We start from the raw sequence: 511098 nt of genomic DNA on the forward strand, positions 1-511098 counted from the left end.
TGCATGTGTGGGGACAAGCTAGCACATGCTGGCAAAAGATACAAAGATAATTTTGGAAAATTATCTAGGGCTATATATCACTAACTAGAAAAATAAAATAGGATGAGTGTCAGCATGCTAGCTTCTATTCCAGAAAAAAGACATGTCAAGGGAAATAGCATCAACAGAGAGATATACCTCTCCTATGGTCCGCATTCAAGGATTCTTCATCAGCAAAGCATGTAGATCATCAACAAAGTCCAGTTAGAAGTACCATCAGGGAAGTGCAGAACACTAGGTGCACAAAGTCAATAGCTCTCGAATAAGAACTGGACTAACAGAGTGAGCCAAAGAAGTAAGACTGAAACTTAGGCAGTCCAATAGCTAAATCAAGAAGAATATCAATTTCTGATTCACCAGTTCAGTGGTCCCACATCATGCAAAAGGGGCAATGTCCAATCAAAATTAGTGACTTCAAGTTTCAGCAGTCCAGTATTTTCTCAGGGTTAGTCTGAAGTAATCTCCTTCTGTGTGAATCCAAACAGTTAGTTACAATTTAATGCCACTTGCAACAGTTCAAATTCTTCCCAGGGTATACAATAGACTTGTCTTCATCACATGTGAAACTTCATGTTACTTGAAACAATTTTTCTTTATGTTCACAGGCCTAAATGTTCTGGACCAAGGTCATTTAACTGAGTCTCTGTACAATCGAACAAAGAGCTTATTGCTATTCATTAGAACGAAACCTAATGGAAACATTCACATCATAAAGAGCAATGATTCATCAATTTTACATGACTGCAAATTTGACCTCTGCAGGCTTAGTTATGCTTACACAAGAAATATGGATGCATTAATATACTTGTTAATAAACACACATTCAGACTTCTAAATTCACCATTAATAATAGAGCATCAGAAATAATAAAATCATTTTGCATGACTTAAGGCATCACATTAGATATGACAGAAGTGCATTTATTTTTATGTGCACATCTATTGAAACTCATAAATCACACATTAGACATTAAAATTATGACTGTTTCAAAGCTAGCTGTTACTCTAGTGTGCAAAATATACTTTGGCATCCATTTAAATCTTGTTAGCATATTGTTAAATCAAGTGGGCATGACTGACCCGTACAAAAGAAAATATGAACCCTTTTAAAATACGTGTCTGTCTCTTAAACGTGAGACATAATTTGTCACCTTCTGCTGACATCTGTGTCGCTAAAAGCATCACTAAAGTGTTACGCTCCAACACTTGCAAAATACTTATACAAACACACTATGCTGGAAGTGTACACTGAATATTGTTGATGAGGGATACCTATGAACTATAACAGATGCATAGGAGACATCCATATGAAGCCTATTGGAAAGCCTCCCCCAAATGGAGCATTTTTCCAGATAAATAGATAGTAGGAAGTGTGAATGTCAACCTTGGGTGAGGTAGGCTACCATAAACTGTACTCATGTAATTCAAGTAACGCAACGTGGTAACCTACATATGTAACACTGGCTTGACGATTTGTGAACTATTTGGGAAATAAGTGCCCCCTCTCAGTCTGAATATAGGGAGAACCGGCAGAAGAAGAGACCCCTAGTAAGTATCCTGTAGTTACCTTCTTACTGCTTGCTCAGCTCCCTTAGTATTCCTTCTGTCTGTGCCCACTGGGAGTACAATTAATGTCAAAGAGCTATACATATGCAAGTATAAAGATTTGTTTTACTAACAATGGGCTTTAACCTGCACAGGGTACAGTGGGTCAGGAGTAGAAATGCATCTACGTATAATGACAAATACAAGACGGACCTCAAGAAAACAGGGTCAGCCCTTCATGAGACCTCAGTTGGATTTGCAGTACTCTTTATTTGATGTCGCTGGAGAAACTAAGATGTCAGGATATTGTGTTGTTCTCCTTGGGTGGCCATTACAAGTCCCTGACTATACACAAGGCTATGATGTGCAACTGAGGACTCCATAACTCAGATGGGGGGATACATTGGAATATGGCTACATTTAGGTCACCCACCCTCCCAAGCGGAATCGATTTTGGGCTGTGCTGCTGCCGCTTCAGGCCAGATAGGAGGGCGTAAGGGTTGGCCTTTTACTCCTGAATTGTGTAAATGTACAGCCTAACTGCAAGATCTTGCAACTTCTTTACGAAGGTGCACTCCTATAGTGTGAGTGGGAAATCCTAGACTGTGTGAACTTTATGTAGACAAGATTGCATTAGTCAGTCGGGGCTGTGATATCCTCATTGTTTAGACGCACTTTTATCTCGGGCAATACAAGAAAATAGGGTATTGTGAGGACTCGTGACCGGTTGTAAGTTCCCAGGCAGAGGAGTGTTGCCCGTGTCATTCGCTCTATCTTGCGGGTGCAACGTGCTCCTGTTTGAGGAGGCGAAGCGCCACTGCTCTTTAATGGAGGAATACCAGCTTTCTTCTCAAGCACAGCAGCAAGACTTTGTGAACCATTCACAAGAGGTGGTTCATGCACAAGGAACCGCAGGGCGTGAACTGTGTTTTATGATATGCATAACCATTCATGCTTTACGAAAGCCCACTTACAACGTAACTGGCAGAAGGTCTTCAATGTGTCTTCATTATTACTGGCGCATGGTGAACTTTGCATTGACTTGTCTTTAATGGTCATACTACTACTTTTCTCAGCTTGTTGAAAACCCAGGTTTCATAATGCCAGAAGCAGATCATCAAGGCAGAACCTGGGAAAGAGCAACCACAATCATCCACTTAAGCCCTTTTCTGGGTTAACTGATAGCAGTCTGGCATTAAACTGATGATCACTACATTTAGCTCAAATTAGTGTATGCATATATATGCAAACGGAACAAGTGACCGCCACCTTTTTGGGTAGGTTGTCCCAATCCCATGCAACCTGACCTGGAAGTCTTGCCCTGAAACTGAAGTGACTAAAAGTGACTTGTAGCAATAGATGTGGAATACTGAATGCACGCCTAGTCAAACTTCACTAGCAAAATGATTCCCTTCATACAATACATCAAGCAGGAAGACCCATCTTATGAAGTTACTGCTCAGAAAGTGACCCCATTGTCTGTGTTAGTTGGGAAGTCAAATTGCATCATCCACAATGGACCCTGCTGAACAAGTTACAGGAAGTGATGTCAGTTTGAGTGTCAATACAGGAAGTGATGTAGGCTACTGGTCCCACGACGCAAGCCACTCTTGCTCAGGTTCCAAATTGACACACACTTGAGTAAAGCAGAGTGCAAGAAACGCTTTGTATATTAGTGACGTGTTCACATGTGTTTGTGTGGAACTACCTCAGTGAACAGTGTTCCCAAGTGTCCTCACAAAAGTACACTCACAGCATCATAATGTACGAATGAAAAGATCTGGAAATATTTTGTGACCTGCACGCAGCTGTTTTGTAACTAGTTTAGTTTTTGATTATCCTCTGTCTTAATAATCAATGACCACAGATGAAACTGTGAAAGGTTAAAATGTTTTATTGTCACGGTTATTGCAGACACTTGTACAATTTAATTTTGTCACAGAATATAGAAAAATAATGTGTATATATATATATTTTTTTTAAACGTTACGAGGCATCATCCAAAAGGAGCTTGCAATAATACTGAATGGGTAACCATATTGATATTGTTAACATTGTAACCTTTTGTTCTTGTGTCCAATTTAGTGGTTAATCAGGGCCTGGAGGGGATACTTAGTGAGAGGAAGAAGCCATGGGTGTCTTTGTGCATTGCTTTGTGTGGTATGACCTTTGACAGGAATGCATTTTGGTGAATTGACCTACATGAACACAAGGGCACCTGCTTCTTTTTTTTTTTTTTTTTTTAGGCACTGGTAAATTAAGTCCATGTAATGCCATGGATTAGACCATGCCTTTTAAATCATTTTAAAGCTCAGCCTTCATAGATGAATCTATTTTCCCATTCAATGATATCGTTTCACGCTCATTTTTATAAAAAGAAATCTCATTCGTTCTGTAACGGTCGTCCATGTTGTTTTAAGTTCTTTGAAAAAGTGTTAAGTAGATGGTGAGGGTTAAAAAAAAAAAAAAAGTGTTAATCTCGTCTTCTATTAATTTTAGTAGGCATTTTGGGGACCCTGGGCCAAACTTTTTTATTTTTTTTATTTCAGCTTTTTCATGCCCTCTTTGGCCAGGTGACCAAATCTGCACGGGCACAGTGGTCCAAATTCTAAATGTGTTTCTAACGGATGTTCAGGGATAGTGATGACTCTTTTCAATATTGTAATACAGCAGCAGCTCACTAATATTATTGCCAATAATTTATGCACCCTACTGTCATTTCTCATAAGAGAGGTCCTGGTTTGATCCAAAGGGATTTTTTTTTATGTGAGTTGCAAGGTGTTGAAAAACAAACATACATTTCTCTGCAAAATGACTGTAATAGACTCCCAACTCATCTCTGATATTAAATATGAATTAAAGGAAATGGTATGTAAAGCAATCGGTGTTTAATACTCATTCAAGGTAACCAGGGCAGGACAGTGTGGAGAACAAAACAAATCTATCGGGGGCCCTGAAAGGCTTGGGCCCTGGACCAGAGCCCACTTTGCCCATACCTTAAACCATCTCTGTAGTTTGGTAAGAATGGCTGAGTAAAGGTCCTCTTCATCATATCGATGTTTAAATGCGAGTCACAGGCTCTTTCATTTTACAGTCCAAGCATATATGGCTATGCTTGTAGCATACCATACTTTAGAACCTGAATTGTTTGTTGGGCATACTCCGTTAGCTTCCAATTAAGACTGGTGACTAGAAGATTAGCCAGGCCCAAAAATCAAGTCAAAGGTCAATGCGTAAAATGCTGAAGTCATTTCACCTTTTGGGAAGTCAAAATACTTCCATGCCTCAACTGTTGGGATTACCTTCCATGGCAAACAGATGGTTGCTCAATGAAACCCTCTTGCATTACATTTTCAAGTCTTGCTTACCAGAAACCTTTCAGCTGTCATAGGCATGTGGAAAGGACCAAACACTTATAGTTGGCTCAGAACCAGCTCATTGCTTACTATTGGTTTTATTGTCACTCTCGTTTGCTTGCTTCTTTTGTTCGTCCCGCTGGTGGAGCATAGCCTCACTTCCATTTTTTTTTTTTTTTTACTATAAGACTTGTATTCTTTCACTGCTCACATTTGCGAGCTACCTTTTCCTTTTTCTTTCTGCACTCCGAGAGAGCATGTTTTCTAACTCTTCATTGTGTGCTGCCCCACACAAATAGCCCCTTCCCTTGCGTATTGTGTGTTCTCTTATCTCTCCTCGGAAGCTCTGTTGCTTTGCCCTACACTGCCTGCCATTTTTAAAATTCTTCTTTGGCCTCACGCAGGTCCAGCCTCAAGCACCTCTGTTGCTCTTTCAGCCGCTGTTACTTCTGCCCCATCCACGAACCCGTTGTGGGCCGTAACTTTTTTTCTTTACGTTATTTTTTTGGAGGGCCAAGCGGCTGCCACTTGCTCTGCAGTGTAAAAAAAAAAAAAAAAAAACTGCTTTGTGCATCTAAATGGACTACTAAATGGTGTTTGCCATCTTAGAACGGTAAATACGTTCTAAAAAATGGCTCCTCACGAGGTGCGGACATGCGTGATGACAAGTGCACACATACGTCATCCTGCATGTGTGCGCATAGGGAATGACGCGGCTTCCATCACCCACGTATCCTTGTGCCTATTTGATTTTTTATTTTCTTTTTCTGTTTTTTATTTTGCTGATGCTACACAACATCGGCAAAAAGCATTAGCAAAGCTTAGGAGCATGACCTGTGCAGGGCCCTCTTAACACTTTGAATCTTATGGAAGTTTTGACTTACTCATGTTGGTTTTTTTTTTGGAACATATTCCAATCTTACAAATTGACCCCAAAAAGCTTATTTGTTACATTGATCCCATGATTAATCCAGTTGGTTTTACGAATTTTTAGGGTTTTTGTTATGGCTAGCCGGCACATTGCATTCCATACTTTGCCAGCCCCTTTTTTCTTTTCTGCCAATAGATGTGTTGTCAATTTGCAATCCTGTCCTTGCGGTTTGTTGCTTTTTTCTCTACTGCTTGTCGCTCCTCACGAGTGTTGTATCCACGGCTAGCATGCGAGTGGAACTACTTTGTGCAGTCAGTGTTGTCTCTGCAAGCACCAGCTCTCCCTACTTCCTCTCCCTCACCAGTCTTTCTTGGCAGCTTGCTGTTTTTCTGTTTTATTTGTTTAACATTTTCCAGGAAACCGCGAGGCTGGAATGTGAACTGTGATCTCCCACACTGCAGGCACGAACAGTTCTCCCAGCTGTTGACTAGTTGAGGTTCTGTAGTGTGCGTTTTCTCTCCCATGATCTCGTGCCTCTCCCACCTCATCAAGCCGGTGCTCCCACACTCTTTCTTGTTGTTTCTGCTTTCATTGATTGCACCTTTACTCGTACCACACCCCATGCCACAGTCCACTACTTCTTTACACTTCAGCCACTTGCCTCCCTTTCTCCCAGGGCTTCCGTCTCCTTTACTGGCCGGTGCTAGTTTCACCGTCATAGGCTTCCGGTCTTACCCCGCAACATCTTGTATCGGGAGCAGGGGTCAGGCCCGGCAGATATGCACACTGCTTCCGCCCGACGGGAGCATCCTGTCACTCATAGGGGACTTCCAGCTTGACTTCTGGTTTTTGGCATATAGCACCCCCTAAGAGGATATGTAGCCTAGCCACTAGAGCCGCTGACTTTTGAACTAGGTAACAAGGTTTGCATACCAGCGTTAACTCGACATTCTTTTACTCTAGGCACATCATTTAATACATGCGTGCCTTAAAAATGTGAACCATATGTAGGTGCTCATGTAAAGAACTCTAATGCTCTTCTGTCAGGTCTGTGCTGTATAAAGGCTAGGCTGGTGAACGAGTGTGAGAAAGTAGCCTCTTTCTAGCCTTGTTACCCCCACTTTTGGCCTGTTTGTGAGTGTATGTCAGGGTGTTTTCGCTGTCTCACTGGGATCCTGCTAGCCAGGGCCCGGTGCTCATAGTGAAAACCCTATGTTTTCAGTATGTTTGTTATGTGTCACTGGGACCCTGCTAGTCAGGACCCCAGTGCTCATAAGTTTGTGACCTATAGGTATGTGTTCCCTGTGTGATGCCTAACTGTCTCACTAAGGCTCTGCAAACCAGAACCTCAGTGGTTATGCTCTCTCATTTCTTTCAAAATTGTCACTAACAGGCTAGTGACCAATTTAACCAATTTACATTGGCATACTGGAACACCCTTATAATTCCCTAGTATATGGTACTGAGGCACCCAGGGTATTGGGGTTCCAGGAGATCCCTATGGGCTGCAGCATTTCTTTTGCCACCCATAGGGAGCTCTGACAATTCTTACACAGGCCTGCCACTGCAGCCTGAGTGAAATAACGTCCACGTTATTTCACAGCCATTTTACACTGCACTTAAGTAACTTATAAGTCACCTAAATGTCTAACCTTTACCTGGTAAAGGTGGGGTGCTAAGTTACTTAGTGTGTGGGCACCCTGGCACTAGCCAAGGTGCCCCCACATTGTTCAGGGCCAATTCCCCGGACTTTGTGAGTGCGGGGACACCATTACACGCGTGCACTATACATAGGTCACTACCTATGTATGGCTTCACAATGGTAACTCCGAATATGGCCATGTAACATGTCTAAGATCATGGAATTGCCCCCCAAATGCCATCCTGGTATTGGGGAGACAATCCCATGACTCCCCGGGTCTCTAGCACAGACCCGGGTACTGCCAAACTGCCTTTCCCGGGGTTTCACTGCAGCTGCTGCTGCTGCCAACCCCCTCAGACAAGTTTCTGCCCTCCTGGGGTCCGGCCAGGCCTGGCCCAGGAAGGCAGAACAAAGGACTTCCTCAGAGAGAGGGTGTTACACCCTCTCCCTTTGGAATAAGGTGCCAGGGCTGGGGAGGAGTAGCCTCCCCCAGCCTCTGGAAATGCTTTGATGGGCACAGATGGTGCCCATCTCTGCATAAGCCAGTCTACACCGGTTCAGGGATCCCTCAGCCCTGCTCTGGCGTGAAACTGGACAAAGGAAAGGGGAGTGACCACTCCCCTGACCTGCACCTCCCCTGGGTGGTGCCCAGAGCTCCTCCAGTATGCTCCAGACCTCTGCCATCTTGGAAACGGAGGTGCTGCTGGCACACTGGACTGCTCTGAGTGGCCAGGGCCAGCAGGTGACGTCAGAGACTCCTTCTGCTAGGCTCCTTCAGGTGTTGCACCCACTTTTCAGGTTCTTGGGGTGGGCTATTTTTCTAACCCTCACTGTTTTCTTACAGTCCCAGCGACCCTCCACGAGCTCACATAGGTTTGGGGTCCATTCGTGGTTCGCATTCCACTTCTAGAGTATATGGTTTGTGTTGCCCCTATCCCTATGTGCTCCCATTGCATTCTATTGTGACTATACATTGTTTGCACTGTTTTCTATTGCTATCACTGCATATTTTGGTATTGTGTACATATATCTTGTGTATATTTGCTATCCTCATACTGAGGGTACTCACTGAGATACTTTTGGCATATTGTCATAAAAATAAAGTACCTTTATTTTTAGTATATCTGTGTATTGTTGTCTTATGATATTGTGCATATGACACTAGTGGTACTGTAGGAGCTTCACTCGTCTCCTAGTTCAGCCTAAGCTGCTCTGCTAAGCTACCTTTTCTATCAGCCTAAGCTGCTAGACACCCCTCTACACTAATAAGGGATACCTGGGCCTGGTGCAAGTTGTAAGTACTCCTTGGTACTCACTACAAGCCAGTCCAGCCTCCTACAACGAGAAGCAGGTGACGAGTGCTGTATTGATAGGAGGCAGGTTAATCGAGTTGTTGGTGGAGCCCGGTTCAAGTGAGCAGTTCAGTGGGGATGCGAACAGTTAACATTTACATATTGAAATCACGTGTAGAGGTCTAAAACTTATGATCATGTTTTGTTTTTAATTGTGCCCTAGAAAGACCTACTGAATATTTGAGTGCTATTAAAAAAAAACATAAATTAGATATGTGAAATGGCAATGAGAAAAGAACGTTTAGGTTGTTACTAATGTAAACCACATGCATATTTTCCACGTATTGAGTTCCTGACCTTATGAATGAGCGAAAATTGAGATTTTTGTAGCCTTGGTGTCTGGAAGGCTAGATTTTATTAAAGACACGGAGGCGAGTATTATGCGTTTCTTTTCTTACTTTAATAAACAGCAGCCAAGAACTGCAAATCCCAAAAACCCTAGGAAAAAAAACCTACCAGATAGCATCACAATGGGGTAACCAATCCCATGTCGAGTATGCACATAACAATCTTGACAGAGCAACAACCCCTCTTTTTGTGCGAGAGTCGGTCAAAAATAGATTCAGATAGCAAAATTAGAACTATATGCAAATTCAGTAGAGCGGAGAAGAAATCCTTAAAGAAGTCCACCAGGAGGCGAGAAGGAAAAACTGGCGAGCAAGAACTTACGCATGGAGGTACCAGGCCTGGTGAAACCGGATGTGGATCAGCCGGATGCAGTGGAGCTTGTTGAATGCATGGCAACTACAGAAGAAGTAACAGGGAGGGTTAATACAAATGCTGCAGGATAATACTCACCTCCGTGTCTTTAATAAAATCTAGCCTTTCCAACACCAAGGCTAGGAAAATCGAAATTTTATTACAAGACCGAAGGCTCCTATTATGCTTGTTTAAAAGCACAAAATAAGTGTCCAATGGATGATCTACAGGCTTACAATAAAAAGTTCTAAACGTACTAACGTTTGACCAATCTGCAGATCTGAGTATTTCATGTAAACTAGCCCCTGCCCAAAAGGCTCGAGAGGCCGCAGTCCCTCTCCCTGAATGAGCGCCATAAAAAAAAAAGTTAGAGGCACCAGCTATGGACATAAGCCATCTAACCCAACAAGCCAAGGTGGGAGCAGAGACTGGCTTTTGGGGTTTCTGAAAGGAAAAAAGCAATTGGGAAGAGAAGGAAATTATGACTTCTGCAGTTCAAGAAACGTAAGTTTTCAAACAATTACCAATACATAATTTAGGTTGAGAGGGGGGAAAAAAAAAGGGGTAATGTACAGCAGATAAATAGGTTTTAGTACCCCTACTGACTTGAAAACAGACACCTACAGAGGAATAACGGAAGGAGGAAACATTGAGAGCCTTAACATCTGATACACATTTAATGGAGACTAAGCACAAGAGCATAGTCAATTTGGCAGACAAATGTTTCAGCGATAAATTGGCATTATCTGGCCATGCAAGAAATTATCGAAGTACTGAATTAACATCCCACATAACATTGTATTTGGGAACTGGAGGATTAGCAAAACGTACTCCCTTTAAAAGTCGACAAACCAACGGGTGTTCCCCAATGGGCCTTCCATCCACTCTGATATGTTCTGAAGAGATCGCAGACCTGTAAATATTAACGGTATGATAAGCCTTACTTTGCGAAGCTAAGGAAGCCAGAAAATTCACCAATAAGGTTACATCTGCTGAAAAGGGATCTGAATCCCTGTCCAAACACCAGCTACACCAACCAGCCAGGCAGATTTGTAAACCCTTGATGCACCCGGAGCCAAGGATTGCTGGATGCACTGGACAGCTTCCTCTGAAATTCCTCGGGTTCTCCAGGAAGCCCTGAAATTCTCTATGCTATGAGATGCAGGGAGCCTTTTAAGGCCAGACTGTGGGAAAGACCTTGAGGGTTCAAGAGAAGATCAGGAAATGGAGGGATCAATTCTGGAATATCTGAGGATAGCTAAAACAGGGTTGGGTACCAAGGCTGGGACTGCCAGAATGGAGTGATCAGAACAAGGGATGAGTGCTGTCTGCGGGCTTGAGCTGGCACCCAAGCAATAAAGAGGAAAGGGGTAAAGGCGTAGAGGAGAGAAGGAGGCCATGACTGAAGGAAAGCATCTGTGGCAATAGCTAGTGGATCTGGTCTCCAGCTGAAGAAGGAAGGAAGTTGAGTGTTGATCCAGGAAGCAAAGAGGTCTATTGACATTGGACCAAAGAAAGATGACTGAATATGGAAGGATGAAGCCTCCAATTGCTTGCATCGTAGATATGCCTGGAAAACCAATCTGCCACCTCATTCAGTTTGCCCGAGAGATATTCCGCCTTGACCAAGATATTTCTTGGGATCCAGAATTCCCACAGACTCCTGGCCAAAAGTGCCAGAGGTTTGGATCTTGTTCCGCCCAGACGGTTTATATACCTGACTGCAGACAAGTTGTCCATTCTCAGAAGAACTGAGCATTTTACTCCAGTCTTTTATAAAGGACTGGATGGCAAAGGAACCTGCAAGCATCTCTGAACAATTGATGTGCAGTGAGGACTCCTGAATGGACCATGGACGCCCAGTCGAGAGTTGACCACATCTTGTGCCACAACCTGTCAGACTTGCATCTGGCTCTAAGACGAGATCTGGAGCGGCAGAGAAAATCTTTCTCTCCTTCCAAGTGCCTAATTGACACGCAAAGTTCTTCTTTGGACTCGGAATCCAGAATGATGGGGTCTGAGTAAGCTAGTCCTTTAGAAGGTGAGGGACCTTCAACCTGTGTAGAGCCCTGTAATGAAGGGGTCCCGGAAAGATGGCCTGAATGGAGGAGGAAAGAAGGCCTACTAAACGAGCTATGGATCTGAGGGAACAGAGAGGGATAGATAAGGCGTGATATCTCTTTATCAGAATCACCTTCTGTTGAGAGAGCTGAAGCACCGATTCAACAGTGTTCACTATGAAACTGAGAAATTCGAGACGTTGAGAAGGAATTAGAACAGACTTTTGAGGATTTATAAGAAACCCCAGCCTTGACAAAAGGTCTCGGCAAAGATTTAGATGATCCAGCAGGCAAGACTTGTCTTGTGCCATGATGAGGAAATCAACAGATAGACTGAGTCTTGACCTCTGAGGAAGGCTACCAGTTTGAGGATTTTGGTGAAGCACTAAGGAGCTGATGAAAGACTGAAAGGGAGAGTTTTGAACCGAAAGAAAGAGCCCTCCCCCCCCCATTGAAACTGAAGACATTTCCTGTAGGAAGGATGAATGGGTACTGGGAGATGCGCGTCTTGGAGGTCCAGACGGACCAACCAGTTGTTTTGAAGCAGAAGATCTCTTAGATCGAGAATAGTCTCCATCTTGAAATGGTGATATACTACAACATTTTTAAAGCGCTTCAGATTTATAACTGGTCGATGTTTGTTCTTTTTCTGAACCAGAAAGGTGGCACTGAGGAACCCTCAAGGGTCAAAGGAAACCTTTTCTATAGCCTGTTTTGTTAGTAAAGACTGCACTTCCTCCTTGAACCAGAAGGAACTGAACTTGGGGAAAAATGAAGAGGTTGAGGCAGGTGAGTCTGAAAAGAAACCTGATAAAGCTCTATGCAGTAACCTTGAACGATTTGGAGAACCCAAGGATCCAAGGTTAGAGATAACCAAGCATCTAGACAAGAGCCCAGTCTACCTCCTACGGGAAGAAGGCCAGAATTGGAAGTCCGTACCTGCGAGCTAGTCTCCTTTGGCTCTGTATCCCCTGTTACGGGCTCCATGGAATCGTCTGGGATAGAATTGAGGTTTGCACCCCTGGTAGAATTCTTGCTGGGTGTCCTGGTTGAAGGAGCCTCTGCAGAGGGATTGCCCTCTTGAAGAATAACGGCTGGCAAATCGACCCCTTCCTTTTCCGGCCCTTCCAAAAACACGCTGGGAAAAAATTGTCTTAATTGAAGAATGTTCTTTATCCAAAGAAGTAAATTCAGAAACATATCTGCTCATTTCCTTGATAAACAAGTCTCCAAAGAGAAGGCCATCTGCATTAGGGCCTTCATCTTTGGTTGCCAAAGAAATTAGCTTGGGGTCTATTTTTAGCAGGCTTTTTCTTCCCCTCCTGTGAGATATAGGCCTTGGCATTGCCAAGAATGCATATTGCTCTCTGAGCCCAGTTTGAGAGCGCCTCAGGGTCCTCTTGATTACCCTCCATATTTGCCTCTTTGGCCACATCCAGTATCCTAGTTAAAGGTCCAACTATGTCCAAAAGTCTATCCTGGCAGTTGGACCATGCCCTATTGACCCCTTTCTTGGGATCCTTCCCAAACTTGTTAAAAAAAAATAACAACATGTTGGGGGTCAATCGTGGGAGTATCAGCCACCTTGAAGGGAAGGTCTAGGACACTCAGACTTTAACTTATTCCTAAACGACTTATCAAGTACATGCCTTACATAAAAGGACATATAATCAGAAACCTGATCGGACTGGCGCCACTCAGAAGAATTTGGGTTGTGAATTGAAATAGGGTCAAACATGGGTTCACCAAAATGATCAACTAGATCATCAGACACTAGATGAGGGAGAGAGCACAGAGGGAGAAATTTTATGCCTTTTCTCCAAAGGACCATTATCATAAATATCATTTGTTTGTGTGGCGTCATCTAAATTGTCATCCCATCACTTTCAGTGTCTCTAAGATTGAGTATATTAAGGGGAGAGGAAGGGAGCCCCGAAGAATTCTCCTCCCAGGTGGGAGGCCCACATTTAACAGAAACACCTTTGGAAGGCACATAGGGGGGTGCTGCATGTTTCGTCCCTCTTTTAGAAGAAGCATCCTTGGGGTTCTGAGACATTTTTGATAGTGAGGCTTCCAAATTCTTTGAAATGTCTAGCATGGATAGAGAGACTGCATGTTGAACAGAGTCTTTAATGAAGGATTTCAAATTATCCTTCATAGATAGGGTTTGTTCATCACCTGACATAGTAAAAGAAAATAGTGGTAATTTATTAATGAAAACCCTGACAAAATGTATAAAAATGTGAAAGGGTTAACCAAAACAAAAGGAAAACCCAGAAAAGGCTTCTGTATAGAAAAAAACTGACAGAAAAGGGTTAATTCTATGGGAAAAACCAAGAGGGAGATCCTTAATCAAAGAGAGTGGGAGGGAGTGTGCCTAGAGGCAGTCACTGACAAGAGCGAAGGTGGTAATAAGGAAAGCCCCCACCAGCCTATGCTGACAAGCAGGCAGTGGCGGTTTCTGTTCAAGGGTGTCGGGGCTCTGCCCCCTTTACATTCATATTCAAAATGAAAGTAATGCTAAAACTGGTTGTTTAAAGAAAAAAAAAACACTTGCATGCACAGTGAATGCACACAAACTATCTTGCTGTATACTCCCACTCACCGTATTTTTTGTTGTTGTGATGACAGACACGTGATGTTTTTCCTAATAGGGCGGGCCCAAAATCTAGTGTTAATTTTGCCGGGCTGACAACCTACAGCCCTGAGCTGTGTGAGGTCATCAGCTCGGCAAAGACACAGAATCAAGGAGGAGTCTCCACCCCCTAATGACGTAGCGGTAAAGTTAGGTCTGGGCGTTTTAGAATCAAGCCCTGTTGTGCTAGCCCTCCACGTCAATCACATGGAGAGCATTTTCATCCTAGCCTTTCAAAACATTGGAAACACTGAGAAGACTCACGTTGAAACGTTGGTAGAAAATAATCTCCGAGACCAAACAACAAACTGTTTAAACAGTTTAAGAAATAATTCGACTGTTTTGGACACATCAGCATCACTGTGATAATATGTTAATTTTTTTTCTTCTGAAATCTCTATTTGGACTCTCCGCGCTGCGTTACAATCATGGCACTTTTAAACCTATCTTCTGAATGGCCACTTGTATCTGTTTACTAACTCCAGATGGCCACGTGCTGAGCAATGCAGAGAGCAGAATTTCAGCTCAGCTCTTCTGTGTTTGAGTTCTTATCCAGGCCACGCCCACACATCTACACTCCCTAGAGAGGGCAGAGTCCTGTCCTGCAGACAGCGTATATACCCTGAGCGTGGATGTCTCCCAGCTGGACTGTAGGGATGCAGGAGCGGAGGAACGAATAGAGCGCACTTTCCAAGGCTTCCCGACAACAGGTGAGTGTTTTGAAAATGTGCACGCAGTAGGCCGAAAACAATGAGCAGAACTTGATATAAATAACTAACTAGCTATTTAGAAAACCAGGCTAAATAGTGTTTGAAAGAATACTGGACTTCTAGATGTCTTTCTTCTTTCATTGCTACCAATATGTTTCCAACTGTTCGCCCTTCAGACGAAGAGCTCCTGAAAATTGTAGATACTATTACATTAAAATATTGTAACGTAACGGAAGACTGGCAAGTGTCCCATGTCTATGCGTGATGCAGACACATTCGACGAGTTTCTATGTTGAACTCTGCAATGAAAAATAAGGTCAGTGAGTCAGAGATCGATGGCATGAATAATTTGCCTCAAATCGCTTGGATAAATCATTGGGAAGCTCCAAAAAGCAGAATAATTTATTGCACTCTCTAATCACCAAGGAGTTAAAATGAGAGGCTGGAGATGGCACGTATATTGGAAACATTTTCCACAGAGACCGCTGTAGTGCTATATTGCTGTGAGCTTATGCATTGCAGTCATTGTGGGCTTTATGGTCTTGTTGAAAAATGCAGAATTAAGAGCCTTAGAGCTGGGTTATGAAGTTTTTAGCATCCGTATGAGTGCTTTATACTAACCAGTTTCAGTTTTTCACTGCCCACCTGTGCCAGCTGCTAACCACCGATGTTAGCTTCTCACACACTGCCCACCAGAAAAGTTGTGGTCAAGACAATGCCCATTCAATGCATGGCCTTTTTGCTGGAATTAAGAAGGCCCAGTGCTATGCAATTGCTTTAGCCAATTTGTTCTAAAGTGTTTAATGTAATTTTTCTTTGTTCCTAATTAGTATTCGCTTTTGAACAGGGCACAAGAGCCTCTCTGTTACTACTGTACTGTCTCTATACATTTCTAGCACTCGAGGCTTGCTCTGCAGTTATTTTGATTGATGCCATGCCTTTATATTGTATAGGGTGTGTACAGTCCGTGTGTGGCATACTGTGCAAGCACATTGTGCTTGCCCAGTTTATGTGTACATTGTCTGTAAAGTATAGTGTAAATACATGTCAATTTTGTTCACTTTATTCAGTGGATTTTGTATATGTGGCTAGCATATACAGTATGCACACTCAATCACGCTGCATCATTTTGTCCTAATTTTGTTAAATAAAATTTGCACAGGAGATGGCAACTAGCCTCGGAAAAAAATTCTGTGCCCCTCTAACATGCTCCCCACCACGCCCAGCCCCACCACTCTCAAACTTCACCAGCCGCCACTGCAAGCAGGGGTCGGAAAGGCTTGATGAAAGGAGGGCAGCTTCAGCTCAGAGGCAGCAGGGCTTGACTGGAGCAACTTGTGACGTGCTTCCTGAGGCAGGAATGCCTCAGAACGGGCACAACGAACGTTATAGAACTTTCGAGGATCACCGGGAGCGACCGGGCCACACCATAAAATGACCGTAAGCAACGCTCGTATGAATATAATTAATAAATATTACGATAAAAAATATTATACAGTATACAAGATGTAACAAAAATAACTTTTAGAATGTAATGCGAGCAGAGTACCTATCTTGAATGCAAGCAGCAAGAAAATAGGGCTGGTTGCTCTCAGTCAAGATTATGTGCATACTATACGTGGGATTGGTCAACCCATTGTGATGCTGTCTGGTAGTTTTTTCTCCCGGGGTTTCTGGGACTTGTAGTTCTTGACTGCTGATTATTAAATTAAGAAAATAAATACATAATACTCTCCTTCGGTCTTTGTAATAAAATTACATTTTAAAATTGTTTACCTTTTGCTTGGTGCATTTAAAAAGGGAGGTTTTTCAACAAATAAAGGACATTTTATGCTTTGTCCTTTACAATGCTTGGGTGCTATTGGTATGAGAAATGAGAGATTGATTTGAATGGCAGCTTGATTTTGCTCTGATGCCTACCTAGGTCCATCTTTTAGAAATCCTGATTGCTCTTTCACACCTTGTCACTTGGCGTCCTGAAAGGCGCCTGACAGCACATGCCCAGCCCACGTTTTAGCCCATAAAAATGAAAATTGGGAACTTATTATGAATGATAGGTTTGGGGGAGGGGGGTCCATATCGCACAGGCCTATATAACTTGGCCCCAATGTCTTGAAAATACACCAATTGTAGTCTCTGCATTACAGTGTGTACCAGCCTGGATCCCAAGATACTGAGTAATTACAGACCAATCTCTTTGCTGCCCCTAATCGCCAAATTGGCGGAGAAACATGTACACTCTCAGTTATCCTCATTCCTGGAAGGAAATAATCTTATACATCCGACCCAGATGGGTTTCAGACCTAAACATGGCACTGAAACTGCCTTGATTGCCATAACAGAAGAGACAAGGAAGAGGATGGACTTAGGTATGGAAACCGCGATTATCCTCCTTGACCTAAGTGCGGCCTTTGATACAGTTGACTTAAAAATCCTTATAGAAAGGGTACAAGGATGTGGAATTGCCGGGTCTGCGTTAGACTGGATTTGCTCCTTCTTATATGGAAGGTCATTTCAGGTACTTGACAGAGAATGTATCTCTAGGAGCACTTTTAGTAGTTGTGGTGTTCCTCAGGGCTCGGCCTTGAGTCCATTACTTTTTAACATTTACCTGAGGCCATTAGCAGGCATAATTGAGCCCTTCGGACTGAACATATTTTTTTATGCCGATGATACGCAGCTGATAGTTTCCTTCTCTAACTCCCATCCAGATATGGGCCTAGCCTTAGCCCCATGTATGAAGGCAGTTGCAACCTGGATGGCTGATAGTAAACTAAAGCTCAACGATGATAAAACGGAGGTTATGTTTTTTGGAAATAAAATCCCCCCTTTTAACTCCAGCATACTGAGAGGAATATCGACCCTTCCCCCCCTAAAGGTTTGATTAAAAGCCTCGGGTATGGCTTGATCCCCTTCTCTCAATGGCCCAACATGCAAATAGAATAGCAGGAACTGCCTTTGCTCTGCTAAGGACCTTGAGGAAGGTTTTAACTATTCTACCTTTCACAGCGAGGAGAATGGTTGTCCAGGCACTGATTGGTGCCCGAATTGACTATGGAAATGCGTTGTTCATTGGCTCCCCGAAATATGTAATTCAGAGATTGCAAAGAGTACAAAATGCAGCGGCTCGTCTGCTACTAAATATCCCTAAACATCACTCAATACGGCCAGGAATTGTTTCTCTACACTGGCTCCCGGTAGCAGAAAGGATTCAGTTCAAGACCCTGTGCCACGTCCACAGATCTATATTTGATAAGGGACCTGAAATGCTGAAAACTCTTGCTCAGGTTTATATTCCAGCCAGACCTCTTAGATCCTCCTCAGCTAATCTGGCTAAAGTCCCAATCATGAGGAAAGCCAGATGGGGAGGAAGATCGGTAGCTTACCAAGGTGCTCTACTTTGGAATAACCTTCCTCTCAAGTTGAGAGCTAACTCTCAAGAGATGTTGTTCAGAAAAGAATTGAAGACCTGGTTATTTAAAACTTAAATCCCTTGAATAATTTTTTAAGCAGTATGTCATCACTATGGCTGTATAAGCGCTACGAGGCCGTTGGCAGTTGGGCGCTATATAAACCTTTATAACATAACATAACATGGACACTCTCGCTCTGATACACAACAACAAACCACATGGGCTTGGACAACAAATAGCGTATCACCTACATCAGAGACCCAGCGGACTCTCTCCCTAAAATGACACAGCTGTTTGAGCCTGGCTGGTCTCCGCAAGAGGCAGACACAAGCAAGTGCGTAGGAGACTACATTTCGGAGGGGGGTACACGGAGAGCCTTGGAGAGAGCTGAGCTAGGGGTCTGTTTTGGCACCAAGTGCCAGAGCACAAGCCGATCCATCGAAAGATGCAGATGTCATGAGAGAATTTGATAATGATTTCAAAATGTTTTTTTCAACATTTTTTTTGTGTCTCAATTAAATACGTACAATTAAATAACTAATTTGAGTGAAATTTATCGAAAGTTATTTCTTTTCTAAAAGGAACATTCAAGAACACTCTCATGGCGGAAGTGCCAACAGTTACTCAAAATGTGTCAGTTTTTATGTGGCCTCTATTGTTTTTAATTGGAAAACAAGAATATTTTATAGTAAACATAAATGAGGTTTATGTAAAGGCAGATCTAGTACGGAGTTATTTCAATATGCTTTCAATTTGGACGATTGTGAAAAATGATACATAGAGAAGTAAAGCAATGGATCACGCGATCTGGGGAAGTGCGGAAGTTGGAAACTGAGTGTAGGACTGCGTATTGTACAGCTCTGAGACATACAGTTTTAGGTCGAGCTCACTGGACCATGCATGAGCTGTCTATTGCAAGACATAATGTGGGCTTATGAAAAAAATATATGGATTTGGAGCCCACCCATTGCTTCACATCTGTCGGCTTTCCTGTCACTCTCATTATACTTGCTTCTTATTTGATGGCTTGTCTGGTCCAGCTTGTCTGTCCCCTCCCTTGGAGCATTGCCCCTTTACTTTTGCCATTCCATTGCTCACTGTTTTCTTTTGACTTGAGCACCTTGAGAGTGCATGTGTTTTCCAGCTGTCTTCCTCTAGTACTTCTCTTGACTGCCCCAAGCTCCATGTTGCGCTGTCTTGCTGTGTTCCTCTCTCTGTACCCTCTGTGATGTGCCCACCATCATATGCGTCCTAGTATTGTTTTCTGACCTGTGTGCTTCTCTTCCCCCCCCCTGCACTTTTTCCTTTCTGCCTCTTTACTTCTCCTGCACTCGACACTGCTCTCATGCTCAATGTGTCTCCACCCTAGCGCCGCCCACTGCGCTGCTTCTGCCCTCTGTGTTGCTTCCCCTGCCCTCCCAGTTGCTTCTTAGAGCCACACCCTCCTCCCCCTCTGTCGCCCATTACCTCAGCCCACTCTGCGATACTATTTCCTCCCCATTCTGGTCCTCTGCGTTTTTCACCCCACACTTGTGCTTCAAGAAAAAAAATAACTTGCAGCATTTTGTAGGCACATGCAAGCATGGTGTGCGTGCCTACAAAATGACACCACCGCAACATCATAGTGCCTTTTGTTTTTTTGTTAAGCTTATTATTTTAACCATTGTGCTCAGCACTGGGGATGCTGTACAATATGGCTAAAAACTGACAAAATCAATAGGTTGCAGAGGTGAGTTCTTTTGGCTTTGGCAATGTTTTTCTCTTCTGTTTAACGTCTAAGGTCCATGCTTCTGTATTCAGTTCTCGATAAGTGTTTTTCAGTTATTGTTAGTATATCACTCAATCAGTTTTTATAAAGCGCAGCTACTCACCCGTGAGGGTCTCAAGGTGCTGGTGGTGGGTCTGGGCCTTATTCGAAAAGCCATGTTTTGAGCTTCTTCCTGAAGAGGGTGAGTGATGGGCTTTGTCTGAGGTGCGTGGGCAGGTTGTTCCAGCTCTTAGCTGTGAGGCATGTGAAAATTATTCCTCCGGCGGTGGCTTTCCAGATGCGTGGGATGGTAGCTAGTATAAGAAGTTTACAGACCAACTGACACACTACACCAGGGGTCAACAACAGGTTGATCACGAGCTGCCAGTAGCTCTCAGGCTACTTCTTAGTTTGCACACGATAATTTCCTGTTAACTGGTTTGACAATTTGCAACTGCCAAATGCTACGGCAGCACTGTAAAACACTGCGCGGCTGGGAAGCGGAAAATGACCAGGTAGTCTGCGCTATTTTGTTTTTCTTCTTTCCCTATTCTTTCATTTTCTTTTTCACTACTTCTTTGATTCTTTCTTTTGTTACTTTCTTTTACTTTTGTTAATCTTTCTGTTTTTTTTTTTTTAGTTACTACTTTTTTTAATCAAAACTCATTTTATTGGATTTTACACATCAAGTAAGAGCTGAACATGCAATACATTTCCCATCATTGTACCATAAAGAAGCCATTGCATTGCAGTGTCCTTCGGACGAGGGATCAATTCTGAATCATCACAGATCTGGATTGAAAATGCTATCACACCTAAACATACCAAGCAATAAACATTTTCCGTGGGAACCCCGCCCCCCCCCCCCCTCCTCAAAATCAAATCCCACATCCCAACACCAATAACAAACAACAATGATAGAAACTGAGAAAACAATGAAGACATTTTTTTTAGGATACAGGGGTTTGACATGGCTTGACCTATTGATATGGCGGCTACTGGAGACGTTGCGTTCGAGAGTCTTAAGCAGAGGGGAGAGACATAATCTTAAACTTACGGACACCCTTGTACGCGTGGCGGCAGGCAGTAACCTGGAGCTGTAGGACACCAAGGCCCACCTGTGATTCCAAAGTTTTGAAAATCACCCCGAAAGCCCCCTCCAAAGTTTTCTCGACTTTGCTTCAGGAATTCCCCCATGTCACTCCCCTTTCCCCCAAAATGCATCTTTCCAAAGAACGATGTGGCGGGGCTGCGGGGTAAAGTGTTGTGGGCAGCAAGTCATACTGGAAGGACATGTTTCTCCCAGTGGACCGTGCTCTTTTACCAAACTGTTCAATAGGAGTAAGTTTTCTAGTGTCAAGTATTCCAACATCTGGTTGGAGCGCCCAATGTTTCAGTTGTGTATAGCGGTAATGTTCTAAGTACGAAAGGTGGATGTTTCGCTGGTAGATCAAAAGTTAGAATATTCCTAGTTACTACTTTTGTCTGCTTCCTTTCTCTCCTTTCTCCAATTTTTTGTTCTTGTTTCTCCCCACTTTCTCTCCTTTCTCCGTCTTTCTTTTTCTTTCATTCCACCTTTCTCAACTTCTCTTCTTTGTATCCTTTCTTTTTTCTTCCTGCCTGTCTTTTTCAATGACTTTTCTTTCTTTCACTTTCTTTGTTACTTTTTTCTTCCCCTCTTTCATTCCCTCCTGCCTTAATCTCTTTGCTTGATTTTCTTTCTTTCACTTTGTCTTTCTCAATCAGTTTTTTTAAACATTTTCTTCTCAACCTGTACTCTACTGGCTCTTCTTTACTCTGTCATTTTCTTCTTTTTCTCTCGTTTCAGTGTTACCCTTTTCTATCTCTATTTTTTTCTTTCTCCCTCTCCTTTCACTTCTTCCTGTATTTCTTTTATTATTTTGCTTTTCTGCTTTGTTGGTTCTTTGTTTAGTTTCTGTTCATTTTTCCATTCTTTCTTTTTCTCTTTTTTCCCCTTTTTATTCTTGTTCTTTTTTTTCTGTTTGTTATTCTGCCTTCTCTCGTCTTTTCTCTCATTGTTTCTTTTTTGTTTTTCTCTTGTACATTCTTCCTTTCCTTTTCCTTTCATTATCTTCTTTCATTCTCTTCTTTCTCCTTCCCTCTCATACTCTTCCACCCCACCTCTTTTCTTTCCCTTCCTTTCTCTCTGATTCACTCTTTTTTACTATTTTTCTCTTATATCATTTTCTTTTTCTCTTTTTTTCACTGGCTTTGCCTCTTCCTTTCCTTCTTTCTTGCATTTCTATCTTCTCTTAATTTCTTTCTCATTCTCTTGCTTCCTTCCTTTCCTCCCTCTTATTTACTTTTTCTCTTCCTTCATTTCTTTCTTTCTTTTCTTCCTCTCATTCATTTCTCATCTATTATTCATTGCTTTATTTCAGTCTTTGTTCTGTTGCTTCTCCCTTCGTGTAAAGAGTGCCTAGCTTCTTAAAGCATTCTCTTCATACATTAAGTAGTGTGTCATTATTGTCTCACTGTTGTAAGGTGTCAGTTACTGCCGAAATGTGTTTACTGATAGACAGCTATGAAGTCTTGTTGTTTGCAAAGATGTATTATTGCTAATGGTTCTTCGTGCCCTACACCTACAAATGTGCAGTGTCATCTTTTGTATTGCATGGTAATGAGGACACAAGTCTAAATTAGTGTCTGACCTCTCAGTGTGATTCATAGGAACAAGTTACTTACCTTCAGTAATGCTTTATCTGGTGGAGACAATATCTAGCTGCTGATTCCTTACCTTTGAATTTCCCAGGTGGCAGACTGGATCCAGAAGATTTTTCGTGAGCAGTACCCCTGTGCGCCGGTAGGTGGCATCAATTGGCTTTGTATGGCATCATCAACGTCTTCTGCCCTGGATGTGAAGTTGCTGTTACCTATATAGTCACTACCTCTGCATGCTGACGTCAGTTACTTTCTCACAACTTTTCATGCCAGGAGCCATGAAGTGCACTGACAATGGTGTGCCCAATCTATGGCCCTGAAAGGGAGTATCCTTAATGCTAGAAAACTGTCCACTGAGCAGGCAGGATGAGTGGGTCGGTAAGAAATCTGCCGCTAGGTATTGTCTCTACCAGATAAGGCATTATCGAAAGTAAGTAACTTGTTCATCTGATAGAGACTTCTAGCCACATATTCCTTACCTTGAATAGATACCCTAGCAATACCATCCCTGGTGGTGGGTTGTGGACAAGTTATCTAAACTAGGAGGTCCTGCAAGACGGAATGGGTGAAATCCCCATTCCTGCGCACCTGACCATCCAGGCAGTAATTTCTGGTGAGCGTGTGCAGTGATGCCCATGTTGCTGCCTGGCAGATGTCCACGACTGGGACTCAATGTGTTAACGCAGTGGTCACAGCTTTGGCCCTGGTGGAACAGGCCAGCAAGCCCTCAGTGGGTTGCTTCTTAGCCAAAGCAGATTTGATGCAGAGAATGACCCATCAGGAGATAGTTTGTTTCTGCACCGCCTGACCTTTCTTCCCACCAACATACCCCACAAAGAGTTGGAACTCTTTGGTGTGCTTAAGGTAGAACGACAACCCTCCAGACGGTGGAGTTGCACCTCTTTAGAGGGATGTGGAGGTGCATAGAAAGTGGGCAAGGTGACAGACTGGCCAGAAATGGTGTTAGCACTTTAGGTAGGAAAGAAGCCCTAATGTGAAGCACCAGCTTGTCTGGAAACACATTCAAGTAGGGAGGCTTGGATGACAAAACCTGCTGCTCACTCCCCCTCCGGGCAGGAGTTATTTCCACAAGAAATGCTGTTTTGATTGTGAGCAACAGGAGGGGACAATTGTGTAGAGGCTCGAAAGGAGCGCACACAAAAAAAAAAGTAAGACCCAAATTAAGGGCCCACTAAGGCATAATGAAAAGGCGACGGGGGAACATATGTACAAGGTCCTTCAGAAATCTATAGATACTAGGGGATTTAGTTAAGGAGAGTTGGCCAGGCAGACAGAGCAGAAAGGTAACCCCTCAGAGTATCCAAAGCAGAACCCTGCAGGGCAAGGGTTAGAATAAAAAGAAGGGCATCCGAGAGAGAAGCAGAAATAGGTCGATAGATTTCCCTGCACAATATATTACAAATTTCTTCCATAAACAACTATATACAGTATTGGTAGAGGGACGCCTGGCTGCCAGAATGACTTTAGACTTCGGGAGGAAGGTCAAAAGCTGTGAACTGCCACTCAATCTCCACACAAGAAGACAGAGAGTTGACAGGTTTGGGTGGAGGACCCTCCCTGGCTGCTGCGACAGAAGATCCTCCCAAACGGGCAGTCTGATCGGAGGATCGATGGTCAAGTTCAAAAGCTTGGGATACCAGACTCTTTGTCCTCAGTCTGGAGCCACCAGGATGACTTGAGCCCAATCATTCCTGATCTTCTTAAGAACTCTGGGCAGGACTGGTATGGGTGGAAAGGTGTACAGGAGGCCTGAGCTCCACTCAAGATGAAAAGCTCCTCCGAGCGATTACCACCTTGGAAACTCCAATGCACAAAACTGCTGACACTGGGCGTTCTCAGCAGAGCAAACAGATCTAACCAAGGCTCCCCCATAGCTGAAAGAGACCTCACGCTACCTCTGGATGGAGACCCCACTCATGATCCGCTATGCATGGATGGCAGAGTTTGTCCATTCTGGCGTTCAGCGAACCTGCCAGCTGTTGACCCACCAGAGAAATGTCCTGCTGCTCCAGCCATGTCCAGAGACATAGGACCTTTTGACAAAGGGTCCATGACCCCAGCCCACCCTGTTTTATTTCAGTACCACATGGCAGTGGTGTTATCTGTGAACACCTTCACCAGCCTTCCTTTGATGGAGGGTAGAAAGGCTTTCAGTGCCAGTTGGGTCACACAGAGCTCCATCATGTTGATGTGGAGTCCAGATACTGCCGGAGACCAGAGCTCTCTGATCTCCAATTCTCCTAGATATACTCACCACCCCAGGAGTAACACATCTGTCACTACTGTGAGGTCTGATTGGGGAAGTGAGAGGGGTCTGCCTCTGACCCAATTGTTGTTCCTTAGCCACCACTGCTGATCGTTTTCAGTTCCCTCCAAGATCTGGACCATGCCAGAGAGATTTCCCTGATGCTGAGCCCACTGGAACTTCAGGTCCCACTGCAGAGCCCGTATATGGCATCTGGCATGTCACCAGCAGGATGCAGGAGGCTATGAGGCCCAACAGCTCCAGAGTCATTCTCACCAAAATCCAGGACAGAGGCTGGAACACCAGTATCATTGCCTGAATGTACTGGACTCTCTGCTTGGGAAGATACTGCACTGTGTCCGAAACAGCTCTGATAAAAGAAAGAATCTAAGAGGGAGTCACGTGTGACTTTGGCATATTGATGGTTAACCTTCGACTGCTGGAGGTTTCCGGTAGTCTGAAGGTAGGAGACGACGACCTGGGGCAAGCTCCCCTTCAACAGCCAGCTGTCGAGATGGGGCAAGACTGGTATCCTTGATCTCCGCATATGAGTCGCAACCACAGCCATCACCTTAATGAACACCTGAGGGGTGCTGGTAAGGCCAAAGAGGAGCACAGTGAATTGAAAGTGCTTGTGACCTACTGTAAACTGCAGGTAACATCTGTGGGCAGGCGGGATGAGCATATGGACATACGCATCCTGCAAGTTCAACGCTACCATCCAGTCTCCTTTGTCTAGGGTAGACAAGACCTGAGCCAATGTGAGCATCTTGAATTTTTCATTTTTGAGGAAATGATTGAGGGTTCTCAGATGTAGGATGGGTCGAAGATCTTTGTTCTTTTTGGGTATCAGAAAGTAGCGGGAATAGCAACCACTGCCTACCTCTTATATCCGAATCCTTTCTATGGCCCTTTGTTCAAGAGAGCTGTCACCTGATTGTGCATTGGAGGTATAGGGGAGGGTAGAATTGGCGGGGAGGGGAAGCCCCTCAAAATGATCTGTAGCACCTACCTTTCCGATATTATGGACTGCCAGTGGTGGAGATCACGGCTGATTCTGCCACCAACTGGATGCCCATGATCTTATATGGCAAGATTAAAAGGGCTTAGGGGCTGCAGCTGCTGGGGTGGTGGTGGTGGTGGTGGTTGTAGCAGGCATGTGGCTACCTGAACCTCAGGGTCAGTATAAACCGTGCCCACGCAAAGCTTAGAAATCTTGCCAGGGCGGTACCTGGCATAGGGTTGGTGTGGTTCAATGCCCCTTCTGTATCCACAAAAGGGGTGAAACGCAGACTGGGGATGCCGTGGGCAGTTGAGATCCCCAACGATTGGCTGAAGCCTGCGAGTTCTTAAAGTGCTCCAGTGGCAAGTCTGCCTTGTCTGCGAAGAGACGGGTACCATCAAAGGACATATCTATGAGGTTAGGCTTGACATCCCCTGAAAACCCAGATGTTCTCAGCCAGACATGGGGTCAAAGCTCCACTGTCAAGGAAACCGCTCTATCTTGCACGTCGGTTGTGTTCAAAACACACCTAATGGTGAACTTGGCTGCGTCTCTCCTGTTCTTGACCACTTGGGAAAGAATGGCCTGGGCCTCATGTGGGACCTGTGGCAGCATGTGCACAACCGTGTTCCACTGAGTGTGGGAGTAGTGGCCCAAAAGCATGTGGTGTTCTCCGACCACAATGCAAGGCCAGTGAAAGAAACATTTTTCTTTCCTAAGCTATCCAGCCTCTTGAATTCCTTGTCCAGGGTAAAAGCACCCTTTTACAGGAAATGTGACCGGGTTCTCTGAGGTGACACTCGATAAGTGGAAGGACACTGAATAAGTGAAGGGGCGGTCCCTGCAGTGACACTGGATAAGTCAAGGGGCACTCCCCGAGGTGACACTAAATAGGTGGATGGGCACTCTCTGATGTGAGACTGAATAAGTGAGAAGATGTTCTTTGAGGTGACACTAGATAAGTGAAGACGCTCTCCGAGGTGACACTGGATAAGTGACTGGGCTCTCTGAGGGACTGGATAAGTGAAGGGGCACTCCTTGAAGTGACACTGGATAGGTGAAGGGGGCTTTCTGAGGTGAGATTGCATAAGTGAAAGGGCGCTGTCTGAGACGAGACTGTATAAGTGAAGGGGTGCTCTCTGAGGTAAGACTGGATAAGTGACGGGGCTCTCTGAGGTGACACTGGAAAAGGGAAGAGGAGCTCTGAGGTGAGACTGGATAAGTGAAGGGGCGCTGTCGGAGGTGAGACTGAATAAGTAAAGAGGCGCTCTCTGAGGTGACACTGGGAAGGTGAAGGGGCTCTCTGAGATGAGACTCCCAGTCCGGCTTCCGCAGAAACCACAGCACGGAGACATCCCTCCTGGCAGCCACCAACGACATCCTATTACTCGTAGACCGCGGCAACACCGCAGCACTTATACTCCTAGATCCCTCAGCAGCTTTCAACACCGTCTCCCACAACACTACGCATCAGACTCAATGACATAGGAATCCGCAGAGAGCCCTGGAATGGATCCACTCCTTCCTCTCCGGGAGGATTCAGAGGGTCAGACTCCCGCCCTACACTTCCAGACCCACAGGAGTCAACTGCGAAGTCCCCCAAGGATCCTCACTGAGTCTCAAAGTGTTCAATGTATACTCTTGCTGCCATCATCAGAAGCCACGGTATGACACACAACTCATCATTTCCCTCACTGAAGACCCGGACACCGCCAAAAGGAACTTTCACTCTAGAATGGAAGTTGTCACTACCTGGCTGAGAGAAAACTGCCTCAAACTCAACTCCGATAAGACTGAGCTCATCATCTTGGGAAACGCCACCTCAGCTTGGGACAACTCCTGGTGGCCCACATCTCTCAGCGCCCCCCCGCACTGACTGAGCACCCTTGCAACTTAGGAATCATCCTTGGCTCCTCCCTATCAATGACCCGCCAGGTAAACTCTGTTGCCTTCTCCTGCTGGCACACACTCTGCAAACTTCGGAAGATCTTTAGATGTATCTCAGCAGACTGTCACAGGACAGTCACCCACGCCTTAGTCACTAGAAAGGTCGACTACGGCAACGCCCTCTATGCAGGCACCTCAACTAGGAACATCAAAAAAACTTCAACTCATCCAGATCGCAGCCGCCAGACTCATTCTGGACCTCCCTAGCTGAGAACACATCTCCCAATACCACAATGCAGGACCAGCCTACCCGAACCACTGCATCTCCTTCCACACCCCCACCAGATCCCTCCGCTCTGCCCAAATGGCCCTGGCCACCATCCCTCACATCCGCAAAACCACCACCGAAAGACGAGCTTTCATTTACACTGCAGCAAAGAGCTGGAACAACCTCCCCCTGCACCTCAGACAAAGCCAATCGCTCACCATCTTCAGGAAGAACCTCAAGATGTGGCTCTTTGGATGAGGCCCCTCCTCTCACCCCAGTGCCTTGAGACCCTCGTGTGAGTAGCCATGCTTTACAAATATTGATTGATTGAAGTGAAGGGGTGCTCTCTGAGGTGAGACTGGATAAGTGAAGGGGCTCTCTGAGGTGAGACTGGATAAGTGAAGGAGCTCTCTGAGGTGAGACTTGATAAGTGAAGGGGTTTTGTGGAAGGTGAGACTGGATGAGTGGAGGGGCTCTCTTAGGTAAGACTGAATAAGTGAGGAGCGCTCTCTGAAGTGAGACTGGATAAGTGAAAGGTAAATGTAAACTTCGCACTTGTATAGCGCACTACTCACCCGTTAGGGTCTCAAGGCGCTGTACGCATACCGCTGTGGAAGCCCTCCTGGCTTTTCCCTGTGAGGTGCCCACTGCTGGGCAACCCCCAGGGTGAAGCCAGGCATCCTAGCGCTGTCAGGGCCGTTGCGGAGATTAAGAAAGCTATTGCCCAGAGTTACAGAGTGGGACCCATTAATTAGATGAAGCGAGGCGAGAATTATCTGGTCCAAGGGAAATGAGCCCAAGACCCGCCAAGGCGGGAATTGAACCCTGGACCCGGGCCAGATCTCTGCATCAGGGTCTGCCGCTCTAATCATTGTGCCACACTTCTCCACTGTGAAAGTCACTCTCGAAGGTGAAACTGAAAAAGTGAAGGGTTGCTCTCTGAGGTGAAACAAGGTACATATGCTGGGCATTACTTCAGGACACCGCAGAGCAGGCCTTACATACTGTGGCACTGCTTGACAGTTGTCTGGGCTAGAGGAGGTAAGGGTTGGACATTTCTCTCCACCTTCTAGCTGTGATCCTTCATTCATAACACACCAAGCTAACACCCTTTTAAATCTATGCAGGCAGCACATTCTATAAACGACAAAACAACATTTAGATATCACTTGATCTAGTTCATGTATAAAGGGGCAGCTGAGTTTAGAAACCCCTCAAAATGAAAACCTATTAAACAAATGAGAATTGACTTTGGTTTCTTAACTAACTTCTCCTTTTATTTGAGGAAGAGAGGCGGTCGTTCATGTTACTCGCTCCACACCGGTGGTTCAAGAAAAAACATGCATGGTGCACGCATCTCCAAAATCACGTGACCTTATTAACAATAAATTAAAAAGACATCTAAATATTATTTTGGTATTTGCATGTGTGATACTACTGAATATGTTTGCAGATATTGTGTAATGGTCAAGAAGTAAGGAGGCTGCTTCAGAGCTCATACAAAACATGACATGATCCCTAATCCTAAATCCAGTGGTGAAATATTGACAACATTAAAATATGCTCCATATCTTACTGCATTAATATGTTCAACAGTTACTGGAACATGCAAATTGTACAGCATGACAACTCCAGCCTTTAAAGTGTGTGCTTGCCCAGTGCCTTGCACTGCATGCAGCATTATCTTTAAAGAAAATGCTTTAACTAGGCTTTGGGAAGCAATCGGTCTTATAGAAATATGTGCAAACAGCTTTTTAAGGAGGATGAAAAAAGTGTGTGGGGGGGTCTCTAAAAGGAAACATGTTAAATACATAACCGTAGTGTGCCACCAATTTTGGTTTCTCTCTGATATGTAACTGCATCCTGATATATAACACGAGTGATATACACTTACACATGTCAGTACAATTGGTTTTGTCAATAGTTGTTAGCTGTTTAAGATAACTATGTATCAACAATGCTTTGTTAATTAACATTGGAAATGTTTAAATTCTGGAATTGTGGGTCTGTGAATTAAATAGTATTGAGGCCTATGCAAGGAGTTTTGGCCTTCAGTTATGTGCGCTTTATGATAGATATGTATGTCTTTTACTCAGCATGTCTTGTCCGTCTGCACACCTTCAACCTCCTCTTTTTCCTCTTCAGCACCCTCTTTTCACTCTTCCCTGAATGCACTTCCTCGCATCTCCCTCACATCACCACTTTCAAACATACATTGCTCTCATTTAAGCAATTTATTTGCTTTTGCCTTGCACGTATTCTGGCGTCTGTGTACTTCCTTCACACACAATTCCACAGAATTTCAATTGCAGTTGGAATGCATGGCCATTGTTCCGTGTGCTCTGCAGAGTGGCCAACCCACTGGCAGGCACTTTGCTTTGACTTCAGCTTCAGTGTCAGAGCTCTCAGTCAAAGCCCCTCGTAAACACCTGGCATGGCTCAAACTGCAAGAGTAATAAGAGGCACAGCAAAAATACAAAAACACAACATGATAAAATAGCTGACACTTGTGGAACACAAAATTAAGTAAAACGTGAAATAAGAGGAACTAAATCACTGACATGTATTGCTTTGACCTTTTTAACATTCATTGTTCATAAATCAATCCATGTTTTTGGCACTAAACGTTAAAGGCACGAAAATGGGGCTATTTTTATCGCCATACAGCAAATAACTGTCTTTGATATAAGCACATTTTTCACCTGTTGTATTTGGATCAGCTTCGCAAGGGATCAAAAACTCTGCTTGTCTTTCGAATCAATTTTGCGGGGGAAAAATACAGCAGTTCTACGGGTTTCACAGTAAGGGGGGGTTAGCATGACTAGGGGTTTCAGCACAATATACATGACACAAGATTAGCATTATAACGCTTAGTGTTACCAAGGACAAGGCACCAAATTACACATGCTTGCATCCTCTCGTACATGTGAGGAATGGAAGAGGATGGGATCTAATCCTGTGAATGATGAATGGCTGCCTTCACGCAGGGACGGAGACTCTGACTTCTGAAACTGTGATGCTGAAAGCATGACTGACCTACAGTGGATACTACCATAGACTACAGTGTCAAAGAAGGACTTTAGAGCGGTATGCCCTGCGTCGTGCATCACAGTTCATAAAGTTATTTTACTGCTTGGCTTCTCCCACCTTCTTCAGAGCGAGGTGGGACAGGCAGCCTGGGACAGACAACACAGACCTAAAAACATCGATTTGTTTAGAGGTACAATCGTATCTCTAAATTAATTGATCTATTCAATATTTGTGCAGGAGTGTGTGGGGAATTTCAGTGGGATGTAGCCCCTGAGCCCTAATGGAGAAACTGCCCCTGCGTATATCACATGTCACTCATGTTGCAATTAATCCCTAACATCAAAATGGTGAGTTTGAATGCTAAATTATAGCATATGAACCTTAATTCCCTACAGCAATCCCTTCTTTCCTTCAGATGCTCTTTGTCATTGCATGACAGGTGTATCCATGGTCATGATGATGGCTGTTGACCTGTCTGCTGAGATACTTAAAGAACAAGTAAATGTCACTGTCGTTTGGAAAACATTGTTTTTGCCAATTATCATGGTTAATGGTCCAATGTATATTTTAAGTAACTTATTAGTGTGTGTTTGTGCGCACCCCAGGAAGGAAAGGACACAGGGTTTCGTAACTTTCGCTTAGGGAAGCGACACCTAGTGGAAGACAATAAGTGATTCCTACTTGCACGATTAATAAAGGAAAGAGAGGACACAAGTTATGGAAAAGGGATCATGTGATTTAATGGGTGTGGGGGGTCACGTTTGCCCTGCTGGAACACCATTTAAGTCAATGGTGCACTTAGAGAACACTAAATAACGGAAGAGGGAATGGGGCGTCTTCTTCTGGGGGATCTCCTATCATCTAGACTCTGCAGACATTATCCTACTTTGTCACTCCCATTATCTTTGGGGTGGCAACGTCAGTCCTGTGCATGCTTATTCTGTGTATTAGACCATGAGTAGAAGCAGGTGATGTGGTTATAGTTGAGCCCCCATTCCTGCACTTGGTGGAAAGGAAAATACTTTATAACCTGGCATGAGAACTCACGGGGGGGAGTGGGGGAAGGCAATATCATGGACTGGTGCAATATTCTTTGCCACAAATATGCATGCCATTTTTAGGAACAGAGAAAGATCTTATCCACTGGTGCCCTGTGATAAATGCTCTCATGTGATGGCTGACAAACCTGTATGATGCCTACCAAAATGTTCATGGTTAAGTACTCATTGCTGAGATCTGTATGCGATTTGCATGCCACAGGTTTCAAATATACAGTGGTGAAATCAGTATTTCATTCTTCTGAGATCAAAGAAGTGAGTACCGATTTAGATGGATAGTAATCTGTATACAGAATTGTTAGAAACTGGGTTTCTAGTTGGCAGAGGTACGCACCCTGTCCAAGCAGGAACCACAATCCTAGTCAGGGTAAGTTACAAACACACCCTGACTTAACCTGTGCTCACCCTCTGGTACCTTGGCATGGAGCAGGCAGGCCGGCTTAATTTAAGAGGCAATTTGTAAAGTATTTGTGCAACACTTCAAACAGCAAAACAGTGAAAACACCACACGAAAAGGAACCACACCTGGTTTCGAAAAATAGAACTTAGGGGCATATTTATACTCTGTTTGCGTCAGATTTCTGTAAAACATATGTACGCAAATCCAGCGCAAACTTAAATCCATATTTATACTTTGGCGCTAGACCTGTCTAGCATCAAAGTTATGGACCTTACACTTTTTACTGTGGAAACCTATCTTGCATCAATGAGATGCAAGGTAGGTGTTCCTGGGCAAAAAATGACTTTAAGGCATTTGCGCCTTATTTATCCTCCCGTGCAAATATTACGCACGGGAGGAGGAGGGTCTTAAATAAAGGCACTAAGCCTGTTTAGCGCCATTATTTAACGCCTGGATAAGGGCAGGCATTAGGTTACCTGTGGGCTCACTTCCATGGTTGGAGACCATGGAAGCAGTCTACAGGTGCCCTTCCCTGTACCCAGGGACACCCCCTGCCACCCTCACCCACCCCTGGAGGACACCCATGGATGAGGGACCCACCTAAGGTAAGTCCAGGTAAGTTTTTCAAATTATTTTTTTTAAGTGCCACGGGGGGCTAACTTGGGCCCCCCTACATGGCACTGTGCCCAATGGCCCCTGGGCATGGACATTGGCAGGGGGGCATGACTCCTGTCTTTGCTAAGACAGGAGTCATGTCCATTGGGGTTGTGCGTCAAAAATTGACGCTAGTCAGGTTAGAGTCAATATCTTTTACGCTAAACTGACTTGCACCATTCTTTGACGCACAACCCCCATTCTTCCCTGTGCCTCCCCTGTCCGGTTAGCGTAATTTATTTTGATTCTAACCGGGCCTTAGCGGCGGCTAATGTCATTCCTTAAATGTATGACGCCTGGCTGGCGTCTAGGAATGGCGGTAGCCGGCGTTAAACTTTTTGACGCAAACCTGCGATAGCGCAGGTTGGCATCAAAAAGTATAACTCAGGGCCTTAGTTTAATAAATAAAACAAGACCAAAAGGACAATATCCGATAAGTAAAACTTGAGTTGGGAATTTTTAAAGAATAAAGGCAAAATAATGCCTAGAAGCAATAAGCACTTACTTGGGACATCTGGTTGCGCTGGACCGGGACAAAGTCAAGAGTTCAGGCCAAACACGATGGAGCACAGGGAGGCTACAGGGACCCAGTGAGGCCTGCTGAACAAAAGTACATTAATCCTGATTGCATCAGTGAAGATGCGGAGTGCAAATAAGATGATGTGCAGGTGTCGATTCCTGCCGCAGAGGAGATTCATCTTCTTTTTTTTAATTACTTTTTTGAAATATTTTTCCCCTCACGCAGTAAAGGAGATGCGTTAATTTTCCACATGCAGCAGCAGCGGCGGCGATGCAGTGGCTTCGAGGTGACGCAGTTCTGAAGGTGATACACCGGTTCTGTCCTTGCAGCAGTGGCAATGCATCAGAGTTGATCCCCACAGTAGAGGTGATGAGCTGGTTCCAATCCATGCAATGGGGAGATGTGCCAGTTCTGTCCCTTGCAATCATGGCCATGCATTGGTTCTGGCTAGAGCAGTACTTTCTACCAACTTCCAAGGGCCCAGGACTGAATTGGCACCACTTGACGGAGCAAGACTCACAGTTGGTGTAGCAAGGGAGTTGGAAGTATTTTGCGTCCCTGAAACTTCAGGAAAACAGGAGACCAGTCAGCTGGCCCTTGGAGTCACTCTGGGTGTTGGGTTCAAGTAATGCGGGTCCATTACTTCTCACCCAGGCAAGAAGGGCAGCAGGTGTGCACAGCAAGGAAGCAGTTCTTCCAGAGCAGCAGCCCAGCAGAGTGGCAGTCCTTAAGCAGCAGGGCAGTCCTTCTTTCTGGCAGAATATAAACAGGTCCACAAGTATACTGAAGTGGAAGGGTTTGAGGGCCAGTTCTTATACCCAGTGGTGCCTTTAAGGTGCACAGTGTTCCTCCCTTCCTGCCCTGGATCCTGGTTCACTCTGAGGGATACACAGCTCTTTGTGGGGGGGGGGGGGGGGGACACAGACTTTTCAGGTGTAAGTGTAAGGCAGTGGCCAGTTCCTCCCTCCTATTGTGTTCTGATAGCCCATTCAGGGACCATCAAGTCACACCTAAGCTCCCAATGTGCGTCACTGTCTAGAGGGAATACCCAAAGCCCACCTGTCACCCACCCCTGACAAGTAATCAGAGACAGGCAGCAAGCACCAAATGGCTAAAGTAAGAAAAAGCCAACTTTCTAAAAGTGTCATTTTTTCAGAATTACAATTTAAAATCCCAATTAGCCATATGTTGTGATTTTAAATTGTGATTCCAGAGACACCAAACTCAAAACACCTATCTCTTTCAGAGTGTGAATTACCCTTATAAGATGTAATAAGATAATCCTAATGTTAACCTATGAGAGAGATGGTCCTTGCAGTAGTGAAAATCGAATTTAAGAGTTTTTCAGTACAGGAACATGTAAAACTTAAAAGTATATGTCCAACTTTTGAAATATACTGCACCCTACCTTTGGTTCTGTCTAGGGCCAACCCTAGGGGTGACCTATGTTTTAAAAAGGAAGGATTGGGCCTGGTAAAAGGGTTAGTTTGTCAGTTAACATGGCAGTTCAAACTGCATCCACTGGCTCTGCAATGGCAGTCCTGAGACATTGTTTAAAGGACTACTTAAGTGGGTGGCACAATCAGTGCTGGAGCCCACTAGTAGCATTTAATTTACAAGTCCTGGGCACATTTAGTGCACATTATTTGGGACTTATAAGTAAATTAAATATGCCATTCGGGTATATGGCAGTTGAACCATGTTTTAGGGACTGCGCACACACTAACGCGCAGAGTCCTAAGGCCAACAAAATGGAATTCTACACAAAGGGGAGGGAAAAAGGCAAAATATTTGGGGGTGACCCTGCAGAGAGGGTCATTTCCAACAAGAATGTTTTTTTGATGGTGTCTTAGATGAAAGTTTTAAAGTGTGAAAGTTTGATGATGTGGTTTCTGCTGAATCTTTTCTTCGGCAAGGCATGCAAGCACACAAAAAACAAAGGCAAATTGAATGATTGAAGGAGAGTGATTGGCCTAGAATTGCAGAATTGTTCACATGGAATAGCCTCCGATGATGGTGTGTCTGACTAAAAAGCTCTGTGCAGGCGTTAAAAATAGCTGCTAAAAATGGTGCAGTGGAATCTCATTTTGGCACAGGCATAATGTGGCGCAAGGGGTAACAAAGTGGTGCACTGCTTGCATTGCGCTACTTTGTAAATCTGGGCGGCGAATTTGGCCTCGTTGAGCCACATTAGCATCATAAGAATGACGCTAATGTAGCGCAAGGAGGCGCTAGGACTTCTTAAATCCGGGCCTATGTCTTTCTGTAGATTCCTCAATTTATGAATATCCTTGAAGTGCCAGACTTCATACAGAAACTCTATTTTTCCTAGGCAACACCTCACCAGTGTTGCCTGGAGGCACTATGTAGCCTCAGATGTGACTTCAGTACACATGGATTGGTTCCTGATACTTTTTCCACACCCTTTTAAAGCAGACGAATAGGAACCAAAAGACCATAAATGACAGTGACAATACAGCATAACATGTTTACATACATTTGCATATTATTAAGGAGGGCAGTAACTCAAAGGGGATGAGGGCAAGCAGTGAAGAATTGACAAATGTAGTATCCACGAAAAATATTGTTACTGAAGATAACTTTTTCTCCTACATGCAGATTCATCACCTTATTCCCAATAGCCAAAGAAGTCAGGAAACACAGGGCTAGCAAAATATCCTTTATTTGGAGTTTGAGCTGCGAAACAATAATATTTATGAAGTATATATAGATGACCTTGTGGCTGTCCTTCAGACTTTGAGAAAAGCTATGGAAGCAGCCATGGCTCTGGTGGAGTGGTTACAAATGCCAAGCAGAGAATCAGGAACAGTAGCTCTCAATCCAAACGCTAACCCAATTGAAAATGGGGTACTTGGTCAAAGCTTTGCTCTTTTTTCTTCTGAAGAAGCCCACAAAGATCTGATCATCAGCTCTGCCCTTTTACTGTATGGTGAATATGGAAACACGTGTCCAGATGCCCAGTCTATGCAGTGTCTTCCTCTTCGGTGGGATGAAGAGATGGAAAGAAGGATGGAAGAGTAATGGACTGGCCCATTTAAAAGACAAATACCACTACTGGACAGGAGGATGGGAAGACACAAAAAAAACTGTTTATCGATGTAAACATTGAGATTGGTTCTTAAACCAACGGGGCCTGAAGAGCAAGAGAAAATGTAGTGTATCACATCAGAAAGGTGAGAATGAAAGGGCTTTAGGCCTTCCAACCCAAACTACTGAACAAACTATAGCTAAACACATAAATGGTTTTTGTGGCAGGTTTTCTGGCAACTAAGATGAGGTCTCTAGATCACACCACTCAATTTCCGTGCATGTAGCTCCAGCATTTGGGGTAAAGACCCTGGCCACCCTGCACCAGGGGGTGAAGGAGGGACCTACGAGCTGAATTCCAACAGATCAGTGTACCAGATACTCATCACACGGCCCAGGGCAATCAGGATCAGCTGTGCTCGATCCTTCTGTTCCTTTTGTAGGATTCTGTATAGAATCTAGGTCATGGGAAATACAAGTACATAAAGCAGTCTCTGGGAAGTATATAAAGCAGGCCGTGTGACCCTCTGAATGGTGTCACTGAAGGCATTTCCCCCATGGCACCATTCAGAGGGAAATTTATGGCACAAAACACTTCATGACCTGGGCTGTGGTGAGGAGATCCACACATGCACATACATGGACACCAATCGGGAGAAGACAATGTTTGTCACTTCGGAAAGAAGTTACCACTTATGGTCTGCTTAGTAGAGGCGACTCAAAGCTTCTTCCCTCTCATTTGGTGTACCCAGAATGTGTGCCACTACTGTTGCTGGGCTCACTCTCGTAGTCAAATCACCTTCCAACACAGGGCCCATTATCCCACATCACCCTGTCTGTTGATGTAATGGAATGGACTGTGGTTGTGGTGTTGTCTGACAGAACTTAAATGGCATTCCCCGTGATAGAAGGAAAGACACCTTCATGACAAGATTGACCACGCCCAGCTCCAGCACATGACATGGACCTGGGCTGTTGCCCAGATGAGTGTACCAGCCAAACGATGAAATATCTGAAAACATGGTAGCCTGGAACTGCGTAGTATTGAAGGGCCAAACCACAGTCGGATAGAAGGGACCCACCCACCGGTGCAGATCCAGAAGAAAAGAATCCTAGATCTGCACCCAAACCTAGAGACTCCCCTGATGTTGGAGCAATTGGGCACAGCCACCAAGGGGATGCAGGAGGACATACGGGCAATATGTATAGGACTTAAAGAACAGGATTGAGTTCCTGGGCCAGAAATATTGAATGCATATTTAGAATATTGGTGATCCTGTGAGGAGAACAACAAACCTTTTCACAGGTTGTTTCTAGCAATACTCCTTGAAGGTCAGACTATATGTGGACATGAGATGAGGCTTCTGGGTGGTGATCGTTGTGCCAAAGTCAAGGAGAATGGTCATGGTGCTGTGAAGCTGTTCAGTACGCATTGCAGAAGGCCCTGCTTTCATCAGCCAGTCATCTAAGTGCATTAGGACATTGACTCTTGACCTCCACAGAGAAGCTGCAACTACGACCACATCTTGGTGAAAACTCCAGGTGCAGTTACCAGCCGAAACGGCAGACCCAATCACAGATGGTGCTGAGATACCATGGTGCACCATGGGGAGCTCCTGCAAGCGGGTGTTTTGAACTTGGCCTGCTAGGAGAAAACATTCAAGAGATGAAGATCGCGGATAGGTCTAAAGCCTCCATACTTCATGAGGCCCAAAAAGTAAAGGGAGTAAAACCCTGTGCCCTTTTCCTCCATGGGGCTACCCTAATTGGTGGATTGGTTAAGAAACGGGAGAACCACACCCTTCCACTAAATGTTGGCGGCATGAAAGGGAAGTAGTAAAATAGACTGGACAATGGTGGGGATTGGAGTTGCTCCTGTTGCTTCCATTTGTATCCCTTACATCCACCTTTTCACTTAATGAAGCATTACATATCTTGGGCATTTGCACTGGTTGAAAAGGTTGGTACTCTTATGTCCCAGATTAGCCTAAACAAATTTGTACTGGAGGGAAATTGTATTGCTGGGGAGGCCAGACCCAGCAAATGTGCTGTGGCTCTGTTCTCTTTGATGTGCTGCAGGGAGGGGTTGGCCTTCTCTCCAAACAGCCATTCATTCAACAATGAAGGACTTGTCCAGGAAGGTTGCTCGGACACCCCCTGACAATCTGGTATAACACATCTAACAGTGGCTGCATAAAGTGACTGTGTACTCATGGATTGAGCCACAGTGTCTGTGGAATCCAGGACACACTTCAGGAATCAGATAATTATTTACAGGATGGTAGAAATACCTTTTCCTGTTGTCAAGCAAATTAAAAACAGTTGATTTCGCTAAAATCGACAGGGCGTAGACCTAGTGACCCAAGCAACATGTGGTGTTTACCATGCGAAGAGCAAGGCTACCACAAGCAAACACTTTTGGCACATAGAGTTCAGACTTTTTGTCTGGAGGGGTCCCAGGAAAAGCATTTGGATTCAACTTAGCAGACGAAGCTTTGACAATTAGGCTCTCCAGAGAGGGATGTGATAACAAAAATTCTGGGTCACATGGTGTAGGTCTGTGTCAGAGTATTTTGTCTGTGGACTGCCAATCCCCAAGAGTGCCTTTTGACAAGGTAGCTGAAGCTTTGAAACTGCACAGGAAAGTTGTAATATTTCTGTCAAAATGTTAGATATGGCACCTGTACTGGCGAAAGTTAATTCTGCTGCTTCTGCAGATTTTCACATAAAGTGAACAAAAGGACTTCTATGGAAAGAGGCCAAGAAGGGTAAGGGATCTCTCTTTCTAAAGATATTTCTTGACCACTTGCATTTGGTAAGTTGAAGACTAAGGCCCATATTTATACTTTTTTACACAAAACTGCGTTAATGCAGTTTTGCATGAAAAAGTATAGCGCTAGCTAGCGCCATTCCAAGACGCCGGCCGGGTGCCATATCTATGGAATGGCGGTATCCGGCACTAATACCCTGTTAGTGTCCTTTTAAAGGACGCTAACAGGGTTGGGGAGGCATAGTGGAAACCGGAGCTTGTGCGCCAAATTATTGCGCTACACTGTTTAGAGCAAAAAAAATGCCTTTAAGCGGTGTAGCACCATTTTCTGGTGCACAACCCCCATGGACACGGCTCCTGGCTTAGTAAAGATAGGAGCCATGCTCACCAACCTAATGGCCATGCCCAGGGGACAAATGTCCCCTGGGCATGGCCATTGAGGCCAGCGCCATGCAAGGGGCCCCAAGTCAGGTCCCCCGAGCGTGGACAAAAAAAAATGAATAATACTTACCTGGGATGGGTCCCCCATCCTGTGGTGTCCCTCTGATGTGGGTGGGGGTGTCCCTTGTCTCTGACCATGGAAATATGCCTACAGGTCCCCTAACGCCTGCCCTTACCCAGGCGTTAAATAATGGCGCTAGGCAAGCTTAGCGCCATTATTTAAGGCCCCCATCCCCCCATGCTGGATTTTAGCACAGGGATAAATATGGCGCTAAGGCCATATCGTCTTTTTCTGGACGGGAACGCCTACCTTGCATCTCATTGATGCAAGGTAGGTTTTCACGTCCAGAAAACGACGTTAGTGCCATAACTTTGGCGCTAGACATGTCTAGTGCCAAAATATAAATATGGAGTTAGGGTTGCGCTGAATTAGCGTAGGAAAAAAATGGTGCTAATTCAGCGCAAACCGAGTATAAATATGGGCCTAAGTACAAGTATTGTAAAAGGAGACTAGGTTGTCAGCCTCCGAGTTATGATCGACTGTGTGACTATGCAAATGACAAGAGCATCAGAGTCAGATCTGGAAAATTCCTCCATAAAGACATACATTTTTGGGCCCTACAGAGGAGTTGTGCCAAAAGTTCACCGAAGTAGGCATCATCTTTGTCCTTTGCCACTCAGGTGATGAATGCCACCTATCAAGGTTTTGAAGGAAACTCTGCAATCAGCTCTGACCATGACACCAGTGACACTATTATGAGCTGCACCCAAGCACTCATTGGGCAGCATCCAGGAGGGCACTGACTTTACCAAAAGTGGCCTATGGGCTTCAGCCTGAGGAGGTGCACCTTTCTTGTCAGAACCACCAGAATCACCAAGCCAGCAGGAGTGGACTTGCCCTTAGGGAGTGGTAAAGCTGAGTAAGAGAACATTCAAAAGAGATTCAACATGGCTTGTAATAAGGACTTAACCTGCATATGGTTGGCCAGTGGAGTTGGCCAGCTTCTTCATCTTCAGAATCCGAATTAGGTCCAATGAGGAAGAAGAGTCCATAGCTGGGTACTGGTGACCAGACTCAGAATGGTGCCAGGACCAGAATTGTTTCATTGAGGATGAGGTGTTTTCTTTCCTGTAATGTTTTGTGTTTTTAACAGAGGAGGGAAAAGTGACACAAGCAGCAAGGGAGTTAAAATGAGAAGGACAAGAAGGTGAATCACAGGAGTTAACGTGGAACAGGAAGTAAATGTGAGCTACAGCCTCATAGAGTAAAGATGAGTCAGAGAACAAGTAAAGATGAGAATCAGAGGATGAAAAGAAGGCAAAGTAAATGTGAAATAGAAAGTTGAACAGAGGCATTAAAGGTGAGAGAGAAGAAGTGATGAAACAGAGGATGAGAAGGTGAGGAAAGGGGAAGGAAAGGGACACTAGGAATAAAAAGTGAGTGATTGAGGAAAGTGAGAAGATGAGAGAATAGTGAGACACTGAGGAAAGAATAATCAAACTCTTAGGAAATATGCTGTAAAATAAATAAGAGACAGAATGATGAATGGTGAGATTGGGGAAGGAAGGGTGAAAGATGCAGCAATATGGACAAAAGGGAGAAAGTACAGGATGAATTGACTGCAGAAGTAAAGGATGCAGCACATGAAGGTTGAATGAACATGATGAAGAGGTGGAAATGCAATGTAAAAGCTAAGAAGGCTGAAACAACATGAGGAACTTTTGGTTATGTTCCAATACTAAGGGCCGTATTTATACTCCGTTTGCGCCGAATTTGCGTCGTTTTTTTCGACGCAAATTCGACGCTAAACTAACGCCAACTAACGCCATATTTATACTATGGCGTTAGAGGCGTCTAGCGCCAAAGTTCCCGGAATGTGCGTCATTTTTTAGCGTGAACCCCTTCCTTGCGTTAATGATATGCAAGGGAGGCGTTCCCGTCTAAAAAATGACTCCCAGGCCTTTACGTGGTATTTATACTCCCGGGCAAAAGAGACGCCCGGGAGTGGGCGTGGCTAAAAACGGCGCATTTGCGCCGCTTTTTAACGCCTGGGTCAGGCATGGCGTTAAGGGACAAGTGGGCTCAAAATGAGCCCAGAGTGCCCTCCCCTGCCCCCAGGGACCCCCCCTGCCACCCTTGCCCACCCCAGGAGGACAGCCAAGGACGGAGGGACCCACCCCAGGGACATTCAGGTAAGTTCAGGTAAGTATTTTTTTTTTTTTTTTTGTGGCATAGGGGGGCCTGATTTGTGCCCCCCTACATGCCACTATGCCCAATGACCATGCCCAGGGGACAGAAGTCCCCTGGGCATGGCCATTGGGCAAGGGGGCATGACTCCTATCTTTACAATGATAGGAGTCATGTTGATGGGGGATGGGCGTCGAAAATAAATGGCGCAAGTCGGGTTACGATGATTTTTTCGACGTAACCTGACTTGCCCCATTTTAAGACGCCCATGCGCCATTTTCCCCCTACGCCGGCGCTGCCTGGTGTACGTGGTTTTTCTCGCGCACACCAGGCAGCGCCGGTCTGCTTGCGCCGGCTAACGCCATTCAATAAATACGGCGCCCGCATGGCGCTTCAGAATGGCGTTAGCCGGCGCAAAACTTTTTGACGCTAAACTGCGTTAGCGCAGTTTAGCGTCAAAAAGTATAAATATGGGCCTAAATATAAAACAGTTAGAATTGTGCTTCAAATGCCCTCATTTTTAGGTCACAGGATTTCTGTAACCATGTTTTAGATTTTTATTACGAAGTGGCTGGCAATCATTGTCATGTATTAGAGCATTTAAGTCCAAGTGTCTCGCAATGGTGTTCCCTCAAGAGAACTGGACACATATGTAGAGGGACAAGTTAATCCAGAGTGTTTTGCTGGGTTTAGTGAGCATGAGAGGAACAATGGCCTCAATCTTTGGGATATACATATATTGGTTTAAGGAACTGTTTTCCAGTTATGTTGAGCTTCAATGTGAACTATCGCAGGGTAAACGAAATCTCAGTGGAAAGTTCTCAGGTTGATCTTGTGTCACTGGGAGCAGCCCTTTCACAGTCAGGAAATAACTCTATAACCAAGAGTACAGTAGCAATATATAACAGAAGGTGAAGGAAGAGTAACTCTTAAGAGAAACTGAGGAATGACAATGGAGGAAAGGACCTGAAAGTGAAAAAGGATGTAACATTGACCAAATTAACCAAATTCACTGAATAAAGGTAGAGCCTTTAAATCAAAGTTTATGCTGCATCTTGCCGAATGAAGCAGATCAGCTATGTCTAAGGATCCAGAATGTGACAGTGTGTTATATAAATGCTCTTAATAATAGTAATGGGATCTTGTATTGTGGGGCCCTCCTTGAGATGGAGGACACACAGCCCCATCTGTGTCAAGGAACAGTAATGAGGAATTTAGAAAAGTTAGACAAGACTTTGTCGAAGACTGATGCAAGAACAGACTCAATGAAAAGACACAGAAGTTAAATACAAGCATGAATATAGTGAGGCAGATCACCATAGCTCCTGAGCCACGACCTGCATGGCACACCACATAAAAGATATGGAGATGAATGCAGATATCTAGGGCACTAGAAACTTGAACTGTGTCCTTTTGAGAAACAACAAGGTGTGGTGAGGCTCTTGTTTAACTTGTTTGGTATTGTGCTATTAAAAGAGACTCAAGTCATGCATTGTAAACTATTATTTACCCTGCATTCCCATGAATGTTTTCAGTATCTAAATGTGACATACTGTAAATTGGATCATTTATAAAGAATGTGACTATTAGCTACCAGAAGTCAAATAGTTCATCACTTAAAGAAACACAATGATTTTGTAGTTTTACAAGTCGTTTATTTCAAGTTTACAGATAAGCTTGGTACATTATTGAAAAAGCACCTAAGTTGTTTGTTAATAATATTAAAGTGTTAAATACACTGTGTTTCAAAAATATACAGCTAGTAACGAAAAATGCATAGTAAAAAGATCAGGACTAAACACAAGCATTAGCTTTGATTAAAATACACTTAAAAAGAAGCAAATTCACTAAAAAACAGCTTTCAATACACAACACTTTATCATCTTCACTGACAAAAAATAAAATGGCTGCACAGGCCTTGAGTTTATTTAAAGCTGTCCACATATATGGCATCGTCTAATAAACCCAAAGAATATAATCTTGGGCCTATTTCCAGCCAAATGTTGAATCTGTTTTAAAGATGTTGAGGATTTTCTGCCCAAGGCAATATTTATATAAAATGAAAATATTACCATAAGGCACCCAAACTTGACATCAACACTGGCAAAGACATGGGTTTACACATCAGCTTAACACACTTTAGGTCTCCTGCAGTAGTAACAAAAGATGACACTGTTTTCTCTGGTTTTCATTAAATTTCATTCCACAATGTAAGAAATCTAAAGCATGATCATTGTGTGTGTTTGTTGCATACAGGAGGAAAATTGCAGACTTCGCTACCCAGTGTAACAGTCTTCTATGGGCCTTTTGTAACTTTAATGTTCAAAGCAGAGTAGTTTGGTACTTCTGCAATCAGTAGTCCATGTAAATGCCTGCATTGAAATGTACTACCATAAATAAGCCATTATTATCCTTCACTCCAACTAGCATTCAACTCTTAAATTTAATAAACAATGGCACTATGCCTTTTAAGAGTTAGAACTCACCAGTAAGAAGTATATAATACACATAAAATCTTCAAAACCTTTCCAAACGGTAAATAAATAGATGCAGTTCTATAATAATTTCCATTTTGTTAACAATAAATCAAAAATAAAGTTTTTGCTTATTTCTTTTAGCAGAATAGTTGTAAAACATTTTGTTTTTTTCTGATAAGTGAGGTATCTTCAATAATGCCAAAAGGTTTAAAAAAGTTAAGAATCCTGATCAACCGACTTCTCAGTATAAAAATGCAAAGAACTGTAATGACTGTTCATGGAAGTTGTAAGCGATTTTAGTCAAGTGCATGCCAAATGTGAACTGCTAATGTTTTTGTGTCCTTAAAGGACCCTGTGGACAGTTCATGGAAGTTGTACAATTTATTATAGGAATTCCACAACCTTGTTCCTGAGCCAACTGATCGTCCCAGTGAATAACTAAGAAGTCTGTTCTTGGAAGTTGTTACAAGTTATCAAATAAATGATGTAGCCATTACTGAGGCAAGTGATAATCCAAATCAAATAACAGTGAGAACTGTCTGTGAAAGTTATGAGTCATTATACAAAGCATGCTGCTACAATGATGAGCTAATCAATCTCCCAAATAAAATACTAATGTAAACTGTTTATGGAAGTTGTACCTGATATTATAAAAACGTGCAACGGCACTAACGAACCAACAGTTATCCATTGAAAGAAGCATAAAATCATTACAGGTGTTATACCGGTTCTCACAAAATAGGTAAGTGAATTTTAAGTACTTCCACTCTCATGGAGCCATGACATAATGTTAGAAAAAGAGTTGTACAAGTTCTCTGACATTAGGTAGCTGAGATTCAGTAGTCCAATAACCAAAATGTTTCATCACAAATCTTCTGATAAATGTTGTAAATGAATTGTTGTCATGTGAGCCCCATACATAAATAACCATGCTTTCCTATCATGAGTTTAAAACTTTATGCATCTCAGTCAGTGAGTCAACTGAGGATGCCACTAAAAGCATCCCAGTTGGACATGTCCTGAGAAACTATGCAGCTGAGTCCAGTGAGTGTCAAAAGAAGGGAATATTAAAGTTTTAGCATAGTAGCTGTGCAACTTCTGAGAAATTACTGAGCTGTGCTTGTGAGCCAAGATTAAAGACATATGCAGCTGTGTAGTGTCTTACACACACAATACTGGCCCATTTGATCTTCTTGAAGATTTCATTCATTTCATTGAAATTGCACCAGAAATAGCATCAATGACAAGAGTTCATGCAAGTGGTCTGTTGTGACAATTGTAAGGTCTATTTGTGGGAGTTCTACAGGTTTGTGCACTAACCACACTGGTCACATTACTACTACAACTAATTGTCTCTCTACCGAAGACATCATGAACGTTGTATATGTTCTATCACTAGCCATGCATGCCATTTCACTAAGCACTTACCAGTGAAACTGAAAATATTTATTCTAACACTTGACAACTACAAAGACAAGTGACAACTGATTTACAACAAAAAATTGCATTGAATTACAAGTAAGACACACAAGGCAACTGATTTTTTTTTAACTTAATAACTTTTTGGCAAGTACTTTTTCACACTCTTGCATGCTTTGTAGGATATACCTGTAAGGATGTATATGACATCAATGACATCTAAAGGACAGTCAATGGTCAACATATGTTCCCAAAATATATCTACAACTAGCTCTAAGTTAAATCACTGACTTTCTATTAGGAGGATTTTAGTTTAAAAGTATTTATCCAAACTGACTACAGCATATGAATATTTTATTACAAAAAAGTATACATTAGATGCATTTGTCAATCACTAAGATGGGTTTAAAAGATATTTTTTCCATATAAAACTTTACTAATCTTCAACTATTCACAATAATAAGCGATTTGCCACTGAATACATAGGAAAGCAAACCACAGGTCGAAGCTTTGGAAAAATAAAACACGGGCAGTTGATGTGATATATATTTATGCAATAAAACTTCAAATGGGTTGCTATTCTATATGGACAACATGAACTGCAAAAGCAGAACCTTGTTTCTACAATTATATTTCGGCCATGTAATGCACATGGAAGCGTTAGATTTGAGGTTGAATCGATCCTCCTATGCTTTACAAATTACCATATTCTGTATACTGCCTAATAAATGTGTTTCGATTAAAACAGCGCACGTTCCCTTAAACTTAATTCCAACTATGTACACACACATTCAATGTTGGCTGAACTCCAAGCCCTTTATAAAACCTTTTCCTTCATGACCACACTTTAAATACCCATTCCTGAATAGGGCTAGCACTGTTGGCCCAATTACAAACCTTTGGACTAAGGTGGCAGTGGGGTCAAACAACTTTGGCCTGGCTCAAATGTGTAATCGACTGCTGGCTTTAATCTCAAGTGATAATTTCCCACCTTGCTCACAAAGTTTACAAATTACTCACACGTGGTATCAACTGCAGCCACTGGGATGGCTATCAGGAGTTACCTGCCAACCTTGCTCCCAAGCATTAACACCTACCACCTTCACCCACCCACAAGTGGTCAGAATTACTGGCCTTACTTGCAAATATTACCAACCACCATCCGTGCTTGCAAACTATTGAGAGCCACCATACTTGATTACAAATCTTATCAACTTCTAAGAACAAGCATCCTTGTTGACAAGTGTTAACTCTCTGTACCTGTGGAGGACATGTGTTTTCCTAGTGCATAGTCCGGAAACCGCAGTCTAATGGCCAGCACTGTCGGCAATTCTCTTGGATAGGAGTGCCATACATGTGATTTCACACACCTATGGTTCAATGTTATGTGTTGGTAAAGTATTTGTCATGGGCAGTTTTCAGGGCCCCTCCATTCATGTTTGCGCTGACAATCTCTGGTCTCTTCAGTGCCCCTGGGGTGCAAATGTTCATGTTTTTGCTTTCAAGAACATGCCAGCGATAAGTGCCACTTCAAAGAGCAGCATAAGCGGGAAACCATCTTTCAGGGCTGGCACTGTGGCACCTCGCATTGTGGTTCTCGGTACAGCATGCAGCGACAGAAGCTCTTCACCTCGCATTGTACAATGATTAGTAGGGCCATGCCATGCGACACATATGTTGCTCAAAGTGGCCATTCCTGCAGACAGAGGAAGACAGGTCTCGGTAGGAAGTGTGCCGGCTGCTGAGCTGTCGGCTTCAGGAAAGAACCTCATATTCTCCAACATCAGGGAGTTCGGTGCCCCTCAGGCTCTCCTCACTGCCTTGTTTCCTGCTTGAAATGGAAAAAGGGAAATATAGTTTTTTCATATATTCAGCCTATGATTTAGCTGAAAAATCACATTGAGATTTTCATGCATTGCTTGATCCCACTAAGGCAGTGGTTTTCAAACTTGTTAATGCCGCGCCCCTCCAGTCGGAAAAAATGAATCATCGGGCCCCCCTTCAGGATTTTTCATAACTATTCTATTAAGTTGGCAATGTTTAAATAAGTCTAGACTTATTCAAACATTGCAGTTAAGTCTGTTACCTATTTACAAATGCAATAAACATTTTTCTGCTTAAAACAAAGAACTATTATCTGCATAATCTTTCTTTTGGCCAGAGTCTGGCGCCCTCCCCCTCCCCCTGGGTTCACTTGAGGCCCCCCTAGGGGGGCCTGCCCCTTAGTTTGAAGACCCCTGCACTAAGGGATTGGGAACACCCTCCATTATCCTTACCCATCGTCCCTGCTCCCTATTGTCTCACAGCAGAGCACATCCACAGGCTCTCATTCTGAATGCCATGGAATTCTAGACTGGGCTGGTCTCAACTTTATCCTTGCCTGCTTCCACCCTGCTGCTTGCTCCCTATCCTCTCACTGCAGAACACATCAGGCCCTCTTTCTGAATGCCACCGAATTCCAGATTGGGCGAATCTCTCCTGACAACATCCAGAAGCAGAATCCTGAGTGATGCAGTATACCCCAGGTGTTTCTGTAGATGCATTCAGCAGGTCAAACCTGGTGGATTTTGATCCCAAAAATGGCCTAGAATTGGGGAATCATCAGCGGGGCTCTGAACAGTAACACAATTTTTCTCAGTAAGCACCCTTTCTATAAGAGACACCTTGTAATATATGGGTACATTTTCATTACAAAATGACTAAGCCACATACAGCCAGATTTGTCAAGGTTTTGCATCTTCTTTGTGTTATCAAACCACACAAAGCCACCTTGTGTGGCCCTGAGTGGCTTGCTAGATCCGGAGTAACGCATGGCAGTGGAAATCGCTGTCTTGTGTTACTCTGCTCCAGGGAGATGTTCCACAGGTGTAGCATGTGTGTTCCCACGCATCCACCATTGTATTTTTGTGCATTCCCAGATTTACCATTAGTGGTAGACCTGGGGATGTGTCAAAATGCTACGCCTTCACAGGTGAGGCGTAACAAGGGCAAATATGTTTATTTCTCCTTGTTTTTTCCTCTTTCTATGTGTGCATTCTGCAGCACACCTAGGAAGAGGAAAACGCCTCTGACAATTCTCAGAGGCATTTTCCTCTGCCCTGCAATGCAGGCACCCTTGCACCATGACTCAAAGGTACCCGCGTTGGGGCAAGGCAACCGAAAATGCGACAGCACTAGGAAAGGAATACAGCATATGTTAATTATGGCCCATTCCTGCCCATTCACACAGTGCAGTAATGTGGCTTGTTGCCTTGCGTGAAAAAATTATAAATATGGGCCATAGTATTAGTACCATCTGGGATAAAACCACAGCCCCCATCATCATGACTTTGATCTAACCATACCATGTACATTATTGATTCAAGTAATGGTTGGATCCCTCCTCCTTCACACCAGCCCATCTGAGAGGAGAATGCAGATCACTGGTTCAGCCCAGATAGAAATACCAGACACAACTTATGTCCCGATTGTGCAATGTGTCTTCAGTCCAGGAAAAGAAATGTCCCCGACAGCACTTTTGGAATGAAGGAACAAGCGCCTTCTTGTGGAAGACTTTAAAAATTAACACCTTAAAAATCTCTGAGGCTCAAAGTGCTCAAGCATGACTTCTGCATTTGGCTTTTGTTCCATCCACCAAGATGAAAGTCTTTCTTGAAAGAAGCTTAACCACAGGCGGCCAGCTGCTAAAAATCTTTAAGTACTACCCTGGCTAGGACTGGATTTAGTTCCCAAAAGGCAGTCTGATGCGTTACTGCAGGAACCTGACCCATCAGGCCCGCATGGTGTCTCTTTGTGGCTCTTTTGGCCTTGGAGAAGGACTCAACTGCCCTGTTCTGATAGATCTCAATGGCAATGAGGTATGTTTTGAATATCAGTCATTACAATGAAAACAAAAACAACTCATTCAAAGAGTTGAGGGTTTGTTTACAAGCCTCTTGTGCAACCCGTACGTCACTTTATATATGGGAAAAAGTGTCGCACCTGTGGCGCAAGGGGCTTGTAAATAAGCCCCACTGTAAATTTAGCAACACAAACAGTTACAACGCATTTTATTTTAATACAATGCAAACAACATTAACCACACATGCTATTAGAATGAGGGAATGTTATATATTTTAACTGTTTATAAATAATTTAATAACAAATACTGTTTAAAATTATAGCCCATTCCTAAATTTGTCACTCCAACATTAAATTTAATTAATATTTTATAAAATACTTTTTTGCAACTTAATTATTCATTTTTAGGCTAATATTGCTTGATTTAATATCAATTCATATGTCAAGTACTTTTTCTATATTTTATAATAATTGAAAAATCTAATCTAGAATTTATGTAAACATTTGTAAATTAATCCACTGTGGCGGCAGTCTATCGTGGATTTCAGGAGGAGCATGCTTTCTATTGCGAGGACAATATTTTAACAACACAGTGCCATCTATTGGCACTGAGACGTAACAACGTATAAGCCATTATTTATCCTACTGACTTTAATTCACATTTCTATAATTATAAAAACTCAATCATAAAAAATAATTCTGTTTTCGAACTCAAATAGTAACTACACTTTTTTAAAAAGTATGTATAAAACATGTTATGTTACTATGTAGCATTTAAATGTGTTATAAATGTTAGATGATGTAAATGACATGGTGCATAAAAAAGTTGTTGTAAATGTTAGTCAAGGTGAATGATCCATTGTACAGGTAACGTACCGTATTGCAGGCATCCACCTACACACTGGTACATGATATGTGACACAGAATAGACATGGCATCACTACATGAACCTTTGAGTATGTTGGTGAGTGTCCCTCGTGCCCAGAAACAGAACCTCAGCCGATTCCTCTTATACTGAGTTCTATTGGAGAATTTGCTGGCAGTCACATAACCCCCAAGGTCCCTGAGTTGGGACTTGGACGTGCAAAGTTTATCTCATCAGAAACCATGGGCCATATTTACAAGTGGCTCGTGTCGCCAGTGCATCACTTTTTTTGACGCACCGATGGAGCGGGCTGCAGGGTCAAATCTACAAGGCCACACAAAGCCACTTTGCATGGCTTTACTTAGCCTTGTAGATATGGAGTAAGGCAACGCAGCGTAGGTCGCTGCGTTGCCTTACTCTGCGTCAAAGAGGCGTTCCATGTTTGTTGCAGTGGGTGTTCCCATGCAACACTGTGGATTTTGACACATTCCCAGATTTACAAGGTTTTGTAAACCTGGGAATGCGTAAAAAGCCTCCACCTCCCCAGGGGAGTCATAAGAGAGGTGCAACAAGGAGAAATACCTTTATTTCTCCTCGTTTCCTCCCTTTTCTATGTTTTCAGCATTCTGCAGCACAAATAGAAAGAGGAAAATCCTCTTGCGATTGTTTTTGTGAAGGAAAGTGTCCTTTCCTGCACAAAAACAATCATATCACGCAACACAGGCACCATTGCACTATAGTGCAAGAGTGCCTTAGGCAGCAATTTGTGCACCAGCACAGGGGACAAGGCCAGAAATGCACTGTATCTTGTAGATAGGGTGCATTCCTGCCCATTTCCTTTGATGCAGGGCAGCGCAGTGCAGCAAGAGGCTTGTGGTGCTGCCCCGCGTTACAAGTTTGTAAATATGGCCCCATGTGCTCAAGCTGAGCAATGTGTTAGAGGTGAGGGACTCCCATTCACTCCATGAACCTTGGAGGTCCTTCCTCTGCAGCAAGTGAATGTTGTCACTCTGAAGAAGATGGAGAATGTTTATGAAAAAGACTTGCCCGGGCCTGTAGGATAATAGCAATCCTTGGGTTCTCATTGTTCTTCTGCATGGCCCTAGTGATGAGAGTTGTAGGGAAGGCATACATGAACACCTCTATCCGATCCAACATCTGGCCATCTCCTGGGAATCAGGACCTCTGCCCACCCAACAGGCGAGCTGACTGCACTTGGGGTTCCAATGAGTTGCAAAGTTGTCTATGGGTTGACAGCCCAGGTCTCAAAGATGGGGATGAGGACTTCCTAGCAAATTTCATGTGTGTGACAATGTAGATGCCAGCGATGGCTGTCTACGAAGGCTATTGGTTTAAAAAAAAAAAAAACACAGAAAAGATAATCAGTAGATTAAGGAATTTTAGGAATGAGTTAGCGTTTTGTATAATGAGAGAAGAGTGACAGAAGTGGATGTTTGATGAAAACACATGGAAGGCCAACTCTTCAGCATATCTCAGTGAGATACATGTAAATATAGACAATCTTAAGGGACATCATTTACTTAATCCTTCATTATCCTGAAAAGATGGCATTAATTCGAACCTTGTGGCTCAACACTGGGCACTGATGCTAGAAATGGATAAACGTAAGTGATGCTTTTCATTTTTGGATGTCAAAAACACCTCACTACCCCATCCTAGCACAGCCAATAATATGTGAGGACCACGAAGTGGAGGTGAAATTAGAGCACTGCTTACAGAGAGGGGCACAGCCATAGCACGATCACACTAAGATGGAGCCAAGTGTAACAGGCAGATGTGGAGCGGAGCAACTGATGAGAGAAATGCTGTGGGACCAAGGACAATCCAAACGTTCAGGAAGATAACGCTGTGAAGATGTTGGATTCTGAGCAGTGGAACAAAAAGACAAACATGTAGGGAACAAGACGACAGGAACCTGTAGAGTTTGCAGGAGTGCAGGGCTCCCACGAAAAGCTTTGGCATTGCTTTGTAAGATGTGTGTCAGGCATGCAGACACGACACACATACCATGCATCTGGGGACCGAATGAACCATACATGAGTCTACAGTTTCACAAGACCCATTTTAGATCAACCACATGATAACAGGTCAGAAGGAAGTCGTTTTATGAGTAATGAAGCCTACCTGCTGAACTTGCAAACTTTGTAATGCACAACTATTCTCTGACCAATCAAAAATGTAATGAAATATAAATTAAGCTCTAAAGGACATGGTATTGTTCAATTAATTATAATTCTGGCCATGGCATGTATTTTCTAGGTATAGAAACTAGTAAAGGTTCTGAATAAATGAATGAATTCAGAAGCTTATATCTATTCATTATTCATTCATGCGCTCATTACAGGTTCTGCTCACAGAGTCTACCGAAAAAGTAAATCAACTTCCGGTACCATATGATTCCTTCCGATACTCTCTCCGTGGCCTGGGTAACAAGTAGTCGCTGGGCAAAGAGACAAACTCCTACTGAACCAGGAGCACCATTTAAGGGCAGCTGTGGGTAAGGGTTGTTGCAACTACCCTGAACTGCTTTGCAACTTCTCCGATTCAACCAATATGACAACTGATCTTTCTATATTGTTACTTTTTGCCAAGTTTTGTGGCTGGTTTATTGCTCCTGCCAGTGCTCAATAGGAGTAGGGCAGATGGGCTGGCCCCACAACATCTCAGACCAGCAGGAACAGACTCCTCTGAGCTGCAATGGACCACAGCCCAAGAACGACAGTCAATGAGACTGAAGTTCAAATTATTCTGAACCTTTTCCAAAACATGCAGGTGAACTTGTCAAAAATACTTACACAAGTTGATACTGCAAAGCATGCCCAGTTGCGATGTGATTAGTAAACCCAGATTTAATCAGAAAAGAAGTGGAGTTAGAAATACCAGGGGCAAGGGTGCAATTCTCTGACTTCCTCACCCCAACCTTCGACACTAACCAAACCTAGCAACGTTCAAAAGAAATTTGAAGACAAGACTCTTCAAGGGGCTTTCTGCTGCCCACCAGAGGGAAGGGCCCGCAAAGCTCGCGTCTCCTTATACAGGGAGTGCAGAATTATTAGGCAAGTTGTATTTTTGAGGATTAATTTTATTATTGAACAACAACCATGTTCTCAATGAACCCAAAAAACTCATTAATATCAAAGCTGAATATTTTTGGAAGTAGTTTTTAGTTTGTTTTTAGTTTTAGCTATGTTAGGGGGATATCTGTGTGTGCAGGTGACTATTACTGTGCATAATTATTAGGCAACTTAACAAAAAAAAATATATACCCATTTCAATTATTTATTATTACCAGTGAAACCAATATAACATCTCAACATTCACAAATATACATTTCTGACATTCAAAAACAAAACAAAAACAAATCAGTGACCAATATAGCCACCTTTCTTTGCAAGGACACTCAAAAGCCTGCCATCCATGGATTCTGTCAGTGTTTTGATCTGTTCACCATCAACATTGCGTGCAGCAGCAACCTCAGCCTCCCAGACACTGTTCAGAGAGGTGTACTGTTTTCCCTCCTTGTAAATCTCACATTTGATGATGGACCACAGGTTCTCAATGGGGTTCAGATCAGGTGAACAAGGAGGCCATGTCATTAGATTTCCTTCTTTTATACCCTTTCTTGCCAGCCACGCTGTGGAGTACTTGGACGCGTGTGATGGAGCATTGTCCTGCATGAAAACCATGTTTTTCTTGAAGGATGCAGACTTCTTCCTGTACCACTGCTTGAAGAAGGTGTCTTCCAGGAACTGGCAGTAGGACTGGGAGTTGAGCTTGACTCCATCCTCAACCCGAAAAGGCCCCACAAGCTCATCTTTGATGATATCAGCCCAAACCAGTACTCCACCTCCACCTTGCTGGCGTCTGAGTCGGACTGGAGCTCTCTGCCCTTTACCAATCCAGCCACGGGCCCATCCATCTGGCCCATCAAGACTCACTCTCATTTCATCAGTCCATAAAACCTTAGAAAAATCAGTCTTGAGATATTTCTTGGCCCAGTCTGGACGTTTCAGCTTGTGTGTCTTGTTCAGTGGTGGTCGTCTTTCAGCCTTTCTTACCTTGGCCATGTCTCTGAGTATTGCACACCTTGTGCTTTTGGGCACTCCAGTGATGTTGCAGCTCTGAAATATGGCCAAACTGGTGGCAAGTGGCATCGTGGCAGCTGCACGCTTGACTTTTCTCAGTTCATGGGCAGTTATTTTGCGCCTTGGTTTTTCCACACGCTTCTTGCGACCCTGTTGACTATTTTGAATGAAACGCTTGATTGTTCGATGATCACGCTTCAGAAGCTTTGCAATGTTAAGAGTGCTGCATCCCTCTGCAAGATATCTCACTATTTTTGACTTTTCTGAGCCTGTCAAGTCCTTCTTTTGACCCATTTTGCCAAAGGAAAGGAAGTTGCCTAATAATTATGCACACCTGATATAGGGTGTTGATGTCATTAGACCACACCCCTTCTCATTACAGAGATGCACATCACCTAATATGCTTAATTGGTAGTAGGCGTTCGAGCCTATACAGCTTGGAGTAAGACAACATGCATAAAGAGGATGATGTGGTCAAAATACTCATTTGCCTAATAATTCTGCACTGCCTGTATTGCATCACATCAGTGAAGATCTACCAATGGGCTGCATTCATCGCTTACTGACACTTCTACACCATGGGAGAAGTCTGAAAAGATGCATCTTTTAGCAATGGAAAGTGACCTTGTGCTACGCAAACCACATCGATTGAATCCTGCTTTCCTCTTAGTGCAATTTAGAAATGGAACCATCACACAGCGACCCAGTCTTTGCTTGGCTGGCCCCAGTAGCAGGATGAAGCGAATTCCAAGGGCAAAGAGGTCATTGAGTGCAATAAGGAACTCCTTCTCAGAAGACAAATGTAACACATAAGCACCCATAACAGAAGAGCACAGATGAGAAGACACAACTTCAACCTCTTCCATCACACAAGGAAAAGCAGGAAGGTTGTTGCGGCCATGCCAACAAACATGGTGGAAGAGTCCACACTGGGAAAAGCGTGTGCTTGTGTAATACCCGGCTCTACTTTTGATATCTTTTGCAAAGTCTTGATGAAACGTAGCACTGCAGGGCAGTCAATACCAGGGTGTTAATCGAGCAGGAGGGAAAAACAACTCAAATTCTACACTTTCTATGAACAATTGATGAAGGGTGCTCTCTTCAGTATTTGAGGTTTATACTCAAAATGTAAGTTTCAAATGTTTTATTCCAAGCTGTTATAGATATTTTGGGGCGATACCTTGGGCTGGAAATGCCCATTCATATGTGGAAGGGTTGCTGTTCTCGGGTCTGATATCAGTGATCCTGCTCCACCGGCAGCCACAGAATGCACACATTTACCCATGTTTGTGCATGCGCTTGCACATCAGTTCTGCCTATGTGAGACTTTACAATGGTAAGTAAATAGAATGCTACTGTTTGCATTATTTTGCTTCCGTCCACAGTAACCCATGCAAAAAAACTGAGCCAAAATGTTTTATAGATATGTGCACTGAACATTGCTATATGTTCTCTTGCTTTATCCAGCATCTCCTGGCTCGTATATATATATATATATATATATATATATATATATATATATATATATATATGTAGAAATATATAAAACAAATCAAATTCAGGAGGTCAGAGACCTAGAATATACCTAAGGATTCCAAGTGCTGTAGTCCAGACTTTCTCCTTCAAAAAGCCAATTGAACTGCTTCATGAGTAATGGTTGAAGGCCTCACATCCAATGTTACAAATGGAAACAAGTGTAATAAGCAGAAAATTGCAAAGTTCGGTACAAAAGTGATCATGCCACACGAGATTAAGAAGTCAGCCACAAACATTCTTTTTAACTCAAGAAAAACAAGCTACATGCTATCATTCGCCACATGCAGCCCAAGAGTGTAAGGGTACATTGTTGTTCTGAGAAAATTCATCTTGATGTGCAATAATGTGTGATTCACTTTATGAGAAACTTAATGCATTTGGAATCATAAATTTCCGAAAGTATGAAACCCTTGGACAGTTGCCTTAGAAACCAATCTGTTTCATTCTGTGAAGGCAGCAGAATGTTCTTCTTAAGCCCTCCCTTTTGGGTCATCAAGTTTTCAAGGACGCAAATTGTGAAAATAGTGAGCGTGTCACTCAGCGACATCAAACAATATCACTTCATATGACAGCCTAGCAGAAAAAGTATGCCTTTGAGGCAGAAGAAACTGCTGCAGACATTTATGGATCTACTGAGTAGGAAAGTGAGAAAAATAAATTACATCAATTGATTAATGACCTTGCGAGGCTGTCTTTGCTAGAATATCCTATGGGACAATCTTTGGCCGATGCAATGCAGGCAAAGGGATGAATTCTCTGTTCCACTGTGCAACAATTTGTTGCGCTGCCTCACTCTACACTGGCTGCAGGATGGAGCTGGGGCTACCGATTGTCTACCTATCTAAACAACTGCAGACTACGTCCTGTAATAGGAAAGGAAGGCAACTAATATTACCCTCGACAAGGCTGTCCTACAAAAGTCCAAAAGGGCAGATCTAAGCTTTTGTTCTGTAGAGTCACATAAGACAAATGGATCTAAATGGAGCTCACTTATAAAGTCGGTTGTTATCCTGGAAATATGGCAAGAATCTGGAGTCCAGGAGCTACATTTGACATGCCTGAACAAGACACTACTTCGTGAACAACCCTCAATTTAGCTAGTCAAAATAATATTTTTTCTGAAAAATGTCAAATTTCTGGAAGTTTCTAGACTGACTATTTATTTCATTTCGAAATGTAGATATGGGCATTTTCTCTAGGCTACAGTGGACCTTTTGCTTTAGGTCTTCTATAATACTTTGGTACACTGTGTATCCACAGGTCCTTTGTGTGTGAAGCATTTCTGGCACATACTAAGGCCCCGATTTATACTTTTTGGTGCAAAACTGCACTAACGCAGTTTTGCACCAAAACATTTAGCACCGGCTTGCACCATTTCTGTGCACCAGCCGGGCACCATTCTATAAGTATGGTGCCCGGCTGGTGCAAAGGGTAGGATAGCTAAAAAAAAAATGACGTTAGTCGGGTGGGACGGCGGTATCGAAGAAGCTGGTTTTGCACCAAAAAATGACGTTAGGCAGGTTAGAGTAAAACAAAAATTACTCTAACCTGCCTAGAGTCATTTTCTGATGCAAAACCATCCATACCACATGACTCCTGTCTTAGAAAAGACAGGAGTCATGCCCACCACCCCAATGGCCAGCACAGGGGACCCTGGGCATGGCCATTGCACCCAGTGCCATGTAGGGGGGCCCATTTCAGGGCCCCCAATGGCACTTTAAAAAATAAATTAATACACTTACCTTTACTTATCTATACTTACCTGGGATGGGGTCCCCCATCCTCCGCTGTCTCTCTGGTGTGGGTGGGGGTGTCCCGGGGCCTGGGGAGGGCACCTGTGGGCTTACTCCATGGTGTTCCACTATGGAAGTAGGCCCACGGGTCCCCTAACGCCTGCCCTGACCCAGGCGTTAAAAATGGTGCAAAGCAAGCTTTGCACCATTTTTTTGACCCCTCCTCCCTCCCGTTCATGATTTTAGCACAGGGGAATAAATATGGCGCTAAGGCCATAGAGTCATTTTTTGCACGGGAACGCCTTCTTTGCATCTCAGGGACGCAAAGTAGGTTTCCACGCCCCAAAAATTACTTTAACTCCATAAATTTGGCGCTAGACGGGTCTAGCGCCAAAGTATAAATCTGGAGTTAGCTTTGCACCGAATTTGCGTAAAAAAAAAATGACGCAAGTTCGGCGCAAAACAAGTATAAATATGCCCCTAAGTACAAAGTTGGGTAAATCCGTTTTGACAGTGAATTATCCTATGGTTTATTGCATGTTTGTGGATAAGGCTGTAATGGATCTACCAGTACCACAGCTCCCACCAATGTTGGATAATTCTCAGCCATTAGAATATGGGCTTAACTGGTAATCCGAAGGCTGTCCTGAAGAGAAGGTCTGATGCGGATTGAAGATGACTGTTCGAATAAAAGACATGAGGCTGCAGTGGTCCAAATACAGCAAAATGACAAATTTTAGGAAAACTGAATATGTCTTCCAGAGCATCAGCCTAACCCCCTTGTTATCGGCGGTATAAACGTCTGTGCAAGTAAGGTGACCTTGACCGGCGAGTGTTCTTTCGAAGGCTTATGTAAAAATAAATGCTATTTCTATATTCACATGATATTTTCCAGGTCGCTCAGTCTGTTTGGTTACTTGCAACAGGAGCTACCTTCCATTGACCTAGGCAATTTATGGTTCCACTTAATTAACTTACTGCAATATTATCCTGCTGCATTTGGGTCAGAGTGTCACTGGAGTCCCCCTTCATTTGGTCCATCCCCTTTTCATCACATTGTTACGTTAGTCAGGTAATAATCTTTGGTTTCCAAGGCGGCAAAGACTGTTTTTCTATCATGGTGGACATCTTTTACATTTTGTACATTGATTGCATTGCTGTCTTGTGATTAAGACAGGACCATGATCTTTGGTCTCAGAGGAAGAAACTGAACCAGCTTTCCTAACATGGCAGCCATCTTCTAAATTTTTAACGTACTGTATATCTGCTGTGCACTAGACATAGGTTCTTGATCTTTGGATTATGAGACTGGTAACCAGAGCTGGTTCCAGGATTTGTATGTTTTTTGTCAGCCACTTCCCCATAGATATTAAGCCACATTTGATGCTCTGAAGGGCAATCGTCGGGTGCACCCTGGGCAATTGCTTACAAACTCTTTGTGTTAGAACAGGCTATTCAAGCAACACAAATGATTTACTAACTTGGGAGCCATCTTGGACTCCTTGCAAACCAACTGTTTGACTGCATGCCATATTTTGCTTTGCTGCTGACATATTTGTCATTTTGATTTCTTTGATCATCTTAATATTGTCTGAAATTTACAGATGCAAAGACAAGTCATCTTATAAAGAAAGCTGCACCAGGTAGAGTGTTGTGAAGATTTAGAAGACAGTAGAATCATCTGTTAACCCCACTTTAATCAGAAGCTTCTCTTGCATTGAATCACACATTCTAGCACACACATCCAAAAATACCAAGTTGCATACAATCGAAATACAAGCATGAGGCATCTCCAGATTAATGAGGGTTTACCTTTGACTGCTATGACTGATGCAATATTTCACATTTCCTGACTTGTTTTTTCTAGAATTACGGAAGGAAACTATGTGAGAATGCACAAAAACCATTCAAATGACTGAAAACATTTGGTCAAAATGGAAAACGTAAATTATTAGAAGATCTGATTCATTGGGGAGGAAGCGAAAGACATTATTGGCATAATGCAAAAAAAACAAATCTTCATTCAAACATCCACTAAATATTTAATTTGCGTTTTACGTTGAATTTCAGTTTCACTCAGTTTTAGGTAAGCTTTTAATATACACACTTACATGGAGTAATTTCCATGGACCGACAAAGACCTTTCCTCTTTCCTACTTCCATCAAATGGGTTTCCAAAAGATCGCTTACGGAGCATCGTCTTCACCAAAATCTGAAGAGAAATGGACATGCAAAAAGGATTAATGAAAACTAAGTATATTATAACAATTCTTTCCATCCAACTGTGGATCGCTTTTGGGAGGCCCTCACTTCTGAAGTCATCAATTACATATTTCAAGGTTCTCTTTCATCATATGTAAGAAGAACGTTAATGAGTTGTAATCTCATGAATCCCCTTTCCGTCTTCACAAGAAATCTTCCACTGTGTGACTATCTATTGAACTGTCTTGTTTTCCAATCTCTTCCAATCTCTTCACAGCACATTACTCCCTGCATCTAATTTCTTTACAGATCCAGAGTTCACCCATCTTGGGCAGGAATGTAAGTTAATTGTAAAAGTAAAAATGCAAAATGACGTCAGGTAAAATGGAGAAGCTGGATAAAGATCTCATACTAGACATTCAACAACTTCTTATCTCTGCATTTCAAAGTAAAAAAGATAATTTATATATTTAAGCAAATAATCTCTACTTGCATAAATTGCTCAGTAACATCCATAAAGAAAATATCTGTTAAAGACTTAAAAATAATTGTCATAGGTATATAAAGAAGCCATCCTTCAAAATAGAGGCCATCCTTTCCCCCTACGCATTGTGCTATGTGATGGTTGTGCTAAGAGTAGATGGTTGGATATCATGATAACACATACATTTGGAAATGGCATGGTATGGGCAGCAGTTCAATCATGTTTTGTGTTTGCCTAGTCCTTGCCATGTGAGGGCATTGCAAACATGTGTCCCAGCATGTTCACTGAATGTCAATTCACTAAAATGGATGAAATAACAGAAGTGCCATTCCACACCCTGTGATCATTGATGATATCACAGAGTTCACTCGTTGCCCCGTCCTAAAGCCCTCAAAGGCTTCCCATTGGTTTATTAAAGGGCACGTGGAAAGGCAAGGAGACCTCATTCTCCGTCCCTGATTTTGCATTCATAACACCTGAGAACGGGGCAGCAAGCACAGTACCAGGTGTTCAGAGGGCAGGTTTGGGGTAGCATTTGCTAATAGAATTGCTACCTCACATGTATTTTACTGATATGGACAAAGCCATTGCAAATTCTTGATAGATCATCAAAAGCCAGTATTTATTCTCTTTAAATATAATTTTAAAATAGTACATGCAAGAATACATCAAAAACATTTCCACGCTACATAAACAATTCTTGTCTGAATATTAAAACGGAGGCAGAACTGCTATGTCAAAGAGGAAAACAGAACAATTACACAAATTATTTTTCACATGTTCTCTCCAAGTCCTTCCAGACTTTCAAAACATGAAAAAATGGCCAATATATTTATTTGAAAAAAGCTGGCCATCCTATCGTCCACCCCGTGTACATCTAATTGACAGCCACAAGTGTGCATTCAGTATCTGTCTTCAATAGCATGGGTGGATAATGGCACAAGCATTGTGGACACTTAGCTGTAATATCAGACGATCAAGGGTCCTGACTTATCCAGCACTGTCATTTAAGTCTAGAGTACGCTTTGCTGGCTGCGTGTCAGTGCTAATCCTAGCACAGCTGCATGCCAGGGCCATGTCATGCATGCATCTGCCACCCCTCTCTGTTCAACCACCAGCACTTTCCATGGTGGGACTCTACAAGCCCCAAAGTGCAGAACTGTCTGTTGACTAAAAATCTGTGACTATAATCCTGATACAGGGCGAGATGGGGTTGACGGCCTTAATCGTGACATTGGAAGTGTGCCATTATATCCTACGAGTTGCAAACTGTATTTGACATCAACACTGTTTGACAGATTTAGGATAGTCTCTGACTGTACTTCCGCTTCAAGGCTGCTTTGTTATTTATCTGTTTATTCATGTCACCGACCTTCTCTTACCTTGAAATTACTGTAAAGTGATACTAAATGCTATACAAACATAATTAAAATAGATACATTTGTAAACGTAGCAGAATACAATACATTTCATCTAAGTGAGATTTACCTAAGTTAACCAGGCTCATCCAGTCTTTGACAGCATGTCAACAGTGTTCAAAGCCGACGGCTACAATATTTGTGTTAAAGTTCTGATCAAACCAAATTAGATTGTGTTTGCCATCGACATACATATAAAATAAGAGCTCACATGACAAAGTAAGCTTGTTAAGTTAGATAAGAGCTATGTTAACCAGCATGGATGGAGAGGACCCCACTTGAAAGTGCTCGGCCAGGTAAGAAGTAAACCAGTGTTGATCTTTGTTACAGAATTTAGATTAATGCGTTCTGTTAAAAGGCTAGTGTGTTTGATGCCATATACCAAGGCCTTCAGCTCATCCACCAGCGATGGTACGGCTGATTAGGCTTCATATAATATGGGGGCGTTTTTGTCCCTTTGCCATTTGATGTCTTATTATAGAGTAGAACACTTAACACCATATTGTTTATACAGAAAACATGGGTGTCAGGAATTATGACCGGCGTTCAAATTTCAGATCACTAGTACCCACCAGTGTATACATAGATTAATATATATAATTGTCCATAATATGAGAAAGTCCACATCTCCAATGGGTGCTCCAAATTATGGTTTATTGTTCACACAATATCAATTCCAGCCTCAGCCCAGTGGACTTTCTCAGATTGTAGACAACTGTAAATGTTAATCCAACACCATATTGTATCAACACCAAAATAGTTAAAGCTGCCTAGAGGAGGTTGGGGCTGAACAAGAGTAGCAGTGGAGTGGTAACACAGGCAGCAAGGAACTTCCCCTTTATTGCAAAGTGATGGAGGCCGCCTCTACCTCTTTAGAGTAAAATGCCTGTGTCAAGTAACTATAACAATCACTCACACACTCAATCCAAACATCAACTACACATGTTATGTATGGGGAAGGGATGACTTGGATATTGCTGTAGCTGAACTTTTACCCCAGTGTGCCCTAGAGCTAACATGGCATGCTAAAAACCCAGCCCAAGGTGACAGAAACCTCTACAGTTCTATACATAGCTACCAATTTCCCATAAATAATGGTATCACATGGCATGAACAAACAGACAGCAGGCTCCTGGTACTCACCACTGTGGCCAAGCTGGGAATATGCTTGACTGAGTTTTCTACCTCTTCTTCTGTCACTTCGATGAGGGTACAGTTCTCGTCTTCACTTGGCAATGGTTCAGCTCCATGTTTGCTTACCCAAGGATGCACCTTCACATGATAAAAGGAGAATTATCAAAAGTTCACTTAAGATTAAAGAGACAAAGAGGTCATCGTAGTGCAACAGGCCTGCGCAGAATACTAAGCCATCAATGCAACACAGTACTTGAAAATATCTATACACCAACTCAATATCCAAGGTCAAATATCCGACCATCACCACTGCCAAGATGCCAAAATATAGACACACTTTTTACCCATTTTTGAATTGAATTTCTTCAAAATCAGCAATCCCTCATGATTTTCCTAAGAAATGCACAGTAAACCAATGTGCCCTTCATTGAGGTGATACTGAGCCCGAATGTGTAGACTGCACATGAAAACACAAAGCCAATTTACAGAGAAGACCAAATGAGTGATGAAAAATACATGCAACTGAACGATGTGTTCTGGTTGCGATTATCTGTTCTGTTATGGTGCGTGATGTGTGTTGCACGCCATAATTTGATTTTAGATTTTGTGTTCTCTGAACCATAACTAACCTTTAACTGTGTTGTTTCAGTGACTTTCTGTATTTTAATGATATACAACAATCACCTGCTACATAAATATTCCACTCTGCAGCCATCCTCCCATACATCATACCGGTGCCTCCATCTGTTAAAATTTAGACATTCCCTAAAGCTCACAATTTCTGAACTTTGCACATCGTCTGAAATTTGGAAAAATTAAGCCTCTTTTCCAAATACAAAAGAACAGTTGTGTCTGGAACACTTTTTGGAAATTCAAAAATTCGACCATAAAATTTGATAGAGGAATTTGCATTTAAACAGGGTCTGGGTTTGGGCACAAATGGGATAGCCTTCAGGAAAAAGTTAGGTATATTAGGACAGTTGGCCCAGTGGGAGACCCAAGGGACTCCTGCTGTACCAAAAAATGTAAAAAAATAAAATAAAAAAAACTGCTTCTGACTAGTCAACAAAACTCTTTCTCCCCTGGATTTCAGTACCGTGGGACCATGCAGTGCTGCCTAGAGTTGATTTTGTAAGTTTTTGATCAATGCAGTGTACCAACCAAAGCTGGTGCACTGTGTTTTCTGAAAGAGAGATGGATTGACATTGCTGCATCTTTGTTCCTGCGCCCGCACACTTTAGGCTGCCATGCGCCAACGCAGACACCTTTGTACCATTGTGCAAGAGTATGTGCCTTCTATCAAGCATAAGTTTTGTACTGAAAGGGGACCCTTCCAGTACAAAAACTTCGCTTTAATGCTTTCCCACTTTGTGTGTGCTGCACAATACACCATACATGCAACTTGCTCCACAGTTACTTCTGCTTCAAGGACATGTAGGTTTATGGTGCAGATCCCTGTCTACCAATATGAGTCGATGGGGATTTGTGTCAAGACCCATGGGTAACACCTTTGTACGCTGCACATCATCGTGCAACAGAATAAAATAATCCGCTTTGACATATACTAAAACAGTTTAACATTAAGACACAGACATGACTATTTTTAACACAGAAAAGTGGTTCTTACAAGAACAATTTCTGGGAGGATGTTAAAACATTTTTATTTTGTTTTTTCTAGTTTTTACTTTTTTATGGTGGGTTCAACTAAACAAACTAAATACCCAGTATCACTGCCCCGGCACCTAATGAGGAGTTGAATGGCTTCTCTCAGATTCCAGGCTTCAAAGTTAATTTCACTAAGTCACGGGGCATGGGAGTTGCCAATCCCCAAAATAGCCTAGAGGGCCCTATAAGATGCTGGCAATCAAGTGGGAGATGTTGGCCAGTCCCTATCTGGGGATTCATTTGCAGCCCCTAACAAAGGTCTTATACACCTGCAATATACCCCCCTCCTCATGTCCCTTTTTAAGGGCTTGTAACAGCGGGGGAAACTTGAAAGTTTGTGGTTGGGCAGAATTAACAGCTTGAAAATGAATTTTATTAATTTTATGCCCAGACCGTTATATGTTCTCCAGACTCTCCTGCTCACCCTCCCCTCTTCACTACACAATCATATCCAGGCAAAAATCTTCGCTTTTGTATGGGGAGGAAAGTCCCCGAGAGTGGCAGGAGCAACACGGAGCAAGCTGGTCTCAAAGGGTGGTCTTGGTTTCCCTGATGTTTCCACTTACATTCTGGCAGTGCAACTCCATCCCTCTTTGGACTGGAATCATGACCACGATAAGAAACTCTGGGTTCAAGTGGAGCAGGCTTTTTCTCACTCCCCCTTGTCGGAGCTATTATGGCTTGCGACGTCTTTCAAGGTGCAATCACCCTGTTCCTTCCTCTGACATTGTTACTTGTACCCTACTGGAGGGAGGTATTGCAGCGTAGGGCATTCTCAACTTACCCCTTTAGACTAACCCCTTAGCGCACAATCCTGACTTAATTCCGGGAATGACCCTCCCTCACTCCTTTCGCTGGGTTCAGGGGCACTCCCCCACTTTGGATGACTTTTTTGATGATGGCGGTTTGCGGTCAAGAGTGTCTTGATTGCTAAATTTGTCCTATCCCGATGACAGCTTCAAACTGAATCAGGCACTTCATTGGCAGGCAGGCCACACACATGCCTGGCTTGCCAGCACAATACTACACCCATAGAGATCCTTTATAAAATATAATGTACATCATAAAGGCAACTCATGGCTTTATCATTATCGCCATTCTATGTGCTACAGAGAGAAAGGGAATTGGCCACAGAAATATCTGATGACACATGGGGGGCCTTCTGGCAAAGAGCAGCTCAATCATCGATTTGCATCAGCTATAAAGAGAATTTCTATAAAATATTGACTTGTTGATTCTTCGCCAAGCTTTAAGGGGGTTCAGACTTATGCTGGAATGGATGTGGCGAGAAGGATACTTTTCTACACACATGGTGGCCATGCCTAGTGATTCAGACCTTTTGGATGGAGATCCAAAACAAAGAGTGGACCATGCCTAATGTTCACCTCCCACTTGAACCCCACATGATCCTTCTGAGTGATCAAGAGGCAGATATAGTTTTCCCCATAACGACCCCTCCGGGCCACCTTCTATCCCATCTACTTCTAGCAGCGCAACTTTGTGTGACACAGTAATGGAAACACCCACTCCCTCCTTCTATAAATATATTGTGGGGTAGGTCTGGTCAATCTGTGCCATGGAAAAATTGATTACTATCTTCCAAATTAGGGTGGCCAAATTTGATGCTATTTGGTGTCCCTTCACCACCCATATCAAGCGAGTGCAAAGGGCGGGTGGTCTCCATATGACAATGTCTAAAACACCATGTGCCTCAGAGATCCACATTATGGGGCATATTTATACTCCGTTTGCGCCGAATTTGCGTCTTTTTTTCGACGCAAATTCGACGCAAAACTAACTCCATATTTATACTTTCGCGTTAGACACGTCTAGCGCCAAAGTTCCTGGAATTAGCGTCATTTTTTTGCGTGAACACCTTCCTTGCGTTAATGATATGCAAGGTAGGCGTTCCCGTTTTAAAAAATTACTCCGATGCTATTGCGTCGGATTTATACTCCCGGGCAAAAATGACGCCCGGGAGTGGGCGGGTCTAAAAAACCAGCATTTGCGCCGGATTTTAGCGCCTGGGTCAGGGCAGGCGTTAAGGGACCTGTGGGCTCAGAATGAGCCCAGAGGTGCCCTCCCCTGCCCCCAGGGACACCCCCTGCCACCCTTGCCCACCCAGGAGGACACCAAAGTATGGAGGGACCCACCCCAGGGACATTAAGGTAAGTCCAGGTAAGTAATTTTTTTAAAAACATTTTGTGGCATAGGGGGGCCTGATTTGTGCCCCCTTACATGCCACTATGCCCAATGACCATGCCCAGGGGACAGAAGTCCCCTGGGCATGGCCATTGGGCAAGGGGGCATGACTCCTGTCTTTGCTAAGACAGGAGTCATTTCAATGGGGGATGGGCGTCGTAAAAAAATGGCGCAAATCGGGTTAAGACGATTTTTTTGCCTCAGCCTGACTTGCCCCATTTTTGGACGCCCAAACGCCATTTTTCCCTACGCCGGCGCTGCCTGGTGTACGTGTTTTTTTTTCACGCACACCAGGCAGCGCTGGTCGGCTAACGCCGGCTAACGCCATTCAATAAATACGGCGCCCGCATGGTGCTTCAGAATGGCCTTAGCCGGCGCTAATTTTTTAGGCACAAAACTGCGTTAGCGCAGTTTTGCGTCAAAAAGTATAAATATGGGTCTATGTCTTCTTCTGAACCAGACGCTGGTTCTGTTGAAATGTAATCATTATGTGAGGGATCAGAGTGGGAGTTGTTTTGCATACTATTTCCCACTGTATAGAGGTGTGTATGACTTGTTCTTCCCATTATATACGAGTAAGAATTATTATTCCTGGCAAAACTGTGCAATATGTCACGTTTACTTGTTTTCACTTAAAAATGTAAAAATAAAATAATTTATAAAATAAAATACATAAAACAGGGATCTGAACCTGGATCCAAAAAAAATACTTTTTGCACTCCAGTTGGTGGGCAGCCATGAGCTCTCCATTAGAAATAACTTTAGTGCACTGTAGACTACAATCCAATATGAGAGTACAAAGGGTTAATATTCCTCTGGTCTCAGGACTTGTGGTGTTATGAAATCACCAGGTTACACAGTTGCACTGCAGCTGAAAAAGAAGCTTATCCTTCCTCTTCCTATCTCTTTCTGGCAACTTTCACTTGGCGGCCGTTCCATGATTTCAGGTGATTCATCATACCTGACCTGCAAAAAGAGCACTTCTTGCCAGAGCTCCTGCTAAATATTTTGTGGCTCAGATTGCGTGAGACCATTTTAGCAAACGCTTTCTTCTCTCCAGCCGGAAAAGAAAAGAATTGCCAGGAGGTGGATTTTGGCATTGGTCTCGGCTGCTCCTCCTGAGCCTCTTACTGTGGTGTCCCCTCCCTTCCGGATGCCATAGTTTGTGTTTTTTAAATACCCCCAAAAAGGGAAAACTGCTAGAAGATTGGCTCAGGGCACCGCACCCACGTGCACATCTCTAATGAGGGGAACTTGTTCAACATGCATCAATATTTCAAACAATTAGGTGTGCTTTTACAGTGAGTTACATGTACTGCTATACCATTCTTTTGTACCTCGTACCAAGACTCCTAAAATCACAGAGCGTTTAATAAAAACGACAAGAGACCTTGGTTATTTGTGCCAGCTAGGAAACCCTTAAGCTGAAACTTAAAATGAAATGACCCCTTCAGAGTAAACACAATTTTAAAAAAATACTTCTGGCTGGGTTCTGTGGTACTCCCATGGACCAAAAATAATGATGCTAAGGCTACATGGCAGTGACGCGGTACCCTGCCATTGGCTCTTTTGGCCACAAAAAAAATCAAAACAGTCATTTAACTGGCGCAGAGGGCACATTACGGCAAAAATAAGCCAACAACCTTTAGAAAAAGCTTCAAATGAATTTCCTCAGCACCATTAATATTTTGGTGTTTTAGAGAGCAGTGCTTAATTTGTAAATAAAGAGGTGCCGGTGCCCAACGCCCTCCTCTTAAACACGCGGCTGCTGCAATTAAATGTGTGAACACGGAATACTGAGACAGCGTAATCCTGAAACCATCTCGGGCCTCTTCAATCCATATAAAGCCACTCCCTGCCCCTTCAGCTCACTCTTGCAGCTTTTTACTTACTCCCACTGTGACGCTTTTTAGTTTTTCCTTCCTCCTTCTTTCCCATATGTGTCTTTCGCTCGCAGCAAATGCTTGAGGCAGAAGAATAAGCCCGGGCCCTCAAAAATAAGTGCCGGTGCTCAGCACCGGAAACAACAAGCACAAATTAAGCACTGCCTCAGAGAGAACTAGACACCTGGAGGCCCCAAAGGCACCATCCCCCGGGCCTAGCAGAGGTGCAGCGTATGTTATTGTCATTGCATCGACATCTGCAGTGGAGGCCTGTAAAAGAATCAATGGGGTAGGAGTTAATCCGAATTCCAGCTGGCCAAAAAACATAATAAGTGCTCAGGAGATGAGGTGGACTTTGTGCTCATAGCTGAAAATATAGGAGGGTATCTGAAAATGGGAGTTGCATTTCTGCTGTGTCCGTGAGGGATAGCAAGAATTGATCGTCTGGGTATAGGTCTGAGAATGTAGTAATGTTCCGTTGTCTGGCACATGAGATAGCCCACTTTTCCTGTAACAGGGGGAATGTGGGGTTATGGACTAGTGGGGCAGAAGGGGCATACAGAAGGGTCAGGCCCGTGCGTTTGTGCATTACCTCCCATTTCCACCACACACACTGGATAGCTTCAATTTCTCCTTTGGGCGCCCTACAGGGAAGGAAGAGTGCAGTCGACAGAGGCCATGGGGAGGTGCGGTCCATCTCAATGGCCACATGTGGTTGATATGGGGTTGGATGAATCCAATAGTGCAAGATTTGGGCCTGGGTGCACAATGCATACAAGAGCATGTCTGGGGCTCCCAGTCCCCCCTGCGATTGTGGTAGAGAGGATATCATAAGACACTCCTGGTTGTTTCCCGGCCCAGTATAATGATATTAGGTAAGATTTAAATGGCTTGAAAAACTGAGTCAAAATGGGAATCGGTATATTGATGAAGAGATACAACAATTTGGGAAGTATAATCATTGTAGCTATTGCAACAAGTAAGTGGTAGTCAAGACAAAAGGGTATTCTGCCCTCGGTCCAGTCTAAAGTGCAGCCATAGTTGGCTCACCAAATCTCTTCTAGGTCTCTGCTGAGCCAAATACCTAAATATCTCATTGGTTCCATTGTTCATTTTAGTGGGTATTCACACTGAAAGGGTAGTGTGGAGTCTGTGAGTGGGAAAAGAGTGGATTTGGACCAGTTTACAGAGTTTCTGGAGTAGCCTCCAAAGCACATTATCTCGCGAGTGAGCAGACTGAGATTCTCCCTGGGATTACAAACATATAGAGTGATGATATAACTATGCCTCTGTTTGCATGGTGTTGGTGGAGTCTTACAGCCCTGGGCTCTATCGCGATAGCGAATAAAATGGGAGACAATGGACACCCCAGAGTGTGCCACAGGTGATAGGGAAAGGGTCTGAGAGGAGTCCATTTAGAAGTATTTGGGCACTTGGGAGTGTCTAAAGGAGTCGAATTTGCTTTATAAACTGCAGGCTTATTCCGATGCGGGTGAGGAGTGAGAAACGGTAATCCTATTCTAGAGAATCGAATGCTTTAGTGGCATCCAGCAAAGAAGCCAGCGCCAAAACATGAGGAGCAAGGTGATGCATGATGGCAAATAAGGGTCGGAGACTGTGCGAGGTGGAGCGTTCCAGAATGAAGCCTGATTGATCCGGGCGGACAATTAGTGGCAATAGGAGGGACATACAATTTGCTGATACTTTAGCATATATTTTATTATCAACATTGATGAGTGGAGTAGGAGTTGCAGTGTTCAGTCGGCTTATCCGTTTTGAGTAAAGTGACAATGACAGATTCTCTTAGTGTGGGAGGTAGTGTCCTGGGAGCCAGGAAGTCTTGATACATCACCAATAGATGCAGGGCAAAAACAGGGCAAATTCTTTATAAAAGGCAGTGGTCAAACCATCTAGTCATGGTGCTTTGTCTCCTGGTAGGCCATTTGTCACCTGTATGATTTCGTCTACTGCCAATGATGCATCTAGATACTCGTGGTGTGCAGGGTCTAACCATATCTGTTGTATGGTATCAAAGTAGGCAGTTAACTCTGATGGGTCTGGTGTGATTGTTTGTTGGTATAGGTAAGAGTAATAGACAGAAGTCACTTCTAGGAGTTCGGTGGGGGAGGAGACTGGCCTTGAATTAAAATCTAGAAGTTGTGTCACATACTTGGATGCATGTGGCTTGCAAGTTCCGTACACTCTCAGATCATTTTGAAAAAAACAAAGTTGGTAGTAAAGGCCAGCAATTATAAACATATGTAGTATAGAATTACTATATGTACATGTGTGCATGTCTAGAATAGAAATAGCTAGGTTTAGTATAGTAAAAGTTATATGATGCACACTTTACAAACCAGTACAGTTTCGAGTGTAGTTGGTACTCGATGTTAAACAAGGCGGAAAATAACAGCAAATAGTCTGAGTTACAGGGGCACATTTCAAATAGGTTGTGTGTGAAAAAAACTAAAGCTTCTGTTTACAATACATTAACGTGCAGTATGACTGTAAGTGTTATTCTAAGGTTGTATGACAATCTGTTCATTTCAGGAATGTACCGAGGTTTGTCCCTGGGGCTTCACTGTACATGCCTTATCAGTGGATAACTAAAGCATACAAAAAGTGGAGTTTGTCTGGGATGTTCCCATTGGCACAGGGTCAATACTGATTTGCATATGGCTGGGCCAAACTGAGGTGGCATGATGTGCAAAATACCAATGGATTAGTATGCAACTACATGTAATTATCAGTGACGGAGATTAATTCAAGCATTCCATCCATCACTTTTTGTATGCTTTAGTGTGTTGCTCTAGGGAGGATGGGTATGCCCAGTCATGGTTCCCATGCTCACTGTGTCACTTGAACCAAGCTATACCTGGCTGATGAGCCCTAAATAGGGTGGGGCCGGTCCTGGGTTGCCTGTGGTCTGGTTCAGGGCCACAGATAGCTACTGCATGGAGCAGGTCAGGGAGTGCATGGGCCCCACTAGCTAGAGGCTCAACTTGGACAAGATAGCAATGATTATATTGAGGTGAGAGAGGACTGGGCACATAGGAGTGTGTGGCCTAGTCATGTCAATCCAGCTGGGAATCTAGGTGTCAAATGTGAGTCTAATCTTAGCATGGAAGTGCAGGTCAGTGCAGCTACTTCACTTCTGTCTGTCACTTCATGCTGAAACAACTAGAATTTATTCATGTCTATCTCATGCCTGACAGCCGGAAAGCAGCAGCATTAGCCATTATTGGACTGAGACTAGATTACTGTAATGTACAAAGCATCACTAAATACATTACAACTGATTCAAAATGCAAAGGTGAGCCCAAACATTCTGTCATTTTCCCCCTCTGCTATCCACTCCCAACTGGCTGACTCGCAAAGTGCATTTACGAATCGCAGGCTTTGCAACCACAACAAAGGGTTGTTTATCAGGCCCCTAGTCTTGTGAGCGCGCTGGTCCTGGCCAGCCTCTTTCCTAAAGCATCCTATGCCATTCATGATAGATTGTGTGGGGATGAAAGATTGTAAATAGTCCATTAGTAGTGCCATGAAACAAGGACAATTCCCTACCAGATGAAAGCTTTCCAGGATTGATGGAGTAACCACCTCACTGCTGGCTGTGGCTGCCTCGCTGCTTGTCTAATGATGGAGATCAAAGGTGAGCGAGGCTTGAACACAGACAAAACACGTCTGATTGATCTTAAGCACAGGCGAGCATTTCTTCATCAACATCCTGCTTTCTTCTTCCTTAAATGCACCTGAGTCACCTGGTCTCTTTAGGTGTTCATCAGTGGGCAGGGATTCCCAAGCCGAATTGCACTTTAAAGTTAGAAGAAACTGAGTCCTAACATTATTAAACCAGAGAGAGTAATCTATTTGCAGGTTTTTATTATTTCCCATTCACAGGCGTAAATTAATGTGATGTTATTGATTTTAGCTTTTTTCTTTTACGAAAGAAAATATATTAAATATCCAGCAGTTTATTTAAGGTTACGAAAGCATTTCCAGCTCTGATGATGTTCCTCAAATTAAGTTAGTGATTCAAACTCCTCTACCATAATATATTCCGTGATTCTGTACAGCCCCGATGAAGGTGGAACTACACAAGAAATGTATGTCCACATTTTTAAATATCCACTGTTACATAAAATGTTTTGTGGCAGTGGGATGATAGGGTTCTTTTGTGATTGTGTTATTTTTGTAAATAATGGTTATATATTGTCAGATGTGATGAAATTAAAATAATATTTTTAACAACAATTTAGGAATTAGGTTTTGTTTCTGACAGTACATAAAGCAGATATTTGTATGTATATTTTAAGTAATGCAATACAGATTGTGCGATTTTTATTGTATATTGTTTGGAGCGTCAGGCCCATATTTATACTTTTTTTGCGCAACATTTGCGTCATTGTTTTACGCAAAAGCAGCGTAGACTTACAAAAATACAATTATATTTTGTAAGTTTGGGCCGCTTTTACGTCAAAAAAAGTATAAATATGGGCCTAAGTTTTTCTAGTTCTTTTCTGGCTCCTTATGTTATGATTGGAAAATAGTTTGGGATACGTGTGCATGAATACAGTTGTGTAAAATATGATAATATAAATGTGTGCCCCACAATAGCTTTTCTCCCAGTCTTATGTAGGTTTTCCACACATGCGGTGACAGAAGTAACTCTTTTTACTGAGTGACAGCATGTTGGGATACAATTCTAGGTATGAGGTATGTTTTTAGTATGTGAGCAAAGTTTTCAATAATTCCCAATGTAGCTTACAAAGTGTCTCACTTTCTCTTGGCTGAGACCCCAGCATAGACTTTCTGTCACAACCGTTAGTTGATGCTCAAAGTGGAAACCTTTACATACCAGTAACATGTAATTTGCTAAAGTTTTGGGTGTGAGAGCATACTTTCTTCAGTTTTTCCACACAAGTGACTCAAGTCACTCAATACATGTATCAAATTAGACTTCCATACAAAAGCATTGCAAATACTGCAAAACTACGTTGCACTGGTAACTTGTGTTTTATGTGCTAGTGTATACCGTGCAAAGTTTTCCTCGTGAGTGACAAAAACATTGCAAAAGTCCTTATTTTAGTGTGAAAGGCAAACCCAAATAGAAATAACGGACTTTACGAAGAAAAACAAAATTGATGAGTGGAATGCTTGAATTAATATCAGCTACAGCCTGGTATATTTGTTGCTCAATCCTCCATTTCTGAGAACAACCTTATGCATGTCAGCCTTAGTCTCACTCTAATAATAACAGTCCAGCCCAAACTGCCAGGCCTGGTCCCCTCCAGACGGGAACACCTGCAGCTCTTGACCAGTTCCGGTCAACTTGGACCTCTTGAGTGAAGTGTAGCTTGAGTCCTGTGGGACACTGGTCACAATGGACCCACGTCTGGACATACCTGTTGCTCTTAGGGCATCAACAGCAACAAACAACAAGGTAATGGAGGAAATATAAATTACTTTCAGGCACTGCTGATTGTGCAGGACACATTTCAGAGCATCATTTCATTTTTAGCACACTATCCCACTCTAGGTAGAGACCAGCCAAATACAGGTCAGCCTTGGTCCTGCTCCAATAGGAACAGTCCAGACGGAATTGCAAAGCCACATCCCCTCTGATTGGGAACAAAAACAACCCATGCACCCCAGTTTCCCTATATATAAAATACACAACACTTAATCATAGGCTAAATCCAAGTACTAAGTTCTATGTAAAAGACTGAACAATGAAAATTGAGTGTAACCTAGAGGTGGAATTAGGAATATTCCAATACAATGAATGGTGGTTTACCTTAATTTCTGGGACGGTGATGCGGGATTCTGGATTTTTATCAAGCATGTGTGTGATCAGATCCTTCAAATCATCGGAGATATCAGGCCTAAAGAAACAAAACACAACATGCACTGTCAGTTTTTCAGGGACTCATTTTGTCAGCATAGATACCTAAGCATTTTGTTATTGCATTCTGATAGTGCCTTTGTTCCTTCCAGGGTTTTGATTAAGACGCTGTAACAATAGATTGCCAAAGTAGTTAAATTATTAGGTGTACAATCTGTTATTTCTTAGTAAAACACTATACAAGTATAAAAAACAGCAGGCACTTTATAAAGCCAGAGGAACTTTATTTAAGAATGAGAGCTGCTTTGTGTGGGAATAGTTAGAACCCATGATCTTCATGATATAGTTATACTCAACTACCAAGCACTGCTTGGAGGTGTCATATAAAATCTAAGTGATATATGTGCTCCTTGATGGTCCACTAGAATTTTGTTCCTGACTACAGATATTGGTTTGACCTTATGGAAATGCTTGAAGGGACGGAGAACCTTCTCCTACTTTTCAGCATAGCACATGCGGCTTGCTCTGTGCCAGCCGTAACAGCGTTCAGAACTACTAGTGTGTTGAAAATATCATGTTTCCCCATAACGGCCAACAAACCTCTTCTTGGACAGCGATGCAATCCAGTGACTAAATTGATGGCTGTGGTCTTGTATGACCTGAGTTCTAATCCTTCCTCAGTTATTGGCTTGATCATGTGGAGTTACCCTAGGCATAACACTGCACCCTATTTTGTTGACAAGACCTGGCATGCTTAAAAACCAACAGACGTTTTGGCAATAGGAACAAAAACACATGAAAGATCAAGAATTTATAGAACTAGAGCTGTATTGCAACAACTGTTCCGGGTGTAGTAACTGGGAGTATATTTGCCTTATGAATATGGCCCCTGTTTTTCATGGTGTATTGATACAAAAGAGCCTGCCATTACATGCTGGCATTATACAGAACATAAGTAAGACATATAAAAAGTCATGCACATAGACATATTTCCCTGGCACTACAAACGTTAGACTGGAACTGACTGTGCCAGATGGGGCAGCCTACAGGGCTGGTCCACAATCAATCATATATCATGTGTGTATGTGACCGACTCATATCCAGCCTAATTGCAATTCACAGGTACCAGCATGATGTACTATTCTATGTATTTTGTGTATTCCATATAGGCCTGCACGCCTCTACTTCAGAGAAGATATGGTGTAGTGAATGGGTTAATATTGTCACCTAAACTCTCTGCCTCATCTCCTCCTCTCCTTCCATGTCTCTAATAGTCATAGGGTGGGAGACCGGTCCCATAAGAAGTGGACCAATCTTTAACCTTGGACCTTTCCATTAAGAAAGCGTGATGGATTCCTTAAACTGTAGTGACCTACTGCATGGCTGTGCTAAGTTTCGGTCAGCCCATACTTAAGACACATAGATAGAGCAGAATGAAGCTGATGTCTGCTTTTAATTTCCATGTATCTAAGTTGCGAAGTGAGTACAGTTTTCACTATACGTTCATTACAACTCTTTTACTCCTTAAATTTAACAAGAGAGGAATGTCTGTGACAGCACTTAGGCCTTTCAACACCTTTCATTCTTGTTAATGCAGTCTCCCAAGTTGTGCTTACTCAGAAACAAAATACCTAGGCCCGTATTTATACTTTTTGACGCTAAACTGCGCTAACGCAGTTTAGCGTCAAAAAGTTTAGCGCCGGCTAACGCCATTCTGAAGCGCCATGCGGGCGCCGTATTTATTGAATGGCGTTAGCCGGCGCTAGCAGACCGGCGCTGCCTGGTGTGCGTGGAAAAAAACCACGTACACCAGGCAGCGCCGGCGTTGGGGAAAATGGCGTTAGGGCGTCTTAAAATGGGGCAAGTCAGGTTGAGGCAAAAAAATCGCCTCCACCCGATTTGCGCCATTTTTAACGACGCCCAGACGCCATTTACATGACTCCTGTCTTAGTAAAGACAGGAGTCATGCCCCCTTGCCCAATGGCCATGCCCAGGGGACTTATGTCCCCTGGGCATGGTCATTGGGCATTGTGGCATGTAGGGGGGCACAAATCAGGCCCCCCTATGCCAAAAAAAAATATAAAAAAAAAAAAAAATTATACTTACCTGAACTTACCTGAATGTCCCTGGGATGGGTCCCTCCATCCTTGGGTGTCCTCCTGGGGTGGGCAAGGGTGGCAGGGGGGGTCCCTGGGGGCATGGGAGGGCAGCTGTGGGCTCATTTTGAGCCCACAGGTCCCTTAACGCCTGCCCTGACCCAGGCGTTAAAAAGAGGTGCAAATGCGGGGTTTTTTGCCCCGCCCACTCCCGGGCGTGATTTTTGCCCGGGAGCATAAATACGACGCATTTGCGTCGCAGTAATTTTTTTAGACGGGAACGCCTACCTTGCATCTCATTAACGCAAGGAAGGCGTTCACGCAAAAAAATGACGCTCATTCCTCATACTTTGGCGCTAGTTAGTTTTGCGCCGAATTTGCGTCGAAAAAAACGACGCAAATTCGGCGCAGACGGAGTATAAATATGCCCCCTAGCTTTTGATACTTTTGAGAGATCCTTTAATATTAATCTGTGTAATCAATGTGTCCTACAAATACATCAGGGCACAGCAGGGATGTGTGTTGGAAGGAAAGAAAACCCACAGGATTGACGTATCTATATGTACAGAAATCCCTAAAAATTAACCTAATAGAAATATTTTTTTTAAAAAACGTAATGTGCCATACATATATTTTACACTTAGAGACTCTCCTATGTACGTGTCACCAACAAATGTCAGCAAGGCCTTAGTACAACATGGAGCCACAGCGCAAAAGAATGAGCAACTCCAATGCAAAACATAAGGGTCAAAACAGGATACTTACTGGTCTGGGAATTTGAGAGTGTCACATTTGATTTTGGAGTGTAAAGATAAAATCCTCTCATCCATAAAAGGACACTGTAAAGAAAAAGATAAGATATTCTTTAGCGATATCTGGCAATGCACAACAATGGAAATCTGCAGAGAGGTATAACAAAGAGAGGGAACATTAGTTCAAGGAGTAAACTAATACATTGCGGCATACAGCTGTAATGGTTGGTTTCTCAATGTGTCTCCTTGATCAATTAGTTTATTCATATATAGTTAACCACTGGAAAATGTCTTTGCAAATATACAAAGTTATTTAGCGCTATTTGGTCATTAGAGTTAGGTTTATTTAAAATAAATCCTAACAGAAATAAAATAATCAGTATTTCATAAAATGTTATTATTAAAGGGCTAAAACAAACTCAACAACAGAATGAAATTTTGGGACACATTCTTTTGTATTAGCTTGTAATTTGTAACATAAGTCATGCTACAATAAAGACAGCTGTAAAAAAAAAAAAAAACATAAAAAGCATAAATGAATACAACGACACCTAAAAGGACAATTTTGGAATATTTTTATAAGTAGACATTACCTTCTAACAAAATGTATACCACTTACTTTCAGTGGAAAGTATTGCATTACAATGTGCCAATCTGAACAATAAATATTGTTAAAAAAACGTCTCCAACTTCTTAAGGGGATTAGTTAGGATTGTGGCTTTGCACACATAGCATGTGGGTATTCTCAAATCTGTCAACCATCACACGGACTACGTTGGCCAAAGAATGACAACATCGCCAGGCCACTAGAATTGTTTAAATCATATTTATTTAACATAGTTCCAAGAGAGCCAGACCCAAGCCAGATGTTTAGATTATCCACATATCAATTTTGCAGTTCAGCTTTGGTAACTGTTTTCGGGAAATCACAATAGTCCGTTCATTCGTTATCATTACAATTTAACACAACTTGCATTGGAGTATGGCAGCTCCCTTGGGATCTGGAGGGATGACAGGGGAAGAAAACTTGACAACTACCTTTTTTGAGACCTACAATAAGGAGACAGTGTAGCCATGCTCCCTGAGCAGAATGCGCACTGCTTAGTTGCATTGATGATACAGGTTTCATCCTGTGTCCATTCACTGCCTAACATTCAAATTACACAGTGATGACAAGAGAAGGTCATCTGCTCTGTTTTCTTTAAGATAACTAGCTTCAGAGATAACATGGAGACTGTTTCACTGAGCACCTGCACCAAAGTACTTACTGCACAGCGAGAGTATATACAGTGTCTCAGAGGACATTGCTCATGCACTCAAGAGATAAGCTGATTCTGATGATACACTTTCTAACTGGGCTCACACAAAAAGGAAAGATGCCTCGGAGCAATGTAGCTTGCAAAGTATAAAACACCTTCTGATAAACTGCTGCTTTCTTTGGAGCTCTGTTTACATTTCTTGCTATAAATTCCTTGTAGATTCAAAGATATTTAACTGAAGACTTAAGGATGAAAGTAGTTTTGCAGTTCAAGATCTCAAGTTCTTAACTCGATGTACAACAAGAAGTGCACTGCCAAGGGGAATAGGCTTCACTATTTCTATCTGAACTTTATGAAATCATTCTCTTCTAGTTCACAAACCAAGATTTGTGTATTTTAAAAAAAAATCTATAGAGCCCTTAAAAACAATTCAGAACCCAAGGGTGCAAAAATGTCATCCAAAGTGGAGTATGTGGCGTATAGATTGAGGGTTCCTGGAAATGTGATCATGGGGGAAACAGCAGAAAAGATGCCTACAGTTCTCCATAGGCATGAAGCCACACCATCTACCACTCATCAGGTGATCAGTCATCAAACAACTTACGGAATGCATAGCTGAAAGTGTATATTCAGCTACAAACAATATCTCCCTAGGCAACTTCAATCTGTGCTGGTGAAATATGAAAGACCCTGGGGTCTTACAATATGCATATTTTCTGAAAAATAAGCTCTGCAGTCACCCTTGTAAAAGAGCAACACTAACCTCTAATCTCTAACCACAACTACATAAAAAGTGAAAACTGATCATGGTAAACAGCTCTGATCACTTCCTAATTACCTTTTCAATTCACTACCCCAAAACTGTGTCCTTGGATCGATTGCAAAAAAAAAAAATTCTGGGTGAAAAACTTCTGATACTCTGACAGGTGCAGTCTAGGACACAAGAAGACCACTCAGCTTCTGAACGCTCTAACGGATTTCGATACCAATAGTCAAACAGCACATTACACCAAAGTCATGACGGAAGTAGCAGGAGTAATTGCATCACTCAAACACAAAATACAGAAACCACGCCCCTTGAGGTAGTTCACAAAATAACTCTTCGAGGAGAGAAGACTTATGAGAACCATTGAGAGAATGGAGAAGCAGAACCACACTACTTTGAACCTATCAACTCCAAGAGCCAAACAGGAGGCATAAAAATCACTTATTCAAAGGAGAGGGTTCATTCATCAAATTAGACATGAACAATGCCACAAATTGTGCAAAGAAACCCTTTGTCATTGTTAAAAATCACACCAATCCCCACATCTCTCAAGACATCGAGGAATCAGGAAAACTGCTAAAAAGTGTGTCTTATTTCTTCGTCAAAATAAAATACTAAGAATGTTCTCTCAAGGTCGATACTCCAGAGTCACGCCTAAATATAATCTGTAAAACCTCTGAGAAATGGTCTTTTTTCCAAAAATATTAGCAAGTTATACCTAGGTGATAGTTTAATTTAATTTTTTTTATCAGAAGACCTATGTATGACTCCACTTTAACTATTGTTTTGTCTAGTGAATGTACGTGTGTGTGTGTGTGTATATATATATTTTTTTTTCACCGAATAAAACAAAGATTACAGGGATGTTATAGTTTCTGAATTTACTTGCACAAAACCATAGAAATTACGCAATTATAGTTAGAGTTATTTCAAGAAACTATAACTCGTGCCCTAGGGCAACTATAACTCACACCCCTGCAATGCACAGTTTTCTTTTCATAATTTGACTGCTAATGTTTCATCGATATTTTTCATGACGTTATAAAAGTTGTCATGAATGCTGTAATATCTGGGGTAATTAGCAGTGCATGGTGAAGGCGCAAATTATGTCCCTTAGAGCACGAGTTATAGTTACTTGAAACAACTCTAACTACAACTGCTGAATTTCTATGGTTTTGTGCTCCCGATTGCTGAAAGCAGATTTATGTTTGCTTTTGCATGGTGGGAGCTGTCAGCTCCCACCAATCAAAAGCAAACAGCTGCCTCCTGAGGGTGGGCACATCGGGAGCTAGCGGGATCCGGCCCTGGTCACGGTCCCCAGGGCCATCTATGGCTCCACGAGGGGGGGGGGGCACGTGGCCCTGATCCATCGTTTAATTTAGCTCCGGGGAGGTGGTGGTCCCCGGGGCCGTGGGTCTGTGACGGATCCACTACATTAATTTATTTGAGCCCTGGGGAGGTGGCTTCCCCATACATTATGTGTATTGCCACGGGGATATGTGGCCGTCCAGCGGCTGCATGGGGGACACACAGCCCCACTACTCTCAAAATAATTGCTGCCTCAGGGGAGGAGGTGTGGTCTCCAAGGCCTGGGGGTGTCCGCAGCCGCCCCCATTAACTATCTATTCTTTGCCCCAGGGAGGTGGTGGTCCTTGGGGCACAGGGGAGCACGGCCTTCCCGCACACTTTATATTTATAGCCCATTTTAATCATTGCCCCGGGGAGGTGGCAGTCTCCGGGGCTGAAGGGGGCATTGCGGCGCCCAGCATATTTTAACAAAGATTAGCCTCGGGGAGGTGGCATTGCAGGCCCCTCCCTCATAGTTTTACAAGTTTCCCTGGGGAGGTGACCCTGCATACTTTTTATTCAAAGCCCCGGGGAGGTGGCGGTCCCCGGGGCTTCAGTAAGCCCTAGGAGGGGGGCCCCATGCACCCCCACTCCTTAAAATAATACACCCCCAGGACCTGGCCCATCTGGGGGCAAAAATAAAAGCGAGTGTGGGAGTCTGAGCTTGCCTTTTTTTTTTAAATCATGGCGAAATTTGTGAGTATTTATGATTTTCCCTGTGATTTAAACAAAAATGCTTTTTAGCCCCGGGGGGAGTTCTTGGAAGTACCCTGCCCTTGTTTATTTATTTTTTCTTCTTTTTTTTTGGAGACTCAGCTGAAGCTGAGTCCCAAAATGGCTGCCAACACTTCCTGGTTGAAGTGTTGGCAGCCATTGAAATCTCTGCACAAGATCAAGAGGAATTGCTAAACTTCTGCACCTCTAGATATACAAATTAGGTATTCCTTTAATTTCTCTTAAACTACTGAACCGATTTACACCAAATAACACAAAGTGTCATCTGCGTACCGAAAGCTACCTTCCTGCCAAATTTGGAATAATTCCATCCAGCGGTTCGGGCTGTAGTCGTGTTAAAAGCTCCTATGGGAATTACAATGGGGAATGCACTTTTTTGACCCTCCACCTTTTTCTTGGCCCTTGCTTGACAGATCACCCCAAAACTTTCCATGCATAACAAGATTCTTCAGCACACTTTTTTGGAACAATATGTGAAGATTCATCAAATGGTGCCAAATATATAGCCAAGTAAGAAAACGCTTTTTCCATGGAAACTAGGCTCTAATTATAACTTCCTTCTGGCAACCGCCAGCAGTTGATATAGATAGATAGATAGCTAGATGGATAGATAGATAGATATATGTTGGCATGTGTACATATAAATATATGTGTGTATATGTATATATATGTATTGCTAAGGTTTTTTTTAAACATAAGTTCAACTCTATTACCTTCCTCACTTACCACTCGACTTTAACCTTTGGTTTCTTCAGTGAATTTCTATTTTTTAATGTAAAGTAGTATCTTATTATGATACATTTACAGCCAAAACCTCGCAGTACCCACAATCCACTGCTGGAGCGATGTTTCCCACGAGAGCCTCACATGGGGACTGCGCTGGCACCCATGAGCGTCCAGCGGTACTGCAGCGAACCTGAAGAATTGTTTGCACCGGGGGGGGGGAGGTGGCTCTCCAGACCCCAGCCTAGGAGGTGAGGGTATCCCTACCCTGGCCACTTATATATTTGATGTTTTGGTTTCCAAGGCTCTGGAAACTAGTCACAAAGTCCTAAAATGGCGGGCAAACCATTTTTCTTTATATTGTGGCCGCCAATCAAATTGCATGGTCTCGCGCGTATCCCATGGGATCTACCAATCAGATTGAACGTTTCCACGTGGGACTCCCGCAAGACTCTTGCAGGATTACTTGGAAACATATATCTATAAATGTAAAATATTAATTTCTCTAAAACATATAACAAAATGACATAAAGTCACAAAAAGCATGATTTGTGGATAAATATCTAGTTTTCTGTCAAATTTGATGTAATTCTATTCAGCTCTTCTTTCTGTACTGTTTTCTAATTTTTCCTATGCAAAATGCATGGGGAAAAAGTGTTTTGGGTCTCCTCTTTTTCTCAGCCCTCCCTTGAGGGATCTCCTCAAAACTTTCAAGGAAAGAGCTGGGGTAGATTAACTTTTTTCAGGAAAGTTTCATGAAGATTCATCAAATGGCATCAAAGTTATTAGCAAAACAAAAAGCGCTCCTATCACGGAAGCTCTGAGCCTATATATATAAATATGTATGTGTGTGTGTGTGTCTATTTATTTATATATACATATGTATTCACTAAAATCCCAAGGGTTAAAGTAAATTTATAGTTAGTTGAAAAGTTTAGTAATAACGTAGCGTTTTAAACTAAAAAAACACTGAGATTCACCAGTTATAGTTATCTCTAGTAACTATAACTCGTGCCCTTAAGTAATTTCAACTCATGCCCCTGCCATGCAGTGTTGTCATCAATGAAGTCATTACAGATGTTGCAGGGATGTCACCAATGGTGTCATAGAACATGTTACGATAGCTGTAATATGTGAGCTAATTAGCACTGTATGGTGAGGGTGCAAGGTGTTGTTACTTTACAGCAAGAGTTGTAGTTACTAGGGATAACTATAACTGGTGGATTTCAGTTTATTTTTAGATTAAAACCTTATGTGGTCACTGTCATTTTCACCTAATTATAACGTTACTTTAATCTTTGTTTTTTCAATGAATTTCTAAGACTTTTTTGTGTAAAGTAAAATATATTTACAATTTCTAACTATAAAATCACTTTAATCGTGTTTTTTTGAGTGAACCTCTAGGATGTTTTTAAGGCAAAGTAATATTTTATTACCAAATGGAAAACAAACCACAAGCCTTTCCGAAAGCAGAGCGTAGCATGGGATTGGCCACAGGGCATGCATCCAACACCCTCCCCCCGTGGGCATCAAACCCCCCACACCGTATGACCTTCGGGCTTGCACAATATGCAATTAGTCTTGCAGGTCCTGCCCACACACAGGCAGACTTACTGACTTTGTCAAAGAGTCACAACAGCAAAATATAACAAGTGGGCTTGTTAGTTTTATCAGGGGTGAACATATTGATATATATATATATATATATATATATATATATATATATATATATATATATATATTTAGATCTATCATCTTTCTCCAAAATATAGCAATATGTGTAATCAAATGTATATTTCAGTAATCCACACAATGTAATGTTTAATAATAGTTATTATTATAAAAATATTTTAAAAAGTTTCAATAAAAAAAATATGTTTGTGAATCTTTCTTTTAACATTGTTTTCATAAGTAGGATGCATGCCCACCTCCCCATTAACTTATGCAGGGCCCTGGGGAATGGGCTCCCCAAGCCTCAGTGAGTATATTACTGAAACTGAAACTTCCAAAAGGCCTGATACATAATATATATGGTATCTGAAATAAGTAAAAATGTAGTTACCTGTCCAAACACAAAGCAGAACAGCGTAATACCCATCGCCCAGACATCCAAAGCCTTAAGTGGAAAATAAAATACAGCATGTTGGAATGTGAATCGAATGTGATCATTGGCATATCTTACATTAGATTTATTAGACAGGAAGCTTGTACCTTGCCAGAGAATATATTTCTAGATTCTGAGAGAGTCTCTGGTGCCATGAATGCAGGCGTGCCCACTGTGTTCGTCAAAAGGGCATCAGCGCCTTCAAACTGGTTGCTCACACCAAAATCTGCGATTTTTATGTGACCATCTTCACCAACCAAGAGGTTGGAAGGCTTGATATCGCGGTGGATAATCTTTTGATAGTGAACTGCAAACAAAAAAATCCTGGACATTATAAGGGGGAATATTAGATAACCAGGGATTACAATATAAGAATTAAACCACTAACCAAAATGTGATTCTTTAATACACTAGATTAATTTACGTCAGGGATTCCCATTGATCTTGGTTTGATCCATAACTGTTGCGGGCACTTGGCCCGGCCATACAACTGGGGCAGCATTTTTACAGGACAAGTGGCAGAACGCTGGGTGGTAGAATTCTTTTTTAAAAACTCTTTTGATTATTTTTAACATTCAGGAACAATATACAACATCACCATAATTGGAATGGTATATTCACAATACAACAATGGCATACATTCGGACTACATTGGATATGTAGGATGTGCGCTAATACAATCAGTACCAATGACCATGAAGATAGAATCAACATTGCAGCAATGAAAAATAAACCCATTCTGGGTTTCACAGAAACACAGCAATATTATGTCTAGGTGTTTAAGCACTGGGGAGGGTGAGGAAGGCCATATCAGAACCTGCCAGGAGCTCTGCATCCTGGAGAGACAGGAGGTAAGTGTACAATGGCTGCCAGACATTTCTAGGGTGGGAAGTAGGTGATTGCAGAGAGGCCTACACTTAGCTGGTCATGTTGCAATATATAAGGCTTCTGAGCGAAGTCAACTTGTGAGGATGGGTCTTGGAGCCCCAGTATAAGGCTATTTCGCGTATGGCAAGCAGCAACGCTATGGCGTGTAACGCCGTAGGGGCTTGGGTATGGACTCCATATTCCTCATAGGGCCAGCAGGGGATCCGGAAAGACCCGCACTTCAAGCATGTAGGACAAGGTGGTGAATACTTAGTGCCAATATGCCGAGCTAGAACGACGGGTCAATGTCATGTGTAAGAAATCTGCATTTTCCGCAGCACATTTCAGGCAGGTGGAGGATCGCAGAGGATCGATTTTAGCAAGTCCAGCAGGGGTCATTTAAATTCTCTGAATAAATTTGTAATGAAGCAATTTATGTCTATGGTTCGGGGACACATCATGGAGCAACAGGCATACCACACCATGCAAGCAGATAAGTAGCAATCCGTTTGCACAGTGTACTCTGCAGTCGACTGAGGACAAAGTGGTCCATAGTAGTTGCCTCATGAAACCGAGCATCTCCTGTCCATGAAAAGACATGGTCATTGGGGAACAGGTCCCCCATATTGACCAAGGTATGTGTGCCAAGTGTTGTGTGTACCAATTTTTCAAGTGTGAGTGGCAACCACGAATTGTCCTTCAAGGGGAGTGCAGGGGAGTAGAGCATGGTGCTCCTCAGGAGGTGCATCAGCCTTCGCCACACCCAGAAAGTCATAGCTAAGGACTGATCGTCCATAGGGTCCAGTGGATTACCGGTCGGGAGCAGAGGTTTTGGACGACTAGGGAACACTAGGGCCCGTATTTATACTTTTTTAGCGCCGCATTTGCGTCATGTTTTAACACAAAAGCGGCGCAAGCTCACAAAATACAATTGTATTTTGTGAGTTTGCGCCACTTTTGAGTCAAAAAGCGGTGCAAATGCGGCGCTAAAAAAGTATAAATACGGGCCAAGGTCTTTTTCTGGGACTGCGTAAGGCAGACGCAAATCAGGGTGATACTTGTAATAAACATAGTGGCATTAAGATAATAAATAATGTAATTGGAAATGGGGAACGCCAAAGCCTCCACGCTTGTATGGGTCCACCAAAACATCCCATTGGATGCATGGGCACCGACCAGGCCAAACCTGTTGAGTAAAGGAAGTCTGCAAAGTCACAAAGAAGGAATTTGTGAGGATAGGAACATTTATGAATAAATATAAGAATCGCGGGAGCACAATCATTTTAATTAAAGCAATGCGTCCCGCCATGGACAGGGGGAGGAGAATCCAGCATTCAATCTGGGCATTAAGCTGGACCATAATTAAGGTGTATTACCTCCTTGCGATCTCTATGGATATATACTCCCAAGTATTTGACCTGGTCGTCGCACCAAGAGAGTGGGTATTTGCTTGTGACAGGAGAAGCAGCAGCTATGAGAGGAACTAATTTAGATTTACCCCAGTTAATCCTGAGGCCCGAGTACATTCCAAAGTGCAGTATTTCTCTGAGCACTGGGTCGAGGTTGACCGGAGGATGGCGATGAAACAGAAGGATATCTTCTGCATATAGAGAGATCAGAAAGGAACCTGTTTTGAACTGTAGCCCACAATGAAGATGTTTGTTGTGTAGCTGTCGTACAAGTGGATCCAATGCAAGTATAAAGAGCAAGGGGGAGAAGGGGCAACCCTGTTTCGTCCCTCCGAAAATGGGGAATGGGGGCTTTAATGTGCCATTTATCTGAATGTGAGCTGTTGAGGAAGAATATACCAGCATGATTGAAAATGGGAAGCTGAGGGTCATACCTATTTTACAGAGTACGCCCTGTAGGAAGGGCCATTCTCGAGAGTCTAATGCCTTCTCCGCATCAAGCAGGGCAATCGCAGCAGGGTTGGTAGGCGAAACTCTATGTAAGGTGGCAAAAACTGTCCGAAGGTTAATGGAGGATGATCTATGTGTCACGAATCCCAATTAGGCCAGCAAGGTTATTTCTTCTAGTAATAAGGATAGTCGGGTGGCTAGCAACTTTGCTAGTATCTTATTATCAAAACTGAGGGTCTGTAAGAGCTGCTTAGTGTGGGATCTTTGCCTGGTTTCAGCAGTAGAGTAATCACTGCTTCACGAAGAGTGGGCGCAACTCTCCTACCTCCAAGGACTCCTGGTACATCTTGAGGAGGTGAGAAGCGAGGAGTGTTTTGGATGTCTTGTAAATGATTCCCATGAAGCAATCCAGTCCTGGTGCTTTGAAGCCATCCAGCACGTCTATTGCAGCGATGATCCCCAGTGAAGGGTACCCCAAGGAACTGCTGCTGTGGCGAGCTCAGCCACACCATGGCCACCTCTTAGAGGTAGCTCAGCAGGGCTGGAGAGCAAGAGGGGGTCTGGGCAGTGTAAAGTCAGGAGTACTATTCTAGAAGATAAGCCTGCACCTCAGCTGCCCCCGATGGCACTCCACCCCCTTTGAGCCACAGCTCGGGGATATTTGATGGTGACCGGAGGGGGGGGGGGGGTCGAAGGACACCGGCCAGTGTACGACCGGGCAGTTTGCCTTCGCTGTAGTGACATGCTCTTGCATATTTATCCATGAATTGAATTTCCTGGTCCACAAGCCCCTGGAAATCATCCAGTAGCCGGGATCCCTCACATAATGAGACCCCTTCAAATCGGGTGGTATCCTCTCGACCCAGAGTGCCCAGCACATCCTTGACCCAGCCTATGCTGCGCCAAATGGATCGCAGAAAACCCGAATGTGTAGACAGGATGGTTCCAATGATGTATGCTTTAAATGCCTCCCAGAGGACGCTGTTGCAGTGTTTATGGTGAAGTATTCAAAGATGGTCGTACAAAGGTTCACTCGAAAGGCGTTGTCATGGAGTATCATGGCAGGGAAGCGCCAAGGCCTCTCAATGTATTCCACACATAAGATTCAGTGTTAGGTGAACAGGTGAGTGATCACACAGAGTGCGCGAAAGATGGGCAGCGCTGCCCAGCAAGGGCAGCAGCAACAACGATAATAGCCAAAAATCTATCCGCAACCACACGTCGTACGGGGGGTGGCGTAAAAAGTGCATAGCAGTGCTGACACCGTGGACAGCCGCCTGGGGTCTCGTAGAGAGTGCACCTCACATATGTCTCGAAGGGTTTGTCTGGAGTGTTTTTTAGTGGTGGGGTGAGTGGGCCTGGTATCTAGAACCTCATTCTGCACTAGGTTGAAATCCCTGCTGATTATCAAATGCCCAGCAGACTCTTTGTCTAGATGTGCCTGAATGGTGTGGAAAAACTCTGGTGAATCAGTGTTGGCAGCGTACAGATTAAGCAAAGCCATACATCTCCCTGCCAGTACCCCTCCAATAAACAGGAATCTACATTCTGGGTCGGTCACAGTTCGCTGATGGTACAAGGGCAGGTTCCTATGAATAAATGTGCATACTACACAAGAATAGGAGCTATAGCTTGAAAAATAGTGGTGCGGTCACCAATGTTTCGCAAAGCCACAGTGTGACGTTGGTGGCAAATGTGCCTCTTGCAGGAAAGCTATCTGCGCCATGCCTGTTTAAGTTCTGAAGGGCTAGCTTCCCTTTGTCCTGGTTATTTAGGCCAAGTATAATCCAGGATAAGAGTGTCACATCTAAGGTAGGGTGTAAAGTTGAGTGAGTATCAAGCATGTAGTCGGTGCGCACAGTATGAAGTGCATCGTGTGTTTAACAATAAGGCAATGTACATATCAACAAAATGGAAAAGTAATGCCACAGCAGGTAGCTTACTAACAGTCCCAATCCCTCACCCACACCTGACAGAAAGGTTGCCGGTGATATCCTGGAGAATATAAAAAAACAACAATAACAAGTAAACACCAAAATACAGTAGGATATGGTGTCAATCATGGAGGGGTGACAACGCTGCTGCGGGCAGGGCCCAATACGTAGTCATGTGTCTAATCTGAAATAAACAATAGAGAACTCCGGTACAGCACCAACAACCACAAAAACAGTACAAAGAACCTCCATGTCCTTACAAGCAAGATGTGTCTGTCCGGGAGGGACCCCTCTCCTCCGCACCTCATGATATAGAAGGAATGTGCCAGGCAAGGATCAGGGTACAGGCGCATAGGGCGGCACATCGCAAAGCGTGCATCCAGCAGCAACACCCACCATGCAAGCCCCAGCACGCCGCTGCAACACCGCTATTGTACACAAGCGGCAGTCACAGGGCAGTCCGGGGCCCACATCAGCACCAAGCGTCCTGAGGCGAAGCATGTTCGCTGGTGTCATCCAGATGCGCTGTGGCATCCAAAGTCCTCCCCGCACACCGGCGGAGCCTGGGCAGGCTCCAAACAGCGACAACCCACCTCCATACTCCGCTATGGGTGGGTGCCCCCTCATACCAGCAGAGGTGATAGCGGCGCCACCTGATGTATCTCTGATCGGCGATCGGCGATTTAGCCACGATGTGCAAGCAATGAGGTAGGCAGGCAACAGCGTATGGCCTGTGCCAGAGCCGCACCCCGCGTCAGGTGCGGGGATTCCAGGGCCGGGGCACAGGCTGCAGAATGACTGCAGCGCACCCCAAGTCAATCAGGGAGCGCAAATAACATCGCCGCCTCCCCCATCAGCCCAAGGGTCCAGTTGATGCAATGACTGGGCATGAGGATGTGGGTAGGTCCAAGGCTCCGCCAAGTTAGGCCCCTGCCCAGCGGGAACTCTAAAACCATGCGGCCATTTTGGTCGCCGCCGTAGCCACGCCCCTGGGTGGTAGACATTTTATGTATTCTTGTGTATTCTGGAAGTTTATATCACCGAAATTAAAGGAAAATTTGTGATTTTAGGCAACATTTGAGATTTGAAGGACAATGTGGGTAAGAAAATGTTGTGGGAACCATGCAAAGCATATCAGTGTGAACTCCTTCTGATGTCTACATTTCAGAACTATCTGGGTATGGAAAGTTTCCCCTTGTGACGCCCAAGCCCCGTTTACGCAGTTACCCCCAATGCCCAATCAGGTCAGTTTTTTGGAAGGAAATGTTGATGTTGCGACATTTCTTTTGGAGCTTTTCCTGTCGTGGACTTTAGGCCCATCCACACAAAAAGGGTAATGTTTTTATCAGAACAACTGGAGGAAGACTGAGCAGTAGGAAATTTGTAGGTCCGTGCGTATTCCAGAATTCTTCACCACGGAAATGCAAAACGTGTGATTTTAGGCTGAGTTTGAGGTATGCAGAGTACTGTGGATAAGAAAATATCATGAGATCCATCTTGGACTCCCCTAGATGTCTAGTTTTCAGAAATGTCTGGGTCTAGTAGGTTTCCCCAGGTAGCATCCTACCCAAGCCCAAAATGTGCAGCTATTCAGTATAATACTGGGATGATACTGGCATTTAGCCCCTCTCTCATGGCTCATATGTAAAAACAACAATGTCCTCTTGCTTGTCATTCGAATGGGGATGTTTTAGTCCACAGAGGAGCAGAAAGACTGTTGAGGCTTTAGTGGTGAGGGTGGGGCCTGATGTCAGGATGGGCCAGACCGCACCCCATTATTTTATAAAATAAATACTTCTGCCCTCCAATGGGCCTACTGCCCACCCCCCCAGGAAAATATGGGGTAAACCCACTCTCTGCCCCCTTGGGAGGCCAAAATACTAGTTTGCCACTTTTGGGGTGGGAGTATGGCCCAATATCAGAGTGTGACATCTGCACCCCTTTCTTTTGCCCCAAATGCAAAATCCCTGGTGTCCGGTGGGCTTTCCATGCCCCGGGGAGGGCGTGATGAGGCAGATTTGGGGCAACCACCCCAACTGGGACCTCAGATCTGACCCAAGAAGAGGGTCAGAAAGACACTATTGCCCCTTCTGGGGTGGGGATATGGCTCGATGCCAGGGTAGGCTGTCCCATCCTTTTATTTTGATGCCAGTTTGAAATTTCTGGTATCTAGAGGCCTTTCTGTCCACTAAGGGTAAACTGGGGGCAAACCCCCTGTCTACCCCTGGGGGGGTGCGGGGGGCAGCAAGCAAAAAAAATGTTAGTTTCCTTTAGGGGTGGGAGTATGACAAATCTCAGAGTGGAGCCCTGCACCCCTTTCTTTTGCCCACATGCAAAATCACTGCTGTCTAGTGGTCTTTCGATCCACCTTCCTCCCAGGGCGCAGCTTTGAGGCAACCTCCCCAATGAAGACAAACTACCTATCTGCCCCCAGGGGGCAGAAAGACAATATTGTCCCTTCTGGGCTGGGCATATGCCTTGATGCCACAGTACATCTCCCCAACCTTTTGTTTGTTTTGGCGCTTTGTTGAAATCCCTGGTGTCTAGTGGCCTTTCTGTCCCTCCCGAGAGCCAAATTTGAGACAAACCCTCTGCCTGCCCGGGGTGGGACGGGACAGAAAGACTCAGTTCTTGCTTAAGAAGTGGAGGGATGGCCCTGTGAATGGTGGGCAGCCCCCCCCCTACATTTTTTTAATCACTATATCCCTGCTGCTATGGACTTTCTGCCTCCCCGGAAGAGAGAAAGATTGGGGAAAACTTCCAATCTGCCCTGAGGAGTTGGGGGGTGTAGAATGACTTCTGCGCCCTTTTTTGGGATTCGGGTATGGCCAGTGCAGTGGGAAGCCCCATCTATATATATATATATATATATATATATATATATATAGCCCCCTGTACAGAAAAAGCAGTACAGTTTACACATATCCCAGTAACCTGTTCACATCATTAGGCAAGAACCAAACTCCAGCCAATCAAGTGACAGCACCCTCAGAACACTTCCCACAGATGCTTCACTCCCTCAGATTTTCAAGCACTATTAAGAATAACTCCCATGATAAGGTGAGCCTCTAAGGGGAGGTGGATGTGTTGCATTTGAATCCATGAAAGATGCCAATACTGGCAAACTACAGTTACAGGTAAGTGACTTATTTTCTTCTGCAGTGTTGGATATTTTATAGATTTACATTGCTGAATCAGAATAGCTAGAAGTTTTAAACCATGTACAGTAAAGAACATGCAGATAACGTAGTGGATGGTGGGATAAAATAATAAAGTAAGGCTCATCTTTTTGGAATATATGATGTAATACTGCGTGTTCCACTGCCGCGTCAGTAGTGCTGTGTAAACGTGTCTGCTCTTCCCAATAGCTGCTTTACAAATGTTTAGCAGTGACACTCCAGCAAAAAGAGTAGTTGACGTGGAGTGTGCTAGGACCTTGGTCAAAAGAGGTGTACCAGCCTTTCAATGACACAACTGGATAGCAGCAGCAATCCAACATGCAATACTTTTTTTGGATAGTGGAAACCCTTTCTGAGAATAACCATAAGCAACCAGCAACTGATTGGTTTTCATAAATTGTTTTGTATGGTATAAATAGAATCGTAGACATCTTTTAATGTCTAATGTGTGCAATGTTCTTTCTGCTATGTTCTGAGGATTCGGAAAGAATGTCTTTAGTACGAAAGGCTTAAGTTGAAAGCCTGTCTGCACCTTTGGAATGAATCCGGGATTGGTTTGTAATATCACTCTGTCTCCTCTGAATTGTAGAAAGAGTTCTTTAACTGTGAAAGCCTGAATTTCACTTACTCTCCCTGCAGTAGTCGAGGCTAATAATAGTGCCACTTTCCATGAAAGAAATTTCAGATCAGCTTTGTGAATGGGTTCATCAACTATGAAAGGACCACATTAAGATGCCAAGATGGAGGAGGCTGATTTACTGGAGGAGAGGCTCTGAAAAGCCTGTTAAGAAACTCCTTGATAATTCTATTTGACCATAGAGATATTGAACCAGAGATCTCCTAAATCAAGATATAGCTGCTAAGTGCACTTTAACTGAAGTATGAGCCACACCTGTTTTGGCTAGATGTAGCAGATAGGGCAGAATAGGTTCTGGCAGAGCTGAAAGAGGATGAATCTGTCATTTTTGACACCACAAACAAAAATGTTTCTATTTATGTCGATATGTTTTGTCAGTATAATCAGCTCTGGCACTAGCAAGAGTTTCCTTACAGTCGTGCAAGATATTCAGGCCCACAAATTAATTGTGGTCAGGAGTCATGCTGGATCTGGTTGAAATATTTGGCTATGGCCCATTGTCAATGAAACCAGAAAGGGGTTCAGGCAAATATAATGATTTTATGAAAGAAGGATCTGTTTTGGAGAACCAATACCGCCTGAGCCATTTCGGTGTTATCAAGAATTATCCTGCACTGTTTTCGCTTTATCTCGTTTAGACGGGATTGTGGGAAAAGCATAAGGAAAGATCCCTGACTATCTTGTCAAAAATATATTCCCCCATGAGCCAGGGCTGTGCATCTCAACTTGCGTAAAACCAGCATTTTACATTTCCAATGAGTCGGAAACAGGTTTACATTTGGTGTGCCCCAAAGATCGAAGATATAGTTTAAGGCATTTTCGTTGAGCTTCAATTCATGGCAGTTGCTCTTGGTACTGAATATTGTGTCCACTATAATATCTTTATTCCTTGAACATGCTCTGCCTTTAACTGTACGTGATGTTTCAGTGCCCACTTCCAAATCTTCTGATTTTCTTGTGACAGCGCTTGAGATCTTGTGCCTTCCTGTTTGTTGATGTAATGCATAGTGGTGGTATTGTCCGTAAATATCATCACTGACGATCCCAGGGAGAAAAGACTGTAGACTCAATGTAACTCTCTTGTGTTCCAATAGATTTATGTGAAGACTTTTGTTTTGTGGAGCCCTCTTTCCTTTGATTTTTAAATCTTGAATATGAGCACGCCATCCCTTTAGGGGGGCATCCGTTGTCACCACAAAATCAGATATTTGAGGCAGGAAGCTTAATCCTATGGAAATATTTTTATCTTGAGTCCACCAAAAGAGGGACTCCTTCATTATGGGATAATGACTTCGAAAGACCCTTGAGTTTGCAGCCATTGATTGTCTAACTCCTCCTGTATAGTTCACATTTGAAGCCAGCAAAAAGGCACCAGAGAAAGGCAGAATGACATCATCCCTAGAAGGGATTTGAAGAGGCGAACTTAAATGGACTTTCTTTGTATCAACGTCTCCACTAACAGTTTGAGTCTAGTTCATCTGTCCTTTTTTAGATATGCTTTGTATTGGAAGGTGTCATAAATGGCACCTAAAAACATTTTGGTTCTTGATGGATGAAGCAACGATTTTTGTGGGTTGAGAGTTAAGCCTAGTTTTCTGAATAGAGTTAGACAGGCCATTGTTCCTTTGGCCGCCTCCTGACCAGAAGGAGCTTTTACCAACCAGTTGTCAAGGTATGGGAGTATCTGATAACCTTCCTATCTTAAATGAACTGCCTCTGGAGCTAGACATTTTGTCGAAATGAGTGTGGGGGGAGAGCGATTTGAGTCCAAACAGGAGGGTTTTGAACTGATAATGAATGCCGGCTACTCTGAATCTTAAGAACGGTCCATGCTTTGGGTGAATGGGGATGTGAAAATAGGCAATCTGGAGAGCTAGAGTTATCATGTTGTCCTCATGATTTAGTGATTAAGGAGCTAGAGGATGCCTTGAAGAGTAACCATCTGAAATGAAAGTCATGTTTTGTACAACCCCACTGCAATAGAATTTATCAAGCCATATGCTCATTTTTTTTAAATCAAAGGCTACTAATCAGGCTGCTGAAAATTAAATAATGTTGAAATACCAGTTTACAAGCCGTTTTAAATAAATACTGAGTTGGCCACAAAGAAGCGATACTTGTATTACATATCAGCCAAGAAACACGTGTTGGTCATGTTTTCTCTTGATGAAGAAAGGGTTATCAGCTAATATAGAAGATATCACTTAATTGAACCAATGTTTAATTACATTGTTTACCTCAAAACATTTTGTCTATAATCACAAGAAATTAATGTTTACTTAGGTGTTTGTTTAACCTCTGCAGGTCCAAATTAGGTCTCCATTCCATTGTATTTTTCTTGATTAAAAAGAAGAGGGAATAGAACCCAATTTCTTTCTGGTTGTGGGGTACTATTTCTATCAAACCTTTGCTGAGCATGGTAAATATTTCCAATTGTAGTTGTTGAGATGAGGTGAAGATGACTCTGTCGGGGTGTATGAGGTGTCCTTTTTGTGAATTCCAAGGTGTGGCCATAGGAGATTAGGTCTAAAACCCACATATCCATTGATATTAACTTCCAGTGCATCAAATGGTGTGTTTCTCGGTGACCAATTACTTCTAAAAATAGCTTGTGAGTAACCAGCAACTTCTACTTGTGTCTCTTCCTTGGGAAGGTTGCTTCCTCCTTCATCCTGGGTGTTTGCTTATTGACACAGAGGGTGGTGGTCTGTATTGCTGGTGAGGATATTAAGGCCTGTATTGCTGCTAAATGGGTTCATATTGTTGTGATCTATAAGTCTTATATCCTCCTCTGTATGAACATATACCTCTGCCTCTTGCTCCTCAAAAGGGCATTCACCTCATTTGCATCAAGTGATTTTGCTATGTCTGTGTCCTAAGGTAGTCATTCTAATAAAGGAGTAATGTCTGACCACATGTGTCTGTCGTATCTGCCACGGTTTGCTTGAGAATTGGCCGTCCTAACTGTAGTAGCTGACATTAAACGCTTTCCTATGTTGGCTATACACCTACTCTCTCTATCAGGTGATGCTGAGATAGGTGTAGAGGGGTTCTTGGAGCTGTGCTGAGCTGCATGTGTTTTGAGGGAACCTGGCTTAGGATGTCCTATCAAACAAGCTGGTGAATTTTCTGGTGCCTTATATTACTTATCCAATCTGAGTAAGACAACGGACACCGTTGCCGGATTTTTCATTATTTTTCATGCTTTCCTCCTAGATAAAATCCACATCTGGGGTAGCTCTAATGGATTGTTCTAGCTGGCTCCTTGAAATCATAAAGACAATAATCTGCTTTACTGGCATTGGTAATTGAAATTGTTTTGCTGCTCTCTCAATTAGCGCATGAAACCCTCTAATATAATCGGGAGTGGAATCCACCCGATGAGGAGCTGATGGTAATGTTGCCAGAGGAGGTAGTCATCCCATTTATTAGTGGCACTTTGGTCGTCTGGTGCTTCACCTTCTTCTCTTTCCTCGTCACAAGACATTACATCATCTGCCGATGGACCTGCGAACCTGGTGTTCTTTTTGGTGTATGCACTGCCTAGAAATTGGGTGGTGTGCGCAGAGTAGGAAGTTGCACTCGAAGACAGTGGACAGATTGAATTGGTTGTAGTGGTGATGTAGCCTTGGAGGATTCCAGAAACCTCTTGTAATAGTCCTGAAACATGCTCTGCAAGTGGTGTACCAAAGCCCTTGGTACCTGCACCATGGCCTTCTGAGACTGATGATGTCTATGGGGTTGGTAATGCTCCATGTATGGAATGGGCTTATTCATAAATAATGCCCCTGAAGAATAGCAGCCCTCTTCAAAATATTCTTCCCTCTCTTCTTGATATTTAACATTTAATTCCAAAGCAATTTGGGCCATTCCAAAAGGTCCCTCATCATGTGAATCCTCCTCATCTAACAAATGAGCGGGTGGAAATGGTGACACTTTAATGGGTTAGGTGTGCTTTGGCATAAGTAAAGTAGACTGGGAATGTACTGATTCTCTCATCGATGATAGCGTTGACGATGTCATCATCGGTGTTATTGGTGTTTTTGTCGTCAACGCTGTTAAGCTATTGTTATCGACTGAGTCAACAGCTTTCTCATCGACATATCACCGTAGATGTGGAAGTCGTAGGTGTCACTGTTGATTGTGTGGGTATCATCGCTGTTGACTATGCCATTGTCGTTACCATTGACTTTGTTGTCGTCATTGACAGAGTTGCCTTCGTCAACAGTGTTGTCGTCGATTAAATTTTTTTCCAGCGTTTTTTTTTCACCAAAGTGGATTTTTTCATCGACACAAGAGTTTCATGCAATGCAATGACAACTTTGGAGAAGGTGGCGTGGGTTCTGATTTCAATATTTTTGAGGAAACATCCTCTATATTATCCTTATGCAAGCATTCAGTTGTTGGAATGTGCTCTTTAGATGACTCATGACAAGTCTTTTTCTAAGCTTTCTCTGGGGGTTCATGAGGTATTTGGCCGTCAGAACGTTCTATTTTCTGAAGCCTCTTCGTCTCTAAAGAATCTTCATCCTCCTTCTAAGAATGAGTGTCCTTGGCTTTAAGTTATTGAAGCCATAGCAAAAGCCTCCTCTCTCGGTCTTTAAGTGTTTCTGAAGGGGAGGTACAGCCAGTTTTCAGTACTTTACCTTTTGAGAGGGGTGAAGGCAGTAAATGCAGTTTTGTGAGGATCCTCTAAGTGAAGCTTTTTCTTGCTACTGGTCCCACGAGGTTTGAAAAGTCCTTTTTTGCTTGAACCTTACATTATAGCTAAATTTGATTAGAAGATATTGTTGGACTGAAAATATGGCTATATATCTATCTCTCTATTTGAAAATCCTAGGTAACTGAGCAGTGCTCAGGGAGACTTCCTTCACATCACATGCAGCAGAAAATCTGAGGGAGTGAAGCCTTTGTGGGGGGTGTTCTGAGGGTGCTGTAGCCTGACTGTATACAGTTTGGTTCTTGCCAAGTGATGTGATCAGATTACTGAAGTAAATGTTTTTAGCCCTTTTGGGCTACGTGTAAACTGTATTGCTTTTTTGTTTGCACCACAGGACTCCCACTTTGACGACAAGAACGATTCAACCACGTGACTCTATGAAAGATCCAATACTGGAAAATGGGGCAAACCTTCAATCTGCCCAAAAGGAGAGCAGAAAGACAGTTGTACCTTTTTTGGGGTGGGGTCATGGCCATACCCATAGCGGGCAGCCCCACCCCTGTGTTTTCTTTATTATGCATATCCCTGGTGTCTAGTGGGCCTTCTGCCCCCACTGGGGGAGGCAGATTGGGGCAAACTTCCAATCTTTTGGGCAGAAGCAAGGTCATGGCAGGCGACCCCCAACCAAATGTTTATATATATATATCTGGTGTCTAGTAAGCTTTCCACACCTTGGGGGGTGCAGATTGAGGGTAATTTCCACTATCAGCCCCCCCTGGGGAACAGAACGACAAAATCTTTGCAGGGGCATGGGTCAGCACAAGGTCTTGCCCAAGGGGCTGCTCCCTCTGCCAAGAATGCCTGGTGTCTAGTGGGTGGGTTACTCCTTGGGAATCTCTCTCTTCCAAGCAAGGATCCACTGGGCTGAAGGTACCACCCCAACTCAATCAGTGCTCAGTGGGATGAGCTATGCCACTGAGCACTAGCACCCTGCGTGCTGATTGTCATTACCCAAAGGAAAACCAACAGCCTGGGTCTGCTCTGGAAGTTCTTCCCAAGCAGCCCGAGCTGAAAATGAAAAAAAGAATCCCTCTGGTGCAAGCACCAGAGGGTCTCTTTAAAGCCACCTCAGTGTCAGCCAATGGGTGACAGATGCACTTGCGAGGTAGTTTGGGCATCGGCCAGTGGCTGACGCCTGCACTAGATTGGTTAAGGAGAGATGGTAAGAGGAAATTCAGATTAAATAGTTCCTATGCCTGGGAAGTATACATCTGAAATTCGAGAAGCTTTTATTTCCATAATCTTGGTTACAAAAGCGATGTCCAATATAGGTCCAAGTGGAAAAGATCCAAGTCAGATTTGCAGTATAACTGACTATTTAAATTAGCTCAATTTAGGTTCATTGAACGTAAATATATTCCATGAGAATATCTTCATAATCTAACACAAATCTAGTTCTCCACGCTGAATAAATGGGCAAGTACTGCTACAAGTGTGGCTACCAATTAACAATTGATTGTATTGGAAGAGGATCCTATTGGCTAATACAGTGTGACTGTGCGCTACTGAAGTGTGCTAGGGTGTATCCTTCTAATGAGGAAAGAAGCAGTAGTGGAGCTCGGGGCACTCAAGGGAGATGGATATTAAGTTATTGCACCTGCACATATTCAAAGTAATATGCATTTCTCATCAGGGCATACATGCCTCTACAAATCTTCCTTTGGTACAAACTCTGGAGCTACTACCAAATTGGAGCTCTTTGATCTAAGCTGGGTCCACTCCTAACCTTCCCTTCCTCCAATAAATCTTTCAAAGGTAAAATCTCCTTTTCAGTTCAAACAGCTAGGTTATGAAAATCACTCCCAGCTAGAATAAGACTAATTAACAGCCATTTAAAATTCTGAACACGAAGAATAATCTGGCTGTTCCTACAGTCATAGTTATTCCTAAATAATAATAATAGGGTAGGTATCCGCATGCATGACTGCATCTATACTCATTTTTCACCAACACACTAGCAATGATGCACCATGTTTAGAACTTGTCTCCTAACATTGCACACCTTACCCAACACCTTCCATGTAGGTCTATCCACAAGCAGAAACCTCTGCAGCCATGCACTCAAAAGTGGCGCACTGTTGTCTCCTTTCACGGCGGTATCCTTATTCATTACGGAAAGATGATGACGAAAACATGGGGGAATTATTGACACTGTTTGGGTGCTCGTATGGGAAAAGGCCTTACTGAAAGTGAGTAAAGGTAGAATATTATATCATGGCATAGTCTGTTTTGAATATGTGTTGAAAGAAGAGGAACCTGCAAACACAGTGGTCAAACGACCAAGTGATTTTTGCGCATGGAGACACCAATATCCAGCTTATTAGAATCATTGTGTTATTGTAGTTCACTGTTATCTCAATGGACAGTATGCTCGATAGGAAAAGGTTTTTATGAAATTTCACAGCAAAATGTCTTCCTGATATGTTTGATTTTGCTCTGGTGGAGACACCAGAGTATGTGATTCCCAGAGCTCATGGTAAGTCTGTGTTCAGTGTTAGAAATCATAAACTCAATCAATGACCCTATGATTATAATAAACTTGATATTGATGTCTCCGTGTGCAAAACCAAATGCATCAGGAAAACATTTTGCTGTGGTCTTCTGAAAAACGTTTTTCTGTCAAGCATACTGTCCATCAAGATAACAGAGAACTGTAATTACTTTATGATTCTAAAGAGTCGGATACTGCCCTGAAGAACTTCTATGAACGAAACGTGTTGCCTCTACTGTTTTAAAAGAAGTGTTCAATAAAGAAGATTCATGAAAATCCAACATACTTTGTTGCAAATTGAGGAAAGCAATCTGAGTGTCTCCTGATCTAATATATTTAATTTTTGTGCCTCAGCAGCAGCATCATTTGCAGCTAGGTACCATTTAAGGTGTGCACCAACGTACTGTTTGGGACTGACTTGGGAGTGCTAAATTATATGCATTAGCTGCTATGCAGACAGATAGCCCCTGAGATTACATATATTTTGATAGAAACTTGGAGCCTCTCTCTAACGTATCCTGAGAGAAATTCAAGATTCATTAACGCACAGGTGTGCTACTGCAAACCTACCTCCATGCCTCTGTATTGCTACCAATGAGAAACGGACCTTGAATCAGATAGCATTTCAGCCAAAGTGCTAGGATTCCAACCTGACAGCATCCCTGAGGCAAGTCGTTCCCTCCTCTGGCTGGGTTACAATAGTGAATTGCCAGACGTGATTACTGAATGGGTCATGATGAGAAGATTCAGAGCATGGACTTGAGGAGACACTAGTCTGAATATTCATTTATAGATTCATCACAGTCACAGGGATATAAATTTAACATTCAAAATGAATCACTTCTGATCACCTGGTGAATGAAACACATAGGGCCTGATTTAGATCTCGGCGGAGGGGTTACCCCATTGCAATAGTGACGCATCTCCCGTCTGCTGAAGTCTGAGTACCATAGAAAATAATGGTATTTAGCTTTCAGAGGACAGAATATCCCTCACCGCTGCGATGGGGTAACCCCTCTGCCGAGATCTAAATCAGGCCCATAGTTCAGAGTAAATTCATGTATTATTTGCAAAAGCAAAACAAGTCTTTAGGTGCTGGTGACATTTGTGGTAATGGTAATTTGAGGTGCTACCCAGAAAAAGATGCATGTAGGTGAAGAAAATGAAGGAGATGTAAATAATGACTGGCCCAGCAGAGTCCGCGACCTGCACGTTTCAGTTACCTTTCAAGGTGTAAAAAACACATAGAATGCTTTTGCACCAACAGAAATAGTGTGGACACTTGTATACAAGGTGCGCTGTACACCTCATGACTTGCAGTTTTATATTTGTCCATTTTGTATGGAATGTTTTTAAGAGTAAAAGATGTAAAAACCCATGAAGCAAATGGAGCATTTGCTACTTGTTGTAACAGTTCAAGTTTTATATCCCAGTGGAGGCTACTCTGATTCCCAGAAGGATATGCATGAACATTCATACCAGAGTTTTCAAAAGGAATCAAGTTGACTTACCCATAGTCATATTGCTGAGGGAGACTTCTCCTCATTCCATTATAGTGCCAAAGGGTACATTTTCACAGTCATTTTATATAAATCACTAACAGCAGTGCCTAGTTAGTGTGGATAGGCATAAGTAGGGACCCAGCTGTGCAACTATCTGAAATGGTAAGGGGCAATGGAAAGCCACCAGTGTAGAAGCCTAATTATTCAGCACCCATTCAGGATACAAACGACCGTTAGCCAGCTCTTCTAGATAAACATAATGAATTTATTAGGGATAGAATAGAAAGACATGTACATGGAGGATGCTCTGTACTAGTGTACACTCGAGCAGCCTAATACAAGGAAGTAATACATGATCTTTTATAGTATTAAACCACAAACATAATTCAACGTCTTATTGGTTCTTTGGCTTTGACGTATGATTGACGCATGACTACTTCTCCATTATGGCTGAGGTCGTTTTTCCTATCATACCATATATAGTAACAAAAAGCATAGAAAAGGATTTTACACAAGGTGGCCTACGTGCCTAATATCACATGGTCCATCTTGTGACAGAACTTGAGAACATCACGTACTCAGACTGGTACTTTCCAGAAGGGAGATTGCTTCAGCTAGCATGCAATGACGAGGATCTTTCATGATGTCTGTTCAGAGGGCAAGCCTTGCAACATAATGCGTTCCTAGCAGTAGCGAATTACATTTGTAGGCCTCTTTACTTAATGATAGGCCTGTGCAGAGATTGTCATTGTGTATCACAGGGGCCACTAGGCATAGCATACCTAGGAACTGTAAAATGCGATTCCACACCAGCTGAGAAGGACAGAGGGCCAGACAAGAGCCTGACTAACTTAGATACACCCAAAGTAACAGTATTCCTAATGTCTTCAGACTAACCTTTGTTAAGTGTTTAGTGGCAGTCAGAACCATATTAGGGTGCTATACAAATATGTTTGTTCAACAGTTCATTTGTTCATTCAAAATGCACTGCTCTGTTGACAAAACCAAGAACTAGAAATATGATGTCTTGGTGACATGGAGTGATCTGGCTTACATAGGTCAAGCTGAAGAGGGAGTGCAGAGGGAGGCTGAGATGGCTAGTGTGGCCAAAGAGGCTCAATAGACGTCGTGACCACTGAAATGTGACCTGCATGTGATAAGTGGGAAAAGAAAGAACATAGGCTTACGGTATTCAATTCCCTTAATCAAGTCATGGAAGTTGAACCGTCCTTGGTCTTCGGTTAGAGGTGTATTTGTAGGAATTTCCATGACCGGTCTGGAAGAAAAAAAAAGCTTGTTATACACGATATGTCCCTATAAATACACACAAAAGTTTCCCCTTATATGTTTTGTTCTAAACACCCTGCTTTTAGTTTTGGCAAAAATGTGGTTTATCACCACTAGTTTGCCTTGATATTCGGACAGTGGCATGTTGTATATGGGAGGAAGTGATATAATGCTTTTCATTTTTTCAGTCCATGCATAATTTATTTCTATGTATTGACCGCTATAATATTTCTAAGAGAAATGCTACACGCAGAAACATATAATAGAGAAGAACATCAGTGTGGGTGAGGACATTTATAGGCATGTTTTGTGATTAGGTGTTCTATGACATACATTGAGTTTATTATAAAGTTAAACTGCACAGATTGATATTAGCATGGGTGATGCTTGCAGGAGGTGTGAGTAAAGTTGCAATCCGAGTCATGGGAGGAAGAGAGGTGAGGTCTAATCACATTGGTTCTCAACCACTACAGGTAAGTTTTTAGGTGCACTTGAATGGGGACGGTGACAGGTGGAAGCCCAAGGTGCAATAGGGACTGTGTTGTGGCATAAGCATTCCAGAAAGACATAAATCTGGATATGAGGCTTGAGGGTTGGGGCCACTACAGAGGTTCAGGTATACATAGAGCAGATTTCAAATGAATTGGATCTGGTGCAAATGTTGGTAGGTTTCTTTCTCCATGACATTTCAAGTAGACCGATGCTTTAGGTGACCTCGACACGTACTGCGGATCTCTACATTGGGGGCAGTGGTGGATCTGGAGGTTTATATACCAGTTGCCAGCAAAATGGTGCTGTGAGTTAAATCTTCACTACTGACATTTGCTGTCATATGCAGGTTACAAATTTGAATCATGGCAAGGGCAACTTAGTCTTCCACACTTCTGAAGTACCGTTAAATTTGGTGATACCAATATTTTTCATTTCGATCAGTGGTTCCCAACCTGTGGTCCGTGGACCCCTGGGGGTCCGTGAAGCCTTCTCAGGGGGTCCGCGACTGCTTAAAAAATTAAAAAATATTAACCAGTATTGACAAATTAGGGCCCATGCTTCCAGTAATGACTTAGTGGGGGTCCCCAGATTCCCATGATGATTCAGTGGGGATCCCTGGGTTCCATTAATGATAAGGTAGGGGTCCACAGAAGTCAAAAGGTTGGGAACCACTGATTTAGATACCTTATAAATGACGCCCCTCTGTACATTCTATGTCCGGGAGGTATTTGTACACGCTGCTGCAGTACTGCAGGAGAGATTAGAAAAAGCAAGCACAGACCAGGGCCATTGTGTGGTGCAAGTAAAGCACAGAAGTGGCTCTACTGAGTTTGTGCAGATGGGGATGTTTTTGGTCACAAAATTTCACTTGTAATAGAAACAACTATAATGAATGGTGAACCCCATGACATTTATTGTTATAAGTCTAGAGCTGTCCAGTAATCATGGTGATAGGTATCAAAGATTACATTTTTGTACACTGGTGAGATGTTAGGATGGCTTTCATACGGGTGACTTTCTAGTCTTGTTCTGAATCGTAATCTGTGTTTTCCACATACTTCTGAAAAGGCAACTTGTACTGTTCTGTAGGTAGCCAAGCGCTATATTTACATTGGTGGAGCACTAAAGGGTATTTCACTGTTTTCTAGGTGAACAGGCCTAGCTTGATTGCTGTATTGCTGTCCTAGAAAACAAGAGGACTCTTTGGAAGTATTTTTACTGATAGCAACAATAAATTCATAGACTCGGTGGCAATGTAGCTTCAACCTATGAGTACCCAAAGAACTGTAAGGATAGTTTGGCTCAGGAAGAACTTTGCAATGTAAATCTGTAGTTATGGGCAATTCTGACACAGCAAGTGGAAAGGTACAATATACAATAACACTGTTAAAAAATGTATCACTATTTCATATACACATACGATCCTCAAAACAGTTGACATTTTTTCAATTCACAAATAGGAGTTGTGCCTACTAGAAGACCCAAAGATACGACCCATCACGTGGAGGAACAAGCATTGGAAAAGCAAATAGGTCTGGTTTGCTTTCCGAGTCCAAACTAAATCATTCAAAACAGCTTGATGCAGTGAAAGAAACAGAATAAAAAATGGTTGATTTCTGTGAACAATGTATCCATGAGATATTTCTCTGATCAGAGTCAACACCAACTCGATACATATTTTCAAGACTTGATAACATTAGGTCACAGAGAGCTCAGGTGCCAAGTCAGACCGGGAAAAGCTCTCTAGTCAAAAGCTGCCCCAACAACTCCTGTGTGCTTTTGTATGTTGGGCTAAAATGCCATAACTTACTGTTTGGCGATCCATTGACATCTATTAGTGGTATGGTTGCTGTTTGATCGTTGTCTACTGTTATCAGCTGTACCTCTTGTTTTTTTAACCAGATCTCTTCTCTGCTTGGTCTAGTTATAATTGGTGCTAATTGATAGGCGAGTCATGTCATTGTCATATTAGGATGGTTGGTTGCTTCTCTTTTTAGGAGGGTAGCTTTGATGAGGAGGTCTAAGGCAGGTCAATAGTGTGTGTGCTATGTCACATCTGCATATGTATATTTTAAGTAACAAAGTGACTGGCAACTTTACCTTAACACACCTTTACCTTGCCAGAGGTGAGACTTGATATACTAGTAGATACACCTTGAAACTGGGGTCCTCTCCTTCCTGGATACATGCACAAGTGGATGGGGTTCAGGTGCCCCGGTAAAGATATTATCTGCTCCTATGGCTTTGAAGGGAGACTTGGGGCTCTCTCTGCCATCCAGGAACGACCCATTTATTTTCCAAATTGCATTATTTTAAGTAACTTTTCTGTCTTTTTTGTATTTTTTTAATTAATCATTATTTCACATATTTTACTGGGCATCCATATATTAAGGCAGCATTTGAAGTTATGTGAAAACCCCCTAGTGCTAGTACTATTTTAGAATCCCACATGCCCACTGGGCAGGAGACTACACACCTTGGAATGGGAGCATCACAAGTAGATTTTGCTGTTCATGAAGCAGTGAGTCCTGCTGCAGTCAGTGTAGAGAAGAGTTGGCTTAGCCATGAGGTCACTGTGGAGCAAGACATTGCACCAACTGCAGAGAAAGAAGAATGTGGCTCACCCCTTATAAGCAAGTATGTACTTTGTCCAGACAACATTACTTTGAATATCAACATCTCACAAGTCTCAGGTTATACAATTAAAAAGGAGCCTATTCTAGTTTTAGAAGTGCCCACACTTGTGCAGAGGCACTTGCCGGATTCACTCATGCAGTGTACTGCAGATAAATCAAACACACAAAATGTGATGGGCGGAATGCTTGCAATAAGTTTAACCACTGGCAACCGTTGGCGGCCTTGGGTTGCTTGTGCTCCAGCTCAGGGGTTTGGGGGGGCAGGACTGGCACCTAGGTTCTGGACTGTTCCTTTTGGAGCAGGATGAAGACTGAGTGTATGTGGCTGAGTCTAGGCAGAGGTGGCATGGTGGGAAGAAGAATGATGGGTAGGAATGCTACCCCGAGTGATTCACGGTGATTAGACTTATGGCAAGCATTTCTCCCATCACATTTGTGTGTTTGATGTAATGCCCTTGGTGGCAGGGAAATATTCAGACCTCACTGATGAGCCTCAAATAAGACGAAACCAGTCTTGGATTGCTTTGGTTTCAGTTCAGGGAGGACTAGCCATGGAAATTCGGGTTCTACTGGTCCTATCGGAGCAGGGTCAATGCTGATTGCATGTGGCTGAGTCGAGGCTAAGATGGCAAGGTGGGCAGAAGAACGATGGGTTGGAATACTACCCTGAGCAATGGCAGAGGTTATACAATTTGCAAGCCTTCCTCGCATCACCATTTGTGCATTTGATGTCAGTGCAGACACACACTCAATTAGCCCAATGCCTGCCTTTGCATGCCACATGAGACTAGTATGAGTGCAGTGTGAGGAACATGGATGTCAATTTGAGGTGACTTGTCATTTGGTACCCCTGGGCTCAAGGGCCATGAGGCAGCAGCAAAAGCAGAAAATAAACAGGGCTGAGATTCCTGTACACCTTCTGTAGTTACCACAACTTGCCTTCACACTGGCACCTGAACATCAAACAGGAAGCTCCTGAAGTAGCAAGGCTGAGGAAGGACTCATGGTTGTGATGTTATCTGGAATCAAAGTGTGCGTGATGTCACTTCCTCTGCTCCTACCATTTTGATGAACTGGTGTCCATAGAGAAGGAGAAGCTGGTTCAGAGAAAGCTGCAATAAGAAGCTATATCCTAACTTGAAAGCGGTTGACTTAAAAAAAAAAGGAGGGCCCTTGTTCTAGTGGTGAATGACGTTTCAAACTTCGCCTGTGAAGTAGGGCAAAAGTTGGTAAACATCTGAATTGTTTCAGTTTAAAACGTTTCCTGCACACATCCCAACATCTAGAAACAGATAGGAGGGAGACTTAGAAAACCATCAGGGAAAAATAAATTCCTCTTCCTTTAAGCATAAGAAAGCAAAAATAAACCCATTTCAGGCTTTAAAACAGTCTCCCAAGAAACTCGGAGTTTTGGAATGCATGTTGCTGAGTGTGCTTACTGTGCTATCTCTAAGCTTTTCTCTTGCAAACTTATCTTCAGAAGAAAACTGGTTAAAAACTTTCACGGTTGTAAAGTTTTAAAAAACTCACAAAATTGTTGTCAGAAAGCCTTAGTAGCTTTACACACTTGCGAGTTTCACCCCACAGAGAATTTAAATTATGAAACATGTAAGAAAGTCAACAATGCTCTTCAACAAAAAATATGTCTGGTGTTTATCTTTAGGCTTAACATTTTAATGGAATTAAAGTGATGGGATGCAAGCCACTCTCACATGTGGGAGAAGGATTACAAAAGACAGGATGTCACGAGCCACCAGTAACTTACTCATAGTCCTTCCTCTTAAATCAACTAATTTTAGCAACCCCCGATATGAGGAATTTTGGCAGAGATGGGAACAGCCTGATGACTACTGGGAACATAACAAGTACAAGCGAGTACAGAACACATGGAGATAACCCGCAGCTGGTTCCCACACACAGTGGTGCGCTGTAAATACGGGGTTTGCAGTCTCTGCACTTCTTTGTCAGAGTGATTTGCACTCAGGCCAACAATGCGCCCTCTTGCGAAACAAGGCCGGCTTCAGAGGCCGACACATGGCAGACAGAAGTCCAGTCTGGTTCATTCACTAGGAATGCATCTAACCGCAGATATGTTAAACTAGAACCGGATTTGCGTAGCCCGGGTTTGGACAGTCCCACGCTCCATATGCAAATTAGATGAGTGTGCAGTACCGACCTCTTCTCGGTCACCTTTTTAATCTGCTGGCAATACGCGTAATGTCTATGTTGAGGTTACACCCGCACAGCGCGAGCCTGCGTAGGAGGAAATCAGACTTTTTTATAATGTGAATATCACACAATTTGCGACCTCCCTTCATTTATTTCAGGATTATAATGCAGCACAGGCTCAGCCCCAAGCAGGAGAAACACAAGCATCGCGTGATGCTCTGCATGGGGCAGTGAGGCGTGACACCAGGTCACAGACCCCACGGTGTGATGAGCTAAGTGCAGGCAGCGTGTAATTGAGTCAGCACGCTGAACCTGGACATTGTAGAAGGCGCAGGGAGATGAAGGGATTTGTTCTTAATTGCACTATTCTTCGGGTCAAGGGCCCCAGCCACGTAGCCACGGTGGGTTGTTAGTTGGCTGGACGGCTCGGTGATCTGAATACTCAGAGCTCAAGCAATGGTCTGCAGCTTACAGGTTTGACCCCCTTACGACTCAGCCGTCCATCCTCCCGAGGGTGATATACTGGGTATTAGTAATTTAGGGCCATATGTACGAACACATTTTCCCATAGACACAGAATGGGCAAAACTGCTTGCTACATCTGGCCCTTAGTTAATAAAACGCACTACCATTACCAAATACTCAGAAACGGAAAAAATTAAAAATGAAGTACTTAAAAAACATATTTGTCCCATTACCACATTTCTAATACTACTTCCTTAGTCAGGATGGAATTTTGTTACTTTTCCTAATCATTACTTCCACTAATTAATTAATTACATATTAAAGACTTTCAATTACCATCAAATCTAACACCATCTGATATACTACAGATATAAAAGCAAGCTCTGCGTTTCCTTCTTTGAAGAGCGTCTCAAAAAATCACTTGTCTTAGTGGGTCTCTGCTTTGCTACTAGCAAGTTCTCCATGGTCGATATTTTAATATCAATGAATGCCTTGCTCGAATCCACTCACTGATGCGGATTAAAGAACACTGGTGCTGTCTCCAACATGTTTCTTTCTGACATACATCTCCGCAAAGAAAGCAGATTTATGAGTTGTTTCAATTTTAACTTTTAAATCAGATTTTAAGAGCTTACTATCTGAGCATTAAAGGCTTTAAGGTTAAGCTCTTTTTTCTCTACTCAAAGGAGAAAACTTGGCCCAGACAATGAAAAATCCTGACATCAGGCTGAGGTAACAGCATCATGTGCTATCAGCGGAAAGCTTTCATGTAGGTCCATAAGGCAAGCAAAATCTTTTGTTGGCCTGATCCCAAGAGTCGGGACGACAGCAATGGGAATATGTGGCTTAAATTTAACAAAAGCCGACGTAGAGAGCTGTCTGTCTAGAATAAAAGGTTGGATGAATCAACCTCTGATCTCTTAATCAGTATCCATAAGCACACACATCTTCTCACTCAAAGAGCCAATAGCCTATGCGATCTGATGTTTCAAGAAAGAATAGTTCCAATAAAAGCAATGATAACAGACTGAATCCTTACTGGATCTTTCATGCCGCAATTGAGATCCCCTTCAGATGCCTTAGGATGATGTTCACTTCAAATTAGCTACATGAGAACATTCTATTTTATTGAGATTCTTTTTTTAAAAACTCTTTTGTTATGAAAGAAGTGCTCAAGTTCAACAGTACAGCCACAAATCGCGCAAAACATTGCTTATCATACAGCATGGATAATAGTTTCAGTTAAACACTGTAGACAACAGGACACAGCACAATTTGTTCCCCTTCACCCAGAGTATTTTTCATAGAACTCATGGGTACGTGTATACCAGTTTCGGACACCCACTGCTTCCCCAATGTCTACAAGTCTTGGTATCTGTTCCATCCACCCCAGACCTTTTCCCATTTGCGCAGGCAGCAACTGCTGATGTAAACCACAATGTCAGCCCTTTGGCACCAATCAAGGTCTCTTTCCCAGTCAACCACCTGTGCTGGAAGAGGATATCCCCATGCCCCCGCTACATTGTGCTTTGCCACAGCCGCCACTAGTGTGAGCCAAATACTCTGGTACTTGGGCAATTGTACCTCTCCGGTCACGCTAAGGAGGATCCACTTAGCATCCAAAGGGACTTCCAGGTCTGTGACCCGGTTCATGATACATATCACTTTTTCGCAATAGTCATGGATTTTTGGACACCCCCATAAAACGTGGAAAAAGTCCCTTCCTGCTTGCACTCTCTGAGACACAGTGGGGATGTAGCAGTGTCCGGAAGTAGTACACTCTGTGTAGGATTTTTTATTGCACTAGTCTAAAGCGGGCCCATATAGCTACCTCTCTAGGACTCTGTATAGATCCACTCCAGTCCTCATCTTCGAGCAATCCTACATCTTGATCCCATGCTGCCTTCAAGTTCACTAATGGATCTGGACAGTTAAAAACTCATTTCCTATAGCGGAGGTGTTTGAAATGGGTTCTCTAGTTGTCAGTCACTGCACCCTGTCAAAGTAGGGACCCTCACTCTAGTCAGGATAAGGGAGATACCTGCTCAGATAACCCCTGCTCACCCCCTTGGTAGCTTGGCACGAGCAGTTAGGCTTATCTCAGAACCAATGTGTAAAGCATTTGCACATAACACACAGTAACACAGTGAAAACACTACAAAAGGACACCACACCAGTTTTAGAAAAATAGCCAATATTTATCTATTTAAAACAAGACCAAATATGATAAAAATCCAACATACAGTAATAAAAATATGAATTATGTGAGATGTACTCAAAAATACAGTTCCTTGAAGTCAATAGCTCCACCTGGGGCTATCACGGCGTCGTGATCAACAAAACCAACAGTTCAGGGCGACCGCGGCGTCGCAGGCCAGCTACCGTGTCGAGAAGACCCGCAAACAGTACCTTGGATTTGTAGGGCATCGTGATCCTCGTGGTGAGCTCCAGAGAGCGGCGTCGCAGAAGTTGCGGTGTCGGTTCCAGAGTTGGTGCAGGAGTCGTCGGGCCCCTTGAAGTCACATGCGTTGCAGATCGAACTCTGGCCTGATGAAGTCAGGGGCGCTGGCATGGATGGCGTCATGGCTGCGGTGCGAAGCAGGACGATGCGACGTGTGGTGCCCACAGGTCAAGGTGCAGGCAGCGTCGTCGTCGTTGTGGAAGCGCTGTTGTCAGTAGGCCCAAGCAAGCGGTGCGGGATGGGATGGTGCTTTGTGACCCTCACAAGTGGTGTCCACAGGCCACGGTGCAGGCAGGGATGCCTGCTGACAACACTGGAGTAGATGGTGCTGGCGTCGGTGGACCGGGGCTGCGGTGCGGGATGGGACGGTGCGTCGTGCTCCTCAAGACCTGTGTCCACAGGCTACGGTGCAGGCAGCGGCACCCATGTCAGCAGGAGCGTCGTCGTCTGGGAGTCCCAGGATGTGGTGTAAGCAGGCGATACCAGAGTGCAGGGCCCACAGGTCGCGGTGCGAGCAGCGGCTCGGTGAAGTCATCTGATGATGGCGTCGGTGAGACCAGGGTCACCGTGCAAAGCGGAGCAATGCAACTCCGTCCAGCGTCAGCAGGTCACGGTGCAGGCCAGCGGCGTCGTTGGTGGCGTCGCAGTGGTTTCTCCTCTTGAACAGCACAAAACACGCAGTTCCCATTGCTGCAGGTCGAGGAAACTGAAGTCTTTGGTGTCCCTGAAACTTCCAACAGGAGTTAACCTCTACACCAAGCCCTTGGAGAACTTTCTCAAGCAGGACATACAGCAAAGTTCACCCTTTGCACTCTTTTCAGGCAGAAGCAGCAACTGCAGCCCAGTCCAGCAAAGCAGCACAGCATAGGAACAGTACTCCTCCTCCAGCTCTTCAGCTCTTCTCCTTGGCAGAGGGTCCTCTTGATTCCAGAAAGATTCTAAAAGTCTGGGGGTTTGGGTCTTCTTCGTATACACCTTTCTGCCTTTGAAGTTGGCAAACTTCAAAGCAAAGTCTCAAGTGTTTGCAAGATCCTTCCTTGTCCAGGCCAGGCCCCAGACACACACTAGGGGGTCGGAGACTGCATTTTGTGAGGACAGGCACAGTCCTTTCAGGTGTGAACGACCACTCCTTCCTCCCCTCAAGCTCAGATGGCTCATCAGGATATGCAGGCTACACTCCCGCCCCCATTTGTCTCGCTGTCTAAAGAGGCGCAAAACAGCACAACTGTCAAACTGACCCAGACAGACAATCCACAAACAGCAAGAGTCACAGAATGGTTTAAGCAAGAAAAGGCCTACTTTCTAAAAGTGGCATATTCAAACGGACAATTTAAAAACCAACTTCACTAAAAAATGTATTTTTAAATTGTGAGTTTAGAGACCCTAAACTCCACATTTTTTATCTGCTCTCAAAGGGAATCTGCACTTTAAAGATATTTAAAGGCCGCCCCCATGTTAACCTATAAGAGAGATGGGCCTGCACAGTGAAAACCGAATTTGGCAGTATTTCACTGTTAGGACATATAAAACACACTAGCAGATGTCCTACCTTAAACACACACTGCACCCTGCCCCAGGGGCTACCTAGGGCCTACCTTAGGGGTGCCTGACATGTAGTAAAAGGGAAGCTTTAGGCCTGGCAAGTGGGTACATTTGCCAAGTCGAATTGGCAGTTTAAAACTGCACACACAGACACTGCAGTGGCAGGTCTGAGCCATGGTTACAGGGCTACTAATGTGGGTGGCACAACCAGTGCTTCAGGCCCACTAGTAACATTTGATTTACAGGCCCTGGGCACCTCTAGTGCACTTTATTAGGGATTTACCAGTAAATCAAATATGCCAATCATGGATAAACGAATCAACAGTACAATTTCAATAGGGAGCACTTGCACTTAAGCACTGATTAGCAGTGGTAAAGTGCACAGAGACAATAAACGAGGAAAAACAGAGTCCAGTACACCATAAAGCCAGGAGGTCAGAAGGCAAAAAGACAGGGGAGACATGCCAAAAAGTTGCCAGGTCTAACAGGAGGGAGATGGCTTTTTCCGTCAGGGGGTATGACAGCAAGCGATCTTCCAGTGGACTCGCCAGAGGCAACTTCTCCCCAGCCACTATGTGGCACCTCAGGGCTTGTCCCAATTGCATATGTCTGTACCTCTCAGTGTTGTTCATTTCAAATTCTGCTTCTAGGGTCTCAAAAGTGATATATGCCGGATCTCTCCATACATCGCCCAGATGCTTAATTCCAATCAGGGCCCATTTTGTGAAGCCTGGAAGGCCTCGCATGTCGCTGTCCCATAACGGCATGAGTTTCATGAGTTTGCCCTGCAAGCCCAAATACATGGTGGCTTTGCTCCACTCCCTCATTACTGACAGTGTGAGAGGGCAATGTCTGTTCCCACCTCTTTTGGTACAGGACAGGCAGGTAGCTCCCAGAGCCCTTGGCCATTCTATCTACTCGATAGGCAGGTTCCGCCCTATCAGCAAAGACCCAGTCATTAACTACGACAAGCTGGGTGGCCCATTTGTACCGCAGTAAGTTTGGGACTGCAAGACCTCCCTCATACACTCCCCTCTGCAATTTACACAGCACTATAGGTACCGCCATCCCAGAGTAGTTGACATAGTTCCTGGTCAAGTTTGTGGACAAAATCTGGGGGAATCCTGTACGGTGTGTTTTGGAGGACGCAGAGCAGCCGCAAGAGGGTCATCATTTTAAAAAGGGTTGCATGACCCATTAGGGTGACTTGTAGCGCCCGCTAGTGTGGTGCGTCTTGGCTAAATTGTTCTAATTGGGGGAGCAGATCCTGCTCAAGAAGTCGTCTGGTTCTCTAGTAATACAGATGCCCAGGTCTTTAAAGCTACGGATCACCAGTGGTGCTTACATCATATCAGCAGTCATAGTGCCCCCCTCCCCTGCCAGTTGGAAGACTTGAGATTCCTCCCAATTCATCCGGTGTCCGGAATGGTCTCCAAAGATTCCAGAAATTTGTGAAATGCGGTCAATGGAGAGCTCTGGTCTTGTCACCTACAACGGTACATCGTCTGCATAGAGGGATATTCTCTCATCCCATTCATGCCCCACCAGAATGCCCCATATGAGGGGATCCTGTCGGACCCAGGCGGCCAAGGGTTCAAGAGCCAGCTCAAAAATCATGGGGGACAGTGGGCACCCTGTCTGTCCACTTATGAAGGGCAATTTCCCGTGACACTGTATTATTAACTTGAACCGGGGCCAGAGAATCTTTGCATAGGAGTTTGACCCAGCTGAGGAATTGTGGGCAGAACACCATCCTCTCCAGCACAGCAAATAGGTAGAGCCATTCAACACTGTTGAATGTTATCTGGGCATCTAGCGACAATAAAGCAACCTGCCCATGATAGGAATCTTTAGTGACATTCAGGGCACCATAGAGACATTGGAGATTCAGCCCTGTCCCTCTATCCGGCATGAATCCAGACTGATCTGGATGAATACCCTTGAAGATGACCATGCGCAGTCTGGTCGCCAAGGTTTTCGCCAGGACCTTCTCTTCAAATTTAGGCATTGAGATAGGTCTGTAAGATACTCACTCATTAGGCAATGTTTCCTGTTTGGGGACAATAACCCCGGTGGCCATCCTCTGGTCACCCGGGTGGGCCCCTTCTTTTCTAGCTGACTGGAACATCAGCAAAAGGTGCTCTCCAATTTTGTCTGCCAGGCATTTATGTAATTCTACTGGTAGGCCATTTGGCATTGCCACCTTCCTGGACTATAGGGCTCAGGCGGCCCTGGTTAGTTCTTCCACCATGAGATCTTGTTTTAATGCCCTGGGGCCCTCTCCCACAAGCGTCTAAAGAGTGATATCCCTCAGAAAGTCACCACAGTCCTTACTCATCAGAACGGAGGAGAGGGCATATAATGCCTCATAGTATGTGGCAAAGGTGTCAGCTAGCGTGGCACCTTTGTCATGTGGTTTCTCTCCTTGATCCAGGATCTCAAGGACCCAATTGCAGACTCCACCCTGCCTCTCCAGCCATGCGAGTAACCTAGTGGCATAGTCTCCAATGTCATACAGACAGCGCTGGGCAGCCACCACATGAGCGCCCGCCTTATCTTCAGCTCATTCCTTAAGTTCATGCTGCTTCAACTACAATATGTGTTGCAACAGGGCTGAGTCAGGCCCTCCGGGCATGAGGCGGGCCTCCAAAGGCACACAGTTTTGATCCAAGTCTTCGCATTTCAGCCTCTTCCCCGCCTGTAATGCCCAATTAAGGTTTGGACTTGATCCCGTAGGACCGCCTTAAATGCCTCCCACCAATCCCAGTTGTTTTGGAAGTATTGATCTACCTTATCACGTATTTTGTCCCTGAATGCCCTGTCTTTCAAAAACCAAGGGTCCACCCTGGGGGCTAGGCCACAAGTCCCACGGGGGCCAGTAAATAGCACTTGCACAGGGAAGTGATCAGAAATACTCTGTGCTCTGGGTTTCCCGCCTCTGAAATAGCCAATAGAAAGTCTTTGGGTGAAGAGGTAGTCCAGCCGCCCCAGGCTGCTGTGTGCTGCAGATATGTGTGTACATTGGCGCATTATGGAGTTGTGTGCCCGCCAGATGTCAGTCAGTTCCATAGCTGTTAGAAAGTCTCTCACTGAGCCCGCTGTCCTCACTGTCTGTGCTCCGGACCTTCTGTCCATGTCTGGGACTAGCACTTCATTTACATCTCCCACCAGGACCAGTAACCCAGACTAGAGTTCAAGGAGTGTGGCCCCCATCACTGCGAGTGTTTATGTGTGTAGTCTGGGGGGTATATTGAGAGATCAGATATTTAGTGCAAGGACCTCTCAAATCCCTGTCAGTTAAACATATCTGCCAAGGAGGTCCGTCTGGATCTGAGCAGGGATAAAGGGAACAGATTTTCTGCAGCGACTACTCACTGCCCTAGAATCGGTTGTATAGCCAGTGTGCGCCATTAGAGTGTATTCCAGCAGTAGGATCAGGTCTGGGGCATTTCTCCGCAAGTGTTGGAGAACCACAGTGCGCTTAAGCTTACTACCCAAATCACTGACGTTTCATGTCCATATTTTCAGTGTGCTACGTTGCTGGGTTCCCATGTGCAGTAACATAGAATGTCATGATGACCCACATTGTATTTCCATGCCTCTATGTCACCCAGCTCCATTTTTCAAGCCCTGCACAAGTAAGGTCATTAAGCTGTAATGCAGCTGAGCATGTAAAAGACTCCAAAACAAAGTGTAGAACCAATAACAATAATCCCCAACCAGTGAAATCACCCCACCATGCAACCCTGCTACACAGGCTCAAACCACTTGCCACCCTAACCTGGAGAGCACCTGTCACCCAAACTGTGTCATATAAGAAACTAAAAACCAAACTGTGGGGCAGTCAGCATTTTCTCAGTTAGCCATCGGATTCTGCTGTAATCTACATCAGAGCACCCCATTGTCCACAATTGATAGTATATAGTACCTGGGGAATCTCATTCAGTTCAAACAGGTCACCTGTCTTTGTAAGGGTGAGTCTCTAAGGGAGCCCACCACTGTCAAGGTAGGCCCCCAGCTCACCATATGCAGCGCACCCTGCTGGGGGAGGAGAAGGTTCCATTGCCCCGCCCACTCCCAAGCCAGGGTTTCTACTAGCAGCAAGGCAAGCATGGTTCATGTGTTCCCAGCAGCATAGCCTACAACACAGGCACCTTCTGCTTCATCAGCCTTGTATGCAGGATGTCCACCTTGCCTATCCATCTTGGTTGCACTGGCATTCTGTCGCCCTGCCATCCGCCAGCCCTGTAGCCGCTCCCAGGCCTTTCTGGCAATAGAAAATGCCAAGCCTTCCCTTCCGCAATCACTCGTAACGTGGCAGGGTAAAGCATCATATATTTGATGTCCCAAGCCCTGAGTTCTTTCCTAACAGTTTCAAAGCTGCATTTTTGACGTTGGACCTGCAAGGTGAAGTCCGTAATGAAGCAGATGGTGGTGTTTTCATATTTAAAGTTGCCATGGGCGCGAGCCGCCTGGAGTATCGCATTTCTGTCCCACTAATTGAATATGCAAGCTATGATGCTTCTTGGGGACAGTTTTTGGCGGAGGTATTGGCACTCTGTGCACCCTCTCCACAGAGAAGAACTTGAAAGGTATGTTGGGGTAATGGGTGTTGACGATGAGATCCTCCAGGAAGACATCTACACATTGGCCCTTGGCTCCCTCCAGGATCCCCACCCCCGGATGTTGTTATGCCTCGCTGAGTCCTTTTAATCTTCAAGTTTCGCAGCCATGGCTGAAGCCTGCTGTGTGAGGGACTGCACCTGGGACTCTAGTCTCTTAGTGGTAGATTGAAGGTGCCCAATATAGGCTTCTGATGTCATTTTGTCACTTATCTTCTATACGTCTGCTCGAAGTAGGGCTATGTCAATTGTAACCGTGTCCAGCTTGGGTTCTAGTGTGCCATTGAAGTCTTGGATTGCCGCCAATGCAATGACTCCCAATGAAGGTTTCCTTGGTAGTGTTGGCTCCGTTCCCCACTCCTCTCTCTCCATCTGCCCCCTCTGGACCACATAGTTGTCCATTTTGTTAGTCTAGGGTGCAACATTTCCCTTGGGTTTCATCATGGTGAAGTCTCTGACACAAAAACACACCTGCCAGGGGGAAGCAGCTAGGATAAACCCCCATCAACTTAGTGTAGTACCGCTCAGACCAGTTCTTGCATTTCACAAATGGGAGAAGAGACTGTGGCCAACACAGTGTCCAGCCATCAGCCTTGGTGCCCCAGCTCCATCCGGTCTACACTGATATGTGTTCTATCTTCTAAGGGGGCATATATGTAGGGTAGCTTCAGGTGGGGCCCAAGAGGGGTGAAGAGGGTGCAACAGCAGAGGGAGCAACCTCACCTCCAGTTTACCAGTCTATTAAGATCCCACTATTAATGGTCACCCAGGCTCACCAGGCACTGCTTGCAAGTGGGGGAGAGGAGGAGAGGGTGGGAATCCCAAACCTACACAGGGCGCAGGCCAGAGTCACAATCTCTCTCTTGCCAATGCATTCACCAGCACGGTGGGGGTACTCACGCCCCAGAGCTCATTCGTCTCAGAGGCCTCAGGTCTATTGCAGATCAGGTCTCGTTGACTGCCACTTCCCCAGGGCAGGATTGTAGCTTCTCGCATCGGGCCCAGCGTGTCGCATCCTTGCACCCCCCTCACTGTCAGGCCCCAGGTCACACATACGGTGCCCGATTGCAGTAAGGAGAGGGCAGGAGTCTTCATAGGCACCGCAGCCCAGTCCTCCTAGCCCTTCCTGTCACTGCCCATCTTCGCAGGCCTCAGTCGTCTCCGTAGCAGGATGAGCCGCAGGTCTTCGCATCGGAGGGGACCAGCCCCGCAGCCACAGCCTGCCTCCCTGTCACACTACAGCCGGCAATCCCTCTGTCTCCGGGAGGGGGGTGGGGAAGAGGTGGAGACCCGCAGCCGTTCACCAGTGCAGTCCTCTGGTGCCCTCAGTCGCACGGCCTGAGTCTTTGGTGAGTGGTCTGAGTCGGCCGCTTCCCCAGTGTCATTGAGGGGGCCTCAAACCGCCATCTCCACATTTTCAGCTCATTCCATGTTGCTCCAATTGCCTCAGGTTGAGGAGATTGTACCGGACTTCGAGGCTTAAGGAGGCCACCACCGCAGAGCACTCTCAATGTGCAGCCATCTTGGCTGCTGCCAAGTCACACCAGAACATTCTATTTTAAAAGTGATAAGTGACATTGAAGAGATGTTGCACATGGGACAAAATCATTAATCAAGTGTTCTCTAATGTTAGGAAAGTGCTAAGTTGCCAATTAATCATATTTGGAAATGGTGTGCTGTCAGAACCCTCTGCTATAACATACACCAAAACCACTCCCTTGAGACCAATTTAGTTGTTTTCTGGGCTGGTTCAAATACTTATGGAGCCTGTTGGGATGGAAGTGCCTGACTGGATCTAGCATCTGTCTAATCTAGCATGTGAGGAGCGGCCTATGCCTGTCTCTGGTAATTTGCTGTCCAGAACCTGTTCTTAGATCAGAAGGGGTGCATAAAGTGTGACATCATAGCGAGTATAGCAATACTGTCCATACCTTAGAGGAATCACATAAAGCAGGGAAGCTGAACAGAATTTTAGTTTCTTGATGATTGAATGCCATGGGATATTTTCAGAAGATTAGTCAGATTTCTCCAGTGGTCAACACTAGAGCTCTTTTAGTACTGGTAATAAATGGTAGATTTTATTTTATGTTTGACATTAATTGAGAGAAGCATGGGATTCCTGCTAAAACAGTATTACTGCAATCAAGCCTTGATAATAGCGAAGCATGTACTCCATTTTATAGTTGGTTAGGAGACAGTGGGTATTGTATTCCTTTAGTGAGTGTGAGTTTAAATTGGCAGATTGTGCTACCACATTTCTATGCAGTATAAGTGACAGTGAGTTATCCATAGTGCATCAACGAGATTTTACTGTGAGGGATAAAACTGGGGGGCAGCTATCTACCTTTAGTGTATCAACACATGAGTGTTGATTTTGCTTTTAGATTTAAGCGAGATGAGGAGGTTTTTAGTATTTTGTGCATTTAACATTAGGACATTTTCTGTCATTAAATTAAGCAATTTCCTGAAGCAATATTGGAGAAAACTTAAAGCTACCAAGTGTCTTCAATTCAAAGGTCTATGCAAAATGTTCAATTGATTTTATAAAACAGCCTAATTTGCCTTAAGAGTAAAATCAGATTCCATTAAAATATATACATATTCCCATTGCATCCTATAAAGGTACCCTATAAAGATACCCTCAATTGTTATTGGTTATCAAGCAAGCATGCAAAGAGTCTATTAAATAAAGGAGCTTCCTGTCTCAGGAATTCTCTTACGAAGGCATTAAAACTTCAGTCTATTTGTGTGAATTCCAATACAGTCTCAAATATCACCTCCTCTCTTAAGGAGTTTGTAGTTCCTTGCAATCAACAGGTTTTACAAAATAAAGATTGCAGCGCAAGGAAAGGCAGTAATGTAAGCAGAATACAAGTTACAAATAATATTTTCAAAATTCATATCAGGGTACATGGGAGTGTCTGAGGTAGATTTGAAAATTAACCAATTCCATATTTTGACAATACCAAGTGACTACATAAATGAGTTTCATTTAGATTCACTGTATGTAAATTTGTCTTATGTGGTTACCTGGAAAATCTGGTACGCACCACAACCTCATAACCTTATGTTTAACCCCCATTTTGAATATACTCATGAGCTTATTCAAGGCACAGATGTAAGGTTATACCTAGATCAGAGAAGACCAACACAGACAAAGGCAAATGTGTCCACAGTCAAAAGTCCAGGAAGGTGGTTTCCTGGATAAAGGGTAGGGAAAAGAACAATCTTTCTAAATGAGGACGACTGAGATTCACTGTGTCAAAACATATCCTATGTGGATTATCTTGTAAATGTGGATTGGAACTAAATTGGACATCTATGGTGCACAACATTCAAATACAAACATGTCTTTATATTTAAATTATTTTATCCTTTTAGGACTTACCCTTTTTTCACCAGTTCAAACACTGCAAGAGAAAAGACAAACATACGTGAACATCTGCAAGCTATTGTCATGTATAAAGTTACATTTTCTAGTTTTTTATATAAATTCTCAGGTAGGTAAGAAATGATAAATTAACTTAATAAATAGCCATCACGCCCTGACATTCCTAAATCTTTCTCATAATAGGAGGTTGTTTTGCAGTGGTAGAGACAAGGTTGGGGCAGAGTCCTCATGTCGTGTCCTAGTCTTGTCCCAGTGATGATTCATAAACAATTATGCATAGTTTTGCAGTCCATGAAAGCTTCCATTGTGATCCCTCGCTGCTGATCACCAGCAGTACAAGGAACTGATCAGACACCAGGATTTTTGGTCATTTACCCAGAAAGCACAAAGAATCTTTTATGGGACAAAGACGACAATTATACAAAAGTGCTAGAGTGCATTTTGTAGGGTATTTTGGGGGCACATGTACAAAAAACTAGAATTGAAATTTCCTAATTGCAATTATTACCAAATCGCAATTAGAAAATCGCAATTCCTGATGTAGGAAACCTTAAATCTTTTCAATACTAATTCCTAGTGGTCGCAAATCAACCTACCTCATGAATAAAAATGAGGTAGGTTGCAGTGTTCAACCCATAAGGAATGAGCGGCATCACAGGGATGGGGGCCTGCTGTGGGTCAGCAGACCACCATGTCTGTGACTGCTTTTTAATACACTAACCTTTTATTTTATTTTTGTAAAGCAGACTATTTTCCTTAAAGAAAATTGGATGCATTAAAAAAAAAGAACAAAAAAAGAAAATTAGCTTTCAAATTTCATTTGTTAAGAGTAGGCAGTGGTCCATGGACCGGTCCACTGTTTACTCTTCAAAAATATTTGTTTTCCATTCTCAAGGGCTTTCTTTGCAGGTCCTCTTCAAGGAGTCTGGTAAAGTATTAATGTTTTGTGATCAGAATTCAGTCACAAAGCATCAATACATCCTATTCAGATTCTGTATTTGGAAGGGGCGCCAAAAGCACAACCCTTCCAAACACCGAATCGCAAACACAAATTGTGATTCAGTACACAAATTGCGATTCGGTAATGTGTTACCGGACCTCAATTTGTGCTTTTAACCTATATTAAAACATTTTTGCGATTTATGGCCCAGTCGGGCCATATCAGGCCTTTCCGACTGCAAAAATGCTTTGCACATATGCCCCTAAATGCATCCATTTAGTGTTTGTATGGTGTTTTTTTCTTGACATGTTTTGTTGCTAGTGATGAAACCTTTCTAATTTCATGTCCCTAGAGTTCGACTTTCCTTCCTTTCGGTTTCCTTCTTATTTGGACAGTCTGTAGTTTTACTGTTCTCCTCTAGTCAACATGCTGAATAACCCACCTTCAGCCTGTTTCTGAGGTTGAGTAACACCGCAGACACTGCTGTTCACAGAGGTGACTCCAGGGCAAGAAAACCGTAACTCCCTTATGATATGTTTTAATTTAACTGTTCAATGTATTGCAGAAGTTAAAGCATTGGTTCCCGCTGTACCATATGGACTAATCTACTACACTACAATGGTTTGTAGAATGAAAGCTCCAGGGCTGGAAATATGGTGTCCCAGTCACAATGTATCACCTGGTAACGCCACAAAAAGGGCCATAGTCACTCTAAGTATGCCACAAACCACTTCTGTTTAATAAGGAAGTTATAGATGCAGCAAGGCTAGACGTAGCATTGCAAAGACTATCTTGGACAAATTTTAGGTCTTGGTTATCTGTGACCTTTTAAAATTACTACAATTATATGAATAATATACTTTATTACAGGGACTTTTAGTCAGGCGTCTTTATAAATTGGTCTGTTTTTGTATCATTTACATTTTTCTTCTGCCCTCTCCAACATGCAGCATTGGGCATTTGGTCAACCCACTTCAGCCATTGGCTAACATGGCTATGATTAATGGCTTTGTGCCCTTTCATAAGGAGCATACCTACACACAAAGTAGTCCCCTTCAGTGCTAGGGACTATTATGGTAATGTGTGCTTTATAAAACCAAAACAATATTTTTCCTTTTAGTCAATGTTTTGTTTTAAGTTTGATGAGATGACGAGTGGTTGGCCTCTCTCCCAACAATGGAGTTTTACAAAACCCTGACAAAATAAGCATTGATGAAGCAAAAATGCCTAGAGTCAATGCCAGACCAATTGTCTTTGCCAATGCTTGCTCAGACTGGTTTTGGAGCTAATAGGACTCTATTTTAAATTTCCTACGTACTAAAACACATGGTGCCCATGAGCGTTCACACAACAAATAAATATTATATCTTCAGCCATCTTCTTCTGTATCATTACTCTACGAGTGTCTATTATCACAATGAAGACAGGCATCTCTCTTACTCCCTCAACAAGCACCTCAAAGTAACCTTAAGGAATCATCCTACAGAATCCAGTGACTTTTCTTTATTTTGGGTCTGCACCCTTTGGCTACAAAACGTTGCACACACCCCACTCTTCCTTTTTTATACCTCCATTTCGAGAAGCGTTCTCTTCCCTCGCCCCCAAAAAGCTGCCTAAAGTCAGGCAAGTATATTGATTTTTCAATATCTACTCGAGTTTTTTTCCTTCAGGGGCCGAGCCGTTTTGATGTGCTGGAGATTGAACGGAGCTGAGTACTTCCAAGGTGGCTCCTGGCCTGACAGTCCCTCTGCGGCAGGCTCATGCAGCTCCTGGCCTGAGACCCCTCTGCTGTGGCAGGCTCATGCGGCTCCTGGTCTGAGAGTCCCCAGCTGTGGCAGGCTCATGCGGCTCCTGGCCTCAGAGTACCCCGCTGTTGTGGCAAGCTCATGCGGCTTCTGGCCTGAGAGTGCCCCGCTGCTGTGGCAGGCTCATGCGGCTCCTGGCCTGAGAGCTCCTCTGCTGTGGCAGGCTCATGCGGTTCCTGGTCTGAGAGACCCCAACTGTGGCAGGCTCATGCTGTGCTGCACCGTTCACCTTCAGTTAGCTATGTGGGACTCAGAGATCACGTTATGGAGTGTGGGAAAAAAGCCTGCCGGTTTTTGCACTAGCTGAGGTTAGCATGCAGGGCAGGTGAGGACTGTAGATCAGTAGTTGTTAACCAAGTTTCTGCGTACTCCTTGGGGGTCTGTGACACCTACTCAGTATTGAGTAGATTAATAAAATATATTTACATGAAAAGCAAAATTGCAAATTAAACATTTTTTAAAGATCTGTAAATATGAATGAATTTGACATTGGGAGCTAAACATTAAGGGCCTGATTTATATTTCGGAGGGCGAGTTTTCAGCGAACAGGTTACTCCATTACAACGGTGACAGATGTTCTGTCCGCAAAAATATAAATTCCCATAGGATATAACAGAATTTATATTTCAGTTGATGGGGTATACATCACTGTTGTGATGGAGTAACTCATTTGCCGAATCAGGTCCTAAGTTGTTATCCTTATCTTGATTCGTGGAAGCAGCTCAAGTACAATAAGTGGAATCTACTAAGGACGATTGGTTGCCTTCATTGAAGCCAACCAAGAGAGAACATGCATTAGAAGTAAAAAAGACCAAGTGATAATCTGGAGTTCAAAATATTGCTTCGTCTTATTAAAAATACATTTTGAAAAGCTCCAAGTTTTCCATTGAAATTAAAATTTAGATTTTTGCTTTTTTTTTATTTGTGAAACTAAATACAATATTTCATATTTTGTATATGTGTTTGAGGTATAAATAGCTCTATATTTTTTTTTATTGTTCTGAAGTTTAAATCACATAAACTGCTTCGGAGGGGGTCCTCAGCTTCCAGATGTGATTCATTTGGGGTCAACAGAAGCCAAATGTTTAAGAACCGCTGCGCTGGATGAGTTTACGGGCCCACTTTATCGTCACCCTGTGACGTTTGTCGAATGTAGTCTGGATTTGACCCCAGCGGCAAGGGGAACATTTATGAGATGTTTAAATAACACTCTGTGTGTATATCATAGTCACCTGAGTGAACATTTTCTTGTTTTTCCACCCACCTTTCTTGTGGTGCCATTCTCACCTTGGCACCGGGGAGAGCTTGCGGGTAGCGCAGACTCATTTACTCTGTGATGGTCAATATTACAATATTACAATTTACTCTGTGATGGTTGTTAGGGCCTGCAATTACATATGTGCATTTAAAAACTCTCTTAGACGCCTGTTTACAGTGCTTTGAAATGCATCGCACTATGTAGGACTCCCGGATCGGACTCAAACTGACCTGCTGCAACGCATCTTGTAATATTCAGTTCTATTCATGTTTCATGAAGGCAGCTGGCCCAGAAGTCATCAAAAGCTGTAGCTTTCAGCTTTCGGTGAGCTTAAGTTAACTGAATTCTGGCAGCTCTTACACATTCACTCCGGCTGTAGATTTCTGCAAAATTGGCAAGATGGAATAAGTCTTGCACCTGAAGTTGGTGAACCCAGTCAAAATGATCAAGTGTATCCTTTCCCACGTTTCAAGCTTGGTACTCGACATAGAGAGTTGGGTGCCATATTGGCCACAGTCCTAAAAACCACAAACTCCTTTCTTTAGAGTTCTAAAGAACTCTAGTTTGGGGAAAGGAGGGAGTTGCCTTTCTCCAGGTGTAGAGATTGCATGAATGACGGTGGGCAGTAAGTAATGTGGGCGTTGCTTCAGCTGTGATATCCATGAGGGCTGATCAAGGACAGGTCGTGGTGGTTAATTCACTGAGTGACTGCTGCACATCGGTTGTTGCTCTCCTAGGAACAGGAGCAACAGCCACAAATCCACAAATGAGGAAACCAAAAGGGACCCCTTGTGAATCCGCCAGTAATGCAGTCTTTGTGAAAAGCACAGACCTAAATAATAAGGTACATCTATTGGTTACTGGAAAGCTGTCAAACTTTGGAACAATTCAAGTGGAAGATTTACATGAAAAATCAGAGGTCACCAATTGATGAGCTGTATCTGCTTTTGAATTGTATGTTCTTTGTTCTGTTCTAGACATCTGTTAAATCATTCTTAGAGAGAATTTTGCTAGATCTCAATTACTCTCACTTGCTTACACAGACTACTTTCCAGTTCTTGCTATTTTGCCAGTCTGTCCTATTACACCTGTACTACTAGCGTAACATTATCATTGTAATTCGCAAATATACAAAACATTAGTCTTCCAATGCACTGTCTGTCTCATTCCTCAGTGTCGGAAAACTATGGCAGCACAGAAGGTGATTATGAAATGCATACCCATGTACAGGTGGTCCTCGCTGGGGTCATCGAGCACCTGGCAACATAAAGCAAAAACAATGTCAACTGGCTGGAAGCAGATACTCACATCCATTGCATTCAAGATGTGAGCCCTAGTAATGTCTTCTAGAGCACCAACTAGTGAAGAAACAAAGAAATGCATAGAATTATTGGTGCACCTGCATTCAAGGACCATCGTTTGGAAACGTTCACAACCGCTGAGTAAACCTTTGTCCCTCCCCCCACAACTTAGCCTTTATGGCTGATCTGGTCTGCATCCAGTTCATCACCCATCCCACCTGGCCATTCAGACTCCCAAGACCAGCACTGAACCCTGCAATACATGGGGCACCAATCTCACTTTGGCCACACAACCAACAAGGCTTCAGCGACTTCACAGCACACCAAGGCAATGGTAATGATCACCACTATGGGTAAACCTGCCTATACTCAGTGTCGCGCACCACAAAACATAATCACCTTGGAAAACTGCAAGTCCACTAGTGCATCACTACAGCACTGTCCGGTCCTTTAGAAAAACTCATAAATTATAATTAATGCAAGGAAACAAACAACATCTGATGGTACACAAGGTACGCAGGGGGCTTTAAAGTAAGAAAGCATCAATTTAGTGGAGTCATGCATGCGGGTAATTGTGGTGAGCCTTGCAGCCTTTAATCAGTCAGCAAACGCTGAGTTCCTAATAGAGATGCCTTCAAAACAAGATGCATAGAAACAAATTGGAGCATTATATGGTTATACATGCCCTCAGCCCCAATATGTACACTACCAGTTACAGACTGCAAATTTAAGGAATACAGTATTGGCCCTGAAAACGATACCCTCCTTTCAGAACTAGCTGCTATAAAGTGGTTATATTCCACTATAGGCCTTCCAGTGTCTACGCGACTATGCACCACATTGTCAGAAGGTGCCTGAAGTTTTCGTTGCTTCCATTTTCACCCAGCCAAATGAGGCCCAATAAGAGAGCAAGCTCTTGGTGCCCTTGTGCAATCTATTTCATGATGTGTCTGCTATTGCTCCTCATACAGGAAGTCCCGCCTCTGAGAACATGGTGGATATTGTCTATCCACAACAACAGATAAAACATCTCAGAAGGTTTGGTGAGAGAAGGAAATACTTGCAAAAAGAAAATACTTTTGGTATGATTGCCCCTTTGAACTCTAAGCTGGAGAAACGTTTATAGAGAAGGAAGTGACCCCGGTCTACAAAAGTGTGTTAGAAATCTAATTATAACATCATATAGGTCTGGAGATATTTGCTCAAGTAACACGTTTCCTTCAACTAAATGTCTTACACACCAAAAGGGGTAAAAACAGATGCACAGGTAAATATGTAAATACGTAAAGTTATCAATGTCTACACTCCATGTTGGCTGGGGTCCTTGCAATAGGTCTTGACCGTGGCCTACTTATGGCTAAAACCAAGGCGGAGGCGCACATGCTGCGGTACAAAGGCACTGGGGAAGAGGATGCGCACAAGAGAGCTTCCTTTGAAGGGCTTACATCACTTCTGGAGCCTGTATCCAGCAGACCCACGATCCTGACAAGCTGGAAGGAAGCAGAGTGTTTTTGAACATTATGTGCTGACCTCGCCTGTCGGCGGGAACATACTGTTGCCATCCCAGCTTCTGTTTTTATATTGCAAAGGGATCTGAGCCCATTTGTGGGGGCGATCCCACGCACACTTTAAAAAAGAAGTAAAAGAATACACCTTTCCTGAAGTCCCCAAGTTAAATCAGAAGACCACAATGGACCAGGCGGCTCCTACTCTGCAGGAAGGATGTTCTCGATAAAGAATAGGCAGGTGGGGGTGGGGCTCAGTGGCTCCCATTAAATCTCTCTCTTTCAAAATCAGGTTAATAGCGTTTTGATTATTCATATTGTGCACAGATCTCATCCAGCTTGTACGTTTCCTTGGAAACAAATGCAGTGCCTACTCGATGTGAGATTCTCGGGATTCATAATTAATCTTTGAGGAACAAAGCAGCAAGCATTTTTATTTGCCACTTACAGCAGAGATTTACAATAATGCTGATGCATAATCAAGAAACCTGAAAGCATGTTGCTTGGGTATGCATCAATCACTGTCTCACTGTGTCTGATCGTCTTCCCTGTACATGATCCAAATGCAAAATCAGCAAGCAAAAAGTATAAAGAATCTCTGTGTAACTGAAAATTGGGTCATGCCTCTGAGGGATGCAGAAGGCAGCAGGATATCAATGTCTAAAAATGCATTATGGGTTTCATTCCTTTGTGTCACAGTCAGTCAGCAGCACAAATGTCGGTCCTTCAGGAGGAGGGGCAAATATCAAGTCATTAACAAGGTACTGTGCAGATAAAGAAAAGACTACAATGTAATGCAGGTTTATCAGCCCACAATTCTTACCTGCTGGGGCTGTTACTTTTATGTCCTTGAAAAAGCATTCCATTGCATAGGTGAACCAACTGCATGCTAATTGGTTGGACTCCGGACAAAAAGAGCAGCTTTACCTCAGAGGTTCCATTCTCCCTCAACAAGCAGGCAAGCTAGGCAAACATCTTCAGTTTAGACCTGTCTCACCGAGTAAAGGTTGGGTCCCCTCTGCTAGAAAGGTGTTCATGGATGGACAAAGTCTCCTACTATGGCGGGGGGCTCAACAGACATCTGATCAGAATGATTTGCATGAGCCTGGTCGCCTTCTGTAATGACAAGCAGGCTCAAAACGTTTTTTTTTTTAAACTAAACTAGATTACAATTTTTTTTTGTTGGTGGAGGCATTTTTGGGTGCTTTCGTTAACTTTTAAATATTTGAGGGGCGTGGCCATGCCGGCAAACAAGATGCCTGCAAGGTGCTGAAGCTTTGGAGCCGCTCGCTCCTAATTATCAATTTCATGGATCCATCTGACACCATCCGCATGCTGATGCTGTTCCAGAGATCGGTGAACACCTTGACCGGTCATTCCACCTGCTAACAACCCAAAGGCAACCTGTTTGCTGCGGTAAGCCGCGGGCGGCAGGCTGCGGTGGCCTAACGCTCTCCTCGGAGGCTCCGGGACGACAGGGGCCGTGGGTGAGCCTGAGGATCAGGGACTACTGAGTCCCACTGGCCTGCTCGCTGTCCTGCCTAGCCCCGACCCCTTCCCTTTTCTTGGTGGTTGCGGTGCTGCGGGGACTGCTGCAGTGCGGGATGATCTCACTGTGGCCAAGGCGCTCAGCACCTATGAGACCGCCCAGCCTCACCCGCCAACCATCCAGCTTGCTCCCCTTACCTGCGAATACTGCCTGGCGGCTCTTGGGAAATGCGAGACCCATCTCATCACGCCATCTGATGCTGACGCTGGGCATGTGGGACTGACTGCTGGGCTGCCCTCGGTGCTACTTAGGGGCTTGCCTGATATGGTGCTTCACTTTGGATGCCGCGCCTGGTTTCACTTAAAGAACCTGTCAATTGCATTGGAGAGCTCTCTGCTCCCTCACCAGCTCCGCTTGCTGCTTGAGACCCCAGAACCGCCTACATTCAATTAAACACAGCAACTCTTTCCCTGCCATCCTTCAAAGGCATACTCCCCACTTGGATGCACCTCCACTTTTAAAGGCTTATTGCTACCCACTTCCCTCCTGCACACCTTGCCCCAGACTAGGGACCAGGCGACACACTGCTACTACTCCCACTGCGGCATTAGCCCGTCAAGACTCCACACTTCTGTTGGCAGCTCCCATCTGCCCACTCCACCCAGCCCCTGAAATGTCCACTGGTTCACACCCACTCCCCAACATGGGACAGGGGGACCTCAAACAGAAGCAGCTCTCCGTTGACCAGGGCCAGATTCTGGGCTGCCGGCAACCACTGTCTGGCACGGAGAGGGGCCAGTCTCAGGAAAAAACAATGGTGCCCCTTGATGGCACGGCTGCCATAATGGCCGAACTATGAGCCAGATTTGACCTCCATCGACGCTCGCTTCGCTGCCCTTAACAGTAGGATGGATCGAGTGGGTGAGTGACTGGATCACCATGCAGTCAGGCTTGACGGTGAATAGCGACTGATCTCTGAAATCGTAGATGACACATGGCAAAGTGCTTGGAGAAGGTGGAAAACGTGCTCAAACTCACAGCGGCCAAAAACGAGGATCTCAAGGCGAGATCCTGATGGAATAACCTCTGGATCGTCAGAGGTGTTGAATCTACAAATATGGGATGTCCTGACATTTTTGTGAAACACCCACTGACAGAACTATTCACTAGCCAAGATTTCGCTGATGCCTTTGTTGTGGGAAAAGGCCCACTCCTGGAGTGCCACCGCGCCTGATCATAGCTTGCTTATTAAACTATAGGGACAGAAACACAACTCTGCGCCTAGCCCATGAACGAGGTCCACTACAGTACCAGAGCTTTTCTATCTCTCTGTTCCCTGACTTCACCGTTGTTGTCTAAGAAGAGAAACAGAAATTTCTGATGTTAAAATTATTCAACGGAAACAGGGTTTTAAATGCAGCATGTTGTACCCAGTTCATCTTTGTGTAGAAATTAATGGTCGGCCACGCATTTTCACCACTTTAATTGATGCCGTCACATTCTGTAAGCAGCGTGACTCAGAGAACTCGGCTTCTCGCCATTCCACCCCCAACTGTTCACCAGCCGCTGAAACTGCTGTGGCCCTCGACAGCTCTTCAGACTAAGGTATGTCCATTGCAACAGACTAAACCCGCCATGGCTCATTTCCCTGCCTGGGCCACAGGTCACCCCACCACCTTGTTGTCAGGTTAAATTCCAACCATGACATCCATCAAAGTTTGTATGTTATTCGTCTTTCTCCCACGTATTAGAACCATCCTACATGAGGGCACCAGCTACAGTAGTTTTGTCGCACCCCTACGATATATACACCACTTGATTAGAGTTGACATGTTTCTTTGTGTGAATGTTCTTTGTTTATATGTTGTTGCCCATTCGTTACATGGCTACACACTGTCACATCAGCAATGCTTGTATGACAGCTCCATTTCTTTCTCATACCCAATGGGTTCCCGACCTAGGGGTTCTGGGGTGATAGACCTGACATGTCTATCCTGGAACATCCCGGGTCTCGATCACCCCAGAATGGGCAAACAAGTCCTCTAATACCTGGTCCGCCATTGGTATCAAACTTGCATTCCTTCAGGAGAAACAACTCAGCCCTAAGACCTACTGGACATACGCATCCACATGGGGCGACAACAGATTTTTAGTCTATTACAGCTTATACTCCTGTGGTGTTTGTACCCTGATTCATAAAAGCATTCCCTTCACATACCACAACAGCATCTTAAACAGCGAGGGTAGTAATCTGGCAGGTAAATCCATCCTTCTTGTTAATGTTTATGTTACCAACACAGACTCGCCTTCCTTCTTCCATAAGCTTTTGGCTCACATGTGGCACTCAGATGCTGAACTGGTACTGCTGGGTGATGATTTCAACATGGTCTACAACCAAGTTATAGACTCCAGAGGCTCATGCCAGTGTCATACCTCGCACTCTGTGTATCTTACGTGACACCGTAAACATGCTCCACCTCATTGATGCATGACAATTACGCTACACTACTGTCTCCAATTACACATTCCACTCTGCATCTTATGGGGTCTGGGCCCCTATCAATTACTGGCTTGTCTCCAGAAACGCGACCCCTTGGATTTCGGACATAACTCACCTCTCCTGCACTATGGCTGACCATGCACCAGTACGGATAGTCTTGCAGATTTCGTACAGGGTGGGCTTATTGACCCAATAGAGGTTTCCCGAAAACGCCTTTCGCCGTGCGGCCTTTCGCTCAGAACCTCGAGATTACATAACGGAATACTTCACTCTCAACACCAGATTGGTTGATAAACATGCCACTTTATGGGAGGCCTTTAAGGCCTATATCCATGGCATATGCATCACTATGCATGTGGTGTACCACAGGACAGCAGAAGCATTCTGAACAGTATAGAACTTGAATGTGTGATCTTGACCATGAGTTGCTGCTTAGACAGAACGATCATCTTCATAGACGGCTGACCGTACTGGAGGAGTTCCGCGACCTAGCGGAGCACAAGGTGTCCTATTTAGGGAAATATGCAGGGGTACCCAGATATGGCGAGGGTGAACGACCTGGACATACATTGGCATGCCTCCTGCGTCACAGCCCCCGCAATAACTATGTCACTGAAGTCTTCACTGGAGAGCGCGATCCAGTGTTTGAGACAACTAGTATCACCTAGATTTTTTGCAATACTACCAACATCTGTACACAACACGCTCAGCAGTAAACCCCACTGAGATCTCGGATTACTTGGATGAGGTAGCCATGGTGTGGCTGTCAGCGAGGCAACAGCAATTTCTGGCTTCGTTTTCTGGTTTCGCCCATCACTAATGAGGTTATAGACGCTCTGGATGGTTCCAAGGCCCCGGCCTGGATAGACTAACAGGTAATTTCTACAGGGCACTTAATGAAGTACTCACCCCTCACCTCCTTGATGTCTATGCAGAGTCCATTGAATCTGGCTCTCACCCTCCTACTCTTTAGAGAAGCTATAATCACTCTTCTACTCAAACCTGGCAAGACCCCCTAACATCTGTACGTCCTTCCGAATGGTTTAACTTTTAAATCTAGACAAAAAGAAACTCTCCAAAGTCATTGCAATGTGCCTTGCGGTGCTGATGGACCAAGTTATATCACCAGTGTAATCTGGCTTTGTCCCACATAGGTCACATTGGAACCATTTTTGCTGTGCTGAATCATATCGCCCCAGATATCCCCACTGCTGTTGCCCTTCTCGATGCCGAGAGGCATTTGACTCGCTTCAATGGCCCTTTCTTAAGGCGACATTGTGCAAACTGGGACTTCTATGAGGCTTCCTTGAACTGATCATGTTACAATACTGCAATCCAGTAGCCCACTTACATATAAATGGTTCCATTACCACCCTGTTTCTGGTTTTCAGGGGGGCACGGCAGGGTTGCCCCCTGTCCCCCTTACTTTTCATAATCACCCTGGACCCACTTGTCAGGTAACTGCAGGAGAGTCAGTTACATTGTGGTTAAAGGTTTCGACTTGGCCCACCTTTGATTTCAATTTATGCTGACGATATCCTTCTGTTTGTCCATGAACCTACGACTAACCTTGCTCCAATAATTGGTGAAATTATTTTGGGGACCTCTCCATTAACTGGAGAAAATCTGAACTCTTACCACTCACGGATGCCACACCACCAAACACACTGGAATGTCCCCTAAACTGGTGTGACTATTCCCCCAAATATCTCAGCATGGTGCTCCACCGGCAGAGAGACATGGTGATCCACTTAAACTATGGCCCTGCAATAGACAGTCTTACCATCCTAATCCAGCAATGGATAAAATTACCCTTATCCATGGCAGGATGCATAGCTATTATTAAAATGGTGGTTCACCCTTTTTTATACCTCTTTAGCAACATACTTATTCCCCTGTCTACCAGTTACTAGAAGGTGTATGAGGCCTACTCCCGTATGACTGTGGAGGCTTCAGTGTTCCTGATTTCTGTCTCTACTTCCTGGCTGCGCAATTACAATTTTCATATTACTGGTACCATCCAGACACTCACCTACCGTATCTGAAATCTGAGATGGATCAAACAGACCAGCTCCCACTCTCGGCCGCTAGGACTTTCAAGAAACCCCGTAGACATTAAAACAAAGACCACCACTAGTTGGGCTTGGTTAAAGCTTTTCCCATGCCTGGGTGGCGGCATACTCTATTCCCTAGCTCTACCCATGACCAACAACCCATGGCTTCCCTAACGCAGGAAAGATATGTCCGGTGCTAGCTACAGAAACACGGCTTACATACTGTAGGAGACCTCGTTCCCAATGGCGATGTCATCATGCGCAACGCGCGCTCCGCTATGGGGGTCCCCACACACATGGGCCATTTCATACTTCAATGTCTGTATAACACCTTACGCGACACAATTTCTCATAACCGATGGCCACTGACGATTTTCACCCTTCGACACTAGGGGGCTTATTTACAAGCCACGTGGCGCAGGGTGGAGCAGCAAGTGTTTTGCTGCTCTGCCCTGTGCCACCGGGAAAGGGCAGAAATGTGCCCTATCTACGAGATACGGCACATTTCTGTCCTCTCCGCCTGCATACAATGGGCTGCCTAGCGCCAACGCAGGCACCGGTCCACCATGGTGCCAGGATGCCTGTGTTGTGGGGATGATTGTTTTACAATCACTAGAGGTGTTTTCCTCTTTCTATGTGTGCTGCGGAATGCAGGAAAAAACTGAGAGAAATAAAGATATTTCTCCCCGTTGCGTCATTCCTACGCCACCTCTGAGGTGGCATAGGAATCTGACGCATTCCCAGACTAAATCTGGGAAAGCATCACATTTCTTACTGTTCCATGGGTGTTGTGTGGGAACACCCACAGCAACACCCCCGGAATGCCCTTTTCACAGAGTTTTCTGCGTGAAAGGGGTCCATATTTACAAGCCCATGAAAAGCCACACTAGGTGGCTTTGCGTGGCCTTGTAAATATTAGATGGCACACTGTGCCACCAGAGCGTAACAAAAATGGCACTCCCGTGGCGCAGTGTGCTGATAGGGCCTCGTAAATGAGGCCCTAATTATCTTGACCACTGAAAAGTCATGTTTGGTTTCTCGGCTTTATCAAGCACGCATCGCTCTGAAACCAAGTAACGTAAAAGCCCGCCTAGCCTGGGAATACGATTTAGACCAGCCACTACTGGATAAGACTTGGTTCTTCTGCTGTGCACAGACTAAACTAGTTTACCCCAACCACAGACATAAGTGTAAACATTATAAATTCCTCCACCGCGCCTATACTACCTCGCAGGGATTGGCAAAAATTTACCCCAACCGCTTTCACCAACAGCCAAAATGCAAATTTGCCCATGCTGATTTCCTTGTCCTCAAGTGGACTTGCCCAAAGATTCAATCATACTGGCTCCAGATCCTGACGTTAATTTCTACTATGATCGGGGTTCAGGTAGAGCCAGACCCCCTGCTGACACTTCTGGGCCACGTTAAGCCTCTTCCATCTACTTTCCGCTGTTTTATGGTGATAGCATTGCTACTGGCCAAATGCCGAATAGCCATATATTGGGGAGTGGTCAGTCACCTAACAAAAATAGGTGGTTAAAAGATATGGGGCCAGAAGTAGAAAAGGTTTTTACCCATTCTGTGTCTATGGGAAAAAGTGTTCGTACATATGGCCCCTGATCTATTGCGACACCACTGTGAAACTTATACTGCGCTCCAATCCCCCACTTCATGGTCTAGGGATAGTTGGCACTCTTCACAACTACTTGCTCACTGTCAACACTGTAACCTCTGGGGAAGATGCTGATTGCGGCTTCCCTTATGTACCCCCCTCAATATGTTCTGGGAGTCCTGCAATGTTCTACATCATTTGCCTACTCTCTTCTCCCTTCCCCATTCAGGCCCTTAAGATCTGGCCCTTCTTCTCAACACACACCCCTACCCCCAGGCACCCGCTCCCCTTTACATATATTACAACTGCCTCCACTTTATTTGCCCTATGTGTACGTGCAGCTGCTTTTATGTGACACATTTCTGAATGTTTTTTTGTAATATTCTTTAAAAAAAACTATAAATAAGGTTTAAAAAAACGTTTAAATATTTTGAGGAGATAACATCCTCATGACAAGTAAAACACTTGGCAGGCTATCAGTAGATATCTATAAATAGATGCAGACAAGTTAGAATCCAAAAGTGTTGAAAGCAAAAAAAGCACACAGGGTAGTTGTAGAAGAGGGACACTCAATTTCATGCTAAAATAAGGCTGCAAATGTTATGGGGTACGCAGCAAAATGAAGGACGCACCTCAACCAGCTTCACCACATTGGGGTGGTCGAGCTTTTTCAAGATGGCAATCTCTTGGTACACACGTTCGATTGGTCCCTTGGGTTGCGAGCTTCCTTCCGGAAGTGTTTTGGCACCTCGTGGAGGTGGTCGCCCTGAAACCGAAAAAAACAACTATGAATAGCCTAGGCATTGAAATGAGGAATTAATAAAGGGAAAGGACTATAGGGATTACCTCAACAGTGTCAGCTACCAAGTATGAATTCATTTACAAAACATATTTCAAGTGCTAATTACAATAACATCTAAACTGCATTGTGACTGTGAGCCCCAGGGCATGGGTATTTTTACATTCCTTTTTCAATAGCAGGGCACTCCAGGTGAACGGGGACTACAGAAAACAAGGGTTGTTCGGCTTCTTTGCAACCTATGGAAGTTCTATGTGAGATTAAGTTGGGGGAGAGGGGAACTCCAGGGAAAACAGCATTGAGAAATGCTCCCATGAACCACTTGTGCATTGCTAGTTGCATGTAGGATCCTCAAAAGGATTTTAGGCATTCAATGCAAAATATAATTTTGCTATTGGAGCGCCTCCATTAATAGTCACTTTTCAGGACCTTTCATCTAACTTGAAACCACACAGTGATGCCACCTGAAGACGCAGCAGCATAACTTAGCCTTCTGGAAGTGCTTGGTCTGGATGCGTGGTAAGTGCACTGAAGTGGCTGACATGCCCATAGGCATCCACTAAAATAGAGAATGACTGTGAGTGCTAATATATAGAGAACAAGACTAACATTATTGAATACCTAGGATCTCATAAAATACGCACCCAAGAATTTAAAAGGAGCCACAGCAGTTTGCATGAATGAGACTCTCAAGTTTAGCTTAGAAGAAAAGTGCACATTTTATAATCTCCAATATTTCTGAAATTCTGCTCAAAAGGTGTACAAGATTCTGCAAGCCACCCACCCAGGGGCTGCCTGTGTAACAAGCCCGAAGGAAAAAAAAAGAGACATACCCTCATAAACACACAAATCTAGAAAATGTCCTTGAATTTTAAACTTCAAATTGCAGACATTAAAGTATTTTTCCCCTTCTTTGTAACAGTTTACTTTATTATGCATTCATATAACCATACACACACATAACAAAGTTGTGCTTTTGTAAACATGATCTTATGTGAATACTCAACTTCTGTTTCGTCTTCACAGTTCCACCTGAAAAAGTCAATTTTTTGTTGGTGTGAATCGTCAAAAATTGTACATTTACAATTTATGCCCTCATACTGCTGAGCTGGTAGTAGCGGCTCGGGTGCAAACTGTGGTTTGTGCCCAAATCACAACGTGCATGAAATGAAAATTTTGCAAAGATCACATGATTTTTCTGCTCTTCTAGGGCCATATTTATGGCCCCCTAGCATCACCAGAGCGTCACTTTACGTGACGCTCCGGTGGCGCTATGGCCTGCGCCGTATTTACAAGGTGGCGTTAAGCCACTTTTTGAGGCTTAATGCCACTTTGTAAATATGGCACCCTCACATGCAGCACTTTGCGTGGAAGGAGCGTGCAATGGGTGTTGCTGTGGATGTGCCACTGCAACACCCATTGCATTTTACGTGTTTTTGTAAACCTGAGGCAGCACCAAAATCTAAAGCAACGAGGAAGAATACTTTTATTCCTCCTTGTTTTTTGCTTTTTCTATATGTGCTGCATTCTGCAGCATGCATAGAAAGAGCAAAATGCCAGAAATTATTGTTTATGTGTGGGAAGGTGTCCCTTTCTGCACATAAAAAATCATTTCAAAACAACGCTTTGGCACTTCTGTGTGTGCTGCAGAATGCAGCACACACAGAAGTGCCAAATCAACATTATGGATTGTTTATGTGCGGGAAGGGACACCTTCCGCACATAAACAATCAAATCCCTCAATGCAGACATCCTTCCACAATTTAGCGCCAGTGCAGGGGGAAATGCCGGGGTGCGCTGTATTCTAATAAATATGGCGCATCTCTGCGTTTCTAAAGTGACGCATCGCGGCGCTGCCAATTGTGGCACAGAACCGCGTTGTGCCACTTTTCAGTAAATCTGACCCAAAGTGTGCCACAACTGGTAAAATGTGGGGCAGAAAGAAAACACTGTTCCCAGTTCTGCAGCTCAGAAAGAAGAGGGACGTGGTGTCGTCCACTGCGATCTGAAGAACTCTTTATGGGGGGGAATACCACAGCGGAGACAAACTTGGTCGCTGGTACTGCACTACAATGCCACCAAAAGTAGAGGTACAGACTTGATGAATATTTTGCATTTTGTGATCGCATCATCGTTCGATGACTTATTCAATTATATTTACAAAGGAATCACTTGAAATGTCTTTATCAACTGATCTCATCTTGGGCCTTGCATCAGCTACACAAATGAATTGAGAGAAATGAAAGCAGAAGTTGAGCATTTATGTACGAAAGTAGGGATATTGTGCCCTGTAAAACTGAAATTAACAGTGGACGAAACACAAAGGGGGTCATTCTGACCCCGGCGGGCAGCGGGAGCCGCCCGCCTGGAGGGAACCGCCAGAAGACCGTACCGCGGTCAAAAGACCGCGGCGGTCATTCTGGGTTTCCCACTGGGCTGGCGGGCGACCGCCAAAAGGCCGCCCGCCAGCCCAGTGGGAAACAGCCCTCCATGAGGAGGCCGGCTCCGAATGGAGCCGGCGGAGTGGAGGGTGTGCGACGGGTGCAGTGGCACCCGTCGCGTATTTCAGTGTCTGCAATGCAGACACTGAAATACAAAGTGGGGCCCTCTTACGGGGGCCCCACGACACCCCTCACCGCCATCCTGTTCCTGGCGGGCGGAACCGCCAGGAACAGGATGGCGGTGAGGGGGTCGGAATCCCCCATGGCGGCGCAGCAAGCTGCCATGGGGGATTCCCAGGGCAGCGGAAAACCGGCGGGAGACCGCCGGTTTTCCTCTTCTGACCGCGGCCGAACCGCCGCGGTCAGAATGCCCAAGGGAGCACCGCCAGCCTGTTGGCGGTGCTCCCGCGGTCCCCGGCCCTGGCGGTATTTACCGCCAGGGTCGGAATGACCCCCAAAATCTTATCTGGCACGCCAGGGCTGCCAGAGGAGATTCCTTCGATAAGGTACCAATAACGTTCAGAGTGAAAGAGATACTGACATTGTGTAGGGGAAATGTTCTGCCTTAGATTGGTCAGTCTGAGTCCCTCCACCTCTGTCGTGAAAAGTGTAAAACGCTCAACCATTCTTTTGCACAATAGCAAAACAATGAATTCTGTGCATCAACTTTTGTAAAATTGGAAGTTTGCATCAATTATAAGAGTTTTGTTATAACATTTCATGCTTTGGGCTTTTTTTTTATTAATATCGGCAAATGCATTCTTTAACCTCGATAGCCTTCCTCAACCACCATCCTGCCCCTATTTCTCCTCCCTCTTTTCTTTCACGTTATTCTTGCATCACTAGTTCAACTCTCCATTTTTGTATCCTTAGCACTTCTGCAGTTCTCCCTCCCATTCACTACCACATTCCTAGGGGGAGAGGAATACAATTTTATTGGCAATTTAATTCAGTTAGAAGGAACGGTGTTAATTAAATGCTGTTCATTTGAACAAGAAAGACAGACGGCCTTATTACGAGGCTGGCGGTCCGAAGACTGCCAGCCTCGCGTTGGCGATTAGACCGCCTCGGCTGTGGTCCGACAGCTACATTACGAGGTTGACAGACAAAGCCGCCATCCCCGCCAGGATCAGTGATCCCGACGGGCTGACGGCGGTCCTGGTTGTAATAAGCCAGGGCGGCGCTGAACTCAGTGCCGCCCTGATGATTACAACCTTATTCTCCGCCAGCCTTTTCATGGCGGTCTGACCGCCATGAAAAGGCCGATGGAGAAAAAGTGCACCTTTCCAGCAAAAACCTTGGTTGAGCAATACATGAGCAAAACAGGCCTTGCATGTCACAAACACTCAGTAAAGCTGGGATGCATATTCAAGAACCCTACAGCTAGAGCTCTTCTGCAAAGGACTCAAAGGGATGCTGGCAATGCTCAGCTCAGTCATCTAACTTTGTGAGCACAACCAGAAAACTCAACTCACTGCTAACTGCTTCACATGGTTCTATGGGTGCCACATGTGGCTCCACATCTATTCCTTCCAATAGGTTTCCTGCCAAACTGCATTAGCAACAAATAGCTAAAAGGTGATACTGTATTGCTAGAGCAGAGGTTAGTCTCCATGCTGGTTTTAACCAAAGACCAATCTCAGAAGGTATTCTCTATACAGCTGCTGTGTGTGAGACCTTCTACATCAGTGGGGCCCTTCAACTCACCCACAGCTCAACATGCCTACAGCTAGTGCTTGGGCAGTGCCTGGACGACTCCTGCTATGTTTTCTAACACCATACTATGTCATTGGAGGATTCATGGATCTCCTATCTCTAGAGGGGCTGCCACTCATTTCGGTGAGTGGCTCATTGGTCTGCAGAATGCTCAACGAGGCAGTGCCATGGTATTATTCATATGTACCACAGAACTGGCCTAACCTACCCGCCACCAGTGACTCGTGTTTTAACATCTTCTTTGGTTCTGGTGAGAACAAACCTGCGATATTAGCACTGTCCCTTGAAACACTATGGGCCATATGTATCAAATGGTTTTACCCATTTTGTGTCTATGGGAAAATGTGTTTGTACATATTGCCCTATATACGATAATGGACTAGTGATTAAAAAGGAAGGGCATATCCTCTGGCTATTGTAAACTTGACACTTGCTAAGAGATTATTGAACAGCTGAACGCTTTTCCTAGGAACAGTGTTCTCATCAGAGAAGGGACTCTTAGGGAAATATTTGCCAAATGTATTAAACTCATGTTCATGTCATATTTTATTGCAAGATTTTTCTTTCGAAATCGTACATAACATTAATTCATTCACCCAAAGCGTTTCATCTTAAAAATGTTATTGGGGCACCCTTCCACGAATTAATCTGTTAAACAAAATATAATATGATTCGATTAGTAAAAGTTACAATTATTGAAGCAAGGGCATTTTTTTTATTGTCAGAAAAGAATGAAAGCCGCATTTATTTGGTTTGTCGGTGTTTGAAGTACTTGGATGTATATTTGTTGTCCATTTTGTCAACAAGGGACTAATAAGAGGTTTTATGGTTACACGTGATGGCATATGGTTTTGCTTTAATTTCAACTAATCAAATCACATTATGCTTTGCCTAACAGGTGTCCCTAATGAAGGACTTAATGTGAAATGTGTTGGGCGTAAATTAATGATGCTATAAAGAATTTGAGAAGTGTTACCTTTGACTGGAATAGTGTTCGCAATAGGAGTTTTGAATGTCAAGCGAAGAGATCACTGAGAAACAAGGAATTGCTTTTAAATTTAGAGTGCAGGATTGTCCTTGAATTAACTTCTAAAACATCACCAGGTTCATTGATTACATTTGAAAATGTCATTGCAGCAAAATTAAAATTGGAAAACACATGGCTGTGCAACTTACGTGGAAATCCTGCTTGTCTCATCAGCTTCTTTTTCGAAAGAACTTTCATTGCCTAAATGATGTGGAAAAAGAAGAAAACAGCTGGGTTTATTCTCCTTGAGAAGACATAAAGGACTTATGTGCTCATACGCAGTGATACAGATGGCCTCTGTGCCACGGACCGCTATGGGGTGTTCTGCAGGGTCCACCCACCCCGCTCATAAGCGGTGAAGCAGATGGAACAGGCAGGCGTGACTCCTCCGCTAGGGCGGAGGAGCGTCGCTCTAGCCCCACCAGCAGCAGCAGCTGCAAACCTTTTACCAAAAAACGATAATAAACTATGTTTATTATTGTTTTGTGGTAAAAGGGGCGCGGCCACAGACTGCGACGAGCACTGAGGGGGAGTGCACAGCACCCCCCTCACTGCGCATGTATATTACCCTGGCCGTCTTGGGTCGACCAAACACACATGCGCAGTAGGCTCTCTAGAGCAGACACAGGCTCCCAGTCTGCCTGGGAGTGCCCTGGCTAGGCGCTCCCAGCCAATCCTAATGCTGCTTTGAGGATTGGCTGCAGGGCTGGCTGGGAGCCTGTGCCTGCAGCCTGTCTGCGCAGGAGAGGAGCAGCGCAGTAGTGTCAGCAGCCGCTGCGACGATTCAGCTAAGTTTTTTTTTATATAAATTCACCCGCGATAGCCTCCCCTACCTGCGCATGGGCAACCCCGCCCCTCTTTAGCACCGCAAAGCCGTTCCTGGGAACAGGATGAGCCACAGTGTGTGTGGTGAATTTGTGAGCACTTCAAGTGGTCCTAGAGTGTTGTGCCTAAAGTGAGAATGTTCTAGGTGGAAGTTTTGGCAGCAGAGCAGACACAACAGGTATGTTCTATGGAGGAATACAAGCCCTGTGCCCCAGCAGCAAACCTCAGGGATGGAGGGCTCCACAATAGGCTTGCTCAACAGTGTAGCTGATATGGGCCCCTTCTAGGACTGCATCATCTCTACTCAAGAGTCATGGAAACCCAGAATGTTCTGACTCCTAGTGTATCAGTAAGTGAGTGAAGCTTGTTGAAGCACTACTGTTATGGCCACCAACCTCCTGGGTCTCCACTCCGCTGGCTAGCTCAGACCTAGTGCACCAGATCTAAATTGTGCTGGCTCAGCATCCTGCACTTTTGCATTTCTGCTTGCATAAAAAATATTGTTCAAGGATTGTTTGACACACTTCTACTACTGAATATAGACAACAATATTGTGGTGTACGAATATCAAGTACATAGTATCGAGGGACAAAATATCGAAAGTTAAGTGCATATCGGGAAGTATATATTTACTATTTATGACCCCACATCTTTGTACCATGACGATATATGTACTGCGTAGGTACACACATGTGGAGTTGGATGTAGAAAATGTCTACCTGCTTACTTAGTTTCTATATTTTGTCCTTATTACTCTGTCCCACTGATATTGTGGGTTCGAAATTCAGAGTTTGACCCAAAGGAAAAAAACATGGGATCTGTTTTCCCTGACTCGTAAATATTTTTCTAAGTAGAAGGTGACAGGCAGTCGTGCATGGATTGATGTGGTAGAATGCGAACTGCTGGAGCTGGGCAGAAGTCTTGGACCAACCAAACCAATACTAGAATACCTTGGATTTATCGATCTTCCATGAATGCTTTACTATCCAACATTCCTTTTTCAGCCGGCCTCATACTGTACTGAACATACTGCAGACTAGTGTCCACTCATCTGACTTCTAGGCACCTCTCACATACTGCACCAAGCCTCTCCTCTTGTTCCCCTGGATTGAGCTAGTCCCGTTATCTGTAATTCTCACCACACCCAATCCAACATACTGTTCTTTTAACATTTTTCCATTTGCCTTCTTGGGAAAATCAAATACCTAAAATAAACTAAATTTGAGATCATGAGAATAGTTGATTGTCTGTGCTTGTGTCTAGGTATGGGTACATGAAAGATTTCAAAAGATTGCATATCACTTACATAGTACGTGTTGTCATCTTCATTGTATGCCAGTTTTACCACTCCATAGGAGCCCTGGGAAATTAAACAGCGTGACATAGTTTATTCAACACACATTAGAAAAGATGGTTTGCAAGTGACACATACTATTGGATCCTGTGTGGAATGTGCTTATATTTTGAGAGGATTGAGAGCACTTGTCCTCTGTGGAAAATAGTGCAGACCTGGGGCCTAATTTTAAGATGGGAGGGAATGCAAAATCCTACAATGCCTGAAGTAAATACTAGAGTCTGAGAAGAATACAATTGTAGGATTTTCTTAGTGCTACTGTTGCTACACAACTCAAATCCTCCAATACCTGAAGTGAATACTACAGTCTGACAAGAACCCAATTGTAGAATGTTGTTAGTGCTACTATTCCCACACAACTCAAAATCAGGACTTTGGCTTGTAGTTGGTGCACAACTTAATGCAATTCACCAGAGAGGGTTAAGGCAGAAGCAGAGACATCCCTGCCTTTATGTTTATGTTTAATCTATATATATGTCTGTTTATCACATTATGAACTAGAGAGAGGCTATCTTGTAAACTGCCTATATTTAGATTCTTTCAGTGCTTCAATTATTCATTCCACTTTAAAATAAAGCACTACAATGTAGAAGAAATTACATTTATTTGAATATGTAATACTCTATAAGAGTATTAGGCCTTTTAAAGTCTATTGGTAGAAAAAGAAACTGATTAGAAGATGCTTGTCTAAAGCAAATTGATCGCATTTTGTTTGAGACAGCACTTTTTAGTGAAATCATATTAAAATCATGGCCCCAGTAACAAAGATGTCTGCACACGCAAGTTTAACTGTGTTCCTCTCAGAGAGCAATTTGTTCTTTGAAATCCCTCAGCCTGAGTCACAGGCTGGGAATTAGAGGAATTTTTAAAGCGTGAGATGTGCTTACAAGAGTGCAATATCATCAATCAACACATTAGAGCCTCCTCCTTACTTCTTGAGTTCCACAAGTAGCAAAGGACCTGGCTCTTCCGGTAAGCACCTTCGGCACCTAACACCTACACACCTGCCCAAGCACCCATTTCACTTCTCTGGTGATTAGTGTTCTAAACAAATCAATCTAACATAACATCTGAAAGTAAGGTGGATTTTCACTGTTATAAATTTAGAGTTAGGGGTGAAAAGTGGGAGTGATGGGATCTGGTTTACGTGTCGACATTTATACCTCTTTTGCAGGTTGATCTCCCACTCTAAAAGCGTATGTAAAACTACTAACATTAAAGGCAGTAATGTGTGCCTTTCTAGTAGGGCAGGAGAAATGTTTCATTGAATGGTTTAGGAGAAAGGGCTTCCAGCCAGGAAAATAAATCCCTGCAGAGAAATTTTTTTACATGTGCAAATGCACATTTTGTATGATCTACTTATAAAGATTTTATATTGAGTTGAAAATGTGTGCAAGTATATTTTATCTTGCGAGAGGTCTACTAGAAACATAAAGCTATTTCAGATTCCCACTATCAGTCCTAGTATTCTTTGTGAAGCCCAAAGGTTGGAGATGCACATAGGATGTTACCTATATGAGTGGATTTACCACTTTTTTAAAAATCATTCTTTGTGAATTAACCCTAATATGTTTTATCAACTGCAAAGTATTAGACAATTTATTACTAGAGTTAGAATAATAATGAAGCTTCTCACCACAGTATTAATAAACCTATACTAACATTTTAGTATACATTGGATTGTAGGTCAAAGAACAGTGGAGAATAATATGTCTTAAGCACTTTGTCTCAAATATTCTAGGATTGGAGTTAGTGAAGCAAGTTACTGAACCTCTGAATACAGCTGGAGAAAGACTGACTACATTTCAAATAAAATCTTTTTAATCAAAAACATTTCAACCAAAAGTATTTGATATGGTAAAGAGTACATAAAAACATTTATAACAAGAGACATATGAGTCTTTCCTTTCATTTTAAGTATGTGGGGCCTCATTTAGAGTTTGGTGGACATTGAACAGACTGCAGGGGCCGCGGAAGCATTACCTCTGTGATAGCTATCCCTCTAAAGGTAAGTATTTCCACTTACTTGATTGGAACCTTGCCAACACACCATGTTGAGATGACGACCAGTCTGCAGCTTTATCAAAGACAACCCTCATAGTTTGGTTTTGGAAAACATTAAGTTAATGTCCCTAATTGCTGTGAGTTTACCCCAACACGTCAAGGACATTGTTCTATTTTACCTGCTGGGACCACCACGGCAGACCTAGGCATGACAGAATAGTATTGGACCCATGCCCTAACTAGAGCGGCCATTGGACGCAATGGAGCTAGCTGCCTTGTGGTGGATGAACTGTGAAAATGGTGTTTGCTATGGTACAACCATCTGAGGCTCTATGACTAGACCCTCACTTCTAAATAAGGTAGTAGAACCAAGAGTCAGTTAGATAGGGTATTTGGCAATTTTGAACATTTCCTTTAATCTAAATGAGGCCCTCTGTCCCTATACAACAGAAAATAATAAAAATAATAATGGCACACACTCAACAGCCGTTTATTTGTTCTATATTTACCTTTCCGATTTCATCTTTTAGCTTGTACTGGTTGAGCTGCACGCAATCCTGTAAAATAAAGGGCAAATATCTAAAGCGAGTTATCCCCCGATAGTCAAAATTTTCTCATGCATGTCTTTGGTAAAGGTTTTCCATCATGAAAATGCTATTTTTTCCAATGAAATGATTTGTATTGCGATGTGAGGTCTGGCAGGTCCATGTCTGCTGTAGTCATATGCAGTATAGGTAAGAGAGACAGGGAAGCTTTGGAAGTAGTGAGCCAGAAACATCGTTAAGCACTGAAACTGATGGGATCTGTTCAAAGGAGGATGGCAGGGTTAATGGATTTGCCACTGCCTTTCAGCTAGTTCTCAGCAAGGCTGTCCAATAAAATGCAAGATTTGTCAGTAGAGCTTTCACATCCTAATATATGCAGAGTCTGTTATTTCAGAGGTCATTAGTCATCATAGGCATATCTGATAACCTGCTACACTTGTTTCTGCCTTAAAAAATAAGTTACTTACTTTTGGTAACGTCTTATCTGGTAGAGACAGGATCTAGCAGCAGAACTTCATTAAGTCTCACCTGAGGAGATGGTGGGTACAAGCTCTTTTGATGTAAAGGGAAAACAGGGGCTCAATTTATTTTCACGCAAGAACAGGTATTCCCGGTTGAGAGAATCAAAGGCTTTTTTAGAGTCTATTAGATTTATAGTTGCTGAACTAGGTAGCTCCTATGCATGAGCCAAGGACAAATGTTGTCTACTCAAGTTATAGCGCATTACACTATTCAACAAGAAGTCATTTTGGTGAGAGTGTATTAAGTGGTAAAATACTTTCGTAAGGCTCGTGGTTAATGTTTTAGACAGCAATTTAAACTTGAAGTTTATAATGGACATCGGGCAAAATGATTCGCGTTTATCAAGGGTGCTTTCAGGTTTAGGCACTATAGCGATATTCACAATCCATAGGGTCATCAGTGAACACAACTTGTTTTGTTTGATGGAATGGAGAATGACTCTGAGCCCTGGTCCCTGTCCTTTGTCAGTGCGCCCCTCCCATCTCAATCTTTCATCACTCTGCTCAGGTTCTCTCCACGCTCTGCTCTCTGCTGCTATCTCCTGCACCATCCTTGGCCCACTTCCTGTCACTATTTCCCGCCCTCTGTTTGCTCCGCTCATTTTCAGATTTGTTCCGCCTCCTTCTCCTCCCTATTGCCTGTCCCATGGCTCTTTCTCAGGTCTAGACATTCGTATCCCCTACCGGCTGTATGGAGTGATACTCTGCCCACTTGTTGTGCCATCTCTGATCACAGCTGACGCAACATTGTTCTGATTGTGCTGTTGATGTTCAGTTGGACCGAGTACAAGGTAATGATCTTCAAACAACTGCGGTGGCAGGTGAGCTGCTATCTGATAAAGACATCTAGGCACAGATTCCTTACCTTTGAATTCGTCCCAGGGGCCAGACTGCATCCAGAAATGTTTTCCCCGGCAATACCTCCGTATTGGAAGAGGGTGTTAGGTAACTCCCTACTGACGTCATCCACTGGATGTGATGTCAACGGAGTCCATACGATTCCCCTCCTGACGCACTGTTCAGTTCCTTATTTTGTGCAATTCCAGTGGTTAGACCTCATGTTGTTTTTTTGCCTATCTCTGTAATTTTTTGTCAAAGGAACTGTGTGCCTTTTTTTCTATGTCCTCTGGTTTCAAACCTTGTGGATCCTGTGGTAGGCAGGTGTCTGCTACAGACTCTCATGCTATTTGTATGTGGTGCCTCTGGGAGCACCATGACTCCGATGATTGTGGCTCCTGCTGTCGTCTTCAGCTGAAGGTGTTGTGGGAACGGCGCAAGAAGATCTTGGTGGCGCGGCTGGCAGAGGCATTGCATCGTTGGAGGCTACTGAACCTTTGGCTACTTGGCTACAGAGTCTGGACTGGGAATGCAGTACAGATCATGGCATCTCCCTTTATGTAAATGATATGCTGCAAAATGACAGATACCCTTTTATACAGGCCAACAATTTATGAAAATGTTGGAGATCTTTGCATCAGGCTACTGTTTGATTGGGATAAGTCTCTGATATACCCAGCCCAAGATGAGAATCAGGAGGTGGACTGGCAGTCACAATTAATAATTTCCAATAATAATAACAAGGTTTGTAGTTTAGCTTGTTGCCCCAACTGAATACCATGCATAAAAACATCACCAGGTGGACCCCTCTCATGATTTCCACCCTCAGTAGGGTTGTGCTCTCTAAAATGGTGATCTTTCATGTATGCTTGATATCCTACAAACCTATTTGATATCCGTTGAGTGTCAAGGGTACAATGACCCCCTCTCCATGCTGTATGGTGACACGCAACCTCTGTCAAAAGACTGGTGCTGGGCTGCTGGAGCTGAGCCCTAAAGAGGCTTTGGGTGCAAATGCATACAGTCTGGGGAGACGGCTTTGTAACAGGAAACTGGTTAGCTTAAATATCCCCGTTTTTTGGATACGGAAAGTGGTAATGTTTTGGCATTTCCGATTTGTAGGCATGTATGTATAGGTATAAATATGGTAAAACCTAGTCACAAGGCAGTGCAGTGCTGTACAAGGACAAAGACAGGCATAAAATCAACTAGGGATAGAAGAGGTAGATGGTTTGTGGGTGGTTAATGGATTATGATGTAGTGTTCTTTAAAGAGGTGAGCCTTCCACTGAGGTGATTCCTCGACCCACGATCGTATTAACTTCTTGCAAATGTTGAGTGAGGAATTTCCAAAACATAAATCACAATCATTCATGTACCTTCAGCGGCATAACGCTGTCAACATGTACAGGTCTGATTTGAGCCCGCTCCCAGACTCGGGCCCTTGAACCTAAATTGGCCATTGATTGATTAGAAGCTAAAACCATCTCACAGATACACTGCACCCTGGTCGTTAATATGTCTTATCACTTCTTGTCGATCAAGTCTACGTAGATTAAAGATCTTGGCCCCTTGGATGACAATGACTGGCACAACTATATTGTCGTTGCACAAGTTGGTCATATGAGCCAACCTATGATAAATTAATCTCAAGTATTTCTATGAGATTTATTATACATCAGATCACCTCTGAAAGATGGATAGAGGTTGTTCCCTGAACTATCTCAGAAGCTTGACACAAGTGGGTGATTTCTTACATGTAACCTGGGAATACACAATCAATTTGCCTGAGATTTCAAGGGTCATGCCGGTTGTTTTGTGTTGGCAAATTACACTCTCTTCCAAAATGTTTCTCCCGGGTGTCATGTCAGAGGGGTTTTATGTGCAGGGAAGGCAAGCTCTCGTGGGTTTAGGGCTCTGTTGCTTATGGCTGTACTTGGGTGTCAGAGTAATACAAATGAGGTGAACCCTTTGCCCAGATGGTGTTAGCATATGTTAAAAAATATATAATAATAAGGTAGCTCTATCACAAAATGTGCTGCGTTGTGCCGCACAATTTGTCATATAATTCCAGTGGCCTTGCCTATAATGGCTGCAAACAGCAAAAGGGCGCGCATTCCACCTCAAATTATTAATTAATAGGACAAGTTCGCGGTAGTTTGTTGGCACAGTTGAGGAAATGAAATGCCCTAAAGTACACAGAACCGTGAAGACTGCACAGAGCTTTTAAACCTTGCCAAGTGAAAAAAAGATTTTGAAGAGTTTCCTGGCGAAATTAAGAGAATGGGAGTGTTTAAGGAAAACAGAGAGCTTGCTCCAGAGATTCACACAGGAATAATTGTTCTTTTCTTGCATTTTTTTTTTTATCCAAAGGGGAATCATTTGACCATGTGGTGAAACCCTTCTTTCACACCCCACAATGTTTGGGGGTGTTCTGTTCCCATAATAGAAAGGACCTCACCTCAGCCATATGATGTAGCACATCTCCCACTAGAAATAGGAAAAAGTCGGAGAGCAGTTTGTGATTGCTCACAAACTCTTATGGGAAGGCTACTAGTTTCTATCTAGTGTCATTTTATTCTCAGTTTGAAATTGTGGGAGAAGGGCTCCCTTAGCGCTTAAAATTAAAGCACTCCATCTTCAACGGTCCTGGTCTAATAATGTTACAAACGATAACAAGGCCTCGGCAGGGTCTGCCGCCAGCCACACTCTGCAGAACAAGTTGACATCAATCTATAAGTTCAGATTCATACCTTGTCTTTGTGGATCCTTGAGAGTTAAAATCACAGAGCAAAGTGTAGGTTTTTATAGGTAGTTATATGACTCACATTGCTGAATCAGGACATAGAATTATGGCCAGTGGGCAGCTGCTGACTGGGATCCAGGGCAGTGCGTTTAAAACTGGAGCACTACATTTCCAGCATCGCAGTGCACAAACTAAGCTGACTTAGAAGTGCTGTAACCATATTTGTTGTAGCTTAATTTCGGCCGGTGGGAGACATCAGCACTTATATTTGGGTGCCGGCACTTATTTTTCTGTGTCAGACATTTACCTAAAGTAAGAGGTGGAAAAACAAACAAAGCAGAACCACAGAGAAGAGAAAGACGGAAAAACAGTCATAGAGGGAGAAAGCTTGAACCTGTAAGAGTGAGGCATAGGCACAGGGAGTGTCCGGTAGTGGATTAAAGAGGCATGAGGTGAATTCTAGACTATGCAGTCTTGATTTTGAGCTTGACGACATTTAATTGCACCGGCGGGAATGTCTGAGCAGCGCTTTGGTCACCGGCACTCATTCAGTTGCAAATCAGGTACTGGTTACAGCATATGTGAGAACAAGACATAAAATAATGGGATTCCCAGACATGAAGTCAGTCTGAGCGCTGAGAATTTACTATGTAGTTATGAGACTACATTGTAAATTCTTAACCCAATTCAGTGTTCTGCAGGACGATTCTAGACAACGATTTTGAGGTGAAAAAAATCACCAATGACTAGTTCAGATTCAAAGTGTTCTTTTTCATTCTTGCTCCATTATAAAGCAAACATTAGCAAAGTTATTAGGCCGAGCTTTGGCAGGCAACATTTTGGCTTTGTCAATGCTTGTTTTGTCATGGTTTTTTTCATTTATTGTTGAGGAAGCTCCCGAGCCTTTCTCAATCTAAAAAAACTGTGTAAATTATTTAAAACCAAAATTATTTTTTAAGACTTGAAAAGCATTGTTATAGTCCCTGGCACGTAAACAAACTACTTTGTATGTGGATGTGTTCCTTTTGAAATGGCAGAATGCTGTCATTCACTGTAAGGTTAGTCAATGACTGAAGTAGGCTGACTCAATGAACATGCTGTATGATGTATGCTGTGGTGGGTGGAAGAAAGATGTGAATGACAAATTAACAGAATAGATGAAGAGGGCTGGCTGAAAGACCCTATATGTAAATACATTATACATATACTTTTAGTAATATCAAAAGGTATTCTGAACCTAGGCTTATCAAGAAGAAGCACATAAAAACAATTGCTCAAGGGTTCCTTCAGTCAGAAGGTCTGGGGCGGTTGTTTGTTCCCTCCTTCTAGAGCACCAAGTGGCCGGCTGGCCCTTCAGGGTGCAGACTGTCTGTCTGAAAGTATTTTTCCTACCTACAGCGGTGTCCCACCAAAATATTGTCTGAAGAATATCATGAGATACAAATATTGTGCCTTAAACATCATGATGGCAAAAATATTGTGGATCAGAATATTGCAGGTATGAATAAAAAAATTTCACTATCTTTGACATTGTCGTTAAAAATATCATTGGGCGTTATATCATTTTAAGTGTATGTTGGGCACATATATTTTGCATTAATATATTTGTTCTTCCATAAATAATTGTGCCTACACATTACATCGCTTTATTTCTGAGTGTGATTTTGGTTCCATTTAATTTCACTCCAAATTTCGTGGGTCTCTAAACAACATCACAAGCTCTCTTTCTTTACTTTTTCCTGATCACAGTTATATTAGTCAGTTTTTAATTCTTTAGTTGGGTGTGTGTTTATGGATGTGTATTGTTTTATGTGCCTTCACTGCCTTGAAGAAGTCTTTTACAAAGACAAAACACATGTTGGCTATCTGCTCCACATTCCAATTTTGGCTTGGACTTTAAGGATTGCATGGACTTTGTTCCCGGACATATAAGAACCATGCCAGTAGATATGACTTCTTAATAAGGGACATTTTGTACTTTGTATTTCCACTATGCTTACACTTGTAATCTTCTGACAAAGAATGTGAAAAATAATAAATATGTTCTTTTGCATGAACTTTGCAGGTTGGGCGCTCCTGACTTATTAACAATATTGTAGTTATTTTTTTTTTAAACGTGTATCATAATTGTAGAAGGGGGACCTTGGGTTTATAAGGGAATACTGTGTGAAGTAATAAAACGTTTTATTTTATGTTTCTTATGTTTAAAGCTGTTTTGCGTTTTTTTTCTTTTTTTTTATTTAAAAAAGAAACATTTTTAACAAATTAAATATGTAAGTTTGTTATTTTTCTATTTTTTATTTTCATTATTTGACATTTCTTTTTGAAAAAAAGATGAGAGGAGAGAGACTCAAAGAAATGAACATAACGTACTTACAGAAGCAAAGAAATCGGTCCTGGAATTGGGTCTATCTGTCTGCCCGACTAAGACTTTGATTTTACCTCCATGATAGTCGACCTTTTCTTATTCATATGCAAACTAAAGATCTAAAAGATTACAAACTGGGAAATCCCAGAAAACTTGGGGACCTCAGAAAATTCAACACAAACCCCAAGGACTGACCTTTGCATCCGGCCATGGGCTTGGAGATAAGCTACAGAAGTGATCGTGGCTTCAAATTAAAAAGTAAACCCACCCCCCCCCCCACACTACCACATGGTGGCTTAGATATTTTTTTAAACCTGGTAATGAGAGATCTGGCTAGGCTCAAAGTATCTTCCAACATACGTTATAACACTAGGAGAGATAACCTCACAGATGCCCAGTAGCAGGCCATCACGTTATTATAAAAGGACAAGAGTATGGTCATAAAGCCCTTGGATAAGGAGGTAAACATAGTGTTATGTGACGTGGCAAACTATAGCAGCAGGGCTTATCTCCAGCTAAATCAATCAGGTTGCTATGAAACCATCAACTGCGACATTTACAAGAAAACTGTTGGCACATATCACAGAATATAACAAGAGCAGAGGGACAACGGGTTGTTGTATTCTGATGAGTTCAATTATGTAAGAAATAACAAACTGATCATAACTTGTTTCTATCTACTCTATAATTTTCTTTAAAGAACAACCCAACCACTGGGTAGACTGATAGTTTCACCAAATGGAAGCCTGTTAGAGAGAACTGCCATAAATCTGAATAGTTTCTTACTGCCATTTGTCTTGGATCTAAGCTCTTATTGTAGGGGCAGCGATTTTTTAAAGACAATTGAAAGGTTTCATTGGGAATCCAGTCAATTGTTAATGACATTGGATGTTTGTTCCATGTATACATGTATCTAACATAGAGATGGATTGAAGGTCTGTTGTTTTTTTCTTAGGAGTAGACCACTCAGTATGTATGACCATACAGATATGTTGATAGATAAGATAACCTTTAGCCTAAGCAACATTTTATTCTTGAGGAATAGGTTTCAGGTAAACAGAAGGCACAGCAGTGGGCACAAGTGTCACTTTCAACTATGGAAATTTCTTCATGGGCTATGGGAAGAGCAGATGCTCTCGTCGGAAAAAGACGAGGAATTCACTGCACTGATTACATTGTAAATTCATTATATTAATGATCGCTTTGTAATTTGTCACCAAGGTCGCCAATTGGTTGAGAAGTTTCTAGAAGAAATCCAGAAAAATGAACTAAATTTGTTGTTCACGGCTCTCATCAGTGCTAGACACATACAGTTTCTTGATATATGTGTCCCCATCAAGAAAGGCAGAACACAAATAAAATTATTTCACAAGGCTACATCCAGCAACAGTTCGTTGCATGCACAGAGTCACCATCCCGTTTATTAAAACTCATGAATTCAATATGGTGATTTTATCCGGGCGAGGAGGCATTGCTCCACACTTAAAGGGTACAAAACCACAGATGAAGAGATATTCCATAGGTTCATCCAGAAAGGCTACCCACGTAGAATACTTAACACTGTGACAAACAAGGTACTTGCTGCAGGTAGGACTACATAGATGTACCCCTACACACAAAAGAAACCACCTCACACACAGTAAAGTTCATTACAACACATAACAAAGCGTCATCAAGGGAATACAGGATTATGGCTGACCATTGGAAGTTGCTCATGTGAGACAAGATCAGTGGTTGTTACTAAACATGCTAGCTGGAATAGTAGGTTTGATCAACCACCGCCACCGTCCAACCCATCCACCCAACAATATTTACTGTAGTAAAATGTAATTATCTATCCAAGTTTTTGTCTCTTGAATTTATTTTAGTTAAATTAGTATTTTAGATCTGCTTTAATAATATTTAGAAATTAATATTAGTAAGGTATGAGTTTGTGTTTTAGAAAGGTTAATGGTGTTGTTGTTTAACATGGTCCTTTTAATGTAGGATTTGTGCTATTGAGTCTAGATATGGTAGACCTCAGTTGCTTGCAAAGAGACTTACTTTGTATACTAGGTATTCATGCATTTGTTTAGTTTGTTTGGATGTTTTTGCCTTAAGATGGGTTAAGGATTGTTCAATTCTAAGCTCCTGGTATCTTTGCTCTAAGCATTTTGAAGAATTGGTAGAGTATAAGGTGGGCTCTTCCAAGTGTTCCTATGAAGAATTGAGCCTCCCTTCCACTGCCTTATTTGTCTTTTCTTTTTGTAACATAGTGTAATACTTGGTGTCTGTGGCCTGATCGGTGCAGGAGACCAACCCAAGTACCCTTAAAATAATTAATTAGTGGAGCTAGTTTTATTTTGTGCTGTAGGTGATAGGTGGATTCAATTAGCATGTCATAAAGGTTTGTGACTTCTGTCAGAGAGATGTGTGCTAAAGCTATGAGCTTTTTTATTTTGTGTTGAAAGTTTAGGTTAGTTGCATATTCTATACTCAGAGTGGATTTTTTGAAGGTGCCTCCATATGCTTTTCCTAATTTGAAAGAAGCATCCCTGAATTGCAGTGTGTGGATAAATGTTAAGTACAGTCGAAATCATTGCTTGTTCAAAATCTGATTAATTTTTGTGGGTTATAGTTGTTAGTTTGTTGTTTTATAAGTGTTAGCATGTCATTGTAAGTTGCACTTTCTTTGTTGAGTATTAGTGCATACATAAATGGGATGTTTGTATTTTGATAATGACCATGTACTGTGTCTGAATGGTGGATGGCACAGCTTAAAAATGCCTTCCATCATCCATGTGTTACATTGCTTTAAGGCTGGGGTCTTCAACTATTTTTATAAAGAGATCTACGTCTGATAAATAAGAACCATCCTGAGCTGCTGTCTAGTATAGGGATTAGGTAAGAGTACATGAAACCTAGACAACAAACGCATCTCCGCAGAACCCAGGTTTTACTGCAATGAGCTTAAAGCATATAAGAGCAGTATCAGGAAAGCTTTGACTATGGGGATCCCAGGCACCAATTTTGTCACTTTATTCTCGTTTAAGAATTACCTCAAAAAGGTGAGTGTCTGACTAGGTCTGGTGATGTTTTTGTTTTGCAATACATGGGTTGACACAGTTCTCATTTGAGAACCAAATGCTAAAATACTTCCATTACCTGTGTAATTAGCCTGAAGTTTACTGATTCATATCCTCAATTAAAAAAGTTATTTTTAAACATATACATTGCACCCGTTACTAGGGCCAGCAGCATTAACATATTTTGCACAGTAGATGTACACTTCATAGCCTTCTGCAAGTAACAATATTTCTGCAGCCACCCCTATTCTCAAGGGCATTACATGCCAGGCAAACATGAAACTTAATTCACTGCATGAAGGGGTGGCAGAAATGTTGGAAAACATTATGTAGGAAGGAAAGAAATGAAGGAGGAGAAAGATGAAAGAAGAAAAAGTTGCAACAGAGAAATGGAAAATAATGAAAGTACAGGAAGAGAAGAAGGGAAGGGGAAAAGAGTAAATGGGGCACAGTTAAGGATGCTGGAGAGAAGGAAACCAAAGAAAATATCTAGGAGACAAATGGGAAAAGAAAATAGGAGAAAGAATGGAGAAAAACAAGAGGATGAAAATAGGAGACGAGAAAGGAGAGGGGCATCACAAGGAAAGTGAAAGAATGAAAGCCTTAAAAAGAGAAGCAGAGAAGAAAAGCATAACAAGAAGAGAAGGAACAGAAACACTTAAAGGAGGAAATGTAAGAAGGAATTCAGAAGACAAGAATCAAGGGAATGGAGAAAAGCTGAAGAAAATGAAAAATTCGAGAAAAGAAAAATTCAGAAAAGGGAAAGAGAGAATGGACAAATAGAGGGAAATGAGAGAAAGGGTGGTAAAAAGGAGAGAAGGAGGAGAAATGTGGGAGCTAGAAAGTAGAAACTGAGAGAAGGAAAGGAGAAAAATAAATAATTAATGAGAACAAAAGACTCAGAAGGAGAAAGGAAGAGGAGAAAGGAGCAAACAAGGAAGGAAAGGAGAAACAAGAGACATGAGAAAAGAGAAGGAAAAGCGAAAAAAGAGTAGGTGGAATGGAAGGATAGAGTGATCGGAACAAAGGGGAGAAGGAAAAGAATAGAGGAAATACAGAAAAGAAAAAGAAGGAAAGGAGAAAAAGAAAAGGGCAGTTGAGATAAGACTGATGCAAAAGAGAAGGAAATTAGAAAAAGAGAGAATCAAAGGAGAAAAAGAAGCGCTAGAGAAAGAGAAAGAAACTTAGTTCTAGCACTCTGCTGAGGTGCACGACAAACAATCTTGCAAAACCGAAAGTATTTCACATTAGCTTTTACATTCATAGTGCAGGTTAAGTTCTAACATGCACCTATGAATGAAGAAGCTAAAGCATAACGCCAAAGAATGATCATTTTTCGCAATCGGCTGTGCTGCTATGCCCCCATAATTAGCATCCCCAGCCTTACAGAATCAAAAGCAGATCTTTTTAAAGTGGTGTCTTAACAGTTGGGTGTTGCAACCTCAAATTGACAGACAGGCAGTTTTCATTTACGAGCCACCCAGAGGCATCCAGCGAGCTACTGGTAGCTTGCAATAGACCTGTTGAAGACCCCTGCTTTAAAGTTTGTAAATTGGTACTGAAAGCATAAATGGTAATGCCTTTATCATTATTGAGGTTGTCATATAATAAAAAGGTGTCCATTTTATGTTGGGCTAACAAGTGTTGGGGTATGTCTACTTCTTCATATTTTTAGATGCTACTGGTGTTTTACTCGCTGTTCTACATGTTCTGGCACTTCTTCTTTTTAGGTATGGTACACCAGGGATTTAGGACTATTGCCTATTCAGGAATGTTTGGTATAATATTTTGAAGAATTATTCCTGTTGGCTCTTCTAAGCTCATATTTCTAACCTCTAGAACAGTAATATTAGGGGGATAGTTAAGTTCACTAACGGTTTCGACTAATTCAGTTTTAAGTTTTAGCCCTGAAAGCATGCATTTAAAAACAATTTGGTACATTTTCTGTGTTTTCTCATTGGTGGTACTCTCCTTACTAATGACATCCTCTATAATTTAATAACAGTTTCCCTTTTGGGGATTTGATGTATTTTGCTGTTCCTGACATTTTATATGTGAGTTTTAAAATATAAAAATTATATATTTGTTTTTTTAGCGTGTTATTATATTTAACATTTTGAGATCGCAGCTGCTCATTTTATCATAAGTTATGGATGTTGTCTTTACTTGGCTTTAGTTGTAAATGTTTGCTTTGCAGCCTTTTTAGTGTTGTTTTCGGCACAGTTTTAGTTTTTTGTTTTTTTCCAGAAATCTTTTAATTGTTTTTTTCAAACATTTTAAACATTTGGCACAGTTTTAGTTTGTTGCAGTCTGTTGAAAGGAAGGGATATTTTAGTTGTGTTGGTTTATTTTATTATTTGAAACTTAGGAATTTTTTTTGTTTTATTTGTTTAAATATCTTTAGCATGATTTTTACTTTAATTTTAGTTTTGTACTTTAGTTACAATCCTGGCCTTTGAGGTGGTCTGTTTTGTAATTTGGTGTCCATAGCTCTATTTTCTTTGGCTTTTAGCAGTTTTTAGGAGGAGTGCGCAAGTGGCTTGTAATCTATCTGTGGGCTATTAACCACGCCCATTACCATCATGCGTTCATGGGCTTGACTTTCGAAACTCCTTTGTTATCATTGGCAAATGCTTTACGTTTTGTTACCCCCTTGGCTATCGGCCCTGTTAAATGGATAATTGCACTTGTGTCGATATGTTTGACTGTGAGCGAACTTCTTTTTCTTTTTGTGTCTCTCCTCCGCGGTCATGGCGGCCGTGGCGCTTCGAATCGGCTCACTCAACTGTTTTACTTTTCATTTTCAATTTATGTGGCAAGAAAAGGCCAGTTACGAATTTAAAATGCCAATAGCTCTAACATGAGCAAACGCAAGACCCATTGCATTGCAAATGCTTGTTCTTCTTGTAGAGGATGCATCTGTATGTTTGAGACATAAATCTGTAGCATACTGTTTCTTGTTATCTTAACGTAGTTTTAGATTTGTATTATTTTTGCTAGATTTATTGTCAAACTTACTTTATAATATTTAGTGGTTCTTTAAAGTGTTGAAAACTTCTTTCGTAGCGTTGCAATCCAGCAGAGTGACACTGTACTGCTGTTGTTATTCTTCGGTAACCATTTTGTTTTGCATTTTGTGGCCTCTTTATACTTTTTTTAAATTGGAAAAGAGTTTCTATTTGTTAGTGTTTTTGATAGGTTGGTTGAAAACTAGCTTGAATTGTTTTATTTGCACCATTTATAGTAAACACAAATTATTGTTTTCATTATATATTGTATGTATATTAATTTTATTTTAACTTATTTTTTTACATGGGTATATATATTTAATGCAATATTATTTGTTTTATTTAGAATTAAGTTGCTATTCCGGTGTTCTGATATTATAGTGATTGTTACGTTTCCTTAGTTTTAATGGAAAGTCGATATTTAGTATGTCTTTATTTACTTTTTATATTGTTGTATTTTAGATATTTGTTCTGCTATGTTTTTGTCATCAATATTTATATCCTTACAGTTTTAGCATAAGGTGGTGATATTTAGGTTTTGATATTTTGGGGAGATATTTGTGTATGTCAATATGTTTTTCTCAATATACAACCACCTATAGCTACCGTGAATGAATCTTAAATTTCAAAATGTCTTGAAAATCTAGCTGTTTAACCAGTTATCAGTGTAGTGATTCTCCTGAACTTACAACGGCTGCAATAAAACATTGTGAAATCTTTTAGGGGCAGGATAGTAATATCTGTTAATTAAAATGCTAAAGAATGGCAGGTGTACACTAAAAAGTTATTTAAACATAAGTTATTAATATTTTAATGATTTCATAAGACTACTGTACAGAAGACCCAATTGCATAAAATAACATCATACTAGACCACACCTTTTCACACCTAACATCATTTATATAGGATCCATAACGCAGCAGACCCTAGCACACTGAATCATATGTAAGGATTTAGAAGCAAAGCGACCTAACACTGATATACTTGAACATAATGAAGATAAACAGAGAGTCTTCAACGTAGCACAGAAGACAAGGTTTACATCAACTGAGGCCCATGTGACTTTCATTCATATCTATCACTGGTAGGGCGTTTTAGAAACTCGGATACCTGAAATGCAAGGTAAATACTGCAAAGACTTATGTTCCTGTGCCCTCCAAGTCTATGGGTAAAGCATGCTTTCTATGAAGAAAAGTAACTCTGGCTTCTGAAGTCCCTACAAGTCCCGCTGACCTCAGCACCACCGTGGCTGACTACGACTCCGACCGCCATCAGCCTGTCGGGAACCATGTTCCTGGTGGGCACGGAAGTCCCCTGGTGGACCGACCGGGAGCAGGGTGGTCCACCGCTACATGGAGGATCACCAATGTCGTAATTAAGCCCTTAGTATTATCCACCAGGGATCACAGGTGACGGGACATTAATGGCGATAACATGATAATCATAACACCAAGAAGATCACCATTTCTACTGCTGCACTTAAAAGCAAGTCCCTATCTGTAGCATTCCCCAACTCAAAAAAGGGTTTCATTCTCTTCTTGAAAGCTCTGATGGACCTCATGTGAAAGCCTGACCACCTACACCATGTAGACCACTGTCTACATATACCCTGTCTGCCTAACTATCATCCAGCATAGCACATAAATGTCACTGTATAATTCTCAGAAGTTCTTTCACACCTGTCGGGAATCCCAGAATCCTCAAGTAGAACACCCTCACTATGTCCTTTAGTGAGTTGACTTTGGACTCAAGTTGACCGGGGGCAGTAACAGCACAGTCTTTAAACTTCTTGGGATATTCCTGATCCTTATCCAGGGCAGACATCACAAGCATCTGTTTCTCAATGATCTGCTGTCTGGTTTGAATGGCCTCCAGATGGCCCAAAACAGAAATCTTCTATACATCAATGCTGTGGGTGGTGACAAACAACTCCATTATTGCAGCCATCTGTAGGGACTCATCATCAGCTGCACCTCCTACTTCCACATCCTTTCTCCTAGTGATGGATTTAAGGGTAAAAAAAAGTAATCCTTCTTTCTCTTATTGCCATTCCACACAGCCAAATGCTTAAAGACACACACTTACCAATGCAGAGCTAGCTGTGGTCCAGGCATTACCAACAATGTGAAAGACAGAGGCCCTCATTATAACATTGGCGGTATATACCGCCTACCGCCGCGACAACGGCCGCCAAAAGACCGTCGCCGTGGCTACCAGCCGTCAGAAGGATTTCCGCCAGAAGAATGGCGGAAATCAGGCTGTGGTCATGCCGGCGGATGGCGGTAAGGTGGAGCTGCTGCCAGCAGTAGTGCCACGCCAGTAGACCCATGATACGGCCTGGCAGAGATCTGCTGGCAGACGCTGCTGCTGGCAGCAGCGCCCCGTCCCGTCTCCTGCCGGAGGACCCCATGACATCAGGTAAGTCGGGTGCTCCGACAGGGGAGTGAGGTGTGGTGTGTGGGGGTGTATGTCTGTGCAGGTGTGTGATGAGTGTTGTCTGTGTGTGCATGTATGGATGTATGAGTGCGTGTATGTTGTGTTGTGTGCATGCTTGTGCATGTATGTATGTCAGTGTTTGGATGTGTGTGTGAATGGATGTATGCATGTGTGGATGAATGTGGGTATGAGTGTGTGTATGCATGTGTTCATTGGTAAGTGAAGGTGCCTGTATGTTGTGGGGGGGGTCTGGAGAGGTGTGGGGTGGGGGAAAGCTGGGGAGGGGGAGGGGTGTGGGGAAGACCCCTACCAGTGACAGGGAAGAAATTCCCTGTCACTGATGGTGCCTACCGCCGTGGTTTTCGTGGTGGTAAGGAAGCACGAAAACCATGGCGGTAGGCGGGGTCATAATCCTGTGGGTGGGCTAGTGATGGCCGCCTGGCTGGAGACTAAAGTCTCCAACCCGGCGGTCGTTACCGCCGTGGTAGACAGTGTGGTACATTGACGGTTTGGCTTGAGCCAAACCGCCAATGTCTTAATATGGGGAAAAGTACCACCAGCCTGTTGGCAGTACTTTACTCCATTTTACCGCCGTCCGCCGGGGTTTTCCAAATTGTTATAAGGTTATGCTATGAGGCACATCACCTCCACTTGGAGAGCCGCCTTACAACCATTAAGATTACTCTTAATTTCCAGTCAAAGTTGCCTGTTATTCTGACTTGTGAGGGAAGGCAGTGTCTAAGTTATTCGCAGTGATGGCTCATTTTTTAAAGTGGATGGAGCTGGCACTCTCTAACTGAATAATTTACCATATTAAATTTCTAGGGAACAGCTTACCATTAGAAGTGTGACATTCTTTAAATGAATGACTGCGAATGAAGAGATTAATTTTGTCCCCGTCATTGCACTGTGGAATCACTCCTCCCACACGTTCCCTTCCTCTTTCCTTGTGCCACAGCTAGTGCAAGAGTCTGAATAAGCTGCAGGTTGACCTTAGCACAATTCATGATCGCATTAGTTATCCTCTTTTCTTCCAGGGCCGCCTGGACCTCATTATTTTTCACAACATCAAACATAAAATAGGAACAGAGAATACATACACTGGGGTATGGACAGACTGACTCTGGCACAAGGAGATAAGAGTCCTGGCAAGGAAACAAGGGACAGTGACAAACAGGCTCTTGGATTAAACAGATCTAGGGAAAGGGAGACTGGGACAAGGCAGGGTATGCGGGTCACCGAGAATGACTGAAACAGCTATTGAAACAGGAAGACATGGCCACTGGGACAGGAAGACGCACATATGTGGTCAAGAAATGGACAGAGGGACAGGAGTAAGGTTTTGGGGTAGGGAGATATTGACAATGGGAGACAGAAATAGCAACACAGGAAAGGAGACAGTGAAGAATGAGACATGGACACTGTAACTGGAGGACTATAGGGAGAGATGAGTAGCATGATAGGGAATCATAGACAATCCAGCCTTGAGAGACAAAGACATTGGGACGGAAAGACACGTACGCGAGGACTACAAGATGGAGAGGCTGGTACAGTGACAGAGAGAGAGAGAGTGAGCGAGAAAGGGGCACTGGGGCTTGGAGTCACAGACAGTAGGACTACAGGACAGGCAGACTGATACACTGAGACTGAGAGAGGCAAGGCCACTGGGGCAAAAAGAGACACATACACTATGACTAAGAGATGCCAATACTTGTTCACTCAGCAAGAGACAAGGACTCTAGGACAAGGCGACACTGATGCTAGGACTAAAGGTTAGGGATGCAGTTATCACTTCCTTCAAATTCCCAAACCGGATTTTCCAATCAGGTAGCCCTTTTTCTTAATATCTAGTTTGTAACTTCTCACCCAGTCATCTACACAAATACCCCTCTCCTGCTAAGGGCACAATCAAGATAAAACATATGGACTTTGGGAAGAGTTGTACCTCAGTGGATTAGAGGAATTCATTCAAGCAGCACCATCTCTTCCTAAGTTCTCAGTTTGGACATCTTTTCCTACCTGCCCTTCTGTTTTTTTCTGAAAATATTTAGACATTGGAATTGCAGAGGTGCTTTATATAAAAGACAAACTTATCTTCTAATTGGTAATCAAGTCCAAACCAAAGTTTTGAAAAGTTTTGAATATTAAACATTCTATTGTATAACTTTGTTCCACCTTAGTTGTTTGGAAAGTAAGAGAGGTTGAATTATTAGCTAAAAGCTCTGGTCTTGAAAGTTGTTTATGAAATCTTATTGCACATGTCATTGGCATTAGTAATGACTGCAGAACTTATAAACTCTATTTTATAGTACACTGGATGAATTTTAGGTGCCTGTTGCAATTTGTAACATACTTTGGGCCCTATCATGAGCTTGGCAGTCTGAGGACTGCCAAACCTGTGGTGGTGGTCGGACCGTCGCACTCCTGGTAGTCCGACTGTCAGATTACAACCCTGGTGGTCGGACCACCAGGGGGCCACCGCCAGGGTCATGGATCCTGGTGGGGTGAGTGGTGGCGGTCGGAGTTGTGTTCAGCACCACCTTGTTGATCGCGAGTCCTCTTTCCGCCATGAAAAAGCTGGCAGAAAGCCAGCGCTGGGGTCCACAGGGGGGCCTGCACTGCCCATGTAATGGACAGTGCAGAGTCCTGCCAACACCCTAGGAATGCACACTGTCTGCAGTGTGCATTCCGAGGATGCTGTTGTGCTGTGGCACTGCTGGTCACTCCGAGGGAAACATCGTAACACGAATGGGGGGAGGCCGCTGGTATGATGGCAGCCTCCCCCCTGTGGGTTTGGTAGTCGGATCATTCCGACCGCCAAACTTGTAATGAGATCCTTTGACTATATTTTGAAAGGTGTTTGTTTTGTGAATTTTATTTCTATTGATGCTGTGTTTTCAGATGTGTTTGCATAGATTTTATTTCCATGAGACACTGTCTTGGAACATAGAAATAGATAAATAGATAAAAATGATTCTGGGAGTGCCGCCTTTGTCCCTCCTACCTCTTTACTCCACAGTTTACAAAAACAGTTCTATTTTAAGACCCTCCCCCCAGTCATCACAGAATAAACACCAGCAAATGTAGATTAACATACTTTCTTATTTGTGCAAACATCAATTATGGAATTAAGCTGTATATTGAAACGAAATCAGATAATCCCTTTTATATTTGCCCATTTACAACAATCAATCAATATGGAGGACTGGATATTTTCAGCCTCACCCTGCACCGTCAGAAATGCTTGTAGCATCCATACAACTCACATTGTTATCCTCTACTCTTTTTAACAAACCCCTTACTCATTTTTGTATACTCTCGCAAATTTTGCAATTCCATACCCTGTCTTTTTGCCCTATATTGGACAACTATGGGAACTTAGTTTGCATTTCAGATTTCTACACCTGACAAATACATCCCTTTTTCTCAAACACATTCCTCTATATGTACAAAGCGCTTTTGTGTTCACAAACAGGCAAATTCACAGAATCAGCCCATTTGCGAACGCAGAAGGGCTTTTTTAAATGTAAAAAGCCCTATTTCTGATTTGGGAACCTATTATCGAATCGCAAATTGGTTTGCCATTTGGTGTTAGGAAGAGGTGTGTTTACGGCGTCCCTTCTTAAAACCAAATCAGAATCATTTGCTTTTTAACCCCTATTTCAAGTAGGTGGTAACCCATTTGCAAATGGAAAGGGGTCTCAAAGGGGCTTCTTCCCCTTTGTGAGTTTTTGTAAGTCATTTTTTAGGAGCAGGCATTGGTCTCACTGTGGACCACCGCCTACTCTTATAAAATGGAAAGAAAACTTGTATTTTTTTTAAACATATCCCGTTTTCCTTTAAGGATAACAGGCTGCATTATCAAAAAATAAGATTGCTTTATTTACAAGTAATCACAGACATGGTGGTCTGCTGAGCCCAGCAGGCCACCATACCTGTGATTTTTGCGATTCCCAATGAATCGCAAACAGAGATCTACCTCATTAATATTCATGAGGTAAGTCTATTTGCAACCCCCTGGAAATTGCAAAATGTGTAATACACTTATTTGTACATGGGTTTTTGTGAATATCTAAGTATTTCTGGCCCTTAGTCTACCTAAGCCTAAAAATATGTTGAATGTAAGTGGAATCTCACTGTGTCATTCACTTGATCTTGTATCCTTTCCAGTGTAAAAAGCCATACCGTTTCCCAGTTGAGTTTGCGCTGCAAAACTACTGATAAATACTTGGTTTTCACTAGCAGTAGCTACAATACAACCTTTAGCCTCACTACCGAGAAAATTTCAAAAGAGTAACACTCAGATTGTGAATGCAAAATGGAGCAGACGAGCCGCAAGTACCCGTAAATTAGAATGGTTGACTTGAAGGAGATCATTTTACCAACTGGGAGATAGAGAAGTCCATGTAATATTTTTTTCTAGGCATTGTTGCCCAATTCCGCCCACTGCTTTTTGGATACTTTGTACTCTATTATCAGCTTTTTCGTACAACTGAGAAACTGCATATTACAATAACTTACGTGGGATCTGGCTTTTGCTACTTTGACTTTCTCCTCCTTTTCTTGATCAGGCTGAAGTCCACACTATGGATATTGCAGCAACATTTTTCTGTTACTAAATCAATCAATAGATTCATAGATGATGTAGGACCTAAAGCAACTCCCATAGCTTCTATAGTTATATTCTTTTAGGTCGAGTGCAGGCAGTGCACATGCACTGTCTCTCGACATGCTGCAATCTTCCACTGTGGGCTTTCACCACACCCGTCACAAGCCCATCACTTTAATTAGTTCCTTGGCCTGCTTTTCAAAATTCCTTTAGTTTCTTTGGCAAATGCTTTACTTTTGTCCCGCCTTTTGGCTGTTTTGTTCCTGCCCTGGAGACTGACCCTGTTACTTGGATTATTGCACGATCGCCCATTTAGGTTAGTGTCGACGCACTACTTTTTCTTTGGCCTCAGCTTGTTTTGTTAGTTTCCTGCTTGGGTTCTGCTCCATTTCCGCAATGGTTCATTTTGGGGCACTTGGCTCATGTCCGGGGAAACGCACTCAGCTATTTGCCAACCAGTATGTAGTTGTGTATGCATGTGTAAACAAACTTTAATTCCTGATACGCTTTCGGAGCGCATGCGGCTCAGCACCACGCTTCATGTTTCATATTATTGTACATTTTTCAACCAACTGCTCCTTGGATTGAAACTTAAGTTTTCTATAAAAAAAATTAACTCAGTGGAAGGCCACAACGCTGAGACTGGAACCCAGTTTCCCAGTTCCAAAGTCAGCAGCTATAAATGTTATGCCACATCCTCTCTCCAAGAAAATTGGCATTTTTTTAGGGTTGTGTGTAGCAACTGTATAGCTCTTCAATCCATGGCAGTGCAGCACCCAGTATAATGTGCTGCATGATTAAACACTTGAAAGGTCCCAAAGGAGAGACCCATTGGCTATGCCAATGTTTGTTTGCTTATATTTCAGATGCAATCTAGACATCACATTTTTTTGAATCAGACAATGTTCACCTGCTCTTTTATTGCAGTAAAATAACTTTAGGCCATAACAAAGTCCTTTTATTGAAAGAACAACAGTGTGTCATCTGCATAATTTTGAAAGCCCACACCTCACTCCAACAACAAATTTTGCATTGGACTAATGTATACATTCAAGCGTAAGGTCATAATGACGAGCAGTGGGGAACTCTGCATTCACATGAAAAGACAGCTGTCTCATAGGCACAATATGTGCTTTTCACTGCCTATCAACCTGGAATGAGTGGATCCATTTTAAATTTGCACCCCAAACTAGCCTTTCTACCAAGACGAAATTAAATATGATATCAAATGTAGGCCAAAGGTCAAATATTACCAGTAGCAAAACCTCCCCACTACACCTCTCCTTCCAGCCCTGTTCTCTAACGTCAATTGCTACTGTTTTTGTACCGCTGACCTGGACAGAATCCATGCTGGGAGACTAGCCTGTGTCCTAGAATGGATTCTTTCTTCTGGCTTAAAAGTCTGCTTATGAAAGCCTCTGTGCTCTGACAAACCCCTTCACCGAAGACTGTGATACATACCTGTTTCATCATAAATGGTTGCAGGCACCACTTTACGATCCCAAATAAAGCCACTTACTGTATCCATGGCAACCATACCAAGATGAACACTTGCTACATGTCTTGTCTCATGCGACAAGTGGCCCATATCCTACTCTGTCAAGGCTAGCACATCAATAATTAATGCAATAGTTAAACAGGCAGGCACAGTCTTTTTTGCTGCTTTTCTATTGATGAAGGTGAAATACCTTCAAAATTACTTTACCATATGTAAATGAATATCGGCTCTGCAGCTCACTTCAATGAACTAACATGCACTCATTCACACTATCAGAAGGCTAATTACTTAAGCAAGTGGTCAAACAGTAGCAATACCCAGAGAAACAATGCGGGTCGGGAGCATTCATTCTTCATCGGCTACTTAGGACATTCCCCTTTATGTGACAATCATCTTTGTCAAAGCAGTGTTAAGCAGGTACATGAGCACCAGATCACTCTTGAAGCAAGGATGAAACATCTATTTAGTCACCTAGGCAAAAACACAAGCCATTAGTACCTTTAGATCCACCTAGCCCCAGATCGGCCCCGTGGTACTCAGGGAATGTTTAATGGAATGACTGTGGACGATAAATCAGGCCAACATCACAACCATTTTCGGTTTCATTCTTGTTTTCCTCCTGAGCGCAATTAAAAACAACTTAATTCCCAGGGATGAGATAATGTACAAGTGGTCATCGAATGATGGTGAAAAATCCATAATGCCCGGAATGGATGTCACTCATGTACTTTAAGTGTGTGTCATATTTGGACAATGTGACAGAAATCTCCTGTGTGTACCTGAAGCTCTTTGTGCGAGCCGTGGTGCCAGGTAGTAATGTACATAACTATTATGGTAGAATTTATGGTTGGGAAAAGGAACATGCCAATGATTATTGTTGTCACTGTGGCTTTACAATGATGTACCCGCCCCCACCACTTCCATGGGACTCAGACTAGTCCAATTGAGTCTTGAGGGACTGAGTTGTGGGTAATACAGGTTGATAAATCAAAGTAGCCACTCTGTGACCATCCTTGAGAAGAAAGAGGCAAACATGAACCCACTAATTGTAAGCAAAGACTGAATAAGATTCAATTCAGCACGGCAGTCCTAACTGAGCGTGGCTCTTTACTAGGCTGCAACAAAGGAGGTGGTTTAATTGATGAGTGTAAGAAAGACCTAGTAGTTGGAAGACTATCAGGGTTTAGTTAAATATGTACAGCTCGAGGCAGTGATGCACTGAAGCAAAGCTGTAGCCAGAATAAAGCAGACGGCTCATTAATTCACTGGTGGGAAGGCCTCCCGAAGCAGCTGGAAACCAAGCAGCGAGGAAGATTGCTCCCTCTACTGAAGGTGTGAAAAGCTTCATGGTTGCTGGCCTGACACTGTAGCACTCCTTGAGATTCGTCATTACCAGAAGCCCACTGAGCTGCTGATCCAGAAAATCCCCTTCCACATGCTAATGAGAGACTGCCAGGTCTTCAATACAGACCTGACGTTCCACAGTACAGTGGTTGGTGCCCTGCAGGAACGAGTGAAGCCTAGCTGGTTGGTCGGTCTGTGGTCACCATCCTTTCCACCATCCATTCCAACAGGGATACCAGCATGCCAAATTATATCTTGCTGGCTTACAAGACAGGGAGAAACAGCATAAATGTATGTTTCTAGTGCATCATGTAAAATAATTAATTTGGATGAAACTGTTAATTTTGCGTTTTTCCTTGCTGATGTGCTTCCTGGTGCACGCTTACAGAGTAATTCAGAATCTGGTGCTCTTCCCTTTAAGGAACTTCTGCAAAAATTTTCACTTAATTTTGGCAGAACCTGGGTGCTGCCACAGGGATATGAGCCTTCAGAAAGTTCATGCCAGTGACCATCCAGGTTCCTGAAGTCTAAAGATAGCAGCTGTAGAATTTGTGAATCAATAATAGCCTTTTTAAATTGTAGTTTTTAATTACACTCAAAAAAGTATTGGCAGAAAAGGGAGCTTGCAACAGAAACCAGGGTTGCCAGAAAAGTGACCTGTACTTTCATTGATACAGTCCCAACACTGGCAGCATGTGTCAAGTCAAGAGAGCTAGAGGAGATTAGAGGGGATAGATTTCCACACCTGACATCTTAGCTCAAAAGTTCTGCAGCAAGGTTGCTCACTTGACCTGGCTACATCGCTGATGGAAGAATTTAACCAATAAAATACGTATATTTAACTTCGAATCCCAATACAAAATCTTGCTAATTGCAGATCAGTATAACCTCGTTTCCTTTCACAACCTAAGTATTACATTAGGTTCTCAAAAATGAAAATTTAGCACCTTGTGGTTTTCTTTGAGCTAGTCCACTGTTGACAATTATGGCCTACTCTCTGAATGCACTTCCCAACCATCCTACCATCAGCAGCTTGCACTAAATAGTCAGCTACGTTGTTTCCCAAATAAATTGTTCACATATGAGCGTCTAAAGTTCAAGTTTTAAAATACTTTTGGGCAGAAAGGTAGAACCTAAGCAGAAATCCACAGCTATTAATATCAGGAAAAGAAGTACCATGTTTGCGGTGATTTGTGTACCATGTTTGCGGTGATTTGTGTACCATGTTTGCGGTGATTTGTGTGCCATGTTTGCGGTGATCTGTAAGTCTGAAAAGCCAGCTCATATAAATATCAAGTCATAAGTCCCTGTTACTGTGCCACCCCGGGGTAATGGGAGGGGATTGGCAATGTGTGGGGGCCTCAGGAAGTACTTACCTGTACCACGACGAATACTTAACATTAAGATCTTTGGAGCTGAAAGTTGCTGGGTCTATGGCAGGTCTGTAACCACGGGTCGATCAGAAATAGCACATCCGTATTCCTGTGGTTCCAATACTACAGGTTTCTATAATTCTAGGAGGCAGAAACATCACGAGATTTAAAGTTTGCTACAGATGGTCTCCTAAAAAATGGGGGTTTACCTGGGAAATTGTGAACAGCACAACAATTTTCCCTCTCTAGGCCATTTCCCACCTAGACATTCCTTCACCTTTTAGCTAGTGTAGGGAGTGTCCGAATAATTGAGAATATAACCAAATTGAGAATTACACAAAACCCATAATGGGCGCCTACGTTTGCACGTGTGACAGAATATGTTCCCTTATCCATTCCCAAGCTTTTTCAAAGGAAAGGTTTGGCCTCCAAAATATGTAAAACACGGCAGAAGACGGCTGCGTGTACAGATAGATTGAAAAATACTGGCTGGTATTTCTCTGCCAGGGTAAAGTGCCTAGAGGGCACTGCAGACACTGCCAAACGTATTTTTGCCATATTTGGATGTCTCCTACTATTTAGGCATGATTCTACTTGCAAAATCTGCATATTAGGTAAAGAGCCAACATTTAGATCACACTGCAGTTTGGCAACACTGTTCTATAAACTGAAGACGCACTTTTTATTAAAATGAAATATGGTGCTGATTAATGTTAATGGTTTAGCTTTTCCAGGGTCTATAAAAAAACTCTTTTTATGTACGTTATGTTTTTGTTTTTTACCACAAAGTAAGCGTTTGTGTTTGCTTAGGCTGGCCTCCATTTTGCGTACTTCCTTAGTATTGCATGTGGGAAATGACGTCACAGAAGGGAAGGAGGTGCAGCGTTCATATACATTACGGCAGCAAAAGTGAACTTCTTTGCTCTTATAATGTTTTTGCAGCCGGTACTCCTTGTTCTCCACTGATGACCCTTCTGTCCCAGGGTAATGAACATTGATCACGGAGACAGCCGACATAAGATTTGTGTTTTTAATCACATCAAATATTTGGTAGAAAAATCTTCACTTTGCACACCCCTAACAAGATGTTCTTGGCATCCCTTGCCTATGGACGAGGCAGGTGCAATAGATGTTTTATAATGAAGTTTGGAATGAAGAGTTTTCATGGTTGCTTAGCACAAGTGATAAGTTTCTGCAACCTTGTAGGAAATATTATGTCTTGTCTATTAATGGCAATTAGTTGTTTTTCACCTTTATACTACACCAAGAATATTTGAAAAACATACAACAGTGAACTCCTAACTACATTACAAACATGGAGAGAACAATACATATCCATACAAAATTAGGTAAGATGTTTTATCTTCGCCTTTTTAATTTTGAGAGACAGCAGCGAGGTCACCCTTCAGAGAAAAGCATGGGTGGTCTGAGGAAAGCGGCATTTTGTACATAAAAAGCAACAAAACGAAGAAAATAGGAAGTGGGTCTGAAATGTAATGCGTAGCTTGACAAACGTTACTGCATTGGGAAGTGGAGGTCGCCTTTAATGCATCTGCTCATCACAAAAGCTCAAAAGCTAACACATCTATAGTTGTACAATAATGTGGTAAATCTTGCATGACTATTCCTCCTACCTGGAAACCTGTGATCGAGACCCTGTGAGATTCTACTGTTGGTCTCCGTGGCAACCGAGGAGAGGAATGAGGCGACGTCACTGGGGAATACGGGAGGGATGGATAAATATATCGCCCGTTCATGTCCACAGTACCACTGCATGATGGAGCTGACTGAGATCGCTCTTGCAAAGACAATTTCCGGTTGGACATGGTCAGTTTGCCTCTGGATCCTTTTGGCTCTTCCAAGAGGTCCGGAAGAGTGTCCTGGATGACGCCCAGCTCAGTAAGCAGGCCCAAGTCAGAAGTTGTTGAGTCCGAGCAATGTTCCATGCTTCCATGTTCCATGTTCTTCTGTCCATTCTGGCCCTGAGCCCCGTCAGGAGGGTTTTGGTCATACTCGGTGACCACAATGAAAGACTCCATGCCGAGGTCAAGGTTCATTGATGAGAAACTGCAGACAACGTCAGGTTGGTTCGTGACCTCAAGGCAGTTTTCATCCTGGCAAATGGGCCTCTCCGCTGTAAGCCTAGCTGAAACACATGATGACATGGTGTACGTCCCAGCTTCATCCAAACTGCTCCCTTTTGTCTGTAGGAGATTTCAAATCTGAAAGAAACAACAATAAATATATTAACAGAAAAAAAAATACAGGCTGTGCCTTAGTGCATACATGTGTGAGCTACCACTTTGAATATGTTGGTCTTTTTGGTATGAAACAAAACAATGTTGTGGAACTTTGAATTGAAATGTAAGTACCTAGGAGTACAGATTTGGGTGGGCCATGATTATCTGTCTTGAATATGTCATTATAGCTTTCTAACAAAAATTATTACAGGAATTAAGCATCCTCCCCCTCTGCTAGAGGGTTGAGACACAGTCCAGAGCCTAAATTTGAGAGGGGCAAATAATGGCTGGGACAGCAGTCAGCAGAAAATTTATAATGATGTTAGACCATTCCACACATTTTAGGGAGTCGGTCCATGCAGGGTTAATGGAAGAACTAAATAAATTGTAAATCTACAATTTTTTTTTTTTAATACTGACTCGGAATTCCATACTGTACTTAAAGATCTGAGAATCTTTTAATCCCATTCTACTAAAATAACTGATGAACAAATTGTAGTGGGCCTGTTTGCCAGATATTTTGAATAGAGACCTTAAATATTCCTGGAAGTATATAGTTCATCGCATTAATCAATTCTCCAAGACTCTTAGGAACCTTCTATGATCTTTTATTTTAGTATCCTTCAAAAATCTGGCACAAGTTGATACTTCTGCCTGGTTACAAAATTCACGTGTGATGTGTACATGATAACCACTACACCACAAAAACGTAGGCTCCCACTTTTGAGGTCTCTACTAAGGTCTGCCTGGGGCTCAGGTGGCAATGTAAGTGGAAAGAGATCAGGAGGCTGAAGGGACAGAGGCAGGTAATGGGCGAGAGTGGATTAGCAGGGGTGGTGCATACAAAAAGCTGAAAAAAAACCAAGGAGGGTGGACACTATATTCATCTGCAGCAATAACAAATATAGGTAAATAGCTCCCAAGTCTCAGAAGCTCATTAGGTCCACGTTTTGGTGTTGAATTCTGAACTAATTGTGCATGGACCTGGTAAGCCTGAAGGTTCTGATGTCATGTGCAGCATTGTTCCCACAGAGCCTCCAGCAAGCCCACTCCAAGCCAGAGGGAGCATCAAAAGGATTGTCAGGGAGGAAAGGAACGAGGGTGAGTGGGTGGTAACATAGAAAGTCATACCTTTTTCTGTAAACAACACAAGGCTAAGTAGGTGCACCTCAAATTGATCACTCATCAAATTGTTGATTTTGCTGTATGGGAGCGTAATGTATCTGATGATTCTTAAATTGTCAAATTATTTTATGTTGCAACCATGTTTTACATATTTCTTTCTCACAAAAAATAAACTCAGATTCATCATCCTAATAAATGTTCATGTTCATTCACATTAGATCCTTACATTGGTTCCAAGATGTTTAACAGAGCAGGAATTACCACACACAATGCCAACATGGTTCGCCAGTCATACTATTGCTTCTTCAAGGCATTCATATTTTACCGCAACCATCCGTAATATGTATATCGAAATGTGAACACATAAAGATTTTTTATGACATCCATAAAATGTGCTTGTATTTGTATTTTTGTATTTATAAAGCGCATTCGGCCGTAGCATCGAAGCGCTAAGCAACAGTGAGTAGAGTGACCAAAGGAGACACAGAGAAGAAAAGGAATAAGATTACTGAGGAAAAAGCCAGGTCTTTAGTTGCTTCTTAAAGGACCACAAATTATGGGCCTCATTATGTCTACGGCGGTATTGACCACCTACCGCCGCTCGACGGCCGCCAAAACACCGTCACCGCGGCTACCTACCGTCTGCCATATTATGACCGTTGCAGGAATTCCGCCAGAACGATGGTGGAATGCCGGCTGCAGCCATGGCGGCGGATGGCGGTAAGGTGGCGTGGCTGCCAGCAGCAGCACCACGCCAGTAGACTGCCGCAGACTGTATCATGACCCATGATACGGCCTGGCGGTGTTCTGGGGAGGGTGGCGGGGGAGACCCCTATCATTGACAGGGAATTAATTCCCTGTCACTGACAGTGCCTACCGCCATGGTTTTTGTGGCGGTAAGGAAGCCACAAAAACCATGGTGGTAGGCGGGGTCATTATCCCGCAGGTGGGACAGTGACGGCCGCCTGGCTCGAGACTGCAGCTGTTACTGCCCTGGCGGACGGAGTGGTACATTGGCGGTTTGGCTTGAGCCAAACCCCCAATGTCATATTTTGGGGAAGAGTACCGCCAGCCTGTTGGCAGTATTCTTCTCCAAAATACCGCCAGGATCGTAATGAGGGTCTATGTTCCTTCCTGATTATCATGGGGAGCAAATTCCAGTGTTTGGCAGCAGACACTATGAATGCTTTATCGTCCCATCTGACCTTACGAGTGCGAGGAACATTGACCAGGTAACGTCCTGTTGATCTAAGCGATGACTTGGAACATGCCAGCGTAAATGTGAGGTCAAGTATTCAGGTCCGCGCATGTATAAGGACTTATGTGTCAGACATATTGTTTTAAAGATAATGCGCTTCTTGACCGGTAAACAATGTAGCTATCTCAGACTACCACTAGCCGAGGCTGAGCGGGGAAGATCTGGTATTAGATGGGCTGCTGTATTCTGAATTAATTGGAGTTTACTGAGCAAGGTTTTGTCAATATTAAGCATTAAAGCATTACAATAATCCAATTTAGAGATCACTAGAGCAAGGGACACCGTAATTCTGAGCTCCTTTTGTAAGTATGGAAAAAGTTTTTCAGAATTTCAAGAGTCCAGAAACAGGCTTTGGTAATCGAATTAACCTGCGTTTTGAAGGATAGGCCATTATCAAAGATATTTTTTAGTGGAGCTAATGGGGGCAGGTGGGTCTCTGCACACTGATGGCCACCAGCGTGCACTCCACAAATCCCTGCTAGAGGCAAAAAGCAAAATCTCTGTTTTGTCGCCACTCATTTTAAGCTAGTTCAGGCTCATCCATCTATTAACCTCACTCATGCAGCGGTGAAAACGAGCTGCAACTTCCTCCCAATTTTTATCAACAGGAATAATTAATTGCGTGTCGTCTGCATAGGAAGTGGACGAAAAGCCAAAAGATTTAATCAATCTGGCCAATGGTGCTACATACAGATTGAATAGAGTGGGACTAAGCGAGGAGCCTTGAGGAACTCCACATGGTAGTTGATAGGCGGGTGCTCTAAAATCCCCGCAACTTACAGTAGATCTTTCCTCCATTAAAGACTTCCGAGTATTCAGTGCTGTACTTCTGACACCCGCTTGATAAAGACGGTGTGCCATGATGTGTGCAGAAATGGTGTCAAAAGCTGCTGATAGATCTAATAGCACTAAAATAGCTTCAAGCCCATCGTCGACTAATCTCCAGATAGTATCCAATGTAGTAATAAGGGCAGATTCTGTGCTATGGGCTTTCCTGAAACCATGTTGAGTGGGGTCTAAACTGCCAGAATCTTGGAGAAATTTGGCAAGTTTTTCATTAATGTTTTGCAAAGATTTTAGTTTGGAAAGGAAGCAAGGCGATAGGCCGGAGAGTCTTAAAATCATTTGCATCACCATCTATTTTCTTTTTTAGAGGAACCACCGTCACTTCCTTCCAAAGTGGGGGGAAAACTCCTGTAGTAATGACCTCCTCAAATATCGGATCGAGGGCTGTGGAAACTAAATTGGGAGCAAGCTGTATGTAATATGTGCAGAGGACAAAGGTCCCTGGAAGAACCAGATTGAATGCGCATCATAAGCTCTATAACCCTCTCGAGACGTAGCGGCTGAAAATTAGTCAGCATGGGGCTGTCATCATCCATAGAACTATTTGGACACTCATTTAAATCTGATCCATTCACAGATTGAATGAAGCTAGCTTGAATTTGCAAAACTTTATTTTCAAAGAAAGTGGCAACCTTATTGCAGTATTCTTGACAATTCTCCAATTCTGCCAGTACAGTAGGAGTCGTAAAGGCACGTACCACTTTAAAGAGTTATCTAGGGGGATTTGCTGCTTCCTTAATTTTCCGAGAGTAGAACTCAGATTTAGCTTTATTAATTGTGTCTTTATAAATACTAAGGGTTGCTCTAAGTTTTCCTGTTTCCTCAGAGTTGGAATCTAGTTTCCACCTCCGTTCCTGTTGTCAGTATTTCCTCTGCAGATTCTTAAGATCATTAGAAAACCAGGGGCAGCTGACCTTTTTTTCCCTAAAAATTGGGGAGTTCTAAGCGGGCCAACTGATCAATAGCTATTTTGACCCCCTGATTGAACCTGTCTGAAGCCGACAAAGGAAGTTTCTTTGCTGCTTCCCAAACTGCAATCAATGCTGGTCTTAATTGTTGATCCTTAATGCTGCTCCAACGTCTAACTGGTTTCGCAGACGGACTGACATCCTGGGGGGGATGATAGATAAGTCAGTCTAAAAATGAGAAGATGGTGGTCGGTCCAGTCCAGAGCCCTATTTAATAGAAAAACTAGATCATTGTTGCAGGCAAAAATCCCATCAAGCAGGTGGCCAGCCCTATGAGTGGCTGTTGTAACTTTTAGATTCCAGTCAAAGACTGCCATAAGGTTCAGAAACTCATTAATGTGGGGGTCCTGACTATCATAAAAGTGCATGTTAAAGTCCCCCAATACAATATATTTAGAAGTCATAGTTATTGGCTCAATTATGGATGACCAGTGATGCAAAAATGTAGATTAGGATCCTAGAGGTCGATAAATTACCAACCCCTCAAAGAGCATAGTATGTTTCTGACAAATTTTAAAGTAAACACCCACACAGATCTCCGATGCAACATTTATGGCTTCCCATTGACAACAGAAACTAGTCTTGAAAATGATAACATCCTCTCCCTGTTATTCTGTCCAGTCTTAAAAATGAATATCCAGAAGGAGTAGCTGCTATAAAATGAGGACTAGAATCTTCTCTAGCCCAGGTTTCGGTAATAAAGAGGCAATCTGTTATAATAGATGATCAAATCTTCTATTTCGGTCTTTTGTTTGACTAAAGAGTGTGCGTTGATCAGGGCACAGATCAAAGAATTAGTAGTGACCACCACGTTATGTTTATGGCTTTTTTGTACCAACAGTGGTATAGTGTGGGAAGACGTGATATTAGATGGTGGCCAGGGTGTCCAATTGCAAAATGCACAGCTCTACACTTCTAAATTTTCTGGGGAGATCCCAATCCTATGTTCACAACTCTGTCCTCCTGCAAGTGCAAGCAGGGCATGGGAGGAGTAAGAATAACGGGTCAGAGTGGGCCGAAAAAGGGACATAACCTCTGGCCCTGAACAGACGCAGACGGGCTTGCCTTAGGCACACCTTCAGCATAAAATCTGCTTCCAATCAAGTTGACTGTAGTGTGTGTGAGTAATAGTCATTCTGTGATATATTTGAATTCTCATTTTAGTTTCGCCATTGGGATGGCATAGTAACTCTCCGCATGTCGAGTCCAGGAAGGGCCTTTCTGTGATTGTGTCTTTCTCGTAACATAACTCCTGAATTTACAGAAATAAGTCACACCTCATGGAAGAAGGCTTTGTGAATCAAGCCCAGGGTTTATTGTATTTCATATCAGTTGTGTTCTATATTGCATTCTGTCTTTTGTTGTAAAATGTAACTCGTATGTACTGTATTTACCAGTTTAGTGCGAGCATTTATTTAAAAAAATGTATTTGCCTTTACTCAAGTAACAAACAATGTGACAAAAATGACAAAAGTGGTAACATTTGATCGTTGTTTATGGCTATACTGCAGGTAGTACACAGCAGTTGTGAGGTACATATATCTCTTTTACTCATTCGGAGATTCCTACAGAGTGGGCCAATGACTGTACTATTTACAAGCTGCAGTGGTACCACTGGGACCATCAATACTTGCATTATGTGGTGTTTCTATATCAGTGTTCCCACCAAGGTCCCCAAACCTTCTGATGTGTACAGTAGGCAGCCCCTCATTTGCTATATAAGTGCTTTGATCAACGAGCCGCTATCATTTATTTGCCACAATCTGGTGGCTCTCCAGTACTTAGCTACATTGCGCTTAGCTAAGAAAAAGCCCAGGCTGGTAAGCATTTTTACACCACTCGCAAGATCCAAATTGGTGTGAACACATCTAAAGGTATTACTACTATGAACAGCGGCGTTATAAAAAATCCTGTAAGGTTTATACTATGTCACATGTGATTTGATGAGCAAAGCTAAGGATACAGATTTAAAGGTAATGCACCAACAGACCAGCTGGAGCACGTGGTATTATTAGCAAAGCCTGGCCGCCAGTGGCTTTGGCTGTATAAAAGCACAATGGGCCACTGGTGAATCTTCTTTTACAGTATTTAAAATGTATTATTTGGTTAGGTTTTATGATTAAATTGTATAATATGTTAATTTTTTATATGAAATGCTCAACAAAGTAAATCTGCCCTGCTCTTCTGTTCTTTACTACTCCATAATTGTGCTGTTTGTTATCAATTAATAGTGCTCTGTTGTCCTTGTGGCTATAGCAATGGCATAAAAATAGCTGTGATAAATAATAAATACCCCCCTCACCCATGATTCCCTCATGGTTGTAAAACAAGTCCCTGCATCCCCCTACCCTGGCAGGGCGTGCCTATACAGCCTAGGACCCTATAAATCTGAAAGACACCGGGTCAGGGGTCAGGGTCCTAGGACTCTCTCAACACCTTCTGCAAGAGGGGACAGATCTTTTTTTTTTTTTTTTTTTTTGGGCCGAGTGTGCAAGCTCAAAATCCCAAAATTATTTGTTATCATTAGTAAATGCTTTACGTTTGTCCCGTATTGGGGAGGTTTAGTTACTGCCTTGCAGACTCCCCTGTTACATGGATAATTGCATGACCACTAAATACGTTTGACTGTGAGCGAACTTCTTTTTCCATTTGTGTCTCTCCTTCGCGCTCATGCTCATAGTGCTTTCAATCGGCTCGCCTATGTCAACTGTTTTACTTTTCATTTCAATTTATGTGGAAGAAAAGTCCTGTTAGGAATTTACAACACTAATAGCTCTAGCTCGAGCAAATGCGAGACCCATTGCATTGCAAATGTTTGTTTCATTGTGCCACTGAATTCTTTAGAGCAGAGGCCTGCCCACCCAAAACTCGTACTCTGATTACCTGAACCCCTCAAACCAGAGGAGGCCCTGCTGTGTAACCAAATAAACTGTAAAATACGGAAAATTCGCAAAGAAAGAACGAGGCCTAAGGCCCTCATGAAAATATATATGTGCGCATGCTGTCTTAAATTGTGTTTAATACAGAGCCAAAATGGCCGGCATGCTTTCTGATACCGCCTAAGTAGCAGTGTGGTGTGGGGACTGGGCCATGCCACGGTGCCGCTTTCATGTACTAATGAGGAAAATGCCCACAGAATCGATTTCACAGACATTGCTGCGCAGAAAAATGATTTATGACTGCGAGCAATAAGTGTTTCACGGGCTCCCGCTACTCCAGCGCGGCGCAGTCGGATAGAGACATTGTACAGCTAGACTATTGATTCATTTCAAAGGCGCCAACTGAGGAAGGAACAGCTCCCGCCCACGCATATCAAACATGTAATTGTGTGATAAGGGCAATGCGCTGATGTACAATTAAGCAATTAAAGTATGACGACAGTGTGACATTAACATGAACGCCCAAAAAAGGCAAATGCATTCATTCCTACAAAAATCTTTTCACCTTTTGTAAGAGAGAAATAGAGACTTACTGAAGTGTGAAGCTTGTTTAATATGAAAATATACATTTAAAAAATGGACAAATCGGTCATTATATGCCAATCATCTAAAACTATTAAGAAGGATGTATTAATCCAGGGCCTGTGCCAAGGCAAGGTAACTGTAGGGATCCCCTCAACTAGTGGATGCTAGGTTGCCCCCAATACAAAGACAATATGGCCTAATTGACATTGGAATTGGGTGGCACCTGACCTTGGGTACCAACATCCTAAAACACGCCATGATCAACATGGCACCCACGTTCGATTTACAGTGCACAAGTAGGACGAGAGCAACATTTGATTGGGAACCCCTATTGCTCCAGCTTGCAGCAGGAACCCAGAAAGGAATATCCGAGACGGTAAATCAGTAAGGGAAAGAGAAAAATAAGGCCCCTGCAGCGGCTGTGTACATCTGTAATCCAAGTGCACGTGCAGTACAAATGTGCAGACCACGATTGCAGATGCTCAGGGCAGGTGCAATCATTCACTTGAGCGTTAGCTCTAGACTTGCTGGTGCCCAATGCAGGCATAAATGTGCTTTACAGATTGATTAATGTCCAAAGTTCATAGAGACATGGTGACAACTAAGAAGGTAAGGAGCATTATGGCAAAAAACAAGAAGTCAGCTTATCTCCCATAACATAAATGAAAAAAATAATTTGAGTGGTGTAGGAGGCTGGCCTGGTTTGTAGTAGGTACCTATGGTACACCAGGTCCAGTTATCCCTTATTAGTGAAATGTAGTCAGTGTCTAGAAGCCAGGCTGTCTAGAGGAAGCTGTAGGCAGAGCAGCCAAGGCTGAACTAGGAGACATGCAAAGCTCTTGCAATACCACTGTAGTCACACAGTACTCACACATATGAAAGACAATACTCAGTGTTACCAAAAATAAAGGTACTTTGTTTTATGGACACAAGGCCAAAAACACTTTGAAGACTATAATCCCTTAGAAGGTAAGTAAATCACACAATATATACACTAGTAACCAAAAACAGGTAAGTAAACAGTCAGAAAATAGTGCAAATAGTGAAAATCACAATAGGTTGCAATGGGTCTAGAGGGAACACAAACCATATACTAAAATAGTGGAATGTAAAAGTCGGTTTCCCACATAGGCAAGTGTAGTGTGTAGAGGGGCACTGGGAGTGTAAGAAAACACCAAAGGTAAGTAAAATAACCCACCCCAGAGCCCAGGAAAACAGGAGTAAAACACAGCACGTTTCCTGAAACATACTAGAAGTCGTGGTAGAAGACAGTGCAAGAACCAGAAGAGACTGCAAGACACCAACAATGGCTTCCTGGACCTGAAGACCTGTGGAAGAAGGGGACCAAGTCAAAGAAGCATTGAAGAGTCCAGGGAGAACAGGAGCCCCTGCTGACCCGAATGAAGGTGCAAAAGGAGAACCTTAGCAACACAAAAGGATGATGGACGGAGTGCTGACAATGCAAACTCACCCCCAGTCAGCATTCCGTCCATCACTTGTTCTTTTTGCATTTGTCGCCCTAAGTGGGAAGGATATGCCCAGACGTGGGTCCCGTGCTTCCCATGCCACTGGATTCAAGCTAGCCTGGCTGATGAGGGGTGAAACCGGTCCCAGGATGCTTGTTTCTAGTCCAGGAAAGACCTGGCCTGGCCATGGGGAACAGGGTCAAGACTGATTTGCATATGGCTGGGTCCAAACTGGAATGGCATGGGCAGCAAAAAAACGATGGAATTAGGCCCAGATCTCTGTACTGGGGGTGAATGTGTGACATTGTTCAGCATTCCGTCCATCACTTGTTCTTTTTGCAAAAGGAGAACCACCAGTGAGAAGACACAGTCAGTTTTGCACCAAAGAAGATAGATGCAGGTTCCTGCTTGGTGCAGAAAATGTCCCAGGCCGGTTGGATGAATGCAGTCTGGTTTGCATCGCAGGATTCCGCCAACAAGCCTTGGTAAACGCAAAATTCGTGTTTCGCAGAAAATGGCGCTGCCCGAGCCCAGGGAGGACCAGGTCGACTCTACCCAGGAGCAACTCACAGAGTCCTCAGAAGACCAGACAGCACGCACAGGAGCCCCAAAGCACGGGACAAAGGAGTTGCAAATGGCAGTCATCACAGCACTACGCAAAGGGATCCCATGCCGCCAGGGAACAACTCACAGAGCTGAGCATTGCAGGATAGAGTGCTGGGGACCTGGGCTACGCTGTGCACAAAGAATTTCTTGGCGAAGCGCACAGAAGCCCTAGGAACTGCAAAACATGCAGTGCACAGGGGTACTGTCTGGCACGGGGAGGCAAGCTCTTACCTCCACCAAATTTTGACAGCTGGACCTTTAGACAGTCAGGGTCACTTTAGTCTACCACCTGTGTTCCAGGATCCACGCTTGTTGTCAGGAGAGGGGACCCAGAGTACCGGTCGTTGGTGCAGAGAGGTGCCTGCTGAAGCAGGGAATTGACTCCATCATACCATGGGAGATTCCTTCGGTTCTCCTGGTGCAGGATGAAGACAGACTATCCTCGGATGATGCACAACCTGGAAACTGTTGCAGTTGCTGGCAGGAGCTGAAGTTACAGAGTTGTAGTAGCCTTCTTGGATACTTTGTTGCAGTTGTAGAGTTTCTGGAGCAGTTCTGCTGTTGATCCGATGGTAGAAGATGAAGTAAAGGATGCAGAGGATCCCTGCTGGAGTCTTGCAATCCCAATCTAAGGAAACACCCAGAGGAGAGACCCTAAAAAGGCCTGAGAGGGGGTCTCTGATGTCACCTGCTGGCACTGGCCACTCAGATGCTCCCAGAGTTCCTTGACCATCCTGAAAACAAGATGGCAGAACCCAGGGAACTTTGGAGGAGCTCTGGGCACCACCCCTGGGGTGGTGATGGACAGGGGAGTGGTCACTCCCCTTTCCTTTGTCCAGTTTCGTGCCAGAGCAGGGACTGGGGGTCCCTGAACAGGTGTTGACTGCATTATGCAAGGAGGGCACCATCTGTGCCCTTCAAAGCACTTCCAGAGGCTCTGGGAGGAAACCCCTCCCATGCCTGTAACACCTATTTCCAAAGGGAGAGGGTGTAACACCCCTCTCCTAAAGGAAATGCTTTGTTCTTCCTTCCTGGGATTGAGCTGCTCAAGCCCCAGAAGGCAGAAGCCTGTCTGTGAGGTGGCAGCAGCTGTGGCTGCAGTGAAAACCTCAGAAAACTGCTATGGCAGTGCTGGGGGTCCATGGTGGAGCCCACAAGGTGCATGGAATTGACCCCTCAATACCAGAATCAGATTGAGGGTACAATTTCTCAATCTTAGACACCTCACATGGCCATGTGCGGAGTTACCATTGTGAAGCTACATATATGTATTGACCTATATGTAGTGCACACTTATAATGGCGTCACCGCACTCACAAAGTCTGGGAAATTGGTCCTGGACAACGTGGGGGCACCTCTGCAAGTGCAGGGGTGCCCTCACATACAGTAACTTTGCACCTAGCCTTCAGGAATTGAAAGTTAGCCATATAGGTGACATATAAGTTACCTGGTGCAGTGAAAATGGCTGTGAAACAGTGCTTACACTATTTCATTCAGGCTGCAACGGCAGACCTGAAGAAGTGTTTGTATGAGCTCCTAATGGGTGGCAAAAGAAATTCTGCAGCCCATAAGGATCTCCTGAAACCCCAATGCCCTGGGTACCTAGGTACCATATACTAGGGACTTAAAAGGGGGGTCCAGTATGACAATTTGGAGTGGAATAGTGGGTTACCAGTATGTAAGTACAAATTTGGAATCGGAGAGAGCATAAGCACTGGAGTTCTGGTTAGCAGGACTCCAGTGACACAGTCACGCATAGTGACAAAACAGTAAAACATACTTACATGTAGGCCATAAACTATGAGCACTGGGGTCATGTCTAGCTGGATCCCAGTGAGGCAGTAGAAACACACTGACAAACACTGATAAACAGGCCACAAACAGGGGTAACCATGCTAGAAAGAGGCTACTTTCGCACAAGTGGTGATCACCAACAGATTACAGAACATTCTGCTAAAGTTGCAAAGCTGCCCACCATCGCAAATTACTACAAAAAAAGCAGCAGAAGGAACTGTGGTCTCCGGAGGGAAAAAATAAGAGAAGACATTACAATGAACGTAATGAACTATGGGTATTTTGTGTAAACTTAACTGAAGGTGATAATCATTTTCAGCATGTCTGAGTCATTTGCAGCTCTTTGCAAATGTTGTTGCTCTAACATTCGATTTAAGCATTCTGTTTGACGATTACAGTGGGGATGGTAAACAGAAGAAACTATGCCCAATCTGGCACACACAGCCTTACAAAACTTCAAGATACATTAAGAGGAACAATCTGATGTCAGATTATGTGTTGGCAAAGAAGCTGAAAGATACCAGATGACTTATAAATAGCTGCAGGGGGGATCTTCTGCAGGGGAGAAAAATTACACACCCTGGAAAACGTTTCAACATTCTCTATCGAAATAGTGTACCCTTCCAACCAACAACCAACAGAATCTCCACAATAAAGCCAGTAGAAATAGCGTGCCGATATTCAGGAGAGGCTGCAGCATCCCCAAAGGTTTCTCATGAGATGCAAACATGAAGAACAAGCTTGGACAAAATGGACTACGGGGACAACTATAGAGTCCTCTGTAACCAGAAACTAAGGAATCAGGATACCACAAAGAAAGTTCTTAGTGGGAAAGGACAAGGCTTTCACTCTACTGAGAAATATTGAATATTTAAAACTGGTGGCAATGCAGACAAGGGAGGCACCACCTCTTCAAAAGGATCCACAAACAACAAAGGGTTTGAAGTAACAGGGCAAGATTCCTCATAAAGTTACAAAGATAAGGAAGGCATTAGGCAGAATATTATTAGGAACTGATTATCATCATTAGCAGCTAGATTTTATGTAGCTATAGAAGTATAAGATAGTGCCTAAATGCTCATACAAGCGATGGTAAACAAGAGGAGTCAAAACAGATACACCTTCAAAAGCCAGTTAAACAAAAGCAGATAATGTTGGAGTCTTAAGGACTCAGGAATATCACACCAAGTGCTGGGCACATCTATTTCCTGCTTTTGGCACCTTGATCCTAGTCAATTCTCTGATACATATAACACTGGAATAAAAGATTCTAGTTGTAGAGTAGATAATCAGCCTCATGTGCCAAATCAATAAAGCCAAATAACAGGATCCCAACCTAAGCTCTCCTCCCAGACAGTATGAGTGGTCTCAATGCTGTACTTCTTATCTGCATTCCAGATACCCTTAAATAAAAAGGGGTTGCATTCTCAATAGGGTCTGGTGCCCACCCATTAACAACAAAATCAACACCATGCTAAAGGACTGAAGGCATGTTACAATGAGCACGAAGGGCATCTCGCAGAAAGTTGTTGTAACGCTGCTTCATCTGAGACTGCCTGACCTACATCAAGCCGAACAACAGATATGCATTCAGCACACATGCATACGCTAACCAGTGCACTAGGCATGCGTCTGCACAGTGGCTTGTACAGGCCTTGCCTGACAGAGACCGCAAACTCTCTGCAACAAAATACTTCTCAGACTCTGGTCCTGGTTATTTTTTTGAGTATAAACATTCTTAGACTTTGCTTTATTTCCATTAACTCTTCTTGATATTAATGCAAGATCCTGGCAGGCCCAGCAGATTAAGGACTAGCGCTACCTCCTTGCGATCATAAGGATATTTTGCTGGGTCACAGGATTACAACTGCTGCTGGCAGGTAGGACCCTGGGCTGTTTCCTGATCTTGGTACAATCCCAGATCTAATAGTCAATCGTCGGGAGTATGGATATGCTGCCCTGCAGGTGCATGATTTCAGGGGTCAAAAGTAGATTAGCCGTCTGGAGCTTCATTTCTTAACCTGCAGGCTGTGGACCCATGGGCTGTGATGAATATTCAGGTGTTCCACAAGTATTTATCAAATTAAATAAAATTAGCAGAATATTAAAATATAAATAAAATTTTGGCCCTAATTCTAACCTTGGCGGACGGCGGAGGCCGTCCGCCAAGGTACCGCCGTCAGAACACCGCACCGCGGTCGAAAGACCGCTGCGGTGATTCTGACATTTGCCCTGGGCTGGTGGGCGGCCGCCAAAAGGCCGCCCGCCAGCCCAGGGCAAATCAACCTTCCCACTAGGATGCCGGCTCAGAATTGAGCCGGCGGAGTGGGAAGGTGCGACGGGTGCAGTTGCACCCGTCGCGTATTTCAGTGTCTGCTAGGCAGACACTGAAATACTTTGTGGGGCCCTCTTACGGGGGCCCCTGCCGTGCCCATGCCATTGGCATGGGCACGGCAGGGGCCCCCAGGGGCCCCGCGGCACCCCCTACCGCCATCCTGTTCCTGGCGGGCGAACCGCCAGGAACAGGATGGCGGTAGGGGGTGTCAGAATCCCCCATGGCGGCGCAGCTTGGATTCTAAGGGCAGCGGTAAACCGGCAGGAGACAACCGGTTTACCCTTTCTGGCCGCGGCTGAACCGCTGCGGTCAGAATGCCCTGCGGGGCACCGCCGGCCTGTCGGCGGTGCTCCCGCCGACCCTGGCCCCGGCGGTCTTGTACCGCCGGGGTCAGAATCACCCCCTTTGTTTGTACATTCAATATCTGATCATTTGTGTATCTGTTGATGTATACTTGTATATGTATTTTTGTGTATTAGTTTGAGATTCAAATCATAGAAATTGCTTAGGCTGGGGTCCCTGGTTTCCAGTAATGAGTCTGAGGGGGCCCGTAGGCTCCGGAAATGATTCAGTTTGGGTCCACAGAAGTAAAGGGCTTAAGAACAGCTGGTCTGGGGGGGTCTCTATTTCTTGCTTGTATTCGATTTATTCATCGTCTATTTCCTTCCTCCTGCTCACCCTTTCCAGATCCTGTCAGGAAAGATCTTTCTGCCTGATTTCACCCCTTGCTACCTCAAAGTAAGGGAAAGCCCAAGCTAAGGATGCCTGGTCTCCTTCTGATGTTGCGTGCAAGGGGCTGGTTCTTCCCAGCACCAGTTCCTGTGTGTTGCTTGGTGCCTGTATGATCAATATTATGACAGGCGACAATTCTGGCACTTTACCCTGTCACAGACTGACAGCCAATGGAACTTCTTGGAGACATATTAATAACAGAAAGCTAATATTGAGAAAAAAATAAAACCACCATACTTGGTCCTCCTCATGACTCTGAAAGTTGCATAGTGCTTGCTCAGTCCTGTCATCAGTTTATAGTTCAAATGAACATTGACTTCCACTTACAGATGTCTCTCATTCCAAGCAAGCAGCCATCCTCGCTCAATCAATTAGCAGCTCTTTTGGTTTTCACAGCCAGGAAGAATATAAAGAAAAAAATCTTATTCCTGATTGTAATCATCCAGTAACAACAGTGCACAAATAGCTCTTTTAGAAACATCAGTCTTCCCAATTATTTCCTTATGAAGATTAGGATAGTGCTAGGCAAGAGCCACCGCAGATGCCCTTCACAAGTACAGGAGAAGCTTCTCTACAAAGTCAATCCAAGAAATGTTTGTTCAGAACGAATTTTACTAGGAAGTAGCCGAGCAGCCAACAACGGGCCGGTCAGAGAGAGACAGGTAACAGATGAGTTTCTATTGCGTGGGAAGGGATAATATTCCTTGAAAAAAATGCTTTTTTCAGATAATTTCTGAAATGTAGGAGTAGTTCTGATGTCGACAGGGATATTGTTCCACAACCTCTGGACTGAGATGAAGAAGGCCTAACTTTTTGACATTACTTTTTGTCTCCGGTATGATGATGTCCTTGTTCCTGGTATGATACGCTCTGCCGTAGGTAGTTAGCTTCTTAGAGAATATGTTCTATTTCTCCAACAAGCGAATGACTCTAGAACAAACTTTTATGAATTATGTATAAAAATGTGACAATTGTGGAATTGGGTGTTTCTGATGGCCCTTCACAGGGGTCAGTCATCAACCTTAGCAGTCTTATGAGGATTTGTATGGAAACCAGCAGAGGTTAACAAAAAAAAACAATATTCAACTGTATCCTTCATAAATTCACATGTTTACGTTTAAATACTTATGTAAATGTTAGACTACCTCCTGATCATGACCACATGTGCCTTAACATTATTCTAGTACACCATCCAGATCTATTTTAAAATACATATATATGTCAACATACTGGTTTCAGGTACAATTAAATAGATACTGTAAAATGTTGAAATATGTCTGGAGCATTACAAACTTAGCTCATAGTGACAGAATGGTGTTCAAAAGGGTGTTTTCCATTGATTACCTTCCTTAATGCACAAAAAAGATATGCTTCACTTAGATCTTGCTAGGTGAATCTGTGTGAACTCCTAATTGATTACAAACTACCATCGATTAAAAGTTGTGTGAAACCAACTCGATGGGAATCTGACGCAGGGACAAAGTGGTAACAGCAAAAGAAACATTTACGTAATTCTGTTAATCTCAGCTTTAAGGCCATTTAACAGCTCCTTCTGCACATTTTGTATAATATGCCTGATCTCCTTCCAATATAATGTGCCTGATTTCATTCCAATATAATGTGCCTGATTTCATAAGAATAAAGATCCCAGTTCTTCAGTCCTAGGTCTTCAAGCCTTCCCTTCATGTGAAAGAGGTTCCTGGTACTTCATATTTCCATAAGATCATTACAGGGATTAGAAGAAGAGCAGCTGTGAATTAAAGTTTAAGGATCAAAATAGGTTGAGGTGGCAGTCCTTGGGTTCTTCCCTTTCTCCTGGCCAAACCTTTTTGTGCCAATAGTCATTCATTTATCTACCCGGAAGAACAGTTCAATCACACCAGCAACTGTGTTAAAATGAGCCTCGCATCTTTAGTATATCTTCACAAACTTCCCTTCAAAGAAGTGTCATTTGAGTTATCCAGACCCATATCTAACCTCTTGAATCAAGGAATACATCACATGCTTCCTCTGTGAAGTCTTTCAAACCAAAAGCCAGATATATTAACAAAATGTGAATGCAAATTACACACTAACCTTTGGACGTTTTTTTATGAACAGACCTATGCAATAATAGGTCTGTTCACAAGATAAGGAATCACAAGAAGTCGCAAAACAACCTGCCTAATAAATATTCATTAGGTAGGTCACAATTTGTGATTGGCTGCAATCCCAGAGGTGGTGGCCTGCAAGGACAGCAGACCACTAGCCCTTTGACTGCATTCCAAAATGGAAAACGTTTTTTTCGGAGCAGTTTCAGTTCCTTAAAGGAACCAGGGCTACTTTAAAATAAAATGTTTTCTGTTTTGGAAACCATCAGTGAGAGCAGACAGTGAAACCTTGGTTTACTGTATGCCCCCTCCCTGAGCCTGCCATCTTGATTCACAAACGATAAGGCTTTTTTTGCGAACCAGTGGCTATCCCAACTTGGCTGTCAGTAACTGGTCAATGGTTTGCTATCACAATTACCATTACAACCACTCATTCATACGATATCAATTCGCAATTTGGAAGGAACATGTCAGCATTTCTTCATCGGACATACCCGGAAGATGAATGACAAAAATATTGAATAAAAAATATGGTGTGATGTGAATATTGTATCAAATATAGTCACTATAAAATATTGAGGAACAGTATATAAAAGGTAATTGTAGTGTTTTTATGTCTATACTGTTTTTTTAAATATTGCATATAATACTATTTAGTTTTATATGAATATTGGGTTTGTGAATTTATTAAATATTAGTTAATATATTCATTTAAGGTGTTAATATTGTTAATGAAATTGCTTGCATAGATTGTATTTTTTTAATGTGCAATTACCATTTGTTACAATTAATTAGTAATTTATAATTTTGTAACCGGTTGTGGAGTTAGTAGATGAACAGGGTGAAAGGGTATTTAAATTATGGATTATTCTTTTTTTTTACCTTCAATTTTGTTTATTTACATTTTAACTGGTGATTAATTATGTATATTGATTAATTGAATTTATTGATTTAAAGTCTTTTGTTAAAATATGTTTATGTTGTTATTGAATTCACTCGTATTTTTTTAAAACCAGTGTTGGATGATATAATTAATTGTTATTCGTTTTTTATTATTTATGTTTCAATAATATTTGTTTAACATTGCTTATTATTGTTTCCAATAATTGTAAAAATATATTTTATCTCTATTAGTAGTAATATGTGTGTTTTTATTGTTTACATTATAAGTATATTTTCAACAAATGAATATAACAAATTAATATTATGCTTTAAAGTTTTAAATGTTTTAAAGTTAGTAGTGTATGCTTCCCTTCACCTCTGTACCCAAGGACATCATATGCAGCGTACCCTAAGGATCTTCCCTCAGCCCCACCCTGTTCAACACCTACATGGCCCTCCTTGCAGACGTCGTCAGATCTCACAGACTCAACATAATATCCTACGCTGACAACACTCAACTAATCCTATCACTCACTGAGCACCCCTCCAAAGCTAAAACCAACTTCCGCGATGCCATGACCAACGTAGCCAACTGGATGAGAGACAACTGCCTCAAACTCAACTCTGACAAGACAGAAGTACTGATCTTTGGGAAGAGCACCTCCGCTTGTGACCACAGCTGTGGTCAGCAGAATTTGGACCAACACCCACACTCACAGACTCTGCACAAAACCTAGGCATAACACTGAACAACAAATGGACCATGAAACAAGTCAATGTAGTTACCTCCTTCTGCTTTCACACCCTTTGCATGCTCTGCAGAATCATCAGATGGATCCCAGTCTACACCAGAAAAACTGTCGCCCAGGCCCTCGTCACCAGCCGCCTTGGCTACAGCAACGGTCTCTATGCAGGCACCTCCTCCCAGCTCCTCAAAAGAGTCCAGACCATACAGAATGCGGCAACCAGACTCATCCTGGATCTCCCCAAACGGACCCACATCACCCCCACCTCAGAAACCTCCACTGACTCCCCATCCAGAAGAGATGCCAGTTCAAGATCCTCGTGCATGCTTGCAAAGCTCTACACAATCAAGAACCATCCTACATCAACCATCAATTGAACTTCCATCTATCCTCAAGACATCTGCACTCCTCTTCTCTTGCCCTCGCGCACCCACCCTACATTCGTCGTAGCCACAGCGAGGGCCGCTCCTTCTTCTACATCGCTGACAAGGCCTGGAATGATCTGCTCCCCACCTTCGAACAGCACCCTCCCTGGCAGACTTCAGAAAGAAACTCAAGACCTGGCTGTTCGACAGAGACTTGGCACCCTCAGCGCTCAGCTACCCGTAGTGGTGACAGTGCTTCGCTTTACAAAGGTTGGTTGACTGATGACTAAAATTTGGTATACTTACCTATTTTTATTCTATTGCAGTGTTCTATGTATTAGTTGTCAATATTTTTGACTTCAGATACAAAGTATGTAAGGTTGAGGATTGTGTTCTTGATATTTTGTTACAATTTCTTGAGCAATAACCTAAGGTGTCACTCAGCAGGCCACTTGACAGATAAGCAATCTTGGTGCAATGAGCTTAAAACAAAAAAGGGACCAATTATTCAAAAAGGCCATACTTAATATTCACTAGTAAAGGTAGGGCCAAAGATGTAGGTAGCTATAGATAGTAACAGAGCAGCACTTCATTCGGCAGGGTACCAACCCAAATACTCTGTTACTCTAAGGCCAACAACATCCTTATAGTGAGTAGAAACTCTTGAGATGATATCAAGCCAAGCGCTGGATGCAGAAAAATGCTCTTTAACATATATAAAGTAAGTGCAGCTATTTCTGGAAGCCATACTGTGTGCCCTGACAAAAACAATAGAAGGATACCTGCTACAAAACAGAGAAAACAGTATCAGGAGGAAAAAGTCACAAAGGTGTAGAAACACATTATATGTGTACGCAGTTACAACTGGGAGCCGTTCCAGCTAGTGCACCGCTTTCGTCAGATTTGAAGCTGGAGATAGAAGTAAAGCAGTCTGAATTGTGAACGAATCCTGGAATGGATTTACAAAAAATAACTCTTTTGGAGGCTGCATGGACTTGATGATCTGCACCTTAGAAGCTCTAGGACACTAGCTCGATAAAAGTCTGAAGACAAATTATTGTAACCTGAAGAAAGACCCTAGAGGGAATAACTTAAAGGTTCACAGCAGACCAGATAAAATGCAATGGGAAACAGTGGGAGGACTGCTTATATATTTTTAGTAGTGGGAACACATCAAATCAAGGATCTGGCTGAAATTCAGCCACCGTGGATTTAAAAAATTTCCCCTAGGGGAAATGGATTAGTCGCTATAAATGGCTGGTAAAAAAAGCCACATCTCCTTGGATTTTTCCTAAGGGACACCAACATTTTGAGGAATCTGATGAGCCCAAAAACCCCATAAACACCAGGAACCACTGAAGGACCCACCTCCAGTAAGCGGGAGCAAAAGGAGGAACCTATTGAACTGTGCAAATGTTCACTACAAGTGCTTATGTTCGGACCAAGGTTGAGTACTCAACAAAATAATGTATTTGTCAAGAGTGCTAAGACATAGGCTGAGAGCGCTCATGGCAAGTATTGGGATAGTGCATGTGCTAAGACCAGGGCTGAAGATGCCTCGTGCAGGTACTTTTGTAATGTAAGCACTCAAATCATAGCTGTGGATAAAGAATAAAACAATGCCTATAAAACAAACTTGAGCACAGAATCTATTCTCTAGAAGACAAACACAAATACATCCCAAACCACATTGTCGCATTCAGTACAGGTCTTTGGCAAACTTGGTCCACACCTTCGCCACTAGACATTAGATTTGTGACAATGACTCTGAGTCTATCTCACATTAACTTTTTTAAATGAGGGACTGGTGTGCCAGGACAAGTTTTTATATTAAGAATCTTACTTTTAACTATTGGAATCCTTATTGTTCATGCATGACTGTACGCTTTAGTGTAGTTGCCCTTACAATGGTGACTCAATCTGTTTTGTTGGGAGCACATCAAAGCACGGCCCAAGTTACACCTGTGCCTTTATTTATTTTTGAAAAAGTGATAAACGTGTTGATATAAAAAGATAAATGAAGAAAGTGAAATGTATTTTGGGGTACAGAAGATTCAGGCGTATTGTATCTCATGTAATAGACTTGGCAGGAGGGGCACTTCTTTTTGTACATGTAGTTCAGGAGGCCACCAGATGAATATGTTGTCACCCCATAACGAGGTGCTGAATCTTGTCACTATTTCATTTAAGTTTGTTTCTGGCCATCCAAATGGGAGCTAACATGCAAAAGCAGAAATTTTCCTGATTGGTACTAGAATTGTCTTTGATGAAAACGATGATTTGGTGTCATCGGTGTACGATCTGAGGGTAAAACTGATTAACTAATGACAGATACAGTAAATGCTTTTGGATTAAGGTGCATCACCGCTGCACTAACAATGAATTACGATAAAGTCCTCATCTACAGCCTTCTCTGAAGATCTGCCCACCTTGTGACCTGACTTGAACAGCCACATATCATCGTCCAACAACAGCCAAAGGCTTAGATGTGCATTTTGGGTTCTGTTATTCCAAACTCACAACCCCTGAGAGCTGTGAGCAGGAGGCAGACTGGGGGTCACTGGAACACAGTAGAATTCTGTGCTCTTGTGCGGAGACACCAGGCTTCCAGGAGGCAAGCTGAGCAACCAACATCTCTTCATAAGTTGGGTGCTTACTGCTGCACCCCTAATACATACTATGAGCCACTGCAACCTGGAACAAAATGACCAAACATAACTTAAAACACCTCCGGTATGACAGCAGTGGTCTTAGGTTTCACTATCCAGACACAGTGGTGTCAGTTCCATTTGTGCCCCACCCGCAGTCCTGCGATGGGCCAGCCTCGGGTCATTCTTAATAGGCTGCATCAGGAGAACGGCCGCTGGAAATAAGGACCGCTCCTTCAGCACAACCCCATGCACTTCTCTTGGGACCACTGTCAACTGGGGTATGATGACTATCGGGCTCAATACATTTTCTACTTTATTCTTTTTTATACTTCAGTTTGTATAATCTCACACTTTGGTGATCTCTGCCTAGTCGCGCTATTTGATATGTGATAACTGCCTTTAACTGTGCTTTGTAAACCTGGTTGAACCCGCCATCAGCGTTAACACTCTGCATTGTGTGTGGCAGCGCAATGCCTTTTTGTAAGAATTTGGTCGTAGTTTGTTGACCCAACAATGCATAGACGTTTTCTGTGAAGCTTTATTTCTAGTCACATGCATCACATGGGCTGGAATTGGCACACATGGCACGCACAAGCAGTTTGTTTGGACCAAGGCAAACTCCCCAGGAAAGCACTCTCCTCTTCGGGTTTCTTATCCCTATCTCGTAGTCAGTTGTAGCGTCTTCCCCAGCCTGGGTCCTGCTGAATAACTAGGCCACACATGGATCTGTAAATCACACGTCTTTATTCCTCTGCGTGTACCTGTGAACTCCAACATTCTAAACCAAGAGTTCATAGATTCTATTCTAACAATTATGTCACACACCAATACAGAGTCCTTGAGGAGCCAAAAAGCTCTGTTATAAATTATGCAAAACACCAGTTGAGGCTGGTGATTTGGAAAAAAGACGGGGTGGGACGGGGGGCTAAAACAAAAATAAAAAAGAAATCATTTTAAAAAACGTACCTGAACGTCGCTGCCACTCTGCGCTGCAATGCAGGCTCCCAGCATGCCCTGCGGCCGATCATGAAGCTGCTCAAAGCAGCCTTATGATTGGCTGGGGCGCCCTGGCTGTGGGCTCCAACGCAGACTGGGAGCCTGGGAAGGCTCTCTCCAACCCGGCAACACAGTGCTGGGTTGGAGAGAGCCCTTGTGCGCATGGGTGTTTGGCCGGCCCGAGATGGCCGGCCAAACATACAAGCGCACTCAGGGGAATGCTCTGTACTCTGTGCACTCCCCTTACTGCTCGTCACCCCCATGGCCCCACCCTCTTGAAAAATAAAACGATAATAAATGCAGTTTATTATTGTTTTATTTTTAAAGGTTTGCAGCTCCTGCTGCTGGTGGGGGAGAGGGGGCAGAGGGTGACGCCCCTCCGCCATAGCGGAGGAGCTGCCCCTGCAAGACACTACGGGCCTGATTCTAACTTTGGAGGACGGTGTTAAACCGTCCCAAAAGTGGCGGATATACCACCTACCGTATTACGAGTTCCATAGGATATAATGGACTCGTAATACGGTAGGTGGTATATCCGCCACTTTTGGGACGGTTTAACACCGTCCTCCAAAGTTAGAATCAGGCCCTACATGTATATTATTAGCAGCAGGTCCTTTTGACAACTTATCTGTCAAAACCCAGTCCTAAAAACGAGATATGATTAACAGTCGGAATACAAACCATTCTGCGTTTCTAGATCAGTACAGGCAATATTTCCTCTAATAATCGTGCGTGTCTCAATTGGCTCATTAGTCCTTATCACCACCAATTATTATTAATTTCCCCGTTTAGCAAACATTTTCCCTTCCTAGGATGACAAATAATGAGTGAAAAACACGAACCGCAATAATCTGCTTTGCAACTTCAGCTAAAGCCTTGCCATTATTTAATAAAAAATTAAAATCGTTGAAGTCAAATTAAGAATTTCAATTTGTCGCGCCCCATGGCGCTGCTGCTTTGAAACTGATGCGACTGAGCTCATCCGCCAAGTGCTCTGGGGCGCTTTTCCTCCCTCAAGTCATAATAATTCAAAAAGAAAAGCCTGATGAAAAATAATAACACCAATCTAAATTTTCTCAGAGGCTGAAACGTTCCGCTGCCTCATATTGATTGATTTCACTCTAAAAAAAAAAAAACGAACTCAGTCTTTATTATTTCTTGTATGAAATGATGGATATGTGCTTATAAATAAATTGCTGCGACGAACAATCACAAATAGTTCACTTTCATGTTTTTGCGGGGTGTGCATGAGAACCGAGATCCACTTTTCTTCCCCAGTGCTTTCCACACTTGCACCATGAGGTCCACGGATAGCGCCTAACAGACGATCGAGTACTTTCGATCGATCTTTCCTTTAAAACAGTCAGACTTCTTGATTTGTGCCAGAAAGTCATCTTGCAGAGCTCTGCTGTTCATCGATATGACACGCATTTAGCTAGCATTGACCTGTCTGAGCATCCTTCTCTTACGGTTATGTTGACATGGAAACCCTGCCACGTCACATTACCTTAGTGATTTTCGGGAGTGCTGTATTACCAAAACCTGCCACTGGGATAGGGGCTTGCAGGGATACTGCTCCTCAACCTTGGGAGTTGGGGCCTTTAACCACTGATGCCCCAGGGTCTGATATACTGTGGCTCTGTGAACTGGGTCAAGTACACCCCTTCCGCACTTGACTTGCTAGGTACTGAGGGCGAGCAGTCAAAGGCTTCTCAGGCAATAGTTTTGGCGGCGCGGGAGTAGGCGATGGCCCAAATTCAGAACTCAAACAGTTATGCAAGAGAGGCATTAAATACTGTCACCCCCAGCAATGGCGGCTCTTGTTCAGGGGCGTTGTGCGGTGACCTACCAGTGGTTGTGAATCCTGGCACACATGACCCATATTTGCAGTACTGAAGGCTGCACAGCCTGTCGGAGACACTTTGCATGCAGACAGGATTTTGTCAGATCCGGGCTTAGGCGAGGAAAGGGGAGGGCTGAGGGCTCAACCTGGCGTGACGATGATCCATTTGCCAACTGCTGTGCATACAAGAGTTTGTAGGTGAATGTCTGGATTGCACATGGGTGAGGATGAGTTACGTCCCCTAACACTGGCACAATCCATGTCAATTAGCAAAGGGGCTGCTCTTGCCTCAGGTACCACAGCACAACTTCTAAAATGGGGCTGTCAGGGCGTTCATCAATGGGTCCTTAAGAACAATAGACCGAGAAGAGTCAGGAAACCCAAGCTTTCTCCCAGCTTCTGAAAGGAATGTTATTGTAGCCCTATTAGAAGATGGAGAAGCCTTCAGAAGGGCCTTCCAGGTCTTAATACCACCCAAGCTGTTCAGTGTTCTCTCTTGGGACCTACATTGCGACTCATTGTGGAATTTCTGGAGTTGCACACCATAGAGATTAAATGATTTAGTAAGTAAGAAAAAGATATAATCAAGGTAAAGGTGGGTAGGGGTGTGTGTGTTTGTGTCTGTGCATATGTTTGAGTATATGCCTATTTGAGAGACAGTGTGTGTGTGTGTGTTTGTGTGTGCGCGTATGTGTGTGTGTGCATGCATGCTTGTGTTTTCAAATGTCCCACTCTGGAATATCAGCCATAATTCATTGCATGACGGTGATACTCTAGGGTTTTGCACGTCAGTTCAGCATTTACCTCTCTTTTTTAAGTGCCCTAAATGTTATCGGGTAAGAGAGCTGTGATAATAGGATGGAACGTGTTTTGCCCGGGACTGCGCTCTCTGTTCCAGTGCAGAAGCTGTGATTAGATATTTTATTCCACTCCTGGCTATTATGTTACCAAGCCTCCATTTCTTTGTCTTAAAGGGCATCTTAATCAGGTTTCTGTTCTAGAAACTGGGCTGATCATGAAAGTACAAGAGACTAAAATAATTTATGCTATGTAGTTTTTCGTACTTCAGATTTGGTAAGCAAAAAGGGGGAATTAGAGTTTTGCATACATTTCAGCTACAATTGTATTTTGGGCTACAATGAAAAGAGTGCTTGCTTGAGTAACTGTACTGTAACTAAGATGAAAAAGTGAAGTCAGTTCAGACTAGATCCTTGTGAGACTTGAGCAGTCGTGCATGTTGGTATGTGCCCATACCTGCAGTGTTTTTTCAAATTTTTAGAAGGCGGTGATATGGTCTAATGACTGGAGCTGCTGGTTTGCGAGCTGGGGGACCAGCTTCAAGTCCCAGGCTCAGCTCAAAATCTTGTGATAGAGGGCAGTTCATTTAATCTCCTGTGCCTAAAATGTTTAACAACTGCTTCTCTTGTAAAGCGCTCTAATGCCCTTGGGCCACGTTACTGTTAAATAAAACTGAAAAAAGACTGCCTTTTTGCCAAACAGCTATACAAGAGGGAAAAGAAGAAATGAATTGATTTAGGCCATTTATAGCTGCCGAACGTATGGTCTAATTGATTTACCAAAGAAGTGCTGGTGCATTTATTCATTTGCACTTACTGAAACCAGTGCCTAATTTGAGCCAGTGATTTCCGGTGCTTGGCACTGCACTTAATTGTCAAAATTTACAGTTGTCACAGTGCACCACATGGTGGCACTGTCTGTCTAATTTAGAGATGAGCACAACAGTTGTTTATTCAGTGGACATTAAAATGACTAAACCTGCTGCCCAAGCCACTCTCATAGTTTTCAGGGCTAGAATAGTCTGAATTGTCACACTTGTAGGAATGTGATGGTTAGTAGTTGTGTTGGTAGCATCACTGGCAGCACTGGTTGGAGCAATGGTTGGTGCAAGCTACAGTGGCCTCCTCCCGAGAACGGCCCTGATACATAAGTGCCTTTTTAAATGTTGCGCTGAGTAGAAAACTGTACCCGAGTCTGGATTTCCCCACATAAAGAAGTGACTGTCTAGGTAGGTTATTTCAGCACGGTTGCTCTAACTTTTTTTTGTAGCTGTTTTGCAAGTAAACAGTTTAAAAATAATATAATATAATGTAGTATAATATAATAGAATAGAATTTGATATGATATAATATAATGATTTTTAAAAGCTGTAACAGAAAGATTAATATTAACATGCTATTTTCTTTCCTAATGATCTACTCTCCTTTAACCCTCCTCCTTGCTCTGCCTGGAATTATGTGCCAGCAAAATATACAGATTGCTGTAAATATTGTATTTTTAATGTTGTGCTTTTTAGATATTTTTTTGCAAGGGAAATAGTGCTGAAAATGCAAATTTTTTGTTATTTTCTCAATGCACCCAAAGCTGCAATACTTCTGGTGAGGATAAGGTTATTGTGGCACACCATTTCATTAGGGCCTATTCAAAGTTTATGGCTTTTTATCAAATATATACAAACGTATATTAAATATAGCCTTCAGAATGCACAATTTGCCACTATTTATTTCAGAGTTTTCTTGGAAGGAGCCGCTCTGAACCCTTGAGAAAACATCACGACAAACTTGCTTTGCTCCCTGGCTCCCTGTAATTTAAGAGACTTTACACCCAGCCACGTTCAAAAATCACCTCTGCCACTGAAGCCCAATTTTTTCATTCATATTACACACCAAAAAAGTAATACTAAATAAATAAAAAATAAGGTCAATCAGGCACAGGGTTCTAATGTCATCAGTTTATAATCACACAAGATATGACTAGGCAAGATTCTGGAACAGGTAAACTCACTATTGCATGTGAGAGTAAGCCTTCTTTGTTCAGTAACCCGTAGGTCAGTTCAGTGGTGTACCACTACTAAAACATTGTCTCAGGACTGCAATTCATAAAGACAAAAAACACCACTCAGTTTAGTAATAGAGGGTCCATCAATTTTGGGGTTTTCTTGGTTGGGTTATGTGAAGTGTCAAGAACTCAGGATTCCTGAGTGCGAGGCCCCCAGACTCAGTAATGCTAGTGGTCCTGCTTGCTTTTCACATCAACATCACTGACGGGTGACCCCCCCCACATCCTTTCCTCAGTCTCAACCAAGGAATATGGAAGCCCCGGCAAAGCAAATGCACACCCAAGTAGTCCGACCACCCAAACAACAAAGAGCCCCACCACAATGGGTGGTCACAGGTCCTCAGACTGTGGTGTCAACTTCCAAACCAGTCAGTCTGCTCCCACCAGTGGTTGCAACATCAATGGCGCGCTCATGATCGCGCTCTCAGGCTATAGGCTGTGCATACATACCAAGCTTGGTCAGGGAACTTCTGGGAGCCTGGAGACATGCTATGCCGGTTACACTCCCGTGATTCAGTCTACTCTTCCAGTTTATCAAACACTCTTGGCACAACGGCTGGACTTCTCCTCCAAGGGAAGTCCTCTCCCTCTAAGGTGAGAAACGTCGCTCCCTTTCTCAGATGGCCCAGCACACTCCCAGACACCAGTCAGACACACAGTGTCTGCACAGTGCGGACTTCTCTTTATGTCACCTCACCCCTGCAGGACTAGCTGTCAAGGGAACCAACCCTGGATCCCATACGTTCTCTGAGTAGTCTGTGGAGCACTCCCTCCCTTGATCACGAAGAAAGAGGAACTGGAACCAAGTGGGATAGTTTGGTCCCACTCCTATAGCTATTTCATAGCCAAAGAGTGTTGATTGCATGGTCAAGGTTCTGGAACCAGTTTGAAGTGGTTCCTTTCCAAAAGTACCTTCTCATTCTGCAGAGAAGACACACTTTTTATTAAGAGTGATGACTGTCACAGCTGGTAGCGATGGTGCTGCCTCCAAACAGAAGCACCCAAAACAGAAGCACAATGAAGTGAGAGGGCAACGGACTGTTACCAGCCTTCCGGGAAGCCCGATGGAGAGAGACAAAGGGGCAGGCCCTGCCAGTATAGAGCCTCCGTCTCACCTACCCACATCCACCATCGGCCAAGTGGCAGTGCTCAGGATCAGATAACCATCCAAGCCTTGCTAAAAATGGCCACTGTTGCGTTTCTAAAGCAGCACTATCTCCATTTTCCCACACCCCCATATCTGAGGCTACACCATTCTGCTGTGGAATGCATGCAATATACGATTGCTGCCCGGTGAAGTTGCACCACAACCTCCACTGTGTGCTATGGTTTACCAGAGACATCCAAAATGTATCCTACGGTTTTCTGTAATGGCATACTCACAATGAGCCTGGAGTCATGCTATCTGTGACCTTGCATACAGCATGCACAAGACACACACACAGGGTGTTAGCACAGGCTCTGGACACTGCATTTAGGAGAAACTTCACTCAAATGGGGCCTGAAAGCACCACACTCATACCTAATCAGCAACATACGCCTGTTTAATATTAACAATCAGAAAAAATTATGTGCTGCCACCAGTCCTTAACATAGATGCCCCAGGACATGGACGTAATCCCTTGTCTACTAGAGAGTGCGCTTGGTGTGTCCCTCCAGACCTCAGAACCAGGCCCTGGGTACCATGGTCACCTACAAGGCCAAGGCCTCGGTATTCATGCAGGATTGTCACGTTTACTGGGCCAAAAATATCAGGAGAGCAGGCAACCCACAGCTGGAGTTACTCATCAGTGTTGCATGTCAGTATCACCATGCAGAAAACATTCCCGTCCCAACATGCATATAAAACAGTACATGTTAGGGTGCTTATATTGCACACAATGTTGTGGTATAACAATGCATATTTCACAGAGATCAGTGAAATACGAAATACAGATTTCATCACCACTACAAAACCCCCAAAATTGCTCCACAGTGCTCTACCATTGTCAGGGCTACTAAGGTTATGCAGCATGCAGAAGTAAATTATACAAAAAGGTTATCCACATTATGTGGCGAAAAATCTACATATGCGGCACACTCGCTACCATTATATAGTTTTTGAAATCTGAAAATTATGCCAATTATGTTGCAAATGCATTAAATCCATAATAATACGGTAAATACCGTAGCCACAGAATTTTATAAATACACTGGCCCTCACCATTGTCCATTGTTTTATGAACTAATATTTCTAAACCACTCGGCCTCAAGGTTTATAATGTCATATTATACAGTTACAGGATATGTATAGTCTATATGTATAGATATACATTTTTATATTTACACATATATGTGTGTATTTATTATATATATAAAACCACAAGAAATAAAAAAAGTATATATATATATATATATATATATATATATATATAGAGAGAGAGAGAGAGAGAGATATGTATATATATATATATAGAAATATATATATATATATATAAAAAACTTACTGGCGATAACCAGTAGGTAGTTATAATTAGGACCAACTTTTTCCATAGACTGAGTATTTTTTTGTTTTACCAATAACTTTGGTGCCGTTTGATGAATCGTCCCGAAGTTTTCAAAGATAATACCACACTCACTTTAGGTGGTGTCTTGAAAGTTTCGGGACGATCCGTCAAGCGGATGCCTAGGAAAAGGGGAAGTCCCAAAACATTTTTCCCCATCCTGTGTCTATGGGGATTTTGCATTCTTTAGACATGGCTACAGCCCAAACAGAATTAGATAAAATGTGGCAGGAAGGTAGATCTTGGCCCACAGATTGTGTTTTTTGTGATTTGGTGTAATCTGTTCAGTAGTTTCAGAGTTATTTAGGCTTTAAAAACTATAGATATATATAGGGATGCTGATCCTCTCCGGATCCACTGCATCTGCAGATCTGGGGTAAAAGCAATGCCCTGATTGGCTAACTGCAACCTGACAGAAACGTTGTGGCTGCCATTTTGGTTTTCGCATTGGCTGGGTGGTGGGAAAACAAGAGTGCAAAAACACATAAGGGGTCAGGACACAGGTATCCTAACCCCAAAGAACATATGGAGGGGTCCCTTGGCAAAAAAGTGCCCTTTTTTTTTGTCCAATCTGCGTATCCACCCCAGGGCCCCCTGTGTAAAATCATGGAGGATCAGAACCTAACTACAACAGTCCCGTAACCTTTGTTTTTTTCAGTGAATTTCTATATTTTATTAACGCACATGTTACTCTAACCACCGCCAAAGGCCATGCGGAGAGGGCCTGCAGCCAACACACTCAACGCACGGCCAAAGGTCGTGGGCGGCAGTGGTTATCATAACGAGTGTGTTAAAAAAATAGATTTTTTTTTTTTTTTTTAAAGGTGACAGGGACTTTATAGTTAGGTTCTGAATTTACTCGCACAAAATCATAGAACTTTAGCAGTTATAGTTATGGTAAATGCAAGTAACTATAGGTCATGCTCTAAGGTAACTATAACTTGTGGCTCCGCCATGCACAGTTTTCGCAACAGTAATTTTGTTACAAATGTGGTGATATTATCAATGGTGTCATAAAAGATGTCATGACTGATGCAATATGTGGGGTAATTAGCAGTGCATGGCAAAGGCGCGAGTTTTAGTTTCCTTAGGGCACGAGTTATAGTTACTTGAGGTAATCATATAAACAACTGCTGAATTTCTGTGTTTTTTTGCGAGTAAATTCAGAACCTAACTATAACGTCCCTGTAACCTTTATTTTTTTCAGTAGATAGATAGATAGATAGATAGATAGATAGATAGATAGATAGATAGATAGATAGATAGATAGATAGATAGATAAGCCTCCTATCATTAGAAACAGAGATCGGCACTCCAGCAACTGCACTTGGCATTCTTTATTCTTTGTTCAGCAACACAAAACAATGACAAACACGTTTCGGCTCCATCCACAGAGCCTTCATCACCATGGTTTGCTGATCTCTGTTTCTAATGAAAGGAGGCACCATTGCCAGTTTGGTGCATGCTGGTCACGGCGTTTTGGTAACTTAGCATATATATATATATATATATATATATATATATATATATTATGTATAACTATGCGAATGTGGCATAAAAAGAACGGACGATTAATTATCAAAAACATTGTGCACCTGTGCACCTCCATTGGTAGTTAACAAATGTGTTGTGCCATGTTGAGAATTATGTTCGTGTACAACAAACTGAGGAATTACAATTAAGTGCTAAAAAAATAAGGATTTTGTGTACACAAATAAGTAATTAACAAGCAGTTGGACTGAACTCATGCATACATTAGACTGAATTTTTTAACCCAGGTACATCGTTTGAAGGTTCTGCAGAAATCAGACGTCCAAGTCAACCAATGAAACGGAAAATAATGTACAAAGAAAGCAAAGGCTTTCAGATGACGTGTTTATAACGCGATTAAAACTTCCTAGTGACATCAAAGCTCTTAAAATAACTGTTCTAATCACCCAATTCCATGGCACCCAATCAATCGACCATGGAAGGATAAAAGGCTATATAGGCCCATACCCCATTTATCCGTGTAAGCGAAAGGCTGCAGCAGGCTTCAACACTTCAACCTCACATCACTCAGCTATCTTACCAGCAAAAACACGAGATTAAGGAAAATACAATTTTCCAAAGTGCATCTCTTTAGCAGAAATACGTCTTGAAAGTTAGATGCAAGAATTCTAAAAACATAATAAGCAGTTTTTTTGCACAATGCACTTAGAAATATCCTGCTTTCCAAACCTCCACTGCCCTCTTTACTTTTAAAATTAGGGAGTGTACTACTCCCACTTCACACTAGCTCTGTATTACCAACAAGAAGTCTCCTCGAACCTGTATTAGACATTGAAATGTACTTCCCTACAGATGGGCCGCCCAACACATGACCGACTCAGCCCAGCCCAACAGTCTTCCAGCGACACCAGCCTGCTAAGAAACCCCCTAGACATGGCTTAATTTCAGCAGGTGCTTGCCAGGACTCAGCCCCAGGGCTCCCTTTAGAGCAGCAAATGCTTTTGTTCATGGCTGTTCTGAGTACACAATTGCTGAATAATTGCACATTTTGCTTGAAAGAATAGCTACTCCTGAACAGCATTACTAATTCCGACGGATACGCACAATAATTTTTTAGGGCTACACTCATAGGTGTGACTGGGACACATTTGGCCTCTTCTAAGCACCGCCAGCCTCCCAAGCTCGGAGAGCCACAGGTTTGCCTGCCAGTGGCTCTTCTGAGCCAGTATGAACCAGGTCAGAACTATAATTCCAATGGGTGCTCCTGGCTGCACCGCTCAGCCACGTGAGGTCAGCAGGGGTGTCTGATACTACTCAGGACCGATTAAGATTTGGGTTTAGGGCACCAACTAATACAAACAGGAGCTCTCAGGTTGACAGATGTTATTTTCTAAAAATTCTGGCAGTTTGATTTCTTCTCATAAATGCTGGACCAACAAAACCAGAATGCAAAGGAAAAAAGCACTGGCCAAGCTACCACCAATTACAGAATAACTCAGTGGCAATCGCTGGATAAATGCGGAATGCTGCTCAATTGAAGCACATGATAAAATGCAATGTACGAATTGGTATTTCTATATAGTTGTACAACCCGTTGAAGCATAAGTGGAACGCTGTACATAGACGAGAACTCTGGAAAACACAGTAACAGCACGACCAGTGCTTAATTTGTTAATAAAAACGTGCCGGTGCCCAAAGCTCTTCTCTGAAACTCGCGGCTGCTGCATTTAAATGTGTGAGCACTGAATACTGAGGCAGCGTAATCCTGAAGCCATCTCAGGCCTCTTTAATTCATTTACAGCCACTCTCTGCCCCTTCAGCTCACTCTTGCAGCTTTCTGCTTTCTGCCATTGTGACGCTTTTCCGTTTTTCTCTTCTTCCGCCTTTACCATATGTGTCTTTTGCTCGCAGTAAATGCCTGATGCAGAAAACTAAGTGCAGGCCCTCAAAAATAAGTGCGGTGCCACGCACCAGTAACCACCGGCTCAAATTAAGCACGGAGCACGACAGGGGCTTGTGCCGACTATTACACTTAGTAGTGCCGGCGGGCTCCAGGAACAACCTCCTTGGTCCTGGGCACTTGTAGATATACATATATTTTTACCAATTAAACCCACTGCCTACAGACTTTCCTTAAGGCCAGCACGCCTCTGCTGAGCACAGAGTACTTGCTGCATCCCAAGGCCCTTTTAATGTATGTTAGTACTAATATTAGGGATGGCTCTTTGGGTCTTACCAGCAGCGGAAAGAATGTTGTTTTGGGGATTGTGCCAATCCAGCAACGAGGTTTCCATCAACTATAAGACATCCTCAAAGGTCTCCGGCTTGTTACTCGAGTTCTGCCAGTTTCCTTAAGGGACCCAGCCTAAAAAGGAAACCTTGTGGCAGTGTCTGTGCTGAGGGGCTGTAAGTCTATTCTGGCCTAGTGTGGGAACATTAACCGTGCCAGATACAAGCCATCACTTACGGTGTCAGGACGGGCGTCCGCCCACCTATTATGCAATGCAGAACCGTCGAAAAGCCCAGCAACATGACAACAAGTAGCTGGGATGTGTTGCAGGCATGGAAAACAAGTTTTCCAAGTATGACCCTTGAAAGCTAGCAAATTACTAAGTGTGGACATTAAAAATAGGTGCGGGCGAAATTGTAATCCATTCCTGTAATTCGTGTAATTTTGCATTACGCCTGTAAAGCGAAATTCCTACAATTACACCATTATGTCAATTGCATAATTGCGTTGGCTTTATTCGATTAAATATAGTGTAGGAGCGCAGCAACAACGTAAATAGCCAGAAAACAGGAAACTGTTGCTCGCAGCAATTGTGTCTTTCGCGCTAATGTTTTAGTGCAGAATGCATTCTCACAACTAAAACTGATGCAATGACTAATTTCGAAGTATTGTGGTAAATGTTGGAATTTCGCGTCATTTCCAGAAATTTTGCATAACTAGGTGAAAGCAAAATTACTTGAATTTCCAACAACCCCCAATTAAAATAAAAATGGGTTTGTACGTTTTTATTTTGATTGTTTGCATTTTTTAGAATTGTGTTTGTAGTCTGTTACATATAGGTTAATTTTGGGGCGTTACCAGTGTACAAAGTGTTTTTTTTATGAACCCATTTGAAATAAACGGGAATACTATGGTTTTGTGAAATATTTGATGTTGTATATATGAATAAGTAAATCAAGCGTAAAATAGGATATTAAAACTCCAGCTGGGCTTCGCAGGAAAATATCGACAACTTCCACCATCAACGCAGAGCCCTTCATTTACAGGACACAGCTTTGTGCAGCTTTATGTTAAAACGTGATTTGTTCTCAGTGGCGTCAGGCAAGGATGCCTCCCTGCTCCTGTCTTATTCTGTTTATATATTAAAGCCTCCACGCTTACCTCTATGAAGATTATAAAGGTTCTCCCAAAATGGTTGGCGAGCATGGATCCCACTTACTTTTTGCAGGAAATTAAACTATTTTTCTAAGACCCCGTTGTTTACTGAACAGATGTACAAATGTCTGCAAAGAAAGAGGATTTGAGAGACAACGTTTTGTTTAAACTTTCACAGTGGAAATAGATTTTCTCCTGTTTGGGAAAACCCCAAATTCTTATTTGAAAGAAAATGACTTTAATTACAATCCTGGGTTGCAGGAGGTATAACTTAATGTAATCATTGGTTGAAAGGCTTACAGATTTGAAGATTGCCTGTGCTCTGCAAATCTCTCAACCTAAAAGAGATGGAGCCAGGGAACTAGAATGGAATAAAGCTGCTTTAAAGATATTCCTAAATTCTAAATGGACAGACCTCCTGAACAATAAATGTATGGGGGCCATAGGAATAATTTTTTTAAGGCTCCTTGATCTACGAAAGTATCCATTTTGTACACTGAAATTGGACAAAAACCAATGAATGCCTTCTCAAAGTGCCACACACATTGGAAAGTAGAATTGGGAATTAAAAATAATTGAACAAAATTTGGATAATTTCTGTCTAACATCTCCAAAGTTCAAATCGACATGCAAGGGAGCTGTGCTGCTATAAAAGATATGTTCCTGACTGCACTGGACTTTCTTTAAAAATAACAAACTTCAACTACTCACTTCAACTACTCAACTCCAACATATGCTAGAAATGGACAGAAGATACAGGCACATGCAAAAGTGATGCTTCCACGACAAATAAGCATTGTCAGACCCAATAGACCTCACCTTTGAGACCTATTGGCTTTGTTGATGACCTCTGGTAATGCTGGACAACACCTGCAGTATGCTGTGCAGCATGGCCTAAAGGGAAAAATCCAAAAAAGGCACAATGATGCAGCATTTTGTAAGTGTGTTCACTCGGCCTTACACATGTGTGCTTATAACAGGATGTGCCCTTGCCAGTCTCCAAAAGACCATATCTGAATTCAAAAACATTAATTAATCTTAACTAAACTCTAGAAAGATATTTCAAATTATGATAAGAACTTGACCTACCCCTATCTTTCAAATACCTGCTATCAGAAATGTAACCCTAATTTTTCACCAGGGCTCTATTTGACTTGCAAACAGGTCACATTTTCAGATTCATAGAAACTAGTGAATCGGAGACTGAAAATGAACCACAACCTAGCACCAGTTCTGCCACAACTCAGCCTGCACCTCCAGTACAAATGGCCATAATTTGTTTAGGTCAAAGTAGAGGACAAGGGACGATTCGAGGCAAAGGACGAGGATAGGGATACTTTTTCCAACAGAGACCACACCATTCTGGAGCGAGACAAACCAGGAGCAGATTCTACCAATGGTGACATCATCTCTTTCCAACACTGACCCAATTTTTTTTTTTGTGTTGTAATTATTTTATTATCCATAAAAGAAAGAACAATACAGAAAGGGGGATAAGCGCGAGTCACCCTTTGTAGGCTTATTCAACATTGTTTACAAAAAAAGGATAGATAACTCTAGTATCTATGCATTAGAAGAATAACTCAACTTGTATTGACTATAATCTTGATAATACACCATCAGTCGTGATCTCGTGGGTATTAAGCCTGGGCAAAATCAAGGAAACAGTGATCAGAAGGGGGGAGTAAGGCTGGGGTGGGTTGGGGGAACGTGCAGGTCGCGCCACGAAACATTGTAGAACGTAGCTGCTGTCAAGCCGGCCGGCTCAGTGTTGATAGGGCTGTGCGGGAGGAACGAAGGGGTGTACAATATAGAACGTGTCACTTAGGTATTTATACGGTTATACAATAGGCTGTGAGGAGGTAGTGAGTGAGTGTTGAAGAAAAGTACGGAGGGGGGGAAGGGAAGTAGGGGAATATATCCGTGAGAGGTCAGAGGTCAGAGGTCATGGATTAGTAAGAAGAAAGAGAGAAAGAGAGGGGAAAGAATGGGAAGAGGCGAGAAGAGAGAACGAGGGGGAAGAGAGAGGGGAGAAGAGGCGGGAGGGGGAGAAGGGAGGGGAGAGGGAGGGAAGCGGAGAGGTAGGGGAAAGGAAAGGGAAGGGAGGGAAAAAGAAAGAGAGAAAAGGCAGAGGGAGAGATGGTCATCCAGGAACATGAGGGTGCCTATTGAGGATGAAGTACATTATGTGAAATGTGTAATGGGTGGGAGGGGTGTAAGGGGGGGGGATGGGGGAAATGGGAATAATGGAAAAAATTAAAATGAAAAATTAGGAGGGAGGGCGGAGGGGAGTGCGAGTCATAGTGTGCAGGGAGGGGAGATAGGGAACAGCTGCAGGGAGATGTGCAATGGGTAAGGACGTTAGGATGTATGCATGGATGGGAACATCGAGATGATGGTGATGAGAGTGATGATCATGATAATAGTACAAGTGGAGGGGAGAGAGGGAGGTGGGGTGGGCGAAAGTTGGTTCTGAGCCGTGGATGGTGCTATTGTGAGGTCAGACGATAAAGAACCACAGTTGGGGGATTAATATTTACAGAGCGGTGTATGCGGTATTTATAGTGTTTGCGGAGGCAATGGTTCGGTAAGGAACAGGGCCCATACTCCGTGGAGCATGGCAGCCTGGTCTTGGAGGTTATAAATGATCTTCTCGCATGAAGCTATTCGGGTCATCGGCGTTATCCATTCTCCCGGTGAGGGGGGGTCCGTTGAGTGCCAATGGCGAAGGATACATATCTTTGCTGTGGCGAGTGCGGTATGCAGCAGTCTCTGAATGGGGCGCGATAATACTGGGAGGGTGGCTATGTCGTGTAAGATGACAAGAGAGGAAGGTAGTCGTTCTGGGAGCGGAATTGAGGTGGAGAGGGTGAGGCTGACGGCCTCCCACAGAGGGCGGACCGACGGGCAGCCGACCAAGATATGGAGTAAATCACACTGAGCCTCTGGGCAGCGCCAGCATGTCGCGTGCGGGAGGAGACCTGCTCTATGTAGCCGTAGTGGGGTCCAGTACCAGCTATGGATGATCTTAAAGAGGCAGAATTTCAGGCAAACCTCGCGAGTCGGGTTTGCCATTGTAAACGTAGAGTTTCTAAAGGGGGTTGAGAGAATTTATGTCGTGTGAGGACCTCGTATAGGCCTGCCATAACACACTTATGTTTTCCCCATGTTCGGATGTACTGCATCACAGGTGACGATTTTGATCCTTGATGGGCGATGTTTGTGTTATGTTGCAAGCAGTGTTGGAGTTGCAAGTACCGCCATTCTTGTCTCGGATGGAGACCGAAGCTCTCCCGCAGTGAGGTGAAAGTCCTAATCGCTCCGTCCTGCAGGATCTGGCCCAGATGGACTATACCTGCCTCTCTCCAGGACGGCCATGTAAAGACCCTCCCTCCTATCCGCAGTCCGTCGTTGTTCCACAGGGGTGCCTGGGTGTGCAGAGAGGGGTGAACTCCAACCAAGGAGTGGGCCCTTCTCCCTGCTGCTCGCGTCAATCTTATTATCGGATTCGTGAGTGTAGGGGAGGCTGTGTCAGTGCAATGGAGACTCTCTATACTGCCTCTATGGGGGAGCAGGGATTTCTCAATTGCTACCCACTGGGGCGGTTCCCTCATGTTCGATGCTAGTGTGGCCAAGGGCAACAGGTGTAAGGCTAGGGCGTAGTATTCTACCAAGGGGAGGCCCAGACCCCCGTAGGAACGGCGTGCCATAAGTTTGGCGGGGGCCAGGCGTGGTCGCATGGAGCCCCATACGAAGGTTCTAATAGCTGCATCCACTGACCGGAGTAGCGGGAGAGGTATCTGGAGGAAGGAGGCCAAGGACATAGGTAAAGTGCAGTACTGTAACCATTCTCACCGCTTGTACTCTACCCCACATGGAGAGGCCCAGATGGGACCGCTTGTCAAAGTCTAGCCTCATGCGTGTAATCAGAGGGGTAAGATTATCTATCACCATGTGGTCCAGTCGTCTGTTGACCAGTATTCCTAAATATTTTAGATGTTTTGGCATCCATCTAAATGGATGTCCGTGTATGTCGGCTTTCGTTGTCATTCGTGAGAGGGCCTCGCTTTTTTCCCAATTCACTCGATAGCCAGAGATGGGGGCAAAGGTCTCAATGGTCTCCAGCAGTGCAGGAAGGGAGCGCCCGAGGTCCGCTATTGTGAGCAGGATGTCGACAGCATAAAGGTAAATTTTGGGGACGCCGCCGGGTAAGGTGAGTCCCGTTATCGAGGGGGAGGTACGGATAGTGGCCGCGAGTGGCTCCATAGCCAGTAGGAATAAAGGAGGTGAAAGGGGGCATCCCTGACGTGTTCCTCTTTGAATGGGGAAAGGTTCTGAGAGAAAGCCCCCGCAATTGACCTGCGCTGTTGGGTTATCGTATAGGAGGCGAACTTTGGAGATGAACTGTTCTCCGAGGCCGAATCTTTACAAGGTCGCAAATAGGTATGGCCATTCAATGCGGTCGAACGCCTTCTCCACATCTAGGGACAAGGCTAGGGTGGCTTCCGACATATTTCTAGATATCCATAGGGAGTGGCAAAGGGTACGCAGATGATTTCTAGAGGTACGGCCCGGCACAAGGCCCACCTGGGATTGGTGTATAAGTGAGGGTATGAGTTTACGTAGACGGTTCGCTAAAACACTGGCTAGGATCTTAATGTCCCCGTTTAGGAGGGAGATTGGCCGATAGCTGCAACAGAGTAAAGGATCGCGTTCGGGTTTCGGTAGTACCGCTATTGTGGCAGTATTAGAGATCGTGCCTAGGGAGTCCGTCTGACAAGCTTCGTCCAGCGCTCCGTGTAAGACATCAAGCGCTTCATCCCCTGCCCATTTGTAAAATTCACCTGAGAGGCCGTCTTTACCCAGCGATTTGTGATAGGGGATGTCAGAAATTACCTGTGATATCTCCAGTCGGCTGATGTCTCCCTCTAGGAGGGCGCGCCCCTCCGCAGAGAGGTAGGGTAGTTCTATACCATTTAAGAAGGTTTCTATGCATTCAGATGTAGTTGTCGACTCGGGGGTACAGAGATGGCTGTAGTAAGATGCAAACTCATTAACTATGTCTTGCGGGCACGTAAGCGCTGTTCCGGAGCGGGCTGTCAGCACTGGTATGGCCATGGCTGCTGTTCTCTGATGGAGTTGGGCTGCTAGTAGTCTCCCTGCTTTCTCCCCCTGCTCGTAATGCCTGCCCTGTATACTTTGGAGAGCATACTCGGCTCGTATGGTGTGCAAGTCGTTGAGTGCCATGCGAGCGGCCTCCAGGCGTCTGCGCACGGGGAGAGAGGGGTGGTCTGTGTATTGCCTCGTCAATTGACGGACCGATTCCTCCAGGTTCGCTTGTTGTATTTTTCTGTCCCGATTCGCCAGTGCTGCGTCCCTCAACATCTGTCCCCTCACAGTTGCCTTGGCCGCTGCCCACAGGACCCTCCTCGAGTCAGTAGAGCCTTGATTATTCTGTACGTATGTGGACATGTGTTCTTGTAATCGTGCCTTGCCCTATGGAGAGCGGTACCGGTGGACTGCCAATCTCCAGGGCTTACGACCGGGGGACGCCAGGCCCAGTTGGTTCGCGATTTGCACCGGGGAGTGGTCCGATAAGCCACCCTCCAGTATCCGGGCATCTGTGACCTGCGCCGCCAGGCCGTGTGATATGAGAAAATAATCCAGGCGGGACTGGGTACCATGTACCGATGACAAAAAAGTATATTCTTTATCGGTCGGGTATGCCATTCTCCAGTAATCTACCAAACCATTGTCTTGCATCACATCAGATTGTAGGGCCCTGTCTCCGTTGTTGGCCACATCTAAGGGACCAGTTTTGTCTAGCACTGCATCTCTGACTAGGTTCCAGTCCCCACCTATTATGGTTCTGGTAGCCCCTATTTCTGACAATAGACAATTGAGTCGCAGAAAGAACAGGCGTTTGGGGCCTGTGGGGGCATAGACGGACCCCCCGCAGAGGGAGGAGTCTCCGAACTTGAGTTTAGCAAACACATAACGACCCTCTGTATCTATCCATGTTTTAGAAACCGAACAGGTGATATTTTTCCGTATTAGTACGTCTACCCAACATTTGCGTGGGGGACCCTCGTCTCTCTATCCAGAAGAAGGGCTACAACTGTACAACGCCGTCCCCACCCAATCCCGGTGCAATTTGGCAGATTCTGCCTTGCCTAAATGAGTCTCTTGTAGGAGGGCAATGTCTGCTCGTTTCGATTGGAGGTATGAGAGTATCTTTTTGCGCTTGATGAAGTGGGTCAGGCCGTTGATGTTCCATGAGATAATCTGCAGGGGGGTAGAGGTATGCGGGGAGGATCCTGCCATATGGGGGCTGTTAAGTGGGGTTCGTTTGAGTATTGGTGGGAGATAGTAGATGTATACAGAAAAGAGGAGAGGTATAAGGGTACTTGAGGGGTTAGAAGCGAGAATATATAAGCTGTGTAGGGGGAACAGGAATGAGTACTTGCACTAGTATAAGAGGACAGACGAGGCGAAGGACGAGGACAAGGATCAGAGGGGGGATGTGAGGAGTGGAGGGCGCGGAGGGTGGGAAAGTTGTAGGTGATGAAGAGCGCAAAGCGGGGACGGTATCAAGCTTGGACGATCAAAGGGCAAGATCAAGAGGGGACGACCTGAGAAGAGGAGAAGCAGAGAGAGAGAGAGAGAGAGAGAGAGAGAACGATAGTGAAGGAGGGCGGGGGAAAAGGAGCAAAAAGCTGTGAGGAAAAAGGGGAGGGGTGTGCAAATGGGTGCCCAAGCTAGTGGTAGTTAGGAGGGAGTGAGGGAAAAGGAGAGGGAGAAAAGGGTATAGGGGGGGGAGGAGAAGGAATGAAAGGAGCTTAGGGAAAGCGCTATAGCTCCGCCCTTTGGGGTCTGTAGTCTGAGGGTCTAGACCCAGATCGAGAAGCCCCATCCCGACCAGCGGGCCCCACGACCAGGAAGGGCAAGCGCCCCTGGGGTAGCAAGGATGTCGTAACCCCTCTGTTCTGTTTCCCTATCTTCAACAACAGTATCCTACAGCAGGAGCCCTCATGACCCTTTTACAATGGGCGACATCCTTTCTTCAGTACCAGAAAGAAGGGAGAGGGCATGAAGAGGGAAGTCGTGTCTTGTGCAACAGTTTAGTGTGCCGGTGCAGGGGGAGGGCGTGGGGGGAGAGCGTTTCATTGAGAACCAGAAGTAACCCTGTTGAGGGTGGGGGGGGGGGGAGGCACCCATCATTCGCCGCAGACGTAAAACCATCGGCCGTTCTCCCAGTGGCAGGGGTTGCGAGGAGAAAAAATGGATATGGGGCCGGCCTGAGCGTAGCGCGGAGCAGCTAGGGGGTGCAGGTGAGGGAGCGGGGGATCAGAGTGCCAAAGTGGAAAGAGGGGCTAGTGTGTAGCCCAGTAGAGATACACTCAAATTCAGAGCAAAATAAGTAAGGATAACAGTTCACAGTGGGAGAACTACATGCAACACTCATCTGCCGTTCGTCGTGGCTGTAGATTCAGAACAGGTAGGTAGGTACTGGGCTTGAAGAATAGTGTCTCCTCCTTCCCCTTTCCGCAAGGTGTACGTCCTGTTCTGTTCTTTCCATCTCAGGAAGGGACTGGGGAGGGCTTTAAGGGAGAGTGGGACTTATCCCTGTCTGTCCCCTGAGTGTGTTTAACCACTGCGTGCAATATTTGGCCCCTGTCGTCATAGTTCTTAGAGAGTCTTTCAAGGTCTCTGCCTCTGTTGGAGGTTTCTGAGGGGTCATGGTCCTGACATTCGGGAGCTGTTTCCATCGATGGTGGGTTTCGGGCTTGTGTGGCCTGGGCCTGAGGTAGGATCCGGCTGGCCGTGTCTATCGGACGGTCTGGGATGTTGTCTAGATAAAGACTCAAGTCCGTTGGATCATAGAAGTCCTTAGATATATTATTTTTTGTGATCCACATTCTTGCCGGTTCAAAGAGGCCGAACTTGATCTCCAGTTGCCGCAGGCGGGGGCTAGAAATGCTTTTCTACGTTCACTGGTCTCTTTGGAGAAGTCGACCGTCATTTGTATCTGGAGGTCGTTCATACGGAAAGGGCCCTGCATGCACACTTTTTGTAAAAGCTGACGTGCCTGCGTGTGTGTAAGAAGCAAGCAATGATAGGTCGAGGGTGGTTGGCCCCCCCTCCCGGCGTTTGGGGCCCAGTCTATGTGCTCTTTGAAACTCTAAGGGGGGGTCGAAGGTAAGGCCAGTGAGTTGAGGTAAGATGTTCTTTAGGAAAGACTGCGCGTCCGCCCCTTCAATCTCTTTCGGGAAGCCAAGGAAGCGGACATTGTCTCTGCGACTTCTGTCTTCAAGATCGATGACCTTGCTGTGAATGTATAAGAGCTTGTGGTCCCTGTCCGTAGCGAGCGTGGCTTGTGTCTCCATCGTCATCACCCGTTGTTCCAATGTGGTCACTCTGGATTGGAAGCCCGCAATGTCCAGACGCATTGACTTTGTCTCCTCTGTTAGGGAGATCATCCTGCTATCCATTCCCTCGAGCCTGCGGCCCACTGCCGATATCTCCTGCAGGATGCGGTCCATTGTTGCACCTTGTGAGGCATCCGCCATGTCACTAGACTGGTTGGTTAGATGTTCCTGGGGTGCCGAAGGCGGGGTTCTGTTCTGTCTCAGGGCTTCCAAGAAGAGCAACTGTCTCGCTGGTTTACCCAGGTGTTTGTTTGATGGTTTGTTCCCTGGCATCACCAGATGATGGGCACCAAGGGGCGAGGGTGCAGTCGGGGCGTGAGCTCCTCGATGAGAGGCAGCGCGATCAATGGGTGGACGTTCCCCACGACGTCAAGGGGGGGTCACTGCCGTGGTCGCCACAGGCTCATGCGAGTCTCGATCTGTGTGTCCGCAGATGTGGCAGTAGATGTGCCCAGGCCCCGTGCTGTGGAGCAAAATAAGAAGGGTAGCGGATGCAGGGTAGTGCCCAAAGTGTTGGGGGTCTTCTCTCCACGGTATAGGAATGCGACACCAGTTGTCTTGCTATGCCTACCGTTCCTCCCTCCTGTAGTAGTAATGACCAGGTGCAGTCATACAGAGTCTGGGTAGGGTCCCCTCCTCATGCCATGCGTGAAAGGTCTTCTTGGTTGGGAGGAGAGGAGGGGGGGTCGGGGAGGGCTGGGGTATATTGACCTGGAAGGGGGTGACGTAAGACCCTGCAATAAGCAGCACGTGGATTTGAAAATGTCTGCTCTTCGCGTTGATGTCCTGCAGCTCTGTGAGCCAGCAATGTACTCAGTTCAGGCCCCTTATAGAGCGGGATGTGCAGTGGGGTCTCTGCTATGATGTGGCACCGTGGGACTTAATGGGAACTTTCTTCTTCCTTCAACTGCTCTTCGGTTGGGGCCCAATGGCCTTGTATTTCCCCCTCATCTCCTCTTGGCCCGGGCGAGGACAGGTGGACTCCTTCTTAGTTAATGTGTCCTCTCAGGGTGGGGTGGGGGGGTGAGGGGGCGTCCCAGGATCGATGGGGGATTTTCTTGAAATGTGGCCCCAAGTCCGGCCCCCTCCCGCGACGGCCCCTCGGTGCGGTCAGCGCGTCCACCGCCCCTCGCCTGCTCACCGTTTCTCCTTTTTGATTGTTTCTGCCCGCGGCCCGGGTGTTTTACTGGAGGCCGCGGCTTCGCTGCCGTGCGCAGGCCTCATCAGCCGTTCGGGTCCCGGGGGTGAGGACGGGTCCCTCGCGTCTCCACCCGAGGGAACCCGCGGATGCCCCCGCTCCTCACAGGACCCCCACGACTCCTCCAGGGGGGGAAATCCGATGTCGAGACGCCTCCCTGCCTGATCCGGGGCCCGGCGACAGCAGAGCTATCCGACTAGGTGGCCATGTCTTCGCGTGGCCAGACCTCGCCCCCTGACCCTATTTTTTATGTTTCCACATATAATTAAAATGCCTCAGAAATACTCATTATAAGTGGAGGATTGAGCTTTGTACCTACCAATCGTCTAGATTTTTTTCAGACTAAATTGGAACTCTATGCTTTCTTTCGGAAGTTTAGGTTATATTTCTTTTTTAGGGACAACCCGCCTTCCCTTTCTCAATTTAGATCCCAGTATACTGTCTGTCCCTCTTCTGCCACGATGCCACCTGAAGTCACTGTATTTGAGAATAAAGTTCTCAAAGAGTTTGAAACACTGACAATACAGAATTCGTACACCAGATATAATTTGAATAAGAACGAATTCAAGGTCTTACGTTCTTTATAAACTCCACAAATTACCATTAAACCAGCAGACAAAGGGAGAGGGGTTGTAATTCAGAATATTACAATGATGAGATTGGCCACTAGCTGTTCTTTCTTCATCATTATAAAAAACTATCATGTAACCCTACAACTGAAATTTCTGGACAGATTAAGACTGTTACAGCACAAACTGAAGAACAGGGATTTATTAGTGACAATGAATTTAAGTTTTTGAATACCACCTCTCCAAAAACCCGAGTCATTTATACATCTCCTATTTACCTTTTTTTTAAAACCATTAGTCTACCAGACCTCGATCTATATTTGAGAAAACATACATTTTAGCAACTGTTGAAAATCATCAATTTTTGAATACCGAACAAATTTTGGTTACTTTGGCTATCCAATCCCTTTACACAAACATCCCTCAAAAGGAGACTATAGCGGAGATAAGGAAAATATTGAATACCCAACTTACTCCTATGGATGTCCCAATGGAATTCATTATTGATCTTTTGAGTATTGCTATGCATTTTTTATTTTCAAGGGGAATACTACTTTCAAATGATGGATGTTGCAATGGGGGATTCTTTTGCACCCAATGTAGCCATTCTCTATATGTATGATTTTGAAAAAAGATTTCTGCTGAATGCCAATAACAGATTTTCTCACAATGTAACCACAAGGAAACGTTATATTGATGATGTTTTCACGATTTGTTCATGGTCGTCAATTGAACTTAACTGTTTCTATCAATGGCTCAATTAAAACATTCCTAATATCCAGTTTATGTTGATCTCAAGTTCCAAGGTGATAAACTTCTTTGACCTGATGGTTAACCATTACAATGGGTTTTTGTATGTGTCATTATATCGCAAATCCACTGAAAGGAATTCTACACTGCAATATTCAAGTTTTTATCTACGTAGTTAATTTGCCCTTCTGTCATTTTCTTAGGATTCATCGAAATTGTACCAAGAAGGATGGCTATTTTCGGGAGTCAGACGCTACAATTACTCGCCCTCTAGATAGGGGATTTCCCAAACGATTATTAACAAGGACACGAAAAAGAGCTTGGTTCTTAAATCAGGAAAATCTTTAAACCCTGAAAAGAGGCCCCCGCACCAGGGACTTACATTTGTTACTCAATTTACACCAGTGAGTTATCAGAATAAGAAATTGGACCTTTCAAACAGGAGTATTCTGATATCATTAGAGACTGATCTAGAAGTCCCGTTAGGCTCTTTTAAAAGAGGAAGGAATCTTAGGGATTACATAGTGAAGGCTGAACATCCCAGTGAGACCACCCCATGACAGGTGCGGCCTGTCCTTTAGGGCGGAGGGATCATGCCCCCCACCTTTTGCCCCTCATGAAGAGTGTCTGCCAGGCTGAGCAAAGGTCAGCCTGACAGACACTCTTCATGTTCAGGTCAGGCAGCCAGGAGTAGACATGCGCGATTTGCGCAGACTCCTGGCTGCCCGAGCTGAACTTTGCTGGGCAGAGGGGGTCACAGCTCCTATGGGCATGACCTCCTCAGCTCAGCAAAGGTGCCTCGAGGCCCTCCCCTGGGTGACGAGGAAAGTGTCACTCATTGACTTCGACCTGGACGCTTCAAGTTTAAGCCCTGAAGCGCCCAGAGTGAGTGTCAATCAGTGACACTTTGTCACAGAGTGGGGTGGGGTCAGCAGTCTCACTCATGCATGTTTGAATGTTATGAGTGTTGTTAATGGATGTACGTGCGTGCATGTGTGTGTGAAAGAATGAGTGTGTGTGTGTGTGCTTCCCGGCCGCCCCCCTCCCTCCTAAAGCTGCCGGCCGCCACTGCCCCATGACTCATATTTCTCAATCTAGGAGCCTGAGCCATGTTATTGGGCATTTCAAATGTGCGTTGTGCAGTGCGTGTGAATACACAGTTAACACTAAGGTATTTCAACATCCTAATAGACAATATACCCTGACTTGTCAGACGAATTGTAATTCTCAGAATGTTATTTATGCCATCTGGTGTCCCAGTGGTAAAATCTACATTGGGATGCCTACATAATGGATTCCCTGTCGGACACTCCAACACTGAGCAGAATACATTGTGGAAACTGCACCCTTGGTCAAATATTTTCAACAAATGGGACACTATGAACAACACCTCAAATGGTAAGTTATTGAACAAGTTCGAAGAAGGACGGATAAAGTCACAAATATCTCCTGAACCCTGATGTTGTTGGAATTTAGATGAATTGATCATCTGAACTCTCCAATCGCAGCTCTCAACATTAATGAGGACAATTTATAGGCAATATCAACTTACAGACTGTCACTCTGGTCCATTTTGGACTTTTAGAGATCACTTATTGTTTTAATGTTATCTGTATTTTACATATACGTCTTTAGTTGATCTTCCTTTTCCTCAACATTTTTTTCTGTTTTCCTTTTCTCTTATTGGTGGTTGGCTCTCTTTAGTTCTTGTTTTACATTTTCCTGTTGAGTATTGTACTGCCGATGTCGGAGGTGAGGTATTACACCCGGCCTTAGAGTTCAAAACAGTGGTGTGTGTGGGCTTTAAGTATGCTTTTGAGACTACCCACGTTAGACTTATGTTCTTTGCAGTGGGTTTTATTATTCAGGTTTTTTTCCTTTGGGTAGCATGGTCTTAATTCATTGCAGTTGCTTCCCTTTGGCACAGCTTAAACATAGAAACACATTTCTCTTTTCTTTTGCCATTATTGTTTCTGCCTTAGGTATCTAGTGTAATTCAATCTTTACCTCTCCGTTTGGCGCCATTATTATTATTTTTTGAGTCTTATGTTTTTAGTATAATTTATTCCTTACTTCTTCATGTGGTGCCAAGGATCATTGGGACTACAGTTCCCAGTCGATGTTATGGCGTTCGACCTGACGCGCGATTATGCCAGGTCAGCTATACACTCTTAGATTTGAACTGCCACTTATGTGTGGATATTATTCCTCATTTTATTGTTGACTTGTGCATTGTGGAGTAGCTAGCTATTTTTTGCTATGTTTAGTTTTTGGACAAGCACAAGATGAACAAACTGATAAAGAAAAAACATTGAATAAGAAGCAAGCAAATGAGAGTTACAATAATGTCAAACAATGGTATGTAATTGGTAGGTTATAAGCCCCTTTAAGTTCTTGGTAAGAACACAATGGGTCTTTTGGAAACCAGACAGCCTGAGACACTAAACTAACCATACAAGAGAGAGGTATTTTTACAACCACAGACTATATTTCTTTAATGGAAACAGGGAGAAATGTATGAACAACTTCAAATACGAAAAATGTAAATATTGTACATATTTAACAGTATACTTTTAATACCAGTGCTCCATTCTTTGTTCTATGTAACTTATGATAATTGGTTGTTTCCATGTCATGTTCTGGATTGTGGGCAATGGGACCATGAGCTCTAGAAAATGTTCTAAATCAATGTAAAAATGTATGTACAAAACACGTTGATTAAAAAAATAAAGAGGTTTAACGATAAGCAAAATTAAAACCAAGTGTTTGGTAGTGATCCACAACAAGTCTTTTCACTGTGAGGGTTATGGAATGTGATTACTCAGGGATGAGAATTAATGTTAATAACAGGTGAATCAGGCTGAAGCCACTTTTTGACACAGAGTGGGAGCTGTAAAGCAATTCTCTGTTTGTTTGGTGGAATGACTACCTCCCCTACCCTAAGGTCTATAGCTGTGTTCATGGGAAAGTCTCCAGATGAATAATCCTAGAGAAGATATTTTTGAATTGGGTCCTCAATCTCTCTTGTGGTGCTTCATTACTCCCTGTGTCTTGGGCACGGCTTGCTTTAGTACAAGGCCGGGGTTAAGTTTTTGTTGTAATGGACCTTCTCCTGTTCTTTGTCCGGATAGGACCGGTCTTGCTGAATTTTTCAGCGACCCTAGTTCCAGATATTTACTCTGGTACCTGTGTTTAACCAACACTATGTATAGGTTGTTCTTCCCTTTGGTCACAGAGCAACTTGAACACAAGACATAAGACCGAGATAGAAAGAAGAATTTCACTGATGGTACTGACGCTAACAGCTACATGACAAAGAATGTCAACCTTTACTAAACACAAATTTTGGTTATTAAAAAAAACTGGGAGGACACGTCTTACTTTCACTGGGGTTTTGTAAAGCTCATGAGACAGAATTGTTACTGCTGAAGATGACAGGTGGCAAGAGATCTCAAAGGAACATGCGTGCAGGCACTTGCTGGTCACTAATTCTACTGAGTTTGCCTGCAGATGTCAACACCGTCCTGCTTCATATCCATTTACAACCTCTGCAAGACTTAAGGGTGGAGGGATTGGCACTGAGTTGCAGTGAGTAATTTCAGGATTAAAGGTCACAGACCTTCACCGTACGTCTCCTTGTGTCCACCCAAGTTTAGATTGTGAGGTTCCACAAAGCCCTATTGAGCCTCTCATCATGTTAGTTTGAAAATTCGACGTGAACGTATACAACTACGAAGGTACACCACATTTCTTGTAAAGTTGGTAGATTTTCTTGAGAATACCACAGAAAGTGCTCAGACTAAGGCAAAATACTGAATGCTGGTGGAGAGATGACCGATGTTTTGGAACTGAAGACTGGAAAAATAAATATTTTGCAGGCCTTCTGGACCTCTCGACCCAAAGCATGAAGAACACTCGCTCAGCGCCAGTACAACTCCAATACCCACAGTTAGGAACCTGGCATTTATCACCAGCATTGCAGTATCCCTCATCCCTCACAATGAAAAGATGCACAATTATGCTGGTGTCCCTTAAACCTGCTGAAATATGTGTGGCCCACTCTTTCCCACACATAGTAAGTCAGCACTTTCATCCTGGACTCTAATTCCCATTGGGTCTCCACAGAACTTTGCATTCAGCAGAATGCAGAACAGAAAAGCAAATGTGCATGCATCCCCCACCCTGAAAATCCCCTCTTGTTTCCGGTGGAGAAAACGGGTGAACTTAAAGGACGCTCTTGCTGTATACTGCAAAAAAGCATGTGTTCCATCTTATTGAGAAAAAATGTTTGTGGTATGCTCTGTATGGCTGGTCGAAAGCCAGGGTTTTGGTAGTTGGTCCTGAAGAAGCACTGGTACATCCAGGCCTTAGGGCCTTTTTGGCACAAACAGCTGGACGATGGAACCTGGTACCATCGGCTCGGACAATAGGTTTATTTATATCACCCACTAGTACAGACACCTGTCTGTAGGGGCTTAGACCTCAACGCGCACATCGCACATCTCAAAAGTAATTGAAAACTCGACTTGTATCGGCCAATCAGAAAAGAGCAGACGTTCACGTGAACAGGTAAACAGTGCAAAGGGCTTACATAGATCAAATCAAATCAAATCAAATCATTAACATTTATAAAGCGTGCTACTCACCCGTGCGGGTCTCAAGGCGCTAGGGGAAAAAGGGGGGGTTATCGCTGCTCGAACAGCCAGGTCTTTAGGAGTCTCCGGAAAGCGGAGTGGTCCTGGGTGGTCCTGAGGCTGGTGGGGAGGGAGTTCCAGGTCTTGGCCGCCAGGAAGGAGAAAGATCTCCCACCCGCCGTGGAGCGGCGGATGCGAGGGACAGCAGCGAGTGCGAGGCCAGAGGAGCGGAGGAGGCGGGTGGGGATGTAGAAGCTGAGGCGTCTGTTGAGGTATTCCGGTCCCTTGTCGTGGAGGGCTTTGTGTGCGTGGGTGAGAAGTCGGAAGGTGATCCTTTTGCTGACTGGGAGCCAATGCAGGTGTCTCAGGTGTGCGGAGATGTGGCTGCTGCGGGGTATGTCGAGGATGAGGCGGGCCGAGGCGTTTTGAATGCGTTGCAGGCGATTTTGGAGTTTGGCTGTGGTCCCGGCGTAGATGTGTTGCGCCCTCAGCGAACGACACTAAAGAGAAACGGAAACATTAATACTGACTAGGAGTGAGAGTGATCCAAAGGGTGAGACTCCTTTGAGACAACAAGACCACCGTCACAATCTAAGGGTGAGACTGTGATCCAAAGCGAGAGACTCCTTTGAGGTAACAGGACCACTGGCACACACTATGAGTGAGACTGTGATCCAAAGTGTGAGACTCCTTTGAGGCAACAGGCCCATCACCTCAATCTAAGAGCGAGACTGCAATCCAAAGTGTGAGATTCCTTTGGGGCAACAGGCCCATCGCCACAATCTAAGGGTGATGTAGTGTTGGCCTGTGTCCAGGTCAACCCACCCTGCAGAGTCCCATAGGGGGTTAATTAGTTGCACCCCCCCTTCGGAGTGCGAATGTGGCCGCGTCCTGATGTGATGTCACAAAGCAAATATATATAGGTAGCCAGGGCGGGAAAGGAGATTCATGCCCACCCGATTATAGTAATAAAACGTATTAACAAATCCAGACGACTCACGTGTGGTTTGTGCGGCCCGCGACCTCACATTTGGCGGCAAGGAGGGCCCCTTCTGCCCAGTGTCGACAACCATGAAAGCAGCAGCCCGGTGTAACCCGGCAGTGTGCGCTCCATTGGTGTGTGGACAGAGCCCTTCTACCGGCAGTGGTGTGTCTGCCCGTGCACACCGTCCCAGCATTCCTGTGCCCCGACGCAGCTGCCCATCTCCTGGCTGCCCACTTCCCGGACCGAGCACCTCCGCCCGGCCTGACACACCCTCCCTGTGCTCCCTGGCCACGCTCGGTGCAGGGGCACGTATTCAAGATGCCTGTGGCTCTGCCCGAGTGGCTCCGCCCGGCCCCCTTAACAGCACCTCCTGCGGCTCTCCAGCACGCCGCGTTTCAAAGCGGCCTGAACACCTGCAGCTGCGGCCTGCTCCTGTGTTACAGAGCACCAGCCATGTGTGTTCCACCCTTGCCGCTCTTGGCCCGTGTGAGCGCTACCCTGCAAGGTGGCTGCTCCTGATGAAGGGAGGAGGGGTGAGCAGGCTGGAGGCGACCCAGCTGCATTGGTTGAGGTGAGGAGGCAGACAGATCACTGCATAGGCCACAACCCCCAGGGCACGGAGTCTGAAGCACCCCATTCTGAATCTGGCTGGCAGCCCAGTGCACTCCACATCATGGCTGGTATCCCTGCCCTTGAGCCTTTTACCATCACCGGAGCCCCACCCCACCCAAGCTGCGAGGTGGAAAGCATGGGTCGAACGCCTCAAAACCTACTTCAAGGCTTTAGAGGTGAAAGATGAGTGCAAAAGACCTCTACTGCTTCATTTGGGAGAAGCGGACATCCACAAGGTATACAAGTTAGTGGCAAAAGCAACACCTCACATGTACGACACGTTGAAAGGCGTGATCACAACACATTTTGAACCTTAATCAAATCTGGACTATGAGCGTTTCCTACTGCACCAAGCGCACCAAAAGTCTAATGAATAACTGGATGTTTTTTATGCGCACCTAAGAGAACTGCCCATCATGTATACGTTGCCCGACGAGGAAGACGAAGTCACGGCACAGTTCATCCAAGGGTGTTCCTCATCAAAACTCTGGGAACACATCATGCAGGAACCGAACATGCGGATGAGAGACATCCTCACCCTAGCACGTTTACAAGAGCTATCGAAGGTGCGAGCCGCGCATATGGAACAAGCGCCAACTATCCAAATAAAAACTGAGCCAGTCAATGTGGTGACCACACATGTGTCAAAGGCGCGAGCTGAAGGCCATAAGGGGAAACCGAGAGCCCTTTGCCACACGCCGGGGGTTGTCCAGCCCGAGGGAAGCCCTGCAGCGCATGCAGCAAGCTCAACCATTTCGCGAAAGTTTGCCGTTCCTCACTAAAGGTAGTGATGCCCACACCTAAGAAGGCCATCAGGGCCGTAGCGGCCCTTCCTACCACCTCGTCAGACAGTGACATGGGCAACGACCAATGAGTCGCCCATGTAGTGCGGGCGATCTGTAACCAACGGCTGCCTACGTGACAGGTGCTACTGCCACACCAACCCATCTCAGCCTTGATTGACACTGGGGCCTCGATAAATCTCATGGCCGCCGAGGTGTACCATGAGCTACCAAACCCACTGCCACTCAATCCCACAAGCCTACAAGTCTACGCTTTTGGAAATACACACCCACTCAAGATAGCTGGAGTCTTCAGAGCGGACGTTGCCCATGAGATCACAAAAATCACAACCAAAGTTTACGTGTCACGCGAAGGGTCAGGTTTCTGGTTCAGCTGCCAGGCAGCCCAAAGCCTCAATCTGGTGCACTTTGCATTCAGTGTCCATGCTAGCAGTTTGGGAGACCTCACTAAAGAGTTTGACTCAATCTTCAACTGCACTGGGTGCCTGAAGGGGCCACCCTTTAGACTACATATAGACAATTCTGTAGCCCCCGTCGCGTTCAGGCACAGGCAGGGGGCTTTCCATCTGCGTCCAAAGGTGGAACGTGAACTACAACTTTTGAAGCAAACAGGAATCATGGAAAAGATGTTGGGTCCCACCCTTTGGGGTCCCCGATAGTCGTTGCAAGCAAACTCAAGCAACCTGATGCCGTCCAGATCTGTGTGGACGACATGTGCCTACCCAATCAGGCCCTCAAGAGGGATAGGCACTTAACCCCAACATAGACAATATTATCGGGGAGCTCTCAGGATCCAAGTGGTTCTCTAAAAAGGACTTCCGGTCTGGGTACCACCAGATTGTGCTATACCCAACCTCCCGCCCAATAACTAACTTCTCCTCCCCCACGGGCCTATAGAGGTACACCCGGTTAAATTTCAGCATCTCCAGCGCAGCCTAGGTGTTCCAGCACACCATCAAGAGGGTCCTGCAAGGGCTCTCAGGGGTCCTCAAAGTGAGCAACGATATTCTGGTGCAAGCCCCCACCATGGAAGACCACATGGTATGGCTGCGAGCAGTGTTCGCAAGATTGCAGGAGCATGGGCTGACGTTACACCGACAGAAGTGCGAGTTTCTCAAAAGGGACATTTGCTTCTTTGGGTACCAGTTCTCGGAGGACAAGACTGGCACGGACCCGCACAGAGTGAGAGATCTCTGGCCTAGGGGTCAGGAGTTTCCTCAGTATTGTCACATACTGTGGCCGGTTTATGAAAAACCTGTCCAACCTCACCGGTCCCCTACAAGTACTCACCTGAGCTGATCATCCCTGGGTCTGGGATGAACAGCAAGAATGCGCCTCTGAAAGCACGAAGAACGCCCTCTCCGCTGACACCACGCTAGCCTTCTTTGATCCTCGACGCAAATCACATCTGCCCATGGATACCAGACCCACTGGCCTTGACGCTGTTCTGGCCCAGAAACAAGACTGTGGGGAGTGGGGCCCCCACCGCTTTTGCCAGCTGAACCCTTACACCTACAGAGCAGCGCTACTCCTAGATAGAACGGGAAGCCATTGCCATCCACTGGGGGTGCCGGCACTTCCACATCTATCTCTACGGCAAAGCCTTTACCGTGGTTACCAACCACAAGCCACTGCTTCCCCTCTTCAAGGGGTCCTCGTTCAAGCCACCGCCGTGGATCGAAAAATGGATACTGCAGCTGTAGGAATTCAACTTCACCATGGAATACCAACCAGGCACTCGAAACCCTGCTGGCTGCCTGTCACGCCACGAAAGCCCGGCTATCCCCCAGGAAGATGAAGAAGCATTTGAAACTGAGGAGTATGTTCGGCTAGTGGTTGATCCGGCCAAGCTGCTTCCCATACTGCTCACCGAAGTGGTGGAAGCCACGAATCAGAATGACTGCTTACAGATGGCCATGCAAGCTACATGATCTGGCGACTGGCGCCCGTGGCTTTTCGCACTGCAGAAGCCAGAGCTAGGCTTCAGGCTCTTTTCAACGTTCGGCACAAGCTCTCAGTGAGCGATGATGGGTGTCTGCTGCGAGGACTTTGCCTTGTACTACCTTCTTGCCTGGTGTCCCAAGCGGTGCCACTAGTCGCACGGAGCCCACCAGGGTATCGTCAAGTCAAAGAACAGGCTCCAGAGCAAGGTCTGGTTCCCCAGTCTAGACCAGCAAGCAGAAGATGTGGTGAAAGGGTGCCTCGTCTGCCAAGCCAGTGGAATGCCAGACCCCCCGGCACCATTCATCACCGAGGACGGCCCTACCGCCCTGTGGCAGAGGGTCAGTGCAGATTTCGGAAGCCTGCCCAATGGATCTTACATGCTAGTGGTGGTGGACAATAACTCGAGATACCTAGAGGTGGAGCTTGTGCAATCCACATCAGTGTCCACGGTCATCCCAAAGATGGAAAAGTTGATGGCGACCCATGGTCTGTTTGAGGAGGTCCGCACAGACAACAGACCCCATTCAACAGTTGGGAGTAGGCGGACATTCAGAGATCTAGGAACAGCAAGCATCTCCGGATCACGCCCAGGTGGCCACAGGCAAACGGCGAGGTAGAGCGGTTTGTCAAGATGCTAACCAAGATAATCTGCATCGCCACTGCGGAATCTCAGAATGTTGAAGGTGCCATATACACATTCCTCCGGGAGTACTGAGTCACAGCCCATGCCACCACCAGCGCGACCCCGAGCCAGCTCTGTTTCGGAAGGGCAGTAACTGACACCATCCCGCACCACCCTTTGTGGACAACTCAGCCGCCACGCCAGAGCCAATCCACAAGGCGGGAGGTCTCGCACCAATGACTATGCCTCACAGAAGCGGAGAGCCCGAGTGATTGCAGTCCGAGTGGGAAACACCGGCTTCGTGAAGGATCGCCACCCAAGAGGAAAGTTCTGGTTGCCTTTCGAGACAGAGCCATGGACTGTGACCGCTGTTAAGGGAACAATGGTAACGGTGAAAAGGGGGGACGACAGTGTGACCCGGAATATGTCCCAGTTCAAACGCTTCTCTTTCGCTACCCACTTCGTATGTGACAATGGTGACTCCGCAACGCCCGGAAGTCACACTGACCAGGAAGATGCCCCACCTCTGTCTGATGTCCTACTGGACGAAGGCACTCTGCAGCAGAGGGTGCCACTTTGAGTCAACATGTGCCGATCCACTCATCCCTACCGGTGCCAGCGGGAGCCCCCATCCCGGGAGGAGAGGCACCCAGCACCTTGAGAACTCATGGGGTCGCTGTAAGGGAGATCTGGAGGCGGGCGGTACCATCTGAGGTACAACCCCAACCCATCCCGGCGCTATGCGAATTTTGTGACTGACTGAAGAGGACACGTAAGAAACGCCCTGGCGTTGTACACAAACGTTTATGTCCACCAAACTCTGACTGTGTTTTCAAGATAAATTTTTATGGGTTTCGTTTTGTTTGTTTACAGTTGGGGAAGAATGTAGTATTGGTCTGTTTTCAGGTCAAACCACCCTGCGGAGTCCCACAGGGGGTTAATTAGTTACACCCCTCTCCAGAGTGCTAATGTGGCCGCGTCCTGATGTGAGGTCACAAAGCATACATATAGTAATAGCCAGGGAGGAAAAGGGGATTCATGCCCACACGATTATAGTAATAAAACGTATTAACAAATCCAGACGACTCACGTGTCGTTTGTGGGGCCCGAGACCTCACAGGTGAGACTGTGATCCAAAGTGTAAGACTCCTTTGAAGCAACAGGCCCATCGCCACAATCTAGGGGTGAGACTGTGCTCCCAGAAGTGAGTCTTTTAAAATCAACAGGGTCTGGGGGTGAGGTGTCAGGCTCAAACCTGATGAGAGAGCACGAAGGTCTCTGCAGCAGGGCATGTTCTCGGCTCTCAGAACTATGTAACAATGCGGAGGCCCCCAAACTCTCATACTTGCCTATCCAATAGCACCGGCATTGCCCTAGACAGTGGAATTAGATTTTACCTTGGAAAATTGCGCTACGTATCGTAATCGTCGCGCCCTCTGCAGCTTTCCGCAGAGGCCGTGTTTTATTTCTGCCAGGGCACCAATCCCCGCCCCCTCTCTCACTTCCCCCCACATACCCTCTCTCTCCTGTACTCCTACACAACCAGCCCTCACGCAAGCTCCATTGTCTCGCTCCCCCACAAACACTCTGGGAATAGTCTCTCCTGCTTGTTGTGACATTAGTATCCACTGCCTCTTCCAATCTTGTGATAACCTCCTCACACCCACCTTCACTAACGAGGCGCTAGATCCCAGCGAGTGAAGTCGCCTGACTGTCGTCCGAAATCATCACCTGTCACAGCTGGACACTTTCGTAGCTGTTTCTTTTCTTACCAGGGCATTTTACTACCTTTCGCTTGTATAACTGGGTCTTTCTCCCGCCTCTCTTGTCATCACACCACCGGATGCTCCCGCGTGTCTCCTGTAACTAAGGGCATACTTCTGTCTCCTTGTGCCATCGGTCGCTACATCGTGCTAGTGTTTGTGACGTCACAGCCCGCTGGTCACGCGTCCCTTGTGACGTCAGGCCCCGCTCATCTCTTGTGATGTCAGTGCCCACGTGTCTTCTGCCATCAGACCCAGTTCTTCCCATCCTCACATCCCACTAGTTCTCAACCCTGGTTCACCCCCTGGCGAGTCTCACTCAGATCGTGCGAGTAAAATCTCACCTTAGACGAAGGAAATGGTGTACCGGTCTGACCTTATGCCTAGAGAAACCTGCAAGTGTCTGATATTTGTAGGATGCTTTCAGGGCCGGCTTTAGCGCTAGACATCCCGTGACCACCTCCTCAGGATCCCTCACTACCACCCAGAAAAAGCGCCCCTCATCTCTACGTAGCCTCCCTCGCACATACTTTTCATTTGCTTTAAAGCTCTCGTAAAGGCTGGCTTCACTAATTCACTCAGTTATCCACATAAAATATAGGTCTGTTCTTGCAGCAGGCGTATTACAGCGCTGTGCTACTTTGTGGGGAGTCAGAACTGCCACTGGACAAAACGCCGATCTCTCGCTTTAGCAAGAACATTAATCACAAGCGTTATCTTGACACTTTAATTGCTTCCTAAAGGCTGGACGGGCAAGGGGCTTTGAAGCAGGTGCTTTTAGATCTCAAGTTTCCTAAGTTATTGCTAAACATAGGCCCCTCTGAGGTCAGCCCCCCCCCCCCACACACATCCAGGTCAGCACCCGGTGCGGCCGCACCCGTCGCGCCGCCCTAAAGCCGGCCATGGATGCATTCATAGAGCACATGGTTGCCATGCAATCCACATGCAAATCACATATAAACCCAAGCACACACTTAAGAGGCAGAGACTGGCTCCAGTTATGTGACAGTGGGTGGATTCTACCTAGTGAGGGCTGATAGATCTCTCACCCAGCTTGCTGGGTGAATGCTGGGTCTTGGAAGCCCACACCAATAACAGGATAAGAAAAACTCCAGTTTCCATAATACAAAGAGCTGCGGGCTAGAAGGCAAGGACTGTCTAAGGGTATCAGGCAGGACACTAGGACACCTTAATGCTAGATATATTGTTCAATGCTTTAGAGAATGGTGGGCATATTTACAGGCCTTAGTCAATTGATTTTGCACACCCACGATCGCAAAAAAAAACAAGGATTTGCAATGCAAAGGGTCTCGCATTTGCTGCTCGAGTTAGAGCTATTAGTGTTGTAAACTCCTAACCGGACTTTTCTGGCCACATAAATTGAAAATGAAAAGTAATACAGTTTCACATAAGTGAGCCGATTCAAAGTGCCAAGGCATCAACGTGAAGCAGCACACAAAAAGAAAAAGAAGTTCGCTCGCAGTCAAACGTATCGGCAAAAGTGCACTTAGCCATGTAATAGGGGCGATGTCCAAGGCGGTAACTAAACCGCCCCAAGGAGGGACAAACGTAAAGCATTTACGAATGAAAATAAAGGATTTTTGAAGGGCAAGCCCATGAACGAGTGATAGCGATGGGTGTGTGGTGGTCGTGGTTAAAAGCCCAGAAACATACCAAAACATCGGAAAAGCAGCACTTGCGCGCTGCTATGCTCAACCTAATGACTGCGACCTCATGAATTGTTACAGCTTTGGGTATGTTGAGAATAATGCACTATTTCTTAGACTTGATGACATTGGGAACTCGAATGTAGGAGAAATATTTCGCCCACATAGCCGACAGTGCTGTCCAAAAAAATTGTCACTACGCAGGTACAAAGGTAGAATAACTTTTACTTCGTTCCTTCCAAGAAAAACATAGTGACGGGCAGTAGAATGTTCTACCCACATCCCTGAGCTTTGTCAAGGTCTCAGACCTGCTGCTAAACCCCATTTCACAGAGCAGGAAGGGAACTCATAGATATTCAGTTAGTTGGGTTTATTTTTCATCGATCTCTATAAAAAGTCAAGGATGCAACTAGTTAATAAACAGCTGTGGATGATAGGCGCAAAAACCCTCTCCTTACACTGGTATATTCTTAAAGTTACCAGGTGCTTAATTTTCATGAAACAGCTATACGACCCCAACTTTTTTCTTTGGAGCCCCCTGTGAGTATTCTTGCCAGTTCCAAGGCTTCTGAGCCTTTATTCCAACTCTTGCCCCTTTCTTACACCATCAGTTCCCCCCGCGGCACTCCATTGCGACTGACACCCTTGCCTATCTGGCTGACAAGCTCACCATTCCCAGCGGCTCTCGGCACACCCACACCCAGGGTGTAAGCAGACTTGAGGCAAAGAAATGCAAAAAAGAGTAAACACGGCAAGAAGCCTTCTCAGTCTAAGCACCCAGGAACTGGAAAAACATCCCTGTATCTATCAGGCCACCTCAACCCTATTCTAATTTAGGAACTAGCTGGAGAAGCTCCTCTTCAAAGAACATCACATCTTGATACAGTAACAATCCCCTTTCACTCCTAGAAATCAGTACCTTCTCTAACAACATGTTGAATGTATCTTTGCCTTTAACCATGTAAAGAGCTCGACCGCCTTCTGGCTAGGTTCACATTCTACAAATACCACATACATACATACATTTCTTTATCTCACTCATACAGAGATTTTATTATCCATTTTTTTTACATTTTTCTCCATTGTCCTATATTCCTCATCTTCCTAGTTTTTATGCCTTTCTCTCTTGGTATAGATCTAAGTCTGTTAATGAAAAATAAGTCTTGTCCCAACCAATAGATGCCAGTGTCTACCACCTGCACCCCCAGGCACAAATTAAGCACCACAGTCACACTCAATCAATCAAACATTTATAGAGCACGGCAAGTCAACCATGAGGGTCTTGAGGCACTAGAGCTGTATGCTGCTGCATGGAGGAATGATCATTCGAACATCCAGGTTTTTAGTTATCTTCTGAAATGCTGAAGTGAATGTGCGGTCCTGAGGTGCAGGTGGAGGTTGTTCCAATCCTTGGCTGCCAGTTGCAAGAAGGAGCATCTTCCTCTGTTAACTCGACGGATCTGTGGGGTGCCTGCAAGGGAGAAGGAAGCTGATCAGAGGTGTCTGGTCAGTTGGTGGAAGGTCAGGTGTTTGTTGATGTATGCTGGTCCTTCTTTGTGCAGGGCCTTGTAGGAGTGGGTCGGTAGCTTGAACTGGCATCTCTTCTGAATCGGGAGCCAGTGTAGTTTTATTAGATGGGGTGTGATGTGGGTCCTTTTGGGGAGGTCGAGTGCAAGTCTTGCAGCTGAGTTCTGCATTGTCTGCAGTCTCTTTAGGAGGCGTGCTGTGATTCCTACATCGAGCATGTTTCCATAGTCTAGTCTGCTGGTGATGAGGGCCTGCGTGACAGTCCTTCTGGTGTCTGCTGGGAACCACCTGAAGATTTTGCAGAGCATGTGCAGGGTGTGGAAGCAGGGGGATGAGACTGCGTAGACTTGCTTCTTCATGGATAGTTTGCTATCCAGGATGATGCCGAGGTTGCAGGGGAAGTCTGTTGGGGACAGGGGGATGCTGAGTTCTGCAGGCTACCGTGTGTCAGTCCATGGCAAGGTGTTGTTCCCAAAAAGGAGGAATTCTGTTTTTTCAGTGTTGAGTTTGAGACAGTTGTTGTTCATCCAGTCCGCTACATTCATCATGCATTTGTGAGAGTTAGATTTTGTGGTGAAGGAATCTTCGGACAGAGAGAGGATAAGCCGGGTGTTGTCGACGTAGAAGAGGGCACTGATTTCATCTGTGGCTGCAATCAGGGCTGTATCTGTGCTGTGGTTACTTCGACATCCAGATTGGGAGGAGTCCAGCAGGTTATTGTTTCCTAGGTGTCGGGTGGGTTGCTGGTTGATTGCTATCTCAAGGACTTTTGCTGGTCAAAGGAGCAGAGAGATGGGCCGGTAGTTCTTCAGTTGGGCTGGGTTGGCGTATGGTTTTCTCAGGAGGGGCTTCACTTCAGCGTGTTTCCAGACCTCCAGGAAGGAGGGCGCAATGATGAAAGTATTCAGGACCTTCCTGAGATCGTCTCCGATTATTTTGCTTCAGAGGTTGAAGACGTGGTGAGCGCAAGAATCCGCGGGTGCTCCCAAGTGTACAGAGTTCAGGATGAAGATAGTGTCTTGCATGGTGAGGAGTTCCCAGTGGGTGAGATGTGTTCAGGGTTTGTGTTTGTGCATGGGAGTTGGTTGATGCTGCCTGCGGCGTAGGGTTTGCGTTTGAAGTCTGAAAATACCAGTGGTCAGTGAAGCTAACTTGCAAAGCAGTAACAGAGTAACAGTTGCTATCTCTAGCTACAGCCAGTTGATAAATCCGGTGGATCAATGAGTCAAAAGCACCTTGATCTCCTTATCTAAATGAGAGAATAATATGTAGCACAAACTGAAGAACCAAGACGAACACAACAACATGATTGGCATTTACAAACATATCTGCTTTTTTTGTGTTTTCTTGTTAGACCAAGTAGAAATGTTGCTTAGCTACACACAGAGTGCGCTTTGGGTCTGCCGTTTCAACCATTGGCATTCTTCAGCCTCCTTCACGTATTAGCTTGAGGCATTGAAAATTATGTCTTCATCAGCACAGTGGGGTATTCATCTCTCACCTAATCCTATTAGCTGTTTGACTGTATCCTTCCAGCTCCATTCCGATGCTTGAACTCAAATACATGAGGGTCTATTTTACAACTGTAGTCTCCCTGTCCATCCGTGCTAGCTCCCTCACGTCTCTCTAATATGTTAATGCTGCATGTGTTAACATATTGAACCCAGACCTATTGTCTTTGCCGATGCTTGTTTCTTTTCTCCCCTGCCTCAGACTGTCTTCTTAAGTTATCAGGAAAGGGTAGAAAGGTGTGCTATTGGTGGGTGATTCAAGGAGTATATGGGGTATGCTTTTTGAACATTTCTTGGTTTTATTGCACTTTTGCATTTAACGTTTAATAAAGAATTCTTTAAAAAACTATTGCCTTGCTAACGGAGCTACAATGGTTTTTTGTGCTCTTCCGGCAACTAAGAAAATTCATATTTGCTTTATTTGCTTGCACAGGGTTTTTGCACTCCTAGCAACCGAAGCTCCAGCAGCTGTTCGCCCGGCTTCTCACCTTATGTTGTCTTCCTGAGTTGCACAGCAACCCTCCATGATTCCCCCTTCCTCCACAACCAGCCACAAAGAAAATAAAAAGCAGCGAATTTAGATTGACAAGAAAGCCATCTAATCATGAGCTAGGGCTGACATGAAGCCCACTCTGTGTAGTATTGTATACAATGCAGTTCGCAGCAGACAGCACAAGGTGTCTGTCGCAAGACTGAAAAAAGCACAGCCAATGCCCTGCAGCCTCCTTGGTAGGGAACAGGCAACAGCCCTTCCGAGCCTCCACTTCACAACCTCCCCTTTGCACTTTCTGCTTTATATTTTCACTTGATGAAAAAGATTTTGCTTTCCTTTTCTTTCTGCGTTTCTGTGGTCAGATGTGATTTTCTTCTGCTCATTAAACGGAAAACTGTATCTCTGTCCTTTGGATAAGAGCAAGCCTGGGAACAGAGGCTGGCCTGGGCAGCCCCTTTCATCATTACCACAAGCTCTTTTAATGCAGACATCTGTGGCAATTGTATGGTCTGCCTGCAGGCATCATTCCAGCCTGTGCAATAATTTCCTAAACACTAGGCAACTTTGTACCACGATGTCTGACAAAGCTTTCAGCATGCTAGTAGGTCTGTTTCTCCATCCTCTTGTTTTTTTAAAAAACAATAAAAATAAACAAATATATAAATGAAATAAATCCAGAATTTGTAAAGCGCTGTAAATCACCCATGAGGGTCTCAAGGCGTTGATCAGGCACGGGGAGAAGAAGTGATTTGCCCAGAATCAAAGGATGTTGAGCCAACGCTGCTGGTTCCCCCAGCTCAGAAGTCAGCAGCTCAGATCGTTACGCCACATCCTCTCCACGCGCCCCTTTCAGCCAGCCCGCTTCATCTATTGATCTGTTCAAGTGTCAATCAAGTATTGCTTCCACCCACCACAGCATACAGTATGGGGCACTGGGTCATCCCACTTCAGCCATTGCCTCTTTTTACTAAGTGACCACATTTTGCTTGTGAGAACTTGCACATGCGAGTAAAGAGGCCCACTTCAGGGTGTAGGCTAATGTTTTTTGATTTTTTTCCTTCCATTTCAATAAGATTTTATTAATATTTGTAATGGGTCTATTTTTTGGAATGCTGTACATGTCACCCTAGAGCAGTGGTCTTCAAACTTTTTAATGCCGCGCCCCCCCAGTTGAAAAATAAAAATAATTGGGCCCCCCCTCAGAAGTTTTCACAATCATTTTAGAAAGATTGTAATGTTTAAATAGGTCTAAACAAATTTAAACATTGCAGTTAAGTACTGTTACCGTTTTAAAACTGCAATAGCATGCTTCTGCTTAAAACAAAGGCATGTTACCTGTATAATATTTCTTTTGGCCAGAGTTTGGTGCCCGCCCTGGGATCTCTTGAGGCCCCCCAAAGGGGGCCCACCCCCCAGTTTGAAGACCTCTGCCCTAGAGAGAAACAACTGTACTTTTTTATGGCGTTTCCACTTTCAATGTTCATTGAATATGTTTGCGAAAAAAGAAATCACATGTTGGCAGGAGATGTGTCAATTCTTCTGTGATGCAATTCCTTGATCAGAGCTAATTAATTCACTGAAATTGTATTTTTATCTTTTGGGTAAGAAGTATCACGTCCAGGCACAAGGCCGTTCAGGTCCGGGGTAAATGCAAACTTCTTCCTAACCATGAACGTCAATTCACCAAAATGCCAGGGGTAGCGTAAGTAACTTTGCACGCCCTTTGTTCCTAAATGTCGCTCTCACACACGTGCTTACACACGCACCTACACACACCCTGTCACGTAAACACACACACCCATCTGCAAGCAGCACAAAACATACATTTAAAAGCATTTTTTTTAATATGAGCTGCCACTGTGTTCAAGGCATTGACTTTGCCACCTCTGAGATCAGGGGTCGCAAAGGCAGTCTAAGGGGTTGCAAGGGGCAAGCCAGTGGTCGCAGCTGTGACCCCGCCGACCCCTAAATAACGTCCATGCATCTAACCCCATCCGTGGGACGCAAGGGAGGACCATCTAAAGGGCTGTGGTCACCACAACATAGGCCGGCATCTCTGGCGCCCCCTAACGGGGACTGGGCCATTTGCAATGCATTGACCATCGATATTTAGAGAATGACAAGTCATGTCTGAGTAATGTGTAATGACGGACCCCCAACCCTGACCACCCAATTATATTTCGGCTCACGTGTTAGGCCGCATCGGGGCACAAAGCAGCTGAATTCTCCGGTGACATCGCAGAGGTCCGGTGCCTCTTTCATTTTTATTATATAATGCATCTTATAATCAATTGGCCTATTTTGCAGAAAAAAATCTATACGCGCGAGCGGCAGCAGAATCCTCATCAGTCTTTGAGCGCTTTCAATAACGATTCAAATTCTGACAGCTGAAGAAAGCCCTCTCACATCGGTGCGTGCCGTGTGAGGAAAGAAAATTCATGTCTGACCTACAGCCTCTGCGCGTACCGAGTTTCAACTCCTTACATATGCTTGCCAAAAAGTTCTGTCGTCTCTGCAGCACCGAATAAAAAGAGAGAATAATCGTGCAACCAGGTCGTATAATCCCCGAATAAAAAAGATGTGAAGTGGGTTAGGCGTGTGGGAGGCTGAATGACAAGCGCGCGTGCGTGGGCGCGCGGCAGCTCGTGTTCGTGACAGAACTGCCAATAGATGCCTTTCAGCGCAGATAGTCCTCGTCGAGGAAATAGAGAGAACACAAGTTGGGTAAGTGGCGCCCCCTCGAGGCCAGGTTGGATGGGTGGCTAAATGCAGCGCTGAGATGTTTCAGCAACTCCCAAAGAGGGCGCAACCACAAAACCCTTGCATTTCTTGCATCATGGAGACGGAACGCTCAGGGGCACAGCCATCTAGGGCCATGAGGTCTGACAGCCCCATCAGCCTTAACTCAAGAACTCTAAATTCATTCTCTCGCCTGGGGATCTGAAATTAGCAATAGAGGCGATGGTAATCTCCCAACCAGACCATGGCTCTGCCCTCGTCACCACAACCTCCAGAAAAATAAAGGCTCAAAAGCCGGCCTTCGTGCTGTTGCCAGGTTTTTAACAACACAACTAAAAAAAATCATATTATCTCACCGCAGCCCTCCGTCGGCTCTAAATTGAGGCATACTGCTGAATGAGAACTGCATGCTTCGCGTACAAAATTTTGAACCTCCAAACTCTCAGAGATCTCTGCCAGACATTCTCTACATCTAGACTAGAGCAAGGGTAACTCGATAACATTTTCCCAGGGGCCATAAAGTTTGGTCGGTGATGTGACCCAGGGCTCATTGAGCCAGCAGGGTGGCGGTAAAGAGGAGGGGAGTTCCGGGGTGGAGGGGTGTGTGGTTGCTCTAAGGTGGGTATATGGGAAAAGAGCTATACGTACATCTAGTGGCTGAATTGCACAATGTGGAACTAGAAAAATGGAATCACAGCTTCCACATTTTACCAAAATGTGTGATCCTAGGCAATTGTTTAATTTCACTTTCCTGCCTTTTTCTTCAGTATCACTTATGAGGTCCTTGAAATACATGACTTCAGGATGTGTGCTATAAAACCTTGTCCTTTGCTTGATTTAATAAACTATACTGTTGTTCGTGTATATTAGGAACACAGGCCACCCAAAGAGTGCCCATAACAACTGACTTGCCACTAAGTTCACTATTGGCATTGTTGACAGGGTGGGGGTGGGTGTGGGCGTGGCAGATCATATGTTTCTAAATTCATGTTTGAAAACTATCACTTAAAAAAAATACTTCTCAATGCACTGATATAATTTGATGTACTAAGGTGAAATAGTTCTGCATGTTAAGGAAATACACTTTTTGAATTCTGCAGAGACTTTATCATATTTATACACTTTTACTGCAAGATGTCTATAACAAGCATTGGCATAGCCAATCGGGCTCGGCAATGGAAGTGCCTAATTAGGGTAATGCAAGAAGCACTTTATTATTTACACTATTTGAGTTTGACTGCCCTGTAAAAATTGTTCCCTGCATAAAGCGGTGCGCGTTGGTGTCACTTAATTTAATTTTCCAGAAAAGTTATGGAGTGGTGCTCCTGGCTCCTCTCCTGGTAATTCAGTTTGAGTCAATATGATCTTCTGCCAAAACTGCATTAGCTCTCCAGATGTGCATGCCATCAGCACAATTTTCAAGAGGTCCACTATGGAGTAACTTAAGTATTCATCATCTTTGGTGTATTCTTTCACGGGTTCGGAAGGAGAAAGGAAGCCCAGCCAGCGAGGTCCAGGTAGCGTTTAATTAAAAACAAACAACTAAAAGGGATGCGCTGTGTCGCAGGGTTGGCCTCAAAGAAGGGAGAACGCCTGTAATTATTTGAAAGCAGCAGATCGAGAAACTGATTTGCATGTCTCTGCCTCGCAGGGGTCTTGGACTATCTACTTTGGAAATGTAAACGTGCCTTTCAGAGCCATATGTGAATAAAAACAAAGAAAAGTAGGCACAACCGTGAAAGATGGGGCAGTGCCTTTAGCCCCAAGAGCGGGATGGGAAACAGATTAGATTACTTTTTTGCCTCTGTTCCCTGATACAGCTGTGCTCATTAATTCTAAAGACATTAGGAGGGGAGGGAAACACTGTATTCTTTTGGTATAAAGGCGACATACAGTCAATAAAGTTTCCAATGAGAGTGGCGGGGACGGTGGGACTGAATGACACTTTATATAAATGTATTTACCATTCACAAAGCTGGAAAGCAACAAGTGGACAGTGATCGTCACCACTTATCTTCACAACCAACCTTACTGCAAAAGCATTCCTGCTTCTTCCTAAGGGTTTTTGGGTTGCATAAATCAATACATTTAAGGGAAGAATTGAAAAGGGTATACTTTTCTTCAATAAGCTGTGTAAGTAGTAGTGAGAGATGGATACTCCCCCTGAGGGGTGGGGTAGTTACGGAGGTACAGACGGTTGGGGTTCTCTTGGAGTTCTAAACAACAAATATAACAACCAATGGAAACCTTGCAAACCCCTCTATTGAAGGTGGTACGCAATTAACAATCACATACGATTTGAATGCAAAAATCCCACAAAGTGAACGGTGGGTCATTATTTTGTTGCAGTATATAATTATTTTGTTGCAGTGCGTGAAGCATTTTATTTGCGAACAGATCACGCTAGCTTCAGACCACACATCATCGATGCTCAAATTTGCTTATCTAAAGTTTTTCCCAACCCTTTTAGCCAGAGGTGGGGTAGTGTGAAGAGCGATGCCATTTACTACACAGAGATGCTTACATATATGTATGAAGGAGAGAGGGACTCCCAGGTTCAGCGCTCCCTGTGAACCGAGTGATTTTGGTTAAATGACACCAATGGTGGGGTCTGCTGGGTGGGATCCTGGCACTCACCCCTAAATCCTAGTCAGCCGCATTCTCCTGCCAGTGGTCTGTCCACGCTCAAGATTCCGGGACCCAAAACCTTCTCTGAACTTGCCACCAAACAAGCCTGGCCAACACTAAATCCGCCTATCGCCATTTTTCATAGCAGCCAGCAACACGTCTCCAGAAATCATTGCAGCCAGCGGCAGCACAAGGGGTGTGACCTTTAATCCCATTGCTCCGCCAGCATCGCTCACACGCACCCTCCTGTTGCATCTGCCTGAGGCACACTCACAACTCAACCAGAGCAACACTTTATAAAAGGAAAGTGCAGGGGGTGAAGTGCCATGCCGCAGCGAGTTCTGTCAGATGAGGCATGCCAGCTCGCTGTCGTCCTGGCATTATTAAAAATTATTTAAAAACGGCACTCGTGGGTAATGAAACCGCCAGCACTTCTAACATGAGGTGGGACCGGTCACCCATTTAGAAAAAAGAAAAAACAATGCCTTACAATGCCTGCTGTGCATGTTGAACCGTAGTTGGGCAGTGCGCTTGGGGAGAAAGAAGCACCGGAAGAGGCATGGTGTATGCATGCCCTTGACAGATAGGGAGAACGTAAAATGGAGCGACAATGGTGCCAGAAAATGGAAAGCCAATGGGCAGGCTGTAAGCCCAGAAGGAGATACAGCATGTCTTGTTTCGAGGCAGCGCATGTGCGCCGTCTTAGAGCCAAGTCCTAAAAATAAAGGTGTTCCAAAAGTGATGTTGCAGGCCAACCTACAGTCTTTCTTTCTTTAACTTCAATAATATTAAAATGAATGCATGTCTGTCTATTTAACATCTTTTAATTTTAGTGCTGAGTTGAGTAAAGCACAGTCCTGTGCTGCTGTGGACCTGGGGGCCACATGCAAAGGTCAGAAGGCCTGCATACGGCCCCTGGGCTGTACTTTGAGTATCACTGATCTAGAGGCTCTGGCACCCTGTGTTGCTAGGGCCAAAGAGTGCTCTTCACTTCACATCTTTTTAAGAACCAGGCCCTGCTTTGCAGATTCTTCTCTGCAATGCCCAGAATATGGAAGGCCATCCCTCTTCCTATCATGAATGCTATCTCTTCAAATATTTTATTCACACTTAAAGAATCTGCTCTTTGGGAAACATCTGCGTTTGGATGCCTAATCACACAACGTCTGCATGTCTTGTCATTGCAGCTCCTTCCACCCCTAGATGGCCCTCGTCTTCTGTTACTCTCCTCTCCTCCCTTACATTATTGCCTCATTCCATAGTGTTTAACACTCTCAGCAAAGTTGCTATGTCTGTTTCCTATAAAAGGGTGTCAAGCCACAAACTATTCATCCCTATTGTGCTTCACTAGGCCAACCAATCAATCAAACAATCAAAAAACTTTATTCAGTCTAAATAATAGACTGTAAAAGTACAATTAAATGCAATACAATACCAACATATCATAGTGGTTGAAACAAAAAAGGTAGTTAAAATTGAAGCAAATAAAAGCAAGATGATGCATTACTGGTCTCAAAATCAGAATAGTATATGATCAAGAGGTACATTTACAAGTTTGTATGATCAGAAGGTACACATTAAAATTTACAGCCCACTAGCACATGAAAAGACACAATATACTAACAACCTAGGCAAGAAAAAATTGGGAACAAAAGCCTCTCTCAGAAAGGGTTCACTGTGTGCCTCTTTTAAAACAAGGGTTGAAAAGTAAACCCCAACAATATACTTTCAGTCAGCATAGAGCCTCCTGGGGTACAAAAACTGTATATAAAATTATTTTCAAATAGGTAGATACCAAGACTAATTTAAAGTGCATAACCAGGTTTTCTTTTAGGCAGTGACTAATGCTAAGTAACTAAAATGCTGTTAGTGCTATGCAGTAAGTGACAAGGGTTAGAAGGGATGCAGTGAAGATTAGTGCTTTAAAAAGAGACAATACCAGCTTTATGGGCTCAAGAAATCAAGTTTAGCAGGACAATAAGCAGATTCAAAAGTCCTATAGGACCTCAAATTCAGGTTTGAGGTCCTATAGGTCCTTAACCGATGGAAAAGGAAATAAAAACTTTACAGGCTCTAGAAATAAAGTTTTGCAGGACAATAAATAATAGAATTCCAAAGTGCAAATTCGAATTTGAAGTCAGATTGCTCTTTAACCAGGGACATGTTGACTTACCGGCTGAATCAGAATGTTTGGCCACGAGCCTCCTGCGCAAAGGGCCCACTATGTGATCGCATTCATTAATTTGGTCAAACTCAAAAGCTCAGTCTTCAATACAAGCCTAAGGTAAGTATATAGTCACTATAATTTTGCCAGCTGCTAGCTGATGTAGAAAAAAGAGCACCTGTTTACAATGTCTAGCAGAAAACTTTATCAGAAGAATTGTCAAATTGTGCAGGACTTGGATGTAGAATAACATCTACATAAGACCATCTTATTCAAAGTGATTTGGGTGGACACCTGATCACAAGGGCATAGGGCCATGATACACCCCCAATTCTTCCATTGAGGGAAGGCAACTGGCCTGTAAAACAAATGTAATCTAAACCTCAATAGAACAAAGTTCTGGTGGGTCTGGACATTAAGTAACAGACATGGTTGAGTGCCATCAGCAGGGGTCAGCTAGATATAAGAAATCGCAGATGGCAGGATTCTAACTTTGACCCACCTTTCAGTTCCATACAGTTACATATATGTCCCTCAGTGACCTTTTGTAAATTAGGTCTGGACAAGGTTAAGGCCCGTCCCTAACTTCCCCTAACTTTGCCACTCTTCCCACTTTTCTCTTAACTGTGGCACTAATTCTTCCTTAGCCTTTCTACTTTCAACCCTGCCAGACTCGCTTCACCCCCCTGGCCAGCACCATCATTATGTTCATTGTCTGCTTTGCAGACAGTGAACATTGCGAGGGTGCTGGTGCACCCTACTGGATACTGCATTGCCGCCGGCTCGAGTACGAGCGGAGACAATGCTGTAACCTGTTTCCTGCTAGGCCAGCAGGTGGAAACCCAGGTTTCCACCTGCTGACTTAGTGAGAAACTCTTAATATCAGTGGTGGGGTTGTCACCACGTAGGCGGCGGCCACCCTGTCGGGAGTTTGGCGGATGGGCATACCAGTCCTCCAAACTCAAAACATGTCTGGTTGAGTCAGCTTTACCTGTACATCAGACCTTCTACAATCAACCTTAATAATTATACACAGAAGGGCAGCCATTGCTTGTTCCAAATGTCATTGGCATTTTGGATCAGCCTACAATATAGCAATTTGGTGATGATGCTGTCAGTCATGATGCATGGTGTTTTGCTTGTTTACATTATTAGTCTGCAAAATAAATAGTCTCTGGAACCACAGCTGATGGAACAAAGAGGCCATTCTGAATGCTGGCCAAACCCCTGGTGGGCTGGAGCTTTCGAGGTCAGCTTTTGAAGCCCCCACATGCTTCAACCTGACAGCCCCGGGGATATTATAGCAAGGCTGTTTGAGGCGCTGTCAGACAGTGAGTCACTAGTATATCAGTAATCATTGTACTCCTCGCCCACTGCAAGGTGCTAGACCAGATCTCAGAGCCAGCCCTCAGAAGTGTCAGCAACGATGAGAGGGGAAGGGGAAATGGCAGCCGACTTACTAATTTGCTCTGCCTCCAACTACGATGTGTGTGCATGAATGGCAATTCACCAAAATGCTAGCGGAAGTGACATCACACCATCCTTTGAACCAAAGACATCACATGAAATGACATCATATGATCTTTAACACTTAGGGCCTGATTTAGATTTCAGTGGATTGGTTACTGCGATATTCCACCCGCCGAAATAGAGATCGCATAGGATTTAGTGGGATTTATATTTCGGCCGACGGGATATCTGCCACCGTCGTGACGGAGTAACCCGTCCACCAAAATCTAAATTAAGCCCTTAATCCTCCAAGGAAGTGATGTCACATGAACGTGATACTGAAGACATCACAATAAATGAGACTGTTAACATTAGGAACACCTTTTGCGCACAATTATATAGTAACACAACAGTTACTAACACAGATAAGTATATTAAATAGGGTGCTCACACTTTAGGAACATTGCACATTTCAGCATGAAACTGATGTCCTTGCTGGAAGAAGAAAAACTGACTGCAGCGGATACTTCTAATGCAGCAGACCATATTTTGAATCTGAATTATGTTAATATCTCAACATATTTCTTATCCAGTGATTGACATAGAAACACAGAAGTGCTTGCTTCTGACAAGTGACAGTACTCCCTAATTAAAAGTATTACATTTATCTTGAGAGGAGCAGGTACTCTCCTTTTAAAAATAAGAAAGTGCCGGTACTCAGTATCGGCCCCTTTAAACCACTGTAATCTTATCATAATTAATACATTTTCATTACGGCCACTTGTAATGCATTATCACCTATGCATAGCACAGGGGTGAAGTTTTTATTTAAACACAGCCTAATGAAAAATCAAAAAAACTTTAAATTGAAGGCCATTTTTTAATTATTCAAGAGAGAGCGCGTTGCACTCCTGAATATATTTGGTTAAATGAAATAAAATGTCAATGTCCAAGGTCGCAGTTACACCGCTTACTTTCTGTTCTTGGCATTGCCCTTGCAACCACTGCAGCCAGGGGTTGAAAAGGCAATGCCAGAGGTCGCAAGGGATCAGTCAGGGAGCACAAATGACGTCCATGCGTGTGTGCACAGTCAGTGCACGTGTCAGGCATGGAGCAGAGGCAGCACATGAGTGAGTACTGTACCTGCTGTGGGTGCATTTTTATCAGTCACCTTGATTCGAGTACATTGTCTCGAGCGGTGGTGGTCCTGCGGACATGGCTTGGTGGTTGCAGTGCCGGTGTGAAGCGTCACAGGCTTGTCGTAGGGTGCATGCACATACCATGCAGCGAAGGCTCAGCAGCCATCAATCATGATGGAGACCAGGGCAAAGGCAGAGGTCTCACTCATCCCCTCAGCCTTGCACCAACTCCAAAGGGTGTGCACATGCGTTGGCCTCAGAGCGGATGGGTGAGTGAGAGCTGTGCCGACATTGGTACAAATATCACCATTTACGGGTTATTAGTGAGGGATGGTGTATATCCTGATATTTACTGAGGATCAGCTAGTAACGGCGCAGATGCATATGCATTAAGGGCTAATGCTTTATGGTGGAAATGTGGCTGTGTAGCCAAGATTCAACTCACCAAGGCAGTGCAGAACTCATGATATCTGACTGCAGATGTGAACAAGCATTCAACAGTAATAAGTGATGGTGCAAGTCTGCACATTTACTAAGGCTTACTGAGTGTTGAGGTACACATTTAAGCACACACTAAGGATTACTAGGTGATGGGGCAATCTGAACATGAATTATGGTTGTAATTCTTGGTATTTTGTTGGCATACTTGGAACGATGATGCCCACCCACCATGGTATGCTTTCAGTGGCATGATGATGGTAATGACTGACATACTGTAGGTACTCTTGGTATGATGCTGTCCCCCCTTAAGAGTAATTATTTATATATTGAGGTCATTCTTGGCATGTTGGTGCCCAGCTGTGGTGTAATGCATATAATGAGATAAACATGGAACTTTCTGCTACTTTATACTTTTATCACAACTGCTATCTGAGGCGTCGGCCTATACAAGTAACACTGGATAACTTGGCAGCATCCATCTATGTATTCAGACATTGATCCATTCAGGCACCTTACACATTCAACCAGCCATCCATCCATACATCCACTTAATTATTCAACCATTTATCCATGCACTCACTGACTCAAAAATGATCAAAGTGCTCACTCTTTAATCCAACCAGTGGCCCATTCTCGCACTCAGAAACTCAGCCATACACCCAACCATGGACACAAACTACCAATCGATAAAAAAGCAAATTCATTTTTAAAATAGCTAGACCTCTTGGCTTTGCCAAAGGTTGCTTTGATATGGGAGCTAAAGGTATAATATTAAAGCGCAATTTTCAAAATGTGCTGACTAAAAAGCCAAAGGTTTTATAGGCACTTAAAGAGAGAAACTCATGAAGTGTTGTTATATTTCATGGTCTGGCACAGCACCTAGGAAGAGGCTTGGGTTGCCAGAAGATGTGCAGGTTGCTGAGTCCAGAGCCTAAAGGGTGTGTTATCTTGGCTTTTCTGTGTTGGCTATTGCATAGATTCTGGCACTACATTGCAGTAGCAAATCATGTATACGCCTGCAAGAAAATTGTGTACTGCTCCCACTGGGTTGGTTCAGGGCTGGAATGGCTAACACAGGCGTGAAAGTAGCACCAACTATGAAATCCCTTGAGGAAACTTCCTAAGTGCAGGATGGGCAATCTAGTGCTGGGGCGAAGTTGAATGGCCCAGGTGTTTGCAATGAAACTTGAATGTCATTCAACTAAATCCCACATAGATTGATTTATCTGCCAGGCTGCTAGGTGGGGTCTGTGAAATTACTTCACGTTCTGAGGCCAAATCTCAGTCAACAGAAGACATGTGAGGGCACCAAAAGAGACTATGGGCCTAATTTGGAACTCAGTGGATTGGTTACTCTGTCACAACGGTGACGGATATCCCGTCCTCCAAAAACTAAATCCCATTATATTCTATGGGATTATTTTCAAATGTGTTAATCCAATACAAATGACCCAAGGTTTCAACTTCCAGTAGGTATTAGATAGTTAAAGGAAAGTTTGTGAATAGAAAATGGTGTCTTTGGAGCCATCTGGAAATCTTATCAATATTGAACATGTCACCAAAACAACGTCTTTCTAGTCCGGGGCTCTCTCTTTTCACACATCGGGGAGCTCAAGTTTTAGTAGTCAAGTTGGTGCTTGCTAGACCTAAAAGGATTTCCAGAATTGAGAAGTGCAGGCTTACAGGCAAGACCGTAGGCAACCGAGGAGAACACACCTGCAGTAGCTTCCCGTGGTGCAATAAATATGCATTAAACATAAGCAAAGGGGCTAAGTGGCAAGGTCGGTACTGCATCACTTACTTTGATGCAAAGTTTGCAGGCAATGGAAGTGAGCTTGATCACAACGTTGATAATCTCATCTACAATCTCATCTGCAGCAAGCATCTTCCACATCCTCCAGAACATAATAGGAGGAGCACCATAGGTAGGGCATGATGGCAGCTGACACCTGCAATAGTTTAGAGCAGTGGTTCCCAACCTGTGGTCCGGGGACCCCTGGGGGTCCGCGAAACCTCCTCAGGGGGTCCGTGACTGCTTAGATAATTAAAAAATATTAAAAGATTAGGTCCCCAGCTTTCAGTAATGACTTAGTGGGGGGTCCCCGGACTCCAAGAACGAGTCAGTGGGGGTCCCCGGGTTCCAGTAATCATAAAGTAGGGGTCCACAGAAGTCAAAAGGTTGGGAACCACTGGTTTAGAGTCTCATCTGTGGTGCCACAATACGTTGAGAAACTTTCCTGGGGTGGCTGCATAAGTAAGCAAATGAGCAAATCCTATGGGCTAGTGGTGGCTATGTACCTTCCTACAATAGATAACATGATTTGAACCCTCACGTTTCACGAATATAACCTTAAAAGTTAACAGACCACAGTTATTGAAGGAAAAGATTTCTTTTAAAAGAGCGGGGGCACATCTAAAGCCACACCGGGCTATTTTGAGGGTGTTTCAGTTGTTCATGTTGCTTTATGTTCAAGTCAGAGGTCATGGTATTCATATGAGAGTCAGGAGCCACACAGGTAGGAGCTATTTATTTCATGTTAGGCCCATACGTTACATGAACAACAGGAAGGTCTTTTCAGGGCTCTATTCTGCCTCGAACTGTTCCTGTCTCCCACCTCCCAGTGCAGAACATCATCCGCTCTCAGCATTCCAGACACCAGCTCGGACGACATACAGGGAATGGTGACACAGGCCAGTACACTTTGTGAAAAGTTGACTTTCTTTGAACGATAAGAACATAAGAAAGACAGAAAATACACAATGAAGAACCACTAATTTGCAACACGTCACTGCTGGGCAATCTGGGCTGCCCAGTGGGTACAACACCCGAAGTACACAACTGGGAAGGCTTAACACAATCGAGTCCGGGTGCCCGTGTGCCAGGGTTTCCCCATGAAACAGAGGCCCATAAGGGACAAAACATTTTTACACAGCATCAAAAGAGAGGAACCACAATGTGCTATTGGCCATGGGGCAATGAAGGATTGCGGAAGTGCAGGCCATGACACCCTAACACTTGTTCTGAGTGGACTGTCAGCAGGGAAAAGCACACATCCTGCATGGAATCCAAATTTGATTGAAAACACACCTAGGCAGCAGAAACATTGGCGGGCGTGGAGTTTGAATTAAGTTCAGCGACTGGTAATTAATCTAGGCCACATTCCATACCATCATTTCTTAGCTCGTCTCTGCCATTACAGACACTAACCATAAAAAATAAGGTTTGTCCACGCCACGAAATCCCTAAACTGCTAGACATGTCCCCTCTGATCAGAAACACAAGCAACACATTGTGAGGGATACTCGTTCAAGGTTTTCCACTGAGGACTACAGAAGTATTCTATGGGTGCCTGGTGCCCCAGGAAGTGGCTCGCCTGCCAGGAGATGGTACAGGCTGCAGCCTGATGTGTGAACTTTCCTCTCGTCTCTGTGTTGAAAGCCACAGAATCAGCATACCACAGAAAGGGGGCTGCTAGTAGCAGGCTCCATGATGGGGTCTGAGCTCCAGGGAGCCCTGTGTTCTTTATACACAGACGTGGGGACGCTGCTCCTTCTGCAAAGACCCATAGGCGGCCTACTCTTCACTAACCCTTCATTTATCTACAGATGTGCTTGCGTCTGGTTCTGGCCCAGCCTACCTGGTCTTTCAGATGCCTTATGTCATGAAACGTCTCAATCCCTCCACAGAGGTACTCGTGTGTAGTTCTGATCCAACTCCCCTGACCTCTCAGAACTCACATCATGTCCTGAAATCTGTCCATATTTTGTCCACTTGTATTTAGCTCTGACCCAGTCCCTTTCTTTGACTTTCTGAAGCCCACTTGTGTCCTGAATTCTCTCCATTTTTTACTTCAAAATCCTTTTTCATTGGACATTGTTTAGAAATATACAACCGCGCAAGGATCAAGTATGATAAATACCGAGCTCAGGCTTATAAGGAGCTCTCCAAGTGTTCTTTGCTTATCAAATGCTTATAAATTAACTTGTATTTCCTACATTTTTAGCCTGCCTTTCTTTGGGATGCTTAGATATTACTCAAAATTATTTCTTCAGTATTTGAGTCTTCTCTAGGCTCACCTCTGGTGCCAGGGCACTCCTTTGTCTTTCCCACCACCCGCATGTGCCCCGCCAGTGATGCACTTGTTGCCCACCTGCCCCATACACCTTCTGCCTCCACCTACCAGTGGCTCCTCAGCAGATCTACGAGAGACTCCCCTTCCTAATCCTACCTTGTTGTACCAGTTCTCCATAAGAATGAAAAGCCCTTTTGAAGGCAAAGCAACCAGCCCAGTTATATTTCCTGTCCTTTCTCCCAATGTCCCTGCCGACCAAACACTTGCCCCACCCTCTACCTACCTCCCTTTCCAGTTGTCTCCTACCCTCTCATCTCCTCTTCCTCCTAGCTGCTTGAGGAAACACCTGAGGGTGGCTATTCAATGTGCCTAGTAGCAGGCCACTCCATCCACAAGGCGCTCCCTCATTTCCTCTGTCCTGTCTCCTCCTTCCCAACTCTTGATTTTTTCTGTCTCTCCTGTCTTCTAAACATACAAAACAGACAGCATAACATAGTATAACATAACACAATAAGACATAACTATTAGCAGTCATAGTCTGCGCAGTAGAGGTGATGTCAAGGAGGTTTACTGTGGGAAGTCCAAGTTTAGTTACAGATATAACTCTACAACAACAACAAGTTGGCATCAGCTGCATTCACCCTCATTTGGCTTTTCCAAAGTGCTTCTCGCTGAGTCTCTCTCATAACAACATTCTAAATATATCACTTTAGGCACACAACAGTGACATCACAATGTGAGGCAGAGAAAGGCCATAGGAAGACAGGATACAAGAATAACATGCAAATGACATAAATGTCAATTTTTATGCAAATCCCTGAGGCTGAGCAGTAAATGTGCACATAGTTATCAGATCATCACAGTTGCATGGAATAGCTTGGCCTTCAGAACGTTTCCCTTAAATCCTCCTTGTCAGCCACTTTTTCCTTAGGAAAAAGACCCACTGGGAAAGCAGTGGCATTTATAGTTAGACTGTTCTTGCTAAGTATGAGAAACAAACTTTGATTCAATAGCTTTCAATTCCCAAGTAGATTAAAACAGTGAGAGAAAACAAACAATTTTATACATTTCTTTCTGCCCCCATAGTTAATAGTGTGTATACTTGTTTGTGTATGCGATTTGTATAGTGCAAACCTGGCCAAAAGTTAGCGGAGCGCTGTACTGGTCACAGGCAATGATACAGTTTAAAAGTGACTAAAGGGTACCCGGGTTGAGAGGGAGTCAGTGGTCTGTTACTTCATCGTGATATGGTGTTTTTAAGGAGGTAAGTATTCCGCTCTTTTCTAAATTCAATTAGGGCTGGTCCAGTCCTGATAGATACAGGGATGTCGTTTCAGACCCCCGGTGATAGACAGAAGGAGACCTTTTATCACTTCTTCGTCCCCAGTTTGACGGAACCTTAGCTGTGGATGTGTGGAGAGCCACTGGAGATTTTGAGCTGCTCAGCAAAATAGGCCATGTAATGGCCATGTAATTGATGCCGCTGGTTTTGAATATGATGAGTCGGGAAGGAGAACTAATGTGGTTCCATCATGTTGGGGGTCGCCTGCTCATAGTTCTACACTCCCTTGATAATACCTTCTCTATATAGTGCTTCGTACCACAATTCTGTATTTTCTATGTATTGTAAATTGAAGTTGGTACTATTAGCCAATTCCATGGTACTCAGTTTACTGACCTCTGAAGGATACGAGACTAAGGCCCTCATTATGATCTCGGCAGTAAAGACCGCTGAGATCAGCGCTGATGGTCAACAGAAGACCGCCAGCGCGACCCCTCCCCCTGCCAGCCGTATAATGTGTTCCCTGCTGGGCCGGCGGGTGGAAACCCTGGTTTCCGCCCACCAGCCAAGCAGGGAACAAGGCCTTAACATGGACGGTGGCTCCAAATGGAAATCGGGCAGTGACCTGCGCGACATGGCACTGCACGGGGGCCCCTGAGCACCCCTTCCCCGCCAGGGAAAGGCTGGGGGAAACAGGGTACATTATCCAGAGGGCAGAGCTGTTTGCATCGCTGCCCTGTCGGATAATATAATCCGCCATCGTCAGGCTGCCTGTCGGCGGCAGCCTGGCGGTGGCAGAGGACCACCTGTGGCGGTCTTCCCTTGTTATTTATATGGCGGTCGAGACCACCATGCCGGTGGCAGTAATTACCGCCGCGCCGGCGTGGCGGTCTCGACCGCCATGTACATAATGAGGGCCTAAGTAAGACTTGCTGGGATTCTAACTCTCGATCCACTGATGGCCAAATATCCCAACTACGACGTGAGCCATTCTCTGCATGAATTTCCACTCAGAAGTCTGATGCCTAGCTAAAACATCTGGCTTTCTCAATTTTTTATTTTGAAACATCTCCCCATGATGCTCTCTGGTGCTGTGTGTAAAGTATCATAGTGTATGTCATTGGGAGGAAGGCAGGCATATGGAGCTGCGTTTCACACACAAAACAGCCAGTCCCAAACTGACGGCTGAGTTAAAACTCACACTAAACAACAACTCCATTAAAGAGGCACTACTCAAAATTATTTAAATCAAACGTTCTGTTATGAGAAGGAGATACGCGTAAGGGCATTAACTGCAGTCACCCTCCCTATAGCCACTGCCCACCACCTTAAAAAAACATATAAGAAATGCAGGACACTTCTTGCATAATCTTGCCCATTCCCACAGCTGTGATGGGTCAGGGATCATCTGAATGTTACTCTGTTTCAGACTTCATTGTTAGTCACCTTGTCTTCATTGGGGCTGTGTCAAGCAAGGACGGATTAGTATTCACAAGGACTGAAAAACGTGCCTTTTTAAGGTAGGAGAGTTCAAACAGCAAAAGGCTATTTTGCTTCAAGTGTCAAAAACCCATGTACTGTTCCTGTCAGCAGAGACATGCTAGCAGCTTACTGAAGGTAAGCCAAAAGACACACTGTATGCAAATGTCCAGTTTTAATATAAGTGATAATGTACAGTATCCCCTACAGTACATTAAAGGATATTGCAAGGAGTTCCATGACCATATAGAGGAACAAAGATGAATTACTTTATCGGTCACAGAACTCCAAGGTGACTTGCAATATTCTAATACTTATGGCTGGGGTCACTTTATTCCTTATAATACATGGTCAACACATTACCATTCCCACAAACCATTTAAGTCATTGGTGTCTTGCTTTTTCATGGTCATTGCATACAAAACAAGCATTTGCAATGCAACTGGTCTCGCGTTTGCTCATGTTAGAGCTGATAGTGTTGTAAACTCCTAACCCGACTTTTCACCTATTGGCAAAAGTGCATTTATGTACGTAACCTGAAAAAGTGCAATTAACTATGTAAAGCGCTCGACTTCTGCCAAGCGAAATCGCGCTAGTAAATTAGAGAAAAAGTAGTCCACGAGCCGGACAGAAAACAGCGAGCCTCGCATGTTTTCTGTACTTGGTCGATGCGCTCGAGGAGGGCTAGCCACCGGAAAAGGCATGACGTATGCATGCCTTCGACTAATGAAAGCAAGCAGAATTTATTAGGCAAGTCCACGAACCAATGAAAAACAATGATGTGACGTAGACAGGGCACCGAGCCCTTTTCTAAACACTAAAGCGTCTCGCTGCGATACGCATGCGCGAGCGCATACAACGCAGGCTCGACCCTAAAAAATGAAAGCAGAACCTGTACTGCAGAACTAGCATACTAAAATTCATCTAGTATTATTACAAAAACTATATTATAATCAGTTTAATGTAAATCAAGTTTAAAATGTTCTGGTTCAGATTGTGCAAAATCTGTCTTTTCTGAAATGAAAAATAAAAATGTTGCCCTAAATGTTTTCTTTTTAGTAATTTTTTTTTCGTTTTAGAATAACATAACAGAAGAAGGAAAAGTCAGTTCCCCTTTTCCTTGCTTAAACTGTAAATGTAATTATGCTCCTTGACCTGCCGTTCCTGACGCTGGTAGCAGGCAATGTCACATCAGAAGTCAACTTTCATCACTTAATACAGATAAGCAACTACATCATTTCTTTATTAGCAGGCGACTAGAGATGTCACTGGTTACCTGTGACAAGGAAATTAGAGACGGACTAAAGCAGATCAAGGAAAGAACGTGTAAGGACATATTGGGATTCACTCATAATTTTGTTAAATGTGGAAACTAGGACTAAAATCCTCGGGTTCCACAGTCAGGACCTTAAAAACTAGAACCAACCTTCACATCATCGAATATTTTGTGTAATATAAATGGCACAACTGAAACTTTGTACCATAAAAGTTGTTAGTTTACTGCAAGTTTTACAGGTCACAAGGCTGACCAATGACGACTGGTGTGAGTCTGTCCTGGGCTGGCTGAAGCCTTTTCCTACTGGAAGATTGCAAAGATAAGTCATGTTACCCTCTGCCTCCATCACTGGCGATGTTACCTGAGGTCTTCTCTGGGAGATTCACATTGCCTCCTTGCTGTTTAACCTCTCCAGGTATGGACTGGTAGGTAGGTCCTGTGCGTGATGAGCATCCCAGAGCTCTGTCGTGTAGTGATGTGACTTCTGGATTCGTCATGCACAAAGACAGCGGTGAGGAAAACAGCTTTTGTGCTGCTACCGTTGCCCCATCTTATGTATGAATAAAAACCTGAACAATATACAGGGGAGTGGCCGACGGTTTTGTCGCAAGGTAGAGATTGCGATGACCACACCATTGCCTTTGCTTCTCTCACATTGAAGCCCCATGAACTTCAGTATTTGGTATTAGAAAGAGAAGTGCTTGCTTGTACATGGGTTGTTAAAAAGTTTAGACTGTACATTTGGGTAACCACATTTCTTCTGCTGATGGACCATAAACCATTGGTCCCAATTCTGAATGGCAGGAATATTAATTTGTCTAAAGCAACTGCAAGGTTGGTGCAATTGAACTCCAAAGTTTTGGAATATCATTTTGAAGTGGATCACTTGCGTGGCTGCAAAAACAAGAAAGCAGATTCTTTCTCTCAGTTGACTATTAGGGAGGAATCCGAGTCTACATGTTCTTTTGAGCAGAATGAAGAAGACACTCAATATCTTTTGGAAGTGTGTCTTGGATGTCTAATAGGCATGTAAGTATGTGAATGGAGAACTGAGCTTTTTGAAGATTGTGAATTTGCCAAAGTCATGAACTATGTAGTGGTGAGGTGGTCATGTGAAAATCCATGATCTGTTCAGTTTCAAACTTATAGTAAGATACAGAGTGAATTTTCACTGGAAAAGGGTTTGTTGCAATAACAAGAGAATTCCTCTGTGTAAAATCCAAAACAGGTTGTTGGAGTTATCTCAGGAAGGACAACTTGGAATGACAGAAAGCAAGAAGAGGTTAAGGTAAAGGTTTTGGTGGTCTGCAATGGATAGAGATGTTGAGCGTTGGATCGAGAGATGTGTAGTGTGTAAAGCTGATGACAAGGGTCTACAATGCAGGACTCCTCCTATGGGGAGTGTAGTGTGCACCAGTCATGTATGGGAGAGGTTGAGTGCTGATGTTCTTGGTCCTTTTCAGGTATTGCCACCACATCAGAAGTAAGAATTCAATAGTCATGGCAGATTTTGTTTTGAAGTGGCTTGTGGTGAGGTTTCTGATGGAACCCAATACAAGAAGTGTGATTGAGTGTTTTACAGATATCTTTTCAAAACAAGATTTCCCAATTGAAAACGTTCTTGGACAATGGGGTGCAATTCACCTCTTGTGAGATGAATGAGTTTTTGTGTGAAGCTGGTAATAAGCACAAGAGGTGCAGTTTGTATCAACCTCAAACTACCCAAGAGTCAAATTATGAAAAGGACATCAGAAGTTCAGTCACATGCATAGGGTGCTGAAAGTAAGTGCAGATATTTGTGCAGTAAAACTGGAGAATGGTCAGTGGTGGATCAGTGAGCAAGTGGTCAAAGTGAAAAGAAAACTGATGACAACTTTAATAACAGAGATTGTACTGCTCAGTCTGATGGCACATTTGATGATGCTATTGTTAACAAAGGCTGAGGCGGAGGAGCGTCGCCCCACTGGATTGCGGGGAAAGGAAAAATAAAATGATAATAACGCTAAATTTATTGGAGAACATGCCCAGGCTCCCACTCCCAGTCTGAGCTGCGAAGCAGGGCCCTCAGACAAATCATAACGCTGCTGTTGCTGGTGACCGCAGCCTGGTGATTGGCTGGGAGCCTGGGAATAGGAAGCAGACGAGGACGGAGGGGAGACAAACGCGTCTCCCCCACAGGTAATACTCTTCGGTCTAAAGCTGCATTTGAAACTTATGAAAGGGGACAGAATCAGCTGAGAAGTTGTTGTCTCCCATTGAAAGGATTTAATTTTATCTTTATTCATGTTTTGCTTTTCTTGATCGTAACTTTAGTATTATTTTTACTATATCCCATTGAAGTATAAGGATTTTATTTTATTTTGATTCTTGTTTTGCTTTTGTTGATCATAACTTTAGTATTATTTTGGATATGTCAAATGCTATATATTACATGTTATTTAGGAAATGCTTGCTTGATTATTGTTTGAAGTATGTGTTTTTATTTGTGATTTTGTATTGATGTAATTCACTTTGTTTATTGTTTGGTTGGGAGGAAGGTGATGTGCTATGTCCTGCATGTGTTGAGCATTGCAGAGCCCTGTCGTGTGGTGATGTGGGTTTTGGAACGGTCATGCGCACGGATAGTTGGAAGTACGATGGAGTGAGGAAAGGAGCTTTTGTGCTGCGGTCGTTGCCCCATCTTCTGTATGAATAAAGACCTGAACAACATGGCGTGGACGGATTCATAGTTTTTCTGAAATGCAAGACTGGCGCATCTTCTGCAGGTATGTTCTAAATATTCCTGAGGCCTAGGGCAAAAACTGCATTTCAGTATCTGGAGCCCTCTAGAGGTTTAAGACGTTAACTGCCTGGAAGAAACTTGAGGGGGCGCTTAAATATCGATAACTAGGTTTTGCAGAGCTGTGCAGAGAGGCATGAAAAAGCAGTTGGGCCTGGGAACTAATGCCTTGAGACAGTTCCAAACACAGCCCGGAACAAGCATAGAAATAATTCCTGGAAGGAAATCTAGGCACCAAACCAACATACGCAAGACACTTTATAAGCATTATAGAAGATAAGAACTGAGATTGACACTAGAGTGAGTCACCCTCAGAAGCAACCAGTTCGTAATTCATCAATGCTAATCCCACGACTCCTTGAACTACGCTACCAGGAACATCACATCAGAGCTGGATCACAGCATTGATAATCTCATCTAGGACTGCACACTGAGCCAATGAGGCGGCCCTCTGGACCCTAGATGCCTGTCACCCCCAAGGACCAGTGTGGGAATCCATGCTCCAAGCTCAATACAGTTATCTGAAACAAGCATTTGCAATGCAACAGGTCTCGCATTTTCTTGAGTTAGAGCTATTGGCATTGTAAATTCATACCTGGACTTTCTTGCCACATAAATTGGTCAACCCTGCCTCATAATTTCATCTTTTCCTGCCACATAATTCTTGTGGCCCAGCATTTAACTAAATCACTTCCATTTACCTTCTGCCTCTATCTTAAAACAAATACAATTATCATATAAACATTTATTATAAATAAACTTGAGTGTAATGCTTAAAACACTATAACAAAAATATCATTTGGGATGGGTTGGAGGGTGAAAGGAGAGAGGGAGATGAAAGTAAAGATGGAGAGGACAAGTGGCATAGTAATGGTGTCATGGGCCCTGGAGTAAGAAAGGAAAATGGTTGACTGGAATTTTGGTAGGAAAATACAGCAGTAATTAGAGTTGTGTGAAGTCTGTAGGTCTCTGGGCCCCGGTGCCACTGCACCTCTTGTTCCATTGATAACTAGGCCTCAGGAGAGAAAGCGGATGGGGCAGAAAATGAAAAGTGAAAGGAATACAACAGACAAAAGGAAGAAAGAGAAGGAGTCGCAAAGAAATAAAAGAAAAAAGGGAAAGAAAGAATGAGAAAATGAAAACACAACTAAGAGAAGAAATAAAGCAGACGTATGAGACAAAAGAAAAAAAAGGAAGGAAACTAGAGAACTAAAGATAAAGAGGAAATATAATGAAAGAAGTGTGAAAAGAGGGAGAAAAATGAACATTAGAGAAAAAAGAGAGATGGTGAGAGAAACAAGCAACGAAAGAACCAGTGCATGTATGTACTGACACATTTCCCACAGACACAGAATGGGAAAACCATTTTGATACTTCGGGCCCTGACAAGTAACTTGTGCCTTCCACATACAGACAGGAAAAAGAGGGATTTATAGTAAAACATGAATTGACAGATAAAGATAAGAAAAACACCAGAGAAAGGAAGGAAGAAAGAACTAAAAAAAAAAAGTGAAAGAACGCATACTGAGCCAAAGGAAAGAGCAAATAAAAAAGACAAACAAAGAATGAAAGGAAGGAAGGAAAAAAATAGGTGAAAGAATGAATGCCTGATGAAGAAAAATGAGAGGAACGAAACAAGGAAAGAAATAACCAAGTTTTTGCGAGTTTGAAGATGAGGTAGCAAAAGGAAGAGGGAAATTAAAAAAAGGGAGAGGAGTAGAAATAAGCAGTTGAAAGAGAGAGCGAAACTTAATGTGTGGATTTTAAGAGCTGGAAAGGGAAAAGTGGGGGAGAAAGAAAACATTGAGAGTAAACAGAGTAAAGGAAAAAACGGAGGGAGACCGGTAAAATAGACCCTCCCAAATAAAGATAGCTGCTAAGAATAGATTTAATTGGCTCCCCCACGTCCTCAAACAGAAGTCAGAGTGTACAACAGCAGGGGGCAGTGCAGAACAGCAGGAGGTACATCAGCAGAATTGTGTGTGAACCCCAATATAGCAATATTGGGGCACTTCAGTTCAGGATTGGGGGTATAGACAGAGCTGTGTCCCAGTCCAGTGCTGGAGTAACAGAAAGGCAGTGGGTGAGGAATGAGAAACGGAGCGCTGTGTAATTCCTGGTATTGGAATAATGGGGCACTGCAGGCTAGGGTTGAGGTGCACTGACAGAATTGTATGTGGGCTGCAGTACTGGAATAGTAATGGGGACACAAAGTCAGAAGTGAGGTATGTTAATGGAGCTATGTGTGGAACCTAGTATTGGCATGCCAGTGTTGCTCAGTGTTAGCCTGGAGGTGCCCTGGTGAAGCTGCAAGTGGGGCCCAGCATGGGATTGGCCTTGCCTCTGAACCACAGAAGTGAGGTGTACTGAAGGGTGTGTGTGTGTGAGCTTTAGTACTAAGAAGAAATGTGCCCTGAATGTTAGAATTTATGGATTCTGGCGGAGCTGTGGTGGTTCCCATCAAGAGTGGCATTGGATGTTAGACTTGAGGTGCACTGGCTGAGCTGTGTTTTGCTCTTTTGGATCCAGTATTGGCTTGGCAGTGGGACTGAATATTAGAACTGAGCTGCTGTAATTTAACTGTATATGAGCCGTGTCCCAGTATAGGAAAGGAAATGACCTTGCAGGGGTAGAACTGAAGTGCACTGATGGAGCTGCACCTGAGGTCCTAGTACTGGAACATGAGAGTGTACCGACTGCAAGAACCAAGATGCTCTGGCAGACATTGTGTGTGCGGTTCTGGCACAGCTGAGGGCATAGAGTGTGTGAACTGAAGTGCACTGATGGAGCTGCGCCCGAGGTCCCAGTACTGGAACAGTAGAGTGTACTGACTGTAAGAACTGAGGTGCTCTGGCAGACAGCGTGTGTGGGATTCTGGCACAGGCACTTCAAAGGGGCTTGGAGTGTGTGAACTGAGGTGCACTGATGGATCAGCGCCTGAGGTCCCAGTACTGGAGCAGCAGACTATACTGACTGCAAGAACTGAGGTGTTCAGGCAGACAGCGTGTGTGGGGTTCTGGCACAGACACAGCTGAGGAGCTTGGAGTGTGTGAACTTAGGTGCACTGATGGATCAGCGCCTGAGGTCCCACTACTGGGACAGCAGCATGTACTGACTGTAAGAACTGAGGTGTGCTGGTAGACAGCGTTTGTGGGGTTTTGGCATGGCTGAGGGGCTTGGAGTGTGTGAACCGGGGTGCACAGATGGAGCTGCACCCGAGGTCCCAGAACTGGAACAGGAGTGTGTACTGCTTGTAAGAACTGAGGTGCTCTGGCAGACAGCGTGTGTGGGGTTCTGGTATGGACGCGGCTAACGGCTTGGAGTGTGTGAACTGAGGTGCACCGATGGAGCTGCGCCCAAGGCTGCAGCACAGGAGCAGTACAATGTACTGACTGCAAAAAATGAGGTGCTCTGGCAGACAGCATGCGTGGGGTTCCTGGCACTGGCACAGCTAAGCGCTTGGAGTGTGTAAACTGGGGTGCACTGATAGAGCTGCGCCCGAGGTCCCAGTACTGGAGCAGCAGAGTGTACTGACTGCAAGAACTGAGGTGCTCTAGCAGACAGCGTGTGTAGGGTTCTGGCACTGGCACAGCCTAAGTCTTAGAATATGTGAACTGAGGTGCACTGATGGAGCTGCAAGTGTGATCCTAGTATGGAGCAAAAGTGAGCACTGTCTCTAAGGATTGTGGGGCCCAGGTAGAGCTAGGTGCCTAGGTTATAAGCAATTACAAGTGATCCTCCGCCCTTGATAATCAGCCCTACAGCTGAGAGAGGGTGCAGAGAAGCCACAAAGACCAAATGTGACCAAGATAACAGCATGATTTATAGCCTTGTTTATAGCTAAGCTCAGAGCAAGAATGCTCTGCAAATTAAAAGGGAAGCTTCCCTGGACAAGAGCAGGAAACAATGTAAAAAAAAAGTCCCCTGCAGACCAGATAAACAGAACAAAGTGTAATTATGCAGTAGTTGTTCCCTGCTCTCACACAGAAGAAGGAGGGACAAACAGGCATGACTGACCACTAGCAAGCAAGGATTTTTAAACAACACTGAAACTAACAAATGAAATAGCTGGAAGCCCACAGAAGAATATTCTTAAAAGTATACAAGAGGTCGTACGCTTATTCTCAGCCTAAAAACCACTGATGGGTGACCCCTGCTTGTGGCAGCAGGTTGGTGCACACAATATCCAGTCATTCCGTTTGTAGAGTTCACATCATTGGAAAGCGGAGCGCCAAAACAAGAAAATATGTTTGCCACTTAAGGTGACGATTGATAATGCCACCACCACCATTTTTAAGAGGCCAACTTCTAGGAATACTTACAGAACAAGCATGTTAAACAAAAAAAATCCACTTTAAGGTGCAGTGGTGCTAGAACAAGTCTCAGAGTGGAGGTCCTGCCATCAATTTTACATCAATTAGGTCATAGTGATTGTGAAAATAAAAGCGCCATACAAAGAATAACTATGGCAAATGAGCCGCGCCCATTCACCAGGAGAGTTGTAATGGTGTAGTAAAAGACGGTGGGGCATTTTGGAGCAGATTTTTGCAAATATATTACTGAATCTCGGTGTGATAGGCAGCACATTTTCCATTGAAATGGCCACTAAATATGCACAGGGATGCAGTTGTGCTGATAACAGTGCTTAATTTGAGTCGGTTGTTTCTGGTGGGTGGCACTGGCACTTATTTTTGAGAGACAGAACTTATCTTCTGGCATCAGGCATTTAATGCGTCCAAAAGACACATATGGGAAGACACGGGAAAAGAAAAAAGGAAAAGCATCACAAAGGGAGAAAGCAAAAAACTGCAAGAATGAGCATAAGGGAAAGGGAGTGGCTGTAAATGGATTAAAGAGGCCAGACGTGGCTTCAGAATTACACTGCCTCAGTATTCTGTTCTTGCACATTTAAATGCAGCAGCCGTGTGTTTCAGAGAAGAGCTTTGGGCACTGTACGTTTTTATTTACAAATTAAGCACTGGCTGATAAAGCTGTATAGCGCACAAAACGTAATATGTGGAATTTGGGTTTCAGTGAATATTTAGCGTTTGAGCATCACGAAGTAAAATAGCTTGATTATTTTGATCTTATTAAAATCTTTTTTCCATCACACTTCAGATTACAAAAATGTGCTTCATTTGGGCTTTCTAATTGCTGATACATTTTGAAATATTTGTGCAGTTCATTTGCAGATATTTAAATTTTGTTGTGTGTTAAAAAATCCTTTCATACTACCAGTACCGCAGCAAGATTATCACATAGTTCATTTTACAAAAGCCTCTCAATTTTCAGAAAAAAATAAAAGTAAACACCAATCTGTGATAAAAGAATAGGCAGAAATTTGATAGAATACATAGCCTGACATATGACCTTGATCTTTGAATGCACAGGAAATGAGTCAAGATAAAAAAATGCATCTTTATTACTCATTAACCTTTTGAACCTAAGCATGATTATTTTGGGGCTGCTGCAGGACCCGCAGCACTCCTACCTCCAGCGTCTACACCTAGGTGACTGTATGTGATGGAGAAGTTGAACGCTTCATGAGGACCTTAGAAAAGAACATGTAAATAGGGGTCTAACAACAGACGTCAAGTGGATAAGCTACAATTTTCTGTGCACATCTCCAAACACAACACACTTGTTACCTGATGTGCCCAAGTACCTGTGCCCCATTCCCTCTGTAGCTGAATAGTCACCCACCTCAATGACAACAGCAGAGAGTGAGTCACAGCCTTGCCACCACAGTGAAGTGGTCAGTGCCAGACGGGGAGCCAAGCCCTCTCCCATCTGGATGGGCACAAAACCATCAAACTGAGTATAATTCAGGCTTTCTTATGAATGCTCCCCGAGGACAGTGATTGAAGGGAAAGCCAATGGTGCTGGAACAATTTTCAGAGGGGGGTGCTGACATCAGTATTACATCACCGCACTCATAGGGATTCTAGAAATACAAGCATTACGCCCATTCAGAAAGAGAGTGGCAATAGTGTTAATATGTGCTGGTTTTGGACCACGCCATCACAGATGTATTAATAAAGCATGGTGTGGTAGCACACTGTCATTTACAGACAGCACACTAATCATTAAATTGACCATCAGGTTTGCACAGACATACAATTTTATTGATTAAACTATAAAGTGCACAAACTTTAATATTTAGAAATCAGGTTTTCAGTGAATATTTATCATTTGTGCACCAGCAAGAGACTGTCTTGATTTGTGTTGATCCTATTAAAATATTTGTTTCATCGTACTTCAAAGTTACAAAAAGGCCTGTATTTGTGCGTTCTGACTACTTATTTTATTTTGAAATATTTTTACACTTCATTCATAAATAACGTTATTGTGTGTTAGAAAAAAAACACATTCTACAGCATTTCCTGTCACACCAGCATGATTGTCACTTAGTTCACTTTACAAAATTCTCTCACTTTGCAGACAGAGAAAGAAAACGCCACTCTACATATTAAAAGAATAATCAGCAATTTGTCAGAAGATTAGCTTGATGTTTGACCCATCGTTGAATGCACAGATAGCATAAGATAAAAACAAATTGTAAACTCATCTTTAACATTTATTCATCTTCAGCAATCTAGAACTGTTATTTTGCGGGTGCTGTAACACCCTCCGCACCTATACTTCCAGCATTAATGATGTTAACAGCTGAGACCTATGGGTGGTTCAAACAGATAGACGACTAGCCATTTTTGAGACATGCAGTCTGTGTTCGCATGCAGCTGTATAAAAAGGAATTTTGAACACGCAGGCAACACACTATAGCTGAATTCCAGCGTAAGCTTGTATACCTCTTTATCTGTCTGCAGCACTGACCACAGGCCACATATCCCAGAGCGCTCAGGTTTTTCAGCACACCTGTCAACTCACCTACATTTGGTGTGTGTAACCCACTTTTTACTTCTCTTCACCTGCTTGAAAAACAAAATGTCTCCCTAGATTTTAATTGAGTCACACCCTTTTCAAACCTATATCATCCTCCATAAAGTGTTCCTTTCCCCTGGCTTTCTATTTGCTGGCTTTATTTGCTTTAGGCTCTCCAGGTTCAGTTCGTCCCTCCCATTGCCTAAAGTGTATTTACTGTATTCTTCTACTAACTTGCTTTCTATATTGTATTCTTCTACTAACTCGCTTTCTATATTCAGGCCTTTGAATCTTGTTCTTATCTTGTCACGTTTGCTGTGCATTCAAAGACAGGGGTCAAATGTCAGGCTCTCTCTTCCAGGGAGCTTGGTGTTTATTTTTCTTTCTCTGACTTCAAAATGAGGTAATTTTTGCGATAATCCTGCTGAGTACCCATGTATGATGAGAAGGGATGGTCTTTTTTTCTAGCACACAACAAAAAACATGAACTATGCGAATGTTTCAAAATATATCAGAACTAGTACAAATGAAGCACTTTTTTGTAATTCTGAAGTGTGGTGGAAACAAATATTTGAATAGATCAAAACACATCAATGCAATAGGTGATGACATTTGCACACATTTCTGTGTGCAGTAAAACCGTATTTCTGTGTAAATGTAATGGTCATTTCCATTGAAATGTGTTTCTGTAATGGCAGTCTACTATCACACCTTGCACACTCCACACTACGCCACTCCACTCCACTCCATACCTTTCCACTCTGCCTCATGACTCCATTCTACAAGACTCTGCTCCAATCTATGACATGCCACTTCACTCTACACCCCTTCACTCTATGACACTGTGAGACTTGCCACTCGACTCCACGTCACTCCAATCTACGCCATGCACTCCAAGGCACAACACAACACTTTATGCCCCTCCACTCCACATTAACCACCATACTCCTCTCTACCCCATTCCAAATTACCCCACTCCACTCAAATGTACCCCAATTTACCCCACCCCACTCCACTTTGCTACAATCTACCTCAATCTACTCCACTCCAGTCTGTCCCATTCTACTCCACCCATTCTACTCCATTCATTCTACCCCAACCCACTCCAATCTACCACAGTTCAGTCTACCCCACTCTAACTGAATCTACCCCACGCTAACCCAGTCTACCCCACCCCTACTCAATCTACTCTGCTATAATCCATTCTACTCCAATCCACTCCACTACAATCCAGTCTACCCCATTCCACTACAACCTACCTCACTCCAATCTACCCGCCTCCACTCCACCCCAATCCACTTCAATCTACTCCACTCCATGCCAAACTACTCCACTCCAGTCTACTTCACTCCACTCAATCGAACGCAGTCAACAGCACCCCACTCCAATCTAACCCACTCCACCCCAATCTACTGCACTCCACTCAAATCTACCCCACTCTGCACCTATCTACCCCATTTTACCTTGCTCCAGTCCAATCCATTACAATCTACCCCACTCCAATTTACCCCAATCCACCCACTCCAATGTACCCCAATCCAACCCACTCCACTCTACCCCAGTTCAATTTACCCCACTCCATTCCATTCCCAATCTACCCTACTCCACTCCAAACACCACTGCAATCTATCCAGCTCCTCTCCACTCTATTCTGCCCCACTCCAATCTACCCCGAACCAATGTACCCCACTCCAATCTACCATGCTCATCTCACTCTTCCATACTCCACTCCACTCTACCACACTCCACTCCACCCAAATCTATTCCACTCCACATCACTCCGATCTACCAGACTCCACTTAAATATACCACACTCCATTCAAATCTACCACTCTCCATCCCATTTCAATCTACCCCACCCCACTTCATCCTAATCTACCCTACTCCAATCTGCCCTACCCCAATCTACCCCATCTAATCCACTACACTCCAATCTATTTCAATCTACTCCACTGCAAACTATACCACCCCGCTTTACCCACTCCACTCCATTCCACCCCACTCAATTCCAATCTACCCTGCTCCAATCTAACCCACTCTAAACTACCCCACTCAAATCATCCCTCTTCAATCTACACCACTCCAATTGACCCTACTCTAACCCAACCTAATCTACCACACTAATTTCTAGTCTACCACACTCCACTCTTCCACACTCTTCCCCATCTCACTCCACTCCAAATCTATCCAACTCCACTCCGCTCCACCCCCCTCCAATGTACCCCCTCCAACCTACCCCACTCCACTCCAATCTATCTCACTCTACCCCTGTTACTCTATCTCAAATACCCACACCATCCCAATCTACCCCACACCACTCCAATCTACCCGCTCCCCCAATCTATCCCATTCCACTGTGCCCAAATCTACCCTACTCTACTTCACTTCAACCTTCCACACTCCACTCCAACCAGGTCCACCCCACCCCACCTCAATCTACCCCACCCCATTCTACCCTACTCCAATCCTCTCCACTCCAATCTACTCTACAGCATTCTACCCCACTTTACCCCACCCTAATATACCCAACTCCAATCTACCCCACTCCATTCCAATCTACCCCACTCCACTCTACCCCAATCTACCACACTCCATTCTACTCTACCCAACCCCACTTCGTACTCCCACATGCAACTCAGATCTAACCCACTCTGGTCCAATTCAATCCACTTCATCCAAATCTACTCCACTCCAATCTACCCTACCCCACTCCACCCCATCCAATACGCCCCACTCCAATCTACCCCAATCTACTCTACTCCAATCCACCCCACCCAAGCCCTCTCTACCCACTACAATCTATGCCAGCAAACCAAATCTACCCCACACCACTCTATTCAACTCCACTCCAGCCTACTCCACTCTGGTCTACCACACTCCACTCCAATATACCACATTCTAACCCATTCCTATCTATCTCACTCCAATCTACCCCACTCCTCCGTCACCTACTCCACTCCAATCTACCCCAACCCAATCTACCCCAATCCGCTGCCCTGTACTCTTCACTAATCTACCCCACTCCACTCTAATCTACCCCAATACTCCCACTCCAATCTACCCCACTTCACTCCAATCCACCTCACTCCACTCTACCCCACTCTAATCTACTCCACTCCAATCTACCCCAGTCCACACCAATTTATCCCACTCTACCCCAATTCAATCCACCCCACTCCCATCTACCATGCTAATCTACCCAACTCCCCCACTTCAATCTACCCCACTCCAGTCAACCCCAATCCACCCACTCCATTCTACGCCCCACTACCCCACTCCACTTCAATATAACCTACTACACTCTACCCCGATATACCTTATTCCACTCTACCCCAATCCAATCTACCCCACTCCTCTAACTTTTAGCCATGCTGAGCAGCAGCCACACTGGTGAACAACATGACTAAAACACAATTTCATAGGCAAGACCTATTGGCCTTGCCAATGCTTGTTTACTGTTGATTTCCCCGATAGTACCACAAACATTGAGCAGGATTGTATTGAGTTTCCCATACCTTGCATAACACCTATACGGTCCGTCTTTACAAATTCAGAACTGCCCCAATGTGAATGTGGGCCACTTTTTTATTAATCTGAGTCGCTAATGGAGGCCACTTTAATTTTGATGCCCGGGCCTATTTTCTATCCCAGTCCGACCGTGTTTCCCAATCCCTAGTATGTCGACGCTCCTTTCTGGTGTCCAGACCACCTGATCCCAGGCCGCCATATTGCATGATTCACTGTATAGTGCCTTCTCAAGCATGACACGCGGGCAGCCGTTCTGAATAATAAAAAGTGTAGAAATCTGCATAATGGCGCTGCTTGACAACTTTAACGATGTAGGTGTCAGAGAGCGGAGGAGGCTTGGCTACGATCATGTACGTGCCCAATTAGTCTGGTTCAAAAGACGGATTATGGGCCGGTGGGGCGAGTGACGCTCCCACGGGGACCTTGTCAGCTGCCAGCACTAAATGTGCAGTTTCAGGAAATCTGATATTGTTGGTTTTTACCTCAAAATGTACAGCAACGTCTGTGTATACCAAGTGCATCAACCCTTTATCTCCGAACACCCTCCACTGCCTTCCGGTTAACAACATGGAGAAATCACGGGACACGTCTAGGTGGCTATCTTTAGACGAAACAAACATCGCAGGCACACGAGCACACCTACACAACCACTGTAGATGCACACGCACACTTACACATTTTTTTTTATTTTCTGTGTTTTGCATGCGATTGAGTAATTTCTTCCGGTTTCTTGAGACGACGGATAGAGATATTCGAAGGGATGGATTTTTTTGGGGAGGGGGTTGAGTTTAATTAGTAGGATAGGTGAATGGATGATAGATTGACCGACAGATAGAGCGAGTTATGAATTGGTAAGTAAATGGATGACAGACTAACAGATTAAAAAATAGATTGATGTATAGATAAGAACACGGATGTGTTGAATGACGAACGGGCAGGTAGACTGATAGACGGACGGATGGATGGATTGGAATGATGGTTGGGTGGTTGGTCACTCTCCGTCACAGCTGTGCTTGAACTCTGCCCATGGCGGGGTTGGACAGCACACCACACTCAGGCACAATCCATGAGGTCTGCTCCTCCTCTGTAATAATAAAGTCTTTGATCTGTTGCAGAAAAGATGGTGGCTTATTCTCTTAGTTGCACATTTCATGTAAAACCAGGGTACAGCACACATGCCCCTCTAGGCGCTGACTGCCTCACACTCCCAGCTTCAGCCACCAAGCGTCAGCAGTAGCCAGGCACACAGCAGGGGTGTAGAAGCAGTGGCACCGGGGTGCGAGGGACCCACTGCACACCAATCATGGCAGTCTTTTAAAATCCAACTGGGGTTCAGGGAGGTCTATTGGCCTTCTTTAGGAATTAGATCCCTTGGCACCCTGGCACACAGGTCGTCCTGCAAGACACTTGGTGCACCCTCTCTTTTTCGGGGCTTTGGAGCGAGTTGCTGGTTGCCACAGAAACAGGAATGTGTTCAGTACGTCTAGACTGCTGCATTGTACTGTTGAATGGTACACACTCTCTTTTTCGGGGGTTTGGAGTGAGTTGCTGGTTGCCACAGAAGCAGACCAGTATTCAGTACGTCTAGACTGCTGTATTGTACTGTTGAATGGTGCACCCTCTCTTTTTCTGAGCTTTGTATTGTATTGTAATTGAATGAATGCCCAAGTGGACAAATTAGCACAAACAAGCTTCATCGCCTTGAAGACTCTACGACGCATCTTCCCCCACCTTGGATTTCCACACAAGGTGCAAACTACTGTCTTGCTTGTACTATCCAAACTGGATTATGCCAATGGCCTCTACCATGGATCATCTCTATCTACTCTAAAAAAAACTACAACGTATTCAGAACTCCGCTGGCAGGCTACTATTACATGTAAAGCCACAAGCCCACATCTCCCCTGCTTTGAGAGCACTGCACTGGTTACCTGTTGCCAGAAGATGCACCTTCCAGCTCCTTTGTATCATCCACAAAGCTTTACATGGAAAAGGACCGCTTTTTATCAGAAACAAAATAACCAAATACATTCAACAAAGAAACCTCCGCTCAAGAGTGGCACCCCATCTTAGAACAACTCCATACAAGAAAAAGAGTATAGGTGGTAGATACTTCTCCATTCAAGCAGCCAAACTATGGAATTCATTACCCCCAACTATAAGAGCCAGAGATAACTATCTTGTCCTCAGAAAACTACTCAAGAGTTGGCTCTTTCCTTCATAACCACCATATTCAAACAGCTATGAACTACATATGCCTATGTTGACAAATATTTTGTACCTGATTATGTGTATATTCTAGTTATAAATAGTTCTTTAGAAAATATGTATTGCTACTATGTCATAACAATAAACTACGCACATACTCTTTAAACCTGTTTAACTGATGTATATTTACTCATGGTTTAAATATGTATATGTATGTACATATATGTGTGCATATGTGTGTGTATGTATGTGTGTGCGTGTATATATATATATGTGTGTGTGTATGTTAGTCAATGCTTAACATGTTCATAGGTCATTGCTTAACTCCTAGATAAGTTGTTATATTAGATTCTTATGAATCCCTGCTCTCATTTTATATCACACTTTGTCTACCCATCACCATATGTCATGTCTCTATCAATCTATCCTCCATTCCCACTCTGACTCTTTCCAAATCCATTCTACTACTTTCATCTCCAATATAACCCTGCCTAAGCTCTTCCCTCCTCTTCCACATCTAACTCACCCAAACCTCACTTTACTACCATGATCTCCCAAACAACCCTACTAAATTCTCCCTCATTTATCTCACCCTGCTACTATGATCTCCCTAACCCTTTCCACAGACTCTTCCCTCCTCCATCCCCAATTTACTCATCCCAAGCCTAAATCCTATTACCATAAACTCCCAATTAACACTTTTGTATTCTTCCCTCCTCAACCCCTCCATTACTGCAGTCACTCCAACTAACAAACTCACATATCCGCGGCTCAAATTAACTCATAATAATACTAAAACTGTACTCATATTTCCCTATACTAATCCACCACTAATTTCTTTTGGGTTCCGGAGTAGCGTGCTACTCGCCGAAAAGCACTTTGACGCCTCGTCAGGGGTGGTAAGCGCTACATAAATACTATTACAATACAATTACAATACTCAACATCATCATTTGACATTCACTTAGGCATCACCTGGGGAACACTCCAGGATGAAACATACTTCATACCTCATGGAAACCAAAGGAACAAGAGGCAAAACACACCTCCTTCCACTGCAGGAGTATCACAGGTCCCAACAAACCAGCACACAACACTATTTCACAAACAACTCCACTGTATGCCGTAGGAGGAGAAGGCAGTAGACAGCTGTTGGTACCCAACATGAATTAGACACGGGGGGATGTAACGAGAAACAATGGGACTTCCATGGAGAATGTGATGAGGAACCCCTGATACTTCCATATCTCACAGACATTCATAGACTTTAGACTAGGGCTTTAATTGGGACGGGTCCCTTTGGGTCTCAGACGTGCGGTAATTAAAGTCTGACTTTGAAAGGGGTCCAGTTTGGGTCCTTTATTCATGTCCCTACCTTTACAGGAAAAAACACTGATCGAAAAGTACCCTCTGAACAATGACTGTAAAAAACATTAATCCTTGTCAGCGATGTACTTCCTGTGAATACTTTACTTGATTTACTTAATCTTCATTCCACAAGAGAATTTCAAAATGCTGTGTTTCTATATTTATTTTTCATACAGCATATAGTCGCCTCTATGTGTCTGTGTGTGTTCAGGTTCTGGGTGGCTGTTTATAATGAGCCACAATTGAGATCTCTGGCGTCTAGGATGAAGACACTGCACTAGACTCACAATGCCTGTCTATGGGTCACAAAGGTATTCGGAACACAAGCTTCTCTAAGCCTTGGATATATAAATATTAACTAGGCTAAAGAAAAAGAAAATACAGTGCTTACAAATAAGTGGGTGTGTTGTGTATGTCTATGAGGCAGTACTTAATTTGAGCCAGTGGTTTCCAGTGCTAGGCACCACACTTAATTGTCAACACAGGAACTTAAAACAGTCTGCCACATGATGGCGCTATTTGTCTACTTGAGAGACGAGCACAATACAATTTCATTCATTCAACATACCTTAAAAATGATTAGTACCTGCTGCCAAAGCCATTCTTACAGCTTTGGGGTCCTGGAATAGTTAGAATTGTTACACTTGTGGGAGTGTAATGATTAGTAGTTGAGTTGTTACTGTGATTAGTAGCACTGATAGCAGCAATGGGTAGGGCAAGATGATGCAGCTTCTGGTCGAGGACCCTGCACTTACTTTATTACAAATTAAGCACTGGTGTGAGGGGACAGTAAAGTAAAAGAGAAGCAAGGAAATACATGCAGGAGAGAGTGAAAAGAGGGTGCTGAAGAGGAAAGAGAAGAGGTGTGATATATGCGGATGGAGCATTCCATAAAGATGTGGGGGAGAAAAATGGCTTAACAGTTAAACATAGTGAGAGACTCCAGGTGAAAGTGGTGTGAAGGGAGAAATTAGAGTAATTGAGACACTCCAAAGACCACAAATCCTTTATAAACACCTTAGAAATGTTTAATTCACATTTGTATATTTTAAGAATTTAAACATTTACAAACTCTAATTATTCACAATAAAATCATTGCTACGGTTTTAACTGATAGTGCTAATAGGCTTTGGCAAAGCCAATAGGACTGGATTGTTTCAGGCGTATGTCTGTTATCGTGTGATATGTCTAGATGAAATAACAGAAATCTTACAGAGAGGCACCAAAATACTAGTCTGCATTCCATCCATCACCTTGTTATAGTTGCCGCCCTAAGTGCGACGGGTATGGCAAGATGTGGGTCCTGTGTTCACTGTAATTAAGCTGTACCTGGCTGATGAGCCCTAATCAGGGCAAAACCGGTCTTAAGTGTTCTGGTTGGAAAACGATCACTTACAACGTGGCAAATGCAAGAAGATGCATTTGCCGCGATGCCGTCACCACACTTGTCGGAAGAACGACTCCCTCTTTCTCTGCCTTAACCACACATCTGCTGAACAACACATGCGTGGTTACGGCAAAGAAAAAGGGAAAGTGCATCGGGAGAGGACGCGGTCAGGTAAGGGGGGCTGGATGATAGATTTTAAGGGTGGGTGGATGGGAGAAGGCAGAGTTATTTTTTTTATGGGGCAGGGTGGGGGTAGCTATGTTTTTAGGGTGGGTGGTGGGGGTTGAGGTAGTTATGTTTTTTAGGGCAAGTCAGGGTAGTTATGTTTTTAAGGCGGTGGTGGGGGGTCAGGGTAGTTATTTTTATAAGGTGGGAGGGGGTCGTGTAGTTATTATTTTAGGGTGTGTGGGGGGGTCGGAATAGTTATGTTTTTAGGGCGGTGGTGGGGGGTCACGGTAGTTATGTTTTCAGGGCAGCTGGTAGGGGGTCCAGGTAGTTATATTTTTAGGGTGGGTGAGGAGGAGTCAGGGTAGTAGTGTTTTCAGGGCAGGTGGTGGGGGTCGGGGTACTTGTGTTTTTAGGGCCGGTGGTGGGGGCTCAGGGTACTTGTTTATTTTTAGGACAGGTGGGGTAGTAGTGTTTTCAGGGCGGATGGGGTGGTCGGGGTTCTTGCCCTGACCACGCCCTGTTCTTTTTAGGGCGGGTGGGGGGTGGAGTAGTTATGTTTTTAGGGCAGGTGGTTAGGGTTGGGATAGTTGTGTTTTTAGGGCGGGTGTTGGGGGTTGGGGCACTTGTGTTTTTAGGGTGGGTGGGGGGCGGGATAGTATGCATTTTGGGCGGGTGGGGAGGGCTCATGGTAGTAGTGTTTTTAGGGTGGGTAGGGGACTCAGGGTAGTTATGTTTTTAGGGTGGGTGGGGCAGGGTGGTTACGTTTTTAGGGCTGGTGGGGGGTTGGGATAGTTATGTTTTTAGGGCGAGTGGAGAGGGGTCGTGGTAGTGTTGTTAGGGCAGGTGGGGGGATCGGAGTAGTTATGTTTTTAGGACAGGTGGGGGCAGGGTAGAAGTGTTTTTAGGGCAGGTGGGGTGTCGGGGTACTTGTGTTTTTAGGTGAGGTGGGGGCGGGTAGATATGTTTTTGGTATGGGTGGGGGTGTCAGGGTAGTTATGTTTTTAGGGCAGTGTGAGGGGGTGGTGTAGATATATATTTAGGCCGGGCGGAGGTGTCGGGGTAGATATGTTTTTAGGGCGGGTGGTGGGGTCCGGAAATTATGTTTTTAGGGCAGTTGGGGGGGTGGCATGCTAGACCCACATGCCGTTCCCACACATGCCTTCACTAGGCATGCTTTGTCAATGTAAAATTGTTGTAAAGGCATGCATGATGAAGGCATGCGTGGAAACAACGCAGTTGTTGTTCCGACTGCGTTGTTCAGGCATGCGTGGTTCGCACATGTGTTGTTCCATCATACATTCATTCTGGTTCAGGGAGAACCTGGCCTGGTTGTTCAGGTTAGATGGTTCCCATTGGGGCAGGGGCAAGACTAACTTGCATATGGCAAGGTCCAAACTGAGGTGGCATGGATGCAAAAAACAATGGACTGAGATGCTGTTGAGAAATTGCCAGTGGCTGAGATTAATTCAAGCATTCCATCCATCACCTTGTTTTTGATGCAGCTGCCACTCTAAGTGTGACTGGTATGCCCAGATGTGGGTCCCTAGCTTGCTGTGCCACTGGAACCAACATATACCGATCAATGAGCCCTAATGAGGGCAAAACCAGGCCTAGGCTGCTTGTGCTGATTTGCATTTGACTGGGTCCAAACTGAGGTGGTTTGGTGGGCAGAAAATGATGGACTGGGGTCTGGCTCGAGCAATTGCCAGTAGCTGAGATTAATTCAAGCATTCTAACCATCACTCTGTTTTTTTTTTGTGTTCCTGTTCTTCAGCACAGGAAAGCAAGGCTTGAAACCACAATTACATTCCAGCTACAGTTATTCGCCTTCCTTCAAAGCAAGGCCTGGCATGCAAAGGATGCTCTCTCTAGCGACGCAGACACTGGACTTGGTCACACAAGGTTACAATATATACAGAATCAGAAAGGAACCACTGCAAAGGTGCACAAGGAAAACTACCTCCATGGAAATGATCTCCCAATCACACCAAATAAATCAGTCTGATGCAAGAGGGTCATGTGCTAGGGTAACCCTGGGAAACACTTTACTAAGGACACAAGCGGGGAAATGGCTAATTTGAATTTGAACCACTCTGGTACCTGTTTCATTGCACACTTGACAGAAGGGCTGTCAAAGCTGCTAGAAAGAGACATGTTAAAGGGTCTATCCAGTGAATGACATCATAACAGAAATCAAAACCCAAGGTGACATCATGAAACACCTATTGTTGATGATTGTTTGCAACACAGGACTGGGCTAATACAAGAGAACAGTTTTTTTTCTCTCCACACTGGATGCCTCTTTAAGGAAAACCACTAATAACATTGACCTCGATTTAAATAGTCCCAATAGCAGTGAGATTACTGCAGCAAGATTACCACCACAGCTACTCTCCTCTCATAAACATGAATCACATCAGCTAAGGCAGACCCTCATGACCTGTAACTCTTCTTTACCAGTAGTACTTAATTTGTAAAAACTAAATAACCGCGGGTGCCCAAAGTGTTCTCAAGAGCCTGCTGCTGGCCCTGCTGAATGCAAGGCTAAGAAACCCCAAGATTGCCAAGTGTTGATTCCACTGCATCCCTTTTTTAACACCATCTCTCGCTTCATCTAACTCTTGGAGGTTCCATGTTATCCCTGCTTTCTCCCTTTCTTCATATGTTCCTATCTCTCTTCCCCCGTCTTCCTGCCCTTGTCTCTGTTCCACTGAGCCAAAGTGTGATGATGACAAATAAATGTTATCCGCTAAATAGCTTTGGCAGAGCTAATAGCTTTCGCCTGTAAGACAAGAGCTACTGGCGTTATCAATGTTTAGCCATGTTGTACAGCAGGGCGGCTGCCATGCAGTATGGTTGAAAGTTAGAAAGAAGCGATATGATGCGGCCAGCATTGGCCCGATAATAATGCTTTTTATTGCTGGTGGGTGGAAGGGAGAGGAGGGAGGGGCAACAGAGGTCGTGCAGAGGCAACAGGGAGATCATGGGAAGGAAATTGGAAAAGGAGGGCATTATAGCGCTTTCTTTTGTTATGGCAAGCGGGTGGGGGCAAGCAATGACACTAGGGAGGGAAACCCAGTAAAGGAAAGCAACAACACAGGAGAGGGAGGTAGAAAAGGTGGGGGCAAGCAACAACACAGACATTGCAAGAAACAACACAGACGGGTGGGGTAGAGTGCTTAAACACAAAGAAGTGGCTAAAAAAATAAGAAGTGGAAGGACACAAGTAAGCTCTTGTCTTACTCCAGATGAGGGCCAAACACATGAAAAGGAAGGAAGCCTGCAGGCAACTGACCAATAAGAAGCAAGCAAATGAGAGTGACAATGAAGTCAACCAATGGTAATCTCTAATGTCTAATCTCACTGACAGAATACACTAGGTCCCCGAAAGAGAGTTCATGCTGTGTCTAGGCGAGACCTATAAATGAATTTTGGCCCCCAGCACCTGCACAAATTCAGGACTGTTTACAAGTACAATACATATGTGAACCGCTCTCCCCATGCTGCAATAAATACACAGGATAGCGGCAGCCTTCCCAGAAGGCAGTACTCACTTGTTATCCTATACTTGAGAATGCTTGGTAGTCCAACACCCCTAATAATGCTAACAAGTCCAAACTCTCCTCAGGTGACTGCCCACACCAGTAACTTGCCAATCCCCTTGGAAGACTGCTTCCCATGCTCTCAGGTGGGTGGTTATATGTTGTAACATATTGGCTAGATCCCGATTCAGTTTCAAGGCTTCGTCTAGCTCTCTGGTGCTTTCCAAAGCTTCCCGGTGACTGCATCTCTCCATCTCTTGCATGGCAGCCTTTAACCCTCCCTGAAAGGCTTTAACCACCCCCTCTAGGACCAGTCGTGTCTCCTCACCTACACAACTGAACCCCTCCAAGCACTAGGAATAGCATGCCTCAACAGCTTTTGCCATCTCCTTGAAGGCTGATGCCATCTTTTTAGAGGATATTTCAGGTCCAACTGCTAATGGGCCAGATTTTCCCTCAATCCTGGAGTTGCCAGAAATCATAATATTGTGATTCCAGAACATATCCCAGGCCGACTTATGGGCTCTGAAGACAGACGATGTGACATTTTCAGTGCGTAAACTGAAGAGAAGTTTGCATAATGTGAACCTAAATGAAACGTATTTGCATAGTCTTTGGTTATCCTGAACATCTGCATGGACAGTCACTCCTGGATCTAAGTTGTACACCGTGCACTAGAATATATCAACACCCCAGACTTCTATCTGCCTCAAGCCTTCACATGAAGGTGCCTATGGGGGACATTCACTTGCTGAAATCCTGTGGTGTGTGTGCAAAGCAGTGACTGAGCACTACAACAGTAGACGCAAGCAAGCTTTTTAAATGTATGTCAACATCTGTCTTACCATCAAATGTAGACTAAACATGGTGTATGCACATACTGCTAAGAGGCAAATGTTTATTTCACAACTCAGCCCAGCAGACAGCTTCCTTTAGTGTGTCACAGCTTATTTGTAAATACCCACTTCCCTATAGCGTGGGCAGCAGAAATCTGCAGATAAGAGTAAACTTCCTCTTTTACACTGGTGTCCAGTTCAGGGACAATTTCACTGAATTTTCTGCAGTTTCGTTTAGAGTAACAGGTCTGCGACCGCAGAGGGTTAGCGGATCACAAGATGCACAAACTGCCAACACTCTTTTAACATGTACCACAGTCAGGGCCACTGGAATTGTGGGCAGTGAAGGACCAAATTATGGGCCAGGGCTGACTAACAACGAGAAAACCAAAATTTGCTACAGTGATTCTATGACGGTCTAACTTCACTATTTTGTCATTTGACAAACATTGGTAAAAAAGCATTTCCATGGGTCTCGCTTTTGCTCGAGTTGGAGCTATTAGTGTTGTAAATTCCTAACTGGACTTTTCTTGCCACATAAATTGAAAATGAAAAGTAAAACAGTTGACATAAGCGAGCTGATTCAAAGTGCCATGGCCACCATGAGCGTGAGGGCAAAGGAGAGACACAAAAGGAAAAAGAAGTTTGCTCGCAGTCAAACATATCGGCAAATGTGCAATTATCCATGTAACAGGGTGGATGTCCAAGGCGGTAACAAAACCGCCCCAAGGAGGGACAAACGTAAAGCATTTACCAATGATAACAAAGGATTTTTGAAAGGCAAGTCCACGAATGAGTGAAAGTGATGGGCATGAGGTGGGCGTGATTAAAAGCACACATAGATACCAAGATGTCGGAAAAGCAGCGCTTGCGCAGTGCTATGCTCATCCTAAAAAGGGATCACAGACTGTGTAAAATTCAAAGGTATCAAGAAAGCAACAAATACACATTCATCAGTTGCTAAGATGTTGGTGAAAACGTTATTCACCAACAAATAATAATTTTGTCTTGCATGGAAAGTCTGTTGTATTTACACCATCTCTTGCAGCTTTCAGAGTATCAATAAAACGTCCATAAAGGTATTTTAGCATTCCCGTAATCCATTACAATCTCTAAAACAAATAGGCTAAAACAATCTTGTATAAAAGCAATAAAACAATGTGTGCCCAGTAAGACAATCAGGAAAGCAAACTCAGCAAAGCATATGGACACCGGCCCTCACAGCAGCTTTTAGGAACGAACCAATGTGCAGAACAGCTTCAGCATCGGGCAATTGCAAGAAAAAATAAAAAATCTGGCCTAAATTGTCCAATGTTATAACATTTCCTTCTTTAAAAGAGGATTAGAAAATGTTTTGCATATCTTAGATAACATTTGCAAAACAATGAAAAATGCAGCTCGGACTGACCCAACTTGCCATCAAAGTGACAAGGAGTAACTTCTGAATTCTTCCCAAAGCCCAAAGGAAAGCACAACAGACCTTTGACAGTGTCAGCTCTAAATCGGAATAACAGGGACCTTTCCCATCGCCCCCGTGCATAATATGGTGTGCGCTCACAATTATAACATGCATGTCGTACCTGCTTTTTAGTCAGGTTATTACGGGTATTTGGCTCTACAAATGCCTCCTGAAAACCAATTTTGTGGTATTCAGCTTCAACATACGCCAACCTGGGTATTCGGCACCCCCAGGGTTTACAGGAGTGAGGGACTCGCAGGGAATGCAGAGAGGAGGCGGACAGCTGGATCAGGGCCCAGACCAGAAGGGGGAGGAAGGACAGGGCGGTTATTGATAGTGGGGTGTCGGGAACAGTAGTTTGTATATGGAAGTTCTTGAAGTGGGTCGTCCTGTTCGGGGTCGGTTCTACTGCATAGTAATTCAGGCTTCTCCACTTGTGCACCAGAAGTGGGTGTCCTTTCAGCCCCTGAAGCATGAAGTACATCCCCACTGCTAAGAAGGAAAGGAAGTGACGGCATAGTGTCACTTCCGGAGCAACTTCTTTAGCTTTGACCTAGCACAAGGTCCCCGTATCTAGGCCCCAGACAGCTAACAATGGAATACCTTCTCTGATTTGTGGCAACACAGTACTGAGCGGCATGGTTCAGCACGATACCAATAACGTGAAAACGTTAAAAAATAATAAAACATTTTATAAAACGACTAATACCTGGTGGGCAAACAGATAGTAATATAACTGTAAGAAAAGTGTTGCTGTCACCCAGTCTGATCCTACTTAATTTTAAGCTTGATAACTGAACCATCTTGCCATTGAAAATGAAGCCTCAAAGACAGTAGAAGACGAACCGACGTGAACCCTACTTTAACTCAGAGTGGTAAGCAAGGACACAAGTGCAAACTGATTCATCCATTTAAGGCCTTCACTTTATAAAGATTTACTAAGAATTTCAAACGGGACATACTTCCCACATTTTACGCCATGTAAAATTCCAGGCATCTAATTAAAAAGGCACAAGATGTGACATTGATACATAGCTAACAGAACTACTCGAGGTGAAAGCACAGAAAGGTGCATCGAGTGCAGATTCCTATTTAATTGCCATTTTAATGACCAGAATTTGGGCTATTTCCTAGTGGAAACCTGTAGAAGGCAAAACAGATCATCTGTATTTATAGCAAGTATTATGCTAAAAAGGAAAAAAACACCCTGACTGCAAATAAGGTGCTCCGGACAGTCCTTGGATCACCCTTTATCAATTTTCTTCGAAGTAAATAAATATCTACCGATGTATGCACCCAGTGTCACCATATTATTAGGGTTAAATGTATCTGGGCAGCACCTCCGAGGAGCCTAAGTCATAGAGTAACTGTTCTCGGTGTAAGGAAACCCTTTCCAGTTGTAATGAGTGAAGACACACCTTGCAGGTGTGGAGGGAAACTGTATTTTACTGTAATTTCAAAGCACAGACTAGGGCCCTTATTATGAGTATGGTGGCCAGAATTGGGTCAGAAAACCACCACTCCAGTTTTCTACCCACTGGCCCTATTATGAGTTTCCCACTGGCCCGCTGGCCCAGCGGGAAACTCACCACAACATTGACGCCAGCTTGTAATCGAGCCGGCGGCAATGTTGCGGTGCGTGGTGGGCAATAGCACCCATCGTGCTTTACATTGCCCGTAATTCGGGCAGTAAAAAAACGTGATGGCGCTGTCCATGGGGGACTCTGGCACTGCCCATGACGGCACCCCGTCTCTGCCAGCAGTTGCATGGCAGTGAAACCGCCATCCAAAAGCCGGAAGAGAGGGGACTTGTAGTCCCCAGGGCAGCGCTGCTCTGGCGGATGAAGATCGCCGGCGCTGCCAGGCGGTCGGCTGGCCTAAAAGTGGCAGTGCTGGTGGTCCGACTGTGGCGCTTTCGCCACAGTCATAATGTTGAGGTCAGGCTGCAACTTTGGCGGCGGTTCGACTGCCACACTCGTAATGAGGGCCTAGTTGTGCTCAATTGTTGGCAGCTGTTTCAGATGGTAGGCACGCACTCATTTTTGGGTCTCGCCTACAGAAACCTTCCAGCTGTGTGGTGTTGAAATAGCTATTGGGTACACCATCAATACTCAGAGTAAGCTTTAGGGCAGGCCAGTGCTTATGATTAGTTAGATTTCTTGTCAAGCTCATATGCTTACTTCTTATTTGAGGGTTTTCCTTCCTGTTCTTGCGTTTATTGCTGACCTTGAGCATAGTTTCTTTACTATCCTTTTGATTGGATGACTTGGGACCAGATGTAGCAAAGGTTTTTACCCATTCTGTGTCTATGGGAAAAACTGTTCGTACATATGGCCCTAGTATCTTTCCATAGCAGACATCATAGAACTACATTTTTCTTTTTATTTCAGCACTCCATGGACATGCACGTTTTTACTTGCTTTATCCCCTTCATCCACCTTCACTCTTTGTGTTGCTCTCCCCAACTTGTCTGTTGCATTCCCATCCCACCATATCCTGATCACCTTTCGTCTCTTCCTCAGCCCCTCCATTACATCCTGCCTCTCCTTCAATCATTTTTTTTTTGTTTTTGTTTTTTGGAGTGCCCCTGTCTGTAATCTACGATTGGCCCCTCCCTTCTCTATTATGTGTTTTTACACACTTATGTTTAATTTCACTGTCCAAAATGTGAGTCCACCATCTAAAAATAGTAACAAAAATAAAAAAGGCCATTGTAGAGTCATGAGATCTATGTGTGGATGCATGGTAATACTAGGGATGCCAATTTTAGCTTTTTTAGTGGATGACTTTCTGTGTCAGCAACTAGCAATGGCAATTTCAAAATGTCAGCAAAAACCTTACAAAGGCAAGACTTTTTGGTTTTGCCAATGCTTGTTGAGAAATGGGACATTTATTTCATCATCAGACGTTTACCCTGAGTAAGACAGAATAAAAAGCAGAAAAGGGAGGGTGAAGGGTGAAAAGAAATTTAGGAAAACAGTGACAAAGGTAGCAATCAAGAATGCAAAAGAACCGGGAAAAGACTGAGCTAAAGAGCTAAACAGTGTAAGGTGATATAAGAAAGAAACAAAAGGTGGAATCAAGAACAGGCAGCTCTAGTACTCTGCTACCCTGGAATAAGGCAGTGAGGGTGGTGGGCTCCTAAGAAGAGCTTTTGGCCCCCACACTTACTTTTTTACAAATTATGCATCGTCAGATATCATGGGCTACCCACTCCAAGGCCAGCAGACAGCCAGTGGCATTCAAAAAGAAAACAAAATATATATATATATATATATATATATCCAACAAAGAGGAACTGCACCGCACTCCGTAAAGGCTTATACTTCAATATTATTTATTCAGTGCAACAAACCAGGTTTGTTGCACTGAATAAATAATATTGAAGTATAAGTCTTTACGGAGTGCGGTGCAGTTCCTCTTTGTTGGATATTTCGAATAGAGGGATCGGTCTACCCTTGTGCATCGCACCAGCTATTGAGCGTGTCATGAAACCGACTGCATTGTTTATGAAATATATATATATATATATAGTTAGGATCATGTTTCCATTGAAAAAGCGTTCTTTGACTTGCCTATATCTTTGGCGCCGTTTGACGAATCTTCAGGAAATTTCCCAAAATAAGTGTTCCCATGAATCTTGTCGTACATGGGAAGGTTCGGGGCAATCCGTCAAGCGGAGGCCGATTAAAAAAAGGGGGGGAGGAGTCAGAAAAAGTGCATTTCCCATTATAATTCCAATAGGGATTTTAGACACGACTACAGCCCGAACTGCTGGACGGAATTACATCAAATTTAGCAGAAAGGTAGCTTTTGGTCTAGAAAGAGTGCTTTTTGTTATTTGGTGTAAATCCGTTCAGTAGTTTTTGAAATATTAACAGAAATAGAAATATAGATGTCTAGAGGACAAAGGATTTGCGAATAATAACAAGCTCGTGCAGGGAAATGCAGAGCTCTGATTGGCTGCCAACACTACACTTCAACCAGGAAGTGTTGGCATCCATCGTGGGACTCGGCTTCAACCAAGTCCCAGAAAAAAAGATTAAAAAAAGAAAAGGGGCCATGGTAGGGACACCCTGACCCCTTAGCTCTGGTGCTGGAGTCCCAGAGGGACCCTCCCATGGCGTAAAAGCTTTTTTTTTATTAATTTGTGCTGCAAGTCACGATAGATCCATGGATCCGTGAAAATAAAAAAAAATAAAAAAGAGCAGGCTCCAATGCTTGTTTATATGAAGCCCCAGTGTAGGCTAGGTCCTGGGGGCATTGATATTTTGAATGGAGGGGGGCTGCCTGGCCCTCCACAGCCCCGGGGACTGCCATGTCACTAGGGCTAAGATGTAATTAAATTTGGGGGGGCACTCTGCCCCCCGCACCCCCTCAGACTACCCCCTCCCCAAGGCTAACAACTAATGAAATGCGGGGGGCTGCCCGGCTCCGCCGCAGCCCCAGGAGCCAGCACCTCCCCAGGCTGAGATAGAATTAAATGTGGGGGGCTGTCCGCCCCCCCCCCCAGTAGCCCCTGGGACCACCATCTCCCAAGGGCTAGCAACTAATTAATTATGAAGCCCCCAGGTGGGTCAGCTCCCGAGGACATTGACATTTTGAATGTGGAGGGGCCCCCCCCGCAGCCCTGGGGACTGCCACCTCCCTGGGTCTACGATAGAATTAAATTTACGGGGCCACCTTCCCCCCCACAGCCCGTGGACCAACGCCTCCCCAGGGCTGAAAACAAATTAAATGAGGGGGGTGTCTGGTGCCCCCACCCCGCAGCCCTAGGGGCCACCACCTCCCTGGGGCTAAATTTAAATAAGATAGGGGGTCCGTTTCAGACCCCCGACCCCAGGGACCACCACTTCCCTTGGGCTAATTATAACCCCTGGGGACTGCCACCCCCCAGGGGCTGCTATGTCCTGGGGTTCCCACCCCAGAACTTAGTTGTTTGCTCTCACTTGGCTGTAGCTTTGACAGCTCCTGTCAAGTCATAGAAAACAATCTGTTTTCTGCAAGTGGGAGCTGTCAAACAGCTTCTGCTTGTAGAAAGTGGAGTTTGTATCTGTTTCCCTGCACGCAAATATGCATGCAGGGAAACAGATTAACACATTGCTCCTGCAAGCAGGGAGCTCCTTTTTAAAGCAGCTCCCTGCTTGTGGGAGCAATGCCAGCTGTCGCAGGACGAGGGGAGCCAGCTAGGACCGCGGGGGCCGCGGTCTTGAGGCTCCCCCCGTGGTCCTGTAACTCTCTCTCTCTCTCTTTCGATGGAGATTGTTATTGAAATGGTCTATCCATACAGTGACAACAATGTATCACACTAGCAAAATGTTTGAGTCGAACACTATAGTTAAGTTTTGATGGATAGCAGACCATGGTCACATCTGGCCTGATGGTGAAGCTCTTGGGCTGGCTCTCAGTAGGCTGAAGGTTCAAATCATTGTATCTCATGGCAGTGTGTCTGTTTATTTTCCAGTGTTTTCACTGTTAAACATTCCTCATGATGTAACATTGAAGTACTTCTCCACTTAAAAACTTTGGGTTCAATGTCATAGCTAAGTCTCGACACCACATGCTAAGGAATCACTTTTGGCCTAGTGGTTAAGGTCTCAGACCCATACACTGAAGGTTGTGTGTACAAGTGTATGTGTGTATGTGGTAATTTCCCTGGGTTCCCGGAGCTGAAATCGGGCGAGGAAGGGGGCCACAGGGATCTGTGGCCAACTCCCGCTGCGCATGGTCAAAGGCCATTCGCAGTGTGGGGTTAGGTGGGTATAGGGGATTGGCTGCAGGCCGTGTGTGGAGGTGGTTTGATTAACATATAGTAATGAAAATTACTTTACGTTAAAAAAAATACAGAAATTCACTGAGAAAAACAAAGGTGACAGGGACGTTATAGTTAGGAAATAGAATTTTTTTTAAACGTAGAAATTCACTCAAGAAAACAAAGGTTACAGGGACCTTATAGTTAAGCTCACATTTTAAATGTACAAAATCATAGAAATGAATCTGTTATAGTTAGAGTTATCTCAAGTAACTATAACTCGTGCCCTGACCATGCACTGCTAAGTACCTCACAAATTACAGCACTCAACATCTTTGATAACATAATTGATAATATCAATGTAATATTCACAGTAAAATTTTTGACGAAAAAACTATGCATGGGGGGCGCGAGTTATAGTTACCTTAGAGCATGAGCTATAGCTACTTAAAGTAACTCTAACAGCTGACTGTCTATGGTTTTGTACATTTAAAATGTGAGCCAAACTATAACATCCCTGTAACCTTTGGTTTTTTAAGTGAAAAAAATAGATAGATAGATAGATAGATAGATAGATAGATAGATAGATAGATAGATAGATAGATAGATAGATAGATAGATACCAGCTCCTGGGTCTTGCATGCAATGACTTGTGAATTAGCACTCCCACGATGAACCTTGAAAACTCCTTTTTTATCTTGTATCAAGGCGGGCTTCATGCCAACTGGTGACAACTTCTGCTCACTTGCTGAACTGGATGGTGTGCGAGGGGTTTTGAAGGTGTTAGGCCTGAAAATGAGTTTAACACATATTTCTACATGGCTCTGACACTGAAGTGTGCAGATTGATAGAGTTACCATGTGTTGGCTGAGAGGACAACCTGGAGGTTCTGTAGAGTAGAGTAGGTTTCATTTCCGTACCCACTATCTCAAGACAGCGCAAGATCTCATTCTTGGTCCACAATTAAGATGAGATACATGTCCTCCAGCAGGGATGTCAGCCTCTGAGAACCTTTGCCAAGGTCTACCTTGGCATCACAGAGACTGAGAATTTCACTAGCAGTCTCCAAACTTTTGTGTTAAAGTTCGCTACTGTTGGTTGATGGTTGTATCACCAATGATATACGTTGAAATTGAATTCATACGGCTTCTACCAAGCATTTCATTTTAAATGCAATGTTTGATGATATGGTGCACTGCGTGCAGAATTTATGCTTAATAAATGACATTAATAACATGAAACGCCCATACGAAAGGGAATTAGGATAAATCCTTTCGATCCAGTTTCTCTGACAATGCTTGTAATGTCATTAAGCAGTTTCTGCGGACGGGGAAGTAGCATAATCCCCTGATTAGAAAGGCAGTATGGGACCTTGTTAGGCCTGGGCAGCGACCCCTGTCTGATAGAGAGCTGGGCTGCATAATCAGCTTTACAACGTGTGCAGTGTTGGTGTAATCTCTGAATAATTGGAGGCCAAAGGCTACTTATTGCTTGGCGTGCCCCAATGATATGGCTTGCCCGCTGACGTTCAGAAAACTAAAGTTGGGGATCTTCCTTTGTAGACCTGGCACACTAATGCCAGGTGGCGCCATGTGGCATCCAGACACTAGGGAGACCAGGTCTACTAGCAAAAGGAAACTCTGCTTTTGCAGGGATCTCAAGATGCCAACTATCAGTTGTGAGGCCTGCTGTTTCCACCATGAATGCATGGGCAGAGCTATCGATAGTGCAACAGGTGCAGAAGCACCAGGTATTGGAGGGGAACACAGCACCCCAATTATGGCTTTTTTTTGCTATGAAATAGGAGCTAATTTCCCTTGCTTTCAGTGGACTCGATGGCAACAATGCTACACTATTTCCTGACTGCACCTGATGTTGATTTGCTTGTACCTGGGTCTACTCGCGAGTCCCTCCCAACGCCCCCTCTTTTCCCACTGTGTTTCCCTCTGCTCATATTGACAGTATCTTACTGAAACAAGTCCCTCTGAGCACCAATATCTCCCAGCATCCCCTGCTTCCACAGTCCCCCATCCCTCCCCGAAGGCCTCTCCTCCTCCTCCGCGCACACCTGGCAGATCTCACCCTTTGAAATGCACTATGGTTCTTTTATCACTTTATTACTACTCAAACAAAGAACTACATAAACAGCCCCTGGGCTGTATGTGCTGAGTGATTGAATACAGATAATAGAGCTAAAAATACCTCCTTTTTGACCTCACTGTACACCACATCTGTGACATGTGTAGAAGCCATGAAACCTCCACCTGCAGTGTATGCTTACACACCCTTTTACCTTTCCATTCTCAATGTGCTCTGCTGCTCCCTTAGCAGAGGCAAAACTGAGACATAGTATCAAGACAGATCATACTTTTTAGTTGACATAGCCATCTAACACGGGAAAATGCTTGGCAAAAGGAATAGGCCTGACATGTGCAGGTGTGAGGTATGTGGCCTGATTCATATACACTTTACTAAGAGTACTTATGACTTATTAAGCCTGATTCCCAAAGACGTCCGTGTGACTAGGTGGGAGCTACTGGTCATGATTCATAAAGACTTTGCTATGAACAGAAGTGATTTATTTGGCCTGATTAATATAGACTTTTCAATTAGTATATATGATTTACTAGGTCTGATTCATAAAGATTTTCCATTAGTAGGTGTGAGTACTTATTGGGCCCAATTCATAAAGACTTTACTATCAGTACATGTGACATTAGACCTGATTCATCAAGACTTTCCTAGGAGTACGTGTGAGTAACTGGGCTCCATTTATAAACCTGTTGCAATGAGTAGGTATGAGATACTAGGCTGATTTCTCAACAGTTTGGTATAGGTAGATGAGTTGTTAGGCCCAGTTGAGAAATATTTTGCTGTAGGTAGGAGTTATTAGGCCCTCTTCATAAAGGCTTTGCTATGGGTAGCTATGGGGTATTGGGCTTGATTCATAAAGACTTTATCGCGAAAAAGCATGAGTTATTCTCGTAGTACTCTGCCGTACCCCTGGCTTTAGGGAATTAGAAGTTCTTAGCATACATCTTGCTCTTGGTGGGAAGGATGCAGATCTTTGCATACAATGCACGTCATATGGCAATGTCATGCATAAGTGTTCAGGGCACATGCCATGATCCATGACTGCTGTCAAAAGGCAGTACATTTAAGTGACGTTATTTGGAAAAGCTGGGATAAAAATAGCTACATTTTCAAGATTCATGATGACACAATGCTGGGTGCTATATAGCTCATGTAGCTAGAAACAAACACTTGCTCATGATTTCTAGTTCTACAATGCTAGGAACTACGCAACCAGAAACTACATTTCCCAGCATTCTGACAACCAATCTGAGACTCCATCCAAAAAGGACCTGAAGATGGAGGTGGCCCTTCCAATCTCTAGGCTTTGAACTTGAGTGATATTCTCATGTTACTCTTCAATGGTAAGTCTGCCAGGGCCAGGTTTCATTGCAGTGGGTGTATCAGTTGGGTGTACATGTGGGGGCCGATGACCAGTGATGAAGTATTATGCAGGGGTTTTGTGTTTAAGTTGCATCCTTGCTTAGACGACCTCACTCTTCACCAGTAACTTCTATCTTTTTTTCAGAGATGTCAGTTTGCCTAAAAATGTTGCGTGAGATTTTTCTGTGGAATTGAAAGACTCATTGTACACCTCAGGTCCCTCGCTAACATCACAGCAATCCAATACAACATCCCTCAAAAACATAAAACATTATCAAATGCACTGCACTTCACATGCGAGTATGTCTTAGAAATACCACCACGACGTGTAATGTTAGTTTAAAATCCAGGTTTGGTTTAAAGGTCACACATGACAGGGCATTTTGGTAGCGCTATGTAGCATCATTAAGTCTAGAACAGGTGGGCCTTCATTACTAGTGTGTGTATTTACTACACATTGTAAGTAGTGAATCCCTGGGCAGCAATCTTTACTGGGTGTGGTAAAGATTCAGATTCTGAGCACTCCTAAGAAAAAGCATTTGCAATGCAACGGGTCTCGCATTTCTCCAAGTTAGAGCTATAAGCAGTTGTAAACTTCCAACCGGACTTTTCTTGCTACATTAAATGGAAAAAAAGAGCGCCATCATGCTGCTACAGTTCACTTGTAGTGAAACCTATCGGCAAAAGTGCAATTATCTATGTAAACGGCAAAAGTGCAATTAACTATGTAACAGAGTCGATGTCATGGAAAGTGCTCAACTTCTGCCAAGCGAGATCGCACTGCGAAAAAAGATAAAAAGTAGTCAACAAACCGGACGGAAAACAGCAAGCCTTGCATGTTTCACTACTTGGTCGCTGCGCTCGAGGAGGGCTAACCACCGGAAAAGGCATGACGTATGCATGCCTTCCACTAATGAAAGCAAGCAGATTTTAACAGGCAAGCCCACGAACCAATGAAAGACACTGATGTGACATGGATGGGGCTCCAAGCCCTTTTCTAACTACTAAAGCGTCTTGCAAGCGAAACGCATGCACAAGCGCATGCAACGCAGGCTAGACCCTAAAAATGGGGAAATACAGGCAGAATTAGTGAATTTAAAACAAACATTACTTGTATCTGGCTTTAAAGCGTATTCCCCTCAGTATATTTCAGCAGGTTCGACCTACTAAAATTTACCTCGGGAAAATTACGGGAGGGAACTGGTGCTGAGTTTGCCTTGTAATTTATCATTTCAATCCATGTTCAATTAAAGGTTTGCAAAAGGTTTGAAACTGACAGACCCACTTGTAATTAGGGGCTGTGTCTCTTACAATCTCGTAACCATTCAAAAAAGGGGGGTGCTGGATTAAGGAACATTTGGGCGAGTTGGGCTCTTGAAGGCGCATCAGATGTTTATTTGTCATTTCTTGACTACTTCCAAAATGCAAATGAAATATGTGAAGTAAAAAAGCGCAAATATATCCTCACCTAGTGTAAGTTAATATGTATACAAATTCTTGTTAAAAACACATAACATGTCTTCTTTAGTTTAAAGCAGATCATATGTTAGTGTGAAGCATGTCGTGCTGCTTTCAGTTAAAAAACACACAACATAGTTCTCAATGTTAAAACAAGTCATATGCCAGTGTAAAGCAAGTCAAGTGCTACTGACTAAAATACACCACATATCAGTGCTTAATTTGAACCCGTGCTTCCGGTGGGGGGGCACCAGCACTTATTTTTGAGGGTCGGCTTTTATTTTTCTGCATCAGGCAATTACTGTGAGCAAAACACACATATAGGATAGATGGAGGAAAGAAAGACAGAAAAGTGTCACAATTGGAGAAAGCAGAAAGCTGCATGAGTAGAAGGGGCAGGGAGTGGCTGTAAATGGACTGAAGAGACCGGAGATGGCTTCAGGATTACGCTGCCTCAGTATTCTGTGCTCGCACATTTAAATGCAGCATCCGCAAGTTTTAAAGGAGAGCTTTGGGCACTGGTATGTTTTTATTTACAAATTAACCACTGCCACATATCCAGATCCATTCTAGGTCAAGTCAAATTCAAATTTTATTAAGCATTCGCCCATTAATGGGGATTTGCTTATGAAAATGGAATCTATGCAACAGAATTATGAAGTGAGACATTGGTGGTATATGCCAGCAATTTGCACTATTCACCCTTGTATGTGATTTATCGCTTTAGGGAGGGCTGAGTAGGGTAGAGGATTAAACGGTTGGGGGAGGGGGCCTGAAAGGCTGGGGTCCTGGACACCTTTTTATTTGCCCGTGCCCTAGGGTATGCCCGAGAGTACATGTTTTCATCCTGTTTGATTTACTTAAGATCGAAAGCCCTGGAAATATTGTGCTCTGCAGCTCCTCGTCTTCATTGTTGGGAAACGAGGCACCTGGGGGCGTGGCAGGGGGACCATCCTCACAAAGACACCTGCCAAAACTTGCTGTATTGAGCATACTGTGACTGGTACCCACCATCTTAAGTACAACAGTATATACAAACAAGCTTATGCAATGCAATGGGTCTCACATTTCCTTGAGTTAGGCCTATTGCCATCGTAAATTCATAACTGGACATTTCTTGCCACATAAATTGGTCAACCCTGCCTTATAATTCCGACTTTTCCTGCCACGTAATTCCAGTGGCCCTGCATATAAATAAAGCACTTCCATTTACCTTCTTCCTCTATCTGCAGCCCAAAATTAAAATGTTGGCATTTAGCATCCTACTTTAAATATGTAATGCTAATTCAAATAGGATATCATTTTTACCATCCCACCATCAGAGTTGCTGGCTGGCTAACACAATTCCCCAAAACAAGACACAAGATAGCCATGGCGGAGTAACAAGAAAAATAAACTAGAAGGGTCACCCAAACATATCAAGAGTGTTCAAACAGTCATAGTGTAATAAGGATGTTAAGTTGGCCGGAATCATGGTCACAATTGCAATAATGAGAGATTTATAAAACATACACAATTATTATATAAACCCCATAAAAACCTTTTTCAGAAATAAACTTTTGACATTAGACTGTAATGCTCAGAACAGCCCCTAGATAACACCACAAAAATAGCATGTGTGAAAAACATGGTCATGTAACCTTATAGTTAGCCCCTAGAGGACATACCCACATGAAAACAGAACAGCAGAATGTAATCCAATATAACCATATATTTGTCCCCTAGAGATCATAGTGCCTTACACAAGTCAGACCTAGTAAGCCTACTGCAATATTAAGACCCTTCAAACACAAACTACTCCCTGCTGTAAAACAAAAGTTCCAGCCGTAATAGAGATTAAATAGACACTGCATGGTGGGAGGGGATATTATTTTGGGGTCCTCATTAAGCTAGTGTGGGGTCCCAAATATGACCTAAACAGAAAGATTGCATTGTGTTGAATCTTTTGGTGGTGGTCCCATTGTCCTAGGACCACCACAGGCTGAGTTATGGGCAAAGATATTGTGAAAAAGAATGCGTGCAAAGCACTATGGGTCCAGTTTCCTGAGTGCAGTGACTATTATAGTATCGGCTCTCTTGCTGTGCTGGGAGAGCCACATTGCGATTTCTGTGTTTTATAGTAAAGCATTTATCAATTACAAGTGTTTTAGGGAAAGCTATGGAGCACGAAGGGGAGAGCCAAAAGAAATGACTCTGATTAGGTAACAGTATGAACAATGTGACAAGCGCTCCAATACCACCAATGGAGTTCACACTGTAGGCGCTGTGAGGGCCATAGCTGCCATGGAGTAGGGATTGGAGAGACAAAAGCAGTTAGCCCATGCTGAAGTATATCGGCAGTTGTGCAATTATCCATGTAACAGGGTAAGTCTGTAAGGCGGTAACAAAACCGCCCCAAGGTGGGATAAACGTAAAGCATTTACAAATGACATCACAGGATTTTTGAAAGGCAAGCCCACGAATGAGTGAAAGTGATGGGCATGAGATGAGCGTAGTTAAAAGCCCATAGATAGATAACAATAGGTCAGAAAGCGCTTGCACGCTCGACCTAAAAACTGGGCACAGTGGTGATGCACCTGGAGGAAACTCTAGTTTACCAGTTAGAAATGGTTTAAAATGGAACCGGTTGAGGCATATGTGTTTTTGAAAACTGAACTATAAATGTCCTTTAAAACATACAGTGGTATTTCTACTGTTTAAAAGACATTTCTGATTAAAATCAACAATTATCAACTAATAAACAGCCAATACAAGTGATTTTTCAGCAAACCAGTTCAAATTAATTGCAAAAAATGGTATGCAGCAGCTGGACCATTTGTAACTGGTAAACTGGAGTATTATTTTTATCTACCAGATTAACAAGCGCGAGAGAAGACAAGATGGCTACATCCCCTTTACAGCCTGGACCGCTAAACAGCGAGGGACATGGGCTCTGGTTTTTAAAAAGCTATAATGTGGAGTGTTCTTGTTTTATTCAAAGGAGAGAAGCAGGCATTTCAATAAATCAGACAGAAATGCTCATGAGGAACTTAAATTGCCTCAATCCCTTGCCTTCAAAGCACTTCTGAGCAGCGTTTGATTTTCTTGAAACGACATAAGCTGTTTTATAATAAAGACATCCGTTTTCTTGACATTTAAGCTGCTTTATAATAAAGACATCAGTTTTCTTGACATTGTTAAATGCAGCAGTTGTTAGCAGCCACTTTTCAGCACAGCCTTCCTTTCAATGCCTTTATTTTTCGTAAACCTCTCCACTAATTTTAATATTCATGTCTACTCATGAAGTGCTTTATGCGAGGCTACCAGTGTCGTGGCGGTTTACATTGTGATAGAAACTGTATTTAACTGGGACGTCAGCAACACAGTAGTGGATGAAGGATAAATGCATGTGCGTCTGAGCACAGTACTAAATATGAGTCAGCTTAACATACTTTGCATTGCTTTAAGCATGTATCTGGTGCTCACGGTGCCCATGTGGGATGACGGAGTGTTTATCCACACAGGTAGTACTGGAAGTGTGACTCTTCCCTTTAAGCCTTTGTGGGAAGAGTTTCCAGGTCCTGAGTGATGAACACCGAGGGGCAGTTGTCGTGCTGTGGGACGCAACTCCTGGCAGGATGATGGATGAGGAAGTGTGAGAAACAGAGGAGCATTTGTATGGTTTTTGGCATGCTGGCACCTCTGATTACCTCTGCCGGTCTCTTTATTGTCCTGGGAATTTTCTTTTGTGTTCTCAATTCGATTTCCTGTGCTGGAAGGGGCAGAAGTCCATCTGTTCTGAGAGCTTCTACATGTGCAGGAGAACCAGCTGAAGAAGGCCCCCTGAACCCTGGTTTGTTGTTGTATTTCAGGGTTCAAACAGTAGCCGGTGGGGCATTTTCTTCCTTGCACGAGGCCTGCGCCAGTGCCACGTGCCACACCTGAGTAATTGAGGTGACCTGGTCAGTACCTGGTGACTGTGAGCGTGGGCCTCGGTCTGACAGCCCAGTAGGACAGGCTATGAGTAGGAGATGGAAGAAAGGTAAAGGCTCCCGCAGCTTGCACCCTGCCACCCGGCCTCAGTGTGGAGTCACCTCAAGGCACACAACTCAGCCTCTGACACACACTGGTGAAACTCCCGGCGGGCATTCCAAGGCTGAAGGTGCAGCAAGCCCCAAGGCCAGGCTCGCCCTCTGGTGCAGAGTCCCACTGCCATTAACCCGGACGACCTATGCACAAGTAGGGGGAGAGACTCCCACAGCCTTTAAACCTTACGCCTAGAGCCAGGTGGCAGGGTAGACTCACAGTGCCACTGGCCTGAGGGCTAGACACTGATAGTGGGACAGGCTCCCGCTGCCACTAAATCTGAGAACCTAGATACAGGTATCGGGACAGGCTCCCACAGCCACTCAACCTGAGGACCTAGAAACAAGTAGCAGGACAGGCTCCCACAGCCACTCAACCTGAGGACCTAGACACTGGTTGGGGGACAGGTTCCCGCTGCCACTAAACCCGAGGACCTAGAAACAAGTAGCAGGACAGGCTCCCACTGCCACTCAACCTGAGGACCTAGACACTGGTTGGGGGACAGGGTCCCTATTGCAGTAATTTGAGGACCTAGACCCAGGTAGAGGGACAGGGTCCCGGTGCCACTAAACCCGAGGACCTAGAAACAAGTAGCAGGACAGGCTCCCACTGCCACTCAACCTAAGGACCTAGACACAGGTATGGGGACAGGCTCCCGCCAGGTAGCGGGAGAGGCTCCCGCTGCCACTCAACCTGAGGACCTAGACACAGGTAGCGGGACAGAGTCGCAGTGCCACTGTACCTGAGGACCTAAACACAGATAGCAAGACAGACTCCCACTGCCACTAAACCTGAGGACCTGGACACAGTCAGCAGGACAGACTCCCACTGCCACTAAATTGAGGACCTAGACACTGGCAGCAGGACAGACACCTACTATCTTTAAACCTGAGGGCACAGACACTGATAACAGGACAGACTACCATTACCCCACTAGATCAGACCCATTACCGTCATCATGACTGAGTGTTCAGGCCCTAGAAGCGGAACAGACACCACCACCATTAACACTGAGAGTCCAGGCACTAGGAACCTTGGTGCCTTTAGAAATGAGAGCCCAGACACTGCTATCTGGACAAAAACTGGTAGCAGGCCAGACCACACTGCCATTAGCACTGAGAGCCTAGATACTAGTAGCAGGGCAGACCCCCCTCACCCACGCTGCCTGAAAACTGAGGGCCCATGCACTAGAGGAAATAAAGACTCAACCACCATTAAATCTGAGGGTCTCAGAGAAATACCTCCACCCTTTGTCTCCATCAAAGTTAACTATTAAAAAAACTGTTTTGATAATCAACCATACTTCACCGACGTACTAAAAAATACCAGAGACACACAGTAAGAAGTTTTAAAACAAATGAACCAAACCAAACAAAGCATCACAGACACTAGTGAATTTGAATTCCTACAAATGCCTCACTGCTGAAGCCCAGAAAAGAGGCCGCAGCCAAGTGTAGCACCCAAGAACTCTTTCCAAACTCTTAAAAAGCTAGTATCAATCTTTCCCAACTTAATGCCCACATACCTCTTTGAAACAACTTGATGGCAACCAAAAAATACATTCTCAACAAATAGTCTACAGTGCACCTTCTAGCACCCGCAAAAGGTTTAAGGGAGTCAGTTGAGTTAATTCTCATCTCCTAACAATTAAACGACCCTGTCTGCAGTTCCCATTTTCTCTTTCCACTAAATCAAAAGAAGACACACGTACAGACCAAATCAACCCAACTCTCTGCCCGATAGACCTTTGCCTGTCTATTTCTAGACACTGTTCTACCATCATCAGCATCTGTGGATCTTCATTAATGTTCAATGAAGTCAACATATCTTAAGTCACAACCTCCAACAAGAAAACCAGTCCTTAAAGGGGTCATCCAGTGAGTGAAATCACAGCAAATCTCAAAACCCATGCAGATGACATCGAGCAATGCATCATTCTAGAAAGTCTAATAATTGTGATTGCTGTGGCTGCAGGAATTGGTAGACACTTGTTTTTTCCTTTACGCGGCATGGCCCACCTGAAGCCTGTCATAACAAACCACTGCTCAACACACCTCAACGTCCCTCCTTCAACAGCCGCTAGTACCTGATTCCATAAACTTGCTGAAAATCCAGACCTGCTAGCAAAATGGCCGTCCTACCAGGTCAAAGGGCAGAAAGTGCACCTCCTCAGGAAGGAGGACCTCTTGTGCTGTGGGCAGGCGTGGGACCCCCCTCAGTTCTCATCGTTCTACGCTTATCCATGGTGTTCAACGCTCTTGGCCGTCAGATTCTTCACTGGTTGCTCTAAGTGGGTGATCATGGTGTTGGACTCGGGTGGCCATTGGTTTGCCTCTTTCTTGGTAAGAAGATAGGTCTTGGACACCAGCTGAGCTACTGCCAGGTAATTTTCCAGGGTGACTGTGGGGGCCGTCCTCTGGGGGGGGGGATTTTCCCCATCTCTTTTTTTTTTTTTTACCATCTATTTGAGGTTTTTCAGGAAGGACTGTACGCTTCAACCCACCCGGTGGTGGGCTCCATTATGACAGCTCTGTTTCCTGCCCACCGGTGTCCACCCCCACACCTCTCGCCTCAGTCACACCTTCGACACGGCTCAGTGCTGGGTGCACCACAGTCCAATGCGCTCGACAGCTGCGCTGCTCGTCGGCTTTAGACCGTCTCAGGAAGCTTTCACACCTCCCATCAGAGAAAAGAAAAACACACGTCCTCATCACCTGTGCAAATAACAAGTTTAATTCTGAGACGACTCCCCGGATCCCTTGCATGAGGGGGACGCAATTCAAGTTTCCATGTTGGGTCTCTAGGCTGCCTGTGGCATCAGCCCCTGGTATGTGAACAACAGAATCACCAAGTATCATCCGTGCAAGGTCATCACCAGCGCCCCCTCAGCCACCCCCACCCATCCGTGCATCTGATAATTGGACCCGCACTGTGTCTAAATCAGCAAATCGTTCTCACTTCCAGGGCACGAGATGCCAGGCCGCCCCCACCACACCCACACCTTCCCGAAGGAATCGACGCCGACAAGCAGCTCAAAACTCAGATTTTTTGGTTTCACTTGAATGCCCATTTGCCCCCGCCCCCACCACCACGTCCACCCACACACACACAACGCCCCACAACAGGCTTCTTTGTTACAAAGGATTTACAACCCTATACAGGTCTGTTAAACACGAACACAACTGACATGCGCCCCCCACAAAACGCCCCAAAACTGGCTTCTGACACAAGACATTTCTAGACCTTTTTACACGTCTGCTAAACATGAACACACCTCTGTTGTGTGCCCCCACACACACAACGCCCCACAACTGGCCGCATTGCCAAAACAGCTTTACAAACCTATACACGTCTGTTGACCATGAGCGCAACCTTGTTGTGTGCAGAGGCACAAGTAAATTACACTATAAAGATACATACATGTGTCAGGGCAGCCCAGGGCACAGGTGTGGGCAGGTGCCCTCTCCTAACACAGAGAAGTGCAGATGTCTGTGCATTACCACAATAAAAATACGCGCAGCTTCAAGTGCAGAAACACGGTACAGAAAATGTCAGGTTCCATAACAATCACACAAAGCAAGTGTGTGCAGGTACTAGTAAAGATACACAGTACACACGTGTGCAGGGAGCGCAGATATACAGTACCGATATGTGCCATTAGATAATACACATATGGTGGATGTCAGTGTATGAAAGAGGGGAGATATGTGCAAGTGCCGGTCCATTATCACAATATAAATATGTGCAGGTGACAATGCAGTATCACAGTACAGAAATTAACAGGTGTCAGTGTACGCACGCACTACACGTGTGTGGGTGCTAATGCAGACACACAGTACATAGATATGCAGGGACCAGATACGTGCAGGTGTCAGTGCATTAATACACTACGCATATGTGCAGGAGTCAGTCAAGCCACTCAACACAGATATCTGCAGACACAATCACTCAATACAGTTATGTGAAGGTGCCAGTGCAGATACACAATACAGATTTGTGCAGTTGCCAGTGCACATACACAGTAGAGATATGTGCAGGTGCTCGTGCAGACACACAGTGGAAATATGTGCTGCTGCCAGTGCAGACACACAGTAGAGATGTGTGCAGGTGCCAGTGCAGACACACAGTAGAGATGTGTGCAGGTGCCAATGCAGACACACACCAGACATATGTACAGATACCAGTGCAGATACACAATACAGATTTGTGCAGGTGCCAGTGCAGACACACAACAGAGATGTGTGCAAGTGTCAGTGAAGACACACAGTACAGATGTGTGCACATGCCAGTGCAGACACACACGATACAGATATTTGCAGGTGTCAGTGAAGACACACAGTAGAGATGTATGCAGGTGTGCAGGTGCCAGTGCAGACACACAGTAGAGATGTGTGCAGGTTCCAGTGCAGACACACAATACAGATTTGTGCAGGTGCCAGTGCAGAGACACAACAGAGATGTGTGCAGGTGTCAGTGAAGACACACTGTACTGATGTGTGCAGGTGCCAGTGCAGACACACGCAATAGAGATATGTGCAGGCATCAGTGAAGAAACACAGTAGAGATGTATGCAGGTGGGCAGGAGCCAGTGCAGACACACAGTAGAGATGTGTGCAGGTGCCAGTGCAGACACACATTAGAAATGTGTGCACGTGTCAGTGCAGACAAACAATGGAGATGTATGCAAGTTCCAGTGCAGATACATAGTAGAGATGTGTGCAGGTGCCAGTGCAGACAGACAGCAGAGATGTGTGCAGGTGCCAGTGAAGACACACAGTATAGATGTGTGTAGGTGCCAGAGCAGACACACATTAGAAATGTGAGCAGGTGCCAGTGCAGACAAACAATGGAGATGCATGCAGGTTCCAGTGCAGACACACAGGAGAGATGTGTGCAGGTGCTGGTGCAGACACACAGTATATATGTGTGCGGGAGCCAGTGCAGACACACAGTAGAGATGTGTGCAGGTGCCAGTGCAGACAAACAATGGAGATGTATGCAGGTGCCAGTGCAGACACACCGTATAGATGTGTGCAGGTGCTAATGCAGACACACATGATAGAGATGTGTACAGATACCAGTGCAGACGCACAGTAGAGATGTGTGCATGTGCTAGTGCAGACACACAGTAGAGATGTGTGCAGGTGCCAGTGCAGTCACACACACACAGATGTGTGCAAGTGCCATTGCAGACGCACAGTAGAGATGTGAGCAGGTGCTAATGGAGATACACAACAGAGGTGTGTGCAGGTGTCAGTGAAGACACACAGTACAGATGTGTGCACATGCCAGTGCAGACAAACAGTAGAGATGTATGCAAGTGCCAGTGCAGACACACAGTATAGATGTCAGTGCAGACACACAGTATGGATGTGTGCAGGTGCCAGTGTAGACACACAGTAGAGGTGTATGCAGGTGCCAGTGCAGACACACAGTAGAGATGAATGCAGGTGCCAGTGCAGACACAGAGAACAGATGTGTGCAGGTGCCAGTGCAGACAAACAACGGAGAGGTATGCAGGTGCCAGTGCAGACACAGTAGAGATGTGTGCAGGTGCAAGTGCCGACAAACAGTAGAGATGTGTGCAGGTGCCAGTGCAGACAGACAGTAGAGATGTATGCAGGTGCCAGTGCAGACACACAGAATAGATGTGTGCAGGTGCCAGTGCAAACACACACAGTAGAGATATGTGCTGCTGCCAGTGCAGACACACAGTAGAGATGTATGCAAGTGCCAGTGCAGATACATAGTGCAGATGTGTGCCGATGCCAGTGCAGATACACAATACAGATATATGCAGGTGCCAGTGCAGACACACAAAGTACAGATGTGTACAGGTGCTAGTGCACTAACACAATACAGATACGCGCAGATCCAGAAATACCAATGTCGTACACAATACAGAAAATGTGCAAATCTGTCGACACACAATAAAGATGTACGCAGGTGCCATGACACAAACCTATGTGTGCAGATACCAGAGACATGCACAATTCAGATGTATATGGGTACCAGGTGTGTGCATGAGGCGACTTTGCAGTCACACACGCCTAATATCGGCAGATGTCAGGAAATAATATGTCTCTGCAAGTGTCAGCAATCGAATTGTGTGCAGAGATGCCGGTAATCCTGCCACTGCCTATGTGTGCAGGGGCCACAATGCAACCGCACTTCAGATTTGTGCAAAGGTGGCATTGATCCAGATGTGTGCACACGTGTCACTGCAATGACAGCTTTGCTGTGTGCAGTGTTGTCAGTAATCCAAATGTTTGCAGATGAGTATTCAACAAGAGCCCGCGTGAGAGCGGGTGCCCGTGCAATACGTTCCTGGCGTGCATAATCGATTCAGTGCAGTTAATCTTTCCTAATCTGTGCAGACAAGAAAGGTGTGTGCACATGTGGAACTAACCCAGATATGTGCATAGATGCCAGTGCAAAATCCCAGGTGTGTGAAGGAAGGGGTATCCCAGTGCATTATCAATCCAGATGCGCTCGGTAGCAATAACACCTTCTCAGTGTGCACAGGGGTCCCGTGCAACACCAATCCTAATGTGTGCACAGATAAAATTGCGCTAACATACCCGCCTTTTCATGGGCTGTAATGCAATCAATGACCCCTACATTGTGCACTGACCCCACGGCAATGACAACACAGGTGTGCGTAAAAATGTGCCATTTGGGCTTTGTAATCACAACGTCCAGGCGTGTGCACAGGTGTCCTCTAATAAGAATTCGGATGTATGCACAGGTTCCACTGCAGCAGCCGCGGTGATAAATGCACAGGTCCTGGTACTCCACGTGTGCACAGAGGCACATGTACGTGCAGTAGTGTCAGTAATCCAGGTGCGTGCACAAGTGTCAGTGCAATAACAACCCAGATGTGTCAGTATAATGACAATTAGACGCACGCGTAGGTGCAGGCGCACTGTACCCTCCTGGCACACAGACAGCCGTGTTATCTTGGTGCCCTCGTTATACCAGGGGTGGTGGGCGCACAGGAGCGAGGGGGCACATTGTAAAGGCAGCTGCCCTACCTGTCCAGTGAAAGGCGCGCTACATCCAGTCCGAGCCCCGGCGGCTCGTGGCGCCCTCGGTCCCCTAGCGGCGGTCAGCAGAGTCCTGGGCGGGAGCGGTACCTGCCAGCGGCAGCCTCATCACTGGCAGCCCTGCCTCGCAGCCCTGTCTCCCTCGGAGCCCAGCCTCCCCTCAAGCACTGCCTCCCCCTCAGAGCCCTGCCCTGAATGGCCCAGATGTGCAGCGCTGTAACGAGCCCCGCCATTGGCTTCTGCCTTTTACTGTTATCTTCGAGGTATCACAGGGAGGAGAGAGGGAAGAGGAAGGGGCCGAGGACGGAGGAGGGGCGCGAGCACGGGAGGAGGGGGCGAGAAGAAGAGAGGGAGGGGTCTGTTAAATATGAAAGTGACCCAGGCGAGAAGTAAATGGAAACAGCAAGTTTCTTTTACATATCTTCACAACACATGGGCATCGCACAATGCTGTCAACGGTAAGGAGCGAGCAAAGCTCCTCCAACCTTCTAGGCGCAACCATAATGCACACAATAGAAGGGGAAGTGGGGCAGGGAGGAAGCATAAAGGGAATAGGGGCGTGGGGATGTGGAACAATAAAATAACATGAGCCTATTCATGACAGATAACTATGCTGTGCTGTGAAGTGGAAAGAGAATTATAACACACCTCTATTCTGTAAACAAAACAAGGTTACCTGTCCTAAAAGACTCTCATGGAAGAAACTCTGGTAGGAGGTTCATTTCCCATACTCTCAGCAACAGAGTCAAACTTCCATTGTGAGATATCAGGACATTGAAGGTTCCAAAGAAAGAGGACCAAACACTGAAATGGAAGGTTGGGCAACCACTCTCCTCAAACAGGAGTTGTCAATCAAAGGTTCTGACAAACAATGAACTGAGTCACATTCAGAATGATTATCAGTGAACATATCCAAATAACGTGAAGTTAAGTCATAAGAACATTGGGGCACTCTTATCCATCATTTGCCATCTTGGGCGATGGCACTCCATTTTTTCGTTTTTATCACCTTAACAGATCTGAAAAACCTACTACCTCCTATCAATAGATGTCTATGAATGCTTATTCTAACTAGACCTCCCACTCTTATATACATGTTGGAAACTTTATGGTAATCATCATACTGAGTCTTGGATTTGTTCTGACAGAGCTGTACCTTACTTTGCATTTAGAGGGACTGGTGAGGTGTCTGCTAAAGGGAGAGCCAGGGTATTTGAATCTAAGCAACCACGGACAAATGGAAGATGTTGGTTCGCTTCCTTTCATGTGGAAGAAAGGTGATTTACCAGTGACAGAATTTGCAGAAATCTTGTATGAGCAAAGTCTCTACTTGATTATTACACTGAAAGGGACTTTCCTCACCAATACAAGGTATTTTCTGTCTTTGAGGTACCTATTAAAGCGTTCAACTTACCCATTACACTGTAATGCTGTTCTAAGGTGCTTGGTGTTATGTATAGACAGGAAATCAACCATTTCTGCAGATGGCAATTTTACACCATTGCTGGTTATGAGATTTCCTGGGAAATCTGCCTAGCAAAAAATATCCTTAAGAAAATGAAGCACAACATTGTTATAAACTCTATCAGAGAACATAACTTTTAGCCCTTAGAATGGTAATCAACTTGTAGCATGGCATATTGCATGTCAGAAGGAAGGTTTTTAAAGGGACCAGCAATATCAAATCCCACTTTTTGATAAAGAACAGTTGGCTAAGGTGTACTGCATGGGAGGAACAGAGGTTTTATAAGTCTTGTGTGAGGCTGAAGATGTGCTACATTGTCTAACCTAGTGCTCAGCTTCTGCATATATGCTTGGCTACCAAAAGTAGTTAATTAAACTCTTCAAGTATGATATTCCAATATGCCCTTCGTGACATTTGTCAGTAAGAACCAGCCTTAAACCTTCAGAAGAGATGCCTTTGTCGTTTCAAAAACCTTAAATCCCCTCAATACGTAATCTGTGTGAAAAATAATGAAATGGATCGTTCAAATCCTTAGTGTTGGGCCACCCCATGCATATGTATTTTTTGACTAGGGTTAGATGGTCAACTTTATAACTTTGAGCATACCACTTTGCACACATCCTCTCCATTAATGACACAGACAACAGTGACACTAGCAACTGTATCTCATTCCTCATCATCTGGTCTCTCATTTTCAGAATTTTCACATAGTAACATAGTCAGCAGTTGATAAGTGCAATCAGGATTATGTGTGACCTTGAAGCTATACTCTTGCAATTTATAATATAATCTAGCAACCCTTGGGGTGTTTGTAGCTCCAACCCTAGGGAATAAAATCGGAACAGGGGGTTTGTGATCGGTATGCAAGCTAAATCCATTCTACAAAATAAAATGCCTGAAATGATTGACAGCCGACACACAAACAAGCAACTCTCTCTCTGTATGACAGAATACCACCTCTCTCTGCTTCATTTACAGTTTTAGAGGCAATGCAACTGTCCAATGACTTTTTCCAAATCTTTTTGAAAGCCCATCCTCCAACCGTAAGTACTAGCATCAAGAGAAACAAGGCAGTGTTTTTGCTCACAAAAGGTCCCTGGATTATTTGCCTCTTAATGCTTTCAAAAGTATTACGCTGTTCATCTTTCCCTATAAATTATGTATTTGTGCAAATAGCTTTCAAATGGTTCCATCAAAGTTGCAAAGTTTTTGACAAATTTTCCACAATATTTGCATAATCATGTGAATTATTTCAATTTCTCCTTGTCATCAGGAGCTTTACTAATGGCGTCAACTAACGATTCCGAAGGACTAACATTTTTTTCCAGATAAAGTGTGTTCCCAGATAATCCACATGCATCTTGAAAAGTTTACATTTATCAGGACTTAACACCAAGCCTTCTTTAGACAGTCTTTTACAAACTTCATCTAACATAGTGAAATGTTCATCATTTTTTATAGGAAAAACCAACATGTCACCTTGAAAGCCTCTGACATCAGCCTCCATGTCATTTTTATAAATGTGGGATGTTATGTATTGACAAACTGATGCCGTAGAGGCCATTTCAAATTGCATCCTTTTATACCGAAACACTCCAAAAGGAGTCACAAAAGCAGTGAATGATGTAGATGCTTCTGTGAGCTCAATCTGATGGTATGCACTGCGTAAGTCAAGAGTTGAAAAAATGCTTGCATCAACTAGCATAGAAAGTAAGTCATTCCTGTTACATTAAGAATGACAGTCACTTGTGATATTGGCATTTAGAGCTCTCAGATCAACACACAATCTCAACTTACTGTTGTTTTTTAATTAAGAAAACTGGAGAAATCCAATCCAAAGGCATAATTTCTTCAATTATGTCCTCTTTTTGCAAATCTACAAACAATACATGCAGTCCCTTGAGCGCCATAAATGAACATTTATTCATTTTTGTCTCACAGGAATTTTGTTTGCTTTTAATTTTATTTGATGAGATAATCCCTTCAGCTTTGTAATGCTGTTGCTCAATGTATCTGGAATATACTAATAACTTTGTTGCTCAACTCTTCTTTTATGATAAACATAACAGTATTTTTGGCACAAGGATTGATAGTCATCGTCTTTGATTTTTGAGCATTCCATCCAAGTATGCAAAGATCCTCCTTTGCAACATATATTTTGACCTTGGCTGACCTGTTTTTTAAGTGAGCATTAGCCAAAAAGTATCCTCACAGTTGTATCATATTCCCTTCATAGGTAACTGCCCTCACATTGCCTGGTGATAGCTTGTTGGCCTAGGTTGTAAATATAGACTCAAAAGCCTCTATGGATATGATGGTTAATGGTGAGTCTGACTGAGCTAATAAGGATGTACAGACACCTAGAATAGAGAGAGTACACACTGGAAGTTTTGATGGTTTACATGAGTAGGTTCATTGTCTTTTTGTATCATCAGCACGATCCCTTTGGACATAGATTAACTATCTTTACCTGCAAGTGTGTCAGAATCATCTTAATTTGAAATTAGTGCGGTGTGGTTTGCTATTTCTGGTCCACACTCTGGCAAAATGCCCAATTCACTTACAAACACTGCATTCTTTGCTAAGTGGTGGCCATCCCTTGAAGTTAGGAAGGTGTGCACTACTGCCACATCTATAGCAAACTATTGTTAACTTATTTCTTTTCATCTTCTCAAAGTTTCTTTTGTTGGGTTCATTGTTGGTAAAACAAACTTCAATACTTTCCTAGCCTAGTCTGCCCTCACTGATCTCTTTGACCCATGATATTGCCTGTCCTTTTGCCTTTGAATATTTTACAACTTCATCTAAGGTAGGAACACCCATTGTCCAAAGAAGTTCTTGTATACATTTGTTATTTGTGTAGACCATCAACTGGTCTCTGATCATTTCATCATTAGTTGGACCAAAACTGCATGTATTGGAAACATCTTAAAGCAGTTAAAAATGTGTCAAAGCTCTCATTTCCTTCTAGCTTCTTGTGCAAAAGTGATATCTTTCAAGAGTTTTATTTATAGTAGATTTGAAGTATTCTTCGACCCTTAGCATGGCTTCCTCATACTCATTGTAATCATCTTATCTGACAGAAGATCTATTTTAGAAAGAGGCCTAAATATCATATTTCTTTCTTTCAACAGGCATTCTATTGAAACCTAAAGATCACATTTCCTTCTTTAAACAGTCATTCTATTGGCATTACTTTCAGCTGGGTAAGTTAAAACTTCTTCCCTCCACTTTATCCACTTTTGAGGTGGCTCTCATTCATTCTGTAAGAATTTATTTGGATGATCAAACTGAATAGAAAGAGTGAGGATAGTTCTGTGAATTAAAAAGTCTTGTGTGAGAGCAATAAAGTATAAACATGAAATGTCTAAGCACAGCCAAATAAAAATAACTTGTATCTCTCAGTGAACTTTAGTTATTGTGTATGTTTTTTTTATTGAAGAAGAGAACTATGAAAGTGAAGAGGATGAGGATAATAAAAGTTATTTGATCAAACAAATCTCTATCTTGTTATGAGCAATAACCAAATAAATTACTGAAGAAACTCATTTTTTAATGCTTCCAAAATGTCCACTTTTGATTGAAACACAAGTTGGCCATAGATTTGTATTGAAAACAAAATGACTGCAATAGATTGAAAGTGAGGCCTGGGCTGCTGAGGAGGAGCATCTTGATTAAAGGTGCTACTACAGTTTGAGAATATACCAGTCACACTGACCGTCTGACAAAGTGTATACTCTATGTCACATTGCACCCGGTTTTCTATGCGGTTGCTGCCCGATCCACATCAGCAATAGCACACAGTAGCAGCAGAAAGCTTTTTGCCAGTGTCAAATTAGAAAGAGATCCAGGTAAGAAGTAGTTGAAAATAGCAGGAATTTAGTTTAAGAGTCTTCTCAATCGGATCGGCGTCGCAGAATGCTGTTAACGGTAAGGAGCGGACAAGGCTCCTCCAACGATCTAAGCGCAACCATAATGCACACAAAAGAAGTGGGGATGTTGAGGAAGGAGAAAGGAAGGAATTAAAAAGGGAATGGGACAATAAAACAACAAGGGCATATCCATACAACATTACTATGCTGTATTGTGAAGTACAAAGAGAATTATAACATGGACGGGTACACAAACAAACCAAGATGTATGAAAAAGGAAGGAAAATAGGGAACAGTTAGATAGGAAATAGAGGATGGGAGCCAGAGAGGAGAGAGAAAGATAAAGTAGATAAGGTGGAAAGAAGAAAATAAATGAAGTAGAGAGAAGGTAGAAGCAGCATAGATGACAAACTGCATATGTTTGTTTAAACAGCGTGAGAAGATAAGCAGAGGCAAGGAAAACTCAGAGTTTCCAATGATAAGCCATTTAAAGGTCGAGCCTAGGCAGCATGCATGTGCTGTTTTCAACATGTTGTAATATACTTTTGTGGGCTTTCACTATGCACCTCACTTTCATTCGTTCCTTGGCCTGCCTTTCAAAATTCCCTTGATTTTGTAAGTAAATGCTTTACGTTTGTCCCGCCTTGAGGCTGCTTTGTTACCGCCTTGAAGACTGACCCTGTTACATGGATTATTGCTCAATCTGCCATATACCTTAGAGGGAAGCACCACTTTTTCTTTTGCCTCTCCGCTTCAAACTCAGTGTCCATATGTTGTTTCTTCCTCGTCCTTGTTTTTGGGCATGCCGCTGTTTCTTTGTGGCATCAGCACCCAAAGGCTGCAAGCTGGAGGAGGTTATTTTTTTATTTTTGTTTGGGTGGAAGTTTCCTACAGCACAAACTCAGAGGAGCGCTTTACAACAGTACTACTTATGTATGTGAAGTTTCATATAGCGCGAACTCGATCAGAGGAGTGATTTACATGAGTACCCCTTATATACAAGTTTAGCAGTTAAAAAATATACAAACTGGCACATTTTAAACAGAAAAAAAAAAAAAAACCTCCTTGTGGGACTCATAACCACAGTGGGAGAGCCGATACTACAATATTGACTGCACTCGGGAAACTCCCCCCATAATGCTTTGCGAGGCATTCCTTTTACAACACATTTATCCCATAACTCAGCGTGTGGTGGTCCTACAACAATGGGACCACCACCAAACTGTTCAGCATGCTGGGTTCTTTCTGTGTAGGCCATCTCCGGGTCCCCCTACCAGGTTGGGGGGGGGGCATAATAGTAACCTCTCATCCCATGCAGTGTCTTTTTAAACTGTTGTGGCTTGAACGTTTGTTTTACACCTGGGAGTACTTTGTGTTTTTGAGAGCCTTGCTTGTAATATTATTGCAGTAGGCCTACAAGGCCTGAAAATGTGTAAGGCACTACACCCTCTAGTGGCTAAATATATGGTTACACTGTAGTACTTTCTGTCATTCTCTTTTCATGTGGCTATGCCCTCTAGGGGCTGACTACATGGTTACATGACCATGTTTCTTCCAAATGCTATTTTGATTGTGGTGTCCTCTAGGGGCTATTCTGAGCATTACAGTCAAGATACTACAGTATTCGCTGCACTCAGAAAACTCGCCCCATAATGCTTTACATGGCATTCCTTTTACAAAACATTTTGGCCCTTAACTCACTGTGTGGGGGTCCTAGGACAATGAGACCACCATCAAAATGATCAGCAGGACACTCTCTTGCTGTCTAGGTCATCTCTGGGACCCCACAGTAGGTTGGAGGGACCCCAAAATAATAACCTCTCCCACCATTCAGTGTGTTTTTAAACTCTCTCAACGGCTGGAACTTTTGTTTTACAGCTTGGAGTAGTTTGTGTAAGCACCTTGTTTCTAATATTATTCTAGTAGGCCTGCTAGGCATGAAAATGTATAATGCACCATGCCCTCTAGGGGCTACATTCTGCCATTCTCTTTTCAGGTGGTTAAGCATTCTAGGGGCTGACTATATGGTTACATGACCATGTTTCTTACAAATGCTATTTATATTGTGGTGCCCTCTAGAGACTGTTCTGAGCATTACAGTCAAGATATTATAATATTCGCTGCACTCTGAAACACGCACCAGGTTGGAGAGGACCCCAAAATATTAATATAAATAAATATAATAAGTAATACCAATACTTTCATTTTCAATGACAATTGTGTTTTTCCTTTTAGTTATCTGAGTTCAATCAGTAACTAAAAAGAAAAGGTGCAAAATCTTTTTTTTTTTTTGAGTGGACAGGCGGAGGAGTGGAAGCAACATGGGGAAGGTGGGCGAAACGGCAAGAAACACCGGGAGGGTAAGTGGCGAATGGCAAAGCAATACAGAGAGGGTGGGGTGGAACACTGACGCAACACCTAGGGTGCGGATGGGAGGAATCAATGGGGAAAAGTACTCAGAAAAGTGCAAGAGGGATGAGGGCAAGAAGTAGTCTGGCATCAGAAAGTAAAACATAGTGCAGGTGGACAGACATACATGGGGGCAACAGCTCAAAAGTACTTGCACTCTAATGGAGTGTGCCACACAAAAGAAAAAACTAGTACTTGAAAAGAAAGCAGTGGAAGTAGCGATATAAGCCAATCAAAGAAATTGTACATAAGAAAAGCTCCACTGAAAGCTCCACTGAAGGGACAAACACAAAATTTGCAAACTGGGACATGAGTAACAAGCTGGAAAATGAGAGTGACAAGAAAATCCAACTTATGGTATGCAAATCCAACCAAAGGTAAGCAAAGTATGTGCTCCAGGCCTCTCTATATCCTTGATAAAACCATCTATGTTCTTGTTATGCTTCACAACAGATAGCACATGCACTGTCCAGTAGGCATGACCTAAAACTGAGGGTGAGTCCCTGCTCTCTCCCCTACTGGCCTGGAAATCAGAAGACTTACAGCCCACAGGGACAGTGAGGCCCCATATCGCAGACTGTCTTCCTTGGGGCCCGAATGGACATACAAGTCCATCAGACCAACAATAATGGGTAAGGGTAAGTCCCTGGCACCACCGACCCAGGGGAGGATAGACCTTTATGTTAAGCCGACCAAAGCCTTGGATGTAGGGGATGACATTGCTCATGCGGGCCCTACTGGAGACTTACGGGACACTTCCACGCCTGCCCTTATTCTATAAGCAATTAAGGATTCTAAATTGGCAGTGGAGGACAAGATTGGGGGCGGTCAAGGTCTTGCTGCTCCACCAGGAGTGTGAAAGCTTGTAGAATACACAACATAGGTCAAAACCCGGGTCTCCACAGTGGAAGGCAGAGAGACTTCTCTGCGCAAAGAGGTCAGGCAGCTGCAGCACTTGATGGCCAGACTGGAGAGGAGAGAAGAGGATGCAGAGGGTCGCTCCAGGAAGAACAACCTTCTGTTGGTGGGGGTTCCGGAAGGAGTCAAGGGAGCCAAGCCTGATCAATTTTTTACTACAGTGTTGAGATCCTGGCTTATTGAGGGGGCATTTCAACATGTTTTGTCTTGGAGAAGGCTTGCATGACTTTGGTGCCCCCTCCTCTGCCAGGCCTTGTTACCCCCCCACACCCTATTATCATATGGAACCTTAACTATGCTGAAAGGGACTATATCCTTCATTCGGCTAGACAGCAGAAAGAACTGACGTGTGAAGCTATTCGCTGATTATACTCTCAAAGTCCACAACAGCGTCAAACAGAAACGCAGGCCATGCAGATCCCCTACATGCTGTTATTCCCTGCCAAGTGGAAGGTAATGTTCACAGGGAAATTATTGTTTTTTGACACCCCAGAGGCTGCCTGGGAGTGGGTGAGGAATGGAGACCTCATTAGATGCAGACGATTATCCTGGCTGATTCGCATGCCAGGGGATGGGAGTCGGAAGTACTGACCCTGCATGCCTGCCCTGAAACCCAAAGAGAGGAGGCGTTAGAACAGAGGAAGGGGACGGTAAGTGTCGGCAGGGGCGAAGGGAGTCTCTTCCTCATTGGAAGCAAGCATCCAGTCAGAATGAGGTTGTGAGGGCCCTCCTGTGCACTGCCACCCTAAGGGGCTGAGCGGACATAGTATCTGCAAAATGCTAACTACTATGCAACTGCCGACCACTACATAATCCTTCAAATATACCCACAGCATGAAGATTTAACAGAAGCCTTCTTCAGTTAAATAACTTTAGTTTGTTGAAACGGGCAACAGATGCTTCAACCTTCGAAGAATGGAGTGGGGGAGTTGAGAATGTTTGCAGGGTTTGTTCGTTTACTGATTTGCTGCTTGCTCTCGGGGGTCTTAGGAATGTATCATTCACTTTCACCATTGACCTGTACCTATGATTAGGGAGGTGAATTGTTCCCAATATATGGTGGTGTCCTGGAATGTAAATGGATCAAATGATAAAATAAAGGAGTGCAGTGCTCTTGCGAGTCAGGAAATGGGCACCTGCAGTGGTATTGTTGCAGGAAATGCATCTCCTGGGTACGTGCTATATGTTCCTGGGCAGACATGGGTACACCTTTGTCTAGCTGCTGGATACAATAGAGATTCCAGGGGAGTTGCAATCCTTCTCCACTGTACCTTTACTCTAGAGGTGACAAATTTTTCATGACACATTTTGTAGATATGTTCTAATCACTAGGGAGTTCAGATGCAGATCATGGTCTGTAGCTAGTGCCTATGTGCCCCCAGCAATGATTAAACCACTTTTCATCATCTGCTTTCTGTACTAAATAACATCCTCCTGGGGACAGTTATACTTGGTGGAGATTTTAATTTGGTGACTGATACAAGTCTGGACTCCACAAATATTAATCTTCACTAAAGGAGATCCTTCGTGGGCACCTGGCTGAAGGCGGACACACTCTGCGATGTGTGGCAACTCATGCACCCACAGACATCTAAATACATTTATTACTCCTATAGACATCTAAATACATTTATTACTCCTATACACAACATACCCAGTCTAGACTTGACCACCTTTTGACCCTGGCGGGAATATTTCCCAAGATCACAGACTCCAGAATCCTCATGAGATACCTATCTGATCATTTCCCCCATTGAGCCAACTATCAGATCCTGGGGTGGGGGAGGATGGATGGCCTGGCTCATGATGGAGGCTGGGTTCCAGTAGGCAATAGGGTGCTTTCTGGACCTGAATAACGTCTCTGTTCTCTTGGATGTCACTTTGTGGGAAACACTTAAGGCAGTTATTAGGGGTGGCATCATCTCCTGTACCCCAGTCCACAAGGCCCAACTGCATGCAGAAATCCAAGCGTTAGAGCAGGAGGTGGCATTCCGGTCACAGGGTCCTGCAGTAAATGTAAATTAGAGAAGGCCATGGAAATGCTGAGGACCAAACTCTGGGTCCAGGCCAAAATGGTGATTATAGCCACCAAATACAGAATATAGGAGGCCAGGGATAAGTGTGGTAAATTGATATATTGGCTTGCAAAGAGGGAAGCAGAAATGAGATTCATCTTGGGAATCCACATCAATGGGCACAGCTTGGTCACTGACCCAACTGGAATAGCTTCAGCGCTTGCAAATTACTATGAAGTATTAGATGAGTGAAGGGATTGTCTGATTGCAGCAGTAAATAAACCCAAAACCCATTGTAGGAAAGTGTCCCTTTTTGACTTGGCCACCCTCCCTTTTTTGTTACTGTTACTGAAATTTTTTGACTGAAGTGCACTGGGTTCCTGCTAAATATGTCCCCAGTGCCAGTGCTCTTTACCTAAAACAAGGTAAAAGATCTAATTGTGTACAATTGGCACCCACTCTAGTACCTCTGTAAGTCCCTAGTAAATGGTACCCCTTGTACCTAGGGCCTGGGTACTAGGGAGGGTCCCTAAGGGGAGGAGCATGTATTGTGTCACCCCAAGGGACCCCCACACCCCCAAAATAAATTGCTCACAGCCTGCCATCACAGACTGCATGTCATGGTGCAAGCCATGAGTGAAAACCCAACATGGCACACCCATTGTGTGCCATGCCCCGGTCACTGCATGTAATATATATATCACCCCTACAGCAGGCCTTAGAGCCCTAAGTTAGGGTGCATTATATTTGATGTGCGGACATATCTGCATGAGCAGATATGCCCCTGTGATGTCTAGTCCAATTACTTAGACTCTGCAAGTGAACAGGGAAGCCATCTTAAGGTATGTACCTGCCACTGGTCAACACGAGTTATCCAGCTACATAATAGCTTCACCGAAACCTATGGTGTTTGGTATCAAACACTTCGTCTCAATAAATCCAGATTGATGCCAATCTTGGATTTATTATTAAATGCACCCAGAGGGCATCTTAGAGGTGTCCCTAAAACATATTAGCCCTCTAGTATGCTGACTGGTGTCGACTAGTCTGCCACCACAGATGTGTTTCTGACCCCCTGGAGATCAGAGCCCATGTTCTCAAAGGCCAGAAAGAAGCCTGCTCTGGAGGAAGGTGTTATCACCTCCTCCAGCAGGATGGCTAGTGAATCTGCATACCAAGGCCAGGGACTACAAAGACTCTGCTGCCTTTGGTATGCAACCCCTAAACTGCTCGCCCACACTACCACAAAAGAGAGCATTTAGGATTATTACTTTAACCCTTGTAAACCAATAAGGGTCACCTGGATAATCTGCATAATGGCCCCTCACATTTCAGTACAATACATAGATAGCCAGCTTTCTACACACATCATCAAAGGGATAGAGACGCATTAGATCAGATAATATCGAAAGAAGAAATCCTGAGCGCGATAAGCTGCATGGCTACTGGGGAGACCCCTGGACTAAAACGGAATTCCTGGTTAAATTATTTTAAAGATTTGCAACCCAAATAGTTCTGTTCTATCGGGACGCCCTGCTGGCAGGGACATTGCTGTACGACCTATGGGGCACCCATGTGGTTGTCATACATAAACAAGGTAAACCTACTACAGTTTGTGCCTCCTACCGGCCGATACCTCTTATCAATACTGAAATCAACATCCTCACTATAGTGCTGGGCACATGCCTGGTGGGGGTGATCAGAATCTAGGTACACTGTGATCAAAATGGCTTCATGGACAAGAGGGTCATGCAGCGCTGTGTACACACCTACAAGTGGTGCTGGAGTTAGCACAGTGCTTGAAGAAGCCACAGGCCATAATCTCAGTCAATTTCGAGAAGGCATTTGATACGACTGAGTGGACTTACCTGCTGCAGTCCTCAGAAAAACAAATATTGGCCCGAGATTCTGTGTATTATTCAAACTCCTATATGAACTCCTATGGGTCGTGGTGTGGGTGAGTAGAGCCATATCTCCCCCCTTTACCGATACAGCAGGGTGCGAGGCAGGCATGCCCTCTATCCCTCCTCCTGTTTGCACTGGCAGTCGAGCCGCTGGCAGAACACGTCAATGCCATTATCTGAGGATCGCAAGGACATTGAGACAATGAAGACCATACATCACTCTATGTAGATCAAGCTCTATCATAGGTTAGACACCTGGAGTACACCATCCCCCCCCAATGCAGATATTAAATACATACAGGGAAGACTTGGGCCTTGAGGTTAATGGGGATAAATTGGTGGTGCTTCTCATAAATTGTTCCTTGGAGGGGGCTGGGGAGGAGGCCTATAGACCTTTGTGGAAGGCCTCTGCCTTTAATTGTCTGGGGATAAATATCGCCCTAGGCCTGGTGCCTAGTTGTGAACTTAATCTCAATTCAATGCTCAATCAGCTAGACTCCAGGCTTGATGCATATGTCAAGTTGGCACTTACGATAATGTGCCAGGGTGCCGTTTTTAAAATGACTGCTCTACTCCAATGGCTATATCGCCTCCAGCTATTAATACCATCTATATATGGGGTGGGAAGGCCCCTTTGGTGGAATTCAATAAGTGTGCGCATCTCTAATATGATGGTGGGTTGGGGTTGGCCGGCATTCAATGATGCTGTCAGGCCTCACAGTTATTGCATATAAACGACTGGCTGCATGCAGATAGGGTCTGCCATTCAGAATGAGCTGAATTGGGAGTTTGTATCAGTGCTCCTTGCACGGCTATAGAGTCACAGGGTGTCTCGAGATCTGTAGAGGTTAACCGGACCATGATTGCTTGCTGGCACAGAGCACTGCGCAACACAAAATGGTATGGGAGGCTCAGTAAGCAAATGGCTTTTTAGCATGGGATATGGGAACCAGAGGTCTATCAACTAGGTGGATTCGCGGAGTGGGCACTATTGGGATCTCTATATTAGGAGACATATTGGAGATGACACATATTAAATCCTTCTGTCAGGTGCAGGATGGGTTTGTGCTCCACAAGACAGTTCTTTCGATACCTCGAGGTCCCACATGCTCTGGTGCAATCAGTCGAATGACTGCAGGAGGTCCCTGACTTTCACCTGTTCAAACCTAAATTGCTGATGGAGCAGCAAGGGGGAGGGACCATTACATCCATCTATAGAGAGATAATAGTTAGTATGCCAGACCTGATGCGAACATTAAGAGAGAGATGGGGGAGTGACCTTGGCCGTATGGAGGAGGAGGCAAAAATGGCCTCTAGGGAGCTCATGATACGTGCAAGGCTTCGATTCAGCCAGTTAAAATATTTTCTTAGGGTGTATTTTACACTGACTCTTCTACACAAATGGGGAGGAGCCTCATCCCAACTTGTACCAGATGCGGGGAGCTGAGGGTACCTTCTTGCATATGGTATGAAAGTGCTCATTGATATCTATCAATCAATCAATCAGTCATTTGTAGAGCCCGTCGCTGTCACCCTTGCGGGTATATAGGTGCCGGGTGCAATGTCTCTGTCGAGGTGCCAGGTCTTGAGTTTCTTTGTGAAGTCTGCCAGTGAGGGTGCAGTTCAGAGGGGAAAAAATAGGTCATTCCAGGTCTTGGCGGCGATATAGGAAAAAGAGCGGCCGCCGCTGTGGCTTCCCCAGATTCTCGGGGTGTATACGAGGGCCAGAGAGGAAGAGTCCAGGTGTATGGTGGGTTGGTGGAAGTGTAGATGTGGTTGATGTAGTCTGGTCCTTGATCGAGTAGACACTGGACATGGATACATACAAGATTGGTTTACTAAGTGGGCATACCCATTGGGGTCAACCTGCCGAATAGCATTACTGGGAAAAATGTTAGGCTGGGAAAGAAACCGCAGTTGGAAGGAAAGATGACCTTGCAAAGAACCATCTTGAAAGGAAGAAAGTAAAAAATTGTACTATTAACTTCGTAGCCTGCACATCCTCCTGCAAATCAACATTCTTTACACATTTATTATAGCAAAGTAGGAGTCGAGCGTGAGAGACCCTTCCTCAATCCATGAAACATCACTGGCACTAAAGTTATATACGGAATCAATGAAGGGTCAGCGTTAGACAAGGAGCTGCTGCTGAACGGGAGGGTGTTGAATGACTGACTTCTGGCTGCTGTCCCCATGACAACATGAGGTATGCGGGGAAACCATATATGGCTTGGCATAAAATAAGCTTAGTAAATTAATACAGCCATATAGGATGCATGGCTAATAACATTACAGGCACTTTGGGTAGGGAATAGACCAATAGGCTTGGGCTATGTGATGAAATTTAATTGGGGCCTATTTAACATTTGCCCTGATTGGCATATGATCATTTAACATTTGCCCTGATTTGCATATGATCTGTTCATCTGTTTAGCATAGTTATGATATGCATGATTTGTAGACAAATACTGAAAAATAATCATATGGCTAGTAAATATCAATGTGTGTGCATTGATTTGGTGGTACAAGGGCAAGATTCTCTGACAGGTTTGTCTGACTCCTAACACACTCTGTATAAGAGACCATAGTTTGCTAGAAAAGGAGTGAGAAACAGCTGCTATTTCTTCTTCTCTCCAAAAAGTATACATTTCCTTATGCAGTTAAATGGATCTACTGGATGTGGCCAAAATAATGGGGTGAACAGAACACTTCTGCCAGATGAGCTACTGGCTCTTTAACCCAACCGACATACAGAATTGAATTCTCCCACTCATTTTGCAAAGCTAACATAATTCGCAGTTCACTAAAGTTACTCAACTTCGCTTGCATCCAGCTAGTCCAGCAAAATATGTTTTTGCAGAGCAAATGTTTTACACAAAAAAGCGAATTCTTCAACTAACGTGAGCTTCTGTGGTGTTATTACAAACAAATATAATTTTGAAGGATTTTCATCCTGTACTTTTGTTTAAACTTCATTACTTTGATAAACTTTAGAAATATTGAAATGCTTTTACAAAATTTATAAAGGAAACGCATTGCAGTTTTGCATACAATTGGTTCAAGCCTCCGTCCTTAACATTGACATGGCTCCTGGGATTTTCTTCTCATGCTTTTGATGCTGGCTTGTCTACTGTTCTAATTCTGGCTTGTCTATTCTTTCTATTGCTTGTGGTAATTCATTGCCATATATTAGTTTTCATATTCTTATGTCTTCTTGTCGATTCTTGTTAGGAGATGGCATACTCGATCACTGATTCCTGCTTGTTATTGCTCCAAGCGTTGACCACCGTCCCACTGGCATTTATGATCTAATGTCAAATTCATTTTATTGAATTCTGATAGAAGAGTTATTAGTATACATGGTCAGAACCCTGGATAGATCCGTGAGAACTGGCAGCCAATACTGTGCTGCAAGCTTCCTGTCCTCTGGTGTGTATTGGGCCACATACCCAATCCCTTCAACCCACCCCGCTGCACCAAAGTCAAGCACTGGGGAAAACAGAGCAACAAGAGCAGGGGTTGGCTCTCTCCAGAAGTACTGCATGAAAATAAAAGGCTGCTCTCTCCCACAATGTTCCTTTAGCCTCTTTGTCTGATGAAATGGATTTCCAGACTCCTTCTCTTGCTTTGATGATGGGAAAGACCAATTAACCAAAGAAAAGGAGAGCAAAGTAAATAAATTGACTTGTAGTTTATTTTCTGTACTTCGGCAATCAGGCTTACACTCCTTCATTCAGAGGAAGTGCCGGAAGGGGCACAGCAGGAGCATGGAGCAATTTATTTCCTAAAATATTGTTTTTATTCTGTTGTTTCATTGTACTATGCTTTTATATCATTACTTAAGATTTTGTGAAATATATGTTTAATTATTTTTTTTAAAATATTATAAAAATACATATTTATTTGGTTGTTGGATTTATTCAGGGATTTGGTGGCAGGGTTTTTTAATCATATATTAATTCATTTGAAATGATTTACATGTTAAGTAGGTATTACTTTTTAATTGCTACTTATTTGTATACATGTTCAATACATTTTCACTTATGTAATTCATTTACATTTTGGTTAGCAGGGTTGATTGGTAGTGTTTTAAATAAAATATTTTTACTAGATAATTTTTTTAGAAATGTTTTAATTACATTTTCATGAGTTGTGGGTTGATTTGGGTGGGTAAAGTTATTTTTAAAGTGAATACTAATTATTTATATTTTTCTATATTTTAAAATTGTAATCTTGTTCGTTTTTTTTTAAACAGGTTACATTTGGGGATGTGGGCTGTATTGGTGGATTGGGTGGGCAGTCTTTACATAAGAAATAATGTATATTAATGTATTTATAATAATGTTAATGCTATATTATTCCTTGCTTTATTTTTAAATTATTGCTGTATGTGAATATATGATCATTTCCCCAAAAAAAATTGTATACATTTTGTTTTGTATATAAACAATTTGGATTACATTTTAAAAACAGAACAAAAAAAGGAAAGGCACATCGAACCACAGGGCCGGTATATTATCATCAGCATACAGGCAAAACACATGAATAGGACAACATCAGCAGTGGGACATTACCCCCCAACAAACTGTCAGGCCATTTGGTCCAACCATTTCCTCCATATTTTTGCATGCTTAAGGGGGGCAACCCCCGCGCCTTTTATACCGGCTTCTGTTGCCATGCACGCCAATCCACCCCCTGTCTCTATCTCGTGGGGAGGGAGGTGTGGACGTGTTCAACCCGGCTGCAATATCTCTCTTTGCCACTAACAGTGCCGTTACCAAGAAAGAGCGGTCTGCTTTTGTGCCCCCCATATACTCTATCACCCGAACAGCATCATTTTGGGGGATAAGGGGACCTTCCAACCCACAGTTTCGGTGAGCTCATCAAGAACTTTCGACTAGTATCGTTGGATGGGAGGACACGTCCATGTCAAATGGTAGAAGTCCGCAGGAGTGACCCCACAACTATGGCAGGGAGGCTCCGGAAGGAACCCCCACCTGGTGCAATCTGTCAGGGAAGAAGTAGGCCCAATACAGGTAATATGTGTGTATTATCCTGAGGTGGGAGGACATAGTAACAACTCTGGATGCCATTAGGGCATCACACCAATCATCATCTTCTAGCTGACCAAGCCACCATTCCCACCTGCTTCTGATATGATTCAAATCTCCTGGGGCATTGTTAATCAACATTTTATATCTTTGGAATACTCCCCTTTTCCCCAATGACCCCATAAGCAGCTTGGCCTCCAGTGGGCTATACTCTGGCAGGGGATCGGTGTGTGTTATGTGTGCATGGAGTGCATGGCGGAGTAGGAGGAACATACAATTGAGTGTGGAAAAGCTGGTAGGTCGTTTGCAGGTCTTGGAATGAACACCTATGCGTTCCCTTCCACACATCACCAAGGTGAGAGATGCCCAGCAGATCCCATCTGTCAAAGCCTTTCAGCGCTGCTGATTCACAAAGCCAGGCACCTCTCCAAAGGGGAGTCTGCTGGGTCAGGGTGTTCGTCCATCAAGTGTGTCACAGGGCCGCCCTCCACACAGTGAAAACCATCTTAGTTCCAGGGCCCATGGTACTGAGGATCAGGGAGCCATAAGGATGTCCAATATTTGAGGGAAGCTAAGGATCGCAAGTTCAAGTCGAGACGCCAGTGCAGTCAACTTCGTGGTATAGGGCGAGCAGCCTACGTGTTAATATCTCTCGATATGCCACATAGCATTCGACTGGGAAGCTGTCGGGACCCAGAGTCTTCACAGAGGTGAGAGAGGAGATCGCCACCACTATTTCTGCAATTGTAATAGGCTCGTCCAGTAAATCTTTCTCGGATAGGGGCAGTCGGGGAAGGGATACCACTTTTAGAAATCAGGAAGAGTAGCTGGGGTTGACAGCTGGAGATGCAGTATAAAGTAGCTGGTATTACCCAGCAAACACTCTGGCCACCTCGGGGAGCATGGTCACGCTAGTACCTTCTATATCTACAATTTCTGGCACAATTCAGGATAACTGCTGGTAAGAGACCAATCAGTAATGTAGTTTCCTGTTCTTGTCCCCCCAGCCGTAGACTCAGGCTGTCGAGGCTTGCCAGAGATATTTGGCTGCCTCCATTGAGTGACTGCATACTTCCTCCTGTAACAAGGGCCGTTTTAGAGGGATGTGTTGTCAAAGTCCTTTCAAGCCAGAGAGCCTGGACTTCCAGTTGCGTAATATGCATCATAGGTGGCTGCTCCTGGGAGCATATACAACTTTTGGCGAAACCCCTTACCAGCAGCCAAGAGGACTCCTGGAGAAGAGACCGAGCCATTGTTAATGTCAAAGTATGCCTGAAGTTCGGTCTGCAAGTGTGAGTGCAAGATTTGTTTTGTAGATGCCAGGCATTGAGCCGCCACATAGGGCGAGTCCCCACCCCAGCAGACCCAAACTTTAGAAGAATTGGGGCGTGGTCAGTTATACCCCTGGGGAGAATTTGTATATGAGAAAGGATGCCACACTCTGTGGCAGACATCAGGCTAAGATATATTCTGGATTGTACATGTGTGGGGCTGATGTGTAGGTAAATTGCCAGTTTCTCGGGTGCCAAATCCTCCACGCGTCACAGAGCCCTAAAGATGACAACCATTCCAAGAGGTGACGTGCAGCCCCACATCTAGATACAGAGGAGGAGGACCGATGTATACGTCATGGGTTCTGGGACCGCGTTTCAGTGTCATCCCATGAGGTAAGCCAAGTATGACCCTGAGAATTCCCCTAAAAAACTGTGCAGGGCCACTGGGGGGCATACACACCCACTAAATTGATTGCACTCCCCTTCAGTGTACCCGTTAGTGCCACAAACCACCACTGCCTATCCCTCACCACATGATCAATCACCATTGGTAAGGTGTTTATTAAAATTTTAATATGGGTGTGGCTCACATTGGGGCAATGAGTGGGATAGCATTTTTACATTTTTTTAAATTATAATACATTTACATTTTTAATATGTACAATTTCAAAATTTTAAACTAACTTTTTTAGTTTTGAAAATATTTGTATTGTCATATTAGCTTTTGTTATGTATTTCCATATGGATCTTTATTCACTAGATTTTTATTACTATGTGTTGGCATTTTTAGAGATATTTAGAGAATACTTAATTAAAACATTTGTATTTTTTATGTATTTGATTTCTTTCTATTATTTTTGCATTGTGTTTGTTACATTATTTTCTGTTATCTGATTTAGTATTTTATAAAAAATACATTTTGTGAAAAGTATTTACACATGTTTAATGTATTTGTTTTATAATTGTAATGTATTGTTAGTTTTAAATGTTTGTAAAGTGTTTTATTATTTAAGAAAATATATTTTCATCTGAAATAATTTTTATTTGTATAACATTTATTTTAAAGTATTATTGAATATACTTTTTTATAATTATTTATTAAATAATTTTAAAGGTACATGAATTTTTTTAAAAGTTGATATATTACACGTTTATTATGTTTTATATGTATATATTTTTTTTTAATAAATAAACTATTATTTTAAATCAAGATAATATTAATTACAATAAAATCCGTACGCTCACTAGTATCATGTTGATATTTTGGACCACAAAATTTTGATAGTCAATATTTTTGTACTTTACATTGTAAGTATGTAGTGTCGTTATTTTGGTTGCTGAAAGTTTGACAATTATATGTTTGTTTCACAATATTTTTGTGACTGATATTCTGTCATATAACCTATACTCCAGCTACAATATTTCGATTTGAGTGGTGGAGTTGCTACAATTCTTATTGTCTTAACTGCAGGGCAATAATGACTATTAATGGCAGGCCCTTATTATGCACCCTCATTTGTGGCTGAGGCCCATATCTGAGGGCCGGGTAATTAATGCAGTCAGAGAGCAGACAGCTTCCACCAGTCTTACAAGCTCAGGCCCCTGACAGCAGTGGTGATATCATAGAACCTGCTGTTCCTCCATAAAAGTATCACTAATTTTCTGATAACCATCTAGCTGTGAAATCACTAGTCACCTATAATAAAAAAATGACGTAGCTGCAGAACTTTAATAAATGACTACAGTCGATTTGTGACATTGGCTGCTGCCTGCAGAGAGTGTGACTATCAGGGTGCATAATTGCAATTACTCAGTAAATAAACAATGAAAACAGAACTAGCTTATATGGACAGTCGTTTGCAAAAAGGAGAGATTTACGGTAGCAGGTTTATTTTTGTATTTCTAAATTTCAGTACAGAAGGAATATTGTATTTTCAACACATTACCAGTTGCTTATTCATGCGTTTAATTTCCGACTATGAATTCTACATTTATTCTATTTTCAGCAGTGCTTTTTCATTGACAATACCACTGAAACCTGCTGTGCAATGTAACCAAATGTGCTTTGTACAAGTACACATCCTGCAGACTTAATGAGGAACCTAATAAACTGTTGCTTGTATCCCACAGGGATGAACAGAGTGATAAGAAAAAAGCACACAGTTACTGTTTCCGGCAAAACCACCAGCATCTCATAAAGTAGAAGCTATCCTTCTGTTTAATTTATCTGATGGTGTGCATAACATCTTGACATCAGTACAGTGAGCCTGGTGCTATCATGCACCCGGCCAATCACGGAAAGGCTTTCTGATTTAGGTTCAAAATGGGCGTGATCTCTTCTACCTTGAATTTCCATCTATTTTCCTAAAACTATTTTGGGTTAGCATAGACCATCATAAGCTAGAGTGACCAGATTTTGAAACACAAAAACCGGGACTTAAAAGTAGGACTGCAATTTGCATCAATCCAGTTGCACCGTGAGAGCATTCACCAAAAATGAACACACACACAACGATGCACTATGGGTAAGTAAATGCAACTTTTACACAATATCATATGTGCCACTTAAACTGCTAGCTAGTAAGGGCTGCTAATTAACTCAGTAATTGAACACATGCAAACTTGCCCCAGCCCACCCTACCTGTGCTAAATATAATGCAATCTGCCAGAACAGATAGTGAAAAAGGGGACTGTCCCACCAAATCTGCTACACGGGGTCTCACTGTCATAAGCTGTGCTCCTAGAACGTGCCCTTAGCCCAGTCCAAGCGTTTTGATACCTCTCATTCCTTGGGCTTCCCCTCAATGGACTGACACTGCTGCAGCTCCCTGGCAAACGTTGCAGGCCGCACCTCCTGTCGCTGTGGAGTGGCTGTCGCTACCAAGGTAACTCTTCTATGTGGCTGGTGTTTACACAGCATCCACACTGTGCAAATCCCAGTCTGCCACAGGCCTTTGATCTTTGCTTATTGTTTGTCAGTTCTGATATTCAACATTGCCAGCTTCTGTCCTGTAGTTGAAGTGTTTTTGCATTCATTTAGCTAAAAACTTAACAAATGTCATGCAAGTACATTTCACATCCTCATATAAAGGTACTGAAATAAACTAAAATATATCACTACTCGATAATCCATATTACAATGTTCTTACATCCTAATTTCCAACCTAAACTGGTTTTAGCATTCATATATACTATTTTTTGTAGTTTTGGTATAGCATGTCAAGACTCGGTGCGCAAGATGGAAGAGTGCTTTACAGAATGGCATAGAATAACAAGCAAACATGGGTAATACAACAAAGAGATAGTAATAGCATTGTCGCATGTGAATACCAGAGACAAAGCGTTACCATGTTTACCGGCAACCTATCTTACTGCAGCCTTGAGAAAGCACAGGGTGAAAGAAATGTCTTGTTTAAGAACGCAGTGCTGGCCTAGGAAAAGAACAGCTAGATAGAGAGAAATAAAACTAGACCGCAAATGTGGCTATACGAAGCTGAATAAAATATATCTAGGTTAAAGTGCACAGCGGCAGGCCTAGTTTGCTAAAATAACGTGAATGGAGCTATAACTAAAATGGCTACACAACACCTATAATTTATTTCTACTCAGATAACTCTCACAGTCAATCTTTTACAGTAACTGCAGGGATAGTAATGACCCCTGCATGGCATAAAGGCATGTTCCCATATCTTGAGTTCCTTTCTGCATGTGTATCGGGTATCCTGACTTTTATTTTGGTCCTAGCGTCACACTAACTTAACATGTTTGCAGAGGCGTAGGCCTGTCCCTGACTAAGCAAGATCCAGGAGCTGCCCTGTGACCTGAAGGGTCATAAGGAGTGCCCTCACAGTTGACTAGTGTCTCTATCCTTGGTGTGACACATAGGCCCTAATTACGAGTTGGTATTTAAATTCCGACCCATGCATAAACATGTTTATTACAATTTAAAGTTTGGTTTTATTTGGTGCATCCTATAAATATCAGATATGTTAAATAACTCAAAATGTGTTACATTTTGAGAGGTCAAACCTGCCGAAATCGAAAAGGGTAAAAGCATACAGTATTTACCATATCATGCAGATTTTGGTGCAGTAAACACCAAAATCTGCATGTTATTCCCCAGAAACTCATAACAGGTGCTATTTATCGCACCCGATAAATAACAAACCCCTTGGTATTGTTGTTTACCAGTAGCAATAAATAACATCTATACTTGTAATCAGGCCCATAGGACAGCAGTGGCAGCATTGTTTTAAGATTGATAGTGAGACTAGAACTTTTTATCTCAATCAGAGAGTGGCCTGCTGTCCCCTCTTGTGTAATGTTCCATTATTATGTGAAATCCTAGAACCTTCACTGACATCCTGTGTGTAAGTCGAGTGTGTGTTGTGTGGCAAATATGTGAGTAGTACGAATCAGTGTGTGCATGAGTCTGAGTACTGATGCCGGTGGAATGCCCCTGCTTTAGCGTGGCCCAAGATGCAGGATGAGGACAGATTCCACAGAAATGTAAGTGTTTTGCTTGCATTCCTCTGGCTGGAGATCCAGACACTGAAGTGAGGAGTATGGAGACTGAGCTAAACTTGGAAATTCTTTTAAGGCATTGTTAGAAAGGGGCTGCTGATTAGTGTTTCCTGAGCACTGATGTTTGGTGGATGGCAGAGGTGAATGGTGGACAGTTTCTGGGTGAGACCTGCCAGATAGTCTATCCCTGAAAGTATGCATTAAAGAGGGATCCAACCTACTCTACTTTGTTTCAGTTTCAAGTTCTTCATGAGCAGGAAAGGGTCTGCAGATGGCTCAAAGGGCCTCTGTGTGAGCAGGGCTGGTGTCTGACAGCCTGTCTCCTGTAGTGAGGGGGCATCACTGAAGTCTGTATTTTCTGTTGGGGGAGCTGTGACTCAGCCTAGTGCCGAGAAGCCTTGTTTAAAGAAAATGGGTGGGGCCATGTAGAGCAGATGAGAGGCTGGGCCCGAACAATATGAAACACAAAATAAAGCCACCTCTGCTATAGATCAGCGACTCACTAGGTATACAGACAGCTTGAGTAAGAAGGTATAGGATCCATTTACCAGCTCAATTATTTTAAATCTTGTTTTGATCAAAGGTAAGTTAGTTCACACTCAAAACATTTAAGTACACTCAACCATATCAAATTAATCATTATCACAAATGCACTTGCTAATTTTGTTTTTCTTTTTTTCCCATGGTGAAAATATTTTCTCCTCCAACGCTTTTTTCCCTTACCCTGGAGAAAGTTTTACTCCTGCCTCTGTCAGGAGTAAATTTCAGCTTTTTACAGTGTGGCAAGAGATCAGAACGGGGTTGGTAAAAACTCTTAAAATGTAGGTTTTGGATATGCAAATACTCACAGGGCATTCCAGCTCCGTAACCAGCCTTTCTAGCCCCTAAGTGTAGATCTGTTGAACACTGGCAAAATTAGAGCCTAGACAGAATTGAAATCCTAATAAAAAATTAGCCCTGGCGTAATCAGAGAAGCTATCATCAGAGATGCCATGATTTGTCATGGAAGGAAAAGGGGACAAATGCTTTTTTTTGGCAGCACAAGTATATTTCTGATGCAACTTGTGCGTTGGACGAATAAACATTTCATAAAATTGTACACCCCTGCACATACACTAGGAAATGATGGCACAGCAGAACAGGGTACTAGAGAACCAAAGAATATCACAGAGAGCAGCACGAGGGTCACATGTCTTTGGTGACAGGATATAGTGAAAAGAGTTCTGGGACAGGCTGGCACTGACCCTAGCTTGTTAGAAGCAAAGATCCCAAAAACTGGGCCAGGTTGATCCAGTCAAAATCTCTGAGTCAGAGTCATTCAGAGGGAGTGACAGGGAGACATCTACACTAATATTGGGACAGGAAGTGATGAGCACTGGAACAGCGAACATTGAAACTGGCACAGGTAAACACCTCCCCAAAGAATACATTTTGCATATAACCAAACCACACTTGCACATTTGAAATGTGTGCATGTAGTGCATTTTACAGCTAGCCAAATTACATTTGGAATTGCTAAAAATGCACCTTCTTGTAGGTCTGGCTTTAACAAGTCTTTTCAATTTTACTAAAATTATATGTACACAGTACTTTCAGCCATACATTTTGTCCACTGGTCTAGACTGTCATTCACTTTTAGGTTGAGCATAGCAGCACGCAACAGCTGCATTTCCGATGTGTTGGTATGTATCTGGGCTTATAACCACGCCCACCACACGCCCATCACTATCACTCGTTCATTGGCGTGCCTTTCACAAATCCTTTGTTATCATTGGTAAATGCTTTACATTTGTCCCTCCTTGGGGCGGTTTGTTACCGCCTTGGACATCGACCCGTTACATAGATAATTGCACTTTTGCTGATAACTTTGACTGCGAGCGAACTTCTTTTTCCTTTTGTCTCTCTCCTTCGCGCTCACAGTGGCACATTGAATCGGCTTGCTTATGTCATCTTTTTAACTTTTTATTTTCAGTTTGTGGCAAGAAAATTTCAGTTAGGAATTTACAACGCTAATAGCTCTAACTCGAGCAAATGCTAGACCCATTTCATTGCAAATGCTTGTTTTTATTTCACCCACTATGCCATACAGCATGAAGCGGTACGTCACTCCACGAAAGCCTCGGGTTAACTTCACTGTGCATGGCCACATTATGCCCTTCCACAAAAAGCACATTCAGACACAAAGTAGTTCCCTTCAGTGCCAGGGACTGCTATGACAATGTGCATTTTGTAACCAAAATAATATTTCTGCTTTTACCCAGTGTGGTTTCTTTTTTTTTTTTAGATTGACGAGGGCCTGGGAGTTTTCCCGACAATATAGTTTTGCAAAACTACAACAAAACAAGTACTGACAAAGCCAAAAGGCTGGCAGTCAAAGTCAGACATATTGGCTTGGCCAATGATCATTTTATTTAGTGCATACACGGGTTAAACATTTTTACTTTGAAGAAAACTTCAGGCATTTGTCACTGAAAATATGAGCCCTTATGTCAGTGTTTATATTTAAAGGGACTGGGGTGTGGAAGCGGTGTTAGGAACGACTCCGGAGTAGGTGTAAGCACTACGAGACCATGTAGATGGTAATAAGGCGCTATATAGCTGCTCATGGTGTAAAATATTAGCATGCTATGTCACCACCGGCAAGGAACTATTACAGTTAAAATAGTAAACTAATGTAAACAGTTGAGCGATTATTCAGTCACTCAGTTCCCATGCGCAACATCTCTTCAAAACCAGTGATCACCCAGCAGTGTGATCTTACAGGTGAAGAAGGAACCGGGGAGGCATTTAAAGTGAACATATCGTTCTGTCTTTATGTTAATTTTGTGAGTTAAATGAAATGGATCTTATATTGTACTAGCACAATCAGATGTTTTAACTTCAAATAAAAGACCATTTCTTTAGTGTTTATTGTGTGCATTTTGTCTGTTCGAGTTTTTGTGCCATGATTGAAAAAGTGCAGCGCGGATTCCTCTGTTGATTCGAACACAGAACTAAGGGCCACATGTATGAACAAATTTTCCCATAGACACAGAATGAGTAAAACCCTTTGATACATCTGGCCCTATAATCCCTGCGTTCAGATGGCAAAGCGGCATTCCACGGGATCGTTAGTTCTTGGAACTGAAATTATAGCTTTCGGGGAAAGTACCAACATGGTTAATTTCAATTAATTACTATTTTCTCGCCCATCATTCAAAATAGTATGGAAGCCCCAGCAAGACCGTGCGAGCAAAAAAAAATCGATCCCTGAAAGGTGTGCAGGATTCGACTCCGCGTTCTGTTGAGGGCCCTCAGCACGTGACTATTCAGGGACAAGCAAGCAGCTCGTGGCAGGTTTGTGGAACAATCTGCCCTCCTCACAAATGCTCTAAGCGCACCCGCTTTTAGATAGGGGAGGAAAATTCTGAATGGAAACTTCATGGACACTGATGATGCCCCTGTGATGGAGGTGTTGGCTGCCTTTAACTGACTCACCCATTTGTAATGGGCGGTGGCTAGTTACTGACTACAGAACCTGGAGATCTGGGTTCTAATCCCAGCTTCATTCACCATGTCACAAAACAATCGTGATTCTTTGCAAATCATTTCATATCGCAGTGATTTGTATTTTAAATTATGTACATAATGTGATATAAATGAATTAATGAGCAGGAGAAAAACGTGTAAATATGTGATAGGTAAAAAAAACAAAAACATATGTTAGTGTTCACTAAACTGCTCTATGCACATTAATTTATGCTCGAAATACTTCTACGACCATACAATAACTCTTTGAGATGCACTCCCTGGAGCTCGGACAGTGCTATTTATTGATTTTGTGTATCAAACAATTAAACATCCATATGTTTTGAGACGCTAAAGTGAAATATAAAAATATTCTCAAGAAAGAGAAAGAACAAAACTAATGCTCTGCAGAGTTAGGGTCAGGTTGTAAGCCAAAAAGCAAGTTTTCAGCTTTTTTTTTTTTGGAAAGACCTAATGTTTTGTACGTCGAATTGAAGGATACCAAGCATTTCCGCCATTTTGCTGCATGGACTCTAAGGGGGGTCATTAGGTGTTTGGAGGACGAAAACATCCGTTCGCCAAACTTCCGACAAGGAGACCGCCACGGTGCTGGCAGTCTTCCCAGCGGCCCCATTACAACTTTCCCACTGGCTGACCAGCGGAAACCGAAGGTAGGCAGTGTGCATTTCAAGTGTGCTGGGCAGGGGGACCTCTGAAGTGTTCTTGAGTCACGGGATCGAGTGACTCCTCCTCTTCGGCTCCATTGCGCATGGGCATCGACTCCATGTTAGATTGTTTTCCAGCAGAGGGTAAGGTAGGAGTGATAGAGTGTAAAGAAAAGAGATGTCCATGCAAATGGAATAGAGATATATATACACATGTACAAATGAATGTTTCAACTTAAACGGCTATAGGCTCCCGGGGAGGCGGGAGGGCGCATGTGAATCTGCAGTGGAACATGCCACAAACAGATGCACACTGGGTAAGTGAAATTTTCCGTTCAATGGCATGTGTAGCTGCAGATACACATGCTATGCATAGACTACAAAGCAGTTTTGCCTCCCATAAGCGGTGGTCATCCTATAGGAGTTGAAGTTATTTGAAATAGTGTTCTTAGTACAGCCTGTCCTACTGTGGCCTGTTGTGTTGCTAACACATCTATACAGTAATGCTTGGTAAATGACTGGGGTGTTGACCAAGTGGCTGCTTTACAGATTTCTGTCATTGGTATATTTCCTGAAAATGCCATTGTTGCTCCTTTTTTCCTGGTGGAATGCGCTTTTGGTGTTACTAATAGCTGCCTTTTAGCCTTTTGGTAACATATTTGGATGCATTTTACTATCCATCTAGCTAGTCCTTGTTTTGAGATAGGATTACCAGTATGTGGTTTCTGGAACGCCACAAAGAACTGGTTGGTTTTCCTAAATGATTTAGTTCTATCAATGTAATACATTATAGTTCTTTTAATGTCCAATGTATGCAGTGCTCTTTCTGCTACAGAGTCTGGCTGTGGGAAGAAGACTGGGAGTTCCAATGTTTGATTGATATGAAACGGTGATATCACCTTTGGTAGAAATATTGGGTTTGTCCGAAGTACCACTTTATGTTTGTGCACTTGTATGAAGGGTTGTTCAATAGTGAAAGCTTGGATTTCACTAACTCTTCTTAATGAAGTAATTGCAACTAGGAATGCAACTTTCCATGTTAAGTATTGAATCTGACGTGAATGCATACGTTCAAATGGTGGACCCATGAGTCTTGTGAGTATAATATTTAGATTCCACGAAGGTACTGTGGATGTTCTTGGTGGTATGATGCGTTTTAGTCCTTCCATGAAGGATTTGATAACAGGGACTCTAAATAGAGAGGTGTTTTGTATATTTTGCAAATACGCTGAAATAGCAGTGAGATGTATTTTGATGGACGAGAAGGCTAAATTTGCTTTTTGCAGATGAAGCAAGTAACCTACAATGTCTTGTATTGATGCTTAAAGAGGGGCAATCTGTTTAGATTGACAGTAAAACACAAACCTTTTCCATTTGTTCGCATAACACTGCCTGGTAGTGGGTTTTCTAGCATGTTTAATTACTTCCATATACTGTTGGAAGATGTAGATATCCAAACTAAGACTTTAGGAGACAAATTGCTAGATTGGGTATTGCTGGATCTGGATGCCTGATCCGTTGTTTGTTTTGTGTTAACAGATCTTGTCTGTTGGGGAGTTTGATGTGTGGTACTACTGACAGATCTAACAGTGTTGTGTTCCCGGGTTGACGTGCCCACGTTGGTGCTATAAGTATGAGTTTTTTTTTTTTATGCAGTTTGTTGACTAGAAATGGAATGAGCGGGAGAGGGGGAAAAGCATAAGCAAATATCCCTGACCAGTTGATCCATAGAGCATTGCCCTTGGATAGAGGGTGTGGGAACCTGGATGCGAAGTTTCAGCATTTTGCGTTTTCGCTGGTGGCGAATAGGTCTATCTCTGGCGTTCCCCAGGGATGAAAGTATGTCTGAAGCACTTGGGCATGAATTTCCCACTCGTGTGTTAGTTGATGATCTCGGCTGAGAACATTGGGCAATTGGTTGTGTATCCCTGGAATGTATTGTGCTACCAGGTGATTGTTGTGTATTGCCCAAGGCCAAATCTTTTGTGCTAGAAGGGACAGTTGCGATGAGTAGGTCCCTCCTTGTTTGTTTAGGTAATACATTGTCGTCATGTTATCTGTTTTGATAAGAATCTGCTTGTGAATGAGAAGAGGCTGAAAGGCTCTCAGTGCTAGGAATACAGCTAGTAATTCTAGGTGATTTATGTGAAGTTGTTTGTGTTTGGTGTCTCATTGTCCTTGAATGTTGTGATTGTTGAGGTGTGCTCCCCATCCAATCATTGATGCATCTGTTGTAAGTGTGGTTTGGGGCACAGGGTCTTGAAATGGCCGCCCTTTATTTAACTTTGTGGAATTCCACCACTGAAGCGAGATGTGTTTGGCGGTCTATCAACACCAGATCTTGAAGTTGACCGTGTGCCTGTGACCATTGTTTTGCAAGGCACTGTTGTAAGGGCTGCATGTTTAATCTTGCATTTGGGACAATGGCGATGCATGATGCCATCATGCCCAACAGTTTCATGACAAATTTGACTGTGTACTGTTGGTTTGACTGAATTTGTGCTAATACATTGTGGAATGTTTGTACTCTTTGTAGACTTGGGCTTGCAAGTGTTGTTTGCGTATTTAGTGTGGCTCCTAAATACTGTTGAATTTGCGCAGGTTGCAAGTGGGATTTTTGGTAGTTTATAGAGAACCCTAGAGTGTGTTGGGTTTGTATTACATAATGTGTATGGTTTTGACACTGTGTAGGACTCTTGCATTTTATTAGCCAATCGTCCAGATATGGAAAGACATGGATGTGTTGCCTTCTTAGGTAGGCTGCAACTACCGCAAGCCATTTTGTAAACATTCTTTTCCAATCTTTCCAATTTTTGTGGAACGTTTGCAGTCTTCCTCCCACAGGTGAAGTGTGATGAGGGAAGAGGTGGAGAGTCACTGTTTTGGCTGTGAGGCTTGTTTTGCTGGCTGATATTTTCCCCTACCTCTGGGGAATTGACCTTTATAAGTTCCTCTAAACCCACCTTGTTGGTATTGAGGCTGGTAAGATGATTTGGATTGTGAGGTGGATGCCTCAGGTGTTTGTGCTTTAAAACCACCCCTGTATTGAGGTTTCTGAAATGAACCTCTGGATTGCGTAGTATACAGAGCACCCATGGCCTTACCGGTGTCTGAGTCTTTCTTCATCTTTTCAATGGCCGTATCAACTTCAGGGCCAAAAAGCTGTTTCTCATTGAATGGCATATTAAGGACAGCTTGCTGGATTCCAGGCATAAACCCTGACGACCGAAGCTATGTGTGTCTCCGAATAGTAACAGCAGCATTGATTGTCCTACCTGCTGTGTCTGCTGAGTCTAGGGCTGATCTAATCTGGTTGTTAGTAATAGCCTGCCCTTCCTCAACTATTTGCTGTGCCCTCTTTTGTTGGTCTTTGGGGAGATGCTGGATGATATCTTTCATCTCGTCCCAGTGGGCCCTATCATACCTAGCCAGTAGTGCTTGGAAGTTGGCTCTTCTCCATTGATTGGCTGCTTGCAATGCTACTCTTTTGCCAGCAGCATAACATTTTCTGCTCTGCTTGTCTGGTGGTGGTGCATCACCAAATGACTGAGAGTTGGCCCTTTTTCTTGCTGCACTCACAACTACAGAATCAGGAGGCAGTTGTTGAGTAATGAATGCCAGGTCAGAGGGAGGTGGTTTATATTTTTTCTCCACTCTGGGAGTGATGATCCTGGCCTTGACTGGCTCTTGAAATATTTGTTGTGCATGCTTTAACATGCCTGGAAGCATGGGAAGGGACTGGTAAGTAGTGTGAGTGGAGGATAATGTATTAAAGAGAAAATCATCCTCAAAAGGCTCGGTGTGCATGGTGACATTGTGGTATGATGCCACCCTAGCCAGAACTTGAGTGTATGCAGTGCTATCTTCTGGTGGTGATGGTTTGGGAGGATAGCAGTCTGGGCTGTTATCCGGAATGGGATCTGGATCATAGAGATCCCATGGATCGACATTGTCCTGTTGTGAATGTACAGGAGACTGTGCGGGTGTAGGAGTAGTAGGTGGAGAGACAAGCAGGTGAGGAGAATGAGGAGGAGACTGATGAGGTGAAAATTGTGGAGGTGGAGATTTTTGCTTAGGCCTTGGCACTTTATCTGGTGACTGATCAGTGTCCAATTGTCCTTGAAAGGCTAGCTTCCACTTAGTCTTCAAAGGAGGTGCAGTTATAACCTTTCCAGTGTCTTTATGAATATGAATTCTGGCCTGCCTTTCATCAATGTCCTTCATTTGTGTGAGTTCCTCCGAAAATCTATGGCTTTCTTTAAGTTGTTTCGAAAGTCCATGCTCTACTGTGTAGCTGGGTCTTTTCGGCTCCGAAGCCGGTGTTCTCAGGATCGAAAGGCCGAGAGTGGATGTTGGCCTCGGCTCCGAAAGCGATTTTCGAGGCTTCGACTCGATGGGTCGGTAGTTGCCTGTTTCGGAGCGAGTGCTTTGGCTCGTGTCCGAAGGCTTCGGTGGCGTGGCCCTTCTCGGTGCTGAAGTTGTTGCTTGGTCACCGAAGGTCTTTTTGCGGGTCGAGCCATGGCCTTCTGGCAGTGGCGTTCCAGAGGCCTTAAGTTTGGGCTTGGATTGGACAGTGGCAGGTGTACTCATGTGCTGTCTTGCCGTGACCGGTCTGTCCTCCTCTGACTCCTGCTCAGAATCGGACCTTCGGACGGAGACTGCGGTGTGCATAATCTCCTCTTCCTCCACGTCGAGACTTTCGGTGCTTCTCAACGCCATTTCCAACCTTCGCGCTCTTCTGTCTCGTAGAGTCTTCTTCGAGCAGAAGGATATGCAGGTGTCAGGATACTTCAATTCGATTTCCTCAGAAGCAGAAGATAACTCCTCAGTCCCGACCCGAGCTACTCACAACGAATATTAATCCTTCGTGCTGAGTACCACGGAGGGGGAAAGGGGAATGGGATGGTAGAGAGACTGCCAGAGATGATGAACGCCAGTACTCAGTCTGCCTCTTCACATCTAAGATTGGATACAGCACCCTGAGTTCTCTGTAGCCTTGCTTCTCTCTATAAATGATAGCTCTTCTTAAAAAATGCTTATTACTGATTCTGGAAGAACTTCTCAACCTTTGTTAGAGATTGGTTTTATGTTGCTATATATATATATATATATATATATATATATATATATATATATATATATATATATAGTTGGTGATAATGCGTTCTTCAAATCAGCTGATGTTATTTAATTTCTCCTGTCTTATTGTGACTTCTGTCAATACTTGTATTTGTAAATGCTTGTTTATTAAAGTTTGTTTCTCCTTTCTTACTTCGACATTTGTTGATAACTTGTATTTGCAAATGCTTGTTTATTACAGTTAGTTTCTCCTTCCTCACTTCGACATCTGTCGATAACTTGTAGTTGTAAATGCTTGTTTATTTAAGTTCGTTTCTCCTTTAAACTCTATTTTGGTTTATTACCATTGAATTTGTAAATGCTTATTTGTTAACAGTTCGTTTCTCCTTTAAACTTGGCCTTTGTTTATAACCTTGACATTTGTAGATACTTGCTCTTTTAAAGTTCGTTTTTTTCTTTGACTTTAATATCTTAAACAAGAACCTTGTAAACATAAGGTTAATTCATACATTAACTCTGTAGCCTTGCCGACTTCCACGGGAACTGTCTACTATCAAACTCTTCGAATAAACCTTGACAATATTTATCTGTTTTCTGTAATATAATCTTCAAATGTAATTTTACCTCACAGGAGTTTCTGTTCTGAAGCGCGCTCTCTCTCCACACAGCTGATTCCTGTCAGACCTCAGTTGAAGTGCAAGGCTTCCAGCTGGAGAGCTCGTAACCTAGCAACCAACCGATTGCAAGACTAGAACTGTAACTAACCTTCAGGACTCACAGCGGCCATCTTGTATCTTCTCTTCTTGATTCTTCCTTTGAAATAAGCGCAAGATTACTCTGCAAACCTTCTTCCAGTTTGGGCTTTGCTGTCTCCACTGAGGATATCTCTTTGCTTTTCTCATGCACTTCTTTGATTTGACTTGGCAAGTTTGTGTGGTCATGACAGCAGGCCACACAAGTATCCTCTCGATGGTTTGGAGATAGACAGAGATTACAGACAAGATGTTGGTTTGTATATGGGAAGTTGGCGTGGCGCCGAGGATAGAAGTGAAATGGGGTCTGGTCCATGAGGCTTCCACGCGGTCGGCCCGACCAGGCCCAAGTTGGGTGCGGGTGCAGAAAAGTTGGATCCGACGGTACCGAAGTGTCGATGAGAGATGATACGCGATCAAAACAATACCGACGAATTAGAGAGTTTTTTAGAATTTTTCTGACTCCAACTACCGGAGCGAAAAGAAACACGTCCGAACCCGATGGCGGAAAGAAAACGATCTAACATGGATCGATGCCCATGCGCCATGGAGCCAAAGAGGAGGTGTCACTCGATCCCGTGACTCGAAAACACTTCTTCGAAGAAAAACAACTTGTAACACTCCAAGCCCAACACTAGATGGCAGGACTATGCTTAGCATGTGTATCTGCAGCTACCCATACCATCGAACATATATATATATAAATATACCATTTTTTTTTTTTAAGGTCTGCTCTTCATATACCAGGTCATACATGAGTGCATTTTTTTCACACTTCTTTTGGATTTATATCTTCATCTCATAATGTCAGTCACCTGCAGAATTACTATTTTTAATGATGTAAATAATATGCAAGTGAGTTTTCCTTGCTAAGCCCGATATGTTGTTTCCCTAACCTGATACGTATGATTTTGTAGCCATTTACATAGCTCCAAAATTTCCCTACATCCTTACTATGGCAGATTTCAAAGACCCACCCCATTGTGGCTCAAGATTGTGCTGCTTTGCTTCATTTTTTGTCTTGCTGTAGTCTGCCTTTATCTTTTGGACTACTCCGCTAGATTATTTAGTATTCTTCACATTTTCCTGTTGAAAACTCTCTTTTTTATCTTTATGCCTTTTCAAACTATTTTCATGACAAGCCCTGAAGTTTCAATTGTATTAGTTTAATCTGGGGACATAATGTAGGTTTCACAGATAATCCAATCTCACTCCATAGTGTATACAAATTTAGACTAGCCCTCCCAGTGGTACACTCTTCTAATAAATCTTGACATCTCTTGTTAAGGAGGAGGGCCCTTTAATTACTGCACAGTAGGAATTAGAACAGAACAAGATCCCTCTTAATAGGCATACTAAAATGTGGTACTCCGAAACTCTAAACTAAGCAGAAGTCGAAGGTCTGAGGGTCAGGCACCTTCAGTTCTGCAAGTCCTGTTGGGAATAAGCAACTCTGGATAAAAGAGCAGAAATCCGATCTAATTAACCATCCTTATTTTCCACTTAGACCCAACTGTTATTAGGGAGGTCAAGGACTGCAACAACAAGAGACTAAACACACCTATCACAGAAACAAGTTTGGATGTTAGGCCTGAGAGTAGGCAGTCAGACTCCATCAGGGCTAAACTATCTCTAACAATAGTCCCAACCTACAAACTGAATGTCCACCCTGGAAGATCCAAGCCTATTTGTTTCCGTGGCTGCTTCTATCAGGAAAAATGTGCTTGGATTAATCTCATGCTCCTCAGCACAGACAGAAACTGAAACGCTGACCACCAGCCCCCACTCCCTCTTTTCGTGTCAAAAAATCCTGCCTTGAAACTTCCCTCTGACCTCATATAAATTGCTCCACGCAGACATGGGGTACAAAACATGCCATGGTAATATGCTCATTGAACCCCACTTTACCCTCCCTCTCTGGTCAGTTTTGGACCACCTCAACCACCAGAAGACCCACTAACCATCTACCTCCATTTCCTTATGCATTATCCCTTCCCTTATCTTAACTTGGAACCCAGCAACCTTGAAATCCTGAAGGTCCTTAAAAAAAAAGCCAAACCATGCAAAATCTAAATAACCAAGTTTTTAACTTTGAAAAACACAAAATAAGCAATACTTTAAAGATATAGCTCAACATTATTCCCATAAGGTGTCACCTCACGACTCACCTCCTCCATGTAACTTGGACCATCCAATGATTATCCTTTTCCCCAACACTCATGCTGATGGTCTATAGCCCCAAAATACTACTATATAAGGCTATTCATACCAAGTTATCTGGGGACATGTTCAAATTGGGCTGCAGTAAAAGGAACATTATCTCTTGTCTGACATTTCGTTACTAAAATCCTCCCCTGTAAAGCTCCACCTGCTAAAAGTTCCTGCTGCACTTCAGCAATGCTTTTCCTTGTAGTCTGCCAATGACGTTAGCAAAGGGGCCGATTAAGATTTTGGCTGACGGGAAGACCCGTCCGCCGAACTTCTGACAGGGAGGTTGCCGCCTTACTGGTGACCTCCCCGCCGACCCCATTATTTCCGCTAGGCTGATGGGTAGAAAACAAGGATTCCGCCCGTCAGCCCAGCAGGAAAGTGGCAGCAGCATTGTCGCCGGCTTGTAATCCAGCCGGCAGGCAATGCTGCCGCCCACAGGGGGCACCAGTTACCTCATAATGAGCACAGTCTGCACAGCAGACAGTGTGCATTACAAGGGTGCTGGGTAGAGGGACCCCTGCACTGCCCATGCCATGGAACATATACAGCACCAACAAAATGCATACTTGTACCAACTGTAGCTGGAACACTGACTTTATGTTGCACCTGGCTTATTGCGCTCTAACCCCACATTGCCTTGCCAGTTTGCATTCACTGATGCATACTGAACTGCTATGTCTTAATAGGCAATGAAATAATTATCAGAACGACCTTCTGGCTCCGACAAACTGTGTACTAGCAACAACTCCCCAGGTGCTTTCATAAGCACTAACCTTAAAGAGGAAGTTATCAAATCCTGCATGAGTCAAATGTAAAACAGACCTGCAACCCTCCCTTCTTGAACTTCCTTCTTCAACATCCCCCTCACCAATGGGGCATAATCTTTACTGACGTCAGATTGTTTGAAAATCTCCATTCCCTGGGACTCTAGTAACCCGACTTAAACCCCCACTCAATCTTTGCTGCCTCCCTATTTGGGTAAAAAAAAATCTGCCATTTTCTCAAATGCTCTTAAGCCAATTGCTTTGATAGGGATTTTCAACAGGCTTCTGCTGTCCCCTTCCTTGCTGCCCTCTGCCCGAGTTGGCACTATTCCCCCAGGGAACATTTGGAGGACCCATGCTTACATTTTAAAAGCTTGTTTGCAGAATCCCCTCTTAACCCCTCAACAGGCCCCAGCAATTACATCCATGCCTGCCAAAACCCGACCCCTTCTCTTGCTGGCTGGTCCAGAAAGGAACAAATGGGTAAATTGCTGGCTGTATGTGAAGCTGCCGCTGCCTAATGAGGCCTGTCACTGCAGTCACAACTTACAGTCAACTTGCCCCCATGGCTTGACCAGGTAGATGCTCATTCTGGCCTGAAATTACTTGATATAATGTAATCAAGCCAGACCGCCCACACCCTACTTCAAGATAAAGCTGTGTCTTATGAATAAGGTTAATGTATTTAAACAAGGCCACTGACCTATCAGAACATTTTTCGCTATAGATTTTCAGATTTAAAAAAAATCATAAATCTATGTGTCTGTATTTGCTGGGGGATGCACACCAAATCCCACTCCTCCTCTTTGGACTCTTCCTATGACTATCTCCCTGTGGAGTAACTTATAAACATGAATGAACTCCTCTTTTCAAATCTTTATGTTCATTGCGGATTACAAATGTGCCCCTTACGGCATAGTGATACCCATGTAAGGAAGTCAGACCCTTTGCCCTAATCTTTCGTAGCCTTCCTTTTTGCATGATTTTTCATCTTTTCTGCATCACCATCATCTTTTCGTTTGCAGTCACTTTCAGTATTAACACAGTTGCCACTTTTCTTTACCCTATTCACACCATTGCATTCATTCCTTTACTCTGCGTGTCCGCTTGGACGTTCTCTGTCCAAATTGCCTCATCATTCATGCTCTCCGACAAGCTACCCTCGAACTATTCCATCTCACAATCTCCCTCTCCAATAGATTTGTAACAAGTATTGTCTGTGCAACTTCACCACCTCTCCTCTCCATGCCAACCACCAACCCAATATGATATATAACGCAGCCTGCCAATTTCTGCCACTGACTGAACATTCTCTTGACTGAGCCATCCTTCTCCTCCGTTCTTGTGTCTCCAAAATAATCTTATTCCCTCCTCTCGTTCTGTGCTCTAAAACAACTCATTACTGTAGACCTCGTTGTCTGAAAGACCCACATCTTTCTATCAACCACCATCTCCGCTTACAGTGCCCCAGGACCTCCTTCAGCCTAGCTCTTAAACTCCTTCTCCCTCTTTTTCCTCATTGTCCAACTCAATGACATCCATTCATCATGCACACCTCCTCCACTAGTACACATCTCCCTAGACCACAACCTCCCCGTCATCAAACCTATAACTTTAATGCTTTTCTCCTGTGGCGTCAGAAGGCCCACCCTCTTCCATTCACCCTCTTCATGCGCATGAGCTGCTCCTGCCTCGACCAGTGACTGGATCCCCTCACTGGCTCTCAATGCCAAGGTTGCTTGCTTCTCGCCTCAAAGTTGACCTGTTTGGAGGTTCTTCATTCCTGCCAGTTCCACAAGACACGCCAGGCGTCTTCCTTGATAAAATGAACATGTACCTTTTTCGGGACCCACTGCCATTGCTCCTCGACTTCATCTCCATCTTTTGTACACCTTTTAATAGCAGCACTCATCCCCTACATCAAAAACCCAACTCTAATCATTTAACATCCCCCCTTATCTACCTTCTCTATGGAATTTGTCTCCTTTCTTTTTCTCCCAGCTTCGCTTCCTTTCTGTGCCCGTGACCTGCAGCTATCCCTCTGGCTGCCATCCATACCGGCTGTCACTGACTTTGTCTCATTCCACCTGGTGCATTCAAAGTAAATATTACTACTACTGCCCTTTTCTTTTAGGAAGGCTGCTTTCTTTCACATCCCGGCTCCCACTCTCCCTTCCCATGCGGCATCTATTTACAAGCACCACTCTGCATGTCCAAGCACATGCTCTCTGGCCCCACCTAAAAGCCAGTTTCTTGCACTGTGTTTGCATGGGCCCCTGACATTTACCCCTATGTTGGCTTTTGGTCTCCTTTGCACCTCGACCAACCCAAAGTTTCCCAGTAACATTTGGTATTGATGCATGTATTGCAAATCGCATTTGTATCTTCCTATGGATTCATGCTGGACTTGCATGTCCTTGAATTTGCTGATATTTATTTCTGGGCCTTAATTTATGTCAATAAAATAATTGATACACAAAAAAAGATTTTAAAAAACAGTTGTCCAACCGCACCTGGACAAGGCTACCACAACTGCCAATCGAATTGGTCTGCGCACAGCCATAGAACCAGGCAACCCTGCTCCGCCACCTCTATCTACGCATGCTTCTGAGCCCCTGCTTGATTCTGTTTTATCAACTCACCCTGCTCCAAGTTCACCCATACTCTAGTCCTGCCACAAGTCTAATGAGCCCAAACACACAAGCTCCGTAGCTCTTGGCTTAACCAAGTCCCCCTCTGTCCAGATCTAGAACGCGCACAATCTCCCATACTGCCACATTCTTATTCATGATGCCCTGTACTAGATGTTCTTTATCCTATCTTACCCGATCTACATCTACTAAACCCAAAGAGCTGGAGCAAAGGATGCTGCATGAAAACAGATCCTATGGAGCTCAGCCTATCTAACCCTACCATAAACCCAAAGCATAGGCATCTCTAACATATCCTAACCTCTATCTATGGGACATGTGCCACTCACCTAAAAACCCCAAGTGAGGATGTCACTGTCCTACCTGTGGGTGATCCATTCTGGTAACAACAACAAAAACTCCTTGGCTTCTTCAGTTAAACAATGAGGCTTTCACTGTTGGGCCCACTGACTGAGAACACCATTTGACGCTTTACAGGGAGTAAGACATGGATAAACCAGGAAGGACCATTTCTGAAACTATTTATCTTTTTCTTTAACAGTGTGAATTGCAGTCACATGACCGGATGCTGGTACTATTCTGTCACTGGTAAGAACTTAGAAGAGTTTACCAGAAGGCGGAATGAATTCAATAGTGTAATTATATAAATTAATCAAGTTTATTCAAGCTGCACCCAAACAATTGAGTATTTCACATCTGTATTTTTTTTTTATCCAGATGTCATGTAAGATTGGTCGGCACTCCAGGCAACATTGTATTATGCCCCTGGAATTCTGTAAAGGCAAACTGCCCAAACAAGAGGCCGCATGACTACTACCTGTCAAACCAGTAGTGGAGAACCACATATTTGGTGCATGGCTTCTCCTTTGTAACTCCCTTGACTTTTTGTATAAAGCCGCAAGTCTTCAGTGAAATGAATGTCTTTTGTCCCAGATTCCCATCATAAAGTAAACATACAGTATCATGTACCCTCTGCTATACATTGTAAGGATATTACAAAACTACTGAAGAGTTTCAAAACCATGTAAAAGAATTAGGCTGCCGACAGAGTTTCTTTACAAGGTCAAGGAACTTCAAGATGACCTGCATTGCCCTTCTAACATAGGGTACAGCAGTGTTGACCTAACTGTGGGTTGTGAGCCGATTTCTGGTGGGTTGTGAAAGTCCAATCAATAAATAAAGATGGAAACTGACTTACCTGTCAATCCTGCTGGGGTACAAACCGTGAAAGGAAAGGCTGGCTGTAGGGTGCCATTTTTTGTAACACACAAAAAGTGTAAGTACCAATAAATGGACTGTACACATTCAGCAGTTCGGAAAGCAGAACTGTGATGGAAATAAAGATTGTAATAAGACTAAAACAAGCCATTTTCTTGACGATGCGCAAATGATACATTTTCATTGAAACACGATTTCCACACGTGATCATTTATGTGGAATATAGTTTCATCAGTAAACCTTTGTGTACAAATTTAGTGGTAATTTCAGTGGAAAACGTGCTGTCTGTAAATGACAATGCGCTACAACACAATGCTTTAGTTACAATAAAAAAAACCTGCCTCATGTCCTTTACAGCTAGGCGGGTCGCAGAAGTTTGTCATTTTAAAAAGTGGGTCGTGGTTCTAAAAAGCTTGTACTGCAGAAGAGTATTTTACTTCTTATTAATACGCTCACACCGTAGCCATGTTCTCAAACAATTTAAATCCTTGATCTTTTGCTCTTTCATATTAAACAGGTAACATGATTGCAGCTGTGTAGAATAAATGCAGTCTGTAGTGTAAATTTAAGCAAAACAATATACAGATTATATTTTGTTGCAAAAACATGATAAACAGTTTAATGCAAGCCACTTTAAAACATGCCTGTAGTTCAGAATGTGTGCAGCATGCAGATTCCAATTTTCATGAAACAAATACTGCAAAGGATAAACATACTCCATTCTGCTAATGCCTGCTCTTTTCAGGGTAACTTAGTTCAGAAGAGTTGAAGAGCAAGTTCTCTCTTCCACTGTTTAAACATCAGTTGTAACTCTGCTCTATGACCTTCCTTCCAAATATATCTGTAATAGCGTTAAATGCAAATGAGGGAACGCCCTTTCTCAACAGGTTGGCACTACATGTGTGCCAGTACTATCTGTATTACAGAAGGGGCTGCACAAGCTTCTGCTGCCCTGTGATACCATAGTGCCAGGGAGTGCACAAATCGGGCTCAAAAGACCGTTGTGCACACAGGACACTTCAGTAATACGGGCCCTCTTTTTTCTTTTTTTGGTACAGTAAAACTGAAGCAGACTTCCTCCTACCAATATCAGGCAGAAGTCATAGCGGCAAAATGGCGTGGTAATGGGCGAAGACATGCCGAAACAGACAAAAATCTGTGCCTGCCTGTTATTCCACATTACCAGCTCATCAAGAAAGAATGGCATGGCAATGGGTAAGACACATCCCTGTCATTATCGTGCACTCCTAAGGAGGTACAGTCTCCTTGATCATAGTCGATACTTATGACGTGAATGAAGTCTACCGCTTACACAGAACTGCTGCTAATTCCTCAAATTCCTACCAAAAGAGCAGTCCCACCGACCTTGCAGTTGTGGGCAAAGAACAACACAGCCCATAATGGCATTTGAATCTAACACAGGCACCACAGACAGCTGAAGAAGTCGTGTCTCCTAAGAATGCAATGAGAAAGAGGAGATGGAGCAATGAAGATTACCTGGAAGTAATCTGGGGACTACGCCAATGACCCTCTCCTTTGCCCCAGTCCTTAGTGGAAGGTGTACCATATCAAGCCAAATAGGCAGCAAAAAGCAGCAATGGTAGAGGTTGACAGAAGAGGGACACCAACATCCAGTTCATTTTTGTACATTCCCCTGATGTGACTCCCAGAAGGCCAGTGGCTGTGGAGGTTAAGGAAGACAATGCGAAGTGAAAGACTTAGGGGGTCATTACGACTTTGGTGGTCCCACCGCGGGACTGCCAAAGCAGTGGGGAGGACCCTGCCATTATGCATGCGGCGTCCCCCCTGTCGTTTTACATTGTGCCCGCCAGGCTGACCCATGGGAACTTTGTATTACGACGTTCCTGCCGGTCTGACCGGCGGGAACAGTGCTACAGTATTGGAGGCCAATACCGTAGCCCAACAGCACCCTCGGAATGCACACTGTCTGCACAGAGACAGTGCTCATTCCGAGAGTGCTGGACAAGGGGGGCCCTGCATGTCAATGCAACGGGCATGGGGAGTGCAGGGGCCACACTGTGGCCCCCAGCACTGGGTTTTTGCCAGCCTGTCCCTGGCGGGGTCCCCACCATGGAAAGGCTGGCGGAAACAGGAGTCATGATCAGCACGCAGCGATGGGTTTAGCACCGCGGTGGCTGACTACGAGTCTGACCGCCGTCAGCCCGTCGGAAACCATGTTCCCGGCAGTCCGACCGCCAGCGTTGCAATGTGGGGGTCAGACCACCTGGATTCATAATGAGGCCCTAAGTTTATGTGCTTTAACTACAAGTAAAGCTTTAGGGGGATACTGAGGTTAGGGGAGAACCACCTTGACAGAGTTACCGAATATGATAATCTGGGATTAGGCTATCGGATTTCAACTCATGGATGTCGCAAATCACCAAATAATCCCTCCTCATACTGCACACGACTTCCTCTATTCTCAGATTTGCAAAACGTACTTCTATGTATCCAATCTCCCCTGCAATAGTTTACAAAACTCAAGGAAATAAAGCTGCAGTCTATGGAGCAGAACGTTAGGGCCACTGTGATGTCTCAAACCATGGAAACGAAGACAATACCTTTATAAAATCATTAACAAATCTCAGCCAGGATACTCCCCCCTCCTACCCTTAAGGCTAGACCTTGCATTGAGACTTATTTTTGAGCTCACTAGAATGTAGCCTATATGATTCGTACCTGGACTCTGGATGAAATAAGCCTTTTTAGGAATGCTCTTCATAATACCATCACCCAGCAGGGATAACATGGGCCCCTTGGCTAAGCCTAAAGAAATCCTTGACAGAACTTTGCTTTCGGGAATATTGGCACAGCCATGCTCTACTTGCCAGAATGCTGTTGCTAGGACGAAGGTTAGATTCTGGGAATAATTTATGGAGAAAAGAGAAGCCACTTCATCACTCAGCACTTTATCGCGAGCATGTTTGCACCACACAACAGCTCTCAAGTTTGAGGAATGTTTAGATTATACTAAACCCCTACTTTTAAGATCTTTCTACCTGAAGTTTAGATAAAATGATTTACCTCCTTTTAACTTTACATATAATTGGTCTCCATGTGTTGCTGGGTCTAAACAATGCCCTTCATGCCTCGCTGCAGAAGAAACTGAGGAGCATCCACTATTCTTCTGTACCTCTTATTCTAAACCCAGGGCTAAAAGGGCTGTTCCAGTATGTCAGATCAGGGTTTATCGGGCATGAAAAATGCCTTAAGAATATGCAAAAGTGGCACAAGAATGCTTATTGTTTACTCTGTTTTCAAATCCCTTTATGCAGCACAGCTAATGAGATCTAAAATTCTGGCGAGTTTGTAAACCTCTGATTCATATCAAAGTACTTGCTGTTTAAATGTATTTATATTCCTCTTTTTACATTTTTTACTCAGTTTCCAAGTTATTTTATGCAGAATGGCTAATAAGATTTAAAACATTAGCGAGCCTGTACATTTTTGACTCATAACAAAGTACATAACAAGGTACCTACTGTCTGAAATGTATTCCTTTTATTATTACTATTTTAGCTCAAGTGATTTTATGCTTTTATCAACATTTGTAGATTTTTTTAATGTGTCTGCACCACTTTATGTTGACATCAAATTATTTTTGTGTGTTTTGTTGATGGATTTTATCATCTGGTCTAACAATAAAGACAAGGAATTCTCTGGGTTGCTGAGGGAACCTGTAGAAAAAGCAGGGGATGGTGCCCAAGACAAGCCTCAGTACTTTAAGACTTCAGCCTGAGCCTGGACTCCAATTTACTTGCAGGAGTAAGTTGCTCATCTAATGCAGTCTTACTGAAGAGGTTAATCTCAGTCTCTGGAGCTGGTTCCAGCAGTCAACCTTTCCCTTGCCGTCGTTCATCTTTACTGCTGTTCTTTTTCAAAGCAGAGAAATATCACCCAAGAAAGGTTCGGTACAGGATCCCACTCCGCACGCTTTATAGCACTATACTCTATTACGTAGCAGTGCAAATATTTGGTACAAAAAAGGAAAAGGCTGGTGCCAGGAGGGGAAAACGGCAAAACAAGAGCCAGAAAAGAAGAGGCAGCTTCAGGAGAAGCTTTTTATGCACCATGTTCATGGGCAAAAAATAACAGAAACTGCAGTTGGGGGTGGTGGCGATGCACACATAGGGGGCGTGGGTGGTGCAGAGTTTGAGAAACCTGCTCTGGGCTCCCTGGCGAAAATATTAACTGGCAGATTTCTCTTACTGAGAAGCCTTTTCAATCCCCAAGTAGTAAAAGCGCTCCATTTTAGTGCTTGGGAATTGAAAAGGGTTCTCCATAAGACAAAGCCGTCAGTTCAATACTGATAGTGCCTCACCAGGAAAGTGCAATCAGATGTCTTTCCTACGAGTAGTGTTGCTTAAGAAAGCAAACAGATCACCACCTTATGGGAACCTTAGTCAGCACCGCTGTTATGGAAGAAGTTTCAAAGGATCGAACTACCACATAAACCTAACAACAACCTCCTGCTGAAGTTTCCACTCCCCGGGAGTTGCACCCAGGCCCATGTGTCCCCACCTCAGGGGCTCCTGCTAAATCCTCACTGATGGGTAGCTCAGGCACAAATGTTGATCCTGGCAAAGAAGAAGGAACTTCATGAAAAGGTCTTATGAAAGATGAAATGATCCCACACATTGAAGAGAAGAACTGTGCCTGGATGGCTCCGAGACCAAGTCTTCAGGGAGTTTGGAACATGTTCTTCCCTCTGGCCAAAAAGACAGTCTGCATGTCCATTCAAGACGACACCCTCAACTCGATCAGACAGAACCCAAATTACCTAACGATTATTTGGAAAACGTTTGACAGTAGATTTAAATCCTCTCCCCACAAGCCTATGGGAGCATCTTCTCACCTAAATACACTACTTACAAATAAGGAATGCATTGCAGTTTGGCGATATTTGCTTCCTTTCCGAAAGCTAATCACTAACGCAGTGTTCTCTAAATGAAATTTCACACACACACACACACACACACACATTTCTGGAAGCTTCTCTTTTTGCGTTGCAAGAAAGTATTTGTTGGAAGTCTTGATGTTTCGGCTGCTCTGTGCTTACTCCAGGTTCGATACCTCACAACAAGCAGGGAAATTATAACAATCTGCGTTAATTTCCTTATCCGTTTGGCAAATGCACCTCACTTCACATTACTTTAGTATCTTAGAATTGCAGTTAATCAACCTCCCTATGTGAAAATGACCAACCGGGTGAGACAATGCATTGAAAAAATATATTTTTTTATTTGATGAGTAGACGAAACGTGTGTCCGGTTCCAAGCTTGTCTAATTCGCAGCAACACACAATCTAAAACAAACCCTTGCTGTTCTTGGCTGTCGCCCTGTGACTAGTTCATTTTCACAGTGAGCACGTGTTACAGAAGCACTCAGAGGCGGTTTATTAAAGTTGCGCCGTGACAGGGCAGCTCCTGGTGCAGCTGGCGGAAAAGCATAGCACACCTGTTTCTTTCTTGGGTCCTCCCCAAGGTATTGAACAGCCTGGCCTGAAAGTAAAGAATGTCTCGTATTTGTTCCTTGCATTCCACCTTGGCAAAGTACGTCTTGGCTTCATTTAGGTTTAAAATCGCTGATTCCAGGGCTGCCAAAAGGAAAAAAAACAAGAAAAAAAACAAAACATTAAATATATCTGAAAACAGCACTTAAAATATGGTTTCAATGCATGCACTCTAGAATCCAAGGCACATCCATGAATGATCCTAATGCCACGGATGGAGAGGAGTTTTAATATTTCAAATGACCTGTTCTCCCAAAGAAGATCTTGCTTGTAGCAGGGAATTTCAGAGGAGAGAGCCGGCTGCCACAATGATCGACTCCCAAAAGACTCTGACTGACGAATAGTGGCTCACGATTTACTAGAGCATTAGTCAATGTCAGTTCATAGGAGTTGTGATTCATTTAGTGTACAGCAGTACAAGTCCAGCTACCAAATTCAAAAGTTAATACTTTGGGGATCATTATGAGTTTGGCAGTACCACCACGGGACCGCCAAACTCAAGGGCCATGGCGGTGATGCCCCTCCAAGCGTATTACAATGTTCCCGCTGGGCTGACCAGTGGGAACAGTGCTAAAATATTGGCCTTGGCTCCCTTGGAGCCAAGGCCAATATCCTAGCACTCCTGCACCCTTGAAATGCGCACTGTCTGCAAAGCAGGGTGCTGGGCAGGGGGGCCCCTGGCCATGGCATGGGCAGTGCAGGGCAGCCGTGGTCCCCAGCAGTGGCTTTCCGCCATCCTTTTCATGGCAGGGTCCCCAGCCATGAAAAAGCTGTTGGAAAGTGGGGTTGTAATCAGCCAGGGGGTGGTGGGTTTAGTGCCGCCATGGCTGGTTACGAGCCTGACCACCATCACCCTGTCGGGATCTATCATCCTGGTAGTGACTGCGGTCTTTAGGGGGGTCCGCCTGGCAAAGTTGTGATTGGAGTGCGGTCGTCCGACCGTCGACGCCAATGTGGCGGTCTGCGGACCGCCACCCCCATTATGAGGCCCTTAATCTTGATCACTAGATATTCATTATGGTTATAAAAAGAATGATGGCATTATAAGTGCATCTGATAACAGAAAATGGAAGCCGCAAGACAGTGGTACTGCAATGAAATAGACAAGGGATGCATGTAACTGGTGCTTAATTCTGTGCCTCTGACACAGCCATAACCTTACTGCTTAAGTAAAGTTCAGATTATCAGAAAGAAACCCTTTTTACGAAACACTCCGAGTTAAAGTAAAAAGTGTAGTTCAGCTTTGAAAGTATGTTTTTAAGTATTTCAGCACCGCTTGCATAAGGCTCGTTGAAGTCTGCATTTTGTGCAAATGGCAGAAAGAAAACTCTCCACATGTATGTGATGTGTACATACCTTCAGCCTTTTTTTCAGGGCTATAAGAAGCAGCAGAGGCCACCTGACACTTAGCCACTAAGAACATAGCTCTGCCTTTGTCAATAATGGCACCATGCGCCAGGATCGGTTCTATAGCCATGTGCAGGATATTCAGCGCTTGTTCTGGGATCCCGAGAATGAGCTAAAAGACAAGAATTAAATAATGAAGTGTGCAGGTCTGATATATTTGTCAAAGTGCACAAAAAGTTTTTTTTTTCTTTTAAATCAGAGCATCATTACATAAGAGAACCCAATACAAGTATTAAGCTGGGGTATCCTATCCATGGGCAGGGGGTGAAGATATGAGTGATCTAATTCTCAAGCTTACTGACACATTTCTTTGGACCCCTGCCAAGCTGAGGATTGCACACAATGGTAAGAAATGCTTCTTCACACAGCCCGCTGCAGCGCAGAGTTGCTAGTGCATCCAAGATGGAGCAAGACGAGCGATGGAGGTGCAGTGGGACCTTGACTCTAGTTGTACTACTGATTGTTTTGTGTTATTGTGAAGGTCTGTTTGAACTACTATCCCCATAGACAGCCAGCAAGGTTTGAGTCTCTTGGAAGAGCCGGCAGGGAGGGGGGGAAGGTAGAGGTGGGATTGACATTTGTACTGAGAATGGTGTACCCTTCACCCATCAAGCACTTGTGCCCTCCCCCCTCTCTTGGCCCACATTAGGCCACAGGATATAGGTCCAGGTATCGGGCACTGTGAGAAGAGAATTAAAATATATTATACTTTCTTGTAAAATATCATTTGAGTGCACTGACTGCACATCTCTTATTTTGTTTTTGTAATTTCAACGCATTTTCCCTAGCACTGCCTAATTCAGAATCCCAATAGACATGAACATGACACTGACAAATAATTGCTGAACATCAGGGAGTAGAAACGTGGGAAACTAGTTGCCTCTTACACCACAGAAATGCATTGTCTAACCTGGGTGAAGGCCAAGCTGAGGATGTTCTCAGAGGCCAAGTACTGCAAGCGGTATTCCCGAGAGAGCGCCAGAGCCTGCAGCAGCAGAGGCAAGGCTATAGTCGGGCAGGAGGACCTCCAGTACAGCTCAGCGATCGAGAGGAGAGCTCTAAGAAGAATGCAAAAGAAGGGTGGTCAGAAACAGCTTCAGGTCTCAAATTAAGGATACGAAATGAGCTTGCATGAAGTTATGCCATCAAAATTAATCATTTCAAGTTTAAGAATTACAGTTTTCCATAGCAAAATACAGAAAACTCTATACTGTATTAAAACACAGGCAAATGATGTTCTGAATATTCTTTTCTTTAAAACTAAGGTACGTGGCAGCAGCATAGAAAGATTCCCCTAAAAAAAGCCATAAGATTCAACACAAATGTTCATGAGCCTTTGTGACTAGCAATCAGAATTGAATTTTTTCTCCTCAATTGATGGCCAAGATGAACAAGTTACTTACCTTTAGTAACACTCTTTCTGGTGGATACTCTCTCTAACCTCAGATTTCTCACCTTTTGAATATCCCGGGTCGTCAGACTGGATTCAGAAAACTTCAACAGCAGCGCTCCTGTGTGCAGGTTGGTGGCATCATGCGCCTCAGTATCGCTCTGGATACGTTAGAGCAGACTCAAAAATGACCACCACCTCTATGTGTGAACATCAATTTCTTGTCTCTTTCCCTTTGAGTACCCTGTGGTGTAAAGCGTAGAAAGATTATTGGAGACAGTCTGCGGATTCTAACTTGGGACCTTTTTAAATATTGATAAGGCAGGTCCACAAGTCTGTAGTAGACTCCAATCAAAACATCCTGCAGAACCAAGTGGGTGAACTGTCCTTCCCACCAAACCTGGCTGCCAAGGCAATAGTGCTTCCTGAACGTATGTACAGATGCCCATTTTGTAGCCTGGCAGATGTCAAGAATAAGTACCCCATGTCAATGCTGTTGTAGTGGCCTTAGTCCTGAAACAATGAGCTTTCAGACCTTCAAGAGGCATCTTTTTTGGCCAATGAATAGCAGATCTTTGAAGAAGAGGAGTATTCAACTTGATACGGTCCTTTTCTGTGCTGCCTTGCCTTTTGTTGCACCTTAAAACCCAATGAAGATCTGATGGTCTATCCGATGGTTTTAAGTATGCTCGATAAAAAAGCTCAACACCCTTTTTAAATCAAGGCAATGAAGCCTCTTCCCATTAGAAGTGTGAGAGGGAGAAAAGAAAGCTGGCAAAGTCATTGACTGACAAACTTGGAAATGTGCCACAACATTAGGAAGCAAGGTAACCCAGGTTCTTGGCACTAACTTGTCGGAAAAGAAGGTGGTGCGTTTAGTCAGTAGCCCCTAGAGATCACACATGTAGCATAATTGTGATAAGGAACACTGTTTCAACAACAGAAACTTTAAGGAGCAGTTGTGCACATATTTAAAGGGTATGCAAATTAAACATTTCAAAATCTAGTTGAAGTGCCGTTGAGGCCTCATGAACAGTTCAGAGGGAAACTTATCAAACCTTGAATTAAAACTTTCCCAACTAGAGAGTTAAACAAGGAGAGTTGGTCCGGTAAACATAAAAAGGCAGATATGCTGACAAGTATTTTTTCAATGTACCAACATCAAGGCCTTGCTGGGCCAACAAAAAGCCAAACAAAGGGTCATCAGAAAGTTTGACCTGTAAAGAACAGATAGTTTGGGCACCACACCAGGTAATACATTTATCCCAATGGCCAGAAGGGCGTCTGACAGCAGGGATTTAATCCCACCATCCTGATAGGCAAACCAAATGCATTTGACTGCTACTCTTCAATCCCCACACATACAGGTGTGGGTTGTGGAGATTTGCATGCAGAACCCTAGCCTACCACTGGGACGGGAGGACCTCCTGAAGTGGTAGCCATATTGAAGGGTCAGGAGCTCTGGGTACCACATTCTTCTGACCCAGCCCTGGGCAATCACTATGACCTGGCCATGTTCCTTCCTGATCCTCCTCAGTACCCAAGGCAGGATACACAAGTCTGTTATTCCATTCAATTCCAGTCGAAAAACATCTAGCGAGTGACTTGGAGGAAACTCCAGCAGTCAAAACTGCTGACTGCATTTTCTACAAAGTGGCAAATACATCTAATCAGGGCACTCCCCATTGTCTGAAGGCACCCTGCACTACACCTTGAGGTGGAGACTCCACTTGCGATCAGCCAGACCACACTTCTTCAGTTCATCCACTATGGCATTCAGGAGCAAGGTAGGTGGCTGGAGACAAGACAGACAATCTGTTGCTCCAACCACTCCCTGAAGCATGAAGCCTCCTGGCCCAGGATCACACTGCGCCCTTCATGTTGCATTATCACATGGCAGCAGTGTTGTCCCTGAGAACCTGCACCAGCCTTTTCTTGATAGACGGCAGTAAGGCTTTTAGTGCCAAGCTGAATGCCTATGGCTCCAGCTGGTTGATTTGCTGTGTGCTTTCCAGTGGAGTCAAGAGGCCTATGATCTCTACCTGTCCTAGGTGAGGGCCCCAGTCTTCCTTTCTGAGTGAGGAAGTACCATGAACAGCTTTCAGTAGCTTTCTCCAAGTCCGTCATCTGGTTGATGGCCTCACTGAAGATAAAAACATGTACCTATTACATCAGGATTGTTAAACGTCCCCATGAAATGCATTTTTGGGGTGGGGTTGAGGTATGGTGGGACGCTGGATCTGGGTGAGGTGGGGAAGAAATAAAGGGTAAGACTTTGCCCCTTTGAACAATCTGTAAGACCCATCTGTTTTAAGCAAAGGATCTCCTGCGGAGGAGGAAATGTTGAATCCTAATAATCAGTAGTACCCAGGTCTGCATCCTACTTTGCTGCACACTATCAATCATGTATTGTCTGAACAAGAGAAACTCCAAGGATCTCCGGTGTGGGCAGCTCTGGAGGCCATGTCCCACACCTCATGCATGCACTTGCCCAGTAAACAAATCACATTTAGGGACCCAAGGACCAGGCTTGCAGAAGTAAGCATTCTTTTATTAAAAGCATCAATCCTTTTGGATTTGCTTTCTGGTGGACTAGTCAGGAAATAATTATGACTGCCCTTGCAATTCTGAACATGCGCAATGAGGCTCTCAGGTGTAGGTTGGCTGGTTAGGTTGCCAACGGGTGCAGCTGACTGGCAGGCAAGACCAAGGCTCGGATCATGTAGCCATCAAAGCTTCAGCGAGGTCATCAACACTGGCACTGGCTGGAGAATTTCTGCTAGAATATTTTAGTCTCAATGGAGGCCAGCTGCCCTCGGGTACCACCGCAGCAAACTAGGTACTTTTTTCTGTTCATGGCCAGTGTGGCAAATCAAGGTCTGTATCAGGGAGAGGTATAGCCTCTGGCATATTGTAAATCGAAGTATAATGTATCAAAAGTATAGTGAGGATGAAGTGACCCATTACCCTCCTTGTCCTTCTCATCATCATCAGGGTCCTGAGGACCCAGTGTGCTTCTTAGATAGGATAGAGCCAAAAAGAGAATGGGGCCTCTGCTGTTAAGTGCGTCACGATACAGGTTACGGTTTAGAGTCGGCTGCATAAAAACGGGGATGTCCGTTTGTTCTTTGACATGTGAGTTAGCATTGGGTCTTCTACTGGCAATCTGTCTCAGCACCGGTGCACCTGGAACCAGCATAGATCTTAGAGCCTGTGTAACAGTTTGTACCGGAGTTGGTAGGGGCCAGCTAAAAGGTTACAAGGGACCAGGAAGACCTACTGCCGGTAATCCGACTAGAGTCCCCGGCTAATCTCTGGGACCCGAAGACACACAAGAGGGAGCACTAGTTGCACCAAAAATATGCACCATGGCCTCCTTCAAATAAATCTGCAATCTGCTGCAAGAGAGACGAAGGACAGGGAACTCGAGTCACACCAGACTAGGTGAGGGATTAGTTCTGTAAATGGGGACTTTGAAGGGATACATCATTCCTCTAAGCGCCCTTGCACCTTCTCTTTCTGTAGAGAGATGGGGTTAAATTCTGATTTGTTTTTGCGTTTGGACTAACCAGAATAGTTTGAGGAGGAAACAGCTTGTTCACAGGAACGACCTCATGAAAGGGACCAAAATTAGATCTGAAAGCTTGAGCACCAACCAGACCTGTGGTACAATCATGACGGATTCTTGTGCACGGCAATATAGACCACTGCCTCCCAACCCCGGATCACTTATAGGTCACATGGCATAAATGTTGTGGCTGGAGCTGAAAGACGCACCTCACGCAGGTTTGTGACCGACATCTGCTTTCCGCAGCCTTGGAATGGGGTGAAGCCTTTAGTTGTTCTAGGAGTTTTGGCAAGAGCGACAACATTTGGGGACAGAGTTCTGGATCCACGTTGGAAGGCACAGAAAGAAAAGAACTGACGTCAGCGTGCAAGGGGCACTTACATGCACCTCCGTTCTGTCACTTCTGGGGCAGAACAGAGCGAACGGTGAGCGTCATGCCACCTACCGGCACATGGCAGAACTGCTGTCGAAGGCTGGAGTCTGAGGATATTCAACAGATGAGGAGTCTGGGGTTAGAAGCATCCATCAGATGATTCAGTTTACGAGTGTGACTTAGAAACGTCTGTTTATTTGAAGGTAAATTATCAAGCCATCGTTTTCTACCCCTTTAACCGACCCACAAATTATTGATAATGGAATCTACCTAGTCCATAACGAATACACTTTCCAGTGCCACCCAACAGCAAATACACACCTACTGCCAATACAATCGGGCAGCAAACCCAGGGACTGCCAGTTCCCTGGGCTAGGAAATATGGTATATTATACCCCAAAAGTACATATGGATATTACAAATCGGTAATATTTCCATAAGAAATTACTTATAATGCACCCGTCTGGGAGTACGTCGATTCAGTGGAACAGTGTAGGGTGACCAGATTTTGAAGAGCAAAAACCGGGACGGGTCAGACATAAAAGAAGGACTAACGACTTTAACTCACTTTTATATCTGGCATGTCCCGTTTTTTTGCATAGCTTTGTGAATGTGTGCCTATACGTGTGTGTGTGTGTGTGTGTGTGTGTGTGTGTATATATACTGAAAGGAATTCGCTGTGAGTTGCTGAATTTCGATTTTCCCAAATTAACCTGGTGGGAGTGCGCTTTCGCTGAGAGGACGCTTTTGTTTAAAATAAATCACCGGCTGGTCCAGCCGGGAAAGCAGCACCACTGTGTTCTGAGCAGGTCGGTGTGACTAAAATGGATTGTCACACTTCGAGCAGCAGGTTGGAATATATGCAGCTAATTTGAAAACTCACGTCGAATTCGCCTACTGAGGAATTGTATTCTTTTCATGATTTTGTCTGGCTCCAGCAACCCACCTTGGGTGCAATTACAAATGCGCAGGACTACCGTAACCAGCATGCACTTGGGCTGGTACTTGAATATATTAATCAGGTGCTTGCAATTGAATTTGCTGAACGAGCCAGGTATGTGGTCTTTAAAAGGAATGAGAGTCTGGAACACATCCAGCAATGGCTGCACCTACGAGGGTGATATATTTTTTAGTTTCTCTGCTGATGAGGGGATCAACCCCGAAACACGTGTCCAGAGATGTTTTTTCGATATAGGCCTGAATTTTTAAAAGACTGAAAGGAATTCGCTGTGAGTTGCTGAATTTCGATTTTCCCAAATTAACCTGGTGGGAGTGCGCTTTTGCTGAGAGGACGCTTTTGTTTAAAATAAATCACCGGCTGGTCCAGCCGGGAAAGCAGCACCACTGTGTTCTGAGCAGGTCGGTGTGACTAAAATGGATTGTCACACTTCGAGCAGCAGGTTGGAATCTATGCAGCTAATTTGAAAACTCACGTCGAATTCGCCTACTAAGGAATTGTATTCTTTTCATGATTTTGTCTGGCTCCAGCAACCCACCTTGGGTGCAATTACAAATGCGCAGGACTACCGTAACCAGCATGCACTTGGGCTGGTACTTGAATATATTAATCAGGTGCTTGCAATTGAATTTGCTGAACGAGCCAGGTATGTGGTCTTTAAAAGGAATGAGAGTCTGGAACACATCCAGCAATGGCTGCACCTACGAGGGTGATATATTTTTTAGTTTCTCTGCTGATGAGGGGATCAACACCGAAACACGTGTCCAGAGATGTTTTTTCGATATAGGCCTGAATTTTGAAAAGACTGAAAGGAATTCGCTGTGAGTTGCTGAATTTCGATTTTCCCAAATTAACCTGGTGGGAGTGCGCTTTCGCTGAGAGGACGCTTTTGTTTAAAATAAATCACCGGCTGGTCCAGCCGGGAAAGCAGCACCACTGTGTTCTGAGCAGGTCGGTGTGACTAAAATGGATTGTCACACTTCGAGCAGCAGGTTGGAATATATGCAGCTAATTTGAAAACTCACGTCGAATTCGCCTACTAAGGAATTGTATTCTTTTCATGATTTTGTCTGGCTCCAGCAACCCACCTTGGGTGCAATTACAAATGCGTAGGACTACCGTAACCAGCATGCACTTGGGCTGGTACTTTAATATATTAATCAGGTGCTTGCAATTGAATTTGCTGAACGAGCCAGGTATGTGGTCTTTAAAAGGAATGAGAGTCTGGAACACATCCAGCAATGGCTGCACCTACGAGGGTGATATATTTTTTAGTTTCTCTGCTGATGAGGGGATCAACCCCGAAACACGTGTCCAGAGATGTTTTTTCGATATAGGCCTGAATTTTGAAAAGACTGAAAGGAATTCGCTGTGAGTTGCTGAATTTCGATTTTCCCAAATTAACCTGGTGGGAGTGCGCTTTCGCTGAGAGGACGCTTTTGTTTAAAATAAATCACCGGCTGGTCCAGCCGGGAAAGCAGCACCACTGTGTTTTGAGCAGGTCGGTGTGACTAAAATGGATTGTCACACTTCGAGCAGCAGGTTGGAATATATGCAGCTAATTTGAAAACTCACGTCGAATTCGCCTACTAAGGAATTGTATTCTTTTCATGATTTTGTCTGGCTCCAGCAACCCACCTTGGGTGCAATTACAAATGCGCAGGACTACCGTAACCAGCATGCACTTGGGCTGGTACTTGAATATATTAATCAGGTGCTTGCAATTGAATTTGCTGAACGAGCCAGGTATGTGGTCTTTAAAAGGAATGAGAGTCTGGAACACATCCAGCAATGGCTGCACCTACGAGGGTGATACATTTTTTAGTTTCTCTGCTGATGAGGGGATCAACCCCGAAACACGTGTCCAGAGATGTTTTTTCGATATAGGCCTGAATTTTGAAAAGACTGAAAGGAATTCGCTGTGAGTTGCTGAATTTCGATTTTCCCAAATTAACCTGGTGGGAGTGCGCTTTCGCTGAGAGGACGCTTTTGTTTAAAATAAATCACCGGCTGGTCCAGCTGGATAAGCAGCACCACTGTGTTCTGAGCAGGTCGGTGTGACTAAAATGGATTGTCACACTTCGAGCAGCAGGTTGGAATATATGCAGCTAATTTGACAACTCACGTCGAATTCGCCTACTAAGCAATTGTATTCTTTTCATGATTTTGTCTGGCTCCAGCAACCCACCTTGGGTGCAATCACAAATGCGCAGGACTACCGTAACCAGCATGCACTTGGGCTGGTACTTGAATATATTAATCAGGTGCTTGCAATTGAATTTGCTGAACGAGCCAGGTATGTGGTCTTTAAAAGGAATGAGAGTCTGGAACACATCCAGCAATGGCTGCACCTACGAGGGTGATATATTTTTTAGTTTCTCTGCTGATGAGGGGATCAACCCCGAAACACGTGTCCAGAGATGTTTTTTCGATATAGGCCTGAATTTTGAAAAGACTGAAAGGAATTCGCTGTGAGTTGCTGAATTTCGATTTTCCCAAATTAACCTGGTGGGAGTGCGCTTTCGCTGAGAGGACGCTTTTGTTTAAAATAAATCACCGGCTGGTCCAGCCGGGAAAGCAGCACCACTGTGTTCTGAGCAGGTCGGTGTGACTAAAATGGATTGTCACACTTCGAGCAGCAGGTTGGAATATATGCAGCTAATTTGAAAACTCACGTCGAATTCGCCTACTAAGGAATTGTATTCTTTTCATGATTTTGTCTGGCTCCAGCAACCCACCTTGGGTGCAATTACAAATGCGCAGGACTACCGTAACCAGCATGCACTTGGGCTGGTACTTGAATATATTAATCAGGTGCTTGCAATTGAATTTGCTGAACGAGCCAGGTATGTGGTCTTTAAAAGGAATGAGAGTCTGGAACACATCCAGCAATGGCTGCACCTACGAGGGTGATATATTTTTTAGTTTCTCTGCTGATGAGGGGATCAACCCCGAAACATGTGTCCAGAGATGTTTTTTCGATATAGGCCTGAATTTTGAAAAGACTGAAAGGAATTCGCTGTGAGTTGCTGAATTTCGATTTTCCCAAATTAACCTGGTGGGAGTGCGCTTTCGCTGAGAGGACGCTTTTGTTTAAAATAAATCACCGGCTGGTCCAGCCGGGAAAGCAGCGCCACTGTGTTCTGAGCAGGTCGGTGTGACTAAAATGGATTGTCACACTTCGAGCAGCAGGTTGGAATATATGCAGCTAATTTGAAAACTCACGTCGAATTCGCCTACTAAGGAATTGTATTCTTTTCATGATTTTGTCTGGCTCCAGAAACCCACCTTGGGTGCAATTACAAATGCGCAGGACTACCGTAACCAGCATGCACTTGGGCTGGTACTTGAATATATTAATCAGGTGCTTTCAATTGAATTTGCTGAACGAGCCAGGTATGTGGTCTTTAAAAGGAATGAGAGTCTGGAACACATCCAGCAATGGCTGCACCTACGAGGGTGATATATTTTTTAGTTTCTCTGCTGATGAGGGGATCAACCCCGAAACACGTGTCCAGAGATGTTTTTTCGATATAGGCCTGAATTTTGAAAAGACTGAAAGGAATTCGCTGTGAGTTGCTGAATTTCGATTTTCCCAAATTAACCTGGTGGGAGTGCGCTTTTGCTGAGAGGACGCTTTTGTTTAAAATAAATCACTGGCTGGTCCAGCCGGGAAAGCAGCACCACTGTGTTCTGAGCAGGTCGGTGTGACTAAAATGGATTGTCACACTTCGAGCAGCAGGTTGGAATATATGCAGCTAATTTGAAAACTCACGTCGAATTCGCCTACTAAGGAATTGTATTCTTTTCATGATTTTGTCTGGCTCCAGCAACCCACCTTGGGTGCAATTACAAATGCGCAGGACTACCGTAACCAGCATGCACTTGGGCTGGTACTTGAATATATTAATCAGGTGCTTGCAATTGAATTTGCTGAACGAGCCAGGTATGTGGTCTTTAAAAGGAATGAGAGTCTGGAACACATCCAGCAATGGCTGCACCTACGAGGGTGATATATTTTTTAGTTTCTCTGCTGATGAGGGGATCAACACCGAAACACGTGTCCAGAGATGTTTTTTCGATATAGGCCTGAATTTTGAAAAGACTGAAAGGAATTCGCTGTGAGTTGCTGAATTTCGATTTTCCCAAATTAACCTGGTGGGAGTGCGCTTTCGCTGAGAGGACGCTTTTGTTTAAAATAAATCACCGGCTGGTCCAGCCGGGAAAGCAGCACCACTGTGTTCTGAGCAGGTCGGTGTGACTAAAATGGATTGTCACACTTCGAGCAGCAGGTTGGAATATATGCAGCTAATTTGAAAACTCACGTCGAATTCGCCTACTAAGGAATTGTATTCTTTTCATGATTTTGTCTGGCTCCAGCAACCCACCTTGGGTGCAATTACAAATGCGTAGGACTACCGTAACCAGCATGCACTTGGGCTGGTACTTTAATATATTAATCAGGTGCTTGCAATTGAATTTGCTGAACGAGCCAGGTATGTGGTCTTTAAAAGGAATGAGAGTCTGGAACACATCCAGCAATGGCTGCACCTACGAGGGTGATATATTTTTTAGTTTCTCTGCTGATGAGGGGATCAACCCCGAAACACGTGTCCAGAGATGTTTTTTCGATATAGGCCTGAATTTTGAAAAGACTGAAAGGAATTCGCTGTGAGTTGCTGAATTTCGATTTTCCCAAATTAACCTGGTGGGAGTGCGCTTTCGCTGAGAGGACGCTTTTGTTTAAAATAAATCACCGGCTGGTCCAGCCGGGAAAGCAGCACCACTGTGTTTTGAGCAGGTCGGTGTGACTAAAATGGATTGTCACACTTCGAGCAGCAGGTTGGAATATATGCAGCTAATTTGAAAACTCACGTCGAATTCGCCTACTAAGGAATTGTATTCTTTTCATGATTTTGTCTGGCTCCAGCAACCCACCTTGGGTGCAATTACAAATGCGCAGGACTACCGTAACCAGCATGCACTTGGGCTGGTACTTGAATATATTAATCAGGTGCTTGCAATTGAATTTGCTGAACGAGCCAGGTATGTGGTCTTTAAAAGGAATGAGAGTCTGGAACACATCCAGCAATGGCTGCACCTACGAGGGTGATACATTTTTTAGTTTCTCTGCTGATGAGGGGATCAACCCCGAAACACGTGTCCAGAGATGTTTTTTCGATATAGGCCTGAATTTTTAAAAGACTGAAAGGAATTCGCTGTGAGTTGCTGAATTTCGATTTTCCCAAATTAACCTGGTGGGAGTGCGCTTTCGCTGAGAGGACGCTTTTGTTTAAAATAAATCACCGGCTGGTCCAGCTGGGAAAGCAGCACCACTGTGTTCTGAGCAGGTCGGTGTGACTAAAATGGATTGTCACACTTCGAGCAGCAGGTTGGAATATATGCAGCTAATTTGACAACTCACGTCGAATTCGCCTACTAAGCAATTGTATTCTTTTCATGATTTTGTCTGGCTCCAGCAACCCACCTTGGGTGCAATCACAAATGCGCAGGACTACCGTAACCAGCATGCACTTGGGCTAGTACTTGAATATATTAATCAGGTGCTTGCAATTGAATTTGCTGAACGAGCCAGGTATGTGGTCTTTAAAAGGAATGAGAGTCTGGAACACATCCAGCAATGGCTGCACCTACGAGGGTGATATATTTTTTAGTTTCTCTGCTGATGAGGGGATCAACCCCGAAACACGTGTCCAGAGATGTTTTTTCGATATAGGCCTGAATTTTGAAAAGACTGAAAGGAATTCGCTGTGAGTTGCTGAATTTCGATTTTCCCAAATTAACCTGGTGGGAGTGCGCTTTCGCTGAGAGGACGCTTTTGTTTAAAATAAATCACCGGCTGGTCCAGCCGGGAAAGCAGGACCACTGTGTTCTGAGCAGGTCGGTGTGACTAAAATGGATTGTCACACTTCGAGCAGCAGGTTGGAATATATGCAGCTAATTTGAAAACTCACGTCGAATTCGCCTACTAAGGAATTGTATTCTTTTCATGATTTTGTCTGGCTCCAGCAACCCACCTTGGGTGCAATTACAAATGCGCAGGACTACCGTAACCAGCATGCACTTGGGCTGGTACTTGAATATATTAATCAGGTGCTTGCAATTGAATTTGCTGAACGAGCCAGGTATGTGGTCTTTAAAAGGAATGAGAGTCTGGAACACATCCAGCAATGGCTGCACCTACGAGGGTGATATATTTTTTAGTTTCTCTGCTGATGAGGGGATCAACCCCGAAACATGTGTCCAGAGATGTTTTTTCGATATAGGCCTGAATTTTGAAAAGACTGAAAGGAATTCGCTGTGAGTTGCTGAATTTCGATTTTCCCAAATTAACCTGGTGGGAGTGCGCTTTCGCTGAGAGGACGCTTTTGTTTAAAATAAATCACCGGCTGGTCCAGCCGGGAAAGCAGCACCACTGTGTTCTGAGCAGGTCGGTGTGACTAAAATGGATTGTCACACTTCGAGCAGCAGGTTGGAATATATGCAGCTAATTTGAAAACTCATGTCGAATTCGCCTACTAAGGAATTGTATTCTTTTCATGATTTTGTCTGGCTCCAGCAACCCACCTTGGGTGCAATTACAAATGCGCAGGACTACCGTAACCAGCATGCACTTGGGCTGGTACTTGAATATATTAATCAGGTGCTTGCAATTGAATTTGCTGAACGAGCCAGGTATGTGGTCTTTAAAAGGAATGAGAGTCTGGAACACATCCAGCAATGGCTGCACCTACGAGGGTGATATATTTTTTAGTTTCTCTGCTGATGAGGGGATCAACCCCGAAACACGTGTCCAGAGATGTTTTTTCGATATAGGCCTGAATTTTGAAAAGACTGAAAGGAATTCGCTGTGAGTTGCTGAATTTCGATTTTCCCAAATTAACCTGGTGGGAGTGCGCTTTCGCTGAGAGGACGCTTTTGTTTACAATATATATATATATATATATGTATATATATATGTATATATATATATATATTTACAAGATTATACATATAAAATTAGGTATGGCTTGACCTCCCACCCTGCATCCCAAACCCGCTCCCACCCACCTCTCTCTGACCCCCACTCAGTCTCTCTCCTGGGAGCAGATAGGGGACTGTGTTGCCTTATAGTAACAGATAAAATACTTTAATTATTGCATACTCTGTAGGCGTCTGTTAAAGGAGAGCATACCTTGAACTTATGCTTCCCTAGATAATCTGACCTTTGTCCCAAAAACAGGGACATTTATGTAATAATGTGACTTTTGTCCCTAAAAGCGGGACATTTGTTTAAAATTAAGAGAAGCGTCGGGACACCGGAACAGTCCTCTAAAAACCGGGACTGTCCGGGGAAATCCGCGACGTCTGGTCACCCTAGAACAGTGGGTAATAGCAAACAAATATTAAATCAAACTCAGTTACTGAAACGAATTGCCTGAAGTGGAATGATCGGGCGGTTACTGCCACCTGGAGGCTAAAAGTGGAACACAACCTGAAGGAATATCACTAGGAGCAGGTATTTATCGCGTTGTTAAAACCTACCAAACCATTTCACACATCATACAAAGGTACATGCATTTCTAAAGATATCCTGCATAAAAAAAACATGGAGAATGTTTGGACAGCAGCCTTTGATTCGCGTCTTCCTCCATGCATATTTCTTCATCGTAAAGGCCGTTTCCCTAGGGAAAACGGAGCTCAGGGCATGTTACCTAACATCAAGTCACCTCGTGAAACTCAGGTGAAAAGCAGGAATTGCATGGGGGAAGCAGCAGAGAAGCCCTGCCTACACTTACAGTCAGGGTGTTCATTATTCGAGCAAATGTTAGATCCGCTGGACAATGCCTCGGGTAGCCGATTGCTTGGAAGCTTAAAGTACCTTTTCTTCACAACAGGGCCTTGGGTCTACGGGAGACCAAGGCCTCCCATAGAACACATACATCTTTCAGTCTCATTCGAACTGATTCCAGTGCCCACCACTACAGTATTTGACATTTTTAATGCATGAGAATTCAAAGTAGGCAGAGAAGGGCCAGCCAGATCCACACAAGATTTTCAAGATCTGCACTAATACACATGTAAAAACAGTAGATCAAGATGAAACAATTCTAAGGTAGTAAAACTTTGACAGTCACCAAAGGCCCCGAAGAATGCTTGCTTTTTAAAATTATAATTTTCTTTATCCGAACAAGTTATGTATCAAAGTGCACAAAAGATGTATTCAGCTAGTTGCATAAATAATCCAATTACCGATAAAACGGCCCAGAAGAATGTTACCTGGCTCCACATCAAAAAGGTATTTCTGCCCCAGTTTCTGAGGCAGTTCCAGAAACCTCACCCATTTATGAATCAGTTTATTAGCAATCAATGTACCTAGAGGTTTGCCGTCTTGAGGTTACCTCCCTCAACTCAAACTTCCTGCAGTTCCCGTCCTTTCATTATACAAAGGCGAATACGGCATTTTTTGCAACTGAAGCTAGACTATAAAATCACTTGCAATTCAGGAAATATAAAGAAACAACGCATTTCTCCCCCAAGCCTTAAAATGATAGCCTCAATGATTCAAAATGGGATTTGGCTTGGAAAGTGCTAAATAAAAATAAATATTTTTTTTCAGGAGGAGCCTACACATGCTCCACGTCAGAGTCACCAGTTCTCCCACACTTGGAAAGGCGTATGGTGTGTCTGGGTGTGGAATGTGCGTGTGTTTGTACATGTGGCGGAAGAGTTTGAGTTTACAAGAGAGTGTGTGTGGGCGGTGGCAGACTGGGTATGGATGCATGTAGTAAGGATGTGCGGTTATTGATATGTGTGGTGAAGGTGTGTGCACTGGGCACAATAAGTATGTGTGTCTCTATACATATACATACATGTATGTATATCATACATACATATACACACACACATATATATAATCTTTAGCTTTTTCTTCAGTGAATTTCTGTGGGTTTTTAAAGACATAATAAGCCAACACCTTCTGCTGGGCGTGGCCACTAGCCGTGCATGGCTGGCGGTTGGGGACAGGGCCTGCCTTCTGGCCATGCCAAGCTCCCAACTACCCGCAGGGCCCAAACCCTCGCTATGCACAGCCTTCGGCCATAAGCAGCAGGTGGATGGCCACAGGGAATGGTCTCTGTCCACGCCATGCAGCAGACACCCAACCCACATTTTTATGTTTTTTTTTAATTACATTTTTTGCACGTAACTTGGCACCCCTCACCCAAACTTCATCCCCATGTTACAACAGTACCATGGGGCCAAAGCCTCCCCTCTTGGTCACCACAAGTTTTAGGGGTTAGGGTGACATTACCGTGCCAACTCATATTTTTTTTTTTTTAAACTTTCCTAGGACACGAGGAATGAGTCCCCGATTTCTGTAACTGCAGCCACAACATTTTCTTCAGTGTCGCACCAGATAATTTGATCGCTTGATGCCATGGAACAAATAGTTGATGGGAAAAAAAGCTCCCTTGTCCAATTAGAGTGGCTTATACTTTTTTCCAAATGTTTGCCACCGCCAGAGCAATCGTCCTGGTATACCTAACTTTTTAAACCCGTCTGTAGAGCGGGAGACTGTCAGGGACCAGGTGAGGATGTGAGCGTTTCTTTCTTATTACACAGAGCCAGTGCCTCAGCCTTCCAGCCAGAAATAGAAACCTTGAGCTGTGCAGAGGTAAAACATCTTCCCATTGTCCATTCTATTAACTCCATATTTTATCTTCTTTTTCCAACCTTTTGCTGCCACGTCGTCTAATGCTTTCAGTGCGTGCTGCACCTCTCAGAGACGTGCACTAGTTGAAACAATGTGTTTCTCAATGACGAACAAATGCATTACTGACCTTTTTCACTTAGTTACTTGGAAAGGGTTTCGAATACAAGTTTATGGTAAAATGTCAAGCACGTTTACTAGCAATCTGACTTCATATGGAATGGACAAAAGGCAGACCCAATGTCTACATAGTGAATACTTGCAACACTGAAGGTCAATTGGTTCCTGCACAGCACACGCCTTAAGTACGTGGGATGCTCGCTGGCCAAGGTCGTGTTTCGCTCTACCACTAGCAATGGCCTGAGGGATTGGGTGGTGGGGTAATCATTTCCAGGCAAGGCGCGGCATCAGATACCTGGGTTTTCTAAAGCCCTCTGTCTAGCCTCTCCTCCCTTCATGGGTCTGCTGTAGGGCACCAAGCAGAGGATACGAAGGGGACCCTACATTTTGGCTACAAAGACAGAGATTAGAGGCAAACAAAAGGTGAATAAAGACTTCAGAAAAGGAGACTTTTCTTGATTGCTGCAGCGTTATTGGGAGATAAACCAGTAAAAATGCAGAGTCAGTGTGCAAACATTTAATATTTTTTTTTAACATACTGAGAAGTGCTAGCTTAGCGCTGAGAAACCAAGTGAGCTATAGTGCGCAAGGAGGTGGTGAACAGTGCAAACGGAAGCCAACACTACATAGCATGGGATATGCCACAAGGTTCTTTATATTACGGCTTGGCGATTTAGGGGTGTCTGCAATCTTGGCGAGGGGCTATCAATTTTTTTTTAAGGGGCGGGGCTAACACTCTACAAGTAAATATATGAGTCAGAAGGCATACAGCTCAGGATTTTACATTTCAAAACATGGGGTACAGACAGTATACAAGGGAAGCAGCAACTGGGTCAGGCGGGGGGGAAGGCAAATCACTTGGAATTTCAATCACTTACCGAATCACCATTTCTGTATTCTTGATTTTCTGACAGTGAGTCAACAAGGTCTGTAAAATATTATGTGCCTCCGAGTTCTCATTCTGAGCTTTCAAAACAATTGCTTTTCTGTGATTAAAAGGGAGATTGAGAGCACATGAAAAGCCATGGATACATACTTCCAGATCATTTCAACTAAGAATCAGACTTACAGAAAAGGACCTTCAGTCAAGGCCAACCAAGCCACAGATGTGAAACATCAGTGTCTGTCATCCCCAAGACAACATCCCATGTTTGTGTGCACCAAGGGCAAGTAGGTTTTGTTTTTTTCCATAACTAATTTAAAAAGCTGAGGAGACCCCCAAAGACGTGCTCAACTGCCCTCGCCGACCTGAGTTTTAGAAGTGTACACCGTGGGATGAGAAATAGTTCCAACCTGATCTACAGTTAGAATACTTCTCAGTCGTGTAGTGACTTGCCTTCTTCAGTCACCATTAGCAATGGTTGGATTCATCATTCTTTTTAGTTTGTACAATGCCCCCAGTTTTCATTCATACTGGCCATGTTCTAATCCCAGGGAGAAAGAAGCACGTGGTGAAATATTCCATATGTAAACAAATGGAGAGAACTTGGGCCTCTTTCTCAGGGGTCCTGACGTCAGCCGGGAATGTCAGGGTCTGAACTCTTGGCAAAGAAGTTAGTCAGCTCAAGCTCCAGGGAAACGCAGCTCTCTCCACCCTAGACCAGGAGGCAATAAAACATCTTGCTATTCGTAGTGATGATAAACGTGGCAGTTTACAGAAAGTAAAATAAAGTAAGACACCCATTAAACGTCTGAGTATCTAAGAAGATAAGGGAGAGGGTACATTTTAAAATAAAAAATGGGCCAGAGTGGGTCTCAAGCTGAATTGCTTTGTGGAATTAAATAGGAACAATTTCTAAATTCAGCCACCTGGTTTACTTTTGACATGATGTATCTTTGTTTGGAAGCACAAATGGTATGAAATGTACAAAGCATGAATATATATCTTGGCAATGTACAGATCTGATTCTTTCTACAATGGGTAAGTAGAAAGTCCTTTACATGCTGAAAGAATGCTGAATAGTGGAACATGTCAATTTCAACCCCACAGGAGCCATCTTGAATGTTCTGAAAAATTCAGATTGATGCTGTTTGTACATAATCTGCCACTCCCATAAAACAACGTTGGAAATTAAACATACCACTGCATAAGAAAAACAAACACTTCATGATTTCCTTATTAGTAGGAAGTGCTACGAGGGACCTGGACGATATTTGTCGCTGTAGCGCATCACTAGTTCAGTGACTTCCTAGTTTTCAATCTGCGTTAACTGTTGCAATATGTGCTTGATACTGCTTTGGGCACGGATGGGAGGGACAAAAAGTATCACAACTCAGGAGCAACTGCGCTTGACTCAGGAGATTGCTAAACGTGATTTGTGGCAAAAAAACAAAACAAAAAACTGCCACGTCACTGGAGCAAATTGTGAACATTTTTGGCTCGGTGCACCCAGTAACGGGTGGAGTTGGATCCAAACGGCATAGAATTCCCTGCATTTTAATGCAAAAAAATGTAAACGGCCACATATTGCAAACCTGCTAATTTGAGCACCCGGCGCTAATGCAAATTATCAGTGTCTCAGAAAGCAGAGCAGAGTTATTGTTAAGCTCTTAGAGCACTAGGTCAGTTGCACTGGAAAACTGCAGTAAAACTCCTAAGAAAACCAGTATAGTGACTAAGGACTGGGTCACCCACGCTTCCTGGGAGTATTCTACGTTAAGGTTGTCTTTAGGCAGGAAAGAACTTCTGCAAATCAGCATCACCCCTTCCAGGCTTAAGGCAGTGCTTGGTCAACCAAGCTTCAGTTATTAGACTGGAACAAATCTGTCTTCCCCTGGAATGTCAGGCAATCTCTGCGCTATATTTCAAATCCTGTTTGCATTCTCCACCAGAGGTAGGCACTGAAGCCTCAACAATGGACTCGTGCTACGTCACTTCCTGGTACAAACTCTCCACAAGGCCTTGTTAGCACTAAAACATGGCCCATCTCTCTAAATAACCCTGTAGGAGGGATCCCACTTCAAGTCCTGCCCTCATCATCTCTTCACCACGGAGCTCTAGTGATGACATTTTGCTCCGGGGCTCATTATTTTCTATCATCCCAATAAGTGAGTCCACCAATCAGAAGAAGCCAACCATGATGCGAATTACGCATAAGCCTCTTAGTGGTCAAAACACAAACACTGAATCCCACCAGTGCCTCCTCTTGTCAGTCAAGCCCACCTCCTCCTTGCCCTATCAACATTGTGCATCACCGGCCAGTGGTGGTAGACAAGTGCCCTGAATCAGCCAGAGGACAATGCACATTCACATTTTTGATAAGAATCCATTTCAGTGGACAGTCTCCATTTTAAAACATGCAAGCTGAAAACAGAAGGAGCTTATACCTGATCCACTAGCAAATAACCTGCTTGTCTGGTTTTGCTCCCCAACTTACCTGTACATTCCGTCTACGCTGCTGAGCGCTGTTATTCCGGCCACAAGGGATTCGGCAACGTGGTATTTGCCATCATTCATGGCTTTATCAAACTGTATCTTCTGCTCAAACAGCATCCACAGCTAAACAAAAACAGATCATAAAACGAGGCTTTGGATGTTTTCTGAGGATTGTGTGATACAAGTTGTGCCAGTCAGCTATGGATATAGGAATTTTGACTGAGTGCAATGAAACAGATGGTGCTTAATGCAAGAGTACCTCTTTCATGACTGGCCCTCAGGAAGGAAGTCAGTTCGCTCTCTGATCCCCCAGCTATTGCGAATCTGATCAAGGTGTTTCTACCTTAAGTCACATTATATTCTTGATACTAAACATTCATCACCAGCACTGATCAAACTGCGTTTCATGTTTTAAGTTATCGGCTGCTTTTTAGGGGCATTTGATATCACTACACCGAATAGAGTAAATTTAAAAATATGGCCCTAGTGCCACAGTACATATTCAACACACTGAAGCAGGGTGAGAGCTCCCTAAGGGAACAGCATACATACAGAAGTTTGTGAAAGACAAATGTCCAGTAATGCCTGCTACCAATTAAAGTCCAGAAAGATGTTCTTCCCTCCTTTACCGACACAGAGTTTAAAGATAAGGGGGACCACTACATCACGTGGACTGAGCAACGTAACGCAAGAAATGAAACATCTGTAAAGGAAAGGCAGGATATAAACCATAATATAACTTGTGTATCACCTAAAAGCACTTACAATCACTGAGATAAGGGGACCCTAAGAAAGGTTCCCTGGGTTGTGATAGCGGTATCTTTCCTACCAACATGAAATTAACAGGTGATGCAGCTGTTTCTTGACAAATTGCAAATGCCTAATTAGAAAAACATTGAGATCCTTATAGACCTCAATGTCTACTGCTACCAAGAGTACTCTGACAGTCGGAGAAATAACAGAAGTATACACAGAATACTGCTGTGAGCTTGGGTTGGAATGGCAATGCATCACCAAGACCAGGATTCTTGCTATGATAGTCATCAAACTCACTGGACCAGCGTGAATGCCCATATCCAGCCTTGTAGCATCTGATTCAACAGGTATCCATTTAATCCAGCTCTTCGGCTTTGAGTAACCAATGAACACTGGAGAAAGCCAGATTAAAACATTCAGGGGGTGTGCAGAAGACATCATGGTCTTAAACTTTTGGCAACCTTTCTGGCATTTGGAAGACCTGAATTGTGGTCTTAAATCTTAAACAAAAAGGATGCCACCAACATCCTCCTTTGAGCACAACTAACCTGCGACATGCCCTGAAAAGACTGGCATCTGTTATCCACAAAGATGTCCACAAAACCTCTATCAAGGTCTAACTAGAGATTACTAGAATAACGTAAAGAGGGTTTATGTCCTATAGTAACTTACAAAGACACTCAAAAAATAAATTCAGCCAGGGTTACCATCTGCCTAGTACCTTATTTTTAAACGAATTATTTTTGATTGAAGGACAAGTGAGAATATGGCAAAAGCAGCCACGGCCTGCATTTCCTTTTCCTTAAAAAAACTGAACATGAAAAGTACAACCCAAGCGTTTTATGGTTCACCACGTGCCCTCCAAATACACAAAAAAGAGATGCAGCCAGAATGTGCAAGACAAGTCTCAGTAATTCCCACAAAAATGCCAAACTTTAAAACTTCTCAATAAACAGTTGACAAATGCCTATTTTCGTCATTGAGACAGGGGTCGTGATTACAAGCTGTAGATGGAAAACTGATTCATGAGCAAATTAGGTCTGCACAAAATCTGTAATTATTGCATCTCTGCTATTTTGTCGGACATATTTGGCCTGGAAAACATGATGGCATTTATTGTGGAAAAGTCCAGACAAATGGCAAAACATACAGAAATCGGTACGATAAACAACACATATGTTATGCCAAATCCCAACCTGAAAACTCAGAATACAAGGTATTTATAGCACTTGGTAAATACCCTTTAAAGTAACAATAATTACTGAGTGGAGTAAGTACCACCCTTTTTCGCTCCACTTGTGATCGAGATCTCAGTACATCTGCCAAGGAGTACCAAATTCATGAACAAGGTTTAAAGGCCCAAGGACCCCTGAATAACTTTATGTGCTGCAGAAGACTTAGTACATGTGTTGTGGAGGTATTACCTTTGCATGTTGACTGTTGGCAGGAAATCGATCCTTCAAATGTCTCAATATTTCAGAAGCTGCAGAAAAACAGCCCTGCAAAATAAGACCAATCTGTTATACAGGGGTTTTATTATTAAAAATAATTCAGCACTGTAGAGCAGATACTTTGGCTAGTAGTGGCTAAATCTTGGGTTTTGGGGTTTGAGATGTACGTGGAATCACTGAAGAAGGCTTGAGCTATTTGACGAGATTCAAGAGCTGTTTCAAATTATTTTCAAGCACTTTACTTTGAGATCCTTTGAGGTAGACTGACCACTGTGACTGTCTTCCCAACAATGTTAAGTAACAAAAATGGTTTTCAGATAAATGCAAACTTGGGAAAGAAGATTTAAGTGTTGAACCAATTCGAGCGTCAACCAGGAAAGAGTACATGTTTGCTGAACCCCGATTTATCTTTAAAGTTCTGCCAATTCAAGTTCTTTCAGGTTCGGGTCCTGCAGGACTAAGCTTCACTCATCAATACCGTACACCTCAAAGGAAACTAAATATGAAAACTATGGCCTTCATTTTGACTTTGGCAGTCTTTTTCAAAGACCACCAAAGCAGCAGGCGCCAGAAGCCTGCCAGTGCTGGAGGTCTTCCGCCAACCATATTACAAGTACTGCTGGATTGCCGCCACATTTTGGGCGGAAATCCAGCAGTAGTCGTGCTGGTGGGCGGAGGCGCATAAGCGGTTCCCCCACCGTCCCGTCAAAAGGACTCCACCAGCTGTATTACGACCTGTAATATGGCCTGGTGGTAACCTGATGGCGGGGCGCTGCCGGCAGTGGAAGTGCCCGTTCCCTGCTGGATGACCTCCTCGCCGGATAAGGCAAGTCGACAGGGGAGGCGGGTGGGGGGTGTTGTGTGTGCCTGTGTGAGTGGGGTGTTTGTCTGCATGTGTGTATGCGAGTGTGAATGTTGAACTGAATGCCTGTATGAGTGCTGAAGTGAATGCGAGTATGTGTGTGCGGGGGGGGGCAGGGGGGCAGGGGGGGTGGCGTCGTCTTCCGGTGACATGGAAGAAACTCCCTGTCACTGGTAGCCTTTCTGCTAGGGTTTTTGTGGTGCCGCAGAAACCCTGGTGGAAAGCTGGCTCATAATACCGCCGGTGGTCTTCTATGGACCTCCAGGTCAGAGATGCTCATCTCCGACCCGGCGGGTCCAACTGCCCTGGCGGTGTGAGTGTGGATGTGGCGGGTTGGCAGAGTTCAACCCGCCACACTCAAAATGTGGCGGTCTTCACCGCCAGCCTGTTGGCAGTGAAACCGTCACCGTGGCCCTGGAGGTCAGAAGACCGCCAGGGTCACAATGAGGGCCTATGTATCTATAGTACCTCTCTGCTCTCAGATTACTATTACTCAACTTAAAGAGGTACACCAAATAAGAATGCTGATAAAGACATAGAGATGTTGCTGTGCTTGGGCAAAGAAAAATAAGAACTGCCAAATGGAATAGTTTTGAAAAACATGAAGTCTCCAGATCTCGCACTCAAAATTTCTGTTCCTGGAAACTGTCAGCATCTCACCTGTTCTGCATGCAGCTCCGCCAGGTGGCACAGAACCACAGCAAAGGATTCCGTGTTATTCTGTTGGACGCCCACGTTGACAGCCTCCAGACTGTTCATGCTCAGAAGCATCTGTGCCTGCTGCAATGCCATGGTGCTGTAAGGAGGGAAGCACGTACACTATAAATTAATTCAGATGGGCAGGGTAACTCCACCACCTGAGATGTTAAGAGCCCAGCAAGTGCAACATACCTTCTAGAAATGCAGCAAGCACCGCCGGGGCACAACTGAATATATTTATTTTATGTATTTATACCATGGACATCATTAATAAATAGTATCAAGTTGCCAACCAGGCAATGATTGTGAAGCCATAGAAGAAAAATGGAAACAAACAAAATAAACATGCCTTAAGGCTCTGGGAAAGGAGAGCGGTCCATGGTTCTTTCTAATGTTCAGAGGGAATATATACCATAATGCAGGATCAAGCACACTGAATCTTCAGTCCACATGTGCTTTGCAATTTTTTTTAGGGAAATGTAAGAAACATAAAATCGGCTGATGGTACCTGTTGAATCACTGTCTGACTTACAGGGGGGCATACCAAGGTGACATAGATAAGTGTCAAAACAACAAAAGAGTGTGGTCTTTAATGAATAAGGATTACAGAACTTATGTAAGTCTACCTGCATTAATGTTTTTGAATAGCTACTGGATCCTTATTCAACCACGCAACCTAGAAGGCTTTGTTAAAATGGGAGTGAGACTCATGTCAAAATCATCCAAGGTTAATCCAAAGTTACAGACTTCAAAAAGGCAGCAGACTGGGATGGAGTTGTTGGGTGGTGGAGGCAGCTAAAAACATAACATATGTCTTTACAGCATTAACGTTTAAATCACTTTGGCTCCACCAGTTGGCACTTTTGCAGCGGCTTTCCTATCCAACAGACCCTTGCCTCACAAGTAGATGTGGATGTCTTCAGGGCAGCAATGGCATTTTAGACCATGATTATCTAGAAGTCGGAGACACAGTAAGACGTAAACACTAAAAAGCATGGGTAGCACCCTGAAATGCTCTACGAGTCACTGCTTCAACAGAAAAAACTAAGTTTCCATGGACTTTCTCATGAAGAAATGATGAAAATTACAATTGCCTATTCTAAGGCCCCAGGATTAGTTCTCAAGCTCTCAAAAAGAAGTAAATAAATATCAACAGTATCAAAGTCTGCTGAGGTACAACATTATCAGAGTCTACACCCTCTCAGCTGAAATGTCAAGCAAACCATCCCACATCTCAATCAGTGCTGCTTTTTGTTCCTAATTTGTCCACTTCCCAAACAGTGATGCTGAAGGTATCATGATCATTCAGGAAACTATTAATTGAATACAAGCTGCTTTTTCTCTAAAATCTTTGTTAACCATATTAGGTCGGTAACAAGGCCCCGAATTGCCAGGAATTCTGGGTCCTCTGTGGTCTGATTTAAGAGTTTATATTGCGCACGATTACCCCAGAAAGGCGCTGTGTTACTTTAAAAGAGGAGCAAGTAACTGCAGCAACCTTAAGCATCTCTGGTGCCAAGGTTGATGTTAAGAAATCGAGAAACTGACGTAAAAAGTGGGAAAGAATGTCTGCATCGGTTTTGGCAGCTAAATCCAGGGCATAATCCACACCTTTGCATATGGGCATGAAATAGCAGAGCAGGCCCAAGCAGGCTGTCTCAGAAACGTCTCGTTATTGAAGGGAGGGAGGCCTAGGACTTGAGTCTTCTACTGGGCCTGCCTCTAGTTTTGGCAGCATATAATGGCAGGGCAGAGGGCATTGAACAACCTTTAGTTTTTTTAATAAAAAAAAAAAAACAATTCTAAGTTTCTTCTCAATCCTGGGAAGCCATTACATAGTAGCAAAACGTTTTGTACAAATTGGAAAATTTCAAATGCTCAGAGCAATTAAAATAGGGTGATAATTATTGTTCTTCGATCTACAATTTATTAGTAAGAAATATCAACAGCCATTCTACCATTCATACAAATTGATCAGTATTGATTGTATGATCCAAGTAAAATATCCACGCGGTTACTAGCATTAGTCAGTAATGGAGCTCATTCACTGATCATTCTATATCATTTGACCAAGTGCTCTGCCGAAATAGATTCACCATCAGCAGCATGTACAGGCAGAATGTTTCAGGGACTGCTTGAAATGTGATATGCCTTTTTGGATTATTTCTCATATAACCGTGTCTTCCTTTCTCAATGCTGTTAGCACAATAGGGATAATTACAAAATGTAAACATTTTTTGTAAAACAATGAACTCTCAGCTTTATTTTCTTAACCTAATTCGCATTGAGTATTATCACAAAATCACCTCCTCTTTTGGAGAAGTGGTGTTTGTGAACTGCAGATATGTAAATCCCCAGTTAACCATGCGGTTTGAAGGTTGCCCCATTTTTTGTTTGTGGTCTTCAGTCGGCAGCCCTTTTACAAGCATACCTCATTGGTAGATGGGCCTGAAAGTCGAGACAGGGTCCCCCCTCTGCATGGACTGGGGTAGTCATTGATTCAGCAGATTGGTCCGCCCTTCAAAGTTCTTTAGTGCAGTGTCAAGTGTCTTGAGGCAACAGCTTCACTTCTAGTAAAATAATCAAAATGGGCTCGTTGGTCTAGTGCCATGGGGCTAGCCACAAAGAAAGCTCATTTGGGCACACTTGGGGTATGTGCCAAGGGTTTACAGAGGGCTCTTCTTCATTAGTGCAAACCGCCATATATACTTGGGACAAGTGTCACTGCTGCTATAGCAAGGTGAATTCCGGCACACTTGGTGAGTGCCACAATTTAGCAATAGTCTCTTCTTCTGCGGTGCAGACCACTCAGGCTCACTTTGGAGAAGATGCCACAGCTGAGTCGAGGGGACAATCCTCCCAGGCAGTGCCACAGATCCTCTGCTTTGGCCACAGTGACCGACTCTGAGCTTGGAGCATGCAAGTCACACTTCCATGAGTCTCTTGTAAAACAAGCCCACAGCACTGGGGTCTTGTCCATGCTAGCTGTCCTGAGGGGTTGGCACACTACTTCCCTTTTCTTCCAAGTGGGACAAGAAACACCTCTTCCTTCAGGTCAGACTACAGGTTATGTCCCCTCATCCCTAGGAAGCCCTAGTAGCGCATTCATCCTCTGCGGAACACCTCTTTGATGGTCGAGAGGAACTTGAACAAGTGAGGCAACAACTCCCATTCTTATACAGGTATAGCAGCCAGTAGATGTGTATTCTCTGGCTGCACTTTCAGAACTGGTTTGTGTTGGTTTTTGTTTCATGTGCTCTTCTCGGGCTCTCTTGCAGACTCAGCCTCTGTCTAAAGTGAGGTCCCTCACAGCAGGGTCGTCTCCAAGTCAAGGTACCCACAACGGAGGCACAGAGAGGTGCAGGTTTTACGCACCTGGCTGGCTCAGCCACCCCATACAACGATTACCTAGCGGTGCAATATGTTCCACTGAATTGGCAAATATTGGTGTAATTTTTAAGTGCCATAACTCAATCGTGTCCAGTTAGGAAATAAGAACCCCTCAAAAGATGCTACAGGGTTAAAGTGGGACATACCATAGGTCAGTGGTTCCCAACCTTTTCACTTCTGTGGACCTCCACTTTATCATTAGTGGAACCCAGGGACCCCCACTGCATCATTTTTGGAATCTGGGGACCTCCCCACTGAGTCATTACTGAAAGCTGGGGACCTAAAATGTTAATATTATTTAATTTTCTAAGCAGTCGCGGACCCCCAGGGGTCCCCGGACCACAGGTTGGGAACCACTTCCATAGGTCACTCTTCACCCTTACCCCATTCTGTGTCCCGCCCTTCCTTGGTATCTGCCTTTCTTTTTCTTATTCAACCATCCTTACGCCATCCTGAAATGCATCATACCCGCTCATCTCCTTTCATTACCTTTCATTACCTTTCCTCTTTCCCACTACCTCCCTTCATCTATGAAATTACTACAGCACAGCAAAGAGGCCGTGGGTGGCACAAAAAGAAATACTGGGATTTCCAAGATACAAGACTTCTACCCTTACCATGCGTTCATTTTTTTCGCCTTTCTTTCCAGACATTACTTTGCAATTTACTGCTCAATCCATCCTAAAAAAAATCCTAATTTTGTAATCTATTCTCATTTTCCTATTATGTGGCAATCACCTTAAAATTTGTCATGTCATCTGGGAAAAAGTGGTCTTTAAGAATATATGAATAAGTGCACAAACATGATTTCTGAAACATATGCCCACAACAGTGATTGTGTTCCCTTTCAGGAAGGACTTAGTCTGGCACTTCGGGCTGGACTGTTCCTGTGAGGAACAGGGTCGAGACTGATTTGCATTTGGCTGGGTCCAAACTGAGGTGGAACGGTGGGTGAAAAACAATGGACTTGGATGCAGCCCAAGCAATTGCCAATGGCTGAGAATAATTCAAGTAAACCATCCATCACCTTGTTTGTGCACAGCGTGTAAAGCAGTCCTTACAAAAGCAGTAGCATGCCTGTGGGTGTTGCAGTAGCTTTAAAGAATGTACAAAGTACTGTCTGGCCAACATTGACTTGTTGGCGGGCTAGCACATCCACACAGTAATGTTTTGTAAAAGTGTGTGGTGTAGACCAGGTAGCTGCTTTGCATATAACAGCTAATGAAATGTTACCCAGGAAGGCCATAGAGGCTCTTTTTGACGAGTGGAGTGGGACCCAAGATGAATGGGCAAAGTCCTTGTAGCTTTAGCATAGCATGTCTGGATACATCTTACGATCAATCTGCCAATGTCTGATTTGGATACAGCCTTCCATTTATGGGCTTTGGAGAAACCCACAAAGAGTTGTGTGTTCTTAAACGGGTTTGTTCTCTCAATGTATTACATAAGGGCTCATTTCACATCCAAAGTTTGAAGAGCCCTTTTGGCAACCAAGTCAGGTTGTGGAAAGAAGACATAGAGCTCAATGGATTGATTAAGGTGGAACTGGAAAAACACTTTAGGGAGGACGTTAGAGTTAGTGAGCAGAACAACCCTATCCCTCTGTACTTGGATGAAAGATTCCTCTAAGGCAGCTTACTGAAACACCTGAGTTAAGTGATGGTGACAAGAAAGGCCACCTTCCAAGAGAGGAACTGAAGAGGCAGGAGTGAAGGGGCTCAAACAGAGGATGCATAAGTCTTGTCAGTACAATGCAGAGGTTCCAAGCCAGGGTCGGTGGGACACGAGGGGAGAGCGAGTCCCCTGAGACCCATCATGAAAGCCTTAATGACTGGAATCCTGAAGAGTGAGATGTGTGACAGTGTTTTGTACTGTGGCTGTTAAAGGGCCAATTTGTTTCAAGTGACAGTAGCTCACAAACCTCTTCCACTTGGCTGTGTAGCAGGCACGGGTGGTCAATCTGCGTGCTTCCTTGAAAATGCTCATGTATTCAGATGGAATATTAAGGTACCCAGATTTTAAAACCTCAGGGACCAAATCGGTAGGTTTAGAGATCTGGGGTCTGGGTGCCTGATTTCTCCATGGTTCTGTGTGAGAAGGTCTGGCTGTTATGCCGCCGCGGCGCTTGCCGCAGCCGCGGGCTCAGGTTGCCGCAGCGCGGTACTTTATTTACACCGCGGCCGACGCTCGGGCCGCGGGGGATGCCGCGGCTCGGGCGCGGGCCGCGGATGCTCCAAGGAGCTTGTTTAGGGGTCGCGGCACTCGCCGCTTCCCTTACTTTAAGTTCTGCCATAAAGGCAGACGCGGCAGGGCTTGAGACCCCGAGGGGGTTTCAGGCCTGACCGCATATAGCGCATTACGCGCTTTACATTTAATTTCCTGCATTATGCATTACCTCTGCTCACCACTTACCGATATCTCCAGAACAAAACCGAACCCTTGCACATGGTGTACTTTATACCTGCCTTTTCCTTCCCAGCATGCTGACCACTTCCTCTCTGCCCAGCATGCATTGTTTTCTCTTTGTTAAACGCACGTACTTGATTCACTATTGCTTTCTTTTCCCCAATCCAAGATGGTGGTATTTCTACTTCCTGTTTCCTACTTCCTGTCTAGGGGTATAGAAGGGGAATTCAGTTGCTTGTTCATTGCGTTGCAACACTCCTTGGTGGTAGTCACGCTCCGATTGATTTCTTCCTGCGAATCCCGTGTGTTCCTGACCTGCCTTGTTCTCCAGTCTTCCTGATCTTCAGTCCTAACACCCTGGTGTCCTCCTTCGTTTCAGGGAGTTCCTGTGGAGGTTTTTTACCCTACTGGGGTTTTTTCTCTGGGGCTCCTTCTGGAGGGCACGGACTGTCGTGGTTTGCTCATACCAAACAGCACCGTGGCTACCGGAAGGGGTCGCCCCTACCTTGGCCAGAGCAGAACCTGCCGGAACCGGGGCCGTTCCCCTACGCCTCTCAGCTTCGACGGTAAGCCCATTGAAAACCGTGACAGATTGCAACGCCCAAAACTCCAGTTGCAGTCCGGTATTATGGATAATCCAGTGGCAAACACGGAACCTACGAGCCAGACCCTGCTGATGACGATACAACAACAGGCTCAAGAACTCCAGCAGTTACGTACTGAAAATACTGTCTATCGACAAGCCTTTGCATCCAGGACCACAGATGTCCCCGCAGTAGCTGCCACTACACCTCGTTTTTCCGGGGATCCTACCAAATTAAAAGAATTCCTGGATGCCTTGACGGTGTACTTTGCCTTTCGCCCCTCGCAATTTGTACAAGACAAGACCAAGGTGGGGTATTTGATTAGTGCCTTATCGGGGCCAGCCTTGGCTTGGGCCACACCTCTAGTAACCAGAAACGATCCCTGCCTATCTAATTATTCCACCTTTATCACCACTTTTAAACAGATGTTTGAACGCCCTGGACTCGAGGCGTCAGCAGAAGAGGCTCTTTGTGAAGTCCAACAAGGGAGTCAAGATGTATTACAATACATCACCCGTTTCAGACAATTAGCAGCAGAAACAACCTGGGTGGAACGTACCTTGGTGACACTGTTCCGTAGAGGTCTCAGAGAGGACATTAAAGATGAACTAGTGCACTCTGCTAGAATAGAAAACCTTAAAGGATTAATGGACCAGGCTCTGACGATAGAATATCGGTTGAATGAACGAAGAATGGAGAAAAAGAAGAGTTGTTTGCCATCTCACTCAGTACCGTCTCGCTCCTTCTCTCATCGTACCGAGGAAGTCCGTCCTGAACTTAAAGGGAATACCGAGGAAGAGCCAATGCAGATTGACACGGCTCGAGGACCTTTATCAGCCAGTGAAAGGGAACATAGACGAAGGAAGGGGCTTTGTCTATATTGTGGTGCAGCTGGTCACCTAATTCGCGCTTGCCCCATTCGTCCAACCAAACCCTTGGGAAACGCCAACTCCCGTCCTCAGTAAGAAGGGTGAGGACGGGATATCGTGATATACCTTCTATTTGCTCTTCCAGGGAGGAAGGAACTGCTCTTTTTCTGTTACCAGTTATCCTTCATTTAACTGATGGTCGGGAAGAAAGAACCTTGGCCTTATTGGACTGCGGAGCCAGTGGCCTCTATTTAGATGAAGCCTGGGCCAAGGAACGACAGATAGCACAAATACCCAAGGAAGTACCAGAACAGGTACACACCGTTGATGGGTCACTCTTGGCCTCTGGACCTGTACAATATACCACCCCTACCTTCTGTTTACAGTTTAAAAAACACCAAGAAAATCTTTTGTTTGATTTAATTTCATCACCACACCACGTCATGATCCTGGGAATTCCATGGCTTACACGGCACAATCCTTACATCAACTGGGAAACAAAAACCATTTCGTTGTCCTCCCACTTTTGCCAACACCACTGCTATTCCATCGGGGATTATTGGTCCCCAAAAAGTCTCTCAACAGCACCTTCTAAGGTGGGAGGATCCATTAATGTCCTACAGGGAGTTCCCAGGCATTATCAGGATTATGCCGATGTATTCCAGAAGCCAGAAAAGCCTGAACTGCCACCCCACAGAGAATACGACTGTGCCATCCCTTTAGAACCAGATACAGTGGTTCCTTTTGGGCGGATGTACTCTCTCACAGAACCAGAGAAACAGATTTTGAAGGAATACCTAGATGAAAACCTACAAAGCGGGTTAATTACTCCCTCCTCTTCACCAGCCGGGGCTCCTCTTTTCTTTGTACCAAAGAAAACCAAAGATTTGCGTCCTTGTATCGATTTCAGAGGATTAAACAGGATCACTATTAAAGATCGGTATCCGTTACCCCTCATAAAGGACATCTTAGAAGCAGTCCGAGGAGCCAAGAGATTCACCAAGCTGGATCTCCGAGGAGCCTATCATCTTCTAAGAATAAGAGAAGGTGATGAGTGGAAGACCGCCTTTAGAACACCTTTTGGTCACTACGAGTATAGAGTAATGCCATTCGGACTCACTAATGCCCCGTCCATTTTTCAAAGGTTCATGGATTCTATCTTTTCTGATCTTTTGCAACAAACAGTGGTGGTGTATCTTGACGATATCCTAATCTATTCGGTTCATCCAGAGGAACATTCCAAGCACGTTCGCCAAGTTTTAGAGAGACTCCGACAACATCATTTGTTCTGCAAACCTGAAAAATGCGAGTTTGATCAGACTGAAGTAAAATACTTGGGATACTGCATAAACCAAACCGGAGTCGCCATGGACTCAGACAAGGTGCAGGCTATATTGAATTGGCCATCTCCTTCTTCCATCAAGGAGACTCAATGTTTTCTGGGACTAGCCAACTTCTACCAACAGTTCATAGCAGACTTTGCCCAGAGAACCAGCTACATTACTCAAACCCTTAAAAAAGAACATCTAAAGAAGGGTTTTTGTTGGACACCAGGCACAGAGTCAGCCTTTCAGGATTTAAAGAAAGCCTTTATTCAAGCCCCTATTCTACGACACCCAGACACCAGCAAACAATTCATTGTTGTCACAGACGCCTCAGAAAGAGCCATTGAAGCTGCCTTATTGCAAAAACAAGACGATGATGATCTAGAACACCCTGTACTTTACCTATCACACATTCTATCTGATTCTGAGCTGAACTATTCCGTGCTAGAACGCGAATTACTCGCCTTAAAAGTCGCGTGCACAGAATGGAGACACTTCTTGATGGGATCAAAGGAACCATTTGAAGCCCGGACCGATCACAGAAATCTACAGTGCTTAAGAAACTTTCAGTGTCAAAATAGCCGGCAGGCTCGATGGGCTTTCTTCTTCAGCCAATATGACTTCTATATCACCTACATCCCTGGTTCCCAGAACACCCTGGCGGATGCCTTGTCCCGACGTTATCCTGAGTGCAGCGATTCCACTGTTCAGAACTTATTTGACAACAATAAGATCATAGGGGTAGCACAGACTTTTTTAGACCAAGTCAAGTCCGAATATGCCCATCTACACGAAACAGAGCTAACTAAGTTGCGTCCGCAACTGCATACAGATCATGGCTATTATTATCATGGCAAGGCCCTGTTTTTACCCACTAAAGCAGTGCAAACTGAAGCTTTACACATGTGCCATGATTCCCCTGTAGCAGGTCATCGAGGAATGAAAGCCACTCAAGACCTTTTGCTTCGCTCCTTCTGGTGGCCAACTCTTAAGGCTGACACTGAGGCATATGTATTATCTTGTCCTATATGTGCTCAAGCCAAGACACCCCGAACCAGACCAGTGGGATTACTCCGCCCATTACCTGTTCCCATAGGCCCATGGCACACTATCTCCACAGATTTTATGTGCACATTACCTTCCTCAATGGGAAACCACGTCATAATGGTAACTGTGGACTCCTTCACCAAGATGGCCCACTTCACGGCCTTAAGAAAGTTACCAACGGCAAAAGAATTAGGTCAGATCTTTACTCAAGAAATCTTTCGGCTTCATGGGTTACCTCAGGTCATTATATCGGACAGGGGTCCTCAATATGTCTCCCGATTCTGGAATCAATTCTGTAAGACCTTGGGAATCAAGGTGGCCTTATCATCCGGGTTCCACCCTCAAACCAACGGACAAACGGAACGACTCAATCAGGGCCTCGAACAGTACTTACGTAGCTTCTGCAATGCTACACAAAGTAATTGGGCTACCTACTTACCGCTTGCAGAATTCTCCTATAACAACTCTCTACACAGTGCCTCGAAGGTCTCTCCTTTCTATGGCTCCTACGGTTTCCATCCCAGGGCCTTCCCAACTCCCCTGAGAGATAACGCCAATCTTCCTGCCATCTCCTCCTACGTTCGACAGCTACGGGGTATACAACGAATTATCCATTCCAACCTTATGTCCACCAAGTCCCGTATGAAAAGGATAGCAGATAGGAGACGCTGTGCGGCTCCTCAATATCAGGTCCATGATAAAGTCTGGCTCTCCTCTAGATTCCTACCTCTCCGACTCAGTCAGAACAAATTCAAACCCCGCTTTTATGGTCCCTTTCTAATTCTCAAAAAGATTAACCCAGTGTCTGTGCGTCTTCGCCTACCCCGGACGTGGAAGATCCACCCTGTATTCCATGTCTCTCAACTGAAACCTTACCGTCCTGATCCTTTTCATAGGCAATTACCCTGTCCCCCTCCTCTGTTGGTTGATAATGTGCCTGAGTACGAGGTCCAGGAAATCTGTGACTCTCGGTTTTTCCATGGGCGCCTCCAATATCTTATTCATTGGAAGGGATACCCTATGAGTGAGTGTTCCTGGGAGGATGCCTCTTCAGTTCATGCTCCTCTTTTGGTCCGTCGCTTTTTTCGGCTCTTCCCTCACAAACCCGTGGCCTCGGGGGGGGGGGGGCATACTGTTATGCCGCGGCACTTGCCGCAGCCGCGGGCTCAGGTTGCCACAGCGCGCCACTTTATTTACACCGCGGCCGACGCTCGGGCCGCGGGGGATGCCGCGGCTCGGGCGTGGGCCGCGGATGCTCCAAGGAGCTTGTTTAGGGGTCGCGGCACTCGCCGCTTCCCTTACTTTAAGTTCTGCCATAAAGGCAGACGCGGCAGGGCTTGAGACCCCGAGGGGGTTTCAGGCCTGACCGCATATAGCGCATTACGCGCTTTACATTTAATTTCCTGCATTATGCATTACCTCTGCTCACCACTTACCGATATCTCCAGAACAAAACCGAACCCTTGCACATGGTGTACTTTATACCTGCCTTTTCCTTCCCAGCATGCTGACCACTTCCTCTCTGCCCAGCATGCATTGCTTTCTCTTTGTTAAACGCACGTACTTGATTCACTATTGCTTTCTTTTCCCCAATCCAAGATGGTGGTATTTCTACTTCCTGTTTCCTACTTCCTGTCTAGGGGTATAGAAGGGGAATTCAGTTGCTTGTTCATTGCGTTGCAACACTCCTTGGTGGTAGTCACGCTCCGATTGATTTCTTCCTGCGAATCCCGTGTGTTCCTGACCTGCCTTGTTCTCCAGTCTTCCTGATCTTCAGTCCTAACACCCTGGTGTCCTCCTTCGTTTCAGGGAGTTCCTGTGGAGGTTTTTTACCCTACTGGGGTTTTTTCTCTGGGGCTCCTTCTGGAGGGCATGGACTGTAGTGGTTTGCTCATACCACACAGCACCGTGGCTACCGGAAGGGGTCGCCCCTACCTCGGCCAGAGCAGAACCTGCCGGAACCGGGGCCGTTCCCCTACGCCTCTCAGCTTCGACGGTAAGCCCATTGAAAACCGTGACACTGGCTTGTTGGGGAGTCTTTTGTGCGATACCAGCGAGAGTTTGAGCAGTTGTGAACCAGGGCCAATAACGCCATGTGGGAGCCACAAGGGTAACGATGAGAGACGTCTGCCGAAGCCTCCGAACCACAAATGGGAGATGCAGAAAAGCATAGGCAAATACCCCTGACTAACTCATCCATAGTGCATTGCCACTGGACTGTATGTGTGGGAACTTGGAGGTGAAGTTTGGGCATTTGGCGTTTTCTGCTGTGGTGAAGAGATCTATTTCTGGGAAGCCCCATTAGTGGAAGTACTAGAAGTACTGGAAGAGGACTTGCAGGTGGAGTTCCCACTCGTGGGCTTGTTGATGCATCATGCTGAGGAGGTTGGCAAAGTTGTTGTCCATTCCCAGAAGGTACTCTGCTAGCAGGTGTATTTTGTGGTGGAGAGAGAGGTTAACTGCGAGAGCTGGGGAGACTGGATGGCACCATGTTTCTAAGTGTAGTACCCTGCTGTCATACTGTCCGTCCGAGAACAACCTTGCCCGTTAGGTGAAGTAGAAAAGCCTTTAACGTTAAGTGGACAGCTGTGAAATTCAGGTAGCTGATGTGGAGGCCCTCGTGTCAATCCTGAAAAGTGTGAAACCCATCCTGTAAGGGGGTACCTCTTTCAAAAGTCTTCTATGGAACTGGTCAGATGAAAGGTGAAAGGGTGCCCCTGCAACAGGTTGTTGATGTTTCACCACTGCAGAGAGACACAAGTGTGGCGGCCAGTGAACCCTAGATCGTACCAATGGCTCTTCGCTTGTGACCACTGTTGCTCTAGGCATTCCTGCAACAGACGCCTGTGTAACCTGGCAAGCGTACTATAGCAATGCAGGAGGCCATCATGTCGGCCATGACTGTGACCTGTCGGTCTGGTTGAAAAAGAGGGATCGGTGCTTGAAAGGACTTTACCCTAGCAGGGATTGACTAGGCCATCCCAAACTCTGAATTGAGGATTTCTCCCAGGTAGGGTTAGATCTGGAGTGGCTGAAGGTGGGATTTTGTGGCGCTGATGGTTAACTCTAACTCAGGTAACAGGTTTATTGTGATTTGTGTGTGTTCGGGGCATTGCTGGTAGGTGGCACTCTTGATCAGCCAGTCGTCCAGGTAGGGGAAGATGTGGACACCATGTTTGCGCAAATAAACGGTCATTACAACGAGGCACTTAGCAAATACCTGGGGGGCAGTGGTGACGCCGAAAGGTAGCACTTTGAAGTGGTAATGCTATTCGCTGACCACCAACCTGAGATATCGACAGTGCACAGTGTGTATTGGGATGTGAAAACAAGCATCCTTCAGGTCGATAGCGGCCATGAAGTCGACTTGTTGTAGAAGCAAGATGACATCTGAAGAGTTACCATATGGAAGTGCTCTGAGAGAATGTACTTGTTTAGGAACCTGAGGTTCAGAATGGGTCTGAGGGAACCATCCTTTTTAGGAATTAGGAAGAACAGAGAGTATACTCACATGCCCTGGTGATCACGGGGACAGGTTCTATAGCCACCTTGAGGAGGAGCACTTTGACCTCTTCCTTGAGCAGCTTTTGGTGTTTTAGGGCGAGCCTATATTTACAGGGTGGAATGGTGGGAGGCATGGAAGTGATCTCCAGACAATAACCATGCTGGAAAATGTCCAACACCCTCTGGTCAGAGGTGGTGGTTCACCATGCAGGGAAGAAAAGCTGAAGGAGACCCCGGACAGTTATGTAATCAGGGGGAAGGGAGGCAAGTCAGGGCTCTGTGGTGGTTGCGACTGCCTTAGGGGAGTCACCTTTACCTTTTGAATTGTTCACTCTGTAGGATTCCCCTAAAGTAACCTCTGGGAAAGGAATTGTGGGCCTATGGACACTAATAGGACATGGAGACATCGGGGGAGGTGGTCTTCAAGCCTCCACAGAGGATTGGGTGACGAAAGGAGCTGTGAGGAGCAGGTGTTTGAAGGGTGCCCACAGCCTTCACTGTCTCTGTATTTTTCTTGATTTGTTTTAGTGTCCGGCCCACTGCAGTCTGAACTGACGCTGACCATCAAAGGTATGTTAAGCAGGTTCTGCTGAACCTCCAGCATGAAGCCGGAGATACAGAGCCAGGTGTGCCTGCGCAAGAGGATACTGGAGTTAACTTCTCTGGCCACAGTATCGGCAGCATCTAATGTGCAGCATGTAGTGGTGTCAGATTTGTTTCCCCTCAGAGATGATATCATAACCCATTTTCCTGTGCTCCTCTGGGACATGTTGGAGGAGCTCCTCCATCTCAGCCCAGTGGGCGCAATAATACCTGGAGAGAAGTGCAATGAAATTAGCAATACACCAATGGCGGGCCGATTGAACATCAATTATTTTACCTGCAGCATCTATATGTCTACTTTCTTATCTGGCGGAGGCGCATCACCAGTAGCCTGAGAGTTATCCTCTTACGGGTGGTAGTGACAACCAGGGACTCAAGGGGGAGCTGGCCACGAAAGTAAGTAGGGAAGGCTGTGTTTCTTGTCCACCCTGGGTGTAATGACCCAGGCTTAGACAGTGCCTTGAAAAATGTCAGGCATATGGCACAGCATGACCTTAAGCATGGGGAGGTATTAGGTGGAGCAGTGCATGGAGGGGAGGGTTTTAAACATAAATTCCTCCTATAGAGGTTCAGTGTGGAAATCAAACTTATGGAAGGAGGCAGCTCTACCAATAAGTTTGTGGTAGGATGGGCGGGCAGGGTAGTCTGGATCTGAGTTCCCCAGTCGGTCCAAATCATGGAAGTCTCAGGGGTCTGCCAGTGGAGGAGTGTGAAAGGTGTACCCGCCCCCCCCCACTGACTCTGTATAAGAGTAAGGCGACCCCTGGCAGCGAAGACTGTAGCAGAATGGCATTGGTTCCATAACCATTGAGGAATGATGAAAAGATGCAATCTGCAGATGGAAATATGCCCTGAAGGGCGAGGACCACGAGGAGCCAGTCAACAAAAATGCTACTCAAGGGAGGTTGGAAACCTCGACCCGAGACACAGACTACAAGAAAGACACAATCAATAACAATACTGATTGAGGGAAGGAAACTGTGTACAATGAAAAAAAACAGTGCAACAGTTTTGAACTGGAGCACAAGTCCGAACCCGACAGCTGAAAGAAAACAATCTAACAATGGAGTTGATATCCATGAGCAACATGAGGAGGTGTCACATTACATCGTGACTCGAAAGACTTCTTAGAAGAAAAACAACTTACACACGGGTGGGCCCAACACTAGATGGTAGAAATATATGCACAGCATGTGCATTTACAGCCACTCATGCCTCAAACACATCTTTTTTAACCTTAAGGATTTTGTCTTCATTTCAAATTTGTTTCTCCGTTGGAAGACCAGTAACTTGCTTTGCCTCTTGTACTACTCAAGTGCACAAGGGCACAGTTTAGAGATCTATGCTAATGAAGTTTTTTAAAGTTATTTAAGAACATAGTCATTGGAGTACTTACTAGCAGCGTGTGTTAAGTGATAGTAAGACCTCACAAATTGGCACATGCTGTGAAACAATTTCAATTAAATACAGGTGCTGGATGTGTGTGTGCCTATGAGTAGTACAATACATGAGGGATACAGCGCTGTGCACTGCATGCAAGTTAAATGTAAGTGCTGAATGTATGTGTACCCATGAGTGATACAATGCATAAAGGAATCAGTACTGTGCAGTTGTATGTAGGTTGTGTAAATTCATTGGGCATATGTCTACCTATGGATGGTGCAATGAATGGAGCGCCCTGGGCTCCATTTTGGAAGACCAAGATATGCACGGTGAAACATGGAGAAGAGGTCAGGAGTCCGCCCCGCCCCGCCCCCCAACCCCCCTTGTAAGCTGCATGGGGCACACACTGGAGAGGGGAGAGGCAGATTTCCTCTCTACACTTCGATAGGTTCTCTTTGATTCAGTAAGAGGTCACAAGGAAGGGGCTGGAGAACATCTCAGGAAGGTGATGGGGCTGATAAGAGAATCATTAAAAGTAGCGCTGGAGGCCCTAGGCTAACCTTTTGATGCACATATCACTGCGGCTGACATTCAGGTGTGAACTCTAGTCTCTCCCATGGCCTGTGTTGTGGGGCTATCAGTTTTGGAGTCGCTTCTGCTGTGATAGACTGCTTTTCAGAGGAAGAGAGCAGAGTAGTGGACACTTCAAACAAAGCAGACCCCCAACACTAAACCTCAAAGATTCAGACCCAAAATCACACTCGATGCCTCAAAATGGACTATACGAAGGTGAGTATGAGACCCAACAAATTGTAATTTGCCAAGCAGCCAGACAGGCTGTGTGAGGAGGGTTAGCTCTGCAAGACTTCTGCTGTGACCAGGACTGGGGGGCCAAGGCCTGTTAGTCTACCTCCTGGGTGAGGGAATGTCAGCCAGGGAATACAAACCAACTGCCCTGAAACCTGGAGCACCAGCACCTGCTTGCTTGCAAAAACAAGTGTGCAATGTGAGGAAGAAAAGAGCATTGGCGAGAGCGAGGTCCACTGATAAGTCCCTGCAAGGTGAAAGGAACAGCTGCTGCTTTGATCGGATTATTGCCAGTGTGCAGGACAGAGTTGGCGACCCTTGTATGCCAGGAGAGGGTCTTCGCAAAGTGAGCAGGGTGCAGCAGCGAGCCAATCGGGCCACAAGCCTGCACAGTGCCTAAGTTGGCAACCTGGTATGTCAGGATGGTCCGCTGTGAAAAAGAGTGTCATGGCAATGCCCACACCCTCTCTCAAAAAAAAGGCCACAGTCTTTCTGCCCCCCCCAGGGGTGGGGGGCAGATGGGGCTTATTACCCCCAATATGCCTCCTGGGGGGTGAGGGGGCCGGAGAGCCCACTAGACACAAAGGAAGAATTATTTGTAAAGAAAGAGGGGTGGGGCATGGCAAATAAATAGGGGGACAGTTCCCCACCCCCCCGGGGACTGGGGGGGGGGGGAGCAAATTGGGTAATGTCTTTAGACAGAAGGGGGTAAGAGTCTTTATCCCCCTCTGCAGACTAAAGCATCTCATCACAATAGCAAGCAAGAAGACATTTGACCCTTTTGTGTTTTGATTTCACATATGGACAAGAGTGCTTGGCTAACTCCCAATTTCGTCCCACTTGCAATGGTGAGCAGCTGCACTTTTTGGACTTGGGTATGCTGCTACCTGGAAAAACCTACCAGACCCTGACACTTCTGAAAATTAAACTTCTGGGGGAGTCCAGGGTGGTGTGCTTCACATGCACCCCACACCACTTTCTTGCCCACAATGCCCTGCAAACATCCAACTTTGCCTGAAATCACACATTTTCCCTACATTTCTGCGATGGAAGCTTCTGGAATCTGCAGGAATCCACAAAATTCCTACCACCCAGCACCAATAAAAATTCTGCCTCACTTGTGTGGGTGCCCAAAGCAGAGTCAGCCAAAAAAGTATGAAAAAACTGCCCTTTTGGACCTACTTTGGTTCCTCCTCAATTTCTACATGTTTTTGGCCCTTCCCTGTCACAGGCACTTGACCCACCTACATAAGTGAGGTATCATTTTTATCAGGAGACCGAGGGGAACACAGGGTGGTAGGAAATTTGTGCTGGTGCAGTGATTCCACATGGAAATGTGAGGAAAATGTGACTGTTTTGTCGCTAAATTTGAGGTTTACAGGGGATTCTGGGTAAGAAAATGCTGGAGGACCCACACACCCCACACCTCCCTGGACTCCCTCGGGTGTCTAGTTTTTAGAAATGTCTAGGTTCGATAGGTTTCCCTAGATGGCCTCTGAGCCCAGGACCAAAAACGTAGGTGTCCCCCTTGCAAAGGTAGGTTATTTTGTGATAGATAATGTTGATGTCTCCACAATACATGTTGGAACCTTAACTGTCGTAGGCACTTGGTCCACCCACACAAGTGAGGTAGCATTTTTATCGGGAGATCTGGGGGGTGGGGTGGTGCTGGGGGGTAGGGAATTCCAGAACTTTCCACCACAGAAATGTGAGGAAAATGTTTTTTGAACACATTTTGAGGTTTGCAAGGGTTTATGAGTAACAGAATCTGGTGAGAGCTACACAAGGCACCCCTTCCTGGATTCCCCAGGGTGTCTAGCTTTACAAAATACACAGGTTTGCTAGCTTTCCCTAGGTGCAGGCTGAGCTAAGGCCCAAAATCCACGGCTAGGCACTTTGTAAAAAAAGGATCAGTTTTGCGTGGAAAAATGTGATGTGTCCACATTGCATTTTGGGCCATTTTCTGTCACGCGCACTAGGCCTATCCACACAAGTGAGCTATCATTTTTATCGGGAGACTTAGGGGAACACATACTAGTATAACAAGTTTTATTACCAATTGTCGAATGTAAGATAGTTTGTAAGAAAGAAATAATTTTGAGACATCCCCTTTAATTCACATGCTAGTTTGGGTACACCCAAATTTAGAGCTGTGCAAATAACCGATGCTTCTAAATTCCTTATCTTGTGCCCAATTCGAAAATACATAGGTTTCCTTGATACCTATTTTTTACTCTTTATATTTTACCAAATGAATGACAGTATACCCGATACACAATGAAAAACAATTAAACGATGCACCTTAGTTATTGGCTCTGGGTACCTCGGGTTCTTGGTGAACCTACAAGCCCTATATATGCCCGCAACCAGAAGGGTTCAGCAGATTTATCAGTATATTGCTTTTGAATATCTGCCATAGTTAAAAGAAGTTACGGATGAAAACGTTGACACAAATGGCTGGTTTTTTTTTTTCAACTCAATTTTAATATTTTTTTATTTCAACTGTTTCTTTCTTTGGGGAAACCTTGAAGGAGATACACAAATGACCCCTTGCTGAATTCAGAATTCGGCTTACCTTTCAGAAATGTATAGCTTTCCAGGATCCACCATTGGTTTCCCACCCATTTCTACCACTAACTGGAAGGAGGTTGAAAGCACAAAAATAGGCTATCTCTGGGTAAAATCCCAAAACTATGTTGAAAAATTTGGTTTTCTGTTTGAAGTCTGTTCCTGAAAGCTGGGAAGATGGTGATTTTAGCAGCGCAAACCTTTGTTGATGCCATTTTCAGGGAGAAAAAACTGATGTTTTCTTCTGCAGCACTTTATCCAAAAAGACCCAAAATGTAGCTGTACTTTGGTTAATTTCTCTGTCCCCTCTAGGGGAATCCACAAACCCTGGGTACCGTTAGAATCCCCAGGATGTTGGAAAAAAGGACTCAAATTTGGCGTGGATACCTTAAGCGGACAAAAAGCTATGGAGGCCTAAGCACAAAATACCCCAAGTAGCCAAAAAAATCTTAGCACTGGGGGAGAAGAGGAAGGCCTAACAGCAAAAGGGTTAAAAAAGCAGAGAGGGTTGGAGGACGCAACAGACTAGCTGCGAGTCAGGAGGAAGGCAGAAGCAACATAGAAAACTCTAGGCTTAGGTTTTAGAGGGGAGGAAGCACACAATAGAGAGCAAGACAACACATGCAATCTCACCAAATCATGAAACAAAAATAGAAATGTAAGCAATGGAAGGATGCAAGTAATCTAATCAAATAATGGTAAATAAAGTATGTTTCAGAGGATGGAAAAACACAAGAAGAGGAAAAAATAAGAAATAAGCAAACAAGATTGACAAGGAAGCCTATTGTATTCGTAATGTCCACAAAAGCTCTTTGACAACAACAGCGAGATCTCTAAAGGAAAGAGAGGCCCATACTCTATAGTTGCTCTATATGAGGAGACTGAGTAGTGTTTGCATCGTAACACAGTGTCCTCAGGGAAGGAGGCATAAGAAGTTAAAGGGAGCAGGTGAATGTCACACATTTCCTCGATGTACCAGGAGAAAAATTATACTTTCTGAAGGGTCAATTCACAAGTTATTCAGGGAAAAATTTAGAAATGTAATAATTCAAATTTCACAAAAACTTTGAAAAATGGTTAGATTTGCATAACTGTGAAGAAAACATATTTGAAGAACCTAAAACAACAACAACAAAGGATAATAGAATTAATTAAAAAATACATTGCCTTTGTCCTAAACAAAGAATATAAAACCTCTACTCAGTATACATTATACATGATATACTGAACTATACAGGTGGCAGTGCCAAAACACTGTGTGCGCTATTCACATTTTCGCACCTAATACATGTATAATTGTATCAATTATCATATATGATATAGCAAACAAGACAAATTTCACCGCATTTTGGCACTTACTAAAAATATATTAATTACTACCCAGTTCAGTCATGCTCATATTAATTATCGACCTCCCTAGACAGAAAGTTCGAACTAGCCCTAAAAGACTGAAACTAATAACATACAGGTTTAATGCAGCTGTAGGTTGCTAGTGAGTAATTTTACCTTCTGGTCTGTAAGCTACATGAGGATCTCAACAATACATACATCAACCAATTGAGCATGGTGATACTCAACGTATGTGAATGGTAGCGGCGAATGGCTGACAACACAAGAATTCACCTCACCCACCAAGCACAAGGTATGTTGTCACCAAAATTACCATAGTGAAATAGAAACCTAGTGGTGCCAAAAAGCTCAAACAGATGCAAACAGAAGCAGGCAAAACTGAAACTACAATGGGGTGGGTGGGACGGGTGTGGGAAGCGACAAGTTTTATTCACTTTTGCAGCATTTTCAAAAGCATGATTAATTTACTTTCTACTACGCCCCAAGGCGTGTTGAAAGCGGTTAGACAGAGTGGAGGATGGTGGAAATAAAGGCAGCGCTGTGCTTGAATATATGGTCCTGGGATTGGGATCCAAAGCCATGAAGGGCAGATGCAGCAGCCAGCAACACTTCTAATTACAATCACACAAAGAAGTGTTTCTCATCAGTCGTCATTTAGCGACCATTTCTTCCTGACGAATGTACCCATCTCGGTATGCCCTGCAGCTACATGCGATGTGCTCAGAAGTTTGGATAGCATAGTTGTTAAGCCACGCTTTCTTCTCATTAGTAAAACATCTAAGTGGTCTCAGGCAACCACTGCAGAGCTGTGTGTGTAAAAATGAAGATCGCAGGGTCACATCACGCGATGTTCACTTATCCCTTCATCCTTCATCCTTCATCCTTCATCCTTCTGTGGTCGAGACATTGAGTACCATTGTACAGAGCTGGTTAATAAATAATAGCAGTTATCAGTACCTATAGAGGAAACACATTATGAAGGGTGCCATGTATCTGTACTAATTAGTTAAACAATTTGGTGTCCTTGAGAATAGGTTTATGCTGATCTGACAGTCAAAATACAATACAGGACCATGTCTGCAGTTGACCGTGGGGGTGGGGCACGTTGGGTTTGGCGGGGTGAGGGTTATGGGTCAGGGGTAGAGTAATGACAACTTTATAACACTAAACAGGCCATTCCACAGTTAAATACACTACATAAGGAATGCAAAGACACACTGGCCAATGAACTTCGTGCTGCCTTGAAGGACTGAAGTCATTGTTTATGTTGAGATGCAACAAACCTAACCGTGGTAGGATGGCAGGGACTGGGAGCAATGAAGCAGTAAGTGGGGTAGACAGTCAATACAGAGGTGAGAATCACACAAGTGAGAAACAGCAACACAGAGAGTGGGATGGAGGAGAAGTAAACAGACATGAGAGCAACATGGGGAAACACAACACCAGGGAGATAGCTGAAAAACACATGCACTCCAAATTACTTAAGCAAAACGTAGTTACCTAAAAGTGAGCTGTGGAAGCAGGCAAGTAAGGAGGATATTATCCATAGGAAGGACAAACATATGATAGGCAATGTAAGCCACCTAATAACAAATGAGAGCGACAATAAAGCCAACCAATGGTAAGGAATGGGAAGACATTAAGGCCACTGTAAGATCTTGGCAAGCTGGCAATAGGTATTTTTTAACCAGACTCTGTAGGCTCAACCTAAAAATTAAATCAAGTGAACCTTGTTAAGCACTATGAAATAAAATAGCCCAGAGAAGCACATGCTATGTTGAACTAGAGTTTAAGAAGAACATTTTCACATCATACTCACGCTCCAATCCCCTGCCCTCATGAACTGTACCTGCAGACATGTCTTTCTCCTCCATCTATTGTCTGTAAGTAATTTGGTCCACCTTCAAATTGAGGTGGGCATTGTATTTTTCACCCCCAAAGAAGGGACAGGAGGCTTTAACTGTCAAGAAAGTAGCTTAATATAGTGTGCAGATCACAACATAGGGCTTATTTATGGTTTCATTCCCCCACCCACTCCATCTTCGGCCCTTCTTTTCTGCAGCCTGCTTTCGGCAAGCTTTTACTTTCTCGTTTTATTTCCCTTTGCAAATTATGTTACCTTTACTACAGAGAGCAATGCAACCTTCTGGAGATTGTTTGATTGAAAGATTGATAAAATCCTAAACCAACCTAAAGTAAACTCCATATCATATTTTAAACTTTGCGGATGCATCAAAGGCCACAGAGGCTTAAGATTCAGTTTCACATAGACTTGAAGAAATGAAGGTGGATAAACAAATGTAACATGTAAGAAACCTCTGATAAACAAGATATAATCTGGAGCAACACATTAATTTGTAAAGATAATAATTACAATTTCGTAACTCAGAGCAGTTTCAGTCTGTTCAACAAAGCCATGCCAGTAAGATTGACAGTATGGTTGCACAAGGACAGTGTAGCAGGGCAGACAAAAAGGCAATGTTATTAAAAGTGTAATGAATACCTTTGGCCATACAATCTCCAGATTGCAGTTTTCTGTGCAATACTAATATCGATGAGCTCCGAAAGACTATGCTTCCAATGTAAGAGATCAGAATCTTTCAAGGCATCCATGAGTTTGTTGGCCGTCTTGCCTGCTAAAGCTCTTTGTTGAACTAAGGACTGTATACCGAGGGACGCCAAGTACTACAGTGGAGATGAAAAAATGAAGTAATGAGTGCAGTGAAGCCAAGCTGTGTGTGCCAATCTTCAAATTGCTATGCTCTAGAACATGAATCTATGTCTTTACAGTGCATGCAATTACCATACATGCCTTCTCCACGCAGCCTTTACCAATCGTAGTAGCTAGTCACACAAAAACAAAAAAGGCTACAGTAACTTCATGGTTAGGCGAAAATGTCTGCGACAACGTAACATTTTGAACTCTGAAAACCACTGAAATTCAACAGTTACAGTTATCTCAAGCAACCATTAACTTGTGCCCTAAAGTAACAGTAACTCGTGCCCCCACCATGCACCATGTTACCATCAGTGATGTCATTGCAAACAGTGAAGTAATCCTATTAATGATGTCATAGAAGATGAGATTTAATATGAGGGGTAATTAGCAGTGCATGGCGAGGGGGTGAGTTGTAGTTACTTGTGATAACTAAAATGTGACAGCCACCATCCAAGAAAATAGAGACAAATTGCCATTTGGCCAGTTTGGCAGAATTAGATATTAGATGAGTTTGCACTGAAAAAAAACTAATTATTTTGATGAAGCCAGACGTTCAGCCTTTAAACTGGCGGCTAAAGGCTACCAATCTAGATTAGCAAGAAGATCTCTCAAAACAGCACAGTACAACAATAGAGAAGAGCTATTGAAAGAGAGAACTAAAAACTAAAACATTACCCGTTTGGCGTGAATAATCACATATGGCACGGAATCTCAAAAATATAAAGAAAACAATTGTAATAAAAGGGTATATTTTGGAATCAGATAATTGTACCCTAGAAAGACCTAGTTGCACTTTCAAAAGGGTAAAATCAGAATTCAACTGGTAGCAGCCTATAAGGAACCAACGAGACCTACCATAAAACAACTATGGGGCTACTTGCACATTATGTAAGTATACCTACACTAAAAAACTGTTACACTGAACAACAAACATTGGGAACTGAAACACTTTTAACACTGTGCATCAAAAAACATGGTATATTGTATTGAACATCCCTGTGGCTTGGAATATATTAGCACCAATCTAGAATTCACTGTAATGTGCAGCGTGCATTATAAAGAATTACACCACAGTGCCACTAATATGCAAAAGTGGGCTTAAGAGCTCATTTCTAAAACATCAAGAAATCTTGGTAAGGATTGTTTGCTCACACAAAGAGAAAATAGATGCATTTCGTTATTTGTCTGTATGCAGAGGCTTCAACCAACAGAATGAATGGTAGGCCCTAGCTGTTTTATAATCCCTTGTTCTTTTGTAGTTTGTTGGTCTATCTCTGTACGCCTTTTGTACGATGGCTCTGAGATCATACACAGTTCGTTCTTCAATAATTTTGGTTCTAATGTTACACTGATATTTTTATTGATATAATAAAAGTTGTCATGAGTGCTGCAATATCTGGAGTAATTAGCAGTGCATGGCAAGGGCGGGAGTTATAGTTACCTTACAACGCAAGTTATAGTTAATTGAAAAAACTCTAACTAGAACTGCTGAACTTCTATGGGTTTCTACGAGTAACCTTTGTTTTTTTTAAGTGAATTTCTATGGTTTTTAAATTCTATTTCCTAACTATACCTTCCCTGTAAACTTTGTTTTTTTTGTGTGAATTTCAATGTTTTTTTAAACATGTACTATACGTTAATCCAACCACCGCTGGGGTCCGCGTGGCAGATGCCTGATCGGCTTTGCTCCCAGTACAGAGGGGGGACTCAACAGGGCTGTCCCTTGTCTTCCCTGCTGTTCACCCTAGCGATAGAGCCTTTGACAGTTTGGGTGAGGATGGACGCCCAGGTACGAGGCTTTGAGTGGGGAGAGCACTGTCGAACAGATTAGCGTTACACGTGGATAAAGTTCTGTCCTTTCTCTCCACCCCCGCTGAATCCGGACCTCCTGTGCTGCAGATCATGCACATTTTTGGGGAGACCTCTGGTCTATACATTAATCTATCAAAGTCCACGGTGTTCCTGGTGGCGGGGGTCCTCAGGCTCTTGACTGGGCTTCCGGCATGAAGGTGGCGGTGAACTGGTTTAAATATCTGGGTGTCTTCATATCTCCCGAGAACCTAGCGTGGACAAGTAATTTGGAGCCGGTTTTGGCTCACGTATGGGCAGACCTCCAGGTATAGTCCGTCCTGCCACCGTCATTAATGGGCCGTTCAGCCATCTTCAGAATGGTGTCCCCACCGCAGTTTTTATATCAACCACAGAACTTCCCATACAATATTCTGAGAAGATGGTTCCGTCACGTGAACGCCATCCTCACTGCTTTCCTTTGGGACAGGGGAAACCTTATGCATTGCAATGAATAAATGCTTCCAGTCCACATATTGTGGGGAAAGTGCAGCAGCAGATGTAGAATCATACTATTGAGCATCTTATCTCTTAACTATCAATGACTGGTGGTATGGTTTATAGGGTGACCCAGTTTATGCATCTGAGAGGTGGGCGATGGAAGACTCACATATCCTCACTTATTTACAAGTGACAAGGGTGGTCTTTGCCTTATGGAATTCCCCCCTTCGACAAATGGGATGGTAGAACAGACTGACGTCTGTAGTATAGTAGTCGACTATTACAAGTGACCTCCTTGTAGGGTTTCCGCAAGTGGGATCTCATCAGGATGTCCATGCTGGGAGATGTGATGCAGGGGAATGTCTTAAAGTCATTCCAAACTCTACAAACAGATTATTAGTTTCATGGGAGTCAGTTCTATAGTTACCTCCAATTAAGTTATGCTCTGACTCCTTATATGGAGGACCTGGCGGCCTTGCCTGAATTTAATCTAATGGTAGACCTGAGGGGATCATAAAGTTGTACAGATATAACACACACTTATATCCAATCAACCTGATGTGTTTCAGGCTCTCAGGACCATGTGGGAGACGAATGTTGGAGAAGGATAACCAGAGAGAGGCACTGGGAGCACAGCGTATGGCTGTAATAACGGCCAATCTCAGGCTAATTCAACTTAAATACCTTTACAGGGTTTATTTCACACGACATAGACTCTGGCGCCTAGGAATGATAGCATCCCCAGCCTGTCTCTGATGTGGCACGGAGGAGGGCACATTTATCCACATGGTGTGGAGCTGTCCACCTCTACAGAAATTTTGTTGTGGGGTGATGGCCTGTCTAGGCAGAGTGCTCACCTGGCCGATTCCGATGAATCAAAAACACACAATGCTGCATCTCAACAACAATCTAGGCGGAAACAGGTATTGATTGTCTCTTCTATATTTAGGCCTGACCTTAGCTAAGCAATACATAGCACAGGAGCGGAGGGATTGGCCCCCTGTCCCTGGCGATGTGGAAGAGGGTATGCATCATTTCATGGGAACGGAAGCGGCAGTATATAAATCAAGAGGTTTCCCCCCCCAGAAGCAGCCCAAGATATGGCAAGTGTGGGTGGATTACCGAGATATTGAATTGGAGCCTGTTCGACCAATATGTTCATTAACACATGATGAAACCAGGGCATCTACAGACTATGGGGTTGACAAAGTGATTGTAGGATATTGATCGTTATATGTAGCTCTACATCCTGCTCAACTGCTTTCTGGAGGATTGGAGGGTGGTGAATCATGCACATGTAGACAATTGTGACTTTCTTTGTATTTTTCTTTATCATTATTAAGTACACTGTTGATCTAACAGTCTGTGTTTTCTTTTTAAAAGCCAAATCAATCGAATATATTATTAAAAAAATTACACAAGGCATTAAATAGGCCAGCTGCATGATTCAAAGCCTGCTCCAGACGAAGCTAAGGCTGACAATACTAATAAGAACAGAATAGAATAGAGGGCGAAAACAAGTTGGCACATTTCCAATGATGCCCCGCAAGCCTACCCCACATTTGAAGCAACAGGCACCATAAAACAAACCCTGGACTCTAGCTCTATGTCTCTTATGGCTCAGGCCAAAAAGAGTGAGAAGAAGCTTCTGTTCAAGACAGCACAGGAACTGCTTGTTCCTCTTTGAGCAAGAATGCTGATCTCTTGGAAAAGTTCAATATCCTAATAGAAGTAAAACCAAAATCAGCAGCAATCTTCCCAGAAATGTTTAAGACGTATTCAAGGAATTTGAGGATGAGGATATTATTGAAGACATTATACCAGATTAACTCAATTGTTCGAGAGACCAAAATAAGTTTGTACCGATGCTAAAGCACGTAGGGCACACGAAGAACCAGACATGGTCGTACACCATGAGTCCCAAAATCTGCATTGTTCCCTCTAACCATAACAGGACAGCACACCACAGCAAAAAAAAATACATACAATTCCGGGAGCAGGTCATTGCATCTTTCCGATCACTGCAGAAGGCAGAGACATCGCAGTAGACTCTCTAGAAGGGATTCCAGTTGTAGCGAACCATGTCCATTCACATGCAGGTAAATGTAGATGACATGGGCACCCAAGGTCAATTGGTCACAGCCATCACCCAATCTGACCAGGTACAAGCTGAACTCAAGTGACAAAGCTGTTGTTTTTTTTACCATTCACTAGAGAAGCCTTCATACTGTACGTAGCACGAAAAAGATGAGGAAACTGTGCAAATTAAAGAGGCTGGGCCAACTGCAGCAAAAACGTAACACTGCGCTATTATGCACACCAAATATGTTCAGATTTAGGCCCTCATTATGACTTTTGCGGTCTTTTTCAACGAACACCAAAACCACAGGAGCCAGAAGACCACCTGCACCATAGTACGGGTACTGCTGGATTTCTGCCACATTTTGGGCGGAAATCCACCTGTAGTCGTGCTGGTGGGTGGAGGCGCTGGGGCGATTCCACCACCAGCCCTGCCCGAAAGACTCTGCCCACCGTATTATGTGCAATAATACAGTGTGGTGGTGTCCTGATGGCCGGGTGCTGCCGAAGGTGGAAGCGCCTGTTCCCTGCCGGACTACATCCTCCCCGGACCAGGTAAGTCGATTGTCTGACGAGGGGTGGGGCGTGTTGTGTGTGAGTGGTGTTGTCTGCGTGTGTGCATGTACGTGTGTATGGGTCTGTGTGTGTGTGTGAGTGCGTGCGTGCGTGCATGGGTGTGTGTGCATATGGGTGTGTGTGTGTGCGTGTATGGGTGTGTATGCATGAATGTGTGTATGCGTGGTTGTATGCGTGTATGAATGTAGAAGTGAGTACGTGTATGAATGTAAGTGTGTAGGAGTGTGTGAATGTGAGTATGAGTATTGTGGTGAAAGTGTCTATGAGTGTTGTGGTGAATGAGTGTATGGATGCATGTGAGTGAATGCTTGTGTTGGTGAATGAGTGTATGCAGTGTACGTGTGGGTGTCTGTGTGAATGTATGCGTGGAGGGGTGATCTACCTTGTGTGTGTGTGTGTGTGAGGGGGTAATCTACCTTGCTGGGCGGGTCGATCTACCTGGAGGGAGGGATGAGGGGGGTGGAGTCGTCTGCTGGTGACAGGGACGAAATTCCCTGTCACCGGTAGCCTTTCCGCCAGGGTTTTCGTGGCGGTGCTACCACCACAGAAACCCTGGTGGAAAGGCGGCTCATAATACTGGCGGCGGTCTCCTGTGGACCACCGGGTCAGAGATGCTCATCACTGGCCCAACGGGTCCAACCACCCTGGTGGTATGAGCGGAGATGTACGGACCGGCAGAGGCCAACCTGCCACAATCATAATATGGCAGTCTTCACCGCCAGTCTGTTGGTCAGTAGACCACCAGGGTCATAATGAGGGCCTTAATGACCAGTATTGTCACTTTTTTAGAAGGGGATGACAAAGCAAAGTGCTATTGCAGACACACAGTTGGAATGGTAATCCCATTACGTTTGATCACAGTACAATCACATAATTAACTGTGCATGCTAAAATCTCTTCACCAGCTGGACTGGAAGGTAGAACAGAAGCTCCAACTAGCTACCAACATGACTTTGGGGGTATATGATGAGCATAACCTAGACCTAACATCCACCTAAGTTTCAGAGTTAGAGACATTTCAAATAAGGGAAACCTTTTCCGCATATTGAGCCATTTTGAAGGGTTAACAGAGAATGTCTCCAGTGATGCATCTTTTGCTGGATTTTTTTTAACCTCTGCAGAATGGTGGTTATCAGGACAACCAGAATCTGTTGGGAGGGAACGGGACACAGCAGAGAACTGTGGGCTCACAGAGGAAACCTATTAACGTGGGAAATTGCATGACAAATATACTAGTGTGGTAATACCCATTTCTGTTAAGGCCCTGCCATAGTCAGTACTTTCACAGCAAAGACCTGATCCATAATATGGCAGAAGTGTAAGCAGGAGACTGGCCAATGGAAAAGGACTTGACTCTAGCATTATGGCAGCAAGGTTGAAAAGGAAAGTCAACTGCGACACACACTGCAAGAAATAGGGTTGTGATTGATTATTGAAAAGAAAGTTCAGCAGATGATCGACTTGTACAATCGCTTTTGCAGAAGACATCGCACTGTTCATAACACAAGAGTGGCAAATAAGCTGCACCCAGCTAACACAGCCCCTCTGCTTTCTTCAAAAATCACCTCAAGAATAAAAACACCTTCCCCTCGCATGTACTTAATAACATAGAGTCAACAAACGTTAATGGCAAGGATCCTGGTAAGCTTGCACCCCTGAACTATTTAAAATGGGCCCCAAAGTTTATTTATAAGGCAAGATACACATCTTTTAATATTCCAGCAATTAGGCAAACCTGGGATAGACAGTCAGACGAGCTAAAAATTTGGATACACATTTCTCTGAACGGCAAGATCGAATAAATAGACTGCAACCATCAAAACATTCAGCAGCTACTGCTACTGTTCAAAACAGGTACGCAACTCATGATCTAGAGCTCCTATTCTTAGCCCATCTTGATGTCAGCTTACTTTTGCTTAGGAACCGCAGGATAGATGGGAGCCTATTTTAATAGTTGCTAGAGATTTTAATACCACATATGAATCAAGTAAAGATTTTACACCCATCAGTGAAAACTAAAAAAACAGTGGGTGAGGCATTACTGCTTTGTCTGCTAGTAAGATCTTGCATGAGAGGCTACTCAGTCTCATTAAAAGTAACCCATGGTCTTTGAGCCTGTAATTGCATGTTCGAGTTAGACTCTCTGAGATATTGCACATATAATAATAGGTTTCATAAAAGTACAATTGATTGCACAATGCTTGACTATTATAGGTGCAGTATCATGAGTGACATGAAAATTGAGATTTGTCCTGAGAATGATCATGATGACTCTCTAATCCTCTCCTTATAGCCATTGGCTTTCATCTCGACAACAACCTATACTAAGGGTGCAGTAAAGTCTACATCTCAAACAATTTCTGGAGACTAACGTGGTATGAGACAGAACTTGGCCCAACTATGCCCGTCATAAATAGTTTTGTTAATTCTGTCCTGGGACTGGGAGGCATCATAGTGCTAGATCCACACCAATTTATACAACTATGCACTACCTTCCTAGAGCACCTGCAAAAAAGCCACTAAATGTGTACCACAAAACTGGTTTAACAAGAACTGTAAATTAGGTATGGCATCATTGGTGTTAACAGTGATGTGAAAGAAGAAATCCTAAATATAAAGAATTAATTATGAATGAAAAGGCAATGTGGGAACAAACTAGGTGGCTAGGTCATCTGGGGCAGTGATATCTAAAGATGCATGTACGTAGGTTACTCAGATAATCACAAGGTCGGACCTACACATCATAGAACATCTTTGATACGCACACTTCTAATCTGTATTTTGCTACAAGTGCTCAGAAAGGATTGAATGCCCACCACCTTGTAACCACATGCAAACAGATAGTGATATAATCGTGTCCATGTTTGAAATCATAGGGAAGATTAATAAGCAAAAGGGTGAAGCACGTGGCCCACATAAAAAACTGACTGGCTTATACAGACCTTATCCTGCACCATAAAGAAGCTGTATCACATGTAGGAGTAACTCCATTTTAAGTGGCACTCTCCAGGACCTGGCACAGTACAGAAATAGTCCCCCTTTATAACAAAGGAGATAGAAATAACCTGGCAAACTATCGTCTAATAAGCCTTTTAGATATTATTCAGAACATTATTTCACATACCTTACTCCAAAGAACAGAAAACTGAGCCATGAGTAAAAATAGAGGAAAAACAGCACAAATGGCCAGCTATTTAGATTTCATTTACTTCTCCAGAAATATGTGGGGCCCAGGAAGAAGCCACTTTGTGTTTTTTTGTGGACCTGCTGTCTGCATTTGATAATTTAGCCAGACATCTTCTGTGATCTTCATTGTGCAATCAGGGTATTCCCTCAAGCATTTTACAAATTTTGGTCAGACTCCAAAACGGAAACTTTGCAAGAATACACCAGAGACCAGGAGGAGAAACTAGAAGACTGGTCCCTGTTAACGAAGGAATCCACCAGAGCTGTTCTCTAGTACCGGTACTATTCTCCCTTTAAGTAAACCAGGTAGAAGAGGTTGTTGAAGCATCCATGAATGATGCTAGACAATCAAGACAATACAAGATTGCAGCACGTAGGTCTCCAAGACGCACAGGAGTCTTCAAAACCTACTGGACCAAAATGGTAAGCTCTGGTCAACCAAGGGGCTGGTTATTAACACCCTGAAAAACAAAGCTAATGATATTTCACCCACACAAACAGGGCAAGAATAATATCAGGCTGGAAAACTCACGCCTCAAGCAGGTGCATAAGATTGCATGTTTTGGCATAAAACTGACACACAACATAAAATTGAAGAAACATAAAATAAGGAGCAGTAACCTTCGCGCTCAACAAGCAGGAGCAGGGTGATGCCGGATTTCTCCTGCTCTTGAAGTGTACAGGCTACACTGCCAGAATGCTGACCTACATGGAGCTGAACTATAGGGTTATAGTAATGTTTAATCTCTAACAGGTAGCAAGAAAGCTTTCTAATCACATATGTTAAGAATGCCTCCCAGTAAACCAACAGGACTCATTTTTTAACACAGGGATGAAGGACTTAAAATTGCCCATTAAGCAAAGCCATGTCTTGTCTTGGGTTTGGTGGGCACCTGAGTTGGAATATTTTAAGAAGACCTTACAAGACGCTTTGGCCCATAAAAGGTAGTAGTTTGCTCAGATGATTTTAGGTACATTTGTGCCTTGTTAGGAAAGATAGGTATGTCTGGCCTTTAGTCCGACCGTAAGTCCATCACCCCAGGATTAGCCACCAAGTCAAATGTATGTATAAAAAGTGTTTTTTGGAGTCAAACAAAGTAGGTCAGCTAAAAGCAAATTCAGTCTAAATGCTGACCAAACATGTGCAAGGAACAGCCAATTCTGCAGGGTTGTATGATGGAATCACAAATGCTGAAACAACGCATGCCTTAACAACGTGGTCTGAACCACGACTGCATTGTTTCCAGGCATGGCTTTACCACGCATGTCTTTACATCGAATTTCATTGCGAAAGCACGCCTAGTAAAGGCATGTGTGGAATCAGCATGCGTAACGGCATGTATGGTTCTTTCATGCAACACCCCCCCCATCCGCCCGAGCCCAAAAACTACCCCCACCCTTAATATCTAAACTACCCCTCGTCCCCCAACCCGAAAACCTAAAAAAATAAATAAAAAAAAATAAACTTAAACCTATGCCGAGCCCACAACCCCAACGCTAAAAACTAAACTACCCGACACCCTCTACCCAACCCACCCTGTGCCCTAAAACCTTCCCCCTAATAAGTTACTACCCCAACCCCCACCCAACTTAAGTCCTAAAAAAAAAAAAAACTATAGCTACCCCGCACCTAAAAAAAAAATTACCGACCCCCTCACCCACCCTGAGCCATAAATAAAAACTACCCGACCACCCCCACCCTGCTCCTAAAACTAAAGTACCCCGACACCCCCACCCACCCTAAGCCGTATATCCACCCCACTGCTAAAAACTACCCACCCCTACTTACCACACCGCATCCTCTCCTGATCCTTTCTCCTCCATCTTCCTTAAATCTTCCCACACCCCTAAAAAATAAACTAACCCACCCTAAGCCTTAAAAAAAGAAAAAAAAAAATAAACTCCACCCCACTCCTAAAAAAATAAAAATAAAAACGATAGCTCAACCCCCCCAACCCTAAGCCCTTAAAAAAAAAATACCCACATCCCCTCCCCTGAAAATAAAAGTCTGACCCCCTCCCCCTTCCCACCCCAAACCCCTAATCCACCCCATGCCTAAAAACTACCCCCCAAACCTGCCCCAGCCCCACTCACTTCACTGCGTCCTCTCGCGATCCACTCTGTCTTTTTCTGTGCCTTAACCACGCATATGCGTAGTTTATCACATACGTGGTTAAGGCTAAGAAAAAGGCAGTCGTCGTTCCGGCAAGCATGGTTACGCTTGTGTAGGAAACGTCTGCGTTGTTCACAACGCGTTGTTTAGGACGTTTCCCATTCTGCAGGCAGCGGATTACTCATTCTAGTTTTTGATTTTACCTGGAATAACGTATAACAGATAATTTAATGAGAAACATTGCTGCTTGACCAAAAGTAAAGGATGTGGTGGAACAAGTTAGGACTGAGAGTGACCACAAGCTCCTGAGAGATAATGACATGCAGATTCGATAAATTTGAGTAACAATTGGATCCTGCTAGTAATTCAAGAGTTTTGAAATTATGAAAATCGAAGGGTCTAATTAAATGCAATGTCTTGCTATTACTTAACTTAATAAAGTGGTCTACTTTTTTTTTATCAAAAGGGGCAGTCTTGTGATAAATTATTTGACTAAGAAAGGGTTTGATAAAAAAAACTCAAAGGTGAAACATCTACAAGGACTCATCTAGTAAAACTTCTCAACACTAATGAAATAGATTTTGACTGCATTACATTGGGGAAAATACAGAAGTTGTGATTTAAAACAGAGCATTAAATGGAAACACACTGCAAATCTATACTCTGTAGAAAATGACGCTCCAACAAAATAAACGTGCTAACAGGGCTGTGGCACAAATGTGTATGCCACCATTAAACAAATTAGACACTATACTGACTTAAAAACCTGCAGATGTGCCCAAAACAAAAGTGCTTCTGTTTGCTCAAGTTGTCAGTCCTCTACACCGGAATAACTGCAATGGACACATAATGCCACTATGGATAATCCTCAGAGACTCTTCACACATCTGTGTGAGATAAGGAAACACTTCAAGAAATTATTGCATAATCTCATCCAGGAAACGTTAAAGAAAGTACTGACAAATGCTCACGTAGGTAGTTAATGTGACAGCGGTATTTAGGTTATCTGCTTGAAATGTGTTACACTTAAAGGTCCCTTTTATATGACCGTTATCATTTTGAAATCTACATTTCACCTCATCCTTATGAAAAATTAAATGGAGAGGCCAATATCTACAATGCTTTATGTATAAATATTTAAAGCAGTGAGCATCATGTCAAAGACTGAGATGAGACCTCCAATTTCCGGATTACTTCAAGAGTTGTTCAAGGCTGTGCGTCCTTAGTCCTCTGTTTTGTTCTATGATTCATGATATTGAGTGATACTTGCTTAATCCTAATAAGCAGTGTTGCAGCAACTTTTTTTAGGACTGCATTCCTTGGAACATAACTTTAGAGTGCTGGCAAGGGATAGCACCAATGAGAAGACAGGGAAAGAAGCAGCAGTCAGTAAAAGGAGAAGGGGCACATTCAGTGGTAAAACACCAGCTGGATTAGAATGTAGGCAGCATAAGCTGACCTTTAATTTTTTCTTCACAGGGACCAGGTTAGTAACTCACATGAACATGATCTTCAGCAGGGCAGCTCCTATGGTGAATAACGCCGAACCAAACAAGTTGAGCGGATAAACATGTGATTCAATTTGTTGATTTTAAAGAAGACTGTTTCTCTTCAAACTCTAAGCATAGCTGCTAAATATTTCTAACACTGCAAATGTACAAATGTATACGAAGAACAAGAAAATCTAAAAGACGTAGAGACCTACCGGCAAACCAAAGTGCACCGCTTTCTTTACGGAGTGTTCCAATAGAACGCAGCTGTCGGACCCCTTCTTTTGTTCTAAAATGTATAGCCAACTCTATGAAAAGAACAGAAGATATGAGTACATTACAACAAAAATAATAGCTTCAGACATGTCACTATTGTGGAATGCTGCTTTGTGGTAGATACATCCCAGTATACATAATATTAAATAATTGATCATTAGGTGTGACCTGAATACATTTTGGAAGTCTAACATATTACTTGTATGTATTGTGCTATGGTTTAGGAAAGTCAAATAATTTGCAAGAGATAAAGCAAATGAAAAACCTGATTTAGCCAATAAACCTAATCACTTTAACAGGGCAAAGTCAATGGTCAGCTCAGGCGCTAAGGAATGCGTCTGATGTTATTTTAGCATTACTATATTGTTGGCAAACATTTAAGCAAAAATGAATAAGTTACATACCTTTGCTTGCATTTTTTCTGATGGACTTTCTATCTAGATGCAGATTCCTCAAATTGTGTCACCAGGCAACAAACTGGATCTGGAAACTCTTACAATAGATCCTACGAGCCAATGAGTGGCTCATTCGACTTCGGCTGTGACTAAATCGAAGCTACATAAAGGTGCAACCCCTGCTTGCTGACATCAGTTTAAAGGTTCGTCTATTCTGCGCCCAAGAACTCGAAGAGTAGCTAAAAGAATTGCTCTTTCACTGCCAGTGTTTAAAAGTTAACTCTGTACATTATTAACAACCAACTGTCCATTCAACAGAGCATGCAGGTGGGCAAGTGGCAAGGAGTCTGCGATTAGATAAAGTAACCACCGGAAAAAATGTTATCAAAAGTATGTAACTTATTCTTCTGATACCCCTTCTAGGGAGGCTGGTCTGAAGAATGGACTGACAGATATTCAAGGATGTAATGCCTCCAGATTAAGCAGTATTAATGTCTCCAATTACTGCAGAAGCTAAAGCTACAATCAACTAAAGAAAACAAAACTGCTGTCTACCCCTACAATTTGTTAATGCATTAAAATCATCAAATATAAGCGGCTCAGAAGGACTCTATCTTTACTTTTCTGCTTTATCCATTATTGCATCATTTTACGCAACACAACTGTATCGTTCAATTGCTGTGATTTGTTATCACAATTCAAAAAGAATAACCATACGTACATCAGCAGCAGGTCACATGAAATGACCAAAACATCTCATAAAAATATACTAACACATCCTCTATAAAACATTCCACATACATTCGCAAATTCACATATCTAAAAACATGGACAATTTAATATTTTTATTAAAAGGGTCACTCTAATGCATCCATACCACTGTTGCCTTATAATCTCACAATTTGTGATTACGTTTGTCAATATTTCAGTCTCCTCCAGACAAAGACCTAAATGTGAGTGAAGGGCAGACTCTGCAAAGGTAGCAAAGCCAGTGGCATTCTGGAAATCAAGATAAAAGCTAGAATCTATATAATGAGATGAAAGCAATTATTTGCATTCCGCTCATCATCATAATGCGGGAAATCCTGCAAAGCATCGGAATCCACCCCAAAATGTCCTTTATCCTCCGGAAGTACTATCGTCAAGACAGCAGGACTGGAGGGTAGCCCTCATCCCAAGCATTTGCTTCGCTAACTGTAATTCGGCTCTGGCCAGGCTCTAGCTGAAGAGGGTTCCGGATCAGAGGCCCGAGCAGGTTCCATGACCGGTGCAAAACGAAGGACTAGGAGGTGGGCCTTGTGGTATAAGAGTGAAGGCACAGGCAGAATGGGCGGACATAATTTAAGGTCAGCAGGCCCCAGGGAAGGTCCCAAAGGCAGAAGTTCAACTGGAGACTATTGAAGATCTGTAGGAATGACAAGCACATGAGATGGAGCATTAATTTATTTAATCTGTTGCATGGCATTCTTGAAGGCCGTAATCTGCTGCAGAGTCATCGATGGTGGTCTCAAGATGTATTTGCTCCAAGTTTGACATTGGGTCGGAGTCAGACACTGAAGACATTGGGAGTTATTTAGTTGTGGTGGGTGGGTGTGGAAGCAACCTTAGCTACCCTGGTGGATTACCACCCACCATATTTAGAGATCTCTGCCTGCTTTGCAGAGACAACTGGGCCCTCAGACAGCTGCTGCCACAGACAGCAGCACGGTAAACTTTTTAGTTTTTCATAAACAAACTCCCAAAGCTGAAGTTTGTATTTGAAAAACAAAAACACTAAGGACCCTGACAAAAACTTCCATAGTGCAGGAGTTATTTAGATTTTTTTATTGTTCGAGACGTGCAGGTTTATCCTGAAGAGGAAAAAAGTGCGTGAGAACATCAGCCCTAAGTAGGACAGTAGGTTTGAAGTACTTCCACCAATGGCCTGATGTCCTTCAGACTGTCGGCATAAGATTTCCAAATGAGGAGCCAGTTTCTACAAGTGGAAAGATGGCAGACAGCTAAATTCGAAATGGAACAAGTAGATCGGTATTTTGGTGGACAAGGCACCTTAATTGCGACATCCTGCTGCCAAACTCTTTAAAAAAAAAAAAAAAAAAAAAAAAAAAAAACTTAGTCTGGTGTTGTGCCTGCCGACCAAGTGATCTCTCCTTAGATCTGGAGCAGCTGGATGTTGAGAATCTTCAAGTGCCCTTCTTGTGCTTCTTCTTCGACTTGCCCTTGGACTAGTCAGTCCAGTGGTTCCCAACCTGTGGTCCACGGCACCCTCAGGGGTCTGTGACACATTCCCAGGCAGTCCACAGGCCTGAGCCAGCAGGAAGGCACTTCTCCAGCTGGGGCCTCTCAAAATAAGTGCATGTTTGTATATTTATTACTTCCTTTGTGCAGCTCTTCTAAAAGCACTGCAAAGTTCCTTGTGCATCCAGCAGCTTTCGGGCAAAAAAAACAAAGAACGTTACAATAGCTCTGGTGATTTATGTACCTGCTAGAGAGAGATGGGACTTTTTGTCTTGTGGCACTATTGACTCATCTAAGGTAGAGCATATGATTAATATGCCTGCTGCAAAGAACGTGTATTTTACGTGCATAGCACAGTGGGTTACTGCTTTTGTCACAGAGATTCTTTTGTTACTGTGCAGTTCATAAGTTACAATCGTAATCTAGCACAGTGGGCTATGAACTGCTGTCGAAGAGCTGCATGCAAACTGTATGGCACAAATTATGTTTTTTTCCCCCCAGTCTTTCATTTTCCATATGCTGCTAAAATAAAGTCTGCTTGCATAGATATACTTTCTTATTATAAAAGTCAACACTAAACATTGTGTTATGTTCTGAATCCGGAGTCTATGCTTCTCCAGACCAAGCACTCTTAGAAAATGCCAACCAGTGTGGACGATATGTGAGTCATATACTTTGTAGTCCCCTGTAAAGTGCTCCAACACCCTATACTGGTATGAGAGGTGCTATAAAACTAATGAATTGCTTGTGACAGAAAGGCTATGGAGATGAGAGGCCCTGGTTTTACTTCTTTTCCCCACCACATATTTATGTGAAAAAAGCGTTCTGTTCTTAGGTACCTAAAAAACCCTTCCCATTTAAAGTTTTTCATATGTTTTCAATATAAAATAATTATATCTTTAGTAATTCGAGTATTTGCTTGGTGTGTACTTGTTTGTCTATTTTTCGCTAATTACTGGTTTAATGTTTGAAATTTAAATTGTGCAAATTGCTTGGGGGTCCCCAGCTTCCAGTAGTGATTCAGTGGAGGTCCTCAAAAGTAAAAAGTTAGGGAACCACTGTCCCAGAATTACCTGACATCTCTTGCACCCCACCCCCTAATTTACTCAATCAATAAATAATAACAGATCCAGTGGCAGAGGCCAATGAATAAGAATGGCCTACACTACAAAAATAAGGTCCAGCACATAGCTAGAGAACCTTCCAAACTCTGGACTGCAAGCGCTACCCAGGGGTGTCGAATTCCGACAGCTCAAAGCCCAGGACATTACATAGGGTCAAAGTCAAGTGTTTATATTTATTTTGTCTAATGGAGAACTAGGTGGGGCCGCAACCATGAAGCTGCAAGTTTACCTAATATATGGCTGAGTGAAAGAGAACTGACTGTCACTATGGCAAAAATGTTATCTATATATATGAGTTGTAGAAATGATGTATGTGATTCCTTAATGCAAAGACTTTAATTCACAAGTGAGCACTCTCGGGAAATGCAGTGAGCTGTTAGCTCAGCGTTCAATACCATCAGTGGCTCAGATTTAGAAATGGGTACTCCTGTTTGCAAGAAGTAACAATCTGAGATACTACTCCTAGCATTCTATCTTATAGTATGCAAATCCACGCAGAAGCGCGAAAGCAATATTGGTGATTGTTTTTAAAACAAAATGTACACACCAAAAATTGCAACATGAAAAAAACGTTTTGCTAAACTATTGTGCGACTTTAAATAAAGCCATCATTTATCATTTAGGAAAACGTGTTGGTTGCATGCTAATTGTTTTTTAATATTTAGAATTTGAGAATCGGTGTAAAATCCTATGGGCAACGTGAAAATAAATTAGGGGCCCCAATTCTTCAACAAAATCACATAAAGTGCAGCTGCAAGCAGATGTTCTTGCACTGGTGCAGATTTCCGGCGAATTTTACAAGTGTTTACAGAAGATGGCCTGGAAATTTAGCAAACTTTAGCAAATTACGTTTTGCAAAAGTAAATATATACTTTTGCTGACCAACAGCAAAATTACTCTCCCTTCTTTCCCTACCCTGGAAAATGTTGTACTCCTGCCCTTACCAGAAGTAAATTACCTACCTTTTCCAGTGTGGAAGGAAGCTGGGCAGAAGCTGGCGAGCACCCTTAAACATGTAAGTTTGTGGGTGTCCCGACTCAGAAGACATTCCAACCATAAAACTACTACTTCCACCTTATTCCGAAGCCCCTGTATGTGATTTGCAGACAGTTGGCAAAACCAGAGGATTGTGAGCATCCCACCCTTGATACAATATGAGCCATGTGTAATCTGAGATGCTGTTATCCGAGGTCTGAGAACATAAGAACACTGCCCTAACTTGTCACCAAAAGAGGCAAGAAGATTTTGTTATTTTACATGGCAGGCAGTCCCTTGAGCAAGTAGATAATATATAAAATTCCAGCTCTGTAGATCTTTGGCTGCTCACTGGGCCAGGACAATGCAAAACAAATTACAGAAGGCCAGTCTGTGGCTAGTCACTGGACTATAAAAGAAAAATGCAGACGTGCAAACAGAGAGAATACTGTTTGTATGCATGGCTATTAAAGAATTTAAAGCATAAATCAAACTAAACAGTAACGGAGCTCTGAACATAGGTGCCAGCCTAGAGGTATGACATATTCAATGCAGCAGAAGAATCATGAGTTGCTTCCTATCTGCTAGGTATATCATGTTTTCGAAAATGGTGAGCCTTCACATCCTTTCTGAAATGCAAAATGGAAGCGGTTCTTCTAAAGTTGACCAGGGTACTGTTCCAAGCCAGTCTGGCAATGTCCCGGCTTCTAGATTGGTGCTGCCCATTTGAAGTGGTTTATTTCAAGGGTGCTGTTTTTGGTGGTTCTCTATTATTTGATCCAGGCTTGGAGAGGGGTATGGGTAGAGCTCTTTAGGCCTTTGACGAGATAAGATGGAGCATGATGGAATCCCTTCTGAGGGGCCGGTGTGGGGTCATGCATATCAAACAGTTTTATTTTAAGATAAGAAATGACTAGGACTTGGATGCTTCTGAAACTGGACTATAGGACTAAGGGCGTATTCAGAAGGGAGATTTTGCACTGTACCATGTTGCCCTGATTTTCTTGGAAATATGTTATGTTAAGATATTTTTACAGAGGATAAATCCAATTATTTGGTTGAGGTAAGATGGGGCGAGGAGGGACATATATGCCATCTCGATTAATTTCAGAGAGCTAAGCTTGACTGTGTTTTTGCTGGTGTTTGTGAACTGGAAATATTTTATCTTGGTTGGGTTAAGCGTGACGAAGGCACTGGTCATCCAGTTCTGAATTTTAGCAGGGCAAGTAGTGCTACTCACCAGTTACAATAACAAATTTAACAAAGGAATACGTAGGAACACTTCTCTTTCCATATCTTTGGGTAGATAATAAACATCTGCAGGCAAGCGGTTCAAAGATGGAATCTGTATTAAGCATTTTGTGTACAGTGCTCTTGTAAATTAAATTGTGTGTAAATATGCCACAAGGAGGAGTCCAGATAAAGTTATGAAACTACTGGCTTCTGATCAGATCATGGTTTGTGCAAACAATACTTCTGTTTTTCTATTAAAAATCGGGAAAATGTGCACATAGATGAGGTGCACCGGCAAAGGTTCTTAATGCTTTCAGATAAAAAAACGTTTCACTCTCAAACTATTGAAGGTGTTGCAGTTAGACTCTTGCTCTAGGCAAGACTGCTGGTTTAGAGACAACAGCACTTTTGTTTTTTGCAACAAGGCCAATCCTACAACAAGTCGCAACTGTCAACCCTCCTGGCTCACAAGCAGTACCTCACCAAAACCCCAAACTGTAAAAGGTGATCTCTGGCAGCCTTTGCGCATGGACTCTAGAGTGGGACATCTCAGGGAAGTCATGGTTAAATTGAGATTACCCTTTTCTCACATGAGCAATAAGTCTCAGTCACACACAGGCAATGAAAGAGATGCAGTAAAGTTTTCAACAGGTTTTATTAACAAGACTGCAATCTACTGTAAAATGCATGAGCTGCAACGATTAGGAAAATGAACAATGCAAGAAGCAGAATTGTAAAGATGAGTCATGGATACGAAGACCCCCACCATCTTGCAATACACATGAAATGTAAAAGATCCTTCAAACCCTAACATGCAGAACTTAATCTCTAACGTAAAGAGAGCTAGGTGTGATAAATCTAATCTGCCAGTACCAGGTCCTTGAAAATAGCCCTCGTTACCTTGGAAAAAGGTCTCTAAACTATCAAGTCTCTCTGACCTCTCTAGATCAGACTCTGTGGGGACACAAAGGGCGGGTCTGCATCAAGGCCACGTGTAGCATAGATAACGTTGATGGTATCTGGTAGGAACCCCTCTTATAACCTTGTCTGCACAAGATGTACGTCTGCAGATCTTGTAGGTCCCCTGATACAGGTATGTTCCCAAACAATAGTTAAGAAAGCATGATTGGGGCGGCAATTACATAAACAATTCCCTCCAAAGGTACATTATGTTCCTTTCATGCATGATGCAAATACCTATGTATATCACTTTTGATGCCGATAGTGTCACTTTCAAAAAGTGGCACTGATAATGTGAAATCAAAACATCTTTCGAACTATAAACATAGCAGCCATCTTAGAAGAAATAATAAAATAAATGCGCAAAAACAGAGCAGGCTAAGTAGGTTAAAAGTCACTAGGTGACGGGGGCACAGGTCTGCAAGCCAGAAGGCTAAGCAAACTCCAGATTGCCAATAAAACTAAATAGATCCACTACAAAGGTTTCCATACAATTACAAGCAGCACAAAATACTAGAGCAGTTCACTACATGATCAGGTTCAAAGGTGTCAGAGACAAACTGGTACGTTTCAATACATGTAGCATCATCACAGAGTGACTTACCAAGCAGTGCTGCAAACACACATGATCATTGGACTCCTGAGCTATTCGGATTGCTTCCTGCAGGGCAAGCTCGGCTTGGTGACTTAAGAGGGAACAAAAAAAATTATGATCACTTTAAGCAATCCAGGACAACAAACATGGCATAAACATTCAGAACATTGACCGAAAAAAGATAGAGGAGTCAATCTTAATTATGCAGCGGGAAAGAGCAAGTTACACAACAATAAAATGCAAGCTATTCAACAAGGAAGAGGATATTGTGAGATAGGAAGTGACACACAGGCATACTTTAACAGTGTCTACGTTTGGACAAGCTGTTCTGTTCAAAATGAGAACTTACCTAATATACATAATTCAAAATAAACTGCACTGTATTCCTGAAACATTTTTCAAGAAACTGGTGGGAGGGCTCTGACCACCATGGTGGACTGGAGTAGCAATCTGCATAGCACTGATGACCCTATTCAGAACCGGATTTACAGTGGGCACAGCCTTGACAAACATTAGATGTCACTATTCAGTCTTGTAGATGGCTGTAATCAATGAGAGGGCCTTGGAACATTTGATGCACTGGTGCTGAGGCTGAACATACAGATGAAGGGTGCATAAATATACATGTACTGCTCGTACAATTAAAAAGGGATGCAAACCCTCCGGGAAGCTACACAAGTGGTCTGTAAAATATAGCAGATGGCTACAGGCGCACTGGGAGGCATAAAGGTAATACTTGCTAGGGGATGTCAGACATTGAACAGATTTGAAAACTGCAATCACACAGGAATAACTACAATAGTGGACAACCTGGGGACAGACGGGATAAAATAATGCTCCCAACTACACACAAAAAAAAATCACCGTTGATTAGACTCGATAGTTTAGAAACCTTCAGAAAGAACATGCAATGGGTACTAACTAGGCGGACTGGACAGAGTTATCAAAACCGTTGCTACTGGAAAACAAGGATCTCATTAGGGAACTTGGGAAAAACATTCAAACAATATTTCTGAAAATCTGTAGGAATTTAGACAGGTAACAGAAAGTTATGGGATGCTAGAAGATATCAGTTGAAGCATAAAGGCATCTCAGTGAAGTGGCAATAAGAGCTTTACAAGGTGGGTGTTGCGCAAAACTGTAATGACCCAAATGTAGGTATGAGGAGGCTGACTTACTCCACACTATTCAGAGCTGTAGACCACAGCAGACGTTCTGGGCTGAGATAATAAAGGAGCTGTCTGAAGTCTTTGATACAAATATTCACTCGAAATCATGACTCAATATATCAGGAGTAGTGACAAACATAGACCTGCAACGGAATAAACTGACCTTATGTGTGCTGCTATTACTCTATCTACCTGCAGGTATCTCACCTGTAAAATTATCCCAGGCGTCACACTGGATGTGGGAACTTCGAGGCTCTCGCTTTGCCGGTAGGAGGCGTTGGCTTCGTCTCTATACCGGAAGTAGCATCAACAACACTGAAGCAATAAAGAGCCTAAACTGGCTTTTTCTTCTTATGGATACTTCTACCTCCAGATGCCGCGCCTGTAAAATCGAATGCGAGCAGTACCTTACCGTGGAGGACGGTTGATGGACAGGTATACAAGAAAATCTTGTAAGATGGATCTTGCAATGTAGCCATCTCTACACGCTTCTGAATCCAAACATGGAGTGCAGGTCAGTGATGAACACTAAAGCCCAAGCGCTTGGGAGACATAGCACTGCACTATAAGGTTTTTGTGAGGAAAAACAAAACTCTCAGAAAGAGCAAGATCCAGATCCGTGCTGAAGATGCAGAAAAAAAGAGAACAGATATCGCTGCACCGAAGTAGGTGCTTTATGGCTTCACTGACGTCCTATGATGCTATTTCCGGCATCAAGTTGAAGCCAGCATCCCCTACTGGCGATGTGACAGCTTTGAACTTTCCATATCCTATCTGACACCCGGGATAATTCTACAGGTGAGGAATATGCATGCAGAAGTTTCCATCAGAAGAGACATTATGAAGGAACTGGGGAAATCAGGCAAGACCCAATAAAGAGAGGTGGGGAACAAGAATGGATCATTGCATCTAAATTCAGAAAATGGATAAGTATCAACTGGCTCAATCTCAACCAGGATAAAACAGAGATGTGGGTGACTGGAGGCACTGCTGACTGCTGACCTCTGCCCACGTGCCCCCTGCTTTGGGTTGATGTGCTGGGTGTTGTCCGCAAACCATTTCTAGCGGTAAAAACTTGGGCTTTATTGTATATGCTAAAGCAACCTTTGGCCACTACGCTTGCCTCCCAATCCCTCAGCCTGTTTTCAGCTGCACATTACTTATACTAATTTCTCTCGCTCACCACGGAGAGACGTCAGCAGTTTCTGGTCTTTTTGATGCAGGTTAGGTTAAAGGAATCGCTTGTAATTAGGATCACAACTTAGGCAGATGTCATCGCTATTGATTATTTAAAATGTGTCATTCAATACTAAAACAGCGGCCCATGAGTTCATAACACCCCATTGGAAGGAGCTTAACTGTCAATAATTTTTTGCAAGGACAACCTTTAAAGTTCCAGACAGGAACATTAGAACTTTTATACAAAACTCCTGATACTTATCAAGGGGAAAAAACATTTCTCCTTCCTCTAAGCCTCTTTGAAAAGATACACCTTGTGGTCCCCTATTTCTGAAAATAGCACGCAAGGGAGTGGCTTTTTTGGTGCATGACTCCAGTTTTGGAACTGTTTGCCCAAAATTATTTGCTTCACTATAAACAACTTTTGTTCAGGCAAACTCTGGAAGATTTTGCTTTTCTCTCACTGCTATTCAAGAGAACTGATTGGTACTTTAGTTTTTGCTGTACCTTGCTTGAGCTGTTTGCACCACAAAACGCTTTACTGTTTTGTGGTGCTAAGAAGTGCACAATAAACAAATGTGACAAAACTTAAGAGATGAGTTCTGTGAGATAGGTAGAGGGTCTCACTAACATGTTTTTTTCTGATTGAGGCATGATGGTACAAGGAGTGGGTGGTATGTTTGGTCAGGTGTCACTGATTAGCCACCAAGGGTTGGAATTATAGAACTATCAGTTAAATGTGGTGAGTATAATTCGGATCCTTTTAAGCTCCCTTGTGTAGTCCTTCAGGGCTCCTCTCTGAGCCCAACCATGTTTAATCTGTTTGTTGCACTTTTAGCAGAATTGGTGCGCTCCTTTGGGTTTCAGGTGTCCTCCTATGCTGATGACACACAAATCATGGTCTCCTTTGGGAATAAGATGCAGGACATAACTAAACAGTTTCAGGCTTGCATGCTTAAAGTTAAGAACTGGATGGATCGTAACTGGCTTAAGATGGAGACAAGACTGAGGTTATTATCTCTGGGGCCAATTAATCTGTCTGGGATTCTAACTGGTGGCTGGAGTCATGTGGGACACTACCGGTTCCCTCAGCCACAGTAACAAATCTTGGAGTCATCTGTGACTCTGCCTAAACCTTTGACAACCAGGTCAATAAAATTAGCAATTCATGCATCTGGATCATTAAGATGCTTAAGAAAATTCTCCATTTTATACCTCAGGATTTGAGAGCAACAGTAGTGCTAGCCTTGATTGGATCAAAACTGGACTACTGTAATGCTCTTTATTTTTACATCAATCAAGCCTCATTACATTAAATAAACTACAACTTATTCAGAAACTAAGTGTGCGTCTGGTTCAGGGTTTAGACAAGTATGCGTCTGCCAAAGATAGTCTGCACAAACTCCATTGGCTACCCATTAGGAAGCGCATTACTTTTAAAACATTGTGTTTGGCTCATAAGTCCCTCTACTTACATGGTCCTTATTCGCCTCTTCCATCTATCAAGTGGTACATACCTGTGCTGACCCTTCGATCAGCTGACCGGAAGTTAGCTTACGACCTTAGGACTAAAAAAGTAGAATGGGGGGACCAAGTTTTCTCTACAGCTACGGTTAAACTACGGAACTCTCTCCCTTTGAAAATTAGGAACATCCCCTTTCTTCAGCTTTTTCGCAAACAACTCAAAACCTGGTTATTTCAGTCTTAGTTAAGAGCAATTGTTGAATTCTGGTCTCACTCCCTTCATAGCGCTTTGATACCTCTGGTCGAAATGCATTTTACTAAATACTTTTATACTTACATACATACATGAAAATCATCACTCCAGATACAAGGTATTATTCACCAGTTGAAGTTCCTCCACAATACCATTTCTAGGATGGACTGTACTCCATATTTTGGGTTCTTCCAGAAATTGGAGGATTTCCAGGTATGACTGAACTCTAAAATCAGACTCTCTGCCTTTGCTGAGTGCATGTAAGGGTGTGGTTTGCTCAGACCTAAAATTTCTCTTGACTCTATGATGGATTGTTGTTTGACAAGTGGAATTTGCAAGTGATAGACTTTCTTGCTTTACCTGCCTACCAGGAACTGGTGGAGAAAGTGCACTGAAACTGACACAAGGATACATGTTGCGCTTCACACAAAAATAAATATGCAGCATGGCTTGTTTTGTTATTGTTAGACCCATAAGAATGATGCACGGAACATAAAACTCATTGGACTTGACAATCATGGGACAGAAGCTTCTCTGATGTGCTCTACAGCAGAGTTCAGTTCAAATGTGAACAGACACCACAGTTCAAGGGGTCTGAGCTAAGTCACTTTTGTGCCCAGCCTAATATTTTCTGTGACTGCATTCACGCTCATGCATGAGTTAATCAGGGATTATCAGCTATTGGTTTGTTTTTAAGAAAGACATCCTTCAGCTTATGGTTATATCTGTGCATTTCATTGTGCAGGGACCATGTTTTATCAAGTCTTACCAAACTGTATGTATACTTACTAGTGGCCAAACCGACAGTGCAAGGCAGCCAAATTGAGAGCAGCGTATCTCAAACTTCGACCCGAGCCTTCATCTCCGTTACTTTTGTTTTCAGCTCCAGTAAGAATTAGACGATCAAAATAATGTAGAAGGCTGTGTGTTGAGCTGAACACATCTTGCACTCGAAGGCTATTTAAATAACTTAGATAATGCTGGTGGGAGAAATAAAAATGAAACCTTAAAAAAAGTGAATAGTAAGTCGTGTATCTAAAATCAATGTTTTATATTATTAGAAGTATGGTGATTATTTAGAGTTTAGAGCAGAGTTTCCCAAAAACTTTAGAACCACAACACACTTTTTAGAATGTCAAACTTTTGTGACACACATAGCTTTAATACATTGTGTGGTAGCACACTGTAATTTACAAACTGCACATTTTCTACTGACATGGTCTCTAAATTTGCACATACAGTTTCACTGATAAAACTATATGCACACAAATGATAATGTGCGGAAATCGGGTTTCAGTGAATATTTATCATTTGTGCACAACTAAGTAAAGTGTCTTGATTTGTTATGATCCTACTAAAATCTTTGTTTTCATCAGGCTTACAAAATATTAGCTTAATTTTTGCTTTCATACTGCTGAATGTGTACAGTTCATTTGCAGGTATTTACATTTTGTTGTGCGTTACACAAAATGTCATCCTACATCCTTTCCCTTCACACATCTGTACACCAGCAACATTCTCACTTTACTGTTCTTTCTCCGACTGCAAAGCGAGAGGAGTTTGTAAATACCATTCCCCATGTTAATAAAAGGAGCCCTTTTGTCAGAAGGCTTGGCCTGACAATTGTCTTTGAAGAGCAACAAATGTGACAAATACAAAACTTCAATGCATCCTTATTTATTCCTTTAACTTTCCCGACCCACCAAAAATCAGCACACTGCCCACTCACAGTTTGGAAAACACTGGTTTAGAAGATTGCTAGACATACACCAGAAACTGTAAACAATCTAAATAGGGCAGACAGGATATGCATCAGTTTTTGGCAATTGGCCAGCATCAACCAAACTTGAAATAATCCCTTAGGTTCTGAGGAATACGCTGAAGAAATATAGCACTAATAAACACTTTATGCAAAAGAACTCATTCAAAAGCAGACATGCAGACAACTATCACATGGAGATAAAAAGATTAAGTTACTTAAAATCAGTAACTCTTGTTCTTGTGAACACTTTTTCTAACCGCAGAGTCCTCACCTTTAGAATATCCTCAGGTGCTAGACTACATACAGAAGGTTTTAAACAGCAATGCTCCTGTGCACAGGAAGGTGGCACCATGGGGCTCGGTGTTGACTTTGTTCTGCCCGGGAAGTGACGATGAAGCTACAAATAAGAGCCACCCCCATGTGTTTCAACATAAGCTTCTTCCTTGACTCTTTTTGTGTCCTCCAAAGCTCAACAACAATCGGAGCTACCAGTGTGTAGATTCCTAAATTGGAACATTTTTAGATTGGAAAAGAGACCATTCCATAGTACAAGGAGTCTGCAGTTAGAGTATCCACAAAAAAAGTGTTACTGAAGGTAAGTAACTTGTTTTTCTGATGAATACTTCTAACCACAGATTTCTTACCTTAAGAATAAATACCAAAGCAGAACTTCCCAAGGAGGTGTGTCTGTGGAATGGCTCAGATTAAAAACTTCTACAGGACTGAATTAAAGGAATATCAATCCCGTCAGACCTTGCGGTAATAAGCAGTAGTGCCTTGTGATGTGTGTACTGATGTTCAAACCACAGCTTGAGAGCACAGTGTTCGCAGCCTTTGCCAGGATGCATTAGGCCCTTAAACCCTCAGGAGGCTGCTTCTTGGCCAGTGAGCAACAGATCTCAATGCAGAGGACTACCCACTACAACAGAGTCTGTTTCTGCACTGCCTTGACTTTCTTTGCCCACAGAATCCCACAAAAGGCTGATTGTCCACCAAATGGCCATAGGTCAAATTCAAAATATCCAGACAACGGAGGTTCTCCTCCTCTTTTGGTGGTGGGGCAGAGCAAGAACATTTAGGCGGTGAGGTATTGCTGAACATGTAAAGCAGTCACTACCTTTGGTACAAAGGCCGTACAGGTCCTCAACACCACTCATCTGGGAGAAAAGGAGGGTCAAAGCGGCTGCACCAGGAAAGGCTGAAGTTCACTTATGCGAGCTGAAGTCAAAGCAACCAGGCTATCTTCAAAAACACGGTCTTTAAAATTAGCAAATGTAGCAAACAGCTGTGCATTAGCATGCACATGAGGAAAGTGAGAACCACATTAAAACACCACTATGACACCACAAACAGTTTTGGAGGAGGCAAATGAGTCAAACCTTTAAGAAATCACATCACAACAGTTGATCTGGACAAGGACTATTGGTCCAGCTTATGTAAAAAAAAACAAAAGGGCCGACATATAAGCTTTAAAGGTGCCCCGCTGCAAGTCCTTGCATGGCCAGTGATAACACAAACAATGAGACATCTGACAGTTTGGCCCACAATGAGTCAGTATTGTGGGTGCCAAACAAGGTTACAAACTTGTCCCAGCTCCCTGCATAGGCAGACTTTGTAGAAGAACTCCTGACAGCCAGGAAGACATCCATAACTTTGGGAAAAATATCAAATGCAATGAAAAGCTGTCAGTCAATATCTATGCATAGAGGTGCAGCTTGCACAGGTTCGTGTGTAGAACCCCGCCCTGCTGCTAGAACAGGCGATCCTCCGGAAGCAGTAGCCTTACTGAAGAAGAGATGCTCATGTCCTGAAGTTCAGGTACCATACTCTCGTTGCCCAATTCGGAGCCTCTAGGATAAATTGGGCCTGGTCATTCCTGATAATCTTCAGAACTTGTGGCAGAAGAGGCAGTAGCAGGAAAAAGTACATGAGCCCCATGCAGCGTACGCCACCTGGTATAGTGAACAAGTAAGATGCAGGATGCAAAGAGGCCCAGGAAGCCTCAAAGCCACTCTCACCGAGACCCAGGACCTTCAAAATATGTGAGCTCAGTATTTATGCTGTACTAAAAGCTCTTCTGTTTGATTTAATCACTAAACATTTGCTCCATGTATTAAAGTGTCAAGCCCACAGGTAGGGTTCTCATGATCCCTGACTTGTGCACTGTCATTTACAAACAGCACATTATCCTTTCCATTCTACAAACTTACTTCCCCACTTCGTGTTACTGATAAAACTATATAGCATATAAACAATCTGCAGAAATTGAGTTTCAGCTAAAATATTTGTCATTTGCACATCACTAAATAAAATATTATGATTTATTTTTATCCAAAACATTTTTTTCTCAACCTCACAGAATTACAAATAATGTGCTTTCATAACTACTGAAATATAGTATGAAATGTTTGTACAGTTACAAGCTACTTAAATTATATTCTACAGCATTTCACTGCACACTCTTTGTTCACTTTATAAAATCTTCTGAGGCTGCAGTCCGAGAAAGAAAATTAATTGTAAAAAGCCAAACTGACTTTTAACCTCTCTCTGACCACAAAACAAATGTGACAAGACACAAACAAGATTTGAAGGTATCTTTATTACTCTTTCACAGTCTGAGTGAACAGAACGCCTGTTCATTGTCAGCTCGCCAGAATGGGCGAGTAGACCTTAAAAATAGCTCACCCTGACAAAAATATGACTTGCCAAGGCGAGTGAGGAAGTATATTTCTTGAGGCCTGTTGAGGTATGGGAAATCTGAGATTCCTAAGCTCTGAAGGTGTTCTACAACAATCGTTATCACCTTCTTGGAAATCCAACAGGCACTGTTGAGGTCGAACGAGAGCACAGCAAATTGGAAATGCTCCTGACCAACCTTGAACCACTAGTAGCGTCTGTAGGAAGGGTACATGAAAGTAGGGATCCTTCACGTCCAAAGCCACCATCCAGTGGCCTCGATCCAGGTCAGACAGAACCTGGGCCAGCATGAACATCTTGAATATCTGAGAAGGAATGAAATCCTCCATCCTGCTTCGGAAGAGGAAACAGCAAGAGTAACACCAAGTCCCCATTACTGGAGTCAACAGCCCCTCTGTTTTGCCCACAAAAGCCTGCACTTCTTGAAGCAAGATAGCCAGGAGCTCCCCTGAAATATGTTTTGATGTGGGCAGAGGGTGTGGCAGGTCTAAAAGGAATAACAGGGCTTTGCCTCATTGAACGATCTGAAAGACACATTCGCCGGATGTTATCTTTTGCCACCATTGGATGAAATGTCTGATCCTGCTTCCAAAAGTTTGATATGTGTCACTAGGGTCAAAATAAAGTGGCTTAGAGGTTGATGCCACAGGGCTGGGAAAGAAGGAAATATACTGTCCTTGATGGCCTGAGTGTTGTATGCTTGATCCCAGCCCCCAACCCCAAAGGACTGGGGTGCCTGTTGGGGTGTAGTGTGCCTTGGCGGTGCTGGTACGCCAACCCTCTATATCAGCCACAAAGGGTGAAACTGTTGAGGGTACTGTTTTGCAGGGACGGAAAGGTCCTAGTAACGTGCTATGGTCCAGCTTTCCCTAAGGCCTTCAAAAAGCTGAATCACACTCACCAAACCAGCGAGATCCATGGAATGGCATGTGCATTAAAGAGGCTTGCACATCCCCTAAGAATCTGGTGGACCTCATACAAGCAACAAGCATGCCATAGAAGCACCATACTGCTGCCAACTACTCCTCGTAAGCAGTCTCTAGTGTCCAGCCCAGACAATTTTATTTTGCAGCATCCTGACATCCTAAATGGTTTGAGCCAGGCTGGCCCTTATTTTTTAGGGACTGACTATTACAGTTACAGTCTTAGGTGGTAACATTACAGCAAAGTGACTTTATCCAACCACAGTCTTGAACTCAGCATAAAGTGACTGACTGGTAGCTGGTGATGGATAAGTCCATCAGAGCTCTGTACTGCCATCTAAACCATCAGCAATTTTACCAAATGCTTGATCCAATCTTTACTGCTGTCCTGAACAAGGTATTGAGACAAGTACTGAATCTCTCATTAGTAGATGAAGATGTTAAACAAGGCCTTCTTTATCTATTTGATAGACTACATTTGTATCACAGACTTTAAACAGTTAACCGGGAAAAGGGAATTTGAATCATGATCATGAAAATCAAAGTGTCTTACTCATATTTTCCCCATGTAGAAAAAACCCTGTTAAAAAATGATAATTATGATTATAAAGAGAAAGGCAAGTATTAGAACATAGGTTTGGTTAAAGTCTAAAATAAAAGTAAGGCGTTTGATATGAGAGACAGTACAGAAGGTTACAGACAGTACTGCAAGGTTACGAAGGCCAGTCAAAGAGGCCAGGTGGCAGTCCGTAAAAGGTGAGCTCCAGGGGATTAAGGTAGCACGCTACCTTTTCCTAGTACTCTGACCCATCAACTAAAAAAAGAACTTAAGTTCAACGTGGAATTCAGCAAATGAGATGACTCACTAGATGGGATGATACAAGAAGAAGAAGATATAGATCTCGAGAAAATGATTTGAAAGGCATTTTAACAGCAATAAGCATGAGCTCCACGAGGACGGTTCCTGGTACAGTCACAAAGAGACGTTGCCCAATGTTACACTGCCATCATTCTCCTAAGGGGGTCTGCTCAACGGTATATGGTGGAAATAATTCACAGCACTAAACTTGGAAGCACACCTTTGGAAAGTAAACTCCTTCAGGGAAGAAAAATATACATGGACCTTATAGAACATTCTGAAGATAGAATATGTCCACTCGGTCTGAAGTATGAAGATACTTTTGGCCACTGTTTATTTTCATGTTCATTGTACATCATATTAAGTATGTACTAACTAAAGCCAATGTTCACCAACCTAAACGTTAGATTGCTTAATAATGAAACTTTTTAATTCAAGTCAGCAGTTATCTACGCCATGGTCAATCAATCAGTCAGTCAGTCATTTGTAAAGCGCACACTATCAACCCTTGGAGTATCTGGGCGCTGAGGGTGCTGTGTCTGCATTGAAAAGCCAGGCCTTGAGTTGCTATCTGGACACTGCTTGGGAGGGTGCCATTTGGAAGTTAAGAGGGAGGTCATTCCAGGCCCTGGCAGCGATGAAGAAGAAAGCACGGCCCCTGCTGAGGGTGCTATGGATGTGGAGGATTTGTGCGAGGGCGAGTGAAGAAGAGCACAGGTGTCTCAAGGGAAGATGAAGTCCAGCCAGAGGTTGATGTAGGATCGTCCCAGTTTGTGGAGGGCTTTGTAGGCGTGTGGGAGTGTCTTGAACTGGCAGCTTTTCTGGACAGGGAGCCAGTGGAGTTTCCTGAGGTGAGGAGTGATGTGGGTACGCTTGGGGAGGTCCAGGATGAATCTGGCTGCTGTGTTCTGTAATGACTGCAGTCTTCTGAGGAGCTGAAAGGGGATACCAGTGTAGAGCGCGTTGCCGTAGTCGAGGCAGCTGGTGACGAGGACTTGTGCGATGATCTTTTTGGTGTTTACTGGGATCCATCTAAAGATGTTGTGGAGCATGCAGAGGGTGTGGAAACAGGAGGAGGTGACTGTGCTGACTTGTTGTTTCATGGTCAATTGGCTGTCCAAGATTATGCCGAAGTTGCAAACGTAGTCAGTCGATGTAGGAGTGGGTCTAAGTTGTTCCGGCCACTAGCTGTGGTCCCAAGCAGAGGTGTTCTTTCCAAAAATCAGAACCTCGGTTTTGTCTGAGTTCAATTTGAGGCAGCGGTCTCTCATCCAGTCAGCTACGTCGGTCATGGCATTACAGAAGTTGGTTTTGGCATTAGAGGAGTCTTTGGTGAGCGAGAGAACGAGCTGGGTGCTGTTAGGCTAGGAGATGGTGTTGAGTCCATGGGCTCTGATATGTGCAAGGGAGTCACGTAGATGTTGAACAGCGTGGGGCTGAGTGGTGATCCTTGAGGTTCGCTGCATATGATGTTCTTGGGAGCGGAGGCGAACGGAGGCAGGCGGACCCTCTGGGTGCATCTTGAGAGGAAAGAGGTGATCTACTTGAGGGTATGTTGTTGAATGTGGAAGTTGAGGAGTCTGTCGATGAGGATGTGGTGGGTGACAGTGTTGAATGCTGCCAACAGGTCAAGGAGACTCAAGAGTCACTGTTTGACCCTAGTCGAGGAGGATTCAGATGTCATCTGTTGCAGCGATGAGTGCGGCCTCGGTGCTATGGCTGGCCCGGAAACCTGATTGTGATGCATCGAGTAGGCGGTTTTGTTCTAAGTAGTAGGTGAGCTGTCGGTTGATGGCCTTCTCAAGTACTATAGCTGGGTATGCAAGCAGGGAGATTGGCCGGTAGTTCTGGAGGCCACTGGGGGTCGGCTGAGGGCTTCTTTAAAGGTGTTTGATCTCTGAGTGCTTTGATACATCTGGGAAGGATGTTGTGGAGATAGAAACGCTGAGGAGGTTGGTGAGTTCAGTGCTGATTATGTTGAATCCAAGGTTGAAGAGATGGTGGTGACAGAGGCTGGTGGGTGCTCCGGAGTGGACCGAGGACACAAGGTAGCAGTAGCCTGGACATGGAGTGGAGACCAGGTGGTTATGGCTGGGCTGGGGTGGGGTTTGCAGGTTGGATTAGGTTGTCGAATATGGGCAAAGTGGGTTAAGGGCTAAAGTTGTTCTCGCTATTGGCAATCTTACTGTGGAAGTAGTCGGATAGTGAGTAGCAGAGTTGTTGGGAGGGGTGTACTGGGTTTTTTCTGGAAGTCGGGTTGGAGAATTCCTTGATGATCCTGAATAATTCCTCAGTGTGGTTGAGTGTGGCGTTGATGGTTGTTTTTTTTGGCCTCCTTGAAGCACCAGTGGTAGTCACTGAGTGCTGTTTTGTGTGCAGCTCTGTCGGAGGGGTTCTTGGAGATGCTTTTCCAATAGATACATACTAACAGTAAAAAGTAGGGAAACATTTGGTTACACCTTTAGGTATCCTTGTATGGGAGACTAATATTCCCTCCAATTAGTATAAAGCTACTACCTAACAAGCACTGGTGTACAAAAGATGACTGCAGTTCACTAGGCTGAGTAACTGTGATTAAACCTATCATTTTGATTGATGCATGCTTTGAAACAAATATATGTATCAACATTTGTTATTCATGACAATTAATCACAGCTGTAGACTGCTATTAACTTTTCAAATATGGAAGTAACAAAGTGTTGATACAACTAAGCGTAAATCAATCTTTGTTACCTGCTGAAGATCTGAGCTGAGTATTGCCTGAAGCAACTTTCTAAGTTATTCAACCAAAATACATTTTGCACTAAGAGTTAAAGGAAAATGTAACAAAGCACATGGCTTCTTGTAAAGTAGTGCAAAGCAACAGAATATCATTCACTTACCGCTTCTGCAAAATCGGGGTTAAATTTCAGCAAATTGTTCAAATCCTTTTGTAAACAAGCTGGCGTGAGTGCTTTGTTCTCATCATTTTTCAACAATGAAGCCTACAATGGAAGAGCAGACCATTTCTTGAAATCTTAACAGCACACCTTAATAAGGCTGAAGGACAAATAATGAGGAAGCCACAAAGAAAATCAACATTTGGTATAAACAGGAAAAATACACTACATATTTCGTAGATGAACAATTAAAACAATAAACTTCAGAACTGAAACAGAAGAAAGTGGAAAAATAAATCCGGACTAAATATCAACAGTTTAGAGTAGGCCAACTCCAATACAAGCGAGATTTGATTGTTATGAACCAGGGAAGAGAAAGAAGATGGTTGGAGAATGCGGTTCTTTGTGCTGGGAGGGGCGACTTAAGGGGAAGAATCAGCAGCTGCCAAAGTGCATGGAATTGCCTTACTGGACTGGCAAACGTCCATTTGATCTGTTGTGGACTACTAGGTTTCCGTATGCTTTCAGAAAATGCCAGACAATACAAAGCTCGTAATGGTCGTCTACACATTTTTTTATTGTAGCTATTGCAAAGTTAATGAAAGGTTTTTTGTTAACTAAAATAGGGAGACAACAAAATGAAGTGGGGACATCATGATAAGCTCACTCAACTAAGGATCCACTCACAAGGCTGTGATTATAAAAGAGGGACAGCTGTGTGCAATACTAATATTACATAACAGGAGGTACTACCAAGGGTTTACCCAACCTCAACTTCTAATGCCAGCAAACCAAACATGTACATGTAGTGTACGAACTGAATTGGAATTTAAACAATAAATCCTATCCTCTCCCATCCACTGATGAGCATTCCAGGATACGGATTCATTTTATGATGCTTGGTTTTATAAGCCAGAATAGACTGTCAGGTAATGTTAGCAGTGTGCCAGGTGAATCTTTAGTGATAAACAAAAATACATTTCTATAAATAAAAGAGTTAGTCGATCAGTCACTATAGTTCACAGAATCCCCGTGCTCCAGAAAGAGAAGTAGAATAAGAAACTGCACATTTTTTAATTATAAGATGCTTATTTTAAATTTGCAACTTTGCTTCAAGCAAGGTGTACAGGGTGCGGGTGTGATTTGACTGGCAAGGATAATATAAATATCATGTTCAGCAAAGAGTTAATGAAGCAGGGAGTCAGACACTAAATTGACCTCTTCAAAAACTAATGGCAGGTGCTTCAAAGACACCCAGTTTGCTCAGGGTCCGGGTGCATTCTTCTACTCTTGTCATTTCTATATGATTTGTCTGATCAATAACACATGACAACAGCTTGTGCTCCTACTGACTCTGAAATCCAGGTTTCTGTTTACCTGAAGGATGTCCTAATATCGGCAGCTGCAGTTGTTTTCACACAAGTCTTCAGACTCTTGGACCAGTGGACCCAGAAGACTACACAACCCCATCCTGCTCCCAAATGCTTGGTCCTTTACCAAATCTCTTCACCTATGAATTTGTTCTGTCTAAAGTGTTCCAGCAGCAGTTACCAACAAGTGCCAAACCGTTAGGTTAAAATACTTATTTCAACTCACCTTAAGCTATTCAGCACATTGGTACAGTATTGTCTGTGCTACACTGGATTAGTCCTCATCTTATCCAATGAAACCCTATTCCCCTGCCCTGTTGTGCTCTCTCTCTCTCGCTCCCTCAACCCCAAGTTTAAGTCACAGTTTATTCTTCCTTTACGTAGGCAACTCATAAAATTCCAGAAAGCAAAGTGATCACTGCCTCCATGACAGTCTAGAAGCAATCTCAAGCTTCTGTACAAGGGTGATTTTCATGTGCAGACTTGGAAAGGAATGTTTTATATTTCTTAGATCTTCATTAGAAACAGACAAGGAATTATTTAATTTCACTGGGCAGATGAGAAAAGGGTTACCGTCAGCTCATAGTCATGATATGTTATGAAAAGGAGGTGGCTCTGGAGCAATGCCTGGCAGAGTAGCTGCATCAGAGATGTTTCAATCAGCACTTTATGACTCACTGTTAACTAAAGATTTAATATAAATATCCAGTGATGTCACTCAGGTTACCACTTCATAGATAAAAATTAGGCTGGAGTTTTCCTACAAATGTACTCAGAGTAATTCTGTTCAGTGATACAGAAAACGTACCCAGAGTGACCTCCACTGCACCATCTTGAAAAGCAACTTACCTGATGAGAAAGGAAGTATTCTGCTTGCTTCTGAGACAGAGGCCCACTACAAGCCAGATCTTCTTCTCTGTAATAAAAATAAGTGCCATCACCCAAGTTCCCTACAGAACAGCAGCAGAGTGGCTCAATATCAGAAAGACTGCTTAGTCAAATAAATTAAATGTTTGCTGCCATCTGGTTGCGCTGATTCAACCACAAGGTGGGATAAGGTCTCCCAATAAAAACATCAACAGTTGTATTTGATGAGCTACGCTCCCCATCACATACTTCAGCCATATTAAAATTTTCCTTTTTACCCATTAGCTTCAAGACACCAAGTTCCACACAAACAGCACAGCAAGGCTCAGTATAAGAGGCCGAATTGACATTTTAAAAAAAGGTCTATTTTATTAGTTCTACAGAAAGATGATGTGGATTTGCCTCAATTGTCAAGAAAACCGTGGAGCTACTCACACAAACAAGCAAGGGTTTTTACCTGAGTGGGGGATCAAGCTCTTCTTTTTCCATCCTGCCCCCCAGCTCGTCACTTGTAGTCAGGTCCATATCAGTCTCATCGCTGCTCAAGGTTGCAGCAGAACATTTTTTCTCATCATTCCTGAAGTAGTGCTGAAGGGCAGTGTAGAGCTTGTACACCTGACTGAACGATAGCTTGTTATAGGCCAAGATCATGTGACGGAGAAATAAACCTATTCAAATGAAAGGAGAGTTAGCACTACTCGCTCATCAGTGTGCAAGACCGCAGTCCAAGAGAGCATTGAGGAAGCAGTCCTACCTTCAGAATTCCTCCAAGCTGATCACCAGCTTGTACCAGTTAATAAATTAGTTAAACTGTTAACACACACTTGAAGCCATGAAGCTAATGCAGAGTAAGAACCCAATCCCAAGAGGCACATTCTGGGCATTGCCTCCTATGCGGACATCTCACAATTGGCCAATACGGACTGTGTAAGGTTCTACATTTAACAGATCTGCAATATGTACCCCATCACAATTAATGAATGTTGGAAAGGGCAATAACAGTAACGGTGCTTGTTGTTCCCCATTACAGGGTGTTCAAACAGCAGACATGCAATACATGTCCATGCAACAGGAGTAAACAATTTGTAACTAAGCTGTAATCTCGTTTCAGGTGCAAACTCATGTTTTTGACTGAAATTGAAATTAGCGCCCAACTTTAATCAGGCAGAAGTTTTTATAATAGGAAAGAGACATCAGTATCTCCCTTAACTAGTTTGAGATGTCCTCTGGGGCTGCCAGAGAGTTCCGCAAATGCCCTTTGGTGAGACATCTTATTTAGTTGTGCCTCTACAACGTGGTAAAGCATGGCCATACACATAACAGTTCTACTGCAGCCATGAACACTTGGTTCTTAAAATACTATATCTAAGTTTAGGAAATGTAATTAGAACCTTCTGTGTTAACTTGTGCAATCTGTTAAATTAGCCAAAAGCACTCCTGGTCTCTGCTGTGCCACGTTAACTGTACTGAATACAGGGTAATAAACTTACAGCTCAATACATAAGACTCACTTCCATACAATTACCATGAACTACAAGCCACAACTAGACAAATAATACTGAAAAATAGAAACTCTAAAGAAAACAAGCATTGAAAAAGCAAACAGTCTGGCTTGCCTGTAATAACAACAACGGACATAAGGTGGTGCCACTGATCCATTAACATTGAATTGCAAAGCAGAAATTGACAATGGGTGCTTAACCCATGACATATTGCTGTCTCCATCTGTGATATGCAGCGGCTGTACGAGTATGGATCATATTAGTGACGGAGAGTTGTCTGTAGTCGGATGTTAAAAAGGAGCACTTCTGATTCACGTGAAGCTTGGGGGGGGAAACTGCTTCTGTTAAGTGCACTACACTGTCGTCCAAGACTGGAAAAGGATGTGGTGTAGAGTTGCAGCTCTGTGCTTTTTCATCACCTCATTAGCATCTGATAGACCAGATGTAACAAATTACAACATGGCATTTTCTTGAATTTAGAAGGACCAAAGGATTACTGATCTGTTTGGATTTTTTTTTACTGTCTATCTGTTAGTCATGTGCCGATTTGCAAAACATATGGCTCCACTCGAACCAAGTCTTTTTGCATCTCAAAAGCTCAAAAAGTGACAGTGCCTCAGAGTAATTCTTGAAAAGAATCTTGATGTAAATATGTAAACAGTGAACTAGGCTCGGTGGAGATTTACATAACTTCAATCCCAGTGACGCGCGTCTGACTTCCAAAGAAGGAAAACCCCACGCTAGCATATTGAATCCCAGGATTAATACAGTTTACAGAACCATAGAAATTTGTAGATCTCACCGGGCTTCAGGGCTCTTCAAAAGAGATGCAAGTTAGTTTTATCTTCAATAACCACAAAAAATGAATGTGCATTATTTCTGAGTTAGATTGCAATATTCAAACAGAGCAAATGCATCCTGGATTTTAGAAATGCCTTGAGATTGGTAAAACCCTCTTCCACCACAGTGTTCTTTCGATTCAATCTTCAAACATGGACTCGCTGAATTAAGTTACCAAAACAAAAAATATGGTATGTGACCTAACCACAACCCTTCTGATCCATAGACTTGTCAGAGCCCCCCAAAACATTTGCTGATTTCATTAATCAAACGTTGCTGCAAAAAACACAATTAACTACTAATTGGGTTCCAGTGATCTAGAACCAGAGAAAATAATTAATAATATGCTCAATCGTCCAAACAATGAGGTCTGATCGCGGTGGTGCTCAAATGGTAGGTGTTTCTTTCTTAGATTTATGACAGGTGAAAACTTCAGCAATTTTCAAGAGAAAATAGCGCTTGTGAACATTTCATACACTTTGCAAAGGGAAATAATATCCACATTGGTATCCAGCGCACATTGCAACCACTGCTAACCCAAATCAAAGGGTGTGCACTTCACACCTGCATTTTGCGGGTACATTTAATTGGGCTCTATTGTGATCACATCAAGTCTATAGATAAATAACGTGGAGTAATACGTTTAAAGGTGTTCCAAATATACTGTTTGGTTGCCACGCCCACTAAACTTTTTATATTCCATTATTTTCTCAGAGCTCTTCAATTTGCTGGTAAACGTCTGGCTTAAGAAATCCACATTCAGAAGTAACATTGCTCACGGAGTATCAACAATCACTTACCTACGACACTCGTCTTGTGCACCTCTGGTTCCGTCCCAGAAAAAGAATCACCCAGGTCATCAAAGAACTGCTCCATATCCTTCAGCTCCCCCTCCGCCATCAGTTTAATTCTGAACAAGAAGAAGTTCGAGTATTAGGACGTTCCATTGGACTTTATGCAGAAGAGAAGCAACCACTGAGTATGAATTTCAGCCTGGAAGCAACTTTGAAAGAGAAAAAGGGCCTACATAGAATACAGAAAATGCTAAACAAAGTCTACGGTGTAGGGAGCGGGGTGCAAAGTTTTGAGATACAATATCTGCGTTGAGGCTTTTGGACAGGTGTTGTAAAGAGGGTTGACGGGTTTAGGCTATCCAATTAAACCGAAGGACCACGGACAAAACATTAGTATGGATTTCTTTTTCAAATGCTGAAATATTACTGCGGTCCCCACTAAATATATCACTACTTGGTGGCAGTTTTCAGAACTTTTCTAGGTTCCCTATCAAGTACTTTCCCAAAATATTTGGAATTGCTACTTGAATAGTAATTCAAACATGACTATAGTATTCTGAGAAAGTACAAGCAAACTGCAACCATGTGTATTTCCAGCATCAAAAGATAAGCAAAACCTCTAAGGGAGATGACGTTAAAAGGACCAACTTAAAATTCTGTGCCTACTACTTTATTTGGGGTAAGAACATTTTATAAGGACAGGTTATTTCTCAAAGTACCTGGAAACATTAGAGTGACTCTCCCTCGAGGAGATAAAAATGGCAACCAAGGCTTGAGTTCCCCTGATGCCAACAAGTGAAATGGGGAAAAACACAAACTCATGATAAGGGCACTTCTAAGTTGAAGCAAAGCTGGTATGAAAGGTCCTAACATAGTCAAAGTAAACAGGAAAACCCTAACTAGAAACAGCAGATAAAGAGAAACAGACAAACAGCATGGACTGCATACTAAAACAAACTAGTGAGTAGACACATTAAGCTGACTGAAGACAATATGGTAACAGAAAATGTCTCAGGAAAGCATTGAGTAACCCAAAATCACACGCAACAGAATCTCCCCCTCCTCCAGTAGTAATGGATTCTAAAACCCATATTTCCGAGGACAAAGATTACAAATCACAAATGCTGGAGGGCTAAAACACTGGTATTATTACTATGCTTCAGTTCTTAGTCTTCGATCTTCACGATGGTGTGATCATTCTTTCTGACATAGTCCCACTGCAGTGCTCCACTGCAGGATGTTATCCATGCAAGCAAAGATTCGAGAATGAGGTTCATTACCATCGTAATGTCTCTCTACATTTACACATAGCTTGAAGAAACTGAACCAAGGCATAAACCAAAGGAGACGGGCTATCAGAGAAACATGAAATCTGTTCTAACTGGAGGATTAGTGAGGAGGGGTCAATCCCAACAAGCACCAAACAATCATAATGTTGTCCGTGCTGCCTGTAAGTTCGTATGAACACGGGTGCTACAGTGAGGTGAACCTTGATCCACTACACGGTGGTGTTCCTGCTCTTCCAAGATGGCCACGACTAAGACAAATTTCAAGAAGAGCAGCTTCTTGTACAAAAGAGGAAGAACACGAGCTGGATCCCAAATATATTACCAATCCTGAATTTGACCTCCTCGAAGGAGTGCTCTAATACACATTTTATTCTTCTGCCGACTGCTAGGGAGCACTTTTAGGCGAAATGTGTGCCTCTTGAATAAACACAAGTAAAGTAAAGATAGGAAGGGGATCAAAGTGACAAATCCAATAAAAAACGTGAACACAAAGTGAATAACTAATACAGAAACACGTGAGGTGAAGGCCTACCTTATTTGAACAGATTCAGCTATTTTGGGGCAACACTCTTCAACAGACTTCAGCAAGCTGGATAGCGACATATCTGGACCCTAAACAAAATACAGAGGAGCCATTAAAAGGTGGACATATGCCAAGCAGCATGGTTTTCATACAATTGTGTCTTCGTGAAAATACAGCAGCAAACACTGCACTGAGAAATTGTGTCATCATGTAAAATAAAGTTTTATTATCACAATCTGCATGATTATGCATGACTAAAACATACAGAAGCAATTTTTAATTTATTTTTTCTTCTTTGAGAAATAACTTTTTCCACTGGCAAATTCCTCTCTATACCCCTATGAAATATGAAGACTGAGCCAGTTCTTTTCAACCATTCAAAAGGACTTTGAAGGGTAGAAATGATTATGCAGGGCGAATGTGAAGGCCGAGAAATGTATACATTTGTGGATGTTTGCTATCTTTGTGATACACAAACCCCCAGGAACTTCACCTTTCTCAACTCTGGTAAGAGATTTAGTGCAATACCCAGGATAAAAACTAACAGCATGCATGAGGAGTATGTCTATTCTGAAGGATTAACCAGATTCTAATAATCAGGTAATTTCTACTCACAATGTGACCTGTACATGGATCCCCCTCATGCCCCATCCCATTATAGTTCTTATAGTTACGCATGCAACATCTCCTTCTGTCAAAATGATGTCCAACTCAGCTGAGAAGGGTCAAACCGATAAGGAAGGTGTGAGACACAGTCAAATCGTAGGAGGAAAATCAGATTGAAATCAAAACCATGTGAAACCATAACTTAAAAATGCATTTATTTTTGTAAAAGTGAATGCGTTGAGAGAAAGAAACAATAACACTTTTTTTTTTTTTTAACAAGAAAACTCGGTTGATGGACAGGTTAAAGGCAACAAATAAGAGGCTTAATGGTGCATTTGTGGGTTTTGACCACCTCATAAAAGAAGAGAGGATGGTGAGTTTACATTCCAACCCCTTCCTAAACAAAAAGAACACCATAAAGATTGACCTTTTATTTTTAGATATTATGGTACAGATCTCTTGATGGTATTATTTTATTTTTGATTAAATGAGATGGGTGACGAACAGCAAGAACAAGGGGAATGAAATTATGAAAAAAACAAAGCTGAAAGATGAAGGAAACAAGGTGGATCATCATATAATCAAGTTCTACTAAATTGAGAATGGTATATTAAACCAATGTGCAAGCCAGTTATAAGAAAACAAAAAGGGCATGAACATTTTATAAATTACAATAATAATAGATCCACTGAGACAGATACAGTCTTATGTGCGTGCATACACCATGGTCCACTTAAGAGGAGCTCAATTAATCTCCACCCTCCAATGCAATCCAACAATTTGGATGCATCTTCAACAGCTAGAGACCCATCTCTTCACCACTTTCAGCATGGGATAGGGAAGGACAGTCAATACGTAGATTAACAAAGATTTCCTAGGAATAGGTCAGACTTATGCCTTGAAAATGATCATAATTTACACATCTGTAACTTAAACATGAATTAGCCAAAATGTTCTAGGCTAGTCATATCTAGATGAAAAACATATGTAGCTGACGTGTGAAAAGTCAAAGACTCTTGAGACGCGCATATGTAATGTACACAAGATATGTATACCTTAGACATGAGTAAATAATGGGTGGTAATTGCAGAAGAGCTGGGTTAGAGGAGGAGTCAAGCATATGAAAGGTCTACAACCTAGTTCACCTTAGGGCAATGCAAAAAAGTTAGAAGTGCACTTGCTACAGCTTTGGACACCTAAAACAGATTGGAGGGTTCCAAGGCCAACAATAAATAAGGGGTAGAATCCACAAGATGGGACAGATGAAATCAATTAAATTACTTGCCCGACACAGGGGGTATAGCTGCACTGTAACAGAAGGAACTTGAACTTTTTATAGTCTAAGGATCAGGGACTGGGAAAACTAAGGGCCAGATGTACGAAGCATTTTTCAAGTCGCAAAGTGGCCGATTCACAGAATCGGCCTGTTTGCGACTTGAAAATGCATTTTGGGATGTACAAAGCCCAAACTGCGATTCAGTAACTTGTTACTGAATCGCAGTTTGGGTTTTGCGATTCGGTATTAGGAAGGATTGTGTCAAGGGCGTCCCTTCCTAATACCAAATCCAAATGGTGCGTAAGATTGTTTTGTGACCGCGAATGCGGTCGCAAAACAATGGCAGTTAGCACCAGTTTCAAAGTGATGCTAATCCATTTGCAAATGGGAAGGGGTCCCCATGGGACCCCTTCCCCTTTGTGAATTGGCAGCGAAAATATTTTTTCAGAGCAGGCAGTGGTCCCACAGACCACTGCCTGCTCTGAAAAAATTAAAAGAAAACTTTTCATTTTTGATTTTGAAATGCATTTAAAAAAACTAAAAAACTGATTTATTTAAAATCAGTCACAGATATGGTGGTCTGCTGTCTCCAGCAGGCCACCATCCCTGTAAGGGCGGCCAATCCCAATGGGGTCGCAAATTGCGACCTATTTCATGAATACTCATGAGGTAGGTCATTTGCGACCCCATTGGGAATCGCAAACAGTGTAAAGTACACTGCTGTACATCCGGTTTTGCAACTCGCAAACTGCGAGTCGCAATACCGGATCTTTGTACATGTGGCACTAAATGTTTAATTAGTTTATTGGTTTTAGTTCTGCATTAAATTAGGACAGCAAAAAGCATGGACTGTTAACACCATAAAAAGTACTTGCATAAACTGCAGTCGATACTATGGAATAGAGTACCACAACAACACACTTGATGCATTTAGAGTATAGTGCGAAATATTGTTACCCATTGCTAATAAAAAATATATTTTAAAAAGCACACACAGAGTAGACTCCAAAAAACACCTTTTCATAATATGCCCCAACCAACGCAAGAGTGTACTTGATTAACTGCATGTTTCTACCGGCTACACTACATATAAACTAAATGAGTTGGAGCACAAATCAAATCACACATGCTGGTGATAAGGCGGGCATACAAAAACGTCTACTAAGCCTGAAAGAGCCCAATGTAGTAGGAATTAGGAAAGAAGGAACAAAAATGCTCTTGAATCAAAACTAAATGGAACATTAAACATGAGAGGAGATCTGATACCAGAAAAGGTGAGTAAAATGTGATTGAGGCACATACCATAAATCTATAATCAACACCCCTTACCTCACCTTTCTTCCCATTCCTTTAGTGTTAAAGTAAACAGATGAAGGGAACAAGGTGCCACTTCAGCAAAGAAGTGTAGGTATTAACTTAAATTTGGGACAATTGAAAAATGGCTTCAAAACCAAAGCGGTCTATAACAAATGCATGACAGATGCACTTGTAGTTAGACTAACCTTAGCTTCTCGCAATGCACTGTAACAAAATCAAGGAAAGGGTTGGTTTGCAAAACCACTTATGTTTTTCATATTGACAGGGTTGTCAACATGCAGAATTCGACTTCGTCTTTACAAAAACACTATTGCAAAAACTGTTGAATGTGACATATAACTGTTGAAGACACATTTCTGTACAGGTGAGCTAGCTTTATTCATAGTATTCCATGGCAGCTGTATAACTCGAAAAGCAACTAGAGCACTGTCACCCTTGCAAGATTTCCTTGATTACCTCCCATTGAAGGCAGTCTTTGGATGCTCAAAAGGTGTGGCAGAAATATGAAAACAACAATAAAACTTGAAACTCTATTTCTTGTTGCACATATAGATGGCAAATGTTTATCGCTATACACAATTTGTCTTTACTGCATAAAAGCAGCTGACATTCCTCCAGGCAAAAGATCTGTAGCCCGCTCTAGATAGGGGCCTGATCTCCCAATTAGTTTCCACGTAGTTAAGAAAAATTCAAATTTGAAATTCAAAGTTTCAGAAAAAAAAGTTACGTCAGGATCTATCATTTCCAGATGTATTGCAACAAGCACATGCTTACAGAAAGCTACTGAACTATTCTTAAAAATATGCAGGGCCATCATTAGCGTAATGGGATTTTGAAGCCAGGTGTACAATGCCCTTTTGTGGTGGTAATCCCTGAAAATCGCAAAATTGCAGGATAGGGTTTTTGTAAAATGCCCAGAAGTTGTTTACGAGTTGGAAAATTCTTTTTGTCTCATGATAGAGCTTTATTTAGAATCGCAATAGGAATGGCATAAAGCGGGAATCCCAATATTTGTGGTTTGGAACCAGGTCACCCTACCGGCACGAAATGTCATGGTGACGGTGGCCCTGTCCTGCTGGAGACAGTGCCTGAGACGTACGGGCGTGACTGTTGCCTATTCCTCTGAAATTCAACTGATGGGGATACCCTTGGGGGCGCTGACTCGCACTTTCTCGAGGAGCCAAATGAGGACTTGGACTGGGGCACGGGTGACGGCAGTGGGGGATGGTTTTCTGGAAGGGGTCCTACTGCCATTCATGGATTTGGTTGAGGAGAGTGGGCTACCGGGGGAGAAATTTCTCCTATACCAGACTCTGACGCATGCTATACAGGGACTATGGCTCACAGTGAACGCAGAACCAGAGGTGCACAAAGTACTCCAACTCTTATTGGCAATGGGGGAGGGTGCCCATTCGGTTACCAGGCTCTTTAGAGCCCATAGCGAGTTGACTCTGAAGTCTTTGCAAGCGTTAAGAGTGAAATGGGAAGAGACGCTGGGCAAGGAGATGACGGACACAGAGTGGCGGAAGGTGCTGGCACAACCCCGTAGGGTATTGCGTAACACACGTCTCCGTTACATCCAATATAATTATATACACAGAACATATCTCACTCCACATAGACTCAGGGTAATATATGGCGACAAACCCAGAGAATGCCCCAGGTGCAATGCTTTAGATTCATATTTCGACCACATGACATGGGGGTGCCCCAAGATAAAGAGGTACTGGCGGGGGCATTGGGAGCTTTGGGGAGGGTCCTGGAAGGGCAGCTGGAGCTGGATCTTTCCCTCTGCCTACTGGGGCTATACTCCAGACCCCACCTCCAGGGCAGTTGGCAGCAGGTTCCTAGCCCTGGTACTGCTCAGGAGCCAGATTACCATGGCCTGGAAATCACCTACGGGCCCGGCTCTGGTGGACTGGAGACGAGATGTATCAATATGGGCTCAGGATGAACTGCATGTACTGCGGAGAAAAGAGGCTCGGGGGCACAGTGCGCTCACATCCTATTGCTCCCTTGTAGGCCTAGGTGCTGGAGGCATGGGAGACACAGAGAGGTGGGGAACTGGAAGCCGAGAAGGGTATGCCCTGCTAGAAGTGGGCCCTATCCCCGAACTGATGGAATATAGGGGAAGTGATGTAACTCATGTCATACAGCAGAGATCGCTCGGTGTGGTTATTACCAGAGGTAGATGGGCAAGGGCCACTGTTATGACGCCACTACATCTATACTGCCTCAACCTGTAAACCCTAGACAACACCTATAGCCAGTCCGGAGGAACTCTACCCCATTACAGGAGAGGAAGAGGTGTCACAGTAATAATAATGATCTCCCAACTCGGATAACCCGGCTATTCTTGAATACCTCTTTTATACCACAGCATGGAACTGTTCCTCCAGCGCATTGTTTAATGTTCCTTTTAGTTGTGTTAATGGTTTGAATGGTAATATTAAGGATGATAGCGAATGACTACTGGGTGATGTGGGGAAGTTGTTGCAGGATTATGCGAATGCAGATTTATTTACTGAATATATTGAATGACATCAGTAAACCCAGAAGGGTCGTGATACAACTAACACTGATCAGGAACCAGTTGAAATGTCAGATCCTTCACATGTACCATGCAACAGGGGATATTACTCCTGTTCAAGAATTGTACTTCATTTGAAAAATACCAATAAACAAAGTTTAAAAATATATATTTGTGGTTTGGAAAGGTATAAAGCTATGGTTTAGGGCCCGGATTGAGGTTGGAAATCAGAGCTCATTTACCTGCTCCGAGTCCAGGTGTTAAGTGATTCAAAACAGGAAGCTTTCTGGCTATACTGTACCAAAAGGGATACTTTACGATTGTTTTTTAAAAAGTAGCCTTGTCCCTTTAATGGACACAGGCTGCTTAAAAATGTTTACTGTTAGGGAGTATATATTAAGGAATCTGTATGCAAGAATGGCAGTCTTCTGTCCTTTGCAGGCATCCATCCCTGCATTGCAGCTAATTATAGGGTTTGCAAATTGCAGCCTGTCTAGTCACTATTAATCACATGACCTATTAGTTCATATGTTGCATCACAAACTGTAGTCGCATTCGTAAACTAGTCAGTTTGCAAGCAGCACATCCCTGGTTTGTAAATGATGATAGTACATCAGGGCACTGGCCTCTAACAACTGGGACTCTTTTCCTATAAGAAGAAATGTGAAAACAAATTATGGACCCTACTGTTTTACATGAGATATTACCAGGTTGATGTGTTCAAGGAAGAAAGTTGGAGCAAAACAATTAACAGTCGCTATTGGTCAATCAAACTTTCAAGGTAGCATGGTTACTGATTTCTACATTTATATTTGCTCGGGAGAGGTAGGCTCTTCTCATAGGTCCATTGGCAAAAAAAAAAGGGCTAATCACAATTGTTCTTTTAAAAAGCCACATCACAGGCTGCCAGTGAGGACCGAGGAGGCAAATAAAACATACATGCATTTTTCCATCCAGCCCCTTGAGAACCTTATATTTGTCATCAGATACATCTGTTACGAAAACAGTGAAAAGTGGTGTTTTCAAAGCCAACTATTACTACAAAACTGGGGATAGAGGTTAAAGGATATTCTGGAGGGGCACTAATAACACCGTCCAATACTTCACAGTCTGGTGGGTGAGTCTGACCATCCCCAGAAATATCTGGAGAAGGTTCACACTGAAATCATTTACAAACAAAAACTACTGATCCAACTGATTCATTTTAATGTATATTTTTGTTTTAAAAATTAGTATTTCCATATACGATTTTCAGGCAATTCTAACACTATACTTTTGCAAATCTGACATCTCACTATAATTTTCAACAAATATAATCGATCGAGTTTCACGTCACCTAAACTTTCCAATTCCTTACATTTTTAATTTTACCCATATCAAGCAGCTTCCAATTCGTACAACATGATTGTGAGTCTATTTGGAAGGGTAGGACGGATAGCTGGCTCGAGCCACAGTGGGCAATTTACACACAGTGTTGATCAATTCACAAAAAGCAGCAAGTGTCCTCTCATGTAACCAAAGAAACAATCACCAAATTCAGCAATGTCACCCCAAATTAGCATATCTAATATGACCTGTAAGTATTTTAGAAATGAACACATTTTATCATAGAACATCAGTTGCAATTTTTAATAAAAGAAATGCTGACTGCCCCCCTTCCCCAGTACCAGCTTGTCAGTTTTAAAAATAGCTACTGTCCATTAATGACAACTTCTATGTTTAGTAAATAAATCAATTTTATGCACAAACATCAGCTTGCTGTTTTCTTAAAAATGCATTGAAGTGAAGTTGTCCCCCAAAACCAGCTTTAAATTTCTATTAAATATATGCATTTGTCTCCAATTATCAGTTTGTCATTTTCAGTAAAAGTGTTAATTTCATCCTAAATACAACTGCAGACATTCCCACCATGTTGCAGAGTCTCCCCAGTATATATCAGTCATTCATATCACATGCTCAGGTACCGCAACCTAAGGCAATTAATGCCAACACGCACCAGATAAGTGGAGCCATGCCACTTTGACCTCGAGTACTGTTCCTAAAGCCATACCAGTGCCATTTTGTGACCAGGTATGCAAAGATAATGGTGGAGTAGGTGTCTGGACGTGGCTAAATGGCACTGGCATAGGCTTGCCTAAGAGCTCTGCAGTAAGAGGGAGACTTATTTCTGTGAAGGAGCCAGGCGCTAGGAAGTCTTCTTAGGAAATCCTGCAAACTATGGCAGCAGAAACCGATTTGTGACCGATTGTCCTACTAACAGTGGCGGTAGAGAAATTCTTACTTCCTTGACGAGTAGCCTACTACACGGACATTCAGAATTGCACAACCAGGTGAGTGAATTGTCAGGGTTCACACCAGTTACATTTAGAAGACAAAAATCTGAGAATTCCTTGACAAGGCCATGTGAGTAATAGTAATGCTTTAAACCAAACTCGTTTCCAAATAAACAGTTAACGGAGTGGGAAAGTCAGAACAAATATTAACATGCTTTATCCAGTGGGACAAAAAATAGTCCTGGGCACGAAAATAAAAGTGCCCCTCCCCCTTTCCTGAATAAGATAGCGGAAAAAGTGGCCTATATTTGCAAACTGGGAGAGCTTTCAACATGCAAGAACATGCTGTAGACCTGTTTTGCAAGGTTTGGAATGCTACATGGACTTGACCTTGCTACAGATAGTATTTTGTTTTAATATCAGAGAAATCAATAGTAAAAACCGGCCCAGCAGACCATAAAACCAGGCCACGCACTCACCTGTCACACCAGCCCATACTTACTAGTCAGTCCGTCCCTGACTTTGTCTCCCCAGTATTCAGGCAAGCTGATAAGTTTAGAACCAACTGGGGTCGACTAATGAATGAAATTCACAAAGTCTAAAATCCACTATCAAATGTGACATTATAGGGAACCTCCTGCTCTCAGCTGAAAAAAATCCGTCAGCCACCTCTGCAACCTGGGTTTCAAGAGACAGATGAATTGATATACATGCCAAGTTTGCAGACTAACTTCTTGGTACAAATAGCTCCCCACAACAAATGGACAGAGACTCCTGCTCATTAAGGCACAACAGTGAGAAGACCCTCTTAACAGAAATTTAAAAGCTTGTAAACACATACAAACAAGTCGCTAATTAATTAAACGTATGCACATCAGTTTAAGGCTTTTAATACCAGCTGCCCGGTTTAACAACACTTTGTTTTAATTCTTTGCTGAGAGATCTGCTCAATTTGAATTAGGAAGTGGTAGAAGGTAACATGCATTTAAATGTTGTCAAACCACAGCAGTGTTGTCAAAGCACCTTTCGAACTCGCACCAGTTAAGTGAAAACAATGTTAGAAAAATAAAATAGTTATTGTGTCAGCATTTTAGTTATTGTGTCAGCCGCAACTTCTCACATTGTCTCATTTTAGAATTATGGACCACAGTCGAAGGTCACACGACTTTGAATGAAAACTGTTGTCTGAAGAAGGCGGTTATACTTTAGAAATAAACTGAGCAAACCAACTCAATTTTGAAGCAGTTTTGGAGTCCATAATACAAATGTACAAATAAAACAAGCATTTACAATGCAATTGGTCTTGCATTTGCTCAAGTAAGAGCTATTAGCATTGTAAATTCCTAACTGGACTTTTCATGCCACTTAAACTGAAAATAAAAGTAAAACAGTTGACATAAGCGAGCCGATTCAAAGCACAATGGCTGCCATGAGCATGAACGCGAAGGAGAGACACAAAAAGAAAAATAAGTTTGTTCGCCGTCAAATTTATCGGAAATCGTGCAATTATCCACGTAACTGGGCAGGCTACAAGGATGTTACGTTGGCCTGAACCATGGTCATGATTGTAATAAGGAGAGAATAATAAAAAATATACAATTATTAAGTAAATCCAATAAAAACCTTTATCAAAAATAAGCTGTTGGCATTAGACTGTAATGCTCAGAATAGCCCCTAGCGCAGTGGTTCCCAACCTTTTGACTCCTGTGGACCACCACTTTATCATTACTGGAGCCCAGGGACTGAATATTTGGTGGATTCTGAGAACCCCCCCACTGAGTCATTACTGAAAGCTGGGGCCTAATCTGTTAATATTATTTAATTTTGTAAGCAGTCACGGACCCCCTGAGGAGGCTTCAAGGACCCCCAGGAGTGCCCGGACCACAGGTTGGGAACCACTGCCCTGGAGGACACCACAATGAAAACAGCATTTGTAAGAAACATGGTTATGTAATCATTCCCTAGATGGAATAACCACATAAAAAGAAAATGTCAGAAAATAATGCAGTGTAACCATATATTTAGCCCCTAGAGGGTGTAGTGCTTTACACGTTTTCTGGGCTAACAGGCCTACTGCAATGATATTAAAAACAAGTCTCTTAAAACACAAACTACTCCCAGCTGTAAAACAAAGTTCCAGCAATGACAGAGCTTAAACAGACACTGAATGGTGGGAGGGTTTAATATTTTGGGATGCCCACTAACCAAGTGTGGGGACCCAGATAGAAAGAAAGAGCACATTGCGGTGAACATTTTGGTGGTGGCCCCATTGTCCTAGAATCACTACAGGCTGAGTTATGAGCATAAATGTTTTCTAAAAGTAATGGACTGCAAAGCATTATGGGGAGAGTTTCCAGAGTGCAGTGAATATTGGCTTTGGAAAGCCACTTTGAGGATTTCTTTGTTTTTTACGTAAAGCATTTATCGATTACAAGTGTTTTTGTGAAACCTACGGAGCGTGAAGGGGACAGACAAAAGAAATGAGTCTGATTAGGAAACAGTGTGAAAAATGTGACCAGCGCTTCAATACCACTGAAGGAGTTTGCGCTACTCTGCGCTGTGAGCACCATGGCCACCATGGAGCACGAAGGGGAGGGACAAAAATAAAATAGCACGCCCACACTGAAGTCCAATAATCCCTCCCCAAGGTGGGACAAATGTAAACCATTTACCGATGACATCAAGGGATTTTTGAAAAGCATGCCCACGAACAAGTGAAAGTGATGGGTGTGGTAAAATGGCCACAGAATACTTACAACAGGTCGAAAAGCACATGCGCGCTTGACCTAAAAATATAAAAATAACTCTGGTGGTTAATGTTCTTTCTGGAGAGAGAACATAGTTTTATCTAGTGGAAGCTTGGACTCATCACAAGGTAGCACAGAGGGTTAATATGCCTGCTGCAAAAATAATAGGCAGATCACAAAGTGTGTATAGTATAAAAATGTCCAAAAAACTCTGGTGAGTAATGGTCTTTCTGGAGAGAGAACATACTTTTGTCTAGTGGAAGCTTGAACTTATTGTAAGGACGTGCAGAGGGTTAATGTGCCTGCTGCAAAGAAAGTGTACTAGGCAGAACACAAAGTGCACATAATGTAAAAATGTCAAAATAACTCTGTAATTAATGTTCTTTCTTGAGAGAGAACATGCTTTTATCTGGGGGAAGCTTGGCCTCATGATAAGGTAGTGCAGAGGGTTAATATGCCTGCTGCAAACAACATGTACTAGGCAGACCATAGAGTACATCTAATGTCAAAATAACTCTGGTGATTAATGTTCTTTCTGGAGATAGATCATACTTTTGTCTAGTGGAAGCTTAGATTCATTATAAGGTGGTGCAGAGGGTTAATGTGCCTGCTGCGAAGAAAGTGTACTAGGAATATCACAAAGGGCATATAATGTAAAAATGGCAAATTAACTCTAGTGATTAATGTTCTTTCTGGAGCGAGAATGTAGTTTTATCTAGTGGAAGCTTGGACTCATCATAAGGTAGTGCAGAGGGTTAATATGCCTTCTGCAAAGAATGTATACTAGGCATATCACAGAGTGCATCTAATGTAAAAACATCAAAATAACTCTGATATTAAAATAAAGTAAACAGGCGAAGTATGAAAACATCCTACTATAAATAATAATAATATTTTCCACAGATTAGTACCAGAAGCCAAAATATAACATTACCTTTCTTCTAAAACCAAAAAGTTTCAAAGCACAAACTAATTAAAAAATAAAAACCTGGCACCGATCAGGCAACTACAGGTCATACATAGGAGGCAGGTAGGTAACGAGGAAAGAAGAACGGAAGGACTTGTGAAGTGGACTGTTTCCCCGAGGGTGTCCTATCTGATGATGTAAATTGGCCACGCTCCTTTCTGTAAAAGTTTAGTAGTCTGCCTTTTCTGTTTTAAGTTAACATGACGATTTCAAACGCGATCTTTCAATGCCTCCCCACTTATTATCCAAAAGCACCTTAACAACCTACTGTTCAGTGTAACTAATAACTATTTGTGCATGTGACCATGCAAAACCCCGCAAACATGTTTAAGGCTTGCATTGAATGGGCTTCCCAATAAACCACAAGGACCTTAGTCCCTCGCAGGAGTGTGCTAGGTATATAGCCTGGAAGGGGGTAAGCCGGACCTCTATGACCACAGTTCACGCCCCCTTCCATATATGACATACCGCCCTCCCCCCAGCAGTGCCCCTACCTTCACACAACCCCTATGCCCCCGCTCACGCACTTGTGTGATGCTTTAATTTTTGAAGAAATGCTGTAACAAGTGGACTGTAAAGCCCTGACCCTAGTGTGCTGGTGTGATGTGCACTTCTCAAAGGAGCCATTCTCTGCAGCGCCTTGGGCGCATATTAAATATTTCTCAAAGCAGGGGACTCGGCGGTGGCAGGAAAAAATACCTTTTAGGCTGAGAAGGGTTCAAGGCACATCATATGTCAGCCTAGCTGCTTTCCGTACTTCCCTAACACAGTTGAAATGTGGGAGAAACGGGTAGTCTAAAAAAAACACATTTCACCTATTTCAGCATTGTTTATTTATGGAGGGGAAAATAGGATGGAGCAACAGCTCAAATTAATAAAAATGCAGTGAAAAAAAACAATAGTAAACAATCTAGGTTTAATTGCTAGTAAAAATAGTCAGTTAAGAAAAAGCAGGATATAATATTTACGTGGCAGTTGGTACAGGCGACATTGCCCACGGGACACTGAATAAATAATTAAGGGCCTCATTACAACCCTGGCAGTCAGAGACCGCCAGGGCTGTTCTGGAGGTTGTACCTCCAACAGGCTGGGATTACGACTGCAGAAGCGCCATGGTCGCACTGCCGGTTTTCCGCCACAGTGGTCCCGGCGGTTGTAATCTGCCAGGGCAGCGCTACGTGCAGCGCTACCCAGGGGATTACGAGTCTACTTCCCACCAGCCTTTCCATGGCGGTAGGAACCGCCATGGAAAGACTGGTGGAAAGGGGAGTCGCGGGACCCCTGGTGCCCCCTGCACTGCCCATGCCTTTGGCATGGGCAGTGCAGGGGCCCTCTGGCACAGCCCCGTTCAGCTTTTCACTGTCTGCACAGCAGACCAGTGAAAAGCGCGATGGGTGCAACTGCACCCGTCACACGGCCGCAACACCGCCGGCTCCATTTGGAGCCAGCTCCCATATTGCCGCCCACATCCCTGCTGGAACGGCGGGCGGAAACTCTGTTTCCACCTGCCGGCCCAGCGAGGATATTATAATGGGCACCGCGGGAGTGCGGCCGCACGGCGGTTACAACTTTGCCAATGTTGTAATGAGGCCCTATATGCCAAGAATGCTTGCCTACTGGATCACTGTCCCTTTACTGCAGTCTGGGGAGTCGAACAAAACGCCCATGATTTTTCACATGTTTGAGGAGAGCCATCTCAAATTAAATTAACGATCCTCAGTCGGTCTTGAACTGAAATATTAGTCATAAAATATTGACCACTGTACAGGATAATCAACTGTAAGCTGTCTTTGAGGTTAGTTTTATAAATACACACATACACAGTTCAAGTTTCACAGGCTTAAATGTGTGTAGTTTATCTAGTCAGATTTCTGCTTTGTATTCGCAGCTTGTATCACGTTATGAAAATAAAACTACAAGTTCCAGAATGCAAAGCAGAAACATAAACTAAATGAGCGAATCACAGATCCAAAAAGGGAGCTGGACAACTCTACCAATGCTACTCCAAGGGCTGGCTTCCAACTTTACGATATTACAGTTGGAATGCTCTCTTGAATAGTGGTGTGCCCTCTTTAATAGTGGTATATCATAGTACAAACATGGCAAAGCCAGGATTTCAGCACCTTAACTGACTGTTTTCATCACAGACTGCAGCTACAGCTCATGAGCTCGGTTTGGCTGCCTGCACAGGGTTTGGAAGCGGACGCAGTGCACGAATTTCAACTTTATTTATTAAGGAGTTCAGTAAAGTTGTAAAATAACTCATTATTCCTGGAGGCCCAAAAAAACAAACATCTTCAAAGCAGAAAATAGCATTAATGTTTCCTGCAGTAGCACTGTTACTGCATATAAATGTTAAAAAACACTAAACACTTAATAGGTGCAGCAAGTGCTGTAAATCTCTGGACACATGTTTCTGGGTTTACAGCACTTGCTGCACTTACTAAGGTGAAAAACTACAGTTGACTTTATGGCCAAAAACGAACTTTGACTGCATTTATCATGATGCACTGGGGCTGACTGCATGCTGGAGTGTGAGGCAGGGCGCTCCCTTTCTGGTTTTACTGTTTAAGAAGGCTCCATTGAGCCAACGAGCTGACGAGCTCTGGTTGAGCACCTGCGTGCCAGTGAGTGGTACATAAACCCGAGAGGACTTTTGGCAGCATTTCCAACAAACCCACAGACAAAGCTGCTCTCTGCTGATGAAGGGCTGAACCCAGAAACATGTGTTCAGAGATTTACAGCACTTGCTGCACCTACTAAGGTGAAAAACTACAGTTTACTTTACAGATAAAAAAAGATTTCTTTGACTGCATGTATCATTATGCATTGGGGCTGACTGCATGCTGGAGTGTGAGGCAGGGTGCTCCCTTTCTGGTTTTCCTGGTTAGATAAAAACAATATAAATTCCTGTTGATCAGCTCCAATCCAAGACAGAATAATGGTAAAGGAAGGCATCAAATAAGCATGCCTCGCCAGTGAGCTGATAGAGTGCCAAATCCTCAGGCTTCATTCTGGGCAACTAAGACCACAAAAACATATAAAACAAATTGGCAAAGAAGGATCAATGCCAGATAAAACTTAGCGAATCAATCATGAAATTGTTCCCCAAGAACTTACAAAGTTCAGACAGCACTAGCAATTTCAAGACTAAAAAATGGTATCTCCACCTCAGGGGTATTTGTGAAATACAGACAGGTCCACGGAAAGCCGTCCACACTGCAAGACTGGGTACAAGCTGAAGGAAAATTGACGCTATTGTGCCAGCACTTTTTTTTTTTTTTTTTTACAAACATGTCTTCCTCTACAAGACTTCTTACTTTCAGATCTGCCTTCCAGGTTTACAAAGCTCTGAAGCTAAACATCCCGATTATCCGATACAGAAATTAATATTCACGGTAGTCAGAAAATTAATTGCAGCACCAGCATGCTTCAATTGAGATCCATTTGTTACAACAGAACAATAACTTTTGCCTTGTAAATCATCTATTTCTGAAATTCTAGAACACAAACACACTCCTGCACTCTTCCAGCATGAATCGAAATTACCCTCAGGGACTATACACTATTGGCTCAGGTCCATTTCTGGATATCTGCTAACCACTTTGTTACACACTGCATCTGTCTAGCCTTCCATGCCACAGCAAAATTACTAGTATTTAAAGTGGACAGGATCGTTTAGGAACTACGTTTACCATCTTTTTTTATTTTATGGCAAGACCGAAGGCTAAACTTATGCATAAACTCCTTTATTACCACCACTTCAGCACTTTAAAGAACACAGAAAACATTCCACGGGATAATGAAGGGCCAGAACCCCCTGCCATCTACCTTCTTCTTTGCTGCTGCTCCATGCTGATAAGTACCTGGCGCATGGTTGGAATGTTTATTAGCACTTGATGTGTTTGGATATATATATATGGTTATGGAAGAATTGAAAAGGTTTGATTGGAACTGGAGATGGATGGTTTCAAAGTACAGATGTGCCATTTAAAAATGGTATTGGTGACTGTTTAAAAATGATATAGTTTTGTTTTGTGTTTCACCAATTATCTACTGTGTAACAGTATATGATTAATTCATGTCAATAGTGTTTATCACTTAAGAATAGTAAATAACTATTTTAAAGGAATAGTCTTTACCGTTAGAATTGTAACAGTGTTTTCAGTCAAAATCCAAATTCGCTGACCCCATCCCTATTATACTCATTATGGTTCCCATACTTTTTGTATGCACTTAAACCTCTGGATATTATACTCAGCAAGCACCAACCCAAAGTCCAAAATCTGCATGATTGTTTATGAGCTTTAGATCAGTGCTATGCATCTGGCTCAATATGCACGAGAATATGTCATGGCACAGCAGTTTGCCCGACTACTCAGTCAGGATAGCCACTTAAACCAATGGGATTGTAACTTTATTATTGTATAGCCTGAGATAGATAGATAGATAGATAGATATTAAATAAATGACTAACACTCTCTTGGTTTGCGGCCGAGCTATTAGAATAAAATGAAATACATACATTCAAGGAAAAATGCTACAAATCTGTTACTCTTAAACAATAAATTTTGGAAATTACAACCATTCCTTTTGTACTGCCTTTATCATTTATATGAACTGCATTTTTTTTTAAAAAGACTGCCACATCCGTTTCAGTGTGTAAAATGAGAAACGCTAAAATAAATGCCCCATCTTATAAAAAATTGTGGATTAAAAAGAAAGGGCTGGTTGAAAGTAGGCTGGGCTGCCATGAAAGCTGCAATCGTTCCCACCACGGTGGTCAGCGTGGTTCTCACCTGAAGGAGCGGCAGCACCCGCTGGTTCAGCCGCCTCCTCTCTAGCAGAGGGGCTAGGCCCGAACGGCTCATCTCGCTGAGAAGCACCAGTACGGAGATCTTATACGGGGTCACCCAGTCCTTGATGCCGAACACGTTTGCGTGCACCACCCCGTTGGTCATCATGGGGTTGAAGTACAGGCTCTCGTGCACGCTGGCCATAGCGAGAGGTCCTGCGGCACCACGGGTCCAGAATATCACTTTATAATGATCCGGATACAAGATCCTGCGCTCGAGTACCTAGACTCGCGCCTCTATCATTCACCCGCAACAGCAACAGAACCCAACCAATCAGAGAACAGGCTGTCACGTGACGTCACACAACAGGCTGTCATAAACACTAGCCCAGTAACCACCCGGTGCGCGTGTAACCTTGGTGGCCATACTGGAACGAGTTCGCTTGTTTTTCTGTCTGTATCAACATTTCTCCTGTCACCCGAAAAGACGGGAGTGGTGGGTTGGCTTGTACAGAGTAGGAGTGAAAGGGAGATTTTCAGTTTGCCGAACGCTTTCGCTAACTTTTTTTTTTAAGTCTTCGCTGCCCTGCATGGCTGGCTACAGGATGTGCATCTATCATCCGTTTCTGAGAAATAACTATAGGGGCTATTATCTCTACTCCTCATCCCACTCCAGTACTTGTGAGGTGAACCCACCTAATCCACTGCACCTAATCCACTGCACAGAAACAGGAAGGAGGAATGTAATTGACCTAAATCGCCCCTAATAGGGGTGCTATAAGGACCACTCTAGGGTTGCCATTTGTCTGGTTTTCTACTGGCACCACCAGCATTTTAGCCCCTTCACTGCCAGGCCTGTCCCCCTCAGGTGCCAAGCCTTTTTTTGGCTATTTAGTGCAGTTCGCGCTTACGTCCTCATAACTTTTTGTCCACATAAGCTACCCTTTGCGAAATTTGTGTCCTTTTTTCCAACATCCTAGGGATTCTAGAGGTACCCAGACTTTGTGGGTTCCCCTGAAGGAGATGAAGAAATTAGCCAAAATACAGCAAACCTTTTGTTTTTTAAAATAAAATGGGGGGAAAGGGCTGCAGGAGAAGGCTTGTGGTTTTTCCCCTGAAAACGTATTCAAAAAGGGTTTGTCACCATCTTCCCAGCTTTCAGGAACAGGCAGACTTGAATCAGAAAACCACATTTTTCAACACAATTTTGGCATTTTACTGGGACATACCCCATTTTTGCTACTTTCAGCCTCCTTCCATTTAGTGACAGAAATGGTTGTGAAAATCCCAGAAAGCTAAACATTTCTGAAAAGTAGACAAAATTCTGAATTTAGCAAGGGGTACTTTGTGTAGATCCTACAAGGGTTTCTTACAGAAAATAACAGCTGAAATAAAAAAATATTGAAATTGAGGTGAAAGAAAACAGCAATTTTTCTCCACTTTTTACTCTGTAACTTTTTCCTGCGATGTCAGATTTTTTAAAGCAATATACCGTTACGTCTGCTGTTCTCTTTTGGTGGCGGGGATATATAGGGCTTGTAGGTTCATCAAGATCCCTACGTACCCAGAGCCAATAAATGAGCTGCACCTTACAATGGGTTTTCATTCTATACCGGGTATACAGCAATTCATTTGCTGAAATATAAAGAATGAAACATAGGTAACAAGAAAACCTTTGTATTTCCAAGATGGGCACAAGATAAGGTGTTGAGAAGCAGTGGTTATTTGCACAAATCTGAATACCGGGGTGCCCATACTAGCATGTGAATTACAGGGCATTTCTCAAATAGACGTCTTTTTTACACATTGATTTACATTTGGAAGGAAAAAATGTAGAGAAAGACGAGGGGCAATAACACTTGTTTTGCTATTCTGTGTTCCCCCAAGTCTCCCGATACAAATGGTACCTCACTTGCGTGGGAAGGCCTAATGCTTGCGACAGGAAACACAACATGTACACATCACATTTTTACATTGAAATCTGAAGTGTTTTTTGCAAAGTGCATAGCTGTGGATTTTGGCCTCTAGCTCAGCCAGCACCTAGGGAAACCTACCAAACCTGTGCATTTTTTAAAACTAGACACCTAGGGGAATCCAAGATGGGGTGACTTTTGGGGGTTCTCACCAGGTTCTGTTACCCAGAATCCTTTGCAAACCTCAAACTTTGGCCCAAAAAAACACTTTTTCCTCACATTTTGGTGACAGAAAGTTCTGGAATCTGAGAGCAGCCACAAATTTCCTTCCATCCAGCGTTCCCCTAAGTCTCCCGATAAAAATGGTACCTCACTTGTGTGGGTAGGCCTAGCGCCCGCAATAGGAAATGCCCCAAAACACAACATGGACACATCACATTTTCCCAAAGAAAACAGAGCTGTTTTTTGCAAAGTACCTAGCTGTGGATTTTGGCCTCTAGCTCAGCAGGCAACTAAGGAAACCTACCAAACCTGTGCATTTTTAAAAACTAGGCACCTAGGGGAATCCAAGATGGGGTGACTTGTAGGGCTCGCACCAGGTTCTGTTACCCAGAATCATTTGCAAACCTCAAACATTGGCCAAAAATCACTTTTTCCTCACATTTAGGTGACACCAAGTTCTGGAATCTGAGAGGAGCCAGACATTTCCTTCCACCCAGCGTTCCCCCCCAAGTCTCCCGATAAAAATGGTACCTCACTTGATTCCAAAAAAAGACAAGCATTGGTAAAGCCAATAGGTCTTGTATATGCAAGAGCTATTGGTTATGCCAATATCTTCTAGCCATGTTGTACACCAGTGTGGCTGCGGTTCAGCATGGCCAAAAGTTAGTGGGTTAAGGAAGAGTGGCATGGAGTGGGGTGGAGTGGCTTAAAGTGGAGTAGTGTACAGTATTATGGAGTGATGTAGAGCTAAGTGTCATTTAGTGAAGTGGAATGTCATTGAGTTGCGTAGAGTGTTGTGGAGGGGGTAGAGTGTCATAGATTAGAAGGGCATAGAGTGGAGTAGAGTTGAGTACCGTAGAGTGGAGTAGAGTGTCAGTGTGGAGTAGATTGTTGTGGAGTAGCATAGAATGTTGTGGAGTGATGTAGAGCAGATTGGAGTGGCATAGAGGGTGCTGCATAGAGTGGAATAGAGTGTTGCAGAGTAGAGTGGAGTAGATTGTCATAGAGAGGCGTGGCATAGAGTGGAGCAGTGTAGGAGAGTGGAACGGCTTGGGTGGAGTAGAGTATTGTTGAGCCGAGTGACGTAGTGTAGAATGGAGTGGTATAAAGTGTCAGATTGGAGTGGCATAAAGTGGGTGAAGTGGCAAAGAGTGTAGTAGTGTAGTAAAGTAGAGTGGAGTAGTGTGTCACAGAATAGAGTGGAGTAAAGTGGAATGGAGTGGCATAGAGGGAATTGCATGGAGCAGTGGTTCCCAATCTTTTGACTTCTGTAGACCCCAACTTTATCAATACTGAAGCCAGGGGACCCCCACTGAATCTTTATTGGAATCCGGGGACCCCCCTTTGAGTCATTACTAAAAGCTGGGGACCTAATCTGTTAATATTATTTAACTTTCTAAGCAGTCGAGGATCCCATGAGGAGGCTTAATGGTCCCCCAGGGGTCCTGGACCACAGGTTGGGAACCACTGGCTTAGAGCATCGAAGAGTGGAGTAGTGTTGTAGAGTGGCATAAAGTGAAGTAGAGTGTTGTAGAGTGGAGTGGCATAGAATGGAGTCGAGTGTCATAGAGTGGAGTATTGTAGAGTGGAGTGTCGTAGAGGGCAGTAGAGAGACCTAGAGGGAAGTGACGTAACGTATAGTGGTGCAGAGTAGATTGGCGTAGAGTGCAGTGGCATAGAGTGCATTGGGTTGAAGAAAGTGGTGCAGAGTGCATTGGCGTAGAGTGCAGTGACACAGAGTAGAGTGGTGCAGAGGAGATTGTAGTGGTGTAGAGTACAGTGACGTAGAGTAGATTGTTTCAGAGTAGAGCGAAGTAACATAAAGTGGAGTAGTTCAGGGTAGAGTAGGGTGGTGCAGGGTAGAGTGCACAGGTGTACAGTAGAGTGGCATAGAGTGCAGTGTCATAGAGTACAGTGGTATAGAGTGCAGTGGCATGGAATGCAGTGGTGCAGAATAGTGGGGTGATGTAAAGTGTAGAGGGCAGTAGAGTGGCATAGAGTTGATTGGTATGGAGTAGAGTGGTGCAGAGTAGAGCAGTGGCATAAAGTACAATGGGGAAGAGTAGAATAGAATGGCTTAGAGTGAAGTGACATAAACTGCGATGGTGTAGAGTGGTTTAGGTGGCACACAGTGGAGTGGTGCAGAATAGAGTGGCATTGAGTGCTGTCTTACAGAGTATAGTGTGTCATAGAGTGCAGTGGCATTGGTAGAGTGGAGGAGAATAAAGTGATGCAGAGTAGAGTGGTGCAGAGAGCAGCGGAACAGAGTACAGTGGAGCAGAGTAAAATAGACTAGCATAGCATGCAGTGGCATAGCGTGCAGTGGTGTAGGGTGCAGTGCCATGGAGTGTGGCTTAGAGTGCAGTTACATAGAGCACAAAGGTACAGTGTGGCTTAGCATGCAGTCTTGAGGAGTAGAGTGGCACAGAGTGTAATGACATACAGTAGAGTGGAGCAGATGGTGCAGAGTAGAGTAGTGCAGAGAGCAGCGGCGTAAAGTACAGTGGGGCAGAGTAGAAAGGAGTGTTTAGAGTGCAGTGACATAGAGTGCTATGGTGTAGAGTCACGTAGCACGCAGTGGCTTAGAGTGTACTTGTGCAGAGTAGAGTGGCATTTAGCTCAGTGGCGGAGAGTGCAGTCTTGCAGAGTGTCATAGAGTGCAATGGCATAGATTAGAGTGATGCAGAGTAGAGTGGTGCAAAGAAGTGTGGTGCAGAGAGCAGTGGCTTAGAGTACACTGGTGCAAAGTAGAATAGAGAGCGCAGCATGCAGTGGCATAGCGTGAGGTGGCTTAGAATGTTGCAGAGAAGAGTGTAGTGCTATAGAGTGCAGTGGTGCAGAGTAGTTGTCATAGAATGCAGTAGCTTAGAGTGCATTGACGTGTGAGTAAAGTGGTGTTGAGTGCATTGACTTGGAGTGCAGTGATTTAGAGTAGAGTGGCGACGAAGGCAGTGGCCTGGAGTGCAGTAGTGCAGAATAGATTAGAGTGGCGTGGAGTGATGCAGACTAGTGGCGTAAGGTGAATTGGTGTAGAGTGTAGAGTGGCGTTGCGTTGATTGGTGCAGAGTAGAGGCGAGTGGTGCAGAGTGCAGTGACATAGAGTGCAGTAGCATGGAGTGCATTGGCGTAGAGTAGAGTGGTGCAGAGAGCAGTGGGGTAGAGTACAGGGGTGCAGAGTAGAATGGAGTGGCATAGAGTGCAGTGACTTTGGGTGCAATGGTATAGAGTAGGGTAGTCTGCAGTTGCCTAGAGTGCAGTTGTGCAGAGTAGAGTGGTGTTGAATTCAGTGGTGGAGAGTGTAGTCTTGCAGAGTAGAGAGTTGTAGATTGCAGTGGGATAGAGTAGAGCGGCACAGAGTAGAGTGATGCAGAGAGCAGTGTCTCAGAGTACAGTGGTGTAGGGTAGAATAGAGTGGCGTAACATGTAGTGGCATAGCTTGCAGAGGCATAGGGTGCAGTGGTGTAGAGTGTTGCAGAGTAGATTATAGTGCCTTCGTGTGCAGTGGTGCAGAGTAGTTGGTGTACAGTGAAGTGGCATAGAATGCATTGGTTTTGGGTAAAGTAGTGTTGAGTGCATTGGCGTAGAGTACTGGTTTAGAGTAGAGTGGCGTAAAGGGCAGTGGCATGGAGTAGAGTGATGGAAAGTACAGAAGAGTGGCGCTGCATAGAGTGCAGTGTCGCAGAGTGGAGTAGAGTGGCATAGAGTGCATTGGTATAGAGTGCTGTGGCATAAAGTAGATTGTTCCAGAGTAGAGCAAAGTGGCATAAAGTGAAGTGGTGCAGGGTAAAGTGTAATGGTACAGGGCAGAGTCTAATGGCACAGTGTAGTGGCATAAAGTGCAGTGACGTAGAGTAGCTGTGCATTGAATGCAGTGGCATGAAGTAGATAGTTTCAGAGTCGAGTAAAATGGTGTAGAATTGAGTGGTGCAGCGTAGAGTGTAGTGGCATAGAGTAGTGAAGTAGAGTTCATTGGTGTAGAGTAGAGTGGCATAGAGTGCAGTGTTGCAGAGTAGAGTGGCATAGAACGGAGAGGCATTGAGTGGAGTGGTGCAGAGTAGAGCGGACTGGCCTAGACTGAAGTGTGTAGAGTGCACTGGTGAATAATAAAGTGGGGTAGAGTGCTCTGACAAGAGTAGAGTAGAGAGACGTAGAGTGAAGTGACTTAGAGTGCAGTGGTGCACAATAGATTAAAGTGGCATAGGGTATAGTGGCATAGTGTGCATTGGCATAGAGAGCAGTGGAGTGGTGTATAGTAGAGTGGTGCAGAGAAGAGTGCATGGCGTAGAGTGCAGTGGCACAGAATAGATTGATTCAGAGTAGAGTGGCGGAGATTCAGTGGGGAGAGTGCAGTGGTGTTGAGTAGAGTGTTGTGGAGTGGTGTAGAGTAGAGTGGTGAAGAGTGCAGTGACATAGAGTGGTGAGAGTAAAGTAACACATAGTGAAATAGTGTACAGTAGAGTGTGGTGGTGTAGAGTGTTGTAGAATAGAGGATAGTGGCTTACAGTGCAGTGGTGTAGAGTAGTGCCGTTGAGTGGAGCAATGCAGAGTAGAGTGGCGTAAAGTGTGGTGGATTACAATGCATTGGCATAGAGTGCAGTAGAGTGGCATAGAGTAAAGTTCTGCAGAGTTGAATGTATTGGATCAGAGTGTAGTGGTGCAGAGAAGAGTGGCGTAGAGTAAAGTGGCATCAAGTGGAGTGGTGCAGAATAGAGTGGAGTGGTGCAGGGAAGAATGAAGTGGAGTGGCGTAGAGTGGAGTGATGCAGAGTGTAGTGGCATAGAGTGAAGTGGTGTAGAGTACTTTGGCATAGTGGAGAGTGGTGCAGAGTAGAGTGCAGTGGCCTAGAGTGCAGTGGCATATTGTTCAGTGGCAGGGAGTGAGGTGTGGCCGAGTAGACTGTTTTAGAGTGCAGTGTTGTATAGTACAGTGGTGTAGAGTGAATTGGGGTAGAGTGGTGCAGAGTAGAGTGGCATAGACAGCAGAGCATGGTAGAGTATAGTAGAGTATTTTAGAGTGCAGAGTAGATTAGAATAGCGCAGAGTAGCACAGAATAGAGTACAGTGACACAGTGTGGAGCGGCATGGAGTGTAGTGGTGTAGTGTGGAGTGATGCAGAGTAGAGTGGACTGGGGTGAAGCAAAGTATGCATGGAGTTGTAATGCACCGCCATTGCAGACAACACATCTTCAGTTGAAATTACCATTTCATTTGGTCAGACATACAATTTTAGTGATAAAAGTATGTGGCACACAAACAATAATGTGTGGAAATGTCAACACCTAGTGTATTGATTTGTTTTGATCATATTACAATATTTATTTCCACCAAACTTCAGAATTAACAAAAAAATTGCTTTGTTTGTGCTTTTCTCATTCTGATATATCCTGAAATATCTGCACAGTTCATTTACAGACATTTAAATTTAGTTTTGCTTCTAAAAACAAACAATATTATACAGCCTTCCTGAAGTACACCCCCAGTAGCCAGCATGATTGTAACATAAATCCTCTCACTTTGAAGTCAGAGAGAAAAAAGTGAACACCAAGCTCCCTGGATGACAGAGACTGACATTTGACCTCTGTCTTTGAATACACGGCAAATGTGACAAGGTAAGAACAAGATTTAAAGGCCTGTTTACAGAAATCCAGTGGAAGAATACAATAAATAGGATTTGGGCAGTGGAAAAGACAAACTCAAACTGGACAGCTGGGCAACCTAAAACAAATAGAGCCAGCAAATAGAAAGCAAGAAAATGTCAGTAACAAATCACAAAGCCAATGGTAAGGAATGGATGAAATGCATTCCCAGGGAGGGAAGCTTTCCAAATGTACCTAAGATGTTGTTACCAAACCAAACAGCTGTGCTGTCTGGTAGGCTTTGACCAAAAAAGGAGAAATGTACTTCCTCTAGAAAGTAAGTCTATGAGCAGAAACATAAGGATATTTAGGTCTCAAGAGAGAGAAAGGGAATGTCCGCTTGCAAAGGTGGACAAGGTCAAGTCTCCTGACTAGCTAAAAAACACATTACACAGTTAAAACATTACATTTAAGCCAACAAGATACACTGCATAAGTTCTCTCTAAGTAAGAGCCAATCAACACATCAGAACACATTGCCAGCTTCGGCAAGGGTGGAAGTACCACACAGAGAGCTAACGGAAAATAATACATTTAGGCCCTCATTACGACCCTGGCAGTCGGTGATAAAGTGGCGGTAATACCGCCAACAGGCTGGCGGTAACTACCTGCCAAATTATGACTATGGCGGAAAGATCTCCGAAAGACAGGCAATGTACCACACCGACCGCCAGGGAGGAAACAACAGCCAACACGGCAGTAGCCGCCTACAGCCAGGCAGAAGTCAAAGTTCCGGCCACCATATTACAACAACACAATCCACCACCTTTTCCGGTGTGGTACCAACAACATCAAAAGGCTGGCAGAAACAGAGCTCAGGAGTGAAAAGACTCATCTTTGGAGACACAGGGAAAAACCACGCCGCCATGGAACCTGAACTGCATGTTTTTCCGATGATATTCTACATTCTGCTCCACCACGAACACCGACACGACGAAGACGACGACGATGAGTACAGCCGCCTAGCACACAAGGCAGGGGGGAGGAAAACTACAGTGACACACACACACGCACCATTCACACACCATACACATAACCAGCTGTCCAAGAAAACAAGTTAATCCCTGTAAATCGGCTGAATAATGCAAGGCCAAAAAGAATTTACCAAAGTGATTGTAATAAGATCAACACAGTAGAAATAATAATTTAGGCAATGTAACAGATCTATACAAAGGTACAGAACAAGGGACACAGCCCAGTCCTCATTTTGCGTGGGCCACATGGCCAAAGGCCAAAGTTCTAGGCCCCACTTGTCACCTGCATCAAAACGGAGAGAACAGTGCAGGGGCATCAGTTGGTAAATAGGCAGGCACCTCAGGGGGAGGGGGTGGGCACCTCAGTGGGGAGCTGAAACAAGACCACTGGTTCTGGAGGGGGTATCATGCCCTGTGCTTGTACCTGGGTACTGCAAGGCCACAGTCTCTCAAATGGGTGTCTTGCCCACTGGTTCTGGAGGGGGCAACATGTCCTGTACTTGGTCCTGGAGAGTGATGGGCCACAGTCTCTCGAGTGGGTGTCTTGGCCACTGGTTCTGGAGGGGGCAAAATGCCCTGTGCTTGGTCCTGGGGAGTGCAAGGCCACAGTCTCTCGAGTGGGTGTCTTGCCCACTGGTTCTGGAGGGGGCAACATGCCCTGTGCTTGGTCCTGGGGAGTGATGGGCCACAGTCTCTCAAATGGGTGTCTTGCCCACTGGTTCTGGAGGGGGCAACATGCCCTGTGCTTGGCCCTGGGGAGTAAAAGGCCACAGTCTCTCAAGTGGATCTCTTGCCCACTGGTTCTGGAGTGGACAGGCCACACAGCAGCCCATGGATGCAGGATTAAATTGCGTCCACCAGCGGTAATGGCTGCACTATGTTGGTGGTGGTGGAAGGCTCTTGCATATCCCCTGCACCCTTGGACGGATGCACTGTGGTGGTGCTGCTGGTGGTGGGGAGCCTCTGCACCCTCAGATGGATGCACTGTGGTGGTGCTGCTTGTGGTGGGAGGCTCCTGCACAGCCCCTAGACCCTCGGAGGGATGCACTGTGGAGGTGCTGCAGGTGGTGGGAGGGTGGTGCTGCTGCTGGTGGAAGGCTCCTGCACAGCCCTTGCACCCTTGGAGGGATGCACTGTGGTGGTGCTGCTGGGGGTGGGAGGCTCCTACACATCCCTTGCACCCTTGGAGGGATGCACTGTGGTGGTGCTGCTGGTGGTGGGAGGCTCCTGCACATTCCCTGCACCCTCGGGTGCATGCACAACCTTGGTTGCTGGTGGGGGCGCTGTCACAGCTGCTGGCCCAGGCTCCTTGCACTTCCTGCTCTGGCCCATGCTCCTTGCTCTTCCTGCCTGCTGGTGCAGGCTCCTTGCCCTTCTTGCCTGCTGGTGCAGGCTCCTTGACCTTCTTGCCTGCTGGTGCAGGCTCCTTGGCCTTCCTGCATGCTGGTTCAGATTCCTTGGCCTTTTGGGTGGCAGGTGCAGACTCCTTGCCCTTCTTGGCTGCTGGTGCAGGCTCCTTCCCCTTTAGACTGGCTGGTGCAGGCTCCTTTCCCTTTAGTAAATTTGGCCGAGGATTCCTTTCCACCACAAGTGGGTGTGGATGGAACTGGGCGCGTGGAATGTGTGGCTGAGGTGCTTGGCTGGGTTCAGGATACCCTGGCCATATGTGTAGGACGGGCCGAGGAGTAGGGAAGAGGTCAATGGTGGATAGGAACAGTTTTTTAGGGACACTCCGGTGGGAAGAGGGAGAAGGAATGGGAGTGGAGGATGCGGGAGTGTTTGTTGGAGGTGTCTGCTGGATTTGGGTGTAGGTGCATGGGCTGTATGCTGTTGTGAGGTGGATGGCTGTTGGGTGTCTGAATGCTTGCGTATGTGTACTTTAGGAGTAGAGGGACAGACACAGTGGAAGAGGACACAGGTGACATGTGCATGGATGTTGTGGAGGTGTCTGCCAGTGAGGTGTGTATTCTGCTTGGTGTGGTGATGATGCTGGTAGTGGATGATGATATAGTGCATGCAGGTGTGAATGTGGACGTAACTAGGTGGGAGGTGGAGGAGGAAGAAGAGGGGGTGACAGTGGAAATAGTGGATGTTGTTGTGTCTGCAACGGGATGGTGTTTGTGTGAGTGCCTGTGGGATGAAGTGTGGTGCTTGTGTTTGCCTCTGACACTCTTGGGTGTTGTCTTGTATGCATGCTCGTCTGTACGTGTGCCTGGGATGCGCTGGGGTTGAGGAGAATGGGACTGGGCACTAGAAGTTGGAGGGAGGAGGGTAGAAACAGGAACAATGGCTGCCATCAGAGAGGAGCCCAGAGTCTGAATTGATCTATGTTGGGCCGCCAATCCAGTGTGAATGCCCTCCAGGAATGCATTAGATTGTTGCATCTGGGCTGCCTACTCCTGGATGGCATTCACAATGGTTGACTGCCCTACAGAGATGGATCTCAGGAGGTCAATAGCATCCTCAATCAGGGCAGCAGGGCTTACTGGGGCAGGGCCTGAGGTGCCTGGGGCAAAGAAGATGCCCACCATCCTGGGTGAGCGGGCACGGGCAACTCAATGAGAGGCTGCTGGGAGGGCGGTGCTGGTACAGGGGGTGGCAGATGTACCTGTAGTTGGGGTGGTCACAGAAGTGTCCGCCACCACCAGGGAGCTTCCATCTGAGGAGGTATCTGTGTCTGAAGTGTCCCCTCCAGTCTCCGTCGTGGTGCTCCTCTTGATCTTGTCAGGAATCCCCAAGGTGCCTCCTGCGTTATCTGTCAGCATCCCCAGGGATTAGGGTTAAATCATATCTCTGTTCTTGGTTAAACCTTCATGTTTCTAAGTAAATATAATGTGCTGTGTTACACAATTGGTTTTATCAATGCTTGTTTGCTAATGTGAGCAGGGGTAGACATATGCTTCTAATTGGGTGTGGTGACTCATCCACTCAACTGCTTTCCTGATTGGCTATAAATAGAAGAGTGAAGCATGCCTCCCTGCTTGGCTTTGTTTTGCTTCCTGATCTCAGCATCTGACTTGGCAGTCCAGCCCCTGCTGTCATCCTCATATTCAGGACTAGAGGCAATTATTTTCTTCGTTCCTGTACCAGCTAACACCAGGCATTCCTCCAGCACACTGGAAAAGACTGCAGCTAAGTGACTAGTATTCTCCAGGGAGTTTGTATTTTGAGCGCAGCGCTTTCCTAGAACAGCTGGTGTATTTCAGACCTCGTATTTTGGCAGAGTGCTTATCTTGAAGAGTCAAATGCATTTCTGAACATTGTACATTATTATTGTAGTTACTTGCCTAAATGTGCTTCAGGAAATCTGCTCGAGCTCAAGTACTACAAAAGGTGACAGTGCAATTTTAAAAGAGCATTTACGTGACTTTTTTTTCTCTAAATAGCATAACTCTTGGATTTAAATTGTGTCATTCATGCCTGTGTTTCAGGTTTGAGGAATTTGCTTTTTGAAGGGTTTTTCACACACACAGTGAAACCAAACCAAACTGTGCCACCTTAACTGTTTGAACCCGGAGTTGACATTTGTATTTCTTGGATTGTTTTTGTTCCTTTTAGTTTAACCCTATGCGTGCAGGGAAGTTAAATGTGATATAATTAATGCCCTTGTTTGTCTTTCTTGTGCATGATAAGTGCAACTACAGTTCTAATTGTAGTGTGTAACAGTGAATCTCTGTGAAGCCAGCCCTAGGATTGCAGTACCTATTGTTATTGTGCTTAGTTTGGGCATTTGGTAATGCAGTGTTAGTAATTGTGCCAACAGTTATTATTGTCCAAGAAAAGTGAGGGAGCATCCAGGTGTTCTTCTACCGCTCCCGTGCCCATATCAGAACGAGAGATTCAGTTTCAAGGAAGTTGAGTGCACTAACTCTACTATGACTCCGACAACAATGATCTGCCCCCCGAAGATACAGGGTGCCTGGCTGGACGGGCACGACGTGGCAATGTTTTGTCTCTTTCTCTTCCACTCCTCCTTTCCTTCTGGGACACCTGCTGGGGTTTCTATGTCCACCAGGAAGTGCCGAGAGGTGTTCCAGGAGGACGGGGGGGGAGGGGGCTTACCATCGCCTCTTCAGACATCCTGCTTTTTCAGGTGAGTGGCCCGTCTCAACATAAAGCCAAGCCACAACATACAGGGCTGCCTGGGCGATGGATTCCTCAATGGGTACTTTCAAAGGTTTAGCACAGGCTTTACCAGCTGATCAGGATGCTCCATCTTTATTAGACTTAACTAGGGCCCTAGCGGGATTACAGAAGGAAGTTCTTTCCTTAAACCAAGAGAACCTGGAATTTCACACTGAACTACAGCAGTATAAACCACAAGACACCCCTTGGGGAGGAGTCAAACTAAAACAAAGATCTCCAGTACTACAGGCCCCTCGGTGTGACCTGCCTAATCATGTTCCTAGACCCAATTCAGGCCCAACGACTTCCACCACACAACCCATGCAGGGAAAGGTCACAACACCAAGCCCTGTGTCCTTAGCTCCTCCAGAAAGGTTTTTTGGAGATAGTGCCAAGTTCAACATTTTCCTTAACCAGTGTCAGCTACAGTTTTTGTGTCAGGCAGCTGCATTCCCCAACAATGCTGCAAAGGTAGCTTTTATTATCTCTTATTTGGGAGGCAATGCAGCTAATTGGTTTATTCCGCTGGTGGAGTGCAATGACCCTATACTGTATGATTTCAAAAGGTTCAAGGAAGCCTTGTGGAAACTGTTCGCCAAACACCTCTTCGTGCAAGCCAGTGACAATGAGTTGCTGAATTTGCGCCAGGGAAACAAGGATCTACTGTCCTATATCATCTCTTTCAATCGGTTGTTGGCAGAGACTGACTGGCCCGAGGAGAAGAGGACCTCCCTCTTCTATAGTGGCCTTCGGGACGATCTCAAGGATGTTCTAGCCCAAATTGTGGACCTCCTACGGAGTGTTCCGAGTTCATTGACCTGGTGGTATGATTGGTTCACCACTTGAGTGAACGTAAGGGAGAAAAATTCTGGGGTGATACACGCTTAGTGGTGCTCAAAACTGAGAAAAAGGAGTCCACCATTCCCACTCATGATACACCTGAGCCCATGCAAATTGGCAGTGTGTGGGGCCCTCTATCTAAGGAACAGCAAGAACGTAGAAAAAAATTGAAACTGTGTTTATACTGCAGTAAGGCAGGGCATTTTGCTCGGGAATGTCCTAACAAGCCTACTGCTCCAAAGAAAGCCATCGGAGTGGTAACAGGGCCTGAATTCTCTCTTCCTGACCAGGCGGAAAACTAACTGGCTCGATAACTTCTGAGACCATTTTTTCGAGCGCTTCTTTCAATATGGTCTCACATCTTCTGGCTAATACCACCAGTCCAGTACCTCAACATCTAACTCTTATTGTGACGTTAGTGTTGTCCCCTCAGGTTCTTAAGGTCATTCCCATATTGCTTGACTCTGGGGTTACCGGAAACTTTTTAGACTTGGGTTTAGCTAAAACCCTAAATATCACGACTGTCAGAAAAGACGTCCCTGAACCAGTCAGAGCCGTGAATGGCTCAGAATTGTCCTCCAGGCTTGTCGTTTATCAAACAACACCCTTGTCTATGCTTTTTGCAAACAACCATACAGAACAAATTCAGTTTGACCTCATAGATACCCCAGTATTTGGAGCCATTTTGGGGATACCCTGGCTTCAGTTACACAATCCCAAAATTGACTGGGCAGCAAGCACAGTGACATTAGACTCTAAACATTGCTGGCACTCCTGTTACCAAGACAAACCATTACTAGTGACACCCTTGCATTGTGGGTCCACACATAGAACGGCTATCAAGCCGAACGACACACTGGCCATTCCTGCACCATATAAAGACTTCCATGATGTCTTTAGTGAACAGAAGGCCACCCAGCTGCCGCCAAATAGGTCATACGATTGGCGTATAGACTTGATTCCAGCGTCAACACTACCATGTAGTAGGGTGTATGCTCTTTCTGAGCCTGAGAATCGATACCTGCGAGACTACCTGGATTATCTATTGGCTAAGGGTTTCATTCGTCATTCAATGTCACCAGTATCATCGTCTTTGTTCTTCGTGCCCAAGAAGAATCGTGAGCTGGCCACCTGTATAGATTATCGCGCAGTGAACAAAGTGACCATAAAAAAATCAGTATCCACTTCCGTTGATCCTGGTACTTTTAGATCAGGTATTTCAGTCGACCATTTATACTAAACTCGACCTCCGGGGCGCCTACCACTTGATCCGAGTCATGAAGGGGGATGAGTGGAAGACTGCGTTCCAAACTAAATTCAGACTCTTCGAGTACACAGTGATCCCCTTCGGGTTGTGTAACGCTCCTGCAGCATTTACATTTTTTATCAATGAAGTGCTGCAGGAGTTTCTGGATATCTGTGTAGTGGTATACATAGACGACATTTTGTCTATTCGTCTTCCACTGAGGAACATATAGGGCATGTAAGAGCGGTTTTACAACGGCTACGTGAGCGTCATCTCTTCGCCAAGCTGGAAAAATGTGTTTTTCACGCTACAACTGTGGAATTCCTGTGATCTGTGATCACTCCTGATGGAATTTGCATGGATTGGTCCAAGGTACAGGCCATCCTGGATTGGGTAGCCCCAAGATCCATCAAGGAAGTGCAACAGTTTTTGGGCTTTGTACATTTTCATTTGAGATTTATACCCCACTTTTCTACCTTGGTATCTCCCATAACTCGTCTCCTACGAAAGGGTGTTAAGTTCCTCTGGGATGCAGAAGCTGAGAAAGCCTTCCAACATCTTACAAACACATTCACTGAAGCACCCATTCTCCATCATCCCGACCCGGCTCAGCCATTTTTCGTGGAAGCAGACCCTTCCCAAATGGCAGTGGGTTGTGTCTTGTCCCAACGAGATCCTGAGTCTGGGCATTTCCATTGAGTAGCTTACTTCTCAAAAAAATTGCTACCCGCAGAGCAAAATTAAATGGTGGTGGAGCGGAAACTTGTGACCATCAAGATTGCCTTCCAGGAATGGCATCACCACCTACTAGGAGCTAGACACACTGTAACTATTTACACAGATCACCGTAATTTACAGTTTCTTCAAGCGACAAAGGCCCTGACACCTTGTCTGCTGGCTTCTATTCTTTAACAAGTTTGACTTCGTAATCACCTATATGCCTGGTACTACACAACAAAAGGCAGACACGTTGTCTAGGTTGGGTTTCTCCTCTGATGCTGCGCTAGCCAGGTCAGAAGCATTATACCCCCAGAAAAAATCGTGGTTGTGTGCACTTCCCAAGAGTTCCTTGAGAAAATACAAGTAGCCCACCACAAGGTTCCCTGTTCAAATGATGTGTATGAATAAGAGGGTTTATTATACCATGCTGATCAGTTGTACGTCCCTACCAAAGAATTACGGGATACAGTGTTACATTGGGGACATGATTCTGTCCTCACAGGTCACCCGGTGAGAAAAAGATGTTAGATCTCTGTCAAAGATGTTTTTGGTGGCTCACACTTGTGCAGGATATCAGAAGCTACGTCCAGACTTGTTCACCTGTGTTCAGGGTAAACCCCACATACTCCAGCCACAGGATTGTTATTTACCATGCCAATTCCGGTGGCCTCATGGCATACCATAAGTATGGATATTGTTTCTGATCTCCCAGCTTCCAACGGACACACTGTCATATGGGTGGTTGTAGATTACCTAACTAAAATGGCTCATTTTGTTCCATTAAAATGCCTCCCTACGGCTTCCAAGCTCTCTGATTTGTTTGTCCAACACATTGTACGGCTTCATGGGTTGCCTACTACAATTGTTTCAGATCGTGGCCCCCAATTTATATCACGGTTTTGGCGTAGCTTCTGTTCCTCTGTCGGTATGGATGTCTGCTTGTCCTCTGCATATCATCCACAAACAGATGGGCCGACAGAACGTGCCAACCAATCACTGGAGCAAATCCTGAGATGCTACATTGACACATGGTCTACTGAGTGGGATAAGGCTTTACCTCTTGTTGAATTTGTATATAACAACAGTGTCCACATGGCTACAGGAGTATCCCCATTTTACTGTTTGTTTGGTCTGCAACCAAGAATGCTACCTATAACTGAGTCCCAAACATCCACAAGAGTCCCATCAGTACAGAAACACCGTAAAGAGTTACCGGAGATTCAAAAACAAGTACAACACCATTTAAAACTCTACCAAGCTCAAGTAAAAAAACAAGCAGACAAAAGCAGGAGATCTGCTCCCTCTTATCAGATAGGAGATCAGGTATGGCTCTCACAAACAAATCTCCATCTTGCAGGATCCGGAAAATTAAACCCCCGATTTCTAGGCCCCTTTCCTATTGCCAAAATCATCAATCCTGTGGTAGTAGAACTGACATTGCCAGATGATTTCAAGGTACACCCGTGCTTCATGCGTCATTACTCTGTCCCTATTCCCCTGATACCCCCGATGCCCCACCACCTCCCCCAGTAAAAGTACATGGGCAAAGGGAATTTGAAGTGGCCAAAATTCTTTACTCCAGGCGCGTCCGTGGTGTCCTACACTATTTATTGGCTTGGAAAGGCTATGGGCCTGAGGACAGTTCCTGGGAACCATGCGTCCATAGTTCATGCTCCACGTCTTACCAAAAAATTCCATCTCCTGCACCCTTCCAAGCCCCACCCTTTGCGAGGGTCCGAGGTGGGGAGGACTGTCAGGAATCTCCAAGGGGCCTCCTGCATTATCTGTCAGCATACCCAGGGATTAGGGTTAAATCATATCTCTGTTCTTGGTTAAACCTTCATGTTTCTAAGTGAACATAATGTTCTGTGTTGCACAATTGGTTTTATCAATGCTTGTTTTACCAATGCTTGTTTGCTAATGTGAGCAAGTGTAGACATGTGCTTCTAATTAGGCGTGGTGACTCATCCACTCAACTGCTTTCCTGATTGGCTATAAATAGCAGAGTGAACCATGCCTCCCTGCTTGGCTTTGTTTTGCTTCCTGAACTCAGCATCTGACTTGGCAATCCAGCCCCTGCTGTCATCCTTGTATTCAGGCTTTTGAGGAAATTATTTTCTTCGTTCCTGTACCAGCTGACACCAGGCATTCCTCCAGCACACTGGAAAAGACTGCAGCTAATTGACTAGTATTCTCCAGGGAGTTTGTTCTTTGAGTGCAGCGCTTTCCTAGAACAGCTGGTGTATTTCAGACCTCGTATTTTGGCAGAGTGCTTATCTTGAAGAGACAAATTCATTTCTGAACATTCTACATTATTATTGTAGTTACTTACCTAAATGTGCTTCAGGAAATCTGCTTGAGGTCAAGTACTACAAAAGGTGACAGTGCAATTTTAAAAGAGCATTTACATGACTTTTCTTTCTCTAAATAGCATAACTCTTGGATTTAAATTGTGTCATTTATGCCTGTGTTTCGGGTTTGAGGAATTAGCTTTTTGAAGGGTTTTTCACACACACAGTGAAACCAAACCCAACTGTGCCACCCTAACTTCTTTGAACCCAGAGTGGACATTTGTATTTCTTGGATTGTTTTTGTTCCTTTTAGTTTAACCCTATGCATGCAAGAAAGTTATTTGTGATATAATGAATGCCCTTGTTTGTCTTTCTTGTGCATGATAAGTGCAACCACAGTTCTAATTGTAGCATGCAACAGTGAATCTCTGTGAATCCAGCCCTAGTGTCGTAGTTCTTATTCTCATGGTACTCAGTTTGGGTTTTTGGTAATGAAGTGTTAGTAATTGTGCCAACAGTTATTATTATCCAAGAAAAGTGCTGGAGCATCCCGGTGTTCTTCTACTGCTCCCGTGCCCATATCAGAAAGAGAGATTCAGTTTCAAGGAAGTTGAATGCACTAACTCTACTATCACTCTGTCAATAACGACCTGCTCCCCGAAGATACAGGGTGCCTGGCTGGACCGGCAAGACGTGGCAGTGTTTTGTCTCTTTCTCTTCCACTCTACCTTTCCTTTTCGGACACCTACTGGGGTTTCTGTGTCCACAGGAAGTGCTGAGAGGTGTTCTAGGAGGTCAGGGGCATACCATCTGCCAGACAGTAGTGGCATGCTGCATGTTGCATAACCTGGCCCTCAGACGCCATGTACCTTTTCAGCAGAAGGAGGAGACTGGAGATGCCCATGTGCCAGCAGTAGATCCAGTGGACAGTGAGGATGAGGAGGCAGAGGATGCGGATGAAGACAACAGAACATCTGTGATCCGTCAATACTTCCAATGACACACAGGTAGGACAGTGTAACTTTACATTTCAATGACTTTGGTTTTAATCTGTGTGGCAATGGCATGCTGATATTTCCTACTTCTATGCCCACTTACTGTTCCCTCTGGCAATTCATTTTGCAGATGTTGGTGACCTGGCATATACTCCTGGTGTGATCACTACAGCCAGCTTCAGGTCATTAATCTATGGTCATTCTATGTACAGTTAATTTGCAATATTTGTACCTGTTTCAATGAATACATATTTGATATACATAACATACTCCAAATGGATTTTTTTCAAAGGGTGTTTATTGAAGTGCTAACATATAGGAGGAAAGTGCAATGGGATTTGGTGATGATGGAGGAAGGTTCAGGGTATTGTTCCAGTCTGTTTGTAGCACAGGTGCAGTGTCCATGGGGACATAGGAAGGGGAGCAATGGCAGTTCAAGGTGGACATGGTGACAGGGTGGGACACAAGGGTGACAATCAGGAGAGTCTAATTTCCTGGTGGGGGGTCTGGGCAAGTGTCTCTGGCTTCTGTCTGGATTGCAGGGAACATTTGCAAGGTGGTTCACCTTCTGTAGGGGGAGTGTTGCTGGAGGCATGTGAGTCCTGTGGCGGGGCCTCCTGGCCACTAGCTGCAGTGGAGGTGGAAGGCTGTTCAGATATCTGGCTAGAGGCAGGTACCCCCTGGTGTGAGACTGTCTCCCTCATAATATTGGCCATGTCTGCCAGCACCCCTGCTATGGAGATAGGGTATTGTTGATGGCCTGCAAGTCCTCCCTGATCCCCTGGTAGTGTCCCTCCTACAGCCGCCTGTTCTCCTGCAAGTTGTCCAGGATCGTGTCCTGGGAATGTTGATAGGCTCCCAGGATCTCGGAGAGTGCCTCCTGGAGAGTCGGTTCCCTGGGCCTATCCTCCCCCTTGTGCGCAGCAGTCCTCCCAGTGTCCTTGTTGGCCTGTGCCTTTGTTCCCTGAACCGTGTGCCCACTGCCACTGACCCCAGGTCCCTGATTGTCTTGTGTGCAAGGTGTGGCCTGGGGTCCCTGTGGAGGTGGGCACATTGCTGATTGACATGTCCTGGGGACAGAGGTGTGGGTACGCTGGGTGGGTGCTGTGGTGGTGTTTCCTGATGTGGGAGGCTCTGTGGTGGTGTGTGACTGGGCCTGGGGAACCGGTTGTCCAGTTGTCCCTGATGGACCAGGTAGGTCATCCACATCCTGAAAACCAGTGTTGCTGTCATCATTGTGGGCCTCTTCAGTTGGGGGACTGGACAGTGCTGGCACCTCCTCTCCCGTGACATTGGTTGGGGTACCTGTGGGGATGTAAATGATGTGTTATGGTTTATGTGTCTGACATATTGTACAGCCGTGGCTTCCCCTCTATGGTTGGATTTGCCCTGCCGGCTTTCACTTGTGTATTTTAGTGTATGGTGGGATTGTTAGTTCTCTATGGTGTGCGTGCTTTAGTGATGAGTGTCCATGCAGGGCTTTGAGGGGTGTCCATGCATTGGTACAGCAGGCAGGGCTTGGCATTGGAATGAGTGAGATGTGATGGTGGGGTGGGTGGGATGTAGTGGAGTGATGGGAGTGAGGGTATGTGATGGCATGCAGGTAGGGGGGGTGACAATAGTAGAGAGTTGACTTACCAGAGTCCAGTCCACCTCTAACTCTGGACAGGCCCTCAGGATGCAGAATTGTCAAGACTTGCTCCTCCCATTCTGTGAGTTGTGGGGGAGGAGGTGTGTGTGTGTGTGTGTGTGTGTGGTGTGTGTATGGGTGTCAGGTGTGTGTTGTTTGAATTGTCCAATATGGTGTTGTTTTGTTTGTGGGTGTCCATTGTGAGCGTAGCGGTATGCACTGCCAATGGTTTACCGCCGTTGAATGTCCGCCGTGGTGATTTTTGGGTCATAATGTGGTGGGCGTTATTCTGTTGGCGTAACGGTGTGGGTTTTGATACCGCCACTTTACCACTGACCTTTGGGCTGGTGTATTTGTGTGTGTGGCTGTATTCTGTCAGACTGGTGTGTGTGTGGCTTAACATGGTGAATGGATTTCCTCTGCCTCAGCGGTAAGTTGGTGACCGTCAGTGTGGCGGTAAGTGGGATTTACCGCCAATGTCATAATGAGGGCCTAAATGAGAACACAGTGACTGCTGTTAGTAACAGGAAGTGAGTTATGCACAGCAAGCAGATACACAACGTTTTATTTTCAATATGGAGTTGAGTACTTAAGATCTATGTTGACTTATGTCAATTTTAAGATGCACATTTTCTAGCTATATTTAATAGAAAACATATACATCACTTGTTTCAATAAATCATAGGGTAAAATAACATGTTATGCGTGTTACAGGTTAACATCTCATTAAATGCAAATAAATGATGGTGACAATGCATCACCAGTACCTCTGTCCTTCGAAGGAGCTTCACAAATATATGGATAAGGCATTTGAGGATCCTTCTTGGTATTTCCTTTATATAATTTCCCTTTACACCGAAGCGGGCAGTTTCAAGAAAGTTGGGGAAAAATTTCTACTCACTCTTACCTGCAGTGGTTAGTCTGTGTTGCATTGTGTCAGTGAATCTTTCGTGCCAGTGGCGTTTACAGGTGTTGGTGGCATAGTTCTTTAACCCCTTTCTTTCCTTTTAGCCATAAAGCATGTGTAAGAAGGGCTCTATCTCAGTGCTAAACATGCACAGTTGTATTAATGGTTGATGCACTTTCTCAGACTTTTGTTTCTTCTAGCGATTATTTTGAGGTATTTAAATGAGCGCTGGAAGCAGGTAACTGATCTTCATGGCTGTTACTTGTTATCTAATCTTTTGGAGCATGCTTTTGACTTCTTTCCCAGTCAGTGTTTCACCTGCACGTTTGCACACAACTCTTTCAGGGTGGGTAATCACTATAGAAAATCCAAGAAAGTAGATTAATCTTTTGTGAGTTTGGACTCTACCTCTACATCCAGGTCTTACCAGAGAAAGAGGTTCAAGAAATCACAATATCCTCCTTCAGGTGAGCCTTTGGATGAGAGAGTAAAGAGGATACTCTTAGCTACATTGGTGGGATTACAAGATGTGTCTAAGAAGTCTGATAAGAAAAGAGATTAGGATTCTTCTTCCAGTAATGATGAAGATGAAGAAGAGGAAGAGCATACTCAGGTGAGGCACCTTCTTCCAGTATTGATGAAAATGAATAGATGGAAGAACAAACTCATACATAGGAATTAAAAGGCAAATATATTGATAAAGAAATTTCGCTGAGAGTTTGGATGGTGTTAAGGCAATTTGAAAAGTCACAAGCACCTTGTTAACTATCCATCTGCACACAAAAACTGCAGCCCTGTGAATGCCCTTTCACTGTTTGAAACTTTATGTTCTAGAACGAGAGGAGAAGTTGCACAGACTATTTAAGGAGAAGAAGCAGTCCTCTGCTTTCAAGCAGATTCAATCTTATTGATCTGTTTCAACTGTTTTCATATCTAATAAGTCTATTCATCAAACCTCCCAGTGGCAAAATGATCAAGCAAAAAAAATGCAGAAGGGGAAGTCCCCCAAATCTCAGAATGACAATAAGAGCAGATCTCCGTCTTGGAATACCAAGCAGATATCCTGACTATGCTGGAAGTGGCCCAGACTACCTGACAGGAGACAGGGTTGCTTACTTTCTGGAAGTGTGAAAACAATCCACCTCAAATGGCGAGGTCCTACAGATAGAGGATAGAGTTCCCCTTCACTCCTCCAGACACAGGGACCAGTCCTACTTGAGACCTCTTATACAAAGAGAGGTCAGTATTACTTTACAAAAATGCTATCATTAACATTTTAGAACATAAGTAGGGGGAAGGGAAATAGTTCAGAACTTTTCTGGTTCAGAAAAATGGAGGCTTCTGTCTTGTCATTGACGTAAAGAATATGAACAGATGAGTGAAAATGTTATTGGAATGGAAAAGTCCTCTCTATGGTAAAAGACATGTACCCTGCCCTGAGTCCCCAACTGTATTGTTGTCTGGATGGCTAATGGTGATTGTTGTTGCTACAAGCAAACACAGACCATGCATGTGCACCATGACATAGGTCTGTCTCTCAGATTGCAGTCATGTTTAACCGGGAGGGGTGCCCAAGCACTACACTCTTAGTGGTAGAAGGCTACAGCATTCACCAAGAGTTAAGTAACACGAGCGAGGTGGTGGCAGCATACTGTGTAGTGATCAGTATGAGTAAATAGGTCCTTTTTAACCTGTGACACCTGAAGTGAGGCCTACAGGCTTACTTACCTTTACAATGGTCCACTGCAGTGTGCTTAAGTCACCCTTGGCCTACATCAGGTGGATGTGGAGTGCTGCGCCACTGGATGAATGTGTGCCTGAGAAGGGTATAGAACAATGGTAGAACAGTACTGTGCTGTACATAAAGGGTTAGTGCATGTACTGAGTGTATGTATTCTTGTGAGGAATGCATTACATGAGAGACGTAGTGCCGTGCAGTGCAAAGTACAATACATAAAGGGGTGAAGTGTTGTGCAGCGCACACATGGTGAGTGTGTGTGCTGGTAGTGTGTGTGTTTGCAAATAGCACCAAATAGCGCAATATAGGAAAGCTACATTACGGAGCAGTGTGCTGTGAATCCACACTGAGTGTAAGTGTACCTACAATGATATATTGCATGGATGACCTTGGGTTCCATTTTGGGGAGCCCAGTCTTGCCTGGTGAATATACGAGGAGTAAGTAGAGAAATCCAAAATCTGTCATCTGCCAAGCAGCCAGAAGAGCTGTGTGAGGAGGGGACACCCTGTAAGACTTCTGCCTGTGACCAGGACTGGGGACTAGAGCCTTCTAGTCTCCTTTCTGGGTGAAGGGACGTCACCCTGGAGAAGCAAGACAACCGACCCTGGAGCATGGATCACCAGCACCTGCCTGATTGCCAAGACTTGTGTGCCCTGTGAGGAAGAGAAAAGCACTGGAGGAAGTTAGGTCGAGTGGGGAGCCCTACTGAGAGGATCCGTAGTGTGAGGTGTGAGGGATTAGATGAGCAACGATCGGGTTGTTGCCATTATGCCGTGTTGACTTGGTGATGCCCGTATACCAGGAGAGGACCTCCATGGATTGAGGCGTATACTACGGCTGTGCAGGACTTGCCATGCCCACGGCGCACTTTGTTGTAACCCCGTATGCCAGAGGGGGCCACCACTGAAGTTACTGCTGCGAGAGCGCTGAGACACATAACTGCAGTGCTGGAGACAATTGCAATAGAAGAGTCTGTGCTCGATTTGTAAAGTTCCTCAGCAACTCCGTATGCCAGGAGGGGCTGAAGGTACCAGTATTGCCAGGAGGTTTGGTCTGTCGCTCGAGGAAAGCCTGAACCTGTGTTCAGCGGATCGAGTCCGCACAGCCCCTCACTGGCACCTGAGGACTTTGGAGGACACCGCAGAAAATGTTGCACCATCACGGGGCTCCAGTCGGGAGCAGAAGGACCAGATTCCACACACCTCATCAGTAGGGAAGATTTATTTATCATATCTTCGCAAGCTGAGAGCATCTCCTATCACTGGGAAGGAAAATGTATTTATCACATCTTCGCAGGCTGGGAGAATCTCCGATCACTGGGAAGCCAGCATCACCATTCAGGAAGAGTGCCCTCACATGCTCAGTTCTGTTGCTTGTACAGCTAGAGGCCCAACTTCTCCAGACAGGATCAGAACTCTTGAGTGCTGGCAGTCAGGGCACTCACCCCAACTTTGAATGTTTCTGTGTTGTAGGAGAGGGTAAGACTTGAACTGGACCTTGCTGCTGATGATGCTACAGCAGACTAGACACTTGTGACTAATTCTTAATAGTCAAAGGGGGACTCTTGAGTTCAGCCTAGTAGTAAGCATTCCCTGGATGTGGCCATCAGTGAATGTGGAATAACCCCAACAATGTTACAAAGGAGGCGGTGGGACAGTGAGTTGCCTGACAAAACGCTAGAGCCCCAACCTCAAGGGGATTGTGGTGTTGCTAATGAATGTCGTTATTCCTTTGCATGTGTAGAGTTAGAAGTAAAATGATTCTTTTGTGTCACAAAAGCAAGTATTTGACTGAATATTGGCTTTTCAACAATACTGTGTGCACTTTGAGTTATGAGTCATGTTCACTAACCTACATCTACACTTCCCAACGAGCCTTTGACTGCTCTTCCACAGCTACCACTAAGAGTCAAGTGCAGAAGGGGTACTTAGCCCAGTTGCTTGGGATCCATGGGTCGGGCATGGTACATTAGGAGTAAAAGGCCTCAACCACAACAGTTGCACGCAGTAGCCTCTCCATACCCCCCGGTCCTCTAAAAGAGGTTCTGACAAATATAAATTTCAACATGGAGACAACACAGAAATAATTCCAATGATTTCCCCGACAAACACATATTTTCAAATACCTATTGCGCTTTTGGCATCAAGTCTGCTCCCAGGGTATTTCCAAAAATGATGGCCCCTCTGGTAGTTTCTTTCTTTGTGCAGGGTCTTAGGTGTATCCATATCTGGACAATTGGCTCTTGGTGACAGAAACAGAGTAGTAACCACTAGATGGATTCGAAAATGATGGAGGAGTGTCTGAAAGCAAATGGTCTCATTCTCAACTGTGCAAAATGTCAGCTGAGTCCGTCCCAGAAGAGAATTTTCACTGGGGCTCTCTTCCATACTCAGGAAGGTAAGGTCTATTTCCCTCAAGACTGAGATGAGAGGTTGAGACCTAACTTGATACATTTTCTTGGATAAAACAAGGCTTCAGCACAGTGGTAGTTGAAAGCCCAAGACCACATGACTTCTTCATTTTTCTGGTACCATGTGCAAGACTGTATATGAGACCACTGTTATCCCACCTCCTAAACTTTTGGAAACCAGCATCCAAGTATACAAGAAGAAAATATTGGTCTCAACACAAGTATCAATACAACTTCAGTGGTGGTTCAAGAAGTCTTCCCTGACCAGGCAATTTCCTCTGAATTCTAATCCTCTTCTTATCTTACCTACAGATGCCAGTTTAATAAGGTGGGGAGCAACTCTAGGGAAACTCCTTGTTCAGGATCAGTGGTCATTGATTCAAAGACAGCAATCCTCAAACTGCAGAGAACTGCTATCAATTTGGGAGGCTCTAAAATCATTCCAGAAGCAACTAAAATGCCATAATGTGCTTCTACAGGTGGAACATTGTGCAGCATCGGCCTGTATTAAGAGATGGGGGATTGAAGTTCTCATCACTAAATCTTGTAGCGGTGAAGATATAGAATTGGGCAGAACAATTCTTTCTATCTTTAGAGACAAGAGGAGAGACAATGTCGGACCAGACTTTCTGAGCTGAAAGCTTGTGACATCTCAGGATCTATGTCTGTCATGTCAAACATTCATGGAGGTATGTCGCATACTTGCAGAACCTTATCTGGACATCTTTGCCTCTCCTGACAACATGCAACTACTGACGTTTTTCTCCAAGATCCTTACTCCAGGAGCATGGGGAGAGGATGCCTTATTCATTCCATGGCCTTTGAACTTTTTTATACATTTCCCCCTTTTCTTCTTATTTTCAAACTGTTGTTGAGGATTTGGGAGGAGGGGTGGAGGTAATAGAAGTGGTCCATTTCTCACCCAGGAGTTATTGGTTCCCTCTACTCCTGTCTATGTCCCTACTTCCTCATTGGAAAATAAAAATCTTCCCACCTCATCTGGTATCTGTGGGATCACTTCCTCTCAATCATTTAACACTTTTAGGCTGGGAATTGAAAGGGAAGGTTGAGGAAGAAATGAGTTCCTGTGCATCTAGTAATTGTAATTCAATAATCTAGATGTCCTTCCATGCCATCATCTTACTCGAAACACTGGAAGAATTTTCAAAGAAGGTGGGGTGAAAAGCAGTTTCTATTTTCTGATTGCGAGTTTGGAACTGTTGTACAGTTCTTATTTGATAGTTACAGTAATAGGCTCCCAGTTGCTACATTAAAAGCTCAAAAGGCAGCTATCAGAGCCTTTCAGAGTCTGGGGGAATAATTGCCTGATAAGGGAAATTTGGGGCCTGATTATAAATCTAAATCCCATAGGATAGAGTTGAATTTAGATTTCGGCTGACAAGATATCCGTCAACATTGTGGCAGAGTAACCCATTCACCGAGTTCTAAATCAGGCCCTTACATTAAACGTATAAAGAGTTTCTGAATTCCTAGACCTATGATACAATCCTTCAGTCCCCCTTGGGATTTACTTTTGGTGATTAAATATTGATTTTTTTTCCCTTTGAACCTTTATACTTGGTGGAGTTGAAGTAGTTGACCTTTTAAGTTGTATTAATAGTTGCAATCACATCAACTATAAGGATGTGCGAATTAGGAGGTTTATCATGTAAATATACTGGCTTGATGATTTTGGAAGGTGAACTTATTTGAAGAACTGATCCAAGTTTCTTGACGAAGGTTCCTACCTTACCTCATAGAGAACAAGAGATTCTTCTCCCTTCTTGTTTTCCTACTGATAAGAATTTAATGTATTGTGCCTAGTACATCGCTCTGCTGCCATTCAACAAGGTTTGTGTTATGTGAATACCACCTATATCCATACATACATGGTAGAGATTCAACTGGCAGGTTTTATGCAGTTTAATGCAACACATTTTGTGGCGTACTATTTTATTATTTTCTCATTTTAACATACATAACGATTGCCTGGGTAAATATTTAACCTCATTAGAAGTAGTTTAAGACCCAAATACAGCCATCAGCAAGTGAAAGTTGACCAGTTAGTCTTTCCAAAGGGTCTGACACTGTGCAGTGGCACACTCAGCCCATTTTGTTAACTTTTCATTGGGTTGAAATACAAACAAAATGTTTTACTTGTTGAAATCTGCAAATTATACAGCAGATGTGATAAATCCAAAACTGTTTGGAAATCACAGTTGAATCACAAGCTTTCTGTGCCCTTGATCATAAGATACTTACAAAATTCCATATATGGAAAGGGAATGGAAGGAAGAGGGTGAGGTTAAAACAATATCTTTATATTGCTAGCATTAGAAGGTCAATCAGTATGTATATTATGGCGATATATTTTTTAAAACATACATGTGACAGCCAAGCAAAGCAATAAAAAAAATATTTTTAAAATGATCTTACAAAGGAGTAACGTTGCCATAAGTTCACTTCATCAAGATCCAAGAGTGTTTGGAGACAACTTCTTTTGCAGGCAGGATTTGACTGTGCACACAATCTGATTTTTCACATTGTACTACTTCCTTTTCTCTGCTATATACTGCTGGTATTTGGACTGAGAAACAAGTTACTAGTTTCTCAGTGCATGTGTTTCCTTTACAACATGAAGAGAAATTGTAAGGCTCAACTTATGAGTGCTGATAATTGCATACAAATACATTGTAATTAGATTCTCAGCCACGGGCACACAGCTTGCCCGTTCTTTGCATGAGGAGGGAATGAATGTAAATGCCCTCTGTAAGGGCAGCTCGCTTGTTTAACATTGTTAGTGTGATATTTCGAAAGCTTTGAACTGTCTAAACAGATTTTCACTGTAAACGAAAGACCTGTAGTGAACTGGAGAATGACTCTAAGTTGAAGATCAGGTTGATGATGTCCCCCCAACATCCACTAGGTCTGCTGGACACAGACCCTCAACCGCACTGACCAGAAGAAAGCAGTGGGAGGTCATGTGTGTGGCCTGTTAGCCACCAGGGCACAGCTTTGTGAGGCTTTCAATAGACACAAAACAGCAGGAAGCCTGAATACAAAAGGAATACAGAGCGACCCCCAAACACGTGGGGAGCAGAGCTTGGAAGTGATCAAGGGGGTCATTCTGACTCCTGCCGGCCGCGGTAACCGCAGGGCCGGCGGGAGCCGCCAGAATACCGCTGCGTGGTCAGAAGACCGCCGCAGTTATTCTGGGTTTCCCGCTGGGCTGGCGGGCGACCGCCAAAAGGCTGCCCGCCAGCCCAGCGGGAAACACCCTTCCATGAGGATGCCGGCTCCGAATGGAGCCGGCGGAATGGAAGGGGTGCGACGGGTGCAGTTGCACCCGTCGCGATTTTCAGTGTCTGCATGGCAGACACTGAAAATCATGGTGGGGCCCTCTTACGGGGGCCCCTGCAGTGCCCATGCCATTGGCATGGGCACTGCAGGGGCCCCCAGGGGCCCCACGACACCCCATACCACCATCCTGTTCCTGGCGGCCAAAGCCGCCAGGAACAGGATGGCGGTATGGGGGTCGGAATCCCCATGGCGGCGCAGAGGATTCCCCAGGGCAGCGGAAAACCGGCGGTACACCGCCGGTTTTCCGTTTCTGACTGCGGCTGTACCGCCGCGGTCAGAATGCCCATGGGAGCACCGCCAGCCTGTTGGCTGTGCTCCCGCGGTCCCCAACCCTGGCGGTCTTGGACCGCCAGGGTTGGAATGACCGCCCAAGACACTGCCCTGACTATGAATGGTGATAACCCCCTTCACAAAAAAAAAAAACACAGTGTGTTTGATCGATAAAAGGATCAGGGTTGACTGATCTCCAGGTACCTCCAAGGGACATGAGAGGGCACTCAAAAAACATTTCTTATGAAGTTGACCAGATGTAACTGGTCTTGCACTTGACTTGGTGTAGAGTCTGTTTGAACCGAGAAGTGAATGTCAAAGCTAACTTATATTCACTGTGAGATGATATGTGGAAAGAGGACTACTCAGGGGAAGGCCAGGAATTTGGTGTCCGGCAACTGAGAAGGAGAGGGGCATCTACTGGTCTGGACAGAAAGACCATAATAGACTTTGTCCGGCATGGAAAAACAAGCAAGAGACACCGCCACAGGAACTCTGTTAAGCTTGGAAGCTGTGCATTATGCACAAGGCACCCTGGAGCTGGGAGTCATACTGGCCTACTGAAGTGTGAAGAAACTTCCAGTGACTACTTCTGAGTACTGCTCAAAAGCTGTCGTTGACTGTCAATGCAGAATGGAGAAGCAGTGCGGAACGGACCTGTTGCTTTAAAACACTTTAATTGTGCTGTGACTGGTCAAGTGTTTTTAGTTTTGCACTTATTTTAACCATAAAATACTTTTTCATTTTACTAAATTGGTCTGAGAGCTTTAGTGAGTGACCTTTTAATTCAGGTGTTGTGCCGGTGCTGCTAGTGCATAACACACATTCTCTGAAGTAGCCTTCCATCTCTGTTCTGCACTACTAAGAGGTATATAAGCCTGTCTTAGAGACATGCAATAGGACCTTGTTTTACTTAGCACTGGAAGAATTTGCCCTACTGAGCATCCAGGCTACCTTTAAGCAGGTCATGCCTTTCTTTGAGGTGGTTTGTTTTTCCCAAGGTTGTTTGAAGCTGTTCCTCCTGGGTGGGGAGTTAGGGAGGGTTTGTTCTTGCAATGGTTGCAGGGTGGAAATATATATTTTTATTTGCTCATTGTTAGCTGGATGATTGTGGCCAACGTGATGGCCAAAAGTTTTCTTTGACTGCTTTCTTGAGATTTTAAAGGTAGAAAGGGAGGAAGAAGTATTTCTGAGATGTACATGGTTTATAGACTTTATTCAAGAAAGTATATATGGATGGGCGTTGCATCATCACAATGATTCGTTGGTATAATTTTGTCTCCACTATCTATCATACAATAAGAGGCCTGCTTAATAAAGTTATTTTGGGATGTTTGAAAGTATGATCTGAGAAAGAAGAAAGGGATTTGAAAGTATTTAAAGATTCAACCTATCGCCTGTGAGGATAACATGTTTTAAATAGACACAAAATATTCTAATAATATGTATTCATCACATTTTGCAAATGTAACCCTCAGAACAGCCTCTTTGTGTTTGTAGCTTCCCTGTGGTATATGTTTTAAGACATAATGTGAGTTTGAATGGTAATTGCAGGCTGTACAAGGCCAATGGTGTATCAGGTTGAAGTAACTGAGTGCTTTGTCTGACCCTAGTTGGCAGCTGAAATTAGCAGTGATGTAAGTATACTCCCTAGGAGTCGAAATACAGATAGGTATCCCTTCATAACAGGAATGGGGATGTGCCAGTATGGATGTGTCAAGATCACAACAGCTCCTGAATAGTCTAGTGAATTAAATAATTGCCTGAAGTTTATATGGATTGAATAAAAACTGGAGATTTTGGTCCTGGAAATGGATGACCTCATCTTATTCCCTCTGGTCTTCCCATATCATGGTTCTGAACAATACAATATAATACTAATAAGTTTGTGAAGTGCATGGATGCTTCCCTATGAGAGTCTGGGTGCTAGCAGCAGAAGGTTGGAACAGATAAGAAGTTAGAGAACAGAGTTAAAAGAAATGTTTTCAAGTTTTTCCTAAAAATTAATTCTGAAGAAGCTAACCTAACGCTTAAAGGGAGGATATTTCAGGGCTTAGCCATAAGGTAAACAAAGGCTCTTCCACCCCTTCTTGCTTTGTGCACCCAGGGAATATGAATAAGTTTTTGGGTTCTAGATCTCAGGTATCTAGACTGAGAGTATACCTTGATTCTTTACCTTAATTTTAATGGGTGTTTATGATCAATAGCTGTAAAGGCCAGAGTAAGATCCTTAAATTGGACTCACTTTGTCAAAGGCAACCAGTAAAGGTGTTGCAGGTGGGGTGTTTCTGATTGATGTGCTGGAATTTTCAGAATTAGGCTAGCTGCAGCATTTGGCACAATCTGAAGGCCTCGTGTTAAATTGGCAGGCAGGCCCCAATAAAGACTGTTGGTGTAATGCAGATTTTAGCTCACTAAGGAATGAACAATAGTCTTTTGGGTGTCCTCAGGAACTAGCTGTAGCATTCTCCTTCGGGATTTAGGGATAGCAAAGCAGCTGGCCGATATTGCTTTATTTTGGGGTATAAATGAAAGTTCCAAATCAAATGTAATCCCCAAGTACCTAGCAGTCGAAGCATTGGAGGCTGGAGGCCTTAGCTCCGAAGGCTGCCAGTTGCATGGGTCAAAGTAGTGTTTAGTTAAACAAAAAAAGGACCTCAATTGTATCGGAGTTAGGCTTAAGGCAATTATTGCTCATCCAATTGCACACTGATTTTAAGCAAAGTTCAAAGGAGTTAAGGGCCATAAAATTCCTCTTGTGGAGAAATAGGAGAAACTGGGCTGGATAGCGCTAGGCTTCCCAGAGCCACTAGTGGCCAGCTACTCCAAGAGCAGCCCAATCCCGGGTCCTTCTAAAGGAAGAAAGCCACCTAGGATCCTTGGTTGAGCAGAAAAGTTAAAGGGTTCCACATCCAAGTAGAGTAAATGAGCACCATGCTGGAAGCACCTCTAGGATTAGCAGTCAGAGCAAAATGAAGTATCTCTCATCATTTTCTTAGGGTGGAAATCAAATCTTCTGAATATTTGGTCTGCATGTCTAACTAGCTTGAACTTCAGAACAACTTCCTCTTTTAACCCTAAAACATTGTTGTCTTTCTAATTAGTGCAGGATGTGGTTCTTTCACCTTTTTTGCCGAACACAGAGGAGACCCCTTTCACTGTTTAGAACTCTATAGAGTTGTTCACATGTATTTGTCTTTTCTTTCTGTTTTTAGAGGTACATTGCCTCTTTGAGTGTTTTCAGACAGGTTTAAGAAGTCAAACTATCTATGTGGCGGGACATATGTCAATGTCAGCTGCTTACAAGTTGATAGTAATTCCTTTACCTCTGATTATACACAGTTCGTAGACTACAGCAGCGGCAGCATAATGGGTGAAAGCATTGGATCTTCCCATGGTCATCATTTGGGGTGCGACCAATTCAGCTTTCCCTTATACTTTTCTTGTTCTCTCCTGAATTTAGGTGGGAGACCCACAACAGTTGCAATAGGAGCTTGCATTATTTCTTCTCTATCACATTGATTTTGTTAGTAATAAACTATTGGGTGGTGCCTTCTTGGTTTGCCTACAGTGTTATAAACTTATTTCACCATTTGTTTGGCTTTGGTATTTCTACAGAAAACTACTGTGATGAGGAAAATGCTATAGGGTCATGTATTGATTACTTTGACAGTAATCATCAATTATGCCAAGTCCTGTCTTCTTTGTAACAGTACCTATGAAACAGAGTACAAATTTGGGTTCGAAAAATAGTTGTCTTGTTTAAGAATGTGCTGCTAATGCACATTTACCCTCTTTTTCCTCTACTATTTGACTGCCTCTAATTAACTTACTTGAGTACACACTGCAACCACTGGGTGCATTGGCTGTTTGTCTGTTGGTTTTTATTTATTGCCCGATCTTTTACTGATCAAGTTAAATTCATCTCTTTAACTTCACATTAACTCTTGCTTGCCTGACAAGAGTGTGCTCATTTCAAAATGTGTTCACAGTTATAAATTCCGATACTGATGCAGCAAGATAAGGCTGCCAAAAATGTTGTCACATTATAATCTTAAACTTGACTATATATTCATTTGAGTGTAATAATGTCTAATAGTTTAGATGTAACATGGTGCACTTGAGAACCACAGTAATGTGCATTCAGAATAGAACAGAAAAATCTACCTTGTTGGCATAACATGGCAAATGTATGCAAATAAATTTGTTTAGATATTTTCTGTTTTTTTTTATGATGTTGATTAACAGTTGGTCTAAAAACAATTTATTTCCCACATGTTGGACCCCTTAGTGCCGCCTATGTAATTTGTCCCAATGCAGTTCTACAACAGATTCATGAGTATTTTTATAATCATATTTTTCTTTTAAATGCATTTAATGTGAAGCTGAGAATGATTTCTTACTAACAAATAAAAGATCTTGGCGTTCAACTGATTTGAACTGTTTAATGAAACATGCATTTAATTTTATTTGCTTAGCTTCACCATTATAATTCATGAGGCCTGTGACACAGCAGAAATAATGATTGGATGTTCTTTTCCACTTGCTAACGTGACACTTCTTTCAGAGTTCACCCAAAATGATAGTTATGTTTCACGCATTTCAGGAACATTGAAAGTTGATGTACCAAATTATGCAAACTGAGTACAGGAGAAGAAGATAGACCCCTTTCCCACGACAATGATGGGAGAAAATGGCAATGTTGCAATGCCCAACATGTGATGTTTTCTGATTGGATAATGGAATAATTTGATCCAAAAAGTTTGAACTTTCAATGAATCAGAACATTTTGTGGATTTTAATTTACTGCTCTTGGATGAACTTGCAGGTTTTTTTAACTTTGCTAAGAGACATTGTTCCTCTGACTTTGCTTGGGAGCAGACCTCTTTTTGCCCAATTGAATCCTCAAGCATTGTCCCTGCCCATGGACACTTTGCCATTTTTCCGTAATGCTGATGACCAATAGCTTTGCTGAATTCCTTTTGCCCTTTTGGGCAGTGTTGCTGGTAATCACTCCATGGACTAAAATTTCCTATGGACTTTTGTAGGTATAGAACTAAATGTTTGTGTTTTCCTTTTTACAACCATCCTCAATCTTGAAAGTTATATTTTTCTGACCCTGTGAGAAGACTCTTTAAAAGAGCTTCTAATGTTGACACTGTCTATTTTTACTTATCTTTTACCAGTTCCAGTTAGTTTTCATTTGTCCCAGATGTCATTCTTTCAAACAATTTTTGCTTTTCACTTTTTGTCCCTAAATATGGCTTGCCCAGCATTTGTCAGCTAGTGAAAGTGACATTCCTTTAGGGATTTCCAATCTTGTAACTAACTTGATGCATTTGATTTGTTTCCATGTTGAGTGGTGGCTTGCGTATTTAGTAACCACCAGGTTATATTGTTATTGTTTTGTGTCTTTAATGTTGATTAAACTTTGCTTTTTCCAATGCCTGGGTTACCCAATGGTGGTCCTTGATCTTTATAGTCTGTTTTTGAGGACTGTTTACTTTAACCTGTGCATTAGTTTGTAATAAAGCCCTTTGAACTTATATTTCAGACATGGTGTTCCTTGTGTGGCCACATTGATCATACTGTATTGGGTAATGTGGTTTGTTGTCCTGTGAAAAAGTTGCTAGCTACCTCTTACCTCTGGATCGGGGAAAAGGTTATCAACCTCCTGTCGAGCATTATTACTTGCGAGGGTGAGAAATGCTGGAACAAATCACACTGTGAAATAACATCTTATCTAATTATATCTGCATGACACCACCATTTTATTTGGTGTAGATATTGTGCATGTGCTTTATCGTTCTTTATTTTTGTGATGTTTTATGCAGGTAGTCATCACTGGTCATTGTATAATTTTCAATAAAAAAGATTCTGAAATAAGAAAATATCAGTACAAGGGCTTGTTAGTAATGGCTGATTTTTGTTTTTAAAAAAGCAATCTTAACCCAAGACTGTGGTACATTTTGTTGAAATTGCAACCAAGGTACCCCATCGTAATCATAATCAAGAAATGCTTTGTGGAACGCTTTTTTCATGATAAAGGAAATTCAAAATAATTAGTCAGTGTCTATCACTAACTGATGGGCCCAATTTTACTTTACCATGACTGTGAGGACAGAACACACACATTTTTGTCTTCTATTTTCTTGTGAAAAATACACATGAGTAGTCAGATTTGTACACTGGACCTGTCCAGATCAAATCACTAATGATTCAAGACAATTGCAAAGCAATTACTAATGTGTCCTATTGGCAATACATGTTCTTGTTGCATTGTGCCTGCTGCTTAAGTGACAGTGACTTCTGTAGCACAAAACATGATGAGTAGATTATTTGAATTAATCTTAGTGTAGGAGGGTCCTGGGTAGATAGCTTCAGAGGCGCATTTGTTTTCATAGTTGTGAAGATTTATTGGTGACAGTACAATATAATGTACACACAGCTAAATGTATGTTGCTGGATATTTCTATGGGATGGATGATAATTCAGGTCTTCTTTCTTTCTGTCTTTTTTTCCATCTTTTGGATTTCCATCATGGTGTCACTGTCAGGACCCTCCAGAAAACCATAGAAAAAGGCAGTTAGCTGCATTATTATTCTTTGTCCCATTCCTTCACTGCAACACCCGTGAGTAGACAATAAAATGTGATCTACTCGTGACCACCTACATCACCTCGCAAACCTTAGTGTGGTAATAATCTTTGTACAATAATATAAGGGAGCAATGAATTTAAATAAACTGTCTCCAAGACCATAGGAGAAACAAAAGGAAAGGAGAATAAACGTAAAGTAAAATAAGAGCTTACAACTCTTCTTGATAGGTTTATTTCAATATTCGTACCCGGCACAATATAGGTGTATACACCAAGTGAGCCTTATTGTGAGGTTTAAATAAGTATATAACATTTCAATGATATTGTGCAGTTTTCAAAGCACCACCTTCACTCATTTAGTGCAACTCCCCTAAGTACCCAACTGCTACACATCAGGGCAACTCCACCCTTCACAAGACACTCATCACGCTGCCACAATTCTCCTGAGTTGTGACCGGCAAGTAAACATCTCCTGGCAGCGTCCACCAGTCCTCCATCCACATCTCAGGACTATCTTCGGCATTGTCAAATTCCTCCTCTTCTGTTTCGGTCACATGACTCCTGCTTTCCTCTGTCGGGTCTGGCGAGGCTCCCTCGGTTGCATGGGTGGGTTCTCTTGCGGCATCCTGCTCCTTTGTGGTGTCCTGCTTGGGAGTCTGCTGCATGCCAGCTTTCTTCTTCTGGCTTGTTTTTGTTGAAATCACCCCTCCCCTAAGAAACTGAAAGGGAGAGGCCTTCCTCAGTTTCCGCGGTTCAGTTCCTAACTCCAGACCTTTATCTCCTGTAAGGTCCTTCTTTTCTTTTCAGGTCTTGATGATGGGCCACCAGGAGGGATCCACGGCATTGCCAGCAGGTAGATGTGGGTATCGGTGTGAAAATCCCTCACACTCAGTTACTAGTAATTATGCTGAGCACATTCCATTCCATCATTTTTAGCTTTTGTGTGCCTTTATATAGAACAGCTATTTTCAAATAAGGCTTGACCCCAACCCAACCGGAACCGCCAAACAAACTGTCAGAGTAGGCACCTTCTGAAAGGGGACACAAGTAAACCTGTAACCCCATATGGTTTTGGAAAATTTTGAGCTAGTCCTATTGCAGTAGTACAAGGTTGCTTTGTAGAAGGCTTGTCCCTGTCTGTAGTGGCCGAGTGAGCATAATGTGATCAACTGGAATAGAGCTTAGAGCATTTATCAATAGCTGCAATATATTAGAACATTTTACCCATAACTGTTTTTCCTCAGTGAGATGCCCTAAGTGCAGTAGATGTGTCCAGAGCAGAGTCCAGTGATTGTTGTGCCATAACACTCAAGCTGCACCTCACTCATGGGCCCAACAATGCTAAAAGCTGTCTGGGGCTACTTACTCCACTACCTGTTTAGAGGCTTTGTAGTCCAGGTGGGCTATTACTACTGGAGGCTCTGTTTTATAAAGATGGTCCATGATTGTAGGGAGCACAATCAACAACAATGATGGACTAGAATGTAGCCCATAGCTTTTACCAGTGGCTGAGATTAATTCAAGCACTCCACACTTTAGCCTTTTTATGTTTTTTCACTAACAGACTGGCCACCCATAGTGTGTTGGGTCTCTCTTAGAGAATAGCTTGAGATGCCTAGATATAGTTTTACAGCAATATGTCACCAGCCTACAGTCTTTCTAGAAGGACTCCACTGATTTTTTAAGGAAGCTAGGTGTAATCCCTTGGAAACAGAAATACACCATGGTGATACTTGATGTGGTATTATTATATACCTCGATTGATCATAAACATGGGATACAAGCACGGAAATATTTCGTGAGGGATAGAACACCTGGGACACACACAGATGATAATTGACATGTTGAGCTTCTGCCTGACCCACAATGTTTTTATCTTTATCAACAAATATTGTATACAACAGCGGGGAACAGCAATGGGCACCTTCTTCGTACCCACCTACACAAACTTGTTCATGGAGTGGTGGGAGAAGGAGGTGCCATGGGCTGAGGATAATGATCAATACATGAGGAATGTAGTTTTATGGACATGACTTATCGTCAACCTTTTCATCTTGTGAGAAGGTAGTGAAACAGAACTACAAAGTTTCATAGAAAAGCTAAATTGTAATGATTTTAACACCCAATTCACCAGCATGTATAGTAAATCACACTGTGACTTTCTTGATGTTGAGCTGGATGTATTTAACAACAAGCTTACGACCAAGATACATTGGAAACTAACGGCCACAAACTCAATCCTGTATGCTAACAGTGGTCATCCTGAAGTCTTGAAGTGCAGTATCCCTTATGGCCAAATGTTAAGGGCCAGATGTGCAACCAATGAAGAATTTAATAAAGAAATCATGAATATGATGAGAAGATTCTCTGAACGTGGATATCCTGAAAGTGTCCTGGAGAATACAAGTGAAAGAGTTAGCAGAACCCGAAGAGATCAAATGCTGTACCAGCAAAACAATAAAGCATTTCAAAATCTTGGGGTAAAGAAGTGAATACAATACAGCCCAATTGAGTAAAGAGGATTTTACAAAAGAATTGGCATGTTCTAAATGGAGATGAAAGCTTAAGAGACATTACTTGCACATAGCCATAGATCACGTCCCAAAAACTAAGACCCTCATTATAATATTGGCAGTAAAAACCGCCTACCGCCGGGCGCCAAAATAACATCGCCACGGCTACCAGCCATCCGCCATATTATGACCGTAGCCGGAATTCCACTAGAAGGATGGAGGAATTCCGGCTGCGGCCAGGGTGGCGTATGGTGGTAAGGTGGCGCTGCTGCCAGCAGCAGCGCCACACCAGTAGACCACCGCAGACTGTATCATGACACATGATACAGCCTAGCGGTGTTCCGCTGGCGGACGCTGCTGCTGGCAGCAGCGCCCCGTTCCGTCTCCTGCCGGAGGACCCCCTGAAATCAGGTGAGTTGGTTGCTCCAACAGGGGAGGGGGGTGTTGTGTGTGTGTGGGGGTGTGTGTGTGTATGTTTGTCCGTGCATGTGTAAATGCAGGTGTGTATTGCATTTTGTATGAGTGTGCATGTGTGGATGTGTGAGTGCGTGTATGTTGTGTTGTGTTAATGCTTGTGTGCTTGTATGTATGTCAGTGTGTTTGTATGTGCATGTGAATGGATGTATGCCTGCGTGGGTGCATGTGGGTATGAGTGTGTGTATGAGTGTGTATGATGGTGCATGAAGGTGTGTGTATGTTGGGGGGTGGGTCTGGAGTGGGGGGAGGGGATATGGGGAGGAAACCTGGGGAGGGGGTGGGGAAGACCCCTATCAGTGACAGGGAAGAGATTCCCTGTCACTGATAGTGCCTACCGCCATGGTTTTCGTGGCGGTAAGGAAGCCACGAAAACCATGGCGGTAGGTGGGGTCATAATCCTGCGGGTGGGCTAGTGACGACCGCCTGGCTGGAGACAGAAGTCTCTAGCCAGGCGGCTGTTACCGCTGTGGCGGAAGGAGTGGTACATTGGAGGTTTGGCTTGAGCCAAACTGCCAATGTCATAAATTGGGGATAAGTACCGCCAGCCTGTTGGCAGTACTTATCTCCATTATACCTCCGTCCACCAGGGTTGTAATGAGAACCTAAGTCCATGGGTGCTATCCTGACGTGCAGCTACTTTGATCCTGGTGGAAATAAGAACTGGTTGCAGAATAACACAAGGGGTTTTGTCAAATACAGCTCTTGTAAGGCCTGTCAATATGGAACGAGTCGAAAAGTCTATTAGACGTTTGAGAGTTGCAGTATTACAATACAAGACAGGATAACTTGCCATAAAGATTATGTGGGCTCATCCTTGAGGAGGGAAGAGAGAAAGGGAATTAAGGAGAGAGTATGGTATTGGGCATAGAAAGCCCCCTGTGGGCACAACCCAGATGCTGCACTCAATGTTCACTTGTGAACTTTGAAGGAATGATGTAAACGTTGAATTTCATGTCTATTGGTAGACCCCAAAATGAACAATGATCATTGATTGCCATTGTTTTATGAATAGCCTCCATCATGCACCTGTCCTCCATTATTTTGGCTGTAGTTTGGTTGTAGCCAATTATGATCGAATGTACTGTATAACTTGAAATAAGCACTTGCCACTTTATGATCAGTACTGTCAGATCTAAACTATCTGCATCCCCCTTCGAAATATTGGAATGGTAATGTGATGTCACCTTGGTACTAAATGCCACTTCAGGAATGCTGGATTAAATAACATACTATCAAGCACTCTCCTTAGGAGGGAATGCACAAGCCACTTTAACACCACTAGATGGCAATACTCTGGGATGGGGGTTCACACATGATTAGAAGACTTCCAGTACTCCATACTCTCATGTCTTAAAGTCAGGAGTATGTGCCACCCCCTCTTGATTCGCTAGCTTTTGGACATTGACATTTAAAATGATTGATGCACTATTAAGCACTTTTCCTTAGGACTCAGGAAAAATGAACAAGCCACTTTAACTTCAGGATATGACCCAAGCACACCCTGCATCTTACATTCATATATCTTGAGGAAGGGAGCATGTCTTGCTCTATTTATCTATCACCCTTACACTATTAGTTTTTAGCCTTGGAATTTGGGTAGAATGCATAAGTCACTTTAACATCTCTAGATTGGGGTCTAGTAAGCACTATTTTGGGAACTGCAATACCCGATTATTGAATGTAATGTGTGAATGTGATCCATATATAGCATATTTTGCCCCAATACATGACACTTTCTTACCTAGTACGGGACTTGCTTACTGTGATGCTATTAATTGTGTTTGACCAATGACTTTGTGTTTCACCACTGCGCATATTGGTTGCTCAATGTTCACCAGTAGCACATTATATGTTTTGTATTCAGTTCAGCTGCCTATTGGCTTTGACATGGCATTAGCCATTACATTTTGTATTTAGCTTAGCCACCTATTGACTTTGACATGGCATTAGCCATTACATTTTGTATTCAGTTTAGCTGCCTATTGGCTTTGACATGATATTAGACATTATGGGGGTCATTCTAACTCTGGCGGGCGGCGGAGGCCGCCCGCCAGTGTTCCCCCGCCAGAACACCGCTCCGCGGTCCGAAGACCGCCGCGGTGATTCTGTGTTTCCCGCTGGGCTGGCGGGCGACCGCCAGAAGGCCGCCCGCCAGCCCAGCGGGAAACCCCTTCCCACGAGGAAGCCGGCTCCGAATGGAGCCGGCGGAGTGGGAAGGGTGCGACGGGTGCAGTTGCACCCGTCGCGAATTTCAGTGTCTGCTAAGCAGACACTGAAATTCTTTGTGGGGCCCCCAGGGGCCCCACGACACCCCATACCGCATCCTGTTCCTGGCAGCCGAACCGCCAGGAACAGGATGGCGGTATGGGGTGTTGGAATCCCCATGGCGGCGCAGCAAGCTGTGCCGCCATGGAGGATTCCGTAGGGCAGCGGAAAGCCGGCGGGAGACCGCCGGTTTTCCCTTTCTGACCGCGGCCAAACCGCCGCGGTCAGAATGCCCTTGAGAGCACCGCCAGCCTGTTGGCGGTGCTCTCGCGGTCGTTGACCCTGGCGGTCAATGGCCGCCAGGGTCAGAATGACCCCCTATATTTGATAGTTAGGTTAGCTGCCTATTGGCTTTGACATGACATTAGCAGTTTAGCTGCCTATTGGCTTTGACATGACATTAGACATTACATTCTGTATTTAGGTTAGCTGCCTATTGGCTTTAACGTGGAGTTAGACATTGCAGTTGAGACATTACAGATGTCTGTATTCTTCCAAGCTGTGTTTTTCCACAAAATGGACCAAGCTGTTTTCTTCACACTAGACCTTAGCTGATAACAGCATGTAGATTTTGTGTTTACCTCGCAATCCAGTCTGAGACCGGAATGGCTCAGGAGAACTCGCCATTCTCCAAGGTCGTTCAAGTCTCACACTGAGTTTGCTTTAAAGGATGAAACTGGGCTACAGTGAGTTGGATTTGAATCTGCTTGACTTCAGGCTGGAGCTAGACGTCAGTTGCCAGTCTCCCGTTTGGGTAGATAATCTCTTTCTTGCAGTTGACCGGAGTCATCAACTTGCAGACCCCAGAAAGACGAAGCTGAAGATAGGCCCTACTTGCCCATACGGTGATGAATTTTCATTTTTATGCTTTGCTTTGCAATTATAATTATATATATTTGCTGTGTACATTGCAACTGAGAAGTACTGTGATATATTTTGCTTTCATTGCTGCAACTACTCTTTTAAACGTGTGCTTGAAATCTACTAATTTTGTCTCTCAAGAACTTGTGGGTGGGGAGAATTAACAACAATAAAGGTCTTCTTTGAACTCAGAAGTGCATTCCAGAGAGGTTCTGTAAGCTCCGATAGGAGATATGTAGGAAAGCAGAACACTTACTGTTTTGGAATCTGGGAGATAGGGATGAAGTGGGACAGAGCACCTAGATAGAATGTGCAATTGAGATTCATGTATAGCATATTTTGAACTAGCAGATGACACTTTATTGACTTGAAAATTGGGAGACCAGGTTGAAGTGGGACAGACCACCTACATAGAATGTGCAATTGAGAACTAATTATATGTGTAGTTTGCACAAGCACATGTCACTTTTTTCAATGTAGATGTCATGTCAGAATGAGTTGTCTAATATGTGCCAATTGGACCATCTGAATAGAATATGCAATTGGAATAGATATGTGATACAATTTACATAAGCACACGTCGCTCTCTCTCATGCAATGCAGGAGCAATGTTGTAATGGGAACTTTAATGTGGGAGTAATGTTCCACACAGAAAAGTGTAATCATTAGAATATATGTAATTATACAATAATTGGGAAAGAGCTAAAAGAATATTCAGCATATGTTACTTTGGTAAGTTTTACCATTACCCATCCAACATTAAGCACCAGGTTAGGAAATATGGTCCAAAACGGCGGACAGTTGCAGTGCTTGTGGGCTATTGGACTGTGAACAACGGACTACGATTTACAACATGGAACTGGGTGTATTGCAACTCTTGCCAAAATAGCACAGGGCACGTTATGCATTATGTTGATGCACATTAATTTGGGCAATCAGTATTATGGAAACCGGATGTCTGTATCTCATGTAACATTATTGAAATCAACAATGTTGCAGTGAGAGGACCAAATGGTGTCCGCCATGACAATAAGAGAGGCCCAGTGGAAGGCATTGAGCTGAAACAGGTCGGCCGCTTATAGTTCTGTATTTTTCCTATTCTTCAGAGCAGGGTTCGAGTGTAGTACATCCTGAAGCTTGAGCTGGATCAGTCTAAAACTTGCCTTTATTGCAACTCTCGCAGAGAATTCTAAAGCTTCCCACCAGTCCTCCTCATCTAGTTCCCCCAGGTCCTTTTCCCATTTGCCCTGCAATGGCAGTAGGGGAGTCTGTGTGTTTCTCATTATTGTACCATATGTCATTGAAATCAGTTTTTTGCCCACCCTCCCATCCAGAATCCTAGATTCCAATGGGGGTTCGTTCCTCTTGCGTTTTGTCTTCTAGTGAAACACACTTCATGAGTGCATGTCGCAATCTAGCATAATGGAACCACCGTACTTCTGACATCTGGTATTCCTTCTTTAAATAGGAGAAAGGGACCACCCCATTTGCGTCCCAGACATCTGCTAGTGTGGACAGACCTATGGCGTCCCAGCCTGACAACCCCCAAAGTGCTGTTATTGGCTGGAATTCGGAGACTTCCCACAATGTGTTTCAGAGTTAGACGGTGTTCCCAGCCTATTTTCCTAGTTACATTTTTCCATGTATCCATGACTGTTCTTGTCGCCGGCTCATTGCGGGTGATATTCTGCCCCTATACCACTCGTGTAGATAACTGTGTGGTACAATCACTGTCCTGACCCTCTTAAAAGCAGGGTCTTCCTGTTTTGCTTATGCCCAGTCATTCATCACACTTACTTGTGAAGCCTTGTAGTATTTTTTTATGTTTGGCAGGCTTATACCTGCCTCACAGTTTGACCTTTAAAGTACTTCTAGGGCTAACCTACATTGTTCCCCTGCCCAGAACAGATGCAACATCAGTGTGTCTATATTTAAAAAAATGCCTTCAGGATTTTATAGGGGATATTTTGTAGTATATACAAAAACCTTGGAAGTGCCACCATCTTGAACATTGCCGCTTTACCTAACAGCGAGAGCCGCAGTGTGTGCCAGTGCTTCATGTTTTGTTCCAATCTCTTAATTAGAAGTTCAAGATTAGCTTTATAGAATGCCCCATAACCCTAAGTTATCCAAAGTCTTAGGTATTTAAACTGCGATGTCTCCACCCTGAGCAGTAGGGGAAGTAATGCCCTCCCACAAGTTTCCACCCATCAGGAACAGCACTGGTTTATCCCAGTTTATGGAAAAACCCGAGTAGGCCCTGAACACACAGAAGATCTCTTTCAGTCTTCTTAGCAATTGGGTTACATTGTCCAAATACAAAAAATAAAAAATAATCTGCATACAGTGAAATGCGTTTGATTTCTCCCAGTCTCCAGGCTATCCCCACACCTGTTCATCCATGCGCACCCATATTGCCAGGGCTTCTATAGCCAACGCAAATAGCATCAGTGACAGCAGGCATCCCTGTATCCATGAAGGTGGTATAACAGTCTAACAGTCTAACCCACCTAATATATATAGTGCCAAATCCCATCTTTGTCATAACCCCACAAAGGTAGGTTCATTCAATCAAGTTGAAAGCCTTATTTGCATCTAGGGAAGCAATTACTTTTCCTGCAGACCAGTCCCCTGCTATTGCCAAGTTATTGTGGAGTCTCCCTAAGTTCATCTTAGTCAAATGGCCTGGGACAAACCCGGTGTACTAATTCCTGCATCACTCCCTTCAGTCTATTAGCTAAAAGTTTAGCCAGTATCTTAATGTCTGCGTTTATGAGCAATATTGGCCTACAGGAGTCCCTTCTATCGGGGGGGTTTGCCTGCTTTCAGGATCAATATAACTGAAGCTATTCGCATGTCCTCTGGCAGTAGCCCCTCCTGAAATGCCAATACATATACTGCATGTAGTGGAGCCATGATCAACTTTCGCAGTTTCTTTAACAACTCAATTGGGAGTCTGTTCAGCCCTGGAGCCTTCCCAGATTGCAATTGTCTCATTGCAGAGAAGGCTTCCTCTACAGTGATATCCAATTTTAGGTTTGCCCTTTGGTAGCCCGCCAGTCTCCCCATGGGGCAATCCTGTATAAACTCTAGCACTTCCTGGTCAGGGTGCTTGCGTTTGAGATTTGTAGAAGGCTTCAAGGTATCTGGCAAAATCTTCTGCTATTTTGTCACCACCTTTTGTTATGTCCCCAGACCCCTACTTCACTTTTTTAACAGTCATACTCACTCTTTCTTTACTGCCAAGCCATGCTAGTAGTTTACCTGTTTTGTTCCCCCCTTCATAAATGTGTTTCTGTTTTGCCAAGTAGGATGTCCTCACTTCCTGTTTGGCTACTATCTGGTACTCTGTCCTCTTAAGATCCGTGGTCACTTTCTTTAAGGAGGTCCAGCTCTCTGCATCTTTCCTCTCTAATTGAACCAATTCTATTTCTATTTCTATTTTGGAATTTTATAAAGCGCATGGCTGCCAAAGGCTTCCCAGCGCTATTGCGGAACCAAAAAGAAGACAACCACCAAGAGGCCCTGTAAGGGAAAAAGAAAGGTTTTCAGAGATTTCCGAAAGGAAAGTTCAGAGTCTACTAATCGAACTTCAACAGGGAGAGAATTTCACAGTTGGGCTGCCCTAAGATCAAAAGATCTACCTCCCCATTTAGATCTTTTAAACCGAGGTACCCTAATCAGGGAAGCAGAGGAGGATCTGAGCAGTCACTGGGGAGTATAAGGAGTTATAATCTGTTGGAGAAAGGCCGGACCTCTGTTATGGAGGGCTCGATGGATCATGCAGGCTCCTTTAAACTTTATATGCTGTTCTACAGGTAGCCAATGAAGGGAGGCCAGGGCAGGTTTTACCAAAGTATAGCTCGGAATTCCCAGCAGAAGACAAGTAGCGGCATTCTGTATTACCTGTAGCCTCTTCAAGACATATTTAGGAGAGCTCATAAACAGGACATTGCCATAATCTAGACGAGAGAGAATTAAGGCCTGAACAATAAGCCTTTTGGCTAAAAAAGGAAGGAATGGAAAGATTTTCCTACAGGTCCTCAGTGCACAGAAACAAGAGGAGGCGAGTTTCTTAGCATGGCATTCGATTGTAAGTTGTGTGTCCAGCCAGAAACCCAAACTCTTAATATTATTTTTTGATGGAGGAAGAGTATTTAGTCCTACTGACGCAAGTAGGGAGGGCTGAGAGGATAAAGAATGTCCTACCAGCAACACTTCTGTTTTTCCATCATTTAGTTTAAATTTGCTATCCAGCATCCAGCCCGCAATGTCCGACAGACAAGACGAGATGGCGGCCGATTCTGAATTGCTCTTGGTGCAGAAAGAGGAAACCAACTGAGTATCGTCTGCATAAGAGATCAGAGATAGTCCATATGGTTCGACAGTCTTTGCCAAAGAGGCCATATAGATATTAAATAGCATAGGACTCAAAGAGGAGCCCTGCGGGACCCCAGATGTGAAAGAGAAAGTGTCTGAGTAGGGTGACTGATTCAGGACTTGAAATGTCCTGTGAGAGAGAAAACATGTCAGCCATTTGAGGCATTTGTCCTCAAAGCCCATTTGAGCGACTCCGCGTAGCAGAATCTCATGGTCCATCGTGTCAAACGCTGCACTAAGATCAAGAAGAATGATAGCTGCATAGCCGCTTCCATCTAGACAGCGTCTAACATCTTCAGTAACAGCTAAGAGGGCCGATTCAGTACTATAAAAAAAGGTCTGAAGCCCACCTGGGTGTCATGAAGACAGTTGTACTTTCCAAGAAACCTGACACCTGGGAATGAATGTGTTTCTCCATAATTTTAGATGCAATAGGAAGAAGGGCAATAGGTCTAAGATTCTCAGATACATCAGGGTCAAGATTTGGTTTTTTTCAGCAAAGGCTTGATCACAGCATGTTTCCAGCAAAGAGGGATGTGACCAGAGGACAGACTATCATTAATAATCCTGGTTAAGACAGGTGCTACAGCCACTGAACTCAAAGCCAGTGTGGAAGGAGGAGAAGGATCTAGAGGGGAACCCGATTTTATAGAACATAGGTATTGTGATACCTTCTCTTCCTCAATAGACTGAAATGCTGAAAGAGATGCACAATTCTTCTTCCAGAGTGGCTAGTCTGGAACGTCTCTCTTGTCCATCTCCTATCTCCCAAGTGATAATGATACCTCTGATCATGGTTTTATGTGCTTCCCTACACTGAGTTCCTATTTTCCTCAAATAGTATTCAGTTGCTTTGTTTAGAAGCTTAACTTCCAGTTTATTGGCAAGACACCACATTTCCATTTTCCATGATCTCCTGGGTTTCAGCACCTTAATATTAAGTGTTACTTTCAGGGGCAAGTAGTCACTAAGACCCCTCGCTAGATAGTCTGCCTTCCCAAACCTACAGTATGCATCACCTGTAGTGAAAAGATAATCTATCCGCATTTGCATATTATGGGCCCCAGAGTAGAACAAATACACTCTTTCCTCTGGGTGGAGGGTTCTCCATACATCACATAACCCCACTGCCAGTGTGAAACCCACCAGTTTCCCTCTAGTGGCCTCCCCTTCCGCTTTTGTACTCATCCTATCCGTTGCTGAATCCAAAACCAGGTTGACGTCTCCATCCAGCAACACCATTTCTGTCCCAGACTCAATCAGTATACCACACATTTTTCACAGTGTTTCCATCTGGAGGCCCAGGGGGCGTACACATTTGCTAACAGGATTTCTTCTCCCTCGTGTCCACCCAGTATTACAATGTAGCATCCATTTACATCTGTCCAAGGACGTTCCGTGTGAAATGGAAGTGTTTTCCTAATCAACCCCTTGTGAGCCTGAGGTGCATAGTGCGTAACCAGCCAGTCTATACCTCCCTTCTACCCATGCTACTGTGTTGTCCATCCATTAAATGAGTCTCTTGTACGTATACCATGTCAGGTTTATTTCTGTTAAGGGCCCTTTGAACTAGACTTCTTTTAACTTTATTGTCCAGGCAATTAACATTCCATGATAATATTGTCAGTGAGCGTGTATTTGTCATTGTGGAAACAGCTGAGTGTCTTCCAATATGATCTGACTCTCACTCTGAAACTCAGTGAAGGCCCCTCAATTCCTGGTGTGTCGTCTCGTCGTGAACTTCCCCTGAACTAAACCCTCACCCTACCTTACTGTGCAGTGATTTTAAAACTACCCCCCCCCAATTCATGGCATGTGTATATCCCAAACCAAAACATCACAAAACACAATCTTGCAATTTACACTGGAACGCAGCTATCCGCCTCTCATATGAGACTGTCCATGTAGAAATGTCACTCCTTGGATAGTCTCTGATTTACAGAGTATTGTATGGTCCTCATTCCAGCCCCCCATGGCACCAAGCCTATCTCGTCTAGACCCCGTGTTTAACATAGACCCCAATACCCCAGTTGATCTGATGTCATGGGCGTCACCACCGGCAACTGGTCCTCCTCATGTTCCTGCTTCATCATTGTTTGCTTCGAGCTGCTACCTTCTCCCTCCGGAACAAGGGATCTCCACTTGTTGGTGCTGGATGTATAGGGGTAATGTTGCAGTTCTTTAACTGCTGTGCATGAGCTGCTTTCATCTGTGCCTTTGTGGAAGGGGAAGATTGTTTACGCCCCACCTTGTTTCTTCGTCTCTTTGATACAGTTTTCCAACCTTCCTCTCTTTCTACCCTGGGCGGTGGACCAGACCAAAAGCCTCAATCTTCAAGCCAAGACCTGGTATCCTGTGCATTCATAAAAAAGCTGACTTTCCCCTCATGTTCCACTCTCAGCTTCGCCAGGTAGAGTAGTGAATATTTAAGTTCAGCTCCCTCAGTACTTTCATGATGGGTATGAAAGCTCCTTGTTGATTCTGTACCAGGTCCGTATAGTCTGGATATAGATGTATTTCGTGTTGGTTAATAAACCCTGGGCCATGTTTTCTCTCTGTTTGAAGGGGAATATCCCTATCTTGAATGTTCATGAGCCTCGCTATGATCGTGTGGGTTCACTCCTGGCCGCAGTGGAAATGGCGGGACCCTATGCATATGTTCAACTTAAAAAAATCAGAAGGTTTTACCTTGTAAAACCGTCTTGTCCAGCCATTCCTCCACAAAAAGTTCAACATTCGGTCCTTCCGATCTCTCCGATACCCCCCAATTCTGACATTGTGTAGGCGGGATCTACCTTCAGTGTCCTCCAGTCTGGTCGCCATTTGTTTTAACTCTTTTTCTATGAGGGCACACTTCCTGGTATGATCACTCATTAACTGCAAGGTGCTGCTCAATTGGTCCTTCGATTCCTTTATTCTGTCAGTTTCGATGATTGTCTCTTAAGAGTCCCACCTCATTAACCACCATTGCTATTTGAGATTCTGGGGAAAGTTTAGGATCTTTTATTGCTCATAGAATGGTTGCTGTGTGTGGCGCCAGCATTCTGTCCTCCTCGGCCCTTCCTGTGTCTTCTCTCCCCTGGCTGCTTGTTGTTCTGCCCGCAGGGGTCTCTCTCGAATTACAGGGTTGTACAATTGTCCGGTTTTATTCCCCTCCCCCCACTAAGTACCCCATTCTTTCTGGCCTTAGCAAGTTTGATTTGTCGCACTTCTGTCAGTAGTCTAGGAGTCTCCCCCAGCACTTCAAGTGTGCCACTCCAGTTTCTGTGGGTAACATCATCACTAATATGATTGTTTCCGGCTAAGCCTCCAGGTCTCAAGGCCCTCTTGTATATAGTGAGAGAGGGAAGGTACCCGTTCCTGTTCCTGTATCTGCAATGCTGAGGGAGGGGAGCAACTTGAGTGGGCACTATGGCCCTCATTATGAACACGGCGGTGAAAACCGCTATGTTCATGCTGGAGGTCAAACTACTGACCGCCAGCGTCCCCGGATCCCCCCCGGACGTATAATGGACATTACTGTGGGCCAGCGGGCGGAAACATTGTTTCTGCTCGCCGGCCCACAGGAATGCCTGGCCGGAACATTGATGGCGGCTCCACATGGAGCCGCCGGCAATGCCTCTGTGCGGCAGGTGCAGCTGCACCCCTCGCGCAGATCACTGCCTGAAAATCGGGCAGTGACCTGCACGATGGGGCACCCCCTCCACCAGCCTTTCCCTGTGTACATAATATGGTGGTTCAGACTGCCATGTCGGTGGCGGTATTTACCACCACCGCCGGCATGGCTGTCTGAACCGCCAAGATCGTAATGAGGGCCTATGTGTTTCTTCCTGCCCAAAATCTGTTTATTTTTGCACCCAAAGGTGTTGTTGACCGCTGGGCTGAGCTTCTGTGAGTTTGAGTTTCTCAGGGCTTCTCCCAGGCTGGCATCGGTTCATGAGGCACTTTCCCCCCTAGTTCTCTGGAGTATTTCTCTCTGTCTGTACCTTGGGAGGCGGCTTGTTATATCCCCTCAGTCTCTCCTGGGTCCTTGTGGCCCCTGTGTGCAATCGTGTCCCTTAGTCTCTCTCTTGGCCTGCGTTACTGGTGATACCCTTCCTAAGTTGCCGGGCCTCACCTCTGCTTTTCGCACTCAATGCATCTCTTTACCTCTGGCAGTGCTTGATTCCACTGAGTTCTCCGACCGCTCAATTCCCAGTCTGATGTGCCTCCACAGCACATCCTTGTCTCTGCGTCGTGGACCCCCGGCACCCAGGCTGCCCTCTTTGCGTCCATGTAGTTGCAGGGAGGTTGCAGCCCCTGATCACCCACTGCTGATGTGCCAGGCCCCCAGGTCTGCTTTTATGCCCCAGCTACTACTGAACACCTTGGCACTCAGCAATCGGAGCATCTTTTCAGGCGGGTGCCATTTTGACGGCAGCCAAGGCCTCTGGCATGGGTCCATTCGCTTTCGCCCCCAGTGCTTCAAGAGGGGCAGATAGGTCAGTTTTCCTCCTCACCGGGCTCAGGATGTAAAGCCCCGCCCCCCAGAAGAGTTAGTTCCGGGTCAAATCTTGCGCCCCCACCATGCAGTTTTTTCTTCAATAATTTGACTTCTAATTAATGATTCATTTATATTTTTATTGATGTAATAAAAGTGGTCATGAATGCTGTAGTATCTGGGGTAATTAATAGTGCATGCCGAGGGTGCGAGTTATAGTTACCTTAGGCAGCGAGTTATAGTTACTTGAAATAACTCTAACTATAACTGCTGAATTTCTCTGGTTTTCTGCGAGTAAATTCAGAACCTATCTATAACGTCCCTGTAACCTTTGTTTTTTTAAGTGAATTTCTACATATTTTAATTCTATTTCCTAACTAACGTCGCTGTAACCTTTGTTTTTTTCAGTGAATTTCTGTTATTTTAACGTAAAGTAATTTTCATTAATAGACGTCAATCCAATCCCTTATAATCACCTAGCCTTTGGCCATGTGCGGTGGGAGTTGTCTCTCTGGGTGTGAGAGGGTGTCTCTGGGCGTGAGAGTGGTTGTGAGAGTGTATGAGGATAGGTGTGTAAGGGTCTGGGTGGGTCCGTGAGTGGGTGCATGATTGTCTAAGTGGGTCTGTGAGTGGATGCAACTGTGTCTGAGTGAGTCTGTGTGTGGGTGCATGAGGGTTTGAGTGGGTCTGTGAGTAGGTGTATGCGGGTCTGAGTGCTTTTATGAGTGAATGAATTTGCATATTAAGGAACCTGTGTTTTTTAAAAAAAAGGTTTTTCACCCACCCACTCACAGCCCCATAAATGCACTCATACACCCATTCAGATTTGACGCAACGTTACATAGGGGACGCTCAGCATCACAGCATATTGGCAAATATTGCGTGTTGTGAAAAAAAATTCATTAATAGGTCATAATTTAACTCGCAAAACCCTTATATCACAGCCCTGGGAACAGGGTACCTCCACTGTGACCCTTATGCCACTTTTCCTTTTGTTTTTCAGCCCCGGGGACCGTATTCCATTACCTCAAATGGCAGGCGCAACTTTCTGGTTAGGTTGCAGCTAGCCAATCACTGCATTCCTGTTGGTGCATGCATTTGCGAATACGCCGCAATTGCAGTGAAAACGTTGCAATGGATCGGCAGCCCTAGATATACAAATCTATTTCCCCTTTAATATCTCAAAAACTACTAAATGGATTTACACCAAATCACAAGAAGCGTAACTTATATAACGTATATATATTACCTACTGGTGCTCGACCAGTAGGTAGTTATAGTTAAGACCATGTTTCCATTGAAAAATCGTTTTTTGACTTGCCTATATCTTTGTCACCGTTTGAAGAATCTTCACAAAATGTTCCAAAAAAGTGTCTTGGTGATTCTTGGTGCACATGGAAAGTTTCTGGGTGATTTGAAAAGCGGGGGCCCAGCAAAAAGGAGGCTCAAAACACAATGGGTTCCCATGTTAATTCCCAATTCCCATAAGATATGTCAACACTCCTACAGCCCGAACCACTGGATGGAATTACACCAAATTTGGCAGAAAGCTAGCTGTCGGTACGCCGATTGTGCTTTTTGTTAATTGTGTAAATCCGTTCAGTATTTTTGAGAAATTTAGGGAAATTCAAATTTGTATATCTCTGGCCGCCAAGTATTTGTGAACAAAGACGAGCTCCTGCAGGGAGATGGACAGCTCTGATTGGCTGCCAACACTTGAATCCAGGAAGGGTTGGCAGACATCTTGGGACTCTGCTTGAGCTGAGACACAGAAAAAAAGTTTTAAATAATAAAAGGGGCGAGGGTAGAGATACCCAGACCCCTTAGCACTGTGAAGGGAGGGTCCCAGAGCAAAACAACATTTTTTTAATGATTTTTTGCTGCAATTTTGCAAGATTCACAAATTTGTGGCAAAAAAAGTTTAAAAAACAAGCGTGGGCTCATGTGCTTCTTTTTTTTATAGGCCCCTGGGACCTGACCCACCCAGGGGCCTATAAAAAAAACGTTGGGTAGGGGTGCCTCCCTGCCCCCTCACAGCTCCCTGGAGCTTTCATGTTTTTTATACGCGGGGTCCCCGTGCCCCCCCCGCTGCCCTTGGGACCGCCACCTCCCCAGGGATTAAATTTTTATATATGGTGGACCACGGCCCTGCGGGAACCACTACCCCCAGGGCTTCTATTATCTCATGCACAGGGGGGCTGCGACCACTATTATATTATGAGCAGGGGGTCCATGAACCCCCCTCCGCTGCCCTGGGAACTGCCACATCCCCACGGCTTATAATTAAATATTTGCAGGGGGCCCGTGCTCTCCCCCACACCCTGGGGACCACCACCCTTGGCTTTGTTTAAAACAGATGCAGCAGGGTCCTAAGGATCCCCCATGTCCCGGGACCACCACTCCCCTGGGCAAAGTGAAAATAAAAGTGAATGGGGTCTGTTTTGGACCCCCATTAATCCTGATAATTGCCACCCCGGGGATATGCCTACGTTGGAGAGGGGCTGCGCGCCCCCCTCATGGAGCCACTGATGGCCATGGGGACCACCACCCCACAGGGCCGGCTCCTGCTATGTCCTGGCGGTGCCAACCCCAGGACACAGCTGTTTGCTGTGGTTTGGCTGCAGCGCTGCAGCTGCAGCCAAGGCACAGCAAACACTCTGTTGTTTGACAGGGGGACCTTTAAAGCATGTCCCGCTCTCAAACAGCAGTGCTTTCAGGATGAAATGCTTCAGCAAGCAGGGAGATGCTGTCAGAGCAGCTCTTTGCTTGCTGAAGCAATGGCACTGCGGGGATAGGTAGCTAGGTAGCCCGTAAGGGCTTTTTAATAAAAAATAGGGACTGCAGCTGGGGAGCCCTTGAGGGCTCCCTCGCGGTCCCACATAGCCCATAAAGGGCTTTTTAATAAAAATAAAAACATTTTTTAATAGAAATAAATAAAAAGAAGGGACTGTTGGGGGAGCCCTAGAGGGCTTCCTTGTGATCCTGCATAGCCCGTAAATGGCTTTTTAATTAAAAAAATAATAATAATAAATTAGGGACTGCGGGGGAGCCCTTCAGGGCTCCCTCGCAGTCCTACATAGCCATTAAGGGCTAAAAAAAAGAAAACCCTATTAGCTCAGTGTGAAGGTCATAGACCTTCACACTGAGCTATGGTGGTGCGAATCCAGCTGGACTAATTTCCAATTTATTTATAAGAAAAATTATACTTAAAAAAAAATCTTAAATACATTTTTTGTTAAATCCAACAAAAACATCTCATTCTAAGTACATGAAATATTAAAGCCTAAAAAACTCTCTCTCTCACATTCTTGCTCTCTTTCTGTCTATCTTTCAATCAATTTCTCCCACTCACACACCCACTTAGACAGTTATGCACCCACTCACGGACCCACTCAGACACCAATGCACCTACTCACAGACCCACTTAGACACTTACACACCCACTCACAGACCCCCTGACACCCTCATGCACCCACTCACAGACCCACCCACACACGGACGCGCCCACTAAAACACTGATGAACACAGACAGACAATCTAACAGCCACTCTCAACCCCAACTACACCCTCTCACATCTATTCTCACACCCAGAGAAGCTGCGGCTAACTGCCGCCGCGCATGGTGAAAAGGCTGTGCACAGCGTGGGTTTGGTTGGTTAGGGGGTGTTGGCCGCAGGATCTGGCTGCAGGCCAGGTCTTGCAGGGAACCTCCCCTGCTCATGGCTGAAGGACATGCACGGTTGGATGCTTATAGGATGTTGGCCTCAGGGCCTAGCTGAAGGCCAGGCCATGTGGCCAACCGCTGGTGCGGACGGCCACAGGCCGTGCACAGCAGTGGTTGGATTAACGTATAGTAATTGAAATTGCTACATGTTAAAAAAAAACGTAGAAATTCACTGAACAAATCAATGGTTACAGGAACATTATAGTTAAGTTCTTAATTTACTCGTATGAAACTATAGAAATTCAGCAGTTATAGTTCTTTCAAGTAACTAAAACTTGTGCCCTAAGGTATATAACTCGGCCTTAGCCATGCACAGCTAATTGCTCCACATATTATGTCATTGATGACATTTTCTATGCCATCTTTCATATTCTCACTGCAACATTTCCAATAAAATTACTGATGAGACAACTGTGTATGGCGGAGGCGTGAGTTATAGTTACCTTAGGGAGCGAGTTATAGTTACTTGAAAGAACTCTATAACTTCTGAATTTCTATGGTTTTGCATGAGTACATTCAGAACCTAACTATAACGTCTCTGTAACCTTTGTTTTTTAATTTATTGCAGATCGCCACCATAACGCTTTTTGGCCACTTTCAAGGCCTTGTTCACATAGTAAAGTGCCACCTTGGTAGTAATATATATACCAAGACCATGCATACAACTTCATGTGTAAACATAAGCAAAATACCTACATGTCAATACTCTCTTGTATGATCTTATGAAGTTCCATATCAGCTCAGTGATTAATTTGACTTTTTTGCCATGTTTTCAGTTGTATTCAAATTAACTGCTTAGTTACCCGATATAGTAAAAATATATTAAGCAACTGCAAACAAATATAAACATTTTTCAACATTTTGTCAAAGTTTTTAAAATCAATTACATGAGTGATTCAGCACTTTAAAAATGCACATTATCTTAAAACTTAACATGTTATAATTGGTTCGTATGCCATACTAAAATTGTGCCCATATGGGCCAAATCATAATTTAATCTGCCCAATGTGTTCAGGATACAAACCAAATGTAAACACCAAAACAAAAACAAAAAAAGAATTGTCTGCATAATTCAGCGCTTAAAGAATGCAAATCATTTTACTAATTCAAATATCACAATTACTTGACATGGCAAAATCACATACTGTTAAATTCATTACATATTGAAGAGTCCTTTATAAATAGCACTGGAGTAATGTCCAAGTGGGCCCGACTTGAAACATTATCATAAAAAGACACGCATATTAAATTAAAACTAATCTAACCTAAAGGAAAAATGTACACTGAACAGTCTTTAATTCACACCAAATAAAAAAGAGGCCTCTTTCTGGACCAAGAGCTACCTTTCTGCCAAATTTGGTGTAATTCTGTCAGGTGGCTTCAGCGCTATCACTATTCTAAATCCCTGTGGAAAAATCAATGGGGAAAATGTGTTTGGGACCCCCCTTTTTTTCAGCCCCCGCTTGACGGATCATCTCAAAACTTTCCAGACACCAACTGAAGTGATGTCCGTTGTTTTTTGGAAAATTTCGTGAAGATTCATCAAGCGGTGCAAAAGTTATTAGCAAAACAAAAAACGCTTTTTCTATAGAAACTAGGTTCTCATTATATCTACCTAGTGGCTATTCTTTTTTTCTACTTTGGCTGATGATGCAAAGTTTAGTGGTGATTAGTTATGGGAGTGCAAAAAATGGGGGTCTCAGAATACATTTCCATCAAAGCATTTTCCATGGGATTTTGTGTCAGATTAATGGCGAAATCGCTAAATGGATTTACAGGAAATTTGGCAGGAAAATAGATCATGATGTAGAAAGGATCCTTTTTGTCCTTTGATCTGAGTAATAATATATTGGGCCCCTGTAAGGCTTTGGATGTATTTTATGACAAGACCGGAGGCTCCTATTATGCGTTTCTTTTCTCGCTTTATTTAATGAGCAGCAGTCAAGAAAACTACAAATCCCATAAGGCTTAACATCTACAGCCAATGGGATTAAAAACGTAGTTCAAAACACACAAGAACCAATAGTAATAACGTTATGCCATTGTGACATCACTTGACTGCAAGCAGCCCTCTTTTCTTGCTGCTGCAGTCAAGATAAGTCGCATTTTCATTTACTCACGCTCCTTTCATTATTTATTGATTTAATGGTGTTCATTTTATGATGTATTGTACTGTTTAAACATACTATGTTGACGGCAGGTTGCCGCATGTGTTTTTTATATAGCGTTCGCTCTTATACATCGCTTGCGCTGTTCTGAGCTCAACGCTTCAACTCTTCCACGCTCCGGCGTTTGTTTATCTTCTAGCGCGCGGCGCACGCGTGCCCAGCATTCCTAACATTCCTTTGCCTCAGGCTGCAACCGTCATTCGGATTGCTCCTGAGGCGAAGACTTCGTTCTGAAGTGCGCGCTCCGCTGGAACATTTTCCCTCTTGTGAACAACGTTGTGTTGTTCCAACATCGCATTCAATCTATTATTAACCCCTGCGCACCCATAGCTTTGGTTTTCTCTACCCTTTTTCTTAAAGTGACCCCGTTTTTCCTGGCAAGGTTTTTACCCTTAATAATTACAACAAATTTATTTCAACCTTATTTGATATAATTTTGCTGTTCCTCGATTTACATTAAAAATAAATTATTAATATTGTTGACAGCATGGAACCTGGCACTTCCACAATGGAGCAGGGTGCTTCCTCTGAATTGGAAGATATAAGAAATGAACTCTGTAATTTTATTAGAAGTTCTGTCCATCAGGCAGTTTCATCCTCATTACAAAAATTATCAAAAAATCTGGAGAACAATTTTTCTAATTTAATCTCCAAATCGGCCCAGACTGCGGGGGAATGCAGTAAACGCCCACCAACAAAGCCAGGTGCGGGGACGCAAACGGAAAGTGAGACCATCTCACACACGCCAGAGGACGTGGTTCCTCACAAGGCTCCTGCCAAGGAGTATAACAATATGGCTTCAAAATCTTCTTTAAAACGAAAGTTTAAGGAACGTAATGTTATCCCTGTTATTGCTCCCGCTATTCAGGATACAGACGAGGACATGCCTGATGTAGATTCAGATTCTTATATATCTGACAAGGACGATGATGATACCTTTTCCATTCCTCCCCCTAAGAAATCAAAAGTAGCCTCAGCTACTCCTTCTCTTTTTGATTCAGAAGGGTTCCCTATGTTTGATCCCTCTCAAATTCATCATCCTAATTCTACTGAGTGGTTTCCGGCTGATCATGTGGGCCGTTATGTGGCACAAAAATTATTTTCGCCTCTAGATAAACAAACTAGATCTAAACTAAAGTCAGAATGCCCTCGTCCTGTACTTCCCAACAAGGCCACCATTACCCCTACCATTGACAAACAAATGTTGACTTTCTTCACCAAACAGGGTAAAGACCCTCGCAAAGGCGTGGACAAAGCATGGTCCTCTTGCCAGGACAACCTTTTAGACGTTACGGGTCCACTTACTAGGATTTTTGATCTTGTCGAGTCAGCCAGACTAGAGGGTTCCTTTCTAGATCCAGAAGAATTATCATTATGGGTTCAACGTTGCTTCTGCCTTCTAGGAAATGCAAATTCCTCTCTTATACATGAGAGGCGCAAAGGCGTACTTATCAAACTAGACCCCAAACTCATTAATTTGGCAACCGTTCAACCCCAGCTTCAATCAGATGGACAACATTTTGGAGATTTCTTCATAAAAGACCTCAGCAAATACATTGCTACTTTTACCTCATTGGACAAAGCCCAACAGTCAATGAGGAAAGTGTTTCACCAACGTGTTTTTGCCAGGGCCGGTAGAGGCAGGGGTCACTTTACCGGCCGAGGATTCCCTAATCAAGGCTCCAGAAGTTATCACAGTTCCTACCAGCAGGACTTCAGACCTCAATTCTACCCCCAACATGGCAGAGGTTACCGTTCCAGGTCCGCCAGACATTCCAGAACCTCCAACCCAGCAGGTAAGCCCTCAGGTCGATTCCTTACCGACAGGGGGTCGTATTTTCCATCAAATTGGCAAGCAATTGCCGCAGATGTTTGGGTGTTAAACACAGTGCTAGGTTACAAAATAGAACTTTATTCTACTCCGGTGCAAACTTTTTTCCAAACTCCTCCCCATTTTTCCACAGAAATGGTTCATCTAATTTCCCTCGAAGTAGACACACTGTTACAGAAACAGGCGATTGCAACCACTCATCCTCATCCATCGGGATTTATCAGCCCAATTTTTCTTGTTCAAAAGAAAAACAAAAAGATGCATCCAGTCATCAATTTAAAACATTTCAACTGGTTCGTAGTATACCGGCATTTCAAAATGGAAACAATTCTCCATCTCAGAGACATACTTCTTCAGAACGACTGGATGGTCAGACTGGATCTACAGGACGCTTATTTAGTGGTTCCTGTTCATCCGGAATGCAGAAAATGTCTTAAATTTCAATGGTTGGACCAAACGTATCACTTTACCTCTCTGCCCTTCGGTCTATCGTCAGCCCCGTGGTGTTTTACCAAACTCATGAAGCCCGTAGTAGCCTTTCTAAGAGCTCAGGGGATAAGATTATTAATTTACCTAGACGATATCCTCATTCTAAGTCAGTTGCCTCAAACTCTTCTAGTCCACTTACAAACGACCTGCACTCTGTTGGAAGACTTGGGTTTTATAATAAACAGTGAAAAATCCCTCCTAATACCCTCCCAAATCATAGAATTCCTGGGATTTCAGATCAATTCTCTTTCAGCTACCCTTCTTCTACCGTTGTCAAAAATAAAATCTATAAAATCAGAAATTTTACAAATTCTCCGCAATTCTCTCATTTCCCTCCGAACTTTAGCTCGAATTGTAGGTCTTCTCTCCTCCTCTATCCAGGCAATCTTTCCAGGTCCCCTACATTACCGCTCACTTCAAAGATTGAAGATTCAGCACTTGAGAAAGGGGCTCTCGTATTCCGATCTCGTTCCTTTAGACATAGAGTCACGCACAGAGCTTCAATGGTGGATAGACCATTTAGATGCTTGGAATGGGAAAAGTATCTTTCCATCAGCCCCAGATCTTGTGTTAGAATCCGATGCAAGTCATCTAGGCTGGGGGACCCGCTGTGGTCCCAATCTCGACTGGAGGTACATGGTCAACCGAGAAGTCCAAATTGCACATCAATTGTTTAGAGATGCTTGCAGGCTCCTTTGCAATCAGAAGCCTAGTAAAACACAAAGTACATTGTGCAATCCTTCTCAGGATGGACAATATCTCCGGGGTCAGATACATAAACCATCTTGGGGGTACAAAGTCCAAACCTTTGGCAGACCTAGCCAAGAGCTTTTGGGAGTTTTGCCTCTCAAACCATCTTTCGGTACATGCAGAGTACCTTCCAGGAGTTCTCAACACGGTGGCAGATTGGCATTCTCGTCACCTTCGAGACTCCAGCGATTGGAGACTTCACCCTTCAGTGTTTCACAACATACAATCTTTATTGGGTCCGTTCTCCATAGACCTATTTGCATCTCGACTAAACACACAACTCCCTCAGTTTTACAGCTGGCGCCCAGATCCCTTAGACTTAGCATCAGATGCTTTCTCACAAGACTGGTCTCATTCCCTCAACCACGCCTTCCCCCCTTTTATAATGATCAACAGGGTCCTGGCTCAGGCCAGACGTCAACGTGCCTCTCTCATTCTCATAGTCCCGTTTTGGCAATCCCAAATTTGGTTCCCCACCCTTTTTGAACTGTCAATAGATTTTCCCTTGTTAATTCCATCATTCCCACATCTACTGCTAGGCCCTCTTCAACATTCTCATCCTCTTATTATGAACAATATCCTAACCCTATCCGCTTGGAAAATCTCAGGGGTTCCCAATCTTCCCCTGTCATTTCGGCAGAAGCTTCCCAATACATCTCAAATTCCTGGGCCCCAGGCACCAAAAAAGCCTACAAGGCAGCCTGGTCTCTATGGGACTGCTGGTGTGTGGGAAGGCAAATTAATCCCTTTTCAGCAGATGTAATTTTTGTTGTAAATTTTTTGGCCTCAGAAGCCACTAAAGGGAAAGCATTTCGCACTATCAATCTGTACAGATCTGCTATTTCTTCCAACCATATTCATGTCCATGGGAAACCGGTAGGCGAACATCCGATGGTATGCCGATTACTGATGGGAGTAACATTTTCCAAACCTCCTCTACCAAAGTATAATCAATTGTGGGATGTTAATATTGTTTTAAAATATTTGATTTCATTACCAGATAATTCAAGTTTATCATTAAAACTTTTATCTGCCAAGTTGACAATGTTATTATGTTTAATTTCTATTAAACGTTTATCTGATGTTAAAGCATTGGACATTTCCAACCGTCAGTTCACCCCTTCGGGAGTGTTATTTTCAGTTGTACGATGTACCAAAACCAATTTATCGTCAGCCTTTTACCCTTATTTTCCGCTTCAACCAAAATTATGTGTGGGTCAGTGTCTCAAGGTTTACGAACAAAGGACCCCAGATTTGAGAACATCCTCCTCCCAACTTGTTATCTCCTTCAGGAAACCCTATAACCCGGTTTCATCTGCTACATAAGCCCGTTGGGTTAGATTGATTATGTCCCTGGCGGGTATTGATGTTTCCAAATTCGGAGCTCACTCCTCCAGAGGGGCTATGGCTTCCAAAGCTTTCTGGGCAGGATCTCGTTTGGAGGATATTCTGGAATCTGCAGATTGGTCTAATGATAATACTTTTAAAGTATTTTATTGCAAACCGATTGATAATGCTTCATTGAATGTAATTAATATGCTTTAAACTCGCATAATAGGAGCCTCTGGTCTTGTCATAAAATGTAGATTTTCCTAGTTTATGATGGAAAGTCTTAATTTTACTAAAGACACGGAGGCGAGTATTATCCCACCTCTTGTATAACTTTATTTCTCCCTCCCTTTCCTCTAGTTCCGGTCTCGACATCTCAGCCAACGTCCTAATCGGACCTCATCAGACCATCCGACTGTTCCGCTTCCTTCAAGCTTTGGATCGTCTCTTCCTGTTTGGCCGGACCATTCCTTCCTCTGCAAGATCTTAGACTTTTTCTCTGATGTGTTCGCTTTCCTTATGGCACTGTTTAATCTTTGTTTATTACTTCCGTTATTCACTGTTAATTAACTTCATTCGCAAGAAAAGAGGGCTGCTTGCAGTCAAGTGATGTCACAATGGCATAACGTTATTACTATTGGTTCTTGTGTGTTTTGAACTACGTTTTTAATCCCATTGGCTGTAGATGTTAAGCCTTATGGGATTTGTAGTTTTCTTTACTGCTGCTCATTAAATAAAGCGAGAAAAGAAACGCATAATACTCGCCTCCGTGTCTTTAATAAAATTAAGACATTCCGTCATAAACTAGGAAAATCTACATTATACGGTATGGGCATAAAACCTTACTGTGTATCACACTCACAAAAATTGACTCATTTGTAAAACCTTTAGCTCAATCCTGGGTACCTGTGGCTTTGAACACAAGCAGTTAGAAGTACCAAACAACAAAATAAGAAAGTCACACATCACAAAAAAAATCCCACCCCAATTTATGAAAATAGGTTATATTTTTATGAATGTTTAGAGTTCAAGATTAACAAAATCTACTGGAGTGTTCTGGAGATATAGATTTCAAAGGAAACGTAAATCTCAGTACTTTTTATGCATAACTGTAAATAAGCATTGGTAACCGTAAAGTTTGGAAACTTTTGAAAAGTTTGGAAGAGTTGTGTTTTCTCGACTAGGGTGACCATATCTGTCAGGGAGAAGGTCAGGAAGCTACTGTGGAGTGTTTAGACTGTTACTGGTCATCAAAGCATTCTCCAGTCCAGTTCTGAACTTTAAATCACAACAGCCATAGCCTTAAATAGAGTGGTCCTGATGATCGTAATTCAGGAGATGGAGGATGCTCAAGGATGCTCTGGGTGCTGTGCATTCGACAGAGATGCCCTTGCGGTTACTCCTTGGTCCAAAGGTCCGGTGGTGCGACTTTAGCCACAGAGGTTGGGTCCCTCAAAATCCTCTTTGACTCATTAGGTCAGCTGCTTCTGAGCTACCAGACTCTGTCCACAGCAGTCCCAGCGGTATCTGTTGGTGGAGGCTGGTGTCCCTCTTGGGGGATCAATCTAGGCTCAGACTACACTCCTGGATCCAGCAGGCTCTGGT

At 43.8% G+C, this 511098-nt stretch overlaps 2 protein-coding genes and 1 long non-coding RNA gene across 5 annotated transcripts; 1 reads left to right on the forward strand and 2 right to left on the reverse strand.

The window, feature by feature from the left end:
- The first annotated feature begins 14825 nt into the window (after positions 1-14825).
- Positions 14826-303574, forward strand: LOC138265228 (uncharacterized). The gene is made up of 3 exons (XR_011199316.1): positions 14826-14908; positions 22842-22892; positions 303503-303574. It is a non-coding gene; the product is annotated as an uncharacterized lncRNA (long non-coding RNA).
- On the reverse strand, positions 43920-299173 carry CAMKK2 (calcium/calmodulin dependent protein kinase kinase 2). Of its 3 annotated transcripts, XM_069214893.1 has the most exons (17): positions 298892-299171; positions 171745-172332; positions 146271-146318; positions 143710-143763; positions 141728-141779; positions 136228-136361; positions 126355-126391; positions 121129-121150; positions 103254-103342; positions 84985-85184; positions 84836-84889; positions 77957-78030; positions 75048-75135; positions 63507-63635; positions 60371-60471; positions 60072-60122; positions 43921-48010 (listed from the first exon to the last, which is right to left on the reverse strand). In XM_069214893.1, exons 2-17 carry the CDS (start codon positions 172273-172275, stop codon positions 47935-47937), a joined length of 1740 nt encoding a protein of 579 aa, XP_069070994.1. In that variant the 5' UTR covers positions 172276-172332; positions 298892-299171; the 3' UTR covers positions 43921-47934. The 3 variants fall into 3 exon arrangements, with proteins under 3 accessions (XP_069070995.1, XP_069070994.1, XP_069070997.1); XM_069214894.1 differs by lacking the exon at positions 60072-60122 and having other exon boundaries at positions 43920-48010; positions 298892-299173; XM_069214896.1 differs by lacking the exon at positions 60072-60122 and having other exon boundaries at positions 43927-48007; positions 298892-299173.
- A 40848-nt stretch (positions 303575-344422) lies between the features above and the next one.
- Positions 344423-448677, reverse strand: ANAPC5 (anaphase promoting complex subunit 5). Its single transcript, XM_069214897.1, has 17 exons — positions 448357-448677; positions 431851-431930; positions 430036-430145; positions 427351-427561; positions 426876-426942; positions 424660-424761; positions 416326-416516; positions 411481-411562; positions 403891-403983; positions 391727-391908; positions 369349-369484; positions 367800-367874; positions 365621-365742; positions 363122-363229; positions 347033-347180; positions 346072-346234; positions 344423-344799 (listed from the first exon to the last, which is right to left on the reverse strand). The coding sequence occupies exons 1-17, from the start codon at positions 448555-448557 to the stop codon at positions 344588-344590; spliced, it is 2283 nt and encodes a 760-aa protein (XP_069070998.1). The 5' UTR covers positions 448558-448677; the 3' UTR covers positions 344423-344587.
- Between the last annotated feature and the right edge of the window lie 62421 nt (positions 448678-511098).

This window comes from Pleurodeles waltl, chromosome 11, assembly GCF_031143425.1.
Source record: "Pleurodeles waltl isolate 20211129_DDA chromosome 11, aPleWal1.hap1.20221129, whole genome shotgun sequence".
Lineage (NCBI taxonomy): Eukaryota > Metazoa > Chordata > Amphibia > Caudata > Salamandridae > Pleurodeles > Pleurodeles waltl.

Excerpts from the sequence above, each read along its gene's own strand:
- CAMKK2 (XM_069214893.1), bottom strand. The coding sequence starts at position 172,275 with ATGTCATCATGTGTTTCAGCTAGGCTTACAGCGGAGAGGCCCATTTGC. Across the intron at positions 121,151-126,354 it reads CGAGGACCACCTGTACATGG|TGTTTGAACTGGTGAAAAAA; the intron begins GTATGCATTTCA and ends TTTCTCTTGCAG. Across the intron at positions 60,123-60,370 it reads GTCCATGGAAATTACTCCAT|AAAAAACAAGTCAGGAAATG; the intron begins GTAAGTGTGTAT and ends CCGTAATTCTAG.
- ANAPC5 (XM_069214897.1), bottom strand. The coding sequence starts at position 448,557 with ATGGCCAGCGTGCACGAGAGCCTGTACTTCAACCCCATGATGACCAAC. Across the intron at positions 369,485-391,726 it reads TGGAGATTGTATGGCCAAAG|CACCATGGCATTGCAGCAGG; the intron begins GTATTCATTACA and ends CCCTCCTTACAG. Across the intron at positions 365,743-367,799 it reads CCAACAGTCAACATGCAAAG|CTGTGGATGCTGTTTGAGCA; the intron begins GTAATACCTCCA and ends GTTTTTGTTTAG.